At 37.2% G+C, this 576,716-nt stretch overlaps 2 protein-coding genes across 2 annotated transcripts; one reads left to right on the forward strand and one right to left on the reverse strand.

The window, feature by feature from the left end:
• Positions 1-389,474: 389,474 nt before the first annotated feature.
• Positions 389,475-392,655, reverse strand: LOC131033154 (pentatricopeptide repeat-containing protein At4g02750). Its single transcript, XM_057964293.2, has one exon. It carries the CDS (start codon positions 392,551-392,553, stop codon positions 389,848-389,850), a length of 2,706 nt encoding a protein of 901 aa, XP_057820276.2. The 5' UTR covers positions 392,554-392,655; the 3' UTR covers positions 389,475-389,847.
• Positions 392,656-499,902: 107,247 nt separating this feature from the next.
• LOC131033143 (F-box protein At5g39250) lies at positions 499,903-501,939 on the forward strand. Its single transcript, XM_057964283.2, has 2 exons — positions 499,903-500,069; positions 500,278-501,939. The coding sequence occupies exon 2, from the start codon at positions 500,813-500,815 to the stop codon at positions 501,587-501,589; it is 777 nt and encodes a 258-aa protein (XP_057820266.2). The 5' UTR covers positions 499,903-500,069; positions 500,278-500,812; the 3' UTR covers positions 501,590-501,939.
• The last annotated feature ends 74,777 nt before the right edge of the window (positions 501,940-576,716 follow it).

Consider the following 576,716-nt stretch of genomic DNA (forward strand, 5'->3'; position numbering starts at 1 on the left):
CAGGGTTTCATTTGGTATGACTACCGGTTGGTAGTCTTAGCTTCAGGGTTTCCAGTTGATGCATTTCAAGTCTGTGTGATTCGACCGATGACATCCTGTGATGGGTTAGCATTGAAATGAAGATCAGATCGTGTTGCCACATCATCCTTGTGCACGTGAAGGATTTCCTTGAGGATCTTGCATGGAGATTGATCCTATCTACCTCGAGAATGTGCGTAACCTCTGAGAAACTTGAGGAAACTAATAGTGAGCAAGTGGTAGATGAACCGGTTGCAACCTTCTGGGAACCGGTTACAAAAAAACCTAGTACCAGTAACAGTGCTCCTACACCAGCAGATGTTGATGCTGATGAAGATGAGGATGAAGAAGAAAAGCAAGAGGAAACAACTAAGATCATTCCTAGGTATGTAAAGTTGAATCATGATCCAAAGTAGACCATAGGAGATAAGTATGCAGGAATTCTTACAAGAAGAAAGGTCAGAGAAAACTCTTGCATGATCTCTAAATTTGAGCCTAAAACATTTAAAGAGGAACATAAAGATAAAGACTGGATCAAGGCTATGGAAGAGGAACTTGACCAGATAGAAAAGAATGGTACATGGTCCTTGGTACCTAGACCTGAGCATAAAAATGTTATTGGCACCAAATGGGTTTTTAGAAACAAGCTGAATGAAGATGGCACAATGGTAAGAAACAAAGCCAGACTGGTTTGTAAGGGATATGCTCAAGAAGAAGGAGAAGACTATGGAGAAACCTTTGCTCCAGTAGCTAAATTGGAAGGAGTTCGAATGCTTCTTGCATATGCAGCCTTCAAGGGATTCAAAGTGTATCAAATGGATGTAAAATCAGTATTCCTGAATGGAATACTTGAAGAGGAGGTGTATATAGAGCAACCAGATGGATTTGCCCTATCAGAAGATAGTGACATGGTGTGTAGGCTACATAAAGCCTTGTATGGATTGAAGCAAGCACCTAGAGAATGGTATGAACACTTACACTTACATCTTGTAAAGATTGGATTTGAAAGAACAAGTGAAGATAGAAATATGTATTTGAAGTCAGAAGGAGATTAGATCTTGATCTGTGAAGTGTTTGTTGGTGACATAATTTTTGGTGGAGATGACAAGATGAGTCATGCATTTGCAGATGAGATGAAGAAGGAATTTGAAATGTCATTAATCAGAGAAATTAAGTTCTTCATTGGACTACAGGTTCAACAAATGAAAGATGGTATCTTTATCACTCAGTCCAAGTATGTCAAAGAGGTGTTGAAGACCTTTGGCATGGAAGATAGAAAACCAGTTGGTACACCAATGGTGACTGGTTGTAAATTGTCAAAAGAAGATGACTCAGCATTGGTGAATGAGAAGGAATACCGATCAATGATTGGTAAGTTGCACTATGTAGTACACAACAGACCGGACATTGCACATGCAGTGGGCATTACTGCATGTTTCCAGAAAAGTCCAAGAGAATCTCACTTGGTAGCAATCAAGCGAATTCTTAGATATCTGAAGGGAACTATTGACTATGGATTGTGGTATCCATACAATAATGATTTCAATCTCAAAGTGTTTACCGATGCCGATTGGGCTGGTAATGTGGACGACAAAAAAAGCACAACCGATGGTGCATTCTTTCTTGGTGGTAGACTAGTTTCATGGATGAGTAAGAAGTAGAGTTGTATCTCTCAGTCTACAACAAAAGTAGAATATGTAGCAGCATTTATGAACCTCACTTAGACAATTTGGATGAAGCATGTATTAAGTGGTTTCAAAGTCCCTGTATTTGAATCGGTGAGTATATTTTGTGACAACACAAGTGCAATTAATATTTCTAAGAATCTGGTATTGCATGGTAGAACCAAGCACTTCGAGCTCAAGTATCATTTCCTGAGGGAGAAAGTTCAGAACAAAGAGGTTGTATTGGAACATGTTTCCAGTAAGGAGCAGTTAGAAGACATTTTCACCAAGCCTCTACCGAAGGCTACATTTATCTATTTAAGAGGTGAATTAGGGGTGCTATCCCTTCAAGAGGTGAACTAAAGGTATGTGCTCCACATCAATCAGGTATTGCATTGTCAAATCTTTTCAGGATTGGTGTGTACAAGGATGCTACTCCTCAGGGGGAGCAACATAGTGGAACATAGTTTCTTTGTGCCTCCACTTTGGCATTGTTGTCAAAGGGGGAGAAGATGTGAAGTGGAGAAGATATCTGCAGTATTGGGGAGAAGATGTGAAGGGAAGAGATATCTTTGTATATTGCCATCAATACCAAAGGGGGAGATTATTGGCATATGTGCGGGATGACATTGTATGTTGTCATTGATGTCAATATGTTGAAGTATGAACCAATATATTAAAGTAAGCAAACTGGCAAGGGAACCGATATGATGATGTGAACCGGTATATGTGAAAAAGTGAAGCGGTATGTTTGTTCAAAGTGAACCGGTATGTTGGAATGTGAACCGGTACATGAAAAGTTTTATATTGGGGTTTCATTTGGTATGACTACCGGTTGGTAGTCTCAGCTTCAGAGTTTTCGGTTGGTGCATTTTAAGTCTGTGTGACTCGACCGATGACATCCTGTGACAGGTTAGCATTGAAATGAAGATCAGATCATGTTGCCACGTCAGCCTTGTGCATGTGAAGGAATTCCTTAAGGATCTTGCATGGAGGTTGATCCTATCTACCTCGAGAATGTACGTAGTCTCTGTAAACGATGGAGAGCACATGATGGGTTATCAGCTTCTTGAATTGGCAAAGAACGAACGATGGAGAACGTCTTGAGATGTGTTCAAGATTGTTTTACACTATGCAAAGTGTTTGAACGGTTAGGATTGGACCGATTGTCTTGATAACCTAAATGTTTAGGGTCTAGGGTTTATGCTACCGACCTATCTGTTTCCTATAAGGTCAATGATGATTTTCATTGTGAGGTTGTTGGCAAATGTTATGTGTGTATCCAAGTGAAGGGATACTTGATTCTTGCCAGACCGGAGAAGTGTTTTGTTACCTGCAAAGTGTGATTGCAGAAGTAAAGGAGCTAAAGTAGATCTGCCTTGGCATTGAGTGTTGTTATCAGATCAGTGTATTACTTGTTGACTTCTAACCATTTCAGCAGTTGGAAAATCCCTTAACTGGGTAGCTTTAACAGGCTTTGTGTAAATCCTTTAACAGGGTGACTCAATTCAATGAGTTCTTCAAATCCTCTTGCGAGGTAACCTTTAGCAGGGTTCTAACCTTTAACTGTGTATTTAGCCATCCCTTAACTGGGTGATCCCTACCAGGATCGGTTCCTAGAAGAACCTATTGTAAAGTCCTTAACTGGATTAGGCTCCTAATAGAGTGGACTTCAAAAGAGTTCAAAGAATAGCTTGTGGGTATTCATCTCCACTGTGGTTTTTCTCAATTGGGTTTGCACATGAAAAATCAGTGTGTCATGTGTGATGCTTTTTCATGTGATGATTAGTGTTTTCTATTAAGTGGTAATGCATGTTGATCCAGTGGTCTTTATATTTCTGATGTATTACTTGTTTATGCATATGGGTGAAGTGGAAAGGAGAGATTAGGTTGTGAGAAGATCTAAGTGTTACCGGTTTGTGTGTTTCATAGTCTCACTATGTTTTACCGGTAGTGCCTTGTTTTAGATCAGTGATCCTGTTTACCTGTTAGTGCAGTCTTTGTAGTCAAAGTGGTTTGGGAGAGATTTTGTCTATACTGATTCACCCCCCCTCTCAGTATCTGTTGAGTACTTACTATTCATCATTAGTCATCAATCAAATGTTGGAGTTCTAGGTTGGATTAAGGATACGATCATATCTTTCTACCATTTCTGATAAGATTGAAAGAGAGCATCACTTCTTGTTGGAAGAGATTGAAATTGTTGAGGCCAAAAGTAATCAATAGGAACACCTGGGCTTCTTTCGGTTGGTCGAAATATGATATGGTTAACAATTATGATTTCTCCATTGTGGGGAAATTTCAATCACTTGTGGATTGGAGAGGCAATAGCCTTCATGGAAGATGGCCAAGGGTAACCTAACTTCACACAAAATTGTTCAAATGAAGGAATGATAACAAAGTTGACATCTATAGATTTAGTGTGAACATCAATAGGGAGTGTGATAGAACCAATAGTAGGACAATAAAATCCATCAAATAATTTAACAACCACATTAGTATCATCATAGATTGCTTTATGCAAATGTAAAATATAGAGATATTCTTCAATGGTGACATTAACCATGCAAGAGGGATCAATAAGAACACGGTGACAAGGTTTGTCTTAGATTTTAGCAACGATGTATAAAGGGCCATCAGGTGCTCTAATGGTCTCACTAGGGTTAAATGTGATGCATTGATCCTTAGGCGTTTCTTGTTTCACTATCATATTCACTAAATTTGAAGCCGTGGTAGTGAAATCAAAGGGAGAGAAAGAGGTATGTTCATTTTCAATCACGTTAGAGGTATGAGAGGGTAAAGGATCAGTAAAAATCTCAAGATTTTGATTAGGAGGAGCTATTGATTTGTTTCCCTTATCATTCACACTTGCCACAAATATAGTATTATTATCAATCAGGTCTTGAATCTTACTTTTTAATGCATAAAATTTCTCAGTATCATGACCAGGTTGACAATGAAACTGACAAAAAAAATTATTATCAAAGTAAGGTGATGCTACCTAAGAAGGGTCAACTGGTTTTATTGGAGGGAGTTTGATAACATTTCTTTGTAACAACTGAGACATGATGCTATGCAAGGATTCATTCAAAGGAGTAATTTGTCTTTCTCTTTTGAAAAATTTAAAAATAGGAGGCACACCTGTTGTAGCATTCACATCATTGTTGTTGATGGTGTCATTAAGTTTTATGAAGCCTTTATTTGATTTGAACTTTGCAAATGGCTGTTGAGCACTCTCACCCTTATCACTTGGAGCCATAAGAGAAGATTGTTCCAGTTGACTCACAGTCAGTTGATAATTGTGGAGTGTTGCGCAGAACTACGGAAAGGAAGTAAACTCAGAAAGGAGAATTTTGTCTGTAATGTCTTTTTGCAAATTAGAAATGAAAATTCTTTGAATATCATTATCAGGCACTAGAAAAGAAATTTGAGAACACAAGTGCTTATATCTACCAATGAAATTAGTCACTTTTTCTTTAACACCTTGATTACAATGCATTAAATTAGTGAAAGTGATTTTAGGACTTGTGTTGTTTTGAAATTGTTGAATAAAAGCATTTGCTAATTGTTGAAAAGATGTAATAGAATAAGAAGGCAAAGAGAAATACCATTGTAAAGCCTTATCTCTTAATGTTCTAGTAAACAATTTGGAAAACAATCTTTGATCATAAGCAAAGTCAGTACACAAGGATTGGAATGTTTTGATTGATGAATAATGATGAATAGTAAGTACTCAACAGATACTGAGAGTGGGGGCGGGGGGGGGGGGGGGGGGTGTGAATCAGTATAGACAAAATATCTCCCAAACCAGTTTGACTACAAAGACTGCACTAACAGGTAAACAGGATCACCGATCTAAAACAGGGCACTATCGATAAAACACAGTGAGACTGTGAAACACACAAACCGGTAACACTTAGATCTTCTCACAACCTAATCTCTCCTTTCCACTTCACCCATATGCATAAAAAAGTAATACATCAGAAATATAAAGACCACTAGATCAACATGCATTACCACTTAACAGAAAACACTAATCATCACATGAAAAAGCATCACACATGACATACTGATTTTTCACGTGGAAACCCAATTGGGAAGAACCACGGTGGGGATGAATACCCACAAGTTGTTCTTTGAACTCTTCTGAAGTCCGCTTTGTTATGAGCCTAATCCGGTTAAGGACTTTACAATAGGTTCTGCTAGGAACCGATCCTACTAGGGATCACCTAGTTAAGGGATGGCTAAATACCTGGTTAAAGGTTAGAACCCTGCTAATGGCTACCTCGCAAAAGGATTTGAAGAACTCATTGAATTGAGTCAACCTGTTAAAGGATTTACACAAAGCCTATTAAAGCTACCTAGTTAAGGGATTTTCCAACTGCTGAAATGGTTAGAAGTCAACAGGTAATACAGTGATCTAATAACAACACTCAATGCCAAGGCAGATCCAATTTAGCTCCTTTAATTCTACAATCACACTTTGTAGGTAACAACACACTTCTCTGGTTTGGAAAGAATCAAGTATCCCTTCACTTGGATACACACATAACATTTGCCAACAACTTCACAATGCAAATCATCATCGACCTTATAGGAAACAGATAGGTTGGTAGCATAAACCCTAAACCCTAAACCCTAAACATTTAGGTTATCAATACAATCAGTCCAATCTTGACCGTTCAAACACTTTGCATAGTGTAAAACAATCTTGAACACATCTCAAGATGTTCTCCATCATTCATTCTTTGCCGCTTTAGGAAGCTGATAACCCATCACGCGCTCTCCACTGTTTACAGAGACTACGCACATTCTCAAGGTAGATAGGATCAATCTCCATGCAATATCCTCAAGGAAATCCTTCATGTGCACAAGGATGATGTGGCAACATGATCTGATCTTCATTTCAATGCTAACCCATCACAGGATGTCATCAGTCGAATCACACAGACTTGAAATGCATCAACCGGAAACCCTAAAGCTGAGACTACGAACCGGTAGTCATACCAAATGAAACCCCAATATAAAAATTTCCATATACCAGTTCACATTCCAACATACCGATTCACTTTGAACAAACATACTGCTTCACTTTTTCACATATACCGGTTCCCTTGCCAGTTTGCTTACTTTAATATACTGGTTCATACTTCAGCATATTGACATCAATGACAACATACAATATCATCATGCCATCAAACTTGGCACATATGCCAACATTGACATGTGTTAAAGGATCACCTTTTCCATTATAGAGTTCCAATTGAGAGACTTCAACATGTTTAGGATGGATGAATCTATCAATATCAAGAGGAAGTGGGCTTGCAACATCAAATGTGGGCATACTAAACTTGGATTGACTCATAGAAGCAATTTGTTGTTTCAATGATGACACAATTTGAGCAAGGTTAATAATGGTTGCTTCGGTTGAATAATTTATGTTAGACATGTTTGATTGAGAAGGTGGTGTGATGTTATTGAAAGAAGGCATTGATTGAGAATAGGGTGGTGGAACACTATGGTAAGTAGGCATAGGTGATGATTGAGTAGGAAATGGGACACTAAAAGGAGGGATAGAATGATTGGATGAATTGCCCCCTTGTGTCATATTGATTGGTTGAGAGACAATATGAATACTCATTGAAGGCATAGATAAAGATGGAGGATTGGTTGAGGAAGAGGGATTTCCCCCATGACTAATGGTTGTAGGTATGACATTTTGAGTTGATGTAGCCATGATGTTTGAAGTGAAAGTAGGAATGCTAGTCATTGAAGTGGTCAAAGGAATGAAATGATTGATTTGTGTAGAAGGTTGCAATAACCTAAGTTTTTAGCACAACTCTTTATAGGCATGACTAATTCTCATGCTTCATCTAACGGGGATAGTATAGGTAGGACTAATAGTGGTAAAACACATGCACTAGATGGAAAATTTGAATTTTGAATTTTGGGAACAAAGTTTACAAAATTAAATAATTTAAAAAAATGATAATTATACAATTTGAACTTTGTGGAAAGAGAAAATGGCACAATGTCCAAGATAATTTATGATGAATGAAAAGAAATTAAAATTTAAAATTTGTTAGACAACTCAGATAACCGGTGAACAACTGAGAGGGGGGGGGGGTGAATCAGTTGTTAATAGATTATAGAACTTTAAGCATTAAAACCTTGTTACTAGAATACATAAACCAAATAACGAAATAGTAGATATAAAAATTAAGCACAAATATAATCCACAAAAAAATTACCAACCATCCACAAAAGATAACACCAAGATTTATACGTGGAAAACCTAGTAAAAGGAAAAACCATGTTGGGAAGCCTACCCACAATCAGATAATACTTCTGCAGTAAGTATGTGATTACATAAAGAGGGGCCTGCACATGCAGGAAGGCCAACAACCTAGAGCACACTACTCAACACAAAAGGAGAATCACTGACTACAAAATAAATCCAGACAACAATCTGAAAAGAAGAAGGAACTGCAAGAATAACATCCCCTATGCCTGAATATAGTTCTAGTTAAGTTTAGTACCAGAGGTCTTAAACCTCTTTCACCAACCTAGTTCGATCACCTGTGATCGACCAAAACCTTTGCATATGATTACAATCTTATTCGCACATAGATAATCCTATATCCCAAAAACCCATATGCCCATGATCTACAAAGAGATCTTACATCATAATTATACGAACCTGAGACCTAAATAATTAGGTCGACCACTAAAATATATACAATAAATTCATAACATAAACCTACAATCCAATGATTAACCATGTCATCCTAAGACCGAAACAATATAATCCAATCAATAGATCCAACCCGAAACACATCGGGATCATCCACCAACAAGTTACAAAAAGCGGTCCATAACCTAGTTGAATAAGATAGCATTAGGTCCGGACCCAAATCCAACACCACCGATCAATAGGAACATGAACAAGATAACCACTAGCATCTCGAAATCCATCTAGAAGTCACGCCAACACCACTTATCATGTGCATCAAAATATCTTTAACAAAGCTCTATCGGTAGAACCCTTATTGGCGACCAAAAGGCTTACTAGAACAAATGATAGCTCCCAAGTCATCAAATCTCGAACCAACTGATCATGATACACATCTAAATGATAGATCCAAACCAATTCCATGAACCGATCCATACCAGAGCATACTAGATCAATATCATAATCCGACCCCTCTACTGGAACCTACCAGAAACCAGTAAACAACCAAAATAGTCGGTGTTGCCATCAATGACAAAACATCACTGCAACATAATCAATTCCTCCAATTTCCAACAATCTCCCCCTTTGGCATTGATGGCAACACTAGATGTGAAAAACATCCAGTTGCCCAGAAATGCCAAACAAGTCTCCCCCAAAGGAAGACAACCAACAATCACCCATAAGATGGTATTACAATGAAGTTAACAAAATCCCCCTATGAATCCTGTTAAGATTTGATCTCTCCGCTTTGACTGATATTTTGTTAAGCTCAATTTTTCACACATATCTCTCCCCCTTTGACATCAAAGAAAAATCATAAATCCACTGAACCACACAACTAACTACTCCCCCTGAGTAGTAGCATCAACACATCAATCCGAAAATGAATAGTAGCTCTGTAAATGCATGTCGGACTGATGTCAATCAACATCACTCAGGTCTCTATTAGAGGAGAAGTAACCCCTAATATATCTCTAAAGTACTCAAATGATTCCTTAAGAAAAGGTTTACTGAAGATATCTGCAATCTACTCTTTAGTGTTCACATAAACCAGTTTGAATTCATTTGCTTCCACCTTCTCCTTCAAAAAGTTATACTTGATAGATATGGACTTAGTCTTAGAATGAAATACCAGACTCTTTGATATGTCAATAGCAGCAGATTTATCACAATGAATAACTACTGGTTCATTACAGTCCACCCTTATATCCTTCAATATTTGCTTCATCCATAGAACTTGTGTATAGTTAGTAGCAGCAACAACATACTCAGATTCAACAGTAGATAAAGAGGTACATGACTTCTTCTTGCTAATCCATGAAACAAGTTTCTTTCCAAGAAAGAAAGCTCCACTAGATGTGCTCTTCTAGTCATCAACATCTCCAACCCAATCTGTATATGTATATGAACATAGTGTAAAGTCATCATTTTTAGGATACCACAAACCATATTCAGTTGTTCCTTGCAAAAACCTGAAAATCCTTTTCACCGTACTCTTATGATTCTCTCTAGGATCACTTTGATATCTTGATACAATACAAACTGCATTCATTATATTTGGTCTAGTCTGAATCAGATATAACAAACCTCCAATCATAGACTTGTACCATGTAGGATTTACTGGTGTTGATGCATCTATCTTAGTCAATTTCTCACTTGTAACCATAGGTGTACCAACCGGTTTAGAATTTTCCATACCAAATTTCTTCAACAACTCCCTAGCATACTTAGTTTGATAGATGAAAATACCTTTATCAGTTTGAGTAATCTAAAAACCTAAGAAAAAATTCATCTCACTAATCATAGACATCTCAAATTCATTCTTCATATTATCAGATAATTCCATACATAACTTATCCTCACCTCAAAAAATGATATCATCAACAAAGACTTCAACAGTCAATATGTCATCATCAGTGATCTTATAATATAAATTACTGTCAGCATTACCTTTAGTGAAACCAATCTTCAAAAGATATTTATCCAATCTTGCATACCAAGCTCTAGGGGCTTGTTTCAATCCATATACAACTTTCCTTAATCTAGCCTTATTCCTCACAACTTGTCCATCTTCATTCAATTTATTCTTAAAAACCCATTTAGTCCCAATAACATTCTTATTTTTAGGTCAGGGAACTAAAGTCCATGTATTATTATTTTTTATATGATCTAATTCCTCTTCCATAGCTTTCATCCAACATTCATCTTTACATGCTTCAATTACTAATGCCGGTTCAATTTGAGAAATTAAACATACCTCATCAACTGCCAACCTTTTTCTTGTCATCACTCTTTTATTCTTGTCTCCAATGATCTAATCTTCTGAATGATTTAACCTAACATACTTAGGAGTCTTTTGATTTTCTGTTCCTCTGCTCCGATCTTCAGTTACTGTTGAATTTTTTGATTCTGTTGGAGTAACTGGTTCAACATTATGTTTTGGTGTAGGTGCTACTGGTTCAGTTATGATCATTTCCTATGTCGGTTCTCTCTCATATGTTCTGATTTGACTTCTGTTAAGCTCATCCACCTTGACATTAGTGCTCTCCACAATTATCTGCAATCTTTTGTTATAACATCTATATGATTTGCTTTCATTAGAATAACAAAGAAATATTCCTTCATCACATCTAAGATCAAACTTTCCAATGAAATCATCTCTTTTGATATAGCATTTACTACCAAAGATTCTGAAATACTTAACTATAGGTGTATGACCAAACCATAACTCATAAGGTGTCTTACCGATGTCTCCTTTGATATGAACTCTATTGAATGTTTATACTATCATGCTCACAACTTCTCTCTAGTAGATATGAGGCAGATTAGCTTCCATCATCATAGTTCTAGCTGTATCCAAGATAGTTTTGTTCTTCCTTTCCACAACTCCATTCCTATTGAGGTGTCAGGGGTGCAAATATATGTTTCCTTATCCCATTCTTTTCACAATAACTGTTAAATTCACCGGATGTGAATTCTCCACCTTGATCAGACCTTAAGCATTTAATCTTCAATCATGTCTCTATCTCAACTTTAGCTTTAAATATTTTAAACTTTTTGAATGCTTTAGATTTCTCCTTTAGAAAAGTAACCCACATCATTCTAGAATAGTCATTGATAATTAGCATAAAATATCTCACCTTGAAAACTCTTGGTTCTAGCAGGACCACACATATCAGCATGAATAAGATCAAGAACATCATTAGATTTGTCTTGTATACTCTTAGAAGAAGTTCTGACTTGCTTTCCCATTTGACATTCCTTACATACTGGATTATAGGGCTTCACAATCTTAGGTATATCTCTAACTGCCTTAGTAGAACTGATCTTTACAATGCAATCAAAATTCACATGACAAAACCTCATGCCATAGCCAACTCTCATCAATTTGTGCAATCAAACATGTCTTCTCACCAAAGTTCAAATGAAAGATGTTGCCTTTAGTTTGAGTACCGGTTGCAATCTCCAATCTAGATCTATTGATAATCTTGCATTTTCCATCCTTGAACTGTAACTGAAATCCCTTATCCACCAACTATCCTACACTCAAAATATTATGCCTTAAAACTTCAACATAATAAACATTATCAGTATCATGCTTACCATCCAATGATATAGTTCCTCTTCCCTTTATCATGCATGCTTTGTCATCTCCAAATCTAACCAGACCACCATCAAATTCTTGCAAAGATAGAAACTTCCTTTTATCTCTAGTCATATGATGTGAACATCCACTGTCTATTACCCATTCATCCATGTCTTCAACTTTAGCAGCAAGGGCCTTTTCTTCAGGTACCAGATCATCTTCCTTGATAGCCAAGAATACCAATTCCTTTCCATTGTCGGATCCACTAGCCGAATCTTGTGTCGGTTCATCATTAGAATCAGTCACACCTTCCTTGTCCGCATAGTAGCATGATTTGGCTTTGTTCCTCTTATACTTATGCTTGTTCTGATAATCATGGTTAGGCCTAAAAGATCTTCTAGCTCTTTCCTCAAATCTTGAATTCCTTTTAGGATATCTAGATGCAAAATGACCTATCTTATTACATGCAAAACATTTAAAAGGTGATTTTCTTTCATACTTACTTCTTCTCGGACCTTTAGGTACTCTTCTAGTAAATAAGGCTTCAAGTTGCTCAAACTCTTCATCTTCTTTCTTCATTTCCTCCAATTCCTTAGCATATAAGGCTTTCCAATCACTCTTGCTAGTAGATGACGTAGATGCATGAAAAGCAGATTTAAATTTGCAACTCCAGAAGAACCAAATTCCTCAAGCTCAAAAGATGATAACTTCCCAACCAAGGTATCCCTATTAACAGAGGTGTTTGCCATTGTTCTCAACTCATTAATTACAACAACCTTCATCTTATAAGTCAGTGGTAAATCTCTCAAAACATTAGACACTATTTCATCTTCACTCAGAGATCCACCACAACATTGAATTCCTAGAACAATTTCATTAGCTCTCTCCATAAAAGTAGTAATCCTTTCATCTTCTTCCAGTTTTTAGGTTCTCATATCTCACCTGATAACCATCAAGTTTAGCAATTTTAACAATAGGGCCACCTTCATTAAGAGTCTCCAATTTATCCCATATAGCCTTTACAGTTGATTTGTTAGTTAGTCCCATAATTTGTTGACCAAAAAGTGTACACAAAAGGGCTTCTCTAGCTCTACAATCATTTTCAATGTCCTTATCCAAGCCTACCGGAGGAGGATTGCCAGATGCCAGATTATGAGGTATATATCCTTTTCTCAGTGATCTCCCAAATATCCTTGCCAAGACATCTCAGATGAGTCTCCATCCGAATCTTCCATACTCTATAATTTGTTCCATCAAGCCTAGGAATTTCTCTCCAAAAAATAGCTGCAGATGAACTTGATGAACTTGAACTGTTAGATGCCATAGGATCTTCCTCAAGTGGTTAAGCTTCTACAAAGAAGACCAAGCTTTGATACCAATTATTAGACAACTCAGATAACCAGTGAACAATTGAGAGGAGGGGGGGGGATGAATCAGTTCTTAATAGATTATAGAACTTTAAGCATTAAAACCTTGTTACTGGAATACATAAACCAAATACCAAAATAACAGATATAACAGTTAAACACAAATATAATCCATAGAAAAATTACCAACCATCCACAAAAGATAACACTAATATTTATATGTGGAAAACTTGGTAAAGGAAAAAATCACGGTGGGAAGCCTACTCACAGTTAGATAATACTTCTGTAGTAAGCATGTGATTACATAAAGAGGGGCATGCACATGCAAGAAGTTCAACAACCTAGAGCACACTACTCATCACAAAAGGAGCCTCACCGACTACAAAATAAATCCAGACAACAATCTGAAAAGAAGAATGAACTGCAAGAATAACATCTCCTATGCCTGAATACAGTTCTGGTTAAGTTCAGTACCAGAGGTCTTAATTCTCTTTTACTAACCCAATTCGATCACCTATGATCAACCAAAACCTCTCCATATGATTACAACCTTATTTGCACACAGATAATCCTATATCCAAAAAACCCATATGCCCATGATCTATAAAGAGATCTTACATCATATTTATACTGACCCGAGACCTAAACAATTAGGTTGGCCACCAAAAGATTATATAATAAATTCATAACATAAACCTGCAATCCAATGATCAACCAAGTCATCCTAAGACCGAAACAACATAATCCAATCAATAGATCCAACATGAAACACATTGAGATCATCCACCAACACGTTACATAAACTGATCCATAACCTAGCCAAATAAGATAGCATTAGGTCCGGACCCAAATCCAACATCATCGATCAATAGGAACATGAACAAGATAACTCTACCGGTAGAACCCTTACTGGTGACCAAAAGGCTTACTAGAACAAATGATAGCTCTTGATTCATCGAATCTTGAACCAACTGATCGTGATACACATCTAAATTACAGATCCAAACCAATTCCACAAACTGAAGCATACCAGATCAATATCATAATCCAACCGCTCTACCAGAATCTACCGAAAATTGATAAACAACCAAAACAACCGGTGTTGCCATCAATGACAAAACATCAATGCAACACATAATTAATTCCTCCAATTGCCAACAAAATTAGGGCCAATGGGATACCACTTAATTTTGACAAAATTTAGATGTTTAAAATCAGGGCAGATTATAATTAACCACTTAATTTTAAATGTTTATGTGAAAGTTGTGATGTTGAAATTAGGAAGTATTTTTAATTTTAGAGGATCAAAATTCAACAAAGTCAGCCAATTTTTTGGATTTAAGCACTTAAATAAAGTCATAATAGTCTCTTGAAATTTTGGAAAAAAAACCGAGGATCAGGTTGAAAGTAAACCTGGTCCGTTCAAATTTTCAAAGATTTTTTAGGGATGAAAGGTATGATGATTTTAGAGCTAACCCCCCAAAAATGGTTAATTTTACGATCTCTAGATAGGCAAAAATAAGGTTTGAATGTCAAAATAGGACCCTATTAGGGTTTTGAAAAATATAAGAAATTGAATTGCAAATTTGAAAAAGGTCAAACCTAATGGATAGGGTAACCTTGAATAATATTTAGAAAACTGAAATTGATTGAAATTGATTGAAATTTTGCACAAAATCCAAGTAAATTTGAAAATTAGGGTTTTAGGGCCTAACCACTGAATTTTGAAATTTTGAATTTTGGAAAAAGGAGGGAAATTGAAAATTTGAATTTTAGGCAAGAAGACAAGTCTGAAAATAGTCCTAAATCTGAAAATTAAACGTGAATCCAATGTTTGCACAAATTCAAGTTGATTTTTGAAAATTAGGGTTTTGACAATCAACTACTTAATTTTGTAAATTTGATTTGCAAATTGAAGAAGACAATGAAAGAATTGAATTTGATAAGAAATGTAATTTTCAGATCTAAGACAATAGATAACAATTTTTGCAAAACACGAGTTCAATTTTGACAACTAGGGGTTTGAATAAATTAACCACTAAGTTTTGTAAGGAAATTAAACTTGTAAATAAAAAATATGCAATAATTTGTAATGTAAAGCATGTAAGACGTCAGGTTCACCAAAATGTAATGTCGATGAAAAGTGATGAGAGGGGATCAAGTGGAAAGATTTACCCTCCTCAAGAAAGGAGTGAAAGTTTTACAAAGGATTCCCTTCAACTTCTCACACACATTACATTTAAAAGAGGGGGGTTGAATTCACTAGATCCAATCTCAATGGAGAGAGATTGAATGCTAAATGAATTGACAATGATTTGGAAAGTAAAGTAACCCTCTTTTAAAATAGACAAGTTGAATTAAGTGAATTGAATCTAAGAATGAAGATGACAAAGAAATGATTATATCTTGAGATAGAGACGCGGGATGAAGTTGTGCACCTAGAATTAGCAATAAAATGTCAAGACGAATCTCCCCTGCAAATTTGAGCGAAAGTTGCCAGGATTCGGTTGAAAGTGTACTTGGTCCTCCAAAAAATCCGCACATTGAAAAGGGTTTTTTTTGTCTCTAAAATAAAGTGTAAACCCACAATTACAGCTAAGCACCTGCAACCTACACATATAAAAGAGAGGAAATGTTGTTGGGATTGGGGGTTTGCCTTCAAGTCAAACCGCAGTTTGGAATTAACCAAATGATGAAAAATACTTGCAAGTAAATGAAAGGAAATGTCTGAAGTAGGATTAACCTCAAGATAGGATGTAATTGAAATGTGGATAGAGTTGTTTGAAAGGATATGTGGAATTGAATGTCTTGAATGTTGACCTAGGAGACTTGGAATGCTCAATGCTTGAATGGATGCTTGAATTCTTGAATGCTTGATGGTCATGCCACTTGGTAATTTCACCTTATAATCTCTTATACTGACTAACTTGTTGAAATTATGCAAATAGGAGGGGAAAATGCTCCTTATATACTTGCCAATTAGGGTTTTTAATTGATTTTCCGACTTAGGCTGACATAGGAAAACTTTTTTCTGCTCGCAATTGACAAGCCCATTGCAAGAATAAGTCAAGGGGGTCCCAAAATAGGGCAAGGATAGGGGCGCTACTCCCCTTTCCTAGTGGGAATAGGGGTGCCACGCCCCTGTCTTTCCCTAATTCAGGACAAGAAGTGAGAGCAGGCAATGCGGGGTGCAAGAAAATGCAAGTTTCAGGTGGTATGAGCATGTCTCGGGTGTCTCAGGTCTCCAATTGATGAATACTAAGAGGGGGGGGGGGGTGAATTAGTATGCCAAAAATATTTGCACTTCAACACTTTGCAAGACTAATAGTAAACCGATAAAATAGTTTAGCAAACAAACCAGTTAACACACATGCAAACCAAATGGCTAATAATGCATTCACCCACAGAAGCAAAAACACCATAACACAAGAGATTTTGACATGGAAACCCAAATGGGAAAAACAACGGTGAGATGAAACTCACAAGTAACTATCTACAGAATAGGAAATAGACTGGTTAAGGTCAGATCGGTTAAGGTCTTACAATGTTCTTTACCAGAACAGATCCTATTAGGAATCTCAATCTCTGTTAGGAGATAAGTCTGATTAAAGACTACCTTGCAAGAGGATTTTAGATCCACAGATGTGAACCACCTTGTTAGAGGATTTACAAAAGGCTTTTGGGCCTACCCGGTTAAGGGCTACAGACTTGTCAAAGATGTGAGTAATCAACAAGTATTTGATCTAGCTAGTAGCATAGATTGCTCGGTTAGATCCTGGATAGCTCGTTCCTAATGCACTCCAGCATTACTTCAGTCTTATACACATTCATATTCTCTCCAACTCCTCAACCACCTTAAACCCTAGCAACAACATAAACTTTTTCTACAACCACATCAACAACCTAAAACCCTAGACATGGTGTCCTTATAAAGGAATCTGATTTCATGTCGGTCCAATAGGATTACATAACAATTTCCTAGGTTCAATGAACCTAGACATACTTGGTACCATGACACAAAAAGCACCGTTTAGGTGTGAGCACCGTCAAACAATCGGTGGATGGTAACTCATCACAAAATGCCGGTTGGTAACTCATCATAGAGTATTACCGGTTCATATAAAATGTTGGTTGCTGGTTTGACAAAAATGAAGACTAGTAAAAATGTTTTATATCGCTTTAATCCCTCGTATCGCTTGGGATCCATGAACCGCTTGGGGTCAACATGCTGCTTCAGACCGGGAAACACATTCTGCAAAACACCAAAAGTCTAAAGACTATAATACAACATACCGGTTGGAATAGAGACCGGTTGTGCTCTAACTCATACATATAAAGGAGATCTCAATGCAAATGTGTGTCCATCAATGACAATCACAACATAAACATAAAAAATGCCAACAATCTCCCCCTTTGGCATTGATGGCAACACTTAGGAAAATAAAATTTTGACATGTAAGTGTTTTACAACAAAATCATGCCATTAGCAAAATTGCTCCCCCTAAGCATATACACTATCCCTTTAACAATACAATGTATAACACTTTTACATATAAAGCATAAACATTGAGATATTCAGAGCATATATCAAAATTTTGATTACCAGATACTTCTCCCAAATAGAATTCTTCTCCCCCTTTGCCAACAATGACAAAGTACAATTGAACAACCCTGTTTTCATTTGATATTAAAGTAATAAAAGTTTATGACAATAAGGAATAATACTTGTCAAAAACAGATTTAAAGTCCTGCAAGAATTGTTTCATCGACAAAGACCAGGACTCAAGTAGGGAGGTGGCTACTTCTTTTTCTATCTGCATCTGGGAGACCTATTCTTCCATGGCATCAATTGTGCTCATCTCCTATGTAACTATTAAGGCATCCAGGTTTAGATAGAACTTCTGAAGAATTTATAATCGTGGGAGTAGAACTAGTTGTAGCTCCTATAAATCTCTAGACCGGGTGCTGATCTCTTGCTCCAGTTTTACTGACTGGATGTGAAATCGATGAACGGTTTGCCCATAAGTTGTAAAGGAATCATAAGGGGGCTTGAATGTGCTCATGTAGGATTACAAGTCTATTTGAAGCTTTTGCTTCTGAGCTAGCACATCATCATAGAACAGATGGGGTTGGCAGATCTTGTTGAGTAGTAGATTCCCCTCATCTAGAGTGTCCCTTATATCCTTTTGTTCTTTCTTCAATTCAGACCAGAGCTCATTCAACTTCTTCACCAGAGCTATATTAAGAGATTTTTGATGCTCCTTCTTGACATTTGCCTCTGCTGCCTCTTCTAGGCTCTGCACCTGATCATCCACTACTGTGCATAAGAGCTTAAGTTTAGCTAGTGATGAATCGGTGTTGGGAAGATTTGTACCGAGTATCAAACTGGTAAGAGTGTCCACAACCACTTGAATTACATCCTGCTCCTTCTTCCTTCGAATAATTTCAAGGTGCTCTTGAGCAACCTTGATGCTCTGCATCAGCTCTGTTTCACTTGCAGACTGGAGATCGATAGGACTGGTGAGATCAGCTAGTTTTGCTTGACTCCCGGTTGCCTTCAGAGTCTCCATCTGGGTGCTCTTTTTCACTTCTCTTGCCTTGTCCTCTTCCATTTTCTTCTTCTCCATTTATCTCCTCTTCTCTGCTTCCTTATCCTCCTCTGCTTTTTTCTTGTTTGCTTCTTTCCTTTTCTCCTCTTCTTTATCCTCCTCTTCCTTCTTCCTTTTCTCTGCTTCTCTCCTCTTCTCCTCTTCTTTTTCTTCCTCTTCCTTCTTCTTCTTCTCAGCTTCCTTGTCTTCCTCTTCTTTCTTTTTCTTTTCATCTTCTTGCTTCTTTTTCTCTTCTTCATCCTTCTTCTTCTTCTCCTCTTCATCTTTCTTCTTCTTCTCTTCTTCATCCTTTTTCTTCTTCTCTTCTTCATCCTTTTTTGTCTTCTCTTCTTCATCCTTTTTCTTCTTCTCCTCTTCATTCTTTTTCTTCTGCTCGACCTATTTCTTTGTCACTTCCTGTCTGTCCTCGACTTGCTTATCAACCTGTTCATCCTGTTGCTCCTATCTTGATGCCTCAGATGGTGTTTCCTGAGTAACATCTTCTACGTCCAGGGCATCGACATCAATAGTGTCGACCAGTTCATCAACCATATTTCCTTCATCATCAAGTACTTCGTCCGGTTTGGATATAACTGGTTCTTTCTCAGCTTGCCGGCTGGCTTCAACCACTCGATGCATCTTCATAGCTTGTAGAGCACGAGTGTGTGTATCCTTGAGCACTTCCTTACCCTTCCCTTCCAGTAATAGGAGTCTTCTTCTTCTCATGAAGAAAAGACCTTTGTATTTGTTCATTACATCAAACAGTTTCGAGTTTGATACATCAGGAAAATGTTCAACAAAAACTTTTTCTCGCATTTCATGTTCCTGCTCTATGGCAATGCACCATTTATTGTCTAAGGACTTATACAAAGAATCTGGTGTTTCAGATCTAATTTCTGAAGGTGACCGGTCATTAACACATAAATACTGAATTATTTCCTTTTCAACCACTTCCTTTTCATCATCATTAAAGTCATCAAAATACTCAATTAAATCATGTAGCAATTTTCTCCTAATATTTTTTATTGTTCTTTGATAATGTGTCAAAGGTTTATAGGAGGAGATATCAATATTTACCGGTGCAGATGATGCAGGTTCATTCTTTGTCTTCTTTCTTGTCTGTCTCGCCTTCTTGGGCTGCTCCTCAGACACAGTTTCCTCTAAGTCTGGTGTATTGATTTTTGTCTTCCTTTTCCTCTCGAAGACTTTAGCCAGTGCTGCTTCTGGTTTCTTCTTGGTCGGTGACTGTTTGGTCACTTTTGGACTTTTTGTTGTAACTGGTGTTGACGTTGCAGGCACTGCCTTTTCCTTCTTCACTACAGGTTCTTTTCCTTTCTTTGGAGAGGGTTTCTCGACCAGTGTAACCCTTTCCAGATAGGTTCCGGTCCTCTTTGCCTTAGGGTCAAGAGGTGAGGCAATAAGGGTAGAGGCATACCCTTCCAACATATCGTACATCACCTCATAGCCCATTGGCTCCAGTTCTTCCTGTCTGGTCTCAACAGCCTCCATTATGCATTTATCCACTTGGATAGTGAAACATATATCACCTTCATATTTCTTGACGATGTCACCCAATATCCTCATTCTTTGGCTCATTTTCTGTCTGAACTCATCAAAATACTTGTTCAAAACATCAGGGTAACTGGTTCTAATTGCTTGAATGCTTTCCTTGATTTGCTTGGTCACCAGTTGGTCAACAGACCACTAGACATCTCCTACTCCTAGAAAGTAGCCTTGGAAATAGAAGAACAACCCAACCAGTAGTTGTCCAAACTTGAACCTTAGTGCATTATCCTGTTTGATTGACTTCAGATTCAACATGAGTTGTCTCTGCATACTGGTGCACAGGTCAAATGATGCATCCTCCTTTATCATCCGGTAAGTGGCATTTATCGCTACAACAGATATAGAATTAATTCTGCTGGCAGAGAATGTCTGGTAGCCTATCACCATGCAGGCATACTTAACCAGATCATCCTTGATAGAAGTGACTGTCATGCCTCGTGAGTCACTCATTGAACCAGTGAGCTTGGACATTTTAGTTTTGCTTACCGTCCTTAGGGCTGGCACTTCCCCTGTGTTGTAGAAACTGGTGACTGTATGAATTGCCTGCGGTGTGATATCATGTGTTCTTTCTAGGTACATCTTGTCACCATGGATTCTACTCAGAATGATCCTTATATGATCCTCTGTGAAATCCTCTAGGAAGTAAACAACATTGTGGAGCTTCTTCTTCTCCAAAATATTATACTCTGGTTTGATCTTCTTATCCTTTCCACAAAAGAAACGTAACTGGGAGTGGATAGCTAGAGACCCTAGGTCTTCAATCTTGCAATCTATGTAGTTAAAAATTCCCTCTTCTACTATCACACCAACTGGAACTTGTGATAGGGCATTATACTTAGACTTTCATTGAATAAAACTTGTAGAATCGACAGATGAACTAGAACTGGTATGAGAGGTGGAAGCCATGATAGAAATTTTTAGAACTCGAGAAATACCTTTTGAAACACGTGAATTTAGGGCTTGCAGATTCTCCTTCACTTCACACTCCATCGGTTGCTGAATCACCGCTTTGTGTTCTCCACTTGACTGTTTGCAATTTGAATTTGAATCTCCTTCACAATTTCTCAATTTCTCGAAATCTCAGCTCAAATCGCCTTAAAAATTTCTTCACTAGAAAAATGATAGTGAGAAATGATTTGAAAAATGGTTTTAAGCATATTCCTCACCTACCATCATTAATGCTCCTCCATTAGGGCATAAACCCTAATTTTCCTTTTTACCATTTCTGGTCTTCTGCCAAACGACAGGTATCACATACCGGTTAAGGTCTTTTATCAGTGTAAATCGAGGGTTCAAAACATTTTGCCGTTTGCACCCCCTTAGCTTTTTCTGAAGCTTAGTTTGCCGGTTCTGTGATTTCCACACTATGTGCAGAAATCGGTTCCTCTTGTAACACCACTGGTTTCTTCTTCCAGGTTTTGTTCATGTCCGCTTGAACAATGTCAACATCAATGTTTCCTTCTGGAGTGACTGGTATATCATCAAATATGTTCTTTCTTGATCTACAAAATCTGGCAATGTGACCCGGTTTGTTGTAGTGATAGCAGACCAATCCAGGTGCTCTCCAAGGTCCATTATTCATGTTTCCATTCTTCCTTTTGCATGTTGCAGCAGTGTGACCATGACCATGATAGACCATTCAGTTTTCTCTACATCCGGTTGCTGCTTGATAGCCACCGCTTCTTTGCTGATGATTGAAGACATTAAACCGGTTGTGATTCCGGTTCACAAAAGGTTCAAGACCAGCTCCTTGTGTCCTCTAAGGATATCTATCAATGTTTTTCATAACTGACCTGCATTCAGATGCTCTATGCCCATACTTGTTGCATGCATAACAGTTACCATTGAATCTATAGGATCTAGGCTTATCATTTAGGAAATAAGGAAAATTGTTGTAAGCCTTACTCCTACACACATTTGTAGTATGTCCTTCTTTAAGACAGTTGAAGCAAACAGGTTTAAAATTTTGATTACCTTTATCCTTTGATGCCAGTTGTTTCTTTGACATTCCAACATTTGTACCAGAGGTCTCACCTTTCTCATGACCAGAATAACCAAGTCCATTGGTATTCTTGACCGGTTTGGCAGATTCAAGCTTTTGCTCTAGCTTGATAGTACTCTTGTTGAACTTAGAAAGTATTTCCTTTGACTCAGAGAGTTCTTTGGAAATAGCAGCATTTGTTTCCAATAGGTTTTCATTCTCAGAGATGGCAATGTTCAGTTCTCCTTGCATGTCTTCCTTTTCCACTTTGCTTGCATGGAGTTGAGCAGTTAGGGCACTGATTTGTTGTTTCAGCTTGGAGATCTCATGATCTCTTTCTTTCACCACATCTTCAGCTTTCCTCTGGTTCTCAAGCTCTTGACACATCCAGATAGTCAGTCCTTCCAATTCCTTTCTCAGGTTGGAGTTTGATTCATTCAACTTATTTACTTCTGCAATTAGGGCTTCCATGTTTGCTTCATTTGAAGAACTATTTTTAGATAGCTCCATTAGCTTTTCAGCATGTTCTCTCCTTTTTGCTTGAGATGCCTTGTATTTGACCATAAGATCATCATGGGCTTGCTCAGACTAAGTGAGCCAATGTGTAAGTTCCCTTATAGAGTATTCCCCCATATCTCTTTCCAAGTGGTTAAACTTATAGAAAGGGAGGCTCTGATACCAATTGATGAATAATAAGAGGGGGGGGGGGTGAATTAGTATGCCAAAAATCTCTGCACTTAAACACTTTGCAAGACTAATAGTAAACCGATAAAATAGTTTAGTAGATAAACCGGTTAACACACATGCAAACCAAATGGCTAATAATGCATTCACCTACATAAGCAAAACCACCATAACACAAGAGATTTTGACATGGAAACTCAAATGGGAAAAACCACGGTGAGATGGAACTCACAAGTAACTATCTGCAGAATAGGAACCAGACCAGTTAAGGTCTTACAATGTTCTTTACCAAAACAGATCCTGTTAGGAATCTCAATCTCTGTTAGGAGATAAGTCCGATTAAAGACTACCTTGCTAGAGGATTTTAGATCCACAGATGTGAACCACCTTGTTAGAGGATTTACAAAAGGCTTTTGGGCCTACCCGGTTAAGGGCTACAGACTTGTCAAAGATGTGAGTAATCAAGAAGTGTTTGATCTAGCTAGTAGCACATACTACTTTGTTAGATCCTTGATAGCTCATTCCTAATGCACTCCAACATTACTTTAGTCTTCTACACATTCATATTCTCTCCAACTCCTCAACCACATTAAACCCTAGCAACAACATAAACTTTTGCTACAACCACATCAACAACCTAAAACCCTAGACATGGTGTCCTTATAAAGGAATCTGATTTCATGTTGGTCCAATAGGATTACATAACAATTTCCTAGGTTCAATGAACTTGGACATACTTGTTACCACCACACAAAAAGCACCGTTTAGGTATCGGCACCATCAAACAATCGATAGATGGTAACTCATCACAAAATGCCGGTTGGTAACTCATCACAAAGTATTACCGGTTCATATAAAATGCCGATTGCCGGTTTGACAAAAATGAAGACTGGTAAAAATGTGTTATGCCACTTTAATCCCTCATACCACTTGGGATCCATGAACCACTTGGGGTCAACATGCCGCTTCAGACCGAGAAACACATTCTGCAAAACACCAAAAGTCTAAAGACTATAATACAACATACCGGTTCGAACAGATACTGGTTGTGCTCTAACTCATACATATAAAGGAGATCTCAATACAAGTGTGTGTCCATCAATGACAATCACAACATAAACATCAAAAATGCCAACACCAATCAGGCTTAGGGATTCATCTGGCAATGCGAAGACCCAAATGTGGTCAAAAATAGCAAGGTCACAATTTTATGATGCTACGCCTTCCACACAACAACCTGATCTACACAAAGCCAAGAAGAATGAATCAAATAGGCTTTACTATGCGAAGCATAAAGAGGTAATCTCCAACATGATAGCTAAAATAGTGTGCCAATCAAGCACCTACTGCTACCTTCTAGACATTATCGCAATTGCCATCAAATCTTCATCAGCCAAATAATATTCTGCAAACACCTGGCAATGCTCCCCAACACATCTCACACACTCCTTCCTTTCAACACACATTATCTACATTCCAAAAATAGATAGACAACTTGGGCCTCCCACAAACATGTACTGTTTGTTAAAGAAAGCTATGTCAACATGCTTTTTAAAGCTGCAAAGCATGAAATGATTTTCATGAGGTGTTTTGCTAAAAAAGGCGTTCACCGTTTCTCCTCTGCAAACAATATGGACCCAGGTGAGCAACCTTTCATTTTGAAGTGTCTTTCCCAGGTATAGGAAATTCTCATGTAGCAAGAGTTGCTCATGTTTTACAAGTTAGTCATGCAAGGGGGGGTCAATACTAATATACAGGGCACACAAATAATTTCCCTCAGGACATTCTAGAAATTGACATTTCCTTGCCATGCAAATTAAAGCATTTGGAAATCCTAATTATCTAAAGAACTAATTTAGAAGGCAAAAGTTATGACTTCTATGTTAATAGATACCATGTCATGGATGCATTGAATTAAAAAATCCACCATGACTAATAACTACTTATTATAGTTGCCATTAGTTTTATATCCAAAGTCATTCTATATACTCTAGTCAGTTACTACTACCAAAACATTCAGTCAGTATGCACAGAATAGTCAGTTATAGAAGAAAGTATTCATAGAGCCTAGTATTCACCGAGCTGTCTACCGAGTAACATTCCATGTCTACCAACCAGAAATAATGATACACCGAGTAAAATGTGTTACCAGATTCATTGAGCCTAGACACACATGTGGAAACATGTTACAAGATCGAGGAACATAGAACCGTTATCACATTGGAAATTGCACTTAAAGATTGTGTATGATTTTGAGGTCATCTAACCAATGAAATATTTTGTATAGTTATTCATTCGATAAATCATGTTTGTAAGATCGAAGCAATGAATCGGATCACTGACATAAGAGATCTATTTATACAGCATGGGTTAAGGATAAACGGGTGACAAAGAGAGATATAGAGGTGTATGAAGCAAGACATGTGTGATACATAAGAAAGCACTGAGTGTTATGACTGTTACAGAGACATAGAGGTCACCGAGAAGGATTTCAGAGAGCAGTCAAAGAATAGAGTAAACAGAAGGGTTTACCAAGTTATTCTATGGGTTACCGAGGTATGCTATAAGTAAGGTAATCTCATTTTGAGCACATAGAATCTGCTATAACATTCTAGATGTAAAGTTGCAGATATCTGTAAAGATTTTATTGTAATATTTAGAAGTTGTAAGAGAAACCTTTAATAGGGTGAAAGACTCTAACAAAGTCTATAAATTGTAAAGCCTTTAACCAGGTGCAACATTTAGTTTAAGTGTTGTAAAATCCTTTAGCAAGGTAGATCTAACGATCTTGATACTCCTAACAGGGTGAGCTATTAGAAATAGCTAAACATATAGCTCTAATTGAGCAACCTTTATTATTGCAGTGGTGAAGTTGTGGGTGCCATCCCCACCACAGTTTTTCTCTCTAACCAAGAGTTTCTGCGTAACCAAAATATATGTGTTATGGAGTGAATCATGTATGATTGTTATTTATTTGTTTTAGCTTTATGTTATGTTACAACAATTTTTGGTTTATGCATAATAGTAAAGATATTGTTGGAAAAAGGATTTGAAGTACTGATTCACCCCTCCCCTCTTAGTACATTAACTTTCCATATTGGGCCTAACAATTGGTATCAGAGATTGAAACTTGGAAAAAGGTTTAACAACCTAAAGAGAAAGATATTATCAATGGAAGGCTATAAACAATCTCAAAGAATTGTGTATCTGGAAGAAGAGTTGGATCATGCTAATCAAGTGATTGCAGACATGCAAAGACAAATGCAAAAATCATTGAAAGTTAGAAGAAGATTATCTGATGATTTGTAGCACTCTCAAGAGTTAGTGGAACAAATTGAAACATCATCTGAGAACAATATATTTGAAGAGACTGAAGAAATGATTGGAGTATTGAAAGAAAAAAACAAAGCATTGGCTGATAAGTTAAAAGCAATGAAAAGAGGACATGAACATTTCAGCACATAGATGACTAAGAATCTTGATGCACTAAGGACAACTGAGGATAAAGCAAGAGATCTAGAAAGAGAAAAACAATAGCTTGAAGCATTAGTATCTGAAAAGAATGGTGAAATCACAAGGTTGATTGGGATTCAACAAAATTTGTCAGATCAATTGGGCTATGCACATCATGAAGCAAATTTGAAAGATGATGAGAATCAGGCATTGAAACTTGAAGTATCAAGGTTGACCAATGAACTTGAAACAAAAAAGAAATCCAAGGAAACACTAAAAAGGAGTTATGAAGCATCACAGATGTTGGATGAAGAACTGAATACAAGAAGACCCAACAAAGATGCAGGACTCGGTTACAAAGGAAAAGACTCTACTGAGAAGGGAATTCATACAACCGAGAGAGGAGAATCATCAAAGCAAGCTGGAAATAAGAAGAATATCAAAGGAAAGAAGCTTGTTTGCAACTACTGTGGAAAATAAGGTCACACTACTAACATATGCCAAATCAGAAAAGGTAAGCAACCGAATGTCACTAGGTCTAATGGTTATTGTCACAATTGCAATAAATATGGTCACATATCTAACCAATGTAGGACAAAGTCTACTAGCAATTATAAGAAGGCAAAATTCGAAGGGTTTTGTAAAAACTGCAATAGATATGGACATAGTACCGGAAGTGTTGGCTTAAGCATAAGAACTATATGTGGTCTACACACCGAGCAAATACTAGAGACTACCGAACTCACACAGATCCTTACCAATAGTATTTTGCAGTACCATGGGATTACAATACAAGGATATGGTGTGAATGTTGTGGAAGATATGGACATATAAGTGCCAACTGCTTTATAAGGTTTAGAATGAACAACCGAAGATCATGGAAAAATCCTGGTATGACATGTTTTCATTGTCACAAAATTGGACACTTGGCTAGAGATTGCAGAGATCAACCTAGAGGAGACACTAAAGAAATAAAAGGCAAATTACAAATGATTTGGAAAAAGAAGGAAATTGTGTCAAATGAAGAAAGCACCTTACCTACCGAGTTAGGTGCACCTATTCCAAATTAATCGGTAAAGGTATGAAGGGACTGTATTATCTCAAAGGTCAGATCTTAACAGTTCCTATTTTATTATGTACTTAATTCAAAATCTGTATAACCAAGATGTATTAATAAGTTTTAAATTCTATCAAAGTCTTTTGGAGCACTATACAGGAACCCTGTCAAGTCGGTAAATGAAGGAAGTTTGGCTACTTGGTTAAAGCGCAAAAAAAAAGGAAAGAAGGTTTAGTGGAACCGAGTGCATTTAATGTTTTTGACCTAACTTGCATAGAGCCCGATAAGGTATAATGAATACTTAAAGCTATTGCACAGTCATTTTTCACTCACCAAGTTTTCAAGAAAGTAGAGAAAAGCGAATCAAAGGCAATCAAACCTCCTTCGAAGCAAATTCAAAGGTATTTACATCAATCTCAATGCATTGTTAAGCTGGTTTACCTATCATATCAGGTGTGATTATCTATTTTACATTTGCTAAGTGTGAAGCGTCTACCGTTTGAAAATATTCAAACCCTAAGGATCTTTTGTTAATTTTTATCTGAAATCTACAATGGCACCTACGATCTAGAATCCCGTTGTTGTTGAGAACATCGAAAAGCCCTCACTAAAATACTCTTTAACTCCCAAAATTGAATTTGAACCGAATGACAAAACTGCATTTTCACTCATTTCGGATAGAGTTTTATTAGTTGAGGATGTGAGATTCTTTACTAAATGTCGAGTTGAAGAACTAGGTCATGTTGAGATCAACGACACATATGATGAATTGTGCACCAATGGTAAAATGGATAGCAAGTATGAGCACATTAAGATCAAGGGATTGACTGAAGCCCTAACCTATCCCCATGTCTTCAAACCCTAGTGGGTCAAGTTTGTTCTGAGAAGAGTTCATGATGACTTCATGTGGCTAGAAGAGCAACCATTTAAGATCACCAAGGAAATCATTCATTTGATCACCCATTATCCTATTTATGATCAAGACCGAGCTCAGAAAATGATATCATAGAAGGAATTGATCAGTTTAACCGGAGTAGAATCTGATTGCACGGGACTGAAATTGAACAATGTCACTGATGCAGAACTAAAGTTTGCCATTAGAGTAATAGGTTATTGTGTCTTCCAATCAGCAAGGGAAAACAGTGTACCCTATGCAGCAGTAGACTTAGCATATAAAATTGTAAAGAAAGGCATGGAAATTGATTTATGTGAGGTATTGTTGAAAAAACTGTTTGGGAATCTCAATACCATAAGGAAGCCAAAGAAGAACAATTCGGCTAATACACTAAAGTTTGGATCATTGTTAATATGCATGTTTTTCTATTTTGAGAAATTCTTTCTATCAGTCGGTAAAGTTGTTTGGGAACTACACTGACCAATCACCCATCAAATCAATGACTTCATCAAGAAGCTAGGTGATAACTTTAATTATATTATGGATGATTACTTTAGCAAGTTTCAGGAAAGGATGCATAATAGGTACCAGATTCCACCCAAGCTAGTGGAGAAATACAAGGATGACATATGTTTTGAAGTTGACACTAATTACTGCTATGTTAATGCTGTGGAACCGAGAAATCAATCTTTGCCACCTATGGGTTATGAGATTGATTTTGACATCACACAATAGCAGATAGATGCTTTTCTTACATTACCAAGGCATGCTACCGAGTTGAGGTATGGAACATATGAAGAAGTGAAGGAAAAAGTAAAAATGAGCATTGTAGTACCCAAGGCTACAAGGAAGGCAACAAAGATGATAAAGGCATTAACAGAGAAATTTGGAGAAGGTTCTTCCTCCACACCTATCAAGGGCACTGTAGCCATTACCGAAGAGGAATCTGAAGCCCAAGAGGCAACTATAACACTGAGCACTGAATTGCCTAAAGGGAAAGTTTTGAAAAGAAAGAAACATGATACATCAAAGGTATCATCGACTCCTCTAGCAAAGTAAAATAACACAAGAGCATCTGTAGCATCACCGAGTAAGAAACCAAAGAATGTTGCCGCACCCAAGGTAACAAAAACTTACAAGAAATCTACTCAGAGACTCATTTTGGCAAAAGAGTCTAGTGACACCGAATCTGAAGATGCAAGTAAATTTCAGATTGTCAAGAGCAAGAAGGTAAATGTACATAGTGTTGAAAATTTTTGTGCTAATCTGAAGCAATATGGTTGATTTGGAGCATTCAGTTATGTTAAGTATGAATCCAGATCTGTTGATGAAAAGAGACAAATAGAAGAAGCTGTCATTTGCACACTATTGAAATTCCGTTTGGTCCCATTGGAAGTATCTAAGTCACTGCCAAATGAATTATATTTACATATTGACAACAGGTGGAAGTATGCAATGGACTTAGAGAAATAGATGAGAGAAAGAAGTCTAGTACATCTTTTCCCAGACATGTCGGTAGATGAGATCACCGAACATCTAAAAAACTGCCAGACAAAATTCCTAGTCAAGCAAAGAGCCTTGAAATTGATGAATGGCCTTTACTTGGATGTAGAGAATGAGACCAAAGAAAAATGGCAGGAAATCTTTCGAAACAAGAATGATGGTGAGCAAGCTGAAGTTGAAATAGTTGAATTCACCGAGCAAGATCCTGATATCACCGAGCAAGACCCTGCTGATACTATACAAGTAGATGAGGATATCATGGATACCGAGGCACCCGAATAGGAAATGATAGAAGGGAATGCTTATGCCCAACTTGTATCCAATGAATCAGTTTTGGAGCAAGTTCATCCCTATCGTTTGGTCAATCAACCTATCTCAACCGAGGTCCCTCAGGATACAAAATAAGGCACCGAAGGTCACAAGTCTACAACAGGAGAAGGTACTTCTCAAGAATAGACCTCTCAAGCTCCCTCTAGCATTGAAAATTTTACAACCAAGATACCAAGCTCAGAGACACCAAAGGACACTACAGAGGCAAAGAAACCGACCAAAGTGTTGCCTCTACCGAGCAACCTACCGAGGGTCAACAAGCCTCACAAGCCATTGTTTTAGTTCAACCAATGAAAGGTAAAGAAAAGAAAATGAAAAAGCATAGTTTCAAATTAGATTTGTCAAAACCAATAGTGTTGCCCAATGTTGATATATCCAAATTAAAAGGGCAAGCACTCATTGAATTCGGTGAACTATGCAAAGCCAAAGCCGAACAAGAGAAGCAAATGGCTATTCAAAAGAAAAATAAAGTACTTCAGAAGGTGAAAGCACTCTTAACAGATATGCTACCTAAAGCAACAGTAACAAAAGATGCAACCATCCACATTCAACTGGATGAACTCCTAACCAAGATAGAGACATTTGGAGTAGATGCATCTAAATATTTGAGCAAGTTAAAAGACAAGGAGCTCACTACAAAAGTGATTGAAGAGGTACAGAAAGCTATTGCTATTGGCAAAGTTAAACTAGTCAAATTTATTGCTGAGTTGACCCCTCAACTCAAGCACATTCTTTATTTATTTCAGAAACTCTATACATTTTCTTTATTCATTAAAGATATCAGGAATAAAATTGAAGTGATTGAGAAAGAGATCACCAATCTTTCAAATAAGTTGACCACTGAGCCAAATTCCATTCAGAATTTTTATACACAGTTACAAAAGCTCATGGCTCAACAATTGGAACTCAGGAATGAAGAACACAAGATAAGGATGGACATAATGACACTTCAAACATTATTCCTTCCTCATCTTTCCTCCGTCCAAGAACAGATCAACAAAGCTACATCCCTATCCACCCAACAAGAGGGAAGCACCTTAGATGGACTCATTTCACTGTTAGCTGACATTACAGCTCATAATTCACTCATGGACAGTGTTAAGGATGCCCTCTCTGTCGCTCTCACCAATGCTCAGACAAAGTATAAATCCATTTTTGACCAGTTGCCACCATCGAATGGTAACTAAGTTTTGATGTTTGTCAAAAAGGGAGAGTGAGTATCATATCAAAGTATACAGGGAAATGTAGTATACATGGGGAGTATACCAAGCAGAACAGAGCATATGCATAGTTAATTTTGACCAGAAGAGCAGTGAACCGACCAGTACACCGAGCAGTGATCATCAAATAGAACTAAGTACAGAATATTGATCACTGAGAATGCAAAATCAAAGTTTTATACAATATATTGATAAGGGGAGTATATTTAAATATACTATTTCATTGACAAAAGTATATACTATCAGTTTTGTCAAAATTTTGTAAGTATATAGATTTTTTGAGCTATGACTTTGAAAGTAGTTTTATCAAACATCTCAACTAATGTCAAAAGGGGAGATTGTTACTACTTATTATAGTTGCCATTAGTTTTATATCCAAAGTCATTCTATATACTCTAGTTGGTTACTACTACCAAAACATTCAGTCGGTATGCACAAAATAGTTGGTTATAGAAGAAAGTATTCACAGAGCCCAGTATTCACCGAGTTGTCTACCGAGTAACATTCCATGTCTACCAAGCATAAATAATGATACACCGAGTGAAACGTGTTACCAGATTCATTGAACCTAGACACACATGTGGAAACCTGTTACAAGATCGAGGAACATAGAACTGTTATCACATTGGAAATTGCACTTAAAGATTGTGTATGATTTTGAGGTCATCTAACCAATGAAATATTTTGTATAGTTATTCATTCAATAAATCATGTTTGTAAGATCGAAGCAATGAATCAAATCACCTACATAAGAGATCTATTTATATAGCATTGATTAAGGATAAAAGTGTGACAAAGAGAGATGTAGAGTTGTATGAAGCAAGACATGTGTGATACATAAGAAAGCACTAAGTGTTATGACTGTTACAGAGACACAAAGGTCACCGAGAAGGATTTCAGAGAATAGTCAAAGAACAGAGTAAACAAAAGGGTTTACCGAGTTACTCTATGGGTTACCGAGGTATGCTATAAGCAAGGTAATCTCATTTTAAGTACATAGAATCTGCTATAACATTCTAGATGTAAAGTTGCAGATATTTGTAAAGATTTTATTGTAATATTTAAAAGTTGTAAGAGAAACCTTTAACAGGGCAAAAGAATCTAACAAATTCTATAAATTGTAAAGCCTTTAACCAGGTGCAACATTTAGTTTAAGTGTTGTAAAATCCTTTAGCAAGGTAGATCTAATGATCTTGATACTCCTAACAGGGCAAGCTATCAGAAATAGCTAAACATGTAGCTCTAACTGAGCAACCTTTATTATTGTAGTAGTGAAGTTGTGGGTGCCATCCCCACCACAGTTTTTCTCTCTAACCAAGAGTTTCTGTGTAACCAAAATATATGTGTTATGGAATGAATCATGTATGATTGTTATTTTTTTTTTTTAGCTTTATGTTATGTTACAACAATTTGTGGTTTATGCATAACAATAAAGATATTGTTGGAAAAAGGATTTGAAGTACTGATTCACCCCTCCCCTCTCAGTACATTAGATTTCCATATTGGGCCTAACAACTAATATACAAGGCACACAATTAATTTCCCTCAGGACATTCTAGAAATTGATATTTGCTTGCCATGCAAATTAAAGCATTTGGAAATCCTAATTATCCAAAGAAATAATTTAGAAGGCAAAAGTTATGACTTCTATGTTAATAGATACCATGTCATGGATGCATTGAATTACAAAATCCACCATGACCAATATTATATAGATGTAGTCATTGATGTTGGTGTAGTTCAATTATTGCCTGAAACAAGTACTGATGTTTCTGATTTGTTACATAAACTTCAAACAACTGAAGAACAAATTATAGAGCATAATGAAGATGCAACCCCACCTACCCATTATGAAGATGAAGTGGAAAACACTTCCTCATTTATTCCTAGGCTTCCATGCTTGATGCTTGAACTAGATTCAATTAGGACAATGCTACAACTAGATCCTAACAATAATAATCACATTCCTTGGCCACAAATCATTTCCTCGCCTATCAATGAATTCAATACAGAAGGTTTGTTTGCTATGGCATTTCCAACATTGTTTCCTAATGGATTGTCCTTGCCACTTCAAGAAAGAACAAAACATGTGCATTTGCATGAATATGCTTTGCACTTAATTAAATATCATGACCACAAATTTGGTCAACATGTGTGGTTCAAATATTATATCTACAATCTCATGATGAGGCACCACTCCCAACAATCAGCTGTTGTTTTCATCAAGGCAAATTTGAAAGATTCCCTTCTGGCTAGTATGCTCGCGCTAAGACAACACTTGCAAAACACACCTCCAGGTGAATTGCCTAACCACCTCATGCACTATGCTGCTTCATTGCGTGACACACACACATTTTGGAACAAATGTCGTAGGGACGTCACTACAATGATAGATCAGTTAGGAGCCCCCACGCTCTTCTTCACATTAAGAAAAGTTGATACAAAATGGCCAGACCTCCAAAGAATTTTCCCAAACACTGCTCATAATAATTTGCAACGAACTAGAAAACAATGTATTGGCAATCTTGTCAATAACCCACATATAATAACATTATACTTGCATCTCAAATTCCAGATTTTTCGTCATGAAGTCATTGTCAATCTGTTGCATACAATGAACCATTGGTATATGTATGAATGGCAGCACTAAGGGTCAACACATGTACACGGGTTTATATGGTTGCCAAATGCACCAAATATGGACAAACTTGATTGGAATGATCATAGAAGCATTGAATCAATGAAATCCTTCTTTGACCAGTACATCACAACATGGAATCCACGTAGTCAGGTAGAGCACTCCAATAGGAAATACACACCTTTTATTTCTGATCCATGCTTAGAAAACACAAATCTCATTTTAAGATATGATCCTTCCATAGATTATGTTGAATTAATTAATGTCATTCAACGTCATACAAAATGTTCTGAGTTTACTTGCTTGAAAAAAAGGGCACACTTGTCGAATGTCGTTACAAAGCTCCTTGGCTTGAACAACTAATTTCATCATTTTAAATCAACCATAATAATAACCCATGCTTCCAACCAGCAAGGAATGGAAATCGTCTCAATGTTCACAACCCAACCATGCTTGTAATATGGAGGGCAAATGTTGATTGCCAGCCAGTCTGTTAAAAAAAGGTAGTCCTCCAATATATTTCTAAATATGCATCCAAGTTAGAACACAAATATGAGAGCTATACTGACATGCTCAAAAGAATTGTTGCTTCAACAAATATGGAAGATACAATTCTGTTAGCATATCAAAGATTTATGATGGGCATTATTGTTGATAGGGACATTAGTGTAGAGGAAACTTGCCATATGCTGCTGAAACTCCCCTTAATTTCCTGTACATGCCAATTTGTCTCCCTGAATGTTGAAAAAAAGGTCTTTCAATGTGTCACAAACTCTTCTCATCCTTGTGAGGCTTCAATTTCTTACATATCAACTTACATAAAAATACCACCACACTTAGCCGACATTACTTTACTTCAATCAGCCCAACAATATTCATACAACCAACATCACAAGAAACGTTAATGGCAAAAATGCAAATCTTAAGCCATTGTAAATGTCTACCCACAATTTAAATCCTTGCCCGCTGAAGATGACAATACATTTGAATATTTTTGTTGGAGTGAATTACTATTGTACAAGCCTTTCCACAACATTGTTGTAGACATAGGAACATCAAAAAATGAATTTATAACAAATTGGAAACTCCTTCATGGTACTCATTACATCCGATGGCATGTCAATGGTATTCAAGAACATTCCACTGCTGAAAATGATGAAGATCCACACTTAGAAGATCTTCCACAATCTTCTAATCAAGACCTTTATGAATGGGAGTTCCTTTCACAAATGGGTGCTTCAAACACATTTGATATAACTACCCTTCAAATGCTTGTTAGACATGATTATGACCTATATTTTGATTGGAATGCATCCCTACCAGATGAATCACTTCATAGTACTACTCCTTAATTCATTTTGACCAAAAAAACTCAATCAGTCCCACTTCTTGCCAACATTTATACGCTTCACCCCAATATTTATGAACTTGCAGCGAATCAACAAAATGTACTTGCTATTATAAGCTCCCACAATGCACACAATTTTTCCGCCTCACCTTTATGATTGATTATCCAAGGCACAACAGGTACTGGAAAATCTTTCCTTATTAACCACATACGAAGTAAGCCAAATGTTTCCAACAATCGAAAAGAATTTCCATTGCTTGTGCTTGCACCAACAGGTGTCTCCGCATATAACATTCAAGTAACAACAATCCATGATGGCCTATGCATTCTTATTAAAGAGTAATGTCCTTTAACAGGACATTCCTTATTAATGTTTCAAGAGAAATGCAAACATTTGCAATACATTTTGATTGATGAGATGAGTTTCCTAGGCCCCCAACTACTCCTCAAAGCTGGTAACAAATTGCACCAGGCTTTTCCCACCAAACAACATGAGGCATTCACAGGCCTCTCTATTATCCTAGTCGGCGATCTTGACCAATTGCCCCCAGTTATGGACAAACCATTATATGCATCATACTCTACAACACTTGCTTTGTGGCACTCCTTCACCGATGTCATGACCTTAGATGTTTCTTTCCTCCAACAAGGCCTCTCTGACTCACAAATGTAGTTCCACTCTATTTTACAAAATGTACACAATGCAACCCTGCTAGAAATAGACTAGCAAACTTTGTAGCCCCACTCACCCTCTACACTTTCAACCAATCAAAACAGGCACTTTGATAAAAGAATTCATTTATTTTCCACCAATGCAGTTGCAAAGTCACACAATATTAGAATGCTAAAGCAATTGCACTTGCCAATAGCAAGAGTGCCTACAATAATAGTTACACACAAAGACAAACAATGTGATGAAGATGAACAATTCCCATTTGAAATTCTACTTTTTATAGACCAACAACTCATGCTCATTGCCAATTTGTGGATTGAAGTTGGACTTATTAATGGTTCTTTGGGACAAATTAAAATTATTGTCTATGATGTAGGTTATAAACCACCATATTTGCTAAAATATGTGGTTGTCCTCTTTCCACATTACACCGGGCCATAGTGGGATAATGCCAACCCAAGATATGTTCCCATTCCACTGATTACTAGAGGCAACAACACACAAATTCCACTAACAATGGCTTGGGGTATTACTATCCACAAATCATAGGGCTTCATACTCGACTATGCAAAAATTGACATTGGCAAAATAGAAAAATAGGGTCTCACATTTACAATGCTCTCTCGAGTCAAATCACTTGTAGGCCTCTCAATTAATCCACCCTTCACTTATGAAAGACTCTCCAAATTGCAAGGTGGTCCTTCAACCAATTCCAGGAAGAAAGAAGAAACTCAATTGCTAAAACTATCAGAGAACACAAAGAACAAACACTTCCGAAAATATCCATCGCTGGTATCATACTCTCAAACTATCGCCTATTGCATTTCATTTTTATGATTTCATACATTTCCACAAGTTCTCACCATTGCACCTTGTAGGATTAACCACACATATAACATGTTGCATACCTGCTTCAAAAAATTCTAGGTACGCTTTCATTTCTTTGTACAATTCTTTTATAGTTTCACATACATTTACATTCACAGGGTAACAAAACAAGTATGCACACCTCCCCCATGAACACAGTTCACTCTTATTTTTGGTCTTAATTCCTCTCTTTCCATTATTTCCTTTCTCGCATGAAAGCATCTCATCTATTACTGATTCATTTTGGTTCTTATCATCCATGTAGGACATCAAGAGAACTTCATTTTGTTGCAGACAAAAAACAAGCCCATTTCTCCCTGTTGCACCTTCCACTTTTTTATCTCTAACTTTTGCTTCATGTTGTTATCTTCATTGCAGATTACACAACCTCAACACAGTTTCCTTTGTCATGCTAATCACCTGCTATTCATCTCCTGTATGTATCTTCCCCTTCTCTTCTTTTCCATTTCCATGTTTTTGCAATTTCATTTCATTGTTGGTTCTATGAACTCTTTTCATACGTTTTGGCTCCTTGCAGGTATAGACAAATGCTTCTCTCCCCTCAATGGGAAAACTCGATGGGTTTCAGAATTGACTGTATAACATGCTGGCAATACTAGCATGGGGGTAACACATCAAAATGGTTGGGTTTAATACAGTCCACAATACTATCCTTTCCTATTTGTCTATGACCAAAAAATATAATCAACATTGGTTGCAGACCATGCAAGACAACATTGTAATGACAACATTCTAATAGTTTCTGATAATGTAAATCATGCTGTCATTGGCAGCATTGGGGTTGGTGGGTGGTTTACTTCATATTTGGGCACAACTTATTACATTGATTGGGCTATGTACTTCGCACAGTTGCAATACAATACTATGCTTTCTTGATTCTGTATAAGCAAAATTATGGTCAACAATGGTTGCAAACCAAAAAAAACAGCAATGTAAAAAAAAATTCTAATACTTTGTGCTACAGTACATCATGTTGTCGTTTGCAACATGGGGGATGGTGGATGGTTTAATTCATTTTTGGGACCAACAAATTACATTGGTTGGGTTATGTACAGTTACACATTTTAAAATAATAAAGATTTCACTTCTTTATTTCTCTACTTCAATTCTACATTCAAATATGTTTCACAAATCTCGCCAACAATTGTCACGCTGCAAAACAATTCCCACACCTACGCCTCACCTATCGGCATCCCATTGTAGGAACTTCCCCTACAACTGCTAGTATATTAGTTTATAGTAAAGGAGAGCAGGAAAAGAAATGTGTGAAAAAGATGGAATTAGGCATAAAATGCGCCATTTTTTTGTTCGGTTAAGAGCTAAGGATTAAGGGGTATCCATTTTGCCAAGTTCATTCAGGGTATGATTCTGGCTTCATCCCTTTTTGATGTCAAAGTCATGCACTCAATAAGACTTGATCCCTAGTGGGCTCATTAAGAATCTTTAAACTTCACTAATAGACCAAGGGCCCATTGACAATGTGACATATTTTTCATTAAGCAATAGCCACATAATTTCAACATTTCTATTATGCACAATACTAAAATTATAGCAAATCTATTATTATAAGAGAAGATTTTAAAAATTCTTTCATGCTAAATTAAAAAAATACACAGGTGCCTTTTTAACAAAAGTCATAATGGTTGTATGATTGATTCAAGTGAAGTCAAATGTGCCTTTGTATCATTAATACCATAAAATTTTAAGTAGAAAGATACAAAATTGAGCATGAATTGTCTCATGTGGTTGTATTTAAATTTATTTCCTAAGTTTTTGTAATACAAGTTTTCATATATAAATTATGAACTAAATACAAAGGATGATTTAGAATTTTATATTAGTTTATAGCAAAAAAAAGCAAGGAAATAAATGTGTGGGGCATGATTCTGACCTCATCCCTTTTTGATGTCGGAGCCTTGCACTCAACAAGACTTGATCCCTAATGGGCTCATTAACAACCCTTTACTAGTAGACAAAGGGCCCATTGACAATGTGACATATTTTTCATTAAGCAGTAGCCGCATAATTTCAACTTTTATATTAGATACAATACTAAAATTATAGGAAATCTATTATTATAAGAGAAGATTTAAAAATTTATTCTATGGCTAATTAAAAATTTACACACATGCACTAATGATACAATAGTGTGTCTCATTTTTTGGTAAAAGTAATAGATTAAATCCAATATTTTTTAGTCAAATTTTCATTTTCTCACATCAATAGCAACTAAACCATTAAGAATTTGAAGATAACATGAACTAGTGTTTTTGGGGATTTATCTATAGATTATAAATATAAATATTTTCAATTTAAAAATACTAATTTGTGATTTTTTTATGTATCTTTTAACAACTTATTTTTTTATAATTAACAATTATTTTAATAGGCAATGTTATTATTTATCACCCGAACATGCACCCTTGTTGAACTTAGTTCAATTGTTCAATGAAACATTATGATAGCTTCAAGGTGTGGGAGTTTGTTGTTTGAGGCCAAACCTCCAATTATAAAGTTAGTTCTTTGTATATTATTTCTTTTAGAAAAAGAACTAATCTGTCCTACTACAGTTTATAGAGAAAATGATAGAAAATAACATAAAACTAAACTCTAAAGCCTAAAAGAGGGTAATATACTAGATTTTTCTAGACTATGGATTTACCTTTGTCTGAATTGGAGATGATTAAGTCATGATTACTCAATATCTTGTTTAATGCATAAAGTTCATGCTTAGGAATATTACACCTAGGAGGTTTAGCAAGCCTTAGGGCTACATTAGAAGGGAGAGAGTAGATTCTTGTTGAGAATGGGTGTCTCAAACTTACTGGTTGAAATCTGGAGTAGATGGCATTTGGTTTCTGCAGTGAATAGTTTTGGTGTGGAAAATTTTTGTGTTGTCGACTAGCTCCAAAGGTGGAGTAATACTTTTCATGTTTTACACACAACAGGAGAAGTTTTGTCAATGTAATATTCCTTTTCAGTATGTCTCCCTTAGGCATTAGCTGAAGTAGTTATCCTTCACTGACAAAGAAGATTTTGTTATACTAGGAGTTTGGTGTTGGCAACAAAGGGTAGATTTCAGTGTAGCTTTGTGTTTTGGTAAAGTATTTCTAGGAGAATGTCGATAAGATAGGAGAGTTGTGTGGGTGGCATAGTTGATTTCGATGAGATGATGGAGATTGATAAAAGATTTCTAAGACATTGTCCAAGTAGCAACTCTTGTTGATATCTCGTGAGACTTAGTGGGGACCACGTGTGACTTAATTTGACTTGTTGGGTTGGATGCCACTAATTGGTCTGAGTTGGATTATGTAGAGTGCAGTTGGACTTCAGTGTAGATTACACACCGTGTTTTTGACAATTGAAGAAGTTTGACAGTTGAGCCGTGAGGAAATTGAAATGAATTGTTTTCTGTGCAAAATTATAAATCATCTGAGGAAATGGTTGTAGAGGTTGATCAATCGATTGCAAAAGTGGATTAATTAGTTGATGAAGTCAGTCAATTGGAAGTTGATCGATTGGATGGGACTGTTGGTTGTTGAATGCTAATTTACAGAATTTTGGTGACTGTAATCTATGTGGATCAAAATTGATCTGATGTTGTATGCTACCTGAATAAAGGCTAGTACAAAGTGTTAAGTTTGTATCTTGTATGTAACTTGTTTTAGTGTAATACAATAAGACATTACTTTGTGTGTGGGTTTTTTACCCATAAGGATTCTCCCACCGAAATCTAGTGTTTTTATGTGATTACAAATGTTTTTGTTTACTCTTTTTTTTTCTGTTATTGTGCATCTTCAATGACTGTTGAATTAAAAGTCATCCCTACATTTCTCCTCTTTAAATTTAATATTTGGAAGGTATTTTTTGCACTCTGCTTTCCTTTCGATTCCTAATTTCGATGAGGAAGTCAATATGGGGGATGGAATGAGGGGGAAAAGCAAATCCAAGGCTACATTTTAGAAAATTCAAAGAGAGGGTGTCTAAGACAACATTCAAAAGGTTGACAACAAGCTTGGAGTCCCAACCGTGAATTGCAAGTAGGTTGATTAAGCTAAGTGGTTGGGGTTAGAGAGAAGATATTTGGTGAGAAGACCGAGGAAAGAGATAATCAATAAAATCATTAATGAAAGGGGATACATGGGACTAGGCGCACACAAGCAAGGGAAATACAAGGAGAAGCAAGGTTGGTTGAAATGGATGGAGGAGGTGAGTGGGTCTCATCCATAGCTGATAGTTAGATAGAGTTGATTGGATGGGGAGGAGAGTGACCAACTGGCATGGAAGTGATTGGATCAAATCACTAGTAGCCTCAAAGTCAATGATCTTTTATGAGATTCTCTTAGTTGAAGTGGGTATGTTTTCAATGGAGGCTTTCAACAATAATTCATTTGTTGAGCTATCTTAAAAAAAGTGAAAACATGGATAATTACCACTAGCCCAAAATGGTTGTTGAGGAGAATCTAGTCCATAGAAAGAGGATGTGGATGAAGCAAAATGAGAAGTGGATGAAGAAATGAGGCATTAACTTGCAAAAATGCCCCAATATTAATGAGAAAAAAATTTGTGTTATCGAAATTCAAGTTCACATGTGGACAAAGCAAATTGGTCAAAAAAATCTCATTACATTAAAGAGCTCAATCCACATGGAAACATGATAAAAAAGATTACTTGCGAGTGGCAATTAAGGGCAAGGCTAGATTGATAGTGGCATGATTAAGAACTAGGTCTCATAATATAAGGTGCGAGATAGGTAGGTCTATGGTCCCCAAAGAAGTTTGGGTAGAAAGAGCGTGTATTGTATATAGTAAAGGAGTTGTTGAAACTAAATGGCACTTTATCTTTGAATGTGCTGCTTACTAGGATATATATGGTCAATATGAGAACAACTTTAAGGAGGATTGTCTAAACCAACTTTTTGAGGAAGCAATGATTCACCAAACTATTGGTTTATTGACAAATATTCATAACCAAAGAGATGACAACAAGAAGATCATGAAGATGGCTTATGATGTGATTCTTGGTCCCTTAGACTGTTGGTCTCGTGGACGTCATTAAAATTCCTTTAGTTCAATTCAATTGGCAATGGGTATGGTACATTGGGAGACACAATACCAAAAAAATATTTCAAAATAATTAATGAGAGATGAAATTGCAAGAAGCAAGTAGATGGCGACAATAGATTCACTTGGAGCAACTAAAATAGAGTCATTTGGAGAATAAAATTGCAAGCTTGTTGTTTGCAAGCTGCTTGGTTGGACACACTAGACAGAGGAATATCGTGAACTCATGAATAGAGCGATTGCAAAAGAAGGTATTGTTAAATAATTAAGAGTAGATAAAAAAAAATAAAAAATAAAATTAGGGATTCAAAAAATGAACAATACACATAACACATATTTATAGTGGTTCACCATCATGGCTGGATCCACTCTCAAGCAAGGTAATATAGTATTCATTGTTTGTCAGATACATTACATACAACAATTGTATACACCTACAAATGGTCTAAAGATAATTAATCAAATAAGCAATTATTTAATTAATCTCCAATTTATTTGAATTTATCAATAATTTGATTAAATTTCCCCTTTCATCTACTTATTAATAAATCTAAGGATTTATTTAATAGGTTCATTTCAATAATCCCCTTTGAATAATTAATTTTCTCCATCCAAAATCATTTCTTATAATCCCCTAATTAATTAAAACAAATCAAATTCATGAGTTGTTGAGATTAATTAGCCTTTTCCTATTATTTGAATTTCTAAATTCAAATTCTCCTAACTTCTACCACTCCTAAACGTAACCATTCCTAAACCTAACCCATTCTATCCTACCCACATGTCCCCTTTCATCCAACCTTTTCTAGAAGCTTTGTGACACTTGTCACTAAGTGTTCCATTTCATCCAAACCCTTCTAGAAGTCTCTTGACACTTGTCACCATAGAGATGACAGATGTTCCCTTTAATCCAACCCCTTTGCCAACCTCCTCCAATTTAACCATTGATATCTTTAGATCAATCTTGACCATTGATTCTTGCCACCTCAACCCTAGCCTTGGAAATCCTATAAATAGACCTCATTTTGGAGCAATATGGATCCCATCTCATTTTCATCTTATGCATTGTTACTATAGGCATCTAGCTTCTAGTTTATCATTTTTAACAATGTTATCATGCTCAATTTTAACTTAATTTCATCTTAATCTTAGTTCATTTTCTAAACCAATCATGAAATAATATAGCTTAATCATGCTATTCTTGCTAGATCATACATTTTCATCATTCAAATTCTCCATCTAAATGTCAAGTCACTGGAATATGCATAATCAGATCTGAGAGCATTCTTCATACTCGCATTTACTAGGAGGCAATAAGTCGATTAGCTATGGTTTTACATTTCCTTGATTAAATCTTCTAACCATTCTTGTAATGATTTATTGAGTGCATTATGGTTGCAGGTACATGTACACTTCATAGAGCACGACATTTTGGCGCTCACCGTGGGGCCGTAATCATCACTTTTGGCCTCTTAATCTTCAAAAAACTTCATCTTTGTCTGGCTCTGGTTCTAAAATTCGTACGAGTTGCCTTTTCAGCTCGTACGAACTTCCTTTCAGCCCAGGACAACACCTCATCTTGACTCATACTAGGTATAGATCTGTGTCATATGAGGTTCTATGTTGCAAATTTTTTATTCGTACTAGGTCTAAAGATGTGTCGTACGAGTCTATTTCTTGCAAATTCTTTACTCGTACTAAGCATAATTCTGTGTCGTACGAGATGGTTTTGGCTTGTGTCAGAGGTCTAAATATTTATCGTACTATCTGATAAATCATGTCGTACAAGTTTCTGCATCTGTGATTTTTTTTATAAACTGCATGTTAGGGTTTTCTGATTCTAATATGAAATTTTCTAACACTAACCCTGACTGGTTTATGAGATTTTTGGCAGCCTAACCTTTTTCTGTAGGATGATTGACGAAGATACGCTTGTCAAAGACATAATTCAAAAACCAATCATGACTACTAACGAATTTATTTTGCAGGTTGCCTATGAATTTAACTAAACTTTGTGTATTCATTAAATTTTTCTAGGCACACTTCAATTTGGGCTAAAAAATGAACAATCATGTCTTATGTGTCTTTTGATGATAGGCGAGTATGCTCTCACCTTTCTTAGGTGATTAAAAAGCTAGACTCATCTTTTGCTTTCATTAGTGCATTTCTTTAGCAGGCCTGCCCTCCCAAGGAGTAATAACTCTTAGCCATTAAGGCTGGTGAGAGGGGAACGACCTAAGTGGGAATGGCTAACGCCAAGTAATCCAACCCACTATAAAATAAATGTGTTTTTGATGAAAATCAAAGCAATGATAGTGCTTGGGAATAACTCTCCTCCGTACCTTCAGGTATATCAAACCTTGGTTTTCAAGGCTGGGAGACCTCTTAATTGAGTTTATACCCTGACCTGCCAAACAAATCCCTTACTAGTGCCAGTTAAAATAGAAGCTACCCGATTCACCTCTGAAAGGGTGATAATCTTTGTGAAAGAGAGATAGTAACTCTCCCAAGACACTTTCCATAGCTTGCCCCCATTAGCATTTGGAGTCGGATAATACGATGTTGAGAATCCATTGCGTGAGACTCAGCAACTGTATTCTGATTAGCTATTGGGTGTGTACCTAAGCTTGCAAGTAAAGGTTTTCATTCTCAACCAACTTCCTTAGGTTTTAGCATGCTTTGAGTCATTTATCACATCATGTGTTTGCTGTGTATTCATCCCTAAATCGACAAATCAGACATCTAAAAACTAGAAGACATAAGCAAAACATTAAACTTCAGTTATCAAAAATTCAACCAAACAAACATTTTTTTATCTCTGTCTGGTTATCTGTCGTATGAGTTAGGATCTCTATCGTACGAACCTATTTGCATAAAATTTTGTGTTGTGCTACACAACATTCTATGTCGTGTGAGTCAGTTGTTTTGTCGTATGGTTCAGAAAAGTGTGTTGTACGAGCCTCTGCTTTTTACATGAAAACATTTGCTTTATCGTACATACTCATATCTTGTGTCATTCTAAACTGCATATGTAGTCGTACGAAACTCTACATTTATTAGTCCAGAGCTGTGTCCTGCATGCCTATTTTAGATTTATCATTTCTGCCTGATCAATTTGCAGTAAACATAAACACCTGTTATCTATCAATCTATGCTTAAATTGTCTCCTTGGTTCACTTGGTCAAGTTATCACCTGTCAAAATCAGACTCTAGAAGATAAACACCTCTAGATTTTCAAGTGCTTACCCTCAACAAGTTCAAAATCTAAAACATCCTAAAGTGCATTATCACCCTCTTTGGTAAACTGGTCACTCAAACATAGTTTCTCATCAAGATCAATCATCCTTTATCATGAAACTAAAACGTTTGGTCAAGATAATCTTGTCCCACATCATAGGATATATTGTTCCTACTTGACTTGTTTCTTATCAAATCATTATCATTGCACTCCTAAACCGAAGATTGAAAAACTTGCAAACTTTTAAACACTTGAATCCTCTTTTAGTGTCATATCACTCTATTGCCTTGACATTGACCATTGATCACTTATCAAAACAACTTTTAGACAATCAAACCTCTAAAATGGAAACATAAACACTTGAAATAGCCAAAGATCATATCAACATGGAATACCAAAGCAAAATACAAGTAACAAGCCAACATATCAGAGCAATCAAACAAGTTCAAATTAAAAATCCAATTATGTTAAAACCTCACAAGTATTTAAATACATCTCAAAAGAAAGGTGGCTCGTTTATGCACCTCTTAAAGAGATCCCCAAAGGATTTGGCTAAAGAAGATCAAAATCGCACACCTATGTCTAGCAATGGCTCATCCCCCCATAAAAAAATCAACTCTCCAAAGGCATCTATTCCTACACCTCTTGAAAGCTTGCAAGAATATTCCATAGCATCATCACCAAAGAATATATCCAAAGATGAAGTTCCCCAAGGGATATCCATAATTGCCATCAAACCTATTTCAGAGGATCCTATTCAAAGCTCATCTCCATCATATCCAAGCATTAATTCATTGCAACATCCCCATAACACTCTCTTGCAAATTGAAGCCCTCATTCATAGAATGCTTGTTAAACATTTCCTAATAGATGGGGGAGCTGGCTTGAACATTTGCTCTATGAATCTTGTCTATGCTCTAGGCTATTCAAAAGATGCAGTTGATCCCTAGAAAAAGATAAAAATCAAAGCACATAATGAAGAAGAGCATTCATCTAAAGGAATGGTGATATTACCCATCATAGTGGGACCTTTGTAGAAGCACATAGCATGCCAAGTTCTAGACATGGATCTACCATACAATATACACTTGGGGAGACCATGGATTCAGGACATACAAGATATTCCATCAACAAGTCATCAGTGCTTAAAATTTCCATACAATGAACATAAAATAAAATATCAACAGACTCAAATCCATTGCAGTGTTGTAATAATCTGAAATCAGCTCAAGAGATCATAATTTCACATAACAAAGAGGTAGCATCTTCAAGTACACAATCCAAGGAACAATCATTTGCATCAATTTTGTCAAACATGGAAGAACAAATGTAGCTAAAAGATCAGGGAAATAGAGAATATTTGCTATCAGGGAAAAACAAACAAGAGCAACTTCAAATTGAGAGGGATGAAGAAGCAGATATAGTAGTCGATGTAGTTCACATGTATGTAGGACAAACGTTAGGAACTAGCCCAATTGAATTAGAATCACATTCGACTGACATGGAATTAACTGAGGACGATCAAGATTTTCTTATATGAGGTCATTCTGATGAGAGTATCATTCTAGACATGGAAATACATACTGAAAGCTCTGAGATCTCTATCATGACCCCTAATATCTTTGAAACTATTCAACCTGGAGATCCTTTATCCTTAAGCTATCCAGAACCTATGGACTAATAAAATGAAGAACATTTGACATTGATAACTTACCTAATGACCATGCCATATCCTTATATCTTGATGAAATCAAACCCGCAACAACTTTCACCAGGGATTCTGCTAATGTATCTTTGAGTGAAGTGGGTGCCAAATCTCCTAGTCGCAAAATTGAAAATAAAGAAAATAATATCAGGTCTAATGCTGAAAACTATTTATTGGCAACATTAGATCAGAAAAAAGTAAAAACAAAGGATGCATCTAACGGTGAAAACCTCCTTGAGGCTCCAGAAGATGGGAGATTTGACACTTTACCTGAATTTTATCAAGAAAAGTCATCTATCCTAATAGAACCAGCAAAGGTAGTTATCATTGGCACAACTGATCTACATCCAACAACTTCTCTATCATAACTAGCAAGCCAAAAATACTTGGAACCCTTCAAAAGGTGGCAAGTTAACTTTATCTGGTCATTTATAGACATTCCAGGGTTCGATCCATATCTTATAATACATCACCCAAATATCAGTCCAAGAGAAAACATCAATAAAGGAACACAACACAGATCAAGAGTAGGAATTATATTCATCACACCATAAGGTCATACAATCCCGAAAGCATACAAATTAAGCTTTCCATGCACAAACAATATAGCAGAGTATGAAGCATTGGTAACAGGTATCAAAATGGCTGTAGAATGGAACATTAAACAACTTCAGGTCTTTGGAGACTGTTATCTCCTCATCAATCAAATCAATGATGACTATCAAACAAAAGATGACAAACTCATCCCTTACAAAAAGATGGTTGATGATATCAAGAAGTACTTTGTAGAAATAACTTTTGAATAGATTCCAAGAAATGATAATAAAGCAACAGATGCCATGGCTACACTTGCTTCTCTATTACAGACACAAGAAAATCAACAATGTTATGAATTCCTGGTTGAAGAGTTGTTTCATCCCGCCTTTAATTGTCTTGATTCCCAAACCATCTGTCAACTTATTAGACATGATTCCTCCCGCTATGGCCAAACTTACACATACCTGAAAGAAAATATCCTACCTCCTAACTTATCAAAAAACCAAAAGAGAAATTTTATTTGCCAATCCTCCCATTATACTCTCGTCGCGGATACCCTATATAAACGAGGTCTAGACGATACTCTTTTAAATGTCTCGAATAAGAAGAATCTGAGAAGGCCTTACATGAAGTCCATAACAAAATTTGTGGCACTCATTCAAGTGGTCTTACTATTTTGAAAAAACTCATACACTTGGGCTATTATTGATCGACTATGGAATGAGATTCTTTAAAAATAGCAAGAACATGCAAACAATGTCAAGTCCATGCGAATTTGATCCATGCACCAACACAAGAACTTCATGCTTTAACAACATCTTGGCCTTTTTGTCAATGGGGTCTTGATCTGGTAGGAAAGATAAATCCTTCTTCATCTAATAGACACAAATTCATCCTTGTAGCTATAGAATATTTTACAAAATGGATTGAAGCAACACCTCTCATAAATATCATAGGAAAACAGATTGCTGCATTTATCCTGAATTACATCATCTGTCGCTATGGAATACCAATGACCATTATCACTGATAATGGGTGACCATTCAAGAACTAGGATGTACAAGAGCTCTGTGAGAAGTTCAAAATCTAGCATAGATTCTCCACACCATATTATCCATAGGGAAATGGGTAGGTAGAAGCATCTAACAAAACTATTTTGAAAAATCCTTAAAAAGACAGTGAACGATGCTGGAAGAGATTGGCATATCCAACTAAACCCTGCTCTCTGGGCCTATCACACCAGTATCCACACACCAATAGGTGCCACACCTTTCTCTCTTATATATGGATCAGAATCCATATTGCCAATCAAAGTAGAGATACCCTCTCTACATGTATCACTAAAAGAACTCATCCCAGATGAAGAACAATGAGTATCTAGACTACAAGATTTAGAATTGATTTATGAACAAAGACAAAATGCCTTTGATAATTTAAAGGTATATCAACAAAGAATGTGCTAAAGCTATAATCACAAGGTTAAACCACAAATCTTTCAAGTGGGAGAACTAGTGCTAAAGGAAAATCCATGCAACTAGGTAGATTGAGAAAAGGAAGGAAAGTTTGAACCAAACTGGTTAGGTCCGTTTGTGGTCACAACGGTATTTGGGTCAGGAGCATATCAGCTATCAACACATGATGATGATCAAATTGAAGAACCCATCAATAGCATGCACCTGAAGAAATTCTATGTCTAAAAAATCAGAAAAATAAAAAACAGTGAAAAATTAAAAAAAAAAAAAAAAAGTGAAAAATCAAAAAAATCAAAAAAAGGGAAAAAAGCAGAAAAATCCTAAAAAGTGAAAAAGAAAAAAAGAAAGGAAAAAATCAAATATCAGAAAAAATGCAATAAAAATAGATGGTGAAAACCTGGCAAACAGGTGCTATCTGTCCGCTAGCTCTTTTGTCTATTAGTTCATGCATTTTTCCGCTTGCATTCATGCATTTTCCATCAACACTATCCATGACCATCATAAAACCTTGGTACATATGCAGACATCCCAGGTGACTTCTTGCCATGGTTTGGATCATTGGATATATCATAACGACTTTGTTTCTAGGCTTGGGGCAAAATCCTACACCTAGCTGGGGGCAAAATTCTTGATCATTTTGAGCTAAATCAAACAGGTAGAACAAATAGTTAGACAACTGAGACACATCCAACATTGAACACAAGATCAAACTATCAACTATCAAGCTATCATGAAGTCAATCTAAGCACATCACACACTTTTGAATGGATAATATCTTTTGGATAATTATTGTAACATGATTGTTCAACTTTTCTATATTGCTTTTCGCTATCATGATTTTTGAGTGACTCTAGGATGTCTTTGACTAGAGGAACAAGGAAAAAACATGATATTTTTCTTGTCTGCTGTCTGAAAATTAATCATTAATATGTGTAAATTTGTCTTAGAACATGATCATCAGAATATCATTGAAGACATTTCTGATTTGCGTATTGAAATGATTAATACTGCTTGTTTTACGCAAGCAACACTAAGGTCATCTCGGTTCAGTTATACCTTGATGCTTGTGCTAACTTGCTATATCAAAATCCAGGAAAGACGTTCTCAGGTCATCATGGTTTAATTATACCATCGATGGTTGCACTCACTTCCCACATTTTAAAGCTCAATGATGACAAAAATGCAATAATCTAGTTACTGGTCCGGTCGTAGCTTTGCATTCCATTGCATTTCATTTACATTTAGCTTGGATTTCATTCTTGCATGGGATCCTGAAAGCTCCTTTCATCCAAGGTTAAATCTATCGTAGGAATCAGTAAGATATCATCACAAGTGTATACGCGATCAGAATGATAACTCATATATCTTCAGATATTGTCAACCCAATGAAAATCTTATGCTATCTCTCTCAATAGAATCAACAATCAACATATCCAAATATTTCTGCAACTTGATATCAACAAACTGTTAGTTCTTTATCTAATAAACCTTATTAAATCAAATCAATCAATCAAACCTAATTGATTCTATCATGTCTTATACAGGATGTATCCTTCCTGAAACCAGACGTTTTGATCATGTCTTATACAGGATGAATCCTTCCTGAAACCAGACACTTTGATCATCATTGTCTTATACATGATGAATCCTTCCTGAAACCAGATTGAATTTCAATCTTATCAATCTAATCAATCAAGATTTATCAATATTACCAATCTAAGCAATGAAGCTAATAAAAGAAATCACATTTTCATCAGAACACAGTTGCAGAGATCAAATCAAATCTATCGGGATATCAATTTCACAAAAACTCCAAAGATCAATTATATCAATTGATCTCCCGAGGGGGCATCATCATACCAAAATTTAGCAATCAAGAGCTGGGGCATCCTATCAAATCAATATCATCATCAAAATGAGATTATTCTTTGAATCAACGCGTCATCACACATCGCTTCAAAGAGGGGCAAAATGTATATACCTAAAAATGGTCTGAAGATAATAATTGAATAAGCAATTATTTAATTTATCTTCCCTCCCCAATTTAATTGAATTCATCAACAATTTGATTAAATTTCCCCTTTCCTCTACTTATTAATAAATCTAAGGATTTATTTAATAGGTTCACTTCAATAATCCCCTTTGATTAATTAATTCAAATTAATTAATTTTCCCCATCCAAAATCATTTCTTCTAATCCCCTAATTAATTAAAACAAATCAAATTCATGAGTTGTTGAGATTAATTAGCCTTTTCCTATTATTTGAATTTCTAAATTCAATTTCTCCTAACTTCTACCACTCCTAAACGTAACCATTCCTAAACCTAACCCATTCCATCCTACCCACATGTCCCCTTTCATCCAACCTCTTCTATAAGCTTTGTGACACTTGTCACTAAGTTTTCCCTCTCATCCAAACCCTTCTAGAAGTCTCTTGACACTTGTCACCATAGAGATGACAGATGTTCCCTTTAATCCAACCCCTTTGCCAACCTCCTCCAATTTAACCATTGATATCTTTAGATCAATATTGACCGTTGATTCTTGAAACCTCACCGCTAGCCTTGGAAATCCTATAAATAGACCTCATTTTGGAGCAATATGGATCCCATCTCATTTTCATCTTATGCATTGTTACTATAGGCATCTAGCTTTTAGTTATCATTTTAGCAATGTTATCATGCTCAATTTTAGCTTAATTGCATCTTAATCTTAGTTCATTTTCTAGATCAATCATGAAATCATATAGCTTAATCATGCTATTCTTGCTAGATCATGCATTTTCATCATTCAAATCCTCCATCTAAATGTAGTCAAGTCACTAGAATATGCATAATCAGATCTGAGAGCATTCTTCATACTCGCATTTACTAGGAGGCAATAAGTCGATTAGCTATGGTTTTACATTTCCTTGATTAAATCTTCTAACCATGCTTGTAATGATTTATTGAGTGCATTGTGGTTGCAGGTACAGGTACACTTCACAAAGCACGACAACAACAATGTGATTTTTATACACAATCATAATAACATTATTCAAAATGTGAAGAGTCAAAAGTTATTGGAGGTAAAACACAATATTTGTTGGGTTTCATGTCCAACAATCTCCCAGTTGAAACCCAACTACTACTACAAATCGTTAGAGACATTCACATAACAAATAATCTTGCATATCACTACGAACAATGATATCCCTTGTATTTTCATTCTTAACATCAATTTGAAAGAAATCCCAAAGAATCATTGCAAGACTTTAACTTTTCTAATATGTGTTTAAGGACACTCCATATGAGACTTCTCCAAGCTATGTCGAATTCAACAAAATTTAGTAGCTGAGCATCTTTCGCTTCAAATCTCAAAATATTTTCAGATCTATCCACATTACTTTCTGACACAATATTTACTCTATGTCTTATAATATCAACTTCATTTAAAGTTTATTATTTTCCTCCAAATTATCAAAACTCGTAAATCTAAATCAAATTCATTCAAAGTATATAAAGTGAGAAACTGTGTTTCACCCCGTAAATCCATAACATTGTGGACATCACACCTTGTGACCATTGATATATCTTGATCCAATTTTCAACAATTATAATGATAAGCAATCGATGCAACCTCCTTACCCTCTAAAGTAAATGGATTGGGTTCTTCAAATTTAGTAAAAGTGAAAATCACTTTGATGGTAGGAACTACAAGGAAGAGAAATCTTTACATGAAATGTATCATTTAGAAGCTTTATAGTAAGCAATTCTCTAAGGCAGTGACCTTAAACTTATTTGCCAAAATGTCCAACAAAGGTAAAAATTCTTCCATGCAAAGAGGAAATTAAGGTGTGAACCATCTCTAATGGATGGAAAATTGGGAATTAGGATTTCACTAAGTAAATCCACTAAATAGCCCAATTAACCAAATTACATTGAAAGAGGGTTGAACCCAATAGATCTAGGCTCAATCCCAATGGAAAAGAGACTAAGATTCTAATTGGATTCAACTAGTTTATATTGTTTATCCTCTTTCTTAGTTGAATTTGTGATATAATTGTAAAATTAGGGTAAAATGAAGAATTATTGAAGTAATTTGATAAATTCAGTAAGCTATAGATGTCCCACAAAGCCACCAACTGAGATTTAGGCAAAATAAGATGATTAGAACTTGTCCGAGCATAAGTTCGGCCTAAATTTTTGGGATTAGGTAGCACAAATCCACCTTGCTCCTCCAAATTTTCTATTGTTGAAAGTTGAACCTATTCGTCGTTGTCAACACTATTGAAATTCCCAAGTATAGATCTTGCACCTATTTCTTGCACATAGAAAGAAATGGAAAGATGTTTGGGATAGGGGTTTACCTAAGTCAAACCCTAGTTTTGGAATTAACCATGAATGAAATAATGCAAATATTCAAATAAATGTTAAGGAGATATACCTCTGATCTTCAATTGTTTATGATGATGAAATACTCTTTTAATGTAATCACAAATGTTGAATGTAATGGCATGACAAACACATGAACATGAAAAAACCTAATCACAGACACACACATGCTTACATGAAGATTGATGTAACTTTGCTCCACAATGCTTCATGATAAATATGCAACCTTGAATCTTTGAAAACACTTGATGATGATTGCTTCATGGATGCATGAATTTTATAAATAGCTTTGAATATGGATTCTTAGATCAAAATAGGTTGATAAGATGTCTTTATATAGGGTTCCCTAAGTAAATTACTGATTAGGCCAACCTCCAATGGTCATGTGTAGCCTCGAGAATCAAATTCTATTAAGGAGATCTGACACCTACACCATTTCAAATTGGGGCCCATTTGAGAGGCACCAGGGCTTCCCATGCCCCGGTCCTTCTACAAATAGGACTAGATTAAGCAACCAAGGGGGGCTATCCCATAGTAGGACCCACCAGAGGGTTTACATGACATCAAAGTTGGATAATATGGTCAAATAGGACCTATAGAGGGGATGAGGATAGGATATGCTAAAGTAGGAGCACAAACATGAGGTGTAAATTGGACTAGTGAGTATTTACGATGCAAAACCATTAAATAGGCCTCAATCCCTTTTTGTACTCATTTTTATGTTCGACATCATTATTGGTTGTTAGGTGCCACCTGCGAGCTATAGTGTCTATACTAAATTTCTTCTATCTATCTCCTTCCCTTTCTTGCATCCTCTACCTTGTAATAAGTAGGCCTTTACATAAAAAGAACTTTGACCCCTTTCAAGCGAAATCTTGCCATTATTATTCATATTTCTTGAATTTAAATCACCCAATAGAACACTAACCTCATCATCCATGCTTAAATAATTCCTAGGAGGCACCATTGCCTTCTTCCTATTATCATTTTTCTTGTTTTTCTTAGAAGCATTAACACGAGAACTGCTTATTTCCTCCTCTTCTTAGGCAAGGTTTACTTCTCCCTCTTCCTCTCTTATCTTTACTACTTTGAGCTCCATAGTCGGTTTTGGCTCCAAATGGCTAAGTCACACACACAAAGCTTTTACTTCTAAGCTTAAAAGTGTTAAACACTCAAAGTAGGTTGCATTCAATAAGCTTAATATGTTGCTTAGTGTGTGTGGTTTGGCTCTTTGGTTTCCATGGCCAAAGTGGGCACCTTAAGAGTGGGGGGGGGGGTATCCATCTCGGGTGAAACTTTCATTTTAGAAACCTCCTCTACAACAAATGTTTTGTAGTCATGATCTTCACTTCTACCTTTGATTCCTCAGCCTATTCAACTTTGGTCTGAGTCGTCAATTCTTCCTTTAGAGGAGACTCAATGAATTCATTGTTTTTAATGGCTTCCTCCACCTAGACCTTTTGTTCCTATAGGGATTTCCTCTTATACTCCTTTAGATCAGCCACAAAGTTGCTCTCCTCCTTAAATGAAGTGAATTGTAAGATGGCCTCTTTCGGAGCCTCGAGTGCCTCTGTACTTTTTACCTCCTCATAATTCTCCAACTCTTCTCTCACATTTTCAATGTCCTTGAAAGAGGCAACAATGAGATTGTTTTCAGTCATAACTCTAGGAACTTGCCTCAACTTTTTTGGAACAAAATACAAAAATTAAATAGTTTAGTTCATATAGAATGTATTTCCCAGATTGAATAAACCAACTGTATGGACCACACAAGAAACCAACTCTTTTCCTATAAGGTCCTCAACAAATACATGGTTTTTTTTAGCCTTTAATATCTCATTTGTAGTGTCCATCATCATCAATCTTCTTTTTTACTTCACACCTAAGGCATCCCAAATAGTGTCATCTTTAATGAGACCACCCTCAACCATGATATTTTGTCTCTCAGGGGTGACCTCAATCAATCCATACAAATGACATTTGAATACAAGAGGTGGATGACTTGTGTCAATTTTGACTACTGGAAAAACTTCCCTCTGCCATTTTACACTCACTATCGGTAGATACTCCATGTCACTACTAGGAGCTCTTGGGCTTTTACCAGACTCCAACATGTTAAGGAATTCCTCAATGACTGAATCAACTACATCATCTTCTTGCCCCAACTCATTAGCACAAATCTTATCGCTCTCTAATTACTCCAAAGCCCTCTTCTGAGGAGGCAAGGTCTCACATAATGACAAAGATTGTGCAGGCATTGAAAGAGTCTGCATGGGATGAACAACTCACACTTCAGGGTGAATCTTTACTCTATAAACGGTGCTTAATTTTTTGTCCCAAGCTATTACCAAGGACCCTTTTGTTACTTTCCATCTATTGGATTCAAAAGTGACTTCACATCCTTGAGAATCCAATTGTCCAGCCAAAATCAAATTTTGTTTGAGCTAGGGAACATATCTAACATCCCATAGAATCCAACTAATTCCATTCATTAATTTTAACAAAATATTCCCTTTGCCAATAAAATGAAAAGAGTTATTATTTCCAAGAAAAACCTTACCTAAGTCACCGATTTGTAGATTTTTGAAATACTCATTGCACAAAGTGGCATGAAACGATGCTCCCAAATCAAACACCCAAACATTGGTTGTAGTTTCTTTTGCAGTTAGAATAAGAACATATGCATCTTCTTGAAATGCTACATTGGCTTCATCTTCTTTCGACTATCTTTCAATTTTCTTATAAGACCAACAAAATTTTTGTGATATGGCCTTGCTTGCCACAATACAGGCAACCAATATTTGTACCATTGGATTTTGATCTTCCTCATGGTTTTCCACAACCTCTTGGACTTTTGCCTCTTTCTTTTGATCTTCCCTTCTCATCTACATTCAAAATATTACCTAATGTTGAAGTCTCACCCATTCTCTTCCTTTACATTTCCCCGCTTAGAATGACACCAACAAAATCATCATATTTCAGTGTATTTGAACTAGAAATAGAGTTACTAACTACCATAACCAAGCTATTCCAACTTTTTGGCAAAGAACAAAAAAATAATAGAGCTTGGATCTCTTCATCAAAATTTTCTTTTACAAAAGATAATTGATTGGTAATATTATTAAATTCATTTAAATGGTCTGTTACAAAACCCTCTTCAACTATTTTCAAATCAAATAACTACTTCATTAGAAATATAATATTTGATGTTGAGGGATTTCATTCAACTTATCCAATATACTCATCAAATAAGTAGTTGTTGTTGCTTTAGATACATTACACGTCGTAAATGGATATAAGAACAATTGAATCACTCCTAGTGCTTTTTTGTCCAAAATATCTTGATCTTCATCTAACATGGTTGCTAGTTTCTTTGTTTTACCATGTTATGGTCACCATAAATCTTTCTGATATAAATAATCCTATATTTGTATTTTCCATAATTGATAATTGTAGCTATTGAACCTTTCCTTCTTCAATCAACATTTCTCCCACTCAAACTTGAACCTCACCTACCAAATGATCGAACACCATGACTTTGATACAAATTGTTAATTAATTAAGAGAAATAAACAAAATCAGAAACAAAATTAGGGATTCAAAAGATGAACAGCAAAAAAAACACAAATTTATAGTGGTTCACAAATATGACTACATCCACTCTTAAGCAAGGCAATATATTATTCACTTTTCTCATATACATTACATACATTACTTATGACAACAATAGCATGCTCTTTATAAATAATCATAATAACATTATCCAGGATTTGAAGAGCCAAAATTTATGGTCAGGCTTAACCAACACACTCTAAGCATGGACCTCTTAGGTGGTTGGTGTGGGTCTCATCTAAACTTTTTGTTTCCATTGTGTTTTTTGTTCTCTCCACTAACCCTCCACAATGATATTTACCTCTACGACTTAAGTCTGAAGTCAGTTTTGAACTTGTCCCGCCCAATCCTCTACCTACTCATTTTTATTTCAATGTTATGTTTGCCCCTCACATTTCTACAATTTGTGAAGAGGCTTTGAGAGCTCAAATATGACTTCCCAGGCTCTAGATTCATTTGCTTGCCTCCGAGAGGATAATACAAAACAAAGAATAGTGTTGTAGATGTAAATTGGTGAAAAATTAGGGTTTCCACCACAAGAAGGATGAAAATTTCTAATTTTTACTTAGGGACCAATTACATTCAAAAGAGGGGTTGAATCCAATAGACTCTGTCACAAACTAGCAAAGACAAGGATTGAAAATACTGATTGGATTCAACATGTGAATTTGTTTACCCTCTTTTGTGAGTTGAATTGTTGAAATTAGGGTGAAGTGCTGGAAATAAGAATGAAAATGCAAAAAAAGTGAGCTATAGCTGTCAGATTGAGCCACACACCTAGATCTGAGAAATATAAGAAGACTTGGATCTATTCCCTAAAAGAGCTCCCAAAATGTCGGGACCGTGGTGCCCGTCGCGCTGGTCCTTCGAACTTTTCACACTCTAATTTGTCACTATAAATAATGCTTATTATGAATATCATGACTTTGTACCTATTTCCTACACACAAAAAGAAAGGGAAAAAGGTTGGGAATAGGGGTTTGCTTAAGTCAAACCCCAGTTTAGGAATTAACCTTGATTGAAATATTGCAAATACTAAAATAAATAATGGAAGGATATACCTTAGATTTGCAATGACTGATAATGATGATTCTCTTCTTGAATGTAATCACATATGTTGCATGAAATGACATGAACATTACAAAACCCTAATCAGACACATACTTGCATATGAATGATGTAATGTTGCTCCACAATTGATGAATGAAGAGTATGCAGCCTTGAAGATCTCTAGAAATGCTTGATGATGAATACTTCAATGCTTGAATGCCTGAATTCTTGATGCCTTGTGATTATAATTTTTCCCTTCTATCCTTGTATATATAAAAATGAAAGGGGAAAGCCTCCTTATAAACTTTCTCATGGAAAAACATGTTAATTTTTGAACATAGGTTGACATGGGGCTAGGTTTACAACTCAAATTTGGAAATGCTCAAGGGGTTCAAAGGGGGGCCCAAATAGGGAGGACCAAGGCGTGGCACCATTGTCCCAATGAGGACTAGGGCACCGAGCCTTGGTCCTACCCTATTTTAGGGCCGAAACTAAGGGGCATGTGGTGTATGAAGTCAAAATAAGGCCATATTTGCATGATGTAATCATAATTAGATCTTAATTAAGCATTAGAGTACAAACACTAAGGTGAGGGCCCCAAATGCGGTCCAAATTGTAAGGGAGTACAATTTAGGATGCTACAATAGATTTAACCTAGGGGAGTTTAGTTACTAAATGGCTCTATTGTGGAACATAATCTATTGGCAATTCATCTTCATTAGGGTGTTTGGTGTCATATTTTTGGGTTGCTCTCTTATCATTGATGTTCTTATTGCTTGCATTGGTCTTGCACCATGAGAAATTAAGCGTGCGAAAGGGCATGTCTCTTGATATGGCTTTGTGGGGTTTTGCAGTGTATTTGTATGGGGAATACATGAATTCTAAATTGTAGACACTTAAAATTGTCTTGTTTAATTAAATAAATATTTTTTATTTATTTAATTAGTTTATCCCAAGTCTTCTATTAATTAAATAAATTCTTATTTATTTAATTAATTCATTTAGCCTCTTCTAGCTCTTTCCTCATTTAAATAAATATTTTTATTTATTTAAATTATCTTTCTCCTAAATTAAATAAATATTTTATTTATTTAATTGGTCCCACTTACTCTATTAATTAAATAAATCTTTATTTATTTAATTAATTCATTAGTTTTTTCCTCTATGACACATGTCATTTATCTCTTAAGTTTTCTTCTACCTACCCCCTTCATCATTTTATTATTTCTTCTACCTAGCATTTAATCCTAGCCAATCATTTCTTTCTTTCACCTCTTAATCTTATCCCTCCATTTTCTGAACCATCTTCTATACAAGAGGATACTCTCCTTTCACAACCCTAATCAGAACTTTATGCAGTCAGGCCTTCTTGCGATCAAGCAACTTCACAACCATAATCTGTTCTTTGTTGAGCTCTAATGCACATATAAAATCCAAGAGAAAATATATCAAACAAGATCAATGGAGATAAGAGACAATGGAGATTAAAACCCTACTTGAAATGTGAATGGTATTATTGTTCAATTTGTTGATTTGCATGTTCGTAGGTATCTTTATTGGTGTATGGTGAATATTTTATTATGGGACTAGGGTTTATTGTAGTTCGATCTTTGTGGTTTTATAGTAGTTTATCATCATCATTTTTCACCGTATAAAATTTTGGCATGCTTGGTGGGACTCTTGTCCATTTGTTTCTAACTTTTGTTGGTTGTTTTTAGTTTTTTTGTCAAAGTTGTAGGTCAGATCAACGACGATTTCAAATTACTGCACGTTTGTGACTTTTATTTCCGCGTCTATGATCATAAACCATGTCTGCGTTATATATTTCAACATTTGTGTTTTTTTTTAGTTTTGCAGGTTTGGGATTTTGTTTTCAAGTCTAGGTTGTACATTTTTGCATTTTTGTCCAGAAATCGTGTCTATGGTTGGCATTTTCGTGTTTTTTGCCTTGTTTAGTGTTTTGCAGGTCTGATCTCCTCTTTTCACATCTGCATAATTAAATCACGTCTAACTTTCATCTTTTCGAGCTTTTTATTTTTGCTCTGTGATTTGCAAATTCAGGTTCACTATCTTTGCATGTCCGAGTTCAAATTTTTTGCGTTTGCATCTGTTATAACCATGTTTTTTATTTTTCAGTTTTCATTTTTGGTTTTGAATTTATAGTTTTCAGATCTGGTTTTTTACTGAACCCCTTTCTTGGACTAACAAGTGGTGCAGTTGTCTTGAAAAGAAAAAAAATGTATTGTTAAAGGCCCCCTTTTCACATTTAGATTTGGATTTCTAAAATATACCTAACTAGTGTGCTTGTAGGTGGGGGTAATTTATCAAAACTACTAATCATTTGTTGCAAGGGTAATCTAGGTGTGTGTCCTTGATTTTGAGTCTAATTAGAGTCACATCTTTTTCATTTGGGGTTGAAGAACTTGCTTGAAGTGTTTGGTGCATTTTGCACACTTTATGTTTATAACCCTAGAGGTGATAACAAAAGCATCCTCTCCCCTCGCCTTGCATTAGACCTTGGGTGTAAGAGAAATTGTTATCATCTTCTTTTTAGGTAGGAGGGCATGCCTCTCAGGTAGCCCATAGGGCCAAGTGAGAGAGCACAACCCAATTAGTACTTCTTTTGCTTGCTATATAAGTTAATATGTTAGGCGAAATCTGTGATGACTTGGTGACGCGTATCTACACTATGGTTCTCCCTAGTATCCACACTTGTGTTGGATGTGTTAAAAATCCTCTTTGGGGATTAGGAGTGGGTTATTAAATGAATTGTCGTTGCATGGGTAGATACCAAGAATCACAAAAGTTCCCCCACTAAACACCTTTTGTTTTAGAGGCAAAAAATCCTTATATTTGATTGTTCAGTGAGTGCAGATCATACCCCGTAGATACCCCTCATGTACCCTTTCATGTTGAGACAGAAATCCCTCATTTGATCTTTGGTCTTTTGAGGTAAGAGAATTTGGTATGCCTGAGAAGTGAGTGTCATGGTGGGGGAGCCAGTGCTACTAAAATCTCTAGATGTCTACTTATTTGAGGTATTTTAATCTCGTGGGGGCCCCATTGAATGGTTTCTCATTCCAGCCTAGGTTGTGCATGTTTTCAAGTGTCTTCAATTTGTGCTATACCAGTGGAAATCTTTTGAAAATACACAAAACCCTTTGGACAAAAACACCTTTAGATGTTGTGTCTTCATTGTTTGTTGTGGTTTCTTGCCACAAGACATTCAACATCAAGATTTGGTTTTATTCAATAAATTCAAAAAATTCTCTCAGAACTGCATCTATGACAGTTAAAATCATGTCTGTGTCAGGAAATTGCGTAGGGAAGATTAACATATGTGTATCAGAGAATCAATATTGTCAGAGCAATAGTTAAAACTGATAATATGATGAAACTATAAGGACCCAGTCAACTACTGAGAGGGGGGGTGAATCAATAGATAGAAGATATGCTAAACTTTCACCAAACAAACTTTCAACTTAGAATCCAATCACTAAACTTGACTGGTTTAGTCACTGTATCCAAAACTACAACTGCACTGTCAAACTTTACCGGTTGATCAAAACATCAATGATACAATGCAATAGATTTGATACTCAAATACCATTTAACCAAAATATTAAACAACCTCAATAATATCAGTAATAACTCATTTCAAATCTTTTCCGGTCATCTAAATATATCTAAGTTGATTTACCAGTTAAACATATCAACCATATCAAAAACATCCACAAAATCACTCACCACTTGACACAATGATTTTTCACATGGAAACCCAAATGGGAAAACCATGGTGGGGATGAATACCCACAAGTATTCTGAACTCTTCTAAAGTTCACCCTATTAGGAGCCAATCCTTGTTAGAAGCTTATACAATAATGTCCCATTAAGAGCAGATCTGGTTAAGGACCACCAGGTTAAGGGATTGACTACAATACCCTGTTAAAGGTAATGCTCTGTTAAAGGTAACCTCAAAGGAGGATTTCAAATCCAAGCTAATGGATCACCTTGTTAGAGGATTTCATCAACACCAAGCCTGTTAAAGCTTACCCGGTTAGGGGATTTAACTATTATAATGGTTAGAGAACAACAGGTTCTTTGTTGATCTGGAAATAGCACTTCCTTGCTTAATCAGATCCTTTTCTACTCCTATCTGCCTTCACAACATTCTGCAGACATACCATTTAGTTCAGCAACAATCACACTTAACTAAATTTGCCAACACAATTACAAAACAAATCATCGACCTTATAAGCAAATACAATAGGTCGGTAACTCAACACAAAACCTACAGATCTCATAGAGATTACAAACATGTCAGGTCAACCTTGACCATTAGATTACATAGCAATGAACTAAACATTATTCAAGACAACTTCGATCGCTCTTGGATCACCACACATTGGATCCTGTAGCTCATCACATGTTTTTTACTTCATGCTATGTATTTGATCTTTCCCAAGATAAATAGTTATCTCTATGCGCCAAATCCACTTTGAAACTCATCATGTGCAACATGCATATGTGGCATCTTCATCTTCAATCATCATTCAGTCATAGATCATCACAACCGATTCTCCAAACTTCATCAGTTAGGTTCTACTTCTCAATGGATTAGGGTTATCGGTTGAGCTCTGCTTCAATAATAATACCGATTTCCTTCACTGCTTCACTAATATCAGTTTCTTTACAACATCATTACCAATTGCAATACATCTTCAATACTGATTGCAATTGACATCAATGACAACACTATACTTCATCAATGCAATCTTCATGCAATTCCAACAATCTCCCCCTTTGGCATTGATGGAAATACAAATATCAATACCAATTGATTGTGATGATTGAGAGTAAAGCACATACACAGTTATAGGAATCCTGGTTTACATTTTCCAATCATATACTCTCCTTTAACTGTATCTTCATGTCTTCAGCTGGTAACTGGCTATCAATCATATACAATTTTTCTTCCCCTTTGACAAAAATGCCAAAGTGAAGGTAAAACCATTTCATGCTTCACTGATCTGCAACTAGCTACTCCCCTTGTGGAGTAGCTCCACTCTACACAAATCCTTCTTTAATATTTTCAATAGGCTCTGAGACTATTGTCTTCCACATTTGCTTAATTGACTTCATGTAGGGGTACAACCCCTAACTTACCTCTAAGATACCCAAATGTAGCCTTAGGTAGAGGTTTGGTAAAGATATTTGCTAGCTTTTCTTTAGTAGATACATGCTCCAATGATACATCTTTACTTTTCACTTTCTCTCTCAAGAAATGATACTTCAACTCAATATGCTTTATTCTAGCATGCAACACCGGGTTCTTAGAAATGTTTATAGAACTTGTGTTATCATAGAAAATTATTACCAGTTCTGATATCTTCAACTTGAAACATTCCAAAATGTGTTTCATCCAAATTGCTTGGGTACAATTCATGCAAGTTGCAACATATTCAACTTCTGCAGTTGATTGAGAGATACAAATTTATTTCTTGCTACTCCAAGACACTAGTCTGCCTCCAAGAAAAAATTCTCCTCCAGTTGTACTCTTCCTGTCATCAACATTGCTTGCCCAGTCTGCATCTGTATAGACTTTTAAATCAAAGTCTCCTGCATATGGATACCATAATCCATAATCAATTGTGCATTTCAAATACCTGAAAATTCTTTTGGTTGCAACCATGTGCATCTCCTTTGGAATTTTCTAAAATCTGGCTACCAATCCTACTCCATGAGCAATGTCTGATCTGTTGTGGACAACATAACGTAGTTTACCTATCATGGATCTATACTCCTTTTCATCAATTGGTGCAGAATCATACCTCCTTGGATAGTTTACAACTTATAACCATTGGTGTTCCAACTAGTTTACAGTCTCCCATTCCAAAAGTTTTTAACACTTCCTTCACATATTTGGACTATGTGATAAAAATACCTTCCTTCATTTGTTGGATTTGCAGACCTATGAAGAATTTTATCTCACCTACTAGTGACATTTCAAACTCATTCTTCATTTCATTAGCAAAATCATGACACATGTCATCATGACCTCCAAAAATGATATCATCCACAAATACCTCGCATACCAGTATCTTATCTCCTTCTATTTTGATATATATGTTACTGTCTTTACTGGTTCTTTAAAAACCTATCTTCACTAGGTGAGAATGTAGTGTTTCATACCATGCTCTAGGTGCTTGCTTTAATCTATATAATGCCTTATGTAATTTACACACCATATCCTTTTCTCCAATCAAAGCATAACCATCAGGCTATTCAATGTAGACTTCCTCTTCTAATTTTCCATTTAGGAATGTTGATTTAACATCTATATGATACACCTTTAATCCTCTGTATTCTAAAAATGCAAGTAGAGTCCTTTCTCCTTCCAATCTTGCTACTGGTGCAAATGTGTCACCACAGTCTTCACCTTCTTCTTGTGCATATCCTTTGCATACCAGTCTGGCTTTATTCCTAACCACTACTCCATCTTCATTCAATTTATTTCTGAATACCCATTTTTTACCTATTACATTCTTGTTCTCTGATTTGGGTACCAATGACCAAGTATTGTTCTTCTCTATCTAGTCATGTTCTTCTTCCATTGCCTTGATCCAGCATTCATCTCTAAAGGCTTCTTTTGTAGTTCTAGGCTCAATGGTGGAAATCCTACAAGAGTTCTCTCTAAGCCTTGTTCTAGTTAGCACACCTGCATCCTTGTCTCCAATAATTTGATCGAGGCTATGATTGAGTCTAACATACCTTGGAATAACATGATCTTGGTTTTCATGTTCTTCTTCACTTTCTTCATCTTCTACTGGACCTTCCTGTTCTAGTTGAACTGGGGCTTCTCTGTTCTGTTCACCAAGTTCTGGTTTTACCGGTTCCAGTTCCAAAAATAGTGTGTAAGGTTCTTCTTCTTCCTTCTTGCTGGTTTCACCCGAACTTTTAGGAAACTCATCAACTTAGACATTTACACTTTCAATGATCTTCTTAGTCCGGTTGTTGTAACACTTGTAAGCTTTGCTCTTGGTGGAGTAACCAAGAAAATGCCTTCATCACTCTTGGCATCAAATTTACCAATATAATCACCTCTTTTGATAAAACATCTGCTACCAAAATTTTTAAAGTAACTGACATTAGGCAATCTACCATACCAGTACTCATAGGGTGTTTTATCCTTACCTCTTTTAACTAATATCTGGCTCATTGTGTAAACACTTGTGCTGACAACCTCTCTCCAGAATGTCTTAGCTACACCTCCTTGAATTAGCATAGTCCTAACAACTTCAACTATTGACCGGTTGTTTCTTTCTGCAATACCATTCTGTTGTTGTGTCCTAGGTGCATAAAGCTGCCTCTTAATTCCATTGTTTTCACAATATATAGTGAATTCCTCCAAAGTAAATTCACCACCTTGACCAGTTCTTAAGCACTTTATCTTCTTACCACTTTCATTTTCAACTAAGGCTCTGAATACCTTAAACTTGCTAAATGATTTTGTCTTGTCTTTCAAGAATGTGACCCACATCATCTTTGAGAAATCATTGGTAAATATCATGAAGTACCGATCACCTTGAATACTCCTAGTCCTCATTGGTCCACATAGATCAATATTAACCAAATCTAGCAAATGTTCAACTGAGAAATATTTGCTCTTGAATGTTGAGGATGTCATTTTCCCTAACTGACATTCCTTGCACAAAGAAGTCACCTATTTGTCTAACAGTGGCAAACCTCTTACTGATTTGCAGTTACTGACTCTTACGATGTTATCAAAATTTACATGATAGAATCTCCGATGCCAAAGCCAACTATCTTCTACTTTTGCAATTAAAAAACTATTGACTTTAGAGTTTAGGTGAAACAAGTACCTTTGGTCTATTTGTCAGTTGCAATCAGTTCACCTTTGCTTCCATAAATCTTGCATACTTCATTCTTGAATTCTAGTGGGTAACCTTTATCATTGAGTTGAGAAACATTCAAAAGATTGTGTCTCAGACCTTCAACCCAGTAGGCATCATTTGCACTACTCTTACCATTCAAAGAGATGGATCCTTTCCCTTTCACCATGCAGGGTGAGTCATTCCCAAATCTCACAACACCTCCATCAAACTCTTTCAATGTAAGAAACTTACTCTAGTCACTGGTCATGTGGTGTGAAAAACAACTATCTATAATCCAATCATCTAAACTATCTAAGTGAGAGACCTATAGACACCCAAAATTGTCATGTCTAATTAAATAAATATTTTATTTATTTAATTATCTAAGCCTAATTCTTCTATTAATTAAATAAATCTTTATTTATTTAATTAATTCATTTATCCTCTTCCAGCCTTATTTCTCATTTAAATAAATACATTTATTTATTTAAATTATCTTTTTCCTAATTAAATAAATATTTTATTTATTTAATTATCCCATTTCCTCTATTAATTAAATAAATCTCTATTTAATTAATTAATTCATTATCCTTTTCTACACATGACACATGTCATTCATCTCTTAATTCCTACACTACCTACCCCTTTCATTATTTTATTATTTCTTCTACCTACCCTCTAATCATAGCTGACCTCCTTTTACACCTCTCAATCTTATCCCTCCATTTCTTATAGTGTCTTCTATATAAGGAGATGCTTCCTTCATTATCAAACCCTAACTACTCGATCAATTGACTACACTACGATCCTACTTGCAACCACATTCCGTTCTTTGTTGAGCTCTTGTGCACATAAAATCTGAGAGCAATTATATCAAGCAAGATCAATGGAGATAGGAAGAATGGAGATCAAAACCCTATTGGACATGTAATGGTATAATCTTTGTGATTTCATTTCATTTGCATTGTCTTAGGTGATCTTCATATGTTATGGAGGATCTTTGTTGTTGTTAGGCTAGGGTTTGGTGGTTGAATTCATTTAGCCTTTCAATCTTGTTATTATTGTTATCCATTTTCACCACAAACATTTTGGCACACCCGGTGGGACATGGATTTTTGTTAGATATATGTTTTTTGAAGATTTTTCTAACCCTATATTGCTGCTTTGTAAAACAATTTGGAGAATAACCTTGTGCAGCTAGGGTTTTGGACCAAAAATCAAGATCTTGGAGAGATTTGATCATATCTCACAAACGGCTAGGAAATTTTGCACCAAATTTTTTTCACAAGTTGAAGAAAGTATTAGGAGCTCTCAATATAAAATTCTGATTTTTTGGAGCTCATTTTAATTTTCTATGAATTTTTTATGATTTTTCATAAAAAATTAATTTTGAGAGCAAATGAGAGAATTTTTTAGATTTTCTTACATTTTTGGAAATATCTCATAATTATACATAGGATCAGTTTTTTGTGATTTTAATTTTGATGAAAAATATTTCCCTAAAAATCAGATCTTTAAAAATTAGGGTTTTTTCTTATTTTGATCAGATCTCACAAACGACTTCAAATTTTGGCATCAAATGTTTTTTAAAATTCAAGAAAAGTATCAGAAGGATTCAGTAAAAATTTCAGATTTTTTGGATCAATTTTTCAATTTATATGACTTTTTTATGATTTTTCATAAAAAATTAATTTTGAGAGAAAATTATAAATTTTTTGGGATTTTCTTACATTTTTAGAAATATCTCAAAATTATACATAGGATTTGTTCTTTGTGATTTTAAATTTGATGAAAAATCATTCCTCAAAAATTAGATCTTTGAAAATTAGGGTTTTGCATTATTTTAATCATATCTCACAAAATACTTGGATTTGTTGTAGAAATTTTTTTATGCAAGTTTGGATGACCATCAGGACTCTCCAGTAAAAATTTAAAATTTTTTGGATTGATTTTGCATTTTATATTATTTTTTTATGATTTTTCATAAAAAATTAATTTTTGGAGCAAATTAGCAAATTTTTTGGATTTTCTTACATTTCTGGAAATCTCTTGAAATTTTACAGGTGGTATTTTTTTATGATGAATTGGATATTTGAATTGTTCAACAAAATGCATTGTTGAAGGCCCTTATTTCACAAAGTCTTTTGGATCTAAAATTTACCTAACTTGTGTGCTTGCAGGAAGGGGTGATCATTTGAAACAATCCAAACTACTAATAAATCTTTGTTGCAGATCCTTGGCAAGGGTTTTTGGATTTTTATTGTGTGCCTTGTTTTCATAGACTAACAAACACTTCAATTGGTGCACTAAAATTGAATCATTGTCTTTTGTGTCTTGAGCAATAGGCTCTTTTTGTTTAATCTTTAGAGGGCTTGTCTTCTTGTGTGGTCATTAGGACTACTAGTGAGAAGAGAACAACCCAAGTGGTAGTGAGGAAAACCCACCTCTTCCAAACCACTATAAACAACTGTATTAATGGTGAAAACTATGGATAACGTGTGCTGATTAGTTCATACCGACACTATGTCTCCCCATAAACCCGTTTGATCAAATTTATTTGATCAGTTGTAGGGTGTAACCCCTACCGGCTGGGAGCCTTTTGTATTTACAGAGCTGAAAGTGTCGCATGTATGGCCACACGAGCGGATGCCCTTACTAGCACCTTTTTGTTTTAGAAGCCCAAATCCTTCTAGTTGTTGGGGCAGGAGGTCGGACCTCTGGTAGCGACCCGCACACATATGGTTCTTAGTAGAGATACAAAGTTCACCACAGGGAGTTTTCATGGGGACTGATGCTTGGCTGACCCAAGAAGTGAGTGCCGAGGGTGGAGCCAGTGAGGTCAAGCATCTAAGTATCCGCTCTAAATAGCGTAGCTTAGGGGGTAAAACCCCATGTGGGATCAACAACTATTGTCTTGGCCAGCCATAAGAATTGTGCTTGACTTATTTTAAACATTCAAACATTCAAGACCCAATAGCAAAACATTGTGTCTTCAAGTGTATGCAAAACATTTTTACATCAAACAACCCACTTTTCTTGGAGTCATTGTCAGTCTAAACACTTGCAAACATTGAGTCCTCATCAACATTGTGTCCTCTTGTCACGAAAAATAGTCAAACATTCAAATTTGGTCACAACCAACAACTTCACAAATTGGAAAAATTTTATAGTCCGGCAAACAAGAGCAATCAGTTTTGGAATTCTTGAGCTTCGTAGGTTGTTTCTCCAGGTTTTCATCTAGCATTCAACTTGTCTTTGGGTCTCACACAGTCCATCATTGCTTCACATCTTGCTTTACATTCACACTTGTCTAAACTTGAGTCAAAAGGTCACTTGCTTGTCCTCATCATACTTTCTCAACACACTACATACAACAACACTTTGCTAAGTGGTCCCTCATCAAGGTCTATCACCTTTGGGTCTCATTTGGTCTTACTTAGAGTCAAGGTCAACTTACCTCATCAAGAGAAACTATCCTCTCTTTGGAAGTCACACCTACTCTACTACATACATACTTGGTCTTACACTTTGGACATTGCAAGTACACCTCAGATTCATTTACATTCCATCCAACTCTTGGTCTTCTATACCTTTTCCATTTTCATCTAGTCTCACACATCTTGGTCAATACCTAGTTCATGGTTGAAACCTGTCTTCAAAAATCTAGGAGAGAAACTAAAGAGGCTCAAGAGTCCGCAAACATGAGTGTCTATGAGTATGACAATAATGTCTTTTTCAATTCTAATCACACTACATTACCTGACATGGATGTCTATAGAAACATTCCAAATGTTGAGAACATGGGCACTACAAACAACAATGATACACACAATGACAATATGGACAACTTTTTAGTACATTCAGCAGATGTGGAAGAATCCATTATGAATCCCCATTTCAATCGGTTGGTTGAGGAGATAATGAGGAGAGATCGACAATACTTCTTACAAATGATGGCACAAAGTGGAGCCAAGATACCTCATGATTTTGACATGTCTCAAATAATGGAAAATCGACCTTTGCAACAAACTCACTCCAACATGGATCAAAGGAGGCCTAATAGTGGAGGAAATAGAGGACCACATCTTGTGCCTGAATCACCATCATCTTTGTTTCAAAAACTAGAGGTCCCACATACACATGGTCAAGCATATGATACTTACCTTTGCAGACCATTATGGAAGTCTTATGCAGAGAAATATGCTCAATCACATACAAATGCTAAGGATCAACCACCAAAGCAATTGGATATTCAAAGGCATGCTCAAAATTTGGACACAAGGAAACCCCATGTCAAATTTGGGGGCAACACATTAGAACATGACATACCTGTAGAGTATGGTATACATGGACAAAATAGATATTTCGTTCCTCAACATGATTCTATACCAAGTGGTCCATATATGCAGCATCACTATAGACCTCCTCCATATGAACATGTGTATGATCAATATCATCCATATATGCAACATGCTTCTCCTCTAATTGGTGCCTCAAGCATGGGGTATGGTCCAAGAAGTCGATCTCCACCTAAGAGCAATTTGGAGCAACAAATCAGGGACTTACAAAAGAAAATGGAGGACATAAATACACCAAAGCCAACATACATAATGAGAGACATATGTCCTTATCCATTCGACAAGAGCATTCCAATGCCTCCATTTCCTACACACTTTGTGACACCTAAATTTGATAAGTATAGAGGAAAAGGGGATCCTAAGGCACACATAAGATAGTTTTTCACAGCTTGCATTGAAGTAGCTTCAGAAGAGACATATTTGATGAGATTATTCCCACAAAGCTTAGGTGATCAAGCTATGGAATGGTTCTCCCAACTCCCACCTGGTATTAAGTCATGAGGTGACTTAGCAGAGGCATTTATTCAACATTTCTCCTACAATATAGAGACAGACATATCAGTCACTACTTTGTGCAACACCAAGCAAAAAGAGGGAGAGTCTTTTGCATCATTTTTACAAAGATGGAGGAATCTAGCTAGCAGATGCTCTTGTGAAATTCCACAAAAACAAATGGTAGAGATGTTCACACAAAATGTTAACAAAGACATTGGCTATGATCTAAGGAAAGCTTGTTTGTCCACCTTCAGGGACATTATTGAAAAAGGCTTAGCAATAGAAAAGGTCCTAATTGAGCAAGGAGTCATTAAGATATTTAAGGAAAACAAAGATGACTTTAAAGGAAAAGACAAGCCAAGATTTTGGAATAAAAACAAGAACACAATCAATGATGGTGTTGTTGATGCCAATACAGTGCGACCCAAATTCATCTTTTTAGAAACAAGTTCTACAAACAATCAAGTGAATACTCAAACAACTTCCAGATCACGAAGGAAGTACACTCCACTGGGAGAACCACTTGAGTCAGTCTTCAAAAAGCTAGTGGCGAACAAGGTAATCATAGTTCCAGATTTTCCTCCATATGAACCAAAGGTTAAACCAAATTGGTGGAATGATGATGAGTATTGTGAGTTTCATAAGAGCAAGGGTCACAAGACAGGAAATTGTCATCGACTGAAGAACATCGTACAAGATCTCATTGGTAGAGGTGATATTGAGATTGAGGGACACTCATCTAATCAAGAACATGTGATGTTTAAGGAGTCACTCCCAAAGCATGACAAGGGAAAAGCTAAAGCCATAGATGATCAAACCAACTATACCAGAGCATCCTACAACTATGATTCAACCATGAATCACATCTCGATGGACAATCATGTCTCTACTATTATCATCAAGGACAAAACTCCTGAGAGTACTACCCAGCGACCCAAGATTGTCCTAAAAGGTGTTGGATCTTCTTCCGAACCTACCTCTGAATGTCATGTTACAACTCATCGAGGTAAAATTACTTTGCAAAGTGCTTCAACTAAAAACACTGCTTCTTCATCAACCAAACCTGAGTATGACCTTGTAGAACAGTTAGGGAAGACACCCGCACTCATCTCCATCCTTGAGCTATTATGCATATCCCCCGCACATAAAGCTATTCTTGACAAAATCTTGAGAGACACTGTCGTTCCTATTGATCTAAATGTGGACCAGTTTCAAGCCATGGTGGGATACCTTTGCATTCCACATTCCCTTACATTCACAGAAGCCGATGATGCCTCTGTAAGCCAACCACATAATTCACCTTTACACATTGAAGCCTTCATACACAAACATAGAATCAAATGAGTCCTGATAGATGGAGGAGCTGGTCTAAACATTTGTACATTGAGCACAATTAAACAATTGGGATATTCTGATAAAGCTGTGAATTCTACAAACAAAATCACTATCAAAGCATATGATGATGAAGAGCGTTCACCCAAGGGTACATTCACCTTGCCTCTTAGAGTTGGGTCAGTTACAAAGGATGTGGTTTATCAAGTGCTAGACCTGGATCTCACATACAATATATTGCTAGGACGTCCATGGATTCATGAGATGAGCGCAGTCCCATCTACATATCATCGATGTATCAAGTTTCCATACAATGGAGTTGAAGTGACCATCAAAGCAGATCCAAATCCATTCATATATTGCAACAATCTACAACCTCAATTAGAAATAACAATCCCAGTCAATTGAGAAGCTATTCCTTCATCAGCATATGTGGATCCAGAATCCTTGAAACCTTCGACATCAAAGCAAGCAGAGCTCAAAGAAAAGTTAAAGATTAAGGACATGGGATGTGGTGAGTATATTTTTCATGTTCATCAACTCCCACTATCTCCTAAGGTATTCAGTTGATAGGAACATCCTACAAACAATTTGCAATGCCAAGGAATTGGGTGTGAACCACCTAGTGTTGTGGCTACTAAGTCTGAATGCAAAACTCCTCTAGTGGTGCAAGCATCTCTTGATATCAATAGTCATAAGAGTGGTTCTAATGAAGAATCTATTGAGTGTATCGCCAACCCTCTTGAGAACTCACATAGCCTTACCATTTCATCCACTCATTCTATTTCCACTCCACTTCCAGACTTGGATCAACAAGAATTACAAAAGCCCTTACTCATTGGGGATCACAAATCAAGCTATGAATAGAAAAATCTAAAAGTCAATAATAAAGAAAAATCCTTTAGTCCAAATCAAAATCAAAAGCTACTGGACTCTGCAAAAATCAAAGTCAAGGATAAAAATCTTATGAAGCAAAAAGAACAAGAGTTGATCTCCCATAATATCAAAATAACTGGGGGCAAAAGTTCTAAAATTTCAAGTCAAAATGCATACTTGTTGATCCTAAGTCTCCATCATGCTATCCTACTTTCACTTCTTTTCATAGTCCTAAGCCTTCATCACTCATCCACTTGTTCCACACATCCTTTCCCTTTTGGCGATACATCATGGACCTTTAATGGAGCTTCCTCAAAGGACTTTGTTGTCAGGGTTGCCCAAACTTCTTCAGGTGACACGCATATGGGCAAACATAGTCTACACACTAGTAATTCTATCTCAGTTCCTTCATCAAGGAAGACAATCACTCGAGCTACACATCATTCAGTCAAGGAACAATGCAGCTACAATCACAAAGTCAAGCCTTGCACATTTGAGGTAGGTGATTTGGTTCTCAGAGAAAACCCCAAGAATCAACAAGATAGAGAGAAGAAGGGCAAGTTCGAACCAAATTGGCTTGGTCCTTACATCATTACAACAGTATATGGATCTGGGGCATATCAGCTCTCAACTACAGAAGGTGAACCTTTGGAGGATCCTATCAACAACATGCACCTTCGCAGGTTCTACACATAGCTCTTCGGAATATCCTAATTCAAAAATACAACAAAATAAAAAAAATTCAAAAAAACAAAAAAAAATTATAAAACAAAAAAAAAATCGTTACTTGGTGAAAACTTGGCAAACAAGCGCCTTGTGACACAAAAAACATTGAAAAATCAAAAAAAGTAAAGAGAAATAATTTCGTCCAATGGTGAAAACCACTTCGGTGGTGCCCTGGGCAAGTACCATGGTGAAAACTGGGTCACCAGCGCCATGTGTAGAGACATTGCTCCTCCCTCCTTCAGGATTCACTTTCATCCTTCACTTTGCACACACTCACAACCTATTCGTTCATAATAAACTTACTCTTTCCCATCATGGCTTGTTATTGATCTACCTAAGATTGGTTAGCCATTCATAATAAACCTCCCTTTCCATCCATAATAAATCAGATCCTATCTGTGGCTAAGGCAAATCCTACATCTAGTGATGGGTGTGGAACTAAGAGCATCACATATTTTGAGGAGTACAGTTTCTTCAAGCTTTCTTCAGTCTATCTGTGCACAATCTGCAATAAAGTAACATTTGCATCACAGATCCGCAATAAAGTTTTATCTTCTCCACAATAAAGTATCAGTTTCATGGATTCAGTCAGTTTCAGATGAGACACAACAACAACAATGGGCTTCAACAAATCAAATCTTTCAGCAGACTCAGGCAACATTATGGTTCAGTGCTATCTATCCTTTTTGTGAAAGTAAACATTGTGACCACAATCAAATAAGACTTATACAAGTGACAAGAGACACTAAACTTGAGGACTACAGTGGATGTTGGTGTTGAGTCTTGGTTTTCTTTTGATTTTATCTTTTTGGTGACATGTCTTTTAGCTTTTCCAGGATGTCTCTGACTAGAGATTTTATCTCCAGGATGTCTTTGACTAGAAGGGTGAGGATGGGGTATCGTCACCTATTTTTCTTTTGCTATTTGTGGATTGTCTTTTAGTAATGCTATGACTTGTCCAAGGATATGAGGACACTGTGAGTCTAGTGTGAACTGGGGTATTCCTTGTTTGTGACTGTCTTATCTCCATGCAAACAAGTACAATGACTTTTTGGGTCAAACATATGCCTCGATTGTCATAACCTACTTGCCATAATAAAGGTCAATGATGATAATGCACAAGAAGCTCTTTCACGTTCATATCTTCTATCTTTCATCCCCCTTTCTTGATTGACTTCCATCATCCTTCTTGAGTCTGCGTAGCCTTCTATCACATGACTGAGTATAATGACACACCAAAAACATTTTCATTTCATATAGTTTACACCTGCATTACCACATATAAGCATTTCATACATACATATAGATATCACAACTGCATCACATCCTGCACACAACACCTGTTAGCACAATTTACATTTGCATTATCATATTCATCTGCATTACATACATTCACATTTGCATCATGCATACACATATAAAACATAAAAGAACAAAAAAATATATTGCATTGCATCATATACATATTTGCATCCATATCATAAGCATCACATAGAAACATACATCACATAGGTACACATGCATATAGCTGCCGCAAAGATGAATCATCTCATATATATATAAAGTGTCATGATACAATGATGTCAAAATCATATGGCTATAATCACCCGTAGGTGTCTACATCATCATATAAAATGGTACAATATTGATACATAGGGAGCCCTCTACGGCTATGATGAATTCCCTTCCTCAGAGCTGGCTGGCCTCAACGAAGTCGGAGCCTTAGAAGGACCCACCCCAAGATCATCTCTCCTGGCCCCTGTGTCCCCTACAACCACCCCTCGTGTCGCCCTATTGGTAGTGCTAATCCTATCCATGTCATGGTATCCCATGCCACATGTCCCACCCTCATCTCCAGTCCTGGATCCTAGAACACTTGTCTCAGTGCATCCCTATCTCCGTTTTGATCATAGGGTACTAACTCCCCATCGATCGGTATCCACAGAATCCTGTATACATCCTCCAAGGTGACTGTCATCTCCCCCATCGGCAAATGAAAAGTACATGTCTCGGAGTGCCACCTCTCCGTCAGTGCAGTTAGCAGTTGCATGTTTGCCCAAAACTCAGGCACATATAGAACATGTCTCAATCCCATAGCCTCAATCGTTTCTCGGTCCTCAAGTGTCAACTCAGGTCACAATCTCTATGTCGATGGAAATCTCTCCCGTGACTCTAGCATTGGCAAATACTCCTACAGTCAAGCAAATCAATTGTGTCAGTCATAGTGGCATTCACTGTTTATCACAAAATGCTACTTTTTATCTAAATGCATATGGCATTCTATCCTATTGACACTCCCTGTTCATCACAAAGTGTTGCTATCTATCCTAGTGACACTCCCTGTTCATCACAAAGTGTTGCTATCTATCCCAGTGACACTCACTGTTCATCACAAAGTGTTGCTTCTACCCTAGTGGTACTCCCTGTTCATCACAAAGTACTACGTGTTTTGCACTCCCTGTTCATCACAAATTGCTCTTCACATTTGCATTCACTGTTCATCACAAAGTGCCTTGATCTATCCTATCCTAGGGCCTATGCTTGAGTGAATCCTCTTGAGTAGTTTCCTAATTGGCAACGTATGTCCTATCACATAATTGTCAATCCTAGCCCTATTTGTTATCCTAGTTTTCCCAAGAGGACCTGCTTAAGTGTATCCTCTCAGTAGCTTATCCAATCAACAGCGTATGTTCATCACAGAACTGTCGATTTGACCTAGAAGACAAAAATTCATATTTTTGGACACAAACGTGTTTTCTTGAAATAAACGTGCATTTATTACCCTATCTAGCATGCATTAATGACAACAATAAATGCAACAAAGTACAATGAGGTTTTGTGGTACTTACCGGCTCTCCTGCCTCTACTGGCCTCTGCAATTGGAGAACGCGGTCAAATCTGTGAACAAAAGCCATCGCTGTTGACTGCTATTGCTTTATTTTCGCTCTGCACTTTGCTCTCGTGGATGTGTGGATGACAATGAGGATGTCTTTTGCCCGTGGTCTATCTTATAGTTGTATATGGTGAAAATGGATAACAATAATAACAATATTGAAAGGCTAAATGAATTCAACCACCAAACCCTAGCCTAACAACAACAAAGATCCACCATAACATATGAAGATTACCTAAGACAATGCAAATCAAATGAAATCACAAAGATCATACCATCACATGTCCAATAGGGTTTGGATCTCCATTCTTCCTATCTCCATTAATCTTGCTTGATATATTTGCTCTCAGATATTATGTGCACAAGAGCTCAACAAAGAACAGAATGTGGTTGCAAGTAGGATCGTAGTATAGCCAAGTCCTTAAGATCAGTGATTAGGGTTTGATAATGAAGGAAGCATCACCTTATATAGAAGACACCATATGAAATGGAGGGATAAGATTGAGAGGTGTAAAAGGAGGTCGGCTATGATTAGAGGGTAGGTAGAAGAAATAATAAAATAATGAAAGAGGTAGGTAGTGTAGGAATTAAGAGATGAATGACATGTGTCATGTGTAGAAAAAGGCTAATGAATTAATTAAATAAATAAATATTTATTCAATTAATAGAAGAAGTGGGATCAATTAAATAAATAAATATTTATTTAATTTAGGAAAAGGATAATTTAAATAAATAAATGTATTTATTTAAATGAGAAATAAGGCTAGAAGAAGATAAATGAATTAATTAAATAAATAAAGATTTATTTAATTAATAGAAGAATTAGGCTTAGATAATTAAATAAATAAAATATTTATTAATTAGACATGACAATTTTGGGTGTCTACATTTTGCCCCTCTTTGAGACAATGCGGCTTGTCGCGTTGTTTCAAAGAAGATAATATGAACTGATACAGAGTTGCCCCAAGATGGGAATGATATGCCCCCTCGAGAGATTGGATGAAAATGTCTGAAAAGATTGCAGACAATCTCTCGATAAGAAAGATGGGATAGAATGGACTAATCGGATAAAGTAACAAAGTCACGAGATAATGAAGACTGACTCGGGAAACGAGGGCGAGGGCTAGGATAGGCTATAAGATAGACCATGGGAAAAAGACATCCTCATTGTCATCTACACATCCACAAGAGTAGATTGCAGAGTGAGAAAAGAGCAGCAACAGTCAGCAGCGATGGCTTTCGTTCATAGATTCGACCGCGTTCACCGATTCCAGAGGCCAGCAGAGGCAGGAGAGCCAGTAAGTACCACCAAACCTCCTCGTACTTCGATGCATTTATTTTTGTCATTAATGCATGCTAGGTAGGGCAATAAATGCGCATTAGGTTAGGGTCTCAAAAATGTCAACAAATGCCTAGGCGCGTCTGTGTTGGTGCCAGGCGTGTCTGTGTCCGTTAGGCATGTCTGTGTAGGTGCCAGCCACGTCTGTGTCTGGAACCGTGTTTATGTCACATGCGGACGCGTTTGTGCAGTCCAGGGGCATCTGTGCCAAGAAGGCACGTTTGTGTCGCTCAGGCGCGTCTGTGCAAAGCATAGGCACGTCTGTGTCTTTCAGGTGCGTCTGTGTTATTCAGGCGCATTTATGCAGTCTTTAAGCGCGTTTGTGTCATAGAAGCGCGTTTATGTCTAAAGTGCAAATTTTTGTCTTCTAGGTCAAATCGGCAGTTCTGTGATGAACATACGCTGTCGATTGGATAAGTTGCTGAGAGGATACACTCAAGCAGGTCCTCTAGGGAAGACTAGGATAGATCAAGGTACTTTGTGATGAACAGTGAGTACCAAGATAGAGTACTTTGTGATGAACAGGGAGTACTTAAAGTATAAGCAACACTTTGTGATGAACAGGGAGTACAAATGTGATGAGCACTTTGTGATGAACAAGGATTGCAAAACACGTAGTACTTTGTGATGAACAGGGAGTACCACTAGGATAGAAGCAACACTTTGTGATGAACAGGGAGTGTCACTAGGATAAACAACAATATGCATTTAGATAAAAAGTAGCATTTTGTGATGAATAGTGAATGCCACGATGACTGACATGATTGAATTGCTTGACTGTAGGAGTATTTGCCTATGCTAGAGTCACGGGAGAGATTCCCATCGACTCAGAGATTGCGACCTAAGCTAAGATTTGAGGAGTGAGCTGCTATCGAGGCTATGTGATTGAGACATGTGCTATATGTGCCTGAGTTTCGGGCGAACATGGGACTGCTGATTGCACTGGCGGAGAGATGGCACTCCGAAACTTGTACCTTTCACTTGCCGATGGGAGAAATGACCGTCACCTTGGAGGATGTCTATCGGATACTTAGGATACCAATCGACGGGGATCTGATTCCGTATGATCGAGATGGAGATAGGGAGGCCCTGAGACAAGTGTTCCAGGACCCTGGATTGGAGATGAGGGCTGGGCATGTGGCCTGGGATACGATGACTGCGACAGGATTGGCACTGCCAGCAGTTATAGGAGGAGCGATCAGTGGGTTCCTGTGTCCTGATAGGGCGACACGGGGGTTGGCTGTGGGTTAGGGAGGAGCACTGGAGACACTGGTGATGCAGCACACCAGATATGCTTGGGTACTGTGTGTGTTGGCACACCTCTATTATGAGCTGCATCAGTTCGTCTACCATGGATCAGTGGAATTGGGCTGCGGGGTGACACTGCTGCAGGTGTGGGCTTACGAGCATTTTCCAGTGATGAGGCCGATACAGTTCAGAGGCAGGGGACATGGACGCTATTTTGTGTACCTATATGACATGATCATGTCACAGCCACAGATTGGCAGGTTGGAGCACTGACAACGGGTGATGGATGAGATTGATATGGTCGTATGGAGGCCACATTTGAGATGTGAGGAGTGGGAGGATGATGTAGTTGAGCTTCCATACACCTTTCAGAGCAGGTATCTGATTGGGCAGATGCCCTATGTGCTAGAGAGATAGCGTGTGGATAGGGTTTGCAGGCAATTTGGCCGGATCCAGAGGATGCCACGGGGTTTCGATGTGTATGCACGGACAGTGAAAGATCAGACACAGTTTGGGCCGCTATTGTCATTTGATCAGGTAGTCACACAGCTGGCAGAGATGGTGCCCCTACCCTAGGATATGTGGCCAGAGGTCGACGATGCCGACATGGATGCTGAGTATACAACATACTGGGCAGAGCATCCCTTCCCACGCTTGACGGATCCGGGAGAGCCATAGGTAGAGGCAGAGGGGGCTAACATAGAGGAGGATGAGCTGCTAGAGCTAAGGGATATCTGCTAGGGTCAGGCAGATGAGATCCAGGAGTTGGAGAGGGAGAGGGATCGACTCAGGGGGAGGCTCCGAGATACTGAGTGGGAGCACGATTAGGCTATTCAGTGTTATATAGAGGCTGAGATAGTGCTGAGGGCAGGGAGACAAGCAGCAGAGGACGTAGGGGTAGGATATATGCTTATGTCTTGCGAGCAGGGGAGGAGATTGCCTACTGGCGAGATCTCTACTATGGTGCAGTGCCAGCAGATCAGCGGGCGAGGAGCTTCCATAGACCATCGTGTACAGTGACAGCTACGGGAGGGAGCCAGAGGAGGCAGGCATCTAGTGGTGGGGTCATGGGTCCTCCACCACCACCAGATAGAGGAGACAAGAGGGATGATCCTAGGGTAGGTCCTTCAAGGGCTCAGATTCCACCGAGGCTAGGCGGCTCCGAGGGAGGGAGTTCATCATAGCCATAGAGGGCTCCCTTTGTATCAGTATTGTACCATTTTTGTATGATGATGTAGACACCTGTGGGTGCTTTTGTAGCCATATGATTTTGACATCATTGTATCATGACACTTTTGATTATATATATAAGATGATTCATTTTTGTGGCAGCTATATGCATGTGTACCTATGTGATGCGATGTTCTTATGATGTATGTTTTGTGTGATGCTTATGATATGGATGCAAATATGTACATGAGGCAATGCAATATTATATTTTTTTTGTTCTTTTATGTTGTATATGTGTATGCATGATGCAAATGTGAATGTATGTAATGCAGATGAATATGATAATGCAAATGATTATTTACATGATTAAAATGAAAAATGTGCTAACATGTGTTGTGTGCAAGAGGTGATGCAATTGTGATATCTATATGTATGTATGAAATGCTTATATGTGGTAATGCAGGTGCAAACTACATGAAATGCAAATGTTTCTGGTGTGTCATTATACTCAGTCATGTGATAGCAGGCTATGCGAACTCAAGAAGGATGATGGAGGTCAATCAAGAAAGGGGGATGAAAGATAGAAGATATGAACATGAAAGAGCTTCTTGTGCGTTATCATCATTGAGCTTTATTATAGAAAGTAGGTTATGACAATCGAGGCATATGTTCAACCCAGAAAGTCATTGTACCTGTTTGCATGGAGATAAGACAGTCACAAACAAGGAATGCCCCAGTTCACACTAGACTCACAGTGTCCTCATATCCTTGGACAAGTCATAGCATTACTAAGAGACAATCCATAGACAACAAATACCAATAGGTGACGATACCCCATCCTCTCCTTTCTAGTCAAAGACATTCTGGAGATAAAATCTCTAGTCAAAGACATCCTAGAAAAGCTAAAAGACATGTCACCAAAAAGATAAAATCAAAAGAAAACCAAGATTCGACACCAACATCCACTATAGTCCTCAAGTGTAGTGTCTCTTGTCACTTGTATAAGTCTCAATTGATTGTGGTCACAATGTTTACTTTCACAAAAAATGATAGATAGCACGGAACCATATGTTGTCTGAGTCTGTTGAAAGATTTGATTTTGGTGAAGCCCATTGTTGCTGCTGTGTCTCATCTAAAACTGATTGAATCCATGAAACTGATACTTTATTGTGGAGAAGATGGAACTTTATTGTGGATCTATGGTGAAAATGCTACTTTATTGCAGATTGTGCGTGGATAGACTGAAGGAAGCTGGAAAAAACTATACTCCTCGAAACATGTGATGTTCTTAGTTCCACACCCATCACTAGACGTAGGATTTGCCTTAGCCACAGATAGGATCTGATTTATTATGGATGGAAAGGGAGTGAAAAGGGAGATTTATTATGAATGGCTAACCAATCTTGGGTAGATCAATAACAAGCCATGATGGGAATGGGTAATTTTATTATGAATGAATAGGTTGTGAGTGTGTGCAAAGTGAAAGGATGAAAGTGAATCCTGAAGGAGGGAGGAGCAATGTCTCTACGCATGGCACTGGTGACCCAGTTTTCACCATGGTACTTGCTCAGGGTGCCACCGAAGTGGTTTTCACCATTGGACGAAATTATTTCTCTTTACTTTTTTCGATTTTTTGATTTTTTTTGTATTTTTGTATTTTTTGATTTTTTTTGTATTTTTGAATTTTTTGATTTTTTTTGTATTTTTGAATTTTTTTGATTTTTTTATATTTTTGAATTAGGATATTCCAAAGAGCTATGTGTAGAACCTGCGAAGGTGCATGCTGTTGATAGGATCCTCCAAAGGTTCACCTTCTGTAGTTGAGAGCTGATATGCCCTATATCCATATACTGCTATAATGATGTAAGAACCAAGCCAATTTGGTTCGAACTTGCCCTTTTTCTCTCTGTCTTGCTAATTCTTGGGGTTTTCTCTGAGAACCAAGTCACCTACCTCAAATGTATGAGGCTTGACTTTGTGATTGTAGCTGCGACTCATTTGTTGTTGGTAAGCCTTGAGATGATTAAAAGCAGTTTGTCTCCATTCATCCAGTAGTTCAAGTTCTTGTAAGCGAGAGACTCTATAATCTTCATCACCGATGATGTTTTGCAAAGAGACCCGTAAAGAGGGTAACTTGACCTCAATAGGCAAGATGGCTTCAGTGCCATAGACAAGTGAATAAGGTGTAGCTTCTATAGGTGTGCAAACACTTGTGCGATAGGCCTAAAGTGCAGGATTAAGTTGGATATGCCAATTACGGCCAACGTCGTCGATTGTCTTCTTGAGGATTTTAAGGATTGTTTTATTAGATGCCTCATCTTGGCCATTACCTTGAGGGTAATATAGTGTGGAGAAATGATGGGAAATATGGAAACGATCACAGAGTTCACAAACATCCTAATTTTTGAAGGGATGCCCATTATCAGTAATAATGGAAATAGGAATACCGTATCGACAAATGATATAGTTAAGGATGAATGTAGCAATCTATTTTCTAGTGACTTGTGTGAGAGGCATGAATTCAATCCACTTTGTGAAATACTCTGTGGCAGTGATAATGAATTTATGACCATTGGAAGAAGGAGGGTGAATCTTGCCTATGAGGTCGAGTCCCCACTGACAAAAGGGCCAAGGAGAGGCAATTGGTTGTAGTTCTTGTGCTGGCGCATGTATGAGGTCTCCATGAATTTGACATTGCTTACATTTCTTGACAAACTGATATTAGTCTTTTTCCATATTGGGCCAGTAATATCCAGTCCTAATGAGTTTCTTGGCCAAGGTAGGACCACTAGCATGTGGACCACATATCCCTTCATGCACTTCATGTAATGCAATCTGAGCTTCGTCGCTTTCTAAACATCTAAGAAGAGTGCCATCTAGACCTCGCCGATATAGGATATCAACTAAAATGACATATCGAGAGGATTGGCGAATGAAGGTGCGACGTTGGTTATTTGATAGATCAGGAGGTAGGATATTGTCACAAAGGTATGTGAAGATGGGACAATATAACTGGGACTCGGGACCGACAACACATATCATCTCAGTGGGAGTGATCTCATATGAAGGAACCAAAAGGTTATCCACCAAGAACTCATAGCAAGTCTCATTTGGAGGCAGATCGATTAATGAAGCGATTGTAGCCATGGCATCTGCGGCACGATTCTGTTCTCTTGGTATCTGCTCAAAATCTATCTTTGTGAAGTGTTGTTTTAGGTCATCCACCATTTGTTTGTAAGGCATTAATTTTTCATCTTTTATTTGGTAATCATCAATTACTTGACGGATGACAAGTTGAGAATCCCCAGAAACATGAAGTTCCTGGATCTTCCACTGAACTGCAATTCGTAATCCAATTGTTAATGCCTCATATTCCGCTATATTGTTAGTGCAAGGAAATTATAAGTGGTATGATTTTGGTATAGAATCCCCTTGAAGAGTTACAAAAAGGATACCAGCTCCTACCCCATGCTGTGTGTATGAGCCATCAAAGTACAATTGCCATGGCTTTGCATGTGATATTGTTAAAATGGATTCATCTAGAAATTCTGAATTTAGAGGTGCATCATCAATCATGGGGGCATCTGCTAATTGATCTGCGATGGCTTGTCCTTTTATTTCTTTTCTGTCCATATACTCAATGTCAAATTCACTTAGGATCATTACCCATTTGGCTAGTCGCCCAGTAAGTGTTGCTGTATTGAGAAGGTACTTGAACGGATCTATTCTTGCAATCAATTTAGTCTTATGAGTGAGCATATAATGTCGTAATTTCTATGAAGCAAAGACCACGGCAAGACATGCATGCTCAATTGGTGTGTAGTTTAGCTCATATCCCACCAATGTGCGACTGATATAGTATACTGCTTTTTCCTTGCCTTCAACAATTTGTTGTGCTAAGAGTGCCCCTAGTGCTGTTGGAGTAGCTGATATGTATAGTAACAGAGGCTAATCTGGAACTAGTGGCATCAGAACGGGCGGATTCAGGAGATAATCTTTGATCATCTGGAAAGCTTGTTGACAATTATCATCCCATTTGAATTTGATATTTTTACGTAGTAGGTGTTGAAAAGGATTACACTTATCTGCAAGTTATGCTATGAATCTTCATATAGACTGGAGTCTCCCTTGTAAGGATCAAAGTTGATTGATATTTTTGGGTGGTGGCATGTCCAAGATGGCCTTGACTTTTGTTGGATCAGCTTCAATTCCTCTTTTGGACATGATGAATCCTAAGAGCTTCCCAGAGGTTACTCCAAAGACGCATTTCTTGGGGTTTAATCTTACTTTGTATTTTTCCAATTGATCAAAGATGACTGAAAGTATGTCCAAATGTGTATTTCTATCCACTGATTTACCTAAGAGATCGTCAACATAATCTTCCACCGTTACATGCATGAGATCATGAAAGATAGTAGTCATGGCTCTTTGATATGTAGCACCTGCATTTTTTAGTCCAAAGGGCATGACATTCCAGTAGAAAGTTCCCCAAGGACAAGTGAATGATGTTTTGTGTTGATCCTCGGGTGCGATCCTTATTTGATTATAACCAGAAAATCCATCCATTAATGATAACATTTCATGGCCTGCTGTGAGATCAACGATCAAGTCAATATTTGGTAATGGGAAGTCATCTTTTGGACAAGCTTTGTTGATATCTCTAAAATCTATACATATTCTGATGCTGCGATCTGGTTTACTGATAGGCACTAGATTGGATATCCATTCAGGGTAATCAATTGGGCGTATGAATCCGACATCCAATAATTTCTCAAGTTCTGCTTTGACTAGTAATGCCACTTGTGGATGCATTTTTCTTAATTTCTGTTTCACTGGCTTTGCCCCTGGTTTGACTGTCAAATGATGCATTACCAAATCCGGATCTAGTCTAGGCATATCAGTGTATGACCATGCAAAGTTGATTTGTCATTCTTTGAAGAAACTTATGAATTGTGACCTTTCGGACTCTGTCAATGATTTAGCCAGGAATATGTTATGTGGAACCTCTTCTGTACCAATGTTTGTTTTGATAGTCTCTTCTACCAACATAGATGACTTTTCCTCATATGATGATGGGAGAATGTCGAGCCTTCCATCTTCGGGTGCCTCAGAGAGGTTTTTGCCCTCAGATACGTCCTTTCTTTTTACTTTTTTGGGGTCAGATAGTGCCACGGCGTGGTTTTCACCATAAGACCCTTGGTTTGTTCTTATTTTCACATTTTTGCGACTAGAAGGTCTGACACCGTCATCAAAATATGCCATGTTGTTGAGTTCTATAGTGTATCCCGCTTTATGGTCCCCAGGGGGAAGATTATCTCGTATGCCAAGATAGTCAATAACAACTTCATCATTTTGGAATGTGTCAAATTGTGCTGGTCCTTCATGATCCCAGTTGATGAGTTGGTGGTGAACAAGGGGAAGGCCTTTAATGTCTTCGAAGTTAGCGGGGATAAGAGTGAAGATGTAGTTATATTCAGGTATGTCAAGGTAATTATCGAGGTCATCGATGGCACTCTCCTCATTAGTTTCGATCATGAGTGAATCCAAATTGTCATCACTAGTAGCGCATTCTGGGATAGGTGTTCTCATCCTATGTGATTTCAACCTAGAACCTTGAGACGAAGACTGTGTGCAATCCTCATGGGTTGTTTCTTGACCAACTCTGAACTTTTTATAAAATTCCTCTTCTTCTGTGGGTTCATCTGGTTCTCTGAATGTCTCGGCGAGCTCGTAGTCACTAGAGGATTTGTCTGAACCCCATTCCCATTTGTTGGAGTCTGTGGAATAGCGATCCTCTTGTTGAATTTTGGTAGCTTCGATTTCTAAGGCTTCCTCGATTTGTTTAGTGTGGACTTTGGAAGTCAGGAAACCAAGTCCCTTCGAACGTTCCTTTTTGAAGGTCAATTCCAGTTGTAAAGGCTCAATGATGCCTTCCTTTCGTAACCCAAGATGGCTTTTTCCATCATACCCAAATTTTTGTAGAATCTTGAAGCCTTTGCCATATTTCTCATAGGGTATATTGATGTGATCCTGTGTGTCATCTTCAATGTCTTTGTAGAGCATTTTGTATAGATCTTCCTCTTCCAGTTTGCCCCATCTTTGAAAGATAGTAGGGTCCCATTCGAGTACCACGATGGATACTTGTTCGTTAGGATGTGGTCTTCCATATTCTTTTGGAGAACTCATGACTTGTTGTAAGTACATGGTCTGATTTAAAGTATATTCTCCCATGCCTTTGTCCTGAAATTTGCCTTTAAGCTCACCTTGCTTTGATGTCGAAGGTTTCAATGACTCAGGATCAATGTATGCCGAAGAAGGAACAACTTCACGATTACTGGGAATAATGGTCTCAGTATGTGTTCTCAGGTTATTGCAATATATGAACGGATTAGGATCACCGTTAACTGTTACTTCGACTCCATTGTGAGGAAACTTAATGCATTGGTGATATGTCAATGGGACTGCCCTCATTTCATGAATCCAAGGACATCCTAGCAATATATTATAAGTGAGGTCTAGATCTAGGACTTGAGAAACCACATCCTTTGTAACTGGGCCAATTCTTAGAGGTAAGGTGACCGTGCCTTTGGATGAGCGCTCTTCATCATCATATGCCTTGATGGTGATTTGATTTGTTGAATTCACAGCTTTATTAGAATATCCCAATTGTTTAATGGTGCTTAATGTACAAATGTTTAGACCAGCTCCTCCATCTATCAGGACTCATTTGATTCTATGTTTGTGTATGAAGGCCTCAACATGTAGTGGTGCATTATGTGGCTGACTTACAGAGGCGTCATCGACTTCTGTGAATGTAAGGGAATGTGGAATGGATAGGTATCCCACCATGGCTTGAAATTGGTCCACGTTCAGATCAGTAGGAACGGTGGTGTCTCTCAAGATTTTGTCAAGAATAGCTTTATGAGCGGGAGATATGCGTAAAAGCTCAAGGATGGAGATGAGCGTGGGTGTCTTCCCTAACTATTCTACAAGGTCATACTCAGGTTTGGTTGATGAGGAAGCGGTGTTTTTGTTGGAGGCACCTTGCAAAGTGATTTTACCTTGACGAGTTGTAACATGACATTCGGAGGTAGGTTCAGAAGAAGATCCAACACCTTTTAGGACAATCTTGGGTCACTGGGTAGTACTCTCAGGAGTTTTGTCCTTGATGATAATAGTAGAGACATGATTGTCCATCGAGATGTGATTGATGGTTGAATCATAGTTGTAGGATGCTCTAGTATAGTTGGTTTGATCATCTGTGGCTTTAGCTTTTCCCTTGTCATGTTTTGGAAATGGTTCCTTAAACATCTCATGTTCTTGATTGGATGAGTGTCCCTCAATCTCAATGTCACCTCTATCAATGAGATCTTGTATGATGTTCTTCAGTCGATGACAATTTCCTTTCTTATGACCCTTGCTCTTATGAAATTCACAATACTCATCATCATTCCACCAATTTGGTTTAACCTTTGGTTCATATGGAGGAAAATCTAGAACTGTGATTACCTTGTTTGCCACTAACTTTTTGAAGACTGACTCAAGTGGTTCTCCCAATGGAGTGTACTTCCTTCATGATCTAGAAGTTGTTTGAGTATTCACTTGATTGTTTGTAGAACTTGATCCTGAAAAGATGAATTTGGGTCGCACTGTATTGGAATCAACAACACCATCATTGACTGTGTTCTTTTTTTTATTCCAAAATCTTGGCTTATCTTTTCCTTTAAAGTCATCTTTGTTTTCCTTGAATATCTTAATGACTCCTTGTTCAATTAGAACCTTTTCTGTTGCTAAGCCTTTTTCAATAACATCCCTGAAGGTGGACAAACAAGCTTTCCTTAGATCATAGCCAATGTCTTTGTTAACATTTTGTGTGAACATCTCTACCATTTGTTTTTGTGGAATTTCACAAGAGCATCTGCTAGCTAGATTCCTCCATCTTTGTAAAAATGATGCAAAAGACTCTCCCTCTTTTTGCTTGGTGTTGCATAAAGTAGTGACGGATATGTCTATCTCTATATTGTAGGAGAAATGTTGAATAAATGCCTCTGCTAAGTCACCCCATGACTTAATACCAAGTGGAAGTTGGGAGAACCATTCCATAGCTTGATCGCCTAAGCTTTGTGGGAATAATCTCATCAAATATGTCTCTTCTGCTGCTACTTCAATGCAAGCTGTGAAAAACTGTCTTATGTGTGCCTTAGGATCCCCTTTTCCTCTATACTTATCAAATTTAGGTGTCACAAAGTGTGTAGGAAATGGAGGCATTGGAATTCTCTTGTCGAATGGATAAGGACATATGTCTCTCATTGTGTATGTTGGCTTCAGTGTATTTATGTCCTCCATTTTCTTTTGTAAGTCCCTGATTTGTTGCTCCAAATTGCTCTTAGGTGGAGATCGACTTCTTGCACCATACCCCATGCTTGAGGCACCCATTGGAGGAGGAGCTTGTTGCATATATGGATGATATTGATCATACACATGTTCATATGGAGGAGGTCTATAGTGATGCTGCATATATGGAGCACTTGGTATAGATTCATGTTGAGGAACACCATACCTATTTTGCGCATGTATCCCATACTCTACAGGTATGTCATGTTCTAATGTGTTGCCCCCAAATTTGACACAGGGTTTCCTTGTGTCCAAATTTTGAGCATGTCTTTGAATATCCAATTGCTTTGGTTGATTCGTAGCTTGAGTATGTGATTGAGCATATCTGTTTGCATAAGACTTCCATAATGGTCTACGAAGGTGAGTATCATATGCTTGACCATGTGTATGTGGGACATCTGGTTTTTGCAGCAAAGACGATGGTGATTCAGGTACCATATGTGGTCCTCTATTGCCTCCACTATTAGGCCTCCTTTGATCCATGTTGGAGTGAGTTTGTTGCAAAGGTCAATTTTCCATTATTTGAGACATGTCAAAATCATGAGGTATCTTGGCTCCACTTTGTGCCATCATTTGTAAGAAGTATTGTCTATCCCTGCTCATTATTTCCTCAACCAATCGATTGAAATGGGGATTCATAATGGATTCTTCCACATCTGCTGAATGTATTGAAAAGTTGTCCATATTGTCATTGTGTGTATCATTATTGTTTGTAGTGCCCATGTTCTCAACATTTGGAATGTTTCTATAGACATCCATGTCAGGTAATGTAGTGTGATCAGTATTGAAAAAGACATCATTGTCATACTCATAGACACTCATGTTTGCAGACTCTTGAGCCTCTTTAGTTTCTCTCCTAGATTTTTGAAGACGGGTTTCAACCATGAACTAGGTATTGACCAAGATATGTGAGACTAGATGAAAATGGAAAAAGTATGGAAGACCAAGAGTTGGATGGAGTGTAAATGAATTTGAGGTGTACTTGCAATGTCCAAAGTGTAAGACCAAGTATGTATGTAGTAAAGTAGGTGTGACTTCCAAAGAGAGGATAGTTTCTCTTGATGAGGTAAGTTGACCTTGACTCTAAGTAAGACCAAATGAGACCCAAAGGTAAGAAACCTTGATGAGGGACCACTTAGCAAAGTATTGTTGTATGTAATGTGTTGACAAAGTATGATGAGGACAAGCAAGTGACCTTTTGACTCAAGTTTAGATAAGTGTGAATGTAAAGCAAGATGTGAAGCAATGATGGACTGTGTGAGACCCAAAGACAGGTTGAATGCTAGATGAAAACCTGGAGAAACAACCTAGGAAGCTCAAGAATTTTGAAACTGACTGTGTTTGTTTGCTGGACTATAAAAATTTTCAATTCTGGACACAGACGCGCCTGTATACTTCACAGATGCGGTTCCCTGACACAGACGCGACTCTGTTCAACACGGACGTGCTTCTGAGATTTTTTTGAAATGCACTATTGATTTTGGGGACACAGACGTGATGATGCCCTTCACAGACGCAGTTATACGACACAGACGCGATTATAATAGACACAGACGCGTTTCTGTAAAATTTATGCAATTTTTTCCAATTTTTGAAGTCATTTGGTTGTGACCAAATCTGACTGTTTGACTGTTTTTCGTGACAAGAGGACACAATTTTGATGAGAACTCAATGTTTGTAAGTGTCTAGACTCAAAAATGATTCCAAGAAAAGTGTGTTGTCTGATGTAAAAATTGTTTTGCATACACTTGAAGACACAAAAGACACAATGTTTTGCTGTTTGGTCTTGAATGTTTGAATGTTTAAAATAAGTCAAGCACAATTCTTATGGCTGGCCAAGACAATAGTTGTTGATCCCACATGGGGTTTTACCCCTGAGGCTACGCTATTCAGAGCGGATACTTAGATGCTTGACCTCACTGGCTCCACCCTCGACACTCACTTCTCAGGTCAGCCAAGCATCAGTCCCCATGAAAACTCCCCGTGGCAAACTTTGTATCTCTACTAAGAACTGTATGTGTGTGGGCCGCTACCAGAGGTCCGACCTCCTACCCCAACAACTAGAAGGATTTGGGCTTCTAAAACAAAAAGGTGCTAGTAAGGGCATCCACTCATGTGGCCATACATGCGGCACTTTCAGCTCTATAAATACAGAAGGCTCCCAGCCGGTAGGGGTTACACCCTACAAATGATCAAATAAATTTGATCAAACGGGTTTATGGGGAGACAGTGTCGGTATGAACTAATCAGCACACGTTATCCATAGTTTTCACCATTAATACATTTGTTTATAGTGGTTCGGAAGAGGTGGGTTTTCCTCGCTACCACTTGGGTCATTCTCTTCTCACTAGTAGTCCTAATGACCACATGGGAAGACAGGCCCTCTAAAGATTAAACAAAAAGAGCCTATTGCTCAAGACACAAAAGACAATGATTCAATTTTAGTGCACCAATTGAAGTGTTTTCTATTCTATGAAAACAAGGCACACAATAAAAATCCAAAAACCCTTGCCAAGGATCTGCAACAAAGAGTTGTTAGTAGTTTGGATTTGTTTCAAATGATCACCCCTTCTTGCAAGCACATAAGTTAGGTAAATTTTAAACCCAAAATACTTTGTGAAAATAGGGGCCTTCAACCAAACGTTTTACTTTCAAGACAAGCAGCACCAATTTCGTTAGCTAGATCTGAAAATGTTAGCGCAAAATAAACCAGATCTGAAACCCTAAATATGAAATTGGAATTGAATGAATAAACTTCAAAAATTTGAAAGTGCTAAACACAGATGCAGATACCCCAGACACAGATGCGGTTCTATGATGCAAACATGGTTCTATGAGACACAGATGCGGCTATAAGTCACAGATGCGACTATACAACACAAACGTGGCTTAAACAGTCACAAACGCGACTCTAGGACATAAACGCAAGTTCGAAAACCTGCAAAACAAAATGCTGCCAAAAACACAAACGCGATTTTATTCATCGCAGATGCGTCAGAAAATCAAGAACGCGATCCAAATATACGCAGACGAGGAAATAGCAAAAATGTTGTCGAAAACGTTTGATCTGCAACTTCAAAAACACAAAATCTGCAACAAGGAGGTTAAATACAAAGGGACAAGAGTCCCACCAGGCATGCCAAAATGTATATGGTGAAAATGGATAACAATAATAACAATATTGAAAGGCTAAATGAATTCAACCACCAAACCCTAGCCTAACAACAACAAAGATCCACCATAACATATGAAGATTACCTAAGACAATGCAAATCAAATGAAATCACAAAGATCATACCATCACATGTCCAATAGGGTTTGGATCTCCATTCTTCCTATCTCCATTGATCTTGCTTGATATATTTGCTCTCAGATTTTATGTGCACAAGAGCTCAACAAAGAACGGAATGTGGTTGCAAGTAGGATCATAGTGTAGCCAAGTCCTTAAGATCAGTGATTAGGGTTTGATAATGAAGGAAGCATCTCCTTATATAGAAGACACTATATGAAATGGAGGGATAAGATTGAGAGGTGTAAAAGGAGGTCGGCTATGATTAGAGGGTAGGTAGAAGAAATAATAAAATAATGAAAGAGGTAGGTAGTGTAGGAATTAAGAGATGAATGACATGTGTCATGTGTAGAAAAAGGCTAATGAATTAATTAAATAAATAAAGATTTATTTAATTAATATAAGAAGTGGGATCAATTAAATAAATAAATATTTATTTAATTTAGGAAAAGGATAATTTATTATTTTATTATTTCTTCTACCTACCCTCTAATCATAGCCGACCTCCTTTTACACCTCTCAATCTTATCCCTCCATTTCTTATAGTGTCTTCTATATAAGGAGATGCTTCCTTCATTATCAAACCCTAACTACTTGATCAATTGACTACACTACGATCCTACTTGCAACCACATTCCGTTCTTTGTTGAGCTCTTGTGCACATAAAATCTGAGAGCAATTATATCAAGCAAGATCAATGGAGATAGGAAGAATGGAGATCAAAACCCTATTGGACATGTAATGGTATAATCTTTGTGATTTCATTTGATTTGCATTATCTTAGGTAATCTTCATATGTTATGGTGGATCTTTGTTGTTGTTAGGCTAGGGTTTGGTGGTTGAATTCATTTAGCCTTTCAATCTTGTTATTATTGTTATCTATTTTCACCATACACAAGACCAATGCCTTTTGATCTGATATCTCTTCTTTAATAGCAACAAATACAATGTCATCATTTGCATCTTCCTCAAATTCTTCATTTGTAATTCCTCCATCCATTGCAATGAGAGAATCTCTTTTACCTTTGCCTTTATACTTCCTAAACTTCTCACATTTTTGCTCATTATCTCTGTTTGGATAGTTAGCAACAATATGTCCAATCCGGTTACATGCAAAAAATTTCAACGATAATTTACCTCTGTACTTATCGATACCTCTGGGTAACTGCTTGGCCAACAATGCTTCAATCTCTATCAGACTGTCTTCATCATCTACCTCTTTGCTAGATCTAGACTCATGTCTATAGCTCACTTCTTCGCTTTTCCTTACCGGTGGGGTTGAGACTGAGGCTCTAAATGCAGATTCTGATCTCTAAATACTTCCATCAAAACCATTTAATTCAAAAGCAGTCAATTTACCAATGATAGAGTCAAGAGTTACCTTAGTCTTATCAATAGATTTGAGTTCTTGAATGGCTGCAACTTGGATAGCATAGACCGGTAGAAGGGTTCTCAACACATTGCTAATCATTGTGGTATCTTTCATTGTACCCCCAAGACTTTTGATTTCTTCGACTATCTCCTTGATCCTCTGACCATACTATTAAATTTTTTCTCCTTTAGCTATTCGCATATAAACAACTTTTCCTCTAAGACTCTCTTCCTTGGCAATCTTAACATGCTCATCACCACTATAGATATCTTCCAATTTCTTCCAAACTTCATATGCAGTCTCCAATCCATGAACATCAACATACTCTGAATCGGACAAGGAACTGATGATGGCCTCCAATTCTTGATTGTTCTCCTATTGCTCCTTCTTTTGATCATCTGACGAAATCCCACTAGGCAAGTTATATTTAGTAACAACATGTTCCCAATATTGACTTCCTAAGCTCTTGATATAGATATTCATCCTATCACTCCAGATTCTGTAATTTTCTCTATTAAACTTCAGACCTTCTTTCTTCATCATGTTCTCCTAGATCTTTTCCTCAAGCTATTAGGCTTAAACTCAAGAGGACCTAAAACACTTTGATACCAATTGATAATATGATGAAACTATAAGGATCGAGTCAACTACTAAGAGTGGGGGGTGAATTAGTAGATAGAAAATATGCTAAACCAAACAAACTTTCAACTCAAAATCCAATCACTAAACTTAACTGGTTTAGTCATTGTATCCAAAACTGCAATGACACTGTCAAACTTTACCGATTGATCAAAATATCAATGATACAATGCAATAGATCTGATTCTCAAATACCATTTAACCAAAACATTAAACCACTTCACTAATATCAGTAATAAATCATTTCAGATCTTTTTCAGTCATTTAAATATATCTAAGTTGATTTACCAGTTAAACATATCAACGATATCAAAAACATCCACAAAATCATTCACCACTTGACACAATGATTTTTCACGTGGAAACCCAAATGGGAAAAAATAACGGTGGGGATGAATACCCACAAGTATTCTAAACTCTTCTAAAGTTCATCCTGTTAGGAGCCAAGCCTTGTTAGAAGCTTATATAATAATTGTAGACATCTAAAAATGGTCAACGCTTGCGGAGTCATACTTTAACATTTGCGCATTGCCTTATTTTAGGGTTTTTGAGTCGCATTAACACTTCTATGTTGTGCACTTGGTCTTTATCATTTGTGAGCATTGAGTCCTTCTTCTACATTCCTCATTTTTCTCGCTTTCTAATTTGGTCTTGTTGATAAGAATCTCCAGTCATGATTTTGGTCGATCCTCGTCCTTGTCAATCTTGTCATCTTGCGATCGATTCATCATTGATCCTTATCCTTGTCAATCTTGTCACCTTGCAATCGATTCGTCATCGATCCTTGTCCTCTTGTCAATCTTGTCATCTTGCGATCGATTTGTCATCGATCCTCCTTGTCAATCTTGTCACCTTGTGATCGATTTGTCATCAATCCTTGTCCTCTTGTCAATCTTCTCATTTTGTGATCGATTCGTCATCGATCCTCATCCTTGTCAATCTTGTCATTTTGTGATCAATTCGTCATCGATCCTTGTCCTGATCAATCTTGTCATTTTGTGATCGATTCATCATCGATCATTGTCCTTTTCAATCGTGTCAATTTGGATCAATTAGTCATTGTTCCTCGTCAATTGGTGCCTATCAATTTGATCTCTTTGTCAATCTTGGTCAATTTGTCAACCAATCTCAATCGTTTATCAGCATTGGTCCTTTGTCAATCAAAATCATCATCGAATCGACATTAATTTCTTGTTGTCTTGACCTAACTCCTTGTTCTCTTATTTCTAGGGTTTTATGATTTGTTCATTTAATCCTTTTCTTCTTCTTGGTGGGTTAAATAAATCTATTTATTTAGTCCTAGGTCTTTTTCATGAATTAATTAATGGATGAAAACCTACTAATTAATTCACCTAATTACTATTTCATCTTTTTCCTCATTTTTTCAATTTACTAATTTCTCCTAATTCCTAATTTCTATTTCTCCTATTTTCTTCAATTTTTCTAATATTTCCCCTAATTTCATGGGAATGGCATTTCAATTTTGTCATAATTTGTCAATCAATCAATCTTGCATGTCATAATTTGTCATAATTTGTCAATCAATCAATCTTGCATGTCAATTTTGTCATAATTTGTCAATCAATCAATCTTGCATGTCAATTTTGTCATAATTTGTCATAATTTTGCCATTCATGATTTGAATTTCCATTCAAATCTCTTCATGCTAATCTTGTCCTCTCTCCAATTTGTCTATAAATTGGATGATTTTCTTCAATCAAAAGATCAATCAACCACGCTTCTAGTATCCTTATGCTACAATTTTCATCTTGTCAATCTTGCTTGCTTTCATACTTGCATTTTGGACTTGTAGGTGAGATCCACAAACACACTAATTTGAAGGAGAAAGAAGAACAATGGAGGAACAATGAAGGAGATACATGCTTTGGTTTGCATTTTGTTTTAGTATTTTATTATCATGCCTTTATTGATTGTAATTAGGATTTGTCATTGCAATCTAGTTTTTGTGGTTGAGCTAGTTTAAAGTTGCTTTTGATGCATTCCATTTTCCTATCTACATTTTTTGCTAAACCTGACATGAATCTTAACCCCCTTAACCATGTTTTGAGTGCTCTTGAGCTGATTTGCAGGTGAAAACTCAAGAAACAGGGTGACTTAGAGCTTTCTGGAAACTCCTATGCCTGTGTTTAGACATCCTGCGCATATGTCAAGACATCTTGTGCCTGTGTTGAAGACATCTGTGCCTATGCCAAGACATCCTGTGCCTATGTGGAGGGGATCTGTGCCCATGTCAAGACATCCTGCACTTGTGTTGAGACATTCTGCGCCTATGTAAGGCTAGAAACAGAGGTAAAATCAGTGTTTTTACTTACAAATTAGTTTGTTTTCATTCCGTTTCTTGCATTCTGGTTTTCCTTGGTACTGATTCTCTATGCAGCATCTTGGCATTACGTGTGACGAAGACTAAAAATACAACTACTAACAAATCTTATGCAGGACGCGGTCAAAGCCTTTCACTAAAACATCGTGCTTGCATTTTTTGAAGTAGTTGCATATTTAATTTCTTAAAGGTTAATGAACACCATACATGCTTTGTTTGTTTTTAGCTTGATTGCAATTTTTTAACCCTTAGAATTGGGGCTGCCTCCCGATTTACCTGGCACTTCGCACAGGCATTGGTGAGAGGGAATGACCCAAAGTGGTGATGGGCTAAAGCCAAGGTCTTCCAAACCACTCTAAATAAGTGTGGATGCAACAAAATTTGTAGACAATGGGTGCTGGAATGGTATTGCGATGATTTATTCACCAGATCAATGCCCACCTGAACGGATGCCCTTACTAGAATCTCTTGTTTTAGAGGCCAAAATCGTTCTATCTGTTGGCTCAGGCATTGTGATACACGCATGCCGAAGACACCTCTCATGTACTCCTTAGTTAGAGATAACAAGTTATTGGGAAGTGATGCCCCTTGAACTGGAAGCTTGGTATGCTCAAGAAGTGAGTGCACTGTAAGGGGATCCAGTGCTACCAAGCATCTAGCTCTCTAGCTAAGTGTTGTATTTTATGGTTAGAGGATTCAACAGATATTGCCCTTGCCAACCATAGGAGTTGTTGTGAATGAGCATGATTGTCTTGGGTCTATGTCCAAACATCTTGTCTTTTGTGATTGTCAAAAGTTGAATTATACAATTGTCACAAAACATCATTTGTCAAACAAGTCCAAACATTGTCCAAACAAGGTTTTAAAAAGAGAACATTCATCCAACAAAGTTCAAAACATTTTCAAAACATGGCTTTCAAACACATTGAAAAAAAAAAACTTTGTCTCAACATTCATGTCACTTTAGGCTAGGTTTTGCATAGTCCAACTTAGGTCCTAGGGCATATTGTCATCTCCCTTCATTTTAGTCCTTTTTATTGCAAGCGTCCTCATTTTGCACTTAGGTTCAAAATCATTTCCCTAAGTTTGCATTTCATTGTCATATCCAAGATAGATTTCCATTTAGGTTGCATTTTGCATATTCCAAGTCATTGGTCTTCACATATCCTTATCATTGTATTGTCATGTCATATCCTTAGATCATTTTCATGTCATATCCTAAGTCATTGTCATAATCATTGCCTTCTTGCATTTAGTCTCAAAAATTTGGTTTTTCAAACTCAAAAAATCAAAACTTTGGATGATACCCTAAGTTGTTGTTAAGAAGTCTTGACCTTGTCTAAAACTTGTCCTTTTATTAATATCATTTTTGTCAAACCTAGCTTAGTATCCAAGCATATAGGTGAGACATTGTCAATTTGTCCTATTGTCATTTGGTCCTTTTTCCTTTAAGGTCTTGGCTTCATTTCAACTTCCCAGGGTTGAGTCTTTAGGTTTGCATTCCAAAAAGTTTGTCAAAATCTTGAAAAACAACAAAAACATAGGTTGCATTCTTGCCATAGATTGCATTTTCATTTATTTAGGTTGCATTTAGTTGCATATCATACATCATCCTTTTAAAATAAAAAAATCCCCAAAAAATATTGCATTTGCATAGTGACATGCCTGTTGAAACAAGGTCAAAATCTAAGAAGATGGGCAAACCAACATATCAACCCATTGACAACGTATCAAACTCATAGTTTCAACCTAGTCAATCATTACAAATTGAAGGTTCGTCAAACACATCATTACCACCATATGGAATGGTTTAACTTGGACCACCTCCATTATATGAGCCAGTGTTTGTACCCATGAAACTGGGATATGGGAGTGTTCCACCAACACCAAGGGAAAATGCACCTTTCAACTGGAATCAACCAAATATGCAACATGAAATTCAAACATTACATGAGGAACAAACTCTTTCACAAGGATTTGGTTCAGATCAAGGCATTCAACAAGAAATAAATCCAAATGTTTTACCAGATTCTTCTTCAAATTTTGATTCTTTTGATGATGTTGATATGTTCCTTAAAGATCCAAAGTTGACAAAAAAGATGGATAAATTCTTGAACAAGGTCTTTAAGATGTTTCCACAAAAATATCTTGATATGATGAGTAATGTGACCTCCTCAAATGCACAAATTAATGTGCAAAAACAACAAGGCGGTGAGCTGTTAAGTTTCTCCCCACATCCAAATGAAGAAAATGTGCAACAAGAAACCCAACACACCTTGATGAGTAAACGTGCTTCAAAAACATTGACAGTGACTATTCCTCAAAAGTCACCATTCGAAACAATAAACAATCTGTTATTTAATACAACACCTTTAACACAAGATCAAATGATGGCCACACAAATATTGACAGCTGTCCCTCAACAAGAAATGATTCCTCAAATAATTACAAGTGGATCAAAATCTAAGATGCAAGAAAGCTTTACGACTGGAATGCCGGATCTTATGAATGTTCAAAACAATTCTACAATGCAACAAAGTTTCTATGTCCCATCAAGTTCAATATGTTTGGCAAATACTCAAGTACCCATTATGCAAAATATTGTGACAGATTCTTCGATAGTGGTAACACAAAGAGCCACGAATAGTGGTGTGCACCAACAACAAGTTTTGCAACAATTGAGAAATACACAAAAGGCACAATCGAATGCACAAACAAACAATGCACAACAACAACATTATCGCATCTGACAACAAGTCACAGTGCCTTTTGCACCATTATAAGTCAATTCAAACTTGTAACCACCACAATGGATTGGAAAAACAACACAACAAGTAAATGTGAGTGCCATACCCCATCTAAAGGAGAAACAACAAAAACCTCCCAAACAAAGTTTTTTGCAAATGATGGGATTTACATCAGGATAACAACAATTGGCACAAAGTTAGCAAATTCTGATTCGTCAGCATCAACAACAAAATGTGCCTCAATATGTGCCAAGACAAACAAGTTATCATACTTCACAACCACAATTTATGTCCATGCAATATCAACAACACCCTCAATTGCAATATCAACCAAGGCTACCAATGATTATCCCACCACAAGAAGCATAGCAACAGGATCAATGTCAAGGCATGACACAACCATAGCAACAAGAGCTGTATCAAGACCTTTATATGCCAGAAACACCAAAGATGGCAGTTTTAGAGCATCAACAGCCAATGGAGAGCATGATGTATCGACAAAGAGTATACCCAAGAATGAATGATGAACTTCCAAAATCTTTGATAGCTGGCACAGTGGCACAATAGCTTGAGAACTTGCAACGACAAATCGAAGCATTGCAAACCAAAGAGGCAAAGAAATTATACACCGATCAAGACTTATGTCCTAATCCATTTGACAAGAGCTTGTACATGCCTCCCTTTCCTAAGCATTTTGAGGCACCTCATTTTGAGAAATATAAAGGGACAAGAAACCCGAAAGACCATATACAAGCATTTTTTGCAGCATGTACTGAAGTGAGCTATGAGGAAACATATTTGATGTGCTTATTCACGCGAAGTCTCACAGGACAAGCCATGGATTGGTATTCACATTTGCTAGGGAACATAAAGACATGACCAGAATTGGCTCAAAAGTTTATATCCCACTTCGCATTCAACATTGACACCGAAGTGAACATGTTAGATTTATGCAACACAAAGCAAAAGCAAGGTAAACCATTAGTGACTTTCTTACAAAGATGGCGAAGCTTGTATAGTCATTCTTCCCTAGATATACCTGAAGAACAACAAGTGAACTTGTTTATTCAAAATTTGGTCCCAGAAATGATGTACAAGCTTAAACTGAAAAGTCCTAATACCATTGAGAAGCTCATTAAGAAAGGGATGAACATTGAAAATGCTCTTGTAACTAAGGGACTCATTAAGCTCAACAAAGACAGTGACAACATAAACAATTCAAGGGACAACAATAGATTTTGGTACAAAAACAAGAATGTCCCTAATGATGGAGTTGTCGACGCAAGAGCGATGAATGCAAATCAACCCATGTTCACAATAAAGAAATTGAGTGCTCCTAATATGTCAGCTATGGAACAAAAGCAAACACTAGCAAGCAATGTTACTCAACAACCACAATACCAACAATATACTCAACAATATACTCAACAATATAATCAACAACAAGGTCAGCAACAAAACTAGCAACGAAAACCTTTTCGATCAAGGGATGGGCCTCCTCGATAGTTTACGCCATTGTGAGAGCCAATTGAGTCAATAATGAAACAATTAATACAAGTAAAGTTTATCAAGTTACCAGATATCAATGAAGAACCATTGGTAAAGCCGCATTGGTGGAATGATAATGCATATTGTGAATACCATCGGTCAAAAGGACATAAAACCGCATCATGTTTTCAATTGAAACACATGATTCAAGACTTGTTAGATCAAGGAGTAATTGAGGTAGACCCGCCCAATGTGACCTCTAACACTGATCATACAATTTTTAAAACTCCTTTGCTTGATCATGACAAGGGTAAAGCATCTTCTTCAAACTCTACCCAAACAATGAATCTTAATTATGCAAATACTGGTTATAACAATGTCATCAATTGTTTTTGAGCATCAAATGAGTATGTTTCCACCATAAGAATAAAGGGACAAGGTCCTTCTTGCCCGGTCACCACTCGTCGATCCAAAATAGTCCTGAAAGGAGCTCCTGCAATTCCTCCCAAATCAACTCCTACGAGTTAGTATAATCTCCTAGATCATCTAGGGAAGACATCTGCACAAATATCAATTCTTGAGTTGTTGAAAATGTCCCCTATGCATCGCGCAGTCCTAGATAAAGCTTTAACTGAGTCCACTGTCCTGATAGACATTGATGTTGACTAGTTTCAAGCCTGAATTGGACATCTAGCTGTTTCCCAACACGTCACCTTTTTTGATAATGATATTTCTCCTGATAAGATCCCTCATAATGATCATTTACATCTTGAAGTCTTTGTCCATAATTGCAAGATCCGACGAGTCTTGATAGATGGCGGAGCAGGTCTTAACATCTATACCTTGAGAGTGGTCATTGGCCTTGGTTATATAGAAAATGACATTGATTCTTCCAGAAGAATAACAATCAAAGCATATGATGATGTTGTGCATCCATCTAAAGGGGTAATTTCATTGCCTATCAGAGTCGGTCCAATGACAGAAAACACTTTCCTGTAGGTCCTAGACCTCAATCTCCCTTACAATATGATTCTTGGCCGTTCGTGGATCCACGCAATGAAAGCAGTTCCATCTACTTATCATCAATGTTTAAAATATCCTTACAATGGGACTGAGATAACAATTCCAGGAGATCATAATCCATTTCAATTTGTGCTAATCTAAAGGATTCCCCGCAACAACAAGTCCCAGTCAATAGAGAGGCCCACTCACATAATTATGTGGATCCTAATGAATTGTTAGATGCTGTCAAAGGAAAATTGAAGATACAGGACCAAGGATGCGGAGAGTATTCAATGGCTCAAACATTCCTCATTGGGAATTTACCAATATCTCCAAAATCACATGGCAAACCACATTTGTTGCAAAAGGAACCTAAGATAGTCATTCAATATCAGCCCCCCACTACATTTACAAAATGGGGTGAACTTAACAAAGAAACTTTGGATGATGATGTAATAGATTGGCTTTATAAGGATCCAACTGATACACCATCTATCAAGTTACCAATGGAGTGGTATGGAAAAGGGTTTACTATACTATAGAAAAAGGTATATGATGGCTACAGTGGTTTGGGCCCTGATAAGAAAGGCAAACTAGAACCTATTATACCTAAGATCCGACCTCCAACTTTAGGGTTAGGTTTTGTACCATTGCGAATTGGAACTTCATCTACCAAAGTGACCACGTGTGGAAAGGGGTGTGACTCTGATGATGAAACAACACTTGAGGACACCCAACCTAAAACTAATTCCAATGAATGGGAGTGGAGTTCTTTTTCTTCTAGCTCCTATGCCCTTGAAATTGTTTTTCTTGACCCTGATGATTTGCCCATGGAAGACAAACATGAAATAACTCCCCTCCCAAAATGTGTCCTAATGCTTGGATAGAGTCATTCTAGGACCCAAGCTCCAAATCAGATTCAAGCAGTTCAGACAGTGATACCACAGACATTCTTATCCTTACCATCTCAGCCCTAACTCTCCTTGAAACTGATGATGACATACCCCTTGTCTATCCATAGCTTATCCAACATGACCAACAAGAACCACTCAAATTAGATTGTTTTCAAAATGACGAAGCAATTGCAGCATTCCTTGGACTATGGGAAGGCATACCACAAGGCAATCATAAGGCAGGGTTTGCTATTGATTTAGATTCTATAACATATTTTGGGGAGTCAACTCCATCTTCTAGTCATAAAAATGAAAAAGAAAAATTAAAAAATCAAAAGAATAGGTCTTTGAGTGAAAACTGTAAGGCACTTTCTGATCATGAAAAAGTAAAAATAAAAGATGTACCTACTGGTGAAAACCTCTCTGAGGCACCCAAAGGTGGAAGATTGGACATACCCTCATCAAGTCAGGATAAATCAACATTGCTTGTGGAAATGACCGAAGAGATAAATTTGGGTACACCTGACAACCCTAAGGTCATTCATTTTGCTACTTCTCTATCAAAACAAGAAAGAATAGATTTTGTCAATTTCTTTCTCAAGAAAAAGATCAATTTTGCATGGTCTTATGCAGATATGCCTGGCCTTGATCCTGAATTAGTCCTTCATCACTTGCCATTAAAACCAGAGGCCAAGCTCGTCAAACAAAAACTCAGAAATATGCATCCCCAGGTGGCTCTCTTCGTCAAAGTAGAACTCAAAAAATTATTAGATGTGGGCTTTATTAGTCCAATTGATTATGCAGATTGGATTTCAAATTTGGTACTAGTTAGCAGAGTAACTGGGGGCATTAGGATTTGTACAGATTTTAGGGATCTTAATAAAGCATGCCCTAAAGATGATTTTCCACTGCCGAATATAGACATCATAGTTGACATGACTGCTGGATATGAGATGCTATCATTGATGGATGGTTTTTCCTATTATAATCAAATTCACATTGCTCCTGAAGATCAACGTAAGACTGCATTCACAAGTGCTTGGGGAAGCTACTGCTGAAATGTGATGCCTTTTGGTCTTAAAAATGCTCGCGCAACATATCAAAGAGCTATGATGACAATTTTCCATGATTTTATGCATACTTTGATGGAAGACTATGTTGATGACCTATTATGCAAATCTATCACAAGAGATAGTCATCTAGCCATCCTTGGCCCAATCTTTGATCGAATGGAAACCTACAAGCTCAAACTCAACCCAAAGAAATGTGTCTTTGGTGTCACAGCCAACAAATTATTAGGATACATTGTTTCTCATAGAGGCATCGAAGTAGACCCTGAAAGGGTTAAAGAAATAATGGATATGCCTCCTCCTTCAAATCTCTATCAATTAAGAAGTTTGCAAGGAAAGTTACAGTCAATCCACTAGTTTATAGCTCAATTGGTAGACAAATGTCATCCCTTCCAACATTTATTGCATAAAGGTGTCACTTTTAAATGGACTGAGCAATGTCAATCATCATTTCAAACTCTCAAAGATTATCTATTGTCGCCACCTATTCTAATTCCTCCTCTAGAAGGGAAGCCATTCATATTGTATATCTCTGCAACTGAAATGACAATGGGAGTTCTTTTAGCCCAACAAGATGAGAAAGGAAAAGAATGAGCTATTTATTATATCAGTCAGACACTAGTAGGCTATGAGTTGAATTATTCAACTATTGAATGGGCATGTTTAGCAGTGGTATTTGCAACATAGAAGCTTCGACACTATATGTTAAATCATTAGACATTGCTAGTTGCAAAAATTGATCCCTTGAAATACTTGCTTAGCAGGGCAGCTTTGACAAGTCGCCTAGCAAAGTGGGTTATGATCCTCAGTGAGTTTGATATTGAGTACGTTGAGAGAAAGGAAATAAAAGGACAAATCATAGCAGATCAACTGGTAGAAGCACCTATTCATGATGATCATCCAATGTTGATGGATTTTCCAGATGAATCAATCTTTGCTGTCACATCTTCTAATGAATGGAAATTATATTTTGATGGATCCCATACCAAATTTGGATCCGGAGCAGGTATATTGTTTGTCACCCCTCAAGGTGATGCTATTCCCAAATCCTATAGAATAACTTTCCATTGCACCAATAATATTGCAGAATACGAAGCTTTGGTCACAGGACTCCGAGTAGCAATCCACTGGAACATTATAGACTTGCAAGTCTATGGAGATTCCCAATTAGTCATCTGTCAAGTGAATGATGACTATGAAATGAAGGATGAAAAGCTTATTCCCTACAAGCATATGGTGGATTTCTTCAAGACAAAATTTACAGCTATCCATTTCAGTCAAGTTCCAAGAATTCAAAATAAGTCAGCAGATGCTATGGCAACTATTGCTTCTATGTTAAATATGCCCCACAATATGGATAAATGTGAATTTTTGGTCGAACAATTGCTGGTGCCTTCTTTTGAAATTCTGATAGCAGATGTGATGTGTGTTCTTGTTGGTCCTAATTCCCCGTGGTACAATGACATCTATCAATATTTGAAATCCCAAACCTTACCACCTAACCTTTCCTCTAACCAACACTGAGCCTTCATACGCCAAACTGCCAAATATGTCATCATCACAGACACCCTTTACCATTGTTCCTTTGACTACACCCTCCTTAGGTGTTTGGATTCTGACGAGGCACAAACGGCTTTACACGAGGTTCATGATGGTATATGTGGGGGCCATTTCAATGGTCTGAGTCTAGCTAAAAAGTTGATTCATGCTGGGTATTATTGGCCCACCATGGAAAAGGATGCTCATGATTTTGGCAAGAAATGCTACAAATGTCAAATACACGGAAATTACATTCATGAGCCAGCCCAAGAACTTCACTCTATCATATCTCCGTGGCCCTTTTCTCAATGGGGATTGGATCTTATTGGGAAGATTCACCCAACATCTGCAAATGGACACAAATTCATCATCACAGCCACAAAATACTTCACAAAATGGATCGAGGCTATCCCCATGACCTATATCACTGGTGTTCAAATTTCAAAGTTTCTACTAAATTATATCATATGTAGATATGGGGTTCCCCTTGCAATTGTCATAGATAATGGCCGTCCATTCAAAAATAAAGATGTCAAGGAACTCTGTGAAAAGTTTCACATCCAACACCATTTCTCTAGTCCTTACTATCCACAAAGTATTGGTCGAGCTGAAGCATCAAATAAAACCATTATTAAGATCCTGAAAAAGGTTATCAATAACACTGGTCAAGATTCGCATGTGCATTTGAATCCAATGCTATGGGCTTATCATACTTCCATCCGCACACCTACTGGCGCAACACCGTATTTCTTGGTGTATGGTGCGAAAGCCATTTTACCTTTGGAGGTGGAAATTCCTTCTTTGCATGTTTCCTTGCAATATTTGATTGATGATGAGACACATAGAGTCTCTCGGTTGCATCAGCTTGAGATGTTAGATGAGAAACGTCAGACAGCCTTGACACATTTGCAAGCATATCAAAACCGTTTCCGTCGCTCTTATAATAAGAAGGTCAAAGGGTGACACTTCGAAGTGGGAGATTTGGTCCTAAAGGAAAACTCAAAGAATGCACAATCTAATGACATCATCAAAGGAAAATTTGAGCCTAATTGGGTTGGACCTTTCATAGTTACTGCAGCCTATGGCTCGGGGGCATATCAGCTTGCAACCCTAGAAGGTGAACCTCTATCCAATCCTGCAAACAGTATGCACCTTCGAAAGTACTGGACATAGTTTTCTGTTAGTAGTCAAATATGATCCTAAAAAAGTACCAAAAAAAAATCAAAAAGCTCAAAAAATACAAAAAAATAAAAAAAAGTGAAAAATTGAAAAATCAAATAAAAGTGAAAAGTTGAAAAGAACAAAAGTAAAGAAAAATAATTCACCCTCTAGTGAAAACCTGGCAAACAGGCGCTTTGGGAAAGTACCATGGTGAAAACCTGGCAAACAAGCGGCATGTGTAAAAGATTATTGCTCTGTCATCTATCATGACCCCTAGCTATACTTTCCCCCCGCAAGTTTATCATGCTTATCCTTGCCTTGACCCAATGTTTTGTTCCAGGCCTGTGATTGGTCAACATCATTGTCTTGCATACTCAGGTTTCCAGTCCTTGTGCACATGTTTCAGTCCTGGTCACTGTATATATCTTTCGAATGTTCATTAGGTGCACACCCCTTGTCATGATCAATTACTGGAGCTTTCAAATCACATAATGTCCTGAAATAATCCAAAAAAATTGCATAATGTCTTGAAATAATCCAAAAAAATCGCATAATGTCCTGAAATAATCCTTAAAAATCAAATAATGTCCTGAAAAATCTCTAAAAATCAAATAATGTCTTGAAAAAATCCCTAAAAATCAAGTAATGTCCTGAAAAAATCCCTAAAAATCAAATAATGTCCTGAAAAAATCCCTAAAAATCAAATAATGTCCTGAAAAAAATCCCTAAAAAGTCAAATAAAGTCCTGAAAAACAAACGAAAAAATTGTAAAAAACTCGAAATTCCTACAAAGTGAAAAACATCAAAATCCAAAAACAATTTCTTTGGCATTTTGCATTTTGTCAATAAATGGTCCCCTTTGTGCATAGACAAATCACTAAGCATACATCCAACGACAATCGAACAAACATTTGTGTAGACAACAAATAGATAACATGTTACAACACTGTGCTTTACTGAAATCACGCATTAACAGATGAACTGTTCGACCAAGCAAGCATTCAACTTGATCACAGTTGTCACATCAATCCAAATAGCATCAACATTACCATTGGTCCTTGCCAACATTATCATGGGTCTTATATAGGGTGTGCTATACCCGAAACTAGACTGTGTCCTGTCTTAGACGGGGTACCGCATTCCTTGGAACCAGACAACATGATCATTCTTGTTTTCCGCTTTTGACGATGATGATCAGACTGTTTGTTTGACTTGGTTGAATTTGTGCATCTTATCTTTTTACTGATTTATCTTTGTCTTTGATCATGTTCCTATGTTGCTCGATGATGTCACTGAGTGATTTAGAGTGACTAGGATGGTTCATGGTCCCTTTCCTTTTTTGTTGTGTTTTCTATTTGTGGAATGATTGTCACAAACTGGGGCAACTATATCATTGGGTGTCTGTGATAAGTACATTCACTTTGTGAACGTCGCATATACCTCGACCCTTGATGTATGCACCCTAGGATGCTTCACTCATTCCTTGTATGTGATGTGTCTATCTTTTGCAAAAGGGGTTGCGTTCCAGCTCTGGCCTTTAATGCCATGATGCTCTGCATCCACTTTGCTACATTAAATAAAGGTTCTCACCTACTTTTGTGCATTGGTGAAAGCAAGTTTTTCTTCATCTCTAACTGTCCTTTGTCTAATTTCTTCTTACTAACATTTCTTCTATCAGTTTGGGTAGTCAGTTTGGTCTAGTTCTCTGATCTCCAAAAAATATAAGCTGCATCCTACATCCATTGGTTAGTGCATTCGCATTATATCAAGCCCATATCAAGCATTTTATCCATTTCATATTATAAATGCATCAAAAACACATAAAAATATATTCATACATGTTCCACAATGGTACATAAATAGTGCATAAGCCATCCATACATGGAAAGTACACATCAATAATAACACATTGCATCCCATCATATAGCTACATATCATATCATATATCAAAACAATATCAGAGTACAAAATTGGACTGTCTGTCCTAAGTATGGCCCGCAGGATGAGAACGTAATGTCAAACTATATATGTCTCTATCATAAGGAGCATGTGCCTCTGTCACTGGGTGCTCCCTCTGTCCTCCTCATCCTTGCTATGTCTCAAGGATGAAGCCCCTCCTATCCCTGGTCCTGGTTGTGGTGGTCTCCTAGGTCCACTCACCCCCATGCTGCTCACTGACCTCCAAGAACATGGCTTGCTCTTTGTCCTTGATCGTGATCGATATGATGCTATTCTCTACTCTAGTGGAACTACACTCTCATATAGAGTCCTCAAATGGTGCATCTCATCTCCTGCCTCTAATAACATCTATGCCATCTCATGTGCACTGGCATCCCTAATCGACCCAATATACTCGGTCACTCTCTGCTCTGCTTGCTGTGCCTGGGCTATTGCTGTATCTCAAGCCGCTGTCAGTCTGGCTATCTCTGCTCTAAACTGATCTTTCTCTGTCCTCAAGATAGCATTCTGTCTCTCTAATGTGGCAATGTAATCCTACTGACTCGCTATGGTGGCCCTACATGTCTGCATCTCTTCTATGCTCGCTGACTCCTGCCCTATGGGTATATCCTGCAATGCCTCATGATTTGCTGAATCCAGCTCATCTCCCTCCTCATCCCCCTCTCCCTTGTCATCTCCCTCCTCATCCCCCTCATCCTCATCATCTCCCTCATCCTCCTCTCTGTCCTCATCATCTCCGTCCTCCTCTCTAGCAAGTGGAAAGTCCTCCTGTCTCCTAGGTACCGGAATCTCAGGATCCGTCAATGGCACTGGCTACTGTCATGCAAACCATCGCTCATACTCCTCTATTGTTCCAGCATCTACGACATCTGATCTCCAATCCCACTGTCTCTGCTATAGCTATGTGAAGTCAGTATATGCTATGTGTGGCTGAATCATCCTACCCCACTGACTCGTCTCTTTGTGAGATCGGGCAAAGTGTGCAGTCCCTATTGGTACATCCTGCCTCTCTCCAAATTGTCATCTGACTCTCTCTGGCAAGTACATCTCAATCACTCTCTAGCAGTTTACTGGTCGCCCAATCAGGTATCTCTCCTGTCTACAATACGGTAGCTCATCACTATCATTTGACCATCCAGGGCAATCAAGATATGGCCTCCATGTGAAATCTCTCAATCTATCTAGCTCATGTCACCAATATAATATGTATCCAGATGGACCTTGTCTCAGTGTACCCCCATAATAGTACACATATGGTCGATGTGGTACTACCTGTCTCTCTGTAATTGGTTGACATATGGCTATGTGCTCAAATGCCCATACCTGTAATAGTGTGACCCCATAGCTCAAAGTCTGAACCCTCTGATATGCTATCTGATGCAACTGAAAATATAGCATGGCAAGCACACATGGTCCCCATGCATATACAATCCCCTCTGTCTCCATCCACTCTAACACTCTCCCCCATCCAATAGGGAATCCATGTCCTCATCTGTCCCCTGCTAATAGGCATGCTATAACCACTACTATCACCACATATTGCTGATCGTACTCTGATGCCATGGTCTCCCAGCCAATCTCCCTCTCTACGATATCAAGGTCATCTACATCACACTCAAATAATTTAAACAAAGTATCTCTCCTTATTGCTAGGTCATATACTACTATCCCCCCATGAATCAGAATGTTGAGGATACGCCACACGTCCTCTAGTGCCACCGTCGCCTCTCCAGTCGGCAGATGGAATGAGGAAGTCTCTGAATGCCGTCGCTCTGCCAATGCGGTGAGCAATCCTATGTTTTCTCTAATCTTGGGCATGTATGTGATGTAGTATAATCCAATTCCTGCTAGTGTATCTTTGTCAGTACTCCTGAGTCTATGTCGCAACATGAAGCAGTCAGGTCTGTTCTCCCATGTAATCAATGGATACTCTCGACTCTGCATCACAATTGGGGCACAAATTTGTTAGTTTTAGGTTTTTCTCCTAAGGGATGCACTTCCTTGTTTCATGCACCAATCAAGGTTTTTCTTATCTATTTTGACCTATTCTACCCTTATCTCTCTTTTCGGGATCATGCGCGCGCTGTTTTTGGTCAAATTAGTGTCCTAAGTGCATAACTGCACCTGTGTACCCTATCCTATGCCTTTGTAGCATCAAGCTATGCCTGTGTACCTTACATAGTTGCAAAACCTATTTACATGGGCATAGAATGTGCCCACACAGGCGTAGAACTTTCTTTTTCCTTCCTCTGTGGGCCCCACAATGTCCCGCAAGCAAGAAAAATTCATGAAATTTGACATATGGGTTTTCGAGCTACATATCATTGCTCCCACGTCATCTGGTCATTTGTAGGTGCGTACACATTCTCTGAGATGATTTGCCATTAGAATGTTTGCCATCTCTATGCAAGGGTCCTTTTCCAGAGCAACAATTCCTCCACTTTGGCTAGTGCAAATGAGCTCTTTTCCTTCTCCTTGTCTCATTTATAGCTCTTTGTGAGTACCTAGATGGACATGCATCCTCTCCAACTTATGCTGGTCGCGGTCTTTTGCACCTTCCACTGCATGTCCTTTGTGTATCCAACCTCTGATTTTTGATCTGTTCGAACCTATCATTTTTTGTCATTCTTATTGATCAATTGGCCTCTTTTCTAGATTTTTTTTCGACCAATTTCTCAAGGGGGCATGCATATGTCATCATTATTGTCTGGGGCATTTTCATTATTGTTCTTTGAAACAACGCTTAGAATCACATTGTCTCAAAGAGGGGCAAAATGTAGACATCTAAAAATGGTCAACGCTTGCAGAGTCATACTTTAACATTTGTGCATTGCCTTATTTTAGGGTTTTTGCGTCGCATTAACATTTCTTCTATGTTGCACACTTTGTCTTTATCATTTGCGAGCATCGAGTCCTTCTTCTACATTCCTCATTTTTCTCACTTTCAAATTTGGTCTTGTCGATAACAATCTCCAGTCATGATTTTGGTCGATCCTCGTCCTTGTCAATCTTGTCATCTTGCGATCGATTCATCATCGATCCTCATCCTTGTCAATCTTGTCAGCTTGCAATCGATTCGTCTTCAATCCTTGTCCTCTTGTCAATCTTGTCATCTTGCGATCGATTTGTCATCGATCCTCATCCTTGTCAATCTTGTCACCTTGCGATCGATTTGTCATCGATCCTTGTCCTCTTGTCAATCTTCTCATTTTGTGATCGATTCGTCATCGATCCTCATCCTTGTCAATCTTGTCATTTTGCGATCGATTCATCACCGATCCTTGTCCTGATCAATCTTGTCATTTTGCAATCGATTTGTTATTGATCATTGTCCTTTTCAATCGTGTCAATTTGGATCAATTAGTCATTGTTCCTCATCAATTGGCGCCTATCAATTTGATCTCTTTGTCAATCTTGGTCAATTTGTCAACCAATCTCAATTGTTTATCAGCATTGATCCTTTGTCAATCAAAATCATGATCGAATCGACATTAATTTCTTGTTGTCTTGACCTAACTCCTTGTCCTCTTATTTCTAGGGTTTTATGATTTGTTCATTTAATCCTTTTCTTCTTCTTGGTGGGTTAAATAAATCTATTTATTTAGTCCTAGGTCTTTTTCATGAATTAATTAATGGATGAAAACCTATTAATTAATTCACCTAATTTCTATTTCATCTTTTTCCTCATTTTTCCAATTTACTAATTTCTCCTAATTCCTAATTTCTATTTCTCCTATTTTCTTCAATTTTTCTAATATTTCCCCTAATTTCATGGGAATGGCATTTCAATTTTGTCATAATTTGTCATAATTTGTCAATCAATCAATCTTGCATGTCATAATTTGTCATAATTTGTCAATCAATCAATCTTGCATGTCAATTTTGTCATAATTTGTCAATCAATCAATCTTGCATGTCAATTTTGTCATAATTTTGCCATTCATGATTTGAATTTCCATTCAAATCTCTTCATGCTAATCTTGTCCTCTCTCCAATTTGTCTATAAATTGCTTGGTTTTCTTCAATCATAAGATCAATCAACCACGCTTTTAGTATCCTTATGCTACAATTTTCATCTTGTCAATCTTGCTTGCTTTCATACTTGTATTTTGCACTTGTAGGTGAGATCCACAAACACACTAATTTGAAGGAGAAAGAAGGACAATTGAGGAACAATGAAGGAGATACATGCTTTGGTTTGCGTTTTGTTTTAGTATTTCATCTTCATGCCTTTATTGATTGTAATTAGGATTTGTCATTGCAATCTAGTTTTTGTGGTTGAGCTAGTTTAAAGTTGCTTTTGATGCATTCCATTTTCCTATCTACAATAATGTCATGTTAAGAACAAATTATGTTCAGGACCACTCGTTTAAGGGTTGACTACAATACCCCATTAAAGGTAACCTCGGAGGAGGATTTCAAATCCAAGCTAATGTTTCACCTTATTAGAGGATTTCAACAACACCAAGCCTGTTAAAGCTTGCTCGGTGAGGGGATTTAATTGTTGTAATGGTTAGAGAACAACAAGTTCTTTGCTGATCTGGAAATAACACTTCCTTGCTTAATCAGATCCTTTTATGCTCCTATCTACCTTCACAACATTCTACAGACACACCTTCTGGTTCGACAACAATCACACTTAACCAAATTTTCCAACACAATTACAAAACAAATCATCAACCTTATAAGCAAATACAATAGGTCGGTAACACAATACAAAACCTATAGATCTCATAGAGATTACAAACATGTCGCTTCAATCTTGACCATTAGATTACATAGAAATCAACTACAAATTATTCAAGACAACTTCAACCACTCCTGGATCACTGCACATTGGATCTTGTAGCTCATCACGTGTTTTCCACTTCATGCTATGCATTTTATCTTTTCCAAGATAAACAATTATCTCTATGCACAAAATCGACTTTGAAACTCATCATGTGCAACATGCATACGTGGAATCTTCATCTCTGATCACCATTCGGTCATAAATCATCACAACTGATTCTCCAAACTTCATCAGTTAGGTTTTGCTTCTCAATGGGTTAGGGTTATCGGTTGAACTCTGCTTCAATAATAATTTCAGTTTCCTTCATTGCTTCACTAATACTGGTTTCTTTACAACATCATTACTGATTGCAATACATCTTCAATACCAGTTGTAATTGATATCAATGACAACACTATACTTCATCAATGTAATCTTCATGCAATGCCAACAAAAACCACGCTTGTGCTATATAGAACTACGTTTGTGATCTAAAACTACATCTGGGTTGTTTTAAGTCACGTCTATGTAGAAAACAATCACTATTCATTGGGAAACCACATTTGTGCAGGGCAAAAACATGTCTCTATTTTGGAGAACAAAATTTTACAAAATTTGTCAAGGAACACGTGCATAGGTTTTGAGATCCAAAGAGATTCCAAGGTAGCTTCCTTTTTAGGGCTTCATCTTTAGTCAATTAGTCCCCAACCCTGTCATACATTTTCAACCATTTTTCCCTCATTTGCAAAACACATATTTCAAGCTAAATTCAAAAAGGTTTATTTATTGTCCTTATCATATCTTGCAAACATACTACAACATCTCACTAGGTGGTGATCGTATCAGATCTATCATCTTAGGGTCCCATTTGGTCTTTTTTAGTCAAGGTTAACTTACCTCATCAATATATCTATCATCTCTTTGGAAGCCACATCTTACTTTAGATCACACATATCTTGGACTTACATTTTTGGACATTGCAAGACAACCCTAGATTCATTCCATTTCATATCCCTTCTTGGTCTTCCATAGTCTTCACATTTTCTTCCATCTTTCATTTTAGCCAAGGCTTAGTTCATGGTTGAAACCCATTCCCAAAGGTCTAGAAGAGAAGTCGAGGAAGCTCTAAGATCTCTCAACATGAGTACTTATGATTTTTATAGATGAATTTTACAACCCACTTGAGAGTTGCAATATTATGCTAGACAATGACAATGAGAACAACAATGATAATGACAATACATCTATCACTTCCGCAAACATTGAAGAGACTATGATGGAACCAAGATTCAATAGATTGATTGAGGAATTTATGAGAAGAGATAGACAATAATTCTTTCAAGTCATGGTATAAAATGGGATAAAGTTACCTCATGAATTTGACGTGTCTCAAATTTTAGAGGAGGATCCTAATCAAGTGGTTCAAACAAATGCAATTCCTAGAGGACATAATGGTGGTAATAGGAGATAACGTTTCATGCCTAAGTCACCTTCATCCTTATTTCAAAAACCTAAAGTTCCCAATACCCATACTCACACCAACTTTGGTAGGAACTCTCATGAACAACCCCGTAGTCGTCCTTTTTCATGGAGAATAAATACTAATACACATACTTATGATAATACCCAAGATCATACTATAGACACCTAAAATTGTCCTATCTAATTAAATAAATATTATATTTATTTAATTATTTAAACCTAATTCTTCTATTAATTAAATGAATATTTATTTATTTAATTAATTCACTTATCCTCTTCTAGCCTTATTTCTCATTTAAATAAATAGATTTATTTATTTAAATTATCCTTTTTCTAAATTAAATAAATACTCTTATTTATTTAATTGATCCCACTTCCTCTATTAATTAAATAAATCTTTATTTATTTAATTAATTCATTAGCCTTTTCTACCCATGACACATGTCATTCATCTCTTAATTCCTACACTACCTACCCTCTCATTATTTTATTATTTCTTTTACCTACCCTCTAATCATAGCCGACCATTTAACTTTTACAGCTCTCAATCTTATCCTTCCATTTCATATAGCATCTTCTATATACGAGGATACTTCTTTCATTATCAACCCTAATCAATCTATGCATCTCGATCGATTGACTACACTCTTTTATATGCGATCAAGCCTACTTGCAACCACACTTCTGTTCTTTGTTGAGCTCTTGTGCATATAAAATTTGAGAGCAAATATATCAAGCAAGATCAATGGAGATAGGAAGAATGGAGATCCAAGCCCTATTGGACATGTGATGGTATAATCTTTGTGATTTCATTTGATTTGCATTGTCTTAGGTAATCTTCATATGTTATGGTAGATCTTTGTTGTTGTTAGGCTAGGGTTTTGTGGTTGAATCCATTTAGTCTTTCAATGTTGTATTATCCATTTTCACCATATACATTTTGGCACACCTGGTGGGACCCTTGTCCCTTTTGCATTTAACATCTCTTGTTGCAGATTTTGTGTTTTGAAGTTGCAGATCTGACATTTCTGACAAAATTTTGATATTTTTGTGTCTACATGCTTTTAGATTGTGTTTTTGGTTTTCTTGCCGCGTCTTTGACATCTGGAATTGCATTTGCACCCTCGACAATATTTTTTTTTTTTGCAGATTCTGGGAAATGTGTCTATGTTCCCTAGTAGTGTCTGTGAAGTCTTCAGGCGTGTCTGTGTCCAGGAGCCACGTCTGTGTTCTAGAACCACGTCTGTGTTAGATCTAAGCGCGTTTGTGAAGTTATATAGAATTTGTGTTTCTGATAACCGCATCTGTGTGAGGTTGTTACATTTTGGGGTTTCTTTGATTCAGTTTTTCATCATTCGGATTTTCAGATCTGGTTTATTTTGAGCTAACATCTTCAGATCTAGCTAATGAAATTGGTGCACCTCATCTTGAAAGCAAAATCATTTTGTTGAAGGCCCCTATTTTCACAAAGTCTTTTGGATCTAAAATTTACCTAACTTGTGTGCTTGTAGGAAGGGGTGATCATTTGAAACAAATTCAAACTACTAACAAATCTTTATTGCAGGATCTTAGCAAGGGTTTTTGATCTTTCATTGTGTGCCTTGTTTTCATAGATTAGAAAACACTTCAATTGGTGTACTAAAATTGAACCATTGTCTTTTATGTCTTGAGCAATAGGCTCTTTTTGTTTAATCTTTAGAGGGCTTGTCTCCTTGTGTAGTCATTAGGACTACTAGTGAGGAGAGAACGACCGAAGTGGTAGCGAGGAAAACCCACCTCTTCCGAACCACTATAAACAACTGTATTCATGGTGAAAACTATGGATAACGTGTGCTGATTAGTTCATACCGACACTAAGTCTCCCCATAAACCCATTTGATCAAATTTATTTGATCATTTGTAGGGCGTAACCCCTACTGGCTGAGAGCCTTCTGTATTTATAGAGCTGAAAGTGCTGCATGTATGGCCACACGAGTGGATGCCCTTACTAGCACCTTTTTGTTTTAGAAGCTAAAATCCTTCTAGTTGTTGGGGCAGGTGGGCGAACCTCTGGAGCGACCCACACACATACGGTTCTTAGTAGAGATACAAAGTTCGTCATGGGGAGTTTCCGTGGGGACTGATGCTTGGCTGCCCCAAGAAGTGAGTGTTGAGGGTGGAGCCAGTGGGGTCAAGCATATAAGTATCCACTCTGAATAGCGTAGCCTCATGTGGGAATCAACAACTATTGTCCTGGCTAGCCATAAGAATTGTGCTTGACTTATTTTAAACATTCAAACATTCAAGAGCGAAACATTAAAACATAGTGTCTTTTGTGTCTTCAAGTGTATGCAAAACATTTTTACATCAAATAACACACTTTTCTTTGAGTCATTTTTTGGTCTAAACACTTGCAAACATTGAGTCCTCATCAACATCGTGTCCTCTTGTCACGAAAAATAGTCAAACATTCAGATTTGGTCACAACAAGTCACTTCACAGATTGGAGAAATTGCACAAAATTTTTAGAAATGTGTCTGTGTCTGACAGACCCGCGTTTGTGTCATATAACTGTGTTTGTGAAGGGTAGAAACACGTCTGTGTTCTCTTGAGCAATATTGCACTTACAACATTTCAAAAATGCATCTGTGTCATTTAAGTGCATTTGTGTCTGATAGAATAGCATCTGTGTCATTTAAACGTGTTTGTGAAGTATACAGGCATGTCTATGTTCATAATTGAAAACTTTCATAATATAGCAAACAAGGAACAGTCAGTTTCAAACTTATTGAGCTTCCTAGGTATCTCTCTGGGTTTTCATCTAGAATTCAACCTATCTTTTGGGTCTGACAAAGTCCATCATTGCTTTACACCTTACATTACATTCACATTTATCTAAACTTGAGTTAAAAGGTCACTTTATTGTCCTCATCATACTTTGTCAACACTTTACGTACATACAACATTTTGCTAAGTGGTCCCTCATCAAGGTCTATCACCTTTGGGTCTCATTTGGTCTTACTTAGAGTCAAGGTCAACTTACCTCAACAAGAGAAACTATCATCTCTTTGGAAGACACACCTACTCTACTACATACATACTTGGTCTTACACTTTGGACATTGCAAGTACACTTCAGATTCATTTACATTCCATCCAACTATTGGTGTTCCATACTCTTTCCATATTCATCTAGTATCACACATCTTGGTCAATACCTAGTTCATGGTTGAAACCCATTCCCAAAAATCTAGGAGAGAAACTAAAGAGGCTCAAGAGTCCGCAAACATGAGTTCCTATGAATATGATAATGACATCTTTTTCAATTCTGAACATAACACATTACCTAACATGGATTCTTATAGAAACATTCCAAATGTTGAGAACATGGATACTACAAACAACAATGATACACACAATGACAATATGGACAACTTTTCCGTACATTCAGCAGAAGTGGAAGACACCATTATGGATCCCCATTTCAATAGATTGGTTGAGGAAATAATGAGGAGAGATAGACAATACTTCTTATAAGTGATGGCACAAAATGGAGCCAAGATCCCTCATGATTTTGACATGTCTCAAATAATGGAAAATTGACCTTTGCCACAACCTCACCTCAACATGGATCAAAGGAGGCCTAATAGTGGAGGCAATAGAGGACCACATCTTGTGCCTGAATCACCATCATCTTTGTTTCAAAACCCAGAGGTCCCACATACACATGGTCAAGCATATGATACTCACCTTCACAGACCATTATGGAAGTCTTATGCAGAAAAACATACTCAATCACATGCCAATGTTAAGGACCAACCACCAAAGCAATTTGATATTCAAAGGCATGCTCAAAATTTGGACACAAGGAAACCCCTCATCAAATTTGGGGGCAACACACTAGAACAAACTCATGACATTCCTATAGAGTATGGTATACATGGACAAAGCAGATATTCCATTCCTCATCATGACTCTATACCAAGTGGTCCATAGACGCAGCATCATTATAGACCTCCTCCATATGAACATGTGTATGATCAATATCATCCATATATGCAACATGCTCCTCCTCCACTCGGTGGTTCAAACATGGGGTATGGTCCAAGAAGTCAGTCTCCACCTAAGAATAATTTGGAACAACAAATCAAGGATTTACAAAAGAAAATGGAGGACATAAATACACTGAAGCCAACTTACACAATGAGAGACATATGTCCCTATCCATTTGACAAAATAAATCCAATGCCTCCATTTCCTACACATTTCGTGATGCCTAAGTTCGATAAGTACAAAGGAAAAGGGGATCCTAAGGCACACATAAGACAATTTTTCACAGCTTACATTGAAGTAGCAGCAGAAGAGACATATTTGATGAGATTATTCCCACAAAGCTTAGGTGATCAAGCTATGGAATGGTTCTCCCAACTTCCACCTGAAATTAAGTCACGGGGTGACTTAGCTGAGGCATTTATACAACATTTATCATACAACATAGAGACAGACATATCAGTCACTACTTTGTGCAACACCAAGCAAAAGGATGGAGAATCTTTTTCATCATTTTTACAAAGATGGAGGAATTTAGCCAGCAGATGCTCTTGTGAAATTCCACAAAAACAAATGGTAGAAATGTTCTCTCAGAATGTTAAAAAAGACATTGTTTATGACCTAAGAAAAGCTTGTTTGTCCACCTTCAAGGACGTCATTGAAAAAGGATTAGCAATAGAGAAAGTCCTAATTGAACAAGGAGTCATTAAGATATTCAAAGAAAACAAAGATGACTTTAAAGGAAAAGATAAGCCAAGATTTTGGAATAAAAACAAGAACACAGTCAATGATGGTGTTGTGGATGCCAATACGGTACGACCAAAAATCATTTTTTCTAGATCAAGTTCTACAAACAATCAAGTGAATACCCAAACAACTTCCAAATCATGAAGGAAGTACACCCCATTGGGAGAACCACTTGAATTAGTTTTCAAAAAGCTAGTGGCAAACAAGATAATCACAATTCCAGATTTTCCTCCATATGAGCCAAAGGTTAAACCAAATTGGTGGAATGATGATGAGTATTATGAATTTCATAAGAGAAAAGGACATAAGATAGGAAATTGCCATCGGCTGAAGAACATCATACAAGATCTTATTGATAGAGGTGACATTGAGATTGAAGGACACTCATCCAATCAAGAACATGAAATGTTTAAGGAACCATTCCCAAAGCATGACAAGGGAAAAGCTACAACTACAGATGACCAAACCAACTATACCAGAGCATCCTATAACTATGATTCCACTATCAATCACATTTTGATGGACAATTATATCTCTACCATTATCATCAAGGACAAAACGCCTAAGAATTCTACCCAAAGACCCAAGATCATCCTGCAAGAAATTGGATCTTCTTCCAAACCTACCTTTGAATGTAATGTTACAACTCATCGAGGTAAATTCACTTTGCAAGGTGCTACAGCTAAAAACACCACTTTCTCATCAACCAAACCTGAATATGACCTTGTAGAATAGTTGGGGAAGACACCCGCGCTCATCTCCATCCTTGAGCTCTTACGCATATCGCCCGCACATAAAACTATTCTTGACAAAATGTTGAGAGACACTGCTATCCCCTATGATCTGAACATGGACCAGTTTCAAGCCATGGTGGGATACCTTTCTATTCCACACTCCCTTACATTCACAGAATCTGATGATGTTAGGTCCTACAGACAAATGAGAGGGGGGGGTGAATCAGTTGTCTAATAAATTCAAACCAAAAACCATTTAACCAACTTAATGCTTAATACCAGTAAACTAGTTAAGTATGCCGGTAGACAGTGTTAACAGTAAATTTCTATACCAGTAAAGATTAATGCATGAAACATAAACATAAAGTCATCCACAACACATAACACCAATATTTGTACATGGAAACCCTGTAAGGGGAAAAACCATGGTGGGAAACCTTACCCACAATTAGATGATACTACTGCAGATAGTAAGTGTACATAAATGGGGTCTGCACATACAAAAAGGCCAACAGCATAGAGCTCACTACTCAATCACAAAATGGGAGTCACACTGACTACAGTTGGATGGTTAAATGCAATAAGAATGTACTGCACAAAATAGCATCTTCATATGCTGGAATCAGTACCGGTGCAATGCTGATATGCTTCTACAAAAACCTAGCTTCACCTTCAAATGATGTCTTTGTGTATACCTCTACTTAATCTCGCATATACCTTCTCACAAACCTTTTTCACATTCCACATTCGATCTTACAAATAAGATGTTATATTTATACCATAACCTAAGACCAATTTTAGTAGGTCAGCTCTACAATATATTACAAAAAACATTTTACAAAGAATATAATATTTGATGCAATAATTGATTGAACATGTCGGCTTAATGCATTTATAATAATAATAAATCATCTCCATAGCATGCCATGCTGATCTAGAAAAGATAAACCTACTGGTGTAACCCTAGGTAACCCTGGACCTATTTGTCGGTAAAAGCAAATATGTAAATATGAATATACCAATGATTAATTCTTCAAAACAAAGTGTCCACATGATGTCTTTGACATAACCAAGTGTCTTCCATATCATTCCAAGTGCCGGTGAACATTATATCCTACCGGTGAACCATATACTAGTAATTGTGCAATAGTTACTTGCTTGCCGGTAAATGTTGCTGGATCTCCAAAGTGCTAGTTTTCAAGTAGGTGTTGACATCAATGACAAAACGATACCAAAATACCAACAATCTCCCCCTTTGGCATTGACGGAAACACAAGATGGAAAAACCATCAAAGTGCCAAAACAGAAATGCCAAATAGCAAAAACAAACAATCTCTCCTAAACAACAATCTCTCCCCCTGGGAGCAACATGTGTTTATCCAAAGATTTATTTTCAATACCAATATTTCTATCAATCTTTCCTCAAAGATAATGTGTTTTTCCATAGATATCTCTCCCCCTTTGACATCAAATGCCAAAGTTCATATACAAAATACCAATCAATTCAATATATCAACTACTCCCCCTGAGAAGCAGCTTCCTCATCAAAGACTGGAGTAAAAGATTTGTCTTTCAATTCTACCGATTAATGACAATCATCAACTATCTAAGTTTCTACCAGTGGTGGTATGACTCCAAGCTGATCTATGAGATATTCAAAAGTCTCCTTAGGCAAAGGTTTTGTGAAAATATCTGCAAGTTGTTCTTTAGTATTCACATAAACCAGTTTTATCTCCTTTTCTTCAACTTTTTCCCTTAGAAAATTTAGTTTGATAGAAACATGTTTAGTTTTAGAGTGTAATACCGGATTCTTAGATATATCAATTGCCACAATGTTATCACAATATATAGCAATAGGTTCCTTGCATTTTACCTTTATGTCTTTCAACATTTGCTTAAGCCATAGTACCTATGTACAGTTAGTTGTTGCTACAACATATTCTGATTCTGCTGTTGATAAAGATGTACAATTTTGTTTCTTACTCAACCAAGAAACTAATCTCTTTCCAAGAAAGAATGCTCCTCCAGTGGTTATTTTTCTATCATCCACATCTCCTGCCCAATTTGCATATGTGTATGCACAAAGATCAAGATTTTCATCTCTAGGATATCATAATCCAAGATTTGCAGTGCCTTGTAAGTACCGAAAAATCCTTTTTACTACTGATTCATAATTTTCCCTAGGGTTACTTCGAAATCTAGAAATAATATATACTGCATTCATAATATTAGGCCTAGTTTGTGTCAAATACAGTAAACCTCCTATCATAGATTTGTATCTAGTTGGATTAACAGGTGTAGATTCATCCCTCTGAGATAATTTGTCATTTGTAGTCATAGGTGTGCTTACCGGTTTAGAGTTCTCCATCCCAAATTTCTTTAGTAATTCTTTCAAGTACTTGGATTGACTCAAAAATATACCTTTATCAGTCTATGAAATCTGCAATCCTAAAAAGAATTTTATTTCTCCAATCATAGACATTTCAAATTCTTACTGCATTTTAATAGAAAATTCTTACATAATCCATCTTCTCCTCCAAAGATTATATCATCAATGAATACTTCTATAATCAAGATGTCATCATTAGTTATTTTGTAATGTAAATTGCTGTCTGCATTTCCTTTAGTAAAACCAGTCTTTAAAAGAAACTTATCCAACCTTGCATACCAAGCTCTTGGGGCTTGTTTCAATCCATACAGAGCTTTTCTTAATGCAAACTATATCATTATCATCTGTCAAAGAAAATCCATCAAGTTGTTCAATATAGACTTCCTCTTCAAGATCTCCATTCATGAATGCACATTTAATATCCATTTGATAAAATTTGTAGTTCTTATGAGCTGCAAAAGCCAATAATAATCTGATTGCCTCAATTCTAGCTACCGGTGCAAAGGTTTCATTGTAATCAACTCCTTCTTTTGAGAATATCCCCTACACACTAGTCTTTCTTTATTTCTGACAACCTTACCATCTTCATTAAGTTTGTTTCTAAATACCCATTTGGTTCCAAGTACATTTTTATCTTTAGGCCGAGGAAGTAATGTCCAAGTATTATTTTTCTCAATTTGTCCTAATTCTTCTTCCATAGCTTTAATCCAAAATTTATCTTCACATGCCTCATTGATAGATGATGGTTCAATTTGAGAAATAAGACATACCTCTTCATTTGCCAATCTTCCTCTTGTCATAACTCCTTTAAATTTGTTTCCAATTATCTGATCTTCAGAATGATTCAATCTTACATACCAGGGTGTCTTAGTTTGCTGTTGTTCTTCATTTATTGTGGAATCTTCTGATGGTACCGGGGTAACTGGATCTTCATTCTGTACTGGTGGATTTAGTGTAGGTTCATTTATCACAATTTTTGTTCCCGATTCAGAGTCTATATACCTTGAAGTTCTTCTGAATTGTTCATCAATCTTTACATTTGTACTCTCAACAATTTTCTACAATCTCTTATTAAAACATCTATATGCCTTGCTCTTAGATGAATAACCAAGAATAATCCTTCATCACTTCTAGGATCAAATTTACCAATATACTCATCTCTTCTAATATAACATTTACTTCCAAAAATTCTGAAATACTTAAGAGTAGGAGTACTACCAAACCATAGTTCATGAGGGGTCTTACCGATTTCACCTTTGATGTGAACTTTTTTGAATGTATAGATAGTAGTGCTAACTGCTTCTCTCCAATACACATGTGCTAAATTTTCTTCAGATAACATACTTCTTGCTACATCCAAGATAGTTCTATTTTTCCTTTCAACAACTCCATTCTGCTGTGGTGTCCGAGGTGCTGATAATTGTCTTTTGATTCCATTCACTTCATAGAATGTATTAAAGTCCTTAGATGTGAATTCTCCTCCTTGATCTGATGTTAAACATTTGATTTTCTTACCAGTTTCATTTTCAACCATTGCTTTGAATAGTTTGAACTTTCCAAGTGCTTCTGATTTTTCCTTGAGAAAAGTAACCCAACACATTCTAGAATAATCATCAATAATTAGCATAAAATATCTATTACCTTGTAAGCTTTTAGTTCTAGTTGGACCACATAATTTAGTGTGAATTAAATCAAGAGCATTATTGGATTTTTCTGAAATACTTTTGAAACTAGCTCTAATTTGTTTTCCAAATTGACATTCCTTACAAATTGTATTTTGAGGTTTCACAATTTTAGGTAGATCTCTAATTGCCTTGGAAGTACTGATTTTTACCATGTAATCAAAGTTTACATGACATAGTCTCTTATGCCATAACCAACTTTCATGTATATGTGCAATCAGCCATGTCTTTTCACTGTTATTCAAATGAAAGATATTACCTCTAGTCTGATTACCGGTTGCAATTTCCAAACCAGTTCTATTCATGATTTTGCATTTTACATTTTTAAATTGTAACTGAAATCCCTTCTCAACTAATTGACCAACACTTAAAATATTATGCTTTAATCCTTCAACATAGTAGGCATTGTCAGCGTTATGCTTACCATCAAGAGATATTGAACCCTTACCTTTGATTGAACAGGCTTTGTCATCTCCAAATCTTACTAAACCTCCATTGTATTCTTGAAAGTTCAAGAATTTACCTTTGTCTCCTATCATATGATGTGATCATCCTAAGTCAATGATCCATTCATCCTTTACTTCAACTTTAGTTGCTAGGGCTTGTTCTACCAGTTGAGCAGTAGGTGCCGGTTGATCTTCTATTATAGAAACAAAAACCTATACATTGTCTGCTAGATCCTCATTAGAATCATTAATCACACCTTCATCAACAATGTAACAAGATTTGTCTTTGTTCTTCTTAAATCTGTATCTCTGATATTCAGGATTAGGCTTGTATGTTCTTCTCGCTTCTTCTCTTAGTCTAGCATGTCTATCAAGGCATCTCGAAGCCATATGACCAATCTTATTGCAGTTGAAACATTTAAAGGGTGCTTTACCTTCATACTTACTTCCAACTGGACCTTTTGTCATTTTCCTTGCAAATAGTGCTTGTAGTTCTTCAAGCTCTTCATTCTCCTTCCTAGTTTCTTCAAAGTTCTCTTGCATAAAAGGCTTTCCAGTCTGATTTGTCAAATGATGGAGTAGATGATGTTGACGCTTTAAAGGCCAAATCTATCTTTATAGTAGCAATAGGACCAAATTCCTCAATTTCGAAGGTTGAAAGTTTTCCAATCAAATTATCCCTAGTTACTGATGTATTAGGCATTGTTCTCAACTCATTTATAGTAGTAACCTTCATTTTATATGCTAGTGGCAATCCTCTTAAGATTTTTGAAACAATTTCATCCTCACTTAAGGTTCCTCCACAACATTTAATACCCAAAACAATTTCATTTACTCTTTCCATAAAAGAAGAAATCCTTTCATCTTCTTCCATTTTCAGATGTTCATACCTAATTTGGAAGCTTTCAAGTTTTGCAATCTTGACTGTGGAATCTCCTTCATTCAGTGTTTCCAAATGATCCCAAATAGCTTTAGCAGTAGACCTATCTGATAATCCCATGATTTGTTTATCTGATAATGCGCTCAGAAGTGCTTCTCTTGCTTTGCAATCATTCTCCTCATCTTTAGGTAAGGTAGTTGGAGCAGTCTGACCAGCTACAACAACAGTATAACCATTCTTTGTAACTTCCTAGATGTCTTTACCAATGTAATTCAAATGTGTCTCCATCTCGATCTTCCATATCCCATAGTTGGTTCCATCAAGTTTAGGATTGTCCTTCCTAAAATAATTAGTAGACATTGGATCTCCTCAAGTTGTTAAACTTCTGCAAAAGAGGACTGTGCTCTGATACCAATTGTTAGGTCCCAAAGACAACTGAGAGGGGGGGGTGAATCAGTTGTCTAATAAATTCAAACCAAAAACCATTTAACCAACTTAATGCTTAATATCGATAAACCAATTAAGGATGCCGGTAGACAATGTTAATAGTAAATTGCTATACCGCTAAAGATTAATGCATGAAACATAAAGATAAAGTCATCCACAACACATAACACCAATATTTGTACGTAGAAACCCTGTAAGGCGAAAAACCATGGTGGGCAACCCTACCCATAATCAGATGATACTACTGTAGATAGTAAGTGTACATAAATGGGGTCTACACATGCAGAAAGGCCAACAGCCTAGAGCTCACTGCTCAATCACAAAATGGGAGTCACACTGACTACAGTTGGATGGTTAAATCCAATAAGAATGTACTGCACAAAATAGAATCTTCATATGCTGGATTTAGTACTGGTGTAATGCTAATATGCTTCTACAAAAACCTAGCTTCACCTTCAAATGATGTCTTCATGTATACCTCTGCTTAATCTTGCATATACCTTCTCACAAACCTTTTTCGCATTCTACATTTGATCTTACAAATAAGATCTTATATTTATACCATAACCTAAGACCAATTTTAGTAGGTCAGCTCTACAAGATATTACAAAAAATATTTTACAAACAATATAATATCTGATGCAATAACTGATTGAACATGTTGGCTTAATGCATTTACAATAATAATAAATCATCTCCATAGCGTGCCATGCTAACCTAGAAAAGACAAACCTGCTGGTGTAACCCTAGGTAACCTTGGACCTATTTGCTGGTAAAACCAAATATGCAAATTTGAATATACCAATGATTAATTCTTCAAAACAAAGTGTCCACATGATGTCTTTGACATTACCAAGTGTCTTCCATATCATTCCAAGTGCCGGTGAACATTATATCATGCTGGTGAACCATATACCAGTAACTGTGCAATAGTTGCTTGCTGGTAAATGTTGCTAGATGTCCAAAGTGCTAGTGTTCTAGTAGGTGTTGACATCAATGATAAAACCATACTAATATACCAACAGATGACGCCTCCTTAAGTCAGCCACATAATGCACCATTACACATTGAAGCCTTCATATACAAACATCGAATAAAATGAGTCCTGATAGATGGAGGAGCAGGTCTAAACATTTGTACATTGAGAACTATTAAACAATTCAGATATTCTGATAAAGCTATGAATTTTATAAACAAAATTACCATCAAGGCATATGATGATGAAGAGCATTCATCCAAAGGCATAGTCACCTTGTCTCTCAAAGTTGGGCCAGTTATGAAGGACGTGGTTTGTCAAGTCCTAGACTTGGACCTCACATACAATATATTACTAGGACATCCTTGGATTCATGGAATGAGGGCAGTCCCATCTACATATCACAAATGCATTAATTTTCCTCACAACGGAGTTGAGATAACACTTAATGGTGATCCTAATCCATACATATAATGCAATAACTTGAGACCGAAAACTGAGATGATCATTCCAAGTAATAGGGAAGCTGTCCCTTCTTCTGCATACATTGATCCTGAATCATTAAAACCTTCGACATCAAAACAAGGTGAGCTTAAAGGGAAATTTCAGGACAAGGGCATGGGTGAATATACTTTGAATCAAACCATGTGCTTACAACAAGTTATGAGTTCACCAAAAGAATATGGAAGACCACATCCTAATAAGTAGGTATCTATCATTATACTCAAATGGGACCCTACTATCTTTCATTGATGGGGTGAACTGGATGAAGAAGACTTATACAACATGCTTTACAAAGACCTTGAAAATGATACACAAGATCACATCAGCATACCATGTGAAAAGTATGGCAAAGGATTCAAGATCCTACAAAAATTTGGGTATGATGGCAAAATTCCTCTTGGCTTAAGGAAGGAAGGCATCATTGAACCTTTACAACCTGAATTGACATTCAAAAAGGAACACTCGAAAGGACTTGGTTTCATGACTTCCAAGGTAAACACTCAAAAGATAGGAGAAGCATTACAAATCAAAGCTGCCAAAATTCAACAAGAGAATCGCTATTCCACAGACTCCAATGAATGAGAATGGGATTCAGACAAATCCTCCAGTGACTATGAACTCACCAAGACATTCAGAGAACTAGATGAACCCACAAAAGAAGAGGAATTTTATAGAAAATTCAAAGTTGGTCAAGAAATAACCCCTGAGGACCCCATACAGTCCTTGCCTCTAGTAACTAGGTCAAAATCACATAGAATGAGAACACCTATCCCAAAATGCGCTACTAGTGATGATAATTTGGATTCGTTCACGATCGAGATAGATGAGGAGAGTGCCAATGATGACCTTGATGACTACCTTGACATACCTGAATATAATTGCATTTTCACTCTTAACCCCGCTAACTTGGAAGACATCAAAGGCCTTCCCCTTGTTCACCACCAACTTATTGACTGGGACCATGAAGGACCTGCATAGTTTGATACATTCCAAAATGATGAAGCCTTTATTGATTATCTAGGCATACGAGATGATCTTCCCCTTGGGGACCATAAGGCAAGATACACTATAGAACTCAACAGCGTGGCATATTTTGGTGAGGGTATCAGGCCTTCCAGTCACAAAAACATAAAAATAAAAACAAATCAAGGGTCTTATGGCGAAAACCACATTGTGGCACTATTTGACCCCAAAAAAGTAAAAAGAAAGGACGTATCCAAGGGTGAAAACCTCTCTTAGGCACTTGAGGATGGGAGGCTCAACATTCTCCCAGCATCCTATGAAGAAAAATCATCTATGTTGGTAGAGGAAACCATCAAAACAAACATTGGTATAGAAGAAAGTCCACATAACATATTCCTGGCTCAATCTTTGACAGAGACAGAAAGATCAAAGTTCATAAGTTTCTTCACAGAGCAACAAATCAATTTTGCATGGTTATATGCTGATATGCTTGGATTGGATCCGGATTTGGTAATGCATCATTTGATAGTTAAACCGGGGGCAAAACCAGTGAAACAAAAATTAAGAAAGATGCATCCACAAGTGGCATTATTAGTCAAGGCAGAGCTTGAAAAATTATTGGATGTCGGATTCATATGCCCAATTGATTATCCTGAATGGATCTCCAACTTAGTGTCTGTCAATAAACTAGATAATAGCATCAGAATATGTATAGACTTCAGAGACATCAACAAAGCTTGTCCTAAGGATGACTTCCCATTACCAAACATAGATTTGATTTTAGATCTTACAACAGGTCATGAAATTTTATCTTTGATGGATGGATTCTTTGGTTATAATCAAATAAAAATTGCATCCGAGGATCAACACAAAACAACATTCACTTGTCCTTGGTTAACTTTCTATTGGAATGTCATGCCCTTTGGGTTAAAAAATGTAGGTGCTACATATCAAAGAGTCATGACTACTATCTTTCATGATCTCATGCACATTATTGTGGAAGATTATGTTGACGACCTCTTGGAAAAATCAATAGATAGAGATACACATTTGGACATACTTTCAGTCATCTTTGATCGGTTGGAAAAATACAAAGTAAGATTAAACCCCAAGAAATGTGTCTTTGGAGTAACCTCCGAGAAGCTCCTGGGATTCATTGTATGAAAAAGAGGAATCGAAGCCAATCTAGCAAAAGTCAAGGCCATCCTAGAGATGCAACCACTATGAAATATCAGTCAACTTCAATCTTTGCAAGGGAGACTCCAGTCCATACGAAGATTCATAGCACAACTTGCAGATAAGTGTAATCCTTTTCAGCACTTGCTACATAAAAACTTCAAATTCAAATGGGATGATAACTATCAATAGGCTTTCTAGATACTCAAAGATTATCTTTTGAATCTGCCAGTTTTGATGCCACCAGTTCCAGATCAACCTCTATTACTATACATATCAACTACTTCAACAACACTGGGGACACTCTTAGCACAACAAGTTGCTAAGGGCAAAGAAAAGGCAGTCTACTACATCAGTCGCACATTGGTGGTATATGAGCTAAATTACACACCAATTGAATGTGCATGTCTCACTGTGGTCTTTGCTTCACAGAAATTACAAAATTACATACTAACTCATAAAACTAAGTTGGTTGCAAGGATCAATCCATTGAAATACCTTCTCAATAGAGCAACACTTATTGGGCGACTAGCCAAATGGGTGATGCTCCTAAGTGAATTTGACATCAAGTATGTGGACAGAAAAGAAATAAAAGGATAAGCTATCATAGATTAGTTAGTAGATGCTCCCATGTTAGATGATGTTCCTCTAATTTCAGAATTTCCAGATGAATCCATTTTAATAGTGTCACATGCAAAGCCTTGGCAACTATACTTTGACGACTCATACACACAGTATGGTGTAGGAGCTGGCACCCTCTTCATAACTCCTCAAGGGGATTCTATACCAAAATCATATCGATTATCATTTCCCTGCATGAATAACATAGTGAAATATGAGGCATTAACAACTGGATTACAGATTACAATTCAGTGGAAGATCAAGGAACTTTGTGTTTTTGGGGACTCTCAACTTGTAATTTGTCAAGAAACTAATGAATACCAAACAAAGGATAAGAAATTAATGCCCTATAAAAGAATGGTGGATGACTTGAAACAACATTTCATGAAGATAGACTTTGAGTAGACACCAAGAGAGCAGAATCGAGCCGTGGATGCCATGGCTACAATTGTTTCACTAATTGATCTACCACTGAATGAGACCTGCTATGAGTTCTTGGTGGATAACCTTTTGGTTCCTTCATGTGAAATCACTCCTATCGAGATGATATGTATTGTCAGTCCTAAGTCCCAGTTATATGGTGCCATTTTTGCATACCTTCATGACAATATCCTACCTCCCGACCTATCCAATAACCAACATCGCACTTTCATTTGCCAATCTTCTCGATAAGTCATTTTAGCTGATATCCTATACCATCGAGGTCTAGATGTCACTCTTCTTAGATGTTTAGAAGGGGACGAAGCTTAGATTGCATTACGTGAAGTTCATGAAGGGATATGCGGTCCACATTCTAGTGGTCCTACCTTAGCCAAGAAACTTATTCAGACTGAATATTACTAGCCCAATATGGAAAAATACTCATATCAGTTTGTCAAGAAATGTAAGCAGTGTCAAATTCATGGAGACCTCATTCATGTGCCAGCACAAGAACTTCAGCCAATTGCGACTCCTTGGCCCTTTTGTCAGTAGGGATTCAATCTCATAGGCAAGATTCACCCTCCTTCTTCCAACGATCATAAATTCATTATCACTGCCACAGAGTATTTCACAAAATGGATCAAAGTCGTGCCTCTCATGCAAGTAACTGGAAAACAAATTGCTACATTCATTCTCAACTATATCATTTGTTGATATGGTATTCTTGTTTCCATCATCACTGATAACAGGCGTGCCTTAAAAAATAGGATGTTCATGAACTCTGTGACCACTTCCATATTACCCATCATTTTTCCACACCTTATCATCCCCAAGGTAATGGTCAAGCTGAGGTGTCTAATAAAACAATCCTTAAAATCCTGAAAAAGACAGTCGATGATGCTGGTCGCAATTGGCATATCCAACTTAATCCCACACTTTGGGCTTATCACACAAGCGTCCGAACACCTACAGGAGTTACACCATATTCAATTGTCTATGACACCAAAGCTATCTTTCCTATTGAGGTCGAGTTACCCTCTTTACGAGTCTCTTTGCAAAACATTATCAGTGATGAAGACTACAGGGTCTCTCGCTTACAAGAACTTGAACTATTGGATGAACGAAGACAAACTGGTTTTAATCATCTCAAGGCTTATCAACAACAAATGATTCATAGCTACAATCATAAAGTCAAGCCTCACACATTTGAGATAGGTGACTTAGTTCTCAGAGAGAATCCTAAAAATCAACAAGAGAGAGAGAGGAAGGGCAAGTTCGAACCGAACTGGCTTGGTCCTTACATCATCACAGCAGCATATGGATCTGGTGCATATCATCTCTCAACCACAGAGGGTGAACCTTTGGATGATCCTATCAATAGCATGCACCTTCATAGGTTTTACACATAGCTCTTTAGAGTATCCCAATTCAAAAATACAAAAAAAAATAAAATAAAATTAAAAATACAAAAAAATCATAAAACATAAAAATCGTTACTTGGTGAAAACCTGGCAAACAGGCGCCTTGTGACAACAAAAAATCAAAAAATCAAAAAAGTAAAGAAAAAACACTTCGTCCAACGGTGAAAACCACTTTGGTGGCACCCTGAGCAAGTATCATGGTGAAAACCGTGTCACCGACACCATGCGTAGAGACATTGCTCCCTCCTCCTTCAAGATTCACTTTCATCCTTTCACTTTTTGCACACACTCACGACCTATCCACCCATAATAAACTTTACACATTCCCATCATGGCTTGTTATTGATCTACCCAAGATTGGTTAGCCATTCATAATAAACATTCCTTTCACCCCTTTCCATCCTTAATAAATCAGCTCCTATCTGTGGCTAGGGCAAATCCTACATCTAGTGATGGGTGTGGAACTGAGAGCATCACATGTTTCAAGGAGTATAGTTTCTTCTACTTTTCTTTATTCTATCCGCGCACAATCTATAATAAAGCGTCATTTGCATCATAGATCCACACTAAATTTCTGTCTTCTCTGCAATAAAGTATCAGTTTCATGGATTCAGTCAGTTTCAGATGAGACACAGTAGCAACAACGAGCATCAACAAATCAAATCTTTCAACAGACTCAGACAACATATGGTTCAGTGCTATCTATCTTTTTTGTGAAAGTAAACATTGAGACCACAATCAAATAGACTTTTACAAGTGACAAGAGACACTAAACTTGAGGACTACAGTGGATGTTGGTGTCGAGTCTTGGTTTTCTTTTGATTTTTTTTTTTTTGGTGACATGTCTTTTAGCTTTTCTGGGATGTCTCTGACTAGAGATTTTATCTCCAGGATGTCGTTGACTAGAAAGGTGAGGATGGGGTATTGTCACCTATTTTTGCTTTGCTATCTGTGGATTGTCTCTTAGTAATGCTATGACTTGTCCAAGGATATGAGGATGTTGTGAGTCTAGTGTGAACTAGGGCATTCCTTGTTTGTGACTGTCTTATCTCCATGCAAACAGGTACAATGACTTTTTGGGTCAAACATATGCCTCGATTGTCATAACCTATTTTTCCATAATAAAGCTCAATGATGATAACACACAAGAAGCTCTTTCACTTTCATATCTTCTACCTTCCATCCCCCTTTCTTGATTGAACTCCATCGTCCTTCTTGAGTCCATGTAGCCTACTATCACATGGCTGAGTATAATGACACACCAAAAATATTTGCATTTCATGTAGTTTTTCACCTATATCATCACATATAAGCATTTCATACATACATATAGATATCACAATTGCATCACATCCTGCACACAACACATGTTAACACATTTTACATTCTCATCATGTAAATAATTATTTGCATTATCATATTCATCTGCATTTCATACATTCACAATTGCATTTGCATAAACATATAAAAATATAAAAGAACAAAAATATTTCATTTCATTATGTACATATCTGCATCCATATCATAAGCATCACATAAGAACATCTTACCACATAGGTACACATGCATATAGCTGCCGCAAAGATGAATCATCTCATATATATAATAAAATTGTCATGATACAATGATGTCAAAATACATATGGCTACAACCAACCCTCGTGTCGCCCTATCTAGACACAGGAACCCACTGGTCACTCCTCCTAGCACTGCTGGTAGCGCCAGTCCTGTCGCTATCATGGTGTCCCAGGTGACATGCCCTACCCTCATCTCTAGTCCTGGATCCCAGAACACTCGTCTCAATGCCTCCCTATCTCCATCTCAATCATAAGGAATCAACTCCCCATCAATCGGTATCTTCAAAATCCTATACACATCCTCTAAGGTGACTGTCATCTCACCCATCGACAAATGGAATGTGCATGTCTGAGAGTGCCACCTCTCAGCAAGTGCAGTCAACAAACCCATGTTCACCCAAAATTCAGACACATATAAAATGAATCACAAACCCATAACCTCAATCGCGGCTCTATCCTCAAATGTCAGCTCTGGTCGTAACCTCTGAGTCGATGGGAATCTCTCTCGTGACTCCAACATAGGTAGATACTCCTGCAATCAAGAAAATCAGCTTTGTCAGTCAAAGTGGCATTCCTTGTTCATCACAAAATATTTCTTATTATCCTAGTGCTTATGGTATTTTATCCTAGTAACACTCCTTGTTCATCACAAAGTGTTTCTTTTTATCCTAGCGGCACTCCCTATCAATCACAAAGTGTTGTTGATTATCCTAGTGGTACTCCTTGTTCATCACAAAGTACTATGTGTTTTTGCACTCACTATTCACCACAAAGTGCTGCTCTTTTTTTTAGTACTCCCTATTCATCATAAAGTACTCTATCTTGGTACTCCCTATTCATCACAATGTGCCTTGATCTATCTTATCCTAGGGCCTCTTCTTGAGTGTATCCTCTTGAGTAGTTTCCAAATTGGCAACGTATGTTCTATCACAAAATTGTCAATCCTAGCCCTATCTGCTATCGTAGTCTTCCCTAGAGGACCTGCTTGAGTGTATCCTCTCAGCAACTTATCCAATCGACAATGTATGTTCATCATAGAACTGCCGATTCGACCTTGAAGACATAAATGCACGTTTATGACATAAACACTCTTACATACTGCATAAATGCACTTGCTCTGCATAGACACTCCTGAAATACATAGACATGCCTATGCTTTGCACAAACGCGCCTGCTCTGCACAGACATTCCCAAATAGCACAGATGCACCTACACAACGCAGACGCACTCGCATTTGACATAGATTCTCTTTTTGGTATAGATGCACCTGGCACAAACACAGACGTGCCTAGCCAACCTAGATGCACCTGGCACCAACGCAGACGCTGTTGGCATTATGTGAACTGGTATGTGGACATAATGACATTGTATGTTGTCATTGATGTCAATATGTTGAAGAGGTATGAACCGACATATGTGAGAACTGATATAACACTGTGAACCGACATTTGTGCCAAAGTGAAGCGGTGTGCTTGTTCAAGGTGAAGCGACATATGATTATGGGAACTGACACATGGAAGCGTTGTATGACTACCGGTTGGTAGTCTCAACTTTAGGGTTTCCAATTGAAATGCTTCAAGTCTATATGGCTCAACTAGTGACATTGTGTGATGAGTTAGCATTGTAATGAAGAGTAGATCATGTTGCCACATCAGCCTTGTGCACGTGAAGGATCTTGCATTAAGGAGATTGTTCCTATCTACCTCGAGAATGTGCAAAGTCTGTAAATGGTGACAATGTGTGATGGGTTATCAGCCACCATGAAATCGGTGGAAAATGAATGATGGAGAATGTCTTGAGATTGGATCAAGACTGTTGCATTCAATACAGTATGATCAACGGTCAGGATTGAACCATTTGAATTCCTTAACCTAACAGGTCTAGGGTTTAGGGTTTATGCTACCGACCTGTTTGTTGTCCTATAAGGTCGATGTTGTGATTCTTTCAGAGGTTGTTGGAAAAAGTTGTGTGAGTATCCAAGAGAAGGGATACATGAATCTTGCTAGACCAGAGGAGAGAAGTGATACCTACAGAGTGTAAGTGTAGAAGGTGAAGAGGAGCTTAAGCGGATCTACATTGACATTAAGTGTTGTTACCAGATCATTGTAATACCTGTTGATCTCTAACCACCTCAACAGTTGAAAAAACCCCTAACAGGGTAGCCTTAACAGGGTAACTCGAAGTTATTGAGATCTGGAAAGCTAGAGAGCTTTAGAAATCCTTTAGCTATTGAGTTCTTGAAATCCTCTAACAAGGTACCCTTAACAGGGTTTAACCCTTAACCGGGTATTGTAGCCATCCCTTAACCGGGTGATCTCTAATAGGATCGGTTCCTAGTAGGAACCTTTTGTAATGTCTTTAACCAGACAAGGCTCCTAACAGAGCAGACTTCCAAAGATTTCAAAAATAGCTTGTGGGTATTCATCCCCATCGTGATTTTTCCCAATTGGGTTTCCACGTGAAAAATATGTGTGTCATGTTTGATGCTTTTATCTTGTGATGCTTTGTTATTGCCTGTTAAGCATATGATGTTTCTGTGTTTTATGCCTATCAATAAAACATGTTGAACTAGCTGTTGTGAAGATACAATGATAGATTACCTGTTCATGCATAAGGGTGAAATGGTAGTGTAGTTTTGAGTTGAGTGGAAAGCTAAGTGAGTAACCAGTTTATGATTGTTTTAGTTGTTCTGGGTTTTACTGGTTGCACTCTATTTCAAACCGGTGTCACTATTTGCCAGTCATTTGGAGTAATTGCTGTCGAACAGGTTTAGGACTATATTTTGTTTGTACTGATTCACCCCCCCTCTTAGTACCGATTTGGTACTATTCATTCATCATTGAGTTATCAATTGGTATCAGAGCATCCTCCAGGTCCTCTATGTTATAAGCTTAACCGCTTGAGATAAAGATCCCAGTCAAATGATGAAGAGGGAAGGTCCAAAGATTAACAGGGAAAATTTTGGTATATGGAAAGATAGGATGAAGATATTCATCAGAAGCATGGGTGCTCAACAATGGAGCTATGTTGAGAATGTCTATGTTGCCCCTACCGGTACTCTCACCAATGACCAAAAGAGAGAGATGCAAGAAAATGGGCAAGTCATGGAAGCCCTTATTAGTAGTCTATCTGACATTGAGTTTATTGATGTTTAGGACAAGGTAAATGCCAAAGAGGTATGGGATGCTCTTGAAAATATCTATGGTGGTGATGAACATGTAAAACAGGCTAAGGAAGAAAGCCTGAGAGGGAAGTTTGAAGATATGCATATGGTTGAAGGTGAGACCATTCAATAGTATGGAATAAGAATCAAAATAGTTGTTGGAGACATCAAGAGTGCAGGTGGTAAAATAGAAGATTCCACTATGGTAAGCAAATTCCTGAGATCCCTATTGCCGGTCTATGCAATAAGGGTTGCTGCTATTTAGGAGCTGAGATCAATAGACAAGACTAAGGTATTCTTGGACTCCATCATAGCCAAGTTGACATCCTATGAGCTAAATAGTTTTGATGGCAGTGTTCAAAAGACTGAATCAACTTTTAAAGCCTCTGCTATACCATCCAGAAAAGGAAAAGAAGCTAGCACCAGTGGTGAGTCTAGACAGAGCAGAGAAATGGATGATCAGGAGATTCTGATGGCATTTGAAGCTCTCCTTGTCAGGAAGCTTCCTAAAGGAACCGGTAAATAGAAAGGTAAGCTACCTTTGAAATGCTTTTTTTGTAACCAGATAGGACATATTGCTATAAACTGTCCTAATAGTGATAACAAGGACATACCAAAAAGGTACAAGAAATTCAAAGGAGGAAACTAGAGAAATTGTTTTGTGGCAGTTGATGAAGGTGTCACAGATGAAGAGTTAGAGGATGAAGAAAATGAAGATATTGTGTTTGTTGCTCTCAAAGAAGATGTGTTAGACAAGAAGGCTCTTGTCTCCTAGTTTGATAATTCCAATGAGTGGATCATTGACAGTGGCTATTCTCACCATATGACTGGTGACCAAAGCAAGTTTCTATCCCTAAAGGAGTATGATGGTGGTGTGGTTCACTTTGGAAATGATGCACCATGCATGGTCAAAGGCAGAGGGTCCATCTCTTTGAATGGAAAGAGTAGTGCTGCCAATGTGTACTAGGTTGATGGTCTCAGACACAACCTTCTGAGTGTTGTCCAGCTGAATGGCGGTGGCCTCACTCTAGAATTCAAGAACGGAGTTTGCAGAATCAAAGGAAAAGATGGTGAATTGGTGGCCACCGCCATGCAGACCAAAGGTAACCTATTTCATCTGAATGCAAATATAAGTACATGTCTTATGGCTAAGTTTGATGATAGCTGGATATGGAATAGGAGACTCTGCCATGTAAACTTTGATAACATTGTAAAGGCCAGTAAGATCAAGGCAGTTAGAGGGTTGCCAGTGCTAAGCAAACTGGATAATACCTTGTGCAGAGAGTGTCAATTGGGGAAAATGTCTTCCTCAACCTTTAAAGGTAAATCTTTCACTCTTGACAACTTGCTTGATCTTGTGCATAATGATTTGTGTGGTCCTATGAAAACTAGAAGTGTGCAGGGTGATAGGTACTTCATGATTCTCACTGATGACTGCTCAAGAATAATGTGGGTCATATTCTTGAAAGACAAGTCTGAAGCCTTTGTGAAGTTCAAAGCTTTCAGAGCATTAGTGGAGAAGGAAAGTGGTAAAAGGATCAAGTGTCTCAGAACTGATCAAGGAGGGGAATGAACTTCTGATGAATTCAACAAGTATTGTGAAGAATTTGGCATCAAGAGGCAATTATCTGCCCCCCGGACTCCACAGCAGAATGGCCTAGCAGAGAGGAATAATCAGATTGTGGTTGAAGTAGCTAGAACCATGTTGATTCAAGGAAAGGTAGCTCACACCTTTTGGAGAGAAGCAGTAAGCACTACAGTCTACACAATGAACCCAGTACTCATCAAGAAAGGTAAGGACAAAACTCCTTATGAGTATTGGTCCGATAAGACACTTGTGGTTAGCTACTTTAGGGTATTTGGTAGCAAATGTTACATCAAGATAAGTGAACATCAGGGCAAATTTGAAGCTAAATGTGATGAGGGAATATTCCTAGGATATTCCACCAAGAGTAAAGCTCTCAAGTGTTTCAACAATAGGACTCAGAGAATTATGGAAAGCATCAATGTGAGAGTTGATGAAACCTCTGAGAAACTGGAGGAAACCAGTAGTGAGAAAGCTGTAAATGAGCCAATTGCAACCTTCTGGGAACCGATTGTCAGTCAACCAAGTACCAGTAATAGTGTTCCTGAACCGGTGAATGCTGATACTGATGAAGATGAGGATGAAGAGGAAAAGCAAGAAGAACCAATCAAGACTATTTCTTAGTATGTCAAGCTAAATCATGATCCTAAGAAGATCATAGGAGATAAGGATGCAGGAATCCTTACAAGAAGAAAGATTAGAGAAAACTCATGTATGATCTCTGAATTTGATCCTAAATCATTCAAAGAGGCTCATAAACATGAAGACTAGATCAAGGTAATGGAAGAGGAACTTGATCGGATAGAAAAAAATGGTACATGGTCCTTGGTACCCAGACTGAAGCATAAAAATGTCATTGGCACCAAATGGGTGTTTAGAAACAAGCTGAATGAGGATGGCACAATGATTAGGAACAAAGCCAGATTGGTGTGCAAAGGATATGCTCAAGAAGAAGGAGAAGACTATGGAGAAACCTTTGCTCTTGTAGCTAGATTGGAAGGAGTTCATATGATTCTTGCATATGCAGCTTTTAAAGGCTTCAAAGTATATCAAATGGATGTAAAATATACATTCCTAAATGGTGTACTTGAAGATGAGGTGTATATTGAGCAACCAGATGGGTTTGCCCTATCTGAAGACAGTGACATGGTATGTAGGCTACATAAAGCCTTATATGGTCTAAAGCAAGCACCTAGGGCATGGTATGAGCACCTACATTCCCATCTTGTGAAGATTGGATTTGAGAGAACAAGTGAAGATAGCAATATCTACTTGAAGTCTGAAGGAGATCAGATGCTGATCTGTGAGGTATTTGTTGATGACATTATCTTTGGTGGAGATGACAAGATGAGTCATGAGTTTGCTGATGAGATGAAGGAAGAGTTTGAGATGTCACTCATAGGGGAGATTAAGTTCTTCATTGAACTACAAATCAAACAGATGAAGGAAGGAATCTTTATCACTCAGTTCAAGTATGTCAAAGAGGTGTTGAAGACCTTTGGCATGGAAGATAGCAAACTGGTTGGTACACTGATGGTGACCAGTTGTAAACTACTCAAAGAGGATGACTCAACATTGGTTGATGAGAAGGAATATCGATCAATGATTGGTAAATTGCATAGTAGACCGGATATTGCACATGCAGTTGGCATTACTGCAAGGTTCTAGAAAAGTCCAAGAGAATCCCACTTGGTTGCAGTCAAGCGGATTCTTAGGTATCTGAAGGGAACTGTTGACTATGGATTGTGGTATCCATATAGCAAGTACTTCAACTTGAAAGTGTTCACAGATGCTAATTGGGTTGGTAATGTAGATGAATGGAAGAGCACAACCGGTGGTGCATTCTTCCTTGGTGGTAGACTGGTCTCATGGATGAGTAAAAAGAAGAGTTGTATCTGTCAGTCTATAGCGGAAGTGGAGTATGTTGTAACTTTCATGAACTGCACTCAGACAATTTGGATGAAGCATGTATTGAAAGGCTTCAAAGTTCCTGTATCGGAACCAGTAAGTATATTTTGTGACAATACTAGTGCAATTAATATCTCCAAGAATCCGGTTTTACATTCTAGAACCAATTACTTTGAGCTTAAGTATCATTTCTTGAGGGAAAAGGTTCAGAACAAAGAGATTGTACTGGAGCATGTGTCCACTAAGGAGCAGTTAGCAGACATATTCACCAAGCCTCTCCCAAAGACTACATTTGTGTATTTAAGAGGTGAATTGGGGGTGCTGCCCCTTCAGGAGGTAAATTAAAAGTATTTGTTCCACATCAGTTAAATATTGCATAGTCAAATTTTTTTTTTTGATTGATGTGTTGAAGGATGCTACTCCTCAGGGGGAGTAGCATAATGGAACAGGGATGTTTGTGCCTCCACTTTGGCATTGTTGTCAAAGGGGGAGAAGAAATGTAGCGGAGAAAATATCTACAGAAATTAGGGAGAAGATGAGTTAGCAAAGAGATATCTTTGTATATTGCCATCAATGCCAAAGGGGGAGATTGTTGGCATTATGTGAACTGGTATATGAATATAATGACATTGTATGTTGTCATTGATGTCAATATGTTGAAGAGGTATGAACCGGCATATGTGAGAATCGATATAACACTGTGAACCGACATTTGTGCCAAAGTGAAGCGGTGTGTTTGTTCAAGGTGAACCGACATATGGTTATGGGAACCGGCATATGGAAGCGTTGTATGACTACTGGTTGGTAGTCTCAACTTCAGGGTTTCTGGTTGAAATGCTTCAAGCCTATATGGCTCAACCAGTGATATTGTGTGATGAGTTAGCATTGTAATGAAGAACAGATCATGTTGCCACGTCAGCCTTGTGCGCATGAAGGATCTTGCATAAAGGAGATTGTTCCTATCTACCTCGGGAATGTGTGAAGTCTGTAAATGGTGATAACGTGTGATGGGTTATCAGTCGCCATGAAAGCAGTGGAAAACAAATGATGGAGAATGTCTTGAGATTGGATCAAGACTATTGCATTAAATACAATATGATCAACGGTTAGGATTGAACCATTTGAATTCCTTAACCTAACAGGTCTTGGGTTTAGGGTTTATGCTACTGACCTGTCTGTTGTCCTATAAGGTCGATGTTGTGATTCTTTCAGAGGTTGTTGGAAAAAGTTGTGTGTGAGTATCCAAGAGAAGGGATATGTGATTCTTGCTAGACCAGAGGAGAGAAGTGATACCTGTAGAGTGTAAGTGCAGAAGGTGAAGAGGAGCTTAAGCAGATCTGCATTGGCATTGAGTGTTGTTACCAGATCATTGTAATACCTGTTGATCTCTAACCACCTCAAAAGTTGAAAAATCCCCTAACAGGGTAGCCTTAACCAGCTTGCTGTAAATCCCTTAATAGGGTAACTTGAAGTTATTAAGATCTAGAAAGCTAGAGAGCTCTAGAAATCCTTTAGCTATTGAGTTCTTGAAATCCTCTAACAAGGTACCCTTAATAGGGTTTAACCCTTAACCAGGTATTGTAGCCATCCCTTAACCAGGTGATCTCTAACAGGATCGGTTCCTAACAGAACTTTTTGTAATGTCTTTAACCGGACAAGGCTCCTAAAAGAGCAAAGTTCCAAAGAGTTCAAAAACAGCTTGTGGGTATTCATCCCCACCATGGTTTTTCCTAGTTGGGTTTCCACGTGAAAAATATGTGTCATGTGTGATGCTTTTATCTTGTGATGCTTTGTTATTGCCTGTTAAGCATATGATGGTTCCATGTTTTATGCCTGTCAATAAAACATGTTGAACTAACTATTGTGAAGATATGATGATAGATTACCTGTTCATGCATAAGGGTGAAATGGTAGTGTAGTTTGAGTTGAGTGGAAAGCTAAGTGAGTAACCGGCTTATGATTGTTTTAGTTGTTCTAAGTTTTACCGGTTGCACTCTGTTTCAAACCGGTGTCACTGTTTACCAGTCATTTGGAGTAATTGCTATCAAACCAGTTTAAGACTGTATTTTGTCTGTACTGATGCACCCCCCTCTCTCAGTGCCAGTTTGGTACTATTCATTCATCATTGAGTTATCAGACACGCCTCGGTGTTTTTTGACTTTTTTTGACATTACCTAAAAATGCATTTATTGCACTACCTAAGATCCATTAATGACAACAATTAATGCGATGAAGTATAAAGAGGTTTTGTGGTACTTACCGGCTCTCCTATGTCGGTTGGCCTCTAAAATCGGCAAATGTGATCGAATCTATGCACCAATGCCATCGCTGCTGACTGCTGCTGCTCTATTCTCTCTCTGCACTCTAATCTCTTGGATGTGTGGATGAAAATGAGGATGTTTTCCCCTCATGGTCTATTTTATAGACTGCCCTAGCCCTAGCGCTAGCCCTCATTTCTTGAGTTAGTCTTCATTATCCCGTGACTCTGTCACTCTATCCTATCTGGCCAGTCCATTCTAGCCTTTCTTTCTTATCGAGAGATTATTTGCGATCTTTCCAGACATTTTCATCCAATCTCTCAAGGGGGCATACCATTCCCATCTTGGGGCAACTTTGTATCAGTTCATATTATCTTCTTTGAAACAACGCGACAAGCCCATTGTCTCAAAGAGGGGCAAAATGTAGACACCTAAAATTTTCCTATCTAATTAAATAAATATTTTATTTATTTAATTATTTAAGCCTAATTCTTCTATTAATTAAATGAATATTTATTTATTTAATTAATTCATTTATCCTCTTCTAGCCTTATTTCTCATTTAAATAAATACATTTATTTATTTAAATTATCCTTTTTCTAAATTAAATAAATACTCTTATTTATTTAATTGATCCCACTTCCTCTATTAATTAAATAAATATTTATTTATTTAATTAATTCATTAGCCTTTTCTACCCATGACACATGTCATTCATCTCTTAATTCCTACACAACCTACCCTCTCATTATTTTATTGTTTCTTTTACCTACTCTCTAATCATAGCTGACCATTTATCTTTTACAGCTCTCAATCTTATCCCTCCATTTCATATAGTGTCTTCTATATAATAGGATACTTCCTTCATTATCAACCCTAATCAATCTATTCATCCCGATCGATTGACTACACCCTTTTATATGCGATCAAGCCTACTTGCAACCACACTTCTGTTCTTTGTTGAGCTCTTGTGCATATAAAATCTGAGAGCAAATATATCAAGCAAGATCAATGGAGATAGGAAGAATGGAGATCCAAACCCTCTGGGACATGTGATGGTATAATCTTTGTGATTTCATTTGATTTGCATTGTCTTAGGTAATCTTCATATGTTATGGTGGATCTTTGTTGTTGTTAGGCTAGGGTTTTGTGGTTGAATCCATTTAGTCTTTCAATGTTGTTGTATCCATTTTCACCATATACATATACCAATGCATAAAATTACACTTGAGGGAACATTCAAAATCATGACACAAGGAAACCCCATGCTAGATTTGGGGGCAATATCCAAGATCATTCTTATGATACCTCCTATCCTCGTGGTCGTGACATGTATCGACCTAGACCTTGTGCTCCTCATTACAATACCATACCAAGTGGTCCATATGCTAGCTACAACTATGTCCCTTCTCCATATGAACATATCTATGACCAATACCATCTATACATGCATTACATCCCTCCTCCTCCACTCGGTGGCTCAGGCATGGGACTAAATCAAAGAGAAAATACATTGTGTGCTCCGAAGTGTGCACTCTGTAAAAGAGAATCAAACAACATCAAACACACACATGAAACTTTATGTTAGAGTTAGAAATCAAAATAGAAACTAAACTAAGTTAGCTTCAAAATCAAAACCCCAAGCACTTCTCATGTTCCTCTATCTCCAAGGATATTCAAGATTCAAGGTGGCTCCCACTTGGAAGAGCACTTGATCTTTTAGATGTCAACCTAAAGAATGAGATTGAAGGATATGCCAAGATCAAAATGAATGCAACTAATATCCTAGCTAGATGATCAAATGATATGGAAAGATGAAATGCAAGATGGAATGCAAGATATGAGATTAAGATTGATTCCAATTTGAAAGATCAGGTGTGCTAATTACACTAACATGAAAATTGCTATGAAAGTGATATACAATGGCTATGAATTAAGATAGCATGAAAATGGGATTAGCATGATACTATCAACATGATGAAAGCTAAAATAACATGCAACTAAGATGATCCAAGTGCTTGAAGATGAAAAATTGAGCTCCTTGATAACTTGAAAAATGACTATAAGTTTGATGCACAAGATGATGGATCCCAAAGAGTGAAGGAAAGGGTTCTATTAATAGGAAAAATAGTGAAATGGATGGTTGAGATTAAGCAATTTCACCAAGAGGTAGGACGGAAAGTTATCAATCCATGAGGGGAATTCAATCCAATCTCAAGTTGACAAATGCCACCTTTAGATGGCTTGAGAGGATGCTAATAAAGCATTAGATGCTAAGTAAGCATTAGGGGTAACCTCAAGGGATGACATCATTGGATAATGCTATTATCCAAGGGATCATGCTATTTTCCAAGAGGTAAACTCTTGTGCAAAGTTGAAGGATGGTCAAAGGGACAACCATCATGGACTAGGATGATGTCTTTGTAAGAGGCATTAAATACTCTTTGAAGACTTTGGAGGTTAACTTGTTGGAAGTTAGATAACCTTCAAGCCTCATGTAAGAGGCTTACAAGTTTTGGAAGACTCAACAAGTTAACTTGTTGAAAGAGATAAAGTCTTCAACACATTTTGAAGACTTTCTCCAAATTTGGAGAAGTGATTCCCCCAAATTTAGGGATGTGACATGATTAGAAGTATTAGGCTAACTAATGACGAATTAGAGGGGTTCTAGAAGAATATTAGTATGCTAATGGAAAATGTAGGAAAATGAAAGTGGAGGGAAATAGGCATTTTTAGATAAAATAAAAGATTTATTTTAGCCAAAAGGGGTGCAACTTGCATTTGTAGGATTTTGCAAGTTGGGGGGACTATTTACAAATAAATAATGATTTATTTAAATGCAAAGGGATTTTAATCAAATGTAAATTCAATTAAAAAGGAAAGAGAGGGTTTTAATTAAATAAATAAGATTTATTCAATTAAATGGCTAAAGGGTACTTAATCAAACCTTAGTTTAATTAATAGGTTAGGCTAGAAGAAAAGGATTTTAATCAAATCTTTAATTTTATTAATAGGCTGATTGGAAGAATACGGATATTAATTAAACCTTAGTCTAATTAATATGCAAATACATGATGATTAAATGGTTGTGCAAGTTTTAGGTGTCTACATTTTGTCCCTCTTTGAAGCGACATGTGACCACATTTTAATTCAAAGAAAAACACTCGATATTTCGCCAAGATTCTTGATATGGTGTTGTTGTCAATATTGTCGATATGAAGCCCTGGATATAAAGAATTGATTTGATATGAGATTCGATGATAGAACTGATGTCGATATGAAATTGATGTCAATATGCCCCCTCAAGAGATAAATTGAGAAAAAATATGATTTTCGATGCAGGGTCACGATGCACGATGATTTTTGAATTTTTTTTTGTTTTTGGACGATTTTAAATTTTTGAATTTTTAATTTTTTTTTGATATTTATCAGTCGATAAATGTTATTGAAAAGAATAGTTTAAAATGATGAAGAGACTAGGTGGGCATAGCACGTACATTCCTCACATGTCTATCGAGGCACCACAGTCGCCTGCATCAGCATGGGCCATATAAACCCTTAAGGGCCCATTTCCACCTCATTTATGCACTTGGCATTTGGAGAGGAGAGAAGAAATGGACCCCCCTATCACAAGTATCTATTTGAGCAATTTCAACACTACCAACGACTAGCAAAGTATGACCCACCGGTGAGTTCGATCTTCTAACCCTCTTTTGTGAATTTTTTGCTAGATTTTCATGTTTTTAGGTTAGATTTTTCAAGTTTTTTGCTTGTACGATAGGGTATTTTCCATTTTTTATTTTTTTGAATGTTTTAGCGCATATTCTAGGTTGCGAAGTGAATTTTCCCATAGCGCATATGCACATTTGCAAAGTGGTACATCGCATTTGTATTAGCAAATTTGTTAACTATTCTAGCGTATTTGTTACAGTGCTTAATTTTTGATTTTTTTTGAATTTTTTAACACATGCAAAATTGATTTTTAGATGCATTATGATGTTTTCACCTTGTTGTTGTGTTGAAATTGGTTGATTGCGTCCGTTGAGATACGATATTGTCAAATGTTGGTCTAGAGTCAATATGGGTCTTGATTCGATATGAGTCGGGTTGATATGGTTCAAATTCGATATGGGTCACGTTGGTATGGATCCTGATTATTGATATGAGTCAAGTGTTGATATGGTTCAATATTTGGTATGACTCAAACTGATTATCGATATGGGTCAGATTGATTTGATATAGGTCAAATTGATTCGGTATGGGTCAAACTTGTCGATATTGGTCAAATTTGTCGATATGGGTCGAACTTGTCCATATGGGTCAAACTAATTTGATATGGGTCAAACTTGTCAATATGGGTCAAACTTATTGATATGGGTCAAACTGATTTGATATGGGCCAAACTTGTCAATATGGGTCAAACTGATTTGATATGGGTCAAGGTGATTCGATATGGGTCAAACTTGTCGATATGGGTCAAACTGATTTGATATGGGTCAAACTGATTTGATATGGGTCAAACTTTGTTGATATGGGTCAAACTAATTTGATATGGATCAAACTTGTCGATATGGGTCAAACTTGTCGATATGGGTCAAACTAATTCGATATGGGCCAAACTGATTCGATATGGATCAAACTAATTCGACATGGATCTTGATTTTTATATGATTCTTGATTTTGATAGATAGGTTAAGCTGAACCCACTTAGTTGTCAAGTGTCTGATTTGGAACTCTTTGTGTGATATGGTGACTGTCGTCACTTTGATAGGTGCCCCTTTTTTATTGAGAGTTGATGCTTGATTGCTTAGAATAGGTGGAACTAATATGGTACTCATGTGTTAATAGAGGAGCACTTAGGTGTTATCCAGCTTTGGCAATGATACTTGAAGACACTCCATGCGAGGACGATTGACTGATGATGATTGAGCGGTGCTTGAGGCTTGCGGATTGATACACCTACTACACATGCCTTCCTACCCAAAGAATAGATCACTTCTAATGGCCTTGGTTGAGCGATGGCATAGTGATCATAATATGTTTCACTTTTCGACAAGAGAGATCACAGTCACTCCTGAGGATGTTTATCGAATTCTCCGGATTCTGATCACTAGTGAGCTAGTAGTATGTGATGTTGAGGAGGTTGGTGGGACTGATGCTTTGCGAGAGATTTTTGATGATCACCACATTGCTGGATATTCAATGGCTTGGCAAGATATGGTGGATAGATATGCCTCACTCCCCTCAGTTGTAGTTGGATTGGTAGGTGGTTTCCTTTTGCCGGATAGGATATCACATGGATTATCAGTTGGATGGGGCTATGTGCTTCGATGGATAGTGTGAGAGAGGACCCATTATGCATGGGGGATATGCATTTTGGCCCACCTATATCATGAGTTACACTAGATAGTATATGGCAGGGATTGGGAGTCTAGTCTAACATCAAGTTGCTCATTACTTCAGATTTGGGGATGGGAGCATATAGCTATTATGTGCCCCATTGTTCAAAGATCTTGACCAGTTGGGTACCCATATCTCTATATGTATAGACATGCAACTTCTCAGCCTATGCTTGGGAAGCTAGAGTACTAGAGGCGTGTTATAGATGACATGGATGCAGTGGTTTGGCACCTGTACTTGGATTGTGAGCCATGGCCTGAAGATGCCATAGAGGTTCTAGTTTTTCTATAGAGCATATATCTGATTGGACGGATGCCCTATGTAGTAGAGAGATTCATCTTGTCTCGAGTATATCAATAGTTTGGTCAGCCACAACCGATGCCACAAGGGACAACCTTGTACATGAGATTGTACAAGGAGAGAGCAGAGTGGGGGCTGCCATTAGATTATGCCACAACATGTGCAGAGTTTTGCTCTTCCTTTTGTTGTTTGGGATACAAGGCCGATAGTGACCGATGTAGGCATGCACCAGGATTATGCCCTATATTTGACGAGCCATCATTTTACTCGATTGATAGGTCCAAGAGAGTTGATACCACCACTAGAGGAGGTAGATGATGATGATGATGATGGGGGTGGATATAGAGGATGATGAGGGGATTGATGGGGCTGAGGTGTAGAGAGAGGGAGGAGAGGTCGAGGAGGAGATCAGGGAGTAGGCTGCAGCAGAGGATAGTTGGACCGAGGTGGGGATGATGGTGGAGATGGGAGAGGAGGAAGAGGAGGATCTAGCGGCTAGGAGTTGAGGGGTAGGGGTGGTGGTTGGCAACATATGCTAGGTCAAGGAGGGACTATACAGCTAGAGACCGTAGCAACAGTTGGAGGCGGGGATGAGGAGGAGAGCTCCGAGGGTGAGGGATCTGATGATGGATCTAATGAGGAGACAAAGTCAGAGGAGTTGGGTGGTGGGATGGTAGGATTGGGTGGTATGGGCTTTGATGTAGAGGAGGAGGAGGATTTCCAACCTTTGACACAATGGATAGAGATGCCCCCATCGACTAGAGGACAAGTGATTTCCTCACAGGTACCAGCAACACAAGACCCGCAACCATCACAACCTCGCTCGGTTTGGAATACAGTGCCCTCACACTAGTGGTAGGCACATATAGAAGGGTTACAGTCCTTGGTGAAGAGCCTGCACACACAATTGGTACAGGCACAAGGTTGGATAGCTCAGGTACAGGGAGTCCAAACTCAGCATGTCTAGGCTCAGGGAAAGATTGCTCAGTTACAGGTGCATGTTGCTCAATTGACTATTGAGAGAGATACAAAGATACACTGGTGGGCCCGTTCAAAGGATCTTGCCCAGTCCCTACAATAGACTATGACACAGGGTGCCACTGCTGTGAGTATTAGGACTCTAGTTTATCAAATTGACAGGGTGACATACTACAAGACTTTATACTTTCAGGTCATGCCCCCAGATCGATGTGCCCCTAGCTATGCTAGCAGTTCTCAACATGGGGGCTCCTAGAGACGAGGAGCCAACAAGGGTGTCATGGGTCCTAGGAGAGATCCTCCTAGTCATGGTGCAAGTGCAGGTAGTTTTGGTACCACTTCTGGAGATAGTCATGCGCATAGAGTCGTCCATATGAGGGTTTCCATTTTTGATTACATGATGTATACATTTTTGTATTTGTTGAGCATTTTGATGATGTACTAGGATGTACTATGATATATATACACAATATTGTTTTGTTTCTGATATGTACGTTTTTTCTATTTTGATGATCTCTTTGATATGATACCCATTGATTCATTGATGCTTATGTTCTTGGTTTATGTACTTTGTTATTGATGTGATATCTAGGGACTTTGGATAGTTATTCTTTATTGATGATTTGTTATGTCTTATATCTTTTGATTTTACTTTGGATCAGCATGGGTCACACATGTGTATGATGATATGATACTAGATATACTTCTACATGTTATGGATGCCTTTATTTTGATGATCTATATAATATGTAGGATCTATATGACTTTTGATTTGATAATGCAAATGATTGCCTATGTGATGTGTGTGATGATGTGATTTTATGGCGCTATGATCGATATGTTTTTAAGGTGGTATGATTAAGATGTTTTGATGATTATACTTAAATATATGTTTTGCAGGTGATATGCTTAAGATGTTTTGATGATTATGCAAATGAATGTGTTTTATGATTTATAAATATGATGAGTGTATGCCTTTTATTGTGCTGCTAAATGCAATGCATGAATGTATATGGATGAATATGTGAATGCGTTTAACATGTTTTTGTTCTTTTTGTATATTTTTTATTTGATATGGTAATGTTCATGTATGTGAATGTACTTTTGATATGAGATGATAATGATGATGCATCTAATGAAATTTAATTAGGATATGATAATGCTGTGAAATGTATGTTGAAAATGAGATGTAAAATTAAAATGATAATGATATGAGAACATGTGAGATGTATCTTGAAAATGAGATGTAAAATTAGAATGATAATGATAATGCTATGAGACTATGTGAGATGCATCTTGAAAATAAGATGTAAAATGAGAATGATAATGATAATGCAATCTAATGCAAAGCTTAATATGACCACTACATGAAATGCACTCTCATTACTAATGTTGCCATTTGTTTTGATAAAATTTCCAGTTCTCCCCCCCACTTTTTTATTTCATCATTGAGCCTTGATTTATTGAAAGTTAATACAAGCATCATGGTATAATTGAACCATAATGACCTGAATATCACTTACATGGATGTTGATATTGCAAGACGACACAAGCATTGAGGTATAATTGAACCATGATGACTTGAGTGTTGCTTGTGTACAACAAACAAGAGTTAACTTTAGTCCAATACAAATCCGAAATGTCCTCAGTGATATGTTGCCTGATCACATCTTAAGACAAATTTGCATAGTAGAAGGCTTCACTCCCAAACAATAGACAAAGAAAACATCATATTCCTTCCTTGCTTCTCTAGTCTTTGAGACACCCTTGAGCTGCTTAGGAGATATGATAAGTAAAAATTAACAACCACAAGTAAGCATGTATGCTATCTAAAGTGTATTCTTGTTAAATAAAACTTCTTGCAAATAGATCTTTTGTTCAGTTGAAATCAGTTCAAGTCCTTGATGTCTATCCTTAATGGTTGTGCTCTCATGTCGCTATGTTCACTATTGGTTATTCTGATCCTTGTTGTCTTACTACGTGTTTGGTCTGATGTCTAAACCCACAAGGAAAAATGCCCCCAATGAGGAGGATTAGCCCCTTGCTGCTGATACTACTTAAATATGGATATGTACACTGATCACCAAGCCATGGTGGGATATGATTCAAATAACTTATTCAGATAATCAATGATAGTGACTATGCTAAGTATGTATGAGATAATGTTGTGTGTATAAGTGTTCTATGATGGCTATTGGCTTAGATCAAATGGAGCCAAAGATATGATATGGGTATGAATAGATAAAGGAGCTTCACTATCACAAATAACGCTTGTTGCCAGGTTTTCACCACCTCTTTTTATTGCACTTTTTGATTTTTTTTTTTTGTATTTTTCTTGATTTTGTTTTTTATGCCACAAGGTGCCTATTTACTAGGTTTTCATCCTAGTGATGCTTTTTTGATAATTTTTTGATTTTTGTTGCTTTTTCTGTTTGATCCGTGCATTGGACAACTCAAGTGTAGAATTTCTTTAGATGGATGTTGTTGGTTGGATCATCAAGAACATCCCCTTCTGAAGTTGATAACTGATATGCCCCCAATCCATAAGCTAATATGATGACAAAGGGTCCCAACTAGTCAGGTTCAAATTTACCCTTCTTTTCCCAATCTTTTTGATTTCAGGGATTTTCTTTTAGGACTAGATCATCAATTTTGAATTCCCTTGGTACGACCTTATGATTGTAGCTTTGGCACATTCATTGTTGATATGCCTTGAGATGATCAAAGGCACATTGTCAGTGTTCATCTAGCAGCTCTAGCTCTTGCAGTCTGTTGACTCAATACTCTTCATCTGGAATCAGGCCTTTCAATGATACCCTGAGTGATGGAATTTATACCTCAATAGGTAGGATAGCTTCTAATCCTTACACCAATTAGTATGGTGTAGCTCATGTGGGTATGTGGATACTTGTTTTGTATGCCCAAAGTGTAGGATTAAGCTGTACATGCCAATCTTTAGCAGCATCATTCACTATCTTCTTGAGGATCTTCAAGATTGTTTTGTTTGAGGCCTCTACTAGGCCATTCCCTTGTGGATAATATGGTGTTGAAAAGCGATGTTGGATATGAAATTATTCACAAAATTCTTGTACATCTTGATTCTTGAAAGGTCATCCATTATTTGTGATAATAGAACTAGGAATGCCATACCAACAAATGAGGTAGTTCAAAATGAAGGAAGATATCTGCTTGTTGGTAACTGTGGTCAACGAAACTGCCTAATTCCACTTTGTAAACTATTCAGTGGCTGTGATGATAAACTTATTTTCATTTGATGAGGAAGGATGAATCTTTCCTATGAGGTCAAGTCCCCATTGGTAGAAAGGCCATGATGTGGTGAATGGTTGCAACTCTTGGGCTGGTGCATGTATAAGAATGACATGAATTTGGCATTTTGGACATTTTTTGGCAAACTGATATGATTCTTTTTCCATGGTTGGCCATTAATATCCCATCCTTAGAATTTTATTGGCGAGAGTAGGACCACTTGAATGTGTGCCACAAATACCTTTGTGAAGCTCCTGCAAGGTGGTTTCAGATTCGTTATGATCAAGACACCAAAGAAGAGTACCATCAAGACTTTGGCGGTAAAGTGTGTCAGCTATAAGGGTATAATGAGATGCTTGATGAATAAAGTTGCATTTCTAGTTACAAGATAGGTCTGGTGGAAGGGTATTATCCTTATGATAGGCATAGATCTTCCTGTATAGGGGGGAATCAAAACTGTCTAGGCTACAGATCACTTGGGATTCTGAGCTGTCATAGGTGGGGGAAAACAATTGCTCCACTAGGAATTCATAACGATTCTATCTGTTTGGAATTTGTAGGAGTGAGGCAATCATGGCCATTGCGTTAGCAACTTTATTGTCTAGCCTTGGCATCTGTTCAAATGTGATGTGTACAAAGTATTTCTTAAAATCACCCACCATGTGTTTGTAGGGCATCAACTCATCATCCTTCATATGATAGTCATCATTGATCTAATTGATAATTAATTGAGAGTCCCCATAGATTTTTAATTTTGTGATTTTCCACTCCACGACTACTTTGATACCTGTCACTAGAGCTTCATGCTCAACGATATTATTGGTGCATGGGAATATCAACTTGTAGGATCTTAGAATTGTGTGTCCTTCTGGAGTGACGAACAAGATGCCGACACTTGATCCATGTTGTGTATAGGACCCATTAAAGTATAAGATCCATTTCTTTGGTGTAACAATGAGCACATCTATATATTGAAATTCCACATGTAGTGGGTGTTTGTCTAGTAGTGGTGCTTCTGCCAATTGATCTGCTATTGCTTGTCCGTTGATATCCCTCCGTTCTATGTATTGAATGTTGAACTCACTTATGATCATGACTCATTTAGCTAACCTCCTTGTGAGAGCGGCTTTGTTGAGTAAGTATTTTAATGGATCAATCTTCATCACTAGCTTGATAGTATGAGCTAACATATAGTGTCGCAACTTTTGGGAAGCGAACACCACAGCTAAACAAGTTTTTTTAATGAAGGTGTAATTGAGTTTTAAACCATTCAACATCCTGCTAATGTAATAAATGGCTCTTTCCTTTCTTGTTGAGTCTTCTTGTGCTAGTAATGCCCCCTATGACACTTCTATTGCTAATATGTAGAGAATGAGTGGTTTACTCATTATTGGTGGCACCAAAATAGGTGGATTCATGAGATATTGCTTCAGCTGATGGAATGATTCTGCACACTTGTCCTCCCATCTGAAAGGTACATTTTTATGAAGTAGATGGTTGAATGGGAGACATTTGTCCACTAGTTGAGCAATAAACCTTCTGATAGATTGTAGCTTGCCTTGAAGAGATTGTAGCTGACTAATGTCGAGGTGGCATTTTCATGATTGCCCGAACCTTTGTGGGGTCCACCTCAATGCCCTTTTCTGATACAATGTAGCCCAAGAGTTTTCTGGATGTGACCCCAAAAACATACTTTTTAGCGTTTAATCTAACATTGAATTACTCTAGTCTCTAAAAGATTTTATCAAGAATGTCCAGGCATCCCTCTCTTGTGAATAATTTGGCTAGCAAGTCATCTACATAATCCTCATAAAAGTGTGCATCATGTCATGGAAGATTGTTGTCATTTCTCTTTGATAGGTCACACTAGCATTTTTCAAACCAAAAGGCATGACATTCAAACAGTATGTACCCCATGGACATGTGAATGCCATTTTATCATGATCCTTTGGAGCTATCTTTATTTGGTTGTAACCTAAAAAACCATCCATGAGTGATGGCATCATGTGCCCTACCATGAGATCCACAATTGTATCGATGCTTGGTAGAGGAAAGTTATCTTTCAAACAAGCCTTATTGAGGTCCCTAAAGTTGGTGCAAAGTCAGATGCTTTTGTCTGACTTGGAGACTGGTACAATGTTGGAAATCCATTTTGCATAGTCTATAGGTCGGATAAAACTGACGTCTAGTAGTTTCTTTAGTTTAGATTTGACTAGCAATACCACATGTGGATTCATCTTTCTGAGTTTTTTTTTAATGGGCTTAGCTCCTAGAGCGATTGATAAGTGATGCATAATGAGGTTCGGATCCACCCCTAACATATCTATATAAGACCAAGAAAAGTTAATTTGTTTTTCCTTGAAGAATTTGATGAAGTTGGGTCTTTCTTGTTCTGTTAGTGATTCTGCTAGATGTATGGTTCTTGTTGTTGCTTCCGTGTCGATATTGTTCGATTGAGTTGGCTCAATCAAAATTGGTGATCTTTCTTGATAATGTTTAGGAAGAGTGTCAAGTCTCTCATCCTCAGGCTCCTCAAAGAGGTTTTCATGCTCAGATACATCCTTTGTTTTGACTTTTTTTTATGATCTACTACTGCCATTAAATGGTTTTCACCATTAGATCAATTTTCTATTTTATTCATTTTGCAACTAAGAGACTTGGCACTCCCCTGATTGTAGACATCATCATGGGGTTCATTGGTGGAGCATGTTTCTAGGTTCATAGAACAAAGGTATTGGACAATGGCATCATCATTTTGAAAGGTTGGTATATCAATGTGTTCAGGTTGTTCCTAATCTATAAGTTAAGGGTGGATTAATGGTAAGGGATCGTCCGATGGGTTAAGGTCTACACTAGTGAGGGTCATGATGGAAATGTTGTCAAAATTGGCAATAGTAATACCTTGTTCAGAATCTATTTCACTTGGAACCTGATCGTCCTCACTAGAATCATTGATATGTTGTGATCCAACTTGAACTGGCCTAGTCCCAGAAACTTTTCCATCATAGGGTATGGGTGTATACGTGTGGATTGTATCTACCTCAATGTCTTCAGTGACATTAGAGCAAGTATCCCATTCATATTCATTTGAGTCTATCTCAGAATCACTTTCTAAGGCTACCACTATATCTGACAGGAATATTGTATGGTGAGAAGAGTTCATTGATAATTGATACAAGTTTTATTGCTTGCGTTGATTCAGGTTTTGTGCTTTCTTGTACTCTTTGGATTTGTTCATAAACAATATCCTCCCTTTGAATGGAAAGTTCTTCTTGCTATGGTTCATATTCATCTTCTCTTTGTTTTCTAATTGTTCCTTTTGTTACTAATTTTGTACTGGCTTGATTAGGTTTTGTTATTGCTTACACATGATGTATCTATTTATAGGAAGCTTCCTCTCTTTGAATAGCGAGTTCCTCTTGTTGTTTCTCATATTCTTCATTTGTTTATTCTTTGTTTGTCTTTTCAGCTGCTTGATGTATCACTTCTTGCCATGATTTCTCTTTATGTGTTACATTTATTTTCCATTGGGGGTTTTGATGATGATCTCATTTTTGTATAGGTTGAATATGCTAGCCATACCCAAGTCCAGATTTATCTTTGGTAAGTTGTGAATGGGGTTGGATTGGTTTTGTGATGCCTTCTTGACACTTGCCAATATGTCCTTTTTCTTTGTATCCCATTCTTTGCATGATTCCAAATCCATTACCATATTGTTGTGTGGGGATGGTAACTTCTAGAGCAGTGACTCTTGTTTCTTCCTCATCTTTGTATAGCTAGTTGAGGACATCCTTATCTTCTGATTCTTCCATGAGTGTGCCTACTTGGATAAATTTGACATCAAACTTTTTGATGGGTTGTGTTTCTTTGTGCCTTGATGTTGAAGGTTGTTCGTGAGACCTTGGTGAAGTCGGCAGCTTTGATAGACATAGGGATTCAAGAGAGTATTCCCCCATACCTTGGTCTTTTCTCTTCATCTTCTTTTTAAAGTCTATGGACAAATACTTGAGTTTTTCCTGATTATTGGATGATGAGGAAGCTTGGGCCTCCCTATTATGTGGTACTAGAATATTTTGAGCTACCCTCATAGTGTTTCAATACTGAAAGGGGTTGGTGTCCGCTGATATTAAGATCTCCTATCCATTGTAAGGAAACTGGAGACATTGATGATATTTAAAAGGTACCGCTTGCATTTCATGGATCCAAGGATGACCCAAGAATATGTTATATGTCAAGTCTATGTCTAAGACTTGGAAAATTGTGTCCTTCTACACAGGTCCTACCTGAATGGGTAGCACCACTATTCCTTCTGATGACCTCTCTTCATCATCATATGCCTTGATAGTGATTTTTTGTTTGGGATCAATAGCTTTCTCTGAGAAGCCCAATGCACATATAAGTTTTAAGGTACATATATTTAGGCCAGCTCCTCCATCTATTAGCACACATTTTACTTGGTGTTTGTAGACAAGAACTTTGATATAGAGTGGGGTGTTGTGTGGATTACTCAAAGAGACATCATCATGCTCTGAAAAAGTTAGGTTATGAGGCACCGTCATATGTGCCACCATGGCTTGGAATAGATTGATGTCCAGGTTGTTTGGAACTATAGTATCCATAAGAGCTTGTTCCAAAATGTCCTTATGTGTTAGTGAGATTTTGAGCAACTCTAATATCAATATTTGGGTAGGTGTCTTTTGGAATTGGTCTACCAAGTTGTATTGAGTCTTAGGAAGAGTTGTTTCTTTAGATGTGCTCCGCTTCAAGACATATTTTTGTGCCCTTGTTGTCACATTCATTGGCACATGTTCTTGTTTATCCTTGATTTTTATGACATTCACTTGGTTGTCATATGTCGATATGTAATTAATGATATTGTTGTAGATGTGGTTTATGTGATCTCCTTTGTTGTTGCTCCTCCCTTGTCATAATTAGGAAGGGGATCTTTGAATGCCTCATGATCACCATTGGTCTTATGACCATCAACCATTATATCACCCTTGTCTATCATGTCTTGAACTAGGTTCTTTAACTTTAGGCAATCATTTGTGTGATGCCCCTTGTTTCGATGATAGTTGTAATAGTGTGAGTCATTCCACCATGGTGGTTTGACCTGGGGTTAAAAATTGCCTATGTTTGGCAATGTGATAAGTTTGTTTTCCAAGAGCTCTCAAAATTTAGATTCTAGGGTTTGTCCCAATGGTGTAAACATTCTTCAATATTGGGGAGGTGGAGTGTTGGTGTTACTTACTCGATTATTGATCCCTTGATTGTTGTTGTTCCCTCGACTGTTGTTGTTTCTTTGATAGGTAGTGTGTTGATAGTTGTTAGTGCCTTGATTGATATTTATTTGATTGTTGTTGGGTGGTGTACTACCTATTAAATTTAGCACTGGTTGCTTGGATTTTACGTTGTTGGCATCAACCACACCATCATTAACAACATTCTTGTTCCTAGTCCAAAACTTGGACTTGTCCAAGTTGTTGTTGTATTGATTGTTATAGGTGTTGTTGTTTGATGAACTAGCACCTTCCCTAGAGAATTTCAAGGTTATTATTTTGATTGAGTCTTCTTCTACTTCAATGCCATTCTTGATTAACTTTTGGAAACTAGGTAGACATTATATTTTAAGTTGATAACTCATTTTGTCATTCAAATTGTCTATACAATTTTTCATTTTCTCCTTTTTAGGCACATCACGTGGGTACCTTGAGACCATGCACCTCCATCTTCTTAATAACACCATGAAAGTTTCATTGTTCTTTTGTTTTGTATTGCATATGTCAAGCATGGTGACCTTGTGTTGGATATTATAAGGGTATTGTGAAATGAATTTTTTCACTCTCATCAAATGACCTGATAGGAGGTGTGAGTTTTGAAATCCACTCCATTGTTTGTCCTCCCAATATTCTTGGGAATAACCTCATCATGTAAGTGTCATTATGGGCAAACTCTAAGCTCATAGTGCAAAATTCCCTAACATGATCACGAGGATCACTCTTACCATTTTATTTGTCATACTTTGGTATATCTGAGTTTGGTGTAAACCTCACCATGTTTAATCATCTATCAAAAGGATAGGGACAAATGTCCTCCAAAGAGTACCTTGTCATGGACCCTTGTTGCATATCCTGCATCTATTGTTGGAGTAATTGGAGTTGTGTGATGTTGGCTAAGGGAACATTTTCATCATTGAACCTTTGATGATTGGAACCTAATCTTGCTAGGTGTTGGTACTTTTCTCCTAGTGTTTAAGGCTTTGTATTTTGGTGGCATATATGATACTTGGGCTCCCGACGGTGGAGATGTAAGAAAAATTATGAACCTTACACTTAACCCAAGTACTATATTTGGTTATTTACTCAAATCCCCTTGTGGAGGGGAGGGATGGATTGTTAGCGTTGACAATCTAGAAGATCTAATTGGAGGACATCTGTGGTTAGGTTCCATTTGTATCTTCAATGGTATCTGACACATCTTAACAAAACCTTTTGTGTGGGCTTGCCACGCGGTTGTCTGGTCCAGAGAAGATTACTTATCCTATAGTTTGGTGGCTCTCTCTATCTTTGGTTTCATTGCTTTCCCCTTGTTCACTAATGTTGTTGTGATTACGGGTATCATCTCGGTCATGGGTGCTATCTTGGTCATGGGTGTTGTGTCCTCCCAAGTGCTCTTGATTCTGATTATTGAATGTGTAGGTCCTTTCCCTTGTTCTTGTGATTCTTTCATTGGTATTCCTTGAATTTTCCATGTCAAAATCCTTGGGAAACTTGACTCCTTTACTATTTAGCATGAGGAGGTATTTTTGTCTGTCTTATTCTATAAGCCTTTCCATGAGTTTTTGGAAGGTGGTACTTTGTTGGAATTTTTGGATGAGATCATCAGTGATCTCATGTTCCCCCATATGCATGTATTCATAAAAAGGATTGGACTCCCTATGACTCATGCTTGATTCTGGTTGCGCGTCTTTTTATTTTCGAGATCAAGTGAAAATGAGAATTGCTATGCTTCTCAATAAGTGGGTTCTTCTACCCTTAGTGGGGTTGATATTTCTTCCTCCCTTATTGGAGTTGGTGGTAAGTGATACAAATGTTTGGAAAGGAGGCGGGATTGATTTTTCCCCCTTTGTTGAGATTTTGGTTGAATGCTGACTTTTGAGTATAAGCCCTACTTCTCAAAGGCTCTTTGTCAAACTCATTGGTTTTTCCTTGAAGATATAATCGCATGTAACGTAAGAAGATACGATGTGATATAAAGAGTTGACAGTTAATGTAGAGAAAATTTCTCCTCTTGATAAGCTCCCTAGGACTAGGTTTTCTCTTCTTCAACTTAGTCTTTTGACGAAGACTTCTTCTCAAAATACGAGGAGTGGTCATACAAATGATCAAAATGTTGACACTGCTGGTTGATAAGGGTACTTTGTTTTTATACTCAAGCTTATTAGTCCTAATAGAGGGTTTATTCGATATGCCCCTATGACAAAGGACGTCAAATGATATGGATCAAGTTTCTCGATATGGAAACCAAATTTGACAAACTTGAATACCTAGCTAGGTATTGTTGTTGAGATAGTTTGGATGTTAACTTGTGATCACTTGGTTTGATACTCCTCTAATCTTGTTGGATGAAAGTCTTGCCTAAAGATAGTTGAAAAGATGATAACCACCTCAAAAGGTGCTTCGTTGGATTTGAAAATCTCCTCCACTTATGATTTCTCTTTGTTTGAACTAATTTTTGAGTTGGTTGATTGATATTTTTGCAAGATGTTTTAACATTTGTGAAAAGAATACATAGCACACATGAAGACAATGGTCATCCTAATGCTAAACATTTAGTGTATGTCCTTTGAGGATGTGTTCAAATCCCCAATGTTTTCACTGGTTTGGATACAAATAAGACACACCAAATACTCTTTATTTAAGGGTCATTGACAATACCATAGCCCACAACTCGATACTCCTTCAAATCAAACAACCGTGTCACCCCCTAGGGGGCGCCCATTTTTCTGCCTTTTTCTAGAAATTAACCCAAAGAGAATTTCTCCTCAATTGAGTAGTTATCTTGGGAGATGTATGGTGAGTGATCTTGGGGGCAAATTCTTCCCCACCCTTGCACTATGATATTGCCAATGTATGGCAACTGACTTGACTCAAGGTTTCTACTTCTATGGTTCATAGTAAAGGTTTCGTTCGATGTGGAAAATGATAAACTCAATTAAGAGGCTTCCCAACCTTTAGATCATAGGATTTTCATATCAAAACAATGTTGGCATTTTTGATGATTATGTTGTGATTGTCATTGATGGAAACACACTTGCATTGAGATCATTTTTGTATGTATTAATTAAAGCTCAACCGGTACATGTTCCAACCGGTAGGATGCATTATAGTCCTTAGACTATTGGTGTTTTGCAGAAAGTGATTACCAATCTGAAGTGGTATGTTGACCCCAAGTAGTTTGAGGATCTCAAGCGGTACGAAGGACCAAAGTGGCAGAACACATATTTGCCAATCTTCATTTTGTCAAACCGGCAACTGACATTTTGTTTGAACTGGTATTTTGTATGAACCGGTAATACTCTGTGATGAGTTACCATCAACCGATTATTTGACGGTGCTGACACTTTAGCGGTTCTTTTTGTATCGTGTTAGCAGATACGTCTAGATACATTGAACCTAGGAAACTATATTGTAATTCTATTGGATCGACATGAAATCAGATTCCTTTATAAGGACATCATGTCTAGGGTTTTAGGTAGTTGTTGTGAAAGTTGATGTTGTTGCTAGGGTTTAAGGTGGTTGAGGAGTTGGAGAGAATATGAATGTGTAGAAGACTGAAGTAATGCTGGAATGCATTAGGAACGAGCTATCAAGGATCTAACCAAGCAATCTGTGCTATTAGCTAGATCAATCACTTGTTGATTACTCACATCTTTGACAAGTCTGTAGCCCTTAACCGGATAGGCCCAAAAGCCTCTTGTAAATCCTCTAACAAGGTGGTTCACATATATGGATTTAAAATCCTCTAGCAAGGTAGTCTTTAATCGGACTTATCTCCTAACAGAGATTGAGATTCCTAATAGGATATGTTCTGGTAAAGAACATTGTAAGACCTTAACCGGTCTGACCTTAACTAGTTTGGTTCCTATTCTGTAGATAGTTACTTGTGAGTTCCATCTCACCGTGGTTTTTCCCATTTGGGTTTCCACTTCAAAATCTCTTGTGTTATGGTGTTTGTGCTTCTATGGGTGAATGCATTATTTGCTATTTGGTTTGCATGTGTGCTAACCAGTTTGTCTGTTAAACTATTTTACCGGTTTACTGTTAGTCTAGCAAAGTGTTTAAGTGCAAAGATTTTTGGCATACTAATTCACCCCCCCTCTTAGTATTCATCAATTGGTATCAGAGACAGCCTTTCTATAAGTTTAACCACTTGGAAAGAGATATGGGGGAATACACATTAAGGGAACTTACTCATTGGCTCACTCAGTCTGAGCAAGCCTATGATGATCTTATGGTCAAATATAAGGCCTCTCAAGCAAAAAGGAGAGAGAATGCTGAAAAGTTGATGGAGTTATCTGAAAATAGTTCTTCTGATGAAGTGGACATGGAAGCCCTGATTCAAGAAGTAGAAAAGCTGAATGAATCTAATTCCAATCCAAGAAAAGAATTGGAAGGACTGACTATCCGAATGTGCCAAGAGCTTGAGAACCGGAGGAAAGCTGAAGATCTGGTAAAAAACAAGGATCATGAAAAATCCAGGCTGAAGCAAGAGATCAATGCCCTAACTTCTCAACTCCATGCGAGCAAAGTGGAAAAGGAAGACATGCAAGGAGAACTAAACAATGCCATCTCTGAGAATGAAAACTTGATGGAAACAAATGTTGCTATTTCCAAAGAACTCTCTGAGTCAAAGGAAATACTTGCTAAGTTCAACAAGAGTACTGTCAAGCTAGAGAAAAAGCTTGAATCTGCCAAACCTATCAAAAATACTGATGGACTTGGTTATTATGGTCATGAGGAAGGTGAGACCTTTGGTACAAGTGCTGGAGTATCAAAGAAACAACTGACATCAAAGGATAAAGGTAAGCAAAAGTTTAAACCTGTTTGCTTTAACTATCTTAAAGAAGGACATACTGCCAATGTGTGTAGAAGCAAGGCTTACAATAATTTTTTTTATTTCCTAAATGATAAGCCTAGATCCTATAAATTTAATGGTAACTATTATGCATGCAACAAGTTTGGGCATAGAGCATCTGAATGTAGGTCTGTTATGAATAACATTGGAAGATATCCTCAGAGCACCCAAGGAATTGGTCCTGAACCTTTTGTGAACCGGAATCACAACCTGTTTAATGCTTTCAATCATTAGTCAAGAAGAGGTGGCTATCAAGCAGCAATCAGATGGAGAGAAAATTGTATGGTCTATCATGGTCATGGTCACACTGCTGCAACATGAATAATGGACCTTGGAGAGCACCTGGATTGGTCTGCTATCACTGCAACAAACTGGGTCACATTGCCAGATTCTGTAGATCAAGAAAGGACATATCTGATGATATACTGGTCACTCCAGAAGGAAACATTAATGTTGACACTGTTCAAGCCGATATGAACAAGACTTGGAAGAAGAAACTAGTGGTGTTACAAGAGGAACCGATTTCTACACCTAGTGTGGAAATCATGGAATCGACAAACTAAGCTTTAAAATAGCTTAGGGGGAGAAAATGACAAAATGTTTCAAACCCCCAGTTTACACTGGTAAAAGACCTTAACCAGTATGTTATACCTATCATTTGGTGGAAGACCAGAAATGGTAAAAGGCAAATTAGGGTTTACACCCTAATGGTGGAGCATTAAGTGCGGTAGGTGAGGAATATGTTTAAAAGGAATTTTTCAAATCATTTCTCACTATCATTTTTGAAGCGAAGAAGGTTTTCAAGTGCAGAGCAATGATAAAGTGATTTGTGCTATGATTCAGAGAAAGTTGGAAACCTTGAAGGAGATTCAAATTCAAATTCCAAACGGTCAACTGAAGAATGCAAAGGGGTGATTCTACAACCGACGGAGTGTGAGGTGGAGAAGAATCTGAAAGCCCTAAATTCATGATTTTCGAAAGGTATTTTTTGAAGTTTTCAGTTTCTATCATGGCTTTTGCATCCCATACTAGCTCTAGTACATCTATAGATTCAATAAGCTTTATTCAATGCAAGTCTAGATATAATGCCCTATCACAAGTTCCAGCTGGTGTGATAGTAGAAGAGGGAATATTAGATTACATAGATTGTAAAATCGAAGACCTAAAGTCTCTAGCAATTCACTCGTAGCTAGGTTTATTTTGTGGACAAGATAAAAAGATCAAACCAGAGTATAGTATCTTGGAGAAGAAGAAGCTCCACAATACTGTTTATTTCCTATAGGATTTCACAGATGATCACATTAGGATCATTCTGAGAAGAGTTCATAGTGACAAGATGTACCTAGAAAGAATGCATGATATAACACCACAAGCAATTCATGCCATCTCTGGTTTCTGCAATATAGGGGAAGTGCCAGCCCTAAGGATGGTAAGCAAAACTGAAATGTCCAAGCTCACTGATTCAGTGAGTGACTCACGAGGTATGACCATCAATTATATCAAGGACGTTCTGGTGAAATATGCATGTATTGTGATTGTATACTGGACATTCTCAGCCAACAGAATTAACTCTGTATCTGCTGCAATGGTAAATGCCACTTACCGAATGATCAAGGAAGATACATCATTCGACCTCTACATTGGTATGCAATGGCAACTCCTGTTGAATCTTAAATCGATCAAACAGGATAATGCATTGAGGTTCAAGTTTGGACAACTATTGGTTGGATTGTTCTTTTACTTCCAAGGCTACTTTCCAAGAGTAGGTGATGTCTAGTGGTCTTCTTACTAACCGATAACCAAGAAAATCAAGGAAAGTGTTCAAGTAGTTGGAACCAGTTACCCTAAAGTTCTAAACAAGTACTTTGATGAGTTCAGATGCAAAATGAGTCAGAGGGTGAGAATATTAGGGGATATTGTCAAGAAATATGAAGATGATATCTGTTTCACCATTATAGTGGATCAATGCATAATGGAGGTTGTTGAGCCTAGACAGGAGGAAGTAGAGCCTATGGGCCATGAGGTAATGAATGATATGCTGGAAGGATATGCCTCTACCATTATTGCCTCACTGCTTGATCCAAAGGCAAAAAGAACCGACACCTACCTAGAAAGGATAACATCAGTTTAGGAACCCTTAGCAAAGAAAGGAAAAGAACCTTCAATGAAGAAGGCAAAAGTAGTGCCTTTAGCATTGGCACCGGCTACTACAACCAGTCCTACAGTGACCAAGTGGTCACTGGCTAAAAAGAAACCTGAAGTGGCACCTGCTAAAGTGTTTGAGAGAAAGAGGAAGACAAGCAATACCTCTCCAAACTCAGAAGAAACTGTGTCTGAGGAAAAACCAAAGAAGACACGTCAAGCAAAGAAAAAGACAAAGAATGAACCAACATGATCAACACCGGTAAATATTGACATCTCCTCCTACAAACCTTTGACACATTGTCAAATAACTATCAAAAATATTAGGAGAAAAGTGCTGAATGATTTGATTGATTGTTTTGATGACTTTAATGATGATGAAAAGGAAGCGGTTGAAAAAGAAATTATTTAGTATTTATGTGTTAATGATCGGTTGCCTTCAAAAATTAGATCTGAGACACCGAATTCTTTGTATAAGTCCTTAGGCAATAAATGGCGCATTGCCATAGAGTAGGAATAGGAAATGAGAGAGAATGTTTTTGCTGAACATTTTCCTGATTTATCAAATTTGGAATTGTTCTAAGTAATGAACAAATACAAAGGCCTCTTCTTCATGAGAAGAAGAAGTCTCCTATTACTGGAAGGGAAGGGTAAAGAAGTGCTCAAGAATACACACACCCTTGCTCTAGAAGCTCTGAAGATGCATAGAGTGGCTGAAGCCAACAGGAAGGCTGAACAAGAACCGACAATAACAAAACTGGATGAAGTATTTGATGATGAAGGAAACCCAGTTGTTGAACCTATCGACACTATTGATGTCGATGCTTTGGATGGAGAAGATGCTACTTAGGGTAAACCATCAAAAGTTATAGGATAGGAGAAGCAGGAAGAAAAGGAAGTAAAGCTAAAGGAAACAAAGGACAAAAGGAGGAAGCAAAGAAGCAAGCAGAGGAGAAGAAGAAGAAGGATGAAGAGGAGAAGAAGAAGGATGAAGAGGAGAAGAAGAAAAAGGATGAAAAGGAGAAGAAGGAGAAGGATGAAGATGAAAAGAAGAAAAAGGATGAAGAGGAGAAGAAGAAGAAGGATGAAGAGGAGAAGAAGAAAAATAATGAAAAGGAGAAGAAAAGAAAAGAAGAGGAAGAAGAGAAAAAGAAACAAGAAGATGCAAGGAAAAAGAAAGAGGAAGAGGATGAGAAGAAGAGAAAGGAAGAGGAGAAGCGAAAGGAAGTAGAAAAGAAGAAGGAAGAGGAAGATAAGGTAGAGGAGAAGAGGAAGGAAGAAGAGAAGAAGAAAGCAGAGGAGGATAAGGAAGAGGAAAAGAGAAAAGAAGTAGAGAAGAAGAAGGCAGAGGAGAACAAGCTGAAGTGGCAAAGAACACGCAAATGGAGACACCTAACACAACCGGTAGTCAAGCCAAATTGGCTAACCTTACCAGTCCCATTGACCTCCAGTCTGCAAGTGAAATGGAGCTACTACAGAGCATCAAGGTTGCTCAAGAACGCCTTGAGGTGTTAAGGAGGAAGAAGGAGGAAGATGTGATCCAAGCTGTAGTGGACACTCTTATCGGTTTGTTACCCTGTACAAACCTCCGCAGTACCGACTCATCATTGGCACAACTGAAGCTCCTATGCACAGTGTAGACATATAAAAATGACCATATTCCTAAATGAATATTTTATGTTCATTTCTCTATTTAATTAAATCCAATTTAATTAAATTATCCACATTCTTCTATTTTATTAAATAAATTACTCAGTTTATTTAAATAAAATTCAATTCACTATATCCATTTAATGAATAAATCATTTTATTCAATTAAATCCCCCTAGCCACTTTTAATTAAATTCAAATTTAATTAAATAGTTATCCTAAATTGAATAAATCAAATTTATTTAATTACAATCAAATTGAATGAAAATCAATTAATTCAATTAAAACCTATTATTCCCCCATCCACTTGCAAAATCCCAAACCCCTTCCTAATCCCTTCTAGAATCTTCTAATCACTTCTAATTAACCTAACCCTCCTCTAAACTTTGTCACATCCCTAAGAAAAGGGAGGTCACTTCTCAAAAGGCCCAAAGTCTTGGATAACCATTAAAGGTTTTCAACCTTCAACCACCAAAACCCTTAAAGTCTTTGAAAACCATTGAAGGCTTCCAACGTTCAACCACTTAATCCCCAAAGTCTCCAATAACCATTAATGGTTAATTCAAACCCTCTCACATGGTTAAAACATTTGTTTTGACTCAACCTCTACCCAACCCAAAGGTCTCATCAGGCCATTAATGCTTTGACCATGATTATCTCTTAATCATTTGCACAAAGGTTTATCCTTGGATTAAATCTTAATCCAGTGGGTAAACCTAATCTAGACTTGACCCTTAGCCTCTAGATAACCATGAGGTCTTCTCAGGCCTTTAATGCCTCCAATCTCTTCTCTCAACCCAATCCTGTGTTGACACTTGTCACTATTTTATTGGTGCAAATCGTGCACATGGATCCCCAACTTTCAAACTTGGCCCTTGATTAAACCATTCAATCTTGACCATCCATTGCCCTGTTTATGCTATAAATAGAGCTCTCATTCCTCCATTTTTAACAATCATCTTTCAAATTTGAAGCATCACACTTATGCTCAAATTATTTCAAGCTTTCATTTCATATATGCTCATCATTTAGCCTCTTTTATATCAGGAATTAGACTAAATATGCATGTTTAGATTACTTTCTTTATCATTTTAGTTCAATCATAGACTAAATATAGTATGCTAGGATAGTATTCATACTAATCTTGTCATCTTATCATTTAGTTTATTGCATTTCTAAGATCATACATAGCTTAGCATCCATTTCATACTAAAATTTATCAAAGCATCTCTCGTTCTCATATTTGCCATTCCTAAACCATTTTGCTCAGTAATCTGAGAGCAAAAACGTTGGTTTGAGGGACATTGTAAGATAGAGAACCATGGGACCCTCCTTGGGAAGCTGAGTAACACTACGTTACTCCATAGCTTGCATCAAGAAGTCCTGTGTGTGTGTGTGGACTAGTATTAACAATATTTTCATATATTTAGTTTTATTCGCCCACTTTTCCTGCATACATTTCTGGTGCCCACCGTGGGGCCCGACCCCAAATAACACATCAGTTTTTGAAATTGATTATTTTTGCAGGTCTGTGGGAAACGAGAATCAACGCGTCGAAAAGATATATTAGCGCATCCGCCTAACAGTTTAGCACTTCTAGCCTACTATTTAGCGCGTGGGCTCTCTGTCTTAGCGCGTGAACACTTTTCCTTAGCGCATGATGTTGTTTAACAAATTTTTCTGTAGGTGTCAACGTGGACAAAACACATAGTAGCACATATACTTAACAGATTAGCGCATCTGATCTACATTTTAGCGCCTGTAATACATCTTCCAGCGCGTAGAAACCAAACATTAGCGCATCAGATTTAAACTTTTCCTGCATAACTGACCGCGAGAAAAAGAAAAACACAGAGTAGCGCTTACAACACGCAGAGTAGCGCATCCAAGTAACAGAATAGCATAGAGAAAAACAAATATAGCGCATCGAGATCATATTATAGCGCGTACAGTTTGTTCTGTAGCGCATCAAAAAGAAGAAAAAAAATAAAAAATTTTGTAACCGAATTAAAATTCTAGACTTGTAGAAGTCCCCCGAATCAACTGACAATTTTATCTTTTTGTTTGTTTGCAGGGTTATAACGGTTTCTTGCAGGTAAAGTGAGGAAATTTACTTTTACAGCAAAACGATTTCTTTTGTTGACCTCCAAAAATGAAAATTTTGCTTTATTGACCATTTTCACTTTTCTAGATCAGAAAATCTGTCTTTTAAAGATTAAAAAGAACATCATGTTTTTGTGGAGCAACATCTTTGCATAGATTTTAGTAAATCACTGATTTGAAAGGATAAAATAAGACTTCATTGTTTGCTTTGTCTCGAAAGTGGAAGGTATATGCTCTCCCCTTAACTGGGTGATCAAAAAGCCAAACCACTCTTACGCTTTCAGTACTTCACGCATTTAAATCCTTTAGCAGGCCTGCCTTCCCGAGGAGTTGCAATCAACTCTTAAAGCCATTTATGGCCGGTGTGAAGGGAATGACCTAAGTGGGGAACGGCTTTGACGCCAAGAATTCCAACCCACTATAATCAAATGTGGAAAGTGATGAAAGTCCTTTTCAATGGTTGCGCGCAGTGATTAGCCTTCCCCCAGTATACTCGAGATACGTAAAGCCTTTGTTCTAAAAGTTGGGAAGTCTCCTGAGGGAGTTTATCACTGACGAACGAACGGGAAGCCTGATTACGAACCATAGAATTAGAAACTTTGAGCCGAGTCAGTATCCAAACATTTGTAATATCATAGTACAAGGTTGGGGAAGAATCCGCCCCCAAGATTAAACACCATATATCTCCCAAGATAACTACTCAATTGTGAAGCAATTCACTTTGGGTTAACTTCTGACAAAAGGCAAAAAAACGGGCGCCCTCTAGGGGGTGACACGACTGTTTGAGCTGACGGAGTATCGAGACTAGTGGGCTATGATGTTACTTATGACCCTGGAATAAAGAGTCTTTCTAAAGTGTTTTATTTGTATCCAAACCTGTTAAAACATTGGGGATTTGAACACATCCTTGCAGAACATACACTTTCTGTTAGATTAGGCAAAATGATTGTACTTTGTGTGTTGTGCTTACATTTGTTATTTCAGAAAATCATCTATCACACTTGAAAAGTCTCTCAAAAATCAAAATCTCACAAAAATCACCAAAAATAGAAAAATAGGACATTCTAGCGCATAAGAGCAACATCTTAGCATGTGGAACACTTCTATTAGCGCATCCAACACTTAAAATAGCACGTGCAGTAAAAACAGTAGCGTTTCATCCTCAGGCAAAAATAGTATACAATAATTTAGCGCATCCGAAACAACTTTTAGCGCGTAGAAGCAACATCATAGCGCGTAGGTGCCCACAACTAGCGCATAAAACAAAACAATTAGCGCGTGTTAGGCCCAGTATAGTGTGTAGCTTTTCCAACAAACTTAACAGCAATTTTCAACAGCTAAATTTTAGCGTGTGGAAGAAACATCCTAGCGCGTAGATGCCCAAAACTAGCGCATGAAGGAAAACAATTAGCGTGTATCGGGCCCAGTGTAGCGCGTAGTTTTTTTAACCTGTCAAAGCAAAAATTTTCCAAACTCCAAATTTTAGCGTGTGTCTAGGGGTAGATTAGCGTGTGTGCTTAATATTTTAGCGCATCAAGAAAATTCAGTAGCGCATCCAACCTCTGTTTTAGCGCGTGAGCCAAGGCCGAAAAACAGAGAGTTAAAAACTAAATTTTTTTGAAAATTTCAAAAATATTTTTAAAAGAGTTTTTCATCAAAAATCATCTTTTATCAAACCAGAGTGACAAAAACAAACGGTTAAAAACTTTTCTCAAGGTTAAATTTGTGTCAAACAAAGTTGTCAGAATCTGAAACGAATCACACAATAGAGGACGTCTCTCCTATCATAATCCGAAACATTTTCATCATTAGTATCAATCAAATCTTTTAACATCTTACGGATTTTATCTCACAAACACTTGTCTAAAAATTTTCAAATTGTCAAATCCCGTTTCCAGATTGAGAAACTTCTTATCCATATCATTTGACACACTTTATCGTGAAAGGGCATCTAAACCTTCATTCTGATAAAGAAAGATTTGAAATTTTCAAAACAAGAATCAACTAAATCCAAACAAATCAAAGGAAATCATTAATCACTCATGCATGACTAATCCCATTATTCTGAGAAGAAAGAACCTCTATCGTAACATCACGTTGAAGAAACAACAACCTAGCTTTTCCAAATTCATCAAGAGAAATAAATTTTTATATATCAATCGTCAACTCTTCAAATCCCATCGGGTATTTCTTCATCACGTCAAATGTTATATCCAAAACAAATTCAGTGAATTTGACAAAGAACCCCTGAAAACAAGAGCATACTATCAAAAGTCTGCTTTTAATCAAAAGATAAACCGCGGAGGAAAGATCAATCCAGCATTCTTGCCCAACGAGTGCATTACATATCACACATCTCGACTAGAACCACCAACGCCCGAGCAAAACATCAACGAGGACTTTGTTCCTTTCATCACTGAAAGTTTCTATTGAAATGCCTATCACTCGCTCTCAAAGAAACAAACAAAGCGAGACACCCGCAGAATCAAGTATGAATCGCAGATTATCAAATCCTTTTGAAGTTCCATCCTCAGAAGAGCCTGAAATTACTGACGCAATTCTTCAGGAATGTCAAGAAAATCCTTCATTCCAAAAACTCATCGAAAAACTCATAGAAAATGACAAAGAAAAATATCTACTCATGCTTACAAGTAAAGGCATCAAACTTCCTGAAGATTTCGACGCAAACGTCTTTCAAACCGGGTCTCAACAATATACATATCAAGAACGACAAAGAGAAGAAGAAACTCGCATACCTGAACAACATATTCCAGAGCAACATATACCAGAAATGCGAGTACCTGCGTTCAAAACCCCAGAACAACACATACCATTTACTACACCTTTTCAGTTAAGAACAAATGCAAGGGAAGAACTCTTCCCTCGACAAGACAATGCACCCTTGATTGCTCTTACTCAACAAATGCAAATGTTGCAAAGACAAATCCAAGATATGCAACAAGGGACAACAGTGCAGTATTCTATAAACGAAATTTGTCCTTATCCATTTGACAGAAGATTAAACATGGTACCTTTTCCTCCAAACTTAGATGTTCCCAAATTTGATAAATATGATGGGAAAAGTGATCCTCGGGATCATATTCAAGAATTTTGTACGATGAGTTTTGAATTTGCTCATGATGACACTTATCTGATGAGGTTGTTCCCAAGAAGCCTGGGAGGACAAACAATGGAATGGTTATCCAAGATTACACCACCTGTTAGATCATTTGACGAATTGGTTAACAAATTCATCACCCATTATTCTTACAACATCCAACATGTCATAATTATGCTAGATGTTTGCAACACCAAACAAAAGAACAACGAAACATTCATGTTATTCCTTCAACGTTGGCGACGCATGGTATCAAGATATCCTCGAGATATTCCTGAAAAAGAGAAAATGGAAATCTTCATTGATAACTTAAATAGCGAAATGACTTATAGACTCAAACTTCAATGCATACCATCTTTCGCCAAATTGATTGAAAATGGCATTCAAGTAGAGGAAGCTTGTGTCAAAAAGGGAACACTCAAGTTCTACAAGGAAGGAACAAACTCATCAAACTACAATAACCAAAACAATACCAATCTTGACAAATCTCGATTTTGGACGCGAAACAAAAATGAAGGCAACAATGAATCATATGATCCCAAATCTAAACAACAAGTGCTTGCCTTATCAGGAAATACTCAAAATACGAAAAATCCTAAAAATGCTACTCCCAGTGCTAACACATATGCACCAAACAATGCTCAAGGACAACTCAATACCAACAACGCCAACGATAATCAAAACAAAAACCTGAATCTAGGACCTAACAACAATTCACACAACAACACCAACAATTTCCAAAAGCGTATCTTCACACCATTGGGCCAATCATTAGAGTCCGCACTCAGAGAACTGTTGGCAAACAAGATTCTTTCTTTGCCTCCAATCAACAATTATGAACCCCCAATCAAACCACCTTGGTGGAATGATTCACACTATTGTGATTTCCATCGCAACAAGGGTCATAGAACAAACGAGTGCATGAGATTGAAACATATAATCCAGGACATGATTGATCGAGGTGACTTAACGATGGATGGTCTCAAAACAAATAATGATCACGAAGCCTTCAAAAATCCTCTCCCAAATTATAACAAAGATGGAGCATCAACTTCAAATGATACACGCAGAGCTCGTATTAATCACATCTACAACAACACAATCAACCACATATCAGCCGAAGATCATCAAGTCAATGTTATAACCATTCGAGATAGACATGATCATGAATCTGTCAATGTAACAACTCGGACTCAGAAATATGTCTTGAAGGGGCACACTGCACCTCCAACTACCACACCAAAGATCCAATACGACTTAGTTAACCAACTACGCAAGACTCCAGCTTAGATATCTATCCTAGAATTGTTGAAACTATCTCCAAAACACAAAGACATATTAGAGCAAGCGCTATTAGAAACAAATGTACCTCAAAATCTAGATACAGACAGATTCCAAGCAATGGTTGCCCATATGACAGAATCTCATAACCTCACCTTCTCAGAACATGATAATACTTCATTGAGTCACCTGCCTAATACTCCTCTACATATTGAAGTCATTGTTTGCAAACACCGCGTCAAAAGAGTCTTAATAGATGGAGAAGCCAGACTTAATATATGTACTTTAAAGCTTATCCGTGCACTAGGCTTCTCAGAAGAATCTATTGATCCTTGTAAAAAGATTACCATAAAAGCATATGATGATGAGGAAAGGTCCTCTAAAGGAACAGTGATATTACCTATTCAAGTAGGACCAGTGCAAAAGGATACTATCTGTCAGGTTTTAGATATTGATCTCACCTACAATATCTTATTAGGCCGACCCTGGATACATGAAATGCAAGCGGTACCTTCTACATATTACCAGTGTGTCAAGTTTCCTTATGATGGACAAGAAATCTCCATATCAGCTGATCACAATCCATTTCAACATTGCAACACAATGGGGGCATCCCAAGACAGTTTGGTTCCTTATAACAGAGAAGAGCAGCAGTCTTCAACATCCAATCCACCCACAGCAAAATCCAACTCCTTATGGGGAGACTTCAAACAGAAAATGCAAATCCAAGACCAAGGCATGGGCGAATATTCTATGGAACCTTTATGTTTGACCAGATTGCCAACATCACCTAGATCGCATGGTTTACCTACTATATCAACACATCTAGCAACTCAGCCCATAACTAAATTTGATGGTACCTTCATCCAATTGGGGACTCTAGCACATGAATCAGAAGATAAGGACGTTCTTAACTAGCTATACAAAGATGAAGAAGAAGCTAATAGAGCAGCCACTCTAGACATTGTTCTACCGACGCACCTGTATGGAAAAGGCTACTTGATCATGAAACAAATGGGATATGGCGGTAAAGGACCTATTGGGAAACACCAAGAAGGAGTCACTAAACCTATAGATCTTCCTTCACAATCTAGTAGAAATAATGCAGGATTAGGTTCTAAATTCACTTTCCTATTGAAACGGCCGTCACACACAAATGCAAAACCTCAATGGAAGGAAAAGAAGAAGTACAAGGAAGAATCCTGGCAGGAAGCACTCTTTAAATCAGCCGAAACAATCCATAAGGCACGAGAACGTCAAGATCAGAAGTTGCATCAGTGAAAGCTTTTAAATCATAAGAAGGCCATATCTGCAGTAGTGGCTCATATTAACATACCCATGGCTCAAAAACAAATCATGTCATCACAAGAAACTGTCATTCCTCCCCAAGGAAGCATGATCTATGAACAAATCCAGACCGTGGAAGATGGATCAGATACAGAATCAACACAGAATATCAAAAAAGTATCCATCATCAAAGATTTGTTTTCACCATACAACATACCTGTTTACAACATAGATAGAATTTGGGATGATGCCTATGAGACAGATTCAAATGAATATGAATGGGGTACTTGCTCTGATACTACTACAAATATCTCAGATGATACTGATTTCATATCCATTTCTCAAGAAGAACATAATGCAGAGGATAGACCTCTTGAATTTGGACCACAACATATTTATGATGTTCAGGAAAGCGAACAAAAATATTACGAACAATTCTATGTAGAAGATGATACCATCGAAGACCTCGATGAAACCCTAGACTTCTTTAAAACCAAGACCCATCACGATGATAACTCTATCCTAACACTTACAGTAGCTGAACTTGACCTGCCCAACGATTCCTTACCACTTGTCTTCCCTGATCTCATCAACTGGAATGAACCTGAGACTCATGATATACCAATTTTTCCAGATGATGAATCTATTATCCACTACCTATGTACCGTAAATCCCGAAACAGGCTCTACCAGTGAAAAAAATAACGATGTCTGTTCTTCAGGGAGTGCCAAGTCTCTCAGTCGCAAAAATGAATCAAATAATGAATCTAATGCTGAAAACTAGTTAATGGCAGCTATAGATCCCAAAAAAGTAAAAATAAAGGATGCATCTGAGGGTGAAAACCTTTTTAAGGCACCTAACGATGGGAGACTTGACACTCTTCCTGAACATTTTCATGAACGATCACCCATACTGATTGAGCCCACTCAATCAATCAACATTGGTACCACAGAAGCAGCCAGACACATTCACCTTGTAGAATCTCTGACAGAGGAGGAAAGATCGGCATTCATCATCTTCTTTAAAGGACAACAAATTAACTTTGCCTCGTCATATGCTGATATGTCTGGAGTAGATCCACACCTAATCATGCATCACTTGTCCATCTCTACAGGAGTCAAGCCAGTCAAGCAAAAGCTACGAAAGATGACTCCACAGGTAGCACTCATGGTCAAAACGGAATTAAAGAAATTATTAGATGTCGGATTCATTCGACCTATTGACTATGCAGAATGGATTTCCAACATTGTTCCAGTGTCAAAACCAGATGGTAGTATCAGAATATGCTCTGACCTCAGAGATGTCAACAAAGCTTATCCAAAAGATGACTTTCCTCTACCAAGTATTGATATAATTGTAGATCTCACAGCAGGCCATGCAATGCTCTCCTTAATGGACGGTTTCTCAGGCTATAATCAAATCAAAATAGCTCCTGAAGATCAAGACAAAACAACATTCACCTATCCTTGGGGAACATACTGTTGGAATGTTATGCCTTTTGGCTTAAAGAATGCAAGCGCAACTTATCAAAGAGCAATGACAACCATATTCCATGATATGATGCACACATTTATGGAAGATTATGTGGATGATTTACTAGCAAAATCTTTCACCAGAGCTGAACATCTCGACATCCTAACAAAGATCTTTGATCGGTTGCAGAAATTCCAAGTCTGACTCAACCCTAAGAAGTGTCTTCGGGGTTACATCAGGCAAGTTACTAGGCTACATAGTCTCAGCTAAAGGTATTGAAGTTGATCCAGCAAAGGTACAAGCCATCATGGATATGCCACCACCAAAGAATATCAGTCAACTTCGATCTCTACAAGGATGAATTCAATCAATCAGGCGATTCATCGCTCAACTAGCAGATAAAATTCTGCCATTTAACCACTTGCTACACAAAAATGTACCATTCAGATGGGAGACTAAGTGTGCAAAATCTTTTTATCAAATTAAACAGTACCTGATGAATCCACTAGTTTTAGTACCACCAATTGCAGGAAAGCCTCTTATATTGTATATCTCAACAACAGATGTTTCACTGGGGGCACTATTGGCACAAGAAGATCAACAAGGAAAGGAACGCGCCATATATTACATCAGTAGAACATTGAATGGCTATGAACTCAATTATACATTCATTGAAAAGGCTTGCCTAACAGTTGTTTTTGCATCTCAAAAGTTCTGACATTATATGCTAGCACACACTATCAAGCTAGTAGCCAAAATTGATCCTCTCAAGTATCTACTCAGCAAGGTAGCTCTCACGGGCCGATTGGCTAAATGGGTCATGATTCTCAGTGAATTTGACATCCACTACACAGAAAGATGAGCCATCGAAGGACAAGCAATTGCAGATCAACTGGCTGAAGCACCGCTACCAGGAAAACAAACCATGGACATTGAATTTCCAGACAGGGACGTTTTTGCTCTTTCCTCCAAACAATGGACCCTATACTTTGATGGATCCTATACACAACATGGTTCAGGGGCCGACATTCTATTCATCACCCCTGAAGGACACACTATGCCGAGATCATACAGGCTTATGTTTCCATGTACAAATAATGTGGCTAAATATGAAGCATTGGTCATAGGCATCAAAATAGCTGTCGAATGGAAAATCACAGAATTAAAAGTCTACAAAGACTCACAACTGGTCATCAATCAAATCAACAACAACTATCAGACAAAGGACGACAAGCTACTACCCTACAAACGGATGGTGGATGATTTCAAACAGTATTTTGTGCACATCACCTTTGAACAAATACCAAGGTTGAACAACAAAGCAGCCGATGCAATGGCTACGATCGCTTCATTACTACAAATTCTAGAACAACAGAGTCGTTATGAGTTCCTGGTAGAGCAACTGTTCTCCCCCGCCTATGACCACTCTGAATCCCAGGTTATATATGCCTTGACTGGTTCAGATTCTCTGTTATATGGACCAATATATGACTACCTCAAGCATAATATCTTACCCATCAACCAATCCTGTAACCAAAAACGTAACTTTATCCGCCAAGCTGCTCGTTACACCCTTACCGTTGATACCTTATATCGTCGAGGTCTAGATGGTACTCTTCTTCGTTGTCTTGATCATAATGATTCTGATTCAGCTTTACACAAGCTTCATGAAGGTATTTGTGGTACACATTCAAGTGGCACTACTCTTGCTAAAAAGCTTCTACGAATGGGATACTACTGGCTTACAATGGAGAAAGACTCATATCATTTCGCCAAGAAATGTCCTAAATGCCAAATCCATGGCAATCTGATACATGCACCAGCACAGGAACTACAACCATTTACAACATCCTGGCCCTTTTGTCAGTGGGGACTAGACCTGGTTGGCAAAATACATCCTTCATCTTCAAATGGACACAAGTTCATTATAACTGCCACAGAATACTTTACCAAATGGATAGAAGCAGTTCCCATGACCACAGTGACCGGAAAACAAATTGCCTCTTTTATCCTAAATTATCTCATCTGTAGATATGGTATTCCAAGTTCAATCGTCACAGATAATGGATGACCTTTCAAAAACCAAGATGTGCAGGAACTATGTGAAAAATTCAAAATCCAACATCGGTTTTCTACACCATACTATCCACAGGGAAATGGTGAAGTAGAAGCATCTAACAAAACGATCCTAAAAATCCTCAAGAAAATAGTGAATGATGCAGGCAAAGATTGGCACGTACAACTCAATCCAGCACTTTGGGCATACAGGACCAACATCCGCACACCTACAGGAGCCACACCATATTCATTGGTATATGGATCAGAGACTATTTTACCCTTGGAGGTAGAAATTCCATCTCTTAGAGTCTCTTTGAAAGGTTTAATCCCCGATGAAGAGTATTGAGTTAACTGACTGCAAGAACTGGAACTATTAGATGAAAGATGCCAACATGCTTATACTCATCTCAAAGCATATCAGCAACACATGTGCAGGAGCTACAATCACAAGGTCATTCCTTGTAACTTCAAGGTTGGTGATCTAGTTCTCAAAGAAAATCCCAGAAATCAGCAAGATAGAGAAAAGAAAGGGAAATTTGAACCTAATTGGTTGGGTCCCTATGTCATCATCTCAGTCTATGGATCAGGTGCCTATCAGCTAACAAATTCTGAAGGAGATGTGCTCGATGATCCAACTAACAACATTCATCTAAAGAAGTACTATACTTAGGATAGCCTAGTGCACAGAAAAAGCCAAAAACAAACAAAAAAATCAAAAAAATCCACAAAAAGAAAAAAAAAAAAGTACAATAAAAACAAATGGTGAAAACCTGATAAACAGGCGCCCTTGTGAAAGACCGGCTCCTTTATCTACACTCATGCCATTTTATCCATCAAAACATTATCGGCCATCGCCCGACACCTAGCATATATCCATTCAGGACATACTTAGCGTAGTCACTATCCTGAGTTATCCACCTGTATCTATTCTCTTATCACATTCCACCATGGCTTGGAAATCACTGTACATAAACATATCCAGAGGTACACTCAGCTAGGGGCATTAAATTGTTCAAAACACTTGCAAACATTCAAGACATTCCAACTATTGCAAAACCCAGATGCATGACATCCAACAAACACAACTACACTTCATCGCAACAACCAAAACAAAAACAATACACAAGAATCTCAAGGATGGATGATTTTCTGAAGTACTAAATGTTGCATTATCGCATAAAAGTCTTGATTATTTTGCATTTTGAACTTTTTAAATTAATTGGAATCTTCTTCTTATCTCATAAAAAACTTCAAAGCTAGAGATCATGAGGAACTTACAATATTTTTTTAGTCTTCTGTCTGGGAGGCCATCATTTGTACTGTGTGAATATTTGCCTCGAGACGTGATACATATCACTATAGGCCTGATTCCATTTCATGTATATAAATGATCTACTCTTGTATGTTTACGCAATACGCACTCAGGTCATCCTGGTTTAATTATACCTTGACGCTTGTGCTATCTTGCAAAATAAAAAATCATGTAAATTTTACTCAGGACATTATGGTTCAATTATACCATTATGCTTGTATAAATTTTCAACATATCCAACAATCAATAAATGCTCCATGATGGTATTTACAAAGAAAGCAAACAAATGGTTATATCGGATGGCAAATACCAAATGAGAGATGCTCCACAAATAATTAGTTGCATTTCATTTTACAATTAGTTGCATTTCATTTTACAATTAGTTGCATATCATTTTACAATTAGTTTCATTTCATTTCACAATTAGCTGCACATCATTTTACAATTAGTTACATATCATTTTGCATCATTATTACATCATTTTACATCATATCATATTATATGTAGTAGCATATTAAAACATACATCTCATTTTCAAGATACATCTCACAGCATATAAAAACATACATCCTGCATCATACGTTACATCATCTATGTAAACATTACATCATCATATGAAAAAGAAGTACCACACATAAACATGCATCCATATACACATCACATGATCAAAAATGGTGCCATCCATATATATATCTCAAAAAATGATCAAAATCTACAAATGTGTCTCAAAACTGTGTCCAGTACAAAGCATACAATGCTCAAAACACAATAGAGATCCTGTCTCTCAAGTATGACTATCTCTAGACAGATATGGTCTCGCTCCAGATGCACCCGCCCCTGGATCTCCAGGAGGGTCCTGTCTAGCTCCAGATACGCTCGCCCCTGGATCTCCAGGAGGGTCCTGTCTCGCCGGCCCAGTCACTCCTCGGCTCTCAGATCATGTCCCAGCAGTTCGAGATCGACTCGATCTCGACTGTGCAAAGCTCTCTACACACTGGTCTCTGGGAACTGCAGCCTCATAATGCCGCCTGTAATACTCAGCCTCCTGTACTCTCCGTGTCAGCTCTCTAAGGGTGTCTCTCAAAGGACCACGCGCCACTGCTCTCTGCACAGTTGCTAAAGCCTCCTCTGCTTGACCCCGCCGCTCTATCTCCGTATCTCTCTCAACGGTCAACTGCGAGATCTGTCGCTGATATGTCAAAATCTGTGCCTGCAGCTGCTGAATAGTAATATGCAGGGTCCAGATTTGTGCATCCTCTACATGCCCTGGCACTCGAACCCGCAGCGGTACCTGTGCTGGTACCACCCCTCCCACTCGGCCTATCCTAGGTACAGGAGGTGGGAGTATATCTACCCTCCTCCTTTGTACTGGTCTCACCACCTCCTCACCCCCCACTGCCGCTAGCACCTCCGTCACTCTCCCCTCTCTCCCGGCTCTGATAGCCAATCCTCCTCTCCCTCTCTCAATCCTCCCCTGTCGTACAGCTCTTTCCACACCTCTACCACCCTGCCTCCCTCTGGCTCCTCTACCTCCTCCATCATCTCCGTCATCTCCATCATCCCCATCATCTCCCCCCTCCTCGCCATCCGAATCAAAGGCTGGCCTCATCTCCTCTGGATCTAAGATCCTCACTACTGCCTACGCAGCAAACAAACGAGTGAACTCGTCAGTTATCCCTGCATCCTGTATCTCTGGGGCATAATCCCAAATCTGTCCTGCCAGCCCTGTGAACTCCTCTATGGCCACGACACTATCAATAGTTGGCCCCCAATCGACCACATTCTGCTGCCGTCGTGCATACAAGCACGCTCCCTGCGGAATCCCCTGCTGCCGCCCGAACTGCCGCAAAACTCGGGTCACCAAAAACTGCTCAATGACGAACGGAGTCCTCCCAATTAGATACCTCATCATGAAAATGAAAGGCATCTCTATCCCATCCTCCGCCCACACCTCACAACTTGTATACGGTCTCCAGGTGACCGTATCTATATCATCAAAAACTCTCCTCCAGTGCTCTAGTTTGCCCAGCTTACGCTAGATAACTAGGCCTCTGTATCCATAGACATATGCTGCACCTACGGGCCTATCTCTGTCTGCCAATGGCCTCACTGCTGGGATGTGCTCCTAGCACCATACCTGTAATAGGGTCACGCCAGCTAACAAACTGTCATAACTGAGGTATACTACTTCATGAAGGCTCTTGTAAAGATGGGCCAGCATCGCTGACCCTCACGAAAATCTCCGGCTCTGTGTAACCATCTGCTCCAAGACCAGCCCCCATCCTACTGAAAATCCCTTTGACTTGCGATCAGGACAAAGGAATCCCCCAATAAATCCTACCAATACAGATGGCAGCGGTGCATAATCTAGATCCAAAAACTCCTGCCAGGGGATCTCATAGCCACAGACACTCTCATCATGAAATATACGGCGCAGTGCCTCTGTGCCGCCCTCCTCTGACTGCTCATAAGGTAAAATGGCCCCTACCATAAGAATGCGCAAAATCCGGTAGCAATCCTCCGGTGTCACTGTCATCTCTCCAGTGGCAAAATGAAAGGTGTTCGTATCACTATGCCACCTCTCTGCCAATGCTGTCAAAAGTCCCCGGTTCACAGTGAACTGAGGCATATCGAGAAGCGAGGTCAATCCACATCTCTCTATAATATCCAAATCTGCCTGTGACAGACGTGGTATCAGCGTCCATGGTCTTGGGAATCTCTCCCTCGACTGCACAATACCCAATCGCTCCTATCAACAAACAAAACATATCCAATATCAGTTTCCATATCAACACAAAGATATCAAAATCAAACTTACATGAAAAACATGAAATAATTTGCTCATTTATAATCAAAGTTCAACATCCTATCATTTCATATCAACTTGTAAAACAACTCAAGTTCTCAAAAACCATATCAAAACCTGTAAAACAACTCAAGTACCACAATCACATACACTTGTAAAACAACTCAAGTTTCCCACCCATATCAGCTTGTAAAACAACTCAAGTTTCCAACCCATATCAGCTTGTAAAACAACTCAGGCTTTCATACACATTGAACTTGAAACAGACAACGCAAATACATCATATTCTGATCAAAACAACAGCTTGATATCTATACATAACTTGGAAAATTGCACATAAAAACAAGTTATACAAATACTCATCTTGGATAAATGCATCAAAACGCGACAGGCACACAAAAACACAACTTTTCAAATTTGGTCAAAACTACAAAAAAAATTTCGGATGCGCTAAAACAGACCTTCAATGCGCTAAAACAAACCCACATGCTAGGCTGCTTGTCCTACGCGCTAATCTATCTGTCCTATGCGCTCAACTCTGTCTACGTGCTACTCTTTTCTTCCATTGCACTACCTAATCTGTCCTATGCGCTAGAACTTATCTACACACTAATATATCCCTCCTAGGCGCTACCCTTTTAGACCTATGCGCTAGGTTAGTCCTATGTGCTAAACCCCCTTCCCTATGCGAACCCTGGTGGCTCCTATGCACTAGGTCATACCTACGCGTTACCCTGTTTCCCCGACGCGCTACCCAAGCCTTTGCATGCGCTATTTTATCTACACACGCTAACCTAAAAATCCTATGCACTAACTAACATTTTCGGACGCAACCCCTAAATTTAAATCTGATGCGCTATTCTACACTTCGTATGCGCTACTGTTGACCCTAGACGCGCTAAAATGAAATATCCGAACTTTGAAATTCAAAAAACACCTAAAAACGACAAAATGAAAAATTCCAAAGGGGTCAAAAATGTTGACTTACTGGTGGTCCACGCGCTGTAGGTCTCCGATATCTCCGAACGCGCTCGAAACGGTGTCTGTGATAAGGAATAGGCATTTTCTCTCCAGAGAAAATTCTCTTTCTTCACAAGTCAACAAAGCACAAATGAACCTAATTTGAGCCCTTTTCCCCTTTTATAAAAGGAAAATGAAATTAGGGTTAGCCAACTGGACCTGTAATATGGTCGCGGTCTCACCTATACCAAAACACTTGTAACTTATTGGGAGATGAATCAATCTGCACACTTTTTACATGCACAAAATCATACACATCATACAAACTTCATCAATTTAACATCAAAATTTTCTTTCAAAAAAAATTGATTCATCTCCTGAGGGGGCATCACCACCAAATCTCGAATCTAGGGCAGCACATCAAAACTGGGGCACGACTGACAAATGAAAAAAGCGACACAAAAATTGCATTTGATCATAAAATCACAAAAACACATCATTTTCTTTGAAATAACATGTGCACACACATCACTTCAAAGAGGGGCAAAATGTAGACGTATAAAAATGACCATATTCTTAAATGAATATTTTATGTTCATTTCTCTATTTAATTAAATCCAATTTAATTAAATTATCCACATTCTTCTATTTTATTAAATAAATTACTCAGTTTATTTAAATAAAATTCAATTCACTATATCCATTTAATGAATAAATCATTTTATTCAATTAAATCCCCTTAGCCACTTTTAATTAAATTCAAATTTAATTAAATAGTTATCCTAAATTGAATAAATCAAATTTATTTAATTACAATCAAATTGAATGAAAATCAATTAATTCAATTAAAACCTATTATTCCCCCATCCACTTGCAAAATCTCAAACCCCTTCCTAATCCCTTCTAGAATCTTCTAATCGCTTCTAATTAACCTAACCCTCCTCTAAACTTTGTCACATCCCTAAGCAAAGGGAGGTCACTTCTCAAAAGGCCCAAAGTCTTGGATAACCATTAAAGGTTTTCAACTTTCAACCACCAAAACCCTTAAAGTCTTTGAAAACCATTGAAGGCTTCCAACGTTCAACCACTTAATCCCCAAAGTCTCCAATAACCATTAATGGTTAATTCAAACCCTCCCACATGGTTAAAACATTTGTTTTGACTCAACCTCTACCCAACCCAAAGGTCTCATCAGGCCATTAATGCTTTGACCATGATTATCTCTTAATCATTTGCACAAAGGTTTATCCTTGGATTAAATCTTAATCCAGTGGGTAAACCTAATCTAGACTTGACCCTTAGCCTCTAGATAACCATGAGGTCTTCTCAAGCTTTTAATGCCTCCAACCTCTTCTCTCAACCCAATCCTATGTTGACACTTATCACTATTTTATTGGTGCAAATCATGCACATGGATCCCCAACTTTCAAACTTGGCCCTTGATTAAACCATTCAATCTTGACCATCCATTGCCCTGTTTATGCTATAAATAGAGCTCTCATTCCTCCATTTTTAACAATCATCTTTCAAATTTGAAGCATCACACTTATGCTCAAATTCTTTCAAGCTTTCATTTCATATATGCTCATCATTTAGCCTCTTTTAGATCAGGAATTAGACTAAATATGCATATTTAGATTACTTTCTTTATCATTTTAGTTCAATCATAGACTAAATATAGTATGCTAGGATAGTATTCATACTAATCTTGTCATCTTATCATTTAGTTTATTGCATTTCTAAGATCATACATAGCTTAGCATCCATTTCATACTAAAATTTATCAAAGCATCTCTCGTTCTCATATTTGCCATCCCTAAACCATTTTGCTCAGTAATCTGAGAGCAAAAACATTGGTTTGAGGGACATTGTGAGATAGAGAACCATGGGACCCTCTTTGGGAAGCTGAGTAACACTACGTTACTCCATAGCTTGCATCAACAAGTCCTGTGTGTGTGTGGACTAGTATTAACAATATTTTCATATATTTAGTTTTATTCGCCCACTTTTCCCGCATACACACAATAGTAGATGATCAAGTGTAGAGCTTAGAAGAGGTAGCAAAGGCAAATGCTAAGAAAGAGCATCAAAAGGCTCTCAAAATTGCCTTGGTGAAGAAGATTAATGAGCTCTAGTCTGAGCTGCAAAAAACATAGAAGGATATAAGGAATGCTCTTGATGAGGGGAATCTTCTACTCAGCAAGATTTGCCAACCTCATCTATTCTATGATGATGTTCTTGCATAGAAGCAAAAGCTTCAATCTGATTTGCAGTTGTATATGAGTACCTTCAAGCTGCCATACGACTCTTTTACAACTTATGGGAAAACCGTTCACTGGTTTCACATCCAGTTTGCTAAATTAGAGTTGGAAATAAGCACTTGGTCATGAGATTTGCAGGAGCTACAACTAGTTCTACTCCCACATCTGAAAATACTTCAGAAGTGCTATCTTAATCCAAGTGCCTTAACAATGACACAAGAGATGAGCACATTAGATGCCATGGAAGAATAGGTCTCCTAGATGTAGACAGAGAAAGAAGTGGAAACCTCCCTACTTGAGTCCTGGTCTTTATCTATGAAACAATTCTTGCAGGACTTTAAATCCATTTTTGATAAGTTTTATTCTTTACTGTCATAAACTCTTATTCTTTTAATGACACAGGTGTTAATTTGTAATATTTTGTTGTCATTGTTGGCAAAGGGGGAGAAGTATAAATTTTGAATGTTTTGATGTATACTTTCATGTTATTTCTATTAAGAAGTAGTATACATTGTATTTTCTACAAAAGGGATAGTATATATGCTTAGGGGGGGGAGTAATTTTGATTATGGCATATTTTTGTTGTAAAACACTTAGATGTCAAAATTTCCTAAGTGTTGCCATCAATGCCAAAGGGGGAGATTGTTGACATTTTTGATAATTATTTTGTGATTGTCATTGATGGATACACACTTGCATTGAGATCATTTTTGTATGTATTAGTTAAAGCTCAACCGGTACATGTTCCAACCAGTATGATGCATTATAGTCCTTAGACTATTGGTGTTTTGTAGAAAGTGATTACCGATTTGAAGTGGTATGTTGACCCCAAGTGGTTCAAGGATCTCAAGTGGTACGAAGGACCAAAGTGGCAAAACACATATTTGCCAGTCTTCATTTTGTCAAACTGGCAACTGGCAGTTTGCTTGAACCGATATTTTGTATGAACCGATAATACTCTGTGATGAGTTACCAACCGACATTTTGTGATGAGTTACCATCCACTGATTGTTTGACGGTGCCAACACTTTAGCAGTGCTTTTTGTGTCGTGTTACCAGATACATCTAGATACATTGAACCTAGGAAACTGTATTGTAATCCTATTGGACCGACATGAAATCATATTCCTTTATAAGGACATCATGTCTAGGGTTTTAGGTAGTTATTGTGAAAGTTGATGTTGTTGCTAGGGTTTAAGGTGGTTGAGGAGTTGGAGAGAATATGAATGTGTAGAAGATTGAAGTAATGCTAGAATGCATTAGGAATGAGCTATCAAGGATCTAACCAAGCAATCTGTGCTATTAGTTAGATCAATCACTTGTTGATTACTCACATCTTTGACAAGTCTGTATCCCTTAACCGGGTAGGCCCAAAAGACTCTTGTAAATCATCTAACAAGGTGGTTCACATCTGTGGATCTAAAATCCTCTAGCAAGGTAGTCTTTAATCGGACTTATCTCCTAACAGGATCTGTTCTGGTAAAGAACATTGTAAGACCTTAACCGGTCTGGCTCCTATTCTATAGATAGTTACTTATGAGTTCCATCTCACCGTGGTTTTTCCCATTTGGGTTTCCACAAAAAAATCTTTTGTGTTATGGTGTTTGTGCTTCTGTGGGTGAATGCATTATTTGCTATTTGGTTTGCATGTGTGCTAGCCAATTTGTCTATTAAACTGTTTTACCAGTTTACTGTTAGTCTAGCAAAGTTTTTAAGTGCAAAGATTTTTGGCATACTTATTCACCCCCCCCTCTTAGTATTCATGAAACGATAGTAGGGGAAGGCTATCAAATACACACTTCTATTATAGGGGATTTTCATCAACCTCCACATTTGATTATAGTGGGTTGGTAAACTTGGCTTTATCCATTGCCCACTTGGGTTGTACCCTTCTCACTAGCCGCCTCAAGGCATTCAGGAAGGCAGGCCTCTAAAGGTTTTAATTTCTTGAAAGTAAATAAAGCATGAAAAGAATGGGTTTGGCATTTTGGTCACCCAATTAAGGGGAGAGCATATACCTACCACTCAAGACAAAGCATACAATGTTCTTTTTACCTTTCAAAGCAATGATTATCTAAGTCATAATTGGAGATGTTGCTCCAATCGAACATGGTGTTTATTTTAGTCCCACATAGCAATTGTTTTCTAACTAGGAAAGTGAAATCCTGGTCAACAAAATGAAAGCATGTTGCTATAAAGTAAATCAATTTTGCAAAAAAAGACAAGTTGATTGTTCCTTTTAAGCCCAAATTTGAATTTTTTTTGCTCCTAACTTGCAAGAAAACAAAGTTTGATTAGTGATTGTTTTTACCTTTGCAAGTGATGTTCTTTTTAGAGCCCATAAACAAATGTGATTCCTTTTAAAGCACCAAATTGAAAATGTGAAGTTCTTTTTACCAAAGGAAATGTGAATTCTTTTTAATCAACTTTGAAAAAGTTAGCAAAGAAAATAAAAAAAATCCTAACTTAACTCCTCCAATCTTCAAGAAACTGTAAGAAACCTACAAAAAAAAAAAAGTTAGTGAAAGTCCCAATCACTTGGTGGGCTAGACAAGCCTAATTCGCCAAACAAGATTACAAAATTTTGCCTTTGTGACAAATGTTCTATTATAGAGTACAAATACGCTACACAAATGCGCTACAATAGAGAGTTACTGCGCTACCGAGTACTGTAAATGTGTTAAACTGTCCAGAACTAGAAAATAGATAGAAGATAGAAATTGTAACCTTGCTGATGCAAATGCACTATTATAGAGAATATATGCATCACATCGTGATGGACTTGAAAAGCACTGAGAGAGGGGGGGGTGAATTAGTGACACCAAAAATAAAACTACTTCAAACACTAATCAGTAGATGAACTTAACAAAGCTTTTAAACAAAATGCATGCAATCCAAAAGGATATAACAACATCCACAAAAAGTAAAGCACCCACCATAACACAAGTGTTTGTACGTGGAAAACCCAAATAGGTAAAAACCATGGTGAGATGGAACTCACAAGCTAACTATCTGCAGTAATAGATAACTGACCGATTAAGGTCTACAAAGCGCTCTGCTAGGAGCAAATCTTGTGAGAGATCCCAAAGCTTGATTAGAAGCTTATACCCTATTAAAGGTAGTACCCTATTAGGAGTAACCTCGGTGGAGGATTTTTTAATCCAAACTAATGGATCACCCTGTTAAAGGATTTATACATTGAAGCTTGTTAGAGCTTACTCGGTTAGGGGATTTGATTATGCTGTAATGGTTAGAAAACAAAAAGAATGGTTTGATCTATTCTGAGTAGCACAATACTTGCTTAATCAGATCCTTCTAAACATATTCAACACTTCTCTTCTGTATACTCTGCAACTTAACTCTTTTCCGTTCGCACATAACATAACACTTTTCACTATATCTAATAATTCATTGCGATGTCAATATATAGACCTTATGATTTCATGTCGGCCTTAAGAAATCATAACACAATTTCCTAGGTGTAGTGTATCTGGACAAGTGATCATAACTCATCACAAAAATTGCCGTCAAGTAGTCGGTGTGAGTAACTCATCATGAAATGTGGTAACTCATCACAAAATTACCAAATACCGGTTCGAACAATCAAATACCGGTTTGGATAAAACATATGAACCGTTGTCCTTAAATTTTTGCTTGATCTCCATCTTGATCTTCATCTTGATACCAACTTATTATAATCACATACTATCTCTTATGCACATACCGGTTGACACAAAGTACTGGTTAGAGATAAACCTCTTGGTATAACCTCTAACATACCGGTTGACACAAAGCACCGGTTAGAGATAAACCTCTTGGTATAACCTCTAACACACTAGTTGATAGAGTAAACAATTGAAGTTACACTGGTAGTCAATATAATCATGTGTGTGTGAGAGTGTTTCATCAATGACAACAAATGATGAATACATTACAATCATCATCAAGCCAACAATCTTCCCCTTTGGCATTGATGGAAACACTTAGAAAATTTTATAGTAATACCACTAAGTGTGCATACACAACAAAATTTACACATTTACTCATGCTCCCCCTTAATGCATACATTATACAAAATTTTCAAAAACACACATACATATTTCAGCTCCCCCTTTGACAATAATGCCAAATTGAAAAGGTTATATATATATATAATTTGTATCAAAATGTTCAGCATATACAACAATAACGTAAAAGTTCATACATTAGCTAATCTCATAAAAATATCATTGTTACTCTTCTTCATCTGTGACAAATAATTTTCCCATGATTCCATATGTTCTCAGTAACTCAAATGTAGATAGCAGTTGTGAATGAAATTCTTCCATTGAGTCCAGTGTGCAGGTTTGAGGAGTTTTAAGAATAGCTTCTGCATTGGAGTGAGCTCTCTAAAGTATGTCTACCTATGATGTGAGCTGACTTTTGAGTTCTTTAAGAGATCAGAGTCTCTTTCCCTTCTCATTATCATAGATGTCCAGTCTGTTATGCAAATCATCTACATATTTGTTAAAGGTAAGTATAGAGTCCTGGAGTGGGACATATGCCTTGCATATCCTTTCAAGTGCTTGCTATGTTTCAATTTGACTTGTGAAATGTCAGAATAAAAGAAAGTAACATTGGAGGTAGAAGCAAGATACTTTCCTCCTGTTTCAATAGCTTTACTCAACAAACTTTTATTGTGTGATAGAGCCATTTTGTCACTATCAATATCCTTTGCCAATTTTTCACCATATTTCTTCTTGTGACTATTTTCAGTATACAGTTGAGCAGCATCTTCTGCTGATTGATTTGATCAGATGCATCTGCAACTAGCTGACCAGGTTTGCTAATAGGTGTAGATAGATCTGAGATGTTTCCAGTAGCAGACGAGATAAAATATCTACTGCAGTCTGAATTGTTTCAGCTTCAACCCTTTTCTCTTTCAATCTCTTCTTATGAGCTCTAGATTGCATGACATTTGCAATCTTCATCATTTCTAATGCACTCAAAATGTTCATATCAATAGGTCCTGAGATACTTAGAGAATCATCATCATCTTCTTCAAATTGTTTCTGCTTTGCTGGTTCAGGGGATACAACCTTAATGATTGCTTTCTTTGTATTCTTCTCCATTTCCTTTTCAGAGGACCGTGTGACAACAATTTCAGTAGGTTCCTTCTGAATAGCTTGAATGACTGGTGGAGATTGGGGTTTCTCCAGTTGTTCTGTTGCCGATGGATTGTCCACTTTTAGTTGAGTTGCCAATTGTTCAACTAAGGTAACCTATACATCAACATTTTCAGGATGCTCCATATTTGGTGCAGTGTTATCTCTAGATAGGTCAACTGTGTCCTGAACATCATTAATAACATGAATAATGGAGTCATCCTTTTTCTTGAGAGGATAGACCTCATTAGGTTGAATAATCTCTTCTTCATCCATTTCCGGTCGATTAACATCATCAGCAACATTATCCTCATTCATAGAGGATTGGATGAGTTCTTCCATTCATCTGATCTCATAGACTATTTGATGGGTCTTAGTTTCAAAAATTGCCTTCTTTCCACTGAGTAACTTCAGTCTTCTTGCTTTGAATGTATACTGAGATTTGTATCGAGCAACTAAGGCACTAATATCATCTTTAAAAAATTCAGAGAAATATTGTACAAATACCTCATCAATGATTTCTTTTTCTAATTTAATAGCTTCCTCCCATTTATTCAATAGAATAGTGTACAAAGAATTTGAGATATCCTTTTCTAGTTCATGTGGATATCTACTATAATGAGACAGATGAGTGATTACCTATTGAATCACTTGCTCTTTCTCATGTTCAGTGAAGGAATCAAAATGCTCTTTTACATTGTCAAACCTATTCCTCCTTAGTGTCTTCATTGTTCTTTCAAAATGGGTTTTTGGTTTGAAGGATGCTAGATCAATAGGCACAGTTTCCTTTGGCACTTCCTTAACCTTCTTGGATATTCTGCCAGTTGTTTTTGCCTTCTTTGGTTCTTCATCAGAATCTATTCCCCTAGGCTCTGGTTGCAAAATTAATTTTCTACCTCTCTTCTTTGTCTCCTTAATATATACTTTGGGTTCCGGTTCTTTTTGGTTAGGACACTTCGGGTAACCCTAGTACTCTTTTTTGCTGGAGATGCTTCATCAGATTTTTTATTCTTTCCTCTTGCACTTTTAATAGGTGCAGTACTAGTTTGTGCAAGTGCATCTTGGACTGCCACAATGTCCAATTTTGCCATCTTTTTGTCTTTAGGTGATGCTAATGGGGTATTAGCATAACCAAACGACAAATCATAGTTTACCTCATAACTCATGTCTTCCATTTCTTCCTCTCTTAGCTCAATTGCTTGCATCAGGCAAAAATCAGTGGTAACGGTGAAGATTATATCCTTTTTAAAGTGCTTTACCACTTCTTCTAGTAGTCTCATTCTCATTCTCATTTTATTTTGGAACTCATTAAAATACTTATTCATGGCAGCAAGGAAAGTATTCTTTACAACCTTGATGTTGTTTTTAATTTATGTCAAGACCAGTGAGTCCTTTGACCACTCAATGTCTCCAATTCTTGGTAGAAAGTTTTGGAAATAGAAGAATAATCCGACCAATAACTGACCATACTTGAATTTTTAACTGTTATCCTTTTTAACTGATTGCAAATTTTGAAATAATTGCCTTCTGATGGCTTCAAAGAGATCATAATTTGTATTATCAAAAATCATTCTATGAGCAGTATGAATTACTGCAGATGGAACACTATTAAGTCTACTAGAGTAAAATACTCGGTAACCTATTACCATTGCTGCTAGTTTCACTGCAGGGTCTCTAATATTGTTGATAGAAAAGGAACGCTTATCAGAAGTTGAACCGATTAAAGAGAATACCATGTCTTTTGAAATTCTTTTGAGAACAAGAATTTCACTGGTTGAGAAATAACCAATTACAACCTGAATGGATTCCTTAGTTATTGTGTGAGTTCTCTCTAAATACATATTCCATGAAGTTGACTCAAAATGATTCTGATATGCTCATCCTTGAAATATTCAAGAAAGTAAGCGGCATTATGAAAACCCTAGCATACTTTGTTTTAATCTTTCTGTTCTTATCACAAAGTGATCTCAAATATCAATAAATGTATAGAGATCCTAAATCTTTTATCTTGCAGTCAATGTAACTAGACAATGCATTATATGACACAATTTGTTCTACCTCTATAGCTTCCATAGGCTCAGAAGTAATCATTAACCTCTCTACAGTCTTTGAAGTTGATGCCATTCCAAATGAACAAGAATCAAAGTAGTATGTTCAAAGAAATACCTTGTTTCATGCACATTTCCTCGTTTACCAGTTGAAATGCCCAAGTGCACACCAAATCGACCTTCTACAACCTTCAATTCAGCTTAATTTCACAAATCACAAAACAATTTGACAATTAACAGCAAAACAATATTTCTCAGCTCAGCAAGTGCTCAAATTTATTTCTTGAGTGCATTAGGGTAAAAATGACAAAGTAAAACTCACTTTTATCCTTTTTACCTACTGCATTAAATTCTTGCTCGTTTAGGATTACAAAACCCTAATTTCACCGCCCAAGGGGAAAACTAGTTGATAATATATTGACAAAAAGTTATCAAAATTTCATGTTTCAAAATTCTTTTCCCGCTCATTTTTCTCAAGGGGTTTGGAGGTATTTTAACCATTAAGCTCCCCTTAGCCATTTTCTTCTTCTAAATCCAATTCATTTCCTCTCTGGTTTCTTCAACATTAACTTTTTGCTTTCCTTTCTGATCCTTAGAAGAATTGATCGATTTGCTATTTCTGGATCTACAAAATTTTGCTAAGTGCCCCGGTTTATTACAGTGATAACGGGCCATACCAGATGATCTCCAAGGTCTTTCATTTCCTCTTCATGTTCTTCTTCTGTAGTTCATAGCCACATGACCAAAGTTATTAGAAATAGTGCAAATAACATTTGTTACCTTTTCCATCTCAAATGGACTAAACCGGTTGTCGTAGGGTCTTTGCTAGTTCAAGTTTACCCAGTTGTCAAAATTCCTCATCCAGTCACCATTTGGTCTTGGATGCATGTGTGGTATAGGATTGTTTGCTCCATATATGCACTAAACAGATCTATGTCCATACATTCCACATGTGAAGTAATGACCTTCAAATTTCTTGGACACATACCTAGCATTAGTATTGTAACTTGCATTTCTGTTAGGTTTGTCTCTACAAACATTTATAGTGTGACCAGGTTTCTGGCAAACAAAGAAAACAAGTTTAAAGACCTTCTTACTGGTAAGCTTGTTGATCTTAGGAGCATATTTGTTCTTAGGATTGTTTCTCTTTGTACCAAAGGATTCAGCTTTTTCAGTTGTGTGAAAACCAAGTCTAGAGATATCACTCTTCATTCTTTGTGATTGAATTTGTTCTTCCAGCATGGTAGAACTTCTACTGAGCTTCTCTAATTTGTCATTGGCTTTAGTAAGATGTTTGATGAGATCTTCATTATGCTTTTATAGGTTCTCTCTCAGAGATGATGCCAGTTCAAGATCTAGCTCCAGGTTCTCCTTTTCTTCTCTTTCAGTAATCAAATGCTCATGCATAGTGACACTTTCTCATTTGATCTTTGTGATCTCTTGATCTCTTTCCTTGATAAGATCTTCAACAGCTCTTTTGGCTTCCAATTCCCGACTTATGCGGATAGTGAGACCTTCTAGCTCTCTCCTCAAATTTAGTTTCTCACCATTTAAATTTTCAACTTCCTCTGCTAAAGTATCAATATTGGCTTCATTTGAAGAACTATTATCAGATATCTCTAATAGTTGTTCAATTAGCTCTCTCCTCTTGACTTATGAATCTTTCAGTTTGACCCTAAGGGTTTCAAGTTCATTTATGCTAGCTTCTTGCTCTCTAGCCATCTTAAAGTAGCTCATGTCTCCCATGGTGGTTTCAAGGCTCCCTTCTAATCGATTAGGCTTCAAAGAAATTAGGCTCTGATACCAATTGATGGACTTGAAAAGCACTGAGAGGGGGGGGGGGTGAAGCAGTGACACCAAAAACAAAACTACTTCAAACACTAACCAGTAGATGAACTTAACAAAGATTTTAAACACAATGCATGCAATTCAAAATGATATAACAACATCCACAAAAAGTAAATAATCCACCATAAAACAAGTGTTTGTATGTGGAAAACCCAAATAGGTAAAAACCACAGTGAGATGGAACTCACAGGTTAACTATCTATAGTAATAGATAACTGACTGGTTAAGGTCTACAAAGTGCTCTACTAGGAGTGAATCTTGTTAGAGATCCCAAAGCTTGATTAAAAGCTTATACCCTATTAAAGGTAGTACCCTATTAAGAGTAACCTCGGTGGAGGATTTCCGAATCCAAATTAATGCATCACCCTGTTAAAAGATTTATACATTGAAGCTTGTTAGAGCTTACCCGATTAGGGGATTTAATTCTACTGTAATGGTTAGAAAACAACAAGAATGGTTTGATCTATTCTAAGTAGCACAATACTTGCTTAATTAGATCCTTCAAAACATATTCAACACTGCTCCTTCTAAACATATTCAACATTGCTCTTCTGCATACTCTGCAACTTAACTCTTTTCCTTTCAAACATAACATATCACTTTTCACTATATCTAATAATTCATTATGATGTCAATATATAGACCTTATGATTTCATGTTGGCCTTAAGAAATCATAACACAATTTCCTAGGTGCAGTGTATCTGGACAAGCGATCATAATGATAACTCAATGAAAAATAGTGAGTACCAAACTGATACTGAGAGGGGGGGGGTGAATTAGTATAGGCACAAAAACTTTTCCTGAACTGGTTTGATTGCAGATTGTAAACTACTGGCAATCCCAAACACCAGTCCAAACCAGATAACTACTGGTTGAACATAATGCAACTGTGAAAGACATGAACCGGTCAATCTTCTTAGCTTTCCATACAACCTACTCCCTCATTTCTACTTTGTCCTTATGCATAAATAGATAATCTATCATCAGAGATACAATGATTTACCACTAAACAAGAAATAACAAAACATCACATGAAAGAGGCATCACACATGACACACATATTTTTTCATGTGGAAACCCAACTAGGAAAAACCACGGTGGGGATGAATACCCACAAGTTATTTTTGAACTCTTTATAAGTCCGCTCTGTTAGGAGCTAGGTCCTATTAAAGACTGTTACATCAAGTTCTGTTAGGAACTGATCCTGTTAGGGATCAACTGATTAAGGGATGGCTAGAATACCTGGTTAAGGATTAAACCTTGTTAGAGGATTTTATGAACTCAATGGCTTTGAGTCACCTTGTTAAAGGATTTACAACAAGCTGGTTAAAGCTACCTTGTTAAGGGATTTTCGAACTATTGAAGTGGTTAGAGATCAACAGGTATCACAATGATCTGGTAATAGCACTTAATGCCAATGTAGATCCGCTTTAGTTCCTTCCTTCTGCACACACACTATGCATGTATCAATCCTCTCAATTGGTCTAGCAAGAATCACATATCTCTGTACATAGATACACACACAACATTTTCCAACAACCTCATCATGAAACACCACATCAACCTTATAGGAAACAGATAGGTTGGTAGCATAAACCCTAAACCCTAAACACCTAGGTTGAGAAATTTAATCGGTTCAATCCTGACCATTGAACACTTTGCATTTGAATACAATAGTCTTAAACAGATCTCAAGACATTCTCCATCATTCTTTCTTCACCACTTCTTGGAGACAATAACCCATCACACGTTCTCCACTATTTGCAGAGACTTTGCACATTCCCAAGGTAGATAGGATCAATCTCCTTCATGCAAGATCCTTCACATGCACAAGGTTGACGTGGTGACACAATTTGACCTCCATTACAATGCTCAATTCAATTGGAAACCCTAAGACTAAGACTACCAACTAGTAGTCATGCCATATGAACCCCTGATACAAAACATTCCATATGCCGGTTCTCATTCCGACATACCGGTACCGGTTCACAACATCATACTAGTTCTTTTGTTCTCTTTGCAACATACTGGTTCACTTGGACAAGCATACCACTTCACTTTTTCACATATGCTAGTTCACAACATCATACCATTTCTCTTTGTCACTTTCTTAACTTCAATATACCAGTTCACTCAGCATATTGACATCAATTACAACATACAGTATTAACATGCCATCATGCTCTATACATATGTCAATAATCTCCCCCTTTGGCATTGATGGCACTGTACGAAGATATCTCTCTTTCTGCATCACATCTTCTCCCTATTATTGCAGATATCTTCCTCGCTTCACATCTTCTCCCCCTTTGACAACAATGCCAAAGTGGAGGCACAAGCTGCCCTGTTCAACTATGCTGCTCCCTGTGAGGAGTAGCATCCTACAACACATCAATCCTGAAATGCTATATCAATGGAAGACTTGATTGATGTGGAGCATAGACTTTTAATTTACCTCTTGAAGGGGTAGCACCCCTAATTCACCTCTCAGATAGGTAAAGGTAACCTTCGGTATAGGCTTGGTGAATATGTCTACTAACTGATCCTTACTGGAAATATGTTCCAATACCACCTCTTTGTTATGAACCTTTTCCCTAAAGAAATGATACTTGAGTTCAAAGTGCTTGGTTCTAGCATGTAAAACCAAATTCTTGGAAATGTTAATTGTACTTGTACTGTCACAGAATATACTTACCAGTTCAAATACAGGAACTTTGAAGCCATTCAACACATGCTTCATCCAAATAGTTTGGGTGTAGTTCATAAAAGCTACAACATACTCTGCTTCTACTATAGACTGAGAGATACAACTCTGCTTTTTACTCATCCATGAGACCAGTCTACCACCGAGAAAGAATGCACCACCGGTTATGCTCTTTCAGTCATCTACATTACCAGCCCAATCAGCATCTGTGAGTACTTTCACGTTGAAATCATTATTGTATGGATACCATAATCCATAGTCAATAGTTCCCTTCAAATATCTAAGAATCCTCTTGACTGCTACTAGGTGAGATTCTCTTGGGCTTTTATGAAACCGAGTGGTAATACCCACTGCATGTGCAATGTCCGGTCTACTATGCACTACATAATGCAACTTACCAATCATTGATCGGTATTCCTTCTCATTTACCAATGCTGAGTCATCTTCTTTTGATAGTTTACAACTTGTCACCATTGGTGTCAATGATAACTTTAAGAAACCCCCCCGAGAAACTATGTAAAATCCTGGTGAATCAGACATTATTTTCAGGGGGAAATTTTCATATCGATGGCAAAAAAAAAAAATTTAATGAGAAAAAAATTATTTTGTATTGGCGATTTTTTTTCTAGGGTACGAAAATGCCATAAATTTCTGGTGAATAATACCTTGTTTTATGGAGAAAATATTTATTGTGGGAGGCGAATAATTATTATTAAAAGGAACAAATATATAATTGTATGAGCAAAAAATTTTACTTCGAAGGAAAAATTATTTAAATGTATTGGCGATTTTTATCCACCACTTGAAAATTATTTAAATGTATTGGCAATTTTTATCCACCGCTTGAAAATTATTTAATTTGTTTTAGCAAATATTTTGTTATTTATGGTACAATATATAATTCATTGGCGATTTCATAAATTCATTGCCATTAATAGACAAGGCACATCACATCACATCAGTACATCACATCACATAATACATTGAGTCTGAACTCTGCATGATGTATCAATAAGCACGACCTCTTTGACACGTAAAGGGTGACACATCTAAAATCTATCAATGATTTTAAACCATTCGATGATCGTAGATCAATGACTGAAGTTTTATTTCGGCCCAATTTTATGAAGAGAACATAGCTCACCAGAAAGTGCCCAGAATGGAATTGGATTCAATAGACACGCATCAAATTTCATGAATCACGAATGATAATTTCATTCATTTAATATATTTCTATTCACTTACGTCAATCCACTCTGTCCCCATGACTTCCAATGTGATACTTGGCAATTTGGTACTGGTTCATAGTTGTTTCCAATTTTGCACACTCGTGCATTTATGGGAAAGATTTACAGAGATACAAAAGATTTTAAATTTTTTATAGTAGTTAATACTATTAAAGAAGTAATTATTACAATCAAGAGCTTCAACAATTTATATACGATCTCTACTTCTTTCATCTTCAATTAGCCTTTACCATTTGGTAGATAAATTGTCAGAGCTCACAATATTTGAGGTTTATAGGCTCACTGCTTAGGTTGTTTAATTTGTTAATCTATTTTCTCAAGATGGACACTCCCATCCACTTGAGAAGCATTTCTGTAGAGGACTAGAGGGCCTTTCTAGGCTCCATTAGAGACCCAACCCTCCAATCAGTCTTCAGGGAGGTTGGATCATTCACCACTGAGGCTGGGCAGATAATTTCTGTGAAACGAAAATAGGTACCGTGTTAACACAGACCTTACATCCCACTTCTTAACGTCTCTTCTAGACTTGGGAGGAGACAAGGTGGATATGCTGATGCTGTTGAGGAAGGTTTTTAAGGAAGACATCCTTGTAGATGACATTACTCTTGTCGTTCTTGCAAAAGTAGGGGTGGGGATCCCTTGGGTGAGTGATTTATCCAAGCTTCTCCTCCCTAACCAAACATTGCTAGTGGCGAGGCAACCATTTCTCCTAAACCTGAATGCGGAGTAGCTGACACGTCAGTGAAAATGAGCGTGGATTGGCAGGGACTTCCTCCAAAAATGGTTCCTCCTGGAGGACTTTCCAAACTACATGTGGCCTGAAGAATTCTCTCAACTTATGCTATCTGAAGAATTCTACATGGAAGGAGGGCCAGATTCTTAGGGAAAAATTGTAAGCAATTCCACTACCTATAGTTTTTTTTCCTATGTCCTTGAACCCTAACAGGCTGAGTGCTAGTGGCTCACTCATTTTGGCTTTTAAGTTTTTGGGGGATTCAAGTCTCTGACAAAAAAATTATAAATTTCAAAAGCATAAATATTAATGATAATCTTTCAAATTCCAGTTTGTTTTAGTTTGCCTCTTATAGTCTTATGGATATAAAAATGCTTTCTATAATTTTATTTCATTTTTATTAATTAATTTCTCTCAAATGCTTTTTGTATATGAGCTATGTTATTTCAATTATTTGTTAAACAATGGAAATAAATTTAATGCCGTGATCTTTTTTATGTAATGCTATTAAAAAAAATTCAATTCGTTCCATTGATTATTTGTACATTGATTATGGTTGATTATAATTTTATAAATATATACTATATAGTCATTCAAAATACAAAATTTTAAAAGTATCAAGATACAAAAGTTTATCAGTAAAGGTTTTTTCATTCTATTAATTCAAAAGTTTCAAGATACAAAATTTGCCCACAGCTTATAGCAAGAACACAAAAAAACTAGTTCATTGTCGATAGGCCGCTCACTCAGTCTCACTATCCCCCTGGGTCGTCTCCTCCCAATCCCTTCCCTCCTCGGAGGTCGATGCTTTGGCTTTCCCTTTTTTTGCTTCAGCTTTCATTTTAGGAATGCAGTTTAGGCACCCAAAGTTGGGGTAGCCCTCCAAGCTTGCCAGTAGTTGTATGGCCCTTCCTTCTTCAGCTCTATCTCTCAATGCCCTACCAACCTCCATCCTTTCCACCACATGTAAAGCCTTCAGGATTTCATCCACCTCGTTAATTTCACAAAGAGTTTCATCGCTTCCCACCCCACTCGGGCTCATTCACGACACTGGTATTTGATTTCATCCTCTAGGTCATGAATAAAAGGAAGCAATTCCTCCTGTTCGTCCCCTTCCTTAATTTGAATGCCAACTCCCAGCACCACCCACTCAAATATTGAATCCATGTTAATAAAAAACTCCCCATCAATCAATTTGACCAATGTGAGTTTTACCTTTTCCACCTCCGGTTTGAATTCACAGGCCCACGCCATAATCAGAGAGTAAACCTCCATGTTAGTTCGATACCAATGACTGATATGTGCCACCTCCTCTGCAAGCATCAGTCGAGCTACTGCCCACAACTTGTCCTCCTTAGACCTAAACAGTCCTTGCATTCGTTTATCAGATACTTTGCCCAAAAAGGGCACCAACTTCTTGTCTGTTCGAAGTGTGAAATTGGCCTCCATTGTCACCTACAATTTCAAAATCACTTCCTGCAAAAAATGTCTTACAGAAGGTACAATTCTACGAACTACAGATTTGTTCTACAACTACTTCAAAGCAAAAAGTGGTACACACTACACAGATCAAAAGGTAAAAAAATCTGCCTCCATCTTATAGGCTGGGTAATGAATGTGCACGATAAGACATTAATGCCATGAGATCAGGAAAAAGATTTCCTGCCATCCTCCCCTTCCTTTGTTCATGTGACATGCTGCAGGCAACTCCTTCTACAACAATTAATAGCCACCTTGGCATTTGTATTTTCCAAAATTGCTTGCCTTAACAGGTTGAGGACTGTAGTTGCACATTTTTTTTAAATCAATACACTAAATTTATGTTGAACTTTTATATATATTTTTAAACTATTTTTGAAAATTATATATCGTAAACATATTTTCAAAGAATTTTGTTAAACTTTAAATTAATATTTTAGATTTAATATTGAATGTTTTCTTTTTAATATTAAACTTTTACCTTTCAAATTGTATATCAAAATTATATTTTTATTTAGTTATTTGTTTTATTCTAGAAACAAAGTTTCATGTTTTATACTATTTTTGAATTTCAAATTTTTACAAATAATATTAACATTATATTTAATAGTTATCTCAAACTATTGCCCTGAATTGAACATTTTAAATTTAATTAAATTGAATTAAGTCTATAGTCTATAGACTATAAATCTCTTTTTTGGGCAGAATTTCAAAATGATTAAATAGACTTTAAAAACAAACCCAAAAAGTAACATGAGTATGGTGACATGCCAACAAAATGGCAGAAGTCATGGGACTCACTTCATCTTAAAACAGGTACCATGGACCGTTGGATGAACAAAGATCAATGACTAGGGTGGATTTCGGTCCGAATGTGGGAAGTGAACACCTTTCTGAGAACTTCACCCAGAATTGGACATTTTAAATGTAATTAAATATAATTAAGTCTATATCCTAAATTATATTTAATTATTTTTCAAGTGGAGGTTTAAAATGATTAAATAGACTACAAATCAAACCCGAAAAGTGACACGATTATGGTGACGTACTAGAAAAATGGCACAAGTCATGGGACCCACTACATCTTAAAACAAGTACCATCGACTATTGGATGAACAAAGATCAATGACTTAGGGTGGATTTTGGGGTGAATGTGGGAAGTGAATAGATTTCTGAGAACTTTGCTCGAAAAAGTGACACGAGTATGGTGATGTGCCTGAAAACTGGCAGAAGTCATGGGACCCACGACAACTGACAATAGGTACCATCATCCGTTGGATGAGAAAAGATCAATGGCTTAGGGTGGAATTTGGCCCGAATGTGGGAAGTGAACACATTTGGAAGAACTTTGCCCAGAATTGAAACATTTTAAGTTTAATTAAATATAATTAAGTCATTAAAGCACTTTTTCGGGTGGAAGTTTAAAATTATTAAACAGACTTAAAAATCAGACCCGTAAAATCACAACAGGTACCTTGGTCCCTTGTCCGTTGGATGAGAAAAGATCAATGACTTAGGGTGGATTTCAGCCCGAATGTGGGAAGTGAACACATTTGGGAGAACTTCGCCCATAATTGAAATGTTTTAAATTTAATTAAATATAAGTAACTCTATAAAGCACTTTTTCGGGTGGAAGTTTAAAATTATTAAACAGACCCGTAAAGTCACAATAGGTACCTTGGTCCCTCGTCCGTTGGATGAGCAAAGATCAACGACTTAGGGTGGATTTTGGCCCGAAAGTGGGAAGTGAACACATTTGGGAGAACTTTGCCTAGAATTGAATGTATTACATTTAATGTCCTCAGAATTTATACTGAAGTTACAAAGTAGTGAATGTTTTGTCCTTCGGCATCAAATAGTTATTAATAATAATTAATAAAATTACAACATGATTCTTAATGTCCTCGGAATTTATATTGAAGTAATGAATGTTTTGTCCTTTGACATCAAATACTTATTAATAGTAATTAATTTTATCCTTCGGCATCGAATAGTTGCTAAAAGTAATTAATTAAATTACAACATGATTCTAGATATTTTTCCCTTTAGGTTTTACTTTTCTACTTTTCAGAGTATTAAAAATAAGAGACTCGTAAATCATAATCGTCTTTCATTTCTTGGAAAAACCTGTGAACTGAGGGAGATTCAGAATCAGCTACTAGATTGAGGAATGCAAGTTGCAATAGAGACTGTCTGCACCAATCTAGTGAAATAGAAATTCCAATTTCCGGGTAAAATCTAGAACACCCACATCCCACCTTTTTTTCTTTTGGTAATGTTGTGGTCCAATTTGAGGGTTAGCATTTTTAGGTTTTTATCTAGCATTATTTTGAATTATTGACAATAATAGTGATGGGGAAAATGGGAAGCAGTAGTTCAACAAGAAGCCAAGTGAAAAACAAAATGTACCTAACTGAACTGGTTAAAACACCAGGTTTCACTAATGAATACCATGATATTTATGACCCTGCTATCCATGGTGAAAATCGTATCATAGATATTAGATATACATTGTCTAGTAAGGTGGAAGATGCAAATAGGGTAAAATTTACCGTTTTCAACCCAATGTTACAACAAAAAACAAATAAAATCGCATCGTGGGATGTTGGATTGGGAAGCATGGTGTTTCCTGAAGTATTCCCTTGCCCTGATTTTGTCATGGTCTGCGCCAAAAATTATGATGAAGATAAAAAAGCAATTGTCAATAAAAATACAAAAGAGGAAATTCTATCCATAAACGAGGGAGGACTTGCTCATTTGTTGAACCTAGGATTTGAAGCCAAAAACTCAAACGTCCAAATTCACCTTGAAAAGCTGGCAGGGAATTATGAGAGTCTCAATCCAAGTCACAGAGATTCACTTATCAAAGATCTAATAAAGAGTGGTACTAGTATTGTGTTGGATCAGAATCATAAGCCTCCTTATGATTCTAACATTTTTGTTCCATGGGTTGGGGATACTATTTCCTTGCTGTCATTTTGCCTGGGATTGGAAAATGATAGGGAAGTGGGTGCAAGCCTTCTTGAAATGATTTATAATATCCATTGTGTAGGTCAGCCAATAAGATATAATTTTGTTGAGCACATTGTTCAATCCATGCAAAAACAATTACTAATGATCAAAAAAGGTTCCTGTAAGACATTTAGGTTCTCATCCTACTTGTGCTATCTCCTTCTATTCAAGTATCATGCAATATTCGAGACCAACAAGCTTCAAATTGTGAGCTATAAGATTGATGAGAAGACTGGGAAGAGAACAAAGTGTCCAATATATGATTGGATGCCAAAGATAAGGATGCATGATAATAGGAAGAACTACAACCATTTTGTAGACTTCTTTTTGGTACCAATGTATAATGAAATAACAAGCACTCCAATGCCTAGGTTGCCTGTGTCTTGTAGAGATTTCATTTAACTCGAAAGTCAAATAGAATTGGCTGACTGGTTCTTCATGGAAGAATTCACCGTGTTAAGGTTTTAGGGATCAACAGTAAAACCATACAAACTTCCAATACATGTGATAGACAGGGTATTTGCATTAGAGTATGTATGGCAATTGGAGAGCACAGATAGGCACTTCCATGGTCAGCAAAAGAAGAGCATATTTCCTTCCTTGCCTTTTTCATGTGGAGGGTTCACATTTGAGAGAAAAGCATTCAATGTGGCACATGATTTTTTGAGAGTTTTTAACTTTGGTGATGAGGGTCTCTGGTAGTATGATCCAATCGGTGTAGTTCAAGCAAGGCTTAAGAAAAATGGGATTATGTCAACATGAAAGTAAACCATTGCTATAAAAGCTTAGAAACATGGACTCCTGGGATAAGGTTAAAAAAGAGATGGATAAAATTACAGCTAACAAAAACATTTCAACAGAATAACTTTCATCACAAATTATGGCATTGCAAATGCATGCAAAGAGGACAACAGAGGAGGGCCGGGGAATCCAAAATAGGAGGTCCTACAATTTCTACCTAAAATATGCTAATCCATCTAACAAATCTATTCCCAAATCAATTTTGTATGAATGTAAAGAGAATTATTTCACTCAAACCAAAATAAATGATTTTTGGAATATGAGGAACCTCGATGAACCAAAGACAACTGCAGAATTTGAGAGCATCGACAAGGATGCAGAGTTTAGAAAATTATGGGATATGGAGCATGGCGGGATAGAAGGTGATGATGATGAGTATTAGGTTGCCGTTGATCCCCCTCCAACAACTACTATAGTCCCAAAAATATTAGGTGGAGTCAATGAGTCCATGAAAGAAAAATATAGCAAAGGGGCAAACCTTGTGGAAAAAATGGGTTTTGAAGGTGGTGGTCTAGGTGCTAGAGGAGATGGCATTTGGTATCCACTTTATGTACAACTTCCATCACAATCAAAATCAAAAGGTCATCTTAAACTAGTCATTGGACTTGATTCTTCAGATTCATCATGGATAGGTACTACTCATTACCCTCAGGGTCCACCTATATTTGTTTCAAGTTCAAATCCACAACCACTAAGTCCACCACCACATCATGGTATTCCCATTGGTGGTGAATCAAGTGCCACTACCACTAGTGGGGAATCTAGGGATAGTATTCCTATTATTGTTCAGTCAAGTGCCACTATGATTGGTGGGGTTGGCATGGGTACTACTATTGATACTAGTTGTCTTGGTGTTGGACAAGGGCAACATCAAAATATCTCTTGCAAGAGGCCACTAGAGGTAGATACTCAATCTCATACTATTGAGAATCCTATATCAAGTGCCATTGACACTAGGAATCAATCATTTGTAGCTTCAGATCACACATCTCAAAAGACTATGAAAACTACACATGAAAGTGTTAGTGGGAGTGGGACATCATCAAGAACTATTGTTGGTAATCCTAGTCAAGCATTAGTTAAAACTACAAGAATAAGTGGAACTGGAGCCTATGGTATTCCTATGTGACCTTTCAAACATTCAATTGCTTCAGCAAGCCCAGATTTTTAATTTTGTGATTACTATGAAAAATATGAACAAACAACAAAAGCAAATAAAGAAAAAAAGAAAGCATTTCATAGGAATTTCGTGTCTGAAGTTGTAAATGAACAGACTGCAAGGAACAAGGTATTTCCAACATATGACCAACAGAAAGATATGATGGAGTTCATGGTTGTTATGCCCCCGAGCCCACCTAAAGATAAAAATCCACCACACAGTCAGATAGATCCCTCTCAATTTCAAGTTAGCACCCTCCAAATGGATTTTTCCAGAGTACATAATGTGGACAAAATTAGTGTGTCAAAAAGGACTAACGAAGTGGTCTACACTTCACTGCTAAAGGTGGAGAGAGAAAAAAATAAACTGGAGAAACAAATAGAAAAGCTACAGGCAGACCTAGAAAATGAAAAATCAAAGAGGAAAGCAACAGATAGCAAGTGCAATGATTTACAGAAAAGGATAAAAAATTTGGGCTCTGTAGTAGAAATTGCAGAGTAGGAGAAGATGGATGCAAAATTGAAGGACTTGATAGAAAAAAATTGCTGAGGAAAAAGCCAGTTTTCAAACATTATACAAAAGTTATGAGTCTGCTGCCCCTGAAATGAGAAAATTACAGGACCTATTGGATCATGGGAAGCAAAAAGAAAAACATTTGCAAGAGGAAGTAGAGGAAGAAAGAAAAAAATGTGCACAAATGAAAGAAGACCTGCACAATGCAAATGATAAAATAAAAACTTTGGAGGATAGATTGAAAGATAACATAAAAAAATACAACAAAGTATATACAAGAAAATATTTGGCGGCAAATAATGCAGAGGAGTGAGAAGTTGTGTGAATGGTTTCAATTCACTGAAAGTATGAGATAATTTTTTATAAAAATCAAAGGGCACTATGAGAAGAGCACACATGTTTATTCAAAAGAGGAAATGGCAAAAAAAAATTTGAAAATAGTCTATAGTTCCAGTGACAGCTACTTGGCATCCAAGGGAATTAAGAGCCGCATTGATGCCATAGTTAAGACATCATCTATCATTCAAAAATGCTAGAAGCTAAGGGAAACATCAGAAGTTATGGAAAGTTGTGGAAAAAAGATAGCGAAGCTGCAAGAAAAGAAAAATAATTTGATGAAACTTGGTTTTCCTAAGCTTGTTGACACATCAAATAAATTCATTGGAGAAGAAGCTTACAAAAAAATCATGGAGATAAAAATGAAGTCTGATTTAGACTTGCTTCCAAAGGACACAACTCCCAAAAGCTTTCTAGAATTCATCCAACCATTTACAACTCTAAATTCGGTATTGGATGAAATAGTGATGTCAAGTAAATCTTCTAAATATGAAATGTTGACGAAGTTGGAGTTGGATTTCCATAGTTTACAGAATATTGACCTTCCATCAGACAAAGAGTGGAGCACCCTACAAAAAATGGCACATAATTCTTAAGAATCATAGTATGTATTGCACAATTTTCTTCTTTTATTCTTAATTTCAAGGTTTTATGTTTTTTCTGTTTGCTATTTTGCTAATCCAGCCTATGAATCTATTTTATGAATAGGAAAAAAATAGCACTCGCTATTGCTATTTTGTTAATCTAGCCTATGAATCTATGATGCACAGTGCAAAACTTTAGCCAGTAAATTTATATTCTCAAATTCTCCCTTGCTTTAACATTTATTCATTTCTCTATTTCTGATTAGTAGGTTTTATTCATTTCTCTATTTCCCAAATTCTCCCTTGCTTTAACATTTATTCATTTCTCTATTTCTGATTAGTAGGTTTTAGGCACTGCTATTATCTATGTTTGATTTGTCATGGCATGAATTAATATTTAATTTTGAACTCTATTTTTTGAATAGGAGACATCAAACATGTACTAGATGTTAAATTGCTAATATGGCCTATGATGGCCATATAAATATGTGCTGAGTTTGTGATTTTGATGTTCAGTGTTCACATGTTGCAAACTTGCAATTTGACCTGAAGCTGTTGTTGCTCCCTTGTTTCTATAAAAGGGAATTCAGGGTCATTTGCAATTTTGCAAATTGTTCTGAAACTTTGTATTCACTTTTGCATGGACATTGGAGAATCACACAGGAGTTGTTGTTGCTCTCTTGTTTCTATAAAAGGGAATTCAGGGTCTTTTGCAAAGGGTTCTGAAACTTTGTATTCACTTTTGCAATTGGCATGGAGAATCACATAGATTGGTGTATTACTATTGAATGAATTGTATCATATGGCTATATTTTGAAGAATTAATGAAAATCTAAGTTCTCTACATGTGTATTACTATTGAATGAATTGTATCATATGGTTCTGAAATGTATCACACAGATTTGAGACTCAAACATCTATAAATAAACAATAAACATCTTTGTATCAATAAACACATTATGGTTTTTTTTTATTATGCTATTTTAAATTTGGAAATAGAAAGTTGAAAAATACAATTACAAATCAATATTAAATTCTAATTGCAAAAAGTAATATGTTTTTGTAATATGAATGATGAGATACAGTAATAAGATTAATAAATACCAATCTCTTACAATTGCCATTCATCCTCGTCAAATTTAGTGCTTTCTTGATTTTGATTCTCATCTGTGGTTTCTTCACTTCGAGTCTGAGTCTGCATATCTTTGCCGCACTATATCTCAATGCTACCATTAGGTCCAGTAGTCCCGCTGGCACTTTGGTTTGAAGTGTTTGCCAAACCTCTTCTTTCACATTTGGACCTCTAGATTTGCAATGCCCTATCATAAGGAAAAGTGTGGACATCATACCTAGATGTATAGAGCCTCAAGCAATTTTCCAAATTTTTGTCTATTTTTTTTCTTAGCTTTGATTTTAGGAACCCTAAAGCACTAAAAACTCTCTCATCTTCCACTGAACCCAATATCATGGTAAGAAATAAATCAGCAAGCTTCACATATTCTGTCATTGAATCATGCAAGGATGGGTTCTCAACTATATATTTCCAAAGCCTTGTTACTAATCCCTCTTCACGGGGGTTCTCCATTTTGGCATATTGTTCTTTCATAGTGTATGCAAAACGAGATGATTGCTCTCGAAGATGAGTTTCATCTAATATTCCATTTATAGTTACTCCATTAAATTCTTTGGATATGCAAAATTGTTTTATCAAAGTTAGTAGCTTACTTTGAAAATCAGATGCACTTTTGAGGCTCAAATAATGAGGAAACACAATAGACATGGCTTCGAGTAGGTTGTCAGGAGGGAATTTTCTTCTAATTTGTGAGGAAAGATCATATGCAATTTTCTTCACAGAAGTAGTTACAGTCTCAACAATCTTTTCGAAATCTTCCTTTGTAACTCTTGCTAGTTTCTTCCTGGGGCGCTTTCTTGGTTCCTCGGGGTCGACCGTGGCATAGAAGTGCATTGGTATCTCAACTCTCTGTACATTGGCACATACCTCCCCATCTGCACCAATTTGTAAAAAGTTATCAGGATTGTTCAAATCTGTGAGTGTCTGCCACTTAGCAAATTTTTCATCAGATAGTGTTGGTTGATTTTGATAGACATTGTCGAGGGTCATGCATGTCATCTTACGTAGCGTAGCATATTCTGCAATATACAGAGCTCTTTTTTGGGTAGCCTTCATAATATTCCTCATTTCCTCTAGCTTGGGCAGAAGAGTTGCTAAAGTTAAGAGTGTCTCTAAATTACTTAACCTACCAAGAAGTTCAGGAAATTTCAGTTGATCTGATTCGTCGCGAGTTGTGTGAAATAGTCCAATCAAGGATGGATATTCTGAAAACACTCGATGCACTGGACCATCCAAAGAGATCCATCTGGTATCATTATCCTTGAGAAGCTTGTTCCCATCAGTTAATCCATCAGCAAAGTGTTGAAATTCCATAAGTCATTTGGGACTTCAACAGAAGTGTGAGTAGAGCTCTCTAATTAAAATTTCAATTTTTTTAACCGAAGCAAACTTGCTCACAATTCCAAAAGCTAGATTCATTATGTGATCCATGCAGTGAATTGTAGTAATGTATAGTGCAAATGAAGTTTCAATCTTTATACAAAGACCATTCCTGTGACCTTGCATTATCGAAGCTCCATTTGCTCCAACACAAACCAATTTTTTGGCTACTGTCATGTCATCCATACCTCCATATTCAATTAAACTTCTCTTTACTAGTTGAAATAAATTTTCCACTGTCGCACTCTCCTTCATTTTAGCAACAAATAGTAGATGAGGTTGGTGGGTATGATTCTCTATAGTATAAACATGAATGCATACCCATGAAGTATTGTCTACTGCCATAACTTCGTCTAAAGAAAATGCAATGAAGTTTGACTCTCTTATTTTTTCCTATACATCTTCTTTTTCAACCTCAGCAAGACAACTTGCCCATTCCCATCCATTGTTTACTGACCAGTGTCTATTAGGATAGTTAGGAACTTTCAAAAAGTGTAATAAACCAATAATTGATGGGAAATCTATCATAGCACGCCCTCTAATCAAAATATGAAAAACAACGCTTAACTGAATAGCTTTTCCCAGTTGTTCTATTTGCATTGCTTTTCCAAAAATAGCTTCAATAGAACCTTTAACTTCAGTAGGCTTCGTTTGTAATTTCTCATGAAAATAATACTCTTCAGCATTCCTCACATGCTTACACTCATCCTTTGTTTTCCATCTTATCACTGATTTTTCAACCCCGTCTATCATTTATTTTTCATAAACTTTACCCATATGCTTTTCTATGGTGTCAAATTTTAGCTGCAACCTAATTTCCTTGTTATGTTTCCAAGTGCAAATCTTACACCTGCATTCTATTGGAGGCTCCCCTTCAATTGGATTCTCAACTGGTTCAATGAATGGATACTTTGATGCCCAATTAATTTGAAAATTCCTCACTGACATATCCCACTCCCAATCCTTTTTTGATTGTGGTTCACCCTTTTTGGATATGGATTTTCTTTTCCCCTTCCGTGCATTATCATCAATGGCATTATCACCCAAGTCAATTATATCATTTCGGCTAACTTGGGTATCTACCAGATAATCTTCTTCAAGATCATCCCGATCTGAGATATCAAGTTCGCCGCCGTCTTCAACATGCGGTGTAGGTGGTGAATTTTGTACTTGTACTTGTGATGATGTACCTTCCTGATTTTCACCAGTACCACAATCTTTTCCAATGCCAAAGTACGAAGACAACATTCTTCTTTTTGTTGGCCTCTCTAGGCCTTCCCCACATTCAAGTTTCCTACCCCTCTTCCTGTTCGACATCTCCAACGAAATAAAGGCTGCCAAAAAAATATCAATTTGCTGAAGAAGCAATAATAGACTATAATGTATAATATACCACTTCAAAAATATGATCGCTCACCTTTATGCTTTAGGTCACTAGCAGTCACCAATACAGTCAACAACAATGATTTTCCTTGGTCTGAAACTTCGCTATTGATCAGAATTCAGAGCCTAGAACCCACCAGATTGCATTGAGATAGATCTAATCTTTGCATGTATTTATACCAATCCTTATATGGTGAATTCCATGGGAATTTTATATGGTATACAAATATTTGGCAAATCCTGCGTAACTATAACATGACTTATGTAGTTTTTGAGGCGATTATACGTCGTCTAAATATGACTTATGTAATTTTTGAGGCAATTATAGGTCGTCCAAATAATAGGCGAATATAATATAGTTGGCGAAAGTTGGGGTGAATGGAGACACACGTCGGCAAGATGTCAGGCGAATTGGGTCCCCCTGCCTAACAAATCTTCACATGCCTATAGGCGAATTAAGGTCATCTATTAAGGTAACCTCAGAGAGTGTAGGCGAAACAATTAAATTTACCATGTGTCCACCATATATTGTATTGGCGAAATCATCACATAGAAACATTTAATTGCATAAAACATATGGCGATCGGGCCATGACTTTGACATAAATTGATAATGTTCTGGCGACATGGCCACCCCCAGATGGTACAAAATATTCACCATTTCCGACATGGCCAACGTGAAATTTTTTCCACTAAAGTAAACTCTGATTGGTGTACCAACCGGTTTACTGTCTTCCATGCCAAAGGTCTTCAACACCTCTTTGACATACTTGGACTGAGTAATAAAGATTCCATTTTTCATTTGCTAAATCTGCAGTCTGATGAAGAACTTAATCTCCCCTATGAGTGACATTTCAAACTTCTTTTTCATCTCATCTGCAAAGTCATGACTCATCTTGTCATCTCCACCAAAAATTATGTCATCAACAAATACTTCACAGATTAGAATCTGATCTCCTTCTAATTTCAAGTAGATATTGCTATCTTCACTTGTTCTTTCAAATCCAATCTTCACAAGATGGGAATGCAAGCATTCATACCATGCTCTTGGTGTCTGCTTTAGTTCATATAAGGCTTTATGTAGCCTACACACCATGTCACTATCTTCTGATAGGGTAAACCCATTTGGTTGCTCTATATACACCTCCCCTTCAAGTATTCCATTTAAAAATGCAGATTTTACATCCATTTGGTATACCTTGAATCCTTTAAAAGTTGCATATGCAAGAAGCATATGAACTCCTTCAAATCTTGCTACTGGAGAAAAGGTTTCTCCATAGTCTTCTCCTTCTTGTTGGGTATATCCTTTACATACTAGTCTGGCTTTGTTCCTTACCATTATGCCATCCTCATTTAGCTTATTTCTGAAAACCCATTTGGTTCCAATGACATTTTTATGCTCCGGTCTGGGTACCAAAGACCATGTACCATTCTTTTTTATCTAGTCAAGTTCCTCCTCCATTGCCTTGATCCAGTCTTCATCTTTATGTTCCTCTTTGAATGATTTAGGCTCAAATTTAGAGATCATACATGAGCTTTCTCTGACCTTTCTTCTTGTGATAATTCTTGCATCTTTGTCTCCTATGATCTGCATTGGATCCTGATTGAGTTTGACATACCTAGGTATGTTCTTTATAGCTTCCTCTTGCTTTTCTTCATCATCCTCATCTTCATCAGTATCAACATCTACCGGTGTAGGAGCACAATTACTGGTACTAGGCTGATTTGTAACCAGTTCCTATAAAGTTACTACTGGTTCATCTCCTACTTGCTAACTGTCGATTCCCTCCAATTTCTCAAAGTTTTCATTAACCCTAACATTGATGCTTTCAATGATTCTATGAGTCCTATTATTGAAATATTTGATAGCTTTACTTTTTTTGGAATATCCTAAGAATATTCTTTCATCACATTTTGCATCAAACTTGCTCTGATGTTCACTCTTCTTGATATATAATTTGCTACCAAATACTCTAAAGTAGCTTACCACAGGTGTCTTACCAGTCTAGTACTCATAAGGAGTCTTATCCTTTCCTTTCTTGATGAGTACTCGGTTCATTGTGTAGACTGCAGTGCTCACCGCTTCTCTCCAAAAGGTATGAGCGACCTTTCCTTGGATCAACATGGTTCTATCTGCTTCAACCATAGTCCAGTTGTTTCTCTCTGCTAGGCCATTCTATTGTGGAGTCTAGGGGGTAGACAGTTGCCTCTTGATGCCATTTTCTTCACAACATTTGTTGAATTCATCGGAAGTGAATTCCCCTCCTTGATCAATTCTAAGGCATTTGATTCTTCTACCACTTTCCTTTTCTACCAGTGCTCTTAAAGCTTTGAACTTTCCAAAGGATTCAAACTTGTCCTTCAAGAATGTGACCCACATCATTCTTGAGCAATCATTTGTAAGAATCATAAAATACCTATCTCCCTTCACACTCCTAGTTTTCATAGGACCACACAAATCGGTATGCACAAGATCAAGTAAGTTGTCAGCAATCAAAGATTTACCTTTGAAGGTTGAGGAAGATATTTTCCCCAGTCGACATTCTCTGCACAAAGGATTTTCTGGTTTGCTTAGCATCGACAATCCTCTAACTGCCTTGATCTTACTGGCCTTTACTATGTTATCAAAGTTTACATGGCAGAGTCTCCTATGCCATATCCAGCTATCATAAAACACTTAGCCATAAGACATGTACTTATATTTGCATTCAACTGAAATAAGTTACCTTTGGTCTGCATACCAGTGGCCATCAGTTCACCATTCTTTCCTTTGATTTTGCACACTCCATTTTTTAATTCTAGAGTGAGTCCACTATCATTCAGCTGGGCAACACTCAATAGATTGTGTCTAAGACCTTCCACCCAATACACATTGTCAGCACTGCTCTTTCCATTTAGAGAGATGGACCCTCTGCCTTTGACCATACATGGTGCATCATTACCAAAATGAACCACACCACCATCATACTCTTCTAGAGATATAAACTTGCTCCGATCACCAGTCATATGGTGAGAACAACCACTGTCAATAATCCACTCATTGGAATTATCAATGCAAGAGACAAGAGCCTTCTTGTGTAACATTTCCTCCTTGACTGCAACAACACAATATCTTCATTTTCTTCATCTTCTAATTCCTCATCTGTGACACCTTCATCAACTGCTACAAAACAATTTCTTCGGTTTCCTCCTTTGAATATCTTGAACCTTTCCGATTTTTTCTTGTCGTCACCATTAGGACAGTTTATAGCGATGTGTCCTATTCGGTTACAAGAGAAGCATTTCAAAGGAAGCTTACCTCTGTATTTTCTGGTTCCCTTAGGAAGTCTCTTGGCAAGAGGAGCTTCAAATTCCATCAGAATCTCCTCATCATCCATTTCTTTGCTCTGTCTTGGTTCACTACTGGTGCTTGCTTCTTTTCCTTTTCTGGATGGTCCAACAGATGCTCTAAAAGCTAATTCAGTCTTTTGAACACCGCCATCAAAACTATTTAGCTCATAGGCTGTTAGTTTTGCGATTATGGAGTCTACGGATACCTTAGTCTTGTCTATTGATCTCAACTCCTGAATAGCAGCAACCCTTATTACATAGACCAGTAATAAGGACCTCAGGACTTTACTAATAATAGTAGAATCTTCCATTTTCCCTCCTGCACTCTTGATGTCTCCAACAATAGTCTTGATTCTTATTCCATATTGTTGAATGGACTCACCTTCAACCATCCACATGTCTTAAAACTTCCCTCTAAGGCTTTCTTCCTTAGCTTGTTTTACATGCTCATCACCACCATAGATATTCTCAAGAGTATCCCATACTTCTTTGGGATTTTCTTTATCCTGGACATCGATAAACTCAATGTTAGATAAGCTGCTAATTAGGGCTTCCATGACTTGCCCATTCACCTGGATCTCTCTTTTGATCATCGGTGAGAGTACCAGTAGGAATAGCATAGGCATTTTCAACATAGCTCCAGTGCTAAGCACCCATGCTTCTAATGTATATCTTCATTCTGTCTTTCCATATTTTAAAATTGTCTCTGTTGAACTTTGGACCTTCCCTCTTCATCATTACAATAGGATCTTTCCCTTAAGCGGTTAAGCTTACAACACAGAGGACCTGGAGGGCGCTCTGATACCAATTGATAACTCAATGATGAACAGTGAGTACCAAACTAGTACTAAGAGGGGGGGGGGTGAATCAGTATAGGCACAAAAACTTTTCCTGAACCGGTTTGATTGTAGACTATAAACTACTGGCAATCCCTAACACCGATCCGAACTAGATTACTACCAGTTGAACACAGTGCAACTATGAAAGACATGAACCAGTCAATCTTCTTAGCTTTCCATACAACCTACTCCCTCATTTCCACTTTGTCCTTATGCATAAACAAATAATCTATCATCAAAGATACAATGATTTACCACTAAACAAGAAATAACAAAACATCACATGAAAGAGGCATCACACATGACACACATATTTTTTCACGTGGAAACCAAACTGGGAAAAACTACAGTGGGGATGAATACCCACAAGCTATTTTTGAACTCTTTAGAAGTCCTCTCTGTTAGGAGCTAGGTCATGTTAAAGACTATTACATCAGGTTCTGTTAGGAACCGATCCTGTTCGGGATCACCCAATTAAGGGTTAAACCCTATAAGAGGTTACCTTGTTAGAGGATTTTATGAACTCAATGACTTTGAGTCACCCTGTTAAAGGATTTACAGCAAGCTGGTTAAAGCTACCCTATTAAGGGATTTTCCAACTATTGAAGTGGTTAGAGATCAACAGGTATCACAATGATCTAGTAATAGCACTTAATGCCAATGCAGATCCGCTTTAGTTCCTTCCTTCTGCACACACACTATGCAGGTATCAATCCTCTCAACTAGTCTGGCAAGAATCATGTATCTCTGCACATAGATACACACACAACATTTTCCAACAACCTCTGCATGAAACACCACATCGACCGTATAAGAGATAGATAGGTTGGTAGCATAAACCCTAAACCCTAAACACTTAGGTTGAGAAATTTAGTCAGTTCAATCCTAACCATTGAACACTTTGCATTTTAATACAATGGTCTTAAATAGATCTCATGAAATTCTCCATTGTTCATTCTTCATCACTTCTTGGAGGTGATAACCCATCACACGTTCTCCACCGTTTGCAGAGACTTCGCACATTCCTAAGGTAGATAGGATCAATCTCCTTCGTGCAAGATACTTCACGTGCACAAGGCTGATGTGGCGACATGATCTGACCTCCATTACAATGCTCACTTCAACCAGAAACCCTGAGACTAAGACTACCAACCGGTAGTCATGCCATATGAACCCCTGATACAAAACATTCCATATACCGGTTCTCGTTCTGACATACTGGTACCGGTTCTCGTTCTGACATACCGGTACCGGTTCACAACATCATACCGGTTCTCTTGTTCTCTTTGCGACATATCGCTTCACTTTTTCACATATGCCGGTTCACAACATCATACCATTTCTCTTTGTCAGTTGCTTAACTTCAATATACCAGTTCACTTAGCATATTGACATCAATGACAACATACAATATTAACATGTCATCATGCTTTGTACATATGCCAACACATAACTTATCACAAAAATTCTTGCCAAGCAGTCGGTGCGAGGAAATCATCATGAAATGTGGCAACTCATCACAAAATTACCAAATACCGGTTGGAACAATCAAATACCGGTCTGAATAAAACATATGAACCATTGTACTTAAATCTCCGCTTGATCTCCATCTTGATATTCATCTTGATGCCGACTTAGTATAATCACATACTATCTCTTATGCACATACTAGTTGACACAAAGTACCAGTTAGAGATAAACCTCTTGGTATAACCTCTAACATATTGGTTGACAGAGTAAACAATTGAAGTTATACCTGTAGTCAATATAATCATATGTGTGTGTGAGAGTGTTTCATCAATTACAATAAATGATGAATACATCACAAATATCATCAAGCCAATTGTAACCCTGCTGATGCAAATGCGCTATTATAGAGAATATATGCATTGCGCCATACTTCAAATGCGCTATAATATGGAGTGTATGCATTATAATAGAGACCAAATGTGGTATAATAGAGACCAAATGCGTTATAACATAGACTAAACACACTGCAGTGTACAAAAAATGCACTAGAAGATTCTATAAGATTTCTTGGCCTAATTTGTGCAAAAATGTTAGAAATTTGATAAATTTAGGGGTCGAGCCCCATGATGGGCATCAGAAATGTGTGTTCTAAAGTGTGGAATCTATAAAAGAGAATCAAACAACATCAAACACACACATGAAACATTATGTTAGAGTTAGAAATCAAAATAGAAACTAAACTAAGTTAGCTTCAAAATCAAGAACCCCATGCACGTCTCATGTTCCTCTATCTCCAAGGATCTTCAAGATTCAAGGTGGCTCTCACTTGGAAGAGCACTTGATATTTTAGATGTCAACCTAAAGAGCGAGATTGAAGGATATGCCAAGATCAAAATGAATGCAACTAAGATCCTAGCTAGATGATCAAATGGTATGAAAAGATGAAATGCAAGTTGGATTGCAAGATATGAGATTAAGATTGATTCCAAATTGAAAGATTAGGTGTGCTAATTAAACTAACATGGAGATTTCTATGAAATTGATATACAATGGATATGAATTAAGATAGCATGATACTATCAACATGATGAAAGCTAAACTAGCATGCAACTAAGATGATCGAAGTTCTTGAAGATGACAAGTTGAGCTCCTTGATAACCTGCAAAATGACTATAAGTTTTATGCACAAGATGATGGATCCCAAAGAGTGAAGGAAAGGGCTCTATTTATAGGAAAAATAAAGAAATGGATGGTTGAGATTGAGCAATCTCAACAAGGGCCAGGATGGAAAGTTATCAATCCATGAGGGGAATTCAATCCAATCTCAAGTTGACAAATGTCACCTTGAGATGGCTTGAGAGGATGATAAGCAAGAATTAGACACTAAGTAAGCATTAGGGATAACATCAAGGGATGACATCATTGGATAATTCTATTATCCAAGGGAGCATACTATTGTCCAAGAGGTAAACTCTTGTGCAAAGTTGAAGGATGGTCAAAGGGACAACCATCATGTGCTAGGGTGATGTCTTTGTAGGAGGCATTAAATACTCTTTGAAGACTTTGGAGGTTAACTTGTTGGAAGTTAGATAACCTTCAAGGCTTATGTAAGAGGCTTACAAGTTTTGGAAGACTCAACAAGTTAACTTGTTGAAAGAGATAAAGTCTTCAACACATTTTGAAGACTTTCTCCAAATTTGGAGATATGTCTCCCCCAAATTTAGGGATGTGACATGATTAGAATAATTAGGCTAACTAATGAAGGATTAGAGGGGTTCTAGAAGAATATTAGCATGGTAATGAAAAATGTAGGAAAATGCAAGTGGAGGGAAATAGACATTTTTACATAAAATAAAAGATTTATTTTAGCCAAAAGGGGTGCAACTTGCATTTGTAGGATTTTGCAAGTGGGGGGGACAAATTACAAATAAATAATGATTTATTTAAATGTAAAGGGGTTTTAATCAAATGTAAATTCAATTAAAAGGGAAAGAGGGGGTTTTAATTAAATAAATAATATTTATTTAATTAAATGGCTAAAGGGTACTTAATCAAACCTTAGTTTAATTAATAGGTTAGGCTAGAAGAAAATAATTTTAATCAAATCTTTAATTTGATTAATAGGATGATTGGAAGAATAGGGGTATTAATTAAACCTTATTCTAATTAATAGGCAAATAAATGATGATTAAATGAATAAAATTCATATAATTAGTTGTGCAAGTTTTAGGTGTCTACATCCACCCAAGAATGACTTGCAACAACAAATCAATGATTTGCAAAAACAAATGATAGACATGAATACATCAATGCAAGAGTATAAAATGAAAGATATATGTCTTTATTCATTTGATAGAAGGGTTCCAATGCCTCCATTTCCTCCATATTTTGTGACAGCAAAATTCGACAAGTATAGAGGCAAAGGAGATCCTAAGGCACACATAAGAGTGTTCTTCACAACATGTATTGAGGTAGCTAGTGAAGAAACATACTTGATGAGATTGTTCCCACAAAGTTTAGGTGGATAAGCTATGGAATGGTTCTCCCAACTCCCTCCCAGAGTCAAGACATGGAGTGATCTAGCAAAAGCTTTCATACAACACTTGTCATCCAACATTGAAATAAATATGCTAGTGACTACTTTGTGCAACACCAAATTGAAAAATGGGGATTCCTTTGCTTCATATTTACAGTGATGGAAAGGTCTTGCTAGTTGATGCTCTTGTGATATCCCACAAAAACAAATTGTAGAAATGTTCACTCAAATTGTTAACAAGGATATTGGATATGAACTAAGAAAATATTGTTTGTCTACCTTCGAGGAAGTCATAGAAAAGGGATTGGCAACTAAGAAAGTCCTTATTGAACAAGGCACCATTAAGCTATTTAAGGATAACAAAGAAGAATCAAATGGGAAAGACAAACCCCTCTTTTGGAACAAGAATAAGAACACAATCAATGATGGGGTATTAGATGCAAATGTTGTAAAACCAAAAATGACTTTCCCCTATGCAAGTTCATCTAACTCAAATAATCAAGTGAACACTCAAAGGCCATCAAAGCCTCTAAGGAAATACAGTCCATTGGGAGAACCAATGGAGACAACATTTAAGAAATGGTTGCAAACAAGCTTATAAAAATACCAGACCATCCACCTTATGAACCAAAATTGAGAACCTACATGGTGGAATGATGATGAGTATTGTGAGTATCACAAGAGCAAAGGACATACAACTAGCAATTATCATAGATTAAAGAATGTTATACAAGATATTATTGACAAGGATGGCATACAAGTTGATGGTCATACCTCAAATGAGGAATATGTGATGTTTAAGGAGCCATTCCTTAAACATGATAAAGAAAAAACCAAAGTAGATAATCAAGCTAATTATGCTAAGATGTCCTATGATTATGATTCCACCATAACCACATTTCAATGGACAATTATGTTTCAACCATTATCATAAACGACAAAACTCTTGAAGGTCCTACCCAAAGGAGTAAAGTTGTTTTGAAAGGCATTGGACCATCCTCTTTACCATCTAATGTTGAAACCTTCAAATGTAATATAAAAACCTATTAAGGTAAAGTCACCTTGCAAGGTGTTCCATCCAAGACCATATCCTCATCCTCTACCAAAAATGAGTATGCTCTTGTAGACCAGTTAGGGAAGACACCCACCCTCATTTCCATCCTTGAGCTTTTTCATATATCCCCTTCACATAAGGCTAGTCTTGATAAAGCATTGAGAGAAACCTCTGTTCCCACTGATCTAAACATGGACCAGTTTCAAGCCATGGTGGTATGCCTTTCCACTCCATATTGCCTTACATTCATAGAAGCCAGTGATGTATTTGTATGCCAACCACACAATGCACCTCTCCACATTGAAGCCTTTCTCCATAAAAGACACATCAAACAAGTCTTGATAGATGGAGAAGCAGGTTTGAACATTTGTACATTGAATACTATTAAACAATTGGGATACTCTGAACAAACTGTGAATTCAAAGAATAAGATCACCATTAAATCATATGATGATGAAGAATGTTCATCCAAAGGAACAATCACCTTACCTCTAAGAATTGGGCCAGTTACAAAGGATGTGATTTGTCAAGTCCTTGATCTAGATCTTACATACAATATACTCTTGGGATGTCCATTGATTCATGAGATGAGAGTAGTACCATTAACATATCATCAATGCATAAAATTTCCTCACAATAGAGTTGAAGTGACAGTCAAAGGCGATCCAAATCCATTCATATATTGCAACAACTTGTGATCAAGAACATAAACAATAGTCTCAGTAAATCAATAAGCTATTCCTTCTTCAAAATATGTTGATCCAGAATATTTGAAAGCTTCCACTTCAAAGCAAGAAGAGCTAAAAGAAAAATTCAAGGTTAAAGACATGGGATGTGATGAGTATATCTTTCGTGTTGATCAATTCCCACTATCTCCTAAGATATTTAGTCGACATGAATAACCTACAAACAATTTGCAATATCAAGGAATTGGGTGTGAACCACCTAGTGTTGTGGCTACTAAGTCTGAATGAAAATATCCTCTAGTGGTGCAAGCATCTCTTAATATCAATAGTCCTAAAAGTGGTTTCAATGAAGAATCTACTGAATATATCACCAACCCTCTTGAGAACTCATATAGTGTTACCATTTCATCTGCTCATTCCATTTCCACTCCTCTCCTAGACTTAGATCAACAAGAATTACAAAAGCCCTTACTCATTGGGGATAAAAAATCAAGCTTTGAAAAGAAAAATATAAAAGTCAAAAATAAAGAGACATCCTTCAGTCCAAATCAAAATCAAAAGTTATTGGACTTTGCAAAAATCAAATTCAAGGATAAAAATCCTATAAAGGAAAAAGAACAAGAGTTGATCTCCCCTAATACCAAAATAACTGTGGGCAAAAGTTCCAAAATTTCAAGTCAAAAGGAATACTTGTTGATCCTAAGTCTCCATCATGCCATCCTACTTTCACTTCTTTTCACAATCATAAGCCTTCATCCTTCATCCACTTGTTCCACTCATCCATCTCCTTTTGGTGATACATCACATCAATGGACCTTTAATGGAACTTCCTCAAAGGACTTTGTTATCAAGGATGCCCAAACTTCTTTAGGTGACACACATATGGGCCAATGTAGTTCACACATTAGTAATTCTACGTTAGTTCCTTCATCAAGAAGGACAATCAAAGGAGCAACACATCATTCAGTCAAGGAATGAAATAGTTATAATTACAAGGTAAAGCCTCGTACATTTAAGACGGGTGACTTAGTGCTAAGAGAAAATCCTAAGAATGAGCAAGATAGAGAAAAGAAGGGAACATTTGAACCAAATTGGCTTGGCCCTTATGCCATCACAACAACATATGGATCAGGTGCATATCAACTCTTAACACTAGATGGAGAACCTTTGGAGGATCCTATCAACAACATGCACCTTCATAGGTTTTATACATAGTTTTTCAGAGTATCTGAATATCAAAAATACAAAAAAAATAAAAAAAAGAAAAAAAAAAAGAAAAACAAGAAAATCGTTACTTGGTGAAAACCTGGAAAACAAGCGCCTTGTGATACAAAAAATAAAAAAAGTAAAGAGAAATAAATTCATCCAATGGTGAAAATCACTTTGGTGGCACCTTGGGCAAGTGCAATGATGAAAACTGGGTTACTAGCGCCATGTGTAGAGACTTTTCTCTTTCCTCCTTTAGGATTCAATCGCATCCTTTCACTTTGCACACACTCACAACCTACCGCTTCATTATAAATTTACCCATTCCCATCATGGCTTGATGTTGATGTACCTAAGATTGGTATTCATTTATAATAAATCCCCCTTGTTCACCCCTTCCCTTCCATAATAAATCAGGTCCAATATGTAACTGGGGAAAAATCCTAAACCTAGTGATGGAAGTGGCACCCTGAGCATCACATGTTTTGAGGAGCATAGTCTTTTCATACCTCCTTTTCGTGCACAATCTGCAATTAAAGGTCATTTGCATCACTGATCCGCATTAAAGTTATGTTCTTCTTTGCAATAAAAGTATTAGTTTCATGGATTCAGTTAGTTTCAGATGAGACACAATCAACAGTGGGCTTTCAACAAATCAAATCTTTCAGCAGACTTTGGCAACAACATGGTTTTTCAACATTATCTATCCTTTATTAGGAAAACAACATTGTGAATAGATCAAACATGTTAACATATGTGGCAAGAAACACTAATAACTTGAGGATTTCATTGAATGATGGTGTCAAGTCTTGCTTTTCTTTTGATTTTATCTTTTGGTGACATGTCTTTTAGCTTTTCCAGGATGTCTCTGACTAGAGATTCTATCTCTAGGATTTCTTTGACTACAAAGGCGAGGATGGGATATGTTCACCTATTTTTTCTATTTGTGGATTATCTCGTATTAATACTATTTCTCATCCAAGGATATGAGGACACCGTGAGTCTAGTGTGAACTGGGGCATTCCTTGTTTGTGCTGTTTGATCTCCATGCAAATGGGTACGATGACTTTCTATGTTGAACCTATACCCAAATGGTCAATAACCTATTTGCCATAATAAATCTCAATGATGATAATAGCACAAGAATCTCTTTCACCTCCATATCGTCTACCTTCCATCCCCCTTTCTTTTGTTTATCCTTTGTTGTCCCTTCCTGAGTCCATGTAGCTCATTATCACATGACTGAGTATAATGACATGCCAAAAATATATCAACATCTCATGTAGTGTACATCTACATCATCATATATTAACATATTTCATCATATGCATAAACAAATCATAATAGTATCACACCCTGCACACACCACTTATTAGTATCTCATTTAGAGATTTGCATCATCATATAAATCATCAAAATAACTTAAAAATAATGCATCCCATCATGTATATAGTGCATCATTTTCCTTTGCATCATACATACATACAAACATAAATGAACAAAAATCAATGCATCACATCATATTTCATTACATCATCATAGGCATCATAGAATAATAATAAAACATGCATCATAACATAAATTGCATAATCATATAGAATCATTACAACTCATAATCATAAAGCATAGAGAAACATCACATAAGAACACATGCATATAATCACCGCAAGAATATGTCATCTCATATATATATATATAATATTAGTGTCATGATACAATGATGTCAAAATCTCATATAGATACAAAATCACCCAAAGGTGTCTACACCATCATACAAAACTGATACAAAATGGATCTGAGAGAGCTATGATGAAATCACTTCCTTGGAGCTAGTAGGCCAAGAAGGAATCTGAGCACTTGAAGTCCCAGCCCCAGGATCATATTGTTTGTCCCTCCCTCCTGCTAGTGGTGTGGGTGGACCCATAACACCCCCACTAGATGATTCTCGTCTGTCTCATCCTATGCTTGTTGAATGGGCCACTCTCCTGTAGCTGCCAGCTCTAAGGTGTGGAGGAATTTTTGCATGATATAGGTTCCTCCAGTACTCTATCTCCTCTCCTGGTCAAACATAGTATGCAAAACTTGAGGATGTGTCTCCTCCCAGTCTTGCCCGTGCTGCTCTTAGCGCCTCCTCTATAGCTATGTACTGATGTATGGCCTAGTCCCTCTCACTATGCATCTCTCCTAGTTGTCACCTTAATAAAGTCACCTCTCTCTCGAGATCATTGATTTCATTAGCTTGTCCCTACATGAGCTCTTGTTGCATGAGAAGTTCATCCTCCTCCTCATCTCTTCCCTGAGCTCCCTCTTCCTATCCACCCTACTCTAGTGCACCCTATCCCTGTCCCTATCCATGTCTTAGCCCATCCTGTAGTTGTCCTTGTACCTGAGCTAGAACCTGTAATGGTTGTCCTCCTCTCCCTCTAGTTGGCCTTAGTGGTTTTCCTCCCTCCCCACCTCCCTATGCTCCTTCTACTCTCCCTCCATCCCTTTGTCCTCCTCTAGCCCGGACAATCCTCCTTGCCCCTCCTCTCCTTCATCTCCTTTATCGACCACCTCCATCCTCATTGTCATCATTCTCCTTTGCAGGTATGGGCTCTCTAGGATCTGTTAGTCATGGAAATGGATGTGCCTCAAAATATGTTCTATACTCATCATCCATTCTTGTATCAACTATAGCCAAAAAAATGTCCCATGGCATAGGTACCATCTCCTAGAACTGGGTGCCTACTGCATCATATGACAAAATCAGCCTCCAATGAGCTTGCTCTCTGACAAACTGTGCAAACTCTCCTGACTCCTATGGCATCCGCTATCGCTTGCCAAACTACCTGATGACCTTATCTATCAGATGCCTATCCAAAATGTTAGAGTTATCTTGTATTAGCTAATAATTATTTATTTAATTATTAGATTATTCTACTCTATGCTTAAGCTAAACTTAGGCATTTAATAATATTGTAGGTATTTAATAATTATTCTAATTATTAAATACACATTATCCCTTTAGGGTTTCTTTAGGGTTGCAAATATCCTTTTATAAGGATTGTATTATATTTTTTATTTGATTCCCTCTCTAAATGATAATCTTCTTCTTCAGAGCCATTATTGTGTTTTTGCCTCCAATCTTCTCTTGTGATAGGTATTTTGCTAACATGTGTTCTTGGGATCTCTGAAGTTATATTTTCTCAACTTCTTCATGGTATCAGAAAGCTATTTTCAAGCTCTCTTTAGATCTTGAGGTTTAATCTTCTGATTTTTCTTTTTTGATGGTGTTTTTTGCTGTCAAATCCAAAAGTTCCTTTTTGCACTATGAGAGACATAACTTGAGCATCCAAACTCCATTTTTTGAAACCTTTATATCATTGGAAAGCTTGTTCTGTGCACTTTCTAGTCATATGAGTTTTCTTTCCAGATTCTTCTCCAGGTACATTTTATTCAATTTTTTACTTTTCAGCACTCTACCGAATATCTTGGATGTTTCAGGTCCCAGGATCTGTTTCTTTGAGTAGGATGTCTTCTCTTTGGCTATTCTTTCTATATTTCCATCCTTATATCTCTTCTGATCATTGTAGACTATTTTTTGTAAGCATTTTCTTTCTGCAAATAGACTGAGATAAAGTGCCACTATGCATTATATACTTGGGATCTTGCACATCTTGTGCCTTATTGTACATGCACTACATTATAAAGTGCCATGGGGGGTTGGTGTTTTCCTTTGTTTGTCATCTACCTTTTTCATGTGAGTGTTCCTTCCATGACATTAGCCTCATGATGTGTGTCAAGTGAGTGTTCCTTCCTTGACACTATGTACTTTTCTCTACACCTTCAATGTTCCTGGTTCTCCGTCATGCAGTTCTTGTTGGTCATCTTTTTCAGTGACCATGTTCCTCACCCTTATCTGCATTCTGGGGGGGTTTCTCCTATTATTCTAATGCTTTCTTGGTTCATTGGATTAGCTCTTCAGGATTTGGTGTTTTATGTCATCTGTATCTTCGAGTTGAGTTGTTTGCCTTTGTTTGCAATATGATTCGAGTAGTGTTATTTGAGGGCACTCATGCAGATTACAGTCTTCTCTACCTGATCATCTTCTATTTCAGTGGAGGTTCTTTAGATCAACAATGTTTGCAGGTTCTTCATGCTTCAGTGATTCTTCTGCTCTTCTCTTGTTTGGAAGCTTCTTCAGTCCTTCACTTACTTTTTCCATCTCTTTATGGAGTAGATTTTTTTTCCCACGTGGTTTTCTCTATTTCTCCAGTTCATAGAGATTTGGTTGTGATTGGGTACCTCATCAGGCTTTGTTGCTAGGACCCAATTTTTTTGTCTTCTCATGTAGTTGCACTTTTTTTGCTTCATGCATTTAGTTTTTAGCTACTCCCTAAGTTCATCTTAAGGGGGGGTGTTAGAGTTATCTTGTATTAGCTAATAATTATTTATTTAATTATTTGTCTATTATACTCTACACTTAAGCTAAACTTAGGCATTTAATAATATTGTAGGTGTAGACACCTAAAATTGTCATGTCTAATTAAATAAATATTTTATTTATTTAATTATCTAAGCCTAATTCTTCTATTAATTAAATAAATTTTTATTTATTTAATTAATTCATTTATCCTCTTCTAGCCTTATTTCTCATTTAAATAAATACATTTATTTATTTAAATTATCCTTTTCCTAAATTAAATAAATATTTTTATTTATTTAATTATCCTACTTCTTCTATTTATTAAATAAATCTTTATTTATTTAATTAATTCATTAGCTTTTTCTACCCATGACACATGTCATTCATCTCTTAATTCATACACTACCTACCTCTTTCATTGTTTTGGTATTTCTTTTACCTACCCTCTAATCCTAGCCGACCTCTCTTTTTACACCTCTCAATCTTAACCCTCCATTTCCTATTGTGTCTTCTATTTAAGGAGATGCTTTCTTCATTGTCAAACCCTAATGACTGATTTTGGAGTACTTGGCTACACTATGATCCTACTTGCAACCACATTCCGTTATTTGTTGAGCTCTTGTGCACATAAAAATCTGAGAGCAAATATATCAAGCAAGATCAATGGAGATAGGAAGAATGGAGATCAAAACCCTATTGGACATGTGATGGTATAATCTTTGTGATTTTGAGTTATTTTGCATTGTCTTAGGTAATCTTCATATGTTATGGTGGATCTTTGTTGATTGTTAGGTCTTAATTGAACAAGGAGTTATCAAACTATTCAAAGAAAACAAAGAGGACTTCAAAGGAAAGGACAAACCAAAATTTTGGAATAAGAACAAGAACACAGTTAATGATGGCGTTGTTGATGCCAATACAGTGAGACCAAAGTTCATCTTTTCTGGATCAAGTTCTACCAACAATCAGGTGAGCACTCAAACAACTTCTAGACCATGAAGGAAGTACACTCCATTGGGAGAACCACTTGAATCAGTATTCAAAAAGCTTGTAGCAAACAAAGTAATTACAGTTCCAGATTTTCCTCCTTATGAACCAAAGGTAAAACCAAATTGGTGGAATGATGATGAGTATTGTGAGTTTCATAAGAGCAAGGGTCACAAGACAGGTAATTGCCATCGATTGAAAAACATTGTGCAAGATCTCATTGATAGAGGTGACATTGAGATTGAGGGACATTCATCTAATCAAGAGCATGAGGTGTTTAAGGAACCATTCCCAAAACATGACAAAGGAAAAGGCAAAGTCACAGATGATCAAGCCAATTACACTAGAGCACCTTACAATTATGATTCTACTATCAATCACATCTCAATGGACAATCATATCTCTACCATTACTATCAAAAACAAAAATCCTGAGAATCCTTCTTAGAGACCCAAGATTGTCCTAAAAGGTGTGGGATCTTCGTCTGAATCTACCTCTGAATGTCATGTTACAACCCGTCGAGGTAAGATTACATTGCCAGGTGCCTCCACTAAGAATACCAATCTTTCATCAATCAAGCCTGAGTACGACCTTGTAGAACAACTAGGGAAGACACCTGCACTCATCTCTATTCTTGAGCTCTTACGTATATCTCCTGCACATAAAGCTATCCTTGACAAAATCTTGAGAGATACTGTCGTCCCTACTGATCTGAATGTGGACCAGTTTCAAGCCATGGTGGGATACCTATCCGTTCCACACTCCCTCACATTCACAGAGGCTGATGACGCCTCCATAAGTCAGCCACATAATGCACCTCTACATGTTGAATCCTTCATACATAAACATCGAATAAAGTGAGTCCTGATAGATGGAGGAGCAGGTTTTAATATTTGTACATTGAGCACCATCAGACAATTGGGATATTCTGACAAAGCTGTAAATGCTACAAACCAAATCACCATCAAGGCTTATGATGATGAAGAGCGCTCGTCCAAGGGCACGGTCACCTTACCATTAAGAATAGGGCCAGTCACAAAGGATGTGGTTTGTTAAGTCCTAGATCTAGATCTCACGTATAACATATTGCTAGGACGTCCGTGGATTCATGAAATGAGGACACCTGTCCCAGAAGGCTCTACTAGTGATGACAATTTGGATTCGCTCACGATCGAAACGGATGAGGAGAGTGCCATCGATGACCTCGACGATTGCCTTGACATACCTGAATATAACCACATCTTCACTATTAGTCCTGCAAACTCTGAAAACACTAATGACCTTCCCCTTGTTCACCCCCAACTCATTGACTGGGATCATGAAGGACCAGCACAATTTGATACATTTCAAAATGATGAAGCTATTATCGACTACCTTGGCATTCGAGATGATCTTCCCCCTGGAGACCACAAAGCAGGATATGCCATAGAGCTCAACAACATAGCATACTTTGGTGAGGGTGTCGGGCCTTCTAGTCACAAAAATGTGAAAATAAAAACAAAACAAGGGTCTTATGGCGAAAACCACACTGTGGCGCTATCTGACCCCAAAAAAGTAAAAAGAAAGGACGTATCTGAGGGTGAAAACCTCTCTGAGGTGCCCGAAGATGGAAGGCTCGACATTCTCCCAGCATCATACGAGGAAAAATCATCCATGTTGGTAGAGGAGACTATAAAGACAAACATTGGTACAGCAGAGGTTCCACACAACATATTTTTGGCTCAATCATTGACAGAGGCCGAGAGAGCAAAATTCATAAGCTTCTTTAAGGGACGACAAATCAACTTCACATGGTCTTACGCGGATATGCCTGGGCTAGACCCGAATTTGGTGATGCATCATTTAACAGTCAAACCAGGGGCAAAACCAGTAAAGCAGAAATTAAGGAAAATGCATCCACAAGTGGCATTGCTAGTCAAGGCAGAGCTGGAGAAATTATTGGATGTCGGATTCATACGCCCAATTGATTATCCTGAATGGATTTCCAATTTAGTACCTGTCAGCAAACCGGATCGCAGCATCCGAATATGTACAGACTTTAGAGATATCAACAAGGCTTGTCCAAAGGACGATTTCCCATTACCAAACATTGACTTGATCATTGATCTCACAGCAGGCCATGAAATGTTATCTTTAATGGACGGATTTTCTGGATATAATCAAATCAGGATTGCACCTGAAGATCAACATAAAACATCATTCACTTGTCCATGGGGAACCTTCTGCTGGAATGTCATGCCCTTTGGGCTGAAAAATGCAAGCGCCACTTATCAAAGAGCGATGACCACTATCTTTCATGATCTCATGCATGTAACAGTGGAAGATTATGTTGACGACCTTTTGGTTAAATCAATAGATAGAAATACACACTTGGACATACTTTCAGTTGCTTTTGATCGGTTGGAAAAGTACAAGGTAAGATTAAACCCGAAGAAATGTGTCTTTGGAGTAACCTCCGGGAAGCTCCTAGGATTCATTGTGTCTAAAAGAGGAATAGAAGCTGATCCAGCAAAAGTCAAGGCTATCTTGGACATGCCGCCACCCAAGAATATCAGTCAACTTTGATCTTTACAAGGAAGACTCCAATCCATACGAAGATTCATAGCACAACTTGCAGATAAGTGTAACCCTTTCCAGCACCTGCTACACAAAAACATCAAGTTCAAATGGGATGAAAACTGTCAACAGGCTTTTCAGGTGCTCAAAGACTATCTTTTGAACCCGCTAGTTTTGATGCCACCAATTCTAGATCAACCATTGCTACTTTACATATCAGCTACTCCGACAGCACTGGGGGCACTCCTAGCACAGCAAATACCTGACGGCAAGGAAAAAGCAGTCTACTATATCAGTCGCACATTGGTGGGATATGAGCTAAACTACACACCAATCGAGCGTGCATGTCTCGCTGTGGTCTTTGCTTCACAAAAATTACGACATTATATGCTCACTCACAAGACTAAGTTGATTGCAAGAATTGATCCACTAAAATATCTTCTCAACAAAGCTACACTTACTGGGCGGCTGGCCAAGTGGGTAATGATTTTGAGTGAATTCGACATTGAATACGTAGACAGAAAAGCTATAAAAGGACAAGCAATTGCAGACCAATTGGCAGATGCTCCCATGATAGATGATTCTCCTCTACAGTCAGAATTTCCAGATGAATCCATTCTAACAATATCACCTGCAAAGCCATGGCAATTATATTTTGACGGCTCATATACACAACACGGGGCAGGAGCGGGTATACTCTTTATAACTCCCCAAGGCGATTCTATACCAAAGTCATACCGCTTGTCATTTCCTTGCACCAACAATATAGCGGAATACGAGGCATTAACAACTGGGTTAAGAATTGCAGTTCAATGGAAGATCCAAGAACTTCTTGTTTTTGGGGATTCTCAACTTGTCATCCATCAAGCAACTGATGATTATCAAACAAAAGATGAAAAGCTAATGCCTTACAAACAACTGGTAGATGACCTGAAACAGCACTTTGCAAAGATAGAGTTTGAGCAGATACCAAGGGAACAGAATCGCGCTGCTGATGCCATGGCTACAATTGCTTCGCTCATTGATCTACTGCAAAATGAGACCTGCTATGAATTCCTGGTAGACAACCTGCTGATTCCGTCATATGAGATCACTCCTATGGAAATGATATGTGTTGTTGGTCCTGAATCCCAGTTATATGGTTCCATATTCACATACCTTCGCGACAATATCTTACCTCCCGATCTATCAAACAATCAACGCTGCACTTTCATTCGCCAATCCTCTCGATACGTCATTTTAGCAGATATCCTATACCGACGAGGTCTAGATGGCACCCTTCTTAGATGTTTAGAGAGTGACGAAGCTCAGATTGCGTTACGAGAAGTGCATGAAGGGATATGTGGTCCGCATACTAGTGGTCCTACCTTGGCCAAGAAACTCATCAGGACTGGATACTACTGGCCTACTATGGAAAAAGATGCATATCAGTTTGTCAAGAAGTGTAAGCAGTGTCAAATTCATGGAGACCTCATACATGCACCAGCACAGGAACTACAACCACTTGTGTCTCCTTGGCCCTTTTGTCAGTGGGGACTCGATCTCATAGGCAAGATTCACCCTCCTTCTTCCAATGGACATAAATTCATTATCACAGCCACAGAGTATTTTACAAAGTGGATTGAAGCCGTGCCTCTCACACAAGTTACTGGGAAACAAATTGCTACCTTCATCTTGAACTACATCATTTGCCGATACGGGGTTCCTACTTCCATTATTACTGATAACGGGCGTCCCTTCAAAAACCAAGATGTTCGTGAACTCTGTGAGCGCTTCCATATATCCCATCGTTTCTCCACACCATATTACCCCCAAGGTAATGGCCAAGCTGAGGCGTCTAATAAAATAATTCTCAAAATCCTTAAAAAGACAGTCGACGACGCTGGCCATAACTGGCATATCCAACTCAATCCTGCACTCTGGGCCTACTGCACAAGTGTCCGCACACCTACAGGAGCTACACCCTACTCACTTGTCTACGGCTCTGAAGCCATCTTGCCTATTGAGGTCGAGCTACCTTCTTTACGAGTCTCCTTGAGAAACATAATCAACGATGAAGACTACAGGGTCTCTCGCTTACAAGAACTGGAATTGCTGGAGGAACGAAGGCACACTGCTTTTAATCATCTCAAGGCTTACCAACAACGAATAAGTCGCAGTTACAATCACAAAGTTAAGCCTCGCACATTTGAGGTAGGTGACTTAGTCCTCAGAGAGAACCCCAAGAATCAACAAGACAGAGATAAGAAGGGCAAGTTCGAACCAAACTGGCTTGGTCCTTACATTATTACAGCAGTATATGGATCTGGGGCATATCAGCTCTCAACTACAGAAGGTGAACCTTTGGAGGATCCTATCAACAGCATGCATCTTCGTAGATTTTACACATAGTTCTCCGGAATATCCTAATTCAAAAATACAAAAAAAATTATAAAACAAAAAAATCGTTACTTGGTGAAAACCTGGCAAACAGGCGCCTTGTGACACAAAAAAATTGAAAAATCGGAAAAAGTAAAGAGAAATAATTTCGTCCAATGGTGAAAACCACTTCGGTGGCGCCCTGGGCAAGTACCATGGTGAAAACTGGGTCACCAGCGCCATGCGTAGAGACTTTGCTCCTCCCTCTTTCAGGATTCTCTTTCATCCTTTCACTTCGCACACACTCACAACCTATTCACTCACAATAAACTTACCCATTCCCATCATGGCTTGTTATTGATCTACCTAAGATTGGTTAGTCATCCATAAACCTCCCTTTTCACCTCCCTTTCCATCCATAATAAATCAGATCCTATCTGTGGCTAAGGCAAATCCTACATCTAGTGATGGGTGTGGAACTGAGAACATCACATGTTTCGAGGAGTACAGTTTCTTCCAGCTTCCTTCAAGTCTATCCGTGCACAATCCGCAATAAAGAAACATCTGCATCGCCAGATCCACAATAAATTTTCATCTTCTCTGCAATAAAGTATCAGTTTCATGGATTCAGTCAGTTTTAGATGAGACATAGCAGCAACAATGGGCTTCAACAAATCAAATCTTTCAACAGACTCAGACAACATATGGTTCAGTGCTATCTATCCTTTTTGTGAAAGTGAACATTGTGACCACAATCAAATAAGACTTATACAAGTGACAAGAGACACTAAACTTGAGGACTACAGTGGATGTTGGTGTCGAGTCTTGGTTTTCTTTTGATTTTATCTTTTTGGTGACATGTCTTTTAGCTTTTCCAGGATGTCTTTGACTAGAGATTCTATCTCCAGGATGTCTTTGACTAGAAAGGCGAGGATGGGGTATCGTCACCTATTTGCATTTGTTGTCTGTGGATTGTCTTTTAGTAATGCTATGACTTGTCCAAGGATATGAAGACACTGTGAGTCTAGTGTGAACTGGGGCATTCCTTGTTTGTGACTGTCTTATCTCCATGCAAACAGGTACAATGACTTTCTGGGCCGAACAAATGCCTCGATTGTCATAACCTACTTGCCATAATAAAGCTCAATGATGATAACGCACAAGAAGCTCTTTCACTTTCATATCTTCTGTCTTCCATCCCCCTTTCTTAATTGACTTCCATTGTCCTTCTCGAGTCCACGTAGCCTGCTATCACATGACTGAGTATAATGACACACCAAAAATATTTGCATTTCATATAGTTACACCTGCATCACCACATATAAGCATTTCATACATACATATAGATATCACAACTGCATCACATCATGCACACAACACCTATTAGCACAATTTACATTTGCATTATCATATTCATCTGCATTACATACATTCACATTTGCATCATGCATCACATATAAAACATAAAAGAACAAAAACATTGCATTGCATCATATACATATTTGCATCCATATCATAAAACATGTATCACATAAGAACATCTCATCACATAAGGTACACATGCATATAGCTGCCGCAAAAATGAATCATCTCTCATATATAATCAAATGTGTCATGATACAATGATGTCAAAAGAATCATATGGCTACAAAATCACCTGCAGGTGTCTACAATACAAAAATGGTACATATACTGATACAAGGGGAGCCGTCTATGGCTATGATGAACTCCCTCCCTCGGAGCCGCCTGGCCTCGACGGACGCTGAGCTATAGAAGGACCCGCTCCAGGATCACCCTGCCTATCTGGTGGTGGTGGAGGACCCATGACCCCACCACTAGATGCCTGCCTCCTCCGGCTCCCTCCCGTAGCCGTCGCTGTCCGCGATGGTCTATGGAAGCTCCTCGCCCACTGATCCGCTGGCACTGCACCATAGTAGAGGTCCCTCCAGTACCCAATCTCCTCCCCGGCTCGCAGCACATATGCGTAGCCTGCCCCTGCATCCTCTGCCACCTGCCTCCCTTCCCTCAGAGCTGTCTCAGCCTTAGTATATCGCTGGATGGCCTGGTCCCTCTCCCGCTCTGTGTCCCTGAGCCTGATCCTGAGGTGATCCCTCTCCCGCACCAAATCCTCAATCTCATCTGCCTGGCCCTGGCAGATCTCTCGCAGCTCTAACAGCTCATCCTCCTCAGGATCTCCACCCTCAGCCTCTGCCTGTGGCTCCTCCTTTGCAGGTACCTGTACCTGTGCCTCCGCCTACACCTGTCTCGGTGCCTGAATAGGTACTTGTCCCTGTGCCTGTCCCTGTCCCTGCACCTGTCTAGGTCCCTGTGCTCTAGGACCCTGTGCTGCTGGTACATGTAGGGGCAATCCACCCCGACCTCTCACCACCTGAGCTTCTCTCTCCTATCCTCCCTCCCTCCGAGGTGCTACTCGCCTCTCCCCCACTACTCCCCTCCGCCTCCGTCTGCCCCTGCCTCCATCTCCTCCACCATCATCATCATCATCCCCCCCGGCCTCTCCCTCCAACAGCTCTCCCGGATCTATCAATCTCAGAAAGGGATGCTCTGCCTAATACGTAGAGTACTCTGCGTCCATCCCTGCATCCTCTACCTCCGGCCACATGTCCCATGGTAATGGCATCATCTCCGCCAGCTGTGTCACGGCCTGATCATATGATAACAGCGGCCCGAACTGTACCTGATCTCTGACTGTACGGGCATACATGCCCGAGCCTCGTGGCATCCGTTGAATACGGCCAAACTGCCTGCATACCCTGTCAACAAGCTACCTCTCCAGAATATAGGGCATCCGCCCAATAAGATACCTGCTCCTGAATGCATAGGGTAGCTCCAATACGTCGTCATCCCACTCCTCGCACCCCAGGTACGGCCTCCAAATAACCATGTCAATGTCATCTAAGACGCGCCTCCAATGCTCCAGTCGACCAATCCGAGGCTGTGATGTAATCATATCGTACAAATGCACGAAACTCCGTCCATGCCCTCTGCCCCTGAAGTGAATAGGCCGTGTGATGGGAAGGTGCTCATATGCCTACACCTGAAGGAGAGTCACTCCGCAGCCCAAGCCCACTGATCTGTGATACACAAACTGATGCAGCTCATAGTATAAATGTGCCAAGACACATGGCCCCCATGCATATCTGGTGTGCTCTATCATCAGCGTCTCCAATGCCCCTCCCAAGCCAACTGCCAATCCCCATGTGGCTCTGTCCGGACACAAGTAACCACTGATGGCTCCTCCAATAACCGCTGGCAAAGCTAAACCTGTGGCGGTCATGGTATTCCAGGCTACGTGACCTGCCCTCATCTCCAAACCGGGATCCTGGAATACCCGTCTCAATGCCTCCCTGTCACCGTCACGATCGTATGGAATCAACTCTCCATCGATCAGAATATGCAAAATCCTGTAAACATCCTCCAGTGTCACTGTCATCTCACCCATCGGCAGATGAAACGTGCACGTCTCAGAGTGCCATCTCTCAGCCAACGCAGTCAGCAAACCCATGTTTGCCTGAAACTCAGGCACAAATAGCACATGTGTAAGACCCATCTCCTTAATGGAAATCCTATCCTAAATCGACAACTCTGGTCGCAACCTCTGAGTCGATGGGAATCTCTCCCGTGACTCCAACATAGGCAGATACTTCTGCAGTCAACCAATCAATCATGTCAGTTATCATGGCATTCACTATTTATCACAAAATGCTACTTGCTACCTAAATGCATACGCTTACCTATCCTAGTGACACTCACTGTTCATCACAAAGTGTTGCTATCTATCCTAGTAGTGCTCCCTGTTCATCACAAAGTACTACATGTGTGACATTCCCTGTTCATCACAAAGTGTTACTCACATTCGCACTCCCTGTTCATCACAAAGTGCACCATCTGCCTTGATCTATCCTAGTCTTCCTAGAGGACCTTCTTGAGTGTATCCTCTCAGCAGCTTATCCAATCGACAGCGTATGTTCATCACAGAACTGCCGATTTGACCTAGAAGACTCAAACTATGCATTTTGACACACAAACGCGCTTATAGACTGCATAAACGCACTTCTGCAACATAGACGCGTTTTCTGAACACAAACGTGCCTATACCATGCACAAACGCGACCAGGGAACACAGATGTCCCTGCATGACATAAACGCCCCTACAGGGCACAGACGCTTCTACATTTCACAAATGCGTCCGTATTTAGCACAAACGCGGTTCCAGGCATAGACATGCCTGGACCCGACACAGACGCGCCTGTTCGACACAGACGCGCCTGTTCGACACAGACGCGCCTGTTCGACACAGACGCGCCTGGCACTAACACAGACGCGGTTGCACGTTTTTGCATATTTCAACTACCCTATTCCTAGCGCATTTATTGCTACTTAGCATGCATTAATGACAAAACTTGAAATGCGTGAAAGTACGAGGAGGTTTTTGGGTACTTACCGGCTCTCCTACATCGGCTGGTCGCTGGAATCGGTGAACACGGTCGAATCTATGAATGAAAGCCATCGCTGCTGACTGCTGCTGCTCTTTTCTCGCTCTGCACTATGATCTTCTAAGGGTGTGGATGACAATGAGGATGTCTTTTGCCCGTGGTCTATCGTATAGCCTACTCCTAGCCCTGGCCTTCATTTCCCGAGTCAGTCTTTCTCATCCCGTGACTTTGTCACTGTATCCGGTCAGTCCATTCTAGCCTTTCTTTCTTATCGAGAGATTGTCTGCAATCTTTTCAGACATTTTCATCCAATCTCTCGAGGGGGCATATCATTCCCATTCTGGGGCAACTCTGTATCAGTTCATCTTATCTTCTTTGAAACAACGCGACAAGCCGCATTGTCTCAAAGAGGGGCAAAATGTAGACACCTAAAATTGTCATGTCTAATTAAATAAATATTTTATTTATTTAATTATCTAAGCCTAATTCTTCTATTAATTAAATAAATTTTTATTTATTTAATTAATTCATTTATCCTCTTCTAGCCTTATTTCTCATTTAAATAAATACATTTATTTATTTAAATTATCCTTTTCCTAAATTAAATAAATATTTTTATTTATTTAATTATCCTACTTCTTCTATTTATTAAATAAATCTTTATTTATTTAATTAATTCATTAGCTTTTTCTACCCATGACACATGTCATTCATCTCTTAATTCATACACTACCTACCTCTTTCATTATTTTGGTATTTCTTTTACCTACCCTCTAATCCTAGCCGACCTCTCTTTTTACACCTCTCAATCTTAACCCTCCATTTCCTATTGTGTCTTCTATTTAAGGAGATGCTTTCTTCATTGTCAAACCCTAATGACTGATTTTGGAGTACTTGGCTACACTACGATCCTACTTGCAACCACATTCCGTTCTTTGTTGAGCTCTTGTGCACATAAAAATCTGAGAGCAAATATATCAAGCAAGATCAATGGAGATAGGAAGAATGGAGATCAAAACCCTATTGGACATGTGATGGTATAATCTTTGTGATTTTGAGTTATTTTGCATTGTCTTAGGTAATCTTCATATGTTATGGTGGATCTTTGTTGATTGTTAGGCTAGGGTTTAGTGGTTGGATTCATTTTAGCCTTTCAACATTGTTATTATTGTTATCCATTTTCACCATACACAGTAGGTATTTAATAATTATTCTAATTATTAAATACACATTATCCCTATAGGGTTTCTTTAGGGTTGCACACCTTCAGGGTTGCAAATATCCTTTTATAAGGATTGTATTATATTTTTCTATTTGATTCCCTCTTTGAATGACAATCTTCTTCTTCAGAGCCATTATTGTGTTTTCACCTGCAATCTTCTCTTGTGACAGGTATTTTTCTAACATATGTTCTTGGGATCTCTGAAGTTGTATTTTCTCAACTTCTTCATAAAATATATGGATTCCTCCCGATGAGATACCTGTTGTGGAAACAAAATGGTAGCTTTGTGGCATCCTCCTCCCAGGCCTTGTAGTCAATATATGATCACCATGTAACACTGTCTATATCATCGATAATGCGTCACCAGTACTCTACCTTCCCAATTCATGGCTGGGAAGTAATCATGTTGTACAAATGGGCATATGCCTGGCCATGCTCTTTGAACCTGAAATGAATCAGCCTCCTCATTGCTATATGCTCATAGGTCCATACCTATAGTAATGTCACTCCACACCCTATCACACAGACACCAAGGTAAACAAACTAATGAATCTCATGGTATAGGTGTGCTATTACGTAAGGTCCCCATGCAAACCTCCTCCTCTCAGTGAGTAGGATCTCCAGTGTCATCCCCCATCCAATGGTGAGTTTGTGTGTCACCCTGTCAGAACACAGATACTCGCTGATCATCCCTCCTAACATTGCTTCCAATGTCTATCCACTAGAATACATGACATCCCAACTCAAATTTCTTGGTCTGAGCTCTAGATTTGGGTCTCCAAAGACTCATCAAAGCACATCTCTATCTCCCTCCCGGTCATATATTACTATATCTCCATGGATTAGTATCTGTAGTATCCTATATACATCCTCCAATGTGATTGACATCTCACCAGTCGACAAATGAAATGTGCATGTCTTAGAGTGCCATCTCTCTCCAAGAGAAATCAGCAGTTCTATTTTCATCTGAATCTCTGGTCATCTCTCTCCAAGAGAAATCAACAGTTCTATTTTCATCTGAATCTCTGGTATGAACAAAGTATACCTCAATCCCATAGCATAAATGGTAGCATGATCATCACCATTCAACTCGGTTCATAATTGTTGATTCAATGAGAATCTCTCTAGTGACTTTAGCTGGAAAAAGTCCTCCTGCATTCAGTCAAACCAATTGTGTCACTCCTAGTGGTACTCATGTTCATCACATAGTGCTACGTAGCTTATCCTATCTATCCTAGTGATTATGTTTATCACATGGCACTGCAACCTTTTTTTCTATAGCACTCGCCACATTCTATCAATTTTATAGCTTATCTGCTATCAACTTTACAACCTATCTTGCTAGAGCACTCGTCAAATTTTATTAATTCAACGACTTATCCTCTATTCAGCTTAGCAAATCTATATGTTTTAGGGCACCAATTGAGTGAATCCTCTCAACAACTTATCCAATTGGCAATGCATGTCTATCATAGAATTGTCAATTTTAGCCTTGTTTCCAATTTGTCTACTCTAGGGCACCTGTTTGAGTGAATCCTCTTGGCAATTTATCCAATTGACAACATATGTTGATTACAAAACTATCACTTTTGGCCTTTTTCTAGACATAGCTGCATTTTTTTCAACAAAAAATGTCGTTTTACCTCACCTATGCACGATTTGGCATCACAAACGTTCTTTATCAACACAAAGGTGATACTACTAGACCTAGAGATGCTTTGGCATCACAAACACACTTGTTAATCCTAGACGTGATCCCGTTATACATAAACATGCTTTTTCGACATAGACACATATTTTGATCACATACGTGAACACACTTGACATAGACGCATGTAGACTTGACCCAAACACGCCTATTTGTCACATACATGGTTAAACCTAACCTAAACGCATTTTTACCCTAATTATCGCTTTCGTGTTTTAGTCTAACTACTTTGAGAATGCATTAAATGTGCCATAAATGTAAAACATACTGATGCTCTAAAAAAGGGATTAGTGGACAACAAAGAAATCATGTTAGTAAACTTTCAACCACAAGCATAACATGAAAATGACTCCATTTCAAAGCATATCAAGAAAGATAAATAGCAAAGCAAATAGGAAAGACAACAAAGAAACAAGACAACTCTAATCCTTTCTCCCTATGCTTGATGATGTTGGCTCTTCCTTGTTCTTCTCCTCTCCAAGTCCCAATGAGTGTAGCTCTCAGATTTTATCACTATCCATGGATGTCATATGAAGATTCAAGATGGTTGTAAAAATGAAAACAAATTCTTATGCAAGTGTAAATAATTTTCTATTGTGTCGACTTGAATTTCATCATCAGAATATTACCTACAACATATTAGTTTCACAAAATACAAAGGAAATGCTATAGGAAATCCAAACTCAACCAATGAAACTACATGAAATGAATATTAAAATAAAAATATTATTTTTACCTTCATGATTTAATTCTCATTGTGTCCTAACTCCACTGTTCCTGGTTGCAAATGGTGTGCTCTTAGACAAGCACTGATAGCTTCCAAGATGGCATATGAGGATGTTAGGCCCAATATGAAAAGCTAATGTACTAAGAGGGGAGGGGTGAATCAGTACTTCAAATCCTTTCTTTAACAATAAATTTACTGTTATGCATAAACCAAAAACTGATGTAACATAACATAAAGCTAAAACAAATAAATAACAATCATACATGATTTAGTCCATAACACATATATTTTGGTTACACAGAAACTCTTGGTTAGAGAAAAAAATTGCGGTGGGGATGGCACCCACAACTTCACTTCTACAATAATAAAGGTTGCTCGGTTAGAGCTAGATGTTTAGCTATTTCTGATAGCTTGCCCTATTAGGAGTATCAAGATCGTTAGATCTACCTTGCTAAATGATTTTACAACGCTTATTCTAAATGCTGCACATGGTTAAAGGTTTACAATTTATAGACTTTGTTAGAGTCTTTTACCCAGTTAAAGGTTTTTCTTACAACTCAAAATATTACAATAAAATATTTATAAATATCTACAACTTTACATCTGGAATGTTATAGTAGATTCTATGTGCTCAAAATGAGATTACCTTGCTTATAGAACACCTCGGTAACCCATAAAGTAACTCGGTAAACCTTTCTATTTACTCTGTTTGGTGACCTCTGTGTCTCTGACAATCACAATACTCAGTGCTTGCTTATCTATTGCACATGTCTTGCTCCATACACCTCATTTCTTTTTTTTTTATCCTTAATCCATGTTGTATAAATAGATCTCTTATGTCGGTGATCTGGTTCAATGCTTCGATCTTACAAACATAATTTATCAAATGAATAACCATACAAAATATTTCATTGGATAGATGACCTCAAAATCATACAAAATCTTTAAGTGCAATTTCCAATGAGATAATGGTTCTTTGTTCCTCGATCTTGTAACATGTTTCCACACATGTGTCTAGGTTCAATGAATCTGGTAAAACGTTTCACTCGGTGTGTGTTCACTCGGTATATCATTTTTACTGCTCGGTAGACATAGAGTGTAACTCAATAGATAGCTTGGTGTATACTAAGCTCTATGACTACTTTCTTCTATAACCGACTGCTCTATGCTTACCGACTGAATATTTTGGTAGTAGTAACTGACTAGAGTATATAGAATGACTTTGGATATAAAACTAATGGCAACTTAGTAAGTAGTAACAATCTCCCCTTTTGACATTAGTTGAGATGTTTGACAAAACTACTTTCAAAGTCATAACTCAAAAATCTATATACTTACAAAATTTGACTAAACTGATAGTATATATAATTGTCAATAAAATAGTATATTCAGATATACTCCCCTTATCAATATACTATACATAACTTTGATTTTGCATGCTCGGTGATCAATCTCCTGTATTAAATGCTCGGTTGTCACTACTCTATTTACTGCCGGTTCACTGTCAAAATTAACTATGCATTTGATACTCTGTTCAGTATACTCCCCCTGTATACTACACTCCTCATTTTTGACAAACATCAAAGCTTAGTTACCATTTGGTGGTGGCAACTAGTCAAAAATGGATTTGTACTTTGTCCTTGCATTGGTGAGTGCAGCAGAGAGGGCATCCTTGACACTATTCATGAGTGAATTCTGAGCTGTAATGTCAGCTAACAATGAAATTAGTCCATCTAAGGTGCTTCCCTCTTGTTGAGTGGATAGGGAGGTAGCTTTGTTGATATGTTCTTGGATGGAGGAAATATGAGGAATGAATAATGTTTGAAGAGTCATTATATCCATCCTGATCTTGTGCTCTTCATTCCTAAGTTCCAATTGTTGAGCCATGAGCTTTTGTAACTTTGTATAGAAATTTTGAATAGAATTTGGCTCAGTGGTCAACTTATTTGAGAGATCAGTGATCTCTTTCTCAATCACTTCTATTTTATTTTTGGTATCTTTAATGAATAAAGAGAATGTACAGAGTTTCTGAAATAAATAAAGAATGTGCTTGAGTTGAGGGGACAACTCAACAATAAATTTGACAAGTTTTACTTTGCCAATAGCAATAGCTTTCTGTACCTCTTCAATCATTTTAGTAGTGGGCTCTTTATCCTTCAATTTGCTCAAATATTCAAATGCGTCTACTCCATATGTCTCTATTTTAGTTAGGAGTTCATCCAGTTGAATATGGATGGCTGCATCTTTTGTCACTGTAGCTTTAGGTAGCATATCTGTTAATAGTGCTTTCACCTTCTGAAGTACTTTGTTTTTCTTTTGAATAGCCATTTGTTTTTCCTATTCTGCTTTGGCTTTGCATAGTTCACCGAATTCAATGAGTGCTTGCCCTTTTAGTTTAGAAATGTCAAAATTTGGAAACTCTATTGGTTTTGACAAATCTAATTTGAAACTATGCTTTTTCATTTTCTTTTCTTTACCTTTCACTGGTTGAACTAACACAATGGCTTGCGAGGCTTTTTGACCCTCGGTAGGTTGCTCGGTAGAGGCAATGCTTTTGTCAATTTCTTGAACCTCTGATGTAGCCTATGTTGTGTCCTTCAGTGCTTCTATGCTTGGGATCTTAGTTGTAACATTTTTAGCGCTAGAAGGAGCTTGAGAGGTTTGTTCCTTGGTGGCCTGAGAAGTAGTGTCTCCTTCTGTAGACTTGTGATCCTCTATTCCTTGTTCAGTATCCTGAGGGGTCTCAATTGAAGCAGGTTGAGTGATTGGAGGAAAGGGATGAACTTGTTCCAACACGGACTCACTGGATACCAGTTTGGCATATGCATTCCCTTCTATCATTTCCTATTCTTGTGCCTCGGTGTCCATGATATCCTCATCAGTTTGTATAGTGTCAGCAGGGTCTTGCTCGGTGATATCAGGATCTTGCTCGATGACATCAACTATTTCAACTTCAACTTGTTCACCAACATTCTTGATTCAAAATATTTCCTACCATTTTTCCTTTGTCTCATTCTCTACATCCAAGTAAAGGCCATTCATCAATTTCAAGGCTCTTTGCTTGACTAGGAAGTTTGTGTGGCAGTTTTTCAGATGTTCTTTGATCTCATCTATCGACATGTCTGGAAAGAGATATACTAGACTTCTTTCTCTCATCTATTTCTCTAAGTCCATGGCATACTTCCACCTATTATCAATATGCAAATATAATTCATTTGGAATAGATTTAGATACTTCCAATGGGACAAATCAGAATTTTAGAAGTGTGCAGATTACGGCTTCTTCAATTTGTATCTTTTCATCATCAGATCTAGATTCATACTTAACATATCTGAATGCTCCAAATCCACCATATTGCTTCAGATTAGCACAAAAATTATCAACACTATGTACATCTACCTTTTTACTCTTGACAATCTAAAATTTATTTTTGTCTTAAAATTCGGTGTCACTGGACTCTTTAGTCAAAATTTCTTGTAAGTTTTTGTTACCTTTGGAACAACAACATTCTTTGGTTTCTTAGTTGGTGACACTACAGATGATCTTGTGTTTGGGAGCTTTACTAAAGGAGTTGGTGATACCTTTGATGTATCATGTTTCTTCCTTCTCAAAACTTTCCCTTTAGGCAACTTGGTGCTCAAAGTAATAGTTGCCGCTTGGGCTTAAGAATCCTCCTCAGTGATTACTGGAGTGCCTTTGATAGGTTTGAAGGAGGAACCTTCTCCAAATTTCTTCTATAATGCTTTGATCATTTTTTTTGCTTTCCTTGTAGCCTTGGGTACTACAATACTCATCTTTACTTTCTCTTTAACTTCTTCATAGGTTCCATACCTCAGCTCGGTAGCATGCCTTGGTATTGTAAGAAAAGCATCTATCTGCTATTGTGTAATGTCAAAATCAATCTCATAACCCATAGGTGGCAAAGATTGATTTCTCAGTTCCATAGCATTAACATAGCAGTAGTCGGTGTCTACTTCAAAGCATATGTCATCCTTGTATTTCTCTACTAACTTGGGTGGAATTCTATACCTGTTATGCATCTTTTCCTGAAACTTGCTAAAGTAATCATCCATAATATCATTAAAGTTATCACCTAGCTGTTTGATGAAGTCATTGATTTGATGGGTGATTGGTTGGTGTATTCCCCAAACTACATTACTGACTGATGGAAATAATTTCTCAAAATAGAAAAACATTCATACCAAAAGTGATCCAAACTTCAGTGTATTAGCCGAGTTGTTCTTCTTCGGCTTCCTTATGGTGTTTAGATTCTCAAATAGGTTTTTCAACAATACTTCACAAAGATAAATTTTCATTCCCTTCTTCACAATTTTATATGCTAAATCGACTGCTGCACAGGGTACACTGTTTTCCCTTGCCGATTGGAAGAAACAATAACCTATCACTCTAATGGCAAACTTCAGCTTTGCATCTGTCATATTGTTCAATTTTAGTCCTCTGTAGTTAGATTCAACTTCAGTTAGAGTGATCAATTCCTTCTATGATATCATTTTCTAAGCTCAGGCATGATCAAAAATAGGGTAATTGGTGATCAAATGAATGATTTCCTTGGTGATTTTGAATGGTTGTTCTGCTAACCACATGAAATCATTGTGAACTCTGCTTAGAACAAACTTGACCCATTGAGGTTTGAAGACACAAGGATAGGTTAGGGATTTGGTCAATCCCTTTATTTTGATGTGTTCATACTTGGTATCCAATTTCCCATCGCTACACAATTCATCATATGTGTCCTTGATCTCAACATGACCTAGTTCCTCAACACGACACTTAGTGAAGAATCTGACATCCTCAACTAATAAAACTCTATCTAGAATGAGTGAAAAAACAAATTTTATCATCCAGTTCAGATGCTACTTTGGGAGTTAGAGAGTATTTCAGTGAGGGCTTTTCAATGTTCTCAACAACAATGGGCTTCTGGATCTTAGGTGCCATTGCAAATTTTGGATAATCACTTAACAAAAGATTCTTAGGGTTTGAAGAGTTTTAAACAACAAATGCTTTCTCTTAACAAATCTAAAAAAGATAATCACACTAATATTTCCCAGTAGCTAGCTCTTAAAAATGCTTCATATCGATGTGTAAATACCTTGAATTACACTTCGTAGGAGGTTTGATCACCTTTGAATCACTTTGCTCTACTCTCTTGAAAACTTGGTAAGTGTAAAATGACCATGCAAAAGCTTTAAGTACACAATATACCTTATCAGGCTCCATGCAGTTAGGTCAAAAACATTAAATGCACTCAATACCACTTCCTTTCTATGCTTTTATCGAATATGCAAACTTCCTTTATTTAGCGACTAGACGGGCTTCCTGTATTTACCGACTTGACAGGCTTCCTTTATTTCAAACTTGCTAATGCATCTTAGCTATGCAGATTTTGAATTAAGTACATAATAAAATAGGAACTGTTAAGATTTGACCTTTGTAAGAATGCAGTCCCTTCATACCTTCACCGATTAATTTGGAATAGGTGCACCTAATTCGGTGGGTAAGGTGCTTTCTTCATTTGACACAATTTCCTTCTTTTTCCAAATCATCTGTAATTTGCCTTTTATTTCCTCATTGTCTCCTCTAGGTTGATCTCTGCAGTCTCTAGCCAAGTGTCTAACTTTGTGACAATGAAAACATGCCATACCAAGATTTCTCCATGATCTTTGGTTGTTCATTCCAAACCTTATAAAGCAGTTGGCACTTATGTGTCCATATCTTCCACAAAATTCACACCATATCCTTGTATTGTAGTCCCATGGTACTGCAAAATATTGTCAGTTAGAATTTGTGTGAGTTCAATAGCCTCTGGTATTTGCTCGGTGTGCAGACCACATATGGTTCTTTTGCTTAAACCAACACTTCTATGTACTATGTCCATATCTATTGTGGTTTTTATAAAATCCTTTGAATTTTGCCTTCTGATAATTGCTAGCAGACTTTGTCCTACATTGGTTAGATGTGTGACCATATTTATTGCAATTGTGACAATAACCATTAGACCTAGTGACATTCGGTTGCTTACCTTTTTTGATTTTGCACATATTAGCAGTATGTCCTTGTTTTCCATAGTAGTTGCAAATATGCTTCTTTTCTTTGATGTTCTTCTTGTTTCCAGCTTGCTTTGATGATTCTCCTCTCTCAATAGAGTCTTTTCCTTTGTAACCGAGTCCTGTAACTTTGTTGGGTCTTTTTGTATTCAGTTGCTCATCCAACATCTTTGATGCTTCATAACTCTTATTCAGTGTTTCTTTGGATTTCTTCTCTATTTCAAGTTCATCGGTCAACCTTGATAGTTCAACTTTCAATGCTTAATTCTCATCATCTTTCAGATTTGCTTCATGATGTGCATAATCCAATTAATCTGACAGATTACTTTGAATTCTATTCATCCTAATGATTTCATCATTCTTTTCAGATACTAATGCTTCAAGCTGTTGTTTTTCTCTTTCTAGATCTCTTACTTTATCCTCAGCTGTCCTCAATGCATCAAGATTTTAAGTCATCTGTGTGCTGAAATGTTCATGTCCTCTTTTCATTTCTTTTAGCTGATCAGTCAGTGCTTTGTTCTTTTCTTTCAGCTCTCCAATCATTTCTTCAGTCTCTTTAGATATAGTGTTCTCAGATTATGTCTCAATTTGTTCCACTAACTCTTGAGAGTCCTACAAATCATCAGACAATCTTCTTCTAACTTTCAATGATTTTTGCATTTGTGTTTGCATCTCTACAATCACTTAATTAGCATGATCAACCTCTTCTTGTAGATACACAATTCTCCGAGATTGTTTATAGCCTTCCATTGATAAGATCTTTTTCTTTAGGCTGTTAAACCCTTTTCCAAGATTCAAGCTCTGATACCAATTGTTAGGCCCAATATGGAAAGCTAATGTACTGAGAGGGGAGGGGTGAATCAGTACTTCAAATCCTTTCTTTAACAATAACTTTATTGTTATGCATAAACCAAAAACTGTTGTAACATAACATAAAGCTAAAACAAATAAATAACAATCATACATGATTCACTCCATAATACATATATTTTGGTTACGCAGAAACTCTTGTTTAGAGAGAAAAACTGTGGTGGGGATGGCACCCACAAGTTCACTACTGCAATAATAAATGTTGCTTGATTAGAGCTACATGTTTAGCTATTTCTGATACCTTACCCTGTTAGGAGTATCAAGATCGTTAGATCTACCTTGCTAAAGGATTTTACAACACTTATTCTAAATGTTGCACCTGGTTAAAGGCTTTACAATTTATAGACTTTGTTAGAGTCTTTTACCCAGTTAAAGGTTTTTCTTACAACTCCGAATATTACAATAAAATCTTTACAAATATCTGCAACTTTACATCTGGAATGTTATAGCAGATTCTATGTGCTCAAAATGAGATTACCTTGCTTATAGAATACCTCGGTAACCCATAAAGTAACTTGGTAAACCTTTTTGTTTACTCTATTCCTTGACTATTCTCTGAAATCCTTCTTGGTGACCTCTGTGTCTCTGATAGTCACAACACTCAGTGCTTGCTTATCTATTGCACATGTCTTGCTTCATACACCTCATTTCTTTTTTTTATCCTTAATCCGTGCTGTATAAATAGATCTCTTATATTGGTGATCTAGGTCATTGCTTCGATCTTACAAACATAATTTGTCGAATGAATAACCATACAAAATATTTCATTGGATAGATGACCTCAAAATCATACAAAATCTTTAAGTGCAATTTCCAATGAGATAATGGTTCTTTGTTCCTCAATCTTGTAACACATTTCCACACGTGTCTAGGTTCAATGAATCTGGTAAAACGTTTCACTTGGTATATCATTTTTGCTACTCGATAGACATAGAGTGTAACTCGGTAGACAACTCGATGTATACTAGGCTCTGTGACTACTTTCTTCTATAACCGACTACTCTGTGCTTATCGACTGAATATTTTGATGGTAGTAACCGACTAGAGTATATAGAATGACTTTTGATATAAAACTAATGGCAACTTAATAAGTAGTAACAATCTCCCCTTTTGACATTAGTTGAGATGTTTGACAAAACTACTTTCAAAGTCATAACTCAGAAATCTATATACTTACAAAATTTGACTAAACTGATAGTATATATAATTGTCAATAAAATAGTATATTCGTATATACTCCCCTTATCAATATACTGTACATAACTCTGATTTTGCATGCTCGGTGGTCAATCTCTTGTATTAACTGCTCGGTTATCACTTCTCTGTTCATGGCCTATCAAAATTAACTGTGCATTTGATACTCTATTTGGTATACTCCCCCTGTATACTACACTCCCCCTTTGATACTTTGATACTATACTCACTCCCCCTTTTTGACAAACATCAAAACTTAGTTACCATTCGGTGGTGGCAACTAGTCAAAAATGGATTTGTACTTTGTCCTTGCATCGATGAGTGCGGCAGATTGGGCATCCTTGACACTATCCATGAGTGAATTCTGAGTTGTAATGTTAGCTAATAGTGAAATTAGTCCATCTAAGGTGCTTCCCTCTTGTTGAGTGGATAGGGAGGTAACTTTTTTGATCTGTTCTTGGACGGAGGAAAGATGAGGAATGAATAATGTTTGAAGAGTCATTATATCCATCCTAATCTTGTGCTCTTCATTCCTAAGTTCCAATTGTTGAGCCATGAGCTTTTGTAACTTTGTATAGAAATTTTGAATAGAATTTGGCTCAGTGGTCAACTTATTTGAGAGATCGGTGATCTCTTTCTCAATCACTTCTATTTTATTTTTGATATCTTTAATGAATAAAGAGAATGTACAGAGTTTCTGAAATAAATAAAGAATGTGCTTGAGTTGAGGGGACAACTCAGCAATAAATTTGACAAGTTTTACTTTGTCAATAGCAATAGCTTTTTGTACCTCTTCAATCATTTTAGCAGTGACCTCTTTGTCCTTCAATTTGCTCAAATATCCAGATGCGTCAACTCCAGATGTCTCTATTTTAGTTAGGAGTTCATCCAGTTGAATATGGATGGCTGCATCTTTTGTTACTATAGCTTCAGGTAGCATATCTGTTAATAGTGCTTTCACCTTCTGAAGTACTTTGTTTTTCTTTTGAATAGACATTTGTTTTTCCTATTCTGCTTTGGCTTTGCATATTTCACTAAATTCAATGAGTGCATGCCCTTTTAGTTTAGAAATGTCAACATTTGGCAACACTATTGGTTTTGGAAAATCTAATTTGAAACTATGCTTTTTCATTTTATTTTATGTACCTTTCACTGGTTGAACTAACATAATGGCTTGGGAGGCTTGTTGACCCTCAGTAGGTTGCTCGGTAGAGGCAACACTTTTGTCAATTTCTTGAACCTCTGGTGTAACCTGTGTTGTGTCCTTCGGTGCTTCTGTGCTTGGGGTCTTGGTTGTAACATTTTCAGTGCTAGAAGGAGCTTGAGAGGTCTGTTCCCTGATGGCCTGAGAAGTAGTGTCTCCTTCTATAGACTTGTGATCCTCTGTTCCTTGTTCAGTATCCTGAGGGGCCTTGGTTGAAGCAGGTTAAGTGACCGCAGGATAGGGCTGTACTTGTTCCAACACAGACTCACTAGATACCAGTTTGGAATATGCATTCCCTTCTACCATTTCCTATTCTTGTGCCTCAGTGTCCATGATACCCTCATCAATTTATATAGTGCTAGCAGGGTCTTGCTCAATGATATCAGGATCTTGCTTGGTGACATCAACTATTTCAACTTCAACTTGTTCACCAGCATTCTTGATTTGAAAGATTTCCTGCCATTTTTCCTTTGTCTCATTCTCTACATCCAAGTAAAGGCCATTCATCAATTTCAAGGCTCTTTGCTTGACTGGGAAGTTTGTGTGGCAGTTTTTCAGATGTTCTTTGATCTCATCTACCGACATGTCTAGAAAGAGATGTACCAGACTTCTTTCTCTCATCTATTTCTCTAAGTCCATGGCATACTTCCACCTGTTATCAATATGCAAATATAATTCATTTGGAAGAGATTTAGATACTTCCAATGGGACCAATCAGAATTTCAGAAGTGTGGAGATTACGACTTCTTCAATTTGTCTCTTTTCATCATCAGATCTGGATTCATACTTAACATAGCTGAATTCTCCAAATCCACCATTTTGCTTCAGATTAGCACAAAAATTATCAACACTATGTACATCTACCTTTTTACTCTTGACAATCTGAAATTTGGTTTTGTCTTCAGATTCGGTGTCATTGGACTCTTTAGTCAAAATGAGTCTCCAAGTAGATTTCTTGTAAGTATTTGTTACCTTTGGAACAACAACATTCTTTGTTTTCTTACTTAGTGACACTGTAGATGATCTTGTGTTTGGGTGCTTTACTGAAGGAGTCGATGATACCTTTGATGTATCTTGTTTCTTCCTTTTCAAAAATTTCCCTTTAGGCAACTCGGTACTCAAAGTAATCGCTTCTTCTTGCACTTTAGATTCCTCCTTGGTGATTACTGGAGTGCCTTTGACAGGTTGGAGGAAGAACCTTCTCCAAATTTCTCTGTTAATGCCTTGATCATTTTTGTTGCTTTCCTTGTAGCCTTGGGTACTAGAATACTCATCTTTACTTTCTCTTTAACTTCTTCATAGGTTCCATACCTCAGCTCAGTAGCATGCCTTGGTAATGTAAGAAAAGCATCTATTCATTGTTGTGTAATGTCAAAATCAATCTCATAATGCATAGGTGGCAAAGATTGAGTTCTTGGTTCCACAGTATTAACATAGCAGTAGTCGGTGTCTACTTGAAAGCATATGTCATCCTTGTATTTCTCTACTAACTTGGGTGGAATTCTATACCTGTTATGCATCTTTTCCTAAAACTTGCTAAAGTAATCATCGATAATATCATTAAAGTTATCACCTAGCTGTTTGATGAAGTCATTGATTTGATGGGTGATTGGTCAATGTATTCCCCAAACTACATTACCGACTGATGGAAAGAATTTCTCAAAATAGAAAAACATGCATACCAAAAGTGATCCAAACTTCAATGTATTAGCTGAGTTGTTCTTCTTTAGCTTCCTTATGGTGTTTAGATTCTCAAATAGGTTTTTCAACAATACTTCACAAAGATAAATTTTCATTCCCTTCTTCACAATTTTATATGCTAAATCGACTGCTACACAGGGTACACTATTTTCCCTTGTCGATTGGAAGAAACAATAACCTATCACTCTAATGGAAAACTTCAGCTTTGCATCTGTCATATTGTTCAATTTTAGTCCTCTGTAGTCAGATTCAACTTCGGTTAGAGTGATCAATTCCTTCTGTGATATCATTTTCTGAGCTCGGGCATGATCAAAAATAGGGTAACTGGTGATCAAATGAATGATTTCTTTGGTGATTTTGAATGGTTGTTTCACTAACCACATGAAATCATCATTAACTCTACTCAGAACAAACTTGACCCATTGGGGTTTGAAGACATGGGGATAGGTTAGGGCTTTGGCCAATCCCTTGATTTTGATGTGTTCATACTTGCTATCCAATTTCCCATCGGTACACAATTCATCATATGTGTCCTCGATCTCAACATGACCTAGTTCCTCAACACGACACTTAGTGAAGAATCTGACATCCTCAACTAATAGAACTCTATCCGGAATGAGTGAAAAAGCAGTTTTATCATTTGGTTCGGATGCTACTTTGGGAGTTAGAGAGTATTTCAGTGAGGGATTTTCAATGTTCTCAACAACAACGAGCTTTTGGATCTTAGGTGCTATTACAAATTTCAGATAATCACTTAACAAATGATTCTTAGGGTTTAAAGACTTTTAAACAACAAACGCTTTCTCTTAACAAATCTAAAACAGATAATCACACTGGTATTTCTCGGTAGCTAGCTCTTAAAAATGCTTGAGATCGATGTGTAAATACCTTGAATTATGCTTCGTAGGAGGTTTGATCACCTTTTAATCCCTTTGCTCTACTCTCTTGAAAAATTGGTAAGTGTAAAATGACCGCGCAAAAGCTTTAAGTATACAATATACCTTATCAGACTCTATGCAGTTAGGTCAAAAACATTAAATGCACTCGGTACCACTTCCTTTTTATGCTTTTACCGAATAGGCAGACTTCCTGTATTTACCGACTAGACAGGCTTCCTGTATTTACTGACTTGACAGGCTTCCTTTATTTCAAACTTGCTAATGCATCTTAGCTATGTAGATTTTGAATTAACTACATAATACAATAGGAACTGTTAAGATTTAACCTTTGTAAGAATGCAATCCCTTCATACCTTCACGGATTAATTTGGAATAGGTGCACCTAACTCAATGGGTAAGGTGCTTTCTTCATTTGACACAATTTCCTTCTTTTTCCAAATCATCTGTAATTTGCCTTTTATTTCCTCAGTGCCTCCTCTAGCTTGATCTCTATAGTCTCTAGCCAAGTGTCCAACTTTGTGACAATGAAAACATGCCATACCAGGATTTCTCCATGATCTTCGGTTGTTCATTCCAAACCTTATAAAGTAGTTGGCACTTATGTGTCCATATCTTCCATAACATTCACACCATATCCTTGTATTGTACTCCCATGGTACTATAGAATATTGTCGGTTAGAATCTATGTGAGTTTGATAGCCTCTAGTATTTGCTCGGTGTGCAGACCACATATAGTTCTTTTGCTTTAACCAACACTTCTCAGTACTATGTCCATATCTATTGCAGTTTTTTCAAAATCCTTTGAATTTTGCCTTCTAATAATTGCTAGCAGACTTTGTCCTACATTGGTTAGATGTGTGACCCTATTGATTACAATTGTGACAATAACCATTAGACCTAGTGACATTCGGTTGCTTACCTTTTCTGATTTGGCACATATTAGCAGTATGTCCTTGTTTTCCACTGTAGTTGCAAATAGGCTTCTTTCCTTTGATGTTCTTCTTGTTTCCAGCTTGCTTTGATTATTCTCCTCTCTCGGTAGTGTGGATTCCCTTCTTAGTAGAGTCTTTTCCTTTGTGACCGAGTCCTACAAATTTGTTTGGTCTTTTTGTATTCAATTTCTCATCCAACATCTTTGATGCTTCATAACTCTTCTTCAGTGTTTCTTTGGATTTCTTCTTTGTTTCAAGTTCATTGGTCAACCTTGATAGTTCAAGTTTCAATGTTTGATTCTCATCATCTTTCAGATTTGCTTCATGATGTGCATAACCCAATTAATCTGACAGATTACTTTGAATTCCAGTCATCCTAATGATTTCATCATTCTTTTCAGATACTAATGCTTCAAGCTATTGTTTTTCTCTTTCTAGATCTCTTACTTTATCCTTGGCTGTCCTCAATGCATTAAGATTTTCAGTCATCTATGTGTTGAAATGTTTATATCCTCTTTTCATTGCTTTTAGCTAATCAGTCAGTGCTTTGTTCTTTTCTTTCAATTCTCTAGTCACTTCTTCAGTCTCTTCAGATAATACTATTCTCAGATGATGTCTCAATTTGTTCCACTAACTCTTGAGAGTCCTGTAAATCATCAGTCAATCTTCTTCTAACTTTCAATGATTTTTGTATTTGTCTTTGCATGTCTGCAATCACTTGATTAGCATGATCCAACTCTTCTTGCAGATACACAATTCTCCGAGATTGTTTATAGCCTTCCATTGATAAGATCTTTTTCTTTAGGCTGTTAAACCCTTTTCCAAGATTCAAGCTCTGATACCAATTGTTAGGCCCAATATGGAAAGCTAATGTACTGAGAGGGGAGGGGTGAATCAATACTTCAAATCCTTTCTTTAACAATAACTTTACTATTATACATAAACTAAAAACTATTGTAACATAACATAAAGCTAAAACAAATAAATAACAATCATACATGATTCACTCCATAACACATATATTTTGGTTACACGAAAACTCTTGGTTATAGAGAAAAACTGCAGTGGGGATGGCACCCACAACTTTACTACTGCAATAATAAAGGTTTCTCAGTTAGAGCTACATGTTTAGCTATTTTTGATACCTTACCCTGTTAGGAGTATCAAGATCGTTAGATCTACTTTGCTAAAGGATTTTACAACACTTATTCTAAATGTTGCACCTCGTTAAAGGCTTTACAATTTATAGACTTTGTTAGAGTCTTTTACCCAGTTAAAGGTTTTTCTTACAACTCAAAATATTACAATAAAATCTTTACAAATATCTACAACTTTACATCTGGAATGTTATAGCAGATTCTATGTGCTCAAAATGAGATTACCTTGCTTATAGCATACCTCGGTAACCCATAAAGTAACTTGGTAAACCTTTCTATTTACTCTATTCCTTAAGTGTTCTCTGAAATCCTTCTTGGTGACTTCTGTGTCTCTGACAGTCACAATACTCAGTGCTTGCTTATCTATTGCACATGTCTTGCTTCATACACCTCATTTCTTTTTTTTTATCCTTAATCCATGCTGTATAAATAGATCTCTTATGTCAGTGATCTGGTTCATTGCTTTGATCTTACAAACATAATTTATCGAATGAATAACCATACAAAATATTTCATTGTATAGATGACCTCAAAATCATACAAAATCTTTAAGTGCAATTTCCAATGAGATAACGGTTCTTTGTTCCTCGATCTTGTAACACGTTTCCACACATGTGTCTAGGTTTAATGAATCTAGTAAAATGTTTCACTCGGTGTGTGTTCACTCGGTAGACAGAGAGTGTAACTTGGTAGACAACTCAGTGTATACTAGGCTCTGTGACTACTTTCTTCTATAACTAACTGTTCTATGCTTACCGACTGAATATTTCGGTAGTAGTATCCGATTAGAGTATATAGAATGACTTTGGATATAAAACTAATGGCAACTTAGTAAGTAGTAACAAAAGAATGGACTGATAATTGATAGTTAACTGATACTATGATATGCAATGCTAAATGATTATGCTATTTGCTTCAAAATTAAAACTCACGGATGCATAAGTTTTCACAAATGATTAGCTTGAAAACTCACTTGAAGACTAACTAGAAGACGAACTCTTTCTCAACTCAAACTCCTGATTTTATAGACCTTGAGAGGATAAGATGATGTGGCTTGGATCAATGATCATGATCAGATCTGTAGATTTGGATGGTTGTGAGAAAAGGTGAAGGTTGAGAGAAAGGGGGAAGGAGAAGACAAGTGTCACTCATCTCACCTTTGACTGCGTTGCTGACTGAGGGAATCTAGGGATGATTAGAGAAGATTTAGGCATGAGAGGACAAGTGGACTCAAGTCCTTCCTAAGATGTAGGGATGTTGGAGAGAATATAGAAGAAGGTTATGAAATATGTGTACGTACACAATATTTCATTAAATTTGGAGGTTGAAGATAAGTGGCTAATGAATGATTTATTTATTTTAATTTTGTTGAATTAATTTAGCCACATGATGGATGAGTTGGCAAAGGAAAGATGAAGTGGAGATGGAAGAATGAGTTGGAAAATAGATTAAATAATTTAAGAAATCATTTAATATTTGAGACTATAGGATAGAAAAATAATCATTAGATATTAGATATTCAAATGATTGGAGGAAATAATTAAATATTAGACATTTAATTAATTGGAGGAATAGGATAGATGAATTAATTAATAAAATATTTCAATTAAATTAATTAATAGAAAGACACAAAATAAATTAAATAAATTAATCTTTTCAAATTAACTATTTAATAGAATAATAAATATTAAATAAATATAAAATATTTATTTAATCGCTCATAGCCATTTTTATGTGTATACATTTTGCCCCTCTTTGAAATGATGTCAAGACAACATTGTTTTAAAGATTAAATCAAGTCTCTATAGTGTGCCTGATAGAGATAAAAATCTTGATTGTGTGCCCCCTTGGGAGATTGATTGTGAATTTGTTGAATAATTTTGATAAGTGATTGATCTCACGATAATTGAAAAGGTCTGTCAATTAAATTTATTCATAAAAAATAAATATAATTGCTCCATTGAAAAACATTAATTACCCTTCCACATAGGAAATATAAAATTAACCAAAGTTAATTTTTTTTTCATTTGCATCCTTGTCAGCTTTGTGAAGAAATTGTCTTAGTGAGGTGGTAAAATGGTGATCTCATTGGAGAACCATAGATTTGAGCACGTTCGACGATATCAGCGACCTCTTGAGTATGTGTATCGATATGTATATATTTTTCTTTTTAGGCAAAAGTGGCAAGCTACTGATATATATATTAATGTGTTTCGGTATCGATATGTATATTATCTCGAGCCTGTTTGTAACTTGTCGTACGATTTTTCATATTTTTTTTAGCGTGTTTTTGGTTATTTTGAATTTTTTGATTTTCGGCAAGTATGTTTAGTGTTTTTGTTTTCTGTTTTAGCACTTTTGCATGTAGCGCATGTGCTCATTTTGTTAGCGCATGTGTGATGTATGTTAGCACTTTTGCTTGTCAATGCTTTTTCTCTTAGTGTTTGTGCTTTTGATGCTTAAAACAACACTTTTGATTGTTTCACGCATATGCTTGAAAGTTTAGCACTTTTGTTAAAAAGGTTCACGCATATGTATGATTTAGCACTCGCATTCAATAGAATAGCACGCTTGGTAAAAATATTAGCGCTTTTCCTTTTGATGAATGTGTTTGATGTATTTCATAGTAAAAAATTCACTTTTATGATTAGATTAAGGCATTTTGATGCGCAATTGTGATGAATAGGTACTTGATTGTTTGATTTGATAATGTTGATTGATATGATAAATGATTGATCGATTTTATTTGATTGGATAGATTAGCTCTAAGAAACTAATTTAGTTTCTGATTAAGAGCATAGTAGAGTTTGATTGAGTTCAGTGATTGATAGAAAACCATGATTGATAGGTTTAAATTGATTTGATAGCCTAATTTGCTTTATGTGAAAAGATTTACTAGTTGTTGATGTTAGAGATTAGCAATCTCTTTGATTTGATAGATAGATGATTGATGATCAAATTCTCTTGATAAATAGGAGAAACTTGATGTTCTCTAGTGTCAGGAGAAATTCCCAGTGATGCGACACGTAGTGCCAGAGCTTACACAAGAAGAGGTGAGACATATAGATGCCTATGGATTACACCAATTGTTATACATGCTTGATATTACCCATAATAGGGGATTGTTGACAATGTTAGCCGAGAGATGGCATAGCAAGAATAACACTTTCCACCTGCCCATGGGTGAGATTAGTGTGATACTTGAGGATGTCTACAGGATTCTCCACATCCCAGTGACCTGTGAGTTAGCTCAATATGATTTTCAGGATCATGGAGGGACAGAGGCATGCAGAGCCGTATTTGGTGATGAGATCATTTCGAGAAGAGAGATCCGATGGAAGGATATGATTATGTATTATGAGACTCTCCCTATCATTCTTGCAGGTTTGATTGGGGAATTCATCTATCCAAATAGGAGATCTTGAGGTTTTGTTGTTGGTTGGGGTGAGATTATTTAGATAATGATGCAGCGTTGGACTCGATATGCGTGGGGTGTTTGTATGCTTTCTCATTTGTATAATGATCTTCATCAGGTTTTTTCGATGAGGGTGCTAGTTTGTTGATAGGATGCACACATTTGCAGATCTGGTGCTTGGAGCACATTGCTATTACTTGACCTATTCATCATAGAGTTTGTGGTGAGAGACAACCATATGTTTATCTGTATGCAGGTATCCTTACTTAGCATAAGCTAGGTAAGATGGAGTGGCGTTGAGTTCTTGATTCATTGGACAATGTTATTTGGAGACCTTATATCGATTGCGAGCCATGGATGGATGATGCATAGACATTACCATTTATTATGCAGAGTAGATATCTCATTGGTTGGACTCCATTCATTATTGAGAGACAGTTGATTAGTTGCATTTTGAGACAGTTTGGTATCATTTAGCCTATGCCTACTGGTGTCATGATATATGCACAACAATATAGAGATAGGCGAGATTGGGGACCTTCTTTGTCATTTGATTTAGAACATGCAGAGTTTTTGGGTACTCCTAGGGTAGCTTATGATATGAGATTGCATATTCTAGATCCTTGGGTTACTGCATATTATGCTCAGTACATATTGGCACACTCGTTTCCTCATATTATTAATCCAACAGATCCTTCTCCTAGCTCAGGAGATGAGGATGATGATTTAGATGATATAGTTATCAGGAGACAGAGACATAGACGAGAGCTTAGTGCTTCTCAGGAGGCCAGAGGGGATGAAGATGAGGGAGGAGATGGAGATAGTGGTGGTAGGAGACCTAGACAGAGAGGACGTCGATTGAGAGTTTGTGGAGGACTGTTTGGACTAGTTGGCAAGACTGGGAGACCGCTTCCTATGGGTGGGAGAAGTTGGATGGATTGGGAGGGAAACTTGAAGGGAAAGGATGAGATCACCGAGAGGGTTGCCATCGATAGGAGGAGGGAGGATGATTGGACTGGATGGGGGTTGCGGGAGAGGCATTGATTTTGGTCAGATTCAGCCAAACCCTAGGGTTATTACAGTGCATGGTGGAGAGGATGAGGATCCAGAGGGTCATGTTACACTCATTAGATGATGGGATCTAAGAGCTACTCAGGTTGAGATTCCAGCAGGTAGATAGGGAGGTGGAGATGAGGGTATTAGGGTTCATGTGCCACAACAGGATGTGCTAGAGTAGGATGTGTGAGAGCAAGAGACCATTGATAGTCTTAGAGCACAGATAGATCAGCTTAGAGCATAGGTACAGACACTCATGACAGAGAGAGACACAACTATTAGGAGACATCAGGATACTCAGGGCCTCCTTGATCACATTCAGTAGGTTGGATCGGGCATTCTCTCAACTGATACTGTTAGAGAACTAGTTCGAGCTGGGAAGGAGACTTCCCATTGGTGATGACTATATGAGTATTTAGTCGCAGAGAGCCTAAGAGAAGGTAGTTATCATACCACTGTGAGGATGGATACTAGCAGCAGTGGAGTCATGGGACCTCCTCAGAGGAGTGGTGATCATGTGAGATGGGCATTTGGAGGATCTTCTCACCCACAGCCATAGAGATGAACAGAGCCAGGCAGTAGTGGTACAAGACAACCTTAACTTGACTTTGTAATGATGAGGCATTTGTATTTTTGATCCGATATCATTGTATACTTGGACTTTTATTGTTTTATGATGATCTATATGCAGACATGGACTCTATATGATGATGATCTTTATTATGCATGTTACTCTATTTTATGATGATCTATATGCATTGATTATATGGATGCAGTGATTAGATGGATGATGTAATGATCTTTTCTCTTCATTATGATGATGTTTTATATGATGATGCAATGATAAATATTTTTTTATTTTTGATTTTAATGACCTTGGATGCAACTGAAAATGATTACTATCTTAAATGATATGTTGTACTTATCTGATGTAAATGCAATGATCTATATGAGAATGCAAATGAATGATTATGCAATATTTTATTCAAATGTTTTTTATTTTTTTATTTTTTTAATTTATTTTTATGTAATGCTTATAATGATTATGAATCTAAGTGCAAAGATGTAACTAAATGATCTTTAATGAAATGATAATGCAAATAATAATGATGATACACTACATGATTAATGAAATGCACTTAATTGAATGCAAAATAATGCAATGATTTAAATGCAACTAAATGAAATGGATAATGATTAAAATGATTCTAAAAATGAATGCACCTACAATGATCAAATGCAAATTATTATTTTTTTGTTTGTCCAAGTATACTCAATCATTATTCGTGACTGTTGATCTGTGAATGAAATGAAATGCTTATAATTCAGATGAATAATGAGCTAATCTAAAATGATTTAACTAAAAATGATAGTGCCATTCTTCATATGTTGTCTTGTAACAGTGCTTGATTTCATCATTGAGCTTTAAAGTGTTATAAGAAAATAAAAGCAACTTGACATAAATGTTGTAAGAAAATACAAGCAACTTGACATAATGATCCAAGATGACCTGAGTATTTCTTACATGGATTTTGATATAGCAAGTTAATACAAGAAACTTGATATAATGAATCAAGTTGACCTGAGTATTTCTTGCAGAATAGACACGGATTATCTCCTTTCATGCATGACTTGGAACATCCTTCTTGATCTTTTTCTAATCATATCCTTAGACAAGTACATACCTTAATAAGAGATAAACCACATACAATAATCAAATAAAATAATCATGCCCCATCATAGCTTCTCTAGTCATGGACATCCTTGAGTCACATAGAGTACATGATTAGCAATAAAATCAAGAAATAAACACTAAATCTTGCATGTCATTCAAATGTTCTTATGGTCATTAACTAATATAATCATCTTGATAAATGATCTCGGATAATCCTTTATTACTTGCTGGTTATTTCTTCATTTTCTAAGTTTCACGATTCAGTTGTCATAAGATGCCTTGATCCTCGCTGCTTTTTTGCTCATTATCTGTTTCAAATTCCTAAATGTTTTTGTTTTTTCTAAGTTTTTCAAATGGTTTGGATTTTCAAAGATTCAAAAGATCACCTTAGAAAAAGGAATTAGAATTTTTCCCCCAGTGGAAACAAAGTTTTATTGTGGATGTATGAATTGATCAAGATCTAAACCATGGCAGGATACAAATGCAGATTGATTGATTCTGATAAAATCTAAGACAGTGACTACGACAAGTATGTCAAAGATTGATAACTGTTGGTAAGTTGCATATTTTCTGCTAATGGTTAAGAGTAGTAGATGTGAAAGATGAAATGGATGAGATAGGATAGAAGGAAGTGATAGATGCAATGGGATGGAGTGGATAGGTGCGCAAAGCGATCTCATAGATGGAAAAACTCACTTTTTTAGATAGCACCCATTTGTTAGGTTTTCACCACTTGTTTTTATTGCATATTTTTATTTTTTTATTTTTTTTTGTCTTTCCTGATTTTTTAGAGATGAAACATATCCTGCCATCAATTGATAAAGATAAGATTCCTAAGAACAAAATCTAGCAGTCATACTAATCTATGTCATTGTTTTGATTTATTCGATGATTGATAAGAATGTCTGGTTTCAAAGAGTGATTATCCCGTATAAGACTAATCTATCTGGTTTCAAGCGTACCTTTCCCTGTATAAGACATGTTGATATTGATAGATTAATTGATTAACTAGGCATGTGATCAGTTTGATTGCAGTCTTCAAGACTTTTCCTTTTGTTGATCTGATTTGACAAATTGTTGATGTTGTCATGCTTTGATTTTATATTTTTTATTTGATTTTGTTGATTTGTTTAATTTTTAGTTTTTGGACATTTTGTGATCTTTTTAAGAATTTTTTGGATTAGAAGAAAGATGCATTTGGTTGCCCCAATGTATAGCAAGACAAGGAATGGATGAATTGTTGAGTTGAAGATGAATGGGTGAAAGATGGATGCATCTTATTATGGAACATGAAGAGACATGTCAAGAGATTTTTAAAATCATGTTTTTGTCCTTAGTTTTGATCAAGATCAAGGATGGAAAAGGGGATATGGATGGAGATAGGATATGGATAGGTGAAACAAGATCAAAGATAGTGATAAATGGTGGAAGAAATGGATAGTTAGGATATATGGTATAGATTAACATGAAGCAAGTTCACAGATAGAACTAGATGAATTTAGATAGGGTAATGGATACTGGAGGAAGGATAATGGGAGATGTGGTATGAATAATAGAGTGGATGAAACTTTGACCCCAAGTACAGAGGTCTCCATTTGTAAAGAGGTGATATGTAAGATTGTCATAGTATTTAGCACCACCTAAATAAGTATTCCTAGACTTTTCAAAGATAGAGACCCAACCCACACTTAGAACCTCCGATAAATTCAACCAAACATATCTAGCAACTAGGAAGTAGACTCAAAAGGGAAGAAGAATCCCAAATTGGATCAAGGTACTTAATCTTTGATTACTCATGTGTGTGTAATTGGGTTCATTTTCGCTCATATGATCATTGTAATCTTCAGAATCCAATGTGGCTAGCTACATGAGTTACCCTAACTTCAAAAGCATCCTGGATAGAGCCTCACTGCCAGAAAGAATCCATAGCTCCAACAAGGTTATCATTGTAATATCACAAATATTGCTCCATTACTAGCCAGGCATCCATAGCCCCGATGGAGTTACTTGCATATTCCCATAGCCAAGATTTTTGATATTTTATTTCTTTTCTTTTCTGGATATTTCTTTTCCTGATCATGCTTTGGATCTTTTGATATTGTATTTTTCTTTTCTTATTTTGATTGCATTGGCTTGTAAGTAATGAAACTTACATGGGTTTGATAATTACAGTGGCGTTGAAGCAAGATATTAGATTTTTGAATAGCCATGTCTTCAACTAAGAGATCACAATGATTTAGAGTAATTGATTAAGTGTATGAGATATAGTAATCAAAAGATGTCGGTACCAAGATACGATAAGTGGTTCTTTTCTAGATTGAGTGCGTATCCCAATCAAAAGATAATGTTAAAGAGGAACAACCTCAAATTTTGAAGTGTATCATGAATAGATATCTAGGAAATAGACTAAACATGAGATTCGAGCATGGGAAAGCATGTGACAAAATGACACAAATGCCTATTTCACAGATGATGAATTTATGCAAAGGATTGAATGAAAGGGATGGAAGGATAGAAAAGAGGTGTTGGATAATAGATAGAATGTTTAAATATTTGTGCGAGGATAGATGAAAATACATTCAAGATGAATGTTGGTACAACTTGAGAAGTGATGAAGAGATGGAGGAAAATTGAATTTTGGGCCATAAGAACCCAAAATAGATAAAGGAAATGATGGAAGAATAGTTTTAAAAAGATGTTTAGATAGATGTCTGAAAGAAGTTCAAAGATGTGCGCCTTTGTTGATTTTTCTTATGGATCATTTGAGGTGATGGAATGGTGGATGGAGGGAAGTAAGGACCCAAGATGGATAGAAGGGATGGAGAGTTTGAATTTGTAATGAAAGGACCTAAAATGGATTTGGAGGATGAAGAGTTTGACTTTGGAACGAAAGGACCTAAAATGGATTTGGAGGATGAAGAGTTTGACTTTGGAATGAATGGACCTAAAATGTATTTAGATGATGAAGATTTTTCTTAATCTTGATCTTGACTTGGACTAGGATCATTTGAGTTTTTATTTTTCACTTTATTTTGAATTAGATTAGTGAAAGAGATGGAAGGGATATCATGCTCTTGCTTAGGAGGTGGATGTTGAATGGGACTCTACTCTTGAGATAAAAGGGGATCATCATGGATAGAATACCAGAATTTTAGGGGATCATCATAAGATTCTTGATAGGTAGGATCTTGATTAAAAATGGGATTAGATTGGAGAGCAATGATATCTTGATCTTGATTTAGGATAGGACTCATTTCCTTTGAATAAGCTTCTTCTTTTTCAAGCGACAAGGGATGGTCACATGAGTGATCAAAGTTTCAGTTTAGATAGGTTAATATTGTTGACTTGATAGATATTTGTTTCAGATACTCAAGCTCACTAAGTCAAATAGAGGGTTTGTTCGATAGGCCCCTATGACAAAGCACGTCAAATGATATGGATAAAGCCTCTTGATATGGAAACTTGATTTGACTAACTTAAATACCTAGCTGGGTATTGTTGTCATTGAGATAGTTGGATGATAAAATCTTGATCACTTGGTTTGATTCTCCCCTAATCTTGTTGGATGAAAATCTTGCCTAAAGATAGTTTAAAAGTTGATAACCACCTCAAAAAAAAGTGCTTTGTTGGATTTTGAAATTCTTTTCTCTCTTAGGTTTCTCTTTTACTCTTTGTTTTGAATTGATTGTTGTATTGGTTGATTTGCAAGATATTTCAATATTCATAACAAGAAGACATAGCACACATGAAAATAATGATCATCCCTATGCTAAACATTGAGTGTATGCTTTTGTGAGGATATTTTCAAATCCCCAATGTTTTCACTGGTTTTATTTACAATAAAGGACACATCAAATAGACACTTTATTAAAAGGTCATTGACAATATCATAGCCCACTAGTCTCGATACTCGGTCAGCTCAAACAACCTTGTTACCCCCTAGAGGGTGCCCATTTTTTTTGCCTTTTTTTAGAAATTAACCCAAAGAGAATTTATCCTCAATTGAGTAGTTATCTTGGGAGATATATGGTGAGTAATCTTGGAGGTGGATTCTTCCCCACCCTTGCACTATGATATTGCCAATGTATGGCAACTGACTCAACTCAAAGCTTCTACTTCTATGGTTCATAGTAAGGATTCTGTTTGGCATGACAAATGATAAACTCAATTAAGAGGCTTCCCAACCTTTAGAACAAAGGCTTTTCACATCACAAGGATACTAGGGGAAGGCTATCAAATACACACTTCCATTGGAGGGGATTTTGATCAGCCTCCACATTTGATTATAGTGGGTTGGTAAACTTGGTGATAAATTTGTTTCCCCACTTGGGTTGTACCCTTCTCACTAGCCCTTTCAAGGCTTCAAGAAGGTAGGACCTCTAAAGGATTTAATGCTTGAAAGTAATAAAGAAATGAAAAAGTGGGTTTGGCTTTTTGGTCACCCAATTAAGGGGAGAGCATATACCTACCACTTAAGACAAAGCAATCAAAGTTGTTTTTAACCTTTTCAAAACAATTGTTGGCTAAGTCCTATTTGGAGATGTTTCTCCAACAAGCATGGTGTTTATTTTAGCCCCACATAGCAAATGATTTTCTAAACTAGATTTGGAAATCCTGGTCAACAAAATGAAAATCATTGTAAAAATAATTTGCTTTGTAAGAATGGACAAGTTGATTGTTCTTTTTAACTTGCAAAAACAATTGTATTTTGTGCTTTTTTACCTTTGTGAGAAAATAAAACATTGTTCTTTTTAGAGCCCAAAATCTTTTTAGAGCCTCAAATTTTGAGGTGTGAATCCCAACTTTGCAAGAAAGTAAATATTTCATTTGTTGTTCTTTTTACCTTGCAAATGCGATTATTTTTAGAGCCCAAAAAGTGAGGTACTTTTTAGAACATCAAATTGAAAAATGAATTTCTTTTTACCCAAAAGGAAGTATGAGTTCTTTTTAACCAACTTTGAAAAAGCTACAAAAGAAATCACTAAATCCTAACTTAACTCCAAATCTGCAAGAAACTATTAGAAACCTGCAATAAAAAAGAAGTTAGTGAAAATCCAAAACCTTAAGTGGGCTTCCACAAGCCTAATTTCAAATTGTGGTTACAAATTTTTCAATCCTGATCCTGAAATGCCTTGAAATTTGACTAAGTTTGAAATTTGGAGGATCTTCCAAAAACTAGATTTTGCATTATAAATCCTAGAGGTCCAAAACACCTCTCAAATATCCTGACAATATATATGGAATATAACTTAAAGTATAAGAAAGAGAAAAGAGAAGAGGAAATTTCACTTATAATTTAATGTTATATTCCATATATATTGTCCTTCCACAAGCCTAATTTCAAGATTTGATTACACATTTTGCACTCTATTTCAAATGCACTATCTTAGAGAACATATGCGCTAAAACAATTGTCAAATGCGCTAAACCATATGTCAAATATGCTAAAAGATTAGTCAAATGCGCTAACTATCTATCAAATGCACTCACCTGCATTACAATAGCGCTAACCTATGTTACAGAAGTGCTAACATGTGCGACAAAGGTGCTAACCTAATGTTTGAATGCGTGAATTCATGATTAAAAGTGTTGTTCTATTGAAAAAAGGCGCTAACCTAAGCAACAAAAGCACTAACCTATCTAGCAAAAGCACTGTCAAATTGCCCAAATGCGTGAAACTGATTTACAAAAGCATTAAACTAGTTATGTGAGAATAAGACATGATATTAGAAAGATAAGTTCGAGGCCTAAGCCCCACGGTGGGCGCCAAAATGTGTCGACTTGAATTTCATCATCAAAATACTACCTGCAACATATTAGTTTCACAAAATACAAAGGAAATGCTATAGGGAATCCATACTCAACCAATGAAACTACATGAAATGAATATTAAAATAAAACATTATTTTTACCTTCATGATTTAAGTCTCATTGTGTCCTAACTTCACTGTTTCTGGTTGCAAATTGTGCTCTCTCAGACAAGCATTGATAGCTTCCAAGATGGCATATGAAGAATGGACTGATAACTGATAGTTAACTGATACTATGAAATGCAATGCTAAATGACAATGCTAAATGATTATGCTATTTTCTTCAAGATTAAAACTCACAGATGCATAAGTTTTAACAAATGATTAGCTTGAAAACTCACTTGAAGACTAACTTGAAGACTAACTCTTTCTCAACTCAAACTCCTAAGTTTATAGACCTTGAGAGGATAAGATGATGTGTCCTAGATCAATGGTCATGATCAGATCTGCATATTTGGATGGTTGTGAGCAAAGGTGAAGGTTGAGAGAAAGGGGGAAGGAGAAGACAAGTGTCACTCATCTCACCTTGACTAGGTTGTGTATATGGTGAAAATGGATAACAATAATAACAATATTGAAAGGCTAAATGAATCCAACCACAAAACCCTAGCCCAACAATCAAACAAAGATCCACCATAACATATGAAGATTACCTAAGACAATGCAAATCACATGAAATCACATAGATTATACCATCACATGTCCAATAGGGTTTTGATCTCCATTCTTCCTATCTCCATTGATCTTGCTTGATATATTTGCTCTCAAATTTTATGTGCACAAGAGCTCAATAAAGAACGGAATGTGGTTGCAAGTAGGATCGTAGTGTAGCCAATTGATCAAGTTGTTAGTCATTAGTGATTAGGGTTTGATAATGAAGAAGGAATCTCCTTAAATAGAAGACACAATATTAAATGGAGGGATAAGATTGAGAGGTGTAAAAAGGAAGTCGGCTAGGATTAGAGGGTAGGTAGAAGAAATAATAAAATAATGAAAGGGGTAGGTAGTGTAGGAATTAAGAGATGAATGACATGTGTCATGGGTAGAAAAAGATAATGAATTAATTAAATAAATAAAGATTTATTTAATTTATAGAAGAAGTAGGATAATTAAATAAATAAAATATTTATTTAATTTAGGAAAGGATAATTTAAATAAATAAATGTATTTATTTAAATGAGAAATAAGGCTAGAAGAGGATAAATGAATTAATTAAATAAATAAGGATTTATTTAATTAATAGAAGAATTAGGCTTAGATAATTAAATAAATAAAATATTTATTTAATTAAACATGACAATTTTAGGTGTCTACATTTTGCCCCTCTTTGAGACAATGCGGCTTGTCGCGTTGTTTCAAAGAAAAGATGAACTGATACAGAGTTGCCCCAAAATGGGAATAATATGCCCCCTCGAGAGATTGGATGAAAATGTCTGAAAAGATTGCAGACAATCTCTCGATAAGAAAGAAAGGCTAGAATGGACTAGCCAAATAAAGTGACAGAGTCACGGGATAACGAAGACTGACTCGGAAAATGAAGGCCAAGGCTAGGGTAGGCTATAAGATAGACCACGGGAAAAAGACATCCTCATTGTCATCTACACCTTCACGAGATCAAAGTGCAGAGCGAGAAAAGAGCAGCAGCAGTCAGCAGCGATGGCCTTCGTACACAGATTCGATCGCGTTCGATGATTTCAGAGACCAGCAGAGGTAGGAGAGCCGGTAAGTACCACCAAACCTCCTCGTACTTTGACGCATTTAATTTTGTCATTAATGCATGCCGAATAGAGAAATAAATGCGCTTAGAAGTAGGGTGCAAAAAATGCAAAAACTGGGAAACCATGTCTGTGTCGATGTCAGGCGCATCTGTGTCCGACAGGCGCGTCTGTGTCGGTGCCAGGCACGTCTGTGTCTAGAGTCGCGTTTGTGCCAAATCCGGGTGCGTCTACGTCCTTCAGGGGCGTTATGTTGCAAAGTCACATTTGTGAACAATATAGGCACGTTTATGTCCAATAGGTGCGTCTGTGTTGTTTAAGCACGCTTGTGCAGTCTATAGGTACGTTTGTGAGTTAAAAACGCGTTTATGTATGAAAAATGCAAGGTTTTATCTTCTAGGTCAAATTGGCAGTTCTGTGATGAACATACGTTGTCGATTGGATAAGCTACTGAGAGGATACACTCAAGCAGGTCCTCTAAGAAGACTAGGATAGATCAAGGCACTTTGTGATGAATAGTGAGTACCAAGATAGAGTACTTTGTGATGAACAGGGAGTACCCAAAGTATAAGCAACACTTTGTGATCAACAGGAAGTGCAAGATGTGAGTAACACTTTGTGATGAACAGCGAGTGTCACACACGTAGTACTTTGTGATGAACAAGGAGCACTACTAGGATAGATAGCAACACTTTGTGATGAACAGTGAGTGTCACTAGGATAGATAACCATATGCATTTAGATAACAGGTAGCATTTTGTGATGAACAGTGAATGCCACAATGACTGACATGATTGATTTGTTTGACTGCAAGAGTATTTGCCTATGTTGGAGTCACGGGAGAGATTCCCGTCGACACAAAAGTTGCGACCGAAGTTGTCATTTCAGGATAGAGCTGCCATCGAGGAGATGGGTTTGAGACATGTGCTATATGTGCCTGAGTTTCGGGAAAACATGGGTTTGCTGACTGCGTTGGCCGAGAGATGGCATTCAGAGACTTGCACATTTCATTTGTCGATGGGTGAGATGACAGTCACCCTTGAGGATGTTTATAGGATTCTACATATACCGATTGATGGAGATCTGATTCCATATGATCGTGATGGAGACAGAGAGGCTTTGAGACGGGTGTTTTAGGATCCCGGCCTAGAGATGAGAGCAGGACATGTGGCATGGGACACCATGACCGCGACAGGGTTAGCCTTGCCAGCTATGATTTGAGGAGCTATCAGTGGGTTCCTATGTCCGGACAGGGTGACATGGGGATTGGCAGTGGGCTGGGGAGGAGCATTGGAGACACTGGTGATGCAGCACACCAGATATGCATGGGGTCCATGTGTGTTGGCCCACCTATATTATGAGCTTCACTAGTTTGTATACCATGGATCAGTGGGACTAGGCTGTGGAGTGACACTACTACAGGTTTGGGCATATGAGCATCTGCCCATTACGCGACCGATACATTTCAGAGGGAGAGGTCATGGATGGAGTTTTGTTCATCTATATGACATGATCACTTCGCAGCCACGGATTGGCAGGTTAGAGCATTGGCAGCGAGTGATAGATGACATTGACATAGTCATCTAGAGGCCGTATCTGGGATGTGAGGAGTGGGAGGATGATGTAGTGGAGCTGCCTTACACCTTCCGGAGAAGGTGTCTGATTGGGCGGACGCCCTATATACTGGAGAGACAGTTGGTGGACAGAGTATGTAGGCAGTATGGCAGGATCCAGAGGATGCCACGAGGCTCGGGTATGTATGCCCGTATAGTGAGGGATCAGGCGCAGTTCGGGCCTTTATTGTCATATGATCAGGCACTGACATAGCTGGCAGAGATGGTGCCCCTACCCTAGGATATGTGGCCAGAGATTGAGGACGCCGGGATGGATGCGGAGTATGCAGCATATTGGGCCGAGCATCCATTCCCTCGATTGACAAATCCAGGAGAGCTACTGGAGGGAGATGGAGGAGGAGATGATGATGATGATGGTGGGGGTGATGGAGGCCGAGCCCGACGGAGGTGGAGGGGAGTAGTTGGGAAGAGGAGGGTGGCACCTTGGAGGGAGGGTGGATAGGAGGGACAGGCCCAGGTGGTGAGGGGTCATGGTGGATTGCCCCTGCAAGTACCAGCAGCACAGGGTCCTAGAGCATAGGGACAGAGACAGGGACAGGTACAGGGACAGGTGCCAGTACAGGCATAGGAGCAGGGACAGAGACAGGTGTAGGGACCTAGGCATGTACCGAGATAGGTACCCATTCAGGAACCAGTACAGGCACAGGGACAGGTACAGGGGCAGGCACCCGCAGAGGGAGAGCCACAGGCAGAGGCAGAGGGTGGGGATCCAGAGGAGGATGAGCTGATTGAGCTTAGGGAGGTCTGCCAGGGCCAGGCAGATGAGATCCAGGATCTGGAGAGGGAGAGGGACCGACTCAGGATCAGGCTCAGGGATACTGAGCGGGAGAGGGATCAGGCGATTCAGCGCTACACAGAGGCCGAGACAGCGCTGAGGGCAGGAAGGCAGGCGGCGGAGGACACAGGAGCAGGCTACGCATATGTCCTGCGAGCTAGAGAGGAGATTGCCTACTGGAGGGACCTTTATTATGGTGTCGTGCCAGCAGATCAGCGGGCGAGGAGCTTCCATAGACCATCGCGGACAGCGACAGCTACGGGAGGGAGTCGGAGGAGACAAGCATCAAGTGGTGGGATCATGGGTCCTCCACCACCACCAAATAGGCAGGGTGATCCTGGGGCGGGTCCCTTGAGGGCCCAGATTCTATCGAGGCCAGGCGGCTCCGAGGGAGGGAGTTCATCATAGCCATAGAGGGCTCCCTTGTATCAGTATTTGTACCATTTTTGTATTGTAGACACCTGCAGGTGATTTTGTAGCCATATGGTTTTGACATCATTGTACCATGACACTTTATATATATATATGAGATGATTCATCTTTGCGGCAGCTATATGCATGTGTACCTATGTGATGAGATTGTTTGATGATGTATGTTTCTATGTGATGGATACAAAAATGTATATGATGCAAATGCAATATTTTTGTTCTTTTATGTTTTATATGTGTATGCATGATGCAAATGTGAATGTATGTAATGCAGATGAATATGATAATGCAAATGTAAATTGTGCTAACAAGTGTTGTGTGCAGGATGTGATGCAGTTGTGATATCTATATGTATGTATGAAATGCTTATATGTAGTAATGTAGGTGCAACTATATGAAATGCAAATGTTTTTGGTGTGTCCTTATAATCAGTCATGTGATAGCAGGCTACGCGGACTCAAGAAGGATGATGGAAGTCAATCAAGAAAGGGGGATGAAAGATAGAAGATATGAACGTGAAAGAGCTTCTTGTGCGTTATCATCATTGAGCTTTATTATGGCAAGTAGGTTATGACAATCGAGGCATATGTTCGACCCAGAAAGTCATTGTACCTGTTTGCATGGAGATAAGATAGTCACAAACAAAGAATGCCCCAGTTCACACTAGACTCACAGTGTCCTCATATCCTTGGACAAGTCATAGCATTACTAAAAGACAATCCACAGACAGCAAATGCAAATAGGTGACGATACCCCATCCTCGCCTTTCTAGTCAAAGACATCCTGGAGATAGAATCTCTAGTCAAAGACATCCTGGAAAAACTAAAAGACATGTCACCAAAAGATAAAATCAAAAGAAAACCAAGACTCGACACCAACATCCACTGTAGTCCTCAAGTTTAGTGTCTCTTGTCACTTGTATAAGTCTTATTTGATTGTGGTCACAATGTTTACTTTCACATAATGGATAGATAGCATTGAACCATATGTTGTCTGAGTCTGTTGAAAGATTTGATTTGTTGAAGCCAATTGTTGCTGTTGTCTCATCTGAAACTGACTGAATCCATGAAACTAATACTTTATTGCGGAGAAGATGAAACTTTATTGCGGATCTATGATGCAAATATTGTTTTATTGCGGATTGTGCGCGAATAGACTAAAGAAAGCTAGAAGAAACTGTACTCCTCGAAACATGTGATGTTCTTAGTTCCACACCCATCACTAGACGTAAGATTTGCCATAGCCACAGATAGGATCTGATTTATTATGGATGGAAAGGGGTGAAAAGGGATGGTTAGTATGAATGGCTAACCAATCTTGGGTAGATCAATAACAAGCCATGATGGGAATGGGTAAGTTTATTATGGATGAATAGGTTGTGAGTGTGTGCAATGTGAAGTGATGAAAGTGAATCCTAAAGGAGGGAGGAGCAATGTCTCTACGCATGGCAATGGTGACCCAGTTTTCACCATGGTACTTGCCCAGGGCGCCACCGAAGTGGTTTTCACCATTGGACGAAATTATTTCTCTTTACTTTTTTTGATTTTTCAATTTTTTTGTGTCACAAGGCACCTGTTTGCCAGGTTTTCACCAAGTAACAATTTTTTTGTTTTTATAATTTTTTTTGTATTTTTGAATTTTTTGATTTTTTTGTATTTTTGAATTAGGATATTTCGAAGAGCTATGTGTAGAACCTGCGAAGGTGCATGTTGTTGATAGGATCCTCCAAAGGTTCACCTTCTATAGTTGAGAGCTGATATGCACCAGATACATAGGCTGCTGTAACGATGTAAGGACCAAGCCAGTTTGGTTTGAACTTGCCCTACTTCTCTCTGTCTTGCTGATTCTTGGGGTTTTCTCTGAGAACCAAGTCACCCACCTCAAATGTGCGAGGCTTGACTTTGTGGTTGTAGCTACGACTCATTCGTTGTTGGTAAGCCTTGAGATGATTAAAAGCAGTTTGTCTCCGTTCATCCAGCAGTTCTAGTTCTTGTAAGCGAGAGACCCTATAATCTTCATTGCTGATGATGTTTTGCAAAGAGACCCGTAAAGAAGGTAACTCGACCTCAATAGACAAGATGGCTTCAGCACCATAGATAAGTGAATATGGTGTAGCTCCTGTAGGTGTGCGGACACTTGTGCGGTAGGCCCAAAGTGCAGGATTGAGTTGGATATGTCAATTACAGCCAGCGTCTTCGACTATCTTTTTGAGGATTTTAAGAATTGTTTTATTAGACGCCTCAGCTTGGCCATTACCTAGGGGGTAATATGGTGTGGAGAAATGATGGGAAATATGGAAGCAGTCATAGAGTTCACGAACATCCTGATTTTTGAAGGGACACCCGTTATCAGTAATAATGGAATCAGGAATACCATACCGGAAAATGATATAGTTAAGGATGAAGGTAGCAATTTGTTTTCCAGTGACTTGTGTGAGAGGCACGGCTTCAATCCACTTTGTGAAATACTATGTGGTTGTGATAATGAATTTATGACCATTGGAAGAAGGAGGGTGAATCTTGCCTATGAGATCAAGTCCCCACTGACAAAAGGGCCAAGGAGACGCGAGTGGTTGTAGTTCCTGTGCTGGTGCATGTATGAGGTCTCCATGAATTTGACATTGCTTACATTTCTTGACAAACTGATGTGAGTCTTTTTCCATATTGGGCCAGTAATATCCAGTCCTGATGAGTTTCTTGGCCAAGGTAGGACCACTAGCATGCGGACCACATACCCCTTCATGCACTTCACGTAATGCAATCTGAGCTTCGTCGCTTTCTAAACATCTAAGAAGAGTGCCATCTAGACCTCGTCGGTATAGGACATCAGTTAAAATGACATATTGAGAGGATTGGCGAATGAAAGTGCGACGTTGGTTATTCGATAGATCAGGAAGTAAGGTATTGTCACAAAGATATGTGAATATGGAACCATATAACGGGGATTCAGGACCAACAACGCATATCATTTCAGTAGCAGTGATCTCATATGAAGGAACCAACAGGCTTTCTACCAGGAACTCATAGCAGGTTTCATTTTGAGGTAGATCAATTAGTGAAGCAATTGTAGCCATGGCATCTGTAGCACGATTCTTCTCTCTTGGTATCTGCTCAAAATCTATCTTTGCGAAGTGTTGTTTCAAATCATCCATCATTTGTTTGTAAGGCATTAATTTTTCATCTTTTGTTTGGTAATCATCAGTTTCTTGACGGATGACAAGTTGAGAATCCCCAAAAACACGAAGTTCTTGGATCTTCCACTGAACTGCAATTCGTAATCCAGTTGTTAATGCCTCATATTCCGCTATATTGTTAGTGCAAGGAAATGATAAGCGGTATGATTTTGGTATAGAATCGCCTTGAGGAGTTATAAAGAGAATACCAGCTCCTGCCCCATGTTGTGTGTAGGAACCATCAAAGTACAGTTGCCATGGCTTTGCATGTGATATTGTTAAAATGCATTCATCTGGAAATTTGGAATTTAGAGGAACATCATCTATCATGGTAGCATCTGCTAATTGATCCACGATTGCTTGTCCTTTTATTGCTTTTCTATCCACATACTCGATGTCGAATTCACTCAAGATCATTACCCACTTGGCCAGTCGCCCAGTAAGTGTTTCTTTATTGAGAAGATATTTTAATGGATCAATTCTTGAAATCAACTTAATCTTATGAGTAAGCATATAATGGCGTAATTTTTGTGAAGCAAAGACCACAGCGAGACATGCACGCTTGATTGGTGTGTAGTTTAGCTCATATCCCACCAATGTGCGACTGATATAGTATACTGCTTTTTCCTTGTCGTCAGCTATTTGTTGTGCTAGGAGTTCCCCCAGTGCTGTTGGAGTAGCTGATATGTATAGTAGCAAAGGCTGATCTGGAATTGGTGGCATCAAAACTGGCGGATTCAAAAGATAATCTTTGAGCGTCTGAAAAGCTTGTTGACAGTTATCATCCCATTTGAACTTGATATTTTTATGTAGCAGGTGCTGAAAAGGATTACACTTATCTGCAAGTTGTGCTATGAATCTTCGTATAGACTGGAGTCTCCCTTTTAAGATCGAAGTTGACTGATATTTCTAGGTGGTGGCATGTCCAAGATAGCCTTGACTTTTGCTGGATCGGCTTCAATTCCTCTTTTGGACACAATGAATCCTAGGAGCTTCCCGGAGGTTACTCCAAAGACACATTTCTTGGGATTTAATCTTACCTTGTATTTTTCCAGCCGATCAAAGACGACTGAGAGTATGTCCAAATGTGTATCTTTGTCTATTGATTTACCCAAGAGATCATCAACATAATCTTCCACGGTTATGTGCATGAGATCATGAAAGATAGTGGTCATTGCTCTTTGATATGTAGCACCTGCATTTTTCAGCCCAGAGGGCATGACATTCAGATAGAAAGTTCCCCACGGACAAGTGAATTATGTTTTGCGTTGATCCTCGGGTGCAATCCTGATTTGATTATAACCAGAAAATCCATCCATTAAAGATAACATTTCGTGACCTGCTGTGAGATCAACGATCAAGTCAATATTTGGTAATGGGAAGTCATCTTTCGAACAAGCTTTGTTGATGTCTCTGAAATTTGTACATATTCTGATGCTGCGATCTGGTTTACTGACAGGTACTAAATTGGAGATCCATTCGGGATAATCAATTGGGCGTATGAATCGGACATCCAATAACTTCTCCAGCTCTGCTTTGACTAGTAATGCCACTTGTGGATGCATTTTCCTTAATTTCTGTTTCACTGGCTTTGCCCCCGGTTTGACTGTCAAATGATGCATTACCAAATCTGGATCTAGTCCAGGCATATCAGCGTATGACCATGCAAAGTTGATTTGTCGTTCTTTGAAGAAGCTTATGAATTTTGCCCTTTCAGACTCTGTCAATGATTGAGCCAGGAATATATTGTGTGGAACTTCTTCTGTACCAATGTTCGTTTTGATAGTCTCCTCTACCAACATGGATGACTTTTCCTCATATGATGCTGGGAGAATGTCGAGCCTTCCATCTTCGGGTGCCTCAGAGAGGTTTTCACCCTCAGATACATCCTTTCTTTTTACTTTTTTGGAATTAGATAGCGCCACAGTGTGGTTTTCGCCATAAGACCCTTGATTTGTTCTTATTTTCACATTTTTGCGACTGGAAGGTCTGACACCCTCACCAAAATATGCCATGTTGTTGAGTTCTATGGTGTATCCTTCTTTGTGGTCCCCAGGGGGAAGATCATCTTGTATGCCAAGATAGTCAATAATAGCTTTGTCATTTTGAAATGTGTCAAAGTGTGCTGGTCCTTCATAATCCCAGTCAATGAGTTGGTGGTGAACAAGGGGAAGGCCTTTAATGTTTTCGGAGTTTGCGGGGCTAAGAGTGAAGATGTGGTTATACTCGGGTATATCAAGGCAATTGTCGAGGTCATCGATGGCACTTTCCTCATCAATTTCGATCACAAGCGAATCCAAATTGTCATCACTAGTAGCGCCTTCTGGGACAGGTGTTCTCATCCTATGTGATTTTGACTTAGAACCTTGAAACGAAGACCGTGTGCAATCCTTATGGGTTGTTTCTTGACCAACTCTGAACTTTTTATAAAATTCCTCTTCTTTTGTGGGTTCATCTGGCTCTCTGAATGTCTCGGTGAGCTCATAGTCACTGGAGGATTTGTCTGAACCCCATTCCCATTCGTTGGAATCTGTGGAACAGTAATCCTCTTGTTGAACTTTGGCAACTTTGATTTGTGATGCCTCTTCTGTCCTTTTAGTGTGGATCTTGGAAGTCAGAAAACCAAGTCCCTTTGAGCGTTCCCTTTTTACAGTCAATTCAGGTTGTAAGGGCTCCATAATGCCTTCCTTGCGTAACCCAAGAGGGCTTTTTCCATCATACCCGAATTTTTGTAGAATGTTAAAGCATTTGCCATATTTCTCACAGGGTATATTGATCTGATCTTGTGTGTCCTCTTCAATGTCTTTGAAAAGCATTTTGTATAAATCTTCCTCTTCTAGTTCGCCCCATCTTTGAAAGGTAGTAGGATCCCATTTGAGTATCATGATAGATATTTGCTTGTTAGGATGTGGCCTTCCATATTCTTTTGGAGAGCTCATGACTTGTCGTAAATACATGGTCTGATTTAAAGTGTATTCTCCCATGCCTTTGTCCTGAAATTTGCCTTTAAGTTCACCTTGTTTTGATGTCGAAGGTTTCAATGACTCAGGGTCAATGTATGCCGAAGAAGGAGCAGCCTCACGATTACTGGGAATGATGGTCTCCGTATGTGATCTCAGGTTATTGCAATATATGAACGGATTAGGATCACCGTTAACTGTTACCTCGACTCCATTATGAGGAAACTTAATGCATTGATGATATGTTGATGGGACTGCCCTCATTTCATGAATCCAAGGACGTCCTAGCAATATATTATAAGTGAGATCTAGATCTAGGACCTGACAAACCACATCCTTTGTAACTGGCCCAATTCTTAGAGGTAAGGTGACTGTGCCCTTGGATGAGCGCTCTTCATCATCATATGCCTTGATGGTGATTTGATTTGTTGAATTCACAGCTTTATTAGAATATCCCAATTCTTTAATGGTGCTCAATGTACAAATGTTTAGACCAGCTCCTTTGTCTATCAGGACTCGCTTTATTCGATGTTTGTGTATGAAGGCTTCAATGTGTAGTGGTGCATTATGTGGCTGACTTACGAAGGCATCATCGGCTTTTGTGAAGTTAAGGGAGTGCAGAATGGATAGGTATCCCACCATGGCTTGAAACTGGTCCACGTTCAGATCAGTAGGAACGGTGGTGTCTCTCAAGATTTTGTCAAGAATGGCTTGATGAGCAGAGGATATGCGTAAGAGCTCAAGTATGGAGATGAGCACGGGTGTCTTCCCTAACTGTTCTACAAGGTCATACTTAGGTTTAGTTGATGAAGAAGCAGTATTTTTAGTGGAGGCACCTGGCAAAGTAATCTTACCTCGACGAGTTGTAACATGACATTCAGAAGTAGGTTCGGAAGAAGATCCAACACCTCTTAGGACAATCTTGGGTCTCTGAGGAGGATTCTCAGGATTTTTGTTCTTGATGGTAATAGTAGAGATATGATTGTCCATCGAGATATGATTGATAGTTGAATCATAGTTGTAAGGTGCTCTAGTATAGTTGTCTTGATCATCTGTGACTTTGGCTTTTCCCTTGTCATGCTTTGGGAATGGTTCCTTAAACATCTCATGTTCTTGATTAGATGAGTGTCCCTCAATCTCAATGTCACCTCTATCAATGAGATCTTGCACAATATTCTTCAGTCGATGGCAATTTCCTATCTTATGACCCTTGCTCTTATGAAATTCACAATACTCATCATCATTCCACCAATTTGGTTTGACCTTTGGTTCATATGGAGGAAAATCTGGAACTGTGATCACTTTGTTTGCCACAAGCTTTTTGAAGACTGATTCAAGTGGTTCTCCCAATGGGGTGTACTTCCTTCGTGGTCTAGAAGTTGTTTGAGTGTTCACTTGATTGTTTGTAGAACTTAATCCCGAAAAGATGAATTTGGGTCTCACTGTATTGGCGTCAACAACACCATCATTGACTGTGTTCTTGTTTTTATTCCAAAATCTTGGCTTGTCTTTTCCTTTAAAGTCATCTTTGTTTTCCTTGAATATCTTAATGACTCCTCGTTCAATTAAGACCTTTTCTGTTGCTAAGCCCTTTTCAATGACATCCTTGAAGGTGGACAAACAAGCTTGCCTTAGATCATAGCCAATGTCCTTGTTAACGTTTTGAGTGAACATCTCTACCATTTGTTTCTATGGAATTTCGCAAGAGCATCTGCTAGCTAGATTTCTCCATCTTTGTAAAAATGATGCAAAAGATTCTACTTCTTTTTGCTTAGTATTGCACAAAGTAGTGACTGAGATATCTGTCTCTATATTGTAGGAGAAATGTTGAATAAATGCCTCTGCTAAGTCACCCCATGATTTAATACCAGGTGGTAGTTGAGAGAACTATTCCATAGCTTGATCGCCTAAACTTTGTGGGAATAATCTCATCAAATATGTTTCTTCTACCGCTACCTCAATGCAAGCTGTGAAAAATTGTCTTATGTGTGCCTTGGGGTCTCCTTTTCCTCTATACTTGTCAAATTTTGGTGTCACAAAGTGTGCAGGAAATGGAGGCATTGGAATGCTCTTATCAAATGGATAAGGACATATGTCTCTCATAGTGTATGTTGGTTTTGGTGTATTCATGTCCTCCATTTTCTTTTGTAAATCTCTGATTTGTTGCTCCAAATTGCTCTTAGGTGGAGATCGACTTCTTGTAGCATACCCCATGTTTGAGACACCAATTTGAGGAGGAGCTTGTTGCATATATGGATGATATTGATCATACACATGTTCATATGGAGGAGGTCTATATTGATGTGGCATATATGGAGCACTTGGTATAGCTTCATGTTGAGGAACCCCATATCTATTTTGTGCATGTATACCATATTCTATAGGCATGTCATGTTCTATTGTGTTGCCCCCAAATTTGACACGGGGTTTCCTTGTGTCCAAATTTTGAGCATGCCTTTGAATATCCAATTGTTTTGGTTGATCCATAGCTTGAGCATATCTATCTGCATAAGACTTCCATAATGGTCTTCGAAGGTAAGTATCATATGTTTGAGCATGTGTATGTGGGACTTCTAGTTTTTGAAGCAAAGCTGATGGTGATTCAAGTACCATATGCGGTCCTCTATTTCCTCCACTATTAGGTCTCCTTTGATCCATGTTGGAGTGAGTTTGTTGCAAAGGTCGGTTTTCCATAAGTTGAGACATGTCAAAGTCATGAGGTATTTTAGCTCCACTTTGTGCCATCATGTGTAAGAAGTATTGTTTATCCCTCCTCATTATTTCTTCAACCAATCTATTGAAATGAGGATTCATAATGGATTCTTCTACATCAGCTGAATGTATTGAAAAGTTGTCCACATTGTCATTGTGTGTCGCATTGTTGTTTGTAGTGTCTGTGTTTTCCACATTGGGAATGTTTCTATAAACATCCATGTCAGGTAATGTAGTGTGCTCAGGATTGAAAAATAAATCGTTATCATACTCATAAGAACTCATGTTTGCGGATTCTTGAGCCTCTTTAGCTTTTCTCCTAGATTTTTGAAGATGGGTTTCAACCATGAACTAGGTATTCGACCAAGATGTGAGAGACTAGATGAAAAATGAAAAGACTATAGAAGACCAAGAGTTGTATGGAGTGTAAATGAGTCTGAGGTGTACTTGCAATGTCCAAAGTGTAAGACCAAGTATGTATGTAGTAGAGTAGGTGTGACTTCCAAAGAGAGGATAGTTTCTCTTGATGAGGTAAGTTGACCTTGACTCTAAGTAAGACCAAATGAGACCCAAAGGTAAGAAACCTTGATGAGGGACCACTAAGCAAAGTGTAGTTGTATGTAGTGTGTTGCCAAAGTATGATGAGGACAAGCAAGTGACCTTTTGACTCAAGTTTAGACAATTGTGAATGTAATGAGAGATGTAAAGCAATGATGGACTATATGAGACCCAAAGACAGGTTGAATGCTAGATGAAACCTGAAGAAACAACCTAAGAAGCTCAAGTATTTCAAAACTGATTTCTCTTGTTTGCTGGACTGTAAAAAATTTTGATTCTGGACACAGATGCTTCTGTATACTTCACAGACGCGATTCCCAAACACAGACGTGTCTTTGTTTGACACAGACGCTGCTAGATACACAGACGCTATTATGCCCTTCACAGACGCGTTTAGATGACTCAGACGCAGTTAAAACAGACACAATTTCTATAAACTTCGTGCAATTTTTCCAATCTGTGAAGTTGTTTTGTTGTGACCAAATCCAACTGTTTGACTGTTTTTCGTGACAAGAGGACACAATGTTTGCTGGACTCAATGTTTGCAAGTGTTTAAACTCCAAAAGTGTGTTGTTTGATGTAAAATGTTTTGCATACACTTGAAGACACAAAAGACACAATGTTTTGTTGTTTGGTCTTGAATGTTTGAATGTTTAACATAAGTCAAGCACAATTCTTATGGCTGGCCAAGACAATAGTTGTTGATCCCACATAGGGTTTTACCCCCGAGGCTACGCTATACAGAGCGGATACTTAGATGCTTGACCTCACTGGCTCCACCCTCGACACTCACTTCTCGGGTCAGCCAAGCATCACTCCCCATGAAAACTCCCCATGGCGAACTTTGTATCTCTACTAAGAACCGTATGTGTGTGGGCCGCTACCAGAGGTCCGACCTCCTGCCCCAACAACTAGAAGGATTTGGGCTTCTAAAAAAAAAGGTGCTAGTAAGGGCATCCGCTCGTGTGGCCATACATGCGGCACTTTCAGCTCTGTAAATACAGAAGGCTCCCAGCCAGTAGGGGTTACGCCCTACAAATGATCAAATAAATTTGATCAAATGGGTTTATGGGGAGACATAGTGTCGGTATGAACTAATCAGCACACGTTATTCATAGTTTTCACCATGAATACATTTGATTGTAGTGGTTCGGATGAGGTGGGTTTTCCTCGCTACCACTTGGGTCGTTCTCTTCTCACTAGTAGTCCTAATGACCACACGGGAAGACAGGACCTCTAAAAATTAAACAAAAAGAGCCTATTTCTCAAGACACAAAAGACAATGATTCAATTTTAGTGCACCAATTGAAGTGTTTGCTAATCTATGAAAACAAGGCACACAATAAAATTTCAAAACCCTAGCCAAGGACCTGCAACAAAATTTGTTAGTAGTTTGGGTTGTTTGACATAATCACCCCTTCCTGCAAACACACAAGTTAGGTAAATTTTAGAAACCCAAAAGACTTTGTGAAAGAGGGGCCTTCAACAAAAAATGTTTTGCTTCTAAGACAAGCTGCACAAACTTAGTTAGCTAGATCTGAAAGGGTTAGTCCAAAAATAAACCAGATCTGAAACCCTAAGTGCGAAACCCGAAAATTGAATCAATGAAAATTTGAAAATTTTGAAACAATAAAACACAGACGCTATTACCCATGACACAGATGCGTCTATATGACACAGACGCGGTTCTGTGATGCACAGACGTGGCCAAAAATCACAGACGCCCTTCTCCGACACAGACGCTGGCAGAAATAATGCAGACATGCTTCTGAAACACAGACGCCCCTGTTTGAACCTGCAAAATAAAATTTGTCGAAAACACAGATGCGATTCCAGATTCCTCAGACGCGCCTGAAAATCAAAGACGCTGTCCAAAAGTTCGCAGACGTGGAAAAACCTAAAATGCCATCGAAAAATGTCTGATCTACAACTTCAAAAACGCAAAATCTGCAACAAAAAAGGTTAAATGCAAAGGGACAAGAGTCCCACCGGGCGTGCCAAAATGTATATGGTGAAAATGGATAACAATAATAACAATATTGAAAGGCTAAATGAATCCAACCACAAAATCCTAGCCCAACAATCAAACAAAGATCCACCATAACATATGAAGATTACCTAAGACAATGCAAATCACATGAAATCACAAAGATTATACCATCACATGTCCAATAGGGTTTTGATCTCCATTCTTCCTATCTCCATTGATCTTGCTTGATATATTTGCTCTCAGATTTTATGTGCACAAGAGCTCAACAAAGAACGGAATGTGGTTGCAAGTAGGATCGTAGTGTAGCCAATTGATCAAGTTGTTAGTCATTAGTGATTAGGGTTTGATAATGAAGAAGGCATCTCCTTAAATAGAAGACACAATATGAAATGGAGGGATAAGATTGAGAGGTGTAAAAAGGAGGTCGACTAGGATTAGAGGGTAGGTAAAAGAAATAATAAAATAATGAAAGGGGTAGGTAGTGTAGGAATTAAGAGATGAATGACATGTGTCATGGGTAGAAAAAGATAATGAATTAATTAAATAAATAAAGATTTATTTAATTTATAGAAGTAAGATAATTAAATAAATAAAATATTTATTTAATTTAGGAAAGGATAATTTAAATAAATAAATGTATTTATTTAAATGAGAAATAAGGCTAGAAGAGGATAAATGAATTAATTAAATAAATAAGGATTTATTTAATTAATATAAGAATTAGGCTTAGATAATTAAATAATTAAAATATTTATTTAATTAAACATGACAATTTTAGGTGTCTACAGGTTGCTGACTGAGAGAATCTAGGGATGATTAGAGAAGATTTAGGCATGAGAGGACAAGTGGACTCAAGTCTTTCCTAAGATGTAGGAATGTTGGAGAGAATATAGAAGAAGGTTATGAAATATGTGTACATACACAATGTTTCATTAAATTTGGAGGTTGAAGATGAGTGGCTAATAAATGATTTATTTATTTTAATTTTTTTGAATTAATTTAGCCACATGATGGATGAGTTGGCAAAGGAAAAATGAAGTGGAGATGGAAGAAAGAGTTGGAAAATAGATTAAATAACTTAAGAAATCATTTAATATTTGAGACTATAGGATAGAAGAATAAGCATTAGATATTAGATATTCAAATGATTGGAGGAAATAATTAAGTATTAGATATTTAATTAATTAGAGCAATATGATAGATGAATTAATTAATAAAATATTTCAATTAAATCAATTAATAGAAAGACACAAAATGAATTGAATAAATTAATCTTTTCAAATTAACTATTTAATAGAAGAATAAATATTAAATAAATATAAAATATTTATTTAACCACTCATAGCCATTTTTATGTGTATACAACTATGAAAAAGCTCCTAATTAATGTCTATATGAATCTTATATAATAACAATGAAAATTCTTCCCAATTATCTATTTTGCTTGGGGAATGAGGTCCTTTTATAGGGAAAAATGTTGATTGAATGGCCAAGATTGAGTGGGTTGGTGAAGGGTCAAGATTGATGGGTTTGGGATCCATGTTATGGCTTTCAACCCAATCCCATGATGAAAAGTGTCAACATGAGATAGCTTGAGAGGAGAGAGAAGAAGCATTAAATGCTTGAGATGACATGAAGGCTACCCTAGTAGGGTTTGGTTAGGCTTTAGTTAGTGGATAAAGCTTTCATCCAATGAATAATGTCTTTATCCAATGGATAAACTCTTGTGCAAGAGTTAATGGGGATAACCATGGTCAAAGAAATAAATGCTTGAAGAGACCTATGAGTTAAATGATGGTTGGAAGTCTCTAACCATGTGGGTAAGTTGAGTTAACCATTAATGGTTATGTAAGAGCCATAAAGGCTTTAAACGACTTTGGGGGTTAACTTGTTGAAGAATAAAAGCCTTTAATGCATTTCAAATACTTTGAGGCATTTTTGAGAAGTGACCTTTGTTTGGGAATGTGCAAATTATTAGAGAGGGAGATTAGGCTAATTAGAAGGGGTTAGAAGAGTCTAGAAGGGTTTGGTGGGTGAGAGAAAATGGGATTTTAATAAAAATAAAATTCATTTACTTCAACTAAAATTGGGCAACTCGCATTTGTAGGAGAATGCAAGTGGGAGGGTTTTAGAGATTTAAATAAATATTTATTTATTTAAATGAGGAAAGAGTCTAATTTAAACAAATATGCTTTATTCATTTAATAAATTGTTAGAATATAGTTTAATGAATTAATTTAGATAAATTGAATAATTTATTTAATTAATAGAATAAGAGGTTTAAGATGAATTAATTAAATATCAATTTAATTAATTGTTGATTGATGGTTAAATAATCAAATAAATACTAAATATTCATTCAACTAAGTGGATAGATTTGGGTGTCTACATTTGCCCCTCTTTGAGATGGTGCGATTTATCACCTCATTTCAAAGAAAGAAAGATAGGTATGAGAAATATTCCCCAGAAATGTTAATTTAGTGGGTGGTATGCCCCCTCAAGAGATGGGTTGATTTTTTTTGAAAAATCAGGCGATCTCTCGAAAAAGAGAAAGAAGTTGGGGGAGGTAGAATAGAAGAAATTAGAAATAATGGTGAAAGAATGGGAGAAGAAGAAATGAATACGGAGAAACAACAAGCCTTGAAAGTACACAGGGGTCACGATGCAAATGTAGCATTTGTGCTTTTGATTGATACTGTACAATTGATCAATATTGGTTGGACAGTCTGGTGCAATCGGTTGAATTGCCTCGGTTGAGTCAAAGTGTGACAGTCAATGTCAGTTGTTGACTTGGACAAGATAAAGTCTGAGTAAGTGAGTCAAAATGACCTGATGAGACTTAGACAATTCATGTAATTTCTCGATGAAGTCAAGGTATCTGAAGCAAAATACTCGTTGAGACTTAGACAATTGATGTAACTTTCTATTTTGATTGTGTTTGATTGGTTGATCAATTGACAGTGTTTGCATTGTAGGTTGTTTGTGGCATTTGTTGGACTTAGCGTACCTATTGAGACTAGGCAATTGATGTAAAAGCCTGTTGTAGTCTGGGATTGCCATAATAGATTACCTGTTGAGTCTTGAAGATATTTGATCAAAAATTATATGTTGATAGTCTAGGTGTGTGTGATTCGATGTACTTGTGTAGATAGAGTAACTTTGTTTTCTTATAGGATGACCTAGGTAACATAGGTTACACAACCCCTCTTTTTAGAGATGGACGGGTATGTGGTGTTGATGATCAAGATGGGGAGGGTGAGGGGGGAATTCAAAGTTACATAGAAGGTATGGAGGACCTAGGACCCATTCCTATGTAAGAGGAGAAAAATAGAGTATCCATTGTCATGACTATGTATGAATGATATGCAACGATATGGATGGGTGATATGCAATAGAATGAAATATAAATAGATGAGATAAAATGGCGATGTATGGCTTATTCACAGTTCTTAATTTTCATCATCGAGCATGGTAGTATCGATCTTGGCCAAGGTATTAGAAACCAAGGTTGAGTGTTTCACCTATAAACAAACATCGCAGACAAGGAAAGTTCCCCTCCATTCTCATTCATGTACAAATGGTCGAGGTATACATTGTAGTCAGTAAGCCATAGTGATCCATTACTGTATTTTTGCATAGGATCATGTAGCTTAGTGAAATTACCATGTAGACACCATTAATATATGCCCCAGAACTTTATTGGAACAATCCAAAGACAACAAACAAACAAAGAAAAAGATATCAAGAACCATCCCGGCCACTCTAATCACTTGTGGATATCCTGGAGTAGTGTAGGAACCTGATATAAATAAATAAATAAAAATCAACCAAGTGCTTATCAGCCAAACATAATTTTATTTTCAAGGAAAATGTTACAATGTCTTGTTTGTGGGGAAGGATGCATCCTTGTGAATATGGTCATGTGTAGATTTTTTGATTGGTTGGTTGACTTGATAGGTGGTCATCGTTTGAGTAGCTCAAAATGTTATTTTGTGTCTTTTGCGATGTGTATGTACAAGGAATAATATACTTTGCAATGTTTTTGATTGATGTTGATGTTTTTGTCATGTTTTTGGATTTTTTGAATGTTGTAAATGTTTTTGGTATTTTCTTTAGGATATTTTACAAATGTTTTTGGGTTTTTATAAGATTTTATGAATGTTTTTGGTATTATTTCAAAACATTTTTGAATGAGAAACTCAATGAATCACAAGCATGGAGAAGCCACTCCCATCAGTAGGTTTAAGAGCATTGCCCCTAGTTAGATGTTGCTATGAAAGCGTGGTGCGAGACACATGAAGTAATAACCCTGATTGCAGATCAATAACAAGTCATGGTATAAATGATGGATGAATGGATGCAATGGATGTGATTCTAATAAGGCTGAAGGAAAATGGATCCATAGCCTTACAAATGGTGCATGTTTACTAGGTTTTCACCACCATACTTACCCAAGGCACCACTGGAGTGGTTTTCACCATTTGGATGAATGATTTTTCTTTACTATTTTCTTGATTTTTGTATTTTTGTATTTTGTTCAGGACTATTTTTTGAATGTTTTTGGTATTTTCTGATATTGGATGAGCTTGATGCTCTACATAGCTTATGTATGAAACCTTTTGAGATGCATGTTGTTGACCAGATCTGCTAGTGGTTCTCCTTCTGAAGTTGCTAACTGATATGCCCCAGACTTGAAGACGACAGTGATGACATATGGACCTAGCCAATTGGATTCAAATTTGCCTCGGTGTTCTTTGTTTGATTGATTGCAAGGGTTCTCCCTGAGAACAAGATCACCTACTTCAAATGTGCGAGGTTTGACCCTATGATTGTAGCTTCTTCTCATGCACTATTGATAGGCTTTTAGGTGTAGGCAACTTATTGCTTTTCATCAAGCAGTTCCAAGTTCTAAAGACGTGAGACTCTGTATTCTTCATCATTTATTAGATTGTACAAGAAGACCTGTAGAGATGGTAATTCAACCTCAATAGGCAAGATGGCTTTTGCTCCATAAACTAGTGAGTAGGAGGTTGGGCGTGTAGGGGTTTGAATGCTAGTTTGATATAACCATTGTGTTGGATTCAAATGAATGTGCCAATCATGACCAACATCATTGACTATCTTTTTTAGGATCATCAATATATTATTATTGGATGCTTCTTCTTGACCATTTCCTTGTGGGTAATATGGGGTAGAAAAATGATGTTGGATATGAAACTTCTCACAAAGTTCATGAACATCTTGATTTTTGAAAGGGAGCCCATTATCTATGATGATGGACATGGGTACACCATACTGGCAGATGATGTAATTGAGGATGAATGGGGAGATCTTTTTGCCGGTGACTTGGGTGAGTGGAACGACTTCGATCCACTTGGTGAAGTACTTTGTGGTGGTAATGATAAATTTATGACCGTTGAGTGAATATGGATGGATTTTACCCACAAGGTCAAGTCCCCATTGACAAAAGGGCCATGGTGTTGTGATAGGTTATAATTGATGTGCTGGGGCATGTATCAGATTTTTGTGAACTTGGCAATTCTTGCACTTTCTGACAAAATAATAGGATTCCTTCTCCATGGAGGGCCAATAGTATCCAAGTCGCATGATTTTATTTGCTAGTGAAGGACCGCTTGAGTGAGCCCCACACATTCCTTCATGTACCTCTTCTAAGGCTTTTGTTATCTCATCTTATTCCAAACATTGAAGGAGAGTACCATCAAGACTTCGTTTGTATAGGGTTTTGGCAATGATGGTGTATTGAGCGGTTTGGCAGATAAAGGTTTTTCGTTGGTTGTTTGATTGGTTAGGGGGAAGTGTGTGGTCATGTAGGTAAGTGAAAAAATAACCATACCATGGGGAGTTAGAACTGATAAGGTGACATATCATTTTAGATTTAGAGATATCATAAGCGAGGATCCAAAGCTGTTCCACCAGGAACTCATAGCGTGTCAATTTTTTTGGAAGATCCAGGAGAGATGCAATTGTAGCCATTACATCGATAGCTCGATTCTGATCTCTTGGTACTTGCTCAAATGTGATAGTTGTAAATGATTCTTTGAAACTATCCACCATCTTTTTGTATGGCATGAGCTTATCATCCTTTGTTTGGTAGTCATCAGTGACTTGTCAAATGACCAGTTGGGAATCTCCATATACTTGTAGCTCTTTTAGATTGCATTGTATGGAAAATCTGAGTCCTGTGATCAAGGCCTCATATTCTACTACATTATTTGTGCATGGAAAAGTGAGTCTATAGGACTTCGGGATACTGTCATCATGAGATGTGATAAAAAGACTACCTTCCCCTGAGCCATGTCTAGTGTATGAGCCATCAAAATATAGCTTGCAGGGTTGTGGAGCTATGATCATGAAAAATTTCCTCATTTGAAAAGTTGGAAATAAGAGGATGGTCGCCTTTGAGTGGTGTATCAGCTAACTGATCTACAATAACTTCTCCCTTGATAGCTTTGTGGTCCACATACTCAATATCAAATTCACTTAGGATCATAACCCATTTGGCCAAGCGGCCTGTCAATGCTGCCTTGCTGAGTAGGTACTTGAGTGGATCTATCTTAGCAATAAGTTGTGCTTTGTGTGTTAACATGTAGTGCCTTAATTTGGTGGCTACCAAGATAACTGCTAGGGAAGCTCACTCAATAGGTGTGTAATTGAGTTCATAGCCTACCAGTGTTCAAGAGATGTAGTAGAAAAAACATTATTTTCCTTCCGCATTATGTTTTGCAAGCAATACTCCTAATGTTGTGGTTGTAGCTGAAATATATAATAAGAGAGGTCTGCTTGGATCCAGTAAAATCAACAATGGTGTATTCATTAGGTAGTCTTTAAGCATTTGGAATGCTTGCTAGCATTTTACATCCCATTGAAAGTGGATATTTTTATGTAACAGATGGGTGAAGGGATGACATGTATCAGCCAATTATGCAATGAATCGTCAAATGGATTGTAGCCACCCCTATAATGTCCTCAACTGCCTGATATTCTTTGGAGGTGGCATTTCCATGATCGCCTTGACTTTCACAGGATCTACCTTGATGCCTTTACTTGAGACAATGTATCCCAAGAGCTTCCTGGAAGTTACTCCAAAGACACATTTCTTTAGATTGAGACAAATGTGGTATTGTTCTAATCTATTGAAGATTTTATCCAGTATTGCAAGATGACCCTCTCTTGTTAATGATTTAGCTAGTAAATCATCCACATAATCTTCCAATATTATGTGCATCATATCACAGAAGATGGTAGTCGTGGCTCTTTGATATGTTGCCCCTGCATTCTTCAGACCAAATGGCATTACATTCCAATAGTATGTTTCCCATGGACATGTGAAAGTAGTTTTTTATTGATCCTCTGGAGCAATTTTAATCTGGTTATATCTTGAAAAGCCATCCATAAGAGAAATCATTGAATGACCCTATTGTTAGATCGACAATCATGTCGATGTTTGGTAAAGGAAAGTCATCTTTAGGACATGCTTTATTTAAATCTCTAAAATTTGTACAGATATGGATGCCCCCATTAGGTTTACCAACAGGTACAATATTGGAGATTCACTCTGCATAATCAGTTGGTCTGATGAAACCAGCATCCAAGATCTTTTTAAGTTTAGCCTTGACAAGAATGACAATCTGTGGGTACATCTTTCTGAGATTTTGTTTGATAGGTTTAGCTCCTTCTACTAGAGTTAAGTGATACATGACCAAATCTGGATCTAAGTTGGGCATGTCTTTATAAGACCATGCAAAGTTGATTTGGCACTTTTGGAAGAATTCCGAAAATTTTGGTTGTTCTTCAAGAGTTAATAGAGATGCCAAATATATTTTGTGAGGAGTCTCAGGGGTCCCCACATTGAATTCATTTGTTTCTTCTATTAGGATGGTTGATCTCTCTTGATTCATACTAAAGGGGAGGATGTCAAACCTTTCATCCCCAGGCACCTCGGAGAGGTTTTCACCTTTGGATACGCTCTTTGTTTTTACTCTTTTGGGATCAAAAAGTGCCACCGTGTGGTTTTCACTAGAAGATCCATGCTTTATTGTAATATTTTTAGAGCTGAAAGGTTTGACATCTGCCCCAAAGTATGCTACGCTGTTAAGTTCAAAAGAAAACCCATCTTTATGATCTCCACTTGGTATGTTATCCCATAATTCTAGAAAGTCTATGAGTGCCTCATCATTTTGGAAATGGTCAAGGCATGGGAGATTTGGCTAGTTGCATTCAATGAGTTTGATATGAATGATAGGCATTACTTCATTGATTAAGTTGAGTTCGTAGGAGGCATCAATGAGGGTTAATATGGAGGTGTGAAGTTCATTGATGGTACTCTCCTCATCAAATTCAGACGCAGGATTTGACATAGGGCATGTGGAAGTTTCTTCTAGCTCAGGAACCCAAAATTTTGTAATCCATGCTTCTCCATAATCCAGTATATCCTTACGAGGTGGTGGAGGTGATTTTTCCTCCTCGTCTAAAGTATTTAAATGCACTGAATCCCATTCCCACTCATGTGAATCTGTCTCAAAATCACTCTCTAGCATCCGATTACTGTACCAAACTAGGATGTCGTTTGAATTGAATAGTGCAATATTTACTGGCTTATGTGCTATTGGAGGTGGGGTTGCCGGTGTTGCTGGTGTTTCAGATATAGTCAAGGATTGTATCCTTGAAGTAATTGGTTGATACACAAATTTGTTGGGTTTTCCTTTGAATCAAAGCTTAGGAACAAATTCTTTTTGAAAACCTAGTCTAGTTTTATCTCTTGGTTTCAACTTAGGTTGTAAGGGCTCTTGTCATCGTTGCTTGCAAGGTCCCAAAGCACTATGGCCATCATAGCCCATTCTTTGCATTATAGTGAAGCCTTTGCCATATTTGTCAGTGGGGAGCTTAACCTTCGGGATTTCTTTGTTGAGAGGGTATGTGTAGATCCATTCTGCCAGGTCTTCATCCATGATTTCCTCGTCTTGACTTTTACCAGGGGTGAATTGTGCCAAAGTGCAAGTTCTTTTGGCCAGCGGTGATTGAAGTAAACCTTGGGGTTTGCCATGAGTTTTAGGGGATGTGAGTAACTGCCCAACACAAAAGAGCTGGCTAAGATTATATTCACTGGGACCTTCCTCAACCATTTTCATTTTTAATTTCTCTTGTTTTGGTGTAGGGGTTGTTAAGCTGGAAAGAGAGGTTGGATTAACATATGATAAGGAAGCGATAGCTTCCTTGTTGCTAGGTACGGTGATGTCTGGATGATGGTGGATATTATTACAATATGTAAATGGATTAGCATCATCAAGGATTGTCATTTCTACCCCATTATATGGAAACTTGATACATTGGTGATAAGTGGATGGGACAACTTGCATGGCATGTATCCAAGGTCTTCTTAACAAGAGATTGTATGGAAAAGGAAGGTCTAGAAATTGGAAAACTATATGCTTCACCACTGGCCCAACCCTGATGGGTAATGTAACAGCTCCTCTGGAAGAACGTTCTACATCATCATATGCTTTGATGGTTATCTTCTTGCTGGCATCCACTGATTCTATTGCATAACCCAATGTTGTGACTAACTAGAAGGTGCATATGTTTAAGCTGGCTCCATTGTCAATAAAGACTTTCTTGATACCTATTTTGGTTTATGAATTGTTCAATATGGAGGGAGGCACTACGGGGTTGTTGGAAGGATGTATTGTCACTTTCATTAAAAGTGAGACATGGTGATGATTTTAGACTACCAACCATGACTTGAAACTGATCTGTGTTGAGGTTGGCGAGGAAAGACGCTTCTTGGAGAGCCTGGTCCAAGATTGTTTTATGTGAGGGGGATAAGCGTAAAAGCTCTAATATGGAGATGACAGCTGGTGTCTTATCCAATTTCTGTACAAGATTATATTGTTTGGGGAGGGGTGTCATTCCTGCTGGTGCCCCTCGAATAGTAATCTTGCTATGACGCATAACAATGTTGCATGCAGGATTTTGATCATTTATGGTAAGAGTTGCAACTTGTTCATCCGCATCATAAAGGTGATTTACAGTATAATTGTATGCGGCTTGTGTGTAATTGCTTGTGGTATTTGTGTTTCTCCCTGAGGTGGAAGGACCCCTTTGATCATGTGATGGAAGTGGATTTTTGACCATTAAGTGATCATCATTGGATATTTTTGGGTCATTTCCTTCAATTTTGATTTCTCCTCTATCGATAAGATCCTAAACAAGATCTTTTAGTTGATGGCAATTGCTTGTTTTATGCCCTCTTCCTTGGTGAAATTCATAATGTTGGTGATCTCACCACCATGGTGGCTTGACTTTAGGCTTCTAATTGGATGTTTTTGGTAAGGTTAGAATATTGGAGGATATTAATTGGTGTAAGATCATTTCGATTGGTTCCCCTATGGGCGTATATGTGCGTTTTGGCTTGTATTTTTGATCTTTTTGTTTTGGTTCCTCTTGTTGTGTATTGCGACCTTGATTTTGTGGATTATTGTTGGTGTTGTTGTTAGGAGGGGGATTTTGTCCTGCAAACCTAACCACAGGTTGTGCCATTTTTACTATTCTTGCATCCACTATCCCATCATTGACAACATTCTTGTTTTTGTTCCAAAATTTTGGTTTGTCGCTATTATAGTGTGGACGAGGACCATCTTTGTGTTTGTTATAAATTTTGATAAGTCACTTTTTAATGAGGGCTCTTTCACATTTCAGCCCTTGAGTTATCATTTCTTCAAAGGATTTTGTACCCTTCATGTCCAAATGAAATTCCATTTCATCATTTAATTTAGAAATGAAAATTTCTATTAATTCTTGCTCAGGTAGATGAAGGGAGCGTCAGCTAGACAATTGTCTCCACCGTTGTAGGAAAGTTTAGAACAACTCCCTTGGTTTTTGTTTTGTGTTGCACAAATTCTGCCATGGTGACATCATGTTCTATGTTGTGTGAATGATGAGCGATAAATTTTTAGACCAATTCTTCAAATGTTCTAATACCACCCGGCAGTCATGAAAATCATTGTGTGGTTGTGCCTCCCAAACTTTGAGGAAAGAGGTGCATTAGATATGTTTCCTCATAGGCCACCTCTAAGCAAGCAGAGTGAAATTCTTGCACATGGTCCCTAGGATCTCCTTTGCCTCTATATTTTTCAAATTTGGGTGTTTTGAACCCTTATGGGAAAGGTGGCATAAGCATGTTCCTGTCAAATGGATATGGGAAAATGTCATTAAGTGAGACTCGATTGGTCTTCACACCACTGTTCAGTTGTTGGGTAAGAATTTCTACTTGTTGCCTCAACATGTCTATTTCTGAAGAAGGAGGAGGTGGAGGATTCCCTTGATGATTAGGGTCATAGCAGAAGTAGTCTCTACCTCCTCCATCATCATGATAGCTATGTTGCTCAGATTTTTGTCGTAATTGTGTTGTATCAAAATTGGAGGGAAGTTTGGCACCCTCTTGAGTGAGTCTCAAGAAATAAGCATTGGCATTGTTTCTAAGAATTTCATCAAAGAATCTGTTGAATTTTGGATTATGTTGTGCTCTTTCCAATTCTTCTGGAGTGGGAGTCTTAGGATCTTCATCATTAGTGCCTTCTCCAAAGGCCTCATGAAAATCATTGTGGTTTTCGTCCCCCTCTTCAATTTCTGGTTGTCAATTTTTTATTGCTCTTGTTTGAGCCATGTTTTAAAAGTTGATGTTATAAAAATGACTATGATGTGGTGATGAAATGGTTGATGGAAGACAAGTTTTGTGAAATTTTTGGTGGGGGATAGATCTCTAATAATGAAGGTTGGATGTCAACAGAGTTCTTTGTGAATTTCTTTTTGTGTTTTTCAACAATTTGATGTGATGAGGTATAGCAAGCTTTGAGATGTGTTTTAATCCAAGCTACCTAGTAATGAGAGGATGCACTCATAAACTAGTTTTAACCTATCTAGATGTGTAGAAATGCCTCTTAGGATGATAGATCCTAGATGTAGAGACACCCTAAAAATGATTTGTTGGTTTGTTTAAGAAATATATGAAAGGATTAAGGATAAAACCTCTTTGTGTTGAGAGTTGAGTGAATTTGTGATGTTTGGATGTGAAAGTGGATAGGATATGTGTCTCAATAAAATTCTTCCATTATGAAGGAGGTTTCTACTTCTTCCTCTCTTATAGGGGTTGGTGGTTCCTCTTGAGCTTTGTTATATGTGATACAAGTTTTAGGAAAGAAAGCAGGATTGATCTTGCCCCCTTTGTTCTTTTGATAATCAAAATCTCTATATTGAGTGAAAGCTCTATTGCTCAAAGGCTCTTTGTCAAATTCATTGGTTTTGCCCTGAAGGTACAAGTGCATATGACACAAGAATACTCTATGTGAGAGAAAGAGTTGTCTATTGATATAGAGAAATTTCCTTTTCCTTATAAGGGCCTTTGAACCAAGTTGTCTTTTCTTTAACTTAGTCTTTTGAGGAAGACTTGTTTTTCTCAAGATATGAGTGATGGTCATACAAAATGATACTTTGTTTCAATTGTTGATGTAGATTTGTTGGATGGATACTTTGTTTCAATTGTTTTGAATCCTTTGACAAAAAAATACGCCAAGCACACAAGCACATAGACTTGCCCCTTTTCAATAAAGGCACAACAGGTGTGGGTTTAAATCAACCCAATCATGAACTTTTTGACCCTTATAATGTATGTATGTTCCCAGGCCTAAAGTCAGCCCAAATTTTTACTGGTCTAAAACAAGATGAAGACAATTCAAACACTTTTTATCCCAAAAGTAATGGCCAAATATGATATTTTTAGCCCACAACTTGATATTTCTTCGAATTTGGTACTACATACCTTATGTATCTCACCATGGCAGGTAAGGAAGTGATATACTAAGTCTACACGAGCATAAAAGATAGGTGATCCCTATGATGGGGGAGTCACCACTTTCATCAAGCTACAAGTACCCTTTCAAAAAGCCCTATTTCTACTCAAGGAAATATGTATGGTGAGTCTCTTGGGAGAAAAACCATCTATGCTTTTGCACTGAACTTTTCACAAATATCCTCAATCAATAGAACGGGTGGGATTCTAAAATAAGAGGTGTCTAATAATGTTCAATGTCTTTGGATGTAAATTCATTTTGCAGTGACTCACTTAAGAGCCTTGTAACTCATGGTGAGGCCCATATGTCCTTTCGGCAAGTTACACTATAGGAACAACTACACCCAAGGCTACAACTTTCACTCTCACCTAATTTCAATAGTGGCTCGAAGGATTTACCGCGCAAGGTTGTCCCAAGAGTGATGTATCTCTTGGCAGGCCTCTCTTAAAAATAGAAAATTTAGAGCATTACTAACACTTTTCTCTTGCACCTAGGACGACGAGATCCAAGGGAGAGGATAGTGTGTGTTAGAACTAGGACCACTCTACAAATTTGCACAAGTGTGCCAAACACAAAAGACACTTGTTCTTTTTAACCTTTTTATTGCAATGTGATCTATTTGCTATTTGGAGATGTTGCTCCAACAGATATGGTGTTCTTTTTAGCCAAGATAAAAACTCTTTTGGACACTTGACAAACTAAAAATAAACCTGGTCAATAGAATGAAATCGTGTAGCCTTTGTAGCAAAAAAATATAGATGTGAGGTTCTTTTTATGCACCAAACTGAAAAATGAAGTGGATTTTAAGTGTACCAAAAGAATGAAGTTGATTTTTAATCCCTTTGCCTAAAAACAAGAAAGATGAAGTTTGTTTTAAGCACTAAAATTGAAAATGAGATTTATTTTAGTTGCACCAAAGAGACTATGAGGTTCATTTTAATCCCTTTGTTCGAAAAATGTGAAAGATTAAGTTTGTTTTAAGCACCAAAGTAAAAGAGAAGTTTATTTTAGTTGCACCAAAAAGACTATGAGGTTCATTTTAATCCTTTTGTTTGAAAAACATGAAAGATTAATTTTAAACTCAAAGACTAAAAAAAGTGTTTCTAATTTAACTCCAAAACCTGCAAGAAATTGTTAAAATCCTGTAAATAAAAAAGTTAGTAAAATACAAAATCTTATTTAGGCTTCCACAAGCCTAAATTCAGTTTTTCGGTTACAATTTTGAGCTCTCTGGAATAAAAGCACTACTCTGTGAGAAAGCCTAAGCACTAATTTGGACAACAACGTCGATATATTAATAAAAGTGCTATACTATTAACAAAAGTGTTGTAATAACAACTTTAGACGGAATTAAAACTAACAGATAGAGGGAACAAAAATGCTATATCAGTGCAAAAGCGGTAATTACTGTGCAAAAGCGCTAAAACGCCAAAACTGTCACACAAAGATGCCAAACCATGGAACAAAAGCGCTGAAGTGCAACCTGTGTGTGAAAATTCTAGAAAATCGCAAAAAAAAGTCGATTAGAAGGTTGCATGTTCGATTCATGTCAGGTTCACCAAATGATGTAAAGCAAAAGGGGCACAAGGCACAAACAAAGGTTCAATCATTAGTAGATTAGTTCCAACCAAAACTAAATACAAATGAACTCAAAAGCCTTAAGATGCATACCAAAAAAGATACAAAGCACACAATAAAGAGCATACATAAACGAAAAAGGGAAAGAAAACCCCCCAAGATGCTCCCAAGGATAATCATAGATGTTTCTCCCTTGTTCCTCTCTTCTCCAAGTCCCACATGAGTGTAGCTCTCAACTTTTAGCACTATCCATGGATGTCATATGAAGATTCAAGATGATTGTAAAAATGAAAACAAATGCTTATGCAAGTGTAAATGATTTACTATGAAAAAACTGCTAATTAATGTCTATGTGAATCTTAGTATAATAACAATGCAAACGCTTCCTAATTATCTCTTTTTCTTGGGGAATGAGGTCCTTTTATAGGGAAAAATGTTGATTGAATGGCCAAGATTGAGTGGGCTTGTGAAGGGTCAAGATTGATGGGTTTGGGATCCATGTGATGGCTTTCAACCCAATCCCATGATGGCAAGTGTCAACATGAGATGGCTTGAGAGGAGAGGGAAGAAGCACTAAATGCTTGAGATGACATGAAGGTTACCCTAGGAGGGTTTGGCTAGGCTTGAGTTAGTGGATAAAGCTCTTGTGAAAGAGTTAACGGGGATAACCATGGTCAAAACAATAAATGCTTGAAGAGACCTATGAGTTAAATGAGGGTTGGGCTAGAGGGAAAGTCTCTAACCATGTGGGTAAGTTGAGTTAACCATTAATGGTTATGTAAGAGCCATAAAGGCTTGAAAAGACTTTGGGGCCTAACTTGTTGAAGAATAAAAGCCTTTAATGCATTTCAAAGACTTTGAGGCATTTTTGAGAAGTGACCTTTGTTTGGGAATGTGAAAATGATTAGAGAGGGGGATTAGGCTAAATAGAAGGGGTTAGAAGAGTCTAGAAGGGTTTGGTGGGTGAGAGAAAATAGGATTTTAATGAAAATAAAATTCATTTATTTCAACTAAAATTGTGCAACTTGCATTTGTAGGAGAATGAAGTGGGAGGGTTTTAGAGATTTAAATAAATATTTATTTATTTAAATGAGGAAAGGGGTTAATTGAAACAAATATGCTTTATTCATTTAATTAATTGTTAGAGTATGGTTTAATGAATTAATTTAAATAAATTGAATAATTTATTTAATTAATAGAAGAAGAGGTTTAAGATGAATTAATTAAATATAAATTTAATTAACTGTTGATCGATGGTTAAATAATCAAATAAATACTAAATATTCATTCAATTAAGTGGATAGATTTGGGTTTCTACATGTACAAAGTAAGGTTAGGGTACATATCGGTTCCCCCATGTCATCTGGTCGCTAGTACCGTCAAATGCGATCGAAACTGTGAAGCCTCTCTACCATCTCTCCTGTATCGCTGATTGCTCCCTAGATGCTCTGAGTGCTCTGATCTCGTAAGTGCTATGGATGCAAAATGAGGATGTTTTTTCTTTTAGCTTGCATATATAGGCTAGTTAATCTTAGTCCATCATGTCATTTTCTTCCCTCTCAAGTCAATCTTTTTTCTCATCTAATCTTTTCACCCTATCCTATCAGTCCTTTCTAGCCTTTCTTTCTTAAAGAGAGATTGTTTGAGATCTTTTACAAACAAACAAAAAAAATCATCCAAACTCTCGAGGGGCATATCATTCCTATCTTGGAGCAATTTTGTATCATTTTTTCTTATCTTCTTTGAGGCAATGCGACAAGTTGCATTGTCTCAAAGAGGGGCAAAATGTAGACACCTAAAATTGTCCTATTTAATTAAATAAATATATTTATTTATTTATTTAATTACTTTATCCTAAGTCTTCTATTAATTAAATAAATTTTATTTATTTAATTAATTCATTTAGCCTCTTATAGCCAGCTTCCATTCTACCATGGACTTCAATATAATGGTGCAAAAATATATTAAAATAGTATTTGATATATCAATTCTATATTTTTTTTTATATATTAGTTATAAGTTATGTACATCATATGAAAATTATCACAGTAGCAGATCCATGTGTTGTACAGAACATAGATCTCATAAGGTAACTCAACTAGTTATATCATCAAATAATACAGAGTTACATACAAAATATTTCAAAATGACTACCCTCCAAAAAGCATCACCTAGCAGATTCTTCCCATGCAATCCAACCTTGTGGACTGTCAACCCATTTCAGTACATTCTCATCAAACTCAAAATTGGTGCCTGGGTCATGCAAAGAAGTAGTAGGCAAGATTAGAGGAGGCAATGACTCCATCTCTAGATCAGCTTCCTCATGATCGTCCACTAGATCTATCAAAGTGCATGTTGGGGTAACAACTAAAGGGAGTGTACAATCAAAATTCCTTCTCTTTGTTGGTTGGTTAGTAGATGAAGTATGTGCACCTGGATCTACCCTTGTATGTGCACCAAAGGAGGGTTCTCCCATCTTCTCTTTCCCTTTCCCTTTCATCTTCAAAGTCTAGACCATTAGTTGCTTCAAAGTAGTGTTGAATTATCTTCATCATCCAATGGATTGTTGATTGTAAACCCATGGGCTATTTCTTTTTCTAGCATCCTGGTTGATCCTTCATTGAGGAGCTCCTGGAACATTTCTTCATCAATCTTGAGGATAAGGTTAACCTGCATAGAGATGTTATGATAAATGAGTCTCTGAAGAGACTCAGTGAGACTCCTACCTCTACCATTAAAGATATAATTGTTACGAGCTTTCCAAATGTACCACAAGATGTAAGCAAAAAAACTAGACCAAAAGAAGTTAGAGTACTTATTATGCCCACCAATCTTTCTAGTGAGCATACTAACATGGTTTGTATTACAGTTTGCTGCCATCCCAAAAATCCTCCAGACTTCTCTAATAAAGAAACAATAAAAAGGATATGGGAAATGGTTTCACTACACCTACAGAGCTTGCAAAGATTAAGTTCTCTATTAGGTTTCTTGATAGGCAACCTATATAGAAGGGAATGCCACAAGAAGCAATTGATCTTGGGTTCAACAGGGATATGCCAAAGGGATTTAAAGAGCTTAGACCAGGTGAAGGAGTCCAAGGACAAGTTCTAAGAATGGTTGAGGTGTTGTAGGATTTCATTATTATCTATAAGCAGCCTATAGATAAACTTTGATTTGACAGATGAAAGAGGGGAGGAATCAGACCATCTCAAGAGGGCAACTCTAGTGTCAATCTTGGAGCAAGGTTTAGGGAGGTTAAGAGTTGAACAAGCTTCTCTTACTAAGGTGTAGGTCCTCCAATATGATTGAGAGAGATCAAATCTAGATGCCAGGGCATCCCAATTAATAAGGCATCCCTCTGCTAGCCCATAATTTTGTTGAAAAATCCTGCAAGTGAGCTAGTGGTTTCTCCTTGTGGTAGAGGTTCCACCATATGCTTCTTTCTCCACAAATCCTATTGCTCCCATCTATAATATTATCACCCTCAATGAGATGAGAGACATAACTCCAAGCCTTCAAAATGGATTTTAATACATTAGATCCTACAAATTTTAACTCAAACCTTCCTGCCAAAAGGTCATTAAAATGCAATCCTTTCCAATAGAGATATTTCCTGGGAGTAGCTCTGGCAATGTTATTTCTAATGAATACCTTCCATGATTCATTTCCTTCCATAGCTTTGGCAACCCACTTAATAGAAAGGGAGATACCTTTCAGCCTTAAATCTTTCAACCCAAGTCCGCCAAGGTCTTTGTTCATGTTGCACCATTTCCAGTTAACCCCATGTCTCCTACTGACTCCCTTTCCATCAAACCAAAGGAATTATCTAATCTATTTCCGAACCATATTAAACTGAGCTTAGGTGAATAACCAAGAGGAAGCATAGTAAATGGTTTAGGAGGATAGAATTTTCTAACACACCTAGAACCTTCCTGCTAAGGAGAGGTATTGCCTATTCCATTTGCCCAATTTCTTGGTGATCCCGCCTTTAATCCATTCCCACATTTCTTTAACATTAGGGTATTTGGGTAAGGAAACTTTACACCCAGAAGCCAAGAAAAAAAGATCCAACTTATTCATCATATTACAAACATTTTTATCACTCATTTATATAATGATAGTTGTATCATCTACAAATTTCACATTAGAGGGTTTCTCACCATTAGGTAGGGTTACTCCTAAGACTTCTGGAGACAAGGAGTCATCCTTGAGTAGGTAAAATAGGACATCAGTATAGGAGTTGAGAAATACAACCCCATAGTAGCCTAAAGATCTTCTGCAAGCTGAATAACCTGTTACAAGGAGAAGCAATGAAGCAAAATCTGAAGAACACACAAAACACAGAAAAGTATTCTCAAAAGATGAGAGCTCCAATTCACCAAAAAATGTATTGTGAAAAGATAATACAATGAAAAGAAAAAATAACCTCTAATAGGTCAAGAACCCTAAAAAGGGAAAACCCTAGGCTCGCACATAATAATTATCTTAAGTGTAAAAAGATAATTGGGAACTTAAAGAATTAAACAAATAATGTTTAATTAATCAAGTAAAGACCCAATTACTCTAACAACCCCCCTTAAGCTAGACTTAGGGAGAAGCTAAAACCTAGAACAACTACTAAAAGCATGAAAGATGGGTCCCCACAACAAGGCCTGATCAGGTACCCAAATACAATGAAATCTCTATGAAACGGAGACAAAGGAGAAAACCCAGTGGGAAAAAAATCCTCTCCAAACAGAGATAAAAGAACATGCTAAAAGAAGAAGAAGGAAGGAAGGCCTCATAAAGACCCCCTAAGGACAACTTCCTTCACCCCAAGCATAGAGTGCAGCTGAAGATAGCGCGGTGATGCAAAAGATTTCATGAAGAGTTCTACAACATGCTCGGAAGTGGGAATGTACTCCAGAATGAGAACACCGTCCTGAATCAACTAGCGGATGAAATGCATGTGAAGCTCAATGTGCTTCATCTGCTGATGCTCTACCGAGTTGTGGGAAATATGAATAGCACTCTGATTGTCACACTAAAGAATAGTGGGACTATCAGGAGGAAAAACAAACTCAGTCATCAACTATCGAAGCCATAAGATCTCCTGACTAGCGAGCACAGCAGCTTGGTACTCAGCCTCTATAGATGATAATGCATGAGCAGTTTGCTTCTTGCAAGACCATGTGATAGGACCAGAGCCAAGATAGAAAAAAAAGCCAGAAGTAGACTTTCGATCAGTGACATCACCAGCCCAATCTGAGTCAGTGTAGCCAACAATGTGAGGTTCCCCTAATGTGTAGTGAATGCCATGAGAACTAGTGCCCTGAATGTACCTCAAAATACATTTGGTAGCTTGCTAATGACTCTCATGAGGATCATGGGAGAATCGAGAGACAAGACCAACTGTAAAGGAAATATCAGGATGGGTGTGAGTCAGGTACAACAAACTACCAACCAACTGTCGTAAAGTGTAGAATCTATCGAAGGAGTGGGGCAAGCGGTGGTCAAAACAACCCCTCATTGAAATGGAGTGGGAGCAGGCTTGCAATCAAGCATGCCGAAGCACTGAAGCATGTCAAGAGCATACTTTTGTTGGTAGAGGTAGATCCCATCAGAAGACTGAATCACTTGAAGACCAAGGAAATAGTGCAAAAGACTAAGATTTGTCATCTCAAACTGATCCATCAAGGCACGATGAATATGTTGAATCATAGAGGATGAGCTACCCATGATGAGAATATCATCAACATATAGCACAAGAATCAAGATGTCACCCTCAAGAAGCTGAATGTACACTTTGTGATCAGAATGACTACGGGAGAACCCAATGGAGAGAAAGAAAGAGTCCATCTTCTCATACCAAGCCCAAGGGGCTTGTTTGAGACCATACAATGAACGCTGAAGTCTACAAACCAAAGAACTATGCTGCACAAATCCTTGAGGTTGTTCCATGTAGATTTTCTCCTGTATATCCCCATGCAAGAAGGCACTCTTCACATCCATCTGAAAGACAGGCCAACACCGAGAAGCTTCAAGAGATAGTACAAAGCGAGTGGAATTCATCTTGGCAATAGGGGCAAATGTCTCGAAGTAATCAATACCCTCAACCTGTGAAAACCCCTTTGCAACAACACGTGTTTTGTACTTATCAATAGAACCATCAACAGCATACTTAGTGCAAAATAACCAGCAGTACCTAACCATCTTTCTTCCCTTAGGAAGAGGACAAAGATCCCAAGTATGATTCCTAATCAAAGAAGAATACTCCTCCTCCATAGCACAATCCCACTCAGGGTGACCTGTCGCCTCTAAAAACTTCTGAGGATCATCTGAAATAGCATGACTCAAAAGACTAGAACCCACAATATGAGAACAAGTGCGACGAGTATCTGAAGGATCACCAGCTATAGGACCTATCGCCTCAATAGTAAGGTGAGCCCACTTGGGCATCTGAGGTGGAGCAGGTGGAGGTGGGGATGGTGGATCATCAGCACCATCATCAGAATCATCCTCAAAAAGATCCTGAAGGGGTGCAGTGGGCAGAGTAGGTAGAGGAGTAGACACTAGAGTCAGGGTATCCACTGTGGGAAGGCGCTCATCAAACTAAACATCCCGTCGAAACAAGACCTCTCTGGAATCAGGATCAAAAAAACCATACGCCTTAACATCCTCATAGTAGCCAACAAAAATGAGTGGTCGGCTCTTCCACTCCATGGCTTTCCTCTAAGTATCAGGAATAAAGGCCCATGCCTCACTGCTAAACACTCAAAAAAAAGAAACATCAGGCTTGTCATGAGACCAAGCCTCCTCAGGAGTCATATGTCGGATAGCCTTGTGAGGCATCTGATTCTAAATATAGTTGGCACAATTGACTGCCTCAGCCCAAAAAGATGAATCCATGGACCTGGACTGAATCATACAATTCACCATCTCCCGTAAAGTTTTGTTCTTGCGTTTAGCAACACCATTCTACTGAGGGGTGTAGGGAACAGTAAACTGATGCTACAAACCATGCTCAGTGCAAAAATCTCTAAAAGCCTGATTCACATACTCCCCCCCATTGTCTGTACATATTCACCAAATAGAACAACTAGACTGCTTCTCTACATATGTCTTGAAGATTCGAAATGAATGAAAAACATCAGACTTGTACTTAAGAAAGTACACCCATGTGCGTTTCGAGAAGTCATCAATAAACGTGAGTACATACTTGGCCCCTAAAAAGAAGAAGTGGGAAATGACATGAGGTCACTGTGAATCAACTCTAAGGGTGACAAAGCATGAGAGGCTCTCCCCTTCGGAAAGGGATCTCTATGATGCTTGCCAAACACAGAACCATGACAAACACCATCAGTGCATGAAATCTGTGGGAGCCCAAGAACAAGTGCCTGTGTACTCATCTGTTGAAGATATCTGTAATTGACATGGCCCAATCACTCATGCTAAAGCTTACTCACTAAATCTGCATGTGCTATGAGAGATGAACCTGTACCTTAAGAGGGCTCAAATTCATCAAATCTGTAGAGATGAGATGAAAAATCCACACTACCAGTAGCCACAACCAAATCAGGGTCATGGAGGTCCCGAATAACCACATCATGTGGTGAGAACTCAACTATCTTACCAGAGCCAGAGTGACAAATCTGATAAATGGAGAGGAGGTTCATCGAGATGTCAGGGACAACTAGAACACTCTATAGAGTACCCCCATCCAAAGAGACAGAACCTGAACCCAAGATGGAAAGCTAAACTAAGTCACCCACTGCAATCTATGAAATACCACATGAGGCAAGAGAAGTAACCAACTGTTAAGTGTGTGTCATATGCTGAGAAGCACTAGAATCTAGAATCCATGTGGACCCATAGGTCGAAGCTCTAGCAATGAGAGCATGACCTTTCCCTATGGAAGGAGAAGACGCTTGAGGTGAGGAAATATGATGTTGCTGCATGGTTTCCTCTAAAGCCTCTAATCATTTCCAACACCTGAAAACTAGATGTCCTTCCTTGCCACAAAAACTGCAAGTGTCGCCTGATTTCTTCTTAGTCTTGGAGGAAGACTCACTCTACTGTGAAGATTTCCCTTGCTTGGGAGTAGACAAAGGTTTAGAATCAGACTTAGGAGGTGGCTTGGAAGAAGACTCACTGCTTGTAGAATCCTTCTTGGGCTTCAGTTTCTGCTTTTGTTTCTCCTTCTCCTTAGAGGACTGAGCAACCAATGCTTTGTTCTTGGAGCCTGAGAGCTTATCCAACTAAGAAATATGAGACTACTCATGAGACAATAACTCACAAAAGACATCAAAGGTAGGCATGTTGAAACGAGTACCCAAGCCATCCATGGTGGATTAGAAAGTAGAGGAAAAAAACTAAAAGTGGCCCCGTAGCTTCGAAAGGATCAAATGAATGCACTCTATATCAATCTTGTTCTTTCCACATCCCTAAGAACAAATCTAGTAGTCTTGAATTTGTTCAAAAAATCCTCAATAGTTGGAAAGGAATTAGGAGACAAAGAAATCAACTTTGCCTCAATCTATAATGTCCAAATCTCATTGACCCTCCTGAAAAGAGAATCAAACTTCAACCACATATCCCGAGGAGTAAGCAACTCATCAAGGTGAAACAGAAGACTATCAAAGACATGCAAAGAGATCAAACCCATGGCCTCATCCAACTTGTTCCTTTGCATAAGAATCTCATAAGGACATTGCAGTACTAGTTGGACCTCATCTAAAGAAGCCCACAACCCTCATACCCTGAGAAGCTTCATGATGTGGGGCTTCCAGGTGTGATAGTTGTGTGAAGTCAACAACTCAACTGAAGGATCTGCCATGAGAACAAAACTCTGCACCTGCATCTGCTTGTTGGTTGTTTTCATTATGTGGTCTTTCAGAATAGACAGAAGATGTAGAAGGGTTTGTTTGGTTTGAGAATTTAGGTGTTCTTGATTTTTTATATAAATGATAGAAAGCGAGAAAAAAACACCCCCCCACAATAGAGAAACCCAAACCCTAGTACATAGTAATGAGAAGGAAGTAGTGCATAAGCAAAAAAAATTCAAACTGATATCTCATGTACCTAATGAAAATTTTGAGAAAAAAGATCACAAATCTGAATAGACCATGCTGAGAGCTTTCCAACACCTATTCATTTTCAAAAAATGGAGTCTATTTGCCCATTCTACAACCCCGGAAGTGCAAAAAATGAAGCCTGACTTTGACTGGTAAAAAATATAGTCAAATAGAAGATTCAGGAAAAAAAATCCATCACCATGACATTTGGCTTGGAATAACCTTTCCGATGCCTATTCGTTTACCAAAATCCAACTCCGGATGCACAATCTAGGCCCAAAAACCCAATCCCTTCTCAAAAAGGGGAAAGTAAGGGGCTCCGGTGAAGAAGCCAAGCTCTGATGGTGCAGCCTGGCAGAGCAATCGGTGGAGTGGAGAAAATAGGTGGAGCAACTGGCAGAGTGGAGTGAAGGTGGCAGTGGTGTTGGGCTAGAGGTGGTGGCAGCGCTGGGGCGGAGCAACTGGCGGAGTGGAGGTGGTGTTGTTCAGGGGAGGCGGCGGCGTAGCCGGAGCGGACAGCCAGCGAGGGCCGTAGCAGGGGCTACCGAAGCGGATAGTCGGTGGCGGCCAGGGTGGCTAGAATGTGTAGCCAGTGGAGCTAGGGCGGCCGGAGGGCTGGCAGGGCCGGTGGGGCCAGCCTGACTGGCCTGCAGGCGTCGTACGACGCCAAACAGTCAAGTCCGGTGCCCAAAAAATTTAACACAAACTTTTTTTTTTTTTTTGCCCTCCCTTTTGTTGTATGATTTTTTGATTTCTTTTTGGCAATTTTTTTTTTTTTAAATAAAAAATTCGGCCTGCATGCCGTAAAAAGGCAAAAAAAAAAATTCTTGATTTGCATGCTAGAGCTGTACGACCTGGATCTGAGAGAAAAAATGCTCCCAAAGGCTCAGGAACCACAATAGGTCAAATTTTATATGACCATAGGGGTTTTTGGGCCTTCTGAGCATGATGGTGAGGTTCGTTTAGGCCCAAAGTGCTCAGAAAAAAGGTCAAACCCTAGGTACATAAAAAATCCTAAAACCCCATATCTGCTTCCAATGAAAAATTCTCAAAAAATAGGAACAGATAGCTGCAGATCTAAACTTTGATACCATATAGGAGTTGAGAAATACAACCCCATAGTAGCCTAAAGATCTTCTACAAGTTGAATAACCTATTACAAGGAGAAGCAATGAAGCAAAATCTGAAGAACACACAAAACACATAAAAGTATTCTCAAAAGATGAGAGCTCCAATTCACCAAAAAATGTATTGTGAAAAGATAATACAATGAAAAGAAAAAATAACCTCTAATAGGTCAAGAAACCCTAAAAAGGGAAAACCCTAGGCTTGCACATAATAATGAATAAAATAATTAATTAATATGCACCTAATGTTAGCTTAAGTGTAAAAAGATAATTGGGAACTTAAGAATTAAACAAATAATGTTTAATTAATCAAGTAAAGACCCAATTACTCTAACAATTAGTTGCAATAACAAAGAGGGCAGGGGCCAAGGGGCACCCTTGTCTAATGGACTTGGACAATTGGAAGGGACCAAACCTGACACCATTAACCTCCACAGCTGCACAAGCCCCATTCATCAAGGTAGCAATCATTTGGAAAAAGGAGAGAAAGAAACCCAGGGCTTGCAACATCATTAGGATGAATTTTCATTCCACCCTAATGTATGCTTCCTCATAATCTAAGAAAATCATACATGTTCATTGATTGGACTCTTTTTCCCAATCCATTTCCTCCTAGCAAGTAATTAGATTCTCAAGGATATATCTCCCTTTCACAAAGCCTATTTAGGTAGAGTTAATGACATTAGGTAGAAATTTTTCCACTCTTAATGTTAGAATCTTGGCAAAAATCTTGTATGATACATTCAACAAGGTGATGGGCCTCCAGTTTTTTATTCGAGTTATGTCTCTATCCTTAGGAATTAGTTTGATCAGACCTGAGTTAATTTCATTGCCCAAGGATTTTCTCTCAATAGCTTCTTCAAACACTTGCAACAGGTCTTCTCCTATCTAGTCTATGTTCTTCTTATAAAATTCAATGGGTAACCCACTAGGTCTGGGTACTTTATAATTACTCATACTCTAAATGGCCTTTTTAATTTCATCCAAGGAAATAGGAGAGTCTAGTAGGGCCCTATCTGTCTCTAAGAGTCTAGCCAGGATAATGCTACTGATTTTGTTCCTTGCGAGTTCCATTCCAAATCCCCTCTCTTCAGAAGAGAATAGCTTAGCATAGTAGGAAGCAAAAGATTCTAGAATATCTTCTTGACTAGTGATAATGTTACCTTCTTCACATAAGGTCTCAATCCTTTCCTTGGCCTCTTTATATTTCAGAATTTGAAAAATGTATTTTGATCCTTTATCCCCGTGGTTGATCCACTACACTCTGGCTCTTGTCTTAGCTCCTCATATTTTGAGATTATGAATCCTCCTTAACAAATTTCTAGCTTGAGAAACTACTTCAAGTGCTTCAACATTAGTGGGGTCCCCTTGGATATTTCTTTCTACCTCACAATGTTTGTCTTGCATATCAGCCTCTAAACTTCTTTTATCCTTAGCCATCTTCTTACCAATAGTTTGGAACAGAGCTTTCCATCTAGAAGTACACTGGACCTAGATGTCTATAGTACTACTATGAAGGAAAATTCCTTTGTTATACCATCTAATAATGTCTATAGATGTCATGATATCCTCATCTTCTAATAGATTGACATTTAGGGCAAATCCGTTTGTCTTTTTCCTTGCATTGTCCTCCACTAATAATGGGAAAATGTTGGCAACAATGGGGTGGTAATCTGACAGAGTATAAGGGATGACTTCAACACTTATCCCTATTATTATAAGGATCCAGTTATTATTGAGAGGGGGAGGGGGGTGAATCAGTAATAAAACAAATCTACAACTCTTCACAAAACTGTACCGGTAACTACTCAAACAATCTGCTAAGCTGATTTAACAAACCATTCATTCAAGTGTTCATCATGCAAACAGATTAATGATATCAAATGCACAAATCAATAATGCATCCACCATATGAACACATATATTTTTCACATGGAAACCCAACTGGGAAAGACCATAGTGGGAATTAGCACCCAGAAAATATTTGCACTCTTTTGGAATGCGCCTGATTAAAGGCCTAGCCCGGTTAAGAGCAAACCCTATTAGGAGTCACCCGGTCAAGGGATTTTGCCTCAACCCTGTTAGGAGCTCTACCCTATTAGGAGTAACCTTGTTAGATTATTTCAAACTCAAGTTAATGAGCCACTCGGTGAAGGGATTTACAATATAAGACCTGTTAGGATCTACCCGGTTAAGGGATTTCAAAGTATTGTAATTGTTAGGGAACAACAGGGAAAATGATTTGATTACAATACTTCCTTGCTTGCTAGTACAAATTCTGTTCAACACAATTTTGCTATACACATGTAGACACTTAAAACTGGTTCGACAATACCTTCTTCTCAAACTACCGACACAAAACCTCTTCTCCAGCTAGCCCTAAATACACTTTTCAATTAGGGCAGCTAAAAACCCTAATTACATCAACAAGATACAATGAATTTACATTTTACGTAGAAAAAACACTCTACCAAAATACATTATAGATCATTACAATAAATTTCTAGATGATTTCCATCATTGAATGATCACCGCACATCGATTTGATAAGCAATCAAACCCTTGTTTAATTCTTCTAAGCACTTTGTTGTTTCCCAAGAAATATGATCCGTGTACATGCTCAAACACCATCTTATAATTACACATAGATTATAACACATCATCACTAAGTTATGATCATGATAAGATCCACTGCCAAATCTTAAATCATTACTAGTTAAAGATTTGATACCGGTATGCATTCTTCTTCACAGAGTTCATAATAGTCAATTACAAATGTGCTTTCCAGTTCACCAAACTTGATGTGATTTCAATCATAGACTCATGCCAATGTAATGAACATATATTATGAATCACAACACCTGAATCTTCTCCAATAATTTGTACCAGTCACTTGATCATCACTCTATTCTTGTTTACCAGTTGACAACAACTTGGCAATTTTGTTGTCTAAATAATTCCACTATCGGTTAGGCTATATCGGTTGGTTTGACTGACCTAGATGAATAAACAAACATGTTTTCCATTATTGAAAAGACAAATAAAGTCATCAAACATCCTATTACAATTATTTCATCATCATCAAGCCAACAATCTTCCCTTGACATCATATACTTGATCATATCAACTTTACCGGTCATCTTCTCACCTTCATCATCTCCATCAGTTATGCCAACAATCTCCCCCTTTGGCATTGATGGCAACACCAAAATATCACTATGCAAAAATGGAACTCTAACTATTATGAATGTTGTACTGTTTTGTTCTTCTCCCTTCATCAATTCTTCTCTTTATGCTCTTCATTGTTCTTCTCCCTCTTTACTTTTCTTCTCCCCCTTTGACAACAATGCCAAAGGTGCAAAGTGTCAAATTCATTTTCTTCTGCTATTGTTTTCTTCATCTCTTTTGCTCCCCCTGAGGAATGTCCCTTATCATCAATCCACAGTGAAAGATCTTCAATTAGTTCACTAGATTGATGTTGCAACAACATCTTAGTTGACCTACTATAGCGGTATAACCCCTAGCTTGCCTCTAAGATACTCAAAGGTTGCTTTAGGAAATGGCTTATTGAAGATGTCAGCCAACTGCTCCTTGCTTGACACATGATCCATCGTGACTTTCTTTTCCTTCACTCTTTCTCTTAGATAATGATACTTGAGTTCAATATGCTTTGTTCTAGCATGTAATACATGATCTTTGAAATGTTTATTGCACTTGTATTATCACAATATGTGACCACTTATATATTGCTTGAGTAGAGTTCATAGATGCAGACACATACTCTGCTTCTCCTATAGACTAACAAATGCAACTTTGTTTCTTACTAGTCCAGGATCCCACTCTTCCTCCTAGAAAGAATGCACCACCGGTTGTGCTCTTCTGATCACATATATTACCTACACAATCAACATCTGTGAACACCTTCAAAGAGAATTTTACTTTGTATGGATACCATAATCCATAATCAATAGTTCCTCTAAGATACTTGAAAATTCTCTTCACTGCCACCATATGAGTCTCTTTAGGATTTTTTTGAAATCTAGCCACTATACCAACTGTATGAGCTATGTCTAGTCTGCTATGAACAACATAGTGTAGTTTATCAATCATTGATCTATACTCAGTTTCATCCACTGGATCTGAATCATCTTCCTTGGATAATCTACAACCAGTAACCATAGGGGTTCCAACCAGTTTAGAGTCTTCCATTCCAAAGGTTTTCAATACCTCCTTCACATATTTGGACTGGCTGATAAAGATTCCTCCTTTCATCTGTTGGACCTGCAAACTAATGAAAATTTTGATTTTACTTATCAAAGACATTTCAAATTCCTTTTTCATTTCTTCTGCAAAATTTAAACTCATGTCATCATCTCCTCCAAATATGATATCATCTACAAACACTTCTGCAATCAATAGCTTGTCTCCTTCTATCTTCAAGTAAATGTCATTGTCCTCACTGGTTCTTTGAAATCCAATCTTTATCAAGTGTGAATGGAGTCTCTCATACCATGCCCTTAGAGCTTTCTTTAACCAATATAAAGCTTTATTGAAGTTTGCACACCATGTCCTTGTCTTTAGTCAATGCAAACCCATCTGGTTGTTCAATATAAACCTCTTCTTCTAGAATTTCATTCAAAAATGCAGACTTAACATCCATTTGGTATACCTTGAATCCTTTAAAGAGTCTAGCAATTGGTGCAAAGGTTTCTCCATAATCCTCACCTTCTTCTTATGCATATCCTTTGCAAACTAGTCTAGCCTTGTTCCTAACCACTTCACCATCTTCATTCAATTTGATCATGAACACCCACTTAGTACTAATCACATTTTTATTAGATTGTCTAGGGACAAGTGACCAAGTGTTGTTCTTCTCTATTTGATCAAGCTCCTCATTCATAGCCTTTATCCAATCATCATCCTTGAGAGCTTCCCTCACTGTCTTAGGTTCAACTATGGAAATTAGACAAGTACTTTATCTGATTTTTATTCTTGTTTGTACTCCAACATTCATGTCTCTAATTATCTGATCTACAGAGTGATTCAACATTACATATCTAGGTATAACTAGTTCCGGTATAGAAGCCTCTACTTCTTCTTCTTCTTCCTCTTCATCCACCGGTTGAGCAGTATCCTCCACACTATTCTACTCAGCATCATTTTGAACTTAGAGTTCAATTATCACTATCTTATGTTCATCTACTACATCAGACTTGTTGGTATCATCAAATTTTTCAGAATACTCATCAACTTTCACATTAACACTTTCCACAATCTTCTTGGTTCTTTTTGTTAAATCACTTGAATTCTTTTCTCTTAGTTGAGTAACCAAGGAAAGTTCCTTCATCACTTTTAGGATCAAACTTTCCAATATACTCATCTCTCTTTATGTAACACCTATTGCCAAAGACTTTGAAATAAATAACATTAGGAGTATGACCATACCATAATTCATAGGGAGTTTTGTCAATACCTTTCTTGACCAATATCTTGTTCATTGTGTATAATGCAGTGTTGGCTGCTTCTCTCCAAAACATTTTAGGTACATCTCCTTGTATCAACATTGTTCTTTCTGCTTCAAATATGCTTTGGTTCCTCCTTTCTGCAATCTAATTTTGTTTTGGTGTCCTTGGTGTAGATAGTTGTCTCTTGATTCCATTCTCATCACAATATTTCACAAATTTAGCTGATGTGAATTCTCCACCCCAGTCAGATCTTAGGCACTTTAGGTTATCACCGGTTTCTTTCTCCACTAAGGCTTTGAATACCTTAAACTTGCTAAAAGCATCAGACTTCTCCTTAAAAAATGTAACCCACATCATTCTTGAATGATCATCAGTAAATATCATGAAATATTCATTACCTTAAAAACTCCTTGTCCTCATAGGACCACATAAATCAGTGTGCACCAAATCTAAATTATTTTTAGAAGAAAATGATTTTCTTTTGAAAGAGGAAGTAGTCATCTTACTCAACTGACACTCCTTACAAATCGTATTGTCTGGTTTGACTAGTTGTGGCATACCTCTTAACATACTTGACTTGCTGACCTTAAACCAAATTATCAAAATTTACATAATAAAATCTTCTATGCCATAGCCAACTGTCCTCAACTTTTGCAACCAAACAACTGTTAACATTAGTGTTTAGATGAAATAAGTTAGCTTTTGTCTATTTACCAGTAGCAATTAGTTCTCATTTGCTTCCTAAAATCTTGCACACTCCATTCCTGAACTCAAGATGATAACCCTTATCATTTAGCTGACCAACACTCAATAGATTATGCGTCAATCCTTCAACCTAATACACATCATCAACATTATTTTTTCCATTTAAAGAAATTGAACCTTTACCTTTTACCAAGCATGGTGTATTTTTACCAAATCTCACTACTCCACCATCAAATTCTTCAAGTTAGATGACCTTGTTCATGTCACTGGTCATGTTGTGTGAGAAACCACTATCAATGACCCACTCATCACTACTATCAATATGGGACACTAAAGCTTTCTTGTCAGAGAGATCTTCCTTAATTGATACAAAAACAATTTCCTCATTATCTTCATCCTCTAATTCCTCATCGGTAACACCTTCATCTACTGCAACATAACATTGTTTCTTACCTTTTCCCTTAAACTTTCTAAACTTTTCCTTCTAATCACTGTCAGGACAATTAGCAACAATATGTCCTATTTTGTTACATGAGAATCACTTAAGAGGAAGCTTGCCTTTGTACTTACCGGTGCCTCTAGGAAGTTTCTTTTCCAATAAAGCCTCAATTTCCATCAAGTTATGTTTATCATCCACTTCTTCATTACCACCGCCACGATGACTTGACCTATATTCCTAGTTATGATAGACATCCTTTCCTTTTCTTACCGCTACATTAGATATTGATGCTTTGAAAGAAGATTCTACTTTAGGTACACTATTGTCAAAGCTATTCAATTCAAAAGTAGTAAGCATGCCTATCAATGATTCATCTATAAATTTATCTTTACTGACTGACCTCAATTATTGGATAGCAAATACTCTAATAGCATAAGCGGGCAGTAAAGTTCTAATCATTTTACTTACCACTATATCTTCTACTATGGTTCCACCAACACTTTTGATTCCTCCAACTACTTCTTTTATTCTTTGTCCATACTGGGTGATGTTCTCACCTTCCATCATCCTCATGTCATCAAACTTGCCTCTTAGGCTTTCTTCTTTATCTTTTTGTACATGCTCATCTCTACCATAAATCAACTTCAACTTTTACCAAACTTCATAAGCAGTTTCTAAACCATGAACATCAATATACTCAAAATCAGAAAGACTACTTACAATGGCTTCCAATGCTTTAATATTCTCCTAATACTCCTTGAGCTGATCTAAAGTCAAAGTACCGGTAGGAGGAGTGTACTGATTAACCACATGCTCCCATAATTGTGGCCCCATACCTTTGATGTAGATCTTCATTTTGTCGCTCCAGATTTTGTAGTTATCCTTTGTGAACTTAGGACCCTCCTTCATCATCTTGGATCTTTACCTCAAGTAGTTAAGCTTCTGCACAAAGAGGACCTAGTGCTCTAATACCAATTGTTATTATGAGGATCCAATTATTACTAAGAGGGGTGGGGGGGGGGGGGGTGAATCAATAATAAAACAAATATGAAACTCTTCCCAAAACTATACTAGTAACTACTCAAACAATCTGCTAAGTTGATTTAACAAACCATTCATCCAAGTGTTCATCAACATGCAAACAAAGTAATGATATAAAATGCACAAATCAACAATGCATCCACCAAATGAACACATTTATTTTTCATGTGGAAACCCAACTGGGAAAAACCACAGTGGTAATTAGCACCCACAAAATATTTGCACTCTTTTGGAATGCGCTCAGTTAAAGGCCTGGCCCAGTTAAGAGCTTACAATATGCCCAGTTAAGAGAAGACCTTGTTAGGAGTAACCTTGTTAGAGGATTTCAAACTCAAGTTAATGAGCCACCCGGTGAAGGGATTTGCAATATAAGACCTATTAGGATCTACCCAGTTAAGGGATTTCAAACTGTTGTAACTGTTAGGGAATAACAGGGAAAATGATTTGATTACAACACTTCCTTGCTTTCTAGTATACATCCTTTTCAATACAACTCTACTACACACATGCAGACACTTCAAAATGGTTCAGCAATACCTTCCTCTCAAACTATTGACACAAAATCTCTTCTCCAACTAGCCCTAAACAAACTTTTCAGTTAGTGCGTCTACAAACCCTAATTACATCAACAAGATACAATGAATTTACATTTGGCACAGAAAAACACTCTGCCAAAATACATTACAGATCATTACAATAAATTTATAGATGATTTCCATCATTGAATGATCACCGCACATCGATTTGATAAGCAATCAAGCCCTTGTTCCATTATTCTAAGCACTTTGTTGTTTCCCAAGAAATCTGATCCTTGTATGCGCCCAAACACAATCTTATCATTACACATGGATTATGACACGTTATCACTAAGTTATGGTCATGATAAGATCCACCGCCAAACCTTAAATCATTACTGGTTAAAGATCTGATACCAGTATCCATTCTTCTTCACAGAGTTCATAACAGTCAATTACAAATGTGCTTTCCGTTTTACCAAACTTGATGTGATTTCAATCATAGACTCATGCCAATGTAATGAACATATATTTTGAACCACTACACCTGAATATTCTCCAATTGTCTGTACCATTCACTTGATCATCGCTTTGTTCCTATTTACCAGTTGACAACAACTTGGCAGTTTTGTTGTCAAACTGATTCCACTACCAATTAGGCTATACAGGGTGGTCTGGAAGACCTAAATGACTAAACAAACATGGTTGCCATCAATGAAAACACAAATAAAGTCATCAAATATCCTATTATAATTATATCATCATCATCAAGCCAACAATCTCCCCTTGACATCATATACCTGATCATATCAACTTTACCAGTCATCTTCTCATCTTTATCATCTCCATCAATTATGCCAACAATCCCCTCAACATTGGGCTTGAAACCAAAAAAATCATTGTTCACATAGAATCTATCTAGTCTACTGTAAATTCTCCTTCCACCTTTCTGGTAATTAGACCAAGTATGCCATATACCATTATGTCCATCTTTATTTTCTTTCAAAGGGTCAATCAACTTGTGTCTATTGGTCATCTTATACCAAAAGAACTTTTCAATGTATTTCCACTCAAACTTATTACCACCTACCTTATCTTGGGGTCCTTCTATCATATTAAAGTCACCTCCCATGATCCATAGGATATTCCTGAGTTGAAACATCCATTTCCATAGATCAGTCCTCTCTCGATGATCTTTAGATGCATACACAATGCAGAGTCTAGACTCTAGGTCATTCCACTTAACAATAACCCACACTACCCTATTGCAAGGGGAACATCCCCATCCAGTGATAAATTTGTTCCATTTGGGGCCAATCAATATTGTTGCCCCCCTTACCTTTCTGGTGATTCATAGCAAAAGGTATTGCAGGAATAAAATATCAATGTTCTTGTTCATGAGCATGAATCTCTTAATGATGTATTTTCTGTTTGGGGACTCAAGTCCCCTGACATTCCATATTGCACACTTTATCTCCATGTCCAAATTTAAGGGTCAGATTCCATTGGAGCCTTAAATCTCTTGTAGCACTTAGGGGTGTGGATCCTAGGCCTCTTTGCAGGCATTTTGTAGTTGAAATAGTTAGGGGGCCTTCCCCTCCTCTTCTTAAGAGGGGAAACTACCTTTTGTGCATTGAAGACAAAGCTATAGTTACCATCAGGAGGAGTATTCTTTGTGGTGGCTTCCCCCTCCACCAATTCTCCATCTTCTAGATTAGCATATGAACTATCACCATTAGACTCATCTTCTCTTACCTTCCCATTAGTAGGGAGGACATCATGAGGGATAGACGAATCCCTGCTGAGAATGTTACAAGACTTTTCCCGTGGAAATAAATTGTAATAAATACAATTAAATAAATATAATTATGAACATTATTATAGTTATGAAAGGGTATGATTTTTGGTAACCACCCAGTGACATTATATAAACCTGTGAATTAATAAAGAAGGATACACAAGGAGAAAATAATAGAAGAAAAATAAATTGAAAGAAGCAAAAGCGAGAGGATAGTTAAGGTCTGGTGGTTGGGCATTGGGCATTGGAGAAGGGTCATAGAGTGTGTGTCTAACTCAGGGTACAATGTACATCTGAGAGTGTCCTAGCCAGGGTTGTGTTTATTTCATGTCGTGAAGGCATGTGGGGTTCTGTGTAGGAACCTTGTCCTCCTGGGGTGCTTCGTTGCCTGGAAATCCTAGGCCTATAACTAATCCTCTACATGCGGAAAGCAGCCTCTCCATGATTTACAGATATGTATTAATCGATTTTATTTATTCATTGCCCTAATATTTCACTATTGCAAATTATTATCTCAAAGCTTTATTATCGATTATTGACGTTAATTCATGTTTATAATGAAATCTCATCTTTAATATAATTTATAATTGTAGTATAAATGTTTTGAATATTCATTCAATATAAAATATAAATATATGAGTAATTAGTTTTTTTTTTTTTTTTATCGGTAATTGGCCAAAGCCTGAATAGCTTTTGGATGGAACTATGAGCCAGTGGGAACACAGTAGGGGGCCCCGTCCCCATTACATATCTTTGAATTATTATTATTATTATGTTTGATTAGATTGGCCCCAAGAGCTTCCCCATCCTATTGAAGGCCAAGAGTCACATCTTATAATTCCACTTCAGATGTCCCTATTGGGAATTGAACTTGGGTCTCCACGGTGAGAACCCAGTGTTTTAACCAGTTAAGTTCAACCCCTTGGACATGAGTAATTAGTTTATTGTTAACCTTACTATTAAATTACTTATTATAGGTAAAAGGTTAATTACATTAGATTTAGCTTAATATTTTATTTGTTTAATCTGATGCTAATGAAAAAATTAACCATAGAGAAAAGTACCATCATAGAGAATATCATGATGGATCTTTGGGGGGGTAGAGGAGGTGGGGCAGAAATCACAAGTGAAAAATTGATAAGCTTATCTTCATCATAGGATTTTTTTAGAGTATCCAGACTATCTGACTCGAATTAATTCTCATTGGTCTCCATGTACACCTCAACCCCACTCTTAGGGTTCACTTTGGTATTCCCATAGGGTTGGGATCTATCCCTCATGTCATCATCCTTGCCCATGAGAGGGGAAGCGATGATGGCCTTAGATTGGGTTTTGTGTACATTACTCTATAGAAGTTTGTCTTTACTTTTTGAATTAGAGTCAAGAGGAGATTCTACCCTCTTACGTTCGAGGATCCTTTTGATCCTCTCTAAAGCCAACTGCTGAGCATTCTTAGTTCTATGCCTAGGTTTGGGGCGAGGAGAATCCAAGCCAAAATCAATGGAGTTCGATTTGGGAAATTTGTCTAGGTCTGTCATCACATATTTTTCTAGGAGTGAAGGAAGCAATTCTTTCATATTGAAAGCTTCTTTAAGGGAGTTGAGTGTGGTTCCCAACTCCTTAGAGGTAGGAGGAGGTTTGATATTGAGGACCGTCTGACCACCAGAGACTCGCTTAGAGGAATCAGACTGGCCAAGGCTGGAGGGGTTAAGAGCAACTAATTTAATTGGCTTCTTCAAAGGAGGAGGGGACTTTTTCTTGAGGAGAGGGTAGGATGCTCTCAAGTGGCCTTCCCTTCTACATAAGAAGCAGGCATAAATTCCTCCAAGGAACAAAATAGGACACAAAACCTCCTGTCCATCTATAGAGGGGAAAACGTAGCAAGGTATGTGTTAGGACCCAGGAGGCAATTGAGAGGGGGGGTGAATCAGTTGTCTATTAATTTCATCTCAAATATAACTTAATCAAATATGATACTTAATACCAGTAAACCAAACTTAATGTTGGTTGACAGATTGACAGTTAGTATTAATACCAGTGAAGCTTAATGCATAAAATGGAAATAGAAATAATATCCACAACTCATAACACAAAGATTTTTACATGGAAACCCTGTAAGGGGAAAAACCACAGTGGAAAACCTTACCCACAATCAGATGATACTACTCCAGATAGCATGTGTATACAAATGGGGTCTGCACATGCAGAAAGGCCAACCACCTAGAGCTCACTGCTCAATCACAAAATAGGAGTCACACTGACTACAATTGGATGGTAAAATATAATGATAATGTATTGCTCAAAGTAGCATCTCCAATGCTAGATTCAGTACCGGTTAAGCTCTAATAATCACCTTCAAACCTTCCTTGAACCTTCTCTATGGTTTGTTCATATGATCTTCAATATTCGCACATACCATCTTACAATACCATAACCTTACGTACCATATACCATGTATCGTTACATTCTCTTATGTTATCTCACAAATGAGATCTTACATATATACCAAAACCTAAGACCAAATGTGGAGGTCGATTTACTAAGAATATTACAATTAAATCAATTACAAATAATTCAAGATGTCATGTATCATGTCGACTCAATACATTTACAACAATGTCCAATCAATAAATCATCTCCATAACGTGTCATGCTGATCTGGAATAGATAATGCATACCGGTCCATAACCTAGACCAATTTGCCAGTAACAGCAAATATGTCAGTCTGATTAGACCAATAACCAAAATACCAAAACCAAGTATCCAAACCATGTCTTTGACATAACCAAGTGATCTCTAGATGGTAACAAGTCATCCTTAGTGTTGATGAACAATATAACTTGCGAGTGAACAATATACCAGTTATTATGGATAAGTCACTAAACATGCCGGTGAACACAATGTGTCGGTTCAACATAACAAAAGATCTCCAGAAGGATAAGTGTTGACATCAATGACAAAATTAATGCAACACATCTATAATACCAACAATCTCCCCCTTTGGCATTGATGGCAACACAAGATGAAAAAACATCTACCAAAAATAGAATGCCAAAAACCAAAAACCAACAATCTCCTGAATAGATCAATACCAGAAGTCAAAAACCAAAAATGCAGAGAGTATATATCTCTCCCTCAATGAATAATCTCTCCCCTTAGGATAATGTTTCCTAAATACAATTTTTTTCCATAGATATCTCTCCCCCTTTGACATCAAATGCCAAAGCAATACAAATACCAGAACATACAACCAATTCATATAACCAATTACAATGACCAACTACTCCCCCTGAGAAGTAGCTCTCCTCCATCAAAGTCAAAAAAAGGTTTCTTTGTTAATTTCTACCAGTTTGAGGTCAATCTTCAACTATCTAAGTCTCTACTGGTGAGGGTATTACCCCAAGCTTCTCTCTGAGATATTCAAAGGTTTCCTTAGGCAAAGGCTTAGTAAAGATATCTGCAATCTGCTCTTTAGTATTCACATAGACCAATTTGACTTCTTTTGCTTCAACATTATGTTTCAGAAAATTATATTTAATAGAAACATGTTCAATCTTAGAGTGAAATACCAGATTCTTTGATATATCAATTGCTACTAAATTATCACAATAAATGATTATAGGTTCTTTGCATTTTACCTTTATGTCCTTCAACATTTGCTTAATCCATAATACCTGAGTACAATTAGTTGTTGCTGCACCATATTATGATTATAATGTTGATAATGATGTACAACTCTGCTTCTTGCTCAACCATGAAATCAATCTGCTACCAAGAAAGAATGCTCCACCAGTGGTGCTTTTTCTGTCATCTACATCTCTTGGCCAATTTGCATCGGTGTATGCACATAAATCAAAATTTTCATCTTTAGGATACCATAAACCAAGATTTGTTGTGCCTTGTAGATATCATAAAATCCTTTTCACTGCGGATTCATGATCTTCTTTAGGATTAATCTGAAATCTTGAAACAATACATACTGCATTCATTATATCAGGTCTTGTTTGTGTCAAATATACTAAACCTCCAATCATAGATTTGTATCTTGTCGGATTAATAGGAGCTGAATCATCTTTCAATGTCAATTTATTAGTTCTAGTCAGAAGAGTACTTACCGGTTTAGAGTTTTCCATACTAAATTTCTTCAGTAGTTCCTTCAAGTATTTTGTTTGACATATGAATATACCTTTATCGGTTTGTGAGATCTGCAATCCTAAAAAGAATTTTATCTCCCCAATCATAGACATTTCAAATTCTTCCTGCATCTTATTACCAAAGTCTTTACACAATCCATCTTCTCCTCCAAAAATGATATCATCAACAAAAACTTCAATAACCAAAATGTCATCATTAGTCACTTTGAAATATAAATTATAGTCAACATTACCTTTAGTGTAACCAAACTTCAAAAGATATTTGTCCAATCTAGCATACCAAGCTCTAGGAGCTTTCTTTAATCCATACAAAGCTTTTCTTAATCTACAAACCATATCTTTATCATTTGTCAATGAAAATCCATCAAGTTGTTCAATGTAAACTTCCTCTTCAAGATAGCCATTCAGAAATGCACATTTTACATCCATCTGATATACTTTTTAGTTCTTATGTGTTGCAAATGTAATAAATAATCTGACTGTCTCAATTCTACCTATTGGTGTAAAGGTTTCATTGTAGTCAATTCCCTCTTTCTGTGAGTATCCTTTACATACTAATCTTTTTTTGTTTCTGATTACCTTACCATCTTCATTAAGTTTGTTTCTAATACCCATTTAGTTCCAATTACATTTTTGTCTTTAGGTTGGGGAACTAATGTCCATGTATTGTTCTTTTCAGTTTGTTCTAATTCATCTTCCATTGCTTTAATCCAATATTCATCTTGACAAGCTTCAATAACAGATGCTGGTTCAATTTGAGAAATTAAACACACCTCTTCATTTGTTAGTCTTCCTCTTGTCATTACACCTTGATACTTATTTCCAATTATCTGACTTTCAGAGCGATTCAATCTTACATACCTAGGTTTGTTCACTTGTTGTTGTTCTTCAATCACTATGGAATTCTCTGATAATGCCGATGTGACTGGATCCACACTCTGTACCGGTGCACTCTGTATTGGTTCATTTATGATCATCTCAACTATCGGTTCAAAATATACAGACCTTGAATTTCCTCTAAATTGTTCATCTATCTTCACATTAGCACTCTCAATGATCTTCTACAATCTTTTATTAAAACATCTATATGCCTTTCTCTTAGATGAATAACCAATAAATATTCCTTCATCACTTCTAGGATCAAATTTACCAACATTTTGATCTCTCCTAATATAACATTTTCTTCCAAATATTCTGAAGTATTTAAGAGTAGGAGTATTACCAAACCATAGTTCATAAAGGGTCTTACTGGTTTCACCTTTGATGTGAACTCTATTGAAAGTGTAAATCGATGTATTCACTACTTCTCTCTAGTACACATGAGGTAGATTTTCTTCCAATATCATGCTTCTAGCTACATCCAGAATAGTTATGTTCTTCTTTTCCACAATTCCATTCTGCTAAGGTGTTCGAGGTGTTGATAGTTGTCTTTTTATTCCATTCACTTCATAGAATGTATTGAATGTAAATTCTCTTCCTTGATCTGATCTCAAACATTTGATTTTCTTACCAGTTTCATTCTCTACCATTGCCTTGAATAACTTGAATTTTCCAAAAGCTTCTAATTTCTCCCTGAGAAAAGTAACCCAACACATTCTAGAATAATCATCAATAATTAGCATAAAATAACTATCTCCCTGTATACTTCTTGTTCTTTCCGGACCACATAAGTCAGTATGGATTAAATCAAGAACATTATTGGATTTCTCATAAATACTCTTAAAAGTTGTTCTCACTTGCTTTCCCATTTGACATTCCTTACATACCAGATTATGAAGTTTTACAATCTTAGGTAAATCCCTTACTGCCTTAGTTGAACTGATCTTTACAATGCAATCAAAATTCACATGACAAAGTCTCTTATGCCATAACCAACTTTCATCAATATGTGCAATCAAGCATGTCTTTTCACTATTATTCAAATGAAATATATTACCTCTAGTCTGATTACCGGTTGCAATCTCCAATCCAGTTGTGTTCATGATTTTGCATTTACCATTCTTGAATTGTAACTGAAATCCCTTTTCAACTAATTGACCAACACTCAAAAGATTATGCTTCAAACCTTCAACATAATAAACGTTGTCAGTATTGTGCCTACCATCAAAAGATATAGTTCCCTTTCCTTTGATCAAACAAGCTTTATCGTCCCCAAATCTTACTACACCTTCACTATATTCCTGAAAAGATAATAATTTACTTTTATCACCAATCATATGATGTAAACATCCAGAATCTATGATCCATTCATCCTTTTCTTCAATTTTAACTGCCAGGGTTTGCTCTACCAGTGGAATAGTAGGTGTCGGTTGATATTCTTTTATTGCAACAAAAGACCATCCATTGTCTGTCGGTTCTTCATCAGAATCATCAGTAACTCTTTCATCAGCATAGTAACATGATTTGTCTCTATTCTTCTTAAATCTATATCTCTGATATTCAGGGTTAGGCTTATATGTCCTTTTAGCTTCTTCTCTAAATCTTGCATGTCTATCAGGACATCTAGATGCCATATGACCAACTATATTGCAATTAAACATTTAAATGGTGCTTTACCTTCATACTTACTTCCAATAGGACCTTTAGGCATTTTCCTTGCAAATAGTGCTTCAAGTTCTTCCAGTTCTTCATTTTCCTTTCTGATATCTTCAAGTTCTCTTCCATAAAGTACTCTCCAATCAGATTTGTCAGATGATGATGATGATGTTTTAGATGATGATGCTTTGAAGGCCAGATCTGTTTTAATTGTAGCAACAAGACCAAATTTCTCAAGCTCAAATGTTGAAAGTTTTCCAACCAAGGTGTCTCTAGATACTGATGTATTAGGCATTGTTCTCAACTCATTAATAGCAGTCACTTTCATTTTATATGTCGGTGGAAAAGCTCTTAAAACTTTAGAAACAGATTCATCTTCACTTAAGGATCCTCCACAACATTGTATTCCTAAAACAATTTCATTAACCCTATCCATAAAAGCAAAAATTCTTTCATCTTCTTCCATTTTCAAATTTTCATACTTGACTCGAAAGCATTCCAATTTTGGAATTTTGACAGTGGTATCTCCTTCATTCAGTGTCTCCAATTTGCTGATCTGACAATGTGCTCAAAAGTGCTTCTCTTACTTTGCAATCATTCTCTTGATCCTTACCCAATGTTGGTGGATTAGGTTGATTTGGTGTAGGACCAACATAGCCATTCTTTGTAACTTCCCATATGTCTCTTCCAATGCAGTTCAGATGTGTCTCCATTCTGATCTTCCATATACCATAGTTAGTTCCATCAAGTTTTGGACTGTCCTTCTTGAAAAAGTTTATTGCCACAGAATCTCCTCAAGTTGTTAGGATTCTACAAAAAGAGGACTTAGCTCTAATATCAATTGTTAGGACCCAGGAGGCAACTGAGAGAGGGGGGGGGGGGGGGGTAAATTAGTTGTCTATTAATTTCATCTCAAATATAACTTAATCAAGCATGATACTTAATACTGGTAAACCAAACTTATTGTCGATTGACAGATTGACAGTTAGTATTAATACTGGTGAAGCTTAATGCATAAAATAGAAATAGAAACAACATCCACAACTCATAACATAGAGATTTGTACGTGGAAACCTTATAAGGGGAAAAACCACGGTGGGAAACCTTACCCACAATTAGATGATACTACTGCAGATAGTATGTGTATACAAATGGGGAAAGGTCAACCGCCTAGAGCTCACTGCTCAATCACAAAATAGGAGTCGCACTGACTACAATTGGATGGTTAAATCCAATGATAATGTAAAGCTCAAAGTAGCATCTCCAATGCTAGATTCAAAATGATTAAGCTCTGATAATCACCTTCAAACCTTCCTTGAACCTTCTCTATGGTTTGCTCAAATGATCTTCAATATTCACACATACCATGTTACAATACCATAACCTTACGTACCATATACCATGTACCGTTACATTCTCATATGTTATCTCACAAATGAGATCTCACATACATACCAAAACCTAAGACCAAATGTGTAGGTTGGCTTACTAAGAATATTACAATTAAATCAATTACAAATAAGTCAAGATGCGATGTGTCATGTTGGCTCAATACATTTACAACAATGTCCAATCAATAAATCATCTCCATAACGTGTCATGCTGATCTGGAATAGATAATGCATACCAGTCCATAGCCTAGACCAATTTGCCGATAACATCAAATATGTCAGCCCGATTAGACCAATAACCAAAATACCAAAACCAAGTATCAAAACCATGTCTTTGACATAACCAAGTGATCTCTAGATGGTAACAACTCATCCTCAATGCCGGTGAATAATATATCGGCAATTGTGCATAAGTCACTGAACATGCCGGTGAACACAATGTGTCAGTTCAGCATAGCAAAATATCTCTAGAAGGATAAGTGTTGACATCAATGACAAAACTAATGCAACACATCCATAATACCAATAGTATTATTAGATGGTTAGTATTCAAACAAAACACATAAAACACAAAGAATAACCATTTATACCTTACTATTTTACCTCTCCCTCAGATTGAGCCTTCGGTGAAGTTGAATAGCACCTCTCTTCAACTTGATTGGATTGGCTCCTTCTTGATGGATGTGGAATGCTCTCCAAATGATCAGCAAGGTAAGTGGATTATTGGATAGGATTGTGATAGATAGATGAGGATTTGGATTAGAAGAGGATTGGATAGAGGATCATGAAAACATTATGATGGCATGATAATAGAAGATAGAAGAGGATGGAAGTAGAATGAGGATGCTATGAAGATGATGATCCCTTTGTGAGAAGAAGAGGCTCCAATTTATAGATTGGAGGAGGCCAATGGAGGGCCAAGATTGATTTGATCATGAAGGGTTGAGATTGATTTGAGATAGAAGGCATAGATCAAGGGTGCCTTGGGAAAATAAACAGGATTATAAAATTCCTTGGGGAAAAGGGGGGAGAAATTTGAATTTCAAACATGAGGAATTAAAAAATCCAAAATAAGGATGCATTGAGGGATTCAAAGAAATTTGAATTTCTTTGAGAGGCTCAATGTTGATGTGACATGAGTGGGAATTAAAAATTGAGGGATAATGATAAGCATGATTATGAGAGATTCTAGAAGGATTAATTAGGTTGAGTGGGATTAGGAAAAGTGATTTGTAGGAATCACGTGACTAGGTTAATTAATTAAAATTAATTAACTAAGTGGGTTTAGAGGAAATAATTATTGGAGGGAACTTTAGAAGAATAGGGGAATAATTAATTTATTTGATAAATTAATTATTGGACAATGCTGTCAGGATTAATTAAATTAGATTTAATTGATTTTGAGAGGAATAAGGATAGCACAATTAATTAATTATGTTGATAGGCTTAAATTAATTAAATATTAATTTTAGGTGTCTACACCATTAATATAAAATCTAATAGCATTGGGGATATTAAGAACATGATATATTGAAACCAAAACCCTAGCATCAATGTGTGGCAGTAACGAATCTGTGGAGTCTGTTCTAATCACGAAACCAATAGGTTCGAGGGCTTGACATGGTATAAGGTTCCAAAGGTAGGGAGGCACATTGCCAACCGTAAGCCAGCGAGGGGAAGATAGAGCAATATTTTCATCCTGAATTACATTAGGAGACCACGACAAAGCTTTGAAGTTACAGGAGCCTATTCTCCATAATTGCCTTCCAATAACCTCTTTTTGAGAACTAGAGTTTAACAACAAAAACCAAAAAAAGCCCTTTCTGCAACATTCGATCATAGGTGAACAAAAACCCTAATTTTTTGCCCCATATATTATGCAGCCATTCATTAAGGAAATCAATAGATGGAAGTTTGGAGGGGTCTTAGGTGGCAAGAAATACTATAGATTCTTTTAATCTATTCTTCTCTGCTTCTATAGCAACAAACATTTTGAAATTAGGCTTAGCAATGATAGCATCGCCCGAGGGAGTCTTACCTCCATCTTCGTCCTTCAAGGAGGCCATTACTAGGTCGGGAAAAATCCTAAGAAATTTGGCTCCTTCCGGTGCCCTAAATCCATGCTCGATCACTTGCTTAAAATACTTCTCCTGTTTTTCACGCCCTCCTACACGATCACTTGCATGTTGTGCCCTAGAAGACTTTGTCTATTCTTCACCAGGGCTAGGTGAGCCCATAAACACTGCAACAAGGTGAAAGAGATGACTCTACCTGAGAAAGAAATTGAGGCAGGCCTCCCACACCAGGGGGCGGCCTCCTCTCTAATGGTGGAATTAGTAGCAGAGCATTGGTTGATTCCCATTCTAGATTCTATTTTTTTTAAAATCCAGAAGGATTAAAGATAGACAATCAGTACAAAAGGATGAATCCTTCAAATGGATTTTTAGAAAATAATATTGACTAATTGAGTTATTATATCTCTTACCAAAAGTCTAGCAACACCTAGATAGTAAAGAGAGTCTAGAAATTGAACTATATAAAAAAAATTTATAATGATGCAAAATTCTTGCTCAAAATAGATCGAAAATACATCAAGATAGTGAAGTTTTAAATTTGTATTTAATAGCTTAAAGGATAAGAGCTATCTTGAGAACATTGGTACAAAATTTGTTAGTGCATTTATTGGTATCATATGGTTGTACATGTTTATAGAAGGCAAGATGAATGTGAGAGAGCGTTGTTTTGTGGCTATCTCGAAAATAATATGTTGTTACCATTTATTTTGAACACACCAATTCATGTATAAAAAGATGATACAAAGTAGAAAAGAATTAAGCATTCTACTAGAAACAAAAGTAAAGAATAGTTTTCCAAGAAAAGAGGAAAGTGACCAATTAAAAGAGCTGTCAATTTCATTCTCCAGCATAATCAGCTCAGTCAACTACAAAAACCCTAATAATATAAATAGTTCAAACTTTTGGAGAAGCTTATGGATTGTAAGAATTTAGATGATTCCAGGTGCTATAATTCAAGTCACCTAATCTATATGTCTTTAAGCTAGAAGGATAGTGTAAAGTTTACTTGTATAATTTTAATATGATATACATGAATAGGTGATCTTTTAACAATTTATTTTTTCTTTAATTAATTTACCTCTATATATTTCTCAACTTTTTTTAACATAATATTCTACAAGCCTTATGAACTTAAAGAACTTTTTTGAATTTTTTGGTTTTGTAGGGAGGAGATCATTACTGCACAATTAATTCTAATTCAACCAAAAAAACAAAATTTATTCTTGCCATTGCGTCAAATGTTATCCAATTGGCATTACAAATTTGTAATGATATTCAAAATTCAAAAGGTATACAAAATGATTTTTAAAAATGTAGAATAAATTTATCTGAAATATGACAATTGTCAAGCATGGAATTAGATGACATAGAAACAGTTCTTTAGGCAATCACTTCTGAGCTAGAAAGTGGCATTGTTGGAGCTCATTTATCTGTTTCTCAATGGGAAGGAAGGATTCAAGGTGAGTGGTATGTCAAAGCACACTCTTTACATTGGTGAAACCACTATATTTTCCAAGTTAGATGTGATGATGAACGTTTTCGTAACATTTTTAGGCTACCTTATGCATTGTTTCAAAACCTTTGTGAAATTTTGAATGATGACCTAAAGAAAGGTGTAATACCATATTCATTTGCTACAACTATAAAAAGTAGGGTCCTTTCAATTGAGAAACGGGTTTCTATTGCAATTTTACGATTGTCATCTGGGATGACAATACTTAACATTAGTGAACTATTTGGTTGTGGAAAGTCCATTGTGGTAAGAGTTATATATAAGTTCATTAGTGTCTTTTATACTCAATTTCAAAGTCATATCCAATGGCCTAGTAACCAGATGGAACTTAAGCATGTGAAAGAAGGCTTCCGTAAAAAATGAGGTTTTCCAAATTGTTGTGGAACAATAGATGTGACTCATATTCAATTTCATCTTCCACCTAATGAGTGTTCCTCTTATTGGTTTGGTCGTGATCATTATTATAGTATATATATCAGTACAAGCAATTGTTGATAGCAATATGTTTTTCATGGACATTTTTACAAAGTGGCTTGATTCTGTAAATGATTCAATACTTTTATGAAATTTAGGTTTCTATAGAATGTGTGAAGGTGGACAAAGATTAAATAGACATCCAGTGTCAAACGACGCATTAAATATGAGAGAATATATTATTAGTGATGGTGGATATCCATTGTTGCCATGGCTAATTATACCTTTCAATGGAGGTCTAACAACTAGTTGGAGAGAATTCAATTTTAAGTTGTCATCAACACATATTGTCATAGAGTTTTCATTTGGAAGGCTTAAAAAATTTGGCATCTAAATTTGGAAATACTTCCAAAAAAACACTTTTTGTTGTTGTATATTGCATAATATGACAATAGATGTTGTGCAAGAGGAAGATGATACATATGATGATGTTTTTTGTTGAGAATGGAACACATATGGCAACTAATGAATTAGCTGATCCAATCGCAACACTTGTTCAAGAAACATTAATGACTTTTGTAAATGGTGATATGAATAATGTAAGCAAGTAGAACCGTAAAAATTAGAAGCTTAATTGATTTACAAAGATGCAATAGATGTTAAAACATGTTTTCAATTTTTTTGAATTTGTTTTAGAAATGCTTATATTAGTTTTGTTAAGTTTTGATTATTTGATGAATGTTGAGATTTATGTGTGGGAGCTGGAAGATGTCAAATTCATATTTTGTTTCAAAGTGGAATTGTTCAAACCAACGTTTACTTTTTATAAAATACTAACATGTAACAAGATACATTTGATAGGGTCTTGATTTAGAATGAATGTTAGATTCTAGTAATTTTAATTTACAATGAATGTAGAATTTGTATTCACTAGGATTTGATTTATTTGATGTCACTGTAGGCTTTTCTACAAAAATAAATGGTACTTTTAAATGACCCAATCTGTTGTTTTTTAAATGAGTTCAAAGCTGCACATTTACTTAATCAACACAATTGAGTGATGTGATTAAAAGTTATTAAAAAAAATGCAAAAATAGATACAAATATCTCAATATAATTGGTGGAAGAGTGAAATACCATATAGTTTTAAAATAATATAAACAAACATATATTTTATTTTTAAAATTAAATATATTTAAAAATATTAAAAATAAAATTCATGATGAAAAACTTGTATAGATTGTAACATACATATATATGGATCTAAAACATTGACATCTTTTTTAATCCAAGGCATGTGGCATGTGATGTGAAATTAGAAAAAGAAAAAGAAAAAAAAGACATATATGCAAAGCAACACATTATAAAATAATAAAATTTCAATGGATCACTCAATATTTATTTATAATAATCTTTATAAAATTAAAATGATAAAAAATTATGTTTTATTCCTTAATATAATTTAATAAAAAATCATTTTCATGTGGCATATAGAATATGCAAAAAAAAATGATATATATACAAAGCAACACATTATAAAATAAAAATATTCAATGCATCATTGAGCATCTATTTATGATGATTTTTATAAAATTAGAATGACAAGAATTTATTTTCTATTTCTTAACATAATTCAATGAAAATTCATTGTTAAAATTGCACACTACAAAGGTAGACGCAATTTTTATCAAATTAGACATAATCCTTAAGAGCTTAAATTTTTAAACTGAACTCCACAATTCATGGGACTACCAGCTTCCTTTAATTTAAGAACTTGATTTTTTTTAATTTTTAAGCTGAACTACACTACAAATTTCAAATTTCATGAGACCACCAGTTTTAAAGTCTCTGTAGATTCAACTCTAATTTTCCAAGAAGCCCCTGCATGAAACCCCAGTAGTGTACTGCTTAAGCCCAACCAAAATTAGAGGGAAAACACAATAGCTTTTAGATTTCATATGCAACATGTACACGAGGTACATGCAGTGAGAAGGGAGAGAAAGATCACGAATGGGGGATGGTGGGGAAAACCGATGTGTGAGAGAATTCAAGCAAACTATTTACAAGCTATGATCTTGAGCAGGGGGAGTCTGAAGTAGGAGGCTGCAAGATGGAAGTTTGGCTATGTTAGGACAAATGTCAAGGGGATGATGTGTGGGAGGAGAAGGAAGTGTCCCATGACCTAGTGCGCTAGAACTTTCTTCTTTTGCCTTCTTATTTATGTGTTCCTTATGTCATTTGTTGACGGGGTTTTAATTTTTCAATTAATTAAAAATTTCTCATGTCAATCATAAGATTTTGCACATGATTTCCACATTTATATGAATGCATCTAAGCACACAGTTGTAATTGTGGAAAATGGGTGAATGATAGATCAAGAGGAAAACTACCCTTTCCCTCAAAGAGAGATGAGAGTTTCACTATTGATTATCCTTCAAATACTTTTCACCATGTTACATTAGGAAGAGGAGAGGATAATTCACTAGATTCAACCTTCAAAGATGAAGATTGAATTTTGAATGAAATGGGATTGATGAGTTGATCCCCTCTTCCTTATTTGAAATGGAAAAGAATTGATTGAACTATGTAGTGCAAAAGTGACAAAGAATTGATTATAACTTGAGATTGGAATATAGAATGAAGTTGTGCACTTGGATCTGATAGTAAGATGTCAAGATGAAGCCGCACTGCAAATTTGAGGAAAAGTTGTCTAGACCATGGCGGGAATGTACACAGTCCTCCGAAAAACCCACGAAACGAAAAGGGTTTTTCCGCCTCTACAAATAGACCCCGAATCTGAAAGTACAGCTGCACACCTACAACCTACACATAGAAAAGAGAGGGAAATGGGTTGGGATTGGAGGTTTGCCTTTAGGTCAAACCCCAGTTTTGAAATTAACCAAGTAATGAAAGAAAGTACTTGCAAGTAGATGTAAATGAAAGATTGAATTGTAAATCACCTCAAGGGAGGTTGTGGTAGCAATGTTGATAGAAATGCTTGTGTGGAATTGGATGTTGAAATCAATCTCCTCTTCAATGGTTGAATCATTGACTTGAATGCAACACCTATACTTGAAGGGAGACTTGAGAATGCTCAAATGCTGGAAAAGAATGCTTGAAGACTCTTGAATTATTGATCGCTTGTGCAACTTCAATCTATCCAACTTCAACCTATTTAAATTATGCAAATGAGAGGATGAATGCCCCTTAAATTCATGTTAGTGAATTTGATTTTCGTCACAAGCCGACATCGAGGGAGTTTCTCACCCAATGCACAACCAACAATGCAACCCTAGGAAGGGTCTTGCCCCAAAATAGGGCAGGGATAGGGGTGCCATGCCCCTGTCCTGGGAGGACAAGGGCATCATGCCCCTATCCTACCCCTTTCTCCAAGGTAGGGTGTGGATGAGGTGATGCAGAGGCCAAGAAAGAAGCTATTCTGAGGGCTAAGAAATCTTCGATCTCCAATCAGGCTAGAGGATTCAAACTCGCATGCATGAGGACCCTAATGCAATCAAAAATTGCTAATGTCATTATTTTATGACACTATATTTAGCCCCCACTTTAGTGGGAGTATAAGCGTACGCCAATACTGTTGGTAAAATACAAGGAAACAAAATTGAAAGACTTTTACCACATCAAGGAGGCAAGATGAACCAAGCCCCCAGTGGATTTAGGATCTTACGACTCCGATTGACAAAGTAAAAGGGAAGATTGAGAAGGGGAGAACCATGACTGCAAGTAGCAAAGTTCCCTTCTCTATGAGTCATGAAAGCAAGGATACCAAATATTACAAACCAAAACAAGGTTCACTAAGTAATTCTAAGAATCACAAGAAGGAAAATATGAGCAGAGTGTATGCCCCCACATTAAAGCGATCGCATGTGCCTTATCAGAAGTAATTTCTTTAAGGTAGGATACACCCAAGAGAGAGACAAGAAAGGGAGCACGTTATCGCAAGGATTTAACCCCAATTATGGAATAAACCCAAAGATAATGAACACAAAACATGAGGTAGTTTCAATTTCCTCGGGGTCAGTATGCTCTACAATAACTCATGTATATCATGTATGAATATGCATATAATAATCATCATTCCCCAAAGAAGGACACTACCTTAGAAGAAAGGGAAAAGAGGATGCTTTTTGAGTCAACATGAAAGAGCCAAGATAATATCTCAATGCTTTGCATCGTCCCCAAGTAGACATTAAGGGAACAATTGAAGAATAGGGATGCATATAGAAGAATGGTCACAAAAGAGAAAGAAAGAAGAGAGAGAAAGATTTGCAGTGCTAATATTGCTAATCTAGCATGACATCCGCCTCCCAAACTTGTTGATCACTATTTTGGGAAGGTGAGCAACATGCCAGAGAAGAGACATCAAGCACAACAAATGGAGCTATCACAAGATCCAAACAAGGACTATGCTCATGTGGTAAGTCACTTCGTTCGATTTGAGGAGCTAGGATTAGGGTTTGTGAAAATTTAGTTGATAAATGCTTGTCCACACCAACATACTCATACTCACTATCAGAAGTGTTAGGAGTTGTATTGCCATTACAAATAACATTTTCACCCATTTCTTCACCAAAGTTTAGAGAAAGAGGAGCAAGAACACTGATGAATACTAAGAGGGGGGGCGAATTAGTATACCAAAAAATACTGAACTCAAACACTTTAGCAGTCTAGCAGTAAACCGGTAAAATAGTTTTACAAACAAATCGGTTAACACACATGCAAACCAGACAGCAAATAAAACATTCACCCAGAGAAGCACAATCACCATAACACAAGAGATTTTAACATGGAAACCCAAATGGGAAAAACCATGGTGAGATGAAACTCACAAGTAACTATCTGCAGAATAGTAACCAAACCGGTTAAGGTCATACAATGTTCTTTACCAGAATAGATCCTGTTTAGAATCTCAATCTCTATTAGGAGATAAGTCCGATCAAAGACTACCTTGTGAGAGGATTTCAGATCCACAGTTGTGAACCACCTTGTTAAAGGATTTACAAAGGCTTTTCCAAGCCTACTCGGTTAAAGGTTTCAGACTTGTCGAAGATGTGAGTAATCAACAAGTGAGTGATCTAAATATTAGCACGGTATGCTTGGTTAGATCCCTGATAGCTCATTATTAATGCATTTCAGCATTACTTCAGTCTTCAATATCTCCACACTCTGTTTCCTCACACAAACCTTTTCTTCTTTTGTAATCGCACATGCAAAAACCTCAACAATCACCTTTTAACCCTAACAGCTACCACACCTAAAACCCTAGACATGATGTCCTTAAAAAGGAATCTGATTTCATGTCGGTCCAATAGGATTACATTGCAAGTTCCTAGGTTCATTGCATCTAGACACATTTGATAACATGGCACAAATCACCATCAAAGTGTCGGTGGATGGTAACTCATCACAAAAATACCAGTTGGTAACTCTCACAGAGTATTACCAGTTCATACAACTTTACTGACTACTAGTTGGTAACTCATCACAAAGTAATACCAGTTTAAACATTAAACCGATTATCGATTGTCCAAAAATGAAGACTGGAAAAATGATAACTGTCGCTTCAGTTTCTTCACTCCACTTGAGATTCTCGAACCACTTGAGGTCTCCATACCACTTGAGATCGGTAAACACTTTCTGCAAAACATCGATAGCCTATAAAGTTTAAGGCAATACCAGTTTGGAACAAATACTGGTTGAGCATAACTCATACATACAAAAGGTGATCTCAAAGCAAGTGTGTGTCCATCAATGACAATCACAACATAAACATCAAAAATGCCAACAATCTCCCCCTTTGGCATTGATGGCAACACTTAGGAAAATTTTGACATCCAAGTATTTTACAAAAAAAATATGTCATAATCAAAACTACTCCCCCTAAGCATATACACTATCCCATTTGCAGAAAATACAATGTATACTACTCCCTTATAGAGATAAACATGAAAGTATGCATAGCATAGATCAAAATTTTGAATACAAATTACTACTCCCCCTTTGCCAACAATGACAAAGTGCAGCTGAATAACCCCTGTGTCCATTAGCATTAAAATAATAAGAGTTTATGACAATAAAGAGTGAAACTTGTCAAAAATAGATTTAAAGTCCTGCATAAATATCTTCATGGATACAGACTATGACTCAAGCAATGAGGTAGCAACCTCACTCTTCGTTTGCATCTAGGATACATGTTCCTCCATGGCGTCCAAGGTACTCATCTCTTGAGTAAATGTCAAGGCATCTAGATTGAGATAGCATTTCTGAAGTATTTGTAGTCTTGGTAGTAGAACTAGTTGTAGTTCCTGCAAATCCCTGGTCCAGTTGCTGATCTCCAAATCAATTCTTGCAGCCTGAAGTTGAAACCGGTGAACGGTTTGCCCATAAGTGGTAAAAGAATCATATGGCGTCTTGAAGGTGCTTATGAATGTCTGCAAATCAATTTGCAGTTTATCTTTCTGAGCAAGCACATCATCACAGAATAGATGGGGTTGACATATCTTGTTGAGCAGTAGATTCCCCTCATCTAGAACATCTTTAATGTCCTTTTGTGCATTCTGCAGATCGAACCAGAGCTCATGTAACTTTTTCACCGAGGTAGTGTTCAAAGCCTTTTGATGCTTCTTTTTGGTATTAGCTTCAGCAAACTCTTCCAGGCTTTGTACCTAGTCCTCCATAACTGTGCATAAGAGTTTTAGTTGGGCCAGAGAGGAATCGGTACTAGGGAGGTTGGTACTAGGTATCAAACTAGTAAGAGTGTGCACTACAGCTTGGATCACATCTTTCTCCTTCTTCCTCCTTATCACCTCCAAGCGTTCTTGAGAAAGCTTAATTCTTTACAGCAGCTCCGATTCATTTGCAAATTGGAGGTCAATGGGACTGGTAATGTCAGCCGGTTTGGCTTGACTACCGGTTGCCTTTGGGTTCTCCACTTAAGTGCACTATGCCACTCCCTCCTTCTCTTTAGCCCTTAGCTTGTCCTCTTCTGCCTTCTTTTTCTCCTCTTCCTATGTCTTCCTTTTCTCTTCTTCCTTCTTTTCCTCTTCTTTCCGCTTCTCTTCATCTTCATCCTTCTTCTTCTTCTCCTCTTCCTGCTTCCTCTTCTCCTCTTCTTTTTTCTTCTCCTCTTCCTGTTCCTTCTTCTTCTTCTCTTCCTCTTGTCTATTGTTCTCCTCTTCTTTTCTCTTGTCCTCTTCCTATTTTCTCTTTTCTTCTTCTTTTCTCTTTTCCTCTTCCTATTTTTTCTTTTCTTCTTCTTCTGCCTATTTCTTCTTTTCTTCCTCTTGTTGCTTCTTCTCTTCCTCTCCCTGTTTTTCCTATCCTGCCACTTTTGTTGATGTGCCCAGAGTAACATCCTCACCGTTCAAGGAATCAACATCAATGGGTTCCATTTGATCAATGACTGGTACTCCTTCACTATCATACACCTCATCCGGTTTATTGATTTCCGGTTCTTGCTCAGCTTTCATGTTGGCTTCTGCCACTTGGTACAACCTTAGAGCGGATTGAGCAAGGGAGTGGGTATCTTTTACCACTTCTAGGACTTTTCCTTCTAGCAACAGGAGTCTCCTTCTTCTCATGAAGAAGAGGCCCTTATATCTTTCCACCACTTCATAAAGTTCTGATTTAGGCACATCAGGAAAGTATTGTGCAAATACTTCCTCTCTTATTTCTTGTTCCTTCTCTATGGCAATGCGTTATTTGTTATCTAAAGAATTATATAAAGAATCAGGTGTCTCAGATTTAATTTCTAATGGCCACCAATCATTAATACATAAATATTTAATGACTTCCTATTCAACTTCTTCATTTTCATCATCATTAAAATCATCAAAGCACTCTTTCAAATCACCAAGCACTTTTATTCTAATATTCTTAATAGTTCTTTGACAATGTGTCAAAGGTCTGTAGGAGGAAATATCAATATTTACTGGTGCAGATGTTGTCAGTTGATTGCTGGTTGTCTTTGTCTTTTTCCTTGTTTGCCTAGTCTTCTAAGGTTGTTCTTCAGACATAGTGTCCTCTGAGTCCAGTATGTTGCCTTTGGTCTTCTTCTTTCTCTCAAATACTTTGGCGGGTGTAGCTTCTAGTTTCTTCTTTGCTGGTGACCGCTTGGTCACTTTGGGACTTGTTGCAGTAATCGGTGTCGATACTGAAGGCACTACCTTTCCCTTCTTTACTGAAGGTTCTTCAACTGGTGTAACCCTTTCCAAATAGGTGTCAATTCTCTTTGCCTTTGGGTCAAGGGGCGAGGAAAGTAGGGTAGAGGCATACCCGTCTAGCATGTCATACATTACCTCATAACCCATAGGCTCCACTTCTTCCTTTCTGGGCTCAACAGCCTCCATTATGCACTCATCAACTTTGATGGTGAAATAGATGTCATATTCATATTTCTTGACAATATCACCCGATATTCTTACTCTTTGGCTCATTTTGCATCTGAACTCATCAAAGTATTTGTTCAGAACTTCTAGATAACCGGTTCCAACCACTTGTAGACTTTCCTTGATTTGCTTTGTAACCAGTTGGTCAACAGACCACTGAATATCTCCAACTCCTGGGAAGTAACCTTGGAAGTAGAAGAACAACCCAATCAATAGTTTTCCAAACTTAAATCTCAAGGCATTGTCCTATTTAATCGACTTCAAGTTCACCAAAAGTTGCCTTTGCATACAGGTGCATAAGTCAAATGATGCATCTTCCATGATCATCCTGTAGGTAACATTTACCCCTGCAGCAGAGACAGAGTTGATCCTGCTAACATAAAATGTCTGGTAACCTATTACCATGCAGACATATTTGACCAGATCATTCTTCATGGGATTGATGGTCATTCCCCATTGGTTGTTCACAGAAATGGTGAGCTTGGTCATTTTGGTCTTGTTGATCTTCCTTAGGGCTGGCACTTCACCGACATTACAGAAACCAGTGACAGCATGAATAGCTTCCAGTGTGATGTCATGTGTCCGCTTTAGGTACATTTTGTCACCGTGCACTCTGCTCAGAATGATGCGGATGTGATCATCTAAAAACTCTTCAAGGAAATAGACCGCATTGTGAAGCTTCTTCTTTTCCAAGATATTGAATTCCGATTTAATCTTCTTGTCCTTCCTGCAGAATAAGCTTAACTGAGAATGGATCATTAGAGATCCTAGGTCTTCAATTTTACAATCAATATAATCTGAAATACCTTCCTCCACTATAACATCGGCGGGTATTTGAGATAGGGCATTATATTTTGCCTTCCGTTGGATGAAATCTACTGAATCAACGGGTGCACTAGAACTAGAGTGTGATGCGGAAGCCATGATAAATAGAGAAATTCAAAAAATACCTTCGTAAATCAAAATTTAGGGCTTGCAAATTCCACTTCGCCACACACTCCTTCACTTGTTGAAATACTACTTTGTGTTCTACACTTGACTAACTGATATTAGCTTCTGATTCTTCTTCAAGGTTTTGAAAATTCTTTGAATTGCAATCCAAATCGCTTTTCATCACTCAACACTTGAAAACTTCTTTGCTCGAGAACTGATAAGTGAAAAATGACTTGAAAAATCCTTTTAAATAAGTTCTTCACCTACCATAATAAATGCTCCACTATTAGGGCGTAAACCCTAATTTGCCTTTTACCGTTTCCGCTCTTCTGCCAGTTGATAGGTATAACATACCGGTTAAGGTCTTTTATCGGTGTAAATCAAGGTTTCGAAACATTTCACCATTTTCTCCCCCTAAGCTTTTCTAATTCTTAGTTTGTCGGTTCAGTGACTTCCACACTAGGTGCAAAAACCGGTTCTTCTTGAATCACTTCTTCTGGCTTCTTTTTCCATGCTTTCTTCATATCTGCTTCAACAGTTTCAATATCAATCTTTCCTTTTGGGGTGACCGGTATATCATCTGATATATTCTTTCTCATCTTGCAGAATCTTGTTGTATGACCCAGTTTGTTGCAATGATAGCAAACCATTCTAGGTGCTTTCCAAGGTCCATTGTTCATGTTTCCATTCTTCCTTATGCATGTTGCAACAGTGTGGCCACTATCAAGACAAATAAAACATGTTGCTCTCCATCCAGTTGCCACTTGATAGCCACCGTTACCTGACTGATGATTATAGGTATTAAACTGGTTTGGGTTCCGATTCCCAGAGGGTTCAAGAAAAACTCCTTGACTCCTTTGAGGGTACCTTCTGGTGTTGTGCATGACAAACCTGCATTCAAATGCTCTATTCCCAAACTTGTGGCATGCATAACAATTACCATTTAATCTATTGGATCTAGGCTTATCATTTAGAAAATAAGGAAAATTATTGTAAACCTTACTTCTACATGCATTAGCAGTGTGTCCTTCCTTGAGACAATTAAAGCAAACAGGTTTGAACTTTTGCTTACCTTTATCCTTTGGTGTCGCTTGCTTCTTTGATGTTCTATCTTTTGTTCCAGAGGTCTCACCTTCCTCATATTCAGAGAAACCAAGTCCATTAGTATTCTTTACTGATTTAGCTGATTCAATCTTTTGCTCTAGCTTAACAGAGCTCTTATTGAATTTGGCAAGTATTTCCTTTGACTCGGTGAGTTCTTTGGAAATAGCAGCATTGGATTCCTTTAAGGTTTCATTCTCAGAAATAGCCATGTGTAGTTCACCTTGCATTTGTTCCTTTTCCACTTTACTTTCATGAAGATGAGCGGTAAGTGCATTGATCTCTTGCTTTAGATTGGAGATCTCATGATCTTTGTCTTTTACCAGATCTTCAGCTTTCCTCCGGTTCTCAAGCTCTTGACACATTCTGTTGGTATTTTAGTATGGTTTTGTCATTGATGTCAACACCTACTAAAACACTAGCACTTTGGAGATCCAGCAACATTCACCGACAAGCAAGTAACTATTGCACAGTTACTGGTATCTGGTACATCAGCAAGATATAATGATCACCGACACTTGGAATGATATGGAAAACACATGGTTATATCGAAGACATCATTTGGACATCTTGTCCTAGAGTTTTGTTCATTGGTATATTCATAGTTGCATATTTGTTGTTACCAACAAATAGGTCTAGGGTTACACCAGCAAGTTTATCTTTTCCAGATCAACATGGAACGCTATGGAGATGATTAATTATTGTTGTAAATACATTAAGCCAACCTGTTCAATCGGTTATTGCATTGGATATTATATTGTTTGTAAAATGTTTTTATTGTAATATCTTGTAGAGCCGACCTACTTAAATTGGTCTTGGGTTATGGTATAAATGTAAGATCTTATTTGTAAGATCAAATGTGGAATGCGAAAAAGGATTGTGTGAAGATATATGCGAGATTAAGCAGAGCTATACACGCAGACATCATTTGAAGATTGAAGGAGGATTTTTGTGAAAGCATATCAGCATTACACTAGTACTGAATCCAGCATATGAAGATACTATTTTGTGCAGTACATTCTTATTGGATTTAACCATCCAACTGTAGTTAGTGTGACTCCCATTTTGTGATTGAGCAGTGAGCTCTAGGTTGTTGGCCTTTCTGCATGTGCAGACCCCATTTATGTACACTTATTATCTATAGTAGTATCATCTGATTGTGGGTAAGGTTTCCCACCATGGTTTTTCCCCTTACAGGGTTTCCATGCACAAATATTGGTGTTATGTGTTGTGGATGACTTTGTGTTTTACTTTCATGCATTAATCTTTACTGGTATAGCAATTAACTGTTATAACCGTCTATCGGTATACTTAACTGGTTTACCGGTATTAAGCATTAAGTTGGTTAAGTTGTTTTTGGTTTAAACTTATTTTACAACTGATTCACCCCCCGCCCTCTTAGTTGTCTCTAGGACCTAATAATTGGTATCAGAGCTTAGTCCTCTTTTGTAGAAGTTTAACAACTTAAGGAGATCCAAAGTCTACTAATTATTTCAGGAAGGGTAGTCCTAAACTTGATGGAACCAACTATGGCATATGGAAGATCAAAATGGAGACACATCTAAATTGCATTGGAAAACACATATGGGAAGTTACAAATAATGGTTATACTATTGTTGTACAAGGTCAGCCTAGTCCAGCTAACTTGACAAAAGATGAGGAAAATGATTGCAAAGCAAGAGAAACACTTTTGAGTGCATTATCAGATCAACAAATCATGGGACTATCAGATAGGTCTACTGCTAAAGCTGTTTGGGATCATTTGGAAACACTGAATGAAGGAGATTCCACAGTCAAAATTACAAAACTTGAAAGCTTCTGAGTCAGGTATGAACATCTAAAAATGGAAGAAAATGAAAGGATTTCTGTTTTTTATGGAAAGAGTAAATGAAATTGTTTTGGGTATTAAATGTTGTGGAGGAACCTTAAGTGAGGATGAAATTGTTTCAAAAGTTTTATGAGGATTACCACGGGCATATAAAATGAAAGTCACGGCTATAAATGAGTTAAGAACAATGCCTAATACATCAGTTACAAAGGATACATTGATTGGGAAACTTTTAGCTTTTGAAATTAAAGAATTTGGTCATGTTGCTACTATAAAGATAGATTTGGCCTTTAAAGCATCAACATCATCTACTCCATCATTTGACAAATCTAATTGGAAAGCCTTTTATGCAAGAAAACTTGAAGAAAGTAGGAAAGAAAATGAAGAACTTGAAGAACTTGAAGCACTGTTTGCAAGGAAAATGCCTAAAGGTCCAGTTGGAAGTAAGTATGAAGGTAAAGCACCCTTTATATGTTTTAACTGCAATAAGATTGGTCATATGGCTTCAAGATGCCCTGATAGACATGCTAGACTAAGAGAAGAAGCTAGAAGAACATATAAGCCTAACCCTGAATATCAGAGATACAGATTTAAGAAGAATAAAGACAAATCTTGTTACATTGCTGATGAAGGTGTGACTGATGATTCTGATGAAGATCTGGCAGACAATGGATGGGTTTTTGTTGCTATAACAAAAGATCAACTGGCACCTACTGCTCAGCCGATAGTATAGGCCTTGGTAGCTAAAGCTGAAGTAAAGGATGAATGGATCATTGATTCAGGATGCTCACATCATATGACAGGAGACAAAGTTAAATTCTTGAACTTTCAAGAATACAATGGAGGCTTAGTAAGATTTGGAGATGACAAAGCTTTTTTAATCAAAGGTAAGGGTACAATATATCTTAATGGTAAGCATAACACTGACAATGTTTACTATGTTGAAAGATTAAAGCATAATCTTTTGAGTGTTGGTCAATTAGTTGAGAAAGGATTTCAGATACAATTTAAAAATGGAAAATGCAAAATCATGAATACAACTGGTTTGGAAATTGTAACCGGTAATCAAACTAGAGGTAATATCTTTCATTTGAATAACAATGAAAAGACATGCTTAATTGCACATATAGATGAAAGTTGGTTATGGCATAAGAGACTCTATCATGTAAACTTTGATTGCATGGTAAAGATCAGTACTACTAAGGCAGTTAGAGATTTACCTAAAATTGTCAAACCTCAGAATACAGTATGTAAGGAATGTCAATTTGGAGAACAAGTTAGAGCTAGTTTCAAAAGTATTCCAGAAAAATCAAATAATGCTCTTGATTTGATTCACACTGATTTATGTGGTCCGGCTAGAACTAAAATCTTACAAGGTGATAGATATTTTATGCTAATCATTGATGACTATTCTAGAATGTGTTGGGTTACTTTTCTCAGAGAAAAATCAGAAGCACTTGGAAAGTTCAAACTGTTCAAAGCAATGGTAGAAAATGAAAATGGTAAGAAAATCAAATGTTTAAGATCAGATCAAGGAGGTGAATTTACATCTAAGGAATTTAATACATTCTGTGAAGTGAATGGAATCAGAAGACAGCTATCAGCACCTCGGACACCACAGCAGAATGGAGTTGTTGAAAGGAAAAATAGAACTATCTTGGATGCAGCAAGAAGTATGTTATCAGAAGCAAACCTACCACATGTATATGGGAGAGAAGCAATCGGTACAGTGGTCTATACATTTAACAAAGTTCACATCAAAGGTGAAACCGGTAAGACCCCTCATGAACTATGGTTTGGTAATACTCCCACTCTTAAGTATTTCAGAATTTTTAGAAGTAAATGTTATATCAGAAGAGATGAGTATATTGGCAAATTTGATCCTAGAAGTGATGAAGGAATGTTTCTTGGTTATTCATCTAAGAGCAAAGCATATAGATGTTTTAACAAGAGATTGCAGAAAATTGTTGAAAGTACAAATGTAAAGATTGATGAACAATTCAAAGGAACTTCAAGGTATATAGACTCTGAACCGGCAACAGAAATTTTGACAAATGAACCTACTCTAAATCCACCAGTACAAAATGAAGATCCAGTTACCCCGGTATCATCTGAGGATTCCACAGTGATTGAGGAACAATAGCAAACCAAGACACCCCGATATGTAAGACTGAATCATTCTGAAGATTGGATAATTGGAAATAAGTTTAAAGGAGTTATGGCAAGAGGAAGATTGGTAAATGAAGAGGTATGTCTTATTTCTCAAATTGAACCATCATCTGTTAATGAGGCATGTGAAGATAAATTTTGGATTAAAGCTATGGAAGAAGAATTAGAACAAATTGAGAAAAACAACACTTGGACATTAGTTCCCCGGCCTAAAGATAAAAATGTAATTGGAACCAAATGGGTATTTAGAAACAAACTTAATGAATATGGTAAGGTTGTCAGAAATAAAGAAAGATTAGTGTCTAAGGGATATTCTCAGAAGGAAGGAGTTGATTACAATGAAACCTTTGCACCGGTAGCTAGAATTGAGGTAGTCAGATTATTTTTGGCTTTTGCAGCACACAAAAACTACAAAGTTTATCAAATAGATATTAAATGTGCATTTTTGAATGGAGATCTTGAAGAGGAAGTATACATTGAACAACCTGATGGATTTTCTTTGATAGATGACGATGATATGGTTTGCAGGTTAAGAAAAGCTCTGTATGGACTAAAACAAGCTCCAAGAGCTTGGTATGCAAGATTGGATTAGTATCTTTTAAAGATTGGTTTTACTAAAGGAAATGCAGACAGCAATTTATATTATAAAGTAACTAATGATGACATCTTGATTATAGAAGTATTTGTTGATGATATAATCTTTGGAGGAGAAGATGGATTATGTAAGGAATTTTCTATTAAAATGCAGCAAGAATTTGAAATGTCTATGATTGGAGAAATAAAATTCTTTTTTAGGATTGTAGGTTTCACAGACTGATAAAGGTATATTCTTGAGTCAATCCAAATACTTAAAAGAGTTACTAAAGAAATTTGGGATGGAGAACTCTAAATCGGTAAGCACGCCTATGACAACAAATGACAAATTATCACAAAGGGATGAATCTACACCTATTAATCTAACTAGATATAAATCTATGATAGGAGGTTTACTGTATTTGACACAAACCAAACCTGATATTACGAATGCAGTATGTATTGTTTCAAGATTTCAAAGTAATCCTAGAAAAAATCATGAATCAGCAGTAAAGAAGATTTTCTAGTACTTACAAGGCACTATAAATCTTGGATTATGGTATCCTAGAGATGAAAACTTTGAATTATGTGCATACATAGATGCAAATTGGGTAGTAGATGTGGATGATAGAAAAAGCACCACTAGCAGAGCATTCTTTCTTGAAAACGGACTAGTTTCTTGGTTGAGTAAGAAACAAAGTTGTACATCTTTATCAACAGTAGAATCAGAATATGTTGCAGCAACAACTAACTGTACACAGGTACTATGGCTTAAGCAAATGTTGAAAGACATAAAGGTAAAATGCAAGGAACCTATTACTATCTATTGTGATAACATTGCAGCAATTGATATATCTAAGAATCCGGTATTACATTCTAAAACCAAACATGTTTCTATCAAACTAAATTTTCTAAGGGAAAAAGTTGAAGCAAAGGAGATAAAACTGGTTTATGTGAATACTAAAGAGCAGATTGCAGATATTTTCACTAAACTTTTGCCTAAGGAGACTTTTGAATATCTTAGAGATCGGCTTGGAGTCATAACACCACTAGTAGAGACTTAGACAGTTGATGATTGTCATCAACCGGTAGAATTAACAGAGAAATCTTTTATTCCGATCTTTGATGAGGAAGCTACTTCTCAAGGGGAGTAGTTGGTATACTGAATTGATTGGTATTTTGTATATGAACTTGGTTTTATTGTAACTTTGGCATTTGATGTCAAAGGGGGAGAGATATCTATGGAAAAACACATTATATTTTGGGGAGAGATTGGTATGGAAAAACTTTGAAAAACACAAGGAAAACACATGTTTCTCCCAGGGGGAGAGATTGTTGTTAGTTTGATTTCTGGTTATAATCTTTTTGGAGATTGTTGGTTTTTGGTACTTGGCATTTCTGTTTTGGCACTTTGATGATTTTTCCTTCTTGTGTTGCCATCAATGCCAAAGGGGGAGATTGTTGGTATTTTGGTATGGTTTTGTCATTGATGTCAACACCTACTAAAACACTAGCACTTTGGAGATCCAACAACATTCACTGGCAAGCAAGTAACAATTGCATAGTTACTGGTATCTGGTACACTGGCAAGATATCATGATCACTAGCACTTGGAATGATATGGAAAACACATAGTTATGTCGAAGACATCGTTTGGACATCTTGTCCTAGATTTTTGTTCATTGGTATATTCATAGTTGCATATTTGTTGTTACCGGCAAATAGGTCTAGGGTTACACCGGCAGGTTTATCTTTTCCAAATCAACATGGCACACTATGGAGATGATTAATTGTTGTTGTAAATGCATTAAGCCGACTTGTTCAATCAATTATTGCATCGTATATTATATTGTTTGTAAAATGTTTTTATTGTAATATCTTGTAGAGCTGACCTACTAAAATTGGTCTTAGGTTATGGTATAAATGTAAGATCTAATTTGTAAGATCAAATGTGGAATGCGAAAAAGGATTGTGTGAAGTTATATGCGAGATTAAGTAGAGCTATACACACAGACATCATTTGAAGATTGAAGGAGGGTTTTTGTGAAATCATATCAGCATTACACCGGTACTAAATCCAGCATATGAAGATGCTATTTTGTGCAGTACATTCTTATTGGATTTAACCATCCAACTGTAGTCAGTGTGACTCCTATTTTGTGATTGAGCAGTGATCTCTAGGCTGTTGGCCTTTCTGCATGTGCAGACCCCATTTATGTACACTTACTATCTGCAGTAGTATCATCTAATTGTGGGTAAGGTTTCCCACTGTGGTTTTTCCCCTTATAGAGTTTCCACGTACAAATATCAGTGTTATGTGTTGTGGATGACTTTGTGTTTTACTTTCATGCATTAATCTTTACCGATATAGCAATTAACTATTATAACTGTCTACCGACATACTTAATTGGTTTACCGGTATTAAGCATTAAGTTGGTTAAGTTATTTTTTGTTTAAATTTATTTGACAACTGATTCACCCCCCCCACTCCCCCTCGGCCTCTCTCAGTTGTCTCTGGGAGCTAACACATTTTGATAGTTAGTCTTTCAAGTTCCCTTCTTAGGTTGGCATTAGACTCATTCAGTTTTTCAACTTCTTGAACTAGAGCTTCCATGTCCACTTCATCAGAAGAACTATTTTTAGTTAGCTCCATCGGTTTTTCAGCATGCTCTCTTCTTTTTGCTTGAGAGGCCTTATATTTGACTTTAAGTTCATCATAGGCTTGCTCAGTCTGAGTGAGTCGATGAGTAAGTTCCCTCACAATGTATTCCCCCATATCTCTTTCCAAGTGGTTAGACTTATAGAAAGGTTGGCTCTGATACCAATTGATGAATACTAAGAGTGGGGGGTGAATTAGTATACCAAAACATACTGAACTCTCAAACACTTTAGTAGTCTAGCAATAAATTGGTAAAACAATTTTACAAACAAAGTGGTTAACACACATGCAAACCAGACAGCAAATAAGACATTCACCCACAGAATCACAATCACCATAGCACAAGATATTTTGACATGGAAACCCAAATAGAAAAAACCACGGTGAGATGAAGCTCACAAGTAACTATCTGCAGAATAGTAACCAGACCGGTTAAGGTCATACAATATTCTTTACCAGAACAAATCCTATTAGGAATCTCAATCTCTGTTAGGAGATAAGTCTGATCAAAGACTACATTGTGAGAGGATTTCAGATCCACAGTTGTGAACCACCTTGTTAGAGAATTTACAAAGGCTTTGCCAAGCCTACCCAGTTAAAGGTTTTAGACTTGTCGAAGATGTGAGTAATCAACAAGTGAGTGATCTAAATATTAGCACGGTATGCTTGGTTAGATCTCTAATAGCTCATTATTAATGCATTTCAGCATTACTTCAGTCTTCAATATCTCCACACTCTATTTCTTCACACAGACCTTTTCTTCTTTTGTAATCGCACATGCAAAAACTTCAACAATCACCTTTTAACCCTAATAGCTACCACACATAAAAACCCTAGACATGATGTCCTTAAAAAGGAATCTGATTTCATGTCAGTCCAATAGAATTACATTGCAAGTTCCTAGGTTCATTGCATCTAGACACATTTGATAAGATGACACAAATCACTGTCAAAGTGTCGGTGGATGGTAACTCATCACAAAAATACCAGTTGGTAACTCTTACAGTTTTACTGGTTCATACAACTTTACCGATTACCGGTTGGTAACTCATCACAGAGTAATACCGGTTTAAAAATTAAACGATTACCGGTAGTCCAAAAATGAAGACTAGGAAAATGATAATTGTCACTTCAGTTTCTTCGCTCTGCTTGATATCCTCGAACCGCTTGAGGTCTCCATACCGCTTGAGATCAGTAAACACTTTCTGCAAAACACCGATAGCCTATAGACTATAATGCAATACCGGTTTGGAACAAATACCAATTGAGCATAACTCATACATACAAAAGGTGATCTCAAAGCAAGTGTGTGTCCATCAATTACAATCACAGCATAAACATCAAAAATGCCAACAAACATGAATAGGAGTAAAACCATCACATGTTTTATGCAACTTATGATTTGGAGATGTTGGTTGACCATCTTGCTTAGGAGAAAATGGAATCATGTCAACTGTTGGAGTTTGAGGAGATTGAGTATTTTGAGGGATAGCTTCACAAGATCGAACACGACGTCTTCATCAGCATTCTCTCGCACAACGATTTCATCGAGTCTTAGTGGAAGGCTGAGAAGGAGGAGGAACATTTTTAAAAGTAGGAATGTTTCTCTCCTTGGTAGTTGAAGGTTTAGGTTGAGGTCTTTTTGGTTGAACAATAGGAGAAGCGGGCCTCTTCTCTCGATAAGAGGAAGGAGGTGGAACTGCACCATAGAAAGGAGGAATATTAGGTGTAGGAAGGAGACCAGGTCTATAATGAGGAGGAGGTGTAGCTCTAACCTTCAAAGGAATATTGTTGTTCTCCTTAAGAGAAGGTAAAGTCACAGCCATAGGTATAGGTGGACAATCTTCCTTACCTGAGGGAGATTAGTTCTATCCGTGAGGGGAAAAACCTTATCTTGAAGAATAATAGGAATGTCAAGTGTTGGGGATCTAGGTTGACTTAAGGATAAAATCATATCATTCTTCCATTTTTTATAAGATTGAAAAAGAGCATTGCTCCTTGATGGAAGAGATTGAAATTGTTTAGGACAAAAGAAATCAATAGGAACACCGGGGTTTCTTTCAGATGCATGAAATAAGTTATGGTTCATGGTTATGATTTCTCCATTGTGAGGAAATTTCAGACACTTGTGGATTGGAAGCAATAGTATTCATGGAAGATAGCCAATGTAATGCCCATACCCTAGTCGGACTTTTAAAACCCGTTTAACCTTGATTGACTTCCTATGTGGCATTCTTGAATGGTAGATTAACCGATATGCAATGTGTAGTTTAGATAATATAAATAAAATTGTGCATACTTATTATTGTGCTTTTGCATCGATTCTCATGTAAATGTAATTGTTTCCTAACCCTTGAGATAAATCTTGAGCTAACGCCTTCATTGAATATGTATTTGTATATGCATGCTTGTATGAATTCATGAGTGCAGGAGATTGCAGGTACAACACCGCTTAGGGCAAGGTTCATCTCCTTTGGAATTTGCAAGGTTGAGTATGCTCCTTCATCTTTTGAATTCAGATTTAGTGGTCATATAACTCTCGTCTTGCCTTAGCCATGGTCAGGTGAGCATCATGTGTGGATTCATGGGGCTTGCTTTTCATTGGGATGCATGTCGAGAGATTTGGAGGACTTCCTCGATTTGCGTGCCTTGCGCGAGGTAAGTGAGGTTTGTTATCCTAAGTATTAAATTCAAAATTAATGAGTAGGCGTACACAATAGTGATATAGGAATTTAAATAGGTAGTTTCTTTTATATGATTAATCACTAATTTAAGAGATTGCTTTAAATTATTAATGTAGCAAACTTAAGGTATTTAACTTGGGATAGCATGCTCATTTACACATTTGCGACATTTACGCATTTGTAGTCGAGAAATTAGAATAAATAAGACTCTTGTATTAGATTAGTCTTTTATTTAAAAATGTCGCTTTATTTTGTTGTAGCGAGTTAATTTAATAGTTAATTTTAATAACTACGATTTTAATAAATTATGCATTTTAGAAAGAAAAATTTTTTAAGTCATTTGGGAGATAGAAATAAATTACTCATTTCCGCATTTTGGAAGAAAAGTGATAAATTATTATTATTTAAATGAAATTATTTCCTTCTTACTTGAAAAGTCGATATAGTATAAAAGTTTGACTTTTAGAAAATTAAATTAATCAAAACGCCTTCTTGGTCAATAGTTCCGAATTATAAAAGTAGGCCTAAAATTAATATTGAGGAATTAAAATTTAAAACTCAATAAGAAAAAAGAAGCATTTTAATTTTAATAAGGGAAAACAAATAAGATTAATAAATAATGGAAAGGAATGACTTCCATTTGAGATTTTCATTCATTTTATTTTAAAAATAAATGCCTAATTTCGAAATTTAAAATTAGGGCAAAATTAGGGTTTTCTTTTTAATCTTGTTTTGTAAGCATTTTGGGGGCTTCTTGGCTTTTGGGTTTTTTTTTTTGGAAAAACATGGTTCTTGCAAGGGAGATTGGGGATTTTGGAGAGGGATGGGGAATGAGAGCAGCTGATTTGGGAGCTCATCTTCATCAAAATCTCTTCCCGGAAAGCGTTTGGAGGTAAGAAATTTTAATCTACCCTTTTGTTTATTGTTATGCCCTCCATGAAATGCTGGAAATATAGAGAGGAATGCTACCCATGAGTGTTTTTTTTTAGATTTAGTTTTCAGTTTGGTTGAAGGCTTGGTTGTTCTTGGTTTTAAGATTGGCCATGGTTTTTGGGATATTTTGAGAAAGAGAAAACCTTCTCCATTCTTAGTTTAAACAATCTGGAAATTTATTTTATGACTGTAAAAATGAGGGTTTTCTACATTTTCGTTTTGGGTGTTTTGTTCATGTTTATTCAAAAAAAAAAAGAGTTCCCAGTTGGTTGTTTATTTGGAGAAATCTGGAAAAAAAACATATGGGTGATGAATCCCTTTCAAAAAAAAAGAGATGGCTGTGACTGGGTTTGCTTTCAAAAAGAGGGTTTGCTGGAAAATATTGCAAAATAGTGTTTCCAAACTGTGTGTTTGATGAGTCATTCATCCCTTTTAAATGCTTACATATATTGTATCTTTTAAAAAAAAAAAACATATATATATATATTATTTAGCAAATCTTGACTACATTCTGGCAGATCAAAACTGGGTCTGGGTTTGTTATTTTTTTACCAGAGATTCTGTTAAAAAACGAAAAAAAATAAAATGGAAAAAAAATAAAATAAAATAAAAATATATTTTATGCCCCCCCCCATCGCTGGGAGGAGGCATTGCTACCACGGTAGCTGCTGCTACCAGTTGGTAGCAGCGCTACCACTGGTAGAACTGCTACCAAATGGTAGCAGCGCTACCAAGGGTAGCGCCTGCTACCATTTGGTAGCAGCGCTACCAATGGTAGCATGGCTACCAAGGGGGCCCACGTGGTATTCCACGTGGGTAACCCCAGTTTCAATATGCCTTTTTTTTTAAAAAAAAAACTTTTGTTTATTATTTAGTTTTTATTTATTTTTAATGGTTTTAAACGAAAGAAACAATAAAATAATAAATTCAGGATATGTTTAATAAATAAATAAAAAAAGAAAAAAGGGGGAAAGAAACTATATTGTTTTTATATGGAGTTTCTTTTTATTATCTAAATTTAGACTTTTCTCCTTATTTAATTAATATTATTTAAGCTGAGTAGTAATTAATGTAGGGAATTTAGAATATTGAAAATTCGAGAACTCATATAGAGATATATGTTTTCTGCCTCATTCTGATTTATATAACTGGCATTGATAATTTCTAATCATAAACTATGGGTAAATGTGGATATTTAATAAATGATATCTTAGGAATTTCTTATATCAACATATAATATTAACTATATGTGGCTTCTTGGTCCCTTCGTATCGAATATATATCCCGTGAATTACCCCTTAGTGTTCAGACGATAATTTTAATCGGTTAGATATAAATTGAGATTTACATATACTTGTTTTATATATATGCAAGGGGATTTATAAATTGTTGGGGGGTACTAGTGTATAGTTCTAGACCAACAATGTCAGTGATGTGTATCTAAGGATTAAGTAAAATACCCGAATGAGAAAAGATTACATTTATGTGAACTTAGTTGGAAAACTTGTAGAGTTGTATTTACTGACTGAAATGGTCATTTGTAGTATGGTTGTGATCGCCAAAAAGGCAAGATTGTAAAGACATGTAAATATGTAACCTTAACTATATTAAATACCAAAAGGGTCTTGCAGTTGAGCAGACCCGGAGATGTAGCCCATCCGGGGTGAACTCCGAGATCATATTCTGTGTCATGCGATGTTTATAGCGTACTTTGTTTTATGTTTTAAATTATCTTGAATGGTTGTATTCTTGCAAAGTGTATGGTGTAAATTAAATGAATTCAAATTTAAGCGCATAACATTATTCATCTGGAAAAAAAAAAAACGTAGTTATTTAAGTTCATAAGACATTGTGAACTATGATTATGGCAAAGTATTTAAAATATTGTAATTAAAGTTGTGGAAAAAAAAAAAAGTAATTTGATAATGTTAATTTAAATTGTAATAGTGGAAGAAATCTAGTTAGAATTACTTCATTGGATTAATTGGTTAATAAGTATGTTAATGGATTGAATGTAAAAGGGAAAACAAAGTTAAAACTTATGTCACAATTCCCAGATTGAGATTAAAAGGTTGAACATCATATCAACATCTATCCTTTTACCGTAGTGAATGAATTCACGCCATGTTAATTATGCTTCATTGCATTGGATGATTTGTTAAGTTATTTCACGCTTTAACCTTAACTATAATTCTCACCAGAGAAATTTGATAATCGTGTGGACTCAATTAGGTAATTCATATTGTATATTGGATGAATATACTTAGTAATTTATGTTGTAATTATAATCAATAATCCTCATCCGATTTATTTTATAATTGGGTGAACTCAATTAGATATCCATATTTTTAATCCCTTATAAAAGGAATCCCTCATGATTGCTAAAATTAATCTAAAATGGAAAAGTAATTGAATTGTTGTTTATACATTAAATCCTAGTAAAAGTATCTCTCGCATATTACTTTCATCTAACAAAAGAAAAAAAAAGAGATATGCAAAAAGATAATTGTATTTTAAACCTAATAGAAGAACGTCATTATGATCTTATTTCTCTAATCTTGAAATGACGAATGTCATCTAGTTAACGATACTTAAATTTTAAGGATGCTCTCGTTTGTCCTAATGCATATCCATCTTAATGAAATTAGTCCATTTATTTGCATTATTAAAACTTCAAATGAAATTCCATGTCTACTCACATCATACCTATCATATAAGAACTACAACTCATTAGTTGGCTATGCACGAAATCAAATGAAGGGACCTCACTCTTTTAGTTGTAGTTAATCCTTAAGGAACGAACTTCTCTTATTAACCATACTTTTTAATATTTAAAAAAAAGATATCAAATGTGGGTGAATATTTTAAAATCAAATGAAGGAATCCTCGCTTTACTAAACGTAGTTTAACCTTAAATGAATGAATCTCAATAGGCATATTTTTTTAACATTAAAGGATGAAATCAATTGTGAATGGGTACCACAAACCCAAGGAATGAACTTCATTATATTAAACACATGAACCCTTTTGGGGGCCGCTTAATGTAATTATGAAAATTAAGTGCATTGAATAAATAACTCCTCAATGGCCTCCTAACCACCAAAGTAAATGAACGCCTCCTAAAATTTTAAGATGTCATATCTTTGAAACACATTGGTAATTAAGATCTATGCATTAGCTCGTAATTAAGATATCCAGTTTAATGGAATCTAATGACGCAAGTTGAGTTAGGTGTAAGGGTTGTGTAATCGCGTTGGGAAACCTCTTAGGATCATTTAGCCTTCCGCTGTGTTATCTAGTTATAGATAACTTTGAGATGACTCCAATGTATCTTAATGTTGTAACTATTCATCAACGCTCTTAATTATTAATTAAAAAAAAAAAAAAAATTTACACTCTAATTGAGTGTTTTTAACTTAAACCCTTAGGGGTTTCCTGGCGGGGCATTACACTTGGTATCAGAGCCCATGTTGCAACACTGGGATCTCTGGTTTCACTTGTGCTCTTAGTTGGTCTGTGTGGGTCTACTTTATGTTTTATGCTTGTCCACCTTGATGTGAGGGTGTGATTTGACAAACCCTACTTGTGTGTAACGTGTGCGTTCACACCTTGTTTTCACCTTCATGACGTGGGTGTTTTAGAAATAATTATGGGTGTTTTGTCTGCTTATTGAGGTCTTGGTTTATGATTTCTCTTACTTTGAAAAGGATTTGCATGTACCTTCGTTCTTGAATTGTTTTACTCTTTGACGAATCCAACTGAGTGAGTTGTTAATATCTTGAATCTAAAAGTACGAGATGTGCGTGTCTATGGTTTTGATCTATCTTAATGATTGTCCACTTGAAAGACTAGTATGACAAATGCTAATGCTTATTATGTAGTAAATTGAGTGATTATGACTCTTCCTCTTCTCTCTCTAAGTAAATTAACAGGAATTGAATGTGTAGTTATCTTTTATTCAAGTTTTCTTATTGCAAGAGAAAGGATGATGTTTCTTGAGCCTTGTGTGAGCCTTATAACGTTTTTGTGTTTTAGATTGTAAACGGGATTGGCTTGGGAGTTAATTTTTGGTTAATGATAGAAAGTGGTATGTTGCATTAAGGACTCTCCATGTGCATGGTAGGAGTAATATAATCAAATTCCATCTTAAGTAAGGTGCAATAAAATGCGTATAGTTGATTTTGTGAAAATTGCTTGATGTGAAAGGAAAACCAAAAGAGGACATATTGTAGTAGCTACAAGAATGAACTAATGTGCTCCTCGAAAGATTGCTTTATGTGTTAATTAAACTAGTGTGATTTAGGACCTATTAAGTGACGCACCATTTAACTTGCTTTGGATTTAGATATTTGCCCTATTGTGTTTAAGAAAGAGTAAATGAAAGACTTGCTGATTTGTATGCATTAAATGAGTAAAAATCTAGAAGATAGCTCTTCATTTACCACCTTGTTAAATTATGAATTTCCAATGTTAGATTTGATGTATTATTGTATTGTATTGTATTACGAATAGCGATTGCTCTCAAGAAGACTTGTATTACAAAAGAAAATTTGATTGCTTTAAATTCTTGATCGGAAAACTAGAACATTATAGTGCAGCAATAATGATTAGAAATGTCATGTTAGGATGTTTTGGAACCTTCCTAAAGGATAGAAAAATGAAAACCGTGCAACTCAAATGATAAACTTATGTCCGAGCATATGGTGTGATTTTGAAATTCTTGTGTATTCATAGGAATTAGTTGATTTTCCAACTCTCTTCCCCCTCTTGTCTAAGATATAGGAATCGTTGTTTTTGAAACACTATTTAGAATGCAGTGATTTAAAGAAATTCTTATAATGCACATGAAATTTTATGTTGCTTTGGGCTTCTAATTGAAAGGGGAAAGTTTTTCATCTTGAAAAGGGAAATTGCATAGTTAATAATGTGAATGAAAATGCTTAGGGAAGATTGAGAAAGATATTAGAATGATGTTATCTTGTTGTGTAAATTTGAATTGTTGAAAATTTCAGTACGTGGATCTAGAGTAAACTTTGTTTGGTGATTCATGTGTAAAGCACAATTAAAACTTCCCTTAAGTATGTGTTAGCATAATGTAAAGTACTCCCCGTAAATGTGACTAAACCAGTAATGGTGCTACTCTGTGTGTGTTGTGAGAATACCCGTACTTGTTTTGTGTACCCATGGGATGGTGAAGTAATCAACCATGGGGGATATGTTTGCTTATGAGTATGGGAAACCATACCTATCTATGTGATGTTGCTTATTTGTTCCCTTACTGAGTGCCAACCCACGGGTTGTTGATAAGTCAGTATGTGAAGGGGTAGTAGTAGAAGTCACCATTCCTTGAATAGCATGAACAGCGTACGAGTAATGTCGACGCGAAGCGACTTTAGCTTCCCTATTTTGAGGAAAAGTATGGTTTTGTAACGAAACTATAACATAGGTGTACTCAATACTTCCCCTTGTGATGAACCGATTTATGAGGTTCATGTGTGCCAGCCTTATTCCTATCCTTTATCTTGAGCATATAAATGACATTTTTTGAGCATATTGTTGGATTCTACTGGAGCATCTGTTGCCTTGTCTTCATGAGAGGCGTGTTATTTTCTTGCATAAGTTGCCAACTGTCTGGTGTTGGTAGACTTGTGGGTAGACCTTAGCCATGTATACCTCTGGCTTACGGCGAGTATCCTGAGAGGAACATCGCTATGCGGAGTGTGACCGGCGCGTGCTTTATCCGCGGGGTACACTGCCATGCGGGATACGTCCATTGCGTGCTTTGTCCGCTTGGAGTATTGCCATGCCGTGCTGAGACACGATGCGGGATGTAGTAGACATTTCCATGCGGCCTACCAATAGGTATAGGGTAGAGCCATGCCACGTGACGATGTGATGCGGGGTGATGCCGAGGTGCACACTGCCATGCCATGCGGGTGTGTGACTTGGCCACACCACATGATGAGCTACTAGGATAGCTAGACGATTGTTCCTTCCTTCCTCGTTGGTGGCTAGCTACTAGTCACGTAGTGATGTAATGTGCAAATTATGATTTTCTTTTAATTATTTATTTATTTCTTTGTGGGCCAGCAATTTGTTTTACTTTGACCATTGACAGTTTAGCCACGATCTTGCAATCTTGATCTTACTTGCTTTGATGTTGCAAATCCGGAAATTATTTTCTTGTTTTATTGTTGGAATTGACAATTATTACCTTTAATCTTTTGTACTTAGTGGCTAAACCGGTTTATCCTTGTTGTTTTCGTATGCTGGTCTTGTGTTGTAATGTGAATTCCTCTCCAAGAACGTAGGAGACGGGCTTGGATGAGTGTATACAAGTAAGTAGACGCAAGGAACCTTGAGGATGGACGTATGTGAGGCTGTGAAAACAGCTAGGATCCACTACCTACCTATGAGTGGTGACTATCTCTTGGAGGCTAAACACCTTACACAACAAGGGATATTCATGAGGGACTTGTATGGAAGGTAGCACCGCTATGGTGTACCCTAGCACCATCAAGCCCTTGAGTGAGATGTTGGATAATTGTTGATCATGTATTTATTCTGAGAGCAGGCATAGAGATGTGGATCATATATGTTACCTTTGACCGAGCATTAGACATGCTCACATGTGGCCTATTGTGTTGTGCAAACCAGTCTTGTGGATGGATATTATGTGTAATCATGGATTAAATGGTATTAACTTGTCACTATGTTATGGGGCATAGTCATTGGAAAGGATCTTGTATGTCTGAAAAATGTAAACAATTAAGTTCTTACGTTGTTCTTATTTGTTGAGAAGTTAACTTGGTCGTAGAGATTGTTTTATTGAGGCTACTTTTATGTGATAAAATTTTGTGAAAGAGGTGAATTGGTGAAAGAAATTGACCTTGAGAGCACATTTCCTTGTCATGTTTGATAGATGAGTATGAAAAACTGTGCCTATATATTTTAAATTGCTTAAATTTGGTGAAATAAAAAGGGAAAAGTCTCGTATCCTTGCTATGATTGAGTGTAAATTATAGAATATTTGAAGGTGTGAATGATGTTAGATGCATTTTTATTGATGAATAATGTTTTAAATTGTTGACAAAATAGTTGTTTGTGCAAATCGATAATTGTTAATTGAGTTTAAGGACTAATAAGTGTTGCAAGACTTCCGTTTAACTTTGCGACTTCCAGGAGTAAGTCGGAACCTAGGGGGGGAGAATGTAATGCCCATACCCTAGTCGGACTTTTAAAACCCGTTTAACCTTGATTGACTTCCTATGTGGCATTCTTGAATGGTAGATTAACCGATATGCAATGTGTAGTTTAGATAATATAAATAAAATTGTGCATACTTATTATTGTGCTTTTGCATCGATTCTCATGTAAATGTAATTGTTTCCTAACCCTTGAGATAAATCTTGAGCTAACGCCTTCATTGAATATGTATTTGTATATGCATGCTTGTATGAATTCATGAGTGCAGGAGATTGCAGGTACAACACCGCTTAGGGCAAGGTTCATCTCCTTTGGAATTTGCAAGGTTGAGTATGCTCCTTCATCTTTTGAATTCGGATTTAGTGGTCATATAACTCTCGTCTTGCCTTAGCCATGGTCAGCTGAGCATCGTGTGTGGATTCGTGGGGCTTTCTTTTCATTGGGATGCGTGTCGAGAGATTTGGAGGACTTCCTCGATTTGCGTGCCTTGCGCGAGGTAAGTGAGGTTTGTTATCCTAAGTATTAAATTCAAAATTAATGAGTAGGCGTACACAATAGTGATATAGGAATTTAAATAGGTAGTTTCTTTTATATGATTAATCACTAATTTAAGAGATTGCTTTAAATTATTAATGTAGCAAACTTAAGGTATTTAACTTGGGATAGCATGCTCATTTACACATTTGCGACATTTACGCATTTGTAGTCGAGAAATTAGAATAAATAAGACTCTTGTATTAGATTAGTTTTTTATTTAAAAATGTCGCTTTATTTTGTTGTAGCGAGTTAATTTAATAGTTAATTTTAATAACTACGATTTTAATAAATTATGCATTTTAGAAAGGAAAATTTTTAAAGTCGTTTGGGAGATAGAAATAAATTACTCATTTCCGCATTTTGGAAGAAAAGTGATAAATTATTATTATTTAAACGAAATTATTTCCTTCTTACTTGAAAAGTCGATATAGTATAAAAGTTTGACTTTTAGAAAATTAAATTAATCAAAACGCCTTCTTGGTCAATAGTTCCGAATTATAAAAGTAGGCCTAAAATTAATATTGAGGAATTAAAATTTAAAACTCAATAAGAAAAAAGAAGCATTTTAATTTTAATAAGGGAAAACAAATAAGATTAATAAATAATGGAAAGGAATGACTTCCATTTGAGATTTTCATTCATTTTATTTTAAAAATAAATGCCTAATTTCGAAATTTAAAATTAGGGCAAAATTAGGGTTTTCTTTTTAATCTTGTTTTGTAAGCATTTTGGGGGCTTCTTGGCTTTTGGGTTTTTTTTTTTGGAAAAACATGGTTCTTGCAAGGGAGATTGGGGATTTTGGAGAGGGATGGGGAATGAGAGCAGCTGATTTGGGAGCTCATCTTCATCAAAATCTCTTCCTGAAAAGCGTTTGGAGGTAAGAAATTTTAATCTACCCTTTTGTTTATTGTTATGCCCTCCATGAAATGCTGGAAATATAGAGAGGAATGCTACCCATGAGTGTTTTTTTTTAGATTTAGTTTTCAGTTTGGTTGAAGGCTTGGTTGTTCTTGGTTTTAAGATTGGCCATGGTTTTTGGGATATTTTGAGAAAGAGAAAACCTTCTCCATTCTTAGTTTAAACAATCTGGAAATTTATTTTATGACTGTAAAAATGAGGGTTTTCTACATTTTCGTTTTGGGTGTTTTGTTCATGTTTATTCAAAAAAAAAAAAGAGTTCCCAGTTGGTTGTTTATTTGGAGAAATCTGGAAAAAAAACATATGGGTGATGAATCCCTTTCAAAAAAAAAGAGATGGTTGTGACTGGGTTTGCTTTCAAAAAGAGGGTTTGCTGGAAAATATTGCAAAATAGTGTTTCCAAACTGTGTGTTTGATGAGTCATTCATCCCTTTTAAATGCTTACATATATTGTATCTTTTAAAAAAAAAAAACATATATATATATATATATATATATTATTTAGCAAATCTTGACTGCATTCTGGCAGATCAAAACTGGGTCTGGGTTTGTTATTTTTTTACCAGAGATTCTGTTAAAAAACGAAAAAAAATAAAATGGAAAAAAAATAAAATAAAATAAAAATATATTTTATGCCCCCCCCCCATCGCTGGGAGGAGGCATTGCTACCACGGTAGCTGCTGCTACCAGTTGGTAGCAGCGCTACCACTGGTAGAACTGCTACCAAATGGTAGCAGCGCTACCAAGGGTAGCGCCTGCTACCATTTGGTAGCAGCGCTACCAATGGTAGCGTGGCTACCAAGGGGGCCCACGTGGTATTCCACGTGGGTAACCCCAGTTTCAATATGCCTTTTTTTTTTTTTTTTAACTTTTGTTTATTATTTAGTTTTTATTTATTTTTAATGGTTTTAAACGAAAGAAACAATAAAATAATAAATTCAGGATATGTTTAATAAATAAATAAAAAAAGAAAAAAGGGGGAAAGAAACTATATTGGTTTTATATGGAGTTTCTTTTTATTATCTAAATTTAGACTTTTCTCCTTATTTAATTAATATTATTTAAGCTGAGTAGTAATTAATGTAGGGAATTTAGAATATTGAAAATTCGAGAACTCATATAGAGATATATGTTTTCTGCCTCATTCTGATTTATATAACTGGCATTGATAATTTCTAATCATAAACTATGGGTAAATGTGGATATTTAATAAATGATATCTTAGGAATTTCTTATATCAACATATAATATTAACTATATGTGGCTTCTTGTTCCCTTCGTATCGAATATATATCCCGTGAATTACCCCTTAGTGTTCAGACGATAATTTTAATGTAAGGGTTGTGTAATCGCGTTGGGAAACCTCTTAGGATCATTTAGCCTTCCGCTGTGTTATCTAGTTATAGATAACTTTGAGATGACTCCAATGTATCTTAATGTTGTAACTATTCATCAACGCTCTTAATTATTAATTAAAAAAAAAAAAAAAATTTACACTCTAATTGAGTGTTTTTAACTTAAACCCTTAGGGGTTTCCTGGCGGGGCATTACAGCCAACAATAGCCCAACTTCACATGGAATTGCTCAGAAGATGGTATGATAAGAAAGTCAACATCCATGGATTTAGTATGAACTTCAATAGGAAGGGTGATAGAACCAATGGTAGGACAAGAGAAGCCATCAAATAACTTCACAACCACATTAGATGCATCATATATTGGTTTATGCAATCGTAAAGTGAAAAGGTACTCTTTAGATATGACATTAACCATGCAAGAGGGATCAATCAAGACACCATGGCAAGGGATATCCTTAACCTTCGCAACTATGTATAAAGGGACATCGGGTGCTCTAATGGTCTCGCTAGGGTCAAATGTAATACAAGGATCCTTAGGTGAATCTTGTGTTTCTACCATATTAACCAAGTTTGGAGCTATAGAAGTGAATTCTTCATAAGAGAGAGAATTAACCACAATCTCGATAACGTTAGAGGTATGAGAAGGCAAGGGATCAGTGAAAATCTTAAGATTTTGATTAGGAGGGAGCTACCGATTTATTCCCTTTATCATTCACACCTGCCATAGATATAGTATTATTATCAATCAAGTCTTGAATCTTATTTTTCAATGCAAAACATTTCTCGGTATCATGACCAAGTTGACGATGAAATTGGCAAAAAGAATTATTATCAAAATAAGGGGATGCAAGTTTGGAAGGATCAATTTGTTTTATAGGAGGAAGTTTGATAACATTTTTGTGCAACAACTGAGACATAATAATATGTAAAGATTCATTCAAAGGAGTAAATTGTCTTTCTCTTTGAAAAATTTTTGAAATAGAAGGCACACCTGTTGTAGCATTCACATTGTTGTTGTTGATTGGATCATTAAACTTGATGAAGTTTTTTGTTGGTTTGAACTTTGCAAACGGTTGTTGAACTCTCTCCCCTATATCACTAAGAGCCATAGGAGTGGATTGCTCCATTTGACTCACAGCCAGTTGATAATTGTGGAGCGTTGCGCACAACTACGGAAAGGAAGTAAACTCAGACAAAAGAATTTTTTCCCTAATATCTTTTTGCAAATTAGAAATGAAAATTCTTTGAATATCATAATCAGGTATATGAAAAGAAATTTGAGCAAACAAATGCGTATATCTACCAATGAAATCAGACACTTTTTCTTTAACACCTTGTTTACAATGCATTAAATCAGTCAAAGTGATTTTAGGTTCAATGTTGTTTTGAAATTGTTGGATGACATCATTTGCTAGCTGTTGAAAAGAAGTCATGGAATAAGAAGGCAAAGAGAAATACCATTTTAAAGCCTTATGTCTTAGTGTTCTTGTAAACAATTTTGCAAGCAATCTTTGATCATAAGCAAAATCAGTACACAAGGTTTGAAATGTTTTGACATGCATAAGAGGATCACCTTTTCCATTATAAAGTTTCAATTGGGGGATCTCAACATGTTTAGGTGGCATGACTTTAACAATATCAAGAGAAATTGGGCTCGCAACATCAAAGGTGGGCACACTAAACTTGGATTGACTCATAGAAGCAATTTGTTGTTGTAAGGAAGACACGGTTTGAGCAAGATTGTTAATTGTCGCTTCGATAGAAGAATTGATGTTAGACATAGGTGATTGAGAAGGTGGTGTGATGTTACTGAAAGAAGGCATGGACTCAGAATAAGGTGGTGGGACATTATGATAAGTAGGCATTGGTGATGATTGGGTACGAAAAGGGACACTTAAAGGAGGAATAAAGTTGTTGAAGGAATTTCCCCCTTGTGTCACACTAATTGGTTGAGGAATAGTAGGAATATTCATGGAAGACATAGGTAACGATGGAGGATTAAATGAAGAAGAAGGATTGCCCCCATGACCTATGGTTGTAGGAATGGCATTTTGAGTTGAAGTAGCCATGATGTTAGATGTGAAAGTGGGAATACTAGTCATAGGAGTAGTTAAAGGAATAGAAGAATTGACTTGTGTTGAAGGTTGTGAGTAACCTAGGGTTCCGGCACAACTCTTGATAGGCATGACATTAGAATCAATAATATGTGCAATGCCACGCAATATATCAATTCCATTCTTATCACTTTGAAGCATGCATTTAAGACCTTCAATTAATGGAAGAGCTTCACTATTAGGGTATTCTTGGGACATCCATTGTTCAAAGCTATCAAATTGATTGTCCAATGTAGAAAGTTGATCTACAAAAACCCTAATTAAAGCTTCTTCTTCATCATGGGATCTATCAATGGGGTGAATAGGCACATGATTAGGATGGGAAGCATGATCCTCATTAAATAAGTCACCCAAATTAGGCTCCATCTCCTCGGTAATTAAACCTTGGGAAACTTTAATTCTAATGCTTCGTCTAACAGGGATAGGATAGGTAGGACTAATAGTGGTAAAACTCATGCACTAGAGGGAAAATTTGAATTTTGAATTGTGGAACAAAGCTTACAAAATTGAGTAATGCAAAATTTAAGAAAATAATGATTACACAATTTGAACTTTGTTGGAGAAAGGGAATGACACAATTTTCAAAAATGATTTGAAATTTCAAAATTAAGGCCAAGGGAATACCACTTAATTTTAAAATCAGAATTTTTAAAATTAGGGCAAACTATAATTAACCTCTTAATTTTAAAAAATTTCATGAAATTTGAAATGTTGAATTTGGGAGGCATTTCCAATTCTAGAGGGATCAAAAATTGATAAAATCAACCAATCTTATGGATTTAGGCTAGTAAATACAATCATAACAATCTCTCGAAATTTTATTACCTAATTCAGAAATGGGTGAATTCAGCGATGTCGTCTGTCGATGCCGTAATGTCAACTGTCATTGTCGTCCTGCCTCCTACTCGATCCCCTGGTGTTGTTGTCGTCCTACCTGTGGCTCTCATTCGCTCCCCTGGTGTCGGAGGTAATGAATCCCCTTGGCGTACTGCAAATGGGGGATTTGTGGGGGCTTCTCTGTGTGCCAAGATGGGTGGTTAAGCTTCTCCTCCCGCTTCGGATGCTCGAATGTCGCCTTTTGTGCAAGCTATTCCCTTTTCAGGGGTGGGTGTTGTGTCTGCTTCACCTCTTGGGGCTACCAATGTTGGGGTGAAGAAGAAGTTTTCCCCTGTGGTTAAACCTTTTCCTATCTACAGGTCCATTGCCCTGGAGGTGGATATTGAGGCTAAGATTGATCATGTTGTGGCGGCGGTGTTTCGATGTCTTCAGCGCCCTCAACTACGAATCGAGCTGCTCGTGGCTTGGTGCCTACGGTTGTTCCTGTGTGCAACCCCTTGGCTTTCAGGGTGTTTGCTGACTGAAGAGGGAAAAAATAGTCTTAAAAGGTAAACTGATCAAAACATAATGAAATAAACATCCAGAATGCTAAATATCATAAAAAGACCATTTCACCTAGCTATTTTACCTTCTCCTTCGGATTGAGCTTGATGAAGTGAAGGTGCCCCTTAATGATGCTCCACTTGATGTGCTCCTTTGATTGCTGGATGTGGATGGCTCTCCAATATTGTGCACAAATGATAAGGATGAGATGATCAAGTTGCCAAGATGATTTCCTAGACTCAAAAGGGCAGCATAAGCTTACTGAATTTCAAGATGTTTTTGAATGAAGGGATGGAACCCTATTTTATAGGAAGAGGAGAGGAAAATAGATGGCTAGGATGGATTCGAGATGAAGGGCTAAGATTTACTTGTGAGGTCACACAAGGTCCAAGAGAGGGTGTGGAGACCAAGAAATATGCCTTAAAAAGCATTTCGTATCTCCACACTCTACAAGATGCATTGGAGGAATTAAAAATTCTCCAAAAACGGATATTATGGGGATTAGAAGAATTAAAAATTCCTTGGGAGAGGGAAATGCCTAGAGGAATGTGAGATTTCGAAAATCTTGCATTCATCTAGAAAAAGAGTATTTAAAGCTAGTGGCTGGATGAAAGGACAAAGAGTTGACTTTGTGGCTAATCATGATGATTTAGCCATTAACGACTCATTAGGAGGGGAATTAGAGGAAATGTTAGGTGGGATTTATATTTGTAGGAGAATTTGACTAAAAGAATAATGTTAAGTGAGTTTAGGGAGTTTCTAGAAGAATTTATTAGGTTAATGATGAATTAAGAAGATGATTTGTAGGAATCGTGTAGGTTAACTAATTAATTGAAATTAATTAGCTAAGAGGAAGATTTGTGAGGATTTGATTTTTAGAAGAATAAAGAAAGGGATTGATTTATTAAATCAATCAATCATATGCTATAGTGACAATATTAATTATATTTAATTAATATTGAGAAGGATTTTAATTAACATAATTAATTAATTAATTATGTGAGGAATTAAAAAATAATTAAAATAATTATTTTTAAGTGTCTACATTTTGCCCCTCTTTGAAGCGAGGTGTGATGATGCATTGATTCAAAGAATAATCTTGTTTTGATGTTGATATTGGTTTGATAGGATGCCCCGACTCTTGATTTATAAATTACGGTATGGTGATGCCCCCTCGGGAGATCAATTGAGGTATTTGATCTTTGGAGTTTTGTGAAATTGATATCCTGATAGATTTGATTTGATTCGATTGATAAGATCTAGATTCAATCTGATTTCAAGAAGAATTCATCCTGTATAAGACAAAGATGATCAAAGTGTCTGGTTTCAGGAAGGATTCATCCTATATAAGACATAATTGATCACAACGTCTGGTTTCAGAAAGGATTCATCCTATATAAGACTTGATAAGAGCATCTGGTTTCAGGAAGGATTCATCCTATATAAGACATGATTGGTCACAATGTCTGGTTTCAGGAAGGATTCATCCTGTATAAGACATGATCGATCACAACGAATGTCTGGTTTCAGGAGGGATTCATCCTGTATAAGACATGATCAGAGTGTCTGGTTTCAGGAAGGATTCATCCTATATAAGACATGATCAAATCACAACGTCTGGTTTCAGGAAGGATTCATCCTGTATAAGACATGATCAGATCACAACGAATGTCTAGTTTCAGGAAGGATTCATCCTGTATAAGACATGATCAGAGTGTCTGGTTTCAGGAAGGATTCATCCTGTATAAGACATGATCAGATCACAATGTCTGGTTTCAAGAAGGATACATCTTGTATAAGACATGATTAGAATCAGAATTGATTTATGTGAGGAAAAAAAAAGAAAAATAGAGGAAGAAAAATTAGGGTGGAAGGGATAAATGAGGAAGATATATGAAGTAGTCGTGAGGTATTTGGAAAGAAGAATAAGAGATGCGAGACCACGGAGGAAAATGGGGGCAATTGAGAACTCCCTGGGATTATTGAGTTTAGGATTTGATGGAATGATGGTGAGATTTTGTGTACAACAAATGTGGAGAGCCAACCTAGTTTGATGTTGCCCTGAGTGACTTGCACCACTGCTTATAGAAATTAGGATGCCATGAGAAACCCAGGGCATGGACTGACTCTGTAGACAAATGGGAATTTCTTGCACACAACAATGCAAGTGTTAAGAAACACTAATACAAAGTTGTGGGTTTGTGCAAGGAAACCTTCAAACACACCGATACCTCTTGTATACGAGAAGGTAAGTGTTGATAAACACTAGTACCAGGTCGTCGGTTTATACAAGAAGGATCCGAACATGCCATACTATGAAATATGCCCCAGTATGCACCTATCAGAACATACCTGGATATGGAAGAACCCAGGCAGTCGTAAATAGTGGCATTTGTAGGGCAAAAGATGTAAGCCTATATGAAAAAAAAATCTAACAAAATCTAACAAGTCTCTTCCTTGTGACCAAATGATACCTCTTGCCAAGAGTAGAACTAGGATGGACTTGGGATTGTTTCTCAAGACTTCTTGAAGCTTATACAGAGGCATGAAATCTCAGTTTCACTGGGACATTTCTTGTTCATGACTTAGGCAAAGACTCATCATCATACGCATGTTTTATTGGGAGGTGGAAAAGAAGGAATGTTGTGCATGGGTGGGCTGGATGGCAGATGATTTGTAGTATCGACCTGATAGACAGTGGATCCAGTTATTTACCTTGGCACCCGCATAGAGGTTTTCACCAAGATACTTGCCCATAGTGCCACGAATTGTTTTTCTTTCTTTTTTCTTTTGTGATTTTTTTTTTTTTTTTTTGACAATTTAAGACTTTCTGAGGACTAAGCATAAAACCTTTTGAGGTGCATGATATTCATCGGATCATCCAAAGGATCGCCTTCAGGAGTAGCCAACTGATAAGCTCCTGATCCATATTTCGCTGTGATTACATATGGTCCAAGCCAGTTAGGCTCGAACTTGCCTTTCTTTTCTCGTTCTTGTAGATTTTTCTGATTCTCCATGAGGACAAGATCACCAACTTGGAATTCTCGGGTTCTGACTTTTTTATGATAACTCATGCGCAGACGGTTTTGATATACCCGGAGATGATTCAAGGCCTTGAGGCGCCTTTCATCTAACAATTCTAGCTCTTGTAAGTGGGCAATTCTGTATTCTTCCTCTGGTAGGATGTTTTGCAGCGATACCCTTAGAGAGGGGATCTCGATCTCAAGGGGAAGGATAGCTTCAGAACCAAATACTAGGGAATAAGGAGTGGCGCCTGTGGGGGTGTGGATGGAGGTGCGGTAGGCCCACAATGCAGGATGGATTTGGAGGTGCTAATCACGGCCTGCTTCATTGACTGTCTTTTTGAGGATTTTTATTAGGGTTTTATTAGAAGCCTTAGCTTGGCCATTGCCTTGGAGATAATATGGAGTGGAGAAGCGGTGTTGGATGTTGAATTTTTGGCAGAGTTCTTTGACATCCTAGTTTTTAAATTGTTTACCATTATCTGTGATGATAACTTTTGGGATGCCATATTGGCAGATTAGGTAATTCAAGATGAATTTGGATATTTGCTTGCCGGTGGTGAAAGTAAGAGGGATAGCCTCTACCCACTTAGTGAAGTATTCGGTGGTGGTGATAATGAATTTATATCCGTTGGAAGATGAAGGGTGGATTTTCCCAATGAGATCGAGCCCCCACTGCGAGAAGGGCCATGGTGTAATGAATGGCTGCAATTCTTGTGACGGTGCATGAATCTTGTCACCATGTTGCTGGCAAGGGATGCATTTCTTCACATAGTTGTATGCATCTTCTTCCATTTTAGGCCAATAGTATCTTGTTCGCAAGAGTTTTTTAGCCAATGTGAGTCCACTTGAGTGTGCCCCACAGATGCCCTCATGTACTTCGCGTAATGCCCATTCGGCTTCTTGTTTATCTAAACACCTTAGGAGGGAACCATCAAAATGCCTTCTGAACAAGGTGTCTGCAAGGATGGTGTAACGGGCACATCGGCGGATGAAAGTTTGTTGTTGGGTTTTGGTGAGATGTGGGGGAATGGTGTTTTCTTTGAGGAAAGCGAAGGTTTCTTGGTACCAAGGGGACTCTGGACCAACAAGAACACACACCATTTCAGATTCTGGTAGGTTGTATGCCGGTATAAACAATTGCTCGACCAAGAACTCGCACTTCTGACTATGTGCTGGCATTTGAAGGAGAGAGCCAATGGTGGCCATTGCATCTGCAGCCCTATTATTTGTTCGTGGGATTTGATCAAACTTGATTGCTATGAAATGTTGCTTAAGATCTTCAACCATGGTACGGTAGGGAAGGAGTTTATCATCTTTTGTCTGGTATTCATCATTGACTTGTTTTATGACGAGCTGGGAATCGCCATAGACTTGTAATTCCTTTATTTTCCAATGGATAGCCAAGCGTAAACCTGTGATGAGGGCCTCGTATTCTGCTATGTTATTAGTACATGCAAAGGCTATCTTGTATGATTTGGGGATGTCATCTCCTTGAGGTGTGACCAATAATATTCCTGCACCCGATCCATTTTGAGTGTAGGAGCCATCAAAATACAATTTTCATGTGGAGGATGTGGTAACAGTCATAATGAACTCATCTGGTAATTCTGTGAGAAGAGGATGGTCACCTGAAAGTGGAGCTTCAGCCAATTGATCTGCAATGACTTGTCCCTTGATTGCCTTTCTGTCCACATATTCAATGTCAAACTCACTTAAGAGCATGACCCATTTAGCCGTTCTGCCAATGAGAGCAGCTTTTGATAGGAGATATTTAAGTGTATCAATTTTAGCAATTAATTTTGTCTTGTTGTTTAGCATATAGTGTCGTAGTTTCTGTGTGCTGAATACTAATTCCAAACATGCTCTTTCAATGGGAGTGTAGTTGAGTTCATATCCTACTAGCATCTGACTGATGTAGTAAATGGCGTGTTCCTTCCCTTGATTATCTGTTTGCGCTAGCAATGCCCCCAATGCCACTGTAGTAGCACATATGTACAAAATGAGGGGTTTTCCAAGGGTAGGTGGCATCAAAACTGGAGTTGATGCTAGATATTCTTTTAATTTTTCAAAGGCCTTTTGACAGAGGCAATCCCATTTGAATTTTGTGTCTTTACGTAACAAATGTGCAAATGGATGGCACTTATCGGCTAGCTGTGAAATGAAACGCCTGATAGACTGGAGTTTTCCCTGGAGACTGCGTAGTTGTCTGAGAGTTTTTGGTGGAGGCATTTCCATAATAGCTTTTACTTTTGCGGGATCAACCTCAATGCCTTTGCGAGAAACAATGAATCCTAGTAGTTTTCTCGATGTGACGCCAAACACACACTTTTTAGGATTTAGGCGCAGCTTGTATTTTTCCAATCTTTCAAATATCTATTTTAGAATAGGGATGTGCTCTTGTCTTGTCTTGGATTTGCCTAACAGATCATCCACATAGTCCTCCATAATTTTGTGCAAGAGGTCATGAAAAATTGTTGTCATTGCCCGTTGATATGTAGCTCTAGCATTTTTAAGGCCAAAAGGCATGACCCGGTAACAAAAAGTACCCCATGGTGTTGTGAATGCGGTTTTATGCTGATCCTCATCTGCTATCCTGATTTGGTTGTATCCAAAAAACCCATCCATTAGCGATAGCATTTCATGTCCTGCTGTAAGATCCATAATCATATCTATGTTTGGAAGCAGGAAATCGTCTTTAGGACAAGCTATATTTAGATCTCAGAAATCTGTGCAAATGCGGATGCCCCCAGCAGGTTTGCCGACAGGCACAATGTTGGAGACCCATTCAGCGTAGTCTATGGGTTTGATAAATTTTGCGTCTAACAACTTTTGAAGTTCTGCCTTGACCAAGAGAGAAATATGCGGGTGCATTTTGCGGAGTTTTTGTTTTACAGGTTTTGCATCTGGGCGGACGGCGAGATTTTGAACCACCAAGGCAGGATCCAACCCTGGCATATCAAAATAGGACCATGCAAAATTGATTTTAACCTCTGTAAGGAAGTTAATGAAGTCTTGTTTCTCGATTTCGGTGAGGGATTTGGCAATGAGCACATTTTTTGGAATGACTTCAGTGCCCATGTTGATGCTGTCTGTTTCTTCTATCAACAAATTTGATTTGTCTTGTGGAAGGTAACCAATGGTAGGGAGGTCAAATCCCTCATCATCAAGTGCCTTTTCTAGGTTTTCACTTTCAAATATGCCCTTTGTTTTTATTTCTTGTTCATCCAAAGGCACCTCAGGGAGGTTTTCACCTAGGAAATCATATCTTTTTCTTTTATTATCTTTCTTGTGGATAAGGGCATTGACTTGACTACCAAAGTATCCTTTTTCGTGCAGTTGAATACCCTCAATTCTATTACCATCTTCCATATTTTGCGTTGTTAGGAGAGCAATGAGAGCATTATCGTCGACGTAGATATCTAAATTGGGTTTGTCTCGTTGGCCCCAGTCAATGAGTTCAGGATGGACAAGATGTAGCTCATGTGAAGTGGGAGGGGTTACGGGGGTGATGGTATTGATGTAAGCATCGAAGAAGGTATCTTTCTCGTATTCATAAGGCATTTCATGGAATTCCTCTTCATCAGCGCTTTCGATATCCAAAGAAGGACTAGAAGGGGCACCGGCGATAGTAATCTTAGGCACCAGGGTGTACCCCAAGCCTCTGTTGTATCTGTAGGAGATAGGATTTATGGGTGCTTTTCTTCCTTTCTCCTCTGGTCCCTGACCGTGTCCTTTGTAACCCATTTTTTCAACTATGGCAAATGCTTTTGGATACATTTCTTTGGATATTCTTGTTGGATCATCGTCCTCTTCTCGGTACAGCCATGAAGAGATATCTGCTTCAAGGTTCTCATTATCAAGTGGGCCCCATTTCTAGAAGGTGGTGCTTTGGTATTGCATGACTGGTTTCGGGTCTTTTTTTTAGCTCTTTTGGTTTGCCAAATGACTTAGGAGAGAGAGGGAGGTTTCCTATTAATAAGACGTCCTCCAATTTGTATTCTCCACAGCCATTATCCAAGATCTTGATTTGATTATTTGGTTGGGATGATGTGGAGGCAACATTTGATGTGTCAGATGGAAGCGTTGGCAAAGGTCTATTTAGTGGGCAATGATACGGATGCTTCCCCTCTAATAGTTTGCAATATTGAAAAGGTTGGGGATCACCTTTGATAGTGATCACTCTTCCATTATAGGGGAATTTGATGAATTGGTGATAGGTGGAGGGTACGGCTTGCAAGGAATGAATCCATGGCCTTCCGAGGAGAATGTTGTAGGGGAGATCAAGATCTAGTACTTGGCAAGGGGTTTCAATTGTAATGGGGCCCACTTGAAGAGGTAAGGTGATCACGCCCTTTGAAATTCTTTCTGCATCATCATATGCCTTTATTGTGATCCTTCCTGATGTGTCTATCAGATCCTCAGAAAGTCCCAATTGTTTTATCAATTTGTATGTACACAAATTAAGCCTAGATCCACCGTCTATCAGGATTCGTTTGACTTTGTGCTTGTGGATGAGAGCTTCGATGTGCAAAGGTTTGTTATGGTCCTCATCTGCGGGAGCATCTTTGGAGTTAAATATAATGTGTTGTTGGGCAACAAGGTTTCCAATGAGGGTTTGAAATTGGGTGACATTGATGTTATCAGGAACGCGTGATTGGAGAAGGGCTTGTTCCAAAATTTCTTTATGGACTGGAGAAGTCTTGAGAAGTTTCAAAATGGAGATTTGCGCGGGTGTCTTCCCAAGTTGATCAAGGAGGTCATATCGGTGGGTGGAAGACATGGGTGGAGGGTTTGGTGGGGGAGGAACTCCTTGGATGGTGACTCTTCCTTGGCGTGTAGTTGCATTACAGTCATTCTGGAAATGGGAGGTGGAAAGCGTGGCACTTTGAATGACTATTCTAGCCGGGTTTGGTCTGCTTTGGGAAGAAGGAGGATTAACTCCTTGGATGGTTATGACATTGACATGATTGTCTGCAAGTTCAATGCGACTTATTAAAAAATCAAAACCAGTTACGTGATTAGCATAGTCATAATCCATTATGTTAGATGATGAGTCTTTTCCTTTATCATGCTTTGGGAAGGGTTCTTGGTACATTTTGAGTTTTTCATTGTTATTACCAAGTTTTGCATTTGCTACCTCAATCTCACCTCTATCAATGAGATCTTGTATGTAGATCTTTAATTTCATACACTTTTGTGTATCATGTCCCTTGATACGATGGTATTCACAATACTCATTTTCATTATACCATCTTGGTTTAGGTTGATTGGGACCAAACGGGCGAGTGATTGGAAAAACCACTATACCTACTTGGACAAGTTTTTGAAACACCACTTCAATAGGCTCAGCAAGAGGAGTGAAATCTCTTGGAGTCCTGTTATTCGATCAGGGTGGTTGTCCTTGGATTGAGACATTGTTGTGAGGTTTTTGAGATTGATTGGAATTATTTTGATTGTTGAATTGATGAATATTGGTGGTGGATTTTGGGGGAGTGGCCACGGTTTGGACCCGCTTCACATCAGTTACACCATCATTGACCATGTTTTTATTTTTAGCCCAGAATTTTGGCTTGTCGTTATGATAAGAGGAAGAACTTTGTGATGACTTCTGGTAATGTTTCAAGGTTCCTTCTTCCAATAAGACACGTTCGAGGGCGAGGCCCTTATCGGTCAATTTTTGGAAGGATTTGATACATTGAGATATTAAAGGTCTTGAAAGTTCAGGCACCAAGTTCTTTTGAAATAGTTCAATTTGATGTTGTTCTGGCATGTCCCACTGGAATTTTTTGATAAGATGTCGCCATCTTTGTAGGAAATTGGCGAAGGTTTCTCCAGGCCTTTGTTTTGTATTACATAGATCCATCATAGAAACATCATTACCCATGTTGTATGCATAGTGGGCCACAAATTTTTCTGCCAAGTCTGGAAAAAAGACAATGGAACCTCGTGGTAAAGATGAAAACCATGCCAGGGCGTCTCCCGTGAGACTCTTGGAAAAGAATCTGTGAAGATAAAGCTCACTATAAGAGACTTCTTGGCATAAGATGTGGAATTCACGGACATGGTCGCGGGGGTCTCCTTTGCCTTCATACTTGGTGAATTTAGGGATCTCAAATCCCGGGGGATACGGTGCAACTGATATAGATGGCTCATAAGGACAAGGGCAAAACTCTTCGAATGAGTAAGCTTTCATTTTATTAGTCTTTTCTTTCATGTTTTTGATGATATTCTTCATGTCTTGAATTTCCTTGATGAGGTCTTGTTGTGGACTTTGATATTGATGAATTGTATCCGCCCTAAGCATTGGATGAACTAAAGAAGGTGCACCACCACCAATATATTGATATGATGAGGAAGTGGGAACGTGGGATGTGATGACCGATGTTGCTGGGGTTCGTGTGATAGTTGGTTGTGATCCGCCAACTGTTGTGACGGGATTGAATGTGGTCTGGATAAAATTTGGGACATTGTTGGGAGAAAGGAAAGTTTGTGGAATAGAAATATGTGGTTGAATAGAAGGAGGTGGTATAGAAGTTTGTTGGAGAATGGATGAGATTGGATTTAATAGTGGTATGGATGGTAAGGAGGAAGAAGGCAGGATGGAGATCGTGGTGGGAGATGTCGCGGGTGGCATTGATTGGGCTTGGATGATTGATGGGGCTGCAATTGATTGAGTTTGAATAGTAGGTGCAGCACTTTGTGTGGGAGCGAGGTCTCCTTGTGGTTGTTGGACGAGAGCAGATCTATTAAATTCAGGTGGAAGTTGAGCTCCATATTCAAGAAGAGTTTTCAAAAGTGCAGTAGGATTGTGTTTAATAAACTTTTCTATCATCTCTTGGTTATAAGAATCCGCTAGGAAAGTTTGCACTTCTGGACAAAGTTCATCTTGGTTAACCATGTCAAGATTTTGGCTTTGATTTTGATCGCTTGGTTGTCCACTTTGTGTATGATCTTGCGTGGGATCTTCATATAGGACACCAATGTCTAGCATGCCATATTGTTGATCAGCCATCTTTTTCTTTTGGGATCGAGTTGCGACCATACACGATATTTGTGATGAAAAGACTTAGGAAAAATGTGATGAAATGACTTAGAAAATTTGTGATAGAAGGATTTTAGAAACTTGTGATGAAAGGACTTCAGAAATTTGAGAATGAAAGGACTTAAGAAATTTGTGATGAAAGGCCTTAAGAAATTTGAGGATGAAAGGACTTAAGAAATTTGAGATAAAAGGACTTAAGAAATTTGAGGATGAAAGGACTTAAGAAATTTGAGGATGATTGATGAAGAAGGTATGGTAGTGATGGTTTAGAAGAAAACTTGATGACTAGGTTGTCTTTGGCATGAACATGAAGGATCTATTTAAATGGCAAGTTGTATGAAGGGATATGACCACCCTGATTTGGATGATAGTAGGTGTTTCGACAAACTTGAATGTTGACGTAGAGGATAGACTCTTAGCTTCTCTCTTAGGCTTATGAAAAATGGGACGGACGGAGTTTTGACGCAATTTTGAACTTGGTGTGGGTAATAACTTGGACAATTTGTTTGTGTCTTGACAAATATTTTTGCAAAGTTTTTTGGGGATAGTGATATGTTTTTAGTCTACTCTTGGCAAGTATGTATCAAACAAAGCAAACACAATGATTAAATGCATATTATCTCAAAGACACTCATGCTCATATACAACATTCTTAAGGCTGGCAAGGACAATAGTCATTGAATCCCAATTGGTTTCCCATCTACGCTTACCCATAGCGGACACTTAGATGCTTGACCCCACTGGCTCCCCTCCACGGCACTCACTTCTCGGGGTAGCCAAGCATCAATTCCCATGAAAACTCCTCATGGCGAACTTTGTATCTCTATTAAAGGCCGTAAGAATATGGGCTGCTTCAGAGGTCCGACCTCCTGCACCAATGACTAGAGGGTTTTTGGCCACTATGAACAAGGTGTTTAGTAAGTCTTCCCGTTAGGAGCTACCCTTCGAAGTTGCGCAAGCGCAATTGAGGCCTATAGCCCAACGAAGCACCAAGAACTTAGTAGTCATGCAAGCATGATTGAGATCTCTAGGATCCTACTAAGCACCCAATGTGAGAGTGAACTCTCATATAGCCCCAACCATTAACCCTTTCGTAGTCAATGGCCTGTTTATTATAGTGAGTTGGGAACCCCAGGTCCGGGTGTACTCACTTGGGTCATTCCCCTCTTACCTTCTCAAAGAGCAAGTTGGGAGGGTAGGCCCGCTAGAGATAAACACACAATCAAACAAGAAAAGGTTGGAGGGTCTAGATTTCTGATTGTCTAATAAGACGAGAGCATACTTTCCTACCTTTACGCTTTTCTTAAAGACACATAAGACAATGGTTCATTCCATTTTAATTAATATCTAGGTGCCTAATTTAAATAAATGCACAATATTTGGTTGAATCGGCTAGGCAACCTGCAAAACCACTTGATTAGTAGTTTGAAAAATGGAGTCTTCAAAAAGCGTTCTGCAAAACAACTTGATTAGTAGTTTGAAAAAAATAGTCTTCAACAAGCGTCCTACAAAAAATCAACAAAATGACAAAAATATTATTTTTTTTAATTTTTTGGGAATAAATAGAAAAACATGAATAAAAAAATTTTTACTAATGACAAATGTGGATTTGAAGAAAGCTTTGATGAGTAAATGGGGTTTGACTAGGTTTTTACCACTTTCTAAGGGATACGCAAGTGAAAAAATGGGGATTTTGGAGGAGAGATGAAGGAATGGGAAAATTTGTCCAAGAGGGACAAAGAAGCAAAAGTTGAAGATGGAAAATATGGGAAAATTTTGGAGGTGATTGGATGAAAAGGGAAGAAGTTATGGCAAACCCTAAAAATAGAGAAATATGAGATTTTGGGCTTCAAAAAGTAGATTTTTCAGATAAGGCCTCCAAAGAAGAAAATGTGGAAAATGACAATGTAGAGAATATGGTGAAGTTTGAAGGGAAATGGAGTCAAGATAAAGAAGATATGGTAAAAAAACAGAAAAAAAATTTACCTTTTTTTTTTTTTTTTTTGAAACCCTAGATTTAACGGAACAGAAACCCTAAATTTAACAAAATAGAAACCCTAGATTTAATGGAACAGAAACCCTAAATTTAACATAACAGAAACCCTAAATCTAACAGAACAAAAACCCTAGATTTAACAGAGTAGATAGAAACCCTATATTTAATAGAGCAAACAGAAACCCTAGATTTAATAGAGCAAATTGTTGCACTAAACAGAATAAAATAAAAATGTCAAAGGTCCGGATTTCTGATTGTCTAGATAGACAAGAGCATACTCTCCTACTTTCACACTTTTCTGCGGGTGGAAAGATCATATTTAAGCAGAGCAGATAACAGGAAATAAATAAATTAAATGCAGATTACAGTTAGCGCCTAAAATTTTCAGACAGATTAATAAAGCAGACAGTAGCACTACACAGATAGAAAAGTGTCAAAGGTCCAGATTTCTGATTGTCTAGATAGACAAGAGCATACTCTCCTATTTTCACACTTTCTTGCAGTCAGAGCATACAGTCGTGCTAAACAAAATAGAAAAGTGAAAAGTCTGGATTTCTGATTGTCTATATAGACAAGAGCATACTCTCCTACTTTCGCACAGATTATACTAAAACAGAACAAACAACAAATCAAATAACAAATCAGATAACAAAGCTGTTGTGTTGCAACAGAAACAGGAAAAAAAAAAAAAAAAGAAACAGAACAGAATAAGGAGGAGCTATCGCGCAGAAATGCAGAGCCACGATTCTAGAACCTGCAAAAAAGATATATATATATATATATATATATATATATATATATATATTTTTATTTTCTTTTTCTGCAGTCGCGCTATTCTGGACCCTGCATCTCACAACTCATAAAAACCTTAAAAAAAAACCAATAACATTAGTTCTCAGGGACGTAAGTCCCACCGGGCGTGCCAAAATGAAGAGGGAAAAAATAGTCTTAAAAGGTAAACTGATCAAAACATAACGAAATAAACATGCAGAATGTTAAATATCATAAAAAGACCATTTCACCTGGCTATTTTACCTTCTCCTTCGGATTGAGCTTGATGAAGTGAAGGCGCCCCTTGATGATGCTCCACTTGATGTGCTCCTTTGATTGCTGGATGTGGATGGCTCTCCAATATTGTGTATAAATGATAAGGATGAGATGATCAAGTTGCCAAGATGATTTCCTAGACTCAAAAGGGCAGCATAAGCTTACTGAATTTCAAGATGTTTTTGAATGAAGGGATGGAACCCTATTTTATAGGAAGAGGAGAGGAAAATGGATGGCTAGGATGAATTCGAGATGAAGGGCTAAGATTTACTTGTGAGGTCACATAAGGTCCAAGAGAGGGTGTGGAGACCAAGAAATATGCCTTAAAAGGCATTTCGTATCTCCACACTCTACAAGATGCATTGGAGGAATTAAAAATTCTCCAAAAACAGATATTATGGAGATTAGAAGAATAAAAAGGAATTAAAAATTCCTTGGGAGAGGGAAATGCCTAGAGGAATGTGAGATTTCGAAAATCTTACATTCATCTAGAAAAAGAGTATTTAAAGCTAGTGGCTAGATGAAAGGACAAAGAGTTGACTTTGTGGCTAATCATGATGATTTAGCCATTAACGACTCATTAGGAGGGGAATTAGAGGAAATGTTAGGTGGGATTTATATTTGTAGGAGAATTTGACTAAAAGAATAATGTTAAGTGAGTATAGGGAGTTTCTAGAAGAATTTATTAGGTTAATGATGAATTAAGAAGATGATTTGTAGGAATCATGTAGGTTAACTAATTAATTGAAATTAATTAGCTAAGAGGAAGATTTGTGAGGATTTGATTTTTTAGAAGAATAAAGAAAGGGATTGATTTATTAAATAAATCAATCATATGCTATAGTGACAATATTAATTATATTTAATTAATATTGAGAAGGATTTTAATTAACATAATTAATTAATTAATTAATTATGTGAGGAATTAAAAAATAATTAAAATAATTATTTTTAAGTGTCTACACTGACACTGAAAAGGAGATCATCCACAACTCCTCTATGTTTGAGTCTCATGGACTGATTTGCAGGTTTCGGGGCTTTTGGCCAAGCCTTCCTCAGCTGCACACTTGGATTTCCCAAAGCTGGGAACCGATCTTAAAGGTTACAATAAACATTTATCCTTTAGCCAAGGGTTTTTTCATTGCTAAATTTGAACCTGCAGAGGATAGATCAAAAAATTTATGTAACAATCCTTTCAGCTGGGAGGATAAATTTGTTTTGATGATTAAACCCCAGTTCTCGGATTTTAACCCATCTATCGACTCATTTAATAAGATTCCTATTTGGGTTAGGCTCCCTAACCTTCCCCTTCATCTATGGATGGACTCTCTGTTAGAGGAAGTGGGGGAGGCTTTAGGCGACTTCCTAATGATTGATAAAGATTCTTACAATATATATCATTCTACTTATGCTCGGATTTTGGTTAACATTGATGTTTCTAAAGGGCTCCCGTCTGAGATAAAGATTGACTCTTCTTTGGGATCTTGGGTCCAACCACTCAACTTTGAGGGTATCCCCTTCAGATGTTGAAATTGCTTTCAGACTATGCATGTTGCTACACGATGTGAGTCAGAAAAAAAAGAAAAAAAGATCTATTTCTTGGTGGAAGAGTACCTCTTTTGAACACTACTTTGTTCGAAAGAAAATCATCTCCCAGGTGGTTGCGTAGGTTCCTTGGGTCGATGTGGGTGATGTTGCGCCTTTGGCTGCTACCCATGGTTCTGGTGTTACTTTGTCTCAGGTGTGTGTGGATGCTTTTGGTGGCATCTCGACTGATTATTTGAAGGATGTTGGATCTTCTTCTTTGGTGGATGACCTTCTCGCTTCCCAGATTGTTGTTGGATCTTTGTCTGATCCTTTTGATTCTCATATTTCTATTGTCCCTGCCTCTCCGGATGCTACCTCTATTCCTCCTAGTGGTGGGAGGTCCTCTATTTTGGACTCGTCTTTTTGGCAAAGGATTGTTGTTAGGGTTGAGAAGGGATGGATTACCATTAAAAGTAAGGAATCTAAATTGTTTCAGTCCTCTTTTGATATGACCCTTCGATCCCACAAGTGTAGATCAAATTCTTGATCCATCCTGGTAAGGTTGGGGCTGCTTGTTGGTCTTTGGTTTTTGCAGCCCATTGGTTCTTGTTGGGGGTCCTTCTTGTGTTGTCCCCCATCTTTTGTATGGTTTTGTCATGTCTCATTTGTGTTTTGTTTCATTAGGTGGACTTTCAGGCTCATCTTAAGGTTCAAGTTTCAGGTCCTTCCAAAACCTGTTTTGTATAGGGTTTCGGATCCCTTCAAAACTTATTTTCCCTTAATAAAAAACAATCTCTCAAAATTTCAGAAAAAAAAGTCGAGGACCGTGGTGGGAACGCACATGGTTTGACCAACTTTTGTCGAAATTTTCAGGGATGGATATTACGATAATTTTAAAGCTAACCCCAAAAAATTGGCAAATTTTACGATGTCTAGATAGGCAAAATGAAGGCACAAATGTTTTCACCCTATTAGGGTTTTGAAGAAAAAGAGGAATTGAATTGCAATTTTGAAAAAGGTCAAACCTAATAGATAGGGACACCTTGGAAAATGTTTAGAAATCTGAATTGAAATGAAATTGATTTGCAATTCACACAAAATCCAATTAAATTAAAAATTAGGGTTTTATAACCTAACCACTTAATTTTAAAATTTGAATTTTGGGAAAAAGGGGGGAAATTGAAATTTTGAATTGAAGGATTGAAAACAAATTTGAGAACAATCAAAAATCTGAAAATTAAGTTGAAATCTAATTTTTGCACAAGTTCAATATGATTTTTGAAAATTAGGGTTTTACCAAGTAACCTCTTAATTTTGTAAATTTTATTTGCAAATTGAACAAGAGAAGAAAGAAATTGAATTTGGCAAACAAAACAATTTTCAGATCTAAGATAACCACAAACAATTTTTACAAATCACAAGTTCAATTTTAATTAAAAACTAGAGTTGTTAATGATTTATCCACTAAGTTTGCAAAAATTTGAAACTTGTAAATGAAAAATATGCAATTTTGTTCAAAGGAAAGCATGAAAAATGTCGAGTTCACCAAAATGTAATGGTGGAAAAATGGTGAATGATAGATCAAGAGGAAAACTACCCTTTCCCTCAAAGAGACATGAGAGTTTCACTATTGATTATCTTTCAAACACTTTTCACCTCATTACATTAAGAAGAGGAGAAGAGAATTCACTAGATTCAACCTTCAAAGATAAAGATTGAATTTTGAATGAAATGGGAATGATAAGTTGATCCCCTCTTCCTTATTTGAAATGTAAAAGAATTGATTGAATTATATAGTGCAAAAGTGACAAATAATTGATTATAACTTGAGATCAGAATATGGGATGAAGTTGTGCACCTGGATCTGGTAGTAATATGTCGAGACGAAGTCGCCCTGTGAATTTGAGGAAAAGTTGGCCGGACCGTGGCGGGAATGTACACGGTTCTAAGAAAAATCCGTGAAATAAAAAGGGTTTTTCCGCCTCTGCAAATGGAGCCCAAATCCGAAAGTACAGTTGTGCACCTGCAACCTACACACAAAAAAGAGAGGTAAATGGGTTGGGATTGGGGGTTTGCCTTTAGGTCAAATGTCAGTTTTGTAATTAACCAAATAATGAAATAAAGTACTTGCAAGTAGATGCAAATGAAAGACTGAATTGTAAATCACCTCAAGAGAGGTTGTGATAGCAATGTTGATAGAAGTGCTTGTGTGGAATTGAATGTTGAAATTAATCTCCTCTTCAATGGTTGTGTTATTAGTGTTTAAGAAATGGGTTTTCTTTTCTCATGATTGGCTAAGTTTTTGAAATTTTGAGTCAAGTATGCTATTAATTGCTTCAAATCTGTTTTAGGTCTTTAAGGGTTAAGGGTTTTTAGTTTTTAATCGCTCAAGTGTCTGATCAAAACCCTCTGGCTTCTATTCCTACGTTACTTTATTCACTTAAGTAATGGGTCTTGGGGTCGTGTGAAGTGTCCCCCATTGTTATTTGCCTAGGCGGTCGTTAAATAATTGTAAAAATCTACGCCTTATGCCTTTTTCCTTCTAATGTTGTCGGGTCCAGTAAGTGTCGCCCAACTTTCAGATGAATCTACGACTTTCGCTATTTGGTTAGGCGAAGTTGCAAGTGTGTTAAGCTATGCGAAATAGCGAAACGAAAAAGCATGTTCGACTGTGTGCATTGGATCTAGTTTAACGAGATTCCATCTCGCTTTGAATCTAACGGCTGGCGTTGATTCGCAGTCGAAATGAGTGAGTAAATTACCTTTCGCGAAATGGCGAAAAGGTTTGGCGGGACCCAGCGGTGAAGACTTTCTCACAGCTAAAAGGCGATCAAGTTTAAAAGAAATCAACGGCTCACATTGTTTCGCGGCTAATAGATGCTCACATGTTATGCTCTGCGAAATAGCGAAAGGTTTTTTGGGCTGGGCAAAAGAGGTTCATAAGAAGCATAACAGATGCGCAGGTCCTCAAGATCTAATGGTTAGCACAGTTTCGCAGGAGAAAGATGCTTGAAAGATAGGTTTCGTGAAACAGCGAAATGACATGGCGTTCCAAGCAAGCAGTCGAGATGGTTGAGATGGCAAGTAAGACAATGACATGTGGCTGAAAATCAAAGTGGTCAACAAATTGGATTTAAGGACTAATGGGTGGGTCCAAGAAGATGAGTCATGTTGTGGGATAAGAAGTGACCTAGCAGATATAGGTGGCAAGGATAAAGTGGATCCCGATGTTTTCTTTCAGCGAATAAAAAGTTGACATGTCAGTTCAGGAATGACTAGGTACGAGGTGGATAAAGCTGAGTTAGAAGACCCACGTCTGTCGGATTCAAGTAGGTTGTTAAGCATCAAGCAAGTTTGATATGATCTAACGGTTCACGTGAATTCGTGAAGGTAAGATGCTAGTGTTTTAAGGTCCGCAAAATGGCGAAAGAGCTAGTGGGCCCGAAGAACAGATAAGGCATAAAGGTAAAAGAGGATCAACTCTGTTTTGATCCAAGGGTTCTCGTTGCTTAGTGGCTACAAATCAATCGAGGATTAAGGCCCGCGAAATGGCGAAAGAGAAAGAGAGGTTTTGTCCAGCATGATGTGGAACGATAGTTGTTGTTTCTTGTAAAGCTTAATGGTGATGTGTCGATTGACATGTAGTTTCAAAAGGTGATTAAGGGCCCGCCAAGGTGTAACCGGTGGTTATATGGGAAGTAAGACATGTGGCTGACTCTGAACTAAACCCAAAGAGTTTTTCAGGGCTAATGGCCAAATGTCGCGTGACATTTGTTAACTGGTGAGTAAGTGGGGTAAGTAATGTCTGGATAAAGGTCTCACTTAAGAGATGGTCATCTCAAGATTGATCCAACGCTTCTCGTTGTTTCATGGCCCGAAGATGTAAGCGGATTAACCCCTGTGAAATAGCGAAAAACCGTTAGCCGTCAAGATGAGGCGCGGTTAGTGAAAAAGTTGACAGTCTCGGTTGGAGTTAAAGGTCGGGCGATTAGAGTTCCATCTAATGCTTGGTGTAGCTTCGCGAAAGGAAAATGCTCGGGGGATAAAGCTTGCGAAATGGCGAAAAAGAGGTAGGGCCCGATGCAAAAGCAAAGAGGTTAAAACAATGTAAAGACCGATCAAGTCTCATCTAATCGGACAGCTAGCGTGATTTTGTTTGGTGAAATTGCTAGGATGTTATGCTCTGCGAAATGGAGAAAGAGCTAAAAGAAAATATACGGGCATGTTATGACCCGTTGGAGCGAAATTTTTGAATTCTTCTATGAATTCAATTCTGAAAGGACGACCAAAGCATGCGGTATCAATGTCACAGTTAAGAGCCCGACTACCGTATATGATCTCACATCAATTGAATGAAGGCATCATTTTAAAAAATTGTTGCAGAGAAGCAGTTGTAGAGCAAATTTCTTCAGTTGCAGAGCAAATTTCTTCAGTTGCAGAGCGGATTTCTTCAAGCCAAAAACAAGTTCTCTTGTACTCTTGCTTGGCAATTACTTAACAGTGTGTTTTAATTGGGGTTTTGATTTGTTATAGAACAGTTGGGGCTAGTAATTAAATTGTTTGCATAGTTTTTTAAGATGGCACCTAAAAGAGAATTCTCAGGAAAGGTTAATTACCAGGAGAGGGCTATCTGTGATGATTTCCTAGAACAGTTGACAATGTCAACTAATGTGGCAGCAAAGGTAAAGGAATTAGTGCCAAGAGCTCCTCGCCTAAAAATAGGAGAAGGATTGTATGACAAGGGCAACAAACTAAAAGACCCTCAAATTAGATTGTCTGGGTTGGGATTATTTAAGGTTGGATTTGGTATGAGAAATTCCCCAGCCCCAATGAACAGTATCTGGGAGTTGGACATAGGCAAATTGGTGGTCCCTAGAGTATTCATGGATGTGGATCTCCTAACTCAGATTGCACACAACTATGACCCAATCACAAGGTGTGTTAAGGATATAAGTGGGAAAACCCTTATTGAAATAAATAATGAGGAGTTCAGAAATGCTTTCAGGCTTAGTGAATTTACCAACTTTTTAGAGCCTATTAATTTTAAATCACTAGCTCAGGTTTACAGTGTGCAGAGGAACCACCTTAGAAATGGGCCTCTTAAAGAATTCTTTGTGAAGATAGGCGGATTAATAGTTGTAGGACCCAACACTGAGGAGCCTTTCTCTTTAAATTTGTTCACTCTTAGGGCCAAAGGATTATACTGGTCACTCTGCCAAATTTTAGGAGAAGACGCTGAGGCAAATATGCCAACTCATTATATGTTAATGATTGCTCAAATTTTGAATCCCTCTTTGGCAGTGACCTTTGATTATGCTTCCTATATCACTGATGCCATCCATGAAGGCTTGATAGGAATAAAGAATGGGAGAGTGGATAGGCCTTTTGGATGGTACTCCCTCCTCATGCATTTATTTTTATTTAAGGGTGGTGACTATTTTGCAAGTGGAATGGATATTGTGAAAGAGAAAGATGGAGAGAAGATGCCAGTGCAGTTATGGAGTACAGTGTTGTCATGGGACAGAGAAGATGCTAGCTTCGTAAAGTTTGATAAGTGTTTTGCATCTAAGATTAGGACTCTCATCTGTTCAGAGAATCCAAGAGTCCCTAAGGTTCTTTTGGAATTCATTAGGCCAAAAGAGTTTGCTAAGAATATTAAAATTGTCCACAATTGGGGTGATATCTACTTATACCCTGTCTCCACAGTTTTCAGAGTATATGGTTTCAAAAGCACTCCATTTTTGTTGCCCTATCAGGTCCCTCTTAAAGTGGGAATTGTAGAAATCCTCAGGCAGATTGGTAATGTGCAAGAGGTAGAGCTAACAGGCAGAGGTAAAGGGACCATTTTCCCTATAGTTACCATAGCACATCAATTTGTGATAATTAAAGGAGGTTGGAAGTATTTTGAAGATTTCCTTCAACCGTACCATTTGTCAACTGCAGTATCTCGGTGTGCTGACCCTGAAGATTTCTTCAACGGCATGTTCAGAAAGAGGGCAATATGCAGAGGTAGACCCCACCAATTCCAGTTTCTTGAAGACCTCATTAGGAATGAGTTTGATTTAGATGAGCAAGAGCTGAGGAAGGAAAAGTGGGTGGCCTACAAGAAGGTTTTAGACTTTGTGCACCAATTTGACACTAGCTATGACCCTTTGTCTAGCTTTCACCCCTTTGAAGAGAAGATAAAATTCTTAATTCTTTGTTTTGAGGATGTGAGGCAGACATTGAAAGAAAAGAGGGAGGTTGTAATTAAGAACAACCCTAAGAAAGCAAGACTAGTTCTAAATAGGTCTACATCTGCCAAAGCAATCTCTCCTGGTGATTACATGTTACATAAAAAGTCCAACTATAGTGTGTTGATGCCAACAACAGGGGAGTCTTCTACCTCAAAAGGGAAGAGGAAGATACAGGATGTCATTGACATTCAGGATAGCCCAAAGAAACAAAGAGTGGGAAGAGAAGTACAATCTGATGAACTCTTGTATTCCCCATCTCAATCCCCTATTCATATAGGAGATGAACAAGCAGCAGTTGAGAAACTGTTACAATTAGGCAGTCTTGGAGAGATAGCCTACACATATGATGAAGTGGAAGAGGGAATGCTAGAAGAGCCCCTTACTGATGAGATGAACATTACTACTAATGAGTTCAAAGGCCAGGAGTGGGACCTTGAGATCAAGCAAACCAGTGAGGATTTCTTGGCTGATAATAACTTTGTCACATCATGAGCTTTCATGCAATTTGTGTGGAAGCAGAATATTGATAAATTTAATGCTAGGTGTGAAAAGAGGAAAGGTGAGTAGCCACACAAGGATCCAGCTATGGTGGAGGAAGAGATAAAGCAAGAAATGGCTGATAAGTTTAAGACCATCACTCTCGAGCAAGGAAGAGACATGGTAGCATAGGCTTGGGTACTCATTCTCCCTGAATGGGACATAGAAGATGCCTTGGTTTTAGAGGCAGTAAGAAAGGAGACCAAACCTATGGAGGGAGTCACTTTCAGCAAGGACAATGTTGCACTGGTCATGTGGTCTCTTAAAAGAGATGAAAATAAAAGGAATAAGGACACCCCAGGGTCAAGTTACCTTGGAGGAATGATAGTGAAAAGAGTGCAGACCACTGGGGTAGTGGAAGCTACTAGCACTGTGCTAGAGATTGCAAAGTTTAGTGTTGCAGTAGCAGAAAGAGAAGCAAAAGAAAAAGCAGATCTCCAAGTTAAGTTGGAAACAATTTTAAAAGCTTACAACAGTGCCAAGGAAGAGATAAGGGGTAAAGATAGCATCATCGCCAAGCTACAAAGCCAGTTGGCTGGACAATACCATCAAGGTGAGTCTTCAACATTGATGATCTCCTCTTCTCCTGCAAGACCTCCACCTACCAGCCCCATTATTGAATTCCCACCATCTCTAGCACCTTCTAGTTCTCAATTGATTGAGATCACTCCCCATGAGTTGGAGAATTTAAAACAGGCTTAGGCCCTATATGCAAAGAAATATGAAGAGAGAGTAAGGGCTACAATGTTAAGTTTTGCTAACACTATAGGGTCTTAACTAATGTATAATAACATGAGTAAGATTTTGGAAATGTGGAATGAGTTAAATGGGGACAAGACTGTTTTAATGCCTATTTTTGATAAATGGAGACCCAGAGAGCAGGATATAGAACTTATTTGTGTATCCTATGATGAAGTAGGGGCTGACCCCATTATTAAATCTACAAATGATATGACAAAGGATTTAGTAAAGTTGGCAGAAGGAGTGGATAATGCAGATAGAAAGATCAACTTATACAAGAAAGAGTACACTGATCAAGTTTTTGAATTACTCCCAGAAGGTTTTGTTAGCCCAACCCAATTAAAGGACAAACAAATATGGCTTAAGGAATTGGAAGCCAAATTGTCACTTAGAATAAAAGGAATTGTCAATTCAGAGGATGCCTCCATATTTGTCAAAACAATTGAGGAGATTGAGAAAATCAAATCTCATTATGGTTTTCTGAATTCTGAGGTCAATAAAATGAGGAATTCTTGGAAAAGATTAGCCAAGACAAAAGCAAAAGTAATTAACTTCTCATGACCTGCTGATGAGGTGTATTATGAACGAACAAGAAAATATGCAGTGCTTGATGTGGAGCAGTTAGAAAATGTTGCAACAGAACAACAAGTGGAAGAAGCCGTGGATGTTGAAAGAGACATGTAACCGCATTTAGAAAAGGTTTTGTAACTTCTTCTTAAGAAGTAATGATTGTAACAAACTCTCCTAGGAAAGTCTGAAGCTATGTGTGCATCCATATTGTTATAAATGGATACCAGGACTAGTAAATAGAGGATCGCAAGAAATTGTAAGAAAACACTGCAGAAATTTATCTGAGCTTTTTTCAAGTTTTAATGGAGAATATTCAAAGGTTTTTGTAATACTTTTCAGAAGTAAATATCAATACACAGACCATTGGTTTTGAATTTAAACTTTGTGTTGTCTTCAAATATGTCTGCAAATGTTTACTGTTTCATTCTGAGTAATCTAGGGTTATTTCTTTTGAATATGGGTTGTAAGGCAACTTTCAGTAGATATGCTTCTTAGCTTTTCTCTTCAGAAGGGGAATTAAATACGCAAGAATCATTTCTACCAGTAAATTCTTTGTGGGATACTTTGAATTTTGATGAACACAGTTTAGTTTGGTATGAATAAATTCTTATGTGTGTCAGGCATGTATAGGGATCTGCAGAAGCCAAACTGGTGGAATATGTAAAGATATTTGATTGTGGAAGTATTGTTTGAACTTAGATGACTCTGTAACCTTGGATAAGGCACTGGTGTAGATCAAGGTTGTCTATTACATATCTTGTAGGTCAATATTGAACATGAATACAAGTTTCATTTCTTTGTTTCAGTTGATTTTAAGGTGATAAGATCCACTGGTTTTCAGACTGGTTTGTTGTGGATTTATCTTTTAAAAGTGTGAATTCAGTTCACAAAGGTATACCCGCCTGAACTTTGGATAAGTTCGAAGTGTAGAAGGTTAATCAAACCTTGTCATATGTTGTCCTAAAAGTTTCCTTCTCTTTAATATCTCTTCTGCATACAGAGTTTATCATATCACTATAAGGATTTTAAAGGGAATCAGATTTTCAGAACAACAGGTTGAATCATTGATTTGAATGCAACACCTAGCCTTGAAGGGAGACTTGAGAATGCTCAAAATGCTGGAAAAGAATGCTTGAAGACTCTTGAATGTTTGATCGCTTGTGCAACTTGAATCTATCCAACTTCGACCTATCCAACTTATGCAAATGAGAGGACGAATGGCCCTTAAATGCACGTTAGAAGATTTGATTTTCGTCACGGGCTGACATCGGGGGAGTTTCCTGCCCGATGCACAACCAACAATGCAACCCTAGGAAAGGTCCTACCCCAAAATAGGGTAGGGACAGGGGTGCCACACCCCTGTCCTAGGAGGACAAGGGCGCCACGCCCCTATCCAAGGGAGGACAATGGCGCCACGCCCCTGTCCTACCCCTTTCTCCAGGGCAGAGTGCAAACGGGGTGATGCAGAGGCCAAGGAAGAAGCTGTTTCTGAGCGCTGAGCAATCTCCGATCTCCGATCAGGCTAGAGGATTTGAACTCGCGTGCATGAGGACCCTAATGCAGTCAAAAATTGCTAGGATCGCAATTTTATGACACTACAACAGCTACATAAAGAAAAAAGAAGCATCGCCCCACTTGTGAGCATTGTATTTTTTAACATTGCAATTTTTTGTCTCCAAGATTTCATTTTCCCTTGTTATATTTTTCCAAATGTAACAACCATCTGGATTAGTGCTAATCACTAATCCATGACTATGAGCCGGTAACATGATACCTTGCAGTTCAGTGGAAGGCAAGGCACCAAAAGCAAATCAGATCGTTCTTCCTTAACGAAAAATGTTCACCTTCCGTCGAGATATTTTCTGCACCTATCATCAATCAAATAAATTTGAAAATCTTTAACAGCTGTAATATGTTTCAAATCTCCTAAGCTCTAAAAAGACATGGAAAGGTCTAGATCTTTGATGAACCTTGCTTTTGTCATAATTTTGTGGTCTTATTGCTTATTCTATCATAGATAGATTAATTTGGCCTATCCATTATCTACAAAAATAATAAGAGATGCATTTTGTACGATCAGTTTAATGTCATGTGTGATCCCTTTTTACACGTCACTTATGAATCCATTGGCCCCATTGTTAGGAACTTTCGTTATTCAGTTACAACAGTTTAAACAGCCAACATAGCCCATAAATGCATATTCCAGAAGTCTACTAAAATGAATAACGATGGGAAAAGACATGTTCTCTCTTGCAAGATAGTTAAGCATCTATTGTCAATGCATATAAAATAATCAAAATATATGTAGACTAAGAAACTTCCAACATGTTGTCCATGCTATCATTGTATATATAATTCCTAGTCTCATTTCAAGCGGCAAAATACAACCTACAGATGGTTGGAACCTCGTGAACACAGCCCTACACAAGAGCGTATTAATTGAAATTAAGAAACTTTTCCCTATAAGGTAAAAAGTGTTATACCCAATTCTGGAATGATAGAACTAGCTGCAAAGTGCAGAAAGTCTCTCAGCAAATGGTAGCGGAATCTATCTTGCCAAATAATAAGGATTCCTTTCCGATTAAGGAGAAAATTAGTGACACGGAAGTAAGAGTTGCAATGGACTTGAAGTAGCTGCAGAAGAAAGTGGAGTGCGTGAGGCTCCAAAATACTGCCTTTTTTTACTTTTCTGATGAAGATTGCAGAAAAGCAAAAGTGGTTATCTCTTCTGGACTGATGCCTGCTCATCTCCTTCTCCACCTTTTACAGATTGACTGAGAAGGATTATGACTGCAGAGCTGAAATTAATATTCGTTCTAATGGGTAGGATTATCGTGGCTGTCCCAGTTCTCATAGACTCTTAATTCTGTTACTTTGTTGTTCTTGGCATTCACCTAGTATGTATATGTAGAATTTGAATTAGTTCTATCAATTTATATTTTGTCAGGTTTGATGTGTGGCTTCTGACCTGCTTGTAAATTTATTTCTCTGGCAGCATGGTTAGTATGTACTCAGTTTTTTTAAGTGTAAATGGAATTATTAGCCGACTAGTTATTTCTTCTGGTTTATATTTTTTGATTCAGATTTTGTATGATGTATAGGGTGCAAATTTTTAATGGGCATTATGGACTACTCCCAAATTTACCTACTCTCAAAACACCTCGCACAGTCCTGTATTTTACTCAAGCTCCGTATGTTGTACAATATACTGCAGAGGAACTCTCTATCAGTACCCCATATTTTAACTAGTGGAAAATAAAAAGAACTTTTTAATGTAGGTTTCATAAACTAATATAATATACAAGTTAGCATTCTACTGAATTTCTTACGAGTGCCATATACCCCATTAGTAATTCCATGTTATTGCTCAAACTGTTTTGGCCACAACATAGACTAGAATCTCTAAACAGTGCACTTCATTGGAAATCCAAAATAAATCTGCCTGCAAGGCTGACGACAGACCTTATATGGATGTAATCCAAATTGATGTTTATAGCGATTCGCGTGATATCACCAGTAGTCTCCACAAGAACACTGTCCATCCTTGAAATGGTGGTAACGGCTAACATCTCGAACAATAATTTCTCGTGCAACAATCTTAGATATGAACTTTGTTGCAGAGTGGCAATCACCACACACCCGAAGGTTTTTCATAATTCGAATAGTTGTTCCGGGGGATGTGTTTAAAATACCGAATGTAATGGCTAGTCTCTCACTATGGTAATAAAGAACCCGTTCCTTCTCTTCCTCCTTCACATCATTCAGCACAAAACTTGTATTGGGAACATATCCTGCCATTTTCATCTTGCAAGTCAATCTCTCCAACTCTGCATAGATTTCCTCTGTTTGTGGATGTGATTTGTCTCCCACAAAAAAACTATGAACCTGATTACTGAGCTCGATCCAGCTGCATCCAGGCGTCTTTTTTATGCCTCTGTCTTTCATCATTTTCCGAACCTTTTCAATGTCATCCCACCTGCCAGCTGCAGCATAGATGTTTGAGAGAAGCACATAAGGTGAAGGATTGTTAGGATCTATCTGAAAAATGTGTTCTGCTACCTGTTCTCCTAATTCTATGTTGTTGTGAATTCTACAAGCACCAAGCAAACTACTCCACACGAAAGCACTGGGTTTTATGGGCATTTTGTTGATAAAATCATGTGCTTCGTCCAGACGCCCAGCTCGGCCAAGGAGGTCAACCATGCAGCTATAATGGTCCGTTGTAGGTGTGACATGATAATATTCACTCATGCAATTGAATACTTCAAAGCCCTCATCCACCAGACCTGCACGACTACAAGCAATCAAAACACAAAGTAAGGTGATGCGATCTGGGATCATGCCAGAGTCTCTCATTTGTTTGAAGAGTCTGAGGGTTTCTTTCGCAAAGCCATGCATGGCATATCCTGTAATCATTGTTGTCCAAGAAACGGCATCTCTCTGACTTGTTTTGTCAAATAATACCCGTGCTTTCTCTATGCTCCCACATTTAGCGTACATGTCTATTAGAGAATTCACCACAATGACATCAAACTGTAATCCAGTCCTAAGTATTACTTCATGAATCTCCATACCTTTTCCTAGAGCGCCATTATTAGCACACACTGGGAGGATACTGGCAAAGGTCTTTGAGTCTGGTGTCATACCAGCCAATTGCATTTGTTGAAAAAGCTCCAGGGCCTGCTCACCATGCCCATTCTGTACAAATCCTGCAATCATAGCATTCCATGAGACTACATTTTGTTGGGGCATTTCCTTAAAAAGCTTTAGAGCCTCATCAATTAGCCCATTCTGTGTGTATCCTGCAATCATTGAATTCCAGGAGACCACATCTTGTTGTGGCATTTCCTTGAAGAGTTTCAAGGCTTCATCAACAAATCCATTCTGTGCATAGCCTGCAATCATCCCATTCCACGAAACAATATCTCTTTCAGGCATTTCTTCAAAGTGCTTCAGGGCCTCGTCAAGCATCCCATTCTGTGCATATCCTACAATCATTACATTCCACGAGACCACATCCCTCTGAGGCATTTCCTGAAAGAGTTTCAGTGCCTCATCCATAAGTCCATTCTGTGCAAATCCTACAATCATTGCGTTCCATGTGACCACATTTCTCTGAGGCATTTCCTGAAACAATTTCTGAGCCTCAACAACCTGTCCATTCCGTGCATATCCTGCAATCAGTGCAGTCCATGCAACCACACCAGGCTTCGACATCTTATCAAATACATGGCGCGCAGTTTCTATGCTTCCACATTTGGCATACATGTCTACGAGGGCATTCGCCACAACTAGGTCAGACTCATACCCACATTTTACTATTTCTTCATGAATCTCTACACCCCGTTTCAGGAACCCCAAGTCCCCACACGCCGGAAGGACACTAGCAAATGTAAACTGGTTCGGTTGAAATCCTTCTCTTTGCATCCGGTTAAACAAAGCCAACGCGTCGCCAGGAGATTTTACATGCTTTGAATATGCAGCAATCATCACAGTCCAGGAGATGAGATTTCGTTGAGGCATTTTGTCAAACAGTTCGCGTGCTTTGTCTAATCTACCACATTTAGCATACATATCTACAAGGGAATTCCCCACAGAGACATGAGACTGAAACCCACTTCTAATTATCTGTTCATGAATATCCATGCCCTTCTCCAAAGATGCCAGGTTACCACATGCCGAAATAATGCTGGAATATGTGAATGGATTGGGTTGAATACCTGTTGTTTGCATTCGATTAAACAGTGACAATGCCTCCTCAGCAGAACCCTGTTTTGAATAAGCTGCAATGATGACAGTCCATGAACAGACATCTCTATCAGGCATGTTGTCAAACACTTTCCGAGCATCCTCCACAGTTCCACATTTTACATACATATTGAGAAGCGTGTTCTCCAAACGTCTGTCAGCTATGAATCCGATTTCGTTGATGTGGGCATGGATTAGTTTGGCCTCTGGTAAGGCTTTCGTCTTAGTGCAGGTCTGCAAGAGAGAAACATTTTCAGAAGAAAAATGCACGGGTTTGTCTACTGCGTTTAGAAACTTGTGTACGGTTTCCTTCAAGCAGCCACGTTCATATACAGTTGTGAGATGACGAGAAGAGTTAGCATTAACATATTGTGGTATTTTTGTGCGAATTGAAAATACTGATCCATCGAAAGATAGTTTGATCATCTGCGTCTGCTTCTGCTTTGGGAAAAGATGAAGCACTTTCATTGATTACATAGATTATCATGGTTGCAGATAATCCAGAGGCACACACACAGGTGATTTTGAAACTACATTTGAAAGAAAGATGCAAGGATATTCATTTTTGGGTGGTGGGGTGGCTTTGTGGAGGAGGGACCAGTAGTTATTAGGGCTAACTTTATCAACATGAAGTCGTCACATGGAATATCGTAAGACTTTTTGTGTTTTTTTTAATATGTAAAATAGACAATTAACTACTTGCAATCAAAGTTTGAAAGTGTCCAAAAAATAATTTTTAATTAGTAGTTGAATAAAAAAAAATCATTTTTAATTAGTACAATATCATATTTTCATGTAAAATATAACTTATATGTAACTTAAATGGACCAAATGTCTATTAGAAATCATAAGAAGGTGTTCACTAAGGGACGAATAGTTGAACACAAAAAATTATTTGTTGTTATAAAAACAACATATTATTATGTAAAATAAAACTTATATTGAACATAAAGGGATCAATTGTTGAACACTAAAACTTTTGGAAAATCTCTCACATTTGATGAGAAAAAACAAGGTATTTATTGTGTTCACCTTTTATATTTGTGATAAGACAAATTATTAATATGAAATATTCCAATGCATATGCATTGTTACCCTAGTAGTTGTACACATAAGAATAATATATTTTCACTATGATAAGAATACTTGTTTAAGTGAGCATCTTATTTTATAAATGACACTCTTATAGTGGATAGTTATGATATTTTATTTGAAACAAAAAATAATATATTCCATTTGTTAATGAATGTTATTATGCCTTTTTCATATAACATTTATAGGTTATCTTGTGTTCGAGTATTGGTCCATTTTGACCAACATTTGATAATTTTTGTATTTACATGTGGATTATTTATTTATAATATATAGTATAAATATGTGGCAAGACTGGGTATTATAATCACAATTGCTATAACGACTATTAGACCATGTATAACTACTGGCCCCTCTCCCCTAGTTTAGGATTTTTTGGGGAAAAAAATTGTTTAGGTTAATAGAGTGATTATTAATGTAAGTAGAGTGTAAGGTATCTTGTTTTAGGGAGAGTTACATTCAATTTGTGTGGTGTATTCTTTCCTTTTCATTTAGTCTATATATTCACTTTTCTAACTTGTTTTAACACAGTTTTATATTAATAGAGTATTATTTTACTTTTTAAGTATTTTTATTGTTGTTATTGTTGAATTTTGCAATACAATCTTGCAAGATCAAATAGAAAACTAGAACACTTTCAACAAATGAGAGCAACAAGAAAAATATGTTATATTCTTGAAAAAATAAAGATTATATGATTATTTACAATTGTACAATGATTATTTAATATCAAGGGTGAAATTGGAGGAGGTTGGAGGGAGGGACACTTGTCATCTCTGTGGTGACAAGTGTCAAGGATCCTTGCTCATAAGAGGGCAAGTGTCCAAGGGAGGAGACATGTGGCATAAGTTTCATAGGGATGCACAATCTCCCAAGCATAGGATCCTATCAATCCATGCAAGTAACCTTCAAATAACATAAAGCAAACACTGTGAACAAAACGTTCTAAGTTAACTAGTTGAAGAGATCTCGATGTCAAAAATGTCTTAACCACTAATATCATTCTCGACATATTATTGCAAGACCACAAGTGGACTTATAGAAAGAATAAAGATGTACACCAATTGATGAGAGAAGAATGCATGAATTACACTGGCCAACAAGACTATGTCAGGTGATTCATTTAGAGCAATGAAACAATCAAACTAGAAAGCCCTACTATACTAGGTAATCAATATCTGTGGAGATGAAAATAATAACAACCAACACCTATTTAGGCATGAACAACAACCGTGACACTAGCAAGCCACACTATACTAGGTGACCAAGAACAAAGGTCTAAAAATTGATAACTATGCCTTAAGGGGTGCTATGTAACACAACATTGCCACTTTAGGGGCACATCAATGAACTACCACAAGCAAGATAGAAATTGTGGATAAACACCTACAACACCAAGGAGATACCCTTAACTAAAATACATGCATCCCAAGCTAGGAAGAAAGATCCTTGTACAAGATGAGTTTCTTTAAGCAAGGAAGAGATATTTGTAGAAGAGATATCTTTTGTACAAGTGTAAAGGGATCCTTTTCAAGAATACATGACTATCAAAGGGAGAGGAATAGATCTTAGTCTAGTTATATCTACCTCCAAGAAGATATCTTTAATAAAGATGACATCTTCAACTAAAAGGGAAAGGAGATAAAAAAATACACACCTTCCCTATTGATAGGAAAGGGGAATTCTTAATGAAGGATTGCACACTTTCTATCACCAAGAGAGAATATAAAATGCATTTACTTTCAAGCAAGGAAAAGGTCCTAATCAAGGATACACACCCCCAAGCAAGGATAAAATCCTTGTGAAGGACAAACAATTCTATGCAAGAAAGGACATTGAGTTATAAAATATACAACTCAAAAAAAGGGAAAATGGATCCTTAAGAAGAAGGAATGATTTGAAAACTATTCTTGTCCCCCGCCGTAGAGATAAAAATAAATAAAATAATCTTTTCTCACCAAGTATTATTGCACATGAAATTGTACCACCATGTACGATAATGAGCTGCCAAAAGGTATGCTACCAATGTCACATAGTGAGAAGCAACATAATAGGACATAAATGTTATTTAGAAGGGACAAGAAAAGGATTTAACTTAGTGTCACTTGTCATTTAAATGATAATGATTACAATAAGTTGTTGAATTTTACACTCCAAATCATGACATTCATTGCTGGAATGACCATGGATTTGATGATAGTGTAGACATATAAAAATGACCATATTCCTAAATGAATATTTTATGTTCATTCCTCTATTTTAGTTAAATCTAATTTAACTAAATCACCTACATTCCTCTATTTAATTAAGTAAGTTATTCAATTTATCTAGTTAAATTCACTTAAGCCCTTTATGTCATTTAATTAAATAAATCATTTTATTTAATTAAAACCCTTCTTCTTGCCTTTTAATAAAATTTACATTTAATTCATACTTTTCCCCAAATTGAATAAATCTAATTTATTCAATTTCCCAAATTGCAACCAAATTGAAATAAAGTAATTTATTTTAATTAATTCTATTTTCTCTCACCCACTTGCATTTTCCTACATCTCCCACTTGCATCCTAAACCCTATTCCTAATTTCTTCTAGAATCCATCTAATCCTAATGAATTAGCCTAACCTCATCCATTACCCCCTTTCCCTAAATTTGAGGAGGTCACTTCTCAAATTTGGAGTAAAGTCTTCAAAAGGCATTAAAGCCTTTATCCATTCAACAAGCTAACTTGTTGAATACCCTCAAATTTGGAAGGACTCTTACAAATTTGTCCCCCAAAGTCTTCAAACCATTAATGATTAACTAACCCTTAGTGGCATGGTTAGAGACTTTTTGACTAACTTAACCTCCATCTAACCCAAGGGTCTCATCAAGCATTTATTGCTTTGACCATGGTTATTCCTTTAACCTTTGCATAAGAGTTTACCCCTTGGGTAAAAGCTTTATCCAATGGATAACCCTAACCTAACCTTAACCCTTACCTCCTAGGGTAACCATGAGGTCTTCTCAAGCATTTAATGCTTCTTACCTCTCCTCTCAACTAGCCTTATGTTGACAATTGTCACTGTTTCATTGGTGAAAATTGAAAACATGGATTGACAACTTTCAAACTTGACCCTTGATTAACTCTTTCAATCCTGACCATCCATTGCCCTATTTTCACTATAAATAGAGCTCTCATTCCTCCATTTTAAGGATCCATGCAAGCTTTTAGTATCTCATTTATGCTCAATTTTATTAACACATCTAGCTTCTCTTTGTAATAGGAATTAATCTAATAAGCATTTTAGACTATTTCCTTTATCATTAGCTTAACTCATAAACTAGTATATCATGTTAGGATAGTATTGCTACTAAGCTTGTCATATTATAATTCTAGTTTATTGCATTTGCAAAATCATGCATAGATAGGATGCATTTTCATAACTAAATCAATCATAAGCATCCCTCATTCTTGCATTTGTCATCCCTAAGCCACTTTGCTCAGTGATCTGAGAGAAAAGGCATTGGCTTGAGGGACCTTGTGAGATAGAGAACCATGGAACCAACCTTGGGAAGTTGACTCATTCTTCATGACTCCATAACTTGCACCAAGAAGTCCTATGGGTGTGTGGACAAGCCTCTTTGAACGTAATTTTTCCATTTTAAGTTTCATCGCCCCGCTTTTCTCGCACACATTTATGGCGCCCACCGTGGGGCTCTACCCCATTAATAAAATCGATTTTTAAAAATAAACACTTGTGCAGGTACACAGGAAACGAGAATCAGCACGTAGGGAACATCCCTTAGCGCATCTGGTGGATCATTTAGTACATCTGGCTCACTGTTTGGCGTGTGGGACTCATTTCCTAGCGCGTGAAGATCATACTTTAGCACATCATCCTCACTAACCTTTTCTAGTAGGTCTCGACGCAGAAGAATAACAGCTTAGCGCATCGGGTCTGTCTAATAGTGCATCCTGGCTATACAGTAGTGCGTACAGTTTGTTCTGTAGTGCATCACAGATAGAGGAAAAACCAAAAATTGTAAGCGAATGTAAAAATTAGACTTGTTGAAGTCCACAAAAACCCACAGATTTTCTAACAATTTTACTTGGTATTTTGTAGGGTTCTAACAAATTTCTTGTAGATAGAAGCTTAATTTTAGGATCATTAAATAGTTTAAGTTTTTACTTAGTTAAGTTAGTTAAGATATAAACTTCTTTTGATTCTTGTTAAAATTGAACTCACTTTTATTTTGGGCTTCAAAAGGAACCACAAAACAAAATTTCCCTGCTTTTCTAGGAGAGAAAATTTTCAAATTGGATCTTAAAAAGAACAAACCAAATTTTTTCAAGTTTTGCAAACAAAAGGATTAAAAAAAGAACTTCACCATCCTTTGGTGTATAAAAGGATCCATTTTAGGTTTTATCAAAGTAAAGAACCACACAAAGTCCCAAAAGTCTTTTTGCAACTAAAGAAGGAAGATATTCCCCTTTCGATCGATTTCTTTTGTTGACGAAAATCGCGTTCATTTTGTTGACCATGTTCTTTTTTTTAGATCAGAAAATCATTGCCTTGAAAAATTAAAAAGAACACCATGTTTTCGTGGGGCAACATCTCCATATAGGATTAGCAAATCATTGCTTTGAAAGGCTAAAAAGAACTTGTGTGCTTCGTATCAAAAGTGGAAGGTATATGCTCTCCCATTAATTGGGTGATCAAAAAGCCAAACCACTCTTAAAGCTTTCTATAATTCAAGCAATAAATCTTTTAGTAGGCCTACCTTCCTGAGGGGTTGAAAAACTCTTAGTGCCATTTTTGACCGGTGTGAAGGGAATGACCTAAGTGGGAAATGGCTTTGAAACCAAGTGTTCCAACCCACTATAATCAAAAGTGGAAAGTGACGAAAGTCCTTTTCAACGGTTGCACGCAACGATTAGCCTTCCCCTAGTATCCTTGAGATACGTAAAGCCTTTGTTCTAAAGGTTGGGAAGCCTCTTGAGGGAGTTTATCACTGACGACCGAATAGGAAGCTTGATTACGATCCTTAGCATAGAGACTTTGAGCTGAGTCAGTAATCAGACATTTGCAATATCATAGTGCAAGGGTGGGGAAGAATCCACCCCCAAGATCACTCACCATGTATCTCCCAAGATAGCTACTCAATTGTGAAGCAAATCACTTTAGGTTAATTTCTGGCAAAAGGCAAAAAAATGGGCGCCCCCTAGGGGGTGACACGGCTGTTTGAGCTGACGAAGTATCGAGACTAGTGGGCTATGATATTGCTTATGATATTGTTGAAACATTGGAGATTTGAACACATCCTCACAGAACATACACTTATTGTTTAGATTAAGCAAGATGGTTGTCTCTTTGGTGTCGTGCTTTCATTTGTTATTTCAGAAAATTATCTATCAGCACTAAAAACTCAAGGCAATATTAACTAGTTAGCATGTATCAAGGGGCAGTGTAGCGCATGGGGTCTTTTCGCTAGTGCATAGAAAAGTTTTTATAGCCCATAGCGACTCTGTTCTAGCACATAGTCAAAACCAGAAAAATAGGGGGCAAAACAGAGGTCAATTTTGAAAAAAATTTAAAACAATTTCGAAAGCATTCCTTCATCAACCTGAACTTCATCAATCAGAAAACTAAAAACAAAGTATCAAAAGCTATTTCTACAAGCAAATTTCCATCAAGCAAAGTTGTCTAAAAATATGAAACTAGTCACAAGATAAACATATCTCTCCTATCAAAATCAGGAAACATCATCACAAGTGGCAAACAGGTCCTTTAAATCAAACGGTTTTTTATCCCAAACACACTTGTTTTAAACTCTAAGTTGTCAAATTGAGTTTCCATATCGGGAAAGCTCGTATTCCATATCATTTGACGCACTTTGTCGTGAGGGGGCATCTAAACCTTCACTTTGATAAAGTAAGACTTAAGTTTTCGAAACTAGCTAAACTGAATCCAAAACAAATCAAAGGACACCCTTGATCACTTGTGCATGACTAATCCTCATATTATGAGAAGAAAGAATATTTATCATAACACTAAGTTGAAGAAATAGCAACCAAGTTCTTCGAAATTTTTCAAAAGAAATAATTTTTTATACATCAATCACCAACTCTTCAAATCTCATCGCACATTCCTTTGTCATATACACTTATATCTTCAAAACAAAACAAATGGATTTGACAAGGAACCCTTCAAGAGTAGGGCATTATGTCAAAAATCAACATTCAGTCAACGCATAAATCAAGGAGGGAAGATCAACCTGGCCTTCTTTCCTGAAGAGTGCATCACTTATAACATACCCCAATTTGAACCACCAACCCCTAAGAAAAACATTGAAGAAGAGTTCATTCCTTTTGTCACAGAAAGCTTCTACTAGATGCCCATTGTTACTCGCTCTCAACGAAACAAACAAAGTGAAATGCAACCGGAATCCAGCATGAATCAGAGATTATCAAATCCTTTCGAGGGTCCACATCTAGAGGACACTGAAATTACTGAAGAACTTCTTCAAGAGTGCCAAGAAAGCACTTAATTTCAAAGGCTTGTGGAAAGACTCATGGAAAATGACAAGGAAAAATACCTACTCATGCTCACAAGCAAAGGAGTTAAAATTCCTGAAGACTTTGACACGGACATTTTTAGAACAAGATCTCAACATTATGAATATCAAGAACGACAAAGAGAAGAAGAAACATGTGACCCTGAACAAAATATCCCTGAGAAAAACATCCCTGAGCAAAACATCCCGGAGCAAAACATACCATTCCACACACCATTTCAGCCTAGAACTAATACAAGGGAATAACTCTTCCCTCGGCAACACAATGCACCTTTGATCGCTCTCACTCAACAAATGCAAATGTTACAAAGACAAATGCAAGACATGCAACAAGGTACAACAGTACGGTACTCCTTAACTGAAATTTGTCCTTATCCTTTTGACAGACGATTAAACATGGTAGCTTTTCCTCCAAACTCAGATGTTCCCAAATTTGACAAATATGATGGGAAAAGTGATCCCCATGATCATGTTCATGAATTTTGTACATTGAGTCTAGAATTTGACCATAATGACACCTATTTGATGAGGTTATTCCCAAGAAGCTTGGGTGGACAAACAATGGAATGGTTATCCAAAATCACACCTCCTATCAGATCATTCGATGAACTAGTCAACAAATTCATAACTCAATATTCCTATAACATTCAACATGCTATCACCATGTTAGACGTCTGTAACACCAAACATAAAAACAATGAAACATTCATGGTATTCCTTTAACGTTGGCGGCGTATGGTTTCAAGATATCCTCGTGATATACCCAAAAAGGAAAAGATGGAAATTTTCATCGACAACTTGAATAGTGAGATGAGTTACAGACTCAAACTTCAATGCATACCACCTTTTGCTAAATTGATTGAGAATGGCATCCAAGTAGAAGAAGCATATGTCAAAAAGGCAACGTTGAAATTTTTCAAAGAAGGAACAAGTTCATCCAATTACAACAACCAAAACAACAACAACTTGGACAAATCCAAATTCTGGACCAAAAACAAAAACAATGGAAATGAAGGAGGAAATGACTCAAATGATCCAAAATCAATCCAGCCTGTGCTTGCTTTATCAGGTAATCCTCAAGCTACAAAGAATCCCAAAGGTGCTAACCCAAGAACTGACACTTATGCACCGAATACCAATCAAAATCAACTCAACACAAACAACACCAACAATACCCAAAACAATAACACTAATAGGGGACCTAATCCAAACTCGTGGGGTAATGCAAACAACTTTCTGAAACACATTTATACACCACTAGGGAAATCACTAGAGTCAACATTCAGAGAACTCCTGGCAAACAAAATTATCTCTTTACCAACAATCAACAACTTTAAACTGCAAATCAAACCACCTTGGTGGAATGACTCACACTTTTGTGATTTTCATCGCAACAAAGGTCATCAAAAAAATGATTGCATGAGGCTGAAAAACATTGTTCAGGACATGATCGATAGAGGTGATTTAACGGTCGATGGTCTCAAGATAAATGATCACCACAGAGCTTTCAAGAATCCTCTTCCAAACTACAACAAGGATGGAGCTTCAACCTCAAACGATACACGTGGAGCTCATATCAATCACATATACAATAACACCATCAATCATTTATTAGTTGAAGATAATCAAGTCAATGTCATCAAAATCAAAGATAGGCGTGAACATGAATCCGTCAATGTAACAATCAGAGCTCAAAAATATGTCTTGAAGGGACATATGTCAACAACAAACACCGTACCCAAAATTCAATATGATCTAGTCAGTCAACTGCGCAAAACTCCTACTCAAATATCTATATTGGAATTGTTAAAACTTTCACCAAAACACAAAGACATGTTGGAACAAGCATTATTAGAAACAAATGTACCTCAAGATCTGGATGCTGACAAATTCCAAGCCATGGTGGCTCATATGATAGGGCCTCATAACCTCACTTTTTCTGAGCATGATAATATCTCATTGAGCCATCCACACAATACTCCACTCCATATTGAAGTCATGGTCTATAAACACCGAGTTAAATGAGTATTAATAGATGGAGGAGTTGGACTTAATATTTTTACCTTAAAACTTATCTGTACATTAGGCTTCTCTGAGGAGTCTATTGATCCATGCAAAAAGATCACTATTGTCCACCCCAACTATAATGATAATAATTACTCTAATTGAAATCTCAATCTAAAGTTTGGACATTCATATGGTAGAGTTTACTATTTTCATGGCTGGTGTTCATTTAGTTATCAATCCAGGAACATAAAACTTGAAATGGGTCTGCAATATATATGCATTAAGCTCCTTAAATGGTTATTCTACATTGTTGCAGTAACTAACATTATGCAGAAAGGAAAGGCAAGAATGGAAATCATAAAAGGCTATATGAAAGCTTTATAAAACAAGGCTGGAATGATCTAATGTAAATAATAGAAATCACACTGTTCTATCTTGGCTGTAGGAACAGTCAGTGGATCTATTTCCAGTGGCTGCAGGAACAATCCAGTCATGAACTTCTACTGCAACTAGGTAAAAATGAACTTCAATGAAAATAAACATAGGATCACTCACCAAGTGGGCCCCCTTGGATGAGTGATATCAAACTTCCAGCAAAATACTTTTAACGGATCAGAACAACATATCTTTACTTTATTTCATTCTGAAATCGATTACATGTTCTAAAAGAAAACTCTAGAATGCTTTCAAAAACTCTTTGCTCAATTCCTTTGTATTTTTCTCTAACCTCCAAGAAAAAGGAAGAGCTTATTGTAGTCACATAAATCTGTCCACTTAATTAAATGAATACTTAGTATTTATTTAATTATTTAACCATCAATTAATAATTAATTAAATTAATATTTAATTAATTCATCTTAACCCTCTTCTCCTATTAATTAAATAAATTATTCAATTTATTTGATTTAATTCACTTAACCAAATTTAGACCATTAATTAAATAAATAAATCATATTTGTTTAATTAAATCTTCTCTCACATTTAAATAAGTTAATATTTATTTAAAACCCCCAAAATCTTCTCTCACATTTAAATAAATAAATCATTTGGTGAACCCGACGTGAATCCAAACACCAAAAAGATCAACTTTTTTTTTTAACCAATAACATGTTTGAATGTTGAAAATGTCACACAGGTTGCGCTTTTGACACTGTTTTGGTGCGTTTGACATTATTTTGGCGCTATTCACCCTGTTTCAGTGCTTTTTCCTTCTCTGTCTTTCCCTTTCTTTTAGTGCGTTTGTGTTAAATAGTGCCTCTGTTCAAACGCAAACTAGCGCTATTGTAACAAAATGTTGTACAAATCACCTTGTAACCAAAAAAAAAAAAATTAGGCTTGTAGAAGCCCACCAAATAGGCGGATTTTACTAACTATTTTTCTCTTTTGTGCAGATTTAAATTAGATTAAAAAGTAGATTTATATTTTTTACTAACTTGTTTTTTGAAGTTGGTTTTAAAAATGAATTCACTTTTTATTTTGGTTTAAAATTAACTTCACATTTCAAATTTGGGCTTTTAAAAAAGAATCACACATTTGTTTGGGGCTCTTAAAAAGAATTTCATTGTTCCAAGGTAAAAAGAACCACAAACTTATACAAAAACAACTTTATTTTTTTTGCAAGTTAGGAAACAAACCTCGTTTTGGTGCTTAAAATCAACAAGGCAAATTTTATTTCTTGCATCAAGATAAAATTCACAATCCACACTTCCATTTTTGGTGCAAATAAAATACACAATCCACTTGTTTTGATTTTTGCAAGCAATTTTACTTCATGCAAACGTGTTTTTCATTAAGTTGACCAAGATTTCCGAATTCTAGATTACAAAACACATTGTTTTTGAAGTTAAAAAGAACACCATGACTATTGGAGCAACATCTCCAAATAGTTAAATCACATTGCAATGATGGATTAAAAAGAACAAGTGTCTTTCATGTTTGGCACGCTTGTGCACAAAGGTCAGTCGAGTGGTCCTACCTCTAACACACTCTATCCTCTCCCTTGGCTCTCATGGTCCTAGGTGCAAGAGAAAAGTGTTAGTAACACTCAAATTTTATCTTTTTAAGAGAGGCCTGCCAAGGGATCGATCACTCTTGGGAACGACCTCGAGCGGTAAATCCTTCGAGCCGCTATAGAAATCAGGTGTGAGCGAAAGCTGTAGCCTTGGGTATAGTTGTTCCTACAGTGTAACTGACCGAAAGGACAAATGGGCCCCACCACCAGTTACAAGGCTCTTAAGTGAGTCACTGCAGAATGAACTTATGTCCAAAAACATCGAACATGACTAAACACCTTTAAATAGTATCCCACCTGTTCTATTGATTGAGGATATTTGAGATATAATTTAGTGCAAGAGCATAGATGGTTTTGCTCCCAAGATACTCACCATACATATTGAGTAGAAACATAGCTTTTTGAAAAGTCACTTGTGGCTTGATAAAAGTGGTGACTCCCCCATCATAGGGATCATCTATTTGTTATGCTTGTGCAAGACTTAGTATATCACATCCTTACCTGCCACGGCGGGATTCATAAGGTATGTAGTACCAAAGTCGAAGAAATATCAAGATGTGGGCTAAATTTATCACAACTGGCCATTTGACCTTAGGGATAAAAAGTGTTTGAAGTGTGTTCGTTTTAAAGACCAAGTGCAAATTGAGCCAACTTCAGGCTTTGGAAATACACCTTAAAATACATCTAAAGGAAGGGTCAAAAACAAGTCCAAGGATTGGGTTGATCTAGACCCATACTCATTTGTGCCTTTGAGGCAACATTCTTGTGTTTGTGTGCTTGCTTTGTTTTCTTGTCAAAGAAAAATCAGAAAATCAATCCCAAAAACACAGTATTCATCCAACATTTCTCAAAAACAAACAAAAATACCAAAAACAAAGTGCAAACAACAAAGAGACAAATTTTATGACCATTCTTCACATCTTGCGAAAGAAGAAGTGTCATCAAAATATCAACTTGAAAAGGAGACCATTAAGCTCAAAGGCTTTGATCAAAAGGAGGAAATTCTTCTATCTCAATAGACAAATTTTTGTCTCACATAGAGTCTTTCTACATCGCATGCGTCTATACCTTCAAGGTAAAACAAACGAGTTTGATTCAGAATCATTGAACCACAGAGCTTTTATGCAATATAGAGCTCTGAGTTATCACAAAAATCAAGGAGGAAAGATTAATCCCAACTTCTTCCGAAACATCTGTATCACCTACAACACAGCTCGAGAAGTGCCACCAATGCCTGAAAGGGAAGAAGTAGAGTTTGTTTCATTTGTAACACAAAGTTTTTATTGAAGTTGAAAACAAAACATCCATCATCTCATTCATACATCATTATTCCATCATCAATCCATCCCAAAACTCTCAAAACATTAAGAGGTTCTTGTCCCAAGATTCCTTTTTTTAGATATTGCTTGAAATCAAACACATCACATCACTTTTTAGATTGTTTCTACATCTAGGATAAGCTCATCCTAAGAGACACATCTACGCAGGGTAAAACTAGTTCATGAGTGAATCCTCTCATTACTAGGTAGTCAAAATCTGTAACACATCTCAGATTTCTCTACACCTTATCACATCCAAACTCCTCAAAACAAACAAGCAATTTCGATTACATCTACCTAAAGTGCTAGAGATCCCCATACAACACAAATCACCAACCATCAATCTTTCATTTCATCGACAACTCATCATCATCTTCAATCAACTTCAACAAAAACTTGCAAGCAAAATGGCTCAAACCCGATCACGGTCAAGGCAACGAGAAATAGAAATTGAGGAAGAAGAAGATGAAAATCTCAATGAATTTCAAGAAGCACTTGGAGGAAATATAAATGATGAAAACCCAAGTACTCCCACTCCTTCAACAATCGAAAGGGTTCAGCATAACCCTCACTTTAATAGATTGTTTGATGAAATACTCAGGAGCAATGCGGATGCTCACTTCTTAAAACTCGCTCAAGAAGGAGCCAAACTCCCCTCTGACTTTGATCTTGCTCAATTAAGACAAGCATCAGAAAGACAAAGTCGCCATGAGGAGGAAAGAGGTAGAAATCACATCAGATATAACATTCCTCGAGGTAACCCACCACCTCCTCCTCCAAATGAAATGGAGATGTTGCAGCAACAAGTCAAGAATCTCACCCAACAACTTCATAGTGGTGTTAAGACCAATCAATTCTCACTTAACGACATCTATCCCTATCCTTTTGATAGGAATCTTTATATGCCACCCTTTCCATGCGGGTTCGAAACACCAAAATTCAAAAAATATAGAGGAAAGGGAGATCCTCGTGATCATGTCAGAGAATTTCATTCTGCTTGTCTTGAAGTGGCATATGAAGACACATACCTAATGCACCTTTTTCCCCAAAGCTTGGGAGGTACAACCACATCATGGTTTTCCCGACTACCAAGTGGCATTAGAACATTTGAGGAACTCATCCAGAAGTTCCTATCTCATTACTCTTATAACATTGAACGCGACATCACCATGGCTGATCTGTGCAATACCAAACAAAAACCAGGTGAACTATTCTCAGTATTCCTGCAACAATGGCGCCAAATGTCTAGCAGACGTTCTCTTCAGTTACCTGAACGAGAACTAGTGGAAATTTTCATTTCCAACTTAAACGAAGAAATGGAATTTCACCTGGATGTCAAAGACACAGACTCTTTTAACGATATGATCACCAAGGGTTTAAAATGTGAAAGGGCACTCATCAAGAAAGGACTCATCAAAATCTTTAATGAACCAAAAGATGGTCCTCGCCCGCGCTTCAATAGTGATAAACCAAACTTCTAGAACAAGAATAAGAATATCATCAACGATGGGGTTGTGGATGCTCGAACTATCCAAAATGCACAACCTGTGGTTCGGTTTGCAGGACAAAATCCTCCACCTCAAAACAGCACAAATGTTCCTTCCAATCAAGGTCGCATCACATCTCATGATGAACCAAGACCTCATCAGCAAAAATAGAAACGCACATACACTCCCTTAGGGGAACCCATTGAAACAGTATTGCGACAACTCATTTCTCAAAATTTGGTCACTCTACCTAAACTATCAAACTATGAACCTCAGGTCAAACCAGCATGGTGGCGAGATACTGAACACTGTGAATTCCATCAAGGAAGAGGGCACAAGACAAGTAATTGTCACCGATTAAAAAATCTTATCCAGGATCTTATTGACCGAGGAGAAATTGAAATTGAAGGACATGACCCAAAAACAACAAATAATGATCATCTGATGTTCAAAAATCCACTTCCATCACAAGATCAAAGGGGTCCTTCCACTTCCAGGCAAGGCACTGATACCACTGATTATACACAGGCTGCGTATAATTACACTGTAAATCATCTGTATGATGCCAGTGAACAAGTTGCAACTATAACCTTCAAAAATCCCAACTCAAATTGCAATGTTGTTACGCGTCGCGGCAAAGTCACCATAAAGGCAGCTCCACAAGGCATCACCTCCATCCCAAAGCAGTACAACCTTGTGGAACAATTAGACAAAACCCCTGCGCTTATATCCATTTTAGAGCTTTTGCGCCTCTCGCCATCTCATAAAACTATCTTGGATCAAGCACTCCAAGAGGCGTCAGTCCCTGCAAACCTGAATACGGACCAGTTTCAAGCCATGGTTGGAAATCTAAAGTCATCACCTTGTCTCACTTTTTCCGAAAGTGACAACTCTTCTTTCCAACAACCTCATAATGCTTCGCTACACATTGAAGGCTTTATCAACCAACACAGGATCAAGCGAGTCTTGATAGATAATGGAGCAGGCCTAAACATTTGTACACTACAGTTGGTCACAGCATTGGGATATGCAATAGAATCAGTGGATCCTCGCGAGAAGATCACCATCAAGGCCTATGATGATGCAAAGCGTTCATCCAAAGGAGCTGTGGTACTACCAATCCGAGTGGGCCCTATGGTAAAGCACATCATCTGTCAGGTTCTGGACATTCCTCTACCATATAATCTATTATTAGGGAGACCTTGGATACATGTCATGCAAGTTGTTCCATCTACCTACCATCAATGTATCAAGTTCCCACATAACGGTACAGAGATCACAATCCTGGGCGATGCAAATCCCTTTGCATTTTGCCATAATATCATCCATCAACCAGAAATTACTGTTCCTAATAATAGGGAAGCCATTTCCTCCACATCATATGTAAGTCCTACCTCTCTTACCAGTTCGAACACCCCTATACCCAAGCAAGAAAAGCTTAAGATGAAAGTAGCAGAGGAAGGTCCTGGAGAATACAACTTGAATCAGCTCTTTTGTGTGGGACAAATGCCCACTTCTCCTAGAACACATGGTAAACCACAGCAGTTACTCCAGCAACCACTAATCACGCCAGCATGTGCCTTGACGCCTTTCATCCTTGGAAAGAGTCAAGAGGAAGAGACACAAGATGAGGACCTAGCGGAATGGATCTATAAAGATCCCATCACCATTGATAAACCACAAGTTACACTTCCTACGGAACAGTATGGCAAAGGCCTCCTCATTATGCAAAGAATGGGATATGATGGTCAGAGTGCTTTGGGACACTGCAAACAAGGACGACATGAACCTCTACTACCAGAATTCAAGCCCAAAGGTAATACAGGCCTAGGCTTTGAAAAAGAGATCCTTCCTAAACTCAGATTCAAAGGAAAACCCAGCAAACCATTTTGCCCACCTACTGCAAAGAGGACACCTTTCATAATCAAAGCACCATCAAGCACTATCCCCACTGCCCCATCAAGGCTCACAACTCCACCGCAACCATCACCAATGCCAAACATCCCACCAATCGAACCAGTAATCCCATCTGCGGCAGCCATCACATCAATAAAACCATTCGCAGCAACAACTATATCCGAACTCACAGCAACATCTATGGCACCAGTCGTTCCAATAGAAGCCACTAAGTCAACACTGCCGATACTTCCAGTAACAAATCCTTTAATCCCCATCAAAATTCCTGCAGCACCGATCACTACAAAGGTACATAAACCAATCACACCTGCAGTATTCAACTCCAGCGACATCCCAGTATGGTATAGCAATCGAATGCTGGAAAATGATTCAGAGACCGACTCACATGAGTGGGAATTTGATTCTGTACAACTTAACACTTCAGATGAGGAAGGCACATCACCACCTCCACCATGCAAAGACATCCCTATTTATGGAGAAGCACAAATAAAGACCACTTGGGTACCTAAGCTGGAAACATCTTCCACAGACCCTACGTCTCATCCTACGCCTGATTCTGACAGGGAAAGTACCATTAATGACCTTCGCCAAACTGTCTTAACCCTCACTGATACCTCTAACGAACTTAACCTAATCGATGATATAATGCCCATTATCCACCCTGAACTCATCGAATGGAACCAATCGAATCCTCCATGTCTTGACCTCTTCCAAAATGATGAGGCTATCATTGACTTTTTGGAATTAAGGGATGATCTACCAAGCGGGGATCACAAAGTTGGATTCGCCATTGAACTTAATAGCGCAGCATACTTCGGGGCGAATGCCAAACCTTTCAACTACAAAAATATAACAATAAAACATGGATCTTCCAGTGAAAACCACACTGTGGCACTATTTGATCTGACAAAAGTAAAAAGAAAGAGCGTATCCAATGGTGCAAACCTCTCTGAGGCACCTAAGGATGAAGGGTTTGACATTCTCCCTGCTAGTACACAACAGGAACGATCAACGATTCTTATCGAGGAAACCAATGAATACAATGTGGGGACTCCTGAAAATCCTCATATTATACATCTAGCATCTCTTCTCACTCTAGAGGAACAGCCTAAATTTATAGAGTTCTTCCAGCAACGTCAGATCAACTTTGCATGGTCATATGCAGACATGCCTGGGCTTGATCCTGATTTAGTTATGCATCATCTCACAGTAGTAGAAGGAGCCAAACCTGTCAAGGAGAAGCTTCGTAAGATGCATCCTCAGATTGCAGTGCTAGTCAAAACAGAACTCAAGAAACTCCTGGATGTTGGTTTCATTAGACCAATTGATTATGCAAAATGGATCTCCAACATTGTGCCAATTGGCAAACCAAAAGGGGGCATCTGCATTTGTACTGACTTCAGAGATCTGAATAAGGCATGTCCTAAGGATGACTTCCCCCTACCAAATATCGACATCATAGTGGATTTGACAGCAGGAAATGCCATGCTTTCACTCATGGATGGCTTTTCAGGATACAATCAAATAAAGATCGCACCAGAGGACCAACATAAGACAGCCTTCACATGTCAATGGGGCACATACTGCTGGAATGTAATGCCTTTTGGTCTAAAGAATGCAGGAGCGACCTATCAAAGAGCAATGACCACCATCTTCCATGACATGATGCATACTATGATGGAAGATTATGTGGATGACTTACTAGCAAAATCACTCACTAGAGATGGGCATCTCCACATCTTAGATCAAATCTTTGATAGACTGGAACAATACCATGTTCGACTCAACCCAAAGAAATATGTCTTCGGAGTGACCTCCGGGAAGCTTCTAGGATACATTGTCTCAAGCAAAGGCATTGAGGTCGATCCAGCAAAGGTTAAAGCAATCATGGACATGCCACCTCCAAGGAATATCAGTCAGCTAAGGACCCTACAAGGGCGACTTCAATCCATCCGAAGATTCATTGCACAATTGGCTGATAAGTGTCACCCATTCACACACCTGCTACATAAGAACATCCGCTTTCAGTGGGATGACAAATGCCAACAAGCATTTCAGGTGCTTAAAGACTATCTCATGAATCCACCATTGTTGATGCCACCAGATTCAAGTAGACCGTTGTTACTTTATATCTCAACAACAAGTACAGCATTGGGTGTACTACTAGCACAACATAATGCAGAAGGCAAAGAGTGTGCTGTATACTACATCTCTCGCACACTGGTTGGCTATGAACTCAATTACACACCTATTGAGCGAGCTTGCCTAGCAGTAATCTTAGCAGCCACTAAATTGCGGCACTATCTGTTGACACACAAGGTACAACTCATCGCAAAGATTGATCCACTCAAGTATTTACTCAGCAAAGCAGCATTGATAGACCGCTTGGCCAAATGGGTAATGATTCTAAGTGAATTTGACATTGAGTATGTGGACCGTAAGGCTATCAAAGGGCAAGTTATTGCAGATTAGTTGGCCGATGCACCACTCATAGGTGATCATCCCCTCATTTCCAATTTTCCAGATGAAGAGATATTCATGATCACAGAAGCACAGCCATGGAAACTATATTTTGATGGTTCATACACTAGGCATGGCTCGGGGGCAGGCATTCTGTTTATCACACCTCAAGGTGATAGCATCCCGAAGTCTTACAGGCTCACATTTCCATGCACAAACAACATAGCAAAATATGAGGCTTTGATCACAGGACTCAGGCTAGCCATACAATGGAAATTAAAAGAACTACAAGTATATGGCGACTCACAACTGGTCATTCGATAAGCAACAGATGAATATCAAACCAAGGATGATAAACTCATGCCATACAAGCAAATGGTGGACACTCTAAAGACATCATTTACTACTATCACTTTTGAGCAAATACCAAGAGATCAGAATCGAGCTGCTGACGCTATGGCTACCATCGCATCTCTACTAGATCTTCCACATAATTCAACACGCTACAAGTTCTTGGTAGAACAGCTTTGGATCCCCGCTTATGATATCCCTGAATCTGAGATGATATGTCGCCTTGTCGGTTCCGAATCCCCATGGTATGGTGAGTTCTACACCTATCTCCACGATCACACCCTTCCTCCCAACCAATCAAATAACCAACGTAAAACCTTCATTCGCCAAACTGCTCGATATACCATTATTGCCGAAACCCTATACCGACGCGGTCTTGATGGTACTCTCCTTCGATGTCTGGAACAAGATGAGATAACAAAGGCTTTGGAAGAGGTACATGAAGGAATTTGTGGGACTCACTCAAGTGGTCCGTCACTAGCCAAGAAACTCATGCGAGCTGGATATTATTGGCCATCTATGGAAAAAGATTCCTACTACTTTGTCAGGAAATGCAAGAAATGTCAAGTTCATGGTGACCTGATACATGCACCAACACAGGAACTGCAACCAATCACAACACCATGGCCTTTTTGTCAATGGGGCCTTGACCTTGTGGGTAAGATTCATCCATCTTCATCCAACGGCCATAAATTCATTATTACCGCCACCGAATATTTCACAAAGTGGATCAAAGTTGTTCCACTTACCCAAGTCACCAGCAAGCAGATCGCCTCATTCATCCTCAACTACATCATCTGCCGGTATGGTGTACCCATGTCCATCATCACAGATAACGGTCTTCCTTTCAAAAATCAGGATGTCCGTGAGCTTTGTGAGAAATTTCATATCCAACACCGCTTTTCCACTCCCTATTACCCACAAGGCAATAGTCAGGCCGAAGCATCCAATAAAAACATATTGAGAATCCTAAAGAATACAGTCAATGATGTCGGCCGTGATTGGCATGTTCAACTAAATCCAGCGCTATGGGCATATAGAACTAGCATTCGGACCCCTACAGGTGCAACTCCTTATTCATTGGTCTATGGTGCTGAAGCTATCTTACCTATTGAGGTCGAGATACCATCCTTATGAGTTTCATTGCACAATCTCATCGATGATGAAGCATACAAAGTATCCCATCTTCAGGACTTAGAGTTACTAGATGAGAAGCGACAAGCTGCATACAATCACCTCAAAGCCTATCAGCAGCGCATGAGTAGAAGCTACAATCACCGAGTTAGATCTCGTACATTTGAGGTAGGTGATCTTGTTCTTTGAGAGAATCCTCGCAACCAACCAAACAGAGAACATCAGGGCAAGTTTGAATCAAACTGGCTGGGCCCATATGTTGTCACTATTGTGTTCGGGTCCGGGGCATATCAATTGGCTACATCAGAAGGAGAACCGCTTGCAGATCCAATCAATAGCATGCACCTAAAATGGTTTTATACCTAAGGTGTATAGAGCATCAGGCTCCCCTACATACCAGAAAATACCAAAAACATTTCAAAAAAAAAAAATGTCCTGAAGAAAATACAAAAACCTTCAAAAAAGTAAAGAAAAATCATGCATCCAAACGGTGAACAACCACTCCGGTGACACCTTGGGTAAGTGTGATGGCGAAAACCTGGCAAACAAGTGCCACTCATAAAGGCAATGGCTCCAGTATCTTTCAAGCTCGTTGCGATCATATTCATACATACACACATCCATCCAAAGCCATGGCTTGTTATTCATCTGTCATTAAGAAAGTACTCCATGCGTCTAACATCCCACTTTTTCATAGTCAGGTCTAAAAACTGGGGGCAATACCCTTAACCTATTGATGGAAGTGGATTCTACATTGTCTTATGTGTCATTACGCTCTTCATTCAGGCAATCATACAAAATACCAAAAACATTCAAAAATGTTTCACAAAATCCAAAAACATCGGAAAAACCATCGAAAATCACCCAAAAACATGGCAACACATTGTACATACTCATCCACGCAGATACCAAACAAACATTGTGATATACTCCATAAAATGACCACTTATCAATTGACCACACAATCAATAGCAACAATCAAACTGTCTTCAACAAGGATGCATCCTTCCTTACCAAAACAAAGACAAAATGACATTTTCTTTGACAAGAAAATTGTGTTAAGCTATCAAATACTTGGTTGATTTTTGAAGTAATTCATTTGTTTATATATTAGGTTCCTACAACATTGTTTGTGTATCTTCGACGCATTATTCCGATGAAGTTCTAGGGCATGTACTAATGGTGTCTACGTGGGAAGTTCACTAAGCTATGTGATCATAGGCAAAAATATAGTCATAGATCATTGCAGCTTGCTGACTACAGCGTATACCTCGACCATATGAGCATGAACCATTACTAAGGATCCCTATTCTTTATTATTTATGTATATATTATTTGTTTGCAGGTACAATGCTCTTCCTTTGGTTCCTTCCTACATCATCCAAATTGGATAAAGGTTTTTATCGCTTAGTACGGTATGCACTTGTCTCAGGATATGATCAGTCTAAGATCAAGGAGGACGTTCCAAGTCATGCATGAAAGGAGATAATCCTTATCTGTTCTGCAAGCAATACTCAGGTCAACTTGATCCATTATATCAAGTTGCTTGTATTAACTTGCTATATCAAATCCATGTAAGAAATACTCTGGTCATCTTGAATCTTTATGTCAAGTTCCTTGTATTTTCTTACAACATTTTAAAGCTCAATGATGAAAAATAAAGCACCATGGATCGTCATTCCATCTCATCTGTATATGTTGCATTTCGTTGCATTCCACCCATCCATACATTCATAATAGCTGCATATCATGCATACATAGTCATAATAATGCATACTCTATTTTACTCATCTTCTTCCATAGGACTTGGTCCTAGTCCTCCATATCTTCTATCTAACATCAAATCCCCCCTCACCCTCCCTATCTTGATCATCAACATCATCCTAATCCCTTCATCGCTTCCCATCCTCACTCATCCAAAAAAATTAAGCCAGTTACTCTGTCTACATAGATACATCAACTCACGCACACCTAGACTATCAACAGATACTCTGATCAAGTATCTTCGGGTCTCAACAGGTAATCGATTATGGCAATCCTAGACTACATCAGGCATTTATCATAATGACCTAGTCTCAACGGGGCTGCCATGATTCCCCACAACCATCCATCACATGCACACACTATCAATTGATCAACCAATCAAACACAATCCAACAGACAATTACATCAATTGTCTACGTCTCAACGAGTATTTTGCTTCATATACCTTCACTTCATCGAGCAATTACATCAATTGTCTAAGTCACATCAGGTCACTTTGATTCACTTACTCAGACTTTATCATGTCCAAGTGACCAACTGACATCAACTGTCACGCTTTGACTTGACCGGGGCAATTAAATTGATTGCACCAGATTGTCCAACCAATTTTGATCAATTGTATAGCATCAATCCAAACCCCACACTACATCTGCTCTGTATCTCTTGCATGACCTTAGGGTACTCGCTGGCTTGTTGTTTCTTCATATTCACTCCATTTTCTCCCATTCTTTCATCATTAGTTCTAATTTCTTCTATTCTACATCCCCTCCACTTTTCATTCTTTTTCGAGAGACCGCCTGATTTTTCAAAATAAAAAATTCGGCCCATCTCTCGAGGGGGCATACCACCCATTAAATTTACATTTTCTGGGGCATTTTCTTCACACCTATTTTTCTTTCTTTGAAACGACGCGATAAAACCGCACCGTCTCAAAGAGGGGCAAATGTAGTCACATAAATCTGTCGACTTAATTAAATGAATACTTAGTACTTATTTAATTATTTAACCATCAATTAATAATTAATTAAATTAATATTTAATTAATTCATCTTAACCCTCTTCTCCTATTAATTAAATAAATTATTCAATTTATTTGATTTAATTCACTTAACCAAATTCAGACCATTAATTAAATAAATAAATCATATTTGTTTAATTAAATCTTCTCTCACACTTATTATAAAGAAAAGATAAACTACAATGGACAAATCAAATCATGCCTAGAAGAAGAGGCGGATGAATGTCAGATGAAGGAGATAATTAGAGCTTGGCTGCAAGAACAGTCAATGAATCAAAACCGAACCATAGTCTTTGCACGCCATAGCGATATTTTGTGAATTCAATACGCACTAGAGTTAAACTCCCATAGTGAAGTATGACTACTCCAATTATGCCATACGTTGCACCTACTCAGATCCCCTTCAGTTTGATCTCCAGTTATCTGTATGTGATTCTTCAGTCTTTGGGCGCACAAGGAAATCATCCACCGCAACATCATTTATTATCTACACTAAACAAGAACAACATACAAGGGCATGCATACATATCTTACTCAATTAATACATTCATTAACTCACATATGACATTATCCTAAATAATCTGCATATCAACAGGGACAAATCACTTGGTTGCAGGAATAAATTGGTATGGTTGTAGGAATTAACCGACAAAGTTCAAACATGATTTCATAAGTTTAGGTTTAACGCATGGATTACATATAGTCAATTCACAATCCTTTACTATCAAAATACAACCCAAAATATGCCAATAACCTAAGAGTTTTGATAAAAAAAATATGTCAAAGTATCAACTTATCATGCCCCCCAACTTTAAGGGTTTGTTGCTCCTGCAGCAAAAGGAAAATTTCTGATTTTTGCTAAAACTCTGAAATCATCAATAGTGTCTTGTCCTGTTCCCTTGGAAGCCAAATTCCAATAAAATCCTTTCATTCTTTCCAACCTGGACCATCTAGTTGTTTCTTCTGCAACTGCATCATAATTCTGCTCTACTGGTTGGCATGCCAAAAGTGGCCACATAAGGAGTGGAGGTTGAAAGATCAATGGAAGCTAGTTTTTGGCTTTGTCTCTGCCTAACTATATGTATCTGGGGGCTCTTTGTATGGCTGCATGAAAATTTTGAAGTGAGTGAGGTTCTCCCTATTTTAAATGTTCTGGTAGATTATTCCAGCGTTGAGCTAACCCTTTCATTGTGGTTGCCCTATCAATTTGAACCAAATGCTCATACACTTGACAGGCTTCCTCTCTCATTGGAAGTACTATCTTACTAACATCATCTCTTATCAGTAACTTTTTCCAATCATAATAGAGAACCCTTGGTGCTTCTGATTCCCTTCTCAATGGTAATGGATAGTCAAGCTCTAATTTATCATACCCCCTAGCTTGTGGCCCTATGATAATCTCATTTTGGATCCATGACATTAAAGCTCTGATATGGATATCCCCTATATACAATAAAGGATTTCATTCCCTGTCTTGGGGTACAACATAGTTATGTACGTATAACTCACATAACAAATTCTTCATAGAAGGAGGAGAGGTTTGATAAGCATAATAGAATTTCTCAGGTGTTTCCAAGGATGGATTAGGGTCCCTAACAATGCGGTTTAGTCTAAGGTTCAGATATCGCTCTTTCAAATGTACTGCATAAACTCTTGGAGGATCCCTACACTGCATCAACTCAAGAATCATATTATAAATCACTTCTACCTTAGCTTCTAATTCCTCAATTCTATTATCTCTCTTTTCAATCTCTTTTTGCTACTTATTAATTATCCCCTGCAACCTATCCTTCTCTATTTCCCATTGCCTATAAAATGTTAAAGCAATAGATAAACTACTTAGGGATGAAGGAGGTTTAATAGGTCCTACCTTAGACCGTGGGATTTCTTCAATAAACTCCTCATTCTAGGTTGGCATATCTCCCATATTTTCTTCAGATTGTTGTAGAATATCCTCAACAATTTCTTCACATTGCATTGCGACAGAAGCAATTTGCTAGTTTATCTGTAACCTCTTCTTGAATTTCTTCCTCCATAAGGTGTTCTTGAATTTCTTCCTCCACAAGGTGTTCTTGAATTTCTTCCTCCATGGTATTTTCTTCTTCTGAAGTTTCTACTGCAATAACCTCTACTAGATTACTCACAGGTTGGGCCTTCTTGTTCTCCTTACATACACTTTTGGAACGGCCGCAGGAGTTTTTGTTTTTGTCCTACGCCTCTTAGATGCAGGAAGAATCTAAGTTACCTACAGCCCGATAACAAGTTCTTCATCTGATTCATCATTTTCTAACCCCTTTCCTTCCCTTTGCAAAATGGGTAAATCTCTTTGAAGAGAAGTAGAGGGTTGTTCTTCAATTGACTCCACTTCAATATTTTCTTCTATCATAACTGCGGCTCCTTCAGCAACAAGCAAACCCTCATCTTCATCAGAAGTATCTTCTGCAACATTCTCTTCTTCAACCAGTGGGTTATCTTCAACAGGGGCATCCTCAATTTAAAATTATAGTATATCCTCAAATACACCCCATTCCATTTGTGAAACATCTCTCAGGGACCGTTGTACAAGTAGCTTAACCAGTCCATGATGGCTAATGGAGTGATTTCCATTTTTTCGCGTCTCCTTAGCACTTGTAGAGATGAGATGATATAAAAAACTAGGTACATTAACTTGCCGACCATGCTGCAAATGACTAACCTAAAATGAGGTGAATGTAGGTTTGAATATCGTCCTTCACATGTAATATACTTCATGATATACAAAGCTACCTAAGGCCAATGTTCAAGTAAAGAAACCTTTCTAGTTCCTTGTCTATCCACCATCAAGGGTCCAGCTGTAGGAATTGTGAACTCTACCCTGGCACTCCTTGCGTCTTTTGATTCTAGAAAGAGTTCTCCTTCCTACAACAACCCTGTTACTTCCACTATTCGCTATTCTGTAGCAATTACCCTCAAACCTTTAACCGTAGCTTCCCCTTCATGAAAGGAATGCATGAATTATGCAGCAATTTCTTCGTTGTAATCCCTAATTTTCAAGAAGTAATCCAACCAACCGTGGTTCCAGAAATATTGTTCACAAAGACCATCCTGTAGCAATGCTTCATGAATCGTTGGCTCATGGCGAATTACATCACTGCCCATCTTTTACTCTGTTATTTTTCTCTTTGCAGCTGAACTAGAATATTTGACAGTATTGCTAAAAATGAAATCTCTTTACACATCTTAGTTTTGGCGGCAGACTTTATCATTCACTTGCGTGAAATAATAACATAATCGGCAATGATGGGAAGCATATCAATTTGGGGTACCAAAAAGGACTGATAAATAATCATATTGGAAAATGAACCACAAAGTACCCCCCGCAACTTAACCTAGCACGTGTCCACACAAGCTGACAAGATTTCGGGTAGTGGAGCGGATTTAAACAGGATATAATCATAATGAACTAATAAATGCACAATTAAAATAAAATACAATATACACGTATTTGCAATTGAATGAAAATGAAGGTGAAATGAAATGAAGTGATAGGTAAGAACGTGGGATGAAATGTAGTGGATGGAATTTTATGTACGGAGAAGAATATTCCCATATCAAATGGAAATATTTTATTATAAACTGGCGATTATGTCCAGTGCAGAGGTTGTAGGAATATTACCTTTATTAGCCTACTTAATTGCAATAGGAAGCTCATGAGTGGCTGCAGAATCCGCATCAGTTGCTGTAGGAACCTTTTCAGTGGCTATAGGAACCTTTATGTCACTTTGTAGAACAAACTGCTGCAGGAACTCCTCTCTAGTAGCTGGCTTGTGATATAGTCGTAGGCGGTGTCCATTCACTAAGAGTTTAAACTGAACAGGATCTTTGTAGACAAATGAATTGCTCCATTCTAAAAAACTTCTTCTATCTCATAAGGACCTAACATCCTTGTTTGAAGTTTTCCCATAGCATCTTTATATCTGGAATCATACAGGAGTGCCCAGTCACCAACTTTGAATTTCTTTTCTCTGATATATATTTATCATGCCATCTTGCTCTTTGATTTTGAATCAATTCTGTCTGTTGAATAGCTATCTTCCTCTATTCATCAAGAGCATTTAACTGTTGAATGTGTTCTTTCTGTGCTTCAGACAATGTCATATTTAGTTGTAAAGTTGTTCTCAAGGTTTTATATTCAAATTCAATAGGCATCATTTTTGTTTTTCCATAAACCATCTCAAAAGGTGTGAAACCAATTGGTGTTTTCTAAGCTGTTCTATATGCCCAAATTACTTCTGAAAGCCAATGAGACCAATCTTTCCTATGAACAGACACTATTTTTGTAAGAATAGCCTCCAGCTCTCTATTTTTAACCTCTACTTATCCATTAGACTGTGGATGATATGGAGTAGATTTCTTGTGTCTTATATTGTATTCATTGACCAAAGCTTTTATCAAGGTTGATGTAAATTGAGGTCCCTGATCTGAGACAATCTCCCTTGGTACTCCATATCTTGTAAATATCTCTTCATAGAGAAACTCAGCCACCTTATTATCTCTTCCATGTGTCATGGCTCTAGCTTCTACCCATTTTGTTACATAGTCTGTACATACTAAGATATAAGATTTTCCATTAGAAGGGGGATCAATTGGGCCAACAAAATCTAATCCCCACTTGTCAAATGGTGTAATAGATATTTGAGGATATAGTGGCATCTCATCTGATTTTGTGGGTTTTCCCATTCGCTGACATCTGTCACATTTCCTTGTGTACTGAGCTACATCCTTGTGTAATGTGGGCCAATAATATCCTATATTAAGTATTTTTAGTGTTGTTCTTTTGGAAGCAAAATGACCTCCACATGGTTCATCATGACATGCATGAAGGATGTCATATGTTTCATCTTCTCTAACACATCTTCGCATGACTTGGTCAGGTCTAGTATAAAATAGACAATCAACAATCCATGAAAAGTTAAAACTTTTCTCAACCAACAACCTTCTTTCCTTAGGAGAAAAAGAAATTGGCATCTTAGCTACAGCTAAATAGTTGGCAATATCAGCATACCATGGAGTGTGAGCCTGTATGAGAAACAAATGCTCATCTGGAAAAGTGTCATCTATCATTGTAGAATCTTCCTGCAATTGAAGACATGAAAGATAATCTGCAACCACATTAGACTTTCCTGGCTTATCAACAACTGTGATATCAAATTCCTGCATCAACAATAACCAGTGAGCTAATCTACCGGTGATTGATGGCTTATTCATGAGATATCTAATTGCAGTATGATCTATATGCATAAATATGGGATACCCTGTAATATAGTGTCTAAACTTGTTAAGGGCATATATAACAGCTAGCATTTCCTTTTTCAGTAACTATATAATTCAATTCAGGTCCCTGCAAATTCTTGTTGATATAATATATTGCATTTTCCAACTTGTCAACTTTTTGTCCCAGCACTACTCCTATTGCATAATCAGATGCATCTGTATGGGTTTGGAATGGTATAGACCAATTTGGCCTCTTAAGAACTGGTGCTTGAGTCAAAGCATGCTTAAGCTTTGAGAAAGCTTCATTACATGCTGGGGTCCATTTAAATTTTGCATCTTTAGTAAGCAGTGAATATAAGGGACTTGCAATTTTACTGAAATCTTTGATGAACCTTCTGTAGTATCCAGCATGACCAAGAAAACTTCTCACATCTTTTCTCTTTACAGGGTCATTAATATGCTGAATGACCTCAATCTTTGCTGGATCCACCTTTATGCCTTGTACAAATATATGATGGCCAAGGACTATTCCTTCTTCCATCATAATAAAATACTTCTTACTGTTCAAAGACAAATTGTAGTCTTCACATCGCTGCAACACTTTCTTCAAATTGCCCAATGCTTGATCAAATTCAAAACCATAAGTTGTGAAGTCATCCATGTAAATTTCCATAATATCTTGAGAAATGTCAAAAAAAATACTAATCACTGCTCTTTGAAAAGTGGCTGGAGCATTATACAACCCAAAAGGAAGAATAGAATATGCATACGTGCCCCATGGGCAAGTAAATGTTGTCTTCTCTTGATCCTTTGGGGCTATCTGTATCTAATTGTAACCACTAAATCCATCAAGGAATGAAAAATATCTTTTACCAGCAAGAGAATCTAATACCTGATCCACAAATGGCAATGGGAAATGGTCTTTTCTTGTTTCCAAATTCAGAGCTCTATAATCAGCACATACTCTCCCTTTGCCTCCTTTTTTAGGCACTATCACCAGAGGTGATACCCATTGACTGTCAGAGATAGGATAGATAAACCCTGCTTTTAACAATTTCTATAATTCTTCTTTAACTATCTCCTTCAAGGCAGGATTGACTCTTCTTTGAGGTTGTCTAAGTGGGCAACAATCATCCTTTATGTAAATACGGTGAGTACAAATTGTTGGATCAATCCAACACATATCCTTGGAATCCCATGCAAAAGCATTTTTATGGAGCTTTCGCAAGTCTACAAGGCCCTCATTTTGAGTATCTGATAGATCTCTATTGATATTCAAATATTTATTCAATTCCACCTCTATCTTAATAGTAAGATCAATCTGGTTTATATCATAAAAATGAGAAAAAGATAATTCCTGTGGCAACAGAGTATGAAAAATATCAGTGGCTGCAAGAAAGTCCAAACCTACCATATTCGAAACCAATTCTTGCAATTTTTGATCTTCTATGAATTCATTTATCAGTATTTTATAAAGAATTGATTCCTCATCATATATCTATTGGAGTGGTCCTCGATTAATCATCATAAGGTGATTAATAGAGTCACTTTCATCAAATTCCTCTCCCAAGGTAGGCCAAATAGCTTGTTGCTACTCAAGCTGTGGTTGTGTTGGAGAATACAAGGCTAATATTTTTGTAGAACTTCCATCTGAAATAGTCATGTCTCTTGATCTACACCCTATATATGCATCAGTTGTGGCAAGCCAGGGTCTACCCAAAATGACCAGATATCCTCCCAATGTTACTTTTGGAGATAGAATCATAAAGTCTACAAGATATTCCCATGAATCTAAAATAACTATGACATCCTCTATGATACCGTCAGGTTTCACTATAGGGCCATCAGCAAGTTGTAGAACTGTGGGTGTAGTCCTTAAACTATTGATCTCTAGATGTTTCATTACTTCCCTTGTCATTACATTAATGGTTGTGCCTAAATCAATCAAAATATTCCTTATTTGATTGCCATTAATGACTATACTCACAATAGGACTACCTGGATCAGCATACTTTGGAATTGCAATTTTACCTAGCATGATATTAGCCAATTAACCCATAAGATGCACTATTTGTGGATCTTTTTTTTTTCTACCAGGTTTCTTTAGGCATGCCTCTCTCAATGCCTTACCATATATAGGGACATCCTTTATTGCTTGCAACAATAGAATTTTAACACAAATGTGCTTCAGTTGATCTAGAATATCAAAGCTTTGTTGTTGTTCAGTGGGAACTTTTTTGTCTTGCAGTCTATGGGGAAATGGTAGTAATATTTGATTCTGAGGTATTGTATCTTTTGGGTCAGAGATTATCTGCTCTTCGTGTACCTCAGTAATAACTGGATGAGAGGGATTAGGTAGAGTTGTCCCAGATTGAAGGTGAATATCATCTAGTGATAAAGAATAGGCTGGGTATTGATTAGCATCAGCTGAATAAGCTTGTTGTTGTTGCTGAGATTTGATATTTGGATTAGGCACTGGTTGAGTAGGCAACTATGTTGACTTAGGTAGTGCAGTTGTACCTGCAGGAGGAGGCATTAAAGCAGGAGGTTATGGCTGTTGAACAGGAGGCTGATATCTAGAAGATTGGGCTGGCCATGATTGGTTTCCCCTCCATTGAGAGGTAGGTTGCCAATTCCCTTGAAACTGGTTCCCTTGACCCTAAGATGGATACCAGTTCCCCTGTGGCTGCTGCCACTGTGGAACTTGATTAACAAATTGCTGCCCTTGGCCTTGTGACCCATACCAATGTGGATAGTTACCAAAAGTTTGAGAATACTGTGATTGCCATTGGTTGTTTGGTGCATAAGAATTACCACTATAACTAGAAAAAGAAAGTGGATCAGGTGGCATACCTTGTCTTTGAAAATTTGGTCTTCTTTGAGCAACAGAGAAGACTTTCTCATCCTCACCTTGAACTAGTTTGAAGTAAGGTACTTCCATGTTTGCAACCACCTTACATCTGCAATCTTTCTTGCGTTGTTTACAATGAGGACAAAATTTTGCAAGAAATGCATCAACTTCCTCATGCTTCTTCTTAGCTGCCAATGTATCCAACTGGGTAGCCATATTGTTTATTATGTCCTCCTTGAAGTCTTTTAATAGATGACTAAGTTCCAATCTAGAAACTCCAGTTCTAGATGTTGATAATGGTGCCCCTGGCTTAAATCTCCTGTTCTTCTTAGATGTGGATCTCGAATACTTTTTGCAAATTTTCCCTATTTCAGCCCAAGTAGATTGTGTAATGTCACCTCCTCCCATGAGATCTAAGGAATCAGTGCATTCATCACTGATACCCCTCAAAAATATCAATTTGAGGGAATCTTCATTCAGAGTACTATGCTTGGAATTCTTGACACTAAACAAAAACCTTTCCAGATAATCCTCAAGACTCTCATTTTCAGTTTGTGTCATTCTAAAGATATCATCCCCATGATGATCAATGCCTCTACAATAGTCTTTCTATTTTGCAAGAAATGACCATTTCATCTCATCCCATGTATTGATTGTGCTACTACCCAAGCTCATAAACCATCTCAAAGATGATTCCTTCAAAGTGGCAGGAAAAATTTTGAGTCTATGGGCATCTATAGTATAGTCAAAAATCCTACAGAGAACATCAAACTCAAACAAAAATGTATCAGGATCCTCTGTCACCAACCCATAGAATTTAGGAAGTGAAGATGTTGGAATTTTCTTGAGGTTGGCATTATCATGCTGGTCAGAGATGGGAAACTCAAACGTTGGACCAGGTGGTGGTGGATTATTCCCAACAGGAGGAGGGTTCCCTTGCATTGGACTTGTGGGGGTTGTTACTATAGGAAATTCTTCTTCTTGTGGGCCAAAAAGAAACTGAAGAGTCAGTGGATCTATTTCCAGTGGCTGTAGGAACAATCCAGTCATGAACTTCTACTGCAACTAGGTAAAAACGAATTTCAATGAACATAAACACAGGATCACTCACCAAGTGGGCCCCCTTGGATGAGTGATATCAAACTTCCAGCAAAATACTTTTAACAGATCAGAACAACATATCTTTACTTTATTTCATTCTGAAATCGATTACATGTTCTAAAAGAAAACTCTAGAGTGCTTTCAAAAACTCTTTGCTCAATTCCTTTGTATTTTTCTCTAACCTCCAAGAAAAAGGAAGAGCTTATTATAAAGAAAAGATAAACTACAATGGACAACTCAAATCACACCCAGAAGAAGAGGCGGATGAATGTCAGATGGAGGAGATAATTAGAGCTTGGCTGCAGGAATAGTTAGTGGATCAAACCCGAACCACAATCTTTGCACGCCATAGCGATATTTTGCAAATTCAATACGCACTAGAGTTAAACTCCCATAGTGAAGTATGACTACTCCAATTATGACATACGTTGCGCCTGCTTAGATCCCCTTCAGTTTGATCTCCATTTATCTATACGTGATTCTTCAGTCTTTGGGCGTGCAAGGAAATCATCCACCGCAACATCATTTATTATCTGCACTAAACAAGAACAACATACAAGGGAATACATACATATCTTACTCAATTAATACATTCATTAACTCACATATGACATTATCCTAAATAATCTGCATATCAACAGGGACAAATCACTTGGTTGCAGGAATAAATTGGTATGGCTACAGGAATTAACCGACAAAGTTCAAACATGATTTCATAAGTTTAGGTTTAACACATGGATTACATATAGTCAATGCACATCCTTTACTATCAAAATGCAACCCAAAAGATACCAATAACCTAAGAGTTTTGATAAAATTAACATGTCAAAGTATCAACTTATGAACTATAAAGGCATATGATGATGAAGAAAGGTCATCCAAAGGAACAGTGGTGTTGCCAATTCAAGTAGGACCAATATGAAAGGATACTATGTGCTAGGTCTTAGACATAGACCTCGCATACAATATCTTATTAGGTCAACCTTGGATACATGAAATGCAAGCAGTACCCTCCACTTATCACCGGTGTGTTAAATTCCCCTACAATGGGCAGGAGGTTTCTATATCAACTGATCATAATCCATTTCAACATTGTAATGTTATGGGGGAAGCCCAAGACAGCTTGGTTCCACATAATAGAGAGAAACAAAATTCCTCAGCACCAGATCTTCAACAAGAAAAGTCTAAATCATTATCTATGGATTTCAAGTAGAAAATGAAAATCAAAGAACAAGGCATGGGAGAATACTCTTTGGAACCCATGTGTTTGGTGAACTTACCAACATCACCTAGATCTCATGGATTACCTACAACATCAACACATCAAGCAACTCAGCCCATCACCAATTTTGATGGCACATTCATCCAACTCGACACTCTAGCACATGAATCCAAGGAAAAGGACATCCTTAGTTGGCTATACAAAGATGAGGAAGAAGACATAGTAGCTACTGTGGAAGTAGTTATACCAACACACTTATATGGAAAAGGCTACTTAATCATGCAACAAATGGGATACAATGGCAAAGGACCTATTGGTAAGCGAAAGGAAAGCATCACAGAATCATTAGATCCTCCTTCACAATTCAGTAAAGATAAAAAGGGATTGGGCTTTGAACTCACTCTACTACCAAAGAGGGCACCATGCAAATATCAAAAACCTCAATGGAAAGCAAAGAAGAAATACAAAGAAGACTCCTAGCAAGAGGCACTATTTGAGTCAGCAGAGACAATACGTAAGGAACGGGAACATCAAGAACAAAAGCAATGTCAAAGGCAGCCTATCAATCAAAAGAAAGAAGCATCTACTACAGAAGCACATCATATTCAAGAACCAATATCCAACAAAGAAGAATCACCTCCTGATGACATCATTCCTCCCCGAGGAGAGATAATATATGAACAAATGCAAAGAGTAGAAGCAGGATCTGACATAGGATCAAAGAAAACTATCAAACTTGTCTCAATTATCAAAGACTTGTTCTCACCCTACAACATACCAATTCACAACACTGCTAGAATCTAGGATAATACCCCTGGGACTGATTCCAATGAATATGAATGGGGCAGCTATTCTAATGTTACTGAAGATATTTGTACAAAAGATAGTAATACACCCATCTCTCAAGAAGAACGCGGCACAGAATCTAGACCACTTGAATTTGGTCCACAAAATATCTATGACGCCAAGGAAAAGGAGCAGTGACATTATGAGAAAGTCTATATGGAAGATGATACCATCGAAGACCTTGACAAGATCCTTAACTTCTTTAACACCTAGGCCAACCACGATGATACTTCCATCCTGACACTTACAACAGTCGAACTTGATCCACCAAATGACTCCTTACCACTTGTCTTTCCTAACCTCATAGATTGGGACAAACCTGAAACTCATGATATACCAATTTTCCCAAATGACGAATCCATTATCCATTACTTATGTACCGTTAACCTAGAAACAAACTCTACCAGTGAACAAAGTAACGATGTCTGCAACCAGGGGAGTGTCAAGTCTCTCAATCGCAAAAATGAGCAAACTAAAAGATCTACTACTAAAAACCAGTCAATGGCAGCAATAGATCACACAAAAGTAAAAATAAAGGATGCATTTGAGGGTGAAAACCTTTTTAAGGCACCTAAGGATGGGAGACTTGACACTCTTCCTGAGCATTATCACAAGTGATCACCCATATTGATTGAGCCCACTCAATCAATCAACATTGGTACTACAAAAGCAACCAAAACTATACACCTTGCAGAATCTCTAACAGAGGAAGAAAGATCAAAATTTATTAAATTTTTTAAAGAAAAGCAAATCAACTTTGCTTGGTCATATGCAGATATGCTCGGGATTGATCCACAATTAATCATGCATCACTTGTCCATTGCTCCAGGAGCTAAGCCAGTGAAGCAAAAACTAAGAAAGATGAATCCACATGTAGCACTCATGGTTAAAGATGAGTTGAAGAAACTATTAGACGTCTGATTTATTCAACCTATCAACTATGCTGAATGAATTTCCAACATTGTACCAATATCAAAACCCGATGGCAGTATCAGAATTTGCACTGATTTTAGAGATGTCAACAAAGCTTGTCTAAAGGATGACTTTCCTTTGCCCAGTATCGACATAATTGTAGACCTCATAGCAGGCCATGCAATGCTATCACTAATGGATGGTTTTTCAAGATATAATCAAATAAAGATAGCCCCAGAGGATCAAGATAGAACAACGTTTACCTATCTATGGGGAACGTACTATTGGAATGTCATGCCTTTTGGCTTAAAAAATGCAGGAGCAACTTATCAATGAGCAATGACAATAATCTTTCATGACATGATGCATACCTTCATGGAAGACTATGCAGATGATTTAATAGCTTAATCCTTCACCAGAGTAGAACATCTAAGCATCTTAGAAAATATTTTTGATAGATTGGAAAAATTCCAAGTCAGGCTCAACCCTAAGAAGTGTGTCTTCGGGGTTACATCAGGCAAATTACTAGGCTCCATAGTTTCAGCTAAAGGTATTGAAGTGGATCCAGCAAAGGTACAAGCCATTATGGAGATGCCACCACCAAAGAACATCAGCCAACTTAGATCTCTACAAGGATGACTCCAATCAATCAGGCGATTCATCACTCAACTAGTAGATAAAAGTCTCCCATTCAATCATTTGCTACATAAAAATGTACTATTCAGATGGGAAGCCAAATGTGTCGAATCCTTTTATCAAATCAAGCAATATCTAATGAACCTGCCAATTCTAGTACCACCAATACCAGGGAAGCCACTCGTCCTCTACATTTCAACAACAGACATATCATTGGGGGCATTGTTAGCACAAGAAGATCAACAGGGCAAAGAGTGAGCTATCTATTATATAAATGGGACATTGAATGGATATGAACTCAACTATACATTCATTGAGAAAGCTTGTCTAATAGTGGTATTTGCCTCTCAAAAATTATGGCACTACATGCTAGCTTACACAATTAAGCTGGTTGCAAAAATTGATCCTCTCAAATATTTACTCAGTAAAGAAGCTCTTATAGGTAGATTGGCTAAGTGGGTCATGATCCTCAGTGAATTTGATATCCACTACACAAAGCGAAGAGCTATCAAAGGACAAGCAATTGCAGATCAACTGGCAGAAGCACCACTACCGAAAAAACAAACTATGGAGATCGAATTTCCAGACAAAGACGTTCTTACTATCTCCACCAAACAATGGACCTTATATTTTGATGGATCCTACACACAACATGGCTCAGTTGTTGGTATTTTGTTCATCACTCCTGAAGGACACACTATACCAAGATCATATAGGCTTATGTTTCCATGCACAAGTAACATTGTTGAATATGAGGCATTGATTATAGGCATCAAAATGGCCATAGAATGGAGGATCATATAATTAAAAGTCTACAGAGATTCACAACTAGTCATTAATCAAATCAACAATGACTATCAGACAAAGGATGACAAGCTACTACCATACAAGTGAATGGTGGATGATTTTAAACAATATTTTGTACACATCACCTTCGAGCAAATACCATGGTTGGATAACAAAGTAGCTGATGCAATGGCCACTATCGCTTCACTACTGCAAATTCCAGAGCAACAGAATTGTTATGAGTTTCTGGTAGAGCAATTGTTCTCCCCAGCCTATGACCATTCTGAATCCCATGTTATCTATGCCTTGACCAATTCTGACTCTCCATTATATGGACTGATATACGACTATCTTAAGAACAATATCCTACCCATTGACCTATCCCGAAACCAAAAACATAATTTTATCTGGCAAGCTACTCGTTATTCTCTTACCATTGATACTTTGTACCATCGAGGTCTAGATGGTACTCTTCTTCATTGCCTTGATCGTAATGAATTTGACGTCGCTTTACACGAGCATCACGAAGGTATTCCATGGCACACATCCAAGTGGTACTACTCTTGCTAAAAAGCTTCTAAGAATGGGTAATTACTGGCTGACAATGGAGAAAGACTCTTAACACTTTGCAAAGAAGTGTCCTAAATGCCAAATCCATGGCAATCTTATACATGCACCAGCATAGGAACTACAACCATTCACAACATCCTGGCCCTTTTGCTAGTGGGGACTAGACTTGGTTGGCAAAATTCATCCGTCATCTTCAAATGGACACAAGTTCATTATAACTACAATGGAATACTTTACCAAATGGATTGAAGCAGTCCCCATGACCACAGTGATTGGGAAACAAATTGCCTCTTTTATCCTTAATTACCTGATCTGTAGATATGGCATTCCAAGTTCCATCATCACAGATAATGGACGACCTTTCAAAAACCAGGATGTGTGAGAACTATGTGAAATATTCAAAATCCAACACCGTTTTTCTACACCTTACTACCCGCAGGGAAATGGTCAAGCAAAAGCATCCAACAAGACAATATTAAAAATCCTAAAGAAAACAGTGAATGATGTAGGCAAAGATTGGCATGTACAATGCAATCCAGCACTTTGGCCATACAGAACTAGCATCCACACACCTACAAGAGCTACACCATATTCATTGGTATATGGATCTGAAGAAATTTTACCCTTAGAGGTAGAAATTCCATCTCTCAGAGTCTCTTTAAAAGGCCTAATTCCAGATGAAGAGTATCGAGTTAACCAATTGCAAGAGCTCAAGCTTCTAGATGAAAGATATCAACGTGCCTACACTCATCTCAAAGCATATCAACAACGTATGTGCAGGAGCTACAACCACAAGGTCATTCCCAGAATTTTTAAAATTGGTGACCTATACTCAAGGAAAATCCTAGGAATCAGCAGGATTGAGAAAAGAAAGGGAAATTTGAACCTAATTGGTTAGGTCCCTATGTCATTATATCATCTTATGGATCAGGTGCCTATCAGCTAACAACTTCAGAAGGAGATGTGCTCGACGAACCAACTAACAACATCCATCTGAAGAAATACTACACTTGAGTAGTCTAATGCACGGAAAAGTCAAAAATATCAAAAAATCAAGAAAAAGGTAAATAAAAAGGTACAATAAAAGCAAATGGTGAAAACCTGGCAACAGGCACTATTGTGAGAGGACAACTCCTCTATCTATATCCATACCATTATATCCACAATAAAGCACTATCGGCCATCGCCCGACACTTTTATCACCATCGCCTGACACTTTTATCACAATATCCATCCAGGACATACTTAGCATAGTCACTATCCTGGTTTATCCACATATCTTTTCACCACATCTCACCATGGCTTGGTAATCACTATACAATCCACATTTAGAAGCGCACTTGACTAGGGGCAGTATAAACTTGCAGCACATTCAAGCCATCAAAACTTTTCGCAAACTCAGAACATCATATCCAGCAAACTGCACTCGCACAATTGCAAAGCAAAACATTGATCGCTTAACAAGATTCAAAAAAATATGATGGATGATTTTCTAAAGTATCAAATGTTGCATCTTGCATAAAGTTTTGACTATTTTTGTACTTGAACTTTTTGAATTGTTGGATCCTCTATATTTTCTCACCAATGCTTCAAAGCTAGAGAACGTCGTGGGGACTCCAATATTTTATTAGTTTTCTATCTGTGAGGCGATCATTTGTACTGTATACATACTTGTCTCGAGATGTGATTCACAACATATCATTGAAGACATGATTCCACTTTACGCATACACATGATTTAATCTTGTATGTTTCTACGCAATTCGCACTCAGGTCGTCCTAGTTCAATTGTACCTTGACACTTGTGCTATCTTGCAAAATCAAAAATCATGTAAATTTTTCTCAAGTCATTATGGTTCAAATATACCATTATGCTTGTATAAATTTTCAACATATCCCAAAATTAATCAATGCTCAATGATGATACATATAAAGAAAGCAAACAACATGTGGCTATACAGGGATGACAAGTACAAAATGAGGATGCTCAATTCAATTAGTTGCATATCATTGTAAATCTGGCATAAGTATCATTGCACATCATTATCATACATCTCATTTTCAAGATACATCTCACAGCATATCATTGTCATGCATCTCATTTTCAAGATACATCTTACAACATCATGCATTATCACATCATATTCATCACATATCACATCACATACAAGCATTACAGCATCATAGAATAAACAAAAGCACGTAGAAAGCATAATCCATAACACATCACATGAGGATCAAAGAAAATGGTGTCATATATATATCTCAAAAAATGATCAATGTACAAAATATATCATGTATTTGCCAATATAAAATTATCAAAATACAATAGAGACAGCGTCTCTCAAGTATGACTATCTCCTGAAGGAGATGGTCTCGTTGCAAATGTACCAGCACCTAGATCTCTAGGTGGATCCTGTCTAGGAGGCCTTGTCAGGCCTCTGCTCTCTATCCTCGACCCAGTATCTCGAGATCAACTCGATCTCGATGCTGTAAAAATTTGCACTTGACTGTCCTTGGGCACTACATCCTCATAATGATGCCTGTAATACTCTACTTCCTTGGCTCTCAAAGCCAGCTCTCTCAAGGTGTCTCTCATCGGACCACCTACTACAACTCTCTGCAAACTCGTTGTGACCTCCTATGTTCAACCCTGATGCTATATCTCAGTATCACACTCTATGGTCAGCTGATTAATCTGACGCTGATGCGCCAACAACTATGTCTGCAACTGTTGCACTGACAACTGCAGTGATCTAATCTATGCATCTTCTAGATGCGTTGGAATCTACATCTACAGGGGTACCCCTTGTCCCTCTACCTATCCTCGGTGTTGGTGGAGGTAGCACACTGACCTCCTCCTCTAGGCCTGTCGTCTGATGTTATCATACCCTTCCACTACCACTATCACCTCCCCCACCCTCTCCTCACCCCAATCTCTGATAGCCAAACCTCCTCTCCCTCTATCCATCATAGCCCACCGCACATCTCTCTCCGCCCATATCCCCCTATCACCACCATCACCACCCCTATCTCCTCTCCTCCCCCGATCCAATCTCCCTCTATCTCCTCGCCGACCTTGGCCACCTCCTCCACCATCTCCGCCATCACCTCCTCCTCCATCACCACCTCCCTCATCTACCTCATCATCATCAAAAGTCAGAATCATCTCAGTTGGATCCGATATCTTGGCCACTGCACGAGCTGTGAACTCATCCGTCATCCTTGCATCCACTATCTCAGGGGCATAATCCCAAATCTGGCTAGATAAATGAATGAACTCCTCCATGACCGCCACGCTATCAATCGCAGGTCCCCAATCCGGAATGTCCTATCTCTGTCGAGCATATAGGCATGCTCCCTATGGAATCCCCTATTGTCGACCATACTACCGTAGCACCCGACTATATAAAAACCTCTCAATAACAAAGGGCATCCACCCTATCAAATATCTGGTCATATAAACGTAAGGCATCTCCATCCCATCCTCGGCCCATACCTCGCAGCCTGTATATGGTCGCCAGATGACTGTATCAATATCATCTAACACTCTCCTCTAGTGCTCTAGTTTGCCCAGCTTACGCTGGACAACTATCCCTCTGTATCTGTATGCATACGCACACCCAACAGGCCTATCTCTATCCGCCAGTGGCCTAGCTGTGGGAATATGCTCCCACGCCCATACTTGTAGCAGTGTCACTCCAGCTGATAAACTGTCGTAACCTAGGTATACCACCTGATGTAAATCCCTGTATAAGTGGGCCAATATAGTCAACCCCCATGCAAATCGACGACCCTGCATCACCATATCCTCCAGAACCAATCCCCACCCCACTGCTAGTCCCTTCAACCTACGATCAGGACATAAGAATCCACCTATGAAACCTGCCAAAAGTAATGGTAGAGGAGTGTAATCCAAATCCAAAAACTCCTACCAGGGGATCTCATACCCGCAATTAGTATCATCCTACAAGATTTGGTGAAGTGCCTCAGTCCCACCCTCCTCGGTCTGCTCATAGGGTAGCAATGCACCTACCACAGGAATCCGTAGAATCCAATAACAATCCTCAGGCGTCACTGTAATCTCGCCTGTCGCCAAATGGAAGGTGTTCATATCACTGTGCCACCTCTCTGCCAATGCTGTCAATAAACCCTGGTTCACGATAAACCGAGGCATATCTAACAACGAGGTCAGGCCACACCTCTCAATAATGTCTCTATCTACCTGTGTCAATCATGGTATCAATGACCACGGTCTCAGAAATTGCTCATGTGACTGAACCCACTCCAAGATGCTCCTGTCAGAAAGCGAAACAAGTCCAATATCAGTCTCCTCATCCAAACATAGATACCAAAATCAAATTCATATCAAAAACTTGAAAATTTTGATAATCTAAATCAAGTTCCACATCATATCAATCATATCAACTTGTAACACAACTCAAGTTTCACATCCATATCAACTTGTAACACAAATCAAGTTTCACACCCATATCAACTTATAAAACAACTCAAGTTTCACAATCAATGCAGCTTGTAAAACAAGTCAAGCTCCAAAATTCATAATCAAAAACATTCATATCAAAAACCACAACATATTAAATCTGCATCAAATCTATATCAACTTGAAAAATCACAAATCAAATCAAGTTATATCAGAACTCATATTGAACATCTCATCTGTAGATCAACAATTTGTACCTATCTTGGCAAAACTGGCATCAACCTACCAATTTTCTTCATTCACAAATCACACTATACCAAAAAAATTTCCCTATGCGCTAACCAATCTTGTCTACGTGCTAAACTACTTATCATGTGCTACCTTGTCCTTGCTAGGTGCTACTAAATCTACCCTATGCGCTAGCCAAAACCTATGCACTACTCTTTTCTTCCAAAGTGCCACCTAATCTAACCCTGCTAAACTACCCTATGCGCTATTCTATCATGCTCTTGTGCTACATATCTATCCCTATACACTATGTCATACCTACACGCTATCTAGCCCTACCCATGCAACCTCCTGGAAACCCTCTATGCTAGGTATCTCCTATGCGCTACTCGTTTTACCCTTTGCACTACCCTGTGTTCCCGGTGCGCTAATCTAACCTTGCGCGCTACCCTAACCTGTTGATGTGCTACCCTACACCTTTTGGATGCTACCTTATCCATTAAACCCTAAGCGCTACGAAACCTATCGTATGTGCTATTTCTTGACCCTGACGCGCTAAACCACCAAATCCGCGTGACAAAATTGAAAAAATGATCAAAAATGACAGAATAAAAAATCCAAAAGGGGTCAAAAAGGTTGACTTACTGGTGGTCCATACGCAACAGGCCTCCGATACCTCCGAACGCACTCAAATCGATGCGTAGCATAAGGAACCGACATGTTGACTTCTCTCCAAAAATCACTTTCTCCAAGGTCAACAAGCACAAATGAGACAAAACAAATCACTTTTTCCCTTTTATAGGGTAAATCAAAATTAGGGTTACATGGAGGGATGCGTAAAATTGCTCACGGTGTCTCCTACCACCCTACCAAATGGCAATATCGGGAGATGAATCAAATTACAACATTCAACAAAGACAAAATTTTAAAATGCAATGAAATCTATCAAAATTATCTAAATCAAATCAAATTTTCAAAATTTTTGACTCATCTCCTGAGGGGGCATTATCAACATCGTTTATCAAATCTGGGGCATAAAATGAAAATCTCAAAATGACATAAAAATTGATCATAACTAAATCATGATGACACGTCATTTTCTTTGAATCAACATGTGCACACACGTCACTTCAAAGAGGGGCAAAATGTAGACGTATAAAAATGACCATATTCGTAAATGAATATTTTATGTTCATTCCTCTATTTTAGTTAAATCTAATTTAACTAAATCACCTACATTCCTCTATTTAATTAAGTAAATTATTCAATTTATTTAGTTAAATTCACTTAAGCCCTTTATGTCATTTAATTAAATAAATCATTTTATTTAATTAAAACCCTTCTTCTTGCCTTTTAATTAATAGTTTCCACAAATTGAATAAATCTAATTTATTCAATTTCCCAAATTGTAACCAAATTGAAATAAAGTAATTTATTTTAATTAATTCTATCTTCCCTCACCCACTTGCATTTTCCTACATCTCCCACTTGCATCCTAAACCCTATTCCTAATTTCTTCTAGAATCCATCTAATCCTGATCAATTAGCCTAACCACATCCATTATCCCCTTTCCCTAAATTTGAGGAGGTCACTTCTCAAATTTGGAGTAAAGTCTTCAAAAGGCATTAAAGCCTTTATCCATTCAACAAGCTAACTTGTTGAATACCCTCAAATTTGGAAGGACTCTTACAAATTTGTCCCCCAAAGTCTTCAAACCATTAATGGTTAACTAACCCTTAGTGGCATGGTTAGAGACTTTTTGACTAACTTAACCTCCATCTAACCCAAGGGTCTCATCAAGCATTTATTGCTTTGACCATGGTTATTCCTTTAACCTTTGCATAAGAGTTTACCCCTTGGGTAAAAGCTTTATCCAATGGATAACCCTAACCTAACCTTAACCCTTACCTCCTAGGGTAACCATGAGGTCTTCTCAAGCATTTAATGCTTCTTACCTCTCCTCTCAACCAGCCTTATGTTGAAAATTGTCACCATTTCATTGGTGAAAATTGAAAACATGGATTGACAACTTTCAAACTTGACCCTTGATTAACTCTTTCAATCCTGACCATCCATTGCCCTATTTTCACTATAAATAGAGATCTCATTCCTCCATTTTAAGGATCCATGCAAGATTTTAGTATCTCATTTATGCTCAATTTTATTAACAAATCTAGCTTCTCTTTGTAATAGGAATTAATCTAATAAGCATTTTAGACTATTTCCTTTATCATTAGCTTAACTCATAAACTAGTATATCATGTTAGGATAGTATTGCTACTAATTTTGTCATCTTATAAATCTAGTTTATTGCATTTGTAGAATCATGCATAGATAGGATGCATTTTCATAACTAAATCAATCATAAGCATCCCTCGTTCTTGCATTTGTCATCCTTAAGCCACTTTGCTCAGTGATCTGAGAGCAAAGGCATTGGCTTGAGGGACCTTGTGAGATAGAGAACCTTGGAACCAACATTGGGAAGTTGAGTCATTCTTCATGACTCCATAACTTGCACCAAGAAGTCTTGTGGGTGTGTGGACAAGCCTCTTTGAACATAATTTTGACATTTTAAGTTTCATCACCCTGCTTTTCCCGCACACAGATAGTGCCAAAAATAAGGATTACCTTGATATTGTTTACAATTTTCCCTTCTATTTCTCAAAGGGAGGGTAATAAAGTTGTCTTTAAGAATATTAAACAAAATACTCTATTGTTGTGATGAGAAGTTGGGAGAAGAAGACATATATATTAGACAATGATGGAGGGGGTGGCATTAAAGGAAGGGGTTGGAAACCTAAACCCTCTTTAGAAAAGTGTGATGTGGATTTCTCATGATCCTCAAAACTTTGTTGTACACATCCTAAACCATGTCTATTGTATCCATGTTTAGAAATTATTTTAAAATCAACTCCATATTGTTTTTCTAAATCAAATGCAGGAGTTTTAGTGGGTGTTGAAATGTCAAGAGGAGAGATTTAATTCTTATTTTCAATTGGTTTGAATTCTAAAGAGCCCCAAACATAATCAAGAAATGTGTTAGAAGAAGAAGAGGTTATGATGATCTTAGAAAAGGCTTGAACAAATGACACACTAGGCCCCCTTGAGGCTTTAGTTTTAAATTTTGTGACTTTATATTCTCCACAAAAGGAGGGTCTATAGTCTAAAGGACCCCAATTTTCTTCCAAGAAAGAACCACTGATAGGAGATTGTGTTGTGGAAGGAATCATAGTGTTAAAGGAAGATATAGATCCTCCCTCTTTGTCGACACCACTATAAGAATTGTTTATCACCTTCTAGCATGTACATCTTGTTTTTGTAAATGAACTTGAGATTGCCATGAAGATTAGAAGGAAAAAATTACATAGCATGAAGCCATGGTCTACCTAGAAGAAGGTTGTATGTGAGAGTACTAGGCATGACATGGATAAGTGTGGGTAGGATCACCTTATCTACTTTAATAGATATTATAATTGTACCTAAAGCCTACTTACCAACATTATCAAAGCCACAAATACAAAGATAATTTGGTTGAATAAGGGTGGTATCCACTTTGATCTTATGTAATAAATCAATACTACAAATATTAAGACCTGAGCCATTATCAACTAGAGCATATCTTATGGTCATACCATTTGATGAGAAAAAATAATGGCTCTATTTTGATAGATTTTTGTCATAGAATTCTTGCTTAGGTCTTGTGTCTGGATAATATTTGGGTCAAAATACTTTCCTAGTTGATGCCTTTTTAAGTATTTCTGGAACTGATTTATCATATACCTAAGGTTGTTATATAATGATTTCTAATGGTTCATCCATGCAAATTATCTAAATTAATCTTAAAATGTGGTTTAATTTATGTTATGATAACATTAGTAGATACACATGCTTTTGTGCACGTTAACACCATGATGCAAGGTCAGCCAAGAAGAAGGAAAGACTAAGCTGGCAGTTTAAAGGAACATCAACATGTCGCTACGACGCAGACCCAGTCAAAGTGAAGTGGCATTGAATAAGATCGAAACTACTTGATCGCTTCCTCAGTAGAGTGGTTTGTGGAGCTTAAATCTAGGAAGAAAATCATGCTATATCTTCTCAGCTACAGGACAGATGTTATATTTTCCTGCGTTGACTTCTTTTAGTATAATAAACTTGCTCGCCTATTCCATTGGAATGTGGGTGGATCAATTAGGAATCTATTATAAGTTTCCATATAAATAAAAGGTCTCTATCTCCTCTCGAGGACATAGAATGACCATAGAATTTGTAATAACCAACTTTTAGACTTATGTATTTTGCAGTCAATTTGGAATAAAGAAGTCAATGTTATTTTGAGCTTATCAGTTGCAATCTAATAATTCTAGATATACTCACTCAAGGGTGCCCACTTGGTGAGTATTCCCTTTGTGTTTTTCAATTAATTTCCATCTTGCAATAGTTGTTGTTTTGGCATTCGACTATTCCTGCAACCACTAGAAACAGTTCATGTGTCTGTTCTTGTAGCCACAATAGGCAGAGTAGTTCCTACCCACTGGCCAAAACCTTATTATTTGGTAGCAGTTGCTTAAGTTACTTTCAAATGTGAGTTTTGATTAAGTATTAGTTCATTATATTTTTGCACATTTATTTCTGAGAATTTCCTTTCCTGTAGTAGGATAGAATGGTTGTGATTTAAACTTAGTGCACATACAATGCTGGCCCGTTTCAAGTTTACGTCCCTAGTCGATAAAGTAAATGGGCCTTTTCTATAGGAAATCTAGCCATTCAGTAAGGATGTCCAATCATTGAGTTGAGTTTTTGTAACCTAGTTGTCATTCTGGTTGTGAGGACCAACATTTTTGGTGTCATTGTTGGGGATGGTGGCAAACTAAGAACCTGTTGTAACCATTAGTTTTAATATTTCTTAGTTAGCTCTTAGAATTCATTCATTAAATCTGTATGCATAGAAGAAGAACAGATGCATTAGGAATATTTCTTCCCTTGCATTCCACTCATGACATAAGATTAGATCAAGCACCAGAAGTAAATCCTTTTGCAGAAACTTTTGTGCAAGTCAGAAATAGAGGTGTTTTTGATTTGTCAGAGGGAGACCTTGACTTCTTAAATGAATCCCCTGAGCAAAACATCTTACCTTTGGTTCTTTATCAAGGACCAATGGTAGCAAATCCTCCACCTCTACCTACAAACCCAACATTTGAGTTTCTCATTCCTGACCAGCATGATAATGAAAAATTGAAGAATATACGAGTCTCCTCTCTTCCAAAATTTTATGGCTTGGTCACAAAACATCCAAATACCTTTATGTTTGAATTTGACATCCTCTATAGAAGTTATGACTATACCACTGATGCCCATAAACTCAAATTATTCCCTGCCACTCTGAAAGAAGGTGCCCTTAGGTTGTTTATGAGTTTAGGTAGAGATGTAATCACTTCCTGGGATGAAATGAAGGAAAACTTATTGGAGAAGTACAAAGATTATTGCAGGGGAATGGATTGACATGGTGATGATATCTTCCGAATGACACAAAAATAAGATGAGAGTATGGAAGATTATCTGGAGAGGTTTATGTTCAGTGTCAGGAAATCCAAGCACAACACCTTGAGTGAAGAATCCTTGAAATTGATTTTCCTAAGGGGAATCAATGAAGACTGTGTTGACTCATTGGACCTCATGGGAGGAGGAGGAGACATTACTCAAGTTCAATGGGATGACATCACAAAACTCTGTCAAAAATATTCCAGAGCTTCAGCCAAGAAAGGAAGACACTATAGGTCTGGCTTTTCAACAGCAAAGGCATCTACAACAGTTTCAAGGATGGAGATAACTCATCTGCTAAAGGACTTTAAAGAGGATATTATTAACAATATTAATAATCAGTTGGATACACTTCAAGCAAGCAAGAAGTATGAGGAAGCGGAGGCCATGCTCGCTGAGTTCTGTCCTCCCCGTCAACAAAAGAAGAGAGATTGCAAGTGTAAACTCCTCACTAAAATTGACAACCAATAGGCTCCTCCAAATTTCAAGCCAGTCTATGGAGATGATGAAAAACTCTTTTATGTTGCACAACGAAGGCCTTGGCCTCAAAGAAAAGGTATGCCACAATATCCATTGTCTTTTTCTAGTCCTTATGTGAACTTTAATGCACAAAATAATCAGCGGCAACCCCCATATTCCCAAAATTTTGGGAATTATACTCCTTAGTCTTGGAATAGCTCTCAAACCCTTGTCCCAATTATCATAATCCTTCCTTTCAGTGGCAGCATCCACTAGGGAATTGGTCACCACCTCAAGGTAACAGGAAATAGTCACCACAATGGAGGGGAGGTCAACAATGGGCAAACCAGTCATTAGGTTTCCTGCAGCCACAACAACAGTCCCAATAGTCAGCTTTAATGCCACCATATCCTAATGCTACTCCACCTAAGCCACTACCAACACAGCCTGTGCCAAATCTAAATAACAAACCTTAGCAACAACAAGAAGTTTATTTAGCTGATCCTAATTAGTATCCTTCATATTCTCTTAATATAAGTGATATTCACTTCCGGTCAGGAACAACTTTGCCTACCCCATCTCCTCCAGTTATAACATAATTACCATATGAGGAGATTGCTCAAGATACTACACCTAATCAGCTTGGAAACCCTGAGCAAGTACCTCAATCTAAGACTTCAGGCACACTTGTTAGAATGCCTCCATTTCCTTAGAGATTACAGGTAGAAGTGTTTAGGCAACAGGATGACATAGCTTTTGATCTTATTGATCAATTAAACAATATATGTATAGAAATTCCATTGTTTCAAGCTATTAAGTATATTCCCATATATGGAAAATCTATTAAAGAGTCATGTTTAAAAAAACTTAGATGCAAGAAAAAGGACCCAAAAATAGTACATGTAGTAGGGAAATTCACTGACATTATGTTAGGAAAAGTTGTTGTCCTTAAATATTCTGACCCAAGTAGTCCTGTTGTGAAGGTAGTTATTAATGAAAATCAAATTAAAAATGCCTTGATAGATTTGGGAGCAGCCATAAATGTGATGACCAAGGATGTCATGCAACAACTCAGTATTACTAGTCTTAGATCTACCCTAACAGTCCTGCAACTTGCTAATAGCTCCACTATCTAACCTTATGGGATGGTTGAGGATATTGTTGTCACACTAGATTCCTAGGAATATCCGACTGATTTTATAATACTCTCTCTGAAGGCAACATTGGGGGGATATCCAATCATTTTGGGAAGACCTTGGCTTGCTACAGTTGATGCATACATAGGTTGTAGATCAAGGGACATGACCATTTCAGATGGCATCACTGCTAAAACTCTTACACTTTATTCTCCAGCACAGCCACAACTTGATCAAGAGCAAGTAGTATGGCCAGATATACGAGAAGAAGCAGATGAATTTAATTATGTTCAGCAACTTATGATGTTAACTACAGAATCATTCATAGAACTCAAAGAAGATGATAGCGTACTCTCTAACATCATAGGAAATCATTATGGAGTAGCTCAACAGTCATCTGATATACCAACAAGGCCTTTGCATACTATTCTTCCATCCACAATGTCTTTAGATTCTTCTGCAGCCACAAATATATTTCATACCTTATTATCGTAGGAAATCCAAACCTCTTGTTTATCTGAAATATCTAATGTTGAGTCAATCACTCAAGTAGAGGTTGCTCTAGGAAGGAATCTGAATGTCAATAGTCAACTTACAATAGACCAAAGGTTGTCATTAGTCTAGCTACTCAAAAACCAAAAACAAGCCTTTGCATGGGATTATCATGACATGATAGGATTAAATCCTACATTGTGTACCCACAGAATTTATATTAGAGAAGATTGTAAACCAGTTAGACAACCTCTGAGAAGGATTAATCCTGCATTAAGGGAAATAGTCAAGGAGGAATTACAAAAGTTACTTAATGCAGGATTCATTTACCCTCTTTCAGACAGTTAATGGGTATCTCCCCTAGTTATAGTCCTTAATAAAGGAGGAAAATGGAGAGTTTGTGTGGACTATAGGGAGCTCAACACTGCTACTAAAAAAGATCATTTTCCACTTCCATTCATCTATCAAGTATTAGATTCTCTAGCAGGCAAGCAATACTTTTCATTTTGGATGGGTTTAGTGGTTATAATCAAATCAGAATAGCTCATGAAGACCAAGAAAAGACCACCTTCACTTGCCCTTGGGGAAAATATGCCTATTCATTTATTCCTTTTGGTCTATGCAATGCTCCTGCAACCTTTCAAAGGGATGTCCTCAATATATTCTTAGATATTTCCCATGATTGTATGGAAATTTACATGGATGATTTCACTTCTTATGGGGCCACCTTTGAGGAAGCATTGCAAAATCTTGCCAAAGTGTTGCAGTGCTGTGAGGATCATAATTTGTCCCTAAATAGTGAAAAATGCTTCATGATGATGCAAGAAGGAATAGTGTTGGGGCATCATATTTCTCAGTCAGGCATTCAAGTTTATCCAACAAAAATTGAGGTAATACTTAACCTTCTTGCCCCTACAAAACAACAATATGTAAGAAGTTTTTTAGACCATGCGGGGTACTATAGGAGATTTATCAAGGACTTTAGTAAGATGGTAGGACCTCTATATCCTCTCTTAACACAAATGTTGAGTTTGAATGGACACCAACATGTGAAGAGGCATTTTCTAAACTTAAGGGAGCCTTAACCCAGGCTCCTGTCCTTAAAGGACTTGATTGGTCTCTTCCTTTTCACATTTGCATAGATGCATCAGATTTTGCAATTGGAGCAGTCTTGGGGCAGAAACAATGAGTTTTGGAGAATGCAATCTACTATATCAGCAAACATTTGCAAGGTCTTGAGCTAAATTATACTGTCACCGAAAAGGAAATGTTAGCTGGTATCTATGTCCTCAATAAGTTCAGGCACTATATCACTGGTTATCAAATCTTTGTGCATACTGATCATGCAGCCATCAGGTACCTTATGAATAAAAGTTCCATTATAGGTAGGTTGGCATGATGGTTGTCATTAATGCAAGAATTTGACATCACTATCATTGACAAGCCAGGTAAGGCAAATGTAGTGGCAGATTTTCTATCTAGAATTCAAACACATGATAATCTTGAAGCCATTGATGATTCCTTTCCAAATGAGCATTTGTTTTCAATTAATGTAAACATTCCATGGTATGCTGACATAGCTAACTACTTAGCAGCTAACAAGATTCCTCCTTATTTCTCTTTAAAAGAAAAAAGGTTGCTAGTAGAAAATAGTTTCAATTTTTCATGGATAGCAGATTGCTTAATCTATACAGGGCCAGATCAAGTTATGAGGCGATGTGTTAGAGAAGATGAAACTTATGATATCCTTCATGCTTGCCATGATGAGCCTTGTGGGGGTCACTTTTTTGCCAAGAGAACAACTCTCAAAATACTGACTACAAGATATTATTGGCCGACTTTGCACAAGGATGCAATCAAATATACCAGGAAATGTGATAGATCTCAATGAATGGGAAGACCAAATCGGTCTAATGAAATGCCTTTGCATCCACAGATGGTTGTAACACCACTTGACAAATGGGGGTTAGATTTTGTTGGGCCAATTGATCCATCATCGAATGGTAGGTCATACATTCTTGTGTGTACTATGTCACAAAATGGGTTGAGGTCAAAGCATCCAAACATGCCAAGGATAATAAGGTAGAATAATTTTTATATGAAGAGATCTTTACTCAATATGGAGTTCCTAGAGAGATTTTGATAGATCAAGGGGCACAATTCACTTCCACTTTGAGCATCACCCTGGTCAATGAATATATTATACGGCATAGGAAATCCACTCCCTACCATCCTCAGGCAAACGGACAAGCTGAAATCAACAATAGGGAACTTGAATCTATATTAACCAAGACAATAGCTCTTCATCGTAAGGATTGGTCTAGTAAGTTATTTGAAGCATTATGGACTTATCGAACCACTTGGAAAACCACAATAGGATTTACACCCTTTGAAATGGTGTATGGGACAAAAGCCATGATGCATGTGGAATTTGAGCATAAAACCCTGAGAACAACCATATCCTTGGATATGACTCTCTCTGCAGCATAATAGGAAAGGCTTCTGCAGCTTAATGCCTAGGATAAAATCAAAATGACAGCCCTACAGCACATAGAAACAATTCAGAATCAACACATAAAGTGGCATGATCAATATATAAAAGATAAAATATTCGAGCTAGGTGATTGGGCCCTCCTCTATGATTCAAGGTATAAGGACAAATTGGGAAAACTGCAGACATGCTGGTTAGGGCCTTATGAGGTGATTGAAACATTCTCTAATGGTGTCATATGATTATCCACAATTGATCCAGACAATTTCAAATTGTTGGTAAATGGTCATCGCCTGTGCCTCTATCATAAGCCTCTTTCCAAGGGAAAAATCCTGCAGCAGTTCACTAATCTAGAAAATGTCGAGATTCCTACAGCAACTAGCGATGGCTTTGTCATTCTGTCTTCTTCCTAATATTCATTGCATGCTCATAATAAATACTTCCATATTCAGTGGAAGTACATTTCTGTGCAATAAATATTCTATTTCCACCTTCACTCATTCCCTTCCACTTCCGTCATTCATTTCCACCTCGCTTTCCATGCATAGCAGATCAACTTCCTACATAATAAATTTATTCAACTACAGTCATTAACGCACAATGTTAGGTACGCTCGTGTGTATTTATTTTTTGTTACATACATATAATTAAACCATATTTCATATCATCATGATATTTGCATAGTGTCCTTTTAAACCATATTTCATATCATCCACATGTGTGGACACCTTTTAAACCTTAGGTTGGGGGGGGAAGTACGACATGAATTATTCTCATGGATAATTCTTATGTCATCATAGATTGAGTTTGATTTTTTTTAGTTTTTGGTTTGATGTGATATAATGAACTCTATTCCTTTTGTCTTCCTTGAGTTATTTTGGAATTGCAGTTGGGTTCTAGCAAAATAGAGCATATTTCTTTTGAAAGTTGCAGAATTGGGAATATTTCTGCCATTAGTGAGTTGAGAGTTTCATTGTTACAATGGGTGGCCCACCTATTCATCATGAACCCATAGTCCATGATATCCTTCTCCAAGACCAGGATTGTGAGCCAGGATTCTGCAATAGTGGGTGGTTAGATTATTTTCTGAAGCTAATGGAGTTTAATGAGGAGGTTTCAAGAGAATTCACCCGCACATTTTCAGATGGAGAAGCTCAGGTGAAAGGATTGAGAGTTGTAGTGACAGAGGAATGGATTGTGGAAGTAACTGGGTTGCCATCAGATGGGGAAAAATACCTTGAATCAAAGGATGCATGAAGTGCGAGAGCAAAGTTTACACGACATGGAGACCTACCTTTGGTAATAGATAAACAGGGGGCCAGGCAAGAATCACTTCCGCCTGAATGGAGAGTAGTTGCATTATATGTCTTGAAGTATTTAACTTGTGAAGGGAGATTCTCATGTATACATTCCCATCATTTCAAGCTTCTGACTCATTTATGCCATGAGAGAAGGATGAGTGTTCCGAACATATTGTACAATCTTCTTTCCATTAACACAGCAAAAACATAGAAAGGTTGGCCTCACTTTGTTTCTCATCATTGTTTGATTAAGTTGTTGGTTGAAAGGTTTTTTAAGAGATGTCTCCCCAATGTCTTGGGAAAAATTTGTAAAAGTTAGAAGATTTAGGGTAGATAATGTGGGCCCAGTGGAACCGCTCCCATCTCAAGAGTCAGAAAATTTTGAAAGACCTGGTCCTCCTATTGAACCCTCAACCTTTGGGATATTGCCAAAACAAAATGTTTTTGCAGCAAAGGAACCCTCAAAAGGAGAAGCCATGTCTGAAGCAGAAGAAGTCTCAACAGGGGTTCCTTCGCAAAACCTAATAAGAACTAGGGCTCCTACATGAAGGGAAAAAGGCAAAGAGAAATAGATTGGCATGGAAAAGAAGAAAGAGGAATTAAAAAGTGGGGATTTAGCCTCTCCTATTGCAAAGAAAAGGAAAGCTATAAAAGCGGTTTCTCCTACAACCACTGAAGTAGCTAAGGAATTAGGTGCATGAAGTCATCCTGCAACCACCAAAGAAAAGTCTCAAAGAAGAAGCGGTAGGCTTCGGAAAAAGATTAAAGATCAGAAACAACTAGAGGAGAATGCCAGCATTTTATTTGATTCTCTAGAACAAAAGCTACACAATCCTCACCAGGATGATGTTCCTTCATCCTCTCCTAAGGAGCTTATTAAGGAAGAAGAACAAGATGAGGAAGAGTTGTAGAACCCTCATGAGCAGCTATAGGCAGAAGTAGGCTTTCACGAGCTTAACAGTTTGGCCTCCGTCGCAGAGTAGATTGTTGAAACAGGAAGCAAAGTTGGAAAGTCAAAACCTAAAGCACCTATTCATAGACTACCATCTTCTCTTACCAGTTATGTCGTGGCACTTGCCTTTTACCAAGAATGGGAATTAGAAAAAGCAGAAATGCAGAGACTTATTGACCAGCAGAAGAAAATCATTGAATAGAAAGATGAGGAGATTGCTTAGCTTAAAATTAAGGTAGAAATGGTAGCCACCATGGTACCACAACTAATGCAATGCAGAGCACTGCCTTGTGTTTACTCTTTGTATTTAAAGGAACAATATATTTTTTTCCAAATGATGAGAATTGTTAGGGATCTAAGCCCCTCTTTAAAGATACCTGAGGAATTTTATCATGTCTACCAAACATCTCCTACAACCATCAAGAATTTTCTCTGTGATTTTTATTTACATAATTATGTTGTTCCCAATGACGTTGATTGGAACCCTCTCCTCTTCATTAGAGATATCCAACTGAGAGCTCTCATGTCATGGGTTCAAAATGAAATTACAAGGGGAGAGCAATTCTAGATACATAGAAAGGAATAACTAGATCTCTCACTTCCGTTGAGAGCTAAGTCAAGAAATCCAAGAAGACTTTATTTTGACTGGCAGAACATTGTGTATCAACCAGATTTCGGGAAAGACATTTTGCCCTCAAGAGAAGAAATATATAAGAAATTTGAGAAAATGACTATAGGGGAAGGACATGTAGCAATAGGACATTTGGTCCAGTGTTGGAATATCCTACCGGATGAGTTGAAATAGTCTGAGCCACACTCCTTATCAAATTATCATGCAGCGCTAAGGAGGGCACCCAAATATATACATTTGGGAAGAAAGAAAGGAAGACACTGGTTGCCCCTCATTTTCCAACCACCAATTCTCCTATGGCCACTAATGGGATGCAAAAATAATGACCCACCATATGATGAAGCAACAGAACGCTCCAGGTAGACACGATTGGAAAAGATGAAAGGATTCTATATGATTTTGTCTATAGGAGGTTCTGGGTAGGCTACCCCCAACAATTTTAGAATCAATGCTAGAATTTGAAACTTTCATGTTACTGGAGGATCAGCAAAAAGATAGGTTGGGGGCAATGATGAGCTGAAATAATGGCTCTATTTTGATAGATTTTTTTCATAGAATTCCTTCTTAGGTATTGTGTCTAGATAATATTTGGGTCAGAAGACTTTCCTAGTTGATGCCTTTTTAAGTATTTTTGGAACTGATTTATAATAAACCTAAGGTTGTTATATAATGATTTCTAATGGTTCATCTAAGAAAATAATCTAAATCAATCTTAAAATGTGGTTTAATTTATGTTATGTTAACATTAGTAAATACACATGCTTTTGTGCATGTTAACACCATGATGCAGGGTTAGCCAAGAAGAAGGAAAGACTAAGTTGACGGTTTAAAGGAACATCAACATACCGCTACGATGCAGACCCGGTCAAAGTGAAGTAGCATTGAAGAAGATTTAAACCACTTGATCGCTTCCTTAGCAGAGTGGTTTGTGGGATAGTCATAATTGTTCTTAGTGGATCTTAAATCTAGGAAGCAAATTGTGCTATATCTTCTCAGCTGCAGGACAGATATTGTTTTGTTTTCCTGCATTGATTTCTTCTTTTAGTATAATAAACCTGTTCACCTATTCTGTTGGAATGTGGGTTGATCAGTTAGGAATCTGATATAAGTTTCCATATAAATAAAAGGTCTCTATCTCCTCTCGAGGACACAGAACGGCCATAGAATTTGTAATACCCAGCTTTTAGACTTATGTATTTTGTAGTCAATTTGGAATAGAGAAGTCAATGTTATTTTGAGCTTATCACTTGCAATCTAAGAATTTTGGATATACTCACTCAAGGGGGCCCACTTGGTGAGTAGTCCCTTTGTGTTTTTTAGTTAATTTTCATCTTGCAATAGTTGTTGTTTTGGCATTGGACTATTCCTGCAGCCACTGGAAACAGTTCCTATGTATGTTCCTATAGTCACAACGGGCAGAGTAGTTCCTATCCACTAGCCAAAACCTTATTATTTGGTAGCAATTTCTTAAGTTACTTTCAGTTGTGATTTCTGATTAAGTATTATTTCATTATGTTTTTGCAAATTTATTTCAAATATTTTCCTTTCCTACAGTAGGATAGAATGGTTGCGACTTGAACTTCGTGCATATACAGTGCTGGCTCATTTCAAGTTTACGTCCCTAGTTGATAAAGTAAATGAGCCTTTTCTATAAGAAAGCTAGATTTTCAGTAAGGATGTCCAATCCCTAAATTGAGTTTTTGTAACCTATTTGCCATTCTAGTTGTGAGGACCAACACCATTGTTAAGCACAACAATCATGAGAGGATCACGTTGATTTTGAATTTTAAAATAAGGTAACTCATCTTGTGAGAACATAATATATATCTTTGTTTTATGCAAACAATCAAGAAAGGCAGCTACATCATTTTCTCTATCAGAAGGTGACACAACTACTTTCTATAAAGTTTCTTGGAGTATCCCATGGTATGTAGGTGAAGTTTGAATCAAAACGCAAAGAGAGATCTTAGCTTGGGTAGCACAAAGTTTCTCAAAAAGATCATACTCCAAGGTACCAACATGTTGTGAAAGTCAAGGTGGTCAAGGAAGGAAAGGTTGAGAAGTGGGAAGAACATTAGAATATTATTCATTGTTTTGATTGTTGTATGTGTAGCTACTGAATGATAATTGGGTTGTTGACTCATCCTACCTTTAACAACAATCACTAGTTTGTTTTGTGGTTGAGGGACATCTTGCCAAAGGTGGACAACAAATTTGGGTTTCACATGACTAGTAATATGAAATAACATTAACTTGATTGGATTCTTTATATTGTAAAGCTTCATCTTTAAGAGAGAGTGAATTGGAAACATTGTTAGTGACATATTCCTCTTGCACCAAAACATTCTCATGAGTAGGTTTAATTTTGGGAGAGGGACAAGCATAACTCATCAATCCTTCATCTCTAGAAGGGAGGTCATTCAAGTGGATAGGTAAAGGATCATTAGTAAAAGTACCAATGATATCATCCTCTTGCACCAAATTATCTCCATGGGGGAGGTACATTTTAGGAGAAGGATCAACATCATTCCTCAAAGTTCCTTCCTTAGGAGGGATATTTTTTAAAGAAGTGTCGATAGTCTCTTCTTGCACCAAAATTTCCTCATGGTGGGACTAAATTTGGGAGAGGCAAAAACATAGCTATGGATTGAAGGAATAAATTCAAGTTATCATCATATGCATAAAAAGGAATGTTAGGAACACCTTGGATAAAACTTGAAATTGAACTAGCAAAAGAAGATAACAACTCCAATCATAGAATTCTCTATGACTAAACAAGATACTCCATATCATATGCCATATAAATTGACAATGATGTAGCCAAGTAATGCTCAACCAATGTATGTAATTAAATTCTAAAAAACTCATACAAAAATTAGATTTGAAACTCAAAATTAGAAGTTGTGCAAGCGTGAGAAGAGTTAAGTTCATTAAAGTGTAATATAGTGGAAACAGGGTTCACTAGTCTAAACATGCAAATTAGGAATCAAACCCAATCCCATCAATTAAATTGGAGTACAACCAAATAGGCCCAACTTCAAACCCTTTGGAGAGCTACGCACTTGTGGTTTTGATTGTTCTCTTTTGTGTTTGTCTGATTGGAAATTGAATATGCAAGAACTAGGCAAAATAGTGCAAAATTGACAATAAACATCACAAACAAACAAATGTATATTTGAGAATCACTTGAGATGTACAAAAATGGAAAGGGGATGCTAAGAGAACCTATGTCTAAAATATAAGCTCAAAATGGGTGGAGACTATGGCTAGGGGGCCTACTCCTGATAGGTGTCTAGGTGTAGAACATCGATCAAACTGGTCTTAAGAGCTACCAAACCACCTTATGATCAAATTATACATCAAAACACTTAGACTATGGTGCTAGGCACCCTAGTTCTTTCCGTGTTTGATGAAATTTTCCTAGTTGCCTTTGTCTCTATGTACACCATCCTCATGTACCTTCAAATTGAGTCTCAAACATGAACACTGAGAGTGGGGGGGTGAATCAATGTTCATACAAAAATTCACTTTTCATCCTTTTTCAAACTTGATTTGTTTATGCAATATAAAGCAAGAAGAAATGAACAATAATATACTCAAACATACATAAGAACATGACATAAAGAAATGTCCTGAGTGGAAACCCTCTCGGGGAATAAAACCACTCGAAATGCCTCACTAGCTTATTTGAAAATTTATTTCTTACAATGCCTCATTGGCTGAGAATCTCACTAGTTACATAATGCCTCATTGGTAATCACAACTTCTCAATCACTTTTGAATTTCATACATAGATTATCATCTCTATTTCTTTCTACAACATCCTCTGATCTCACATTACATAAGATTTAGAGGCAGAAGTCCAAGTACAACATACTATTGTGTATATGTTTGTATACACAACAATATGAGATACTTTTACAATTGATCAATTTCACAAAGCACTGAATGTGCTATTAATAGAGCTTTCAAGTACAATAATATGAATGAAATACCTTTTTACAATTTGAGAATAATATTTCTTTTTTGTTCCACACACTAAAGAATTAATTGAAGAAAGTACATATAGTGTTTTGCATTTTCAAACTGAAACATAACTACCATCTTCCAAGAATTGCTTCACAATTGTTTTTCTTTTTAACAAATAATAAAATTGTAATCAAACTGCAAACTCAACAGAGTTGATGTCCTCATAATTTCTTTGTAATGGATAACTGACAAAAGTTTATTTTCATTTAAAGTAATTCTTAACAAACCCGAAAGTAGTCTCAACAAGGTTCACTATTTCATTGACACAAAACAAAAAAAAACAAAAAATGATAACCATGGTCTAGGGTTCCAAAAACTGCCAAAGGATAATGATACCATAATCACTCATAAACTTATCAAGATTAACAAATGTCTGACTCAAAACCCTGACTAATATTTTTACTCAACAAGGTCAATACAAATACTTTGGTTATTGCTATAAACAAAAATATTTGTAAAAACAAATAATATAGTAAACCAAGGAATTTACACTTTAACAGTGACCAATATTATACAATGAACAAATTGTATAACAACGAACCAAAAATCAATGCTTAGTATACACACTAAACATTATGCATTCCATTCTTAACAAAAAAATTGGCAAGAAGCCCCTTTTCGAAACAAAAGCTTAACACAAACCCTTTACACAAATTAAAGATAAAAATTGTTAACACAATGAGTAAACTCCTTTAGATTTGACAAACAAGAAAAGGGATTAAGGAAACGAAACACCTATTAATGCATTCTTCTTTTTCCTCAAATTGTCAATGCCAAGCCAAACTATGATCCTGTAACTATCTATCAAAAATATGTTCCATCTCTCTCCATCCACACTTATTGATATGGTAGTAAGAAGCCCAAATTGTTGAAATTGTGCCTTAACTTCGAGGGCTGCCACAAATGAGCCAAAATAATGGAATACAAAATAAGATTGAACCCTTGATTTTTCCTTTTATACAAATGACTTATGTCCACATAAAGTGTCACTCAAACCACTCACTCTTAAGGTGCATTTTGGTGGGAAAGATTCAACAAACTTAAGACATAAAGAACACCCCCAAGGTCTAGTCACAAAAAGTGACTTAAACTTATAGAACACAATCATCCTTTAATCCCCTTTGAAATATTACACAACTAAGTCCTTTTAAAACTTTATTTTAAACTCTATGTATTTTTTATTAATGAAAAAGCGGGTTTTGAAGGGGCCCTGAAACCCTATACAAGCAAGATTAAAACAGCAAAGCCACGAGAAACAGAGAGAAACAAAACAAAAGGAAAAAACCAGTGGAAAACCAAGAAAAACCCACAAAAGCCCCTAAAAGCCAGCAGGCCGTCCAGGAATCAAATTTTATCCAAGGCTTTAGCCAGGGTGCTGCTAATTTCTTGCAGCTCTTTGATGTTGTCTTTGAGGTTGGGAGGGTCCTTGGCCGCAATAGCCACAACTTTCTTGATAGTGGCCTTGGTTCTCTTAGTAGTTCCGCCCACTGGGTAGCATCACCACCACTTCCAGTCTGGATGGTCTCCTCCTCCAGGTCGAGGTCCACAACCGGTTTAGGAGTATGGTCAAAGACCTTGGCAATGTCTTCTAGGTTTTTGGTGATAGTAGAGAGGATACTTGGGATAATTCCCATTAGATTTTTCATCACTTCTTTTCCCTCTTCCAGCGATTTTACCTTATTCTCCATTTCCTGCTTCTAGGTAGTATGCTCTCTGTTTTCATCCTCCCTCTTTTTATCCGAATTTATCCCTTGCTTCTCTAGGTTTTTCAGGGTTTCATAAGTCCGTCTATCGAAATTCATTCTGGCCTCCGAGAGCTTCTTGAGATTATCCAGGATAAGCCCCTCACCAGCACTATCCTTAGCCTTGCTATCCCCTTCCTCAACCAGGTTCTTCTCGGAGCCTTTATTTGTTCATTTCTCAGAATTAACTTCGGTTTCCTCATTATCCTTGGGAGTCATCTCCTCCAAAAGATGGCTATTCTCCTTACCAGGGTGATCACTTGGAATAGGGCTATCTTGACCAGGCTCAAAATCTCCACTTTCTTCCTCGTTGCCTAGTTCCTCTTCCTTCCAGTTGTCTTCTCCGTTAGAGTCGTCTATCTCCATACCACTACTTTCCTTGACAATGTCCTCAGATTCCAACCTAGGGGAGCTTTTACTTTTCTTGCTGGATGACACCTTCTCCTTGCTAGTATCTCCCTCTTCCATCCTCCTTTTACCAGGGGAGGCAGAAATCCACTTGTTTTCCTACAGAGCAAGGGTTTTGCAATGCTCATAGATGAGCAGTAGAAGCCCGCAGTGGAGAATCGGGCTGGAAGGGCTCGACATGTGCTTGTTCAGGGACCTGGAGAGGGATCGAATAAGGTAGTAGGGCAAAGACACTTTTTTGTCATGTCTGAAATGGTTCAAGAGCATGAAGTGGTAAGTGTGGGCCCTGGAGAAATGACCTTCAACCGTAATATACTCCATGATTGCATTTAGGACCCAGCCCCACAACTTCTTGATGTTTGCAGCATCGTAGTAACCCTCAGTAGCCTTGCCGATTTTGGCCTGCTCTTTCTCTTTATGTGGGAATAGGGTAACGACATTGTTGGAGACCTTGAGGTCTCGAAAGAAGTTGAGCCCGGAGTGGGGCATTCCAGTTACAATAGAAATAAGCCTAGCATCCAACTTAAATTTAACTCCATAAAGTTTAAAAGAGCCATTAGACCAGTTTTCAGAAATCTTGGAAACAACAAGGTTGACCCTACCTTTGTCATAGTCCTCAAGCTTTTCCATGAAGCTGGTGAGATGGCCCTTCTCTAGCTTTGCCTAGACTTTAGGCATTGCTTTCTAGGTCGATGTGTTGTTAGGTTCTTCGCGTCTTAGATCTCCTCCCATTTTAAACTCTATGTGTTACCATTTACATTGCACTAGGTATCAAAAGAACCTCTTTTCAAGAGCATATGAAACAAACACTTTTATCACCTTCTTAATGTACGAATGTATTTGATCAAATATGTGCAATGAACCATGACCAATTACACAATGACTAATCATCAACAGATATACAATATGATCCAAAGCATATGTAATCTTGATATGAATATGACCACAATGCGAATAATTTGCATATCATCACAATTTCTCATTTCCTTGAACCATGCCAAGGAGAACTGCAAACACCTTAGAGCATACGACATTAATGCCAACATGTCTTAAGGATCAATAGTTTTTGAGCTTGCAACTGTACAAAAGAAGAGGACAATGGTGTTGGGTTGTATAGGGGCTTACCTAAATCAAATCATGGGTTGGAATTAACCCTACATCAATGATGAAAAATAGAGCTTACCCCTAATAGGGAAAAGGCTAAATTTAAAATAAAATGCTTGAATATAAATAGTGAATTGAAATGAGTATACCTTTGATTTATGATGTAATGCTCCTAGGACAAGTCCACCAAGTGTTGATGCAATAAAATGATAAATAATCACAAAATCCATCATGAAAACATAATTGAAGACAACCTTGTTGTAGCTTGATACTCCTTGTAGACACCTAAAATTGTCCTCTTTAATTAAATAAATATTTTTATTTATTTAATTATTTTTTCCTAAGTCCTTTATTAATTAAATAAATCTTTATTTATTTAATTAATTCATTTAGCCTCTTCTAGCCCTTTTCTAATTTAAATAAATACTTTTATTTATTTAAATAATATTTCTCCTAAATTAAATAAATACTTTTATTTATTTAACTATCCCCTTTCTCCTATTAATTAAATATATCTTTATTTATTTAATTAATATACTAGCCTTTTCTACCCATGACACATGTCATCCATCTCTTAATTCCTACACCACCTACCCTCTCATTATTTTCTTATTTTCTCTACCTACTCTTTTAATCCTAGCCAACCATTTATCTTTACACCTCTTAATATTATCCCTCCATTTTCTATAATGTTCTCTATATAAGAGGATGTCCTCTTCCTTTCCTAACCATAACACTCATATGCAATCAAGTCTTCTTGTGATCAAGCTATCAACCATAATCTATTCTTTGTTGAGCTCTTGTGCACACATAAAATCTAAGAGCAAATATAATAAACAAGATCAATGGAGATAGGAGACAATGGATATTGAAACCCTACTTGACATGTGAATGGTAATATTGTTCATTTTGTTGATTTACATGATCTTAGGTATCTCTATTGGTGTATGGTGGATGTTTCATTATAGGACTTAGATTGTTTGTGGTTGAATCTATATGGTTTTACAATAGGTTTTCATCATCATATTTGCACCGTATACATTTTGGTACGCCCAGTGGGACCCTTGTCCCTTTCGTTTCTAACATTTTATTCTCAGATCTAGTTTTTTTCTATGAAGTTGCAGGTTGGATTTGCGACAATTCTAATTTATTCCGCATCTGCGACTAGTTTTTTCGTGTCTACATTCGGGTTTCGCGTCTGTTCTTATTATTTTCATGTTTCTATTTTTTTGTCGGATTTGCAAGTTCCAGATTTTGAAATCACACTTGTGCATCATATTTTTGTGTCTATGATCATAAATCACGTCTGTGCTTGATCTTTTCATGTTTATGTATTTTATGTTGTTGCAGGTGTAGGTTTATCAAAAATCGCATATGTGTCTTATATTGTCGCATTTTTTCCCAGAAGTTGCTTCTGTGTCGCCTGTTCCCGCGTCTGTGTTTCAGATTCTATTTTGTAGGGTCCAAATCTTCAAAACCGTGTTTCGGTCTTCTTTTTCCATGTTTGTGTTAAGAAGTTGCATCTATGTTAGGTATATTTGCGTTTTTATTTCCAGCTTTTGGCATTTTTTCATTTTTAAGGTTTTCGATTTTGATTTTGGCCTAACCCCTTCCATTGGACTAACGAAGTGGTGCATATGTTTTGTAAAAGAGAAAATATCTTATTGTCGAAGGCTCCCCTTTCACATTTGGATTTCTAAAATTTACCTAACTAGTGTGATTGCAGGTGGGGGTAATCTATCAAAACTACTAATCATTTATTGCAGTGGTAATCTAGGTGTGTGTCTTTGGATTTTTAGTCTAATTAGGGTCACATTTCTCTTTCATTTGGGGTTAAAGAACTTGTTTGAAGTATTTGGTGCGCTTTGCACATTTTATGTTTATAAACTTAGAGTTGATAACAAAAGTATCCTCTCCTCTCGCCTTCCATTGGACCTTGGGTGTAAGAGAAATTGTTATCATCTTCTATTTAAGTAGGAGGGCATGTCTCCCAGGTAGCCCGTAAGGCCAGGTGAAAGAGCATGGCCCAAGCAATACTTTCTTCTATCCACTATATAAATTAATATGTTAGGCGAAAGTCACGACAACTTGGTGATGTGTATCTACACCAATGGTACTCCCTTGTATCTGCACTATGTGTACACACTTGTGCGGAAAATGAGGAGTGGGTTCTTAAATGAGTTGTTGCCGCACGGGTAGACACCAAGGATCGTAGAAGTTCCCCCACTAAACACCTTTGTTGTAGAGGCCAAAAATCCTTATATTTGATGGTTCAGGGAGTGAAAATCGTACCTTGTAGATACCCCTCATGTACCCTTTCATGTTGAGACAAGAATCCCTCATTTGATATTTGATCTTTTGAGGTAAAAGAATCTGGTATGCCCGAGAAGTGAGTGTCGTGGTGGGGGAGCCAATGCTACCAGAATCTCTAGTTTTCTGCTTGTTTGAGGTATTTCTATGTCATGGGGACCCCATTGAATGGTTTCTCTTTCCAACCTAGGTTGTGCATGTTTTCAAGTGTCTTCAATTTGTGCTATACTAGTGAAAATCTTTTGAACATACACCAAAACATTTTGGATAAACACACCTTTAGACATTGTGTCTTCATTGTTTGTTGTGTTTTCTTGCCACAAAAATATTCAACATTGAGATTTGGTCACATTCAACAACTTTACATTCGGACAGAATCAGACACTTCATCAGAAACAACGTTTGTGACAGCTTAAACATTATTAGTGTAACAGATGAAAATCGCATCTTTGTTCCTTGAAATCACATTTAGGCTGGGAAATCACGTCTGCGTAGGGCAGAATCATGTTTTTGTCAAAAAAAAAAACATTGTTAGAACAACTATTAAAACTATATTTGTGTCATTTAAAATTGTGTTTTAATTCAAAAATCACATCTATGCAGAACGATTCCGCATCTGTGTTTCAGAATAAATTGGAAAAGAGAAAATGAGTTTAAGTTGTGAGATTTAAAGAAATTCTAAGGCATTTCCTATAGGGCTTCATCATTTTCAGTCAACCAGTCTCGATCTCATATTTGTCCATCATTTGCAATCCCTCATACATATTGTCCAAACTAGAGTAAAAAAGTTGATTTGTTGTCCTCGTCGTATCTTGGAAACTTGCTACAGCATATCACTAAGTGGTTCCCGTATAAAATCTATCATCTTAGGGTCCCTTTTGGTCATCTTTAGTCAAGGTCAACTTACCTCATCAAGAGATATATCATCTCTTTGGAAGTGACACCTTACTTTAGATCACACATATCTTGAACCTACATCTTTGGACACTGCAAGAATCCTTGATTCTTTCCATTCCATATCCTTTCTTGGTCTTCCATAGTCTTTGCATTTTCTTCCATCTATCATTTTAGCCAAGGTCAAGTTCATGGTTGAAACCCATTCCCAAAGGTTTAGAAGAGAAGCCAAATAAGCTCTAAGATCTCTCAACATGAGTACCTATGAGTTTAATGGAGATGAATTTTACAACCCATTTGACAATCGCGGTAATATACCAGACAATGACAATGAGAACAACAATGATAATAAAAATGCATCTATCACTTCCACAAACATTGAAGAGAATATCATAGATTCAAGGTTCAATAGATTGGTTGAAGAAATCATGAGAAGAGATAGAGAATACTTCTTTCAAGTCATGGCACAAAGTGGGATGAAACTACCTCATGATTTTGATATGTCTCAAATTATAAAAGAGGACCCCAATCAAGGGAATAAACAAATGAAAGTCCTAGAGGATATAATGGTGGTAATAGGAGAGAGTGTTTCATGCCTGAGTCACCTTCATCCTTATTTCAAAAACCAAAAGTTCCCAATACCTATTCTCATGCCAATTTTAGTAGGAACTCTTATGAACAACCCCATAGTCATCCTTTCCCATGGATAAGAACTACCACTACACATGACCATGATAATACCCAAGATCATACCAATGCATACAATTACACTAAAGCAAACATTCAAAATCATGACATGAGGAGACCCCGTGGCAGATTTGGGGGCAATACTCAAGATCACTCCTATGATACCTCTTATCCTCATGGTCATGACATGTATCGACCTAGACCTAGTGCTCCTCATTATAATACTATACCAAGTGGTCCATATCCAATCTATAATTATGTTCCTCCTCCATATGAATACATTTATGATCAATACCATCCATACATGCATTATATCCCTCCTCCTTCACCTGGTGGCTCAGGCATGGGACTAGATCAAAGAGAAAAGACACCACCCAAGAATGACTTGCAACAACAAATCAAGGACTTGCAAAAGCAAATGGCGGACATGAATACACCAAAGCAACAATATACAATGAAAGACATGTGTCCTTACCCATTTGACATAAATATTCCAATGCCTCCATTCCCTCCATATTTTGTGACACCAAAATTTGACAAGTATAAAGGTAAGGGAGATCCTAAGGCACACATAAGACAAATTTTTACAGCTTGCATTGAGGTAGCAGGAGAAGAAACTTACTTGATGAGATTGTTCCCACAAAGTTTAGGTGGACAAGCTATGGAATGGTTCTCCCAACTCCCACTTGGAATCAAATCATGGAGTGATCTAGTAGAGGCTTTCATACAACACTTCTCAAATAACATTGAAATAGATGTGTCAGTCACTACCTTGTGCAACACTAAACAGAAATATGGAGAATATTTTTCTTCATTCTTACAATGATGGAGAGGTCTTGCTAGTCGATGCTCTTGTGATATCCCACAAAAACAAATGGTAGAAATGTCCACTCAAAATCTTAACAAGGACATTGGATATGAACTAAGAAAATATTGTTTATATACTTTCAAAGAGGTCATTGAGAAAGGATTGGCAACAAGAAAAGTCCTTATTGAACAAGGTGTCATAAAGCTATTCAAAGAAAACAAAGAGGAATCAAATTGAAAATACAAACCCTGCTTTTAGAAAAAGAATAAGAACACAATCAATGATGGGTAGTAGATGCAAATGTTGTAAAACCAAAAGTGACTTTCCCTGGTGCAAGCTCATCCAATGCAAACAATCAAGTGAACACTCAAGGGCCATTAAAGCTGTTACTACTTATCAAGTTGCCATTAGTTTTATATCCAAAGTCATTCTATATACTCTAGTCGGTTACTACTACTGAAACATTCAGTCGGTATGCACAGAACAGTCGGTTATAGAAGAATGTAGTCACAGAGCCTAGTATACACTAAGTTGTCTACTGAGTAACAATCCATGTCTACCGAGCAAAAATAATGATACACTGAGTTGATATACACCGAGTGAAACGTGTTACCAGATTCATTGAATCTAGACACACATGGGAAAATGTGTTACAAGATCGAGGAACATAGAACCATTATCACATTGGAAATTGCACTTAAAGATTGCGTATGATTTTGAGGTCATCTAACCAATGAAATATTTTGTATAGTTATTCATTCGATAAATCATGTTTGTAAGATCGAAGAAATGAATCAGATCACTGACATAAGAGATCTATTTATTCAGCATGGATTAAGGATAAAGTGTGATAGAGAGAGATATAGAAGTGTATGAAGCAAGACATGTGTGATACATAAGAAAGCACTTAGTGTTATGACTATTACAGAGACACAGAGGTCACCGAGAAGGATTTCAGAGAACAGTCAAAGAACAGAGTAAACAGAAGGGTTTACCGAGTTATTCTATGGGTTACCATGGTATGCTATAAGCAAGGTAATCTCATTTTGAGCACATAGAATCTGCTATAACATTCCAGATGTAAAGTTGCAGATATTTATAAAGATTTTATTGTAATATTTTAAAGTTGTAAGAGAAACCTTTAACAGGGTAAAAGACTCTAACAAAGTCTATAAATTGTAAAGCCTGCGTAGCATTTAGTTTAAGTGTTGTAAAATCCTTTAGCAAGGTAGATCTAACGATCTTGATACTCCTAATAGGGTAAGCTATCAGAAATAGCTGAACATGTAGCTCTAACCGAGCAACCTTTATTATTGCAGTAGTGAAGTTGTGGGTGTCATCCCCACCGTAGTTTTTCTCTCTAACCAAGAGTTTCTGCATAACCAAAATATATGTGTTATGGAGTGAATCATGTATGAATGTTATTCATTTGTTTTATTTTTATGTTATGTTACAACAGTTTGTGGTTTATGCATAACAGTAAAGATATTGTTGATAAAAGGATTTGAAGTACTAATTCACCCCTCCCCTCTCAGTACATTAGCTTTCCATATTGGGCCTAACAATTGGTATCAGAGCTTGAATCTTGGAAATAGGTTTAACAACCTAAAGAGAAAGATCTTATCAATAGAAGGCTATAAACAATCTCGGAGAATTGTGTATCTACAAGAAGAGTTGGATCATGCTAATCAAGTGATTGCAGACATGCAAAGACAAATGTAAAAATCATTGAAAGTTAGAAGGAGATTATCTGATGATTTGCAGGACTCTCAAGAGTTAGTGGAACAAATTGAAACATAATCTGAGAACAATATATCTGAAGAGACTGAAGAGATGATTAAAGAACTAAAGGAAAAGAACAAAGCATTGACTGATCAGCTAAAAGCAATGAAAAGAGGACATGAACATTTCAGCAAACAGATGACTAAGAATCTTGATGCACTAAGGACAGCTGAGGATAAAGTAAGAGATCTAGAAAGAGAAAAACAATAGCTTGAAGCATTAGTATCTGAAAAGAATGATGAAATCACAAGGTTGATTGGGATTCAACAAAATCTGTCAGATCAATTGGGTATGCACATCATGAAGCAAATCTAAAAGATGATGAGAATCAAGCATTGAAAATTGAAGTATCAAGGTTGACCAATGAACTTGAAATAGAAAATAAATCTAAGGAAACACTGAAAAAGAGTTATGAAGCATCAAAGATGTTGGATGAGCAACTGAATACAAGAAGACCCAACAAAGAAGCAGGACTTGGTTACAAAGGAAAAGACTCTACCGAGAAGGAAATTCATACAATCGAGAGAGGAGAATCATCAAAGCAAGCTGGAAATAAGAAGCACATCAAAAGAAAGAAGCCCATTTGCAACTACTAAGGAAAACAAGGTCACACTGCTAACATGTGCCAAATCAAAAAAGGTAAGTAACCGAAGGTCACTAGGTCTAATGGTTATTGTCACAATTGCAACAAATATGGTCACACATCTAACCAATGTAGGACAAAGTCTACTAGCAACTATAAGAAGGCAAAATTCAAAGGGTTTTGTAAAAACTACAATAGCTATGGACATAGTACCGAGGAGCGTTGGTTTAAGCAAAAAAACTATATGTGGTCTACACATCGAGCAAATACTAGAGACTACCGAACTCACACAGATCCTTACCGATGATATTTTGCAATACCATGGGATTACAATAAAAGGATATGGTGTGAATGTTGTGGAAGATATAGACATATAAGTGCCAACTACTTTATAAGGTTTAGAATGAACAACCAAAGATCATGGAAAAATCCTGGTATGGCATGTTTTCATTGTCACAAAGTTGGACACTTGGCTAGAGATTGCAGAGATCAACCTAGAGGAGACACTGAAGAAATAAAAGGCAAATTACAGATGATTTGGAAAAAGAAGGAAATTGTGTCAAATGCAGAAAGCACCTTACCTACCGAGTTTGTGCACCTATTCCAAATTAATCGATAAAGGTATGAAGGGACTACATTATCTCAAAGGTCAAATCTTAACAGTTCCTATTTCATTTTGTACTTAATTCAAAATTTGCATAATTTAAGATGCATTAGAAAGTTTAAAATTCTATCAAAGTCTTTTGGAGCACTATACAGGAAGCCTGTCGAGTCGATGAATACAGGAAGCCTATCAAGTCAGGAAATGAAGGAAGTCTAGCTACTTGGTTAAAGCACAAAAAGGAAAGAAGGTTTAGTGGAATTGAGTGCATTTAATGTTTTTGACCTAACCTCCATGGAGCCCGATAAGGTATATTGTGTACTTAAAGCATTTGCACGGTCATTTTTCACTCACCAAGTTTTCAAGAAAGCAGAGCAAAGCGAATCAAAGGCGATCAAACCTCCTCCGAAGCAAATTCAAAGGTATTTACATCAATCACAACGCATTATCAAGATAGTTTACCGATCATATCAAGTTTTTATTATCTGCTAAGTAGAAAGTGTCTGTCATTTGAAAGTCTTCAAACCCTAAGGATCTTTTGTTAATTTTTATCTGAAATCTACAATGGCACCTAAGATCTAGAATCCTGTTGTTGTTGAGAACATCAAAAAGCCCTCACTGAAATACTCTTTAACTCCCAAAATTGCATCTGAACCAGATGATAAAATTGCATTCTCACTCATCCTGGATAGAGTTTTACTAGTTGAGGATGTCAGATTCTTCACCAAATGTCGAGTTGAAGAACTAGGTCATGTTGAAATCAAAGACACATATGATGAATTGTGCATTGATGGTAAAATGGATAGCAAGTATGAGCACATTAAGATCAAGGGATTGATTGAAGCCCTAACCTATCCTTGTGTCTTCAAACCCCAGTGGGTCAAGTTTGTTCTGAGCAGAGTTCATGATGACTTCATGTCGCTAGAAGAGCAACCATTTAAGATCACCAAGGAAATCATTCATCTGATCACTGGTTACCCTATTTATGATCATGCCCGAGCTCAGAAAATGATATTACAGAAGGAATTGATTAGTTTAACTAGAGTAGAATCTGATTGCAGGGGACTGAAATTGAACAATGTCACTGATGCAAAGCTAAAGTTTGCTATTAGAGTAATAGGTTACTGTTTCTTCCAATCAGCAAGGGAAAATAATGTACCATGTGCAGCATTAGACTTAGCATATAAAATTGTGAAGAAAGGCATGAAAATTGATTTATGTGAGGTATTGTTGAAAAACTTGTTTGAAAATCTCAATACCATAAGGAAGCCAAAGAAGAACAATTCGGCTAATACACTAAAGTTTGGATCAATGTTAATATGCATGTTTTTCTATTTTGAGAAATTCTTTCCATCAGTCGGTAAAGTTGTTTGGGAACTACACCGACTAATCACCCATCAAATCAATGACTTCATCAAGAAGCTAGGTGATAACTTTAATGATATTATGGATGATTACTTTAGCAAGTTTCAGGAAAGGATGCATAACAGGTACTAGATTCCACCCAAGCTAGTGGAGAAATACAAGGATGACATATGTTTTGAAGTGGACACTGATTACTACTATGTTAATGTTGTGGAACCGTGGACTCAATCTTTGCCACCTATGGGTTACGAGATTGATTTTGACATCACACAACAACAGATAGATTCTTTTCTAACATTACCAAGGCATGCTATCGAGCTGGGGTATGGAACATATGAAGAAGTGAAGGAAAAAGTAAAAATGAGCATTGTAGTAACCAAGGCTACAAGGAAGGCAACAAAAATGATCAAGGCATTAACAGAGAAATTTGGAGAAGGTTCTTCATCCACACCTATCAAGGGAACTATAGTAATCACCGAAGAGGAATCTGAAGCCCAAGAGGTAGCTATAACACTGAGCACCGAATTGTCTAAAGGGAAAGTTTTGAAAAGAAAGAAACAGGATACATCCAAAGTGTCACTGACTCCTACAACAAAGCAACCTAACACAAGAGCATTTGCAGCATCATCGAGTAAGAAAAAAAAGAGTGTTGTTGCACCAAAGGTAACAAAAACTTACAAGAAATCTACTTGGAGACTCATTTTGACTAAAGAGTCTAGTGATACTGAATCCGAAGACAAAAACAAAATTCAGATTGTCAAGAGCACAAAGGTAAATGTACATAGTGTTGAAAATTTTTGTACTAATCTGAAGCAATATGGTGGATTTGGATCATTCAGATATGTAAAATATGAATCTAGATCTGATGATGAAAAGAGACAAATAGAAGAAGTTGTCATCTGCACACTATTGAAATTCTGATTGGTCCCATTGGAATTATCTAAGTCAATTCCAAATGAATTATATTTACATAATGACAACAGGTGGAAGTATGCAATGGACTTAGAGAAGAGGATGAGAGAAAGAAGTCTGGTACATCTTTTCCCAGACATGTCGGTAGATGAGATCATTGAACATCTGAAAAACTGCCACACAAAATTCCTAGTCAAGAAAAGAGCCTTGAAATTGATGAATGGCCTTTACTTGGATGTAGAGAATGAGACCAAAGAAAAATGGTAGGAAATATTTCGAATCAAGAATGTTGGTGAACAAGCTGAAGTTGAAACAGTTGATGTCATCGAGCAAGATCCTGATATCACCAAGCAAGATCCTGCTGACACCATACAAGTAGATGAAGATATCATGGATACAGAGGCACCGGAATAAGAAATGATAGAAGGGAATGCTTATGCCTAACTTGTATCCAGTGAATCAGTCTTGGAACAAGTCCAGCCCTATCCTCTGGTCAATCAACCTATCTCAACCAAGGTCCCTCAGGATACGAAACAAGGCACCGAAGGTCACAATTCAATAGCAGGAAAAGGTACTTCTCAAGAACAGACCTCTCAAGCTCCCTCTAGCACTGAAAATGTTACAACTGAGACACCAAGCTCAGAGACACCAAAGGACACTATAGAGGCTAAAGAAACCGACCAAAGTGTTGCCTCTACTGAGCAACCTACCGAGGGTCAACAAGCCTCACAAGCCATTGTTTTAGTCCAACCGATGAAAGGTAAAGAAAAGAAGATGAAAAAGCATAGTTTCAAATTAGATTTGTCAAAACCAATAGTGTTGCCCAATGTCGATATATACAAATTAAAGGGGCAAGCACTCATTAAATTTGGTGAACTATGCAAAGCCAAAGCTGAACAGGAGAAGCAAATGGCTATTCAAAAGAAAAATAAAGTACTTCAGAAGGTGAAAGTACTCTTAACCGATATGCTACTTGAAGCTACAGTAACCAAAGATGCAGCCATCCACATTCAACTGGATGAACTCCTAACCAAGATAGAGACATATGGAGTAGATGCATCTAAATATTTGAGCAAGTTAAAAGACAAGGAGCTCACTGCAAAAATGATTGAAGAGGTACAGAAAGCTATTTCCATTGGCAAAGTTAAACTTGTCAAATTTATTGCTGAGTTGACCCCTCAACTCAAGCACATTCTTTATTTATTTCAGAAACTTTGTACATTCTCTTTATTTATTAAAGACATCAAAAATAAAATAGAAGCAATTGAGAAAGAGATCACCGATCTCTCAAATAAGTTGACCACTAAGCCCCATTCCATTCAAAAATTTTATACAAAGTTACAAAATCTCATGGCTCAACAATTGGAACTCGGGAATGAAGAACACAAAATAAGGATGGACATTATGACTCTACAAACCTTATTTATTCCACACTTGCCTTCCATCCAAGAACAGATCAACAAAGCTACATCCCTATCCACTCAACAAGAGGGAAGCACCTTAGATGCCCTCTCTGTCACTCTCACTCATGGACAGTGTCAAGGATGCCCTCTCTGTCGCTCTCACCGATGCCCGGACAAAGTATAAATCCATTTTTGACCAGTTGCCACCACCGAATGGTAACTAAGTTTTGATGTTTGTCAAAAAGGGGGAGTGAGTATCATATCAAAGTATACAGGGGAATGTAGTATACAGGGGGAGTATATACCGAGCAAAACAAAGTATTCTAATACAGAGTCAATTTTGACAGGGAACAGAGAATAGAGCAGTGAACTGAGCAGTTATCACATAATATTGATCACCGAGCATGCAAACTCAGAGTTTTGTACAGTATATTGATAAGGGGAGTATATCTAAATATACTATTTCATTGACTAATGTATATATTGTCTGTTTAGTCAAATTTTGTAAGTATATAGATTTTTGAGTCATGACTTTGAAAGTAGTTTTGTCAAACATCTCAACTAATGTCAAAAGGGGAGATTGTTACTACTTATCAAGTTGCCATTAGTTTTATATCCAAAGTCATTCTATATACTCTAGTCAGTTACTACTACTGAAACATTCAGTCGGTATGCACAGAATAGTTGGTTATAGAAGAATGTAGTCACAGAGCCCAGTATACACCGAGTTGTCTATCGAGTAACAATTCATGTCTACCGAGCAGAAATAATGATACACCGAGTTGATATACACCGAGTGAAACGTGTTACCAGATTCATTGAATCTAGACACACATGGGAAAATGTGTTACAAGATTCAGGAGCATAGAACCGTTATCACATTGGAAATTGCACTTAAAGATTGTGTATGATTTTGAGGTCATCTAACCAATGAAATATTTTGTATAGTTATTCATTCGATAAATCATGTTTGTAAGATCAAAGCAATGAATCAGATCACTGACATAAGAGATCTATTTATTCAGCATGGATTAAGGATAAAAGTGTGATAGAGAGAGATATAGAGGTGTATGAAGCAAGACATGTGTGATACATAAGAAAGCACTTAGTGTTATGACTGTTACAGAGACACAGAGGTCATCGAGAAGGATTTCAAAGAACAGTCAAAGAACAGAGTAAACAGAAGGGTTTACCGAGTCATTCTATGGGTTACTGAGGTATGCTATAAGCAAGGTAATCTCATTTTGAGCACATAGAATCTGATATAACATTCCAGATGTAAAGTTGTAGATATTTGTAAAGATTTTATTGTAATATTTTGAAGTTGTAAGAGAAACCTTTAACAGGGTAAAAGACTCTAACAAAGTCTATAAATTGTAAAGCCTGTGTAGCATTTAGTTTAAGTGTTGTAAAATCCTTTAGCAAGGTAGATCTAACGATCTTGATACTCCTAACAGGGTAAGCTATCAGAAATAGTTTAACATATAGCTCTAACCGAGCAACCTTTATTATTGCAATAGTGAAGTTGTGGGTGCCATCCCCACTGCAGTTTTTCTCTCTAACCAAGGCATAACCAAAATATATGTGTTATGGAGTGAATCATGTATGATTGTTATTCATTTGTTTTAGCTTTATGTTATGTTACAATAGTTTGTGGTTTATGCATAATAGTAAAGATGTTGTTGATAAAAGGATTTGAAGTACTGATTCACCCCTCCCCTCTCAATACATTAGCTTTCCATATTGGGCCTAAAAAAAGCCTCAAAGGAAATAAATTCCATTGGGAGAGCCAATTGAGGCAAAATTCAAGAAATTGGTTGCAAACAAGCTCATAAAACTACCAGATAATCCACCTTATGAACCAAAAGTAAACCCTGCATGGTCGAATGATGATGAGTATTGTGAGGATCACAAGAGAAAAGGACACACAACTGGAAATTGTCACAAATTAAAGGATGTTATACAAAATTGTATTGACAAGGGTGACATAGAAGTTGATGGTCACACCTCCAATGAGGAACATACGACGTTTAAGGAGCGATTCCCTAAACATAATAAAGGAAAAGTCAAAACAGATAATCAAGCCAATTATACTAAGATGTCCTACAATTATGAATTAATTGTTAATCACATTTCAATGGACAATCATGTTTCTACCATTATCATAAAGGGAAAAACTCTCAAAGGTTCTTCCCAAAGGAGTAAAGTTGTTTTAAAAGGCATTGGACCATCTTCCTCATCCTCCAAAGATGAAACCTTCGAATGTAATGTCACAACCTGCTGAGGTAAAGTCACCTTGTAAGGTGTTCCACCAAGACCACAACCTCACCATCTACCCAAAATGAGTATGACCTTGTAGACCAGTTAGGGAAGACACCTGCCCTCATTTCCATCCTTGAGATTTTACGCATATCCCCTTCACATAAGGCCATTCTCGATAAAGTATTGAGAGAGACCTCTATACCCACTGATCTAAACGTGGATTGGTTTCAAGCCATGGTGGGATACCTTTCCACTCCACATTGCCTTACATTCACAGAAGCCGATTATGCATCCATATGCCAACCATATAATGCCCCTCTCCATATTGAAGCCTTTCTCCATAGAAACCGCATCAAATGAGTCTTGATTGATGGAGGAGCAGGTCTAAACATTTGTACATTGAACACTATTAAACAATTGGGATACTCTAAACATGTTGTGGATTCAAGAAATAAAATCACTATCAAAGTATATAATGACAAAGATCGCTCATCTAAAGAAACAGTCACCCTATCTTTAAGCGTTGGGCCAGTAATGAAGGATGTGGTTTGTCAAGTCCTTGATTTGGATCTCACATACAACATACTTTTAGGACATCCATGGATTCATGAAATGAGAGAATTACCATCAACATATCATCATTGCATAAAATTTCCTCATAATGGAGTTGAAGTGACAGTCAAAGGTGATTTGAATCCCTTCATATATTGTAATAACTTGTGACCAAGGTCAAAGATGATAATTCCAATAAATAGAGAAGCAACTCCATCATTGACATATGTGAATCTAGAATCATTAAAACCTTACACATCAAAACAAGGTGAGCTTAAAGGAAAATACAAGGACAAAGGTATGGGAGAATATACTTTGAATCAAACCATGTATTTAAGACAAATAATGGATTCTCCTAAAAATTATGGACGACCACATCCCTTTAAAAGGGTATCCACTATTACTATTAAATGGGATCCCACTATATTCTTTAGATGGGGTGAGATGAAAGAAGAAGATCTCCACAAAATTCTTTATAAAGAACTTGAAGAGGAATCTACACAAGATCACATCAAAATACCATGTGAAAAGTATGGCAAGGGCTTTAAGTTCTTACAAAAAAATTTATATGATGGTAAAGGCCCTCTTGGATTACAAAAGAAAGGAATTGTTGAACCATTGGAACCAGAGTTAACATTCAAAAAACAACATTCCAAAGGACTTGGCTTCATACCCCTCAGATTAGGGATACATAATTCTACATAAGCATTGCAAATCATAGACTCTAGTGACCAACAAGAAAATAAATGCTACTCCACAGACTCTAATGATTGGGAATGGGGTTCAGATAAGTCACCTAGTGATTATGAGCTTATCAAAACATTCAGAGAACTAGGTGAATCCACCAAAGAAGAAGAGTTTAATAGAAAATTCAGAGTTGGTCAATTGACTTTATCAGAGTCTACATCACAAGAAAAGAGTGACAACAGAGAACCATGGATAAATTTGTTTTGGGATCCTGAACCCTTAACATCTCAAGGTTCTATGTCAAAACCACGAAGAGTGAAGACTCCCGATGCTGAGTGCCCCTCTAGTGACGTTGATTTGGATTCATACATGATCGAGGCTGATGAGGAGAGTTCTAGCAATGACCTCGATGATTGCATTGAAATGCTCAAAGACTCTTGTTTCTTTACCCTTACTCCCATTGACTTTGAAAACATTGATGGCCTTCCTCTCATTCATCCACAACTCATTGATTGGGACCAACAAGAGCCTTCACAATTAGACACTTTTCAAAATGATGAGGCCTTTATTGACTATCTTGGCCTAAGAAATGATCTACCTATCGGGGACCACAAAGCAGGATACATCACAAAACTCGATAGTACGACATATCTTGGAGAGAATGCCAAACCTTCTAGTCACAAAAGTATAAAAATAAAAACAAATCATGGGTCTTATGGTGAAAACCACATTGTGGCGCTATCTGACTCTAAAAAATTAAAAAGAAAAGATGTATCTAAGGGTGAAAACCTTTCTGAGGCACCGGAGGATGGAAGGTTTGACACTCTCCCTATGACATCATATGAAGAGAAATCATAAATGCTAGTGGAAGAGACTATCAAGACAATATTGCCACAAAGGAGGTTCCACATAACATATTCTTAGCACAATCTTTGAAAGAGCAAGAAAGATCGAACTTCATAAAATTCTTCACAGAACGACAAATAAATTTTGCATGGTCATATGCGGATATGCTTGGATTGGAACATGATATAGTAATACATCATTTGGCAATTATTCTAGGAGCTAAGCCTGTAAAAAAAAAAATGCATCCATAGGTGGCACTATTAGTCAAAGTAGAGCTAGAGAAATTATTGGACGTGGGCTTCATTAGACCAATTGACTACCCCGAATGGATCTCTAACTTGGTACCTGTTAGTAAACTAGATCGCAACATCAGAATATGTATATATTTTAGAGACATCAATAAAGCTTGTCCTAAAGATGATTTCCCATTGCCAAACATTGATTTGATTATGGATCTTACAGCTTGCCATTCAATGTTATCATTGATGGATGGATTCTTCGGGTATAACCAAATCAAAATAACACTTGAAGACCAACATAAAACATCATTTACTTGTCCTTGGGGTATTTTTTGTTGGAATGTTATGCCCTTCGGATTAAAGAATATAGGTGCTACATATCAAAGAGCAATGACGACAATCTTTCATGATCTTATGAACGTCACAGTGGAAGATTATGTTGATGATCTCCTAGAAAAGTCAATAACTAGAGAAACACATCTAGATATTCTATCAATGGTTTTTGAATGTTTAGAAAAACACAAAGTCGAGCTAAATCCTAAGAAATGTGTCTTCGAGGTGACCTCCGGGAAGCTCCTTGGATACATTATCTCATAGTGAGGAATAGAAGCAGATCCAACTAAAGTCAAAGCTATATTAGAGATTCCACCACCAAAGAATATTGATCAACTTCACTTTTTATAGGGAAGACTTCAATAGATACGCTGATTCATCGCACAAGTAGAAAATAAATTTCATCCTTTTCAACATCTCCTTCATAAGAATATCTAATTCAAATGGGATGATAAATGTTAGCAAGCTTTTCAGATTCTCAAAGACTATCTTTTGAATCCACCAGTATTTATGCCACCTGTCTTAGGAAAACCCCTACTATTATACATATCAACTACACAAACAACACTAGGGGCACTTTTGGTGCAACAGGACAAGAAGGCGAGGAAAGAGGAGTATATTATATCAGTCGCACATTGTCTAGTTATGAGCTTAACTACACACCTATTGAGCATGCATGTCTTGTTGTGGTTTTTTCCTTACATAAAATACAACATTACATGCTAACTCATAAGAAAAATATCATTGCAATGATAGATCAACACAAATATCTTCTTAATAAGGCAACACTCACTGGAAAATTAGCTAAATGGGTTATGATTCTGAGCAAGTTCAATATTGAATATGTTGATAGAAAATCAATTAAAGGACAAGCTATTGCAGATCAACTGGAAGATGCACCTATGATTTGTGACACTCCTATTGTCTTTGAATTCCCAAATCAATCCATTCTTACAGTGACAAAGACAAAGCCTTGGCAATTATATTTTGATGGTTCATACACAAAGCATGGCGCAGGAGCTGGTATCTTTTTTATCACACCTCAAGGGGACTCCATTTCCTAAATCATATCGATTATCATTCCCTTGCACCAATAGCATAGCAGAATACGAAGCATTAACAACAGGACTACGAATTGCAGTTTAGTGGAAGATCTAGGAACTTCATGTTTTTAGGGACACTCAACTTGTAATTCTTGAAGCAAATGATGATTATCAGACTAAAGATAAAAAGTTAATGCCAAACAAGAAAATAGAGGATGACTTCAAGCAATATTTCACATAGATAATCTTTTAACTGATTCCAAGGGAAAATAATTGAGTTGTAGATGCCATGGCTACTATTGCTTCATTGATCAATATGCCTCAAAATGGGACCCCCTACAAGTTCTTGGTGGATAATATTTTAGTTCCTTCACATGAAATTACTCCCGCTGAGATGATATGTGTTGTTGGTCCCGATTCCCCTTGGTACTGTACCATTTTCACTTACCTCCATGACAATATCCTTCCACCCGACCTTTCCAACAATCAACATCGTATAGGTTTCATTCATCAATCCTCTTGATATTTCATTCTATTTGATACCCTTTATCGTTGGGGTCTAGATGGTACTCTTCTTAGATGCTTAGAAAGTGACGAAGCTAAAATTGTGTTGTGTGAGGTTCATGAAGGTATATGTGGTGCTCACTCTAGTGGTCTGACTTTAGCCAAGAAATTGTCAAGGACTGGATACTACTGGCCTACTATGGAAAAAGACTCATATCAGTTTGTTAGAAAGTGTAAGAAATGTCAGATTCATGGAGACCTTATTCACATACTAGTACATGAACTTCAACCAATTGTTACTCCTTGGCCCTTTTGCCAGTGGGGACTCGACCTCATAGGCAAGATTCACCCTCCTTCTTTCGATGGCCATAAATTCATTATCACAACTACAAAATATTTCAAAAAATGGATTGAAGTCATTCCTCTCACCCAAGTCACCTGAAAGCAGATTGTAATTTTTATCCTTAATTATCATTTGTTGCTAGGGTGTCCAACTTTCCATTGTCACAAATAATGGGCATCCTTTCAAGAACTAGGATGTTCATGAACTTTGTGATCATTTTCATATCCATCATCACTTTTTCACTCCATACTACCCCCAAGGTAATGGTCAAGTTGAGGTTTCTAATAAAACTATCCTCAAAATCCTTAAAAATACAGTCATTGATGCTGATCATAACTGACATATCCAACTCAACCTCGCACTTTGGGCCTACCGCACATTTGTTTGCACACCCACTGGAGCTACACCTTATTCACTTTTCTATGGTGTCGAAGCTATATTTCCTATTGAGGTCGAGTTACCATCCTTGAGAGTCTCTTTGTGCAATCTAATCAATGATGAAGATTAGAGGGTCTCCCGCTTACAAGATCTAGAATTATTGGATGAGCGCAAACAAACTTCTTTTAATCATCTCAAAGAATATCAACAAAGAATGAGTCAGATCTACAATCATAAGGTCAAGCCTCACACATTTCAAGTGGGTGACTTAGTTCTCATAGAAAATCCTAAAAATTAGCAAGGCAGAGAAAACAAGGGCAAGTTTGAACCAAATTGGCTTGGTCCTTATGTCATCACAACAGTCTATGAATCACATGCATATCATCTTTCAACACTAGATGGAGAACCTTTGGAGGATATTATCAACAACATGCACCTTCGCAGGTTTTGCACGTATTTTTTTAGAATATCCCATTGTCAAAAATACAAAAACAAATCACAAATACAAAAAAAAATCGTTACTTGGTGAAAACTTGGCAAACAGGCACCTTGTGACACAAAAAATTAAAAAATCAAAAAAATTAAAGAGAAATAAATCCATCCAATAGTGAAAACCACCTCAGTGGTGCCCTGGGTAAGTACCATGGTGAAAACTGGGTTACCGGTGCCATGTGTAGAGACTTTTCTCCTCCCTCCTTCCGGATTCAATCTCATCCTTTCACTTTGCACACACTCACAGCCTACTCCTCCATAATAAATTTACCCATTCCCATCATGTCTTATTATTGATCTACCTAGGATTGGTTAGCCATTCAAAATAAACCCTCCCTTTTTCATCCCTTTCCTTTCATAATAAACTAGGTCCAATCTGCAACTGGAGCAAAACCCTAAATCTAGTGATGGAAGTGGTACCTTGAGCATCACATGTTTTGAGGAGCATTGTCTTTTCATTCCTCCTCCTTTTCATGCACAATCCACAATAAAAGATCACTTGCATCACCAATCTACAATAAAGATCTGTTATTCTTTGCAATAAAGTATCAATTTCATGGATTCAATTAGTTTTAGATGAGACATAAGCAACAACGGGCTTTCAACAAATCAAATCTTCCAGCAGACTTTGGCAACAATAGGGTTTTTCAACGTTATCTGTCCTTTATCAGGATAACAACATTGTGACCAAATCAAACATGTTAACATATGTAGAAATAAACACAAATTACTTGAGGATTTCATTGTGTGTTGGTGTTAAGTCTTGGTTTTCTTTTGATTTTATCTTTTGGTGACATGTCTTTTAGCTTTTCTAGGATGTCTTTGACTACAAATTCCATCTCCAGGATGTCTCTGACTAGAAAGGCGAGGATGGGATATGTTCACCTATTTTTTTGTTTGTGGATTGTCTCTTAGTAATGCTATGGCTTGTCCAAGGATATGAAGATGTTGTGAGTCTAGTATGAACTAGGGCATTCCTTGTTTGTGACTATTTGATCTCCACGCAAACAAGTACAATGACTTTCTAGGTCAAACCTATACCTATATTATCATAACCTATTTGCCATAATAAATCTCAATGATGATAATAGTACAAGAAGCTCTTTCACTTCCATATCTTCTATCTTCCATCTCCCTTTTCTATTGTCCCTTCCCGAGTCTCCATATCCTGTTATCATAGGACTGAGTATAATGACACACCAAAAATTATTTGCATTTCATATATATAGCTTTCACTTGCATCACCATATGTTAGTTCATCATACACATGTATATAGAAATTATGATAACATCACATCTTGCACACACCACTGGTTAGCATCTAATATAATCATTTGCATTCTCATAAAAAACCTAGAAAAGAACAAAAATATATTGCATTTCATCATGTACATATTTGTATCCATAACATAAGATCATCATATAATCATATTGAATTGAATCATAATCATATAGAAGGCATATAGAACATCACATTACATAGGAACACATGCATATAGCTATCACAAGGAATGAATCATCTCTCATATATATATATATATATATATATATATATATATATATATATATATATATATATATATATATATATATATATATATATATATATATAAGTGTCATGATAAAATGATGTCAATATCATACATGGCTACAAAATCACTCGTAGATGTCTATATCATCATACAAAAACTAATACAAAATCAATCCAAGGGGGGTGAATCAGTGTCTGACCGGTAGATGAAAGATTTAAACTTATTTGCAACTTTATAACTGAAATTAATATATCGGTAAGCAAATAATAATAAAGTAAAGAGAAACAAAAGAATTAGCATTAATGCACACCATAACATAAATATTTTTGGTGAGGAAACCCGGTAGGGTAAAAACCTCGATGGGATTTGTGACCCACAATATTTACTCACTGGCCAATATGAATAAATATTACTTAGTACAATAGGGGCCTGCACATGCAGGAAGGCCAACTGCCTAGAGCTCACTACTCAACAAAAAAAATGGAGTCTCACTGACTACACAATTGGATGGTTAAATCCAATAACAGTGTACTGCTTCAAAATAGCATCTGCAATGCTGGATTCAGTACTGGTTTAAGCTCTATCTGATACCTCTACCAAAATCCTTGCCGGTAAATGATTCTGCTTTCACAAAATGGTCTTCGCTCTACTCTGCTTCTTATTTGCTCTCAAAATAAATACATCAAAGTGTATAAACAACTATCCAGTATCATATCCCTATCTCATCTCAAATATTGCTTACATACACACATACCTATATACATTACTTACTTCTTTCATACATCTTACATCATGCCAAATGACCTACAAGATCTCATATATATATGAGTCTTTATAATACATCATGTCGGCCATACAAATATAATTTACATTGAAAACAATATTATTGCCAAGTTGGCTTAGATTGCCGGTATAATCTATTGTTGGTGTAAACTGTAGCTGGTGTAAATTACAGTTGGTGTAAACTAGATGTCGGTGCCGATAGGTGAAGTCTATTGCCGGTATAACCTATTTCCATTGTGTTTCCATAAATGACAACATCTACCATTATCATTTGAGTGTATAATGCCAACAAGCTTCATCCCTCTCCGGCTGCATATATGTTAGTTGTCACCTCAATCAATTCACCTCTCTCTCGAAATCGTCAATTTCATCAGCCTGCTTTGTTGTGAGCTCTCATAGAATGAGTAGCTCATCCTCATCCTCCTCGTCTCCTCCCTGGGCTCCCTCTGCCTATCCTCTTTGTTGTGGGATGGCATGTCCTCGTCCATCTTGTACCTGTCCTTTCGTTTGTCCCTGTATCTTCCTAGGAATCCATAGGACTTGTCCTCCTCTCCCTCTAGGTGGCCTCAGTGGTCTACCTCCCTATCCTACCTCCCCACATACCTTAGCACCCTCTGCTCTCCCCTCATCCCTTTATCCACCTCTGCCTCTAACCACCCTCCTGACTCCTCCTCACCTCCATCTCCTCCATCCTCCACTTCCATCCTTGTCATCGTCATCATCCTCCTCTGCAGGTATCGGCTCACCTAGATCTACAAGTCTCGGGAATGGATGTGCTGCAAATATGTTATATACTCCTCATCCATCCCAACATCAATAATATCATGTAACATGTCCCAAGGCATCGACACTTGCTTCTCAAACTGTGCCATGACCACATTGTATGACACAATAGGCCCCCAATGACTCTGCTCTCTTACCATCCAAGAAAACTCACCCGAACCGTGTAGCATCCTCTGATGTTTGCCAAATTGCTTGCATAACTTGTCAATCAAGTGTCTGTCTAATATGTAAGGAGTCTGTCCAATCAGATATCTTCTCCTGAAACAAAATGGCAGCTCTATAGCATCCTCTTCCTAGACCTTGCAGTCTAAGTATGGCCTCCATATAACACTGTCCATATCGTCTATCACCCTCCACTAGTACTCTAACTTCCTAATTTGTGGCTAGGAAGTGATCATGCTATATAGGTGAACATATGCCTACCCGATGCTTCCAAACTTGAAATGTATCTAAGCCTAGTCACAACTATGTGCTCATACATTCACACCTGTAAAAGTGACACCTCGCATCCCAATCTGCAACCACTAAGGTACACAAACTGATGCAACTCATGATATAGATGTGCCAATATACAAGGTCCCCATACAAACCACCTCCTCTCTATGAGTAGGATCTCTAATGTCTACCCCCATCTGATAGCCAAGCCTCGTATTGCCCTGTCTCGACACAGATAACCACTGATGATCCCTCCCACCATTGTTGCCAATGCGTGTCCATTGCTAGCCATCACCTCCTAGCTCAGGTGTCTTGGTCTCAACTCAAGATCCAGATCTCCAAAGACCTATCTCAGTGCATCCCTATCTCCCTCTTGGTCATAGATCATGAGATCCCCAAGGATTGACACCCGTAATATCCTGTACACATCCTCTAATGTGACTGACATCTCTCCAGTTGGTAAATGAAAAGTGCATGTCTCATAGTGACATCTCTCTGTAAGAGCAGTAAACAATAGTGTGTTTATCTTGATCTCTGGCATATACATAATATGTCTCAAGCCCATTGCATCAATAGCAACATGATCCTCACCGGTCAAATCTATCTATAATCGCTGTCACAGGGAATCTCTCTCTAGACTCTAGATGGGGCAAGTCCTCTTGCATCCAATCAAATCATTCATGTCAATCCTAGTGGTACTCACGTTTATCACATAGTGCTACTCCTATCCCAGTGCTAATGGCTATCACATGGCATTCCATCCTAGTGTATATGTTTATCGCATTGCACTATATCCTATCTTGTTACAACACTCGCTAGATTTTATCAATTCGACTACTTATCCTATACTCAGCCTAGCAAACCTACCCATTTTAGGGCACCTGTTGAGTGAATCCTCTCAAAAAATTATCTAATTAGCAACGTATGTTTATCATAGAATTGCTAATTCTCACCTATCTTTTTGTTGTCTCCTAGGGCACCTGTTTGAGTGAATCCTCTCAGTAGCTTATGCAATCGGCAACGTATGCTCATCACAAAATTGTCAATTCCTACCTAATCAGACATAAACGCGTTTTTGATACGTAGACATGGTTTCAGCTACACTAAACACACTTTTGCAACCTAGACGCGCCTGTTCATCATAGACGCGAGACAGTTCTACCTATATGCATTTTTTCGATGCAAACGTGCCTGTTTATCACAAATGCACTCCTATTTATGCCTAGACGCAATTAGACCCATAAACGCAACCAAAACCTACCTAAATGTGCCTGTTTGTCACAGACACATTCAAAAATGACTTATACATGTTCAAACAGATTTTTACCACTTCCTCATTTTTGCAAAAATACTCTAAAATGTATTAAATGAAGCAATAAAAAAAAAAATGTACAAAGTGAGATTGTGGTACATACTAGCTCACCCATGTCATCTAGGTTCTGGAACTGGCGAACGCGATTGAACCTATGTAGCCTATCTGCCATCTCTCCTGCTCTGTTGATTGCTCTCTTAGCTCTCTATGCACTCTGATCTCCTAAGTGTGTGGATGCAAATGAGGATGTTTTCTTTGTGGCCTATACATATAGGCTGCTTAGCCCTATTTCTCATGTCAATCTTTTCTCCTCGCATCAGTCCCTATCTCATCAGTCCTTCTTAGCCTCTTTCTCTTATCGAGAGATTGTTTGCACCTTTTTTTTCATCCAATCTCTCGAGGGGGCATATCATTCCCGTCTTGCGGCAACTTTGTATCACTTTTTCTTCTTTGAGCCAATGCAACAAGTTGCATTGTCTCAAAGAGGGGCAAAATGTAGACACCTAAAATTATCCTATTTAATTAAATAATTTTATTTATTTATTTAATTATTTTATCCTAAGTCTTCTATTAATTAAATAAATCTTTATTTATTTAATTAATTCATTTAACCTCTTCTAGCCCTTTTCTAATTTAAATAGATACTTTTATTTATTTAAAAAATCTTTCTCCTAAATTAAATAAATAATTTTATTTATTTAATCATCCCCTTTCTTCTATTAATTAAATAGATCTTTAATTATTTAATTAATTCACTAGCCTTTTCTACCCATGACACATGTCATTCATCTCTTATTCCTACACCACCTACCCTCTCATTATTTTCTTATTTTCTCTACCTACCCCTTTAATCCCAGCTGACTATTTATCTTTACACCTCTTAATCTTATCCCTCAATTTCCTACAATGTTCTCTATATAAGAGGATGTCCTCTTCCTTTCCTAATCCTAACACTCATATGCAATCAAGCCTTCTTGCGATCAAGCTATCAGTCATAATCTATTCTTTGTTGAGCTCTTGTGCACACATAAAATCTGAGAGCAAATATAATCAACAAGATCAATGGAGATAGGAGACAATGGAGATTGAAACACTACCTGACATGTGAATGGTAATATTGTTCATTTGTTCATTTTGTTTATTTACATGATCTTAGGTATCTCTATTGGTGTATGGTGGATGTTTCATTGTAGGACTTAGATTGTTTGTGGTTGAATCTTTATGGTTTTACAATAGGCTTTTATCATCATATTTTTATAGTATACACTCGTTATACTCAAATTTGCTCTTGAAGAATAATAATTTCTCTTGAATTATGAAGATGAGATGATGAAATGAATTAGGAATGATGGCTTATATAGGGTTCTCAAGGTAATTTTAATTTAGGCCAACTTACAATGGTCATATCCCAATTTCAAGACCATATGCAAAAATGTTAAGGCCAACACATTACTCTCTCAAAATTTTAGCCAAAAAGTGTTGACAACGTCAAACTATGTGGCTAGAGTGTCGAAAAAATAGGCCTAAATTTAAGGGAAGCAAGATAATAAGGCCTTGATATTAGGTCTACAACTTATATTAGGGTTGGTGAAATTCCAGTGGGAAATATAGTGCATTGAAATTTAAAATATGATAGAGCACAAATAAGCTTGAAATGATATAGGAGAAAGGGCACACTTAAAGCAAGGGCTCAAATAGGAATGTGTTAAAGTTTTAAAGTAAGATAAGACTCATATTCTTGAGTTGAGGGTTAATTCAAGGCAAGAAATGGTCCCAAAATGCTTCGAAGAATAGGAAAACTAAAATGAATGCTAGGAGAGTGTGAAATTGGACTTAAAAATTAAAGGAGTACAATTTATGAATCTACAAGTTTATTAGATCACTCACATAGGTTCAAGAAAGAATGTTAAGTTCATTCATGATTTAGAGGTTATTAATGACATGCACAATGGCCCTATAATTATACTAGGGAGAGTAGATTATTAATATGAACTCTCTTTTTCACTTCATTCCTAAGACTCCTTTTGATGAATCAATGATGAACAGTTAGTACCAAACCAGTACTGAGAGGGGGGGGGGGGGTGAATCAATACTGATAAAAACACTTTTCCTTGAACTGGTTTGACTAAGAACCCTGCACTTTTATTGGCAAGCAATAACACCGATCTCAATCAGATTACTACCGGTTAAACACAGTGAAAGACATAAACTGGTAACTTAGCTTTCCACACAATCTAACATCTTATTTCCACTTCACCCATATGCATACACTAGTAATACTTTAACAGAAATGCAAAGACTTACAGGTTCAACATGCTTTACCGCTTAATAGTGAATAACAAAGTATCATATGAAAAACATCACACATAACACACATATTTTTCACGTGGAAACCCAACTAGGAAAAACCACGGTGGGGATGAATACCCGCAAGCTGTTCTTTGAACCCTTTTGAAGTCCGCTCTATTAGGAGCCTAGTCTGGTTAAAGACTTTACAATAGGTTCTGTTAGGAACCGATCTTTCTAGGGATCACCCGGTTAAGGGATGGCTAACATACTCGGTTAAGGGTTAAACCCTGTTAAAGGTTACCTTGTTAGAGGATTTTAAGAACTCAATGATTTTGAGTCACCCTATTAAAGGATTTACAACAAGCTGGTTAAAGCTACCCTGTTAAGGGATTTTCCAATTGTTGAAGTGGTTAGAGGTCAATACGTATTACAATGATCTGGTAACAACACTCAATGCCAATGCAGATCCGCTTCAGTTCCTTCCTCCTACACTCACACTCTGCAGGTATCTATTCTCATATCTGGTCTGGCAAGAATCACGTATCTTTGCACTTAGATACACACACAACATTTGCCAACAACCGCAGCATGAAAAACAACATCGACCTTATAGGAAACAAATAGGTCGGTAGCATAAACCCTAAACCCTAAACATTTAGGTTAAGCAATTCAGTCAGTTCAATCCTAACCGTTGATCATATTGCATTGCTTACAATAGTCTTGAACAGATCTCAAGACGTCCTCCAACATTCGTTCTTCATTACTTCTTGGAGGTTGATAACCCATCATGCATTCTCCATTGTTTATAGAGACCTCACACATTCCCAAGGTAGATAGGATCAATCTCCTTCATGCAAGATCCTTCACGTGCACAAAGCTGACGTGGCAACATAATCTATTCTTCGTTACAATGCTAACACATCACACAATGTCATCGGTTGAATCACATAGGCATAGAACACTTCAACCGAAAACCCTGAAGCTAAGACTACCAACTAGTAGTCATACCATATGAAACCTTGATACAAAACATTCCATATACCGGTTCACATTCCAACATACCGGTTCACTTGGATAGCCATACTGCTTTACTTTTTCACATATACCGGTTCTCTTGCAAGTGCTTACTTCACTATACTGGTGCACTCTTCATCATATTGACATCAATGACAACATACAATATCATCATGTCAACATACTCTGCACATATGCCAACACCTTTGACTATTTTGTTCACTTATTTCAATGAGATAAGTTATGACATGAGAGGTTTAATCATCTTAGTAACCATTACTTGCAACAACTCAACCAAAAAACATGGTTATAGGGTTACCTTTTGTTCACTTTTTCTAATGGCGTTTGTTAGGGATGCATCCTTAGTAAGCATCCTAAAGATAAGTTTGACAAAGGTAAGGTATTAAGAGCTTCAAAAAATACTTTCTTAAGCCAAAGCCTAATGTCTTCAAGAACTTTTAGAATTTGAAAACTTTAATAGAGAAATGGTTAGGGAAATCCATCAAGGTTTTGTACATTGTTGGTGAATATGCCAATCATCATTTGAAGTAGTTTGGTATTATAATGGAGATTAATTTGTAGTGCATAGTTTTATAAATCCTAAAAAAATGATGTGCCCAAATAGAAGAGTAAGTCTTTCCTTTTATTTCAATTTTACAAGCAAAAATAAAATAAATTATTATTCTATTATTTTTTTTTTAGTTTTTTTATTTAATTGATTTAATAGTACAAATTAATAATTTATAATCTATTGGTTAACATGTTTGTCCTTCAAAGAAAGTATAGAAAATGACTCAAAATGCCCAAGAAGAAGGACGAATAAGTACCAATAGTTGGAGAGATTATCATGGAATTGATAATCTTCCTCTGAATTTTAGAGGTATAGTTCCCTCGTAAGATTTATTTTTAGTTTTCTAGATATGCTTTTAACCAGAAAGCAGAAAAGACCAACTAACGTCCGCCCATCACCATGGCATGAATGCGGTTATGCATTGAGTGACAAAGAGAAACATAAACAAATAACACAAAGACCATTCACTCAGCTTCTCCACCACAGAAAGACAAAATGAAGGTTTGATATTTTCCTTTTCAGATTTATGAATGACTACAACTCAAAGATTTCATGATAAACATATGCACAATTAAATTGGACAGGAAAGCATTAAAAGACAATTTAGATAATTCAAAGATTATCCCAATCTAGAAGAATACATTCAAACTCAAAGATTTAATATATATTTCCTCCTTTATTCAAATACATAACAAATGGCTCAAAGACCATGCTACCCCTGCACAAAAATCATGTCCAAAATAGAAAAATATGTCACCCCTTTCTCCTTTACAACAACAAAATAACAGCAGCAAATTTGCACCAAAAAAGTTTGCAGCAGAAAAATTAACAACATTTTTTCTTCTCTCTCTGTTACATATATCATATATAGCCCTCTTTTTTTTGTTTGAGACTTTCAGTTTTATAATTGATTCTTGATAAAGGGAATAAAATTCACTTTCCCGTTAAATTGCTGCTCTCAAACGTATAAGAAATTTTTTATTTTTCTTGCAGCCACTTTTGATTAAATTCACCATGGGTTAACCGGGCATCTTGAGACCATGAAAATTTGCGAGCAGTAATGATAACTAAAATAAAACATGGTTTTTTAACCATTTTTGTACAACTCGCAAAATTAAGGTACTTCCTTTGTAAATGAGTCGTGCCAACCACATCGCTCCATAGAGACAACATTAAGATAAAAAATATCATATGAGATTGTATGACTATAAGATTAAAACTAGGAGCATTTAAGACCAAAATATTAGGTGGTTTGTCTTTAGATTTTGAAATGTCGCAACTTTTTTTTGGGTGCATTTTTTGACTCACAGATACATTTTTGGGCTGACAGAAAATGAGTTGTTGAACTCCTGCGAAGGTTCAAGTTCAATTCTGATATATATTCAATGTTTACTCAGGAATTGAATGAGAGTTGACACATATACATTCATTTTGAACTACTTCCCATTGAACCTTGAACCTTTAAACCACAGGGTTCGATCAGAAGGTTCAAACTTTCGTACTAAGGCAAACATAAAGTAACAAAGCAATGACTTGGGGAAGTGAAAAATTTAAAATTTCCAAATTCAAAAACTGGGGTAACTATAAGATCTGAAGGGGGATGAGGACTACAAGGACGAAGAGAATCCAGAACATCTTTGGAAAGAGACCAGTGCCTTATCCATTGGGCAATAGAGTCAAAGAAATTGCATGAATTGTAAAGTGGAAAATTGAACCCTAGTGACTCCCCACCTAGGAGAGAGAAAGGAAGTCACTAGGATGATTTTCACTTGGGGGAAACTTTACATTCAAAAGAGAGGCTTGAATCCACTAGATCCAAATCCAAGGAAGGCAAGGATGTAAATTCCAAGTGGATTGCAAGTGTTGAAGTGTTGAAGTGTGTTTTGCCCTCTTTTGTAAATAGGAAAGCTGATTTTTTAACTATGTGGAACAAAGAGAGAAAATGAGTGAAATGAGGAGCTTCCAGTTCGGTATCATGTTGTAACTTCAGATCTAAGATAATTAGATTGATAAGAATCGGCCCTGCAAATTTGGAGAAAAGTCATCAGGATCGTGGCGAAGGTGTACATGGTCCTTCGAAAAATCCACGAAACAAAAAGGGGTTTTTCGCCTCTGTAAGTGGAGTCCAAATCTAAAAATATAGCTGCACACCTACAACCTACACACAAAAAATAAGGGGATAAAGGTTGTGGATAGGGGTTTGCCTTAGTCAAACCCCGGTTGAGGAATCAACCTTGAAAGAAAGTAATTGCAAATGCTGAAATGTAAATAATGGAATTGTATACCTTGTAGATCTGCAATTTGTCAACGATGATTGCTTTGCTTCTTGAATATAATCGCAAGTGTTGCATGAAATGGCATGTAACATGACAAAACCCTAACACACACACACATGCTTGCAAATGAATGTTGTAATTTTGCTCCAATGGATGAATGAAGAAGACTTGAATGCTTGAATGCTTGAATGCTTGATAACAATAGTGAAGGCCTCCTCCTGAATTCTGCTTCTTGTGTATTTCATTTATATCCTCCCTATCTACAAATTAGAAAACCAGCTCCCTTTTATACATGCTTAGAGGATTAATTTTCATTCACTGAAGGCCGATAAAGAGGAGTGCAAACCCCGAAGGTCAAATTATGCATAGGGGACTCGGCAAACCCATCTTAGGGCCACCTTAAGGAGTGGGGACATGGGCACCACACCCCTGTCTTGGGGGGACAGGGGTGCCACACCCTTGTCTTGCCCTATTTTGGGGCCCGGATAGGGTCTAAGGCAGAAATAAAGCCTAAACAAGGAGGGTTTGCAGGAAAGGGGTCTTGGTTAGGAAAGAGGATGTCATCGCCAAGGTGAGGACCTCAAATGTAGTTAACATTGCTAGAGTTGTAATTATAAGACACTATATTTAGCCCCCACTTTAGCTAGAGTACGACTTATGCCAATACTGTCGGTAAAGTAGAAGAAATAGAGATGAAAATGAGAGATGTAGAGAAATACCACAAGGAGTATAATACATCACTAATCTTGAGGAACAAAAGCCCCCTAATCCTAGGATCTTAACTCACTCAAACATATGCAAGAGCACACAAAACAAAAAGGAACAAGACACACAAAACAAAAACAAAGTGCAAAAGACACAGGACAAACACAAGACACAAGATGACAAAACAACTAGCCGAAGAGACCTCGATACTCAAATGTCTCAACAACTGATCAGGACACAAAGACCAATGCCATCACATAAACACAAGCGATCACATAAAAGAGCAAAGTTGACATCATCCATGAACCATCAATAGCAAAACTATGGGTTCATGAAAGGAAGGAGAGAGAGGACATGAATACACACTTTGGTGATCCGTGAGAAGAAAGGCGAACAAGAGAGAGAAACCATGGACATCTCGCCCCTAAAACTAAGTGATCCATGGAGAGGAGGACACATAAAACTATCCCCTAGAGTCTGTTTGGGTGATCCATGTAAGGTAGAGTGAGAACACTGTTAGTTCCACCCAACCTTAAGCACGTGTGTGCAAGTGAGGTTCAAAGCGCCTCATAGGAGTCCATGCCCGAGTACGCTATAACCTGTTATGGAATGTATAATACAAGTATCAAAAAGACATGATATCTTGCTCTCAGAGTCCGTGCTCTAGTTCCAAGAATAATCACCCTGCATAGGAGAAAAGTGGTGTCATCTCGCTCTAAGAGTCTATGCTCTGGTTTCGAGAATGACCTACTATATAAGAGAAAAGTGACGACATCTTTCTCTAAGAGGCTTCCCTGTGGTTCCAAGAATGTCCCACTGTACAATGCACAAGAAAAGTATAGTATAAAGGAGCAGTGAGGGTGCCCCCCCTTAAGATGTCAACATAGGTTAATGTTGATATCTTAAGGAAAGTAGAACAAGGATACCTACCTTCATCACAAAGAAGATATTAGCAATGCAATAATGCAATAAATCCAAGCAAGAGAGTGAATACTCTTCAAGAAAGGATAAGATAGTTGAAAAGAGATATCTTGTTGTAAGTGTAGAGGTGATCCTTGGAGGAGAAGAGATCTTTGTTTGAAAGACATCTACTCCCCAAGAGGAGTTGTCTTAGACAAACACAACATCTTCTAGAATAAGAATTCAATCCTTCCTCCTATTCCTAGGTGAAAGGGATTCTTGATGAGGGATGACTCACTTTTATCCCCAAGAGGGATGGGTGAATTTATCATAGATGTACATTACCAAGTGTGAAAGAGGTTGTAGTCAAGGATATACACCTCCTATATAAGGGAGAATCTTTCAGCAATCTACCAATAATTTCGCACAAGGAATGACATCAAGTAATATAACTCACACCATCCACAAAATAGGGCAAAGTGGATCCCTAGAGAAAGAGAAGAGAGAGAGAGAGAGAGAGAGAGAGAGAGAGAGAGAGAGAGAGAGAGAGAGAGAGAGAGAGAGAGAGAGAGAGAGAGAGATCACTGCCCCCCAAGTGTAGGGACAATGTGAAGGACTCACACCATCTTATAGAATAGATTAACATAATCAAATTCACAATGTACTTTATGAATGCATGCAAGAAAAACATTGGTATATGTAAAATACATGTCTCAAGAAGTGGTAATCTTCGAAAGGAAGAAAAAGTATCAGATATTTCCTAAGGGGGATGAAGCATATAGAAATGATAATCATATATGAAAAATGCAACCCCTAAAGGAAATAGTGATACACAAGATAGAAAGAAAGGGATAGGAGTGAAAATCCTTGCCCCCCAAGTAAGAAGGACAAGGGGTACACATTTTCCAATGGTGTTTATTTTCAATGATATGCCTTCCTAATAGAACAAATTCTCTAAAGGAAGGAATATGCACTTCTAGAGAGATTCCATGCAAGGAGGCATATCGTGCTTGAGAATAATCACAACCATAGAAAAGATACGTTTTCCAAGAGAATGAAAGAAAGAGAAGAGGTACATTACTTATTAAAGAAACTCCTTTCCAAGCAAAGTTGAAAACCAAAGAACAATTACCTGCTCACATAAGAATAACCCAATGCAAGAAAGGAGATCTAATAATGAATAATGCACAATGACAAAGACAAGTGTATAGAAAGAAGAAGGAAAATGGACTTCATGTTTCTGCCCCAAAGTATGTAAAATTGAAACAAGACCACTAAAAATGATAAAGAGCTCCAGTTAAATGGGCTAGTTATGTCATAAGGTGAAGAGCAACATGAAGGGAAAAGAAGTGCTAAGGCACTATGTTTTTACCAAGAAATACAACTAGATCTGTTGTGAGACAAATTTGTGCAAGATCATATTGCAGTTGAACAAATTTATCAAATGCATAAAATTTTCCAAGAGAATGTGAATATGAATCATGAAAAAAGCAATATTCAATACCTTTCACTTGCTTAATATTCTTGTTTTTATTTTGAGGAGGAAAGTAAATGTTCTTGTGATATTTCAATCTCCAATAGATTCTTGTAGCTAATCTGTTAGGATGGTAAATATCATCTTGACATAAAGGAGAGGGTTTGTTAGGAGAAGAAGTTTCATTATCAACAATTCTAATTTTGCCACTATCTATGCCATCTTGAATAGATTTTTTAAAATCAGGGCAATTATCAACATTGTGATCATGGGTTTGGTGAATGAATAAAAAGGACGCTTTGAAGAAGAAGCATTCTTACGGGCTCTTTTGATTTGTTGTCTTTGAAGATGGTTTTTAAAGTTTTGGAGCCTAAGGAATTCATCCATAGAAAGAGGGGTACCTGTTGGTGTAAATAATTATTCATCTTGGATATTATTACACTTTACTTAAGTTTACTTAGGTACATGCATTTCATAGTAGTTTGGGTATGAGACACTTGGGTGTTTGTGCCACATTGGGATAGTGTGCGTAGGAGAATTTCCACCTTTTATGGTGTTGATCTTATCTTGTTGTTACATTCCACCTCGTGGAATATTATATTGTTTCTCCTACCTACCCACACCTATTTCCTACCTACCCTTGTTTCTTATTGAGCCACATGTCATGTTTGTGTGCTCACATATCCATATAGCCTTGCCTATATAAGCAGGCTCATTTTCATTGTATGCATCGCTTGATGATCCAATTGATCAGTATTTTCATCTTGATAGAATACAGTTTATTTCTATAATCTATTTTGTTTCTCTCATTTTTTTTTTTTCTATTGCCTCTTGATCTTGGCAAAATCTCACATGGTATCAGAGCCATTAGAGTGTCATTGGTTTGCCAATTGAGAGAAATTTGATGCTATTTGGTATTGTGTATTTTGGAACTTTCTATTGTAGGTTATTATTGAAGCTTGATGGGTCAAATCTGAGGTCACCATTGGATTGAGGAGGTCCAAGAAAGTCAATTTTGCCTTTTGTTTCATCCAAATTGGACTTCGGAGGCCAAATGTAGAGGCATTTGAAGTTTGAAGCCACGACGGAAATTTTCCAGAAATTATAATTTTGTAGGCAATTTTCAAATAGAGATATCTCACTCATCCGGACTCCTTTTTTTGAGCAATTTTTTTTGTTTTGGGGTAGAATTTCATGATCTATACAAAGGTGTAGGATTTTTCTATTTTTCAGATACAAGTTGTTCGGAAATCAAGAAATCCCAATTTTTACAACTTTGGAGGCTTCATTTGGGCTCATATAGAATCCTTTTTAGGTGTCGTTTTTTTGAAAGTGCATAATTTTTTGTCTACTTTCATAATCTGCCATTTATTTTCAGTGATTTTGAGTAGAAATTTTACTTTCAATATTTGGCCATTCTTGGCATATTTGGTACTTGTATTTTGCTTGGATCTCAGTTTAGATCACTAACAGTATTTGTTGAAGTCTCTTATATCTCATTTTGAGAAGTTGTAAAGTTGAAATCAAAAGTCCACTTTGCCAATATTTGCAAGTGCCAACATGATCTTTTTATGGGTTAGTTGTTCATTTATATCTCTTGGTGAAATTCCATTCGGAGGCATCTTCATCTGTAGTATTCTACAAGACTTCTTTGTTGGTGGCATCATTTTCATGTTTCCAAATTTGAATATTTTATCATGATGTATGCTCTTGCTTGAACAATGTTTGTACTCACACTATCATAAAGTGGCACACCTCTTTGTATCTTGTCATTGTTGACTATTTGATGTAATCATCTTGTACACGTAGATTATGAATATCTTGTGAGACTTGGTGCATGGCTCTAGTTGAGACTTAGATTGTACAAATTTGTGCATGGCTCCCATGAGACTTGGATTGTACCAGTATTTCTGCTATTTTTGAGTATCCAGATGATGCTCGCAGCAGATTGCCTCCATGCCTGATCTTCACTTTGTTGCAGCGAGGTATTCATCATCATCGACTTGGTACCTGGTTTTGTCACACTTTGACATTATTGGTGCAACATTGACTCTCTTTCTTCCTTATGGGGAGGTATTTTTCTCAACATCTTGGACCATCCTTGTAGGAGATTCAACATTGAGGGGGGGCTTCAAGGTCTCTTCTTCTCTCTTATGGGGGGGACATGTTTTGTTCTTCTCATTCATCATTGAGAGCATTGTGTGCTTTCATCATCTCTCTTTTGGGGGAGGGTTTTTTCCCATTGGGTTTTTCTCTCTTTCCTCATTTATGGGAGATTGCATTTGCATTTGTACATGGGTACCTAACATGGCCTTGTAGTCGGGACCCATCTTGCATTGCTTAGTTGCATTGTAGACTTAAGTGCATTTCTCTAAGTTGCACTTAAGGGGGGGTGTTGGTGTAAATAATTATTCATCTTGGATATTATTACACTTTACTTAAGTTTACTTAGGTACATGCATTTCATATTAGTTTGGGTATGAGACACTTGGGTGTTTGTGCCACATTGGGATAGTGTGCGTAGGAGAATTTCCACCTTTTATGGTGTTGATCTTATCTTGTTGTTACATTCCACCTCATGTGGAATATTATATTGTTTCTCCTACCTACCCACACCTATTTCCTACCTACCCTTGTTTTCTTATTGAGCCACATGTCATGATTGTGTGCTCACATATCCATATAGCTTTGCCTATATAAGCAGGCTCATTTTCATTGTATGTATCGCTTGATGATCCAGTTGATCAGTATTTTCATCTTGATAGAATACAATTTTTTTCTATCATCTATTTTGTTTCTCTTATTTTTGCTTTCTATTGCCTCTTGATCTTGGCAAAATCTCACAGTACCATTTCCTAGGCCTCTTGTAGTAGTTTGAATGGGAGGATTTATAGGGACACAAATTCCATGCTCAAATTTCCCAATTCCTTCTCCTTTAAAACCTTGTTTTGTAATCATATGAAAGCCACAACTATAAGAATGTTGCAATTGACTGGATGGAGGAACATGATAATGAATTTCTTTGAAATCCAATGTGTAAGGAGGAAGAAAAGGTTTTGTAGAGGAAGAAGGAGTATCATGTGAAATGACAATCTCTTTTCCTTTATCAAGCTTATCCTTTTTGGAAGATTGGGGAGGACCATCTTCATCATCTTAAAGCTTATTTTTAGTTATTTCTATGCGAGGGGAAAGGTCATGAATAAAATGCATGACATCATCCTCCCTACATATACTTTGATGTTGAAGATAGGTCTTAGGAGAATAAGTAGGATCTAAAGATCTAAGAATGTTGATGTTTTGATTTTTCCCTCCTTGCTCAAGGGTGTGTGTATGACAAGAAGATGATTCCATAGTACTTTCCAATGCTTGCTCTTTTTTAGAAAGATCATTTGTTAAAGCATTAGTTCTCATCTCATCCACACAAGATACCCTAGGAGAGGTGCAAGGGTTAGGATCTCTAAGTTTAGGGTCTACAAAAGCTTTAAAGTGATTAACATACGAAATGCATTTTGTTAACAACATCACCGTAATACAACCAAAAAGATACATGAAATCTTTAAGATTAATTTGAAAAAAAAAAAGAATTTGGAAATCCTAACAACACAATATGACCAAGTGCTATGAATAAAGAGGAGCAACAAGAAATGAAAGAAACTCTTATCTGACACATGATTGTAGTAAATATATGCAAAAATCAATGTAATCATATGCGAAAGAGCAAGTAAATCCAATTTATTAATTGCCATTGAAAGTCTCTTAATTAAAATCTAAATTTGTTGGAAAAGAAGATCTAAAATTAGGACCTTGTGATGAAAATTAATTTAAGATTTGAATTTTGAATTTGTCTTCAACCTTAGAGAGTGTTAAGATTGATAAAATACGTCGATTTTATGGATTTGAGCAGAAAAATACAGTCGATTCCGTCTCCCAAAATTTTGGGAAAAAAGCTGAGGACCATGGTGAAAGTGCACACGGTCCGACCAACTTTTTTCAATTTTTTTCAAGAATTATAGTTATTATGATATTATTGCGAAATCCAAAAAAACAACTGATTTGGAGATGTCTAGATCGGTCAAATTTGCAGTCAAAGTTCGAAAATAGAAGAATCTTAAAAATTAGGGTTTTATTATTTAACCACTGAATTTTCAGAATAAAGAGACATATTTGAATTGCAATTTTGAAATAGAAATCAGATTTGAAACAAGTAATTAAAATTTTACACTTCACAAGCTTAATTTTCTCAAAATGAAAAATTAGGGTTTTTTATGCCATTAACCTCTAAAATTTGTAGATAGATCAAACTTGGAAATGAAAATTTGAAATTCAAATTGCAATTAATTAGATCTAATAATGAGAAATCAAAATTAATGTGTAACACGTCGGGTTCACCAAAATGTAAAGTGGAAAATTGAACCCTAGTGACTCCCCACCTAGGAGAGAGGAGGAAGGAAGTCACTAGGATGATTTTCACTTGGGGGAAACTTACAGTCAAAAGAGAGGCTTGAATCTACTAGATCCAAATCCAAGGAAGGAAAGGATGTGAATTCCAAGTGGATTGCAAGGGTTGAAGTGTGTTTTGCCCTCTTTTGTAAATAGGAAAGTTGATTTGTTGACTATGTGGAACAAAGAGAGAAAATGAGTGAAATGAGGAGCTACCAGTTCAGGATCGCGCTGTAACTTTGGATCTGAGATAATTAGATTGATAAGAATCCACCCTGCAAATTTGGAGAAAAGTCATCAGGTCGTGGTGAAAGTGTACATGGTCCTTCGAAAAATTCGCAAAACGAAAAGGGGTTTTTTGCCTCTATAAGTGGAGTACAAATCTAAAAAAATATAGTTGCGCACCTGCAACCTACACACATAAAAGAAGGGGAGAAAGGTTGTGGATAGGGGTTTTCCTTAGTCAAACCTTGGTTGAGGAATCAACCTTAAAAGAAAGTATTTGCAAATGTTGAAATGTAAATAATGGAATTGTGTACCATGTAGATCTACAATTTGTCAATGATGATTTCTTTGCTTCTTGAATATAATCACAAGTGTTGCATGAAATGGCATGTAACATGACAAAACCCTAACACACACACATGCTTGCAAATGAATGTTGTAATATTGCTCCAATGGATGAATGAAGAAGACTTGAATGCTTGATGACAATAATGAATGCCTCCTCCTGAATTCCACTTCTTGTGTATTTCATGTATATCCTCCCTATCTGCAAATGAGAAAACCAACTCCCTTTTATACATTCCTAGAGGATTAATTTTCATTCACTGAAGGCCAACAAAGAGGAGTGAAAACCCCGAAGGTCAAATTATGCATAGGGGACCGGGCATAACCATCTCAGGACCACCCTAAGGAGTGGGGATAGGAGTAGGGGCATATTTTGGGGCCCAGACAGGGTCTAAGGCAGAAACAAAGCCTAGACAAAGAGGGTTTGCAGGAAAGGGGTCTTGGTTAGGAAGGAGGATGTTGTCGCCAAGGTGAGGACCTCAAATGTGGTTAAAATTGCTAGGGTTGCAATTTTATGACACTACAGGAATAAAGGGCGATTCTTTACAAATGGGGGAGGGGAACTGTGCACAAACAAAACCACCAAGCCAAAACTGACGCTAAATTAAACACAACAAAAAATTTCCTAACTATGTACATGGTCATTAGACCCTACCTCAGAGTATGCACAAAATTGATCATATGAAGCCATTGACTGGTTGGGAAAAATATTTGCCGATGCGGAAAAGTGGTTGTTAATAAAAAAATATCCTTCCCAACTGCCAACTTGCGACCACTATGAAGAAAGATTTGGTGATAAAGTTTTGCACAAATTCTTCAAATAACACCTTATATCCAAAGAGCCATTTTGTATCAAAAACTTCTGAAGCCAACTAAGATGTCTTGACATTATGTTATACATGCTGATTTAAATTTGCATTAATCATATCAAAATATTGTGCTAGATTGTTTAAATAATTAACCATACTCTGAATTGGGCAACCTCTATAAAGATTCTGAAAGCAACACTCATCCTCATGTGCTAGTTTATGAGACAGAGCTGATATGACATCATTCTCAAAATAAAAAGACTCCAACATTGGGTAATTGCTTGAATCTTCTAGGCATAATCTATTTTCAAAACTTTCATCACCAAATTTGAATGTTTTGAAGTCTGGTTGCATATGAGATATTGTATCAACAATAGATAATTCATTGTCTTCCACTTGTTTTCTGACACTCTCATAATTTCTCAAAAACTCAGTCTACGAGTGTCCTTCACCATAGCTACAAGTGAATTGAAAAGAATCATAATCCATTTGTGTACCAACCTCCAACTATCCACAACTATCTATTTCTTTCACATGTTGGCCCTTTATGCTTGCTTGATCATTTGCTAAAAATGCATTAGAAATTTTAAATGTGAAAGATTCAAAATCAGAAGAAGAATTTTTTTTCAGAAAACTTTTGTTTAGTTCCTCATTATACATATCATCGAAAGTTTGTTTAATAACAGGTGTGGCTGGACAAGTTGCTAATTCTTTGGTTGAATGACATGATCATCTGCATCTTTAGAAAGATCAAATCCATCAACATGAAAATAATAAACCCTTGCAATGTTAGAAGTGCCATTCTCAGTCTCAGAAGATGCTCAAAATTTTTTCATTAAAAACTGTCAAGTTTTGACAATAAGAAATAGATGATATTGGCTTTGTTTCTTTTGTGACAAGATTCATTTGCAAAGGCTTCTTTCTTGGGTAAAAGTTCTGATTATGAAAGTAAATTTCAGATTCTGGAACTTTCACAACACGTTTACTCATACATTTCATTCTACTCACAATCATATCATCCTCTATCTCAACAACCTCTTTCTGTGCATCTTCTGGATTTTGCACCTTCTTACGTTTCAACAAAAACTTATTCTCAGGATGTAATGCAAAAATAAATACACATAATTGATTATTTTCAGTCGACTGAAACCCATGAGGAATCTTTCCAACACACCGATTAAATCTTTCAATGAAACTTCTAATGGGCTCATCTTCTTTCTTTTGTATTTGAAAAAAATTAGGCAACAAATCATATGTATCAATCAAAGTTTTGAATCTTTAAAAAAAATTACTTTTAAATCATTTCAGTTGGTAATGAATTCATATTCTAAATTTTGAAACCATTCCGCAACATTTTTGGTGAGGCTTTCAACAAACAATCTCACAAATGCATCTTCTTCTTACACTCCAAGAATTCCATAGGCAACAATAATTGCTTTAATATGATCATCTGGATCTTGAATCTTATCTCCAACAAACTTTGGAAAGCATTTTCTTGATCTTTTAGGTAGGGTTGAATACTGTGGTAGAGAAAATGAACCAAAATGAGTCCCCCATGGCTGTGTTACAACCAAAGCCATGATTTCAGACGGGAATTCTTCAACCAGACATATACAGAGTCGCCAACCTTCATTTCAAGGAAGGCACCATTTGGATTTTTGAGAAAATATGAAAGCACCAGCACTTCAATTCTTTTCCCCAACAGAGTCGCCAAAAATATGGTTGGTTAACAGATTTGTCCTTCAAAGAAAGTATAGAAAATGGCTCAAAATTCTCAGAAAGAAGGACGAATAAGTACCAACAGTTGGAGAGATTATCATGGGATTGATAATCTTCCTCTAAATTTTAGAGGTACAGCTCTCTCGTAAGATTTATTTTTAGTTTTCTGGGTATGCTTTTAACCAGAAAGCAAAAAAGGCCAACTAACATCTGCCCATCACCATGGCACGAATGCAGTTATGCATTGAGAGACAAAGAGAAATAGAAACAAATAACACAAAGACCATTCACTCAGCTTCTCCACCACATAAAGACAAAATAAAGGTTTAATATTTTCCTTTTTAGATCTATGAATAACTAAAATTTAAAGATTTTATGACAAACATATGCGCAATTAAATTGGACAGGAAAGCATTAAAAGACAATTTAGATAATTCAAAGATTATCCCAATACGAAAGAATACATTCAAACTCAAAGATTTAATATATATTTCCTCCTTTCTTCGAATACATAACAAATGGCACAAAGACCATGCTACCCCTGCACAAAAATCATGTCTGAAATAGAAAAATATGCGACTCCTTTTTCTTTTAGAACAACAAAATAACAACAGAAAAATTAACAACCTTTTTTCTTCTCTCTTCGTTACATATATAGCCCCCTTTTTGTTTTGTTTGAGACTTTCAGTTTTATAATTGATTCTTGATAAAGGGAATAAAATTCACATTCCCATAAAATTGCTGCTCTCAAACATATTTTAAAACATCTTATATATAAATGTTTTAAAATATTATACATAAATAAGTAAGAAATTTTTAATTTTTCTTGCAGCCACTTTTGATTAAATTCACCATGGGTTAACTAGGCATCCCATAACCATGAAAATTTGTGAGCAGAAATGATTATTAAAATAAAACATGGACTTTTAACCATTTTTGTACAACTCGCAAAATTAAAGTACTTCCTTTGTAAACGGGCCTTGCCAACCATATTGCTCCATAGAGATAACATTAAAATAAAAAAATATCATATGAGCTCATATGGCTATAAGATTAAAATCAGGAGCATTTAAGGCCAAAATATTAGGTGGGTTGTTTTTAGATTTTGAAAATTCGCAACTTTTTTTTTGGTGCATTTGTTTTGACTCATAGATGCATTTTTGGGTTGACAGAAAATGAATCGTTGAACTCCCGTGAAGGTTCAAGTTCAATTTTGATACACATTCAATGTTGACTCATGAATTAAATGAGAGCTGACACATATACATTCATTTTGAACTATTGCCTAACAAACCTTAAACTTTTGAACTGCGGGGTTCAATCAGAAGCTTCAAACTTTTGTACTAAGGCGAACATAAAGTAACAAAGCTACGACTTGGGGAAGTGAAAACTTTAAAATTTCCAAATTCAAAAACTGGGGTAACATAATGCATGCTTTTATTTATTATTTAATTTTATTTTGATAAAGGAATTTTAATGTGCCGAGGAGAGGGGTTATGAAACACTCTTTTCTAGGGATAAATTTTGATCCTTAGTTTTTCTCCTCTCATGTCCTAGGCAAGATCTATATTTGTGAGAGTAATCTTAGTTGCTTATACACTTTTAATAATGACCCCTTTTCTTTTAGAATTCAATTTCTAGTTTTAGACTAACTTAAACCTATCTTTATGATCAATGTTTGCTAACTCAAGGTGGAATTTTTTTGTTTGTGATTCTTGGTGTTACATTTAAAGTGATCACCCTAGTTCATTTTAGATATTTCATTTGTTCACTAAGATCGATTACGTCTTAAAGCTACCATTACTATTTATAGGGAATCTATATTGCACAAACATCTAGGACATCTTGCATGTTTGAGAGTGTTATTCTTGCATTTCTCTACCCATTAATTATTATTCTTACACGATCCACACTTACAAAACCAAATATGTAGCTACAAAAATGATTTGGAATGACAAACAAGCCATTCATTGATTTTAAACCATTTGTCTAAACTTTACTAATATTTCAAACAAATCAAAAGCTAATATCTACTCAATTTTAAATTAATTATTTTTATCCTATTTATCTATATTTATGACATCAAAAATAGCATTTAATGATGTTAGATTGTAAATATTTTTGTAATTTATGTATTTTCCCTAATTTTATGTAAAAGGAATTTTATTCTTCCTCTTACAATTATTAATTTCTATTAAAGGTAGGAATACTAATGCATCTATTGGATTTGATTTCTTTTAGATTTTTTTTTTTGATTGATAACCAGGAAATTATATTGCTTAAAAAAGGAAAGTTTACATCCAAAAAGATATTAAACAGCCTACCACTACATGGGGTCTCGCCCCTACAAAACCAACTGAAACCAAATAAGACACTAGACCTACAGGACCAACCACCACAAAAAACCAACCATGCATACACACAACCCCCACAAAACCTGACAAGCCCAAAATACCTGTCTAACGGAGCCATCCCAAGGCCTCTTCCCTTGAGAAGTTCGGAATGCCCTGGTTGGGGCCTGCAACATGTGACTCCCTCCCTCCCCCTGGCACTGTACCCGGTCTACCACCACGCAACAAACCGCGCTCCACCACTTTCACGTGCTTCCGTGGAATCTGATGGCGAACCAGAGGCCTCCCCTCCTTATCCAAAGGAGCTTCAGACCAAATTGGGGTCTTCTTCCCACGTATCCTCACTCTCTCAGTCGACCCCAACTCTCGCACAAAATTCACCACATCCCTCCAACCCTTCCTTGCATTCTCAAGCTAAATCTCGACAGGTCGAGAAGCCGACCAAATCACGAACGATTGCAGCCCCCCCATTTCCACGCCAATCCTTCGCCATGGTTCTTCCAACATCCTCAGCCCTTCGCCAACAATAGCTCGAGCCACCACGCCATCCAAACCGCTTAACCATTTAGGTCACAACACCAAGGATGCAACTCGCTACACCTCCTCTGTCGACCCTCCCACCGACAAGGCCAAAGCAACAAACAATAACAAGATGTCAAGGTTAGTTCGAGGACGACAATCAGACACCAAAAATTCCTCCCCGACCACCAACCACACTATCGTCCAAAATACCTCCTCATCCACCCTAAACACATTCATCAGTCTATTTCTCGAAATCAAGCCACAGAAAGCTAGCATTTGACCATCAGTCGACAAGGAAAAAATTGCCTCCATTCAGCCTCTCCTCCTCTCCAAAACCTGCAGCCACTAACTAGCCAAAAACCAGCAACTTCGAAATGCCAGGGAACCAAAATCCAAGGCCTTTAAAAAGCTAGCGCCATCACATGACATAATTACTCCACACGAAGCGCATCAAACCACACATCAACACCAGGACAACTCGCTGATAGCCTCCATCATCACTCCATCGGCTCCAATGCCACTTGCAACACATTCGTAGATCACAATCCACGAGGGACATTACTTCCCACAAGTCCAGTGTCAAAATCAAACACATAAAAAATAACTCGGGTTCTCTTCCATTTCTTTAAGCATTTCAACCAAATTCATGAGAACATATATTTCGAATGTCCTCAAATAAGCTAAAGTTGTTATCCAATGAACCATTCACTCCCACATTCGAAAGCTTGTCAACCTTGACATTTGCTTCCCTGAGAACCTATGTCACCTTAAAGTCTTCGAACCCACATAGAAGAAGTTTCATTCTTCTAATGTGTTTGTCTAGATGCCACACCTCCATTTGACCTCTAGCTATCCCGTTCACCACAATCTGAGAGTCTCCCTTCAGGTGGAGTTTCTTCACTCCCAATTTCTTAGCCATTAGAATGGCTTCTAAAGCCGCTTGACACTTAGCAACGTTGATCGACCCATCCACCAATCTTTTAGCTCCAATGGCTAGGATGTTGCCACAATCATCCCAAGCTATGACCCTAGCACCAGAGACTCCGGGATTTCCCCTTGAAGCACCATCAAAATTGACCTTAGTCCAACCCTTATCCGGCGGACTCCACACCTGTCTTACTTCACCCACCCTCTGAGGATTAGCCCTCAAAAGCCCATTAGCAGGCGATTTCTTGCAAGCGATTTCTTTGAGAATTTAGCTAGTATCATATAGAATTAAAAAAATTAAGCAACAATCTCATATTCTATAATTAATTTTCTCATTTAATAGTATTGAAAATGTTATTTATCTATTTTTCTATTGTTTCATATTGAGAACAATGCATACATAAAGCTATTATTAAATTTTATCACATTTTAAGTGACTAAATTCTTGTGATAGATTTCAACTTTATCAATAATCTATGTCTTATTTAAACATAATTTGTGGTTCAAATTTCAACTCTATTAATGTTTTCTTGTTACTTGAATGTTATTGAGCACTATTATAGTCATCACGATAGCCCTTGTGTATTGTGAAGTAACATGGTAAATTGATTTTTCTCTACTAAATACAAAATCTAATCAACAATGAGAAGAGACACATGTTTCTTATTTTTCTTATGTGAAGGTGAGGGATCAATTTTTAATTTTACTTATGTTTAGATGAGGCAATCAAATTTTTTTTGGATGAATGCTAGTTTTCACTAATTTAAATATATATACACATATCCACAAAAGCAAGATGATAGAAATAACAATAAAGCCGCTTAAGTGGCAAGATCAACATCAATGGAAGGTGTATGGGGTCGTAGTTGTTTGGTTTGTCCCATATATCAACATGGCCCGAGATGATGTTACGAATGAACCATCCCTTGTCACTATTAGCTTCTCCCTACTTATCTATTGATTTTTTTATTTTTAATTTTTTTTATAAAATAAAAATAAATAATAATAGACTATGCAGGACTGTTAAAAATCTAAATAATAACAATAAGCTCAAACATCAATAAATATAATATAAAAAGTTGCTGACGGGTGAGAAGAGCACCCATAGAGGGATCCGATTCCCTCATATAAAAATGGCGTGTAAACGGAAGTCAATTATAGACAGCTTGTCTTGTCTTGACTTGAAAGATTAGATGCTTTTACAAGAAGTTTAATGTCTCCATTTTGCTGATTACGTTAACGCTGGACGAAAGGTCAGAGGTTCGAATCGCAGCAGCCATTATCGAATTCCACTCAAGGGTAAGATCTGAATCAACCAAATGCGCATCCATCATCTTCAAGTTTCTAGATGTCTTGCAACCCATTTTATTCCAACGAAAATTGCATTGATCACAACCCAAGATGAATTTTAAATTCTTTTATTCTTTACCGAAATTGCTTGAAATATTCAATTTATGCAGTCTCTATTAAAGTTAATGCTGACTTACTCCAGGAACGGTCTATGCAGGCGATGTCCGATTCTTAGGGTTTTGGATTTGCTTTTTCTTTGACCCGAAGGATATCACCCACCAAAAGATGACTTTTAAGGGTTTTGAGTTACCTGCCCTTGGTCTGACGAATTTAACACGAAATGATTATTCTAAAACTGTCCTTGACAAGATGGGTTGTTCGGAGAGCTCTTAAATCTGGTCAATGTGTAGGTTTAGGTTGTTATTTGCTTTCGTTTAGTTAGAGTTGAGCCCATAATTGAGAGATTTGATGTCATGGAGAGTTGATGAAGGCCATCGCATGACCCTGGTTAAGATCTTGTGTTAGGCAATTGACTAATTTGGGTTATTCAAGATAAAAACTTGAGTAAATTCTATACAATTCATTCAGGAAAGTTTCCGGAATTTTGGCTTTGTCAGATTTTAGGGAAAAATGGCAGAAATTTTATGTTTTGAACAGGTGTTGAAGGCCATTTTCGTATAGAGTGTATAAATCTAGGTAAGGTATAGTGTCAGGTTGTTGATAGATATTGTTTGGTTGGGTTTAAGCTATAGATGGCCGAAATTTGGTCTTCCGGAGAGATATTGAAGATTATTTTCCCTCTCATGAGTGTACAAGACCTGGCTTCATGCATGCGTGTGTGCAAGCAGTGGAGAGACGTAGCCAAAGAGGACTACTTCTGGAAAAAATTGTGCGCCCAAAGATGGCCTTCTATGTTCAAAGACAAGAGGCCTCCTCCAATTGGTGCGTCCAGGGGTTACCACAAGCTCTACATGAGTCTCTGCAGAAGAGATCGCGGTGCCCTTCCGGTTCCTAGATTGAGTTTTGATGATATTGAATTCTATGTTGACATATGGTTGGCTGATCGGTCAGTGTATTCTGATGTAGTACCTGGATCAGTGCTTCGATCGGGGATTATCAACCCCCCAGCTGGAATCTGTGATATCATGAAGGACCATCTGAAGAGCCTTTCTTGCAAGATGACTATTCCTGTGAATCCCAGGTTCAAGTTGTTCAGTGAGAATATTCGTGTTTCCTTGCTTGTTGGCCGGAGAGACGACGACAAAGTTGCTTCCATTATTGATAAGTCTGGTTTCGATTACGTTGATGGACCAGCATGCAGGGCACTGACCTATGATTACTTGAGATTTGCGCCCAAGTATCCATTTGTGTCAGAGATCAGAGCTTGGATAGCATTGCTGCTGGTGGACTCTCAGGATGACAAAATGGACGACAAAAGGGACGTGTTTGGCATTGAAGTGGACTTTTGTGATGCTGCAAATTCAGATTGTGAAGTGCTATGGCTTTTGGATATGTTAGATTGGAAATGAATATAAAATTCAATGCATCGAGACTCTCTTCAGGTTCTAGGTGCAACCAAACAGTAATGCTCCATATGGATTTGAGTAAGTATGTTGATTAGGATAGTCTATTTAAAGGAAGCCTTTGTTGATTGGGATAGTCTATTGTGAGGAAGCTGAATAAGGTTTGCAAGATAATTCAGTAATTGTATATTTCGTTGCCAAAATATTTGCTAACTTAAAAATCTAATAGTGAATCGTCTTGTAGTACTTGCTGACAATTAAGCAAGTACCATAAATGCTTCGCCTATTTAAATGTTGTAAGAGTTGCCTTCATCTTAGAAGGTTTATAGCTTAAAAGAATAGAGTCTTTGTAAATATGTTCTCTCTCTCTCTCTCTCTCTCTCTCTCTCTCTATATATATATATATATATATATGATAATTTTGAGTTTATGCTTTGGATGAATGCAATCCAGATTTTATATCTGACCTAAGAAGTTGTATTATTTCTTGTTATTTGTTTCTAGTGTTAACCTGTAATGCATTTGTGGTACTTTTTCTTCTTTGAGTACTTGTTCCTATTTGAAATGGCTCAAGAGAAGACATGACTCGTGACCATCTCTAATTACAGTCATTTTTAATGTGAGAGATACTCATTTATTTTACCAGTTTAATTTGTTTGGACTCACTTAAGCAGTGCTCAACTTCGTATAGTTTGTATAGCATTGTGTCAGTTAATGATTTTATAGTTTTCGTTCAGCATACATACAAGGCTCTAAATGTTCGGTGGGTTTAGGGAGGGTGTTTGGGAGTTTGGGAAAATTTTGCAAAATGAAATTCAGAATATAATAGAATTTTATATGCATATAATGGATTAGAATCACAAAATTAAATACTAAATAAAATAATGCATGAAATCAGTGAATTGACATATATATTGCATATTGTTATTGAATTCATAAGTATCTTGTCTTCCCTTTATTCTGGGCTCCAAAATTTTGTTGTTATTAATAACAGTATTAGGTTCGTACTTTGGTCTGGCTAATTAAAATCACATATTTAATAGTAAATAAGATAATGACATGAAATCAATGAATTGAGATATATAATATACCTTGTAGAGATCTGAACGAACACAAGACAAGGTATGCCCAGAAATATTCCAGCAACAAATAGTTGTTATTTCTGTGAAATTCAAAATTCACACAAATCATTCAATTACACTAGACTGATGCAACTCACTGGGCATACTCAGCATGTAAATCTGAACACTCAAATGACCTTGGGCACTCTCAACTACGAACTGCTTCCTGAGGGTTTTCATCCCCAAGGAATCGGGACCATGAATGCTTCTTGAGGGTTTTCACCCCCAAGAAATTAGATTGACACACTTGAAGGGTTCCTTCTCCAAACGCCATCAGCTGCTGTGACAGTGTCACAAGCCTAATAGTAAAGTTGATTTTTGTTTGTAATTTTCAGAAGTATCTTTTTCTTTTCTCCCTGTGCTGCCAATAAACTCAATGCTTCCTCAATCATAGGTAATCCAATCCTCTATTGATGGTAGTTTGACTAACAAGTTCCTTGAAATGCTCCCAATTAAATTATGCAATATTTTATTCAACTTTCTGGTTTTAATGAAATAAAGTTAAACTGAAACCAAACAGCTAAATGGTCAATTGATCACCAATTCCAAACCCTAGTTTGCATATAAAAATCAAAACTTGCTGATGAGACCCTAGGATTCTGGAAAACTCAATGAAATCTTCATTGAAAATATTTTATTTGTTCCAAACGCTGATTAGAATTTTACAATGGTTTTTGCATTCATTAGTATGCTATACGACCTATTACAACTGTATGGATTGGCTGGGAATGCTTGTATATGCTATACGGCCTGATCTAGAGTTTGACTTGCTGTGCCAGAAATTTCAGAAATGCAAGTAATCCTTGTTTCTCCATTCAAATCAGACAAAACAATATTTTCTGATTTTGTTTTCCTTGGATCTCTGACTCTAAAGGCTAGCTGTAGATGTACGGCTAGTATGGAAAAGTTAGATCTGACTTGAAACTTTTGAAGACTTTGTCAAATATGATGCTAAAATTACTTATTATTTTGGGAACATTTGCAACAACTCAGAAACTGACTTTAGCCTTCATTTGCATGCTAAGTTATGACTGAAATGATGAGTGCAGCTGTTGGTTTGACTGGCAAGGTGCCCTAAATATCTGAATTTTACTTTGTCAATGTGATGCTCAACTATAATAACTCAGATCCAGCACCAAATGTTGTCCAAAATCCACCAAAAACCCGAATATTCTTTGGTGATGCAAATTCAAATCACCTATCGCTGGGATCTTGCTTGAAATCTCCAAAAATCAGCAACAACACTATAGAAGCACTATAGCAAACTGAAAAAATGTCTTTAAATACTCACAAATCAGCACAATTGTGATCCTAGATGGAATCAGCCATAGTATAAATCCAAGTAAGTATGTTGATTGAAGTAACGTTACCAAAAAGTAGAGAGCAATTTGAGAGCAATCACCCAATACTTGAAGAGGAGACACAAGAGCTTTTGAAAGGGGAAAAGAAAAGAAAAACCCCTTATGTATTATGAATGAAGGCAAAGCCGAAAAAGAGAGAGAGAGAGAAGCTCATTACAATGATATCCAAAGTGAAGAATAAGAGGAGAAGCATCTTTTAAATAGAGATGAGGAGACGAGTTACAAAGTAACTCCCAATTCTATGAATGCCACCATTCACAATATGTGTGTGCAATGTGTCAACATCCTCTTAAGGAGGATAAACTAATATTCCTTAATAAAGGAAAATAAAAGAAATGACTTGTCCTCACACATGTACTAGAGGACAAATTACATGTAGGGATTCCAAAGGAATATCTCAAACTAAATACAAATAAAGAAACCTAAGCCAAGTAAGGATTAACTTTTTTAACAGATAATGCTGCCCCCTCCACACTTTGTGCCTCTATGCAGGGCTCAGGCTTTTCCTTGACATCAGAGTAGACCTCAATTAGATGTACATGCCCCTTTCCCAAGCACCTATGTGTTGAATCCCAAGGCACTTGCTCTTCATCCTTGTGTGTTGCATTTTTAGCATTTTCAAATCGTCCCTTTTTTAATTTGCTTGCCCTCAAAGTTGAGTGAGCTAAGTTTTTAGCTGACTCCCTCTAATGATGGAAGACCTATAGGTAATGCCGTCTCTTCCACACTCTCTGCATCTGTGCATGAGGCTCAGGCTTTTCCTTGCCATCAGAGTACACCTCAATCAGGTGTACATGCCCCTTTCCCAAGCACCTATGTGTTGGATCCCAAGGCACTTGCTCTTCATCCTTGTGTGTTGCATTTTTTGCTTCCCTTGTTCTGTAAGTTGATATATGCATCCTTTATCACTTATTGAAATGCTGCACTGGTACCTGTTTATTTCTAGAACCTCCCATAGGCTGGGCAGATCTGAGCTTTGATACACTCAAACTAGATGCATACAAGAGAAAACAGACTAAAAAATATTCCAGCATCAATAAAATTTTATTTATTTGAAGTTAATTCTAATACATACAATTCATTGAACTACACTAGACTAATACAACTAATTGGGCACGCTTAGTATGCAAATCTGAATGCCTTAATGTTCCTGGACACTCTCAACCACAAATTGCTTCTCAATGGTTTCTGTCCCCTCAAATTCCGGACCATGAACTGCTTCCCAAGGATTTCTATTGCCAAGAAATCAGGACCATGAACTGCTTCCTAAGGGTTTCACTCACCATGAAATCAGGACCATGTAATTGTTTCCTGAGGGTTTTATTCCCCAAGAAATCAGGACCTTGAATTGTTAACTAAGGGTTTCCATTTCCAGGCAATTAGGATCATGCACTGCTTCTTGAAGGTTTCCATTGCTAAGAAATCAGATTGACATGCTTTAGGGGATTTGTTTCCCAATGCCATCAACTATCAAGTATCAACTACCGTTTTACTACTAGAAGCTTGAGCATAAAGTTAATTTTTGTTTGTGATTTTTTGAAGTATGTTTTTCTTTTCCTCTAAGAGCTGCCATTATGCTTCGTCAATCGTGGGCAATCCAGTTCTCAATCAGTAACAGTCTGATGGACAAGTACCTTCCTCATTCGATAACAATATACTAACAAATTCATCCTTATTTATCTGACTCTAACTGATTCAACCACCTTATTTCCTTCTTTGATTCTTTAACTGACTTATCTGTCTTATTTCAACTTTTAACTGACCGTAGCCATTCCAAAATTGCTTGTTCACTCACTCAATGCTACTCTTTACACTGCCAGTCCAAAAAGGGGACAGTACATATTGTTTGTGAATTCATAAGTATCTTGTCTTCCCCTTCTTCTGTGCTCAGACATTTTGTTTTTACTTGTAAAACTATTAAGTTTGTTCTTTGGTCTGGAGATACTTGGCAGACTCGAAACTTTCACATTGTGTCGTAGAATGCTTTAACTCTGCCATGTGGAGTGTTGGTCATGTACCTTCACCGTTTCACTTTTTATTGAATTCATTCTGACAAAATCTGTTTGTGGATTAGAGAGAAATTATTTTGTTGCTCATGACACAAACATTGTCATTAAATATAATATCTAGGAATTGTTATTGGGCATCTGAGACCATCATTTTGTAATAATCATTTGAAATACTCAAATTAGCACAATACTTTAGTTTGACCTACAATTACGTTAGAATAAACACCGAAACTATATAAATATTGTTGTCAATTGACACTCATCCGGTAGTCACCTTCTGAGGTGAATTGTATTTTTGGGTTGTCATTGATGGCAACTCATCTTCAGGAGATGGTATTTCTTCATCCGGATTCATCACTTTATTATTTTGTCTAGATAAGGCCAACCAGTATACACCCTATGGTTTACACTTGTTAACCGGTTATTCTTGGTACCGGTAATTCATATTATGGGACCCGGTTAAGTCATTTGAGGAATTGAAGGTAGCGTGCGAGGCTAACATGATGAACAAGTTATAAGGGTATATAAGGGAGATCACTTAGCGATGGATTTGATACATACATATGATGTGATTTGAGATGCGAAAGAGTCAAGAGATTGATAGTATGCGAATTGATGCGCGATTGATACTGTATGTGCACAGTTGCACGTGCGCAATCCTAACTGATAGTAGAATAGAGTATCAGTATCACTGGTTTAGTTGAGGATCTCAGAGCTACAACCGGAACTTATCCAGCATGGTGTTGTGACCATTTCACACATCACCCCATTAAAATGGGGACCCCCTCTTTTTGCTCGGTTTTGCCTGTCCTTCTCTCTGCTTTTAGGGTTTTGGGTGAGTGAGTGAGTCGTCTGGACTAGGGTTAAGCCTTAGGGTTTCCATTTCGATGTTTTTAAGCCGGAGTCCAGTCCATTTTGAAGAATTATTGAGCTTCCTCCCGTAGGATGCAATTTTACAATAGAGTGAGTCTGTCTAGGTTCAGTCGGAATTTTGAAAGCAAGTCCAAATTTTGCCTAAGTGTTAATGATGGAATTATGAAATTTTGTCCGAGTGATTTTTGACCAAATTTTGGAAATTTTAATAATTGATCCCTGGCATTAGAGATAACCTAATTTTTCCTTGTGAAGTGACTGAGAGCCTAAATTCTTGATATTTTGGCCTATGGAAGCAAAATCGCTCCTGTCCTTCTGTCAGGGACCAGGGCGAAAATGATATTTTATACATCTTGGTTATTAATTTGTTTCATTTGTCTTGTGTAGGGTCGTCAGGAGATGCAGTTGAACATGAATTGAAAGTTTTGAAGATTTTGAGATTAAAAAATGGCAAGTTTTTTAAGGTTTAAGGTCAAATCGCTCCTGTCCCTCAGCCAAGGACTAGAGGCGAAATGACTTACTTAGACCATTTTGGACCTCATTTTGATCAAACTGAAGCATCAGGGACGCAATAAGAGATGAAATCAACATGATGAAGCATCCAGACTTAGTCATTTGCAAGAAAGGTTGAGCATTTGCCCTTAAGGACAAAATTCGCTCCTGTCCCTCACTGAAGGACCGGAGCTTGAAATCCAAGATTGCCTTATCCTTGCAAGATTTGAATGATTTCGTGATTGGAGAAGAACAAAGAAAGTGTGTTTTATCCGTTGAATATAACTTGAAAGTGCCATTATGGAGAAAATCTACCCAAAAAGTCAGAATCGCTCCTGTCCCTCTGTCAGGGACCAAGGCGAATTTCAGAGATAGCTCCTGTCCCTCTCCCAGGGACCAGAGTGATTTTCTCAAAGGATAAGTTTCGGACCAAGGAAAAGCGAATTTCAAGTTTGGGATGAAGGAAAGGCGACCCAACCAATCCGTTGAAGATAATCTTGAAGGTTGGCAAAACACGAATGAGCTTACAAATGGAAGTTCGCTCCTGTCCCTTACCCAGGGACCAGGGCGAAATATGCATTATCTAGCATTCCCTTCCGAATTCGGTCGAGTCCAAGCCAAGATACGAAGTCAAAATGATGTTTGGAATGTCTCTAAGAGGAACGAAGTTGCAAAAGACCACAAAACTTGCTCAAATTAGCTAATTCGCTCCTGTCCCTCTCCCAGGGACCAGAGCGAAATCCTCAAGTGTGCCTAATTTTAGAGTGCCAGTTTCGTTTGCAAGACTCAAAAGGGAATAAGGAGCAATGTTTCACGCCTGGAAGACAATTTAACGTTGATATGATTAAGGGTTTGTGCCATAAGTGTAAAATCGCTCCTGTCCTTCAGTCAAGGACCAGGGTGAAATCCTTGTTATTTAGCCTTCCCCTCCGAATTTTAATGAATCCAGGCCAAGGTACAAGGTGGCGATGATGTTGGAAATGCTTCGAAGAAGAGTGAAGTTACAAAGACCGCGAAATGTGATGGGAAATGGCCAAAGCGCTCCTGTCCCTCTCCAAGGGACCAGAGCGAAATCTTCAAAAGACATAAAATGCTTGCATTTCAAAGTACTATTTCTTGTGTCCGGGATTCAAGATGGAAGAGAAAGTGATATTCTACGTTTACAAAGCAATTGGAAGTTGATACGATCAAGGATTAGCACAAAGAAGCAAAAATCGCTCCTGTCCTTCAGTCAAGGACCAGGGCGATTTCAATAGAATCAACCATTTCCTTCAAAAGCTACGGCAAGGCAAGGTCATGCGGGATCCCAAATGTCTTTGGGAAGATGATGAACAAGGAGTTAACGTCAAAAATCAATAATTTTGTGTCATAAATGCAAGTTCGCTCCTGTCCTTCAGTCAAGGACCAGAGCGATTTCTATGAAATCCAACATCTCCCTCCAGAATCACGCCAAGGCAAGAATTTTGCAAAGTAAGGAATGCCTTTCGATGATGATAAACAAGGAATTGACCCCAAGGCTCGACAATTTTGAGCTCAAATATAAAGTTCGCTCCTGTCCCTCAGTCAAGGACCAGGGCGAAAATCTCCAAAAATCAAGTTTGCTTTGCGAAGGACAAAATTGGCATGCATAGAACAAACAAGGATGATCATTGCTTACCTCGCAAGTTGATTTGGCAATTTGAAAAAACAAGGACCAAGGAGGAAAAGCAAGAATCGCTCCTGTCCCTCTCCCAGGGACCAGAGCGATGAGGTTAATATTCATTATTCTTCCCATGTTTAGGCGCCAATACCTTTTGAATTGCATTAAATGCTAAAAATCGATAAACTTTGAAATATTTTTAATTAAAATTGGCATTTAATGGGTGCGCACAAGGCATTTATTAATTAATTTAGCCTTTTTTAAAAAAAAAAATCGAACTATTAATTACAAAGGCATTTAATTAAATAAGAGGGAGAGCGCTTGGGTTTTATTTTTATATTTATACAAAAGTCGGCCTCCTTTTATTTTAATTTTTTTGTTATTATTTGCCTTATTTCCAAAAGTCGGCCTAGAGGTAATTAAAGAAGTGAGCGCTTATATAAGGAGGGTATTTTGAAGCATTTCAAATCATCATTTAATCATTCATTTACATGCGATTTTGGAGAAGAATACAAAGGTTCGAAATCTCATCAAGAGGAGTGCGAATTTGGTTAGAAGTGGAGCGAATTCTCTATCAAAGACGTTGAAGACCCCAAGGGTGGTGGAGTTGACAAGGAAGGCGCAATTGCTAGAGGAGGATCATGTTGAAGACTTCAATCTTCATTTTACCTAGGCCAACTTCCTTAATTTTACATTCTTTTGTTAGAGTTAGCTTTCGAAGTGAGGTATGGCGAAGTCTCCCTTGTCTAAATTTTGAATTTTAAAGTCGTCCTTGCCTCAATTTTGAATTTTTGAATTTTGAAATTTTGAATTTCCTGTAGCTCAATCGTATTTAGGAAATGATAACTCAAAGACTTATCATGAAGTTTCCTAAATTCAATCTTTAATCTAATCTATATTTATACATTGCAAAATCTATTACTTATTATGAAATGTTGTGTAGGTGTTATGATGGCGACCCCGAAGGCGGGAGCATCCACCAGTCGTCCAACTCTCATGAAGGAAGATCAAAAGAATGAAGAATTGGAGACCAAGATCGTGTCGAAGTGGAGCAACATTGGAGATACCAACTTGGGAAACTTCAGTACGAAGAAGTTTCGAGAGGTCCCTTACATTGGCAAGCCATCACCTGTTGCAAGAAGAATAATTGAAAGTGGCATCATTAAGGCGGCCGGCTTCCCTCTAGCAATCCAGTGCCATGAGTTGATGATCGAGTGTGTTCGCCATTATGATCCACAGTCCAGATCGATCGTGTCCAAGGAGGGAAACACTTTGGCTTACCTTTCGGAGGAGGCTATAAGTGAGGCTTTCCATCTTCCGGAGCACAGAGATATGATTAACAAAAGCATAGAAGGAGCCAGGTCCATGTACGAAGATGATCCAGACACTTGCCTAAGCATCATCAATAAGAACTGGTTACTCAAGAGTCGTCCTCGCCTGAGCAAGATTCCAAACACACCACATAGGATCGACTTCCAGGAGGAGTACAGAGATTTGATAACACTGCTCAACCGAGTCACAGAAGCCCCTCAAGCCTTTTATTTTGAAAAGTGGATGTTCTACTTCATCCAAGTGATAGTTCAGGGAAAAGGAACAATTCATTGGGCTAGAATGATTAGCCATTGCTTGGACGTACAGTTAAGGAGACTGAAGGCTACCAAGTCCTTCCACATGAGTTCATACATCATATATGCCTTGATCAGGAGCTTTGAATATGCAGGATTACCTCACAGAGGAGTGATTGGAAGAGGACCCGGGGAGGTCAGAGTTTGTGATTCCTATGTTCACTTGCATCATCCGTCAGGAAGTAACTACAAGTTAGTCAATGATACCTTCACGATGAACATCACCAGGACGTTGCAAGGCGGAATTCACAATAGACTATCTCAGGATGCACAAGAGCTTGTAAAGAGGTACGGTGCTTGGTTTATCCAATTTCTGAAATTTACATATATTAGAGTTCATGGTTGTCCTTCACCTTCATACATGTTGCCGAGATATCCGACAGACAGAATAGTGTTACTTGAGGTAACTAGACAGTTGGCAGCTTATGTGAAGGCATTCAGACACAGACATGGAAATGGAATCTCTGTGCCTATCATATTAGGGAATTCAGTTGAGGTATGTCCTAATGCTCCAGCCATGGATGATGCAGAGAAGGAGTTAGCTTTGTATTCATTTTCATTCTTTGCCTTGAGAGAGAGCTTTGATCCTTATGGGTATATAGAGGAGACAGTCGGTAGAAAATATAAGCATGAGTTTCAGATAGAAGACTTTGTGATGAATCTCTCAGATGATCTTGAAGTGAAAAGAAAGATGCATTCTAGATTGCCTTTAGACTTCATTAGGAAATGCAAGATTTACAGAGTGGCTGACCAAGCTCAGGACAATGGCAGACATCTCCAATCATCTTATGATCGAGAAAGCAAATCAGTGAGGCTAGATTGGAATGAACCCGAGATTGTGGATCTAGATGCTTTGATGGCTCCAGTTTTGTCTTGTACTCGCAGATGGGTTGATGTGCAGCATCAGAAGTTGAGAGAGCAGGGCATATCTATGACTTTTACTTTGGAGGAAAGACCAGCAGAAGGTGGGGCAAGTGTAAGTGAAGGTAATCCTAATCCCAGAAGTGCAAGCGAAGGCAACCTTCGAAGCGTAAGTGAAGACAATCCCCATCCGAGAGGCTTGAAGAGGAAAGAGAGGCCTGAGAAAAGAGAGTCCTCCAAGAAGAAGCAAGAGGCAAACCGAGATCGTTCATCCGGCACATCTTCTCGACAAGAGAAGAGGACACTTGAGATAGAGGAGTCTATGGAATCGATGGTTCAGAACGATAAACAGGAAGAAGGATAGGCACCTCAACGATCATCAAGTCGATCTCTCCAAGTTAATGAGCTACATGAAGACAAGAACGATAACGAAGTGACATCTCCTCTCAGAGAAGAAGAAACATTGCCTAAGGAGATACAGGTTAAAGAAACAAGATCTGCCATCCCAGATTGGTTGAAGGAAAGACTAACAAGGGTGATTGTGATCGAGGACGAAGACAATGTGATTGATTTAGAGAGCCTTGTTGGAAATTCTTAGGAAGTGACAGAAAAGAGGAAGGCCACTAAGATGTCCAAGATGATCAGAGATGAGACAGGATCCAGGAAATTGCAGATAGCTACACCGGCAGTGGACAAATATGAAGGTGAGATCCTTGCAGAGGAATATGATATAGAGACATTCGAGCTCGGTCCACTCATAGCCGAACAGACACTGGATGAGGCCACTGATTCATTTGAAGCACTATAAGACAAGCTTAGGGAAGAAATGGAGAAAAATAGAAAGCTTGAGAGAGAGGTCGGTGCATGGAGAGGCTACTTTAGTCATCTCAATCAGCCTTTGGGACGTCAGGATCCAGCTGTATCTCCTGTGCAGGCACTTCCCCTTGAATCAGTTGGTGAGGCAGAGAGAGTCAGGAGTTTGGTCCAGCTTATGAGCTCTTGGATTGACAAATCTCATACAGTTGCTATGGAATTTGCAACAAGGATGATGCAGACCATTCACCGAGCTATCCAGGTTCTTGAGATCATCCACAACTTAATGATAACGGTAGCCGCCTTTGCTCATACTAAAGATGTTATCATTCCTGTCCTGCAAGTAATCAGACAAACATCAAGGAAGGTCCTAGTGCAAGAAAAGATAATGGATGGAGGACCTCATAGTTTACTTCAGTGGTCAACTTTACTCCAGATGAAGGAAGTTCTCTTCGAGGACATTAGTATCAAATGCAATCATGTTGAGGAGGTCATCCACCTGATCCAGGACAAAGCATTTGAGGTATTATGTACTATTCTTGGCAGGAGGATCGAAGTGGAGACAGATGTGGATTTACAGGAATTGGAAGAAAGGGTCAAGGTCATCTTTTGCAAAGATGCGAATGTTATCACAGATGAGCAACGGGACCAGATGTTTGCTACCATGCTCCTGATTGAGAAAACCAAAGAACTTGAACCTGAATGGGATGCTGCTCTTCTCAAGGCTTTTGATCAGGTCATCCACTTGGAAGAACGAATGTGGAATCTTCTCGAGATTCCAATTGCTGAGATCGAAGGAATCGTATCCAGATTCATTGCATATGCTAAAAAGGAGCATTGGAAAGGGAATAAGATTTTAGAAGAAAGGTTGTTATAGATGACATGGCACCTTAATTGTCATTGGTCTATGTCTCCTAGATTTTTGTGCCAAATTTAATATTTGGCTATGCATTTAATATTGTTCAATAAAAAAGGGACTATTTGTAATAAACCCTAATTAGGGTTTAGGTGTCATAATCTTGGCCATTGATCTTCTTTTGATCTGGACCATTCATTGTAATTGAGGATGCTATATATACCCTCATTTCTTTTCATTTTGCAGTTAGAAGAAGTTAGAAAAAGGAGAAATTAGAGAATTAGAGAGAGATTAGAGATTATCAATTAGATAAGAGCAAGTTACTTTGTAGCAAGATTGAGCTTTGAAGAAGGAATTTCAAACAATTGTTGTTTATGATGGCTTTGAGATCAATAAAATATTGAAGTTATGTTGTTTTATTGCAATTCTTGTGGTTATCTTCATGGTTGTTGACTTTCTTGAATCATTCTCAGTCAAAGTAGTGTTTTAATTTGAAGGACAAAGTGTTGGGCTTGATCTTTGGTGAGATTCACTTTCCAAACCACTAGCTTCTTGCTGATTGTAGGAACGCCTTGCGTGGTCAACTGGAGAAACTTGAATCACCTAAACCTTCAATCGTCATTGAACTTTGGATATGTACCTTTGTGGTAGTGTCTATGATCCTTGATGAATTGAAAGATCATTTGTTACCTTAGAAGATCGCATCAATTTCAGTTGAGTAGTTATTTTATGGCAATATTGAAGTTGGTAGAATCTTGCCAAGTCTTGTCCACATTGAATCATTCCTAGGATTAGATTAGACTAGATCTCTTGCAAGCCCTACTCTTTTGATCTTTTTTTGAGAATTTGTTAGTTTAGGAAATTCTATTTCGGAACGTAAGGCCCCTTGATGACACAACAATCACAACGACCACTGGTGCTTATCCACACGTAGAGACCCTACGTAAAAGAACATTGGAGTCACCCTGATTGATCCTTCTTGCGACATCTTCAGCAATCAGAGACTTTATTCAAGAGAGGATAAGGTACCCTTGGGTATTTTATTCTGTGTATGATTGTGTACAAAATACACGTCAACACATGGTCAGATGCATCATTTAAGTTCATTTGTGTTATAAATCATTTTGTAATGATCTGTAAGTCATTGAAACTTCCATATATGTGTATTTGAGTAGTGAACTCTAGGCAGTAAGCCTATATGCATGTGCATACTCCTCTATGTAATATTTGTATACCTTGATCAAGTATATAGATATTGTGGGTACCAGCCCCACTATGGTTTTTCTCTTTACAGGGTTTTCCACGTATAAATATTGTTGTTATGGTATTGCTTCTTGTGTTCATTTGTTTATGCACTTTAATTTTATATTCTGTCATCCGGTTGATCAGCAATAAGTTCAGAAATTCTTTTACCGGTAGAACACTGATTCACCCCCCCTCTCAGTGTTCTTGGATTCCAACAAATGTAGGGTTACTTCGACATTTATTACATGCCATCAGCCATAGTATTGCAGAAGCAGGCATTATCTGTGGACCCATGGAGAAAAAATACACATACTGATATTTCATACTTTTTTCACTGTTTCTATTGCTTTGCAACTTGAGCATTCAAACTCTCTGGAGCATGAGAATTAATTTCTTAGCCGGTCACTCTTTGCTGTTGGGAGATCCAATTTGGTTAAACATTTATTGCTCACTCATTTGGTTTAAATGACTTTACTCATCAGATATTTTTTACTTAATAGTTAATGCCACATTCTTGGCCATTTGGTTGAGCTAACTAAGATTTTACAACAGTTCTCTCCATAGAAACTCAGATTTCTGCAATTTTTCTAGAAAATGACTTATCTAAGAGCATCCGACACAATTTGATATTGAAACTAACAGTTTTAAGTAATATTAATTCTACATTTAATACTTTAGAAGGACTTCAAATTTGATCACCCACAAACAGCATCCCTTGTGCGATTCTTTTGTTCTTATAAATGGTGTTTGGTTGCTATCATTTGGTGTTGTCCAGTGCACTGTCTTTTTGCAAGTCAAGATCGAATTAAAATTTTCTGAAATCTGTTTGTTGTGCTGATTTGATATTGTGATTATGGCCTAAGATAAAGACCTTTTTTTAATTCGTTCTGACAATTTCTTTCCTTTGGAGACAGTGTTATGGTCTAAATAAAAGTTCATTTTCCTTTTACTATCAAACTTATAAAGAGACAGAAGGTATTCTAGCATAGATAGAGAGGCACTACGCAGTCATTGATAGGGTTATTTTGTGGTGCTGCATTTGTCTAAGAATGAAACCACAGGTAGTAAATTGTCACACTTCTTTTGTACTGGTCTCTAAGGCATATTATATTAAGGTAAAAGCCTGTTGTACATGTGGAAAAAAATGGGATTTGAATGGTTTTGAAAGAGTTCCAATGAGAGGTTTGTAGTTGGAAATACGGAGCATGTAAATTCATGCCATTTAGTCTAACGACTAAAAACAAAATCTGTCTGAAACTAAAAATACAAGTTGGAACTTCTGTAAAAGGTGTTTCACATTTCTGTTGTAAAAGGTATATTTCATTTTGTCATAGTGCCCGTTCTTGTCCTTGTGAATTGATACTCATATTATTTTGCTTTACCTTTTCATAGAAGGTGCTGATCTAGTTGTTTTGTCTGAGCAGAATGCTATTCATCAACGTAGTGAATTTAATGATTATAGCACATCAGATGGTTTTGGATGTCTCGAAGGACATAATAAAATAGTGGTGATGTTTTTCTTTCTTTGCTGGACCTAATGTTTAAATCCGATGTAGAGTACAGGTACAATGATATAATAAGAAAAAGGCTCTTATTGTGTATTAAATTAGGAATTGCTGATGTTTGGTATTATTGATTCTCTCCTGTATAGGTGCGTGTTTCTCAGTTAATTAATAGGTCAATTTATATATTCTTTTGTTTATCAAGAGATAATAATCTGTTATTTGAATTCATATTTATCCTTCCACCATTTCATGTGAGCTAGTTCTTATACTAACATGATCCCTGATTTCTGTAAGATCGGCTAAACCTCCATATGCTTTCATTGCTTATTCTGTCAGTAGGTTTCAATTTATTTGTCAAAGTTCTCATTTATTCATCTGTCTGTGTTTAAATGTTAAACCCCGGCTGTAAATATTTTTTGGACAGACAGCAATCATTGCATTGCCTTGTCATTTCAATGCTATATTTTCATCAGATGTTTTCAGATTTATATAGTTTATCTTTTTCAATCTTTATTGCAATTTTAGTATTTTTTTTTAATGAAAGAGGCTTGATCTAAACTAGAACTCCTACAATTTGTAGAATCAGAATCCTATGCAGAGGGGATACAGGGTGTGTTACGTGATATAAGTTGATGGTAAACACGTCCAGAATATCAAAATGCACGCTGGAAAATGTCTCCGTACTCTCTTGAATATGTATAGCTTTCTTTTATATATTATTTTCATAATTTCCATTTTTGTAGCCACTTAAAAGCTGTCAATAGGAGATTTAGAATAATATCGCAGACTTTCAAGGCCCAACAAACATAAAATCACCCAAATGTTTGAGAACCTTCTATTTATAGTAAGCAAAATTAGCTTGAGGTCTTGTGGATATGATATTGGTCTAAATTCAAGCCTTTCTAGTTATCGTGATTCATTTTAGCTTCTTGTCCAGGTTCCATTGTAACTGAAATTTAACGTTTTGTAATTAAATGAGGTGACTGTCGTTTCTAGCATAAGTAGAGAGGTAGTCATGACAAAGATTATTTTATAGTAGAGTTTTATATGCATATATATGTATGCACTTAGGTATATATATATGAATCATTTGCAAAGGAAATCACAGAGAATTAATCAAAGTCAACATTAATCTGCACGCTGATCTTTGAGGCTCTCTCTCTTTCCCTCTCTCACACAATATATGGTCTAAACCCATGAGCACAATGGCTCAGTATAGCTACTAGCATTTAATATACACTACAAGCATCTCCAATCATGAGAACAAGCCAAATAAACATGGGATGTTAGACTAGTAAAGCATAAAGGCAACTGCACATAACATTAAAGTAATGTTGGTTCTCCAACTTGCTTTCAATAATTCTGAAGAGGTTGCAAATATTTATGTTTAGAATGGTTGAGAGGATGGGCCAATAGATGATAGATAAATAAATCTTTCCTGCACTTTAGGCTCGGTAAGATTTGGGGGCTACCCCTATTAAAGTATACTGGATTGTGTATGAAATGCAATAGGCTTGTTACGGTTTAAGTTGTTTATGCATACGAGGAAGGGCTTTTGAAATATCATGTATTCATATCCACTGTAATGTCCCCTACTATGAGGCTGCCAATTCCTGTAACTTAATAATAGATCAATAGTTCTGATCTGATCTAATTGATGATCATGTCACTGGATGCTTTTGACTCCTTTCCTTCATATCTCTCAATGTGAGGGAGAGGTCGCATCTCTTCATTATGGATATCCTTTGGCAAGAGACACACCCTTTAACCATTAGCACCCTTTGGAAGAGTGCAACTCTTCATTATTCCTGCCCTTTGAAAGGGACACAACCTTTCACAATCAGATCTGCACTTCTGATTCCCAAATTATCCCCTCCTCAAAATGAGGTTCTCTTCTCCCTTTTATATCCCATGTTCGAGGGAGTCACAACTTTTCCTTCCATGTCTTTTGACCATTCATTAACTTAATTAAATTTTAATTTTAATTTTTTATTTTCTATTATAATATTATTATTATTATTATTAATTATTAAATTCTATTCCAAAGTGAGGACATTACAGTCCGCCCCACTCAAGTTTGCTTGTCCTCAAGCAATAATCATGGAATGTTCAAAATGATTCCCAATATGAAATGACTTTTGAAACACTCAGAGAATAAACACGCTGCTACTTTTTTTTTGTAAAAACCCTAGTTCTTGCCCTAAATCACCATTTTATGTAAAACTAGAATGGAACAAACTTGATTGAGATCCTGCAATAGGTTATGAAACCATTGAAATGTATATAAACCATAGTATAAATCTTCTAAAAATGATATTAAACATAAATTCTCTATACTGAGGATCAAGAATATTAACTTAACCATAGTTATATCAAATTCCTTATCCGAACTCAACCATAAGAGAGTGGGAGTAAGGAGGAATGATAAGGTGTCCAAGAGATCCTCTATCCTAGGCCCAAGAGCGGAGTGAAAGCCAGAGCCCTCTTGGCCTCATGGGACAACCAGTCAAACTACCATGAGGCGGTCTACCTAGTGAGTTATCCTATCATCATTCTCCTTCATCACTTCCATCCTTGTCCTTCTCTTGTGATTGAAATTCCCTCAATAATCAAGCATGATGAAGTTTGGAAAGATACAATAGGGTGTCTTGAATGTCCTTCCCCTCTAATCACAAGAGTGGTGGACTCCGTCTTACACCCCCTTGGCCTCATGGGACCATCGGTCAACTACCATGAGGTGGGTTACCTAGAGGAGGACCTCATCACCATTCTCCCTTCTTGTACTTCCTTATATTACTACCATCGCAGTTCGATCAACATATGCATCATAGGGCATTCTTCATACAAATGATAATATGAATTACATATACATTTCATAATTATGTAATTTCTCGACAAGTTTTCTCGCATCCTTGTCTCGCAGCACTTCTTAAAATGGTTTGCACAATATCATAGATATCACTTAATGTTCAGAACTTATGATTAGAAGCATGACACATCTATGTCCTCAAATACAATGTTCTTAAATATATATGTCTATAGTAATCATAGACACTCATGGAGCAAACAAACACATAAGATATGAATCAAACATATAACATACACTTGAAAGCACGAAGCATACACATGGATATCTGCAAACACAGAGCATACATGTGAATACACATATTGTTAGATTCTTTTTCCTTAACTTGAATGATTCATTGATTCATCTTTAGATTATTTATCCTACAAGATGGTAGGATCATTTCTCTGATACCACTGTAATGTCCCCTACTAAGAGGTTGCCAATTCCTGCAACTTAATAATAGTTTTGATCTGATCCGATCGATGATCATGTCACTAGATGCTTTTGACTCGGTTGCTCCTATATTTGGCATACCTAAAATTTGAACTTCAAATTGGTTCCAATATTGAATGAAGGCCCAAATATGTGTTTATGTGTAATAAGTGGGCACGTGATCCAAGGTCATTGCTAGTCAAAATATGAGAAATGGATGAATTTTGGAAATTACGAAGAATTGAGGGAAATCATTTGATAAACATGTCCTAAGCATCGTTTTATATCATGTGACCAATTTTTGCTTGAACCCAATTTACAGTTTTCTATATTTGAAACTTTCAAATTTTGATGTCCCTCGCCCAAAAATGATTAAAATATCTCATCCTAGGTATTGTCATGAGGAATAAATGATGATATTGACTTGTTTCCCTACCATCGACGTGTGTTTCAAATTTCAAGGCCCAACTCCCTACTGTTTGGAAGATATGATTGTCTTTCCGAAGTTTGGGCATTAAATTTAAAATATTTAAATTATTTTTCAAAAGATAATTTAATATTTGTGGTCATTTGAGGGAAAAAGTTGTCTAAAAATGTCATTTTCATTTCTCTTTTATTCTCCTTCGTGGTCGATGGTTTTTGAGGTCAAAATCATAGTCTTTGAAAGAAAATGGTTAAGAATGCTCCAAAATTCTTAACCCATATTTATAACCTCTCACACCTAACCTTGTGGGCCCTCCTTGTCAAGAAGGTTAGAAATGCTCCGTTTTGGAGCATTCTTAACCTTTCCATAAGAGTTTTTGTGTGTACATAGAAAATGCAATCTTATGAATTTTTGTAAGCAAGAACAAAATGAGTAACAATGCAAACCTGCAACACAAGTTTGTCCTCCTTCCATTATCAAGAAAATGTTTTGCTTGGAGCTGCTCAATTTGCTTTGTGCATAAGGGAGGATTGAGGACGCGGTGCAAGCTGTGATTATGGAAGCAAGACTAAACCACAAATTGCTCTAGTTGACATCAATGCAAATCATGGACTCAAGCAAAGGTGCGAGTTGTTTGACAAAATGACATGGTCAATATACGTGTAAATCATGGGAGCTTACAAAGACAATACACGTGAAGTGTGAAGCATAGCCACTGTTGGGAGAGGATATGCACAAAATGAATTTCTTGAAAAAGATTTCAAAGCTTTCAAGCTAATGCAATTGGTAGGGCGAAGCCGAATTCCCCAATCAATGCTCTGTTTGGAATGCATATAAAATGTGAAAGCATCAACATACACATGAGCTATTTGTCAGAATACCTCGAGGGAGAGGGATATCATCTCATGTCCAGGTTAATGATTGCACAAATGTCACGAGGATTCTTATCAGAAATTACGTTTGCAAGTGCTTTAGGCGACATGCATAAGCAATGTGGAGGCAAAGATATGGCATTTAAAATTGTTTGATAGGATGCTTATATGAAATGAGGGTCTATTGGCATACAAAGACTAGTGGAGCTACGTATGAAAAGTGGATTTATTGAAATTGTTTTAATTTTTTAGCACCATGGACTCTATTCATTTCTTCCAGCCACGTTATGAAATCGAAAGGTGCACTTGAACATTCATTGAAGTGCAAAAGTCAAAGGAATTTTGTTGGATGTTGTGTTGGAACGCCCCGAAGCCATGCGTGTTGCATTAGCATTACACCCTCTTTGCCCGATAATCAAAAGTGAAAGCCTTCAAACCTGTCACAACATTCATCAAACCGCAGAGGATAGAGGAATTTTGTCAGTCATGTAGCTGCAACTGCTTTGGTAGACTTACATGCATCATGGAGCATAATCATGGCAAGTGAATTGTTTGACAGAATGCTTCAAAGAGAATGTCGCCTTATGGAATGTAATTGGCAGGTGTACGACCAAATTTCACAACCTTTACAAGCATCTTTTCTGTCCGTGTCAAAATGGGAGCTTTAGATTAGGGTATGGACATTCATCAAAGCATAACGATAGAGGAATTCCTTCAGATGTCGTGATTGCCACTACTCTGGTAGACATGTATGCAGAATGTGGAGGCATAGATAATGCGCCACATGTTCACTGTTCAGCACAATACCTCAAACAACGTCATCCCATTGCATGCAATGATTGCGGCATATGCACAATGTGTTTGACAGATCGGTTAAAAACACTTTGGAATCTTCCAAGCAAATGCGATTTCCAGATGCAATCTGACTCGACAACCTCTTCTAGCATTCTTACGGACTGTCATGGCTATACCGAGGACACTCTAGTTTTTATAATTAAGAAGGAAGATACAGGAAAGAAATGGAGTGGTCGATTTATAAAATTTCTTTATTCTTTGATAATTGAATTTCACTTGAGTACCAAATTTTGGAGAGCTTGGAATCTTTAATTATGGCATGGATTATTCAGTATGATTCTCTACTAATGACACTAGCGAACATGTGCACCAGAGTGGAGACTCAAGTTATACTGATCCCTTACCATGAGAGTAATTTGGCACTTAAAGATTCAATGTGTGTACAAAGTTGTAAATGATCATGACTCTATGATGATGGAAATCTTTTGTAGGATCATCTAAATGGAGTTGTTTCCTCTATTCAAAAGTTATATTAAATTGTTGCACATTTAGATTTTGTTGTGCCTTTCATACACTCCTTATATGTGAAGACAATGTTAGATGGTACACACAATTATTTCAATCGTCCATTCCTGAGGATGTGAATGCCATTATGCATTATTGTCAAGGGTTGTGGAATGGAATGCTGGTTATTAAATACAATTGAAGAACATGCTCCTGAAGGTTAGGTTGTTGGTAAACCAATGGTTCTTGGATCGAGAGAAGGCTCAATGCCTACTTCATTTAGATCATTTCATTGGTCTCTTTCTCGAAAGGATGTATGGACATGTTGTGATCTCAAATGATTAGATGGTGAGATGATGACAACTTCAGATGAAGTGGATAAAGATGGACAAGTGCCTCAACATAGCTTATGACTTGGTTCTTCATAGATATTACAAGTTTGAATTTGTATTTTTGTAAAGGTGACTTATGATACTCATTGTAACTAAAGGTTAGAAAGTAGTCCTTATTCACACAAAACTGAAGTAGTTTCTAACTAAGCTCTTTTTGCATAAGAATGAGTTAGTTATTAACCTATCCAAAGTTAGTTACTAAGGTGGTTATTCTGGAAAGCCTATAAAGGCAAGGCTATTTGTAATGTAAGGGGACTTTTACGACAGGGGGGAAACTCTGCAGAATTTTTGCAGAGGAACTAAATGAGAACTTTTGATGTTCATACCTTTGTACTAGGGGGTTTTTGAACTTGTATATTTTCAAAAAGAATAATGAAGAATGCATTGAGTTCGTGTGTCTTGAATGTATTCATGAATTATTGTTACTAATTTTTCGTATGTTGAATTAGTAATCCCTTTATGTATTGGAGAAATCTATTGATGAAACACATCATTTCATGGTATCTTGACTTGCATGTGCTAGTACAACTTTTCTCTTCGTGTGTCGAGGTTTATTGTACTTCTTTCATCATCGTTGCACGACTAACCTATTTGGTGGTAACCCTTTTTGTAATTGTTATCATTTATGGAATCTTACTTGGTATTCGTATGTCTTCTAGTAGGGTTTCTGTTATTAATCTTGGTTTAAGTTCTATGTTTTCTCCTTTATGTACTTTCAGGTTAAAAGTACACAAAAATCCTCAATACCCCATCATATGAGGGAGCTGCCCCTCTCAAACATAGAGGAAGATTGTGGTTTTACTCTAATCTCTCCAATTGTTGGAACGTTTGTCACTGCTTATCGGGCAAACAGGGTCAGTTTCAGATAAACGACCGCAGTGACAAATCTGTTTACCAACAGACTCCTTTCCTTTATATCTCTCAATGTGAGGGAGAGGTCACATCTCTTCATTATGGATGCGCCCTTTGGCAAGAGAGACCCTTTCACCATTAGCATCCTTTGAAAGAGTGCAACTCTTCATTATTCTTGCCCTTTGAAAGGGATACAACCTTTCACAATCAAATCTGCACTTCTGATTCCCAAATTATCCCCTTCTCAAAATGAGGTTCTCTTCTCCCTTTTATATCCCATGTTTGAGGGAGTCACAACTTTTCCTTCCATGTCTTTTGACCATTCATTAACTTATTAAATTTTAATTATATTATTTTATATTTTAATTTTATTTTTATTCTTTTTTATTTTAATATTATTATTATTATTTATTATTAAATTCTATTCCAAAGTGGGGACATTACATTTAAGTCAAAAAATGATATAGTTATATAGAGCTCTATTTTAGCTTTCCAACCATGTAGTTTTCTTAAAGTTTTGAATATGTTTTTGATTACTTTAGTAGGAAAAGGGCCCTGAATCCTCGCAAAACAAAAAAAACAGAGAGCAACAAAACAACCTCAAGCATCACACAACTAGGCACCCAACATAGCAAAATAAGCTAGCCCTCATAAGTAATAAAAAACATACCCAACCCTTAGAAGTTTTGAATATGTTACGGTTCTTATCTTTAATTTATTTTTCTAGTGTATCCATTTTTTGTTAAGAACCTACATATGGCATTGTTGGCTTCACTTTTTATCTATTTGTTAGAATTTTAAATAGAATTACATTTTTAGAAACTAGATTCTATTTTATACATAGTCAATTATTTTTTATTTTTGATTAGTTTTCATAAAAATTAGGTGTTTGTATGCTCAACTTTGGTTTTTTCACCGTTTGTCCACTGTGAAAATTAGTAAATCATCACACATTCATTAAAAATTTGGTGGAAAAATTGGGCATAAACTACACAGTATTAGTTAATTTTTCACTAAAGCAATTTTTGAAATACTAAAAAAAGTTGAAATCATAGGGGCCACACATCAACTACCATGCTATATTTTCCTGATAAAAATAGAACTTTGTGTGTTACCCCTATTAGAACTCCTCAATTTCCACTATTTAAAAAAAAATAGTAGTTTAGAAAGTAGATTTAGAGCACTGCAACACTTGTTCTTATTGCATCTTAAAATTTTAAGTGTAACCATCTTGAATTTCTCATCCAAGATTAGTATTTCCTGATTAAAAAATAGTGGCCACTTAAGATGCCCTTTTGGTCCCCCAGATCCATGCACATACCCTATGATCCTCTTGAAACACTAAATCATTTGCATTACAATTATTATGTTCCTCTTCTCATTTCATGGAGTCACATCTAAATGAATCAAGATTATCATCCTCATTGTCATGCTACTAAAATATTCATCCTCATAAGGAAATTCATCCTCTTCGTTTTATTGAGAGGATATTTAAATTTCTCTAGTTGGCAAGTTGAGCTCTTTTCAACTCAAATTTTGTAAGAAGCGATCTCTTGCTTAGGATACACCACTCCCAATATTCAACCTCTTCTACATATGACAACCTAAGAGAAAAGATATATTGAATAGTATCATGTGTTTCCACATCTTGATGTCTCATGCAAAAAAAATGCACCTTTTAAGATTTATCCTCATCTCTTAACTTGTATTAGTCATTTTTATCTAATCACCCTTGTCATTGTGATATTCTTATGAATGGAAGCTAGTGTGTGGAAGCAACTTGCTACACCAATCTAAGTAGGAAAGTAGTAGTGAAAATTTCTTAAAACCCTTAATAATTTCAACTACATATGCACATTAAAAAAATTACATAAATAAATAATCCACACACACACACACGCAAACAAATATATATAGAAAACCCCACACTTCAAAAGAAGATGCCGTATATTATCAATAATTAAAATGAATAAACTCATTAACATAAATTTCTAACAATAATGGGATTCTTGAAGCAAACCCGATAGCATAATGGTATCTCAAAAATCGATAAGTTTGTTGCATAAAATGTACTAACATAAAAAATACTATAGATAACCAATTCAAATGCCCAATTCTGTCATGTGTCACCATCCCATACACTACATGCATGCAACTATAAAAGGATTGACATACATGGTGCCCAACTCCACCTGCTATGCAAGAATTATCAAATACTCAATATGCAAACTATCTTTCATAATATGTGTAGACACCTAAAATTGTCATGTCTAATTAAATAAATATTTTATTTATTTAATTATTTAAGCCTAATTCATCTATTAATTAAATAAATCTTTATTTATTTAATTAATTCATTCATCATTTTCTAACCTTATTTTCTCATTTAAATAAATACATTTATTTATTTAAATTTTCCTTTTTCCAAATTAAATAAATATCTTATTTATTTAATTATCCCACTTCTTCTATTAATTAAATAAATCTTTATTTATTTAATTAATTCATTAACCTTTTCTACCCATGACACATGTCATTCATCTCTTAATTCATACACTACCTACCCCTTTTATTATTTTATTATTTCTTTTACCTACCCTCTAATCATAGCCGACCTTCTTTTACACCTCTCAATCTTATCCCTTCATTTCATATAGTGTCTTCTATATAAGGAGATGCTTCCTTCATTATCAAACCCCCCCGTTGACTACTTGACTGCACTATGCTTTTGAACATAGGCGATCCTACTTGCAACCACATTCCATTCTTTGTTGAGCTCTTGTGCACATAAAATCTGAGAGCAAATATATCAAGCAAGATCAATGGAGATAGGAAGAATGGAGATCCAAACCCTATTGGACATGTGATGGTATAATCTTTGTGATTTCATTTGATTTGCATTGTCTTAGGTAATCTTCATATGTTATGGTGGATCTTTGTTGTTGTTAGGCTAGAGTTTTGTGGTTGAATTCATTTAGCCTTTCAATGTCGTTATTATTGTTATCCATTTTCAACATAAACATTTTGGCACGCCCCGTGGGACATAGATTTTTGTTAGATATGTATTTTTTTTGCAGATTTTTCTAACCCTATATTGTTGTTTTGTAAAACAATGTGGAGAATAATCTTGTGCAGCTAGGGTTTTGGACACAAAATCAAGATCTTGGAGAGATTTGATCATATCTCACAAACGGCTAAGAAATTTTACACCAATTTTTTTTGCAGGTTGAAGAAAGTATCAGGAGCTCTTAATCCAAAATTCAGAATTTTTGGAACACATTTTCATTTGCTATGAATTTTTTATAATTTTTCATAAAAAATTAATTTTGAGAGCAAATGAGAGAATTTTTCGGATTTTCTTACATTTTTGGATATCTCTCATAATTATACATAGGATCTGTTTTTTGTGATTTTAATTTTGATGCAAAATATTTCCCTAAAAATCGGATTTTTAAAAATTAAGGCTTTTTTTTTATTTTGATCAGATCTCACAAATGGCTTCGAATTTTGACATCAATTTTTTTGTGCAGGTCAGGAAAAGTATTAGAAGGATTTAATAAAAATTTCAGATTTTTTGGATCATTTTGTCAATTTATATGAATTTTTTATGAATTTTCATAAAAAATTAATTTTGAGAGCAAATTAGCGAATTTTTTGGATTTTTTTACATTTTTGGAAATATCTTAGAATTATACATAGGGTCTATTCTTTGTGATTTTAAATTTGATGCAAAATTATTCCTCAAAAATCAGATCTTTGAAAATTAAGGTTTGACATTATTTTACTCATATCTCACAAACTGATTGGATTTGTTGTAGAAATTTTTTTTATGCAGGTTTGGAAGACCATCAGGACTCTCCAGTAAAAATTTCATATTTTTTTGGATGGATTTTGCATTTTATATGAATTTTTTATGATTTTTCATAAAAAAATAATTTTTGGAGCAAATTAGCAAATTTTTTGGATTTTCTTACATTTCTGGAAATCTCTTGAAATTTTACAGGTGTTCTTTTTTTATGATGAATTAGATCTTTGAATTGGTCAACAAAATGCATTGTTGAAGGTTCCTATTTCACAAAGTCTTTTGGATCTAAAATTTACCTAACTTGTGTGCTTGCAGGAAGAGGTGATTATTTCAAACAATCCAAACTACTAATAAATCTTTGTTGCAGGTCCTTGGCAAGGGTTTTTAAATTTTTATTGTGTGCATTTTTTTCATAGACTAGCAAACACTTCAATTGGTGCACTAAAATTGAATCATTGTCTTTTGTGTCTTGAGCAATAGGCTCTTTTTGTTTAATTTTTAGAGGGCCTATCTTTCCGTGTGGTCATTAGGACTACTAGTAAGAAGAGAACGACCCAAGTGGTAGCAAAAGAAAAACTATCTTCTTCCAAACCACTATAAATAATTGTATTCATGGTGAAAACTATGAATAACGTGTGCTGATTAGTTCATACCGACACTATGTCTCCCCATAAACCCGTTTGATCAAATTTATTTGATCAGTTGTAGGGCGTAACCCCTACCGGTTGGGAGCCTTCTGTATTTATAGAGCTGAAAGTGCCACATGTATGGCCACACGAGCGGATGCCCTTACTAGCACCTTTTTGTTTTAGAAGCCCAAATACTTCTAGTTGTTGGGGCAGGAGGTTGGACCTCTGGTAGCGGCCCACACACATACGGTTCTTAGTAGAGATACAAAGTTCACCACGGGGAGTTTTCATGGGGACTGATGCTTGGCTAACCTGAGAAGTGAGTGCCGAGGGTGGAGCCAATGAGGTCAAGCATCTAAGTATCCGTTCTGAATAGCGTAGCCTTGGGGGTAAAACCCCATGTGGGATTGACAACTATTGTCTTGGCCAACTATAAGAATTGTGCTTGACTTATTTTAAACATTCAAAACATTCAAGACCAAACAACAAAACATTGTGTCTTTTGTGTCTTCAAGTGTATGCAAAACATTTTTACATCAAACAACACATTTTTTTTGAAGTCATTTGGAGTCTAGACACTTGCAAACATTGAGTCTTCATCAACATTGTGTCCTCTTGTCACGAAAAATAGTCAAACAGTCAGATTTTGTTACAAAAAAAACGACTTCACAGATTGGAAAAAATTGCACAAATTTTGCAGAAACGCGTTTGTGTCGGACATAATAGCATCTGTGTTGTATAACCGCGTCTGTGAAGGGTAGAAACGCATCTGTGTTGTATAACCGCGTCTGTGAAGGGTAGAAACGCATCTGTGTTTCCAGAATCAACATTGCAATTTACAAAAAAATCTCAGAAACACGTTTGTGTTAAACAAAACCACGTCTGTGTCAGGAAATCGCGTCTGTGCAGTATACATGCACGTCTATGTTTAGAATTGAAAAACTTTTACAGTCCAACAAACAAACACAGTCAGTTTCAAAATTCTTGAGCTTCCTAGGTTATTTCTCCAGGGTTTTCATCTAGCATTCAACTTGTCTTTGAGTCTCACAAAGTCCATCATTGCTTTACATTTTGCATTACATTTACATTTGTCTAAACTTGAGTCAAAAGGTCACTTGCTTGTCCTCATCATACTTTGTCAACACACTACATACAACAACATTTTGCTAAGTGGTCCCTCATCAAGGTCTATCACCTTTGGGTTTCATTTGGTCTTACTTAGAGTCAAGGTCAACTTACCTCATCAAGAGAAACTATCCTCTCTTTGGAAGTCACACCTACTCTACTACATACATACTTGGTCTTACACTTTGGACATTGCAAGTACACTTCAGATTCATTAACATTCCATCCAACTCTTGGTCTTCCATACTTTTTCCATTTTCATCTAGTCTCACACATCTTGGTCAATACCTAGTTCTTGGTTGAAACCCGTCTTCAAAAATCTAGGAGAGAAACTAAAGAGGCTCAAGAGTCCGCAAACATGAGTGTCTATGAGTATGACAATGATGTCTTTTTCAATACTGATCATAACACATTACCTGACATGGATGCCTATAGAAACATTCCAAATGTTGAGCACATGGACACTACAAACAACAATGATACACACAATGACAATATGGACAACTTTTCCGTACATTCAGCAGATGTAAAATAATCCATTATGGATCCCCATTTCAGTCGATTGGTTGAGGAAATAATGAGGAGGGATAGACAATACTTCTTACAAATGATGGCACAAAATGGAGCCAAGATACCTCATGATTTTGACATGTCTCAAATAATGGAAAATCGACCTTTGCAACAACCTCACTCCAACATGGATCAAATGAGGCCTAATAGTGGAGGCAATAGAAGACCACATCTTGTGCCTGAATCACCATCATCTTTGTTTCAAAAACCAGAGGTCCCACATACACATGGTCAAGCATATGATACTCACCTTCACAGACCATTATGGGAGTCTTATGCAGAGAAATATGTTCAATCACATATCAATGCTAAGGATCAACCACCAAAGCAATTGGATATTCAAAGGCATGCTCAAAATTTGGACACAAGGAAACCCTGTGTCAAATTTGGGGGCAACACATTAGAACATGACATGCTTATAGAGTATGGTATACATGGACAAAATAGATATTTCGTTCCTCAACATGAATCTATACCAAGTGGTCCATATATGCAGCATCACTATAGACCTCCTCCATATGAACATGTTTATGATCAATATCATCCATATATGCAACATGCTCCTCCTCCAATTGGTGCCTCAAGCATGGGGTATGGTCTGGTCCAAGAAGTCGATCTCCACCTAAGAACAATTTGGAGCAACAAATTAGGGACTTACAAAAGAAAATGGAGGACATAAATACACCGAAGCCAACATACACAATGAGAGACATATGTCCTTATCCATTTGACAAGAGCATTCCAATGCCTCCTTTTCCTACACACTTTGTGACGCCTAAATTTGATAAGTATAGAGGAAAAGGGGATCCTAAGGCACACATAAGACATTTTTTCACAACTTGCATTGAGGTAGCAACAGAAGAGACATATTTGATGAGATTATTCCCACAAAGCCTAGGTGATCAAGCTATGGAATGGTTCTCCCAACTTCCACCTGGTATTAAGTCATGGGGTGACTTAGCAGAGACATTTATCCAACATTTCTCCTACAACATAGAGATAGACATATTAGTCACTACTTTGTGCAACACCAAGCAAAGGGATGGAGAATCTTTTTCATCGTTTTTACAAAGATGGAGAAATCTAGCCAGCAGATGCTCTTGTGAAATTCCACAAAAACAAATGGTAGAAATGTTCACCCAAAATGTTAACAAAGACATTGGCTATGACTTAAGGAAAGCTTGTTTGTCCACCTTCAAGGACGTCATTGAAAAAGGCTTAGCAACAGAGACGGTCCTAATTGAACAAGGAGTCATTAAGATATTCAAGGAAAACAAAGATGACTTTAAAGGAAAGGACAAGTCAAGATTTTGGAATAAAAACAAGAACACAGTCAATGATGGTGTTGTTGATGCCAACACAATGCGACCCAAATTCATTTTTTCGGGATCAAGCTCTACAAACAATCAAGTAAATACTCAAACAACTTCTAAATCACGAAGGAAGTACACTCCATTGGGAGAACCACTTGAGTCAGTTTTCAAGAAACTAGTGGCAAACAAAGTAATCACTATTCCAGATTTTCCTCCATATGAGCCAAAGGTCAAACCAAATTGGTGGAATGATGATGAATATTGTGAATTTCATAAGAGCAAGGGTCATAAGACAGGAAATTGTCATCGACTGAAGAACATCATACAAGATCTCATTGATAGAGGTGACATTGAGATTGAGGGACACTCATCCAATCAAGAACATGAAATGTTTAAGGAACCATTCCCAAAGCATGACAAGGGAAAAGCTAAAGCCACAAATGACCAAACCAACTATACCAGAGCAACCTATAACTATGATTCAACTATCAATCACATTTCGATGGACAATTACGTCTCTACCATTATCATCAAGGACAAAAACCCTGAGAATTCTACCCAGAGACCCAAGATTGTCCTAAAAGGTGTTGGATCTTCTTTCGAACCTACCTTTGAATGTCATGTCACAACTCGTCGAGGTAAAATCACTTTGCAAGTTGCTCCAACTAAAAACACCACTTCTTCATCAACCAAACCTGAGTACGACCTTGTAGAATAGTTAGGGAAGACACCTGCGCTCACCTCCATCCTTGAGCTCTTACGCATATCCCCCGCACATAAAGCTATTCTTGACAAAATCTTGAGAGACACTGCCGTTCCTACTGATCTGAATGTGGACCAGTTTCAAGCCATGGTGGGATACTTTTCTGTTCCACACTCGCTTCCATTCACAAAAGTCGACAACGCCTCCATTAGCCAACCACATAATGTACCACTACACATTGAAGCCTTCATACACAAACATCGAATAAAATGAGTCCTGATAGATGGAGGAGCTGGTCTAAACATTTGTACTTTGAACACAATAATACAATTGGGATATTCTGAAAAAGCTGTGAATGCTACAAACAAAATTACCATCAAGGCATATGATGATGAAGAGAGTTCATCCAAAGGCACAGTCACCTTACCTCTCAGAGTTGGGCCAGTTACAAAGGATGTGGTTTGTCAAGTCCTAGACCTGGATCTCACATACAATATATTGTTAGGATGTCCATGGATTCATGAGATGAGTGCAGTACCATCTACATATCATCGATGTATCAAGTTTCCACACAATGGAGTTGAAGTAACCGTCAAAGCTGACCCAAATCCATTTATATATTGCAACAATCTGCGACCTAGATCAGAAATAATAATTCCAGTTAATAGAGAATCTATTCCTTCATCAGCAAATGTGGATCTAGAATCATTAAAAGCTTTTACATCCAAACAATCAGAGCTCAAAGAAAAGTTCAAGTTTAAAGACATGGGATGTGGTGAGTATATCTTTCATGTTGATCAACTCCCACTATCTCCTAAGGTATTTGGTCGACAAGAACAACCTACAAAAAAATTGCAATGCTAAGGAATTGGGTGTGAACCACCTAGTGTTGTGGCTACTAAGTTTGAATGCAAATCTCCTCTAGTGGTGCAAGCATCTCTTGATATCAATAGTCCTAAGAGTGGTTCCAACAAAGAATCTATTGAGAGTATCGCCAACCCTCTTGAAAACTCACATAGCTTTACCATATCATTCACTCATTCCATTTCCACTCCACTTCCAGACTTGGATCAACAAGAATCACAAAAGCCCTTAGTCATTGGGGATCAAGAATCAAGCTTTGAAAAGAAAAATATAAAAGTCAATAATAAAGAAAAGTCCTTTACTCCAAATCAAAATCAAAAGCTACTGGACTCTGCAAAAATCAAAGTCAAGGATAAAAATCCTATGAAGCAAAAAGAACAAGAGTTGATCTCCCCTAATACCAAAATAATTGGGGGCAAAAGTTTTAAAAGTTCAAGTAAAAAAGCATACTTGTTGATCCTAAGTCTCCATCATGCTATCCTACTTTCACTTCTTTTTGCAATCACAAGCCTTCATCACTCATCCACTTGTTCCTCACATCCTTTCCCTTTTGGCGATACATCATGGACCTTTAATGGAGCTTTCTTGAAGGACTTTGTTATTAGGGATGCCCAAACTTCTTCGGGTGACACGCATACGGGCCTACGTAGTCCACACACTAGTAATTCTATCTCAGTTCCTTTATCAAGGAAGACAGTCACTCGAGATACACATCATTCAATCAAGGAACAATGCAGCTACAATCACAAAGTCAAGTCTCACACATTTGAGGTAGGTGATTTGGTTCTCAGAGAAAACCCCAAAAATCAGCAAGACAGAGAGAAGAAGGGCAAGTTCGAACCAAACTGGCTTGGTCCTTACATCATTATAGCAGCATATGGATCTAGGGCATATCAGCTCTCAAGTACAGAAGGTGAACCTTTGGAGGATCCTATCAACAACATGTACCTTCGCAGGTTCTACACATAGCTCTTTGGAATATCCTAATTCAAAAAATACAAAAAAATCAAAAATTTCAAAAATACAAAAAAATCAAAAATTTCAAAAATACAAAAAAAAAAAAAAAAATTCAAAATACAAAAAAATCATAAACATAAAAAATCGTTACTTGGTGAAAACTTGACAAACAGGCGCCTTGTGATAAAAAAAAAAAACAAAAAAAAAACAAAAAAAAAACATTGAAAAATCGAAAAAAGTAAAGAGAAATAATTTCGTCCAATGGTGAAAATCACTTCGGTGGCGCCCTGGGCAAGTAACATGGTGAAAACGGGGTTACCAACACCATGTGTAGAGACATTGCTCCTCCCTCCTTCAGGATTCACTTTCATCCTTTCACTTTGCACACACTCACAACCTATTCGTTCATAATAAACTTACCCATTTCCGTCATATTGTTATTGATCTACCCAAGATTGGTTAGCCATTCATAATAAACCTTCCTTTTCACCTCCCTTTGCATCCATAATAAATCAGATCCTATCTGTGGCTAAGGCAAATCCTACGTCTAGTGATGGGTGTGGAACTGAGAACATCACATGTTTCGAGGAGTACAATTTCTTCCAGCTTCCTTCAGTCTATCTACGCACAATCCACAATCAAGAAACACTTGCATCGCTGATCCGCAATAAAGTTTCAACTTCTCCGCAATAAAGTATCAGTTTCATGGATTCAGTCAGTTTCAGATGAAACACAACAACAATGGGCTTCAACAAATCAAATCTTTCAACAGACTCAGACAACATTATGGTTCAGTGCTATCTATCCATTTTGTGAAAGTAAACATTGTGACCACAATCAAATAAGACTTATACAAGTGACAAGAGACACTAAACTTGAGGACTACAGTGGATGTTGGTGTTGAGTCTTGGTTTTCTTTTGATTTTATCTTTCTGGTGACATGTCTTTTAGCTTTTCCAGGATGTCTCTGACTAGAGATTCTATCTCCAAGATGTCTTTGACTAGAAAGGCGAGGACGGGGTATCGTCACCTATTTGTATTTGCTGTCTGTGGATTGTCTCTTAGTAATGCTATGACTTGTCCAAGGATATGAGGACACTGTGAGTCTAGTATGAACTGGGGCATTCTTTGTTTGTGACTGTCTTATCTCCATGCAAATAGGTACAATGACTTTCGAGGTCAAACATATGCCTCGATTGTCATAACCTACTTGCCATAATAAAGCTCAATGATGATAACACACAAGAAGCTCTTTCACTTTCATATCTTCTGTCTTTCATCCCCCTTTCTTGATTGACTTCCATCATCCTTCTCGAGTTCGCATAGCCTACTATCACATGACTGAGTATAATGACACGCCAAAAACATTTGCATTTCATGTAGTTTCACCTGCATTACCACATATAAGCATTTCATACATACATATAGATATCACAACTGCATCACATCCTGCACACAACACCCGTTAGCACAATTTACATTTGCATTATCATATTCATCTGCATTACATACATTCACATTTGCATCATGCATACACATATAAAACATAAAAGAACAAAAATATTGCATTTCATTATGTACATATTTGCATCCATATCATAAGCATCACATAAGAACATCTCATCACATAGGTACACATGCATATAGCTGCTGCAAAGATGAATCATCTCATATATATATATATATATAAAGTGTCATGATACAATGATGTCAAAATCATATGGCTACAATCACCCGCAGGTGTCTACATCATCATACAAAAATGGTACAATATTGATACATAGGGAGCCCTCTACGGCTATGATGAACTCCCTCCCTTAGAGCCGACTGGCCTCGACGGAGTCTGAGCCCTAGAAGGACCCACCCCAAGATCATCTCTCCTGGCCCCTGTGTCCTCTGCAGCCACCCCTCATGTTGCCCTATCCGGACAGAGGAACCCACTGATAACTCCTGCCAACACTATTGGTAGTGCTAATCCTGTCCATGTCATGGTATCCCATGCCACGTGTCACACCCTCATCTCCAGTTCCAGATCCTAGAACACTTGTCTAAGGGCATCCCTGTCTCCGTCTCGATCGTACGGAATCAGCTCCCCATCAATCGGTATCCGCATAATCCTGTATACATCCTCCAGGGTGACTGTCATCTCCCCCATTGGCAAATGAAAAGTGCAAGTCTCAGAGTGCCACCTCTCCGCCAGTGCAGTCAGCAATCCCATGTTCGCCTAAAACTCAGGCACATACAAAATATGTCTCAATCCCATAGCCTCAATCGCAACTCGGTCCTCGACTGTCAACTCAGGTTGCAACCTCTGAGTCGATGAGAATCTCTCTCGTGACTCCAGCATAGGCAAATACTCCTGTAGTCACACAAATCAATCATGTCAGTCATAGTGGCATTCACTGTTCATCACAAAATGCTACTTTTTATCTAAGTGCACATGGTATTCTATCCTAGTGACACTCACTATTCATCACAAAGTGTTGCTTCTATCCTAGTGGTACTCCTTGTTCATCACAAAGTACTATGTGTTTTCAACTCACTGTTCATCACAAAGTGCTGCTCATATTTTAGTACTCCCTATTCATCACAAAGTACTATATCTTGGTACTCACTGTTCATCACAAAGTGCCTTGATCTATCTTATCCGAGGGCCTATGCTTGAGTGAATCCTCTTGAGTAGTTTCCTAATTGACAATGTATGTTCTATCACAGAATTGTCAATCTTAGCCCTATTTGCTATCCTAGTCTTCCCTAGAGGATCTGCTTGAGTGTATCCTCTCAACAACTTATCCAATCGACAGTGTATGTTCATCACAGAACTGCCGATTTGACCTAGAAGACACAAATTCATATTTTTGGACACAAAATGCGTTTTCCTGACATAAACACGCATTTATTACATTACCTAGCATGCATTAATAACAACAATAAATGCATAAAAGTACAAGGAGGTTTTGTGGTACTTACTGGCTCTCCTACCTTTGCTGGCCTCTGGAATCGACGAACATGGTCAAATCTGTGAACCAAAGCCATCGCTGCTGACTGCTGCTGCTCTTTTCTCTCTCTGCACTCTAATCTCTTGGAGGTGTAGATGACAATGAGGATGTATTTCCCTCGTGGTCTATCTTATAGACTGCCCTAGCCCTCGTTTCCCAAGTCAGTCATCATTATCCCGTGACTCTGTCACTTTATCCGATCAGTCCATTCTAGCCTCTCTTTTTTATCGAGAGATTGTTTGCAATCTTTTTAGACATTTTCATCCAATCTCTCGAGGGGGCATATCATTCCCATCTTGGGGCAACTCTGTATCAGTTCATATTATCTTCTTTGAAACAACGCGACAAGCCGCATTGTCTCAAACAGGGGCAAAATGTAGACACCTAAAATTGTCATGTCTAATTAAATAAATATTTTATTTATTTAATTATTTAAGCCTAATTCATCTATTAATTAAATAAATCCTTATTTATTTAATTAATTCATTAATCCTTTTCTAACCTTATTTTCTCATTTAAATAAATACATTTATTTATTTAAATTTTCCTTTTTCTAAATTAAATAAATATCTTATTTATTTAATTATCCCACTTCTTCTATTAATTAAATAAATCTTTATTTATTTAATTAATTCATTAACCTTTTCTACCCATGACACATGTCATTCATCTCTTAATTCATACACTACCTACCCCTTTCATTATTTTATTATTTCTTGTACCTACCCTCTAATCATAGCCGACCTCCTTTTACACCTCTCAATCTTATCCCTCCATTTCATATAGTGTCTTCTATATAAGGAGATGCTTCCTTCATTATCAAACCCCCCCATTGACTACTTGACTACACTATGCTTTTGAACATAGGTGATCCTATTTGCAACCACATTCCGTTCTTTGTTGAGATCTTGTGCACATAAAATCTGAGAGCAAATATATCAAGCAAGATCAATGGAGATAGGAAGAATGGAGATCCAAACCCTATTGGACATGTGATGGTATAATCTTTGTGATTTCATTTGATTTGCATTGTCTTAGGTAATCTTTATATGTTATGGTGGATCTTTGTTGTTGTTAGGTTAGGGTTTTGTGGTTGAATTCATTTAGCCTTTCAATATCGTTATTATTGTTATCCATTTTCACCATAAACAATATGCTATGCTAAATTCATGTCCTCTCAACTTGCAAGGCATGAATATCCATGTAGGATATTCCTCTTCACATGCAATTTTCCTACAACATGCAAGAATATTAGCTGCTAATCACTCACTAGTCTTGCCATAGCAATTGTATACTTGACTCTTTCGTTTGTCATAACTTGTCATAGAAAGTTGTCATAGTCTATGATAGTTCATGATATAGAATCTGATGATAAATACCATAAAATTTGCCACAAAATAAGTCATAGAAAGTGGGTTCCAACTTCCTAAAAAATAAGAGCACTTGTTATAGTCAATTGCCAAGTAGGATGCCACTTCATTGGAATGTCCCACAACATTATTATACAACATGGGTTGAATAAAATATGAGGAATTAAATGAATAGACATTAAATACTAGTTAGTTAATGCTAGGATTTGCAAAGGTTGAGACACCTTAATCCCAATATTCTACCACTTGTTGAAGACCTTTCAAGAGAAAACAATCAATTGTTGAAGGATCCAAGACCCATATAATTAGAACACCACCTAAACTTCTTTATGTTCATTGGCTTTGTCAATGCATCTGCAACACTTATCAAAGTGTCTACATTGTCCAATTTCACCTTTCCATATTCTACCATGTCACAAACAAAATAAAATTGAACATCAATGTTCTTTTTTCTAGTATGGAAAGTATGATTCTTTGCCAAGAAAATAACATTTTGACAGTCATTATGGTAATAATTTTCCCTACATGTCAAAACTAATCTTTGAACGCAACCGTTTAAGCCAAATAAATTCCTTGTAAGCTTTATTAGTTGTCACATAATCTAATTTGTTGTAGAAAAAGTGAGCACAACTTTTTGATTACTCATCCAATTGATAACACTGTTCACTAAACATTGTGAACACATATCCATTAGTGGATCTTTTGTTGCCAATGTTACTTGCTCGATATGAATCCACAAATGCACACGTATTAATTGAATGTCAAGGTCCAATAGGATAACTATGATAGTATAGGGAATACCTTAAAGTTACTCACAAGTATCTAAACACTCTCTTCATCACATTCCAAATGGACTCCAATAATAACCTTAAATTGACTTAGGATTCCCACTACTTAATAAAATTTGGGCCTTGTAGAAACCATGGTATACATTAACCTAGGATCAATTCCTTTTTCCTATATAACATTTGCGCTTGACTACTATCACAAGGAATATCCAAGCTATCCTAGATTCACCCTCTTGTTGTTGGTTGTAATGTGATTGAAATTGATTATGTGTGTGTGAATGAACTAGGTTAAAGAAGGCTAAATTGAACAAGACTGATAGAATACAAAAAGTACAAAATATAAATGCAGCAAAGAGGTACAAATCTATAAATAATACATAGATAGGAAAATGGAAGCTAAAAGTGTAGAACTGGTGTGCTGAGGGCCCTAGTTTGAGGCGCCTTTGACTAAAAAAATGAGTAGAAATGTAGTTAGGAGGTCTTGTAGGTTTGTCTTTAAAAATCCAATTGAAAATAGTTGGACACATGTATTGGGTGCCCTAGTCTAGGTGTTTTCACTTGTTAAAAAATGGTCCCAACCTACAACAATCTACTCTATGCACTTGTACCACTTTTGTTGTTAGATTTGAACATGCACACAAAAAATAAGGAAAAAATGGTTGTACTAAATAGGGGCTTGCCCACATCAAAACCCATTTTGGTGTTCCCACTTCTAACAACTATGATGATGTAAAAGAGCATGTCCCCTCAAAAGGATAGAGGCTAAAGAATAATGGAAATACTAAAATGAAATAATTATACCCTAGGTATGAAACCCTCTCATGGAGTTTCACATAAGGTGGTAATTCAATACTCTTTAGAAAAGTTCTACAAGTGTTTTTGATTAGAAAAGCAACAAAACAAGGGGCTGACCATTTTTACAAACTACCCAAGGCAAAAAAAGAAACAAAATAGATTAGACAGGTCTTAAGTAGCAGGACAAAACCACTATTAAGGTCAAGTTAAACTTGTAACAACCCAAAAGTACTCAACTCAAGATCAAGCTGAACTTGTAACAACCCAAAAGTACTCAACTCAAGAATGAAGAGGATCACCAAAAACTCAGAACATAGGAGTTCTTTTATTTTTCGGTGGGGGGAGGGGGGAGGATGAGTTTCCTTTCTGCCTGTGATAAACAACAGTCTAGACAATACTTTCATTGGGATCAAGCTCAGAGATCCCCTTAGCAAAACTGTCTGCATTAGGAACAAACTGGTGCTACATAACAACATCTAGAGTAGACTCAATAGGAGCAGACCTTTGTTGAAGAACAAGAGCAATAAGAGACAAAGCATCAAGGCCAGAAGAGGCCACACCAGAAGCGACTAGGGGGCCAATGAAGGCCACATTAGCCATCAAAGACACCACCTCATCCTGGGAGGGGTCCTCATCTGCATGTGAGGAGACAACATCATCAAAATTAGAAGCCATAACAGTTAAATGGTCAGTAATAGCATCTTTCTACTAAGTACTAAGTAGCAACACCTTTATGGTGAGAGAGAGAATAATCCAAAGCTAAATGACTTGTTGAGAAGCATCTCTGTTAGTGAAAGGGGAGGCCCTCATAATCCAACAATTGAGTCCAAGGCCTATCCCCAACCATGAGGACCACATCCCCCAGGAGTGGCAAAGACATGCCGATGCTGACTAAAATCCGAGCAAAGGTAGAATGACCCATGGTGGATGTTGCATCATCAATCTTCAAGAATTGACCAATAGTGTTACCAATGGCCTCGTAACAAGAATGCTCCCAAAAATGAAGGGGAAGGTTGGAAAGTTCTACAAGTGTTAATGCAATAACATGATAAACATAAATGACAAACATGAAATCATACTTTAATGTTGAATGTTGTAGTTTGTTGCTCAATATGCTAAAAAATTAGATTTGTAATGCTTGATCAATTGAATTATCACTTAAACCTTATGAATGATAGAAAAAGTGCTTTATATAGGGATCACAAAGTATTTTTTGATAAAAAGATGACATAAAATAGTCAAATACAATAATCAATACTAGAGTCCTAAATGTCAAGGTCAACACTTCAAATATTTAAAATTTTGAAAGATTTTGGTAGGATAAGTGTGCTAAGAATCCTAGTCCAGCCAAAACAAGCTCTCTTAAAGGGAAACATAAGTGTCAAGGTTTGTGATATTAGATTGGTCCTAATTTTGGCATTTGATGAAAATTGAGTTGTAGGATTAACAATGAAGATTTAATATAGAATAGGGCCCAAATAGGCTTAGAATGATCAATGAAAAGTATTACTAAAGTAGGTTCCAAATAGAGTGAAACTGTAAAGGGATAAAATTTATGACAATATACACTATGCTTGTCATATCAAGAACCATGCTCCCTTTGAGCCTTGAAAGGAGTCACTTCTTTTAAATCTTGGAGTAATTAAAATCTAATACTCAAGCTCTTCAATTTTTTTTTATCCTTCATGGCTACACATTCCTATAAATGAGACTTAATTATGCTTACACCATCCAAATATGGCCTTATTTTCACTTTATACATCACATGGCCCCTTAGTTCCGACCCTGAAATGGGGTAGGACCAAGACATGGCATCTTGGTCCTCATTGGGACCATGATGCCACACATTGGTCCTCCCTATTTGGGCCCCCCTTTGAATCCCTTTGGAATTTCCAAATTTGAGTAGGAAAGATAGCCTCGTGTTGGCCTATGTCGGAAAATTAACATGTTTTTTGACATGCACGTATATAAGGATGCTTTCCCTTCTCATTTTGGGACAATAGGAGAATCATAAGGCACCCATTTAAGAATTTAATCATTGAAGTATTCATCATCAAGCATTTCTAGGGGTCTTCAAAGCTACATTCTTCATTCATCAATTGTGGAGTAACATTACATCAATCATATGCAAGTATGTGTGTGTGATTAGGGTTTTGTCATGTTCAGGCCGATTCATACAACATATGTGATTAAATTCAAGAAGCAAAACATCATTATTAGTCATTGCATATCTGAGGTATATCCTTTCATTATTTATTTCAGTATTTGCAACATTTCATTCAAGGTTGATTCCTCAACCAGGGTTTGACTTAGGCAAGCCCCTATTCCCAACCTTTTTCCCCTTCTTTCTATGTGCAAGAAACATGTAAGGAGTTGTGATCTTCAGAATAAACATTATTAACAGTGACAAATCAATCCCCCTTTGGTGTGCAAAACATTTGGAGGACTAGGGTGACAGGAACCACGTTCCTGACATTTTTGGAGCTCCTTCGAGGATCAGGTCCGAATTTGCTTATATTTTCAGATCCAGGTGTGTGGCTCGATTTGATGACTCTAGCTCACCATTTGCATGTTTTCATTCTCATTTCTAGTGCTTTCTCCTAATTTCAACAATTCAAATCACAAAAGAGGGTAAATCAATTCACACTTTGAATCCAATAATTATTTTCAGTCCTTATCCTTGCTGGTTTGTGACTAAATCTATTGGATTCAACCCCTCTTTTGAATGTAATTGGTCCCTAAGCAAAAATTAGTGGTTTTCATCCTCCTTGTGGTGGAAACCCTAATTTTTCACCACATTACACTGTTTAGATATGAAAATATATAATCTACATTAGGATTATTCAATCCTCTATAATTACATCAAGGTTTGAAATTGAAAAGTTCAATGATTAGAGGTTCAAACTATGAAATTGGGTATAGTAATGTTATTTTAGTTTTGTAAGGTGGTGAAATTAGGGTTTCACCAATTAGGATAGTAAAACCACCAATCTCACAAGATCAACTTTTTATTTAAAAGAGGAAGATAAACCTAATATATCTAGCCACACATTAGAGAAGAGGGTTTAGATGCTGATTAGATTTACTATTTTTTGTTTTCCCTTTTAGAAAGTTGAAATTGTATTTGAATTGTAATGTTAGATCTAGAGAAAATAATGAGGAATTGGACCAAAATAGTAATGATAGAATGTTCCAGATTTCACATAGAGTTGTAGACAAAGATCTGAGAAGGGGAAATGTATTAAAACTTCTAGCTGAAAATTCCAGTTGAATTGTCGAGATTAGGGGGGTGGGAGTGACTTGGTGTTGTAGATTATAGCGGAAACAAGTAGGATGCCTTCTAGATCAGGAAGATACTTGGAATCTGTTGGTGTTTCCAACTATTTTCTCCAAGAAATCTCTATGAGAGGCCAACCTAAATCTCCAAGACCCCGGATTAGTGGACCAATTGATAGAGTGTGGACTAGGGATAAGGAACTAGTAACATTCTCTACACTTTAGGCTTTGCAAGACCAAGGTGGGTCTCCCTTAGGATAGAATTTTAGTCTCTTTAGGTAGATATGATGTTATAATAGATGAGTTCTCAAACTACTATGTGAATTAGTAATCTTTAAAATCTAAAGGACGCGCCCTTCATCCTTATGTAACTTTGATCACAATGAGAACCAATTTTCCTATATACTTGAAAGGAAAAACTAAAAACTAAAATGGTTATTGTAGTGTTTAATAAAAGTTTCTCAGTCACAGTTAGCAATACAATATTATGACCAGTGCCTTATCCATTGGGCTATCCATCAGACGAACCATTATTATAATAAGAAAAAAATGTATTCCCTGTAGTGTCTTAGGCCTAGTGTGGTTAATACTTGGTATTAATCACAACACAAAATAAATTTCTCAACTGTGAATTAATACATGCTCTCTACATAGAATCCTTTTGAATAGAGGTTAGCAAATTTTAATCTCTTACTTTAGAAGAAGCGAATATCTATTCAAAATTCATTAAAAATAATGAAGAGAAATGAATTTAAAATCCTTGATTCTATTAACTCATATATGATTCTGGATCACAAGTGAAGAGAAACAACTTCAAAATCATTAAACTGGATTTCAAGGTGTTCAATATATGCAGAGCTTATACACACAATCCTTTACAAAATTTACTGCAAGTAGGACACATATGGTCATAGTACTGTACTGCAAAATTTCTTAAAACCTATTGCATACTATTCATCCTTGGCGAAAATAAGCATACAAGCTTCTCACAGAATTAGTGTTCTATTTTTCCAATTTTTTTTCGAAAAAGAAAAACAAGGGTTTGAGTATCCTTTTATACAATAAGGATGCAACAAGCTTTGGGCCTTTTACAACTTCAAAATGTAGGTGACCGACTGACAAGAAAAAGACAAAAAACTTTTAGCCTTTTGACAGGAACAAACATTCCTTTATCTTCTTCTGCAACTAGTAGGTGCAGGAGATGATTTGGAGTCCTTCTTCTCTGCGTACATGTTCCCTTATCATGTTGGAAGATATGATACTCCTGCAGACTTATTTAATACCAAGTGACATATAGCAACTTGTGAGACTTTTCCTAAAGATATGTAATAAATATACAAGACATGATATAAATCTTTGAGATAAGAAAAAGACTAGTGATTAGACCAAGAAATATATCTTTCGATATTTCACCATCAAGTAGAAGAAATAGGAAACTAAGATCACAAAAGGGCGGGAAACTGTGAATTCAAAAATTAAAAATTTCAAATTCAGATAAATATAGAAAGAAGAAGAAGGGATTAAAATTCTCCAAATCCATGCTGCTTGAGGTTCTGAAGAGTCTTGAGGTGCTGCTGGTACTCTTTCTCTGCAACTTCTGATCTGGCAACCTCCATTCTTGTCATACCACTATCAAGCCTTGAGACGGAATCCATGCATGATCCTAGGTTATTGTCAAGCAGTGCATCATCTGAAGTAACATCAAGAAACATCTGATTCTGGAGTGTTCTGATGTCATCTATCCATTTTGTTTTTTAACTTAAGATCCTCTTTCCCTCTATCATGCTCCTTTCCCTGTCAAACAAGGTGGGCATATGGCTAGTGACTAGGCAATGTAAGCCTCTGAGTTCACTGTTGATTCTTTGTTTGTATATCCTATGAATAATGAAGAGTTGTTTTGTCACTTCAAACTTGGCCTTAAAACTCACCACTATAATATGTAGTGTAATGCCCCACCAGGAAACCCCGAAGGGAAAAAAACTAAAACACAAGAATAGAGTGCAAATAATTTAACAAAAATAAAAAATTAAACACAACATAATGGTACAATGAGTTATCATGAGATTAGATAACACAACGGAAGACTAAACAATACCTAAAAATTTCCCAACGTGATTACTTAACTTAACATTTAGCTCAACTCATGACAATTAATCCAATTAAGTAGATTAACTTAATTACATGTTATTAATTTACTCAAGGATATAATTCATTCAATGAATTAAAATTATAGATAACATGATAAGGTTCATCCATTACAATTTAACCATACATTACATTCAGACTTTCATTTAAACTTAAGTTATGCATCTAATTTCATTACATACTTTAATTTCATTATCAACAACTGACTACATTCCATTAATCAAATCTACATTCTCTCATGATCCAAATTACTGCATTTAAATAAGATGACTACACATATGCATTTAAGATTAACTTCATCTAATTCATATTTATGTTCTAACATAACGCCATCCATACATGCTAATTTAAAAAGGGAACATAAGAACATAAACAACACATAACACCAAAATGATCTCGGAGTTCACCCCTAGAGGGCTACATCTCTGGGTCTTCTCAACTGCAAGACCCCTCTGATAAATAAATAATAGTGAAGAATACATAAGGTTCACATCATTTACAATCCTGCCATCAAGGCGAACATAACCAATAATACATACGAACACATCGGTCAAATAAATACATGAATGATCCCTAAATAGGAAAGGATCCAACTGAACATAATAAGAAGTAATTACAAAAGATCAACTGGAGCAATTGCAAAACTAAATCTTCGCAACCCATGGTCTAACATGATATCAGGTCTCATGAGGGCATAAACATCAGGATGGCTCCTCAACAATGCTCCTATCAAGACAACAAAACAACACACTAGCGAACATTAGGGACAAGTGTCATCACATAACCTGGTATGGTCCATGACAGGTCTTCATAGGTTCCGACCCCATCCACTGATTTACCCTGACAACCTATTTTGAACCTTCGACCCATCCAAGTCTCATGTGCACCGAACACAACCTTTCGTGAAGACAAGGTTGATGGTTTGCCATTTCAGGCCTTCTCACTACATGCCGAGTCTGTGCTAGCACTCATCCAATGCATGAGGCACAATTATCTTACTTAGTGATTCATTAACTAACTCTCTAATATGCTATTGGATTATCACTTATTTAGACACACTTTCGATGGGTTACCTAGCAACCACTTTGGGTGCGGCCCCTAATCGAAAACCACTTTCCCAAATGACACTAGACTATACTCAAACGAACTCCTAAACCAAGGAATATACAAGGTCAAGTAAACAGAGTTCAAAAAGAAAATTGAAGAACAACATGATAAAACAAACCCTCTACCAAGATTGACCAATTGGAGGTGTGAAACTAACAACTGGTCTATCCACAAAACAAGACCAAAACCACTATAAGGCAAGGACGATCACAACCAACACTTAAACAATTCAACTTGCACAATAACTTACATTCAACAACATTCCATCATGACATGAGAATGACTAACCAAATCAACATCAAAATTTAACCATTCAGGTAAACACTCAAACAAATCTACTCGTACTCTAAATTTCATCCATATTAAGGAATCATAGCGTTCACTCAAAATATAATTAAACACTGATATCCTCTACTTGCAATTTTCAATAACTGACTTTTTCATGAAAAGAACACCACAATATGGAATAACACATGAAGACAATCTAAGTAAACATACATTCAAATAAACCATCATTTAAAGACAATGATAAATTCATTTCAATTAATACCAATTTGGTTATCACAAACATCATTTAAGTTCAAATTTCAAGTTAATAAAAATAATATTTAAAATACATGTGAAAACTAAATTCGATACTTAAATCAAAATAATCTTTTTAAAATAAAAGTCATATCGACTACATGTAAATATAATCTTCATTTTCACAAAAAAATTCACAATTGTAACCAATCAAATTTAATCATTTAATTTCTAAGATATATATATATATATATATATATATATATATATATATATATATATATATATATATATATATATATATATAAAACAACGATAAGGAAATATAATTTCATTTCCAACTTTATCTAATTGTTTTTCCATTTTTCCATTTTGAAATTCCCCAATTAACATAATATATTATATAATTTCCAAATTCCCAAATAATATATTATGTAATCCACTAATTTAAATAAATATAAATACATATCCACTAATGAAAGAATATATTAATATATATAAGATTATATTCACTAAACAATATTAATAACAACATTTATTAATTAATATTCATTAAACTAAATATTAATTAAAACCACATTGATGAATTAATATTCATTAAATTAAATATTAGTTAAAACCACACACACACACACACACACACACACACACATATATATTAAAAAAAACAAAAAACAAACAAACTTTATTTACATGTTTTTTTTTAATTTTTAATTTTATATAATTTTTTTTAGCATTAAATACATTTTTTTTTAAAACAAATGCATTATTTTTTTTTTAGTATTATTTTTTTGAGTGTTCACAACAAACTCAAAATTTTTGAGTTAATAAACTTTTATCAAATAACACTTAATTTTATTTTTTATTTTTAATTTCAAACCCCTTCCAATACAAGTCTAATTACCAAAATTTTGAGAGTCTAATATGCCCAAAGAATGATTTTTTTTTTTGAAACTTAATTAATTCTCAGGCAACTAGATTTGGGCAAATTTTGCCAGCATAACCCCATACAGGGGCGAATTCAACCAAATTTACAAACTAATCCCTCATTCTATGAACCAAATTGAAAACTTCAATCAAGAAATTTTTACAAAAACATAGAGAACTTTCTTCAGGCAAACATGAAATTTTCTTTAAAGCAATTCCTAGATCTACTCAAATTTTCTAAAGCACAAACTAAAACCAATTTACTCAAAGATTTGAAGCACAAAATGGAGAAGGAAGATGCAAATTTTATTTCCAAACCAACAAATCAAACTATCAAACCAAAGATATGATTTTAATTCAGGATTTGTGATCTTCAAAGAGTTTAAAAAAAAAAAAAAAAATTCAAAAGCCCAAATCAATCAACCTATTGTTGCTTTCCCGGAAGAACAAATTGTAGATGAGCAATCCCAAATTCTCCATATGCAATCTTGGAAGAGATTTGCTGAAGAGCCCAACCTACAAGCTCCATAAATTCCTCCTCCCACAAAATCTCTCCAGAACATATTCTAAAATGTCTCCCGGCCATATTTTTCCAAAAATCATTCCTCCCAAAATATTTTTCCAACCCTAGGTTAAATGGCAAATTTTTTGACCAAAAATCTCATTTCTAAATAAAAATACTTTTACACAATTTATTTCTAATTTAGAAAAATCAAAATGCCTCTTCCTCATTTAATTTCTAATTTTCTCAATTTTAACAAAACTAACCTTTATATTCCAAAATATTAATGAGGGTAAAATATTTTTAATTAAAATAAAATCCCCAAATTCATTCTTTCACACTATATCAAATATATTAAACTTGCTTTTCTAATTAAAATTGATTTTCTTAAATAATTAAAATCGACCTTTCTATTTAAAAAAAACAAAAACCAAGGGGATTAAATTAATTCTATTTCAATTAAATTTAAATCTTTCCCTTTTAAAAGCATAAACAAAATAAATTAATCAATTTAAAATTAACCATCTAATAAAACTTTCTCCCAATTTGGATTGAGCAATTCTAATTAACGATTAATCGCAAAAAGGGAACCTATTTAATTTAGTCCCTTAATTACAATGTACAAACACACATTAAATCAAATTAAACATTAAGGATTAATTACTTAATTTAACCACACACAAAAACACACAACTGAAGAAAGCCAAGCAAACAAACGACTTGCATACCCACCCAAAGGGAATACCGACGACGCTCACTTGAGCATGACTATGGTCAAACAAGGGTTTGATGACCATCTAATCCAAAATCTAAGGACCAAAGAAGTACACTCAAACCTGCGAATCCAGGCAGAAACGAACCTCGCACCCATGCGATACTGTACTTGAAATCTCCTGCAACCAAGAGTCTTACCTGCATACATATATATACTTAATGAAAGTGTTAGCCTGAGATTAATAACACAAAATAGGAGAACTAATAAACTTGCATACGAATTGATGTGAAAACCACATTAACATGTACACACAATAATTAAAACATCTGACTATAACATGATTACATGATAAATTAACCAAGGTCAAACTGAGATTAGAATCTAATTAGGGCAGGGGTACTACTTTCTCCTCCCTAGGTTCTGACTTACTCCTGGAAGTCGTAAGGCTAGATGGGGAACATGTTGCATGCATTAGCCCTGAAACTCATTCAACAAATATCAAATTGCACATAGGAATATTTCCACAAATAAATGAAACATTATTGCTAAATCCTCTATGAATGCCATTATCCATTGGCAAGATACATCTAAATCCATACTTTTCTTAAAATATTCTAAGAACTATCTATAATCATAGTAGACAAACAAGAATTTTCTCCCTTTCATCATACCAAATTAAAGCATAAAAAGAGGTAACCAACAATTACCATACTCATCTACTAATATGACAAGAAAACATGCCATCATGATCAATTTCCTTTACCAATCCATCTTTTCATAAAAATTTATCGCATAGAACTAGCTTCAAAATTCAAATTCTACAACCAAGTTATCTTTCATGGAATGAGAGAAACATATAGAACACAATTTCTTACACTTGCAAGGCATATAAGAAACTTTCCAATGACTATGTCCCATAACATAGTGACAAGATAACACAATTTTACTCCATGATTACACATAATAACCATCCACATAACTGGAATGCACAACTCAAAAGGCCACATGTGAGCATGTCTAATGTTCAGTCAAAGATAACATGCATGATCAACATCTCTATGCTTGATCTCAGAACAATAACATGATCATAAATATCCAACATCTCACTCAAAGGCTCGATGGTGCTAGGGCACACCATAGAGGTGCTACCTTCCATACAAGACCTTCACGAACATCCCTTGTTGAGTAAGGTGGTTAGCCTCCAAGAGATAGTCACCACACATAGGTAGGTAGTGAATCCTAGCTGCATCACAGCCTCACATACCCCCATCCTCAAGGTTCCCTACGTCTACTTTCTCGTACACACTCAACCAAGACCGTCTCATACGTCCTTGGAGAGGAATTCACATTTCAACACAAGACCAGCATACAAAAACATTAAAGATAAACCAGTTTAGCCACCAAAGTACAGATGAATAAAGATAATAAATCATCAATTCCAACAGTAAGGCAAGAAAATAATCCAGAATTTGCAACACCAAATCAAGTAAGCAAAAGATCACAAGATCGTGGTTAAATCTTCAAAGTCAAAGTAAAATAAATTGCTGGTCCACAAAGAAATAAATAAGAATATCACAACTGCACATAACATCACTATGTGACTAGCATCTAGCCACCAACGAGGAAGGAAGGAACAATCGTCTAGCTATTGTAGTAGCTCACCATGTGGTACAACCTAGTCACACATCCACACGACATGATAGTGTGCACCTCGACATCACCCCGCATCACGCCATCAGGTGACATGGCAATATTCCAAGCAAAGAAGACACGCAATGGACGTAGCCCACATGGTAGTGTACCTCACAAAAAAAAAGCACGCATAGGTCACATCCCGCATAGCGATGTACCTCACAGGATACTCACCATAAGCCAGAGGTATACATGGCTAAGGTCCACCCACATGTCTACCAACACCTACTAATTGGCAGCTCATGCAGACAAACCTACCTTTCATGAAGACAAGGCAAAAGATCCTCCAAAATACACCATCAATATGCTCAAGAATTGCCATCAATATGCTCAAATAAAAGAGAGGGAAAGGCTGACACACATAAACCTTATAAATAGATTCATCAAAAGGGAAAGTATTGAGTACACCTTTAATACAGTTTCATTAATGTATAACTATATTTTTCTTCAAAATAGAGAAGCTAAAGTCGCTTCGCGCCGACATTACTCATACACTAATCCATACTATTCAAGGAATGGTGACTTCTAATACTACCCCTTAACATACTGAATTACCAACAACCCGAGGTTTGGTACTCAGTAGGGTAACAAATAAGCAGCATCACATAAACAATATGGTTTCCCATACTCATAAGCAAACATATCCTCCATGGCTGATTACTTCACCATCCCATGGGTACATATAGCAAGCACGGGTTTATTACAATACACAAAGAAAGAACCAGTACTGGTTTATTCACATTTACGGGGAGTACTTTTCACTACACTATCATCTCCTCAAAGAAGGTTTTAATTATGCTTCCCACATGAATAACTGAACAAAGTTTATTCTAGATACAAGTATTGAAATGCTTAACAATTCACAATTCCATAAGGAAATAACATCATTCCTATATCTTTCTCTAATTCCACTAAGCATTCATAACTACATTACTAACTACGCAAATTTCTTTTCCAAAGCGAAAGGCTTTCATCTTTCAATATGAAGCCAAAATGCAATAGTACAATTTCACATGTTTTATAAACATTCTATTTAAATCAATGTATCCTTTAGTAGCATTTCTTAAAAAAAAACCCTTATAATCTAGGCAAAGAGAAGGGAAAGAGAGTGATAACCAAACTATTTCATACATAGACACAAGATCAACAAGGTCACACTACATTATAAATTTTCTGACTATAAGTCTATCATCTTAATTGCACGGTTCTCATTTTACTACCATTTTTAGAAGAATGTCAATTGGCCTACATGACATCTCCAAATATTATGGTTGCAACATAATGTTCTAGTTTTCCAAACAAGAAATCAAGTCAGACAATCCTTTTGATAATACATGACCTCTTGAGAACACCCACTACTCTTAATTCAATACAAAAACATATCATAATCTGCAACCTATCATTGAAAATCAAAATACAATAAGAAGGTAAACAAGGAGCTATCAACCAAATAATACATATTATGCATGCACATCAAACAAGCCTTTCATTTGCACTTTCTAATCATAATTAGTCAATTATATATATGTCTAAAAGCAAGTTCAATGTAGCATTGTAAAATAGGTCCTCAATCAAATTGGTTTAATGAAACACATAAAACAATCTTTCGTGGAACACATTAATACACTTTCGAATCTACTATAACATGTTCCCTTTTTATCCATCTTTTACAAACAAAGCAGTTTCACATAGCAACTATTCACAAATTAATGCACATTATTTAAGATAGAATTTAATTATGTTTTGATTAATTAAAAAAAATAGGTTTTTAGGACCCGAAACCTTTAACAAAAGATATTAAGATAAGACACCAAAAAGATCAGTGCTTAAGAACCGCATACAAAAAGACTGGCAAAAAGGCAGTGAACCGAAAGGACAACAAAACTAACAACAACAAAGAAACTAAGAAGGCACTGCACATGAATTTTCTTCAACAAGTCCTCCGCCTTTGTCACCAGCTTGTCGTAAGTAGCCTCGATAGCTTTAAGGTCTTCCAGATCCTTGTTAAGTTTTTTGTCCTTCTTTTTGACTCTGGTGCGGGTTTTGGGGCCTTGAGCTTCCCCTGTTCCTTCCGTTTCTGGGTCAATGTCCAAGATTTCCTTTTCATCATCCAGTTTGCTTGCTAATGAGAGTGTTGGTGTTGTTGGCTGAAATCTTCAGGATGCTAAGGCTCTGTTCAGCAATGTTCTTCAGACACTCCTCAATTTTACCAATTTTGCTGATAGTTTTCGTGAGAGTGTGGTCATTAGTGTCAGCAAGATTCTTTCTTTCCAGCAAATCCTTCTCAATTTTTTCAAACCTGGGGTTGAAAGCATCTCTTATGTCTTCAGCTTTGGCAATGGTGCTTTTTAGGTCCTCTATGAAGTTGGCCATGGTCTTCCCTTCCCCTGTATTGATGGTTTCCAGGATCAAGATTCTGTTACAGAGTTTTTTATTTTTGTCCACAACTTTTTTGTAACCATTGATGAGCCACTCCATAGTTTCTATGAAACCTTGCAAACCCTCGAGGGGAGGGTTAGAGGGGGGGTCAACTTTTCTAGGGGTTGTCTTTTCCTCTTTAGGGGTGTGTTGGATGGTTGTGTCAACAACCCTAAGAGCCTCTTCCATGGTCTCCTTTTCTAGATTCTGATAATCTTCCAGGGCCCTTACCTGCTTGTGGGCTTCTGGTTCCTCAACAGTCTCCTCTTTCTTCTTGTGCATTTTCCTGGCCTGGGTGTGAGCTTTTGTCTTCTTCTTCAACTACCCTTGAGGGTACTCCTCCTCAGAGTCACCCAAAGTCTCCTCTTCCAAAGAAATGCTAATCAGGGGTCTACCTTTAGGCTTTTTGCCCTTAGAGGATGAGGGTATGGTTTTGATGTATTTCCTCTTCTTCCCACTTTCATAATCTAAGACATCCATGCTGTCATCAGTATCAGTCGAAGGGTCACTTTCAAACTCCTCTTCCTCTAATAAGGCAAGGTCAGACCCCTCATCCTCAGAATTCGCAGAGGGTTGCATCTGAGTAATTTGGTTGGCCTTAAGATGGTCATAGATTGGAACCATTGGTGCATGGCCATATCACCCCATGGGTTCTCTTTGTAGGCCTTGAGGGACACATTCATCGAACAAAGAAGAAAATAAGGGAAGTTAACCTTATCATTATGCCTAAAGTGATTCAATAGAACAAAGTGATAACCATAAACTTTAATGAACCTACCATCTAGAGTGATGTATCGCATTAAAACAAAGAGGACTTCCCGCTAGGGTTTGGCAAAAGCCCTGGGCGAGTAGTAGGTTTTGCTCAACTTTACCAGTCATTTTTTCTCTTTCTCGGTGTCTGGGTATCTTTCAATAGCTTCCCCATTGACTTTCCTATCTCTGTAGAAGTTGCACCCTTCTCTTGTGAGGCCCGTAGCTTGAGCAATTAAATCTTCATCGATTTCTATAGTTTGGTCTCCCATTTTCAGCATGCCCTTTTTCCAATTTTTACAGAAAAAACTGGTGACCATGCCATCTTGATCATGGAGTCTCTCCATGAATTTCGAGAAGCCACCCTTCTGCAGAATACCCCAAACCTCCTCCTTCTATTTCCATTCTTTACAGCTACTTGGTTCATATCGCCTCCTGTTACCACCCATATTGTTGCTGTTCAACACCAAATTTTGAAGCTTGCAGAGCAAATTAGCCAGTGAGCTTTTCAGAATGATTAAAGTCACCTAGAAAGCATGGGAACTTATGGCATTGGTAATATAATAATTGAGTCTCTCATTATTATAATGACTTGAAGTACTCAAGTCAGTTCTTTTCATAATTATCCTGTCCATCAAGTATCTTAGGAGTACTTCTATAACAATCATAGCAAATGATTTTCTTGACATCTTCGGGGAGTCCTTGTTCTCTCGTCCATGTGGTAATTGCTTGCTTGTTAACCGCCGCAGTGGCAGCCTAGTCAGCAGAGCCATTGGCCTCTCGGTAAATGTGGGAAATGTAGCTTTTTTTAAAGATACTAATAAGGTCTCTAGCAGAGATAATAATGTTGTTGATCAACCATGAAGGTTTTGAGACCCCCTTAAGACAATTTATAATATTGTTTGAGTCCCCTTCAATCCATAGGTGGGGACAATTCCATTTTTTTGCTAGGAGGATACCTTGGAGAGCAGCCATAGCTTTGGCTTTATGATTAGTTTGAATTCCAATAGGGACAACAACCATTTCCTTGCACATTCCTTTATCATCTCTTAGAACAGCTCCACAACCTGAAGGACCTGGGTTACCTTTGGCAGCACCGTCAAAATTAACTTTGAACCAACCATGAGGGGGGGCTTGTCATTTGGCTTCAAGACTTTTATTATGATTGAGGTTTGGACTGTTGGTACTCTTCATGTTCCACACCCTTAAAATATTTACTTCCAGTGAATTGTTCGAAAAACAAGGACCCTCAATGATTTCTATATTTTCTTGAATCGCCCATTAGATTTTCCTGGAACACAATATCTAGATTGAGGGAAACATCCCTGAAGATTCAATTATTTCTTTCTTTCCATAGTCCCCATAGGATGTGAGGAAGTGAGAGCTGCCACAAAGATCTCAAAAAAGAATTAGTCCATTTTATGTTCCAGGAGGAAAACATATCTGTGATGGTGTTGGGAAACACCCAGGCAATGCTAAAACTATTGAGAAATCTTTCCCAGATTAAGGCTGAGAAGGGACAGTGAATGGCAAGGTGGTCCACAGACTCTTCCTCCTGAAGGCATAAAACACATCTATTAGGGATAGCAAAGCCTCTGCATTTCAGGTTGTCAAGGGTCAAGATTTTATTATGGAGGACAGTCCAGAAGAATAAATTGATCTTGGGGGTAAGGCCTCTAATCCAAACTTTAGAACAGAAGGGATTACCTAAAGGATTAGGTGATAGAACACTATACATAGATGAAATAGTAAGGGTACCTTTGGGATCATGTTTCCAGATCAGGGAGTCAACCTCTTTGTTCAACCAAACCGCAAACAAATGGATTTTGAGCTTAGAGAGGCTTCAGTGGATGCTTTCAATATTCTGCCATTCGTTACCAGTCCAGTACTCAACAAATAAGGAGCCAAAAGATCTTATACAAGAGGGAGCATAGGGGGCCCATTCATTGATTTCTATCAAAGGTTTATCAAAAAGCCAGGGTCCTCCCAGAATTTAACTTTCCTACCATTTCCAACTTTCCAGATCACTCCTTTAGCTATACTTTCTTTACATTTAGAGGCATAATTGCATATGTGGGAACCATTAATAGTAATATCTGAATTGATAAAAGAAGAAATGGAAGAGGATTGAAGAGAGTACTTACTTTGCCAAATTTTACACCATTCGGTATCAAGATGAAACATTCTCCAGACTTGTTTGGACAAAAGAGCTTCATTTAGGGTTCGGATCCTCCTCAGGCCCAAACCGCCATGGCTCTTCAGTTTGCATACCTAGTCCCCAGCCACCAAGGACATTCTTTTCTTGTCCTCAACCCCAGACCAAAGGAATCTTCTTTGGATTTTCTCGATAGCATCAACATACTTAGCTGGGATTCTGAAAAGGCTAAGAGCATATATCGGTATACTTAGAAGAGATGGTTTAAGAAGTTGGAGCTTTCCAGCCTGACTTAGGAGGGCTCCTTTCCATCCAGCTAACTTTTTTGGAATTTGTCCAATAGAGAACTCTAGAAGGAGTCAGGAGGATCAGTGCCCATAGGGAGACCAAGGTAGTTTGTAGGAAGATCATCAATCCTACACTCCAGGATTCTACTGATTCTCTGTTGTCTTCTCTCTGGGGTATTGTTTTAAAAAACTTCACTTTTAGTCCAATTGATAAGCTGACCCGACGTAGAGGCAAACTTACAAAGAGTACTCTTCAAAATTTTAGCTTCAGAAATACTAGATTCCCCCATGATAATAGTATCATCAACAAATTGTTGATGAGAACAAACAAGATCCACAGAGGAAGGGTGGAGACCCTTAAAGGAGCCTTGCAAAACCAAATTTTCCATACTCCTTCCAAAACATTCTTCCATAATAATGAAGAGGATGGGGGAAATAGGATCCCCTTGCCTAAGACCTCTTGAAGCTTGGAAAAAAGGAGAAGGTGAACCATTGATTATGACAACAAAAGAAGCAAAGGTGATAAGTTGGGTGATGAGATCCAAAACTCTGGGTGAGAAACCAAAAGACATGAGAACCTTCAAGAGAAAAGACCAGTCAACCCTATCATAGGCTTTGGAGAGATCAAGCTTAAGGATGAGACCCTGCTTCTTAGATTTAACAAGAGAGTGGATGTTCTCATGGACAATAATAATAGAGTCAAGAATTTGATGACCAGGGACAAAACCATTTTGTTGGTGATTAATAAGAGCAGGAAGGACAGAAAGCAATTTGGAAGTAAGAACCTTAGAGATAATCTTATAAAATGAATTGCATAGATTGATAGGTCTAAATTTGTCCATAGAGCCAGTGCCTTGAGATTTTGGAATGAGAGCTAGAAAAGTACCATTGATTTCTTTCAAAAGTTTCGTAGCCCCGAAAAATTCCTTGACTCCATTGGTAACATCTTTCTCGACAATGTCCCAGAATTCTTGAAAAAAGAACATTTGAAAACCATCCGGGTCTGGCGCTTTGTTACCATCAAAGGAGGAGACAACATTTTTGATTTCCTGATAAGAAGGAATGGAAGAAAGGGAGGCATTCTTATGATCATCAATGAGACAAGGGATGTTAAGAAGAAAAGAAGATTGAGCTTCAACATCCAATCTATTATCCCTCATTAGCAGTTCCGAAAAAAACCTTTTAGCTTCCTTTCTAATTTCCTCCTCCTTGGTAATCTCCCATTTATCCACCATGAGTTTGGTAACCCTATTAACTGATTTATGCTTGATAGTCGACATGTGGAAGAATCTTGTGTTCCTATCTCCTTCCTTAAGCTAGATGCATCTTGATCTTTGCTTCCAAAAGGATTCCTCTTTGGCAATGATATCATGATATTTTTTGAGAGTCTCATTTTCAGCAGCAATGGACACAGTTCTGAAACCATCTTTCTGGATTTGAGTTTGTATTTCTTTGAGGTCTTCCTAGATTTTGCTTTTGGCCTCAAAAATGTTCCCAAAGCTGGATTTATTCCAGATTCTTATGTTGTCCTTTACACTCTTAAGCTTCTTAACAATTCTATACATAGCAGTTCCCTCAACTTGAATGCTCCACCAATTTTGGAGATTACTTTTGATGTCAGGGTGGAGGGTCCACATTTTTTCAAATCTGAAGGGGAAGTTTATCCTTCTATTGATGGATTCAGCAATAAAGGTGATGGGAAAATGCTTCGAACCAACTGAAATGTGGGCCGACAGAGAACAAAAATAATGACTAAACCAGTCATCAGAAATGAGAGTCCTATCAAGATGAACTTGGATTAGATCAGTACCAGTTCTCCTATTAGTCCAAGTATAATTACATCCCTGTATTTCCAAGTCATTGAGGGCCTGAGAGTTAATGAAATCCATAAGGGCCAACCTGCTTTCCAGCTAAGTGGGGCTTCCTCCATATTTTTCCTCCTCTCTCAAAGGAGTATTGAAGTTTCCCATAACCAGCCAGCTAAGATTCCTGAAGCTGTCCCTAGCTTGAATGAGTTTTTTCCAGAAGGAATTTCTAGACTTCAAGGTGTTGGGAGCATAAATGTTGGTGAGGACCCATGAAGTACCATCTTTTAGGTGCTCAAATTTGATACACGAGAAATTGTTGTCCTGGATGATAACTTGCCCTTTGACAAAATTAAGATTCCAAATGGTTGCTATGCCTCCTGAAGCACCTTCAGAGCTGCCACCACTAACATTTCCATTTTTGAAAAACTTCAATGATTCAACTTTCTCTTTACTCATTTTGGTTTCTTGAATTAGAAAGATATCAGGTTTACTATCCCTTATTATATTTCTGATAATGTCATGCTTATGGGGGTTATTAAGTCCCCTAATATTCCTGGAAATAATCTTCATAGATACTTACCAATTCCTAACTCCTTAAGAGTCTTCTGGGTTCCATCTGCAATGTTCTTGCTGGCCTCCTTGATTCTAACAATGTGATTAGAGGGATGACCTGGGGAGGAGGAGGTATACCTGACATCCACTTGAGCTATTCTACTAGATTTACTAAGAAGAGAAGTCAAGGGAGTAGTTCTTTTCTTATTCCTTTGCTTTGGTATTTTCCATTCAGCGTCTATCTCAGGAGCCGCTACTGGGTTATTTAGGATTTTGGAAATTTCTTCTTCATTTCCCTAGTTAGGGTTTCTAGAAGTATTTGAATCATTTAAACCACTGTTAGTTGATTTTGAACTCCAGACTGAGTCTGAGAGGTTCAAGCCCAAACTTGAACACTTTTGGGCTTCTTGTATTTCAAGACTAGGCATGAGCAAAGAGGAATCAGTCTTTTCTTCTTGGGAAACAAGGATTTCTCCTTCCTAGGGTTGATCATTTTTCTCTTGCAGTTCATTTCCTTCACAAGTATCAGCTACCACTTCAATTATATAATTTGGGTAATCCATTTGATCTTTCTGCTCCCTTGTTTGAGAAGTAATCGGGAGGTTGACTTTGGCTGGATCATTTCTTAGAGCTTCCTGGGTCGTAGGATTGGAGATAGAGGCTAAGGGCACTTCCTTCTTCTCCCCCAAGAGATTAAAACAATTTGGGTTTTCTTCTATAGTATTTGAGTTTTTCACTTTCCATACCATTTTTTTCTAGTACCCTTTGGTTCTCAGAATGGGGCTTAGGTAGCCTAGATTCTGCCTTGGGTTTGGTGGGACAGGACTTCACCTAGTGCCCTGCTTTTTTACAATGGAAGCAGGAAAAGGGAATAGATTCATATTCAATATGTTGCTTCCATGTTCCTATCTTTGATACTAAATCTATATGATCCAACATATCTGCATCATGGGCTACCCCTACACAAAACCTAGCATGAGTGATGGGTAATGGGTATGGGATAGACTAGCCTATTCTATGCTCTATGATCCTTTCCTTGGATCACTAGGTACTCTAACCACACCCTAGGGTCTCTAGGACTTTTTTTTCTTTTGTAATCCCCTAACCTTGCCCAATCCACCCACCAACAACTTGTAATACTTCTCCTAGGGTCTCACCTACTCATGAGATTCAAAAGAACCCCTATTTAGGCTAATAAGGGTTTGGCTTGTGCTACACCTTCTTAGGTCCTAGCAAGGATAGGATAGGTCTTAGACATGGTTTTCCATCCATTCATGTTCCCCCAAGAGGTTTAGGCCTTCCTATTTGTTACCAATTTTACTATTTTGCTTCTTTCCTGCAAATAGGGCTACAAGGAATGAGCCCAATTAGGCCTCCATTCCAGACTTTTAGGGCTCTCTCTTGCAAATGATAACCCAACTTGTGAAACTCTTCAAAAGGACTGCTATTCAATTGGAAAAATCTCAAATATTTTCTAGGTTTTGGGCCTCCAAGTATCCGTACACCACCCTAGGTGAATTTTGGGGTTTTTAAGGGTTTTTAAGAGGGTTTTTAAGCCTGCTAGGGTCATAGGGATGGTTTGGTGTTTTTACCACCTTTTATGGATTGGTAGAAGCTCCTCCTTCTCACCAATGGTGCTCCACACACCCCTCTACAACTCCTCCAAAGGGTGCATCCTCCTCTGACCTTTCTTGCTCTCACGGACCTCTGCAACCTCAACCCTTCCTAGCCGGGCACTGACTAGTCTCGCCTAGGAGGGTCTTTGGATGGCTTCCCTGCATCTTCGAGGTCCCTAATTTCTCTAAGGTAATGTACAAGGTCTTCACTCATATTCCCCATGGTTTCATGGTGATTCCACAATGGGGATAGGAGTTGTCAACCCATTGACACAAAACAGTCCAAAACTCGACAGTGAAAGAGTGTTTTACAAAATATTTACAAAGGACTCAAAACCTGCACAACACACTAAAACTAATTGCTCAAAATGGAAGATTAAACACAACACAAAGCTCTCAACATATTTTAGTCTGAAAAACAATCCATTATCACTCTCTGATGCTCCATTTGTGCCAATTGGCAACAAAATTACAGTCACAGTCACAGTCAAGGTCTCTTTTCTTGGGCCATACAAAAAACTAACATCCAACCCATAATTTTAGGATTTGTAACAATATATAGTATCCTTTCCTTAGTCTGTGTGCCAAAATTAGTGTTCTCCATGCTAAAATAAGGTTTTTGACCTATTAGGTGGAAAAGTTGCTTGACAACTTTGAAAAGTTGTCATGCAACTTTTTGCAACTTTTGAGCAACTTTTGCAATGTTGCTTTTCTTGACTCCTAGGCCTACATTGGGATATCCTATGGACACCACTATGCTAAAAGGACCCAAAAATCATCAATGGAACACATACCCTCTCCTCCACAAGAAACCTCAACCAAGACTTGAGAACCTAGGACCCCAACTAGGACCTCAATAAGACCAATGAGCTCATGGCTCTTATTACATTTACAATGGCTTCTTAAAGAAGAAAAAAACCAACAAAAACCAAAAGGAGGAAGACCTTAGAAGGGTGTTCCTGCACCATACTCCCCCTCTGCACAAAATTAAGGAACTAGGGGAGAAATGAGAGACAGTTCAATGACAAGTTTCTTGAACCTGCCCTCTTCAACCCAAGTGGCTTTAGACTCAGGTTGACCTGTCCACTTCACCAAGTGTTCCATATAGACCTGGTGTCTAGTAGACTTTTTTACCCATGACTCCAAGATCTCCTCTGCTATGGGCTACTTCATTTGAGGTAAGGCATTCACATCCAAGTCCTACAGTACCTTGGCTTGATTCTCAGTTTGCCTTGCTATTTCACCCTTGTATAATGTCAGATCACCAACATTAAAGAATAGTGATATAGCCAAATCTAAAGGAAGATCAACCTTGTAGGCATTCTCACCATATTTTGATAGAATTCTACAAGGTCCTACCCTCTTCATTTTTAGTTTAGTAGGCTTGCCGCTTTGCATTCTAGCTTTGCTTAGATGGACCATCACATATTCACCCACTTTGAAGTGAACCTCTCTCCTTTTCTCATCCACTTTATCTTTTAGTTTTTGAGTAGACTCTAGAATGGCTCTCTTGACTTGTTCTTGGACCTCCTTGATGGTTTGAGTGAAGTCCTCTACTTTCCCACTCTTCATCTCCATGGAACCAAGTTCTCTTAGTTCACACACTCCCCTTGGATGTCTGCCATAGACAACCTCAAAAGGACTCCTTCCAATGGTCCTATTTACACTATCATTGTAGGCATACTCCACTTGTGGAATGACTAGATCCCATGTCTGCCCATACTGCTTGGTTAGACACCTCAACAAGTTGCCTAACACCCTATTAATGACTTCAGTTTGACCATCAATTTGTGGATGGTAACCTGAGCTAAATGATAAATTGGTCCCTAGTCTTTTCCATAAGGTTTTCCAAAAATGGCCCTTGAACTTGCTGTCCCTATCTGAAACAATACTTAGTGGAAGTCCATGAATCCTTACAATCTCCTTAAAGAAGAGATGTGCAACATAGCTAGAATCATGAGTAGTTTTACATGGAATGAAGTGGCTCATCTTAGAAAACCTGTTTACTACCACATAGATGCTATCCATACCTATCTATGTCTTGGGGAGTCCTACTACAAAGTCCATGCTCACACACTCCCAAGGTCTATTTGGGACCGGTAATGGCTGATAGAGGCCTGCATTACTTGACCCTCCTTTGGCTCTTTGACACACACCACACTGCTCCACATACCTTCTCACATCCCTTGGTAACATAGGCCAATGGTAGTACCTCTGTACTAGATCCAAGGTTTTATTGATCCCAAAATGTCCACTTAGACTACCATTATGTTTCTCTTGTATGAGATTTTATCTCATGGATCCTCTAGGCACACATAACTGATTACCTTTGAACAAGAGACCACTTTAAAGAGTGTATTCTGCATACTCACCATGAAAATGATTCTCAAACTCCTTGTAGACCTTGTAGGCTGATGAGAAGTCTTCATCTACTTCATAGAGGTCCTTGAAACCTTCTATTCCTATGCTTTGCAATTGTAACTCTTGGACAGTCAACAACTTCCTGCTTAAAGCATCTGCCACTTTGTTGAGTTGCCCCTTTTTATGCTTGATGGTAAAGGTAAAGGATTGGAGGTATTCCATCCATTTCAAATGTCTATTGCTAAGCTTCTCTTGAGTGTTAATGTAACTCAAAGCCTGGTTATCTGTGAACACCACAAATTCCCTTGGGAGTAGGTAATGCCTCCATTTTTTGAGAGACTGAACTAGTGCATACAACTCTAGGTCATAGGCTGAGTACTTCTTCTTTGCTTCATTAAGCTTCTCATTGAAAAATGCCACAGGCCTTCCGTCTTGACTCAATACACCCCCTATTGCAATGCCACTTGCATCACATTCTAATGTAAATAGCTTACCAAAAGTAGGTAAGAGTAGGATGGGTTTTGTGGCTACTTCTTGCTTCAATAATTGGAATGCTTTATTAGCCTATTTAGTCCACTCGAATTTGATTTTTAGGCCTCCTTTTATGGTGTCAAGTATTGGTGCACATATGCCACTGAAGTTCCTCACAAACTTTCTATAGAATTGGGCTAAACCATGGAAACTCCTAACTTCAGTCCCTATTTTAGGGGCAGGCTTATTCAAGATTGCCTCCACTTTGCTTGGATCCATCTTCAAGGTTCCCTTAGACACCACAAATCCCAAGTAGACCAACTCTTGCTTCAAAAAGTCACACTTCTCGATGTTGATTGCCAACTTCTCTTTGTGCAACCTCTCTAGGACTAACCTCAGATGTTCTAGGTGCTCCTCTTTGGTTCTGCTATAGATGAATATGTCATCTAAGTACACCACCAAAAACCTACCTGTGAAGTCCTTTAACACCTCATTCATCAACCTCATGAAGGTGCTTGGGGCATTGGTGAGTCCAAATGGCATCACAAGCCATTCATACAACCCTTTTGTGGTCTTAAAAGCGGTCTTCCACTCATCACCCTCCTTGATCCTAATTTGATGATAAACACTTTTAAGGTCCAACTTAGTAAAATACATGGCACCACCTAAACAGTCCATCAAATGCTCTATTCTAGGAATGGGAAATCTGTACCATATGGTGATCCTATTGATTGCCCTTGAATTAGTGCAAAGTCTCCTCTTGCCTCCCTTCTTTGATGCAAGCACTACCGGGACTGCACATGGGTTGATGCTCTTCTTGATTAGTCCTTGATCCAACAACTCCTACACTTGCCTTGCCACCTCCTTGTTTTGATTAGGTGTGAGCTTATATGCAACTTTATTGGGTAGGGATGCACCAGGAACAAAGTCTATTTGATGGCTTATAGACCTTCTTGGTGGAAGTGTTGCAGGTGCTCCATCACTCACTATGTCCTTATACTCTTGCAACATTTACTTCACCTGCTTGGGTACCTCTGTCTGTAACTTGTCTTCCTCCTCCTTTGGCTTCACAAAGATGGCACACCTCACTGTCTCCTCCTCATGTAGCAAGTGCAAGAACTCTTTACTAGTATTCAGTAAGACACTAGGTGTTCTTGAGGTTTCCTCATCATTCTTTGACATAGATTGTATCTTAAAGGTTCTACTGTCCTTCTTGAAGGAAATGGAGTTCTCCTCTCCATCATAGATCACCTTCCTATCAAATTTCTAGGGCCTACCTAGTAGTAGATGACAAGAATCCATGGGTAACACATCACAAAGGATCTTATCCTTATATCCTCCAATAGAGAACTCTACCCAAGTCTGTTCATTGACAAGCACACTCTGCTCTTGATTCAACCATGTCACCTTGTAAGGGCTAGTGTGGGGTATCCTTGTGAGTTTCAACTTCTTGGCTGCCTCATCTAATATGATGTTATTAGTTGACCCTGAATCAACTATCACCTTGCAAACTTTACCGAGGATCTCACATCTCACCCTAAACAATGCTCTCCTATGCTTAGGTTCATCCTTAACCGGCTGTCTTATCAAGACTCTATTGAACATCAAATTTTCTCCAATCTCTGATTCAATATGGTCCACCTCAGGTGTCTTGCTACTTGATGTGTCTTCATGGGCATAAGAAACCCTTTTCCCATTGTTTGATGATGTAGGCTTGTCAGGGCATCTATAGGCCGGGTGTCCCAATTGACCATAATTGTAGCATTTCATGGTTGCAAAGTAGGAACTGCTCCTGCTAGTACCTCTGCCCCTATTTGGGCCCCCTTGTGCACCTCTACCTTGAGAATGACCTCCTCTAAGAGTGGTCTCATTGTTATGCTCAATCAACTTGGAATCTCCTTGATTCCTTTGTTCACTTGTCTTGCTTTGGTAACCACGTTGATGATTCATTTGATCTCTACATCTGCCTCTACCCCTATTATTGAAGTCTCCCTTCCATTTTTTCCTCTCTTCTACCTTAGCAACAAGCTAATGACACTTTTGGACAGTGGTAGGAGTCCATAGGCTTATCTCCTCTTGCATGTTCCACTTTAGACCACTTAGATACCTAGCCACCTTGATTGATTCTTCTTCTTGGACTTTGGATCTAAGACAAAGCTTTTGAAACTCCTCTATGTAGGAGGCCACATCAAGATCCTTTTTCTTTAATCCCTGTCTCTTCTTATGAAGTTGGACTTCATAATCCTCTGGTAAGTAGTTCTCGTTGATCTTACTCACCATGGCCTTCCAGTTGGCTATAGGTAGCTTTCCCATGCTAACTCTCTCTTCTTGCAGGTACTTCCACCATGTCAAGGCTACTCCCCTTAGTCTTGATTTGGCAACCTTAACCTTTTGAGCTTCTGTCACACCTTCACACTCAAAGTGGTTCTCCATACGCTCTATCCATTCCATGACAGTGTCAATGCCCATCCTTCCACTGAAATGTGGCAATCCTTTAAAAGCTTTAGTATTGAAAGCCTTAATGGCCTTTACAAAAGGTTCTTCATTGATCAAGGGGTCTTGTTCAGGTATAATGTCATCTATATCAATAGTTTTCTTGCCTTTATCCTTGGTGTCCTCACCCCAGAGTCCATGTGCCCTCTGATCAACCACTTCTTGTAGCTTGTCCCTTATCTCACTCATAGCTTTTTCAAGGAGTCTATTTTTCTCCTTCTGCTCTTCTACCTCCCTAGCCAGCTCTGCATTAGTGACCATTATGTTCTCCCCTACTAATTCACTAGAATATAGAGACATGCATGGTCCACCAAATCTTTAACCTGCTTTGATACCAATCTGACGGGTAATAGGTATGGGGTAGACTAGCCTAGTCTATGCTCTATGATCCTTTCCTTGGATCACCAGGTGTTCTAACCACACCCTAGGGTCTCTAGGACTTTCCTTTCTTGTGGAATCCCCTGACCTTGCCCAATCCACCCACCAACAACTTGTAATACTTCTCCTAAGGTCTCACCTACTCATGAGATTCAAAAGAACCCCTATTTAGGCTAATAGGGGTTTGGCTTGTGCTACACCTTCTTAGGTCCTAGCAAGGATAGGACAGGTCTTAGACATGGTTTTCCATCCAGTCATGTGCCCCCAAGAGGTTTAGACCTTCCTATTTGTTACCGATTTCACTATTTTGCTACTTTCCTACAAATAGGGCTACAAGGAATGAGCCAAATTAGGCCTCTATTTCGGACTTTTAGGGCTCTCTCTTGCAAATGATGACCCAACTTGTGAAACTCCCCAAAAAGACTGCTGTTCAATTGGCAAAAGCTCAAAGATTTTCTAGGTTTTGGGCCTCCAAGTGTCCGTACACTGCCCTAGGTGAATTTTGGGGTTTTTAAGGGTTTTTAAGAGGGTTTTTAAGCCTTCCAGGGTCACAGTGATGGTTTGGTTTTTTTACCACCTTGTCTAGATTGGTGGAAGCTCCTCCTTCTCACCAATGGTGCTCCACACACCCCTTTACAACTCCTCCAAAGGGTGCATCCCCCTCTGACCTTCCTTGCTCTCATGGACCTCTGCTTTGGATGGCTTCCCTGCATCTTCAAGGGCCCTTCTTGCTCTGAGGTAATGTAGAGGGTCTACACTCCTATTCCCCATGGTTTCATGGCAAGTCCAGAATGGGGATAGGAGTTGTCAACCCATTGACACAAAACAGTCTAAAATTGGACAGTGAAAGAGTGTTTTACAAAATATTTACAAAGGACTCAAAACCTGCACAACACACTAAAACTAATTGCTCAAAATGGAAGAATAAACACAACACAAATCTCTCAACACAATTTAGTCTGCAAAACAATCCATTATCACTCCCTGATGCTCCATTTGTGCCGACTGGCAACAAAATTACAGTCATAGTCAAGGTTTTTTTTCTTGGGCCGTACAAAAAACTAACATCCAACCCATCATTTTAGGGTTTGTAACAATATATAGTATCCTTTCCTTGGTCTATGTGCTAAAATTAGGGTTCTCCATGCTAAACTAAGGTTTTTGACCTATTAGGTGGAAAAGTTGCTTGACAACTTTGAAAAGTTGTCATGCAACTTTTTGCAACTTTTGAGCAACTTTTGCAATGTTGCTTTTCTTGACTCCTAGGCCTACATTAGGCTATCCTATGGACACCACCATGCTAAAAGGACCCCAAAATCATCAATGGCAGACATACCCTCTCCTCCACAAGAAACCTCAACCAAGACTTGAGAACCTAGGACCCAACTAGGACCTCAATAAGACCAATGAGCTCATGGCTCTTATTACATTTACAATGGCTTCTTAAAGAAACAAAACACCAACAGAAACTAAAAGGAGGAAGACCTTAGAAGGGTGCTCCTGTACCAATGAGTGAGTCTCCTTTTTGAAGCTGTTACTGGGTCTATAGAAAGTAGTTCACCAAAAGAGTTTACAATTCCAAAGAAGATACTTTCAGCCCAATATTCTAGAGGCAAGCCTCGCAGCTTTACCCAAACTGAAACTTGTGTTAAGAGGAAGTCTTTTATATTCAAATTCGGTTACCATTTATGAAGAACAAAGACTATCTTTTCTACCTGTAGACGTATAAAAATGACCATATTCCTATATGAATATTTTATGTTCATTTCCCTATTTAATTAAATCCAATTTAATTAAATTATCCACATTCTTCTATTTTATTAAGTAGATTACTCAATTTATTTAAATAAAATTCACTATACCATTTAATGAATAAATCATTTTATTCAATTAAATCCCTCTAGCCACTTTTAATTAAATTCAAATTTAATTAAATAGTTATCCTAAATTGAATAAATCTAATTTATTTAATTTCTCCAAATTGCAATCAAATTGAATGAAAATCATTTAATTCAATTAAATCCTATTATCCCTCCATCCACTTGCAAAATCCCAAACCCCTTCCTAATCCCTTCTAGAATCTTCTAATTGCTTCTAATTAACCTAACCCTCCTCTAAATTTTGTCACATCCCTAAGCAAAGGGAGGTCACTTCTCAAATGGCCCAAAGTCTTGGATAACCATTGAAGGTTTTCAACCTTCAACCACTAAAACCCTTAAAGTCTTTGAAAACCATTAAAGGCTTCCAATCTTCAACCACTTAATCCCCAAAGTCTCCAATAACCATTAATGGTTAATTCAAACCTTCCCACATGGTTAAAACATTTGTTTTGACTCAACCTCTACCCAACCCAAGGGTCTCATCAGGTCATTAATGCTTTGACCATGATTATCTCTTAATCATTTGCACAAAGGTTTATTTTTGGATTAGATCCTAATTCATTGGGTAAACCTAACTTAGACTTGACCCTTAGCCTTTAGATAACCATGAGGTCTTCTCAGGCCTTTAATGCCTCCAACCTCTTCTTTCAACCCAATCCTATGTTGACACTTGTCACCATTTCATTGGTACAAATTGTGCACATGGATCCCCAACTTTCAAACCTGGCCCTTGATTAAACCTTTCAATCCTGACCATCCATTGCCCTGTTTGTGCTATAAATAGAGCCCTCATTCCTCCATTCTAAACAATCATCTTTCAAATTTGAAGCATCACACTTATGCTCAAATTCTTTCAAGCTTTCTCATTTCATATATGCTCATCATTTAGCCTCTTTTAGAATAGAAATTAGTCTAAATATGCATGCTTAGATTACTTTCTTTATCATTTAGTTCAATCATAGATTAAATATAGTATGCTAGGATAGTATTCATACTAACCCTGTCATCTTATCATTTAGTTTATTGCATTTTAGTATCACACATAGCTTAACATTCATCTCATACTAAAATCAATTAAAAATCTCTCTTGTTCTCATATTTGCCATCCCTAAGCCATTTTGCTCAGTAATCTGAGAGCAAAACATTTGTTTGAGGGACATTGTGAGATAGAGAACCATGGGACCCTCCTTGGGAAGCTGAGTAACGCATCGTTACTCCATAGCTTGCATTAAGAAGTCCTGTGTGTGTGTGTGGATTGGTATTTCTCGTAATTTTCACATTTTAAGTTTTATTCACCCACTTTTCCCACATACACTACCATCTAGGGACTTCCACAAAGAATCATGAGTTTATCTTCTTCACAAGAGAATGAAAAGGACAGAAGGCCTTTGGGTAGGGCCGAAATTTCAACATTACCCTTAAGGGACCATTTTCGTTTAACATAGGCCCTAACCACTTCAATGTTAGGATGCGGTCCCATAAATTTGCCTACCAAATATTTCGACATACTATTTATAATGTGATCCAGAACTAGATCAGGGATAGAGATAGCGAACTTACCTCCAGAAGGATCAGATATATTCTTGACAGGAGGAAATGAGGATTTACCAGTTGGTCTAGTTCCAAAGAGGGAAGACCATTTTTTTGATTCTTTTCCACTCTCCCCGGAGCCATTACATGGAATGGCCCCCCCACTTGTCCATTCCCCCAAGGGCCCAGAGGAATCCTCTGTCTTCTCTGGCAGAGTACCACCAATCTGCTGAATAGCAGCAACTTCCATAAAGTCTGGAGGCTTATCCTTCTCTCCTATGGGACCAGTTACAATCTGGCCACTCCCATCATTGGAACCAGAATTCCCGCCTTGCGGAGAGTTTGAATTTTGAATTCCCCCATTGCTGCTTCCTGCTCCTTCCCCCATTGCCATTGATAATTGTGTGAATGTTCCAGAATTTAATTATTTTACTCCTACAATACACAGAGAATTCGTAATGTAATGATACAATTTTCTCTCAATAACCAATATGAACTTTCAAGCCCATAGCCCTTTTATTATCTAAAAACACAGAGGCATCATAAGGCTCACACAAGGGTTCAAGAAGTCACAACCTTTCCCTTGCAATAAGAAAACTCACATAAGAGATAATTACATATATCACAAACATTTTAATTTCTAGAGAGAAAGAGGAGGAAGGGTGGTAATCATTCAATTTGCTACAAAATAAGCATTCAACATTTACCATACAAGTCCTTCAAGCGAACAACACTAAGCTAGATCATAATCTTAAAAGAAGCACATTTCATATTTTCAGATTCAAGACAAGTACATATAATCACTCAAAAAGAACCAACATCAAGAAGGTGAAAGCAAGGTGTGAACACACACGTTAAACACAATTAAGGTTTTCTCAAAAGAATATGCAAAAGAACAGAACACGAGTCCTTAAGATCTTCAAGATCCTATGCCTCAATCACACACATACAAAAGGAGGACAAGCATATAACATAAAGTCGATACACCTCACACCAACTAAGGGCACAAGCAACACTAGAGATCCCAATGTTTGCAACATGGGCTTTGATACCAAATGTAATGCCCTGCTAGGAAACCCCGAAGGGAAAAAACTAAAACACAAGAATAGAGTGCAAATAATTTAAAATAAAATAAAATAAAACACAACACATTGGTACAATGAGTTATCATGAGATCAGATAACACAACAGAAGACTAAACAATACCTGAAGAGTTTCCCAACGTGATTACTTAACTTAACATTTAACTCAACTCAAGACAATTAATCCAATTAAGAAGATTAACTTAATTACATGTTATTACTTTAAACAAGGATATAATTCAATCAATGAATTAAAATTATAGATAACATGATAAGGTTCATCCATTACAATTTAACCATACATTACATTCAAACTTTAATTCAAACTTAAGTTATGCATCTAATTTCATTACATTCTTTAATTTCATTATCAACAACTGATTACATTACATTAATCAAATCTACATTCTCTCATGATCCAAATTATTGCATTTAAATAAGATGACTACATATATGCATTTAAGATTAACTTCATCTAATCCACATTTACATTCTAACATAATGCCATCCATACATGCTAATTTAAAAAGGGAACATAAGAACATAAACATCACATAACACCGAAATGATCTCGGAGTTCACCCTTAGAGGGCTACATCTCTGGGTCTGCTCAACTGCAAGACCCCTCTGATAAATAAATAATAGTGAAGAATACATAAGGTTCACATCATTTACAATCCTGCCATCAAGGCGAACATAACCAATAATACATACGAACATATCGATCAAATAAATACATGAATGATCCCTGAATAGGAAAGGATCCAACTGAACATAATAAGAAGCAATTACAAAAGATCAACTGGAGCAACTGCGAAACTAAATCTTCGCAACCCATGGTCTAGCATGTTATCAGGTTTTCATGAGGACATAAACATCAGGATGACTCAACAATGCTCCTATCAAGACAACAAAACAATACACTAGCGAACATAAGGGACAAGTGTCATCACATAACTTGGTATGGTCCATGGCAGGTATTCATAGGTTTCGGCCCCATCCACTGGTTTACCCTGACAACCTATTTTGAAGCTCCGGCTCATCCAAGTCTCATGTGGACCCAACATAACCTTTCATGAAGAAGAGGTTGATGGTTTGCCATTTCAGGCCTTCTCACTACATGCCGAGTCTATGCTAGCACTCATCCCATGAGTGATGGACAATTATCTTACTTAGTGATTCATTAACTAACTCTCTAATATTCGATTGGATTATCACTTATTTAGACACACTTTCAATGGGTTACCCAACAACCACTTTGGGCGCGGCCCCCAATCGAAAGCCACTTTCCCAAATGACACTAGACTATACTCAAATGAACTCCTAAACCAAGGAATACACAAGGTCAAGTAAACAAAGTTCAAAAAGAAAACTGAAGAACAACATGATAAAACAAACCCTCTACCAAGATTGACCAATTGGAGGTGTGAAACTAACAACTGGTCTATCCACAAAACAAGACCAAAACCACTATAAGGCAAGGAAGATCACAACCAACACTTAAACAATTCAACTTGCACAATAACTTACATTCAACAACATTCCATCATGACACGAGAATGACTAACCAAATCAACATCAAAATTTCACCATTCAGGCAAACACTCAAACAAATCTACTTGTACTCTAAATTTCATCCATATTAAGGAATCATAGCGTTCACTCAAAATATAATTAAACACCAATATCCTCTACTTGCAGTTTTCAATAACTGACTTTTTCATGAAAAGAACACCACAATATGGAATAACACATGAAGACAATCTAAGTAAACATACGTTCAAATAAACCATAATTTAAAGACAATGATAAATTCATTTCAATTAATACCAATTTGGTTATCACAAACATCATTTAAGTTTGGATTTCAAGTTAATGAAAATAATATTTAAAATACATGTGAAAACTAAATTTGATACTTAAATCAAAATAATCTTTTTTAAATAAAAGTCATATCGACTAAACGTAAATATAATCTTCATTTTCACAAAAAAATTCACGATTGTAACCAATCAAATTTAATCATTTAATTTCTAAGATTAAACCCAATTTGCATTTTACATGAACACACACACACACACACACACACACACACACACACACACACCCATATATATATATATATATATAGATAGATAGATAGATATAACAACAATAAGAAAATATAATTTCATTTCCAACTATATCTAATTATTTTTCCATTTTGAAATTCCCCAATTAACATAATATATTATATAATTTCCAAATTCCCAAATAATATATTATGTAATCCACTAATTTAAATAAATATAAATAGATATCCACTAATGAAAGAATATATTAATATATATAAGATTATATTCACTAAACAATATTAATAACAACATTTATTAATTAATATTCATTAAACTAAATATTAATTAAAACCACATTGATGAATGAATATTCATTAAATTAAATATTAGTTAAAACCACATTAAAAAAATATATATCTATAAAAAAAAACGAAAAACAAACAAACTTTATTTACATGTTTTTTTAAATTTTTTTTAAATTTTTATTTTATTTTATTTTTATTTTTATATTATTAATTTTTTTTAGCATTAAATACATTTTTTTAAAAACAAATGCATTTTTTTTTTAGCATTATTTTTTTGAGTGTTCACAACAAACTCAAAATTTTTGAGTTAATAAACTTTTATCAATTAACACTTAATTTTATTTTTTATTTTTAATTTCAAACCCCTTCCAATACAAGTCTAATTACCAAAATTTTGAGAGTCTAATATGCCCAAAGAATGATTTTTTTTTTGAAACTTAATTAATTCTCAGGCAACTAGATTTGGGCAAATTTTGCTAGCATAACCCCATACAGGAGCGAATTCAACCAAATTTACAAACTAATCCCTCATTCTACGAACCAAATTGAAAACTTCAATCAAGAAATTTTTACAAAAACATAGAGAACTTTCTTCAGGCAAACATGAAATTTTCTTTAAAGCAATTCCTAGATCTACTCAAATTTTCCAAAGCACAAACTAAAACCAATTTACTTAAAGATTTGAAGCACAAAATGGAGAAGGAAGATGCATATTTTATTTCCAAACCAACAAATCAAACTATCAAACCAAAGATATGATTTTAATTCAAGATTTGTGATCTTCAAAGAGTTTTAAAAAAAAACAAAACAATTCAAAAGCCCAAATCAACCAACCTGTTGTTGCTTTCATCGAAGAACAAATTGTAGATGAGCAATCCCAAATTCTCCATATGAAATCCTGGAAGAGATTTGCTGAAGAGCCCAACCTGCAAGCTCCATAAATTCCTCCCACAAAATCTCTCCAGAACATATTCCAAAATGTCTCCGGCCATATTTTTCCAAAAATCATTCCTCCCAAAATATTTTTCCAACCTTAAGGTTAAATGAAAATTTTTTGACCAAAAATCTCATTTCTAAATAAAAATATTTTTACACAATTTTTTTCTAATTTAGAAAAATCAAAATGCCTCTTCCTCATTTAATTTCTAATTTTCTCAATTTTAACAAAATTAACCTTTATATTCCAAAATATTAATGAGGGTAAAATATTTTTAATTAAAATAAAATCCCCAAATTCATTCTTTTACACTATATCAAATATATTAAACTTTCTTTTCTAATTAAAATTGATTTTCTTAAATAATTAAAATTAACCTTTCTATCTTTTAAAAAAAAAACCAAGAGAATTAAATTAATTCTATTTCAATTAAATTTAAATCTTTCCCTTCCAAAAGCATAAACAAAATAAATTAATCAATTTAAAATTAACCATCTAATCAAACTTGCTACCAATTTGGATTGAGCAATTCTAATTAATGATTAATCGCAAAAAGGGAACCTATTTAATTTAGTCCCTTAATTACAATGCACAAACACATATTAAATCAAATTAAACATTATGGATTAATTACTCAATTTAACCACACACAAAAACACACAATCGAAGAAAGCCAAGCAGACATACCACCTACATACCCACCCAAAGGGAATACCGACGACGACTGACGACGCTCACGTGAGCATGACTATGGTCAAACAAGGGTCTTACGACCACCTAATCCAAAATCTAAGGACCAAAGAAGTACACTCAAACCTACGAATCTAGGTGGAAACGAACCTCACACCCATGTGGTACTGTAGCTGAAATCTTCTGCAACCAAGAGTCTTACCTACATACATATATATACTTAATGAAAGTGTTAGCCCGAGATTAATAACACAAAATAGGAGAACTAATAAACTTGCATAGGAGTTGATGTGAAAACCACATTAACATGTACGCACAATAATTAAAAAATTTGACTATAACATGATTACATGATAAACTAACCAAGGTCAAACTGAGATTAGAATCTAATTAGGGCAGGGGTACTACATGTAGAAACTTGGGAGAGGTCTAATTAATAAAATTTTCAATACGGCTATCACTTTGCTCATATGTGATAATGAGCAAGCTATAAAGTAGTGCCAACTCAAATGTTCCTGAGAAAAAATTAACAACTCTCTATGTTCATCCCATGCTACATTTGCATGCTCCAAGATTTGATTGATTCTTGATTGCAATAATAATCCTTCCATATTCTCCTTCACTTTCCTTTTTGTCTGCAAGATATCCACCTTTAGGCTATCCCTTTCATTTATGAGATCAACAATTTCCAATCTAGCTTGAGCCAAATCATCTCTTAGCCCAATGCTCTCATCAAATACATTCTCAATCCTACCTGGGGGTGTGTATGTAGGTACTATCCTTAATTGTTCTTCCATAGTAATCACCTTTTCTCTCAAGATTGTGATTTCTTCTTTTGTCTTCAAAGAAACCTTATGAGAAAAATTTGCCACATTCAAATTGAGGCTTGTTGCCTCTATGATGGAAGTGTCAGCTACTCTCTTGACTAACAAACCTCCAAACAATTGATCAACCTGATGGCTCATGCTAGGCTTCTTTGTGACCCTGTGAAGATACCAAATAACAAGTTGATCAAGACGATAATCAAATAATGCTCTTGATAGTACCTTATCCCTTTGTGCTGGATCCTTTGAATCCAAATCTATGTCATGTCTCCTCAATTCATAAAAAATAATGGCAGAGGAGATGTCCTATCCCTCCAAAAGAAGTATTCCAATTTTCTTCACAATCTCCCTTCCTATCTCTGGAGTCATGGTAGCAAATTGTTGATTTGCAACCTCTAGGACCTCATATTTCAATTTTGTCCTCTTTTGATACCTTAGTTCGTCAAAATTGATGCCTCTGCTTCTTTCTACATGATCTGTCAAACTTCTGATAAGAAAATGTTTGAACTCCCTTGTGTGGATGAAATCATCATCACTCATAAATTCTTGGCAGCCAGTTAATCTTACATCACTCAAATCTCCTCCAAGCTTGAATGAATCCAGGGCCCACTCCTTAGAAGGTTCTTGAATAATGAACCTTGTTGTAGTGTCAAATCTATGAGGAGTTAGGGGCTCATCCCCTTGGAATTCAAAACCTTGATATGACTGGAAAGGGATTTCTCTTCCTGGTGATAATGAGTGCAAAGGAGTAACAACCCTAGGGCTCTTTGGTATTTGGTAAAGAGGGCCACTGGAGGATGAAGCATCCATGGGCTTTTTCTTGGCTGCTTTTGCAAGCAACCTCTTGGAAGGGGAGGGGTGTGATGGCTCAGGGTCAACAACAAGTGTGGGGGGAGGATCTTGAGGAATCAATGGAGGAGAAGTATGGCCAATGGGGGAACCAATTGATTGAGGGGTTTGGGGTACATATTCCTCCATCACCTACACTAGAGGTGTAACATCGAAGCGGGGCCTTTCATGAGGTAGAGGCATTCTACCAACATCTACATTGGTATAAAATATTTCTCTTATCTTGGCCTTTGGAATCAGTAATGCTTTCGAAGAAGGGAAATACTAGCTGTTTTCTTTCCTTCTTTTGTTTTCCTTATACTGAATCTTGTACCATCTTTCTTTCCTTTTCCACACCTCTTCATAATCTACTACATTTCTTATGATGTCTTCATCATCTTGTTTTTCCCATTGATGCTCTCATATCTTGGCTTTGCCAAGACTTTTAACAAACCATTCTGAATCATAATAGCTATATTTAGCCAAAAGAAGCCTATATTTATTCAACATAGAGTCAAGAATGTCATATGTGTTTCTATTCAAAAATTGATACATCCCAATTACAACTTGTGATGGGATCATTGACCCTTTCTTATGTGACCCCCCTACCAAAGACTTATCTGCCTCTGCCAATTGATGCATAATTTTAAGGAGAGCTACCTTATCCTGAACAGTAATGGGAAATCATCTAGGAGTTGATAACTCAATGATGAACAAATAGTACCAAACTAGTACTGAGAGGGGGGGGTGAATCAGTATAGACAAAAATACAGTCCTAAACTAGTTTGACAATAGAAACTTCAAATGACTAGCAGACAGTGACACTGGTTTGAAACAGAGTGCAACCGGTAAAGCTAAGAATGTCTAAGACAAGCATTAACTAGTTACTCACTTAGCTTTTCACTCAACTCGAGACTACACTACCATTTCACCCTTATGCATAAACAAGTAATCTATCATCAGATCATAATAACAACTAGTTCAACATGTTTTATTGATAGGCATAAAACATAGAACCATCATATGCTTGATAGACAATAGCAAAGCATCACACATGACACATATTTTTCACGTGGAAACCCAATTGGGAAAAACCATGTTGGGGATGAATACCCACAATCTGTTTTATAACTCTTTAGAAGTCTGCTCTGTTAGGAGCCTTGTCCGGTTAGAGACATTACAAAAGGTTCTTCTAGGAACCGATCCTGTTAGAGATCACCCAGTTAAGGGATGGCTACAATACCCGGTTAAGGGTTAAACCCTGTTAAAGGTTACCTTGTTAGAAGATTTCAAGAACTTAATAGCTAAAGGATTCCGAACTTAGTAGCTTTGAATTACCCTGTTAAAGGATTTTCAGCAAGCCGGTTAAGGCTACCCTGTTAAGGGATTTT

The sequence above is a fragment of the Cryptomeria japonica genome, chromosome 3 (assembly GCF_030272615.1).
Source record: "Cryptomeria japonica chromosome 3, Sugi_1.0, whole genome shotgun sequence".
Classification (NCBI taxonomy): Eukaryota; Viridiplantae; Streptophyta; class Pinopsida; order Cupressales; family Cupressaceae; genus Cryptomeria; species Cryptomeria japonica.

Coding starts and splice junctions, on each gene's coding strand:
- LOC131033143 (XM_057964283.2), top strand. CDS start 500,813: ATGGCCGAAATTTGGTCTTCCGGAGAGATATTGAAGATTATTTTCCCT.
- LOC131033154 (XM_057964293.2), bottom strand. CDS start 392,553: ATGAAAGTGCTTCATCTTTTCCCAAAGCAGAAGCAGACGCAGATGATC.